General features: G+C 39.3%; 6 protein-coding genes, 1 long non-coding RNA gene and 3 pseudogenes across 43 annotated transcripts; 6 read left to right on the top strand and 4 right to left on the bottom strand.

Moving 5' to 3' along the window:
* Positions 1 to 35838: 35838 nt before the first annotated feature.
* CD96 (CD96 molecule) lies at positions 35839 to 137379 on the top strand. The gene is made up of 13 exons (XM_012524558.4): positions 35839 to 36107; positions 38003 to 38359; positions 51401 to 51525; positions 61594 to 61801; positions 65104 to 65159; positions 76513 to 76603; positions 78406 to 78594; positions 84681 to 84773; positions 106071 to 106139; positions 106664 to 106735; positions 119885 to 119950; positions 133000 to 133123; positions 135072 to 137379. The coding sequence occupies exons 1-13, from the start codon at positions 36047 to 36049 to the stop codon at positions 135178 to 135180; spliced, it is 1620 nt and encodes a 539-aa protein (XP_012380012.2). The 5' UTR covers positions 35839 to 36046; the 3' UTR covers positions 135181 to 137379.
* On the bottom strand, positions 69790 to 72257 carry ZBED2 (zinc finger BED-type containing 2). Its single transcript, XM_004456907.4, has 2 exons — positions 72149 to 72257; positions 69790 to 71791 (listed from the first exon to the last, which is right to left on the bottom strand). Exon 2 carries the CDS (start codon positions 70972 to 70974, stop codon positions 70321 to 70323), a length of 654 nt encoding a protein of 217 aa, XP_004456964.2. The 5' UTR covers positions 70975 to 71791; positions 72149 to 72257; the 3' UTR covers positions 69790 to 70320.
* A 26006-nt stretch (positions 137380 to 163385) lies between the features above and the next one.
* Positions 163386 to 229111, top strand: PLCXD2 (phosphatidylinositol specific phospholipase C X domain containing 2). 2 transcript variants are annotated; one of them, XM_058295872.1, is made up of 5 exons: positions 163416 to 164146; positions 186404 to 186479; positions 209208 to 209668; positions 214884 to 215125; positions 223037 to 229111. In XM_058295872.1, exons 1-5 carry the CDS (start codon positions 164078 to 164080, stop codon positions 223194 to 223196), a joined length of 1008 nt encoding a protein of 335 aa, XP_058151855.1. In that variant the 5' UTR covers positions 163416 to 164077; the 3' UTR covers positions 223197 to 229111. The 2 variants fall into 2 exon arrangements, with proteins under 2 accessions (XP_004483454.1, XP_058151855.1); XM_004483397.4 differs by lacking the exon at positions 186404 to 186479 and having other exon boundaries at positions 163386 to 164146.
* LOC139438791 (eukaryotic translation initiation factor 5 pseudogene) lies at positions 187892 to 190034 on the top strand (annotated as a pseudogene).
* A 6388-nt stretch (positions 229112 to 235499) lies between the features above and the next one.
* On the top strand, positions 235500 to 499545 carry PHLDB2 (pleckstrin homology like domain family B member 2). 34 transcript variants are annotated; one of them, XM_058295862.2, is made up of 22 exons: positions 382939 to 383132; positions 384990 to 385063; positions 406631 to 407982; positions 434617 to 435000; positions 440461 to 440604; positions 442067 to 442204; positions 453554 to 453682; positions 458815 to 458970; positions 460342 to 460452; positions 464092 to 464181; positions 469708 to 469851; positions 470475 to 470660; positions 472941 to 473081; positions 474276 to 474375; positions 477783 to 477803; positions 479560 to 479595; positions 481143 to 481350; positions 489818 to 489908; positions 491288 to 491434; positions 494169 to 494388; positions 496965 to 497050; positions 497692 to 499545. In XM_058295862.2, the coding sequence occupies exons 3-22, from the start codon at positions 406645 to 406647 to the stop codon at positions 497830 to 497832; spliced, it is 4011 nt and encodes a 1336-aa protein (XP_058151845.1). In that variant the 5' UTR covers positions 382939 to 383132; positions 384990 to 385063; positions 406631 to 406644; the 3' UTR covers positions 497833 to 499545. The 34 variants fall into 34 exon arrangements, with proteins under 34 accessions (XP_012376995.2, XP_012376993.2, XP_058151844.1 ...); XM_058295863.2 differs by lacking the exons at positions 382939 to 383132; positions 384990 to 385063 and adding an exon at positions 378142 to 382777; XM_071214826.1 differs by lacking the exon at positions 384990 to 385063.
* Positions 239019 to 241241, bottom strand: LOC131278258 (uncharacterized). The gene is made up of 3 exons (XR_009185569.1): positions 240863 to 241241; positions 239915 to 240005; positions 239019 to 239239 (listed from the first exon to the last, which is right to left on the bottom strand). It is a non-coding gene; the product is annotated as an uncharacterized lncRNA (long non-coding RNA).
* Positions 308647 to 309333, bottom strand: LOC101428955 (protein CDV3 homolog pseudogene; annotated as a pseudogene).
* Positions 366150 to 367019, bottom strand: LOC139438840 (zinc finger protein 260-like; annotated as a pseudogene).
* A 5090-nt stretch (positions 499546 to 504635) lies between the features above and the next one.
* ABHD10 (abhydrolase domain containing 10, depalmitoylase) lies at positions 504636 to 531607 on the top strand. 3 transcript variants are annotated; one of them, XM_004483401.5, is made up of 5 exons: positions 504636 to 505064; positions 507015 to 507198; positions 513985 to 514096; positions 515254 to 515391; positions 530203 to 531607. In XM_004483401.5, exons 1-5 carry the CDS (start codon positions 504923 to 504925, stop codon positions 530539 to 530541), a joined length of 915 nt encoding a protein of 304 aa, XP_004483458.2. In that variant the 5' UTR covers positions 504636 to 504922; the 3' UTR covers positions 530542 to 531607. The 3 variants fall into 3 exon arrangements, with proteins under 3 accessions (XP_004483458.2, XP_058151843.1, XP_058151841.1); XM_058295860.2 differs by lacking the exon at positions 530203 to 531607 and adding an exon at positions 517350 to 517449 and having other exon boundaries at positions 504862 to 505064; XM_058295858.2 differs by lacking the exon at positions 515254 to 515391 and having other exon boundaries at positions 504863 to 505064.
* Positions 531608 to 537563: 5956 nt separating this feature from the next.
* Positions 537564 to 551377, top strand: TAGLN3 (transgelin 3). Its single transcript, XM_004483403.5, has 4 exons — positions 537564 to 538227; positions 539364 to 539538; positions 549492 to 549594; positions 550904 to 551377. The coding sequence occupies exons 1-4, from the start codon at positions 538048 to 538050 to the stop codon at positions 551043 to 551045; spliced, it is 600 nt and encodes a 199-aa protein (XP_004483460.2). The 5' UTR covers positions 537564 to 538047; the 3' UTR covers positions 551046 to 551377.
* Positions 551378 to 576716: the final 25339 nt, after the last annotated feature.

Genomic DNA, 576716 nt, shown 5'->3' with positions numbered 1-576716 from the left:
TTTTCTTTCCTGCTTCTGATCTTTGAACTTTATGAAATGATCATGTGTGCACAGCCAGACATTAGAAGTCCTCCAAAGACTTGAAGCCATCCATCCAGCACTTTATGCTTTTGACCACCCATCCCCCCTCTACCTGGGTAGTCCCCTACTTACATCCTCCAGTCTGTAGGAAATAAACCCTATACATCTCTGCTTGGCCAGTATTCTAGCTGGGCCCATGTTTTTACACATGGAAACTAAAGATGAGAGAAGATTCTTGGGTCAAGATCACATAGTCATAAATGGCAGAGTTACAGTCGAAATTCAGGCTATCGCCCAACATTACATCAGTACATTGTACATTAACCATTCTTCTTTTGCTCCCCCCTCATATATCACCTAATAGCAAATTCTATTTCAATGTAAATTAACAGTCTCTCCTCTAAGGATTTAAAGACTGGAGAAGTCACCTACTTCTTAACTTTGCATGTTTAGAGATAATGCCATGGGCTGGATTACTTTGGCTTAGTATAAACATATAAAAATGCAGATAGAGACACATAACAAAACCATAATTACACCCTGAGTTCTGATAAATTTTTGCAAAATGAGTTTAGTTGGTCACAATGGGGACCAAGTCACTGGAAATGTGTAATGAATCGCCATCACTGCTTCTAGAGAAACAAATAAGCACATGCTCTTAGGACCATGGTTTTTAGTCTTCTGCATATACCAAGAAGAGCATGTGGCATGCAAAAACCATGAAAGTCCAAATGAGATGTCTAGAATTGATTCAATCCCTGTAGATTTGTAGGTCATCTATGCCTAAAATTCTTGAAAATCTGAAATTTTCAATGTCTCTGTAGTATATACAATACATGAAATTTATTGTCTATTTCCATATTATTTTTATTAGGTACTTTGAGATGAGCTAATACTGAAAAAAACTGTGAACAGATTTGCCTGCATATGCTACTTCCTGCTGCAATGAAAAAATGCCACAAGCCGGCAGACACCACAGCCTGCGGGCAGTGGGTATGACTCAGGCTATTGGGCACTCAGATCTCATGTGGGAGGTCCCAGGTTCAGTTCCTAGTGCCTCCTGCAGAAGGCAAGCAAACAATGAACAGGCAGATGAGAGAACCTTTGGGGTAGGGGTAGGGGGGATAAATAAAATAAATAAATAAATCTTTTTTAAAAAGCATTCCACTGCCCCATTTCCTCAGGAGATGGCTCTCTATTGATGATAGTAAACTAATTATTTAATTCAGTTAAGAGTTTAGAGTTAATTGCAAGTAAAGAGGACATCTTTTCTAGGGGAGTTTATCTTTTAACAGGAAATATCTGAAAGCATGTTATCATAAGTAAAAGAACTTAATCTCTAGTGATGGGAAACACAAGCACTGTGGCAGGTAAATGGAACAGTTGGATCTTTCTGTTGCCCTAAATATGAGCACACAGCTTTGATATTGGCCAACAGAGCTGTAACTGGTGCTATGTGCAATGTGGGGATTTAAGCTTTATTTTCATAAGTCCAAAACCAACTAACAAAATAGTACATCTCTTCCATCTCCCCCAGGAGTAAATGCAATTTATTTATCCTTTCTTCGCTCTGTGTTTGTACATGTGTGAGTGTGTGTTTGTGTATACATAATTACACCTTTGCAGAACCACAAATCTCTCCAGAACTCCAAAAGGAGAGACCACTATCTAACCTAATTGCTGTCCTTGCCACATAATCTCTCAGCAAATATCTGGGAATGGTTACCATTGTGTATTATTGTTCTACCTAAATGGTAGTATGTTTAATGACTTTGCTGACCAAAATCAATCAGATTATCATTGGAAAGCTACAGCCCATTACCAATACTAAATTTACTTCTGCCTAATTGCACAGAACGATCAAGTTCTGGGACAGGGAAAAGACTAAAGCTTCTTGTCTTTTTTAAGAAATTGTCCTTTTAGGGAAAACAGAAATTGCTGTAGAATTATTGAATTTCAAGTTTCCTGATTTCAGTATCTTTCTTACTCTGATCCATTTTATAGATCAGAGGACTGTCAAGGATTAGCCATTGATTTCACTGTCATTCTTTATTATCAACTAATTGATTGAGTCATTCACTCATTCACCCATAAAAGAGATATTGAAGGCCCTAGCACATTCTAGACACTGTTAGATCTCAGGATATAACAGTAAAACATAATGCCTCTACTATTAGAGTTCACAGTTTGGTGGGAGGATACAAATGAACAAACAATTACAAAGGTAGTGAGTGCTAGTTAGAAGTATAAGAAGGGTGCTAAGGAAGCACAGAGAAGGGGCAAACTTGAAAGTCAGGGAAAGTGTCCTGAGGGAAGCGGGGCTGGAGGTCATAGCTGAGCCGTTGAAGATAAATAAAGGTTAGCCAGGCAGATAAAGGAGGAAGAGTATTTGGACAGAGAAACAGTGCAGGCAAAGACACAAAGTCAAGAAAGAACAAAATATTTTTAAGGAATGGCAATTAGGTGTGTGTGTGTGCATGCACAAGTGTGCATGTGTATATATATCTTGGAGAAGAAGTTGGGAAGGAGTGATTAGTGAAGTTAAAAAGGTGATTAAGGGCCAGGTCATGGAGATGCTTATGTTATATTAAAGAATTTGGATTTTGCCCTGAAGGCTAGTCTGAATCTTAGAATGATTTTAAGTAAGAAAGAGTGATAGAATCCCATTTATATAGTTTATATTACAGTTTGTGGTGTCCTCCTTCTGTGTTCCATGTAAATGCTCCCAACAGCCTTAAAGTCATGGATTAAAAAAAGATCAAGGCTCTAAGGGGCTTCTCAAACTTTTAGCTAGGTCAAAAATATCACCTTACATAGGACAAATTAAATCCAGCATCAATGTTTTCATCTTGATAATTTGTAAATTTTATACAGGGCCAAGATAAAATTAAATTATATGCAAAAAACATATTTTAAATCAGATATCAGCTCCAGGGTTATTAAACTATTTTCCATTCTGTTTTAGAATATAATTGAAGAAAGTATATTCTGTGTTGTTCACCATTTAATTTCTATTAAAAATAGTACCCTTTTGGAGGTGTCCTTGACTGACTTAGCATTGTCTTCCAATAGCAGAAGGATAAATAACAAGTAGATTGTTCATCAAGTGACATGGCTTTTGTCTGAAAACATATCCTATTGCTGTCGGAGGTTTTTAAAAAAGGTGAAAGTCCTGAATTGCCTGAATTGCAGTTTTTTCAGATGAATATATAATAAATCATCTTCAAAGTCTAGCTGAATAAACAAATAGTTTCTGTTCTAAAAAGGGTTTGCTCTGAGGCCCAGAGAATCAAAACAACTCTCAGGGAAACTGAAATAATATTGTCAGCCTTTATAAATTATCACTTGGATTGTAATAATAAAAAAGGAAGGCTGAGACCCAAGTGGTGGCATTTACTGTGTTCTATACTTCCTACCTACAGGTGACCCTTAAGGCAAAATGATCAGCATCCCAGGCAACCAGTCACTGAAAGGGAGAAAATAAGTACTTCCTAGGGGCTTCTCAGACCCACAAATGTAGGCACTTGGCCCTAGCGCAGAGGAGCTGTGAAACTTCATTAATATTGAATAAAAGAGGAAAACACCATTGGGTCTTTCAAAAGCTAAAGGAAACCTGAGGATCAGAGTTTGACCAGGATGTTAGAAGCTGAACTATAAAGATCTAAGTGGGAACAAGTAATGCCAGGGGATGGATAAGCTAGAGAATTCAGCACTGCAGCTCTCATATTAGTACATAATGTAATATTATGATAAACATTAGATCACATCATGTGCATGTCCCACGCAGGCTGCTAATATGGTAACTCTTAAAACTGATATTTTTAAATTCATGGTTCACTCTTTTATTTATAGAGGTGGCTCAGGTATATGAAGGGAGGAAAGGGAAGAGGGCCCCAACTGCAGCCCCAGTTTCACTACTCCATTGGAAAAACAGAAGGCTCAAGTTAACTAATTTGAAGTTCCTTAGAAAGCAGTTTAGTTACCATATGTTGATACTTGAGCACATCCCTTGAGGGTTGTATTAGCCGAAATGGTGCTGATGCAAAGTACCAGAAATATATTGGTTTTTATAAAGGGTATTTATTTGGGGTAAGGCCCTAAAGAGTCCAACTCAAGGTTCCATAAGAAGTACTTTTTCACCCAAGTCAGTTGCCACGTTTTGAAGTAAGATGGCCGGCCTGGTTTCTCCTTCCTCTTTCCTCTTAAGGTTCCTTGGGCCCAGTTTCTTCAGATTTCAGCTGTAGGCTGGCATAGAGTTTGTTTCTTTCCAGGCTTCCTCAGCTCAGCTGCTCTGTTCTCTTCAGCTGCAAACAGTCAAGCAAATGCCTAAGCTCTGTTCCTGGGGCCACAGGATCAAAGTTCTCTCCTCTGTCATATCTATGGAGTTCTCTTTCTTTCTGTACCTTCATCTGTGTGTCTTTTTGAGTGAGTGTCCATTTATATAGTCCACCAAGGGGGCGGGGATGCAAACTGAGGTACACCCTACTGATGTGGTCCAATCAAAGCCCTAATCTTAACATAATTTAATCAAAGGCATTTCAGCTGAATCTAATACAATCAAAGGGTATCATGCCCAGAGGAACAGACCAGTTTACACATATGATCTCTCTTTTTTTTTTTTTTAAAGATTTATTTATTTCTCTCCCCTTCCCCTCCACCCCTGTTGTCCATTCTCTGTGTCTATTTGCTGTGTCTTCTTTGTCCGCTTCTGTTGTTGTCAGCGGCACAGGAATCTCTGTTTCTTTTTGCTGTGTCATCTTGTTGTGTCAGCTCTCCGTGTGCGGCACCATTCCTGGGCAGGCTGCACTTACTGTTGTGCTGGGCGGCTCTCCTTACGGGGTGCACTTCTTGCGCATGGGGCTCCCCTACGCGGGGGACACCCCTGCGTGGCACGGCACTCCTTGCACACATCAGCAGTGTGCATGGGCCAGCTCCACACAGGTCAAGGAGGCCCGGGGTTTGAACCGCAGACCTCCCATGTGGTAGACGGACGCCCTAACTGCTGGGCCAAGTCCGCTTCCCTGATCTCTCTTTTTGGAGTTCATAAATAATCTCAAACTGCCACAAGAGTCTTTCTAAGTGACTTATCAAAATATGTGTTTTAAGCACATGCAGACCTACCACCACCACCAGGAGTTATGATAAATGACCTTTTCTTCATCTTTTTGCACTTCCTATGGCATTTAATGCTCCAGTCACCTTCCTAGTTGATCTGGCTCTGATGCATAGATGCAGTCCATCTGAAGAGCAACTATACACAGTCAGCTTTATTATATATTTTTAGTTTGTTAGGCTTATTCACATACATTTCCTCATTTACACACCCTTTAAACATGAGAGAGGGTAAATGGCATGCCCAAAATCCTATAGCTAATGAGGGGCAAAGTTAGAAACTCAAATACAGTACCTCTGAGCTAAATGCCATAATCTACCCATTAAACCAGGCCCCTAGATTAGACATTATAAAACTTCTCTGTGTCTAGTAGTCATGCAAAAGAAAAAAAGAAGGAAGGACAGCCTTCCCTTAAGGTAGTCATAAGCAAAGGGGAACTTATACTCTAGTGAAGATGCATTTAAATGATATTGGAAAGTGGGGGGAGGGAGGGGTAGCATACGAACACAGGAGAGGGTCAGGTGTTGGTGGAGAGTAAAATGCCGAGAAAATCATATCAAAATATAATAAAGAGGGTTACCTGTTTAGAATGCTCGGAGGGGAGGGTCTGAGGCAGGACGGGCTCCTGGGGAATGTCTAAATGCTCATTCTGCCAGAGTGGGTGACACCATGGGGTAGAAACCCAAGTAGTGAGAGTGGGGGTGGACCCACATCCTGGGGAGGACTAATGCCATCCAATAGAGGGAACTGTATCCCTCGAGAGAAAGGGTGGCTCCCAGGGCATTGGGGCAGTTGAGCAAGTTAGGCCCTGAACACTATTCCATCTATCTCTGGAAGTGGCTCCTCAGGAAACGGAGGTTGGCTATCACTGAGGGCACCAAGGTGGAAGGGAAAATGGACGTTAAATGTGTGGAACCAAAGTAAATGGGGGGTAAGAGAGGAGTTTCTTGAGAGTACACAAGGATGGATATAAAACATGTAATATTACACCATAACATATAGGAGATGACAGACTGATAATGTAAACCATAATGTAAAACATAGGATAACTAAAAATGTAAAGAACTGTGTATCCTAAAGTATGCACCATAATGTAAACACAGATGTCACCTTGTTAGAAAGCTAATGTCTCAGACTCTGTACATCACTTTAAGTAAATATGATATGAATAGGGCGTAAGAGTATCACTGTGGAAGAGAAAAGGTTTTCTGGTGGATGTGTGGGAGTGCTGTATATTATATATATACATTGCTGTGGTCTAGGACTCCTGTGAAGAAAAGCTGAATAATTAGGGGGGGGGGGGAAAAAAAAAAAAAAAAAAAAAAGAAAAAAATAGGATGTGGAATTTTTTCAAGTCAACATTCTTTATCTAAGTTCTTTATCTAACTTTATCCAAGTTCTTTATCTATCCTTTAAACTCATCGCTATATGCCATTCCCTAGTAAGGGACCATGACATTATATTGGGCTTCAAATTTCGGGGAGTTCTGGATCACAGAGTGTTTCAACAATGGCAATGGAGGGATACTGGTATGGGATACCAATGACAGATGATATATGACTGACAGGGAGCTGTACAGAACATATGTCCAGGGTGCATGGTAATGTTTGGATATACTCATAGTGGCAACAATTAAAAACCACAGTAGGGGGGGTACTGGGTTCCTGGCCAGTGGTGCTCTGTCGTGGTCCCTAGGGGAGCAGCGACAGTCTCCCAGGTACAGTGGTGGGGACCGGGAGGGAGTGAGGGTTCAACAGTGAGCCCCTGATACTAATGACTATGCTTGTGAGCTGATAAACCCAAAATAATAACAAGGCCTAGAGCAACTTTGTGCCTGGGAATTTCCTTCTGTCAGCCTTCATGTTACTCAAATGTGGCCAGTCTCGAAGCCAAACTCAGCATGTAAATGCAATGCCTTCCCCCCAGCGTGGGACATGACACCCGGGGATGAGCCTCCCTGGCAACGAGGGACCACTATCAACTACCAACTGATGATGCAACTGGAAAATGACCTTATACGGAAGGTTCAATGCGGATCAGCAGAATATCCATGTCTACATAAAATACCATGACTTTAAAATGCTGTTTGACCTAAAGTAATGGGGAAATGGAAAGGAGAAATGAGTTTATATGGCTACGAGTTTCTAAAAAAGAGTCTGGAGGCTGGCAGAAGGTTTGCCCTCATGCACAACTGAGCAGAGTCAGAGAGACAGATAAAGCAGATACAACCCCCAGATATTGGTTCCTTTGAGGGCTAAAGAGACCCATGGGAGTTATGGTCATGGCCGATGGGGTTAACTACCAGGGCAGATGGCCCCTCTTTGGAAATGGTGTTTATGTGTGATGAATCTGGACTCAGATGGGATCTCCCTTCATAAGACTTTCATGCTAATGTGCTGGAGGTGCAGTTAATGTTGGGGTTTAAGATATATTTAGGGGATTTGAATCTCTGGACTGACAATGTGATAGCCAGATCCTGAGCCTCAACAGACTCCAGCACCTACAATCTGATTTATTGGACTTACCACACTCAGCTAAGATGGAGGTGAAGAAGGACAACCACCACACCATGGAGCCTAGAGTGATTACAACTGAAAATGGGAGGATTGCATCCAGCATCCAGGTGGAATCTGAGCCTCCTCTTGACATAAAAGTGCAATGGACACAACCAATCCAGTGTCCACATAGAAGAGGTGGCATTGGATTGGGAAAAGTGGACATAATGGACAAAGGGTATGGGGAAAGGCAGGAAGAGATGAGAGGTGGAGGCGTCTTCGGGACATGGAGCTGCCCTGGATGGTGCTTCAGAGGTAATCACCGGACATTGTAAATCCTCACAGGGCCTACATGATGGAATAGAGGAGAGTATAGGCCATGATGTGAACCAATGTATATGAGGTGCAGAGGTGCCCAAAGATGTACTTACCAAATCCAATGGATGTGTCATGATGATGGGAACGAGTGTTGTTGGGGGGGGGGGAAGAGGGGGGGTGGGGGGGTGGGGTTGAATGGGACCTCACATATATATTTTTAATGTAATATTATTACAAAGTCAATAAAAAATAAAAAAATTAAAAAAAAAAAAAAAAAAAGAAGAACACACAGCGAATGGACAAAGAAAGAGGACAACAGAGGAGAAGGGAGGGAAATAAAATAAATCTAAAAGAAAGAAAGAAAACAGGAGCAATAATAAAGGTAAAAGAAATTAATGAAATAGAATTTTAAAAATTTTATCTACTTGATAAATTAATCCAAGTTAATTCTTTAGTAAAAACAATGTCTCTTGAAAATAGATTTAGGAGAAAATATGTGTAAAGAAGATCAGATAGGAACTAAATGTAATTTATTATTTATAATTAAAGACAGAACTATGTATGGCTATTGTAACAATAGAATTGTATGACTTCTAATACGATTGCCCCCTCAGGCCATGACCAAAGTACATAGAATTGCCAGGTCCTGTAGTAAACAGCTAGTCTCCAGTGACTGACAGCTTAGAGTTGTCTAGAAAATGGCTGCATTCAGCTAATACATACTGAGAGAATGTACTAGACAGAGTTCATTCAGATTGTTTGAGGATCCATTCTGATTGTTCAGTAGCAATGCCATACTGATTGTTAAATATTTTGAAAATCACCCTTAGTTTAGAATATTCTTTCTTCCTCTTTGCAAATTCCAATTTTTAACATGGTGTTCGTGCTGTATTTGTGTTCAATTACACTGAACACAAAACTTTCTATTGAGATATTGCAATGGATTTTATAGGATGAAGTATATAGTATATATACACAGTATATAGGTGATACACTTGAGTTTATTTAAATAGAGGAAAGCACTTTCTGCAATCACTCTTCTTCAGGAGAGCTGAGGTAGATGGCCCATCATTTCTAACCTGTATAAGTTTATATGGGTGAATTTCAATAATTCTGTAACCACTCCATTCTGTTTCATCCCTTTGCCAACCTCCCCCCCCCCCACCATCACTTATTCTTGACCAACTGGAACACACTCATTCTACACAGTTAATTATATACAGTGATTTATGACAATAGATTAGGATAATAAATTTTGTGGTGTCTCCTGAGTATGACTGAAATTCCTTTCTTAAAGACTTTGCTGAGAATGAAATATTTCTAACAAATAAACACTTATGCTATGAACAAAGCAAATTTCAGAACCTCTGTTAGAATAAGCACCCATGCAACTATATGTTTGCTGCTACTTTCATCTTCATATAAATTACCTAACTGTTTGAATCTCATTAATAATATTGCCTCTCTCACAGTCATATTGACAGTATTAAATTAGATTGATGTAAAAATGATTCCCACTATACAAGCTTATGTTAAAGTGGGATAGAGAGATTTTCAAAGAACTTAAAAATGCCATTTTGCTTTTGTAGCACTTACTTTTCCTTTCAAAGTTTGGGTTCAGATCTCATACACTTTTAGTTCAAAGGAGGACTGGTAAACTGCCTCTACTCAAGTTGTTGCTCATGTCTGTCATTAGATTTAGAAGGGAGGCTATCACCTGGTACAATAGCATTGCATGCCCAATTTAGATGATATGTGAGAGAATGAGTGTATATAATGACAATCAGCTGAGCTATAATAGAAAACTAAGAATTAGCAGATCTTTCTGTCTCAAGAGGAGTCCTAGTTTGTCTTGGATTTACTTTTAACTTCTGGTCAAAGCCAATATGTTCTATTTGGAGACTTCTCTGTCTGTATCTAGGCTGTGATTTCAATGCAGAGAAATCAAACAATGAGTTCCTTGTGGGGAGGAACCATATCTTACTGATTTTTTCTCTCCAGCACTTAATAGTGCAATGCCTGTAGAAACCCTACATTCTTAATGTTTGGATGAATAAATGGAAGAAAAAAGTGTTGTGGAAAATAATTCAGAACTTTAAAATTTTTTTTATTTCCATTAAGAAGAAATTAATACATAAAATCTAAATTAATGCAGTCTCACTTTATTTAAACAAAGCTGAATATGAGGGGATAAATTAAGGATAGATGAGAAAGAAAGTGATGGTAATTCTCATTTGCAGGAAATGACATCACTCTCAAGTTTTGATTTTTCTATTCTTTATCTTTTACTTTCAATGACTATTCCAACAGGTTTTCCTACAGAGCTCGCAATGATACAGTCAGTTACAGCCTTGAGCTATTCTAAATAAAGGAACAATTATAAATTTCATAGTGAAGGGCTCTCTGACATAGCATTCTCTTGTGAGTAAGTAGGTGAGAGAGGAAGGTAGGGAAAATAACACGATTACTTTTTCTGATTGCCTCTTTTTTCTTCTTGCCCATTGTGAGTTTTCCTACCATTCATCAGATTTATGTCAAGAACAGACTTTACCTAAAATAGCTGAAAAGTACACCACAGTCTATCAGTTACCCCCAGGAGCAAGTCAATTTGAAACTCACTGTCTTTGACTAGGTCAAAATAAATTGCTATTTTGTATAGAGGACATGATGGATTGTAGTTAAGATTATAACAAAAGGTGACCAAAATAAAACATCAACGTCATTTTCATTGCTGAGTTGGATAGAAAACTGGTAAAAGCCATGATGGCATTTCTCACTCAACCTTTCTTGCCATTTATTTTGAAAGGGGCGGGTGTGGAAGGCAATAGGGATAAATTCCAAGCTATCATTTAAAAATGTGGCCACAGGCACTTATTGATGTGTCATTGCATCAGTCTATTTGATAAAATTTTAAATGCATTTTCTTTCCCTGAGTCTGATTTAAAATTGTTAGTCCAAAATTCCTCCAGGGATACTTCCCTTTTTGTGGCTTCATTTTTCAAGGAGTGTGAAGGTAACACATGAGTTTTATAGTATTTGGCCTTGAAATCATAGAGGAAAGAAAATTGGTTTTGTGGTATCAGTTCCCTCTCCAATAAAGCACCTCTCTGAAGCTTTTTCTTCCTGGTTACATGCTGACCCATCCAGCACCACTGACACCCAAATCTTGGGATGCAAAATTGGCTTTTACTTCATCACTTCAAATTCATCTAGAGAGTTTCTAGTGCTTTAATGCCCACCTCTCAAACTCTGTGGTCTATAAATTGGTTTCCATTTAACCCTAGAGGGAGCTACCAGGAGGGTTGCGGAGATTACAAGTTATTGTAGAAATCTGGGCTCCCACCCACAATTCATCTACACAACTTCTGCCTTTACTTTATTTTTTGGCTGACATAATATTTCATATGGATTAAGTACACCACTGGTTAAAAAAATAGAAAACCATTGTTCTACTCCATGTAGAACAAAAGAAAAAAAGCAGAATTTTAGAAATTTAAAGATAAAATGGGTTTTAGTGACAATTTAATCCAATTTTCTAATTCTATAGTTGAGAAAATTGAGTTGGGGAAAGGTGAAGAGACTTGCTTGAGGGCACATGGTGATTTCCAGATGAAGATCTATTAACTTCTGTCCCAAGATTTTTCTTTCTTGTTCTATAATATGAGAGACTCAATTTAAAGAATGAAGAGTGAGGGAATATCTTTTCAAGTAGCTATGGTCTAAGTTTCTCTACTTATATAACATTTAAGAGAGAAAGAAAGACTTGAATTTCAGTCTGGACCAGGTGAAGCCAAAATTTATAAGAGTTATTTGTTATTTCAGTCTTTATGGACCACATACTTCCCTACTCCCACCATATTCCTTTCTATTCTACAGACCAAGACATGAGTTCAAAAGGGCTGAGCCAAGGGGCAAATATGAAGGAGGGATGCCTAGAAGCCCCCACCACCTCCCAAGGCTAAGAATGCATTTCAAGCTGGGCCTGCCTGCCTCTCTCCTCCCCTTTGATGGGTACTCATCAAAAGTACTCTTAGGCCCATGAACTTCTAATAGATCTACTCCCCACCAGTGTGCCAGAGTTACCCAGCCTTGACTGGAGCCACAGAGTTACCCAGCCTTGACTGAGTTTAGGTTCAATTGAGACCCCTACTATCCTCATTTTTAATAGAAACCAGAACTGTCTCTTGAGTCATAGCAAGTAGCTCTTGCTCATACACTTGTGTCCTTTGGGTACCAGTGCCATGCAACTTTCATGGTTTTATCATTTCTCCACTCCAATTTTATTAACCCTAAGGTTAATTCAGAGCAACCAAAGATGAATCTGCTGCAGAAGACCACATGCTTCCCAAAGTATTCCAGTTGATTTTAGCGCTGACTTATTATAGATTTGTGGGCTTACCTACTTTTAACCTCATTTGGCTGCCCAGATCAGCATCTGTATTTGTTTAACAGCCATCGGCTGAATCACTCAGAGAAGTATGGACGTCATGTGGAAGACCAGGGGCCACATGACCCATCTCTGAAGGACACTGTGGACATTCATATCATTTATCAGGTTAGGATGTTTCTTATGGCAATTGAGCTCCATAACTGAGTCTACCAGTTCCCTGGGAAAGTAAATCTCAGAGTCCCTATGATATGATAGCTTCCCCAGTCATGCCAGTGACCTATTCTTCTAAAGTCATAGAAGAAATGATGTCAGTTCCTGATAGCAAGAATGTTTAATTTAATTTGTTTCCAATGTTTTTTGAGTTCCTTCCATGTGCCAGTCACTGAAGAATACCTCTAGTCCCTATTCTCAACTAAAGAAGCTCATTGCCTACTAAAGGAGACAGACCCCCGCAAGGTAAAGTGAAATACTTAGTAGAGGTATACTCAGGTATATAGCTCGGTGAGTGGAGGGCAATGTGTTTGACTGTGGAGGAAGGAGTTGCTTATGGTAGAGCAGAGCAAGGTGAGGCTACTTAAGCACCACATCTGTGCCAGGAGGGGAAGCATTTGGCTTAGAAGCCCTGACATTTGTTACCAGTCCCCATGATTCCCCTGAGTCAACGTGATGGTTGCCGATCAAAAGCATTGAAGGATACTTTTACAAAATAGAGATGCCCAAGCCCCACTGCAGACTGACTGAAAGAGACTCTCCAGAGGAGGGTCCTGGGGGACTCTATTTCTTAAGCTTTCTCTCCAGAGAATTCCATAGAGGTGCAGCCAACCAGCCTGGCACAAGCCTTCAGCCTGGCCCATAGAAACCATTGCTCTAAAATGACCCCCCCCCCCATACACACACACACACACACACATACACACAGAAGGCCTACATCACAAACTCTTAAGGCCAATCAGTGTGACTGGGTGAGCATTCCCTGAAGTTGGCTACATGACATTACCTGCTTTAAAGATTGACAACAAATCTTTGGAAGTCTCCCAAGCCTATTATGGCCCCATCAGTTATGTCTAGACTCACATTTGCCACCAGGGGAAACAGACCTTCCATAGGTCATGGGAACAGTGTCTGAGGCCAGCTCTACATGCTTCAAGATTTGATCCCAACTCCACAAATTCCTGGAAACATTGATTTGTCAGATTGAATGTTCCTTTTACCTTTTTGATTTGAGTACCTCCCAGATTCAGCCACTTGCTTAGTCCAGCGTGCTTACTGAACACCTGCAAACACCTTTGAGCCTTCAGCGCACCCTGGCCAAGTGCTCTTCTTTAGCTGAGCAGCAGAAGCATCAGAGTTGCAATGGGAGAAACGCTGCACTCGGGCAATAGACCTGGCTTCAACTCCTGGCCACCTCCATAGATCTGTGTAAACTTGGGCATCTCTCTGGGTCAGTTTCCTTCTCTCTAATATGAAAGGACTAGACTAGATGATCCCCAAGGTCAGACCCCTTTACACTGGAATATCGTATGGTTGACTGTGCTTTGGAAATTGTTTGGTAGATGGAGTTATGTACTACAGAGAAAAATAGGTTCTTAATCTTAATCCTCATTCCTGCAGGTATGTACTCATTATATAGTATTTCTTGTAACCGTTATTTGTAGTTAAGGTGTGGCCCTGCTGAATGAGGGCAAGTCTTGCCTGGATTACTGGAGGCCTTATAAAAAGGGCCTGGAAGTCACAGAAGCTAAAAAGGGGAGGACATTGCCATGTGATGGGAGGCAGAGAAGAGCCAAGCACCCCAAGGACTGCCAGCAGCTAGCACCAGGACACTACAGACTTTGGGGGAAAAGCATGGCATTGCTGACTTGACTTCAAACTATAAGTTAATAAATTCCTGTTTTTTAAGCCAAAACCAGTTTGTGGTATTTGTGATGTCAGATCAGATCAGGAAAACTAAACAGACTGTTACAAAATGATTTGCAAAGATGTTGTATCCATCAGTGCTATCAGTGGTTAGAAATGTGACTCCCACAATTTTTCAAAAGCTGTCCTTTATTATTTAAAATTGCAAAGAAGGAAACAACCTAGCATTTACTTGATGTCTACCAGGCATTGTCTTAGATGCTTTTCATTTTGTGAGTTCTGTAATCCCAAGTAATTTCCCATTTCAGTAAAGAAGACATTGGAAAATTCCTTTTCCAGATAAGAAAGCAGATCCAGAGTGGTACAATAATTTGCCTAAAGCCACAGTTCTAGCAAATGATAGAGCTAGGGCTCAAGTTCAGATTTTGCAACTCTAAAATACAGTTCTCTCGGTAGTTTAAAATCACTTCTAATCCTGTGGGCAGGAGTGGCCCTTCTCTGCAAATTAACTAGCCTGTCCATTTAATTTTTCTATAAGAGTCTAAATAGGAACAAGTAAAAGTAGCTGCTGCTTGCCCTCCCTTTCCTGCTTTCCTTCAGGGTCCTCCATAAGGCTCACTTCAGTAGCTGGTATGTCTGACTTAAAGAACATCCTGGTCCCCTTTCTGCTCTCACTAACTCTTCTTTTCTTAAAGAAGAAAAATAAAAACAAAGCAAAGCTAAGTATTAAGGAAAATTAGTGCTGTGGTTTTAATCATGTAAATGCCAGCAAAATTCCCAAGTTTAAAATCCCAAGGCAAGCATAGTTGAACCCATTGCACCAGCAGATGATGAAGGAATTAATACCATACATGCTAGGGAAAAATTCTAAGCATTGGTAAGACACTGGATTGTAGTTGCAAAGGGAGTCATGAGTTTACATTTTCTGCCTTTCTATATGATTAAAATACCAATTTTAACTCGGCATTAATTTCAACCATAATTCATTCCTATTTTATGAAGCATTCAAAAAAAATTAAACACCATTACAAAAGCTTGAAATGTTGGAAAGAGTTACATTAAGGTGCTATTATCTCAATTAACATGTAAATGAAGAGGAAATAACTTGAAAGGACTCTGAAAGCACACAGTAGAGACTTTTCAGTTGTCAAACCCCACTTCACACTTAGCACCTGGCAAACATTTAAATAACATTTCTGTGAACCATTTAGCTATTCCTTGAATGATAGAGTTAAATGCAAAATCTACTCTTCGGGCAGATTTGCCTTTCATCACCACACTGAGGACATGGATTTTCCTGTGGTGTGGAGAAGGTACAGGTGATGTGTAACAGCCTTAGCTGTCTCTTTGGCCCCTGGCATTCTATTATTTACTTAAAGTTCAATTTCCTTTCACCAACCAATACAACACCAATGTTTCCATTTCTTCTAGTCCAGAAAACATTGATGAATATTAGTATACAGATTGGCCAATTCCAGACTTGATCTAATGTTGTGGGAAACTGACTTACCTGTTCCTTATTGTAAATGTTACACCTGTTCTATTATTGATGTTGCAGTTGTTACCTATTATAGATACTGTTGCAGTTCTAATAGCAAACAGCTGCTTGATAGTTTCTCAATAAATACGAGGTGGAACCTAGGATTGAGGCTCTCAGTTCCGGAAGCTGTGAGTCCCCTGGTCCCATCTCTATCTCCTCTCTTGTGTCTGTCTTTTATTTTTAAAGTTCTGCATCGCCTTCCCTTCGAGCCAACCTATCGTGAGAGTTGATTGCAGCAACTGGTGCCCAACGTGAGGCATGAAGGGAAGCTCAGCAATCTAAGACATTTATTGATTTTGAGCAGTATCCGTCCAGTCTGGAGAAAGATTTTTCTGCTACTTCATTTTCTGTTTTGGTCTCTTAATTTCTCTGGTTTGGTTTTGATATAGACTTGGGCCTGTTCAATAGATAAAGTAGATACAGTATCATGGCTTATGTGACTAATTGCTTTAATGAGGAATCTGATGGGCTTCTGCTGGTCTGCGGGAAGCATGGCAGAAAGGATTGTTTTTAACTGGCCCTAATCTACTCTAATCTTCTACCTTAACCTCACCCAAGAATTATGTGATTGATTTTTGGTCTCTTGAAAGAAAATAAAGACCTCCTGAGATGAAGTTTGGCAGCTGCCCAAGACAAAACGATAATCAAGTTTGGCACCATTTACATTCCTTTGGATTTGGAGGACTGCCTTGGTCTAAAGCAATCAGTTTCCCCTCTGCTTCTCGACATAATCCCAGTGCTTGCTTCCTAATTGAGCACTTAGCATGATTCTGGGTCAGGGGTTAGACAGAATTTCATACCCCTTTCTTTAGCTTAATGCCAGATACCCGTAAGACACAGCTTGGCAAAAATGGTACTGGCCAAGTTTTGTTTCTTACTTTCTGCTTCCTCTAAGGGGCATCCCTTACATCCTGCTTCCTCTCTCTCCCTCAAGACCAAGGCCTGTGGCTCCACATTTGCCACTCTTAGGCTTTAGCCACTTTCCATTTTCTCCTCACCCCACTCAGGAAAGCTATTGCATATATAGTTTCACTTTAACAAAATTGATTTTCATATATATATATACATGTAGGTATTATCTGGTGCAACAATGTGTTGTTGAGATAAGGAATCAGTAGACTTTTAAATCAGATAATATTTACACCTTGGTCCTTCTGCCAGACACTGCTGGGCAGATGGGTAAGTAAGCCACTGATGCCAGGAATCTAGCAAGCTTGGATGGAGCTTCTATAAGATGAGGGAATCTTCTAGGAGGTAGTGTGGTGACTCTCGTCTCTCCCCACCTAACCACCCACCCTACCTTCTAGCTTCAGGTGTTTCATTTTAACAAAGTTGTGTTTTTTGGTTTGTTTGTTTCTGATTTGCCTGGTCTTTTCTCAGCACCTAAGTCAGAGAGTTCTTTTTTATTTGAATTAACAGAAAATGGTCATCAACCTATCATCAAAGTTCAGGACCAGGATACGTGCTTTTACATTTATAAGACGGAAAGTCAGACCAAGTCTTAGGTATACTTCAAACTAGAGAGTGCTTTATTGCTTTGCCACAGCTGGCTATAAGGGGAATGTTAGAGGCAAGAGTACTCAGTAACAACCAAAGAGAAAAGGAGAGGAAACCAGTGCAGAAAGAATCCTTGAGGCATTCTCAGCCAAATGAGAAAAAAAAAATCTCCTTCCTCAGATAGACAATACCCTCCCTGGGTAAAAGTCATCAGTAAGAATATTTATCTTTGTGTTCCCACTTTCTTTTATGATACCATTATTCTAGGCAAGGATGATTCCTGTCTAGTCTCCAGAGAGCCCGGAAACAACACCAACACATAAACACTAACTTGCTTAGGGAACTCCCCTGGCAGCAGAGCCCAGGGAAATTGTGTCATCCATTTAAGATGTCTCACACCACAGACACACTTATCCCAAGCCATTGCCAGCTCCCTCGAAAGTAATAAGCAGACAATACTTGAAGCTGCCAGGAAATCCAATATCTGAATCCAATATGAGATTGTGGACCCAATCTAATAAGAATAGATTCGTTTTGCTTTATTCCCATTTTGTCACCTGCTTTGTGAGGAAAGTGAAACATGATATTATGGATGCCTCTGAATATGTATTGGCTCATCTTTCCCTAAACCTTTATACCAAACATTTTGAATCATGTAAATTACTACCATAGTGTTACAACCTTTCTCAGAATGCCAGGTTTAGCTTTAAAGATTTAATTTTTGAATGGTCTGGGACTAATGTAAATTCACAAATGAGTTTGATGGAAATAGATATTCATCTGATCTAGACTACAGAGCCCCAAACCAACCTTCCAGAAAGCAATTGGGATGTGTGTACTACCTAACTTGCCTTGACTTTGTGGAAATCCTGTTATTAAAAAAAAGTAAATTAAATTTGATTTGAGTAACATTGTTAAAGAAGCGAAGGATAAAGAATCTGAAATCTCGATTTTCTCCTGTTTTGTCCTTTTTTAAGCAAGTGGACTTAATTCATTTTTAAATGTCTTCTATAGCATCTCTATGCCTAAACCAGTATATCTGCATATTGGGTGGCTGTTTATTCTAAGCTTTTATGTAAGCCCTAGTATGATCTTCCCATTAGTCCAATCACTATAGCAGCCTAAGATTAATTTATTGTAGCTTTGATTTTTAAGGATCAGAGGAAAAGCCTCTCTAGGTCAGGAGGGAAAAAAAGCATTAAAGGATTATAGGCTGCATCTGCCGGAGCTAAGATATTCACCCATATAATTTATTGTAATTGTCTATGTTTTACATGGTCTATCATCTTTTGTACATCTCATGGAAATCTTATATTTTATAATTGAATGGCAGCCCAACCAGGCAACTATAATGTTGAGATCTCAAAAAGTCATTTAGTGCTGACCATTAAATGCATCTTGAGTCAATGAACCAGAAGACCATTTTCATTTGTGTAATCTTTAGCAGTTTACTGTTTTACTAATGAGGAAATTCAGCCCAGAAAATTTAAATGACCTATCTGTCCAATATCACTGTGTTGGGGAAGACCTATTTTGAACAACCATTGTTCTTCTCTTCACTCCCCTCATTTGCCTCTTGCTCTTATTTATATTATTGTGGCTTCATTTGCTATGCTATGTGCCAAACTCTGTACCAAGTGCTTTCACACATATGATCTCATTAAATTCTCACAGCCTTGGAGGATAAGTATTATCATTTCCCTCATTCTATATGTGAGAAAACTGGACATCAAAGAAGTTAAACAGCTTGTCCATAGTCATTCAACTAGTAGCTGGTGAAGCCCAAATTTAAACTAAGGTTTTTTTCACTCCAAACCCTAAGTTCCTAACCACACCCTATACCTAACATTCTAAAGAAAGATAACATTGCAATGTCTCTATTAAGGCAAAATATGAATTCCTAAATTGCTCATGCTCCAAACTCAAACCCTTGTCTGAAAATCATTGTTGTTGTTGTTGTTGTTTTAAACCACATTTTGCTCTTTCTATCATTATCTATTTTAGAAATTCAAAACATAGCCAGAAACATCAGTCAATGATGGATGGTGCTAACTTGAGCACAGGTCACTTTTTTCTAGCTCTTTTGAAATTGTGTAGTTGACAAGAATGGAGAAAAATAAATTCAAATTGTTTTCATCTAGGAAAGAAGCAAGCAATAAATGGATACTAACATTTTGGCAAAAAGTTATTGTTATTAGAAAAGCACTAAGAGCATAGTGCATTTTGTGTTAATAATAGCTAATTTGTAAAGAGTTTACCTTGGTGCCAGTAAATATGTGTCATCAATCTTCACACCCACCCTGTTTTACACAAACAGATCACAGTGGCTTAGAGAAGTTAGGCATTCATTTAAAGTCAGAGCGAAGAACTGAGTAACTAACTGATTGGAAAGCCTGTGTTCTACAGTAGATTGCTCCACTCTATGCCAAACTGGTGAATTTAAGATTTTCGTTTTCTTTGTATTTATATACAGGCTTGGGTGTGATTTATATAAATGGTTTCTGATTGTAACATGGCAAATCAATTCCTAGTGGAAAGTCTGATGTATCTCTACCAAATACTTCCACAAGGAGGATAATAATAAGTTTTCTGCATGCCAGACTGGATGCTACTTACCCCTCTTCCATCAGTGGTTAGTATTGAGAAACCACACCCCTCAAAGGTTGGATGTTATAGCTGCAAACCTCTGGGGAGGAAGAAAGAGAGAGAAAGTTGGTTGTGCTGCTTTCTGCCTTCTTGGTTCTCCACTTTATCTGTCTACATTGCTACAACCGAGAACTCAACACTGGGAAACTGGGTCGATCCCTAGATAGTGAGGAACTCAGATTACTTCTTTACTCTTTGCTCATTTTCCTTTTTCTCTTTACATGCTTAGATCTTTCCGTTATTCTTTGTCCTCCATGTCTAGGGTATTTGCTTTTATTTTCTGTTTAAAAGTATATTCTCTAATCTTTATTAATATGTAAATATTTTGGTTTAATTTCTTTTAGTAATAATCAAAACCTTCTAATGGCAAGAATCAAAACCTTCTAAACTATTTAGCCTTTTGTCTCATTTTGAAAAATATTGCTTCTTTTTTAAAAAATGTTTTAACCTTCTCATTTTTGCATGATTAACTTTTTACGTCATGTTTCTAATTACAGGGGTGGCAATGCGGCAGAGAGACCACACAGTGGAGGGTAAGGACTTCTTTTCCCCAGGCTCTCCTTTGAAGCCCCAAATGGCTCTCCTTGCCCATTGCATTAAGAGGATACAAAAGTCCCCTCTGAGTGTCTAGAACACTTGTGGCTTACTTCATGTTAGGGCGCGTCTTAGGTCCAGGTACCTAGAAAGTAAACACTGTGATGAGTTTTGCCTGCAAGAGTTTTTCAGGGATTGCTTTTGGGAACAACACCGGTGACAGAGTGAGGGAAGCAAGATGGAGCAGAAGTTGACATGACTAAGTTGTAACAAAGGCCTCAGCCCAACCCCCAGAGGAGTTTTGAAGCAGTGGTATCCCTTTAGAGTTGTCTAGAATTGAGGCAAGAGGCTGGACTTTTGTACCCCATTTCCCTACCTCCCTCATCCTCCACTCATTACATTTGGGCTGCCCAGAGAGGGAGCATAACCTTGGGTGAGGCAGCTTCCTTCAGCTGAAGAAAATTTTTGTGGGAGAGTGACTTAGCTGTGAGCCGTCAGCAGGCAACACTCCCAGCAGCAGTGGAAATAAGTTCCTCAAGAAAGAGAGAATTGAGCAGTACACAAAAGCATCTACTACATGGCTCTAATTTTCTCAGTGCTGAAAACATCCTTGATTTTCTGAAATGAGTGTGGTTTCTCAGTTCTGACCACTGATGGTACACCCATTTGCTAAAACCAGAAGTCAAGGGAGCCATTTATACAACACATAGCTCAGTAACTAGGACAAAAAACATGTTGGATCCAGAGGGACAAACTGGTAATATCCAGCACACCAGTTTATGTGGTCCCCAGTTATAGCAGGAAAGACTGCAGGGTTTCTGGGCCAGTTCACCTGTACCAGGTCAGGACTCACTGGTGAGTGCCTAGCTTCATGATATCTTCCATTTACTACCTATATTAGAAATATTTTTAAAACTCATATTCTCCATTATCTCAGGCCAATGAATTCAGTACAATTTTGACAATAGCATATCAGGTTCCAGGACTGCATGGTATTTAGATACCCACCATTCATCATTTGGGGGTGTAGGTTGTCTTGATAGATACTCATACAAAGAGTCTTATTTCATGGTTTGTGGCCAGGTCCTGCTACCTCCCATTAAAACTAATTTCTACTTTGCTCATTCTCAAGTATTCCATGGGAGTTTTCTCCTAGGATCTTATATCTCGTGCTCCATATCAAGGGCATTTACCACATTATAATGATAAAGCATTAACTGGAAAAATCCAAGGGTTATCCCAAATAAGGATTTCAAGCTGATGCCTGTGCTCACCCTTAACTTGCCTCTATTTGTCAAAGTCCTACCTAGAACAATTGAATCTAATGAGAAGACAAGGAATGCTCCTGACATACAAGGAGGTGACACAGGTGATGGAACTGAAGTGTGCTGATTCTCTACCTGTATTCACAGGAGAGAACTGAACATGATTCTATAACGGTTAGAGTCTCAAGGAATGTCCTGATTCCTCTACAGTCACAGCTTATTGATTTCAAGCTATTTTTGTTTAGTTTCCTCCTTGCTAAAACAAATACCATGCAATAGGTTGGTTTAAGTAATGGGAGTGTATTGGCTTCCAGTTTTGAGGCTAAAAGAATGACATATCAGGGCATCATCAAGGTAATGCTTTCTTCCTGAAGACTGATATTCCAGGGCTGGCTGTGGGTGATCCTTGGTCCTTGGTTCCTCTATCATTTGGCAGTGCACAGAGGCCTCTCCCTTCTCTTCTGTGTTCTTTATATGTCTGAATTTCATCCTGTTTATAAAGGACTTCAGTAATAAGAATAAGACCCAGTTGATTGAGTTGGGCCACACCTTACCTTAACAAAGGGTTCACACCCAGAGGAATGGATTAGGTTTAAGAATACATTTTTCTGGGGTACATAGTTCCAAACCACCACAACTTTCTTCCATGAGATTTCTTATGAGATGCTCCTGAAAGTATTGCTAAAGGAGAATCTCCCATTGTAGAATATAACTCATATTGCACAACATGACCAAAAGGAGTGACATCTTTTCAAGATTTTCTTAAAGGAGAAAGAGATCCCCAAGTGATAGATCTTCCTCATCCATGTCCTGGCTGCACGTTCTGGGACTGATGGTTTCTGAAGTGTCTCCTCACCAATAGGCTGAGAACTCACCAGTGAATCCTGACCTTGTACAGGTGGACCAGCCCAGAAAGCTTGCAGCCTTTCCTGTTACAATATCTGGGGACCACATAAGTTAGCGTACTCTACAGTATCATTTTGTCCCTCCAGATTCATCATGCTCATTGCCCCAAGTGGTTGAGCTGTGTGGGTTGTATAAATGGGCTCCCTTTACATGGTTTTAGCAAATGCATGCACCAGCAGGACATCAGAGAGGGAAGGAGAATGAGGTTGAGATATCTATGCTCTGTGATGGGGTTGTGATGGCTTGACTGCACTTCTATACTAATTCTATATTATACAATCTCTGCCGGTTACCCTGCACATGCCTTCTGATCACCCTTCCTATTTCCCCTCAGACCTAGGGGAGGAAATCACTTCCTAATGTTGCTAACCCTGTTGTTTTCTTGGAACCCCACTACACCTTTATTTTTTAAAACCCTACATTAAACTCTATTCAGTGATCACTTTTCAGTGTGTCTCCTGGTTTCTTCTGGAGCTAGATTTGACTAGCCAGTAGGGTATAATGCAGTTCCCAAAGAACAAATAATTTCCATGACTGCTAAGCCACTAGTGAGAACAGAAGTTGCCTTGTGGCTTTTGAGATATTTTTATATATTATATGTCTGTATATAAGAGAGCTGGATTTTAAAGTATGTATTTTCCTATAGTTATACCATTAGTCCCTTTATGTCTCTGGCTGTCAGAGAAAAGAATCTTAGTATTGAAAAAGTTAGGTTTTTCACCCTATTTCTGTGTTGAGTACTTCTGTAGACTTCCATGACTCACGTGACAAGGATTCCTTCATTTTATAAAGTTGATTTGAGTACTTGGAAAGCCAGCCATGAACTGTCTTAAAATTTGTATTCACTTTGTCATGTTCTATGTTTTCTGCTCTTTACAAGCTGTACGTTTTCTTTTTTTTTAAAGATTTGTTTTATTTATTTCTCTCCCCCTCCTCCCCCATTGTCTGCTCTCTGTGTCCATTCACTGTGTGTTCTTCCGTGTCCTCTTGCATTCTTCTCAGGCAGCACTGGGAACTGTGTTTCTTTTTGTGGTGTCATCTTGCTGCGTCAGCTCTCTGTGTGTGTAGCACCACTCCTAGGCAGGCTGCACATTTTTTGCACAGGGTGACTCTCCTTGCAGGGTGCACTTCTAGCACATGGGGCACCCCTATGCAGGGGACATCCCTGTGTGGCACGGCACTCCTTGCACACAGCAACACTGCACATGGGCCAACTCACCACACACGCCAAGAGGCCCTGGGTTTCAAACCCTGGACCTCCTATATGGTAGGTGGACACTCTATCAGTTGAGCCACATCTGCTTCCCTATATTTTTTTATTCTCATGTGCTTTACAGGAGAACTGAGCTTCATAATTGGTGGTGGATCTAGTGGGTGTCCTTGAACTCCTAATGCTTTCAGTGGTTGTAGCAGTTTGATATCATTGATGAATTCCAAAAAGAAATATTGGATTGTGTTTGTAAACTGATCTTCTCCTCTGGGCATGTTAGATTATATTGGATTCATAGGTTTACTTGATTAAGGAATTATGTAACCTCTTGTGCCAGTAGAGTGTTGAGTCCCCAAAGGTATGGCAAAGGACAGAGCTGAGGGTTTTTGATGTTGGAGTTTGATGCTGAAGCCTTAAGCTGGAGCCCCAGCAAGTAAGCTCACAGAGGAAAGGGAAGCAAGCCCCGGGAAGAGAGAAACCCTGAGCCCAGGAACAAGAAACCTGAGGAAGGGAGGAACCCAGGAAGCCTGAACCCTTGGAGATGTCGGCAACCATCTTTACTCCAACACATGGAAATAGACTTTGGTGGGGGAAGTAACTTATGCTTATGGCCTGGTATCTGTAAACTCTTATCCAAATAAATACCCTTTATGAAAACCAACTGATTTCTGGTATTTTGCACCAGCACCCCTCTGGCTGACTAATACAGTGGTTACTCCTGTCCATGTGAATGACATTAGGAAAAGGAGAGGTTCTTCACCTTTGTCTCCTCTGTAGGTCAATCCTACTGTCTGATGCATAGTTGGAGCCCAATATTTGTTGAAAAGCTCAGCAAAATGAAGGTTCCATCTTATTTTTAGGACTGTTTCATTAGCTCGTTTCAATTTTGTGGACCTTGAAAAGTAAGTATGTTGAAATGTTCCCACTGATGTGAAGAGATATTTCTCAAGAGAATTTCACCAAATAAATACCATATAGTACCTATCAAGTGCCTGTTTCCACTCTAAGGACTAGGAATATGCCAGGGAATAAGGAGATGGGCTTATCATGCATCTTCCCTTACCCCCAAAGGCACAGCCTGAGATAAGGGCCTGCTTGCAGTTTACTTTAGGATATACTCCCCTGGAACAAGAGTGGAAACTGAAGAGTGAAACAGGGGAAGAGGGGAAGCCAATCCACAGATGCATCAATAGTAATTGTGCGCAACTGGGTCTGGGTGCCTTTGGGCACCTCCAAGGAAGGTGGAGATACAGCCTTAAAATCATCAGTCTGAGTGACAGACCAAAGGAGATTTATCTACATCTCCTGTTCCCCCATTAGTTAAGGGCTCCCAGTGGGCATAAAGTCCCTTGCACTTCCAGGGTTGTGCATGGGTTGAAACGGATGAGTGAGATGAGGCCTCCCACACTATTGGCAGAGAAGCCCTGGTCAGAAAGCAGGAAGTGGGAAGCGGACTTGGCCCAGTGGATAGGGCATCTGTCTACCACATGGGAGGTCTGCAGTTTAAACCTTGGGCCTCCTTGACCTGTGTGGAGCTGGCCCATGCGCAGCGCTGATGTGTGCAAGGAGTGGCCTGCCACGCAGGGGTGCCCCCCGCGTAGGGGAGCCCCACGCACAAGGAGTGTGCCCCGTAAGGAGAGCCACCCAGCACGAAAGAAAGTGCAGCCTGCCCAGGAATGGTGCCGCACACACGGAGAGCTGACACAACAAGACAACACGACAAAAAGAAACACAGATTCCCAGTGCCGCTGATAAGGATAGACACGGTCACAGAAGAACACACAGCAAATGGACACAGAGAGCAGACAACTGGTGGGGGGGCAAGAAGGGGAGAGAAATAAATAAATCTTTAAAAAAAAAAAAAAGGAAGTATTCAGCGTAGTCAAGGGTGATTTCAACTGATAAATATGAACAACCAGTTACCTCCTCATCAGCTGGGTTGAAAAGCTGGGTTGAAAGTATGTTTGGCAAGGCCTAAGATAATGACTAGTATATATGATCTCTACCCTTGCAGAGCTTCCAATTGAATAGGAAGTGACAATATAGCAGCAAGAAAATAAAAAGTAGATTAGCTTTTCATATAAGTTAGCAGTTGATGCCACATAAGCAGCTGACGTGATGGAGACAGTAGGGCTCCTTTACATAGACTTGAGGGTCAGGAAAGGCCTCTCTGAGGAGGTGACATTTGAGAAACCCCAGAACAAGAGAATGCAGTCACATAGCAAGCCTGTGGAAGAGTTTTCCAAGCAGAGGACATGGTAAATGCAAAGGACCTAAGGTGGAATGAACGCAGAGAATCTGAAGGAAGAGAGTGGGCAGGACTAGGGCGAGTGGGGGCGGGTGGGGCTGAGGGGAGGAGAGGTTGCCAAGGCTAAAAGATGAAGGGTCTCATGAGCGGTGGTGAGGGACTGCATTCCTCTCAAGCATGTGTATCCCAGAGATGTCTGAAAGAAGGACCTTGGGCATTTACAGAGCTGACATTTGAGGTTTGCTCCTCAGAGTCTCAGCTACATTGTTCTCACGGTTTCGTTTCACCGCCTACACAGTTGAATTGCATGTGCTGTGAGGCTGGAGTGTGTGAGTGAATAGCTTAGCTGGTGAGTGGCCCTGGTTGACAGCCCAGCACCAACATTTCAGCCTGGTTTTGTTGTCTTTCATTCATCATCAAGTAAATAGTGGCACTTGTGATATGATTAACCTTTGTTTCCTTAAGGGGAAAACAATGGTTCAAGGTAAAGCCAAATGCTTTGTAGTCCAATATTTATGGGATAAATAATTGTGACTTCAGATTCATCATTTCCCTTCATTGGGCACCAGATTCCTTAGTTCTAAAATAAGGGGGTTGATTTTCCTGAAATTCTGGGTTCTTTCTTTTTTTTTTTAAGATTTATTTATTTTATTTATTTATTTCCCCTTCCCCTCTCCCCCTCCTCCCCCCCAGTTGTCTGTTCTCTGTGTCTATTTGCTGCATGTTCTTCTTTGTCCCCTTCTGTTGTTGTCAGCAGCATGGGAATCTGTGTTTCTTTTTGTTGCATTGTCTTGTTGTGTCAGCTCTCCATGTGTGTGGCACCACTCCTGGGCAGGCTGCACTTTCTTTCGTGCTGGGCGGCTCTCCTTATGAAGCGTACTCCTTGCATGCGGGGCTCCCCTACGCAGGGGACACCCCTGAATGGCAGGGCACTCCTTGCACACATCAGCGCTGCGCATGGGCCAGCTCCACACGGGTCAAGGAGGCCCAGGGTTTGAACCGTGGACCTCCCATGTGATAGACGAATGCCCTAATCACAGGGCCAAGTCCACTTCCCTCTGTGGTTCTTTAACTATGGTTAGACTGTGAGACTGACACAAATACTTCAATTCCAAGTAGATTCTAACATACTCAAAGAAACAAAGGCATATGATTTTATTTAAGAAAATAGTTCTGAGGGTCTTAACTGGTTTAAGAGAACTCTCCACAGAACAGTGTTTCACATTGTTCATTTGTTTCCATCATCATCTAGCTCCCCAAAAATGTGGCCTTCCCAGCTAGGTGTTGGGTAATTAAAGCAGCTTCCCTATGAAGTTTCTGGTTGTGAGTATTGGAGATAGACAAGGGGCTGAAAAGAGAGAGAGAAATGTTTGGAATTGTAAGTAGGAGACCTGAAGTGCCAGAGCTGAGCAAAACCAAAAGAAAAAATAAATAATGAATGGCTAAAGAACAGGGAGAATATAATACAATTGATGCAGAGTTAATAACACCTGGTAAGGCTAATTTGATACCATCAATGAAAAACTAATGTGTCTGGTGTAAGAAAGAAATCTTCTTGAAGAAAATAAGGCTCACCCAATTGTGGAGAAGAAAAAATTTATTCTCAGTCTTGCAAGAAGGGGCACACAACCAGAAAACGTGGCTGGCGCCCCGAACAAAGAAAAATCACACAATTTATACCCCTAAGCTTAGCATGCAAGCCCTTCCTCTGTTTCTCCATAGACTGGATACTTCAGAGGCTACAACCTAAGATCTACTTTCCCACGCAAAAGTTTGCGATTAACCGCTTCCCCCGTCACATTCCAACCATTTTAGTTTTTACCTGCTCCCCTTTACCAAATAAGGAATGGAATTTAGTGCTGAATTGTTATTGACTTAGTTCTTTCTTGGGCATCATTTTATTGCCTATAGGACTGGCTTAAGCTGGTTTCCTTTGTTCCTGTTTAACCGGAGAGTGGAAGACTGAGGCAGGAGGCTGCCAGGTTACACTAATATTTTCTTCCTTTATGGGAAAACTAAACTAATCTTCATTTCTTACATCTGGTTTCTCCCTGAGTTGGTCCAGACTTCCTCCAGGAAATTAAATTTAAAAGCAAGCAAGTAAATAAACAAATACTCAAAAACGTCTCAAAACTATATACAAATATACATAAATTACCCACCCTTGTTTCCTCTGAGACTTACAGGTTCAGATTAGTAGAGCTTTCTCTAATATCATAGAAATGCCATGGAGATATTTTTTTAATGTATGATTTCTAGATTGTCTCTTACTTGTCAAGATATTAGAGACAATTTGCAGTTTAATTTGAAGACTCATTGGTTTAAACGTTGAATAAGTTACCAAGCCCAATGAATAGCTTAATAGTGTAAAGTGTGACTCTTTGTAACAATCAGTACAGGAAACTCTGTGACAAGCTCGTTGACCGTAAGCAAGACACTTTTACACTTCAAGGACTCAGTCTCTTCACCTCTAAAATGAAGGGCCCTGTCTACTAGATGATCTATACAATTCCTTCTGTTTCTAACATTCTATGGGACTGGGCATCAAATATCTATGTTGTGTGTGTGCATGGCATGCCTGTTGTTGACTCTTCTACAAAAGAGGGAAATCTTTAAAAAGTTAGAATTCTTTTTGAGTACAGAACTACGTTTTCACATGCAGCTGTCCTCTATATTGTCTACCCCAGGGACTGAGGTTCAGAACAATGTATCAGGTCTCTGTAAGATCCTCAATCACCAAATAAAAATAAAATAATAGTCACTACAAGGATTTCATTGTACCAGAAACCTGAAACAATATATTTTGAAAGATGTTCTGTCACAGGATTAACTTTCAATTCTACTCCAGCCATTTGCCCTCCCATACCTCCTTCAGTCCCAGAAAAGGAATTTGGTTTAGCTCTGTGGCTTGGGAAATACTATTAATCAGAATCTCCTATTCCCTGATACATTATTTAATCAAGGTCATATTGAACTACACAGTTACTAAAAGTAACAAATATGAAAGTGGTATAATATATTATACAATGGAAATTACACACACAGTCTCTCTCTCTCTTGCTCTCAAACTCAAAATTCCATTTAAAGGAAATTATTGAATAAAGGGGGGAAATTATTGGCCAAAAGTCAGATCCTCCAGACCTTGGTTGAATTTACTTATCCTATTATAGTCACCAAGTATAGATACATTGTATCTCTAAGTGACTCTATAGTTGTAAAAATACAATGTCTGTAAATAAAAATATTTTTGTATCAGTCCAGAAAATGACTACAGTATGTGTATTGTATACCATCCTGTCTTTTTTTATTATTACTTTTAAAGAAGCTTTAGATTCCATAAATGTTGCATCAAAAACAAAGGGGATTCCCATACACCCCACCCGACCCCCATATTTTCCCTCATTAACAACATCTTTCATTAGTGTGGTACATCTGTTACTTTTGATGAACACATATTGTAGCATTGCTACTAACCACAGGCTGTAGTTTACATTATAATTTATACTTTGCCCTGCACAATTTTATAGGTTTTGACAAAATGTATAATGGTCTGTATCTGCAATGTCAGGCAGGACAAATTCCAATGTCCCCAAAATGTCCCCATATTATACCTATTCTTCCCCTTCCCTCCCCTCAGAACCTCTGGTGGCCACTGCCTTTATATCAATGATACAAGTTCTTCCATTGCTAAAATAATAAGTCCATAGTTGCATTCTCCTCTTATGTTTGTTCATTCCTCTATCTTAAGGATTTGGGATCATAATGCCCACTCTGTTTCTAATTGAGAGAGGCTTAGATCCCATGGGACACATGGATAGAATAGTCTTGCTTACAGTTGCAGATGCTCTCTGCATAGATACTTTTTTTCTTTTTGGAATGGTTGTAGTCCATCATCACCTTTTGGTTAGTTGTTCTGGATGATTCCAATGAACTGGAGAGTAGGTATTGTAAATCTGCTGAGATTTAGGACTCAACCAGCATCAGCACAGACCAAAGATTTAAGTCTCTGGGACATATACTTAGCAAGTATAGTGCTAATTATAGGTTCAGATAAAAGGAGTAGAAGAGCCAGGTGCAGGGAAATTATAAATGAGTCTAACTCTGTTACACTGGGAAGCATATATTCCAAACTAAGTCCCACTGACAGGGTGCCAAATTCCAGAGATTGTCTCTTCTGCCTATAGATGTCTCTAGAGCCCTCAAGAGCTCCGCTCTCTGATGCCCTGAGTTCTAAACATCAACTGCAATATTTCTCAATTTTTGAAGGTGTTCTTTTTTTCCCTACTGAATGAGAAGGGTCGGTTTTTTAAAATTCTGTGCTTTGAAACCAGGTAAAAGATTGAATTTAAAATATTTTTTCTTATTCTGCCCATGTTAACCCTTAAAAATATTAATGATTTCTTAAATGTGTTTCTTAAAAAGAATAGTCAATGTTATTGAGTCATTGATGAAGTCAATCTTAGCTTCCCAAGACTTTGGAGAAATTAGATCATCTCCTTCTCTTTCTTTCTCTCTCTCCTCATTCTCTTTGTTTCAGCTTGTCATTGAAATGGAGTATTCAGAAATGACTACAATTATCAATGAATTTTATAATTCTACTTCTGAAAGTAAAACATTAAGTGGAAATTTTATATTTTTCTTATTTAAAAATGATTTTTATGCACATCCCTACAATAAAACAATTGCAATTATTTTAAAAGGAAGAAGTGGATATTTTTCTAACAGGATATTTTAGTTTCCCAGCTTCTAAAACAAATACCATGCAATATTTAATTGCTCATCATTTTGAGGCTAGAAGTCCAAAATCGAGGTATCAGCAAGCAATGGTTTTTCTCCAAAGCCTGTGGTATTCTGGGGGTAACAGCCAGTGATACTGGGGATCCATTGAGTTTCTGTTACCTGGCAATGTCCTCTCCTTTCTCTTCCTAGTTCCATTGATTTCAGGCTTCTTGAAGCTTTCTCTCTGTGGCCTTTTCTATTAAGGCCTCCAATAACAGCATTAAGCCTCATCCTAACTGGGTTGTCCACACCTTAACTAAAATTAACATCTCTAAAAGGTCCTTCTTACGATGGGTTCACTCCCACATGAATAGATTAAGAACTTGTTTTCTTCTAGAGTACATAGTTCAATTTACTACAATATATAATGATGTTTTAAAAAGTGCAAATTGCAAATGAGTGCATATAGTACAAATCAATTTTTGTTCATATATACATATTTATGTGAAATTATATAAAGATATAAAACAAACTATAAGGATTTTTGTTCTTAAGTAGTTAGGATTACAGCTGATTTTTATTTTCTTTATTATGATTTTAAATTTTTCTTGCCATGAACAGAAAAGGATTTCATGATTGGAGAAATGTATAAAACTAAAATCAGTGTTTCATGGATGGAATTAGCATCATGGAAAAGGTGGTGATAAAACCACCATTGCCATGTTAAAAGCCTCATGAAATTCTTTCTCTTTCATTCAAAGGTAATTTTTAAAAACTCATACATATTATTTGAGTGAAAACCAAAATGAAGAGCTCTAGTCTCATGAAGGCTATAACCTGATACTCTATCCTTCTCTCCCAGTGAAAACTTCATTCCTAGGTCAGCATCCTTTACCCACCCTTTGACAAATGCTCCCTGGTTGGGTGACTCTTCCAGCAAGAATCTAGTTCTGGGACAGCCTTTCCTTTCTCCCAATTTTGAGGCCTGAAACTTCAGAGGGGATTTTGACCCCATATCCATTTGGACAGGAAGCCACACCTGCTTTTTCTTTGAATTTCATGCTCTGATTACACTTCTCTATTACTACCACCAGTGAACAGGCTTTCATCCCAAGGTGTCTAAAGAAATAGAAAACTCTTTAACAGGCCTTCTCCTTTCCTTTTCTCCCTTCTTTCCTTCAACCTGTATAATTCCCCCTAATTCTTCCTTGTAACATTTTTCTTTAAATATGTTACTCTTCTGTCAAAAAATCTATAACTCTCTGACATGAAGAAAAGATCTTTATTTTTTATGTACAATCTTTATTCTACATTTCAAAGCCCTCCACATTCTAAGCCTACCTCTTAGAGAGCCTTATCTGCCTCAAGTCCCCCCACAAAACCTCTACTCCGCTAGAAGAAAACTGACTTGCAGTTCCCTGAATCTGCCTTGATCTTCCTCTCTGCCAAGTGTTGGCTCTTACCTTTCCTCAGCCAAGAAAGACGTATCTCGTTGTTTCTAACAGGCTAATGTCTACAATGTAAGCCAAAATCCTATGCTACCTACTCACTAGGTTCCGTGCTTTAGGTATTTGACTCTTTCAGTAAAAGTGTCTGCTTTCTCCCTTGCCAAATGACATGTATTTTAAGAGCAAGGGCCTTGCTTTATCTTTTGTATTTTAAAATCACCTAGAACTATGCTTTTTTAGTAATCCTTTAAGAGACAGTCCTCAATAAACATTTTTTTATTAATTGAAGAATTAGCATCATATTTTCTAAGCACATTGGGAGGAAACTGTGTGCAGAAGTATGACTGCATTTTTACGTTAAAAATGTTAGTGGTTAAAGAATAAAGTCCAAGACTAATCAGTAATATTTGAGTTAACCACTATGAAAACCACAAAAGTAAGTTACCTCTTGCTCAACTTCCTTTTTCTGAAAATGTCCTTTTCTCATTAAGGGTGGCATTTGAAAAGTTTGTCCGAAACACACAATCTTGGCTTGCCTTAAGCAGAAATAATGTGTGCCCTGGCTTCCCTTTGTAAATAACTGAATTTGCTTCTGAAGTTCAAGAAATTCAAGATTTCTTTTTGTGTGTGAATCCAACTGCTTCTGTTTTCTCTTTATATGCAGGAGACTATAATCTAAGGCAGAAGAAATGCTGTGCAATTGGGATTTGGTGAGCAGGGAAGATAACAGAAGAGATTGACATGACTTTCATAAAACAGTTATTTTTAAGTATAGAGAATACCTATTCCCATGCCTAAAGGGCTTTTAGAAAATATTACGGGGATTGGAAAGCAATGGGGGCAATTCCCATTACCTGGAATCCCAGGGCTGGTCTGAAGGGCGTTGCTGCCACCTGCTGCACACAAATGGCCATGGAGGTACTGCCACCTGCCCTCATGGCTGTAGGACACAGGTATGTTCAATTAATATTCTGTGGGTGTCTGAAAATTTTTCTTCTTTCAAAGGAAAACTAGTCAAATATGATGACCCCAGCCACGGAGGTCTTTAAGCATGAGGCCCTTCCTCATGCTCTCCCAGGAACCAGACCCTGAACAACAGCCCGCGAGAGCAGCTTTGCCCAACAGCTCCAACAGAGGTCTTAGGCCAACCCCAACTGTAGGCAAGGATTTTTGAAAGGGGGTCTTCAGCTCTGGAAAATATATAGAAATTTCTCTTTTTCCATTTGAGAACTTCCTTTTTCTAAGAGTTTCTTCACTTTAAAACAAGAGACAGGAGAATTCTAAATACTTGTTGGGGCAGCAAGGAGTGCAGGGAGATTGTCATTCTTAGGGAAACCAATAAACTTAGATTTTAATTCGTTTCCCCAAAATGTGAGGAATGGAGTCAAGTAACTGTATCCCTTCTCCAAATTTGAAATATATACCACTTTAATAGGGACACCAGCCTACTGGTCAGGATCTTCCTGGTGTACCCCCCACCCTGTTTTACCACTATGCTCCATCTCTTTATTTAGTAGAATTTCCTGGGGAAAGCGGAAGAGATGAAGGTGCTGAGAGCAGTGATATCTCTTCCTGCCTTTCATTCAAGGAACTGATTGACTTTTAGCTCCGCAGCTTTCCCTGAACATGTCACTGTCAGCATCACCAGCCCCAGCACCACCAGTGATCTGAACTTAGAGGGATGGACAAAGGGCAGAGGAGCCCAGGGCTAAGGAAATAAGTAACTCCATCTTTTGGCTTTTGAAGAAAACACCGTATCTTAGTTTTCTAGGACTGCTATAATGAAGTGCCAGAAACTGGGTGGCTCAAAACAACAGAAACGTATTGCCTCCAGTTCAAAATCAAGTTCAAAATCAAGGTGTCAACAGAGCCATGCCCCCTCTGAAACCCATGGGAGAGAATCCTTCCTTGCTTTTTCTAGCTTCTGGTGTTTGCTGGCAGTCCTTGGTGTTCCGTGGCTTGTAGTGCATCCTTCCAACCTCTGCCTCTGACTTCAGATGGTCTTTGCTCCTTGTGTGTCTGTGTCTCGTCTCCTATTTGGAATAAGGGCACCACCTTCTCCAATATGACTTCCTCTGAACTCATTTCACTCACAATATCCCTTTTCCAAATAAAGGCACATTCTGAGCTATTGGGGGTTAAAACATAAACATCTTTTGGGGAGACACAATATACTATTATATGCTATTAACTGAGTAATATGCTATTAACTGAGTAATAATAAATAAGCATGACAATCATTATGACTTTTGCCATTGTAAGAAAATTGGTAGGCTGAACACCCAGGAAGACAGTAGTCCTTGTTTCATCTCACGGAGATCTCTGTCCTCCCACTGAATTGTAATCTCCTTAATGGCAAGGACTCTTACCTCATGGTTTAGCATCATCCACATTCCCCACAATCCCTGGCACAAGAGGGATCTATATATAAATGATGATAACGTGGACAAAATTATCTCTACCTGGCCTCCAAAGTTACTGCCTAAGGATCACAAGTGAACCTTATCATTTTCCTTTATACTTACTGAGTGGTGCCTATATTGTAGTGAGATTAGGATCATGGGATTATAGAATGTTTCATTAATCATTCATATGGTTGTATGTAGACATGTACATTTATTTATCTATTTATTTATTTAGGTTGCGTCACCTTGCTGAGTCGGCTTTCTGCAGTGCTTGTGGGCCAAGTGGCACTCTGCAGTGTCTGTGGGCCGGGCGGAGCTCTGCAGCGTGCGGGCAAGCTTGCCTTTACAAGGAGGCCTGGGACACGAACCCATGGTAGATGGGAGCCCAACTGATTGAATCACAGCCACTTCCCCATTTATTTTTATTTTTGTCCATTATACTTATTCTGCGGTCTTTGGGATAAAGTTTGTTTTCTTAATATCAAAGCGTAAGTAGCAGCCTATTTTATCCCAAGTTGGAAAACCAAGATAGTCATATCAAGAATGACCATCAGGTACTTACACAAATAATCAGAAGGTTTTACCAAGGAGCCACCTCCTGCAGCCCAGCCCCAACCCTCAGTGTGTGTAACTGGGTGCGACAGGCCTGGAAGCTGGCTAAAGTGGGAGCTCCTCTGTCTTTGGATTCTTTGAGGCACAAACTCTTCTGCAATCACCAAAGGAGACCTCTAGCCAGCAGAGTGCAAGTTTTCCCTATTTGGCCTTCTGCCTAAGAGAGACGAGCCTCTCCCTCACGTCTCCACTTCCAGAAAATGTGGGTTTCCCTGAAAGAGGGGAGAAAATGAAATTCAGTTTGATAACTAATGCTACTCTGTTACTTTCAGATTTTATTAAAATCAAATGTGTTAATTCTTTGTTCTTACATGCTGGAGCCATTCTGAAAAGAGAACATATTTTAAAACTGAAAAGAGAAGCTATTATGAAAGGTACCAAGCTCACATTTGTGAAATGACTTTGTGTTCTTGAAAAGAAATGTATAAAAGCATATGTGTGCATTGCTATGCATGATTTCCTTTGTTTAGATTTTAGAAGCAGCTTGACTGACAGAGCTGCAGAACAGGAGGATCTTTGGGTACTGAAAAGCCTTTTAAGGCAGGTGATGTACAAGATTTCAGAGAGCACATTGTTCTGTTGAAGGTTATACTTAGCCCTGAACCACATTACTTTCCTGTCTACGTTTCATTTCCTGGGGCCTGGCCAAGTGATAAACAGAACCAGGCGTGCGGTAGATTTGGTTTTATTATTTGTTTTTTGGGGTTTTTTTTTGCCTTTTTCTTTTAACGCAAATTGAGTTGCTGGAGTTTGCCTAGTTAAAGACATCAATTGATTTCTGTAATCATTATGGAAATGCTGGTGTGAGGCCCTCAGAAGACTATGGAGAAAAAATGGACTTACTGTGCTGTCTACTCCATCATCCAGATATATTTTGTTGGGGGTAAGGCTTCCAGTTGTCCTTTCTTGTCAAATCGGCTGCTTTGGGGCAAATAGGGCCTCTGTTCATTTAAAATGCCTTGTGACTGCTGCTGAAATTGATCACCAAAGAGGAGATCATTACTAAGATTTTCTGTTATGTATTTAAGCGGCAGCTAACGGAGAGATATTCGAGTCTAGAAATGATTACTAATGAGCATTAAAAACAAGCAGGCAGTGGATGGTTTGTTCCACTGCTCTGAGGCATTTTCACCCATTTCCTTCCTAAAAGGATCTCTGGAGTAATTGGGAAATTATGCTTCCTGGAAATGAAATGCTGTCCAAAAGGTAGTTAGAACAACTCCAGAATACTAAAATTAAGTCGCAAAGTCACCAACACTCACAGATTCTTGCTCAACTTTTTCTTCTCTCACAAATATCCTTTTTCTTTTCAATATCACAAGCATCTCTCCTCCAAATACTAAGGTCTTGGGGAGTTGAACATATGTTGAATTTTAATGAGGTAGCTGTGGACCTGGGAGACAAAGTGGAGTCCTTCTGATAATGGGAGCCTATGCCTAAAGGGCTTATTTAAAAATAGAAGGTAGAAAGATTAGTTCTGCATTCCATAGCATATGGGTATTACAGTGAGTCTGAGCATCTTAAGAATTAACTGTGCTTTTCAGATACAACACCAAAGATTTTAAGGAGAATTTTTAAATCAAAGGAGACTTTGGAAAATAATACTGTTGGCTGGATCAGAGGCATATTATCAGGATAGCTCACTCGGAGCTACATAAAACTGTGGTGCTAACCTCTGCCTACCCAAACTTTGGCATCCATAAAAGTATAATAATTCCCATTTGTCAAGTACCTTTGAAGACCTTGCTTCTTCTTAGCTGCTTGTGATCTTTTCATCTTTTCCCTTTGTGAGGGCCAGTGGTTTTGTCTCTATAATATATCATTTCTGTAAGAGTATTCCCTGTTAATTTTAAAACTGAGGTCTATACCTTTGAAAGCCTGCATGTCAGACACTCAATGTTTAACATATTTTAAGTGCCCTGAACCATTTGTTCAGAGAGCTGATGGCGGAACTGCTTCTTTTACATCTTCGATTTCAGTGTTGATTATAGAAAGTAATGGCCAACAGTTTATCTTTAGTAGAACCTCTACCTGAGGTGTTTTCTTCCCTCCTCCCAACAGGACATCTAACTACAAGAGATGGAGGCCTTTTTGGTTCTCGTATATGAAACATCAAATTTCTTATTCTATTCTACCAAACTGAATTTTGGAGGCAGGTTGGAGGTTATGGAAAAACAGACAGGCTGTAGGCAACTGAATTCATGCACCCTTACTGGAGGTTTGACTTTGAGCAAATCACTTAATCTCTCTATGCCTCAGTTTCCTTGTTGGTAAAGAGGGTTAACAAGAGCACCCTTATGATGTGTGAGGAGGATTAAATAAGATAATATGTGTAAAAACCTCTTATAAACATGTAAAAAAACCTACTATACAAATATTAGCTATTTTTGACATTTCAGAGAGCACAAGTTATATATTACATGCAGCTGTTGGTTTATAACCAAAAAAGGAAAGAAAAGCCTATTATATTAAAGGTAAGAATATTCATTCACAGGTAATCAGAGGCCTTCATTTTTGGGGCATGGGGTATACACACCAAAAGAGAGAAAGAGATCCCCAGAAGTCAATAATTTCTTCTAGTTTTCCTAAGTGGCTCCTCATTTGCATTGACTCTCATGCATCTCTATTTGGATGATGTACAAGGTTCCTTCTACCATAAGGGCAGATTGGGAGAAACCTCCTTGGTTGTGCCCTCTCTGTATAGAAAAGACCAGGATTTTTAATTGAATTGCTCAATATGAATCATGCAACCTAATGGCTGGCATCCTTCCTTTGCAGGAGTATGGGAAGAAACATTTGATGCAGGAGAAGACATTTATGCTCTACCTGGTTCTGATGTCAACCTGACCTGCCAAACACAGGCAAATGGCTTCTTGGTGCAGATGCAATGGTCCAAGGTTACCAATACCACGGACCTTGTTGCCCTTTATCATCCCCAACACGGCTTCCACTGTGCCAGTGAGATTCCCTGTAAGTCATTGGTAGCATTTGCAGAAGTTCCCGGGAATGTGTCAAAATGGACTTTGCACTTAAGGAATTTGTCTTCTTCACTCAGTGGAAAGTATGAGTGTACCTTTACTCTGTATCCAGAGGGCATTTGGAGGAAAGTCTACAATCTTCTCATTCAGACAAATGGTAAGCATAACTGGTAGAGGGAAAGAAACTCTTTCTTTCTTTGAATTCTCATCTATTTGACAAGTGTGCATTTTGAGCCAACCATGTCAGGTATGGTGCTAAGATGCAACTGCAGAGGAAGAAGATTTATTGTCTACTGAGAAAGACAGAAATCGATCGCATAACTTCACAAATAAAGGTAAAATTGCAGCAGCTATAAATGCTAATAATATAAGCAATAGCAGTCTTAGAAAAGAGCATGGAAAAGAAACCAGGAAAATTGTCCATCAGGAAGTAACACAAAATGAGTAGATGTGAACATGATTTAGGAAGTGAAGGGTTTGTAAGTGATCTAGAGAGACAGAGCCGCATGTGCAAAGCACTTTGTCATATTTGAAGAAATGGGAAAAGTACAGTGGGACTGCTACACAGAGAGTAAAGCATGAGGCTGGAGAAGTGGTAAGGACCAGATCATGCTGGACCTTGCCAGTCATGTTCAACGTCTTTTATTTTTATCCTAAGAGCTATGGGAAGGCATTGAAATATTTTCAACAAAAGGATGGCATAACATTTATAGCACAATTGTATTTGTGTTATAAAGAGATCATGCTAGCCAAAGTATGAGGCATGAAGTGAAGATAGATGACAAGGAAAAGGAGACTATCTCAGTAGCCCAAAGGAGAATGGTAGTTTGGGTAGACATAGAAAGAAATGGACAGGTTTTATACTTTGTGACAAAATAGATATGATTGGGAATAGACAGGGTATAGGAGAGGGAAAAGTTGAAGATGACATCCAAGTGTCAAGCATGTACACCTGGATGGTGGTGCCATTTACAGAGATGGAGGCAAAGGAGATGGACCAGATTTGTGGGGTATTAAGGAATGTGGTTTTGCATTTGTTCTATATAGGGCAGGTGAAGGCATCAAAGAGGCTTTGGACATATAATATTGACACCACACATTCTTTCGAGACCTTCATTTGGTAGCAAGAATCTTAGGTTTAGGGTCTGGCAACTTTCTAGCCATTTCACCTGGGGCCTGTCACAGAAGTTCTCTGAAACCTTCGAGAAAATGACAATATAATACCTATTCTAAATTACTTGGTACTAAAGTAAATGCTTTCCATTTCTACTAATGAAGAATGGAAATGAAAGCTAACAAATGGAAAATGCACTGGAAATGGAAAGTTTTTAATTCTGGGGCAAAATGGCCTGACTCAATATAAGGGAAAAACACACACACACACAAAATACAAAAATTAGGTCATGAAGTCCATGCTAAAGGAGGCAGGGAGCTACTCAGAATAAGCCACAGGTATAGATTTATTATCTCTTCTCTGTGTCTTCTGCTCTGTATCGTATCTGCTCCAAAACCACATCAGCCCACACACATATACCAGAATCCCTTCCATTACTGCCTTATAATGTTCTATTCTCATTGCGGTTTTTGGGGGAAAAAATAAAAGGACTTGAGTTCAATTAAGGATAAGTTGGGCAGGGGTGAAATGGAGAGAAATAAGGAAACCTATATAGAACAATATTTAACAATACATACTTGAGTCAAGCAACCTGGATTTGAACGTTGGCTCTGCCGCTTACTTGGTATGTGATCTTTGGCAAGTTATTTCAAGTCTCCATTTGTTTCCTTATATAATAAATATAAATAATAATAGTGCCTTCTTTGTAAGTATGATTATTTTCATGATTAAATGAGATAGTCTGTGTCAATCATTAAGCATAGTTCTTGCCAAAGGGTAAGAGTTTGGTAAATGTTAGCTTTCGTCAGCAGTAATAATAATAATAATCAGTGAACTTTATTTCTCAATTCTTATTAAAAATGAGCCCTCCTGTGCTCTTATATCAGCTTAATTTGGAATCTAACAGGACTTTTGCTACCACAAGAGTTCAAGTCACATTAACCTTGGCTTTAGAAATAGATTTTGAACCTTCTGCCCAAATCAGTAACCTACTATTACATATCCAAGGACCTAACCTTTACCCCATTGAGAATTGGCAACATAGATTGTTGTACCCTGTAGGAAATAAGATATGGTATGGCTCAAAATGAAGACAGCAATGGAGAAGAGGCAGTATGTTATCCAGAAAGAAGAATGGTATTGCCTTACAAGAAAGCACATATCCAAAACTAAAAATCAGCCCAAGTGAGCAAAACTTGTCCCTATTAAAAACTGCAAATCACTAGAGAGTCAGAAGCCATGGCTATATCCTTTGTGTCAGGAAAATTCCCACTTGTCTGATTCTAACTTTGTTCTTGGTCAACTAGATAGATGAAAAGCAATGACCTTAGTCTTAGAGAAATGGTTGTGGTGTTATGTATTTGAGCACAATGGAAGCAAAATAGAAAAGAGCAAAAAGGGGGAGGGGTCAGTCCCTCTCCATACAGTGACCAAAATGTCAGCCTCGTGGAAGGCAAAGGAGTAGACACTTAACTAAGAGGAGGCAGTTGTCATTCCAGAGCCCTATCAAGTTCCCACTCAATGTCACAAAATTTTCCCCTTTATCCTTCTGATAGCTTCTCTCTTCTCCTTCCATTAATGCCTTTTCTTCTAACTTCCTTGAAGTTTTTGAGCTAGTTAGGTTAGCAAAGTTCTCCTGAAGTGCAAACACTTATGAGATGTATAAACAAATGCAAATTGAAGTGCTGTATAAGAATCTAAATATGGAAATGCCAAGTTGAGCAGAGATGATTGGGCAAATCACATCTTCCTGTTTACTTTCTGTTGTCATCCAAGTCATTTCCCTACCTTGCCTGTTCACAAAACAGTGTGTGTCCAACTCCAGTCCCCATGTTTCCTGAGGGCCTAGGTGAGAAGGGATTCCGTTCTCTTTTCACAATATTTTGTCTCTCTGGGTGTTTTAGAGCTCTGAGGCTGTGCATGAAGATAGAACATATTAAAGTGTTTAGTGTTCGTTTCTTTTTCATTTTCACTCAACAGGGTTTCCTCCTAGGTTATGGACATTCGAGTTAGTCCAAGAGAAGCTTCAGGTTTTTGTAACCATCCAAATTTCCTTTATGTGAATGCTACTTGATCCCACAATGCTTCAGATTGTAAGACTTCAATGCATTTTAAAATTTGAAAATATTAGGATCAGTTATAAGAGTAAACAATGGCTTTAATTTCCTGGATTACAACAAAAGTCTTAGGTGGCCATTAATATTATTATTTAAAGCAGTAGTAGTAGTGGTAGGAGGAAGAGGAGGAATAGTAGTGGGAATAGAAGTACTAGTATTAGTAGCAATAAAATCTTAACGACATAATCCTGATATGGTTGTTCTAAGTTCTACTACTCTGTCTAGAGGGATAGCTGTTCTTGAATCTCAATGTTGGTTTTCCTTAAATTCTTGCATTATTCCTTAGTCAACAAATACATTTTTGAGTGCTCCTAGTGCTGAGCAGGAAGGATACAGTGGCACACAACACAGGCAGTATGTATATGAATTGGCCTGGCTGTGTTCATATAACACATTAGTTACAAAAACAGGCAGCAAGCCAGATTTTCCCACAGGCCATAGTTTGACAATTCTTGGATTAGGCGATAATTGCAGTGGATTGGGGAAAAGAGGGATTGTTTGGTTTTTCTCCAAGTGTGTAAAATAGAGCTGGCAGGATTTGAGATGATTTTAGATGACTCATGAAAAAAAGAATCTTAAATATTATTAGGAAAAATTTCAAACATATACAAAATTACATAGACTCATTTAAGGAACACTCATATACTAATTACACAACTTTAACAATTACAAACTCAGTCAATCTTGTTTCATTTATTTACTGCCCCCTCTCTCAGATTACCTTGAAGAAAATCCAAGACAGACTATTCATTTTAATATAAATTTTTAAAGATAAGGATCTTATTTAAAAAACAGCTAAAACAATACTATCAGACTTAAAAAACTGTAATATGTCCTTAATATTATCAAATATCCATTCAGTCCTTGATTATCTCATAATTTTTTCATTTTATGTTTTATTTGTTTAAATTAGTACCCAAATATACTCCATATGTTGTGATTATTTGATACATCTCTTTTAATATGAAGATTATCTTATATCCTTGCAATGTATTTGTTGCAATGTATTTGTTGAGTAAATTAGATAACTTGACCTATAGAATTACCCACATCCTTGCTCTTGCTTATCTCTATGTTCTTCTGTGGTTAGCTATAGAGACTTAATCAGTTAGAGGATTTTGTTTTTGTTTTCTGTTTTGTTGCAAGAGTGCTTCATAGATAATGTTGATAGGTACATCAACAGGTGCATACTGTCTAATTGTCTCCCTTTGCATGATATTAAGAGGCACTGATAAGCCTTGCCTAGATCTATTCTATTCATTATGGATTGCAAAATTGTGATATTCTTATTCTATCATTCATAAACTTATTAGGTGGAATATTCTGAAAGAGAGAAACTTACCCTCATCAAACAAATATTTATCAGGTTTATGATTTATACAGAAAATACTGAATTCATACTTGATTCTTTCCCTTTATTTCCAATTTTAAAAAGGTGCTAGTTTCCTAGAATCTTTAGAAGGTAAGCAATGAGCATCTTGTGTTAAATATCATGCACTCATTTGAATTTAAATATATTTGATGAATTTTAATTCATTATAGATATTTTCCTTAATGATGGTCTAGATATTCCATGTATAAAATATTAACCTCTTGTGACATATTCTTTTCCCTTATTAGTCCTGATTTTGAGTCATAATTATGAAAAGTCCAAGATTATGTAGAATTCATTCATGTTTTCTAAGATGTGCGTGGTTTCTTTTATTAACATTTAAATTTGTGATGTTAGGTTTGTGATATAAAAATGTATCAAAATTTATATTTTTATATATCTCTAAAATTCTTCCACATTTTCTATGTGTTTTTTCCTTTCTGTGGCTCAGTTTGGATATTTTCTACTGACTTGTCTTCCAATTCACAATCTTGCTTTTTGTGGTGCCCAGTATAATTTTAACTCCATCAGATTAATTCTTAATTTCTGATGTAGTATTTTTAATTATTTTTGATAGATTTTAATTCTTTGTCCACGTTTTCACCTACTGTCTCCATCTCTCTTTCTCTATTTTCTTGACCATATTAAATGAACTACTATAAAGTCCTTGTTGGATAACTCCAATTTAGGGTCATTTGTGTGTGTATTTCTATTGTCTATTTTTCCTCTTGTATTTAGCAACAGGCTCCAATATAGTTCCTTGAACTCCTTTGTGTTATTAATTTTAAATACATATATATGTAATATTAGCTAAATGGTACAGTGTTATAATTAATGCCTTAAGGAATTCCATTTTTTAAATTCCAAATTTAAAGAAATTATGAGAACAGAGAAAAAATATATAATATTTAATATTTTATATTTGTCCATGTATTTACCATCTTCTGTGCTCTTCATTCCATCTATGGATTGGAGAGACTGAAAGACTTATTTTAGTATTAAATTTAAATTCTTCTAGCAATATATTCTCAGTTTTGTGCATTTTATTTTGAAGAATAATTTTGCTGGATATAGAACTCTTGGTGGACAACAGTTTTTTCCTTCAGAATTTTGAATATGTCTTCTGACCACCATTGTTTCTGATGAGAAGTGAGCCATTAATTGTAATGTATTCTTTTCTCTCTAATTTCAACTGCTGCTTTCAAAATATTCTCTTTGTCCTTGTCTTTTAGCAGTTTGACTATGATGTGTCTAGATTGGAGGTTCCTTTGAGTTTTATTGAGATTCTTGGATGTGTTAGAATAACTTGGGAGAAAGCTTTTTTAAAAACCAAATTTGTAGTCTCTGATAACCATCTCTTCAAATATTTTTTCTGTCCACAATTTCTCTCCTCTTCCTCTGCGAGTCCTGTTTCATATATATTGATATGCTTGATATCCTATATGACTGTATAGATCTGTTCATTTTCTTTCAATCCTTTTTCCTCCATATTCTTCAGATTGGATGATTTATACTGATCATATTCAAATACATGTACTCTTTATTTCTGCCATTTCAAATGTGCTATTAAGCACTTCTAGAGAAATTTTTATTTTCATTATAGAATTCTCAACTCTAAAACGATTATTTGGTTCATTCTATAGTTTTCTATTTCTCTGTTAGGTCTCCTTATTTGTTGAGTTATTGTCATCATATTCTACTTGAATTCTCAAAACATAATTGTATATGCTTCTTTGAAGTTTTTTCTGTTAAATCCAACATCTGGTTCTACTTGGAATCAGTTTCAATTAACTGTTGTTTCTGAGTATGGGTTACATTTTCCTTTTATTTTTATGTCTTGTAATTTTGTTGAAAACTGGACATTTCGAATAATATAATATGGCAATTCTAGATTCTGTTTTATTTTTCTGAATGTTTTTGCTTTTTAATTTTAGTAACTTTCTAGTACTTAAATTGCAAAATCTCCTTTACAGTGTGCAGTCATTGATGTTTCTGCTCAGTTTTTGTTTTTTTTTTTCCGGCTCTTATTTTTTATTTGTCTTCCGAAGAGTATACAACTGTATTAGCAAATTGGTCCCTTTGATTTTAGCAAAGGCTGTGCTCAAATGCCTCAAGCCAGTTAGGCTCCTACCCGCTCCACAAAGATATATGTGTGGGTTGAGAAACTCATTCAAAAGTTTCAGCCATTTCTCCAGTCTCCTTTGGTTTTAATTTTTTGCTAAACTATCTTGGGTCACCTGCACTCATTATGTACTTTCCCAATAAGCCGTGGAGGTATGGAAATCTTATCTCAGTTATTCTCTGGTCAAGCTAACACAGTTTCAGGTTTTCCCTACTTGCTTCCTACCAAATTTGCACTTTGTAGCTGACAAAGAGAAGGGTTTTATCCCCAGCATAAAAGCTGCTCATTTTTGCAGCCAGCTCTGTGCTGGTAAACTACATTTCTCACAAACAAAGCTGGGAAAGGTGATAGGGGGTGCCCTAGGCAAGAAGGCTAAGAATTCCTGCCATTCTTCCTGAAGTTCTAGTGGTTTTTCAAGAAGCACTTCTCAATTTGATGCCTGCATTTGGTCAATTTTTAGAGCCCTAAAATGTTTGTTTTGAACAGTTTCATACTTGATTTCTTTTTTGCACTGGTCTCTTCAAACCCCATAGCCAGAAGTCCCTCAATCCTCTCTGACCCTCACCTTTAATAATGTTATATCTTTATTTTAAAACATGTAGTCATTATGTAGTCTACTCTCATCCTTATAATAATAATTTATTCTTAATGCTATATATTTAAGACTTGCAACTGGCTATTTTATAAGTTCTTTTCTAGTCGTTTTCTTTGCCTAAAGTACATTCTATGGCAGAATCCTCAGGAAGTGCTCATGGGAGCAATATTTCCTGAGTTCTTGAATGCCTCTATCAGTTTTACTGTAGTTTTTATATTGGAAGGTTAATTGTGTTGGCTGTGAAATCTTTGACCTACATTCCTCCCCTTGAGTATATTAAATATGTTACTCCATTATTGTCCAGCATAAATAGTTGTTGTCAAAAAGTTAAAGACAATCTGATTTTCCTTCTGTATAACTACTTTGTTCAAAACTGTGTAAGAATTTGCCTAATGTCATCTCTTTTGGGTCTGTTTTCCCACATTTGCAGTATAATCTTTCAATGTGTTTTCAAGTCTTTTTTCATTTTAAGAAAATTTTCTGAAATAAAGTTTTAGTAGCTATTCTGTTTCATTGCTTTGATTTTCTCTTTCAGTGCCTCCTCTTATGTATTTTTATCTCTTCCCTTATTTTCTTTGAATCTTCTTTGATCATTTCTTTTATTTCTTTTTTTATTTTTTATTTTTTTATTTTGAGAAGGAAAAACAGTTTATTGATGGCCGGCTGGACTCGGGAGCTTTCTGTTTCAATCCCGAGCCTGGAACAAGATTTTCGAGTCCCTTTTATACAGAGAGGAAAGACCAAATGGTCCTTTTGTTTCAGTTCGCAATAGGCTTGAATTAGCATATATATCTTCCACATCTTAAGTAAGCTTTTAGCTTGGACTTCAGACATTCTAGATAAGCTTTTAGCATATTTTGTTTGCATTTCCCCTGAATACTTAAAGTTTATAGGCTTTGCATTGTTAAACTGTTTCCTGGGACTGGAGTCCTTGCCATGGTCACCAAGGGCAGGACTGCAGCCTTTTATCATTCCACACCCACAAGTCACAGGTAGTTTAGGTTATCTCTGAAGAGACAAAGAGCTTCCCACCCATAGCCCACATCATTTCCCCCCTTTGCCAAAATTTAATTTGCTAAGCTTTCGCATAATTATTGTTGGAGCTATGAGGTGGATGGCTATTTGTTGTTTTGATTATTTATCAATCTTTAGTGTAGCAGCTAGGACTGTTTTTAGAAGTTTAGAAGTTTTTATTCTGGACAGCAGAATCGTGGGGTGGGGGCCCCCTGCAGTCATCCTGGGGCCACCGGTGCTCACATGGATTTCCAGTCAGGTTCCAGATCCATCTATTAATTTTGTTTTACCCTTAAAGAGTTTACACCTTTAATCTAAAAGGGATGCTGAAGGGAGATGATCTCTTTTCTGTAACTGCTTCATGCTGGCCATGGGCTGTAGTCATTGCCTAACAAGGTGTAAACTTCTTATTTGAACAAGAGGAAGATGGATCTGGCATTCTGTATGAAGTTGGATGAAGTTTTCATATGGTTAATAATATGCTCACTCTGAAAGAAACAAACTTAATTAAAAATTTGGAATACCCATTTTTAAAAGAGGACATTGGATTACAGAGGTAGATAACAGGTTAGGTGCCTATAAAGATGGCACTCCTTCTTGAAAGCTGGTAGGAACAGCATATATATTCTTTTTTAAGTTATTTATCTTTAGAGAGAAATTGCAACAGACACTTAGCTTTGTCTGAAGGCACAGTCCAAGCTGTTCAATGATTGGCACTCATTTACTCCATCAGATGCTCCTGGTGAACTGGCACTCCTTGGGAAACTGGCTTTATTCAGGATTAGAACACTAAGTTGGAAATTTTCTTAGTTTTCAGCTGTGGGAGTGATCAGAACTACAGAATAAAGGTTTTTTACACCTTGGTTTTAATTGTACAATTTCTAGCAATTTTGACTTGTTCAATAGGTGACTCACCATCAGCAAGCAAGCCTCACTTTTGCTACACAGTAGAGTACAGCAGAATATAGTAAGTTGACTGAGCCTGGCTGAGACTGCCACCTTATTCTATAGACATGTTTATTAACTGTTTAGAAAATGAACTTACTAGGAATTTAACATGTTTAATATACTTCTGCACTTGATCTAAAATAGAAAAGATAACATTATAATTATTAGGCATATATTTAGTACAGGATAAAAGTACAGCACTTAATATTAACTAATGTATTACTTAATGCATAAGGATTCAGAGTTGCAATTATTAGTTTTAAGTTTCAGATTTGTAATACTTTACATGTTATCTCTCCATGAGAGCAGGCCATAATGCCAATTGTGTTTAAATTTTACTTACAGGATCCTGGTATCATGGCTCCACTTAGCATGTTCTTCACACAGTGAGCAAGTGGCAGCATCATTGATCCTACAGAGATTTTCCAGTATTCTACTAGCCTGGTGCATAGTGCTCTCTGGCACTATGGAACAGTGCCAGCCTGGAGGCGATGTCCATTGTACACTTGGCTGTACTGAGCCATCATTGGCTGCTGCAGGAGCTTGAAACTGCAATGTAGTTTCCATCTACTTTAGGAGCAGAACCAGAGGCTTCTTCCATGTTCAGAGTTCTTTTTCGTTCCCAGGATCCTTCTCTTCAGACCTTCCATTACCCTCAATTTTTATCGGGAAGATTCTGGTGGAGCCCACATCTTTTCTGGATTAAATTTAATGCAGGGGCACCCAGATTTGGGATTCACCCGAGTCCTCCCGGCTTCCTCGGGGATTTGGAAAGGGCAGCAAAATGCTACCGTCTCTGTTCTTCGTTTGCAGTCCCACCAGAGTCGCCAAAAATGTTGTAGAATTTGAGAGAGGTTCAATTTATTTGTGTATAGAGAGGCCAGGACTCAGGAATGATTTTGAGAAGGAAAAATGGTTTATTGATGGCCAGTCAGACTCGGGAGCTTTCTGTTTCAATCCCGAGCCTCTTTTATTTTAAAACTTCCCTTTATTCTATCTTTTATTTCTTTTAATGCATTGACTTTTGTATTTATATGCTCTTCTTTTTGCTTTAGTTTGGACTTCATTTCTGAAGTAATTGTTTTTATTATTATTTCCAATCCTTGCCTGAGTTCTGTCACCTATGTTTTGCAAGTTTTCCTTTTTCTGATTACCTTATTTATCAGTTTTTTAAATTTTTTCCAACTTATATTATTTCTTTTTGCTCATTTTGAAATATTAGGCTACAGTTTTCATTGATTGTTTTAGCCTTTTTTTTTTTTCAGGTTTGGTGTCATCATAGGGATAGTATTTTGCTCTCTATTCTCCTTTTTCTTATTTCTTTAGATATAATTCTACATCATTCCTTTTCTATTTTTCTACTGCCCATGTGTAAGTTAAATGCATTTTTCTTTATTTTTATCATGGATGATTGGGTCAGGGTAAATTTACTAGCATTTCTTCAGTGTCTCCAGGATTTCCTCTTCTGTTATTTTCGTGATAAATAATATGCCTTTATATTTTCTGAGAACTACTTCTTTTGCTCCTATCCTTCACTTTTATCTGAATTGTCTCTTTACTTTCTTATTTTGGACCTGCCCTGCCTTCAATTTGGATTCTATTCCCAGGAATTTCCTGTAGTATGAGATATGACCTGAAAAGTTTTGTCTGCTTCAGCACTGACAAATCTTTTCTTTTTCTCTTGAATGCACTGGTGATTTGATGGCTGCAAAACCCCCTCCCCATTTCTGCTGTTAGTCTCAGCTAAACCTACCTCGATTTCCAGAGATTACCTGTTGCCTTTGGCATTCTCTAGAGCTGAGAGCCATCAGAAGCGCAGCTGATTTTCCTGCATAGCTGTAGATACCACAGTGGGCTAGCATTTTTCTCCCACCTCTTTTTGAGGATATATTGTTATTTAGTTTTCTTGTAGATATCATCTTTGTGCTTTTAGTTTGTTCCCTTAGTTACTCTGTTTTATGGGGAATTTCAGGGATATTCAAAAAGCTATGCCACTTTTACTGCCAACGTCCCAGAATCTGGACAAACTTTACAAAAATTTCATAGTTAGGAATTTGGGTAATGTGCCTTAGAATATAATTAGCATACCAAGTGCATTTCACAGTTCACAGATATTAGTGCATAGATCAGTTTCTGTTTGAAATAAATTTAATTATATAAAACAATGGAAATAATTTCAAGAATAAGTTTAAATAGTGGTATTAGTAGTATGCAAATATGGCAAAAAACCATGATGTAGTATGCAAATAACTTCATTTAGAAGTATACTAGGGAAACGGACTTTGGCCCAGCGGTTAGGGCGTCCGTCTACCACATGGGAGGTCCGCGGTTCAAACCCCGGGCCTCCTTGACCCGTGTGGAGCTGGCCATGCGCAGCACTGATGCGCGCAAGGAGTGCCCTGCCACACAGGGTGTCCCCCGCGTAGGGGAGCCCCATGCGCAAGGAGTGCACCCGTAAGGAGAGCTGCCCAGCGCGAAAGAAAGTGCGGCCTGCCCAGGAATGGCGCCGCCCACACTTCCCATGCTGCTGACAACAACAGAAGCAGACAAACAAGACGCAGCAAAAAGACACAGAAAACAGACAACTGGGGGAGGGGAGGGGAATTAAATAAATAAAAATAAATCTTTAAAAAAAAAAATAGAAGTATACTACTATAACTATGTTTTTAACCATAAATGACAGGTTTCTTTTTTTTAAATATGGGGTTGGAATAGTTTGGCATAGTTTGGAGTTGAGCAAGTAAGCCACCAATCCTACCTCCTGAATTTGAGGAAATAAGGGGCAAGGAAATAAACAACTACTATTTGAGAATGCTTCAGGGAAGAGGTACCCTAATGGTAAGCTCTGATGTCAATTAAGGAAAGGAGGAGGGAGGCATTATCAGAAAAGAGGACAGCTTGAAACAAAATAAAATCTCAAGGCTAGACATCATATTCCTAAACTGAGAGATAGTCTACCCATTTATTTAAAAAGGTATACTCTTGGTAACAATAAGAATGTTAATCCTTAATCCACTAATTCTACTTCTGGAAATTTATCAAGTAGCTGAGTGATTAGGAAAAAACTACTGGTATAAGGCTAATCATTGCCATATAGCATATAGCTGAAAGATCATAATGATTCAGTTCTGAAAATGACTAAATAAATGATGATAGGTCTATATGATGGGATGACAAAGACTAAAAATGTCAATCACAGTTGTTGAAGAATCATGCAAAAACATTTTAAATTAAAACAATAGATAAACTTTATCGATGAAATTGTGAAGTATGAGAAAGACATATTTACATGAAGGATTTGTATACATATAGATATTATAGAAAAAAGAAAATAAGATCTATAGGATAATAGTATGATGATGCTTTTCTTTATAAATTAGCCTTTACTCTATTATAGTTTAGTTAGAAATATGCGTGTATTTAACTTTCCCAAAAGAGAGACCATAAAAAATTTATCTCATATCACCTTAAAAATGAAAATAATTCATTAACAATACTTCCTCTGAGTATGCAAATAAATTTTTTAGCATCATTCCTTCTTTGGAGGATGTTTCTGAGCTCTAAAAAGAGAAATACAGGCTTGATTATAAAATTTTGTACTCTATCTGATTAAGGAAATATGACTAGAAGAATAAAAGCACTGATTTGGCATTATAGCAGAGCAAATTATGAGTTGAGCTCTTGTAGGGTGGTTTCCTTAAAAATTTTCCATCGTTAGCAAGTCTCTATGCTTCTCAGTGGCTCAGTTTTGCCATCTATAAAATGATGAATTTCAACGGGTTTTGCCTCTTTACTTCATGGAAGTGCCCTAGGATAACTGATCCTATACACTAAAACTATTCTCATTTTGCAGATGAAAAGCACTTTATAAACCAATCAAAGTTCCATGCCTTTTCTATCTTATATTTTGTTGCAGTTATACAGGATGAGTGGAGAACCAACCACACAATAGAAATAGAGATAAATCGTAGTCTGGAAATACCATGCTTTCAAAACATCTCCTCAGAAATTTCATCAGAGTTCACCTTTGCATGGTTGGTGGTAAGTGTTGCCCTTTTCAGTGAATAACTACAATGATCTTTAAATATTAATGAAGTAAAAAGTGAATAACAAGAAATAATAGGCAGGGAGGCACACTGGATGGGAGGCAGGCATTCGGTGGATGGTTTGAAGAGGGTCAGCAGAAGGAGGAGAGGGCACTAAGATTCCCTTCTAGCATAGAAAACCTTGGGTCTATGAATGCAATCAATTAACTTAGAAATCAGCTCTAAAAGGCTAGTTTCTATTTCAAACCATATACCAAAGATGATTCCAGAGAGAATGGAGTATGATGATGCACTACAGAGGAAGCAACGTCCAGCAGAAGACCTCACTCATAAATACTTGTTTTACAAAAAAACATATATAGTAACAGACCTCCTTTTCCCACAATTCTAACTGCTGCTATCCTTGGAAATATAAAATATTGCTTTAAATCAGGAAACACTAATTCAAATGCTTATAAAAGATAGGTAGAAAATGTACATGAGAGAAACAAGACACTGCTCAGAACTGGCCCATTTTTGCCATAGGGGACAATAAACCCAGAGTTGCCATATTTTCTGAATTCATTCGCGTATCTTTGTTATTGTCTTCCTTTGCTTTTGTCATTTTGTCATTAAGCTGCAACATTATTCTGCCATATTGTGTCATTTTATTTCAAAGTCTAAGTTTAATTTTAAAAACTAAAATTCTTGTGTTTTGATGTAGCTTTCAAGTGGAAATTATCATAGTTTTTCCCATAACTGGTAAGCAACAACAATGTGAGTATAATAATGGATATGAGACAATTGTGTCATTTTAATCTTGAGGCAAGCCAATCAAATGGCAGTCAGATATTAACCAACTTAATAAACTTCTAATACTATTAAATCAGGTGATAACATGAGGGTAATACAATTAAGTCAAGTATAAACACAAGTAAGAGAATCACTTAGTGTGTTCACTTCCATGATCCACAATACCATCATATTAATATTTTAGATTGCCATCAAAACAAAAACAGAAGATTCAAAAATTCTTATAGAACTCATGGAGCTCCGTGAATGTAGCAACTGATACAGTTTGAAAGATATTGTATTCATATGATTAATCACTCATATTACCTTACCTAAATCTTTGTGAACCATCTTAGAAACTAGATCTTATGTATAAAAATCTTTCTCTGGGGATGTGCCAAATCCAAAATAACTGACTTGCAAATAGGCCCCAAAACACAACGTACTACTAATTTTTCACTGTCTAGGTATGTTTTGGATAGTTAGTAGGATGAACAGAACAAAGATTCTACAATAACTTCCTCAAACTATTCTAAAATCTGTAACGTCTCTTTATCATCTGTCACGAAGCACATTTCTGCCTTTATGGCTTTTGATTTCCAAGATGATTAAGGCTTTCTGGTCAATATGTTCATTATTAGTATGAGTCACTTGTTCTTAACAAACGTGTTACAATGAGGCTTTCAGAAAAGAGTTAAAAAGTGGAGATGAGCTCAGGAAGGTAGAAATGTGCTATATTAAACAGTATAGTAATGGAAATGCACTGTTTATAATTTGCTTATCCATTATTAATATTTTTCATTGATAGAGCAAAAAGTTGCTATCCTAATTAACACAAATCCACTATCGATGGAATCAATGTAATAAAGCTTTACTGTAGAGATTTTAGTAGCCAGCAAGTTGATCTGTAATGTTCTTAACTTATCTCAAGGTTGTGTAATATGTTTTCCAAGCAAATGCAAAGCCTCAGTGAGCCTGTGTCTTTCATATGACTTGGAGTTTCGCCAGGGCAAGAAGTTGCATCACTCACTTCAAAAATCCCTGGCATCTAGCAGAGTGCCTAGAACAACAAGTACTTAATAAATAATTGAATGGATTTGTTTCCCTCCATCCCCTTTCCCCCACAGAAAATATGTCTTCCTATTAAATTGATGTTCATTAAGTTTGTGCTGACTGATTGGTTGATGAGTGGCATCTTGTTTAGTACCAATGACTAGAGAGCTGGTGGGGCTTCCTTCCTCTAGAACATTTCTTCAAAGAAATTAGGAATCCTGTATAGCCTTTATCTGTGGATGCTGCTGAGACTTTTAGGATAAATGAGAGCCAACGAGAGTACATGTAAGGTCACACAGAGAGAAGATGAATACGAAACTACTAAAACCTCAAACCATGCTGTCACTTTAAAGAATCCACCATAATACAGACAATTTGAGGAAACCTTTTGAAAGAAACCTCTACAAAGGGTTTACTGTGTTGGTTAATGTGGTGATTAAATTCCTACTGTGCATTCCATTTTTAAAAGTCAAAATCTATTTGCTCCTCTGATTTACATCATGTCCCACACTGTTGATGGCTGTAGAAATCGGGCAGTCTCATATGAAACCATCTAATTGCTTTCTATTAGGAAATAAACTGCAGCTCTTTGTGCGATGACTATCTTTAATTTCTTATTCAGTGAACAATAGAGTCACATTGGTAACAGTAAGCCAATTGTTCCTACCAACACACTATGATATGACTTTCAGCAAAAGACTAAAAAGTGGAGATGCTGCAGGTGAGCTCAGGAGGGCAGAAACCTGCTAAGCTGATCTCAGTAACCCTGAGAAACTGCAAAGGCCTGCCTGCCAAGTGTTTCTTTAAACCCTGGAAACAATTTTATAAACTAAAATTATCTAGGTCACTGGAAAACAGAAACCATGTCTTCAGGTTATATGGAATTCTATAAATTCTGATTCTATTATATTATGGTACTCATGGGAAAGGTTATTTATTTTCTGTTCTATGAACAAAATGATTATTTACTATGTGTACCTGATCCTTTGTGTTTTGGGAAGTTACATTCCAAAATTATGACTACACTGAAGTAGATAGGCATCAGATGCAAATAAACAATGGGTCTAATAACAAACTAGCCTAAGAAATAACTAAGTAAATATATAGTGTTAACACTGCAGTGTAAACTGAGAATTTATATAAATTGGTTGGGTGATGCAGAGATACCCAGAGATGTACTTACCAAATGCAATGGATATGTCATGATGATGGGAGTGAGTGTTGCTGGGGGGGGTGAGGGGTGCGGTGGGGGTGGTGGGGTCAAATGGGACCTCATATTTTTTTTAATGTTATATTTTTACAAAATCAATAAAAAAAAAAAAAGAAATCATAGAATATGCATGTTTAGATGGGATGCATTTTTCCCCATTTTATATCTTGGGACACAAGCATATAGTCATCAGGGAAATTCTGTAGACTTTATTCCGGGAGCCTCTAAATACACAATATTATTCTGTTTTCATTCCAAACTATCATCCTGATTTCCAAATTCCATTGGAATTTTCAATTCCAATAAACATATGTGAATATGTTCTGCAGGGATACAAATGTATATCGGAGATACTTCCTACCATGAAATACACCTTTAACAAAAATGTAAAAATTGGCAACATATAAGGAAAATAGCTTGATTCTGAATAGATGGACCTAGAAAAGCTTCTTAGAAAAGGTTATGTTTGAGCTGGGTAATTAAAGAACCATTGGACTGCAAACCACAGGAGTATAATACACCAATACCCTGTTTATTAGTTTCCAAGTTACTAAAACAACTACCATACGGTGGATTGGCTTAAACAAGGGGAATTTACTGGCTCACAGTTTTGAGGCTAGGTGAAGACCAAAATCAAGATGTCAGCAAGGTAATACTTTCTCCCTGAAGACTGGTATTCTGGATTAGCTGCCAGTGATCCTATGTCCTTGGCTTTTCTGTCACATGGCAATGTACATAGTAATGACTTCTCCTTTCTCCTCTGGCCTCCATTGACTTCCGGCTTCCTAGGGCTTCCTCTCTGTGTCAGACTTTATAAAGGACTCAGTAACCTTAATTAAAGCCCAACCTGATTCAGTGGGGTACACATTAACTGAAGTAACATCTTCAGGAGATATTTCAAATGGGTCCACACCCACCAGAATGTGGACCAACACCAAGCACATGTAAAAACTGGGGTACGCAATTCAATACAACACACCCTGTGGCCCGTGAATACAATTCGGTGGTGGGAGTGGGGGAGCTGTTGAGGAACTGTTTCTTCCAAAGTCAGTGGATTAAAAAAAAAAAGTTAAGCCTTCTCTTTTCAAATCACTAAGAGGAATAGTGCAGATTAAAACAGTTCAATATTACTGATAATGGCACATAAATCCTAGATGCTTATATTTCTTTAAATTTTATCTACAAATGTATCTTTCCAGTATACTCTTCTTTAATATTTGTCCTATTTTATATTTAAACAAAGTGCAAAATGCTACTATAAACAGTGTCGGTTTCCCATGCTTGTGGAATACTTAGCTCTTCAGTAAGCAAAATTGTAACCTTCTACCCTAACTGTTTTCATCACAGTAGTAAACAAAGAGCTAGCTAACCTACAAAGTATTGACAGCCAGTAGTCATAACTAGAAAAACATTGCTTTGGTGCTCTTAACAATGGATGTGGGAAACTTTGCAAGCAGCATGCTTTGACAGCACTGACTGGATGGAGAAAGAATAGAGGAAATGCGAAGATTGGAAGCAGTTTGGAGATAGAGTAGTAATCAATACAGTTAACAGCGTTTATCGAATGAGTGGCCATGTGCTGTGATCAACACAGCAAGCTCTGAAGTGGTCCTGTCCCCAAGGAGCTTGGGTAAGCCAGGAGATGAGATGACATCACTAAATCAAATAGTACCAAAGTCACTTTTCTGGATTGAAAATTCTGGTTCTAGTACAAAAATAGTGAAGTCTTAGGAATTATTTCAGGGTTTGTCAGGTCTTTAAGGGACATATAGGAGTTTTCCATGATTCAATAGCACCCACCCTGCCCTCGTTATGCTAATTATTTTATCAAAACTTGCACACAATTTAATTAAACATTTATTTCTCTTCTATGAGTCCTCATTTTATTTTTGCTTTTCTTATGAATCTTCTCCTCAGACTGTAAACAGAAACAGCAAGGACTGTCTCTTCTACTACTTCTATATGGCTGTAAATGGAAAACTCATTAAGAGCCTGAGCTTTCTACGATTAACTAGCTGTATGACCTAAGTACTAAGATTAAGGTAAAAAATAAGGCATTCACCTTGGATGAAAAATTTAAGGAGGAGTAAAAAAAATCAGTAGTCAAGATAAATATTTTAATAAAATATTTTTTAAATAAAAATTTAGGGGGGGCAGCTGTGGCTCAATCAGTTGGGCTCCCATCTACCACATGGGAGGCCCTGGGTTCATATCCCGGGGCCTCCTTATGGAGGTAGGCTGGCCGGCACGCTGCAGAGAGCCGCCTGTCCCACTCAGGCCGCAGAGCACTGCCCGGCCTGCAAGCGCAACGGAGAACTGACTCAGCAAGGTGATGCAACGAAAAAGGGAGATGAAGAAAAACACAGAAGAGCATGCAGCAAATGGACACAGAGAGCAAACAGCCAGCAAGCTGCAAGGGGGAAAGGGAAATAAAAAATAAATACAGACGCAGAAGAGCACATAACGAATGGACACAGAGAGCAGACAGCAAGCAAGCTGCAAGGGGGAAAGGGAAATAAAAAATAGATACAGACACAGAAGAGCACACAATGAATGGACACAGAGAGCAGACAGCAAGCAAGCTGCAAGGGGGAAAGAGAAATAAAAAATAAATACAGACACAGAAGAGCACACAATGAATGGACCCAGAGAGCAGACAGCACACAAAAGGCCACAAAGGGGGGGATAAAAACATTTAGGGGGGAACAGATGTGGCTTAAGCAGTTGAGCACTTGCTTCCCACATGGGTGGTCCCGGGTTCAGTCCCTGGTACCTCCTAAAAACAAAACAAAACAAAGCAAACAACAAGCAAACAAATGAAAACAATAATTCAGGGGAGCTTATGTGGCTCAGTGGTTGAGCACTGGCTTCCTACATACATGGTCCTGGGTTCAATCCCTGGCTCCCATACCTTAAAAAAAAAAAAATTAGGGAAAAATCCATGATGAATAAAATATCAAAATTTTAAATAAATTCAGGCCATTGTTCATTTGTTTTGAGAACCTCCCAATCAGCTGTGGTTCCTGGACCTCTGTGGCCATTGCAGCACCCATGGGTGTGTTTATGTTGTTTGACAATGACAAGGGAACAGATTAGCAATACGTACTGTAGACTTTTTAAATTGTAGGTCTTTTATTAACTTTATCCATTTGGTCAAAATATCTAGATATTTTGATAAGTGCATATAGGGATCACATATTTCCTTTTGCTTCAGATGCTGATATGGTTTGTCATGGCTCTTGGATACATTCGCTAACCTAAGTTCTAGTTCCTTGTCTGTAAAAGGGGATAAAATAGTACTGAACTCAGAGTATTGTGAGGTGTAAATAGGGTACTGTAACTAAACTACTTAGCACAGTATCTGTACTCAATAAATAATAAAAACTAATCTCTAAAGAGTTTAATTGTCCATAGTTCCTCCAATTAGCCAGGCACATAACAAATATTCATGAAATGGTAGGTTGACCCCAGGGAGAGTCGAAGAACAGTGAATTTGAATTATTTGAACATTTATTGAATGCCAGGACTAGGGTAGAGGTGTCATATACATTAGCTAATTAAAGGCGTATTCCCGATGAAGACATATGGGTCCACCAAGATGAGAATGCCATGAATTTTTAGTTACTTCCTGATATATATTTTTTAAGTTATTATTATTATTTTTTTGTATTGAAGAACAGAAAAAGAAAAGAAAAATGGACTGGAACAAAGGCTTATACAAGAATCTATACCAGTCTATTTCCTACAGACTGGGTTACCTAAGATCAGTATTATCAGCCAGGAGTTGAGGTATACTCTCTGACCTCCATCGCCAAAGGTGAATCAATACAGCATAGAAAGTCCCCTTTCAATCAGCAAATGGCCCACGCCTCTGTAAACTACAACTTATATAAAGACCTCTGGCTTCCTGCAATTTCTTCACATTTTTCATTCTAGATGCTCCGGAAAAACATTTGTTTTGTTTTATTTTCTTTTTTATTAGTACATGTTGTCTCTCAGGCTGGTTCTAGACATCCCTGCCTTTTGATGCTGTGAGTTAAATACCATCTTACCTGGTGTGACCGTTGAGCAAGTTATTTAACCTCAGTTTATTCATTGGTAAAATCTGGAAAATAATTGTGCTTATTCCATTGAATTGTTGTGAGAAGTAAGTTAGAAGAGATGTAAAAGAATTTTATACAATGTCTTGAACATAGTAAGCACTAATAAATTTTAACTATCAATAATAAGAATACAAAAATTTAGTAGAGGTCATAGTGTAATATTAACTTTATTTCTCCCTCTGATTAGCTTTTCCACCTCTCCTCCCATTTGCTTGGTGAAGGCAGATATTCATGTGGAGGTTCTTGCTGTGTCCCCATCACCCTTTAAACTGGGGACCCTAGAATTTCCCAGGTTTGCCAGTGTTGCAGATCTATGGACTCCCTTTTGCAATTGAATTCTCTTTGTCAACGAAAGAAGAAACCCTTCCCTCTGCAGCACTCAACCTCCCAGAAACAAAACCGTTCCGAAAATTTATATTTGTATATACCTCGTTCCTCCATCAATCAAACCACCCTGCCGCACAATAAAGAAAAAAAGTAGCTTTTCTCACCTGTCTCCAACCTCACCCTGTGACTACCCTTCTCCTGATGAGAAAGTGACAAATGGAAATATCCCAAAGGTCACATCGTTTACTAAATGAACAAGTAACATTTTGAACTCCACAATCCTCACAATCAGTGCCTGTGCATAAAGCAAGAGGTTGTGAAAATGCGGCTTCTGGTGCTGCAGGATTGTAGGGGGAGCCTGCTCCCTTAATTATTGGCCTCCAGATCACCAGATGCTGAAAGAAATGCCACTTTTTCTACTGCCACTACATGCCTTAATTTCTGAGGCTGCTGTAACAAAGTATCACAAAATGTGCGGCTTAAAACAACAGAAATGTATTGTCTCACAGGTCTGGAGGCTCCAAGTCCAAAATCAAGGTGTTGGCAGGGCCATGCTCCCTCTGAAGTCGATATGGAAGAATTTGTTCTAGGCCTCTACCTTAGTTGTCACATGACGCTCTGACCGCGGTGTCCAGATTTCCTCTTCTTATAGGGAAATGAGTCATATTGGATAAGGGCACACCCTCCTCTAGTATGACACCGTTTAAACTTGCCAAATTCCATCTGTAACAACACTGTTTCCAAATAAACTCACATTCTGAGGTAGCAAGAATTAAGACCTCAACATATATTTTGGGGGGGGACACAATTTAATCCAAAACACCACCGAAGTTAGGGCTCCTTTTGGGTATTTCGGGAATAGGAGCTTCCTGTCTTTAATTTTCCACTGCCCCTCTTCTTTAGAAAGACAGCACAGACTATCAGGTGCTCCTTTCAAGGGTATAAGCGTGTGCACATTGATCGCTTCAGGAGTAAGACCTTCCCAGGGTAAGGCCACTTTACAGGATGTAATTGCAGTACTTCCTGTGTGTAATGCTGAGATAACTCCTAGCTATATTTAGCTAACAAATTGTGTCTTACGTAAGAGTTTCTGCTAAGTATATTCTAAAATATCTCTGCAAACTATTTGAGAAGTCTGCCTTCATTTTTTCACTGTTTATGCTCCCAGTTCACACTTGAATTCTCTAGCTCCCATGGTTTCCATTTTTTTTCTATCCTGAATGTGTCTGGTTTTTTAAAACTAGAGATTCCAAGTCACAGCGTTTGGTTTTCATCATTTCATGACTTGTATCTCCCCATTTCGGGTCTTCCTTTTTGCTCTTCTGTGCTTCAGTTCCCTCCATTTCCCCCAGCACATGTTCACCATGATTCATCTATTCTTCAGAACAGGGGTTCTTAACAAGGCGTCTGTGAGCTTGAATTGAAATTCAAAAAACATTCTTGTAGGGACATGTTGGTGCAGGTGTGGTATATTTATTAAAAAATACACAGTATAGTGGGGACTTAGTAAGGGGTCCATGGTTTTCACCGGACTGGCAAAGGGGTCCATGGAACAAAAATGGTTAAAAGCCCCTGCTTTAGAGTCAGAGCAGTTGTTCTCAGCCCTAAGTCTCCTGAGAACCTTTAAAAATAAATGCTCAGCCTGGGCCTCACCCCCACCAATTGCATTAGGATCTCGAGAGGAGGAGCCTGTGCATCAGAGTGTTTCTTTCAGTCCAGCTGGCATTGAGAATACTGGGTCTTACCCAAGGACAATGAGGACTTAACCCTTCCATTTCCCCAGTGTCCCTCACCAGCCCCTCCTCACTAGGCCCCTTCAGCACATTTACTGACACCAGCGACCATGAAATTCTGGAGAGCACAACGTAACGGGTCTTTCCTTCACAGACCAGAAAGAATGTGGAATAGAGGAAACAAATAAACTCTAATTTCCAAAAACGTTAACACTCACAGCCTACTCTTTGTCTTCTTTGAACGTAGAACAAACTCAGATGAACCTGGACTTGGACCAGGAGATTCATAGGACACAAAATTTAAGGAGGAACTCCCTTTTGGGTGTTGATCCTGCACCTGCAAGACCCAGCAAGTGCATGCCTCCTTAAATGTTGGCTGTTAGGCCCTTTTTACCTCCTCCTGGTCCAGGCTCTAAAGAGAGCTAAAAGGAGACCTTTCTGGAGGGATGCTGGGAAGAGGAAAGGGCTATTAATATAATCATCCAGTTTTGGCAAAGTTTTATTAAGGAAAACTGATAAAGCCTCCTCAGCACATCTTAGCATTAAGATCTCAGAACTTCCTAAATGAGTATTATGGCCTGCCATCAACCCTCCACTCCCACCCCACCTCAGCCATGCAGTTTGTGGAAGGCTATGAAGGGGGAAAATCACCACTTTCTACTCATGTTAGGAGAGGACGCCAGTGGTTTTAAATTGAAAATCGAATGTAATAATTTCTCTAGACACATATTAAGTATCTCTTCATTTCAATTCTTTCCTTATCATCTTTATTTGATAAGAAATAAATGAATTAATGCTCATGAAATGCCGAGCCCGGAGTTTACACAGTTGAGTACTCAATAACCTGTAATAATTGTTCTCACCAGGAGGATAATGGAACTCAGGAAACACTTATTGCCCAGGATCACTCCATCAGCAACTCCACCTGGTTTAAAGAGAGAGTCAAGCTAAGTACAGACTATGGACTCTATCTTTCTCCAGTCCAAATCCACGATGATGACCGTAAGTTCTCTTGCCACGTTAAAGCCAGGTCTGGCAAAATCTGGATGAGCAGCACCACAGTCAAAGTTTTTGGTAAGGGTTTTAGCCTTCTGTATTCTCTGCTATTCTTCCACCTTGCTCTCCTCTAGAGAGGAAGTGCCCTGTCATGCTGAAGGTTGCAAGGGGGCATCTGCAGGTTTGTTTTCCTTGTGTCTTGTTATTCTTGTTGAGGGTGGGGTAAGGGTACGGGGCTACAAAAGGATGATTTGGTTAGTAGAATAAAAATCACACACGGCCTTAGATTGGTCTGTTTCATGGTAACCACTGACTTATTTACAACTTTAATGTTTCTAAGAATAATGTTTAGAGATGTCTGGTTATAACTGCAAAAGTCTAATTGAACCGTCTTAGTTGCTCACTGGAGCAAGCAACTAAGGGCAGTGTGGGAAAGGGACGGTAATCAGCTTGTGGAGGAGTCTCTCCTACCTCAGAAAAGCCAGCTGGGGTGGGAGCCTGTGGGGATGGGACGTCCACCCCTCTACACTGCATTCTCAGGACTGTGGAACTGAGCTGTAACGTCCACGGTAGGCTGGCTCAAAATAGGAGACTCTGTAGGGGGAAAAATGTGAAAATTCAACTTCGCTCACTGATGCAAGGAAATTATAAAGCATAGGAGCTCCAGGCTTAGGAGATTTTTTGATCACTGTGACCAAGAACTGTATTTAAAAAGAAAAAAAAGAAAAAAGGAAGGTAAAGAGAAAAGCAGTGATGTGGGTGAACAATTAACTGATTTTAAAGATGAGGTAAACAAAGAGAAAATAACTATATAAAACCTAAGGGCATGGGCTGCTAGATTTTTCCTTGGCTCTCTGAATGCAGAATAAGCACCCAAAAAATCCATGTTTTTACTTAGAATCTTGTAATTGTTACTGGAGGTCTTGTATTTAGGTATTTTGAAGGAAATGTAAACATTGTAATTCATAAAGATGAGAGTGGCAGTAGTCAAGAGTTACTGAGTTTAAATTCCCTCATTTATGGGTTTTCATATGCTCTCACTCTGGCTCTGGCTCTTTCACTTTCCCTCCCTCTCTCCTTCCTCCCTTCCCACCCCTGCCCCCTAACTCTCCTGAGGCTATGGGCCAGGCAGTGATCACCTCTGATGATCAAGTTCTTTATGGAACCTTAAACAATGCCTGTGAAGAGTTGGAAACAGACCTTCCTTGTCATTATTGGTATCACCATTTGTTCACTTTCTAGGGTATACCAGTCAGGACAAACATGAAATTGCTCAGCCTGGCCTGGCTACTGACAATCAAATGAAGGCAGCCATCCAGGATGTGAAAAGGAGTATCAATTCTAAGTTAGCCAAGCCATGTTCCCACTTGACCAAGGGTTTTCAGTCCATACCTTCATCTGATTTCCTTGTTAACATTTAAACCGTGTCCAGGATTTTTTTTTAAATATCTTCATCTTGGTCATGAATGCTTACCACTCCTTTCCACCTCACTCTTACTACCCAGTCTGGCTCAGGATATCTCTCTCTCCATTTCTCTTTGCTGCTTCTTTGAACTACCTTCAGTGGATGCTCTAAAATAGTAGACTCTGCCTGCCTATTCATAGAACTCAATTTTCCCTGCTTCTTGAGTTTTACCTTTAGCAAATAGGCCAGTTATGTGTTTGGGCAGTCTCATCCAGACTTTGTCCTATTCATGGGTGTTTTCAGAGTGTATATCATAACGGCCCTGGCACAGTGTTACAATTTATTTCTTTTTCAGAACCGAATTTACACCTCTTAGTCATTCTCCATGTGGCATAAGACATTAAACATGAAAATCTTCAAATAAATACCCAAATGTATCATAGACCCATTGTACAGGCCCTCAACCCAGCTTCTCTCTTCCTGCACAATGCCTCATTAACCAGCTGTGACCAGGGGCCACGGGCCACCACAGCTCCTTTCCTGTATGCTCTATTGTCCTTACTGTTCTCCTCTGACTGTGTTTCCTTGGCAGCAGGTCATCTGTCCATCACAAGTTTGCTCCTCTGACTCCTAACCTCTAAACCTGATTGTACCGAGCCACAGAGAAAATCTGCCTTTATTACCCTTGCATTTTTAGGAATTCTCTTTCCTTTCAACTCCTTCATTCTCTTCATTCTCCTGGTATTTGTCTGCTAATAGAAGACAAAAATGCCCTTCCTTCCATTAGTGTTTGGGGATTCTTTTTTTTTTTTAACTTGAGTTTCTTGAAAGAAAACACTGAGACAAGGATTTGAGTTAAATTAATTTATTCGGGAGATAATCATAGAAAATACCTGACGAAGAATAAGACAAGGAATAGGAGAAAGATAATAAAATATACATGACCAAGCCAGTTTCCACAGAGGGCTTAGAGCTTAATTCCTGTGGAGTACTCTGGTATCAAACTACACATCAGAGTTACCCCAAATGAGGGACAGGGGAGTTGGGGCATTTATCTACCAACTCCCTGTCTGTTATCGTCTTTAACTCTCTGAGACAACAGTTTGCCCTAATTGAAGGTTGAGTGGTGAGCTCTAAAGACCACCTGCCTCCCCACAAACAAACTAACAAACAATCAAAAAGCTTAGGCAGACATAAGTATGCACAATAAAATGCCTTGAGGTAAATGCTGAAGGGATGTAGCTGGCACTAATAGCATCTATTACAGGTGTGCTAAATGTTTGGTTTTTTCTCTGCTTCATAAAAGACCTTGTCAGCCAAACTCAAGGACTTAACTGAAGCCACTTGCTACTTCAGTTCACATAATTTATAAATGTCTACTTTATGCTGAACACTGTTAGGTGCTGACAGTGGAATGATAGAGGCACTTAGAATCTAGCAAGAGATCAACAAAATCATAGCAAAATTCCCTGATAGTCTCCAGCACCAAGCAACCAAACAAGAACCCAGTGTTTTTCCTGTATCCTCCAGGGTGCTAATAGTTACCAATACTTCCAGGCCTTTGGACCTGTAGAATACTCCCCACCTTCTGATCCTCCCTTCCCCCTTTTCACTTGACTTACCACTGACAAACATTCAAGCATCTGTTATCTTCATCTTCACTCTATCCCCCAAGGCTGAGCTAGGAACTTCTCTTAAAAGCTTTCTTCAAATCCTACTTTTCCTAATCACGGTACTTATCTTGGTGTCTTATAAATTTTAGTTGTGTGTCAGTATCTTCCATGAAAATGGAAATTTCTTAAGAACAGTGAATATATTTTGTCCACTTTGTTTCCTAGGCATCTCACATACTGCCTGGCAAACAGTAGGTTTTTAATAAATATTTGATGAATGATGAATCTCTCTTAGAGGCACACAAACTAGTGGGAAAGTAGGATGGTATTCAATGCCACTAACTGTTTAATTTTCCTTTAAGCTAAGCCAGAAATCCCCTTGATTGTGGAAAATATCTCCACGAATGTCTTGGGAGAGGTGAGTCACATTAAAACCTTTGAAAATCTATAGTTTTATATGCCAAGTTTGTCAGGTTGAATAATTGTCAGGAATGTTTTCTCAGAGGACCTTACACTTTGGTTCTCTGCCAATTAATTACTGGTAACATTGAAGGGAAGTTGAGTTGATTCTAGAAATCAAATGGGAATCTTACTTTCCAACTTTGGTCTCTCAGAGCATGTGAACTGATCCTTAAATTTCCTGGGGGAAAAAAAGTCGCAGTTGCTTAAATTTCTCTTTAATAAAAATTGAGGTATGTAGTGAGGGAAAAATAGGGCAAAAAGCAGTGTGAATTCTGGTGTAAGAATGAGGTTTTTACTCAGCAGACACTTAATTTAGTCTAATCAATTTCCTGTATCTGCTTTCCCATTATTTTTATTTCAAAGTGACAAGACAAAGTGCCCTCCTGTACTCCTTCAGAACCCTTACTATTTCTTTGGCAGATAGGAGGAAGAACAGGAGAAGAAAGAATGTAGAATATGGCCCTTAACTTTTACTTCTTATGGGTTGTTCCCAGCCTCCATAGTCAATGGGTTCTGGAATCAGCCCATGTGGGCTCATTTCCCAGCTCTACCAATTGCTGACTGTGACCCTGGGAAAATTCATAGTTTTGTAGTCAGTTTCCTTGACGATATGAAGGGGATAGTAATAGTATCTGCACATTGTTTATTTTTAAGAATTAAATGAAATAATATATGAAAAGTTCTTAGCACATTACCTCAGTAATATGTTAATTAAACATTAGTCTTGTAGTTTCTTTTGTTTTATGTTTTAATGAACTATTTTGTGGCATTATGATTTCACCCAAACTCTTCAAAATTCCCTGTAAAATAAATATTTTCATTAATTATCAAAATTTTTGTTACATGGGGTGACAGAAAATTATTCTCATATTCTAGAAGAAGAAAGAGTCCCAGGACCAGTAAATAATTTATGATTTGGGGGCCCACTGAATATCAACCATTTATTTGAGAGCTGGATACACATACAAACATAGTTCAGATTGTGTGGGATGGTTGTGAATGAGTGTATAAATGTGTATATCCAAGTATCTGTGTCTTTTGTCAACTATATATTCATCTCTTTGATAATTGCTAATGTAGTCCTGAGTATGTAGGAAAAGATCTTAAAGATTTTATTCTATCACAACTAATTTCCAAGTTTATTAGTGAAATTCATCTCAGTAATTTAAAAAACAAGAATTTAATGATATACTTTTTGGTTGGAGTTGCTTCTTACAAGGATTTTGGATTTTGGTGTCAATATTTATAGGTGATATGATGGACTCATCCAGATATATGTACATACAAACATACAGATAGATAGATAGATAGATAGATAGATAGATAGATATCCATAAGATTGAATCCAAGAATCTCAATTTTTTAAAAAATCTTTTGCCTTAAATGCCATCATCAGATTCCTTTTTTGTACATATGTTGGCCTAGATGCTACCTAGGGAAATCAGAGAACTTTCCCAACTGGAAGATCGTTGACTAGTTCTCTCCTACCACACATGAACACAGATTGTCTTTGGATCTTTTAAGAACTTGCCGAACATAGGTAATTCCTCACTCTAACATTTTTATATTCCCTACTGTATTTTTTTAACAACTTACCAACCCTTCAAAGCCCCTTAACATGCTTTTGTCATATGATGCTCCCAACAAGACTCAGAACCAGGTAGAACATTCATCAGGTTACTATACATCTCATATTACAGGTGAGAAATTGGAGCCTAGAGAGTCTACACAACTGACTGAGTCTTGTTTAATAAAGGGCAGAACTAGGACAAGAATTTAGCATGCCCATATCCACGCAGGTGGTATAACGAAAAGAAATTGTGCTTCTGAGTCAGGCAGACCTACTGCCAAATCCTTACTAGCTACACACCCTCATCAAGTAGTTAAACCTCATGAGCACCACCTAACTCATCTCTAAAACTGAATACTAAAGCATTCACTTTATGTGCAGTACACATAAATGGAGTACATGGCACTCAGTCTCTTCCCTAGCCACTATTTTTCATTAAATTTCTCTTCCACCTATCCCTGCTTCTGCACTTTCATTCATAAATCTACTATGAGATTGATTCTAGGAAATAGAGTGGGATAATGAAAAAACAAAACATAGATTGTGAAATCTAATAGATCGGGTTTTGAATTCTCCATCACTTATTAACTCTGACCTCTGGGGGCCTTAGCTTCTTTATCAGTGAATGAGGATAATGATTCCAACCTCACTAGGGTGATATGGGCATCAAATGAGAGATCTGGCAACCATAAGTTTGGTAAGTGGTAACTTCCTACCCACCCCGTGCATTCCTTAGCAGTTAATTAGGTCAACATGCATATATTTGATGCCTACTTTGTGCTAATATGCACTACACTGACAGCCCTTGGTGGTAGAGCATACTGGGGACTTGGCCATTTATGAGGTGTGTTTTCCATTATTACTAGTTAAAGTGGCAATGTTTCTGGCTAATTTAGTTTTTCTATAAAATAAAAAAGACCCCAAATTATTCTAATAATGATATCTTACATGTCATTGAATGGATTTTCTCTCAGGCTTTCTAGAGAGGGTGATTTTTTAAAAAGTGGAATTAAAGCTTAGACATGCCAGGGGTGTCCAAGGAGAGTGTCAGATATGTAGTTGTCATGCTCCTATGTGTCCCTTAAGGTAAGACATTGCCAGCACCTCTAGCCTAGCATGCAGCAGCCCCTCTCAAAGCTGAAATGGGACAGGGTTCTTCAACTGAAACCTCAGGGTCCCTATATGTAGCAGAGTTTTTTCATTGGAGACAAAACATGCTGAGCCAAAGAGCCCCTCAGCCCACAGCTCCTGGCCCTATAGACCCAGCTCTGATAGGCACAAGAGAGCAGGAAATCTCCAGAGTTCATCCAATGGCTCAGTTCTTCCACAAGGCATGTATCCCTCTCTTTTAGGTCTATGCTTTATGCTTAAGCCAGTTCATCTCCATGGGTCCCTATCCTTCTCAACCCCTATATTTTTATGTTTAACAGGGTTTTTTTTTTTAATTCTAAGGAAAACTACCCAATGGGAAACATAGAAAGCAAAGTAACTGGATTGAAGATGCCTAAAAAGAAAGAGAGGCCGAAGTACTGAGGACTGTGTAGGACACATACCTTAATCTGAAAACCCACACTTTGGTCTGCATCAGAGTTTAGCAAGATAGCTCCTATAGCTATTTTTGCAAAATTTGTTTTTTATGGGGTGTGTGTTTATTTGGTTTGGCTTTGCAGAGCTGAACCCTTCTGGATTCCTTAACTTTCCCTTCTTAAGCCCTATTCCAAATGTATGTTTGTTTAATTTGTTTAAAAGATAAGGTATTGCAGCTTCTTTTTTTCCCCTTGAATCTTTTTTTGGCACAATAAATCTCTGACCCAAATGTCCAGCCACAGGACTCTCAGAAACCATTGTCATTTGCATTGGCGAGCAAGTGCTTTCACCATCAACGGAGAGGGCCCTAAAAAGGGTGGAGCACATAAGAGCTAAATCTTTCCTATCAGCAGGTTTCTAGAAAAATAAGTATGAAAGTTTTCCAGGTGTTTGGAATTCTGTTCCATAAACTGCACCCACGGAAGAGAGGTCTGGCTATTTGGCCTGCCTGACAGGTTTAAGAAGTAAGAGTCAGCTGTTTAGGAGAGGACCAAAAAACATGACATTTCACCAGGATCTTGTCAACTTTGGGAAAAGTTGATGCTCCATAAATTACTTGGTTTATCTATGAGATAGTGAGATATTATATCTCCTCTTGCCTTCTCCAGATACCTCTGACCCTCCCTCCCCAATCCAAATCCATCTAAAAATTTAAAAAAAAAATAGCTTTAGGAGGAGTCATCCAAAACAAAAATCAGCTCCTGCCCAAAGGCCAGAGTGATTTCCAGCACAATTATATACTACTCCTGAGTTAATATTTTAAGCATAGCCTCAGCAGCCCGGGAAATAGTTTCTCTCCCTGTGGAGACTGTGAGACTTCTTTCTTTCAAAGTATCTCTGAATGTTTGAAGATGAACAGTTAAAAAAAAGAAAGAAGGATTGAAGAATGGATTTTCATGCAGTTGGCATTTCAGAGGTAGAGGAAAAATCCAAGCTTGCTGCTCACAGACTGGTCTGTGAGCATAAATCAAAAGCAATTTAATTCATTAAAATCAACCTCAGAATCTAAGAAAATATTCTCTGTCCTTTACTCTCCTAGACACTGAGGGTCTTTTTTTCTCTTTCCATGGTGACTTTTTCCTAAAGTGCTCTCTCTCTTTTCCTTTCTTCATATCTCTTCTCTATCTGCTTTCTTTTTTCTTTTTTTTTAAATTTTTCTGCCTGTTTTTTTAATTTCTCCTCCTTTATTCTCATCTCTACATCATTTTCTTTTTCCTCCTGAGTTTCTTCCTACTCTTGCCCATTAACACCATCTCCTTTCAGTGACCCTTAATAAGAAATTATATCTGAAATATTTGTGAATAAATTTTGTATTTACTATTCTTAATTCTTAAAAAACCAAGCGAGTTGAAAAGCGTAACCCTTTCTATGCTAATGAGTCATTAATAACTTTGCATGTGAGATTGTCAGAAAGATTCACAGGACTCAGTTTATGCCAATGAAATACCTTTAATATAGGCAGAGGATACAACACTGCAACAATAGGAGAAACACGTGCATTGGAGGGGGTCCAGAGATCTCAGGCCTAGTCTTCTTTGTCCTTCCACTGTTGGTTTGCACTGGACAAGCTTTGTCTCCAGGCCATGAATCACCATCAGTATGCATGCAAACTCATTGGTCCCAGGAAGCCTAAGTTCTGCTGATGGTGGGATCACTTATAGGGTGAGATGATCACGTAGGCACATTCTGGCTTCCTCAGCAGCTTCAACCATCGAAATCTTTAGCTCCACCAAAACCAAGTTCAAGGCACAAATCCAATTATTGGTACTAAACAATGCTGACTGACTGGCACATTCTGCCCTGAAACATTCAGACCGGCTGCAATACACACATGCTCTGCACTCTTTCAAAAACAAACGTCCACTAAACTACTTTGCTTTATATTTGAGTTGGAACCAAAAAGACTCTTCGCTATGAGTCTAAAGTCAGTGTCTTCAGAACAGGCTCCTCCAAGCCTAATTCAAACAAACTGGAAGGGATGCGCTGCCGCAGGCAAGTCATTCTCCCTCTGGCATGCCTCCTTCTCAGCCCTCACCTTCCACTTCATCTCCAGGATAGCCCTTTCCACCTCCTCCAGGGCTCTCTCTCTCCTTTCCACAGCCCTCTCCCGCCATTCCACTGCCCGCTCCCTCCTACGAACTTCCTTTTCCCTCTGGCTGGCCCATAAAGCCAAGGCTCCCACCTGCTCCAGGAGCCTGGCCCAGTCACCCTCCATGCCCATGGGGACCTGGGACCCTTGGGGCCTTGGATTCTGGTGCTGTCCTGCCTGACCATGGCCACTCTTCTCCAGCTGCTCTCTGTGCATGCTTTTCAGATGCTTCCATAAGGCTGTGGTGCCCACGTTAACCCCAGGGCCACGACTCACCTGCCTGCCACACAGGCGGCAGGTGGCGTATTGGCTGGGGTGGTGCCCAGCACGAGCCGGGGCCAGGTGGAAGTACTCCCACGCCTCAGAAAACCGGGTCCCCCGACTGTGGGGCACTGGGGTGGGCATGGCACTCATAAATGGGCCAACCAGTTCTCCTGTCTCACTAATCTCCTCCTCCTCCTTCATCTCCAAGTCCCCTTTTGCTTTCACCCTCATTCCCTCCTTTTCCTCCTCTTCCCGCCTCATCCCGTCTCTTCTTTTACAGCTTTCCTTGTGAAGATGCTCAGCCTTGAGCCAAGAGTCTTAACTGAACTACAGGGTTAAATGTATATTTGTAAAGGGACTGTCGTGACTCTTGGACATTCACAATAATGTCAAAGTCTGGCAACACCTGGGATGTTTCCTAGGTTCTGCTTCACCGCAAAAACAGGGTGGAGGTAGGAGAGGAGCCAAACCACAGATCCAAGCAAAATGCCCCAGGAGGCACTTGAGTATGCCCCAGATGCTTATGATTCCTCCTTGCCAGGCCAGAAGCTTTCCCTGTCAACAATGATAGAACTTTAGCAAACTGAGTGTTCTCTAGATCAATAACCACAAATGTTTTGGAATATTGAAAACGTTAGGTTTCGTGTTGATTCTGCTCTTGGCTCTTTCTCCTGCTCTGTGAGCTTTTATACCTGTAAAAGGCCGTTTCCCCTTCAGAGGCAGAAGGAATGAGGCCTCAGGGCTAAGCCTTACTGCGTCTTTCTCAGAGTAGGTAAAGCAAGCACAGACAGATGCTGAGGTGGAAGAGACTCTTGCTTCCTAAGAACCGTGGCAATGAGAGTTCCAAGACCACAAAGCCTGCCAGGTAATAAAGTTCCCAACGTGAGTCAGTTTGATTCCACAGAGTTCCTTGTGAGAACAGGATTCTAAGAAATCCAAACAGCAGACTTAGCTGATTTCAGCAGGAGGAGCTGCCATGCGTGGAGAAGAAAGAGCTGGAGTATCTCTCTACACACTTTCCTGCCTGGCCGTCCTCAGCCAGCAGCTCACCAAACTCCAACTTCCCTGGCATCATCACCTGCAAAGCCAAAAGCCAGTAAGGTCTTCCTGACAAGTAGTTTCATTAACCCAGATGTTTGACTTATTTACCTTAATTTAACAAAAAATGAGCACATGTTGCTGATGTGGGAGGAGTGGAGGGTGTGGGGTATATGGGAACCTCTTATATTTTTTAATGTAACTTTTTTTTGTGAACTATGTATCTTCGAAAAAATACAATTAAAAATATAAATTTAAAAAACATAGAAAATTATATTACATTTTTAAAAACAGACTGACTTCTCTCTCATTTCTTAAGTGAGTAAGAGACTATGCATCAAGCTCTGTAACCTCAAACAGTTAGGAAATTCCCTCGTTGCCCCAAGTGAGTACTTACGAGAAAGCAAGGCTCTGAACCTGTCTCCCGTCTCTCTGTGGTAGAGCTGAGTGTTTGGCCTGCATATCAGGCCAGGCTATGAGCTGACTCTGACCGGAGGGGGAGGGCACCTCCAGTTCCTGGTTCCTCCCATTTTCAGGGAAGCCTTGCTTTCAAATGGGTGTGTCCCTGCTTGTCGGGTTTTCTGCAACACTTGACTTCCAAATGAAAACCTTTCCTTCACCACTTTTCACCACAGGAAAAAAAGATGTTTCTGGCAAATGTCATATAATAAAACATTCAGTCAAGTATCTGTAAGTCTTAGTTCTCTTTCTTCTTATCTAGATCATCTGGTCTCTCAAGCAATGAGATTTCAGAGGGGAAAGAGTCTGAAATATGGGCCTAGAAACCAAATGCCTCAAGGACACTTGTGGTTTAAAATAATTTTTCCCATTGTCAGACTATGAGTCTTGATTTTTGGTTTGGAAACTATGGTTACTGCTGTGAAAGAAAAATGGTTCCGGAAGCATTGCATATAGAAAGGCCCTTAGGCCACTCTGGAAACTTGAAACTGCCTGTTAATAAGCGAAACCTGAGCAGCTGAAAAAAAACCATTCCCTTTCTGAAAAAAAAAACAAAGCCTATTTCTAAAACTCTTGCCCTAACCAACTTCCTTTTTTCTTCTTCTTTTTCCTTTTAAAAACCCTTGCCTAACAGCACCAACTTAGGGCACAAGCTAGCTTTCTACTCAGTCAACACTATAAATACAGTCAAGAGAAAAGCCACTTAGGAACTTAGAGAAAAGGAAAGATTAAGTGAAAGAAAACCCCCAAATCTCAAAGAAATGTTGCAAAGTGAGGAACAGATTCAGGGCTGCTTTTTTATTGTATTATGTAACCAGAGCTAGAAAAGCTGGAATGTTTCTGGCTTCAACTCTCAGAGTGAAAAAAGGGGTAATTACAATTTAGTCAAAAATAAACACACACATCTATATGACATATAAATTTAGTAAGAAAAATGCTCAAGAAGAGACAAGAACCATGTTAAAGATATCTATAGAAGAAACAACTTTGATTTATAGAGAAAAAATAGAAATAGAAGATCAGAAACTTGAAGAAACTGAAAAGATATTTTTCAAATGGGGGAAGAATCTAAATAGAAATGAACAGTTAGAAAACAGATTTTCAAAAAATATTTCCCATTCTAGAATAAAAACCTCAATATTTTCAAAATCATTCTATGAAAAGCCTTTTGAGAAAGGTACTGCCCAAACTTAGGCAAACTGAGTATGAATTAATTTACCAATGGTAACTGTGTCTGTATTTCATCTGTGTAAATAGGAATGGATCATCTTACAGCCAGATTTGGATTCATTTTTCCTGTCTCCATTCCCATCATGTTCCAACCGTCCTTTGTTCTCCCTGCTTCCAGGACAACATCCCCAAGTCACACCTGGGTCATAAGGTTCTCCATTATGGGCCTGTTCCATCCATCTTTGGACATTCTGCATCACTTTCCAACACAGACCATCCATGGAATCAATCCAAACCTATCTCTTTCTTGTCTTCTAAATATAACTCTGTTCTTTAAATGATTCCCAGACTTCTCCCCTCTCTGCACCTATAGAGAACTATGGGTTCTTTGTACATTATCCTTTGTACTAAGAAGCATAATGTTTACATATAATAATGTGTTGGGAAAACCAATTATTTGACTTCTGTCTCAGAAGCAACAGGTGCAAAATGAACCAGGAAATATCTTTGATTTCTCAACAGAGGACCATGTATGTGTGCGTGTATGTGTGCACATATCCTCTTGTGTCTTTTTCTTCATATTTTTTCTGGCATAACCTATCTTTCTTCTTACTCATTTGGTTCAAGTAGAAGTTTCTAGTTATAAAGACAGCAAAACCATACAGACATGATGTTTCCTGAGACTTTTGTCCTCAAGTTGAACTAATTTAGACTGTGGCTTTGCAATTTTAGAGAGACTGAGAAGGTTTTCAGAAAGAATCATGTATTAGTCAGCCAAAGGGGTGCTGATGCAAAATACCAGAAATCTGCTGGGTATTCTAAATGGTATTTATTTGAGGTAGGCACTTACAGATACCAGGCCATAAAGCATAAGTTACTTCCCTCACCAAAGTCTATTTCCATGCATTGGAGCAAGATGGCTGCTGATATCTGTGAGGGTTCAGGTTTTCTTGGTTCCTCTGGGCTCAGCTCCTCTGTTTCCTCCACAAGGTCAGCTGTAGACTGTCAGGCAAACAGCTCTGTCTCTTTCCCTGGGACTCCAGCTTCAACATCAAACTCCAACATCAAAACTGCAACATCAGAAAACCAAAAACTCAGTCCTTTGCCATCCCTTTTATCTGTGAATCCCCACCCACCAAGGGGTGGGGACTCAGTGCCCTAATGACATGGCCCAATTAAAGCCCTAATCATAACTCAATCAGGCCCAGGTACAGATCAGATTACAAATATAATCCAGTAAATATTTTGGGGATTCATAACCATATCAAACTGCTACAAACCATATTCTTAAACCAAATCTTGTAAAACAGAGTCTGGATGTAGTTTAAAATACTTGAAATCTGAATCATTCTCAAAAGTCTGAATTTAGCAGCTTATTTTCAAATTTAACTTTTTTCATATTTTTAGAAGTTGTTGCAAGATTCCTTCAGGGAGCCCATTGTCTTTGCAAAACAATGCATCCCCACTTGTTTCTGATATTACAGAAGCATGATCATTTTGGTGGGTTAACTGAGCATGGAAGAAATTAAACATGAGAATGTTAAAGGAATTGACTTTGGCACAAATCTTTATAACATTTTTTTGAGCATCCTTTCTCCTGTATCTCATCTCCTTTTACAGACTACCTGGACATAAACATAAAACGTTAGCATTTTGTTGTATTAAATGAACTGAATTGTCTTTCCTTTACTTAATAAGAATGTATCTTTTGTGATCTGACTTATTTTTGATTTTCCAGGGCAGAGAGAGGCACAGTTTCATGGGTCTACATCTCTGCACATACATGTATCCCCATTATTTGGAAAAAGCAAGTGTTGACTGAGTGGAAATGCTGGAGCTGCAGCATTTGCCACCCATCATCTTTGCTATGACAAATAGTTCTCATGAAAGTTTCACTGTTTCCTTGTTTGTGTGTGTGTGTGTGTATGTGTGGTGTGATATTGTGAAGGATGTTAACCTGGGCCTCAGTATGATCTCACAAGAAGTGTCACTTAGTTTCCCTGAGTCGGGTTTCTGCTCTGTAGGTCCAGATACTTTGGGAGTAACTAATCTTTGGCAAAATTGGTACATCCAGCCTCATATGTAATTATTCTGTGCTGGTCAACAAATATATTCATCAATTGTGGAAAATATTTTTGAACTGAGAACTAGGGCTGGTCATGCCTAAAATATGTATGTCTCTTGATGGGAAAACAGATAAATTATTCTAAATTGGATTATAATTTTGTAGGCGATCAGATTTAAAAAAGGAAAATGAATAACCTCACTGGATATTTTCACCAAGTTGTTGAAGAAAACACTGGTCCCCAAAGAACAACTCTCCTTGAACAGCGTTGAAAATAAAGCATAACCAACCTAAACCCAAGTTCTCTGTTTTTATAACATAAGCTACCTGTTCTTCCATATTTTTCTTATTTCAGTGCAATGTGTTTTGGCAGGAAATATCCCAGACTATGATGGAGGGAACATAGTTTCCAACTGAGCCATTAACTACCTTCAACTCCCTTTAGTCACTCTGTGCCTTGGTTTTCCCATCTGTCAAATGACAGTAAGACAAGTTCTACCTATACTATAGCACTGTTAAGAAGATAAAATGAAAAATATACTTAGGATAGCACTTTACAAGTCAGAATATGAGACATTTACATTAAATGGTTTCTGTGGTTGCTTCTACAAATAATGCTTTACATTATTTGGGGAATGGAAACAGTGGATCTCTTTTAGCTTTTATTCTGATAGGGTATTCTTCTCTGTCCTCTGCCTGTTAATAACATCCTCTTTCTATCCTTTGGTTTGCATTTAGCACTGTTTTATTCTGCAGGATTGTGATTTCCCTTTTCCAGGACCCAGAATCTAGACTTGCAATATTAGTATAGTTCTAGATTCTTTTTAAGTTACTCTAGGATTCCAACTATAAATTAATAACATCTCTATAAGAGAGAGCCCATTTATAGTACACATTTTGATGTAATCTGCCTTAAAGGTAGACTGCCTTGCATTTGTCCAACTAAAAGTGGAGAAAATTGTTTCTTGCCAAAAGTTTGTCTCACGTGAGTGTTGGTGGAGATATAAGGAGCAACCGTTTCTTCTGAATTTGCAAATAAATATCTCTCTGTCCTGTCTTTACCCCAGAAAACATTTACCTGTTCACTGAGGAATGTATTTCCCTCAGCAAGTCTCACATGGTTTATAGATGGAGGCTTTCTTCACAGTGAAAAAAAAGGTAAGGAAAAAGACAATGAAAATGGATTTGACAAAGAAAGAAAACAAAGAACAATAGAAATTTGCCACTGCCCAAATTGGTCTTGGCATTTAAGAATAATTCTCATTCCAAGAAAAATATCATCTTGCCTACTAGATGCCATTTTCTAGTACCTCATCTAGCTCTCCCAAAGGGGTCGGGCATAGCAGCTCCCAGAATGAAAGAAATACAATTGACTTTGTCAAACCTTGTGCAAACATTAAAAAGCAAATCTCTAAATGAGGGCAAAAAGTTTAATTCAGTGTATATTTATTAATCATTGCATTTAGTTAAATTAATACACTGCTTAATAAACAACATATTTCTTCTTTATCTTGTGAAAATCTGGGGGGAGGTAGAAAAACCTAGAGGAAGTACATGTAAAGCAGTTGCTCCATGGCAATGAGCTTGTTTACCAGGAGAATAAAAAGTTCCTGGAACAGGAACACCCCTTGAGACAAGTTCAGATGGTAATACACTAAGCCATATTTTTCATAGCTGGTAACCATGACATCCTCTTGCCAAAAGGATCCTGGCTATCCCCTGCCTTGGTCAACAGCCCTTCTCCTTCCTTTTAAGCCATTTTCCCTCAAAGCCCAATATATTTTCAGCAGAAACTGAATCACACAACTCTCTTGCTGCCTTATTATTTTTAATTGATAAAAGCTTAAGCTGAGAAATTACTATATCACTTGATACGTTCTGAGATTATTGGTTTTGTTATGATTTTACTTTAAAACAGTTCACCCATAACAGTGGTATGAGAGAGATGATAGGATTCTACCCTGAAACTGTTAAAGGTATGAACATGTTCTCCTGTTAAATAAGCCTGCAGAGGCAAAGCACCCAGATTTGATGTGCCTCATTATCCTCCCAACCCTGAGGCCCGAAGGTGTGATCAGAATTCTAACAGTGCACAACTGCATTTAGTTACTACTTCAGCAAATGATAACATCAGAACCAGCATTAAGGACTTCTAATATAAAGAACCTGTGAGAGTCCAGATAGTTTTGGCCTATGATGATAGATGGTTTTACATTAATTTCTTGAGGCCGCTTACGCTATGTGGAGGCTGCATTAGCAGTAGCATTTAGGGTTTGATTGCTAAAGAAGACTGACAAATGAAAATGATAAAGCTTATAAAGCTACAGCTTATTTCAGGCAAAGGATACACTATAGAAAAACCATTAAAATAAGGAGAGGCATCATATGCATACAATGACAGCAAGAGGTCTGGAAAGCCAGGCGTGGACTCCTTTGTCCTCCCTCTGTAATGGCCATTGACAGATGCACTTTCTCTCTCAGATTAGAAACCACTGAATCTGTGCACAGAACACCTCAGAACCAGGACCCCAAAATGGAGTCTCACCTGAAATGGTTTTATATCTTACTGGTCACGGAGGCATATTTCTGCTACATAATCAGACTCAACAGCAGAGCCCTCCCGGGTCTCACAGAGACCAGGTGCAAATCATCAATCCCACTGTTACCAATAAACAATGCGTACACGCCGAGACAGCATGCCCCCAAACCCCTCAGACAGCACTGTTAATCCATATGTTTCATCCCTTACCCTTGGAACAGGGCCCTGCAGGAACTTGAGCAAAACAGCTCAGGTTAACCAAGGCCTGCTGGAATTAACCTTTGTGGCACAGGGGCTGCCATTTGATCACTTTAGACTCTACATTGCCATCAGTTGTAAAGTCTTCAGTCATTACTTGGCCTCATTTTATGGCACCTACAGAAAAAGTTGGTGACTGACCATGTTCTAATCTGTCTTTTAGAAATGTACATTATTAATGAGGAGAGAAAAGGCAAAGACGGATTTTTGGAACTGAAGTCTGTTCTGACCAGAATGCATGTTAGTGAACCAGCCCTATCAGCCAACCTGACCATTTGGTGTACGGCTCTGTCTCAGGGCCCTGGAAATAAAGTGTGGAATACCTCATCTGAAAAGATCTCCATTTCCTTGGGTGAGATATCTATTTAATAAGGTCATCGAGGGTGGGCCATGACTCCCCCAAGTTCAAAAACTGTCTAGTAGGAACAAACAGGATACTTATAATTTCCATAATATTTTATCTTAGAAAACTCTCTATGTAACTCAAAATTGTTAAAATTCAAATCAGCAAAAATTTTGACCACTGGAACTCAACAACAAAGAATTTCTTCATATAAGAAGAAACTAGCCAATTTCTATGCCCCCATGCAGAATTTCTGTTGAATGCAATGGATGTTTTGTTCAGATTGTGTTAATCATAAATCTTAATTGTCATTTTTGTCGATCTACTACATAATAGAAATTAATACTAATGATAAAGAGAAATTTAAAAGATCTTAAAATTCCTTCTGTTATTAAGAATATTGAATTATATGTAGCATATATAATATTAATGCATAGATCATTTCATTGTTATCCATGTATGGGATAAAAATAACCTCAAGGGTAGAAAGGGTGTCGTCAGGACTTTAGTACCACTGGTATGAAGCACAGTATCTGGCACATACAAGACTTCCGGTAACTATTTTGTGACTTGAAAATTAATATGTAGATTCATTCTACTAATTATAATGTTTGATTAGCCAGAATATTCACTATTCAAGTAATGGATTTTGCTACATAAGAGATGTGAACAAATGTCTCAATAAGTACAGTGATTAAAAATACACCTATTGACAGGTAGAAGTTGGTAATGACAACTTGAACATGCATATGCGTGTGCTTTGTGTGCATAAAACATACAGATTTGCAAATCAGTACAATTCGACTTGACCTTTAAGTTCTTTTAAAACCTTTCTATTTTCAGAGACATTGTAGTTTTTAATGTACACATATAAACAGAGTAATTTATGAGAGAGAAAGCTTTCTTTTGAACAAAGTCTCAGTTTGCACCTTGGATCTTGCTCAACTCCACCCCAGATGCAGGCAATTGGTCATTGGAAACCTTGGATGAAGAGGGGTATGGCTCAGTGTAGACTCAGGCTGGCTCCTCAGAAGTTAGTGCCATTATGATCTGGAATGGTGGCATCATCCCTGTAATCCTGTCAGCCGGTATATGTGTATGCATGAGCTCATCACCCTGTGAGCTTTGAGGTAATCATCCAGAAGTAGTGATGGATTTACACTGAATTATCCATGCTCAAGTTTGCCTAATTCCCTTAGAAATAAGGGTACCCCCTTCCTAGAAAGTGGTACATAGTTAGAACTGCAGTATTGGAATATTGTGAGGGTAATTGGGTCTCACATAGATTTGCCAATAGAATCTAAGGAATCTAAGAACATTCGCTGAAAGACCAAAAAAACCCTCAAATCCAAAGGAGAACCCATTCCCATAATAGATATGCCATGACTGAAAAACCAGTATTTTCTGATGTTAAAGCTGTGCTTGGCTTTAACATCAGAACATAATAAATACTTTTAGGATAATATGAAAGAAACTGATTCTTTTTTTTTTTTTTTAAAGATTTATTTATTTAATTATTTTTCTCCCCTTCCCTCCCTACCCCAGATATCTGTTCTCTGTGTCTATTTGCTGTGCCTTCTTTGTCAGCTTCTGTTGTTGTCATTGGCAGAGGAATCTTTGTTTCTTTTTGTTACGTCATCTTGTTGTGTCAGCTCTCCGTGTGTGTGGCACCATTCCTGGGCAGGCTGCACTTTCTTTTGCACTGGGCGGCTATCCTTATGGGGCACACTCCTTTGCTCATGGGGCTCCCCTACACAGGGGACACCTCTGCGGGGCAGGGCACTCCTTGCGCTCATCAGCACTGCGCATGGCCAGCTCCACATGGGTCGAGGAGGCCCAGGGTTTGAACCGTGAACCTCCCGTGTGGTAGACGGACACCCTAACCACTGGGCCAAGTCCGCCCAAGCACACCCTAATTCCAATTGTATAAGATGGCTGTTGATCTATTTTAATTTTAGGCTCTGTGAGGGTGGTTAATTTTAAATTGTTAAATGAATTTTTATCCTGTGTGATCACATATTAAAGACATTAAATCTTGAAGAATTCAATTTCCCACAGTTAGACCTTACATTCTGGTAGAACATTCTGGCTTATATCATGAATGATTTAGAAGATGCATTACAGGTTCAGTAAACCAATGCTATCCTGTATCATATTTCCCTGTTTGATGCAATTTCTTAAACACTTCCTTCCAAACATGATTTTTATCTATGGTAATACTGTTTGATGCTTTATGAACTCTGGAGTAAATTTCTAATGCCTTGTGTGAGAGTCATGGCTTTATCAAGCTATTGTGGTTGCCAACATATTGAGACAAAACACACACATAAAAAATCTGTTCATCTCTGAGTGTTAAGGTAGAGAATTTCTAGAATATTATGGAGCAGGAAGGAGATTTGTTCCTGGGAAGAGTAATAATGTCAGAGACTGCAAGATTATAGCCCTCTAAGGTGCTTCCATCCCCACCTACCCCCAGTCTTCCAGAAATTCAAGTGCTAGGTGGTTCTTATTCTAGAGAACTGAGGGAAGAAGAGGTTGGGTGGGGGTAACCAGTAGTCTATCAGCAGTTATTTGAGCACCAGGGCCTGCAAAATATCCTGCCCTGCTAGCCTGTCAAATGTCTAAAATTGCAGCACTGCAGAGGTACTTTAGGGCACAAAGAGGTTTTTTGTTTATTTGCTTTCTGAGGTAGAGGAGATATTTTCTTTGGTTTAATCCAAAAGTTAAGTGCAAATACTGCTGGGGTGGGTAATATTCTGGCTGTCCACAGACTTGAACGGATTGCCAACTATTACTGTGAGATCAAGACCTTTGGGAGAGAAAGATAGATCATTAACTGTTTAAGGGTTGTATGTGTTTAAGTGTGCATGTGTATAATGGGTGGTAGAAAGAGAAGTGAAAAGGGATATTGCAACCCTGGGATGAAAAGACCATTGAATACTGAGGTGACACATCCCAAACAAATACTTCCTGTTTTATACATTCCCTCAGCGCACCCAGTGGGTACCCAGGACTGACTCTGAGATTCCTGAGAGCATCAGCAGAGAAGAGTTCTACTCAGACATTAATATACATGCACATCACCCAGGGATCATGTTAAAATGCAGATTCTGATTCAATAAGTCTGCAGTGGGGAATGAGATTCTGCATTTCTAAAATTCTCCCAACAAATGGGCCACATTTTGAGAAACAAGGACCTAATGAGCCCTGGGATTTCATTCAGTTCTAGGTAGCCTACTTTGAAAGTCCATACAAACTCCAAGGAAGGCCAGAATTGACCAGCTGCCCTCAAGGCCAGATCACATGACCGCTACCTGAACTTGCCCCTCAGGGTGGCTGAGAGACCCATGTCAGGCCTGCTCCCATGTGGACCTCTTCAGGAACAGATTAGGTGGCTTTAGGCCAGCAGCTTGACCCCTTACTGCATTATGATAAATACAGTGATCTGATAGGTGGCCCTGTGTTTCTACTAAATTCTGCATTTGAGTTTTGGGAAAGGGAAACCATTATTCCCTGTTAGGCTTACTCACTCCTTTTAAACCTGCTGAGTTTTGTTTTGACTAAGGAAGAGTTTCTAGTTTACAGTGCCATCTGAAACCAGACAGACTTTTTGGCCTCAGGTTTCAAATTGAAAGTGACATGTCACTTTTGTCACAGGGCAAAGAGTTCACCTCAAAATGCAAAACTTATAGTAACAATGTCCTAATATATTGTGAGGTTATGTATACCAAGAGTCCTTCATTTTTTTCAAAGACATTTGGTGATTAAATATGACAGAATAACATCCTAAAACAAAAATATTCAAGAAATGAAAAATAACTGTGGAGCATTTTAGGCTTCAAAAATTACTGAAATCTGAGATTGAGCATATCCTATCAACATCTTCTGTTCCATAGATTGGCAGATTCTTTTTTTCCAAAGGCCTAGATAGTAAATATTTTAGGCTTTGTGGACCATACTATTTCTACTATGTCTGTCATAACCACTCAATTCTGCTGATGTAGCTCAATGAAAGCCAGAGACACTAGTAAACAAATGGGCATGACTGTATCCCAATAAAACTGATTTGGAAATAAGGGCCGTGGGCAGAATTTGTCCTGTAGGCTGTGGTTTGCCAACTGCTATTGTAATCCATCTACAAAGAAAAATATTTGGCGTTTGTTTTCCAGGCCCATGTTCCATATTATTAAGACACTACTTTGGAAGTTGATGCTTGTGCTTTACCAATAGTCAGATATGTACTTAAAGTTGCCCTTCTTTCTTCCAGTGTTAAGAATAGGTTTGTATACATTCATTTATCTACTTGCATTTGCCAGCGACTGGATGCAGAATGAGGAACAAAACAATTACTTCTCTGAAACATTGTACCAGATGTAGGCAGGGGTAAGGTCTTTGCTAGGGTCAACACTGAGGGCTATGAGCACAACTCAAAGATCTCTAGGCTTACTCAAGTTTGGGAAGGTGAATACCAACAAGTTTGAGGAAGGGAAAGTGTCAAGAAACAGCATGCACAAAACCCTGGAAGTCATAGAGAGCATATTGTGTTGGGGATCATGGGTTGAAATGTAGCCTGTTAGGCTGAGGGTGTGGTTTGAAGGAGAGGGAAAGAGGACAGACAATGCAAGAAAATGACACTGGGGATGTAATGAGGGGCAAAATCATGATCAACTTATATGTTATGCTAAAGAGTTCAGACTTGTTTCAGATGGCATGGTGAGGGCACCATTCTGTTGATCTATTCAGATACTTTCCATATTAATGCCCACCCCCAACAACAACTTTTCAGAGTTGAATAGCATGAAAACATTTATAGGACAGCAAGTTCGGGCATGCTACAAACACTGTCTACAGCCAATAGCAGTAACAACATCATTAACAGTGAGAGAAAAACATGGATGTGCCTAGATTTTTTAAAATTCCTTCCAGTGTGCAATGTGCTATCAAATAACATAACTTGAACAATATATACTGGTCCTTTAAAGAAAATTACAGAATAGGGCCAATTACTATAATTTGCAAATAAATATCTAAATAATTAACACAGTTCATCAAGTGTGTGACACCATACCCAATGACATTGTATCTAGAAAATCACAAAATTTCCTAGCCTCAAAGTCCTTTAACCACATTTAACCCACATGTCCCTAAAGTCAATAAGTCCTTTTGATTTATATTGTTTTATATTTCTAATAGGACTACTTTAAAGTACAATAATGGAGGCTTTCAGGAATTGACATAAATGTACAATAAAATAAGACAACATGTTGTAGCCTCTCCTACATCTTCTCACACACAGAGAAAATGTATAGCCAAACAAAATTGTATGACAAAAAGTAAAATTTGAAAAAGAGCATAATAATATGCAGCTCATTTTTATTGATATTATATCCAATTTGATAGTTGTATCGTTTTCTACTCTTGCTGATAAAAGTTTTTGTGATTTTATGGATTTAGCAAACTATATGGTTATTTTTCAAATACTTAAAAATATTAGCTGTCTTCATTTACTGGGTCTTGGTAAAATGCCACTTTCTCCAGGAAGCTTTCCCCTAACCTCCCAATCTTGGTTGATGCTTGTTTTGTTTTTCTGCAGTCCTCCCTCTCACATAGCAGGATCAATATAATATGGTGGCTCCCTTTTCTTTTGTGTGTGTCTGTCTTTCTCTGTGCCTCCATTTATAGCAGACCCAGCAAGAGAGCAGAGATTCAACCTGAGTCATGCCTCACTGATGTAGTCCAATTGAAAGAGTCTCACACCCAAAGGAATGGATTAGTTCAAAAACATAATCTTTCTTTTTTTGGGATTCACAAAATTCAAACTGTCACAGTACTCCTTCATTGCATTCCCCTAGCCCCTTGGACTTCCACTATTACAGCACTCAACACAGTGTCTAGTTACTCATCCATTTTGCAAGATTTTTTTAATTTTTAAGGACAACTATGTCTTTCACATTCACTGTTACATCCCAATGCCTTGCACATAACTGGCCCTCAGGATGAATAAATAAAGGAAACTTTTGGAAGAACTGAGTAAAAATTTATCCTTCTTCATAACATTTTGGTCATTATAAATGTCTTTTTTATCGTATTTTCAGGCTCTGTGATTCCTCCAACCGATCCCCCACCCAATGTAACAGAATCTACTCTCAGCACCCAATCTTCTCCAGCCAACAGCATATCTCCTACAAGTAAGAATTTTCCACACTGTTTTCCTTTGCATGAGCTATTATTTCTTTATCCAAACAGTTTGATAAAAAGAAAACTCTTCAGAAAACTTGCATGGTTCATGATCTTTTCATAAATATGACTTTTTAGGTAAACATATTAAGTACTATCCTCATGACTTCAAAGAGTTAACACAATTTCCAAAGTCCTTCAATTAAAACCCTGGGAAAATCAGTGAGAAATATCAATTCTGTATTTATTATTAATTGGGTTAATAAATTAACAGTCCTCTTCCATAACTATTTCTCAGTGGAATGTCTAAGAAACTGGTTGTAAATGGGGATCCTGTGGACCAGAGGTAGTTACATAATTTTAAATTTAAATTTTTTTCTGGTTCAAATTAATTTTGACAAAGGTGACTTGTGAGAAGTTTGAATTGAGCCCTCCCAGCTGTGGCATTATTAATAATGGAGGTCAGACTAGGTCAGTGTAACTGTGACAAAGGGGTAGCAGTGACTTTCAGAGCTCGGCACTGAAACAAACAAATTGCTATCCGTGTCCATGGTCTTTGCATTTAACAAAGAAACATGGTGACTTTCTGTACAAAAAAAGAGTATATTCTATACAGAATAGAAGCATGGTTTTCATTTCTTATTTAATTAAAACTATCAGTTTTAGCTCAAAATAAATGAAAATGGAATGAAACAAAAGCAGTAAATAGAAATGAACAAAAAATTCCTCAGACCTGTAGCCTTTAACACATAGCATTCAGCCATTGTCAGAAGTTGACACCTCTCAGAAAGTGAAACTTGTAGCAAAATGAAAAATGCCTACAAATCACCCATCAGAATTTTTACAACTATCTTATCTTTCCTTATGCTTTGTAATTTTCATTTTTTCTGAAACTTCTTTTCCTTCCATTTCCAACTCATTATTCAGCAATAAACCAAAGGTAGAGTATAGCCTTCTTCATTCAACAAATATTAGATATTCAGTAATTACCTAGTCAGCAATACCTTATGTCTGTATATTACCTTGTATATTAGTTATTGATTGTTCATAATATATTACCCCAAAACTTAGCACCACCCAAAACATATATTGTCTCACCTGATTTCTGGAGGTCAGAAATATGAGAGGAGCTTCTCTCAGTGGTGGCTACTCAAGTTTTTCATGAGATTGTAGTCAAGCTGTAGGCTGGAGCTTTAGTTACCTCAAGGCCGGACAGGGTGCTGAAGGATCTGTTTCTAAGCTCAAGAATGTTGGAAGGAGGCCCAGTTCCTAGGCAAGTAGGCCTCTTCTTAGGGCTACCTGCTTAAAATATAGCAGCTGGCTTCCCCTGATCAAGTAATTGGAGAAAGAGAGTGAACAAGACAGAAACCATAGTGCCTCTTTCTGACCTAGTCTCCAAAGTCACATACCATTACATCTGTTTTTTTCTAGTCCTTAGAAATGAGTCACAAAGTCCAGCTCATAATCAAGTGGAAGGGAATTAGGATCTATCTCTTGAAGAGGGGACTATCAAGGAATTTGTAGACAAATTAAAACTACTAGGGAAGCGGAGTTTGCCCAGTGGTTAGGGCATCCATCTACCACATGGGAGGTCCACGGTTAAAACCCCGGGCCTCCTTGACCCGTGTGGAGCTGGCCCATGCGCAGTGCTGATGCGTGCAAGGAGTGCTGTGCCACGCAGGGGTGTCCCCCGCGTAGGGGAGCCCCACACGCAAGGAGTACACCCCATAAGGAGAGCTGCCCAGCGCGACAGAAAGTGCAGCCTGCCCAGGAATGGTGCCACACACACAGAGAGCTGACACAACAAGATGACGCAACAAAAAGAAACACAGAGTCCCATGCCGCTGACAACAGAAGTGGACAAAGAAGACACAGCAAATAAACACAGAGAACAGACAACCGGGGCAGGGGAAGGGGAGAGAAATAAATAAATAAATCTTTTTAAAAATAAAATAAAAAAATAAAAATAAAATAAAATAAAATTACCCAGCCAATTTGATTTTTTTTCACATAAAATACAGTATACTTTGATCTTCATTACTATGAGAGGTAGGTAGAGCAAATATTATCATTCCTATTTTCCAAATGGAGACCCTGAGATGCTGAGAGCTTGAATGATCACATAACTAGTCAGTGGCAAAGTTGGTATTCACATCAAAGTCTTTGGACTAAATCTAGTTGTCTACTATGATACAAAATTTTATCCAACTGTTCTAAACACTTCATGAATACAGGGACCATATTTTATTTGCATTCTAGCACATGCCTAGCACAGAGTAGGCACTTCAAAAATATTAGGTGAGAGAAGCGATGTCATCAACATGGTGAAATAAGACATCCCTTGGAAAAGTCTCTACACGGAATCAGCTAATAAAAGGACACATCCCATTTGCTTAGGACTCTGGAATAAGATAGATACTGGAGTAGGATCCACAAATGCTGAATCAAAGAAAAAGAAAAATAATCTCCAGGATCAGGAAGGAAATTTTCATCCTAGATCTTCTAGTCCTCACCCCTTCCCCTCCCATGGTCCCAGATAGTTCGGGAGTCCTGCAGAGACAACACAGCCTGGGTCCCTGTTGCTGTGGATACAGATTATAGAGCCACTCACAGCAGCATAAGGAGTTAGAATCCCATGCATATCCAAGCTCAGGTACCCAGGTCTGCAGAGACCCACAGTGGAACACATGCTGCTGAGTCATACCGCATGTGAAAGGGCCTCCAAGAGGGTGAGGGAAGAAAGAGAGACCACAGCAGAACTGTTGGCAAGAGGTGCACACTTTCAATCCAGTTTCTGTTGGCTAGACTAGCTAAATGCAAACAGGGCTTTTCTACATTGAACCATCTTTCTGTATTGAACCCCAGCTGGCTCCCCAGGGCAGGATACTCTAACAGGAAAGAAACTGGAGGCAGAAAAGCATCACAATAATAACACTGAATATTAAAATATTAATAGAGTAAAATCCCCCATTCAAAATTCACCAATTGACAAAATGGATTAAAAAAAAAAAAAAAGGAATGGTCCAAATATATGTTGTTTACCAGAGACTTACCTTAGACCCAAAGACATAAATAGGTTGAAAGTAAAAGGATAGAAAAAGATAATCTGAGCAAATAGTAAACAAAACAGAGCTGGGATAGCTATACTAATATCAGACAAAATAGACTTTAATCAGAACCTGTTATAAGAGACAAAGAAGGACATTATATCTTTAATAAAAGGAGCAATCCACAAAGAAGAAATAACCATCATACATATTTATGCACCTAACCACACTACCCCAAAATAGATGAGGCAAACATTGGCCAAACTGAAGGGCAACTATGGACCATAGTTAGTGGTAATAGTTTGATGATATTGTCTCATAATCTGTAACAAATGTTCTACAACGGTGTGGTATGTTGGTGAAGGGGTGTTGTATGGGAGTTCTACACATATACATGATTGTATTGTAAGTCCGCAACTTCTGTAATAAAAATATATTTTTTTAATGGAAAGGAAAAATAGGCACCTCTACAGTAAAAGTTGGAAAGTTCAATATACCACTCTCATCAATAGATAAAACATCTAGACAGAAGATAATAAGAAAACAGAGGGAAGCAGATAGTGTCCACCTGCCATATGGAGGGTAAGAGGTTCAATATCCAGGGCCTCCTGTCCCATGAAGAAGCTGGCCCACCTGCAGTGCTGTGGTGCACAAGGAATGCCATATCATGCAGGGGAGCCCTCGCATAGGGGTGCCTCACATGTCAGGAGTACACCCTGGAAGAAGAACCTCCTCGTATGAAAAAAGTGCAGCCTACCCAGGAGTGGTGCCCCACACGCAGAATGCTGACGCAGCAAGATGACAGAACAAAAAGAGACGCAGTTTCCTGGTGCTGCCTGATAATGTAAGTGGGTGCAGAAGAACACACAGCAAATAAACACAGACAACAGACAATGTGGGGGGAAGGGAGAGAAATAAATAAAATAAATCTTTAAAAAAAAAACAGAGAACTTTATATAATATGATAAATGAACTAGACCCATAATGAACATTGCACCCCAAAACAGCAGGATAGACATTGTTCTCTAATGCACATGGGTCATTCTCTAAGATAGACCACATGTTAGATCACAAAACAAGTCTCAATAAATTTTAAAATATTGAACTTCTACAAAGATTCTTCTCTGACCATAATGGAATGAAGCTGCAAATCAATAGCAGGCAAGAAATGGAAAATGCACAGTTATATGGAAGTTAAACTATGCATTCTTAAATAATTATTTGTTCAAAGAGGGAATTGCAAGGGAAATCAGTAAATACCTTGAGATAAGTGAAAAAGAGAACAAAACATATGGAATGTAGCAAAGCCAGTGCCAAGAGGGAAATTTATAGCCCTAAACACTTACATTTAAAAAGAAGAAAGAACTAAAATCAAAGACCTGACTCCATACCTGGAGAAACTAGAAAAAGAACAGCATTTTAAGCCCAAAGCAAACAAAAGGAAACATTGCAGCAGAAAAAAAAATGAAATAGAGAATAAAAAACAATAGAGAGCATTAACAAAACCAAAAATTGGTTCTTTGAAAAGATCAATAAAATTGACAAACCCTTAGCTAGACTGACAAAGAAAAAAAATTAAAAAGACACAAAATCAAGAGTGAAAGGGAGGGCACTGTTACTCACCCCACAGAAATAAAAAGAATCATTAGAGGATACTATAAACAACTGTATGCAAACAAATTAGACAACCTAGATGAAATGGATAAATTCCTAGAAACATGAATAAACTACACTAACTCTAGAAGAAATAGAAGATTTCAACAGGCCAATTGCAAGTAAAGCGATTGAATTAGTCACCAAAACCTTCCAACAAAGGTTTCTAACAAAGGCTTTTCCCCAAGGACTCAGATGGAGTCACAGGTGAATTCTACCAATCATTCCAAGAATTAATACCAATTCTACTCAAACTCTCCTAAAAAATTCAACAGGAGGAAACACTCCATAACTCATTCTATGAGGCCAACATCACTCTATTACCAAAGCCAGATAAAGATACTACAAGCAAAGAAAATTACAGATCAATTTCTCTTATGAGTATAGATGCAAATCCTCAACAAAATACCTGCAAGTCAAATCCACCAGTGCACTAAAAGAATTACACACCATTATCAAATGGGTTTTATCCCACGTGTGCAAGGATGGTTCAACATAAGAAAATCAATTAATGTAATACACTACATTAACAAAATGATGGGAAAAAACTTCAGTATCACACTAATGCAAAGTGTCAATGATAGTGGGGTATATGAGAGAAAAACATATATAAATAAATTACATATAGCTCCCCTAAAATAATTTATCTTAGTTGAATAAATGAATGAATGAAAGAGCTAATGGGAACAAAGTTCTTCACTATGTGATGAGTGAGATGACATTTTAATAGACCCTATGATGTTTCAAAAAGAAAAACAGATAATTTGTTTTCTATCTTCAGAAACATTGCAGTCTACCTGAAGAGAGATGGCATGTATAGATGAAAATAATAGTTCAAACTATTAAGTTGAAAGGTGCCATACATTATATAATTAAAATGCCTAATGAAAGATACAGACCAGTATATGCTAAGCTTTGAGTAAGGAAAGATCCCTATGGATTTATGGGGTCAGGAAATGTTAACTGACGAGAGGTGAAATAAGATGACGTTTAAGGGCACTTTGTATTTATTTCAATCAAGAGCTTGAAAGAACTTTATAAACAGAGAGAGCAAAGCAAGCAGTTGTACATTAGCAAAAATGTTCAAGGGCATTTGAGAAAATATCAGTAAGAAAGCTTGGGTCAGATTGGTGGAATTGTGTAGCAGAGAAGCAGGGATCAAGATCAGAAAATGCGGAGTATATAGAGTCTTGAGCCTTGGCCTAAGGATTCTAAAGGTTATTATTTGGGAAATGGGACAAGGACCCCATTAAATGACCTTTTTTAGAAAGGAAGTGATTTAATTCATTCACCAAATATTTACTGGGCACCTACTATGTATCAGGTACTCTTCTTGGTGCTGGGAGTACAACAGTGAACAAAACAGAAAATAATCCCTGCCCCCTTGGTGCTTATTTGCCCTGGTTGAAAGTAAATAAATTTCTTCTAGCTGGGTTTCCTATGGGGCTAGTCAACATGCATTGAATGCTTACTTTACACCAAAACTATTCTTATTTCTGTGAAGAAAGCAAGGAAAGAGAAAGCACAGTTGTTACACTTAAGGAGCCTACAATTTTATATAGGTCTAGTATTAGTGAGGGAAAGAAAGCACAATGAAGTAAATAGATTTGTTTAAAAAACAAACAGAAAAAAATGCTACTAGATCTATCCAAATCTATTATTCCAGTAAGGTCACATACTTGGGAAGTTTCTGGAGAATTAAAAGACCCCCTTAAAACAAGATCCCAGCACATTGGACCAGAGGATTGTTTTAAATCAGTGATTTTGCCCACCACCTCATCAAGGGGCATTTGGCAATGTCTAGAGATATTGTTTATTGTCATAATGGGGGATAGGTAAGGGGGTTCATCTAGTGGGTAGAGGCCAAGGATGCTGATAAACACTACAATGTAACACAGGACAATCCCATAACAAAGAATTATCCAGTTCAAAATGTCAAAAGTGCTGAGGTTGAGAAAACCTTTTTAAAGCAAGGATTAATAGTAAGAGTATGCATATCTAAATTTACAAATCTGGACCTTCTGTCAAGATGATAACAATAGATAATATTTGGGACAATTTTCAGTTTGATTTTTTAATATATGAAAAAATATATTAAATCAATGGCTGACTACATTTAAACAAAACTTACGTTCTTAGAATAGTCACTGAATTACCACTGAAAACTCAAAATTTTGTCTTGGCAATCTGGAGGGTAGTTGTGAAATCACACGATGACTGGCTGCCTCAGAGGCTCGTAAGATTCATCCTTTAAGAAAGAAAGCAAGATAGAGCATGTCATGGAAAGACGCTTCAAAAGGTTATATATGGTTTCATTCCAAATGCTGAAATATTATTAATATATAATTCAATCATAATTATTAAGTTATATATCTGGTTGGAAGCATCCAATTCTTATTCTACTTTTCCTCTATGGAAGGATAATTTTTAACAAATGTGAAGGTAATGGAAATGGTACTCTTTAACTGGGGGAAAAGAACCTTAAAGCTCATAAACTAACTACAAGATATACCCAAGGAAACCTAGCTCAATTCATCCTGAACCAATTAGTGTTTTCTGAGTCCCAGCTGCTTTCCCAGAATTGTCCTAGGAAAACATATGAAGCTGACAAACTAAGTAGCAAGATGAGACAGGTCCACATGGAACAATCAAAGATACCTGACAAATCTCATGTGGGGTATTAGTGGCAAGAGGTCTCTAAGGAGAGCCCTGTGCCTTCCAATTCACTGCCTATGAATTGGCTTCTGGTTATATAGCCCAAGAGAACAGGACTCAGAAATTCCAGACCTGATTGTGGCAATTATTCAAGATATTCATGCACTCAACAAATAAATACTGATTACCTACAATGTGTTAAAAATGTTTGAGGTGCTGAGAATATAATGTTGAACAAGATACCAACAGGGCCCCTGTTGCTTGGAACTTACAGTCTAGCAGGACCTATGTTCCCTGCCTCCCATTTCAGTATCCACTAGACCACAGATCCTTTGTCTCTTCCTCCTATTTTGTTTCCTGCATGCTTTGCTTAGACTTGATAATGATTGTTTTGACATTAACCCTCTCCTTAAAACTTAGGGGGTCCTCACACTCTGGGTCTTTCCACTCCTAAACACTTTGATAAAATGCCAGGTCTGGTCTGACGCTTGGCCAACATCAGGTAGGCACACCTGATACTTGATGAATGGGTCATAGACACTGAGGGGTATAGACTGAGGGAAGCAGCTGCCCAGAGCGTGCACTGAAACTACTTGTTTATGACAAGAGCATGTCAACAAGGGACTCCCCCAAAAGTCATGTCATTAGATGCAATGAGTGGAAAACAAATCACAGAGGGAAGCTAGTCAGATGAGTTGTATGTCTCATTTTATGGTCTAAATTAAGATGGGGTCCAAAAGAGAGTCTGTCTGCAAGGCAGTGAAGAGATTTTCAGTGTTTTTGTGGGTTTTTGGTGTTTTTTTTTGCAACAGCAACTTCTGACCCCTTGTTGTTTATGCCAAGCTTGTCTTAAAGTGCCAGGACACCTCTGTTGCTCTCTGATTTCTTCTGCCTTTATTTTATGTATGTGAGCAAAGAAAGGTAAGAAAAACCAATGAGGACTGGGGGTAGGATAGTAGAATCAGGGAAATCTATGTAGTGCTTTGGAAGGAAATATTAACTTAGATGGAAGAAAGATAGGAACTGGATCTTCAGACAATCCTCTTGGGCAGAGACATAAAATAAAAAAAGTGCAGGACATCAGAAGACAAGCAGGATGAGTTCCAACACTGACTGTTGGGTGGGGGTGAGGAGCTGTAAAGGTACCTAGGAGAGTTGAAACCAGGTGAAGTTAAGTTTAAATTAATGGGCTTTGGATTTGGAGTGTATCTGAACTGCAATAAGCAGTCACTTTGGCTTTTTGAGAATATAAGAAATCTGAGTAAAACAGCAGCTGTGAGTACAGTAAGTGGTGGAGACCATGTGATAGCAATTTAAAATGATTTACAGCCATGATGGTCAGAACTGGAATGGAGATATATAGAAATGGAGAGGACTGTGACAAAAGACCTGAAGGCATTGTCTGCCTTAATGTAGGGGATAAGTAAAACGTTTGGGGAAGACTTGAATACAAAAGCCTTACAGTTTTTTCCTAAGAATCACCTAAAATTTTTTACCAACTGACATCATTTATGTTAGAGTATAAAGTCTTATCTCATTTAGTCCTCCCAAGAATACAATGATATAGGTACTATAATTATACCCATTTTATAAATGAAGAGACTATAGCACAAAGAAGTTAAGTAATTTACCCAAAGTCATACAGAAAGTGGAAGAGCCAGCATGGACCAGACAGTCAAACCTCAGGACCTGCTTCCAACGGTCATGAGAGTTCTCAGCAAACTTCTTTAGAATAGCTGAAACAGTCCTTCTGGTGTGAAACTCTATAACTGCCATGGAAAGGTCAAATATGATTGTTGTACATATATTAATCTCTTCTCTCTGTAGACCAGTGTTTTCCTGAAAATGGCAGTCACTGAGAGTGGGGTTAACATTTCCTCAGTTGGATAAAGATCGGAGCAAAAGACCCTCCTCTATTCCTTACCTCCCAGTATTATAAATATAATTTTTATTGTCTAGAGAAATGAGCCTGTACAATCCATGCAAATCTCCAGGGCTCTTCCTCAAGTCTTAGGAAATCCTGGTCATTGTATCTTTCTCACCAACTTTCACCTGAGACACACATTAAAGGCTTTAAATTTTTTTCTCATTTTTGTCCATACTTGTCATCCGTAAGTCACGGTTGGTTTTCTTTACGACAGGTCTGCTTTGGGCATTTGTTTATTCAGTTTCCCTCTTTGGGGTAAGGTACCTCTGGAGGAAATCTCTCAGACAACCGATGTGCAGTTCATTTTATACTTACAGTGTGGCTACAGCCCCTCAAGATGTGTGGATGAGCTCTGTCTTGCTTATTATTCTCCCAGAGTAACCCTGAAAAACATTCTAGACGAGTAAGCCAACAATACACATTCCTCTCTGTCATTTGGTAAGCACATTTCCCCAAACAAGCTGCCTCCCATATGAAAACAGAGTTTTGTATGGAGATCAGGATTTCACACCACTTCTCTCCTATTAATACATGCTGGGCTACAGGTCAGCATCCTGATGACTGGGATTCATGAGAGAGACTCAAATGTGTTTGGATGTGGTTTTTGTGTTTGGGTGTGGCCTTTTTTCTTTTAAGTGCAGTTCTCCAGTTAATGTTGCTCTGGTTTTTAAGGGCAATTCATGCCACAGGTAAATTGATGGAGCGCAATTGGATATTTGTCAAGGAGTCAAGGTGACTATGTTGACAGATGCTTAGGGGATACAAAATGGAAGGGCAAGTGAAAATACTGCTATTCAAGAAAGTACATTAAATCTTCAGGTTCAGTTTTACATAGGAATAGTGTGAAGTCTTGGATAATTGAACTCATCTTACCGGGGCATTCAGACAGCAGCCTGAATTTACAAATAAATGTTGTCTTTGTATTTGGTTGGTTGAATAAGCTGGACTAGGTAGGTTAGTGGGAAAAAACATTATCCTTTCCCATCATTTCCTGGTAAAATTAGCTTTACTGAATAATTTCTTCTTGGCCTCCAAAAGGAATTTCAGGCAGATTCTTGGCTTTTTTTGGTGATTTTCATATAATAAATGTGGTCTGCTCCCTTTCAGCCACACGAACAGACTCATATCAATAATTTAAAAGGCTTTTCAATCCTGATGTCAGAACTCTGAAAATTTAATTCAGTCCAAAACGTCTCTCCTCTCCCCTCCCCCAAGCATGGGTCTGCCTCAGCAGAGTGTGTGAGGTTGTGTGTTCTATGGCTGTGGGTAGGTGGCAGACGGTGGAGAGTGGGAGATATCTTTGATTTCTTGGCTTCTTCCTCTCCTTCACTCCTAGTTGCTATTTGGACCCCTCTGTTGGAGACAGAGAGTGAGAAGAGGGGGAAGGAAAGGGTTGTCATGAGATGCCATTACAGGGATGACTGTAATCTGGCTTAGGGACCTTCGGGATGCGGAGAACACAAAATTGACATTTTGACCTCATTTGGCAGATTTCTCAGAAATCTCTGGCCTGTGGCTGGGTCCCCTTGTCACAGACATGCCTCTCCTGGGTCTTCTGCTTATACTCCCTGCCTGCAGCCCCTGAACTTCTGGAGGTCTGCCCTTCCAGGGGCTTCTTTGCTCCTCTAGGTATTCTTCTTGGGTAAGATCCCTTCACCTCATGTTTGGGAGAGAAGTGCTCCTCTTCTCCTGCACAGCCCTGTCTCTCTTTTCTGTCTATGTCCATCAGGGCTACAAGCTAGGCATGGGCTCTCAATGTATCTTCTTCTGCCAGCGTTAGGCTCTCAGCCCCCAAACCCTTCATCCTACAGGCCAAGTCTTCTGAGCAGTTCTTTTGAAACCACACTTCATTTGAGCTGAAGTGCAGGGCCAGATTCCTCCTCTCCTCCCCCATCAGAGGGGACAAGATATGCAGAATCCTGACAACTCTTTCCAAAGAAATCCTCATCTAGGCCCCAACCCTTACCCTCGAGGTTGACAATGAGCTAGATGATGGATTGGATCTCCTTATAGAACATGTTTCTCTCTCCTCCACTCAGTTCAGAACTGAATAGAGCTGTCTTCTGACTTAATTGAATTTCTAGTGATAATGTAAAGGGATGATTTTTAATTTTAGTGAGAAATGTTTTTAAGAGTTGAAATAGGAAAGTTTCAAACCTATTCATCTAACCTCATGGCCATACGTGAATTAATATAAACAAGACATTTTGTATGAAGTAGTGTTTACTTTTAAACCTCTTCCTTTTTCCTAGAAAAAAGAGTCATTATGATATACCTCTGGACACTTGCAAGGTTTAACAATAATAGATGTACAAATTGAAGGAGAAATAAAAAACAGCAAACAAAGCAAGCAACCCTCTATCACTGGATTTGGCATATTAGTCACTTATATAATATGTCAAAATACAGAACCACCCATTGAATTTTGAAGAGGTTTTCCTGTATTGTGAAGGATAAACTTAGCCTTGAAACAGAAAAGACAAAGGCGAGCTGTCTTATTCACATGCTGAAATATATGATCAATAGAAATCTTTTCTAAAAATTGGACAAAGAGAAAGACAAATTCTTTTCAAATACTCTGTTTGACATTGGGGCAGTCAGGTATATACTCTTATACTCACAGACTCTGCAGGCCAGGTTTTAGGAAGGACTTTTTTTTCATCAACAGGAAAAACAAAAGAAAAACCTGAGAAACCAGCAGCGTTGCTGCCACCAGCGTTCCCCAGTGTGATCATCATTTCCCTGCGCTGCTGCTGTGGTGGTTTTGCACCATGGCAGGTAACACTCCCTATGCTCACAACCAATTCAGCGTAACACGAAGAGCAAACACCCATGAGGGTTTGGAAAGGCCAAGCCCTGGAATGGACTGGTACAGGCTCGCTGATATTTCTGGAAGACTGTGTGAGATTCACTCCCAGGCTTTTGCACCGGCCATATGCTCTCCTGGAAGGTCCTCCCTCCCCTCCACTGCTCCATTCTCCCACTATATTGCTCAGGGAATCCTTTCTGGGACTCTCTGACTGAGCCATTCACCCTATTTTGTTTGCATGTTTGGATTGATACATGCAATTCTTTGGCTGGCATCTGCCTCCTCCATGAACTTAAACCCCGGGGGAGCTGATCATTGGATTCTCAGTACCTAGCACAATGCCTGGAAGACAGAGGCTCCCAAAGATTGACTGAATAAATGAAAGAATTAATGCAGAGAGTAGCAGAATTCTGATGATGGAGAGAGATTGTTATAGGTTTTGTTATGAAATGCCAAGTGGGCTTAAACTTGAAACCATGGTATAAGGCCAGAGAAAGAGAGGGAGAATTTAATATCACTAGATAGTTTTCTAATGGCTTCAACTCTGTCTTCTGAATATTGAATGAGGTCACAGAGTAAAGGGATCATTCTTTCAATAAGCTTTGCAAAGTGGCTCCAAGTAGGCCAAGCCCCCCCAGAATTCTCCTGGAGACCAATACAACTGAAATGACCACCAACTTCCCAAAGACAGAGACTGGTTGTTACAGCAGCTGGCACATATTAAGGCTTCAACAAACTCAACAGGCTATCTAAGCCAGGATAGAGGATGTTCTCAGGCCCAGAGTCAGTAACACAAGGATGCACAGCAGCAGTCATGCCTGAGGCAGCGTTCCTTACCCCACATGGAATCAAAAGAATTAATTCTTCCCCTGTAGTAAACCTCATGTAAGGATTTATGTCATTTATTTTCTGACCTCCAGGAGAGAATATTTAATCAGTCATTTTAATGCAAATGAAATTCCCAGTGTAATTATCATACTTCATCAGGATTTGGGCGCTTCCTGCTAATACTAAATCACAAGCATTAAGTACTGGCACCAAGTATGGAAGATCAGACTGGCTAGGGAATATGTCTGCTGCTTGTGTTATTTTAAAAGGCAATTAGCAGTTGCTTTTTAGGCTGAGATTCCTAGGTAATGTCAATGCTTTAGGAACAAATACAAAGTTCTTCATCATCTTCATCATCTTTGTCATCATATTGCCACTGTTATAACTCAGCCTTTCTGCTTTCACTCACTAAGTCACTCAATGAATACTATGGAGGTCAGTTTTCAGAGTGAGAAAGAGAGGAAGGGATGGACTGAGGGAGAATGGGGGGAGGACGATAGAATGAATGAAAAATGCTGGTCCGTGGGAGAGGAAATAAGGGACTGACTGACAATGAAAGCCACACCTTTCTCCTACATAAGGTCCCAGAGTAAAGGGATAATTCTTCTAATCATTCTGATAATCTTAAAAACATGCATGGAGTTTTTCTTCTCCTCCCTCTCCTCTCCCTGCTTCTTCTTTCTCCATTTATTCCTCTATTAATTAGAAATACATTTTATTTCTCAGTATATCACATTGTCTGAAGATAAATTATTGCAGCCAGTGGGCTTGCCATTGTATTTTAGTCACCTCCTATCCCACTTCCCATGAGTTATTAACCATGTATAGCAGGAAGTATTAGCAGTAGTACATATGCCTCCTTTGGGGACAAAGAGGAAGTCTAAGGCAAAGAGATTATCAAAAATTACTTTGGCCATAGTCTAACTGCCATGAGCAGACCAGTGTGGTTCCTTTGAGTATAGCCCCTAAATGCCATTTTTGGTCTCTGGCTTGTGCTTGACATCTCTCACATCGGTAAATGACAGATTGGGCCTCTTTTTAGGAAAGTAACTCTGTTCCTGAGCCAATAATTTCATGATGCTGAAATTTCCACATCCAGTTCAGTGGTGAATCCACCCAGCAGCAGAAGCAGCTTTGGGAAAGTCAGCTATTTCATGGATGTCACCTCGGATAAGTTCATTATCTTCCTCCTCCAGGCAGGCTTCTCCTCTTTCTCTCTCACAGGAGGATCTCTGGCCTTATAAGTGCCAAAAAGCAGCTTGGTGCTGCTGCCTTTATCAGCTAAGTCATTCCAAAAATACGAGTCCTTGCCATGTTCATCAACATGGGTAACATAGATGGTTCCTTTCCACTCCACCAATTCTTTCCAAAGGTCCCTCCCCCACAATAGGGGACCTTTAATTCTCCAATTGTGTTCCCTTCATGAACCTGACCAGACTGCTAAGCTGTTGATGATGGCCCATGAGTTACTGTGGGTACACTGTGTGCTTGGGTTCAAGTGTTCAGGGTTAAGAGGACTACTTGCATTTTGACCCATTGGGCACTTTTCTGTTGCCAGGGATGGTATGTAGTCTGCCTGTTCTAGTTTGCGAAGTGCTACCAAAGCAATATACCAGAAATGTGTTGGCTTTTACTATGGGCATTTATACATTTAAATATGTACAACTATGAGTTTATGGAAGTGTCCAAATTAAGGTGCCATCAGGAGATCCTCCCCAAGCTGCCACTGTCGGCTATCAGGCACACGTAGGGCACAATGGCAGCATCAGCTTGTCTCTCCCCCCTCCTCTGGACCTCATTGCTTTCAGCTTCTGGCTCCTGGAGCCTTCACTTTCAGCTTCTAGGTTCCTCTTTGTCCCTGTAGCTTTTTTCTGTCTGCAGCTTTTTATTCCTCTGTTTATAAAGGACTCCAGTAAGAGGATTAAGACTCACCACTGATCACACAACCTAGCCAAAGGCCTCAACTGAAGTAATTTAATCAAAACTTCCCACTGATGGTAGGTTTACTTGCACAGGAACGGACTAGCTTAAGAATAGGATTATCTGGGGTCCACAAAACTGCCCGAGGCAAGGGAAATAGCAGCTGCTGCCCAGTGGATGCCAGATGGCTTCAGTTGGCCGATTCCTCTTTTTGGAGATAGGCAGTGTTAGGGAGTGTAATTTGTCCCATGCCAGGTCAGGGATCTAGCACTGGGCTCCAGGCCACATGCTACCTAAGAAGATGACCCACTGGGCTGGCTTGTATCTTGTCAGTATTTATGGCTCAGCCAGACAGTCAAAACCCATTTAGCAATGTGTGCAATCCTTGCATGCTTTGTTCCTTGCTCTGGTCCACCAACGTGATGTCATCAATATAATGGAACATTTGGAGCCTTTGGGCAGGACTATCTTACTCAAATCCCATCCCACCCATTGGTGGCAGACAGTGGTGGTGTTTAATACTCTTGTTGCAGTACAGTGAAAGTATACTATAGGCCTTGCCACATGAAAGTGAATTGATCCTGGTCCTCCTGTAGTGGGATGGAGAAAAAGTGTTCGCTAGGTCAATGGTCAAATATCACATGCAGGTAGAAGCCATAATGTCCTCTGAGAGAGTCACAATGTCTGGGACCAGGGATGGCAAAGGGGATATTTCAGCCTTCAAGCACCAGTAGGCTGTAGGAAGCCATCATGCTCTACTCATGCTCCTTTCACTGGCCCCACCAGCCTCTTATAAGTAGAGATGGTGAACAGAGGATACCCACAGATAGAAGGTCCTTTGTTAGTTCAGTAATGTCCTTTTCCACACTAGGGAGGCGATATTGCTGCTGTTGCACAATGTGGAGAGGAGGTAAGAGTCCTGGGAGTATATGGTCCATCACTCACCCAACTGGCCAGAATTCACTGGGATGGTAGAATGCATCCCCATAAACTTTGCTGGGATGTGCAACGGTGCAGAACATCAATAGCTATAATGCATCCCCTTGTGGGAAACGTGACCACAGGAGCATACAAAGGGCTAAAGGGTCCAAATCACAGATAGCAGTAACCTCCTGTCCCCGTACCCATGTGGAATGCCCAAAACTTTCCAGTGCTCTTCTTCAACCCCTCCCCTCTGAGTCTCCTGGAACGATGGTGACCTGGGCGCCTCTATCCTAAAGTGCCAGAAAGGTGTTTTCAGTGCCCCCAAATTGTCCATGTACCGGGGCACTTGGCCTTTAGTCCCTGGGTCTTGGCAGGACCCCTGGCCCCAAATCTAGCCCTTTTCAATTTAGTCAATTCTGGGTAAATAGGGCTTTCCCAGGGACCAGACTCCTCAGCTGGGGCCTAAGGGAGAGGTGGGAGAGTTTCAGGAAGCTGCTCCTCTTCCCCACATGTATCTTGGGATTATGGGAGGTCAGGCAGGGGCATATTATCCCTGCTGAACCTGTCTGTGGTCTTCACTCTAGTTTATATTTCTCCCAAAGTTCTCTGTTGGAGATCCTGCCTCTACTGTCCTTCAAAACCTGTTGCCTTAATAGCCGCAAGAACCTAGCTCAGTGAGTGAAGGCCCCGAGAGGGAGAGGTAGCTGCTGAACCATCTTTCCGCCTCAGGATTTGCTAGGTTAACAGGAAGGTGCCTGCCACCCACCAGTCTGGCTCCTCAGTTGTCTTCCTCAATAGCCACCCTGCCTTAAACAGGGAGAATACAATAAACCTGTGCAACTGTGTCTCCCAGAGGAAACCCTAGTGGGGTGAGGAGGAAACCAGCCTGTCATCCCACTCAACAGACCCCTTTCTAATGAAATCATTAGTGTCCTACTTCAAAACGGGACTCTGATGGGGGTAAAATTCTCTCCAGCCGGGGTGGAATATCCATAGAACAACACAGCCTGACCACAGCTTTCTCCCTATTACTCCAAGGTCACCTAGTGTGGGATGTGATTGTCTGACTCCCTGAAGTGTCTAGTGAAGCGTAAGATGTGGCTGCTGCTCCTTTCTCACCCCATCCCCCACCCCTGGCCACCTCCTCCTTAACTCCAACTGACTAAGAGTTTGTTGAAGGAGGGGTTGGACATGAGGTGGCCAAACTCCTCCCTTCAGCCTGGTTGTTCACAGTGATTATAAACCCTCATCATAAAGTAAGGACAGCCATAAGAAGCGATCTTCACCAAACTTCCATTCATACCTTTCATATCCTATATCTCCTCTGTGAAAAATTGTACTTTCATTTTCATTGCTGGGTTCCCTTTTTCAGTTTTAATAGTCTTTTGAATAATGAGCACTTCACATTAATCTCAAGATGAGTCTGGGTGGCCTAAGTTTGGGCATGTCTACTTCTATAATAAGAGCAGATATAAAAGGCCATGGGCCATGGAGGTGTATCCTAGGTGGTTAAAGTTCCAATCTCACGGATCTCAGTGTGGAATCAGCTAGCCAACTTCCCAGCATTTATGGGGAGATTCTCAAAATCCCATTTATTGCCATCCTTTCCCTGAATGATGGAGACAGCATGCCCTAAGTTCCCAGATGCAAGTCAGTATCACCACCTGGGCTAGTAAGGCCTCTACCTTCAGTTTAGCCCAAAGAGTCACGAGTCCTGTGTTACCCAAGATGATCCAGATGACATATGACAAAAGGAATATGAGAGCAATGAAAAGAGCCATAGAAGAATCAACCCACTCCATACTTCCCCATGCACCCTACTTGCTGCACTAAAATCCTATGGAGCAAGTTTCTTTATAGTGCATCATGGGAGCACAGGCCCAGACATAACAGAGATTTTCAGGAAATGACCATTTTATTACTTACCTAGCACAAAGGGTCTAAAAGAGCAGGGAAAGGGAAACAGATGTGTCTCAAGTGGTTGAGCTCCTGCCTACCACACGGGAGGTCCAGGCTCAGTTCCCGGTGCCTCCTAAAGAAGACACAGAAGACAGCGAGCTGATGCAATGGGCTGGCATGGTGAGCTGACACAGCAGGACAACGCAACAAGAGATGCACAGAGGAAAACATAATGAGAGACCCAATAAAGCAGGGAGCAGAGGTGGCTCAAGCAATTGGGCACCTCCCTCCCACATGGGAGGTCCCAGGTTTGGTTTCCAGTGCCTCCTAAAAAAAGAAGACCAGCATGCAACAGACATAGCAAATGCAAGCAGCCATGGGGAGAGGGAGGAAAAAATAAATAAAATAAATCTTTAAAAAGAAAAAAAAGAGCAGGGGAAGAGGTCCCATTATGATCAGTTCCCCAGGGAGGACAACTAATCAGGTTAGTGTTGGTGAATGACACCTTTGTACACTTTGTGTCTATGCTCCCCAAGTGCTGAGTTTTTACACACATTGCGGTGGAGGGGCCTACCATTATGCAAAAAGTTTCTGCTCTGGCAGGCAGTTAGAGCTACTTATTCCCAATTTTGGATTCAAAGTACAGTTAGACCATTTCATTTCTAGATAGCTTGTTTTTTCACAGTTGAGTCTAATGCCTCCCCCAGGTTACTTGTGGTTTTCCTGTGAAATACAAACAAACAAAACACCTGCACGCAAGCAAGCAAGAGGGGGAAAGGAGGAGGGTTAGACAAGGCTGCGATCAGCTGCTGAGCATGTCTATGATTTTCCCACATACTAGAAAATTACTATTATTTTATAGGTGATGTTTTTATTTCTCCCTTTTCTGTATTTTCCACACCCAAGCATTTATCAAGCCCTACTGAGTCCACATTTTATTTATTTATTTTTATTGACTTTGTAATAATATTACATTAAAAATATATATGTGAGGTCCCATTCAACCCCACCCCCCCACCCCCCTCTCCCCCGCCCAACAACACTCGTTCCCATCATCATGACACATCCATTGGATTTGGTAAGTACATCTTTGGGCACCTCTGCACCTCATAGACAATGGTCCACATCGTGGGCCATACTCTCCTCCATTCCATCCAGTGAGTCCACATTTTAAATGACTCTTAAACCTGTCCATGTCTTCTCATGGACACTGCATTTGCCCTAGTCTAGACTGCCATCACCTCCCTGGCCTTCCAGGTCTTAATTATGTTACTCCCTCTTGGATTCCATGGCACACGATATTTGCCCTATCATAGCACTTATCACATTGTACTGTAATTGCGTTTTTATTGTTTGTAAGGCAAGGGAGATGAATTGTAGTAACAACAAATTCTGAAATTTCAGTATCTAAAATAAAATATTAGACGAGATATTATCTAAGGGATTTGGAGCCGTTCATGATTCATGAATCTGGAAGCATACACACCTCACCTGGAAAGGAGTGGAAAGGGAAAGCTTACATAGTGCAAAGGCAGAAGAAAGCTAGGAAATGTTCAGATTGGTTGACATTAAGTTTCCATTTTACATGGGAAGGGTCTTAAAAGGTGGACAGCAGATATACTTGATAAGTATGGTATGCCATCCACTATGATAAACTTTCTCTCCAGGACTAAAACTGATTGACACCTGGTGTTGCTCATCTGCAATTCTGTAGATTGCATTCCATTGTTCCATTTTCTTGGAAAGCCCATGTAGGTCAATTGTTTTTGTCTTCTGGAAAATCCATTCTTGGGAAGGTGTCCCACCCAGCAGCAATGCCCAGTGTAGGAAGCCAATTTACTTTACTTAACAGCATAGTATATGTTAATATATCTTTAATGAAAAAGCCAATCAGGGGCCAAATCAGTCTCAGCATGCTCTGTTCCCTCTAGGTTCTGTCACCTTCCAGTTGAGATTGCTAAGGCACCCCGAATGGTAATACATAGTTAGTACATGATGAAAGGTCATGGGAAATCATATATGGTAGGTTTTTACAGGCCAGATCTTGAAATGACAAACATCACTCCTATTCCCTTTCTTTTGACTAGGACTCAGTACATGGCCAAACCTACCTGCAAAGGAGGCTAGGAAACATAGTTTAGCTGTAAACTCCATGAGAGTAGGGACTACTTCTCTCTTGTTCTTCATTTTATCCCCAATTCTAGTTACACAGGAGGCACTTGATAAATATTAGTTGGATGATGAAGTTGTGCATATTACTGTTTATGTCTTGTCTGTAAAACAATTTTTCTGTTCATCCTGACTGGCTGCCCCAAAAAGCAAGCATCCTCTGAGGGAACCTCTAACACATCTCCCCATCTCAGGCTTCAAGGAGCAGGGCTGTAGTAAGTTTGCCTTTGGGATTGATTGGTAGGTTGCATTGCAGGACCTATTATTATTGATCATCTCTGGACATGAACTACTTGTAGATGCATAAACCAAAATGCTAATGTATTTATTTACTATAAATACATTTTTTCAGAGATTTGATTACTCATGTTCTCTATTTAAGACCCTTTCCCAAAACTGAGGTACCTGGGAATCTGGTAATAAAAGCGTGAGGGTGAATTAGCATACTGCCTATCATACTTCAAAAATATTGTTGAAGATCATATATACATTATACAGCATTTTTAATGAAGACCTGGGAGAAATTTATTTGTAATCACAATAAAAATAATAATGTTGTTCTTCCTGAAAATTGGACTTTTTATATTATGAGGCCCATCAATCACATAATACATACTCTTTATTTCTTAGTGTTTGCTACTAGAAAGTTCAGACCAACTTTGGAGCCCACATGAACTGAGAGTATAAGAACACCAAGAGACGTATTTTGTGTACTATAATCTCACCCAGGATGTATTTTCCTTACCCTTATTTTCCCTTTCCATTCACTGCTTTTATCTTCTTGTATTGCATTTTTATGTAAGCCATCTTAAATGGATTTTGAAACAAAGACACATAATTAAAATGTGTCCTCCCAAGAGATGTAAACATGTTTTCAGCGGAGAGGGTTGGGTATTTTTCTTTTTCAGTCCACCTTGCTTCCTCCCCAGAGATATGTTCAAATGAAATAATCTAGTCTTAAGTTTCTGAGGGGAGAGAGGATGAAAATGAAAAATGAGGGAGTATAAAGGCAAAGCTGATTTTCAAAACTAAGAATTTAAGTAAATATGAAACCATATCTAGTATGTGAAAATATTATGTGCTATATGTGAAAACTCACCACAAGACAAGTTCCATGAGGGCAGGAAACTTGTCTTTCTTATGCATTTTGGTAATCCCAGCATGTAGAAAAAAAGTCTGGCATAGAGTAGGCAATGAAACAATATATTTGGAAAGTGTGAATGGAATATATTTACAATTAGGAGTACTGGATTAAAATCAAAGAAATAACGTTGATGATTGGATATGTAACCACAAGCATATTTCTTTTAATTTGTTCCATAATTTTTAATGAGACCAATAGACTGAAAATTCACTAAGATTCTTCCCAACTCTAATATCCCATGCCCTATTTGCTACCTTTATTAAATCTAGTGGTGTAGTTAAATATGTGATTGTCAATACCTATAATAATTTGGGAATTCTGTTTTCAAAATAGGATGGCTATCTACACCTTCAATCGACCTTGTAGATGAGAGCACATCAACTCTAAAAGCTACCCCTCAAAGTAAGTATAGCAAGGCTTTCCTTCTATAACTCAAAAGAGACAACACAAAGTTTTACCACAGCTACAATAATGTAGAAGTTTTGGGGGGGAAAAACCGTTGTATTTTTCATCTGATATTAATATTTTTTTTGAGTTACTTTGTGGTAGTTTGTTATCTTGTGACTATATATTGATATGAGAATCCCTGTAATCTTAAAAATAAGGGTCGGTGATTTTTTTATTATATTGTACCTTCCCCTTGTCAGGGGATTGTATGGTAATATTAAAGCAATCTTCACCGTACTCCCAATGATCTGAGTTGGTGACAAGAACAGAAAAAGAACACAAATCAGTGACAAGTTGGCATTAAACATAAACTACAGAGCTTTTGCTTAATATATCAACTTGTATTTCTGCCTAGGGAGGCAAGTTTTCAGTTTTAGATTTCCCCTAAAACCACACAGATTTTTTAAAAGCCAGCCCTTCAAGCAAAATTAAGTGACAACTTTATGAAAAAGGTAGATTCTGAAAATTTTGCCTTTCAGCCCACAATTCCACTGTGCCCACCCAAGGCTTCAACAACTCCTGGACCTCCAGCAAGAAAGAGGTCACACCATGTAAGTATAACTGGAGGTCCTCTGGAATCCTCCAGACCTCATTCATTCATCTAACACATATATTGAACAGCTTCTGTGTGCTCTATTCATAATCATTTCCAACAAATACTTACTAAGTAGCTACCACATTTCAAGCATTGTTGTTAAGTCCTGGGGTTATATCTGTGAACATAACAGATCTAAATTCCAAACTCTCTAAGAGAGACAAATGGTGATGATGATATGGAAAAAATTAATCCCTGAAGGGAGACAGTGAGAATCAATCAAGCTTGAGAGTGGGTTGCATTTTAAATAGGGTGGTCTCAGAAAGTCCTGTGGGGAAGAGTGGACATCACAGCTGAGAAAAGATCCAACTAAAGCTGGTAAAAGAGAAATCTATGGGCATATCTGGAGAAAAATCGAACTAGGCAGAATGTGCATATCACTAATAAAAATAAAAAGAGGGAGCTCAGTGTAGACACAGAAAAAGCTTTGTTACTTTTAACCTGGTCCACCTACATAAGTGTCTACTGGTGCTTCTTTATCAGGTATTGACAGGGTCTGAATATCAACTATATTGCCTTTTCCTGTTATAAGGCAAAGATCAGTTTGGGAAAGCAGGAGGGAATGCAGGGGAAGCTGAAAGTAGAGCAAACACTGGATGTCACAGGGGAAGAACTCTGAACAATGAGGCCCTTTGCCACAAAGAGTAAATGTGTACATTCCTTTTGGAAAGTATTTCAGTTGTACATTTAAAACCTCCAAAAGTCTCTTATACTAACATTGGCTTAGTCATCTCACTGCCAGGCACCTTTCCTCAGCAAATAAATCAAAAGGAGAAAAGGAACATGTGCAAAATTTATCTTTGTAGAATTATTTATCTCTTTGTTTGGACCTCAAGTTCACAAATTTGGATTAATCACAATCTTTAATTCATGACACTATTCATTAGTTTATGCATGACCCTTTGTAATTTAATTTAACATATTTCTTTTGTTTAATATTTTAATAGTATAATAAACAGGATGAACTTAGTGTGCAGTACAAGAACTGAAAAGCCAGTCTCAGAATAGAGTGAGATCCACAACTCAGTAGAATTTAGATAAGTGCCAAAAGTGGCAGGACAGATTGCTGTGAAAAGAACAGACTTGTTAGCACACGGACCTAGAAACACTGATTATTTTGAAGGAAAAGAAAACATTAAAGTGTACCCCACCAAACATATTATGCAAAAATAAACTCCAGTTTGAGATGTTTATGTCTAAAGCAAAACTTCAAAACATGTAATAAATAAAGGTAAATTTCTTCCTAGCCTTGAAGTGAGCAAAGATTTAAGGAAGACACATAAAGCACTAGCTATAAAAAAAAGATTGAAAAATTAGCATATAATAAAATTAAGAAACTGCTATTCATCAAAAGATACTTTATATCAATGTTACAGGTTATTCAGTTAACCCAAGATAGTAAGTACAGTAACAATAAATTTCCTTTAGTTGGGAGTTATACTCTCCCCCTTATTTTTGTTCAGTCCTCAGTCTTGAGGGATTTGGGGTATTGTCTGCTCTGCTTCAGGCTGAGAAGAAACATAGGTGTTATGGGGCAGGGGAAGGGAATTGTTTTGCTTTTGGTTGAAGATATTCACTCCTTGTTTTGATGATGGTCCATCATCATCATTTTGTTAGTTGTCCAGGGCAAGCCTGAAGAACTGGATAGTTGGTTGCATATCTGCTAGGTTTCAGGCTCCAATTGGCATAGGAACAATCTGAAGCTTTTAAGTATACTTAAATATACTTAACAGGTAAATTGAAAATTACAGATTCAAAGAAAGAAGAAGAAGAATTATGGTTAAGAGATTTATAAATGAGTATAACTTTATTATATTGGGGAAATAGCTTTTCATATATTCGCAGATAGGGCTTGCTGGGGGGGGGGGGGGGTGTTAATTTCATGAGTCTATGTGGCTTACCTATGGTGTCCAGATATCCCAATGGCTCTCTGGAGCACTTTTGTTTGAGGCTTTGTTTACTGTTTTTGAAGTCTGTCTGAGACCTACATAAGCACAACCTCTAAAATGACTTCCTGACTCACCTTGAAATCTCTTAGCCATAAAAATTCTATTTTATTTAATATTTCTCCTTTTGACCAAGGCTTTCTCCAAGTGCAGTGCTGATTCATACTTGGTAATAACGCTGTTGGTGCCAGGGAGGCTTATCCTGGGAGTTATGTTCCATATTTGGGGGAAGGTAGTGAGTCTATTTGCAGAGTTTTGCTAAAAGAGAGGCCACATTTGAATAACAGGTTTTCAGGAGGAAGATCTTAGGCTTTAATTGTAATTAGGCTTAGTTTCATTATCATAGGAATAAATAAAATAATAATAGTACAAACCCCATATGGAGAACTCCAACCTACCTCTTCACATACCCAGATCCACCAATTTTAATATTTTGCCATGTTTTTCATATCATTCTATCAGTCTATCAAACCATCTGTCCATCTATTTATCAGCCCATATTCTGAACCACAGACTTTTTTTTTCCAAGGAGGCACTAGGGATTGAACCTAAGACCTCATCCATGGGAAGCAGGTGCTCAACCACTTGAGTTATATCTGCTCCCCAATAAGAGTTGTATTTTTTCCATTTGTTTGTTTGTTGTGTTTTTGTTTTCAAGAGGTATCAGGAACTGAACCCAGGTCCTTGTGCATGGGAAGCAGGTGCTCATCCACTAGAGCTATATCTGCTCCCCCACAGACTATCTTTCAAATAAAGTTTTATTGGAACAGTGTCACATCATAAAAAAGACACTTTAAAGAAAGTAAAAAGGTAAACTATAATCTGGGAGAAAATATTTCAGTACATATATTTGGCAAAGAATCAGAAATCTAAAATTGACAAATGATCAAAATTGTATATCAAGAGTACATAAAGAACTCTTACAAATCAATTTTTAAAAATCCAAAAAAGTAAAAAAATGAGCAAACAGGTGCATCAAAAGAATGAAACATAAGTGGCTAGAAATTATTTGAAAAGATGCTCAGGATCTCTAGAAGTCAGAAAATGCAAATGAAGACTAGAATCAGGTAATTATTTTACACTTAATTGGCAAAATTTAAAAATCTGGTATCGCCAAGTCTTGGATAGGATTCAGATCAATGTAATTTCTTATATGTTGCTGGTGAGAGTATAAATTGGTACCACCACTTTGGTATTATGTTTTAAAGTTGAATATTTGTGTGCCTTACAATCCAATGTACTCCTAGGACTATAACCAAGATAAATGTTAATACATGCATGTGGGAGATATATACACAAATGTTGGAACAAAAACACTGTTCATAATAACAAAACTGTGCATAATCTAAATGGCCATAGTCAGGAAAAGGGATGAATAAAATGCAATCAACTCATATCTTAAAATATTATGCAGTAATGAAAAACAAATGAATGACAACCACACACAGCATCATAAGCAAATGTTAGTAATGTTTTATTATTGAGTCAAAAAAGTAAATGCCATGTAACAGCATATGGCATGATATACTTTTTATAAAATTCTAAAGCAAGTACAACCAAATGCCATATGGTTTAGTCATATATGTGCTAAATTTTTAAAAATATATATACAAACAAACAATAAAGAAAACATTCATAATAGCAAATTGCCTTTGCTAGAGATACAAGGGATGGGACCAGGAGAAATGTCATTCATTATAACCTGAAAATATGTGTGACTGAGGAAGAAATGGAAGAAATTGCCTTGTCACTGTACATACAGGGCAACACCTATAGCAGTGACGAAAGGCAAAATGTCAAAAACAAAGCTTTTTCATTTTTTTTCCTTTTTTGATACCCCAATTTATTTTTCTTTTATTTAATTTTTGTAAATTAGTATGTATTCTATATCTAACCTTTAAACCCATCATTATATTCCATTTTACTATTAATGGTACCTGGCAATATATTAGGCTTCCTTTTTAAAGAAGTTTTGGACTACAAGAGAGGTTCAACTGTGACAGGCGAGGGGCACTGGTATGGGGTGTTATTGATAGGGGGCACATGGTTGGAAGGGAGTTCTCCAGGGCATGTATACAGGGTTCATAAAAATGTTAGGATATCTTCATAGTGGTTTCAGTTAAAAATGGCAACTGAGGGAGTGCTGAGTTCCTAGCCAAGGGAGTTCTATTACATTCCCCAATGGAATAGCAACAATCACCCAAGTACAATGGCAAAGACCAAGAAAGACAGATGGCCCAACAATGAGCCCTTGATACTGATGGCAACAATTATGAGCCTGTGTACCTGAAATATGAACTAGGCCTAGAGATGCAGGGTGCCTAAGAGTTACCTCTGAGAGCCTCCATGTTGCTGAAATGTGGCCACTCTCTAAGCCAAACTCAGCATGTAAATGCATTACCTTCCCCCCAGCATGGTACATGACTCCCAGGGATGAGCCTCCCTGGCACCGGTGGATTACTACCAAGCACCAGTTGATGCTGTAACTAGAAAAATACCTTAAATAAAAGGGTCAATTCAGACCAGAAGAATATCTCAGCTTACATGGCCACGGTAACTGCTGATGGTAGGGAGAGGGAAGAAGAGATACGATGTGGGGGCATTTTCAGGATTTAGAGTTGTCCTGGGTGGTGTTGCAGGGACAGATGCTGGACATTGTGTGTCCTGCCATGACCCACTGGTTGGGCTGGGGGAAAATATAGACTACAATGTAGACCATTGTCCATGTGGTGCAGCAGTGCTCCAAAATGTATTCACCAGGTGCAGTGAATGTGCCACAATGATGGAAGAGGTCGTTGATGTGGGAGGACTGGGGTGAGGGGTTGGGGGGTATACAGGGACCTCATATTTTTTTAATGTAACATTTAAAAGAAAATAAAGAAGAAGAAGAAAAAAATAATATGTGTGAGAGTGTAGGTGAGGAGGTGTGGGGGAAAATAAGCCTAATAGAAGAATGTGAAATAAGGTGAAATAATAACTCAATAAATATTATGATCCAGTCAAAACAATAATGTATTAAGCTAGTCAGTACATCTTATAATATAGACAAGAGTAAGAGGTAGGAAGTCTTTGCTAATCAGATATAAACTGAGAATAAGAACATTAGGTAGAAAGGGTATAAAAGTCGATACTTAGATTTATATTTATTGTGCATGGTGTCATCATAAAATTGAGTTTTTGTAACAAACTATCCTGAAACCCTTTACTTAACCTATACTAAATTGTATATCATCCTTTATTCTTGAGACTATAATACAAGTAAGTTCTGAAATCTTTTTTGCTTACCCACATTGCCATTGCCTAAGATATTGCTTACTATGTAGTTTGGGCTCAATTAATATTTATTCAATAGGTAAATGAATTAATATTTGTTGGTTATATGGAAGAAATCATGTAGCAATGGAGGTAAAGGTTTATTGGATAATATTATAGGAAGAGCTGAACTCTAAGTTAAAGTTAGGCTATGATTATAATTATGTATAAATTATCACTTTTTCAACGTAACACTTAACAATGTCTGATATTTTCATTATTTGATTTTTATTGAAATTATATTAGAACATAAGATACACAAGAACAGGGACTTAAGCCTTTTCCCCTCTTCTTCACTGTTCTATCCTAATGTCTGTAATGGTAGAAAGTGTATGCTCAGCAAATACTTGCCGAAATGACCAAATGGATTTGAACACATACGAGAAAGACAAGAAAACACATACACAATGAAAACAAATGATCTATTTAATTGGGATATTTGGCCTTTTTATTTTATTAGTTTGCTTTATTTAAATTATTATTACAATATTGTGTGTGCCAGGAATAAAAATAAAATCCTTACAATTCTGTACATTAATCTCAAGTATGGAGGCCATCAAGGTACTCCCTGCTCAAGAAACTGGGAAAATGAGAGGGTTTTGTTTGAAAGTATTTTATAATTTACATATGTATATTCTTGGTCTTTTAAATAAATTTGGTAATAAAATGAACTATTTTAATCCTTCATATCTGTTTTCTCTTATCTGAAAATTTCATTTATCCTTAAATATCTATGTTCATTCTTATCAAAAAAAAAAATTGCCTTAGAAATTATGAAATCCAGAAAGGGTCTCCAAAGCTAACATACAATTTTTTTTCTAACAGTATAGACCCACATTCTTACTTATGTGATAATATGAACATCTATTAACTAGTCACCATTTTTTATCCATAAGCTTAGAGCAAAAATTCCCCATAGCAAGTCATTCTATTTACAGTCATTCACAAAAACACATTAGGATCCAACAAGTTAGTATTGATTGCTCACTCCCAAACTGTTTTTGAAACATATTTCTACTCGATGGGTTAGACTGTAATATGACATCCAATATTAGATGATTCATTTGGCAAAATTCATGACAGGCATTGATAATGGGATTTTTTTCTTCCAGTATGTTTATTTCAATAGATTTATGAAGTGTTCAGAGGCAAAAGAAGAATGATAATAGATAGATTTCTGGTGGAATAAACCCAGTAGCAGTGTTTCTAGGACTCTTGCTATTTGTGAACATGTTCTATGGGTTATTTCGATTATACATGAATTTTGTATCATTCACATACATTTGGATGTCACTGTAATGTTCTGAGTCCATTGCATTTATACTATATTTATGGGTATGTTTTAATAATATATTCTATTGTTTTCATTTTTATTTATCAACTTGTCCAGGCTGAAATTCAGGAATACTGGAATCTAATCCTAGTTTAGCTTCCAAGTTTCCTACAATCTGAAGCAGAAATGCATATTTTACTTTAATCACCTATGAAATGGGGATACTCGATCTGACCATCTAAATACCTGAAACGCATAAGGTTAATGACATCCTGAGACACATTTCATCCTAGCTCTCAGTGATCAGGCCACAAAGCAGATAATTGAAGCTTAATTAATCTTTTTCACTCTTATTTTTCCTGACATCTGCCTGGCCCAGGGAACCCAATGACAATTTAAATCAGGTGGACTGTCGAAGTTAGACAAACAGAAACTTGATATAAGTCTCCATAAGCCCTTATGCCTTCAGCTTGCCTCATTACCAATATCAACAAGGTCACCATCACCAAACACACACACAACACACACACACAACACACAATCTTAACTGGGCCTCATATTGACTCTTTGCCCCTGCCCCCCTTTTTTGCGATCGCTGTCTGCTCTCTGTGTCCATTTGCTGTATATTCTTCCGTGTCTGTTTGTCTTTTCTTCTCATCGTTCTCTTTTTAGGAGGCACCAGGAACTGATCCCGAAATTTACAGTGTGGGAGAGAGGTGCTCAATCGCTCAAGTCATTTCGTCTCCCTGGTCTGCTGCACCTCTCACTGTCTCCCCTCTGTGTCTCCCTTTGTCACGTCATCTTGCTGCACCCATTCTCCACGGTGCATGAGCCAGCTCTCCTTCACCAACAGGCCCTGGGAATCGAAACTGGGGCCTACCAAGTGGTAGACGGGAGCCCAATCACTTGAACCATATCTCTTATTGCTTTCAAATGGGGTCTTTATTCTGTTCTTTAGCCATGCATTCATTATTCTTCAAAATCAAATGGGCTCTTCCTCTTAAATCTTATACATCAGCTACTTATCCTGTCCCTGCTCCTGGTTTGTTTTTCTCAGGCTGTCCATAGTATTGTCTAGTAATTTCATAATAATCCCTTGCACTTTCCGTAGCTTGATGGAGAGTCTGGAGTTGAGGGATCCTGTGTCCAATGGCAGGGATGTAGCAATGCTGTGCCCTGGGCTATTTCAGGCTACATGGTAATCTCTGCAATCTCTCTGTTCCCTGTCTCCTCTTCTTTAAAACACTGTTCTTCCTTTCTATCACCTGGTTCCCACTTAGGTCAGTTTTAAGTAAAATATTTTTCCTCCAACCTAAAATTATATCTTCTATTAAAATATCAATTTCCCTTAAAGGGATAGAACATGTCTAACTATTTATACTTTAGATAAGTTAATTTATCGCATCCTTTCTTGCAAGCAGACTTTGAAGAGATGAAAAATAAAAGCATCAAGCCCTGAAAGTAGGAAGTAGAAAAGGCACCATATTAGGTTTTTTTAAAAGTAAAAGTTTAGGAACAAACTGCGTTCTTCAAAATTTTACTGAAATTCAGGCCTGGTTCTGATTTCTTTTTAATTAGTTATTGCTCTTTGTCAATAAATGTTCTGGCTAATGGCTTAACCATAAAAAAATGGGCATTACAAAAGTTCCTAATCCATCATCATCTACAGACCATGGTATTTTGTCTAGAGAAAAAAGTAGTCAAGATCAAGTATTCAGGGAGAGGAATTACTTTGAAGATAAGAATATCTCCCAGATCTGGCCAGACTTAAAATAGCTGTTTAAAGCACCACCCTTATCTCTTCCAAATGAGAGTAGCTATAACAAAAAAATGGCTCTCTAAGTAATCCCTGGAAAGCATTGGCTCACATCTCTTCTGACGCGCCTAATAACACACCTTTGTAAGCAGCTGCAACTGCTAGGTATCTAGGGAGAAACTAAGAAAGGGAGAGATAAAGGTTTTTAAATGTTTCTTAGTTTTGTTTTGTTATTGTTTATTTTTATTTAAACACAAGATGATACTTAGCTGGGTAAATCAAGTATGCTATTATTTTTACATTAATGGGCATGGTGTCTTTCTACTGGTTGTAACCATGTACTACTATAGCTGTTTTACTTTACATTACATTGCAGATCTGTTATTAAATAAACATATGTGGGGCCAGCCAGGACATGCATCTTTCTTGCCAGAGATTGATAATAAACAAAATGAGTTGCTAGATCTATTTCGAAAGCCATGTGGGCTGCCTCAGTTTGCTGCCATCTAGTCAGAGGAAGATTTTCATCTGAATACCTCACAAGTATTCACCCAGCATCTCACTAGGCCTCTGGCCACAGAAGTCTGGAAATTTACTGCTGACACAGTTCATTTTCACAGCCAGGCTAGAATGTCAGCTTACTCACAAACACAAGGTATTTTCTTCCCTCATGCATGTTCCCTCTAAGTCTTCAAGTCCTTTGACATCTTTTCTTGATAAAAGAAATAACAAACCTTAGGCTTTCATTTGTTCTCTTTCTTCTTCTTCTTTTTTTTTTTTTTTAGTGTTTATTTCTTTTCTTTTTTTATTCATTTATTTTTTTTCTGGATGAAGGATTTTAAAAAAAAATACATAGATCACATTAAAAATATGATTCAGACAACATTATGATCTAATAAACTTCATTTTTTAAAAAATATATGAGGTTCCCATATACCCCCCTCCCCACTCCCTCCCACTCTTTCCACATGAACAACCTCTTTCATCAGTGTGAAACATTCATTGCATTTGATTAATACATTTTTGGAACACTGCTACACAGCATGGATTATAGCTTACATTGTAGTTTACACTCTCCCCCAGTTCATTCAGTGGGTTATGGCAGGATATATAATGTCCAGCATCTGTCCCTGCAATATCATTCAGGACAACTCCAAGTCCCAAAAATGTCCCCATATCACACCTCTTCTTCCCTCTCCCTGTCCTCAGCAACTCCTGTGGCCACTGTCTCCACATCAATAACACAATTTCTTCCATTGCCAGAGTCACTATAAAATGTATAGTGGAATAACAGTAAGTCCATTCTAATCCATATTTTATTCCTCTATCCTAAGGACCCTGGGATGATGGCGATGTCCACTCCATTTCTAAATTGAGAGGGGGCTTAGATCCCACATGGCTGATGGGTGGGATTCTCCTGCTTGAAGTTGTAGACTCTCTCGGTTCCCTGGTGTAGTGGTTGACTATCCTCACCTACTTGTTAGAGTAAGTCCAACAAACCAAAGAGTAGGAGTTGAAACTCTGCTAAAGCTCAGGGCCCAGCTGGCACATGAACCATTCAGAGATTCAAGTCTCCTGAGTGTACATCAACCCCAGGGTCAACCACAGTTTCAGTAAAAGTTACAGAAGAGGGATGTGTAGAGAGGTCACATCTGAGTCCAACCCCAACACACTCAGGAGCACAAATTCCAAAGTAGGACCCACTGGCAAGGCACTGAACTCCAGAACCATCTGCCATGACCATTGAACCTGGGTGTCTCTGTAGCTCTCAGGAGCACCTCTACCTGGAGTTGTATCTATTTTGGCTATCTCTGGAATCCTGCTGAGACATGTGTAAGCATGACCCCTCTGATGACCTCTGACTCATTTTGAAGTCTCTTAACCATATAAACTCATCTGTCTTTACCATTTTCCCCTTTTATTCAAGGTCTTTTTCTAGTTGTATCACCAGCTGGTGCTTGGTAGTAATCCCTCAGTGCCAGGGAGGGTCATCCCCGGGAGTCATGCCCCTTGCTGGTGGGAAGATATTGCATTTACATGCTGTGTTTGGCTTAGAGAATCGTCACATTTGAGCAACATGGAGGTTTTCAGGATGTAACTCTTAGGCACCCTGCAGCTCTTGGCCTAGTTGAAATTTCAAGTACAACAGGCTCATAACCATAGTCATCAGTATCAAGGGTCCATCATTGGACCATCCTTCTTCACTGGTCTTTGCCCTTGCACTTGGGGGATTGTTGCTGTTCCATTGGGGAATGCAACAGAGCTCCCCAGGATGGGAACTCAGTACTCCCTCAGCTGTGTATAACTTTACCCAGTATGACAATACCCAACAAACATCCAACGTATCTATATACCCTATATGCATGCCCTGGAGAACTCCCTCCCACCCATGCATCCCCCATCAATGACATCCCACACCAGTGTTCCTTCCCTGCCATAGTTGAACCCCTCTGTTCAACTAGTGATCCAAAACGTCTTCAAAAATGAAAGCTAATATATTGCCAAATTCAATTAGTAGGAAAATGAAATAGCAATGACAGATTTAAGATTAAAAATAGAATACCTAATAATTTAGAAAAACTAAAATAAAGTAAAAAATAAATTGGGGTATTAAAAATGAAAAATATCATAAAACTTTATTTCTGATGTTTTGCCTTTAATCAATTTAATAGGTGTTGCCCAGTATGTACAGTCACAAGGCAATCTCTTCCATTTCTTTCTCAGTGCCTACATTCTTTTTTTAAAAAATTTTTTATTATGTCTTAAAAAAAGTTTTAGGTCACAGTAAAGTCATGTATAGATTATAGGAGACTCCCGTATTCCCAACATCAAACCCTTTTCCCCCTTACCCAGCAATAATCTTTTTACATGTGGTTGTGACATTTGCTACAGTTGATGTACAGATATTGAAACATAGCTACCAACCATGGTTCCATTATGGTTTACATTATGGTTTATATTTTGGACTGTACACTTTTATAAAGTTTTGGTTACATTATGGTTTACATTTTAGACTATACATCTTTATATACTTTTGGTGAAATTTAACATGGCCTGTATCCATCATTACACGATCTTGCAGAACACTTCCATTGCCCCCAAGTTACCCCCTCTTCTGTCTATTCTATTCCTCTTTCCCCCTCCCCTTGGGGCCCATGGTGACAACCAAGCTTCACTGCTTGAAGGGCAAGATTCAAAGATACTTGCAACAATGCTGAGGGCTTGACACACTAGTGTGTCCTCCCCCATTGGGAGACACCCATGCTCTTGAGTGACACCCTCCCCTCTGTTTGAAAACATCAGGCCTCCCCAGAATGGGGTGCAACACTTTCCTCCTCATTGCATAGGTCTCCACTCACTGATATAATACACTATGACAAGATGAGCACTCACACACTCCCTAGAAGCCTGCCCCAGGTATACCATGTGCCAGATGTCCCCCGTCGAACACCTTAAACTAGTAACCCTTCCTTATTATATTTTCTGAAGAGTTTTCTCAACCTATAGTTTCAACCACATACCTGACAATCTCCTGTGTTCACCTGCTCCCCCCCCCCAAGTTTCCCCCTAATTCCATGGACCATCTGTCCCATCCTCCCAACCCTAGCCCCCCCTAAAACATGCAAAGCCCCACCCAATAATATCCCTATGCCCCTGTCTTATCCCTTCACTGCACAACTACTTACCTCCACTTTATCATAGATTTCCCGCATGTAGCCATTGGCTCACAGCCTTCCTCTCCCCCCTATTTCCTGTAAGCCTATCTTCCAGTCTCTAGCTCTCTGAGACAGCTTGGTTTACTTATTTAATATCAAAAAGGTCATGTAGTATTTGTCCTTCAATGCCTGCCTTTCTTCATTCAACATAAGGTCCTCAAGATTCATCCATGTTATCCCATGTATTAATACTGTATTCCTTCTTATAGCTGAGTAGTATTCCATTGTATATATATACCACATTTTGTTTATCCATTCATCTGTTGATGGGCATTTGCGTTGATTCCAACTTTTGGCAATAGTGAATAATGCCGCTATGAACTTTGGTGTGCATATATCAGTTCATGTCCTTGTTTTCAGTTTTTCTGGGTATGTACCCAGCAGTGGAATTGCTGGGTCATATAGCAAATCTATAGCTAGTTTTTTTGGGAACCATCAAACTGTCCTCAGCAATGGCTGGATTCTTCTACATTCCCACTGGCAGTGGATAAGTGTTCCCATTCCTCCACATCCTCTCCTACTTTTGTAGTCATCTGTTTTTTTATTAGCCACCAGTCTAATGGGTGTAAGATGGTATCTCATTGTGGTTTTGATTTGCATTTCCCTAAGAGCTAGTGATGTTAAGCATCTTTTCATGTGCTTTTTAGCCATTTGTATTTCTTCTTTGGAGAAATACCCGTTCAAATCTCTTCTCCATTTTTTAAATGGGTTTGCTTGTCTGTTTAATTTTTGAGATATACGATTTCTTTATATATGTTGGATATTAGGCTCCTATTCTTTTAATTCATTTGTAGGATGAGCATGTGAACAGTCTCAGAACACTCTCTGGAACTGGAAGAACTTCTAGTATTTTCCTTCCATTCCTTTCTTCTACTTCAAAATCTTCCTTGTTAAGGACACCTGGACCACAAAACATCCTCATCAACTCATGCATTATTTTAGGATATTCTAATGTGTTCTACAGAACAATTCATTGAATTTTGCTTTAAATATTCATTAATATTATTTTTGCCTAATTATTGGGTTCAACTAAAGAACAAGAATAGAAAGTAAAATAACTAGTCTTATATAGATTGACTCTTCTGCTATCTTCTTCCTGTAGCTGTTTCGTGGATGCCCAGTGAAATGTACAGTTCATCCGCCTCAGGTGAAGGTTCAACACTTCATGGTAAGTACTTGGAGAAGATTTAGGGACAGAAAAATAGTGGTCTGGTTTATTTGGGCAGAGATAGAAAAACAAGAACTATTAATAAGAAGCTAATCTCATTTAAATGTCTATCTTGGTCAAAATGAGAAAGGTGGGAAATAATTGAACCAAAATTCTTCCCAGCCATTCAACAAAGATGGTCAGAGACCAAACCTTAGATTTTTTCTCTATCCTAGTTCAAAATTAAATTTACATAATAGCATTTTTTACCAAGTTACATTCATGAAAAATGCGTTTCAACTTATAATTTTCCCATTGAAAACTGGAAGGCTTAATCAACATGAATTTGTTTACCCTAATGTAGGAAATGAATTTTTACTGACCTTATCAAATACATTGGGATGGAGAGAGCAGTACTTTGATGAGCTAGACCTCTGATACCCTGGGTGAATGGTGATAGGGCTTCATCTTTCCAGGATCCTCACTTATCATATTTTCCCCATAAACATTTAAATTCATCATGGAGATTTTCTAGTGGTTATCATTATGCTGGTTTGAAGTATGTGACTTCACGTTTCTCTTTTTTTTTTTTTATTGACTTTGTAATAATATTACATTAAAAATATATATGTGAGGTCCCATTCAACCCCACCCCCCCACCCCCCCTCTCCCCCCCCAACAACACTCGTTCCCATCATCATGACACATCCATTGGATTTGGTAAGTACATCTTTGGGCACCTCTGCACCTCATAGACAATGGTTCACATCATGGCCCATACTCTCCTCCATTCCATCCAGTGGGCCCTGTGAGGATTTACAATGTCCGGTGATTACCTCTGAAGCACCATCCAGGGCAGCTCCATGTCCCAAAGACACCTCCACCTCTCATCTCTTCCTGCCTTTCCCCATACCCATCGTCCACCATGTCCACTTTTCCCAATCCAATGCCACCTCTTCTATGTGGACATTGGATTGGTTGTGTCCATTGCACCTCTATGTCAAGAGGAGGCTCAGATTCCACATGGATGCTGGATGCAATCCTCCCATTTTCAGTTGTAATCACTCTAGGCTCCATGGTGTGGTGGTTGTCCTTCTTCAACTCCATCTTAGCTGAGTGTGGTAAGTCCAATAGATCAGATTGTAGGTGCTGGAGTCTGTTGAGGCTCAGGACCTGGCTATCACATTGTCAGTCCAGAGATTCAAATCCCCTAAATATATCTTAAACCCCAACATTAACTGCACCTCCAGCACATTAGCATGAAAGTCTTATGAAGGGAGATCCCATTTGAGTCCAGATTCATCACACATAAACACCATTTCCAAAGAGGGGCCATCTGCCCTGGTAGTTAACCCCATCGGCCATGACCATAACTCCCATGGGTCTCTTTAGCCCTCAAAGGAACCAATATCTGGGGGTTGTATCTGCTTTATCTGTCTCTCTGACTCTGCTCAGTTGTGCATGAGGGCAATCCTTCTGCCAGCCTCCAGACTCTTTTTTAGAAACTCGTAGCCATATAAACTCATTTCTCCTTTCCATTTCCCCCTTACTTTAGGTCAAACAGCATTTTAAAGTCATGGTATTTTATGTAGACATGGATATTCTGCTGATCCGCATTGAACCTTCCATATAAGGTCATTTTCCAGTTGCATCATCAGTTGGTAGTTGATAGTGGTCCCTCGTTGCCAGGGAGGCTCATCCCCGGGTGTCATGTCCCACGCTGGAGGGAAGGCATTGCATTTACATGCTGAGTTTGGCTTCAAGACTGGCCACATTTGAGTAACATGAAGGCTGACAGGAGGAAATTCCCAGGCACAATGTTGCTCTAGGCCTTGTTCTTATTTTAGGTTTATCAGCTCACAAGCATAGTCATTAGCATCAGGGGCTCACTGTTGAACCCTCACTCCCTCCTGGTCCCCGCCACTGTACCTGGGAGACTGTCGCTGCTCCCCTAGGGACCACGACAGAGCACCACTGGCCAGGAACCCAGTACCCCCCCTGCTGTGGTTTTTAATTGTTGCCACGTTTCTCTTTAAACCAATAGGAAATTACGCTGATTTTAGCTGTTAGATCCCAGAATACCAGTCTTGCTATGAATTGGTCCTTAATACACTTTACACATAATATGTCAGGAGCATTTAGGCCATTCAAACTAGGCCCTTCCTAATAGTGAGCACAATCCAATCATGATTTTATCAGATTGAGATGGATGTTAGGATGAGTTCCCACATCATCTTTATATCTCTAAGTGATACCATCACCAGAACAACCAGAGCATTTTCAGAAATCCCTACAACTACCAATGAATCCACTAAAAATATTAGTCATTTCCATATCACCAGTGAGTCATTTATCATATATTTTCTTGGAGTTCATGTTTTTTTCAGTCAAAAAATAATTTATTGAGTACCTACTATTTACTAGGTACTGTACCAGTGTTAGGTATACACTGAAAACACTGGTCTCCTGAGGATTATACTTTATTGGAGAAGATGTATAGTAAACAAATAATCATACAGTTGAATTTCATTGTGGCAAGTACTCTGACATAGTATACAATATTGTCAGAGTCTGACATAAAGAACTGATTTTAATTGGGGAACAGAATAAGGCTCTCTGGAGATATGATATTTAAGCTAAAATCTAAAATATGAATGAGAAGTAGCCAAGTAAAATGGAACAAAAATTTTCAAGCCTGTGGAAACAGTCTAAGGCAGGAAAGAGATTGCTGAAATATTCCTGTAACTCGACTACCAAAATTTTTTAAATATAATCCTTTGTTTTACATCATAAGAGAACAAGGTATTCAATAAAGTAAGTACTACTGCTAAATGATAATCAGTCATGAGACTGTAATCCAAACTAAATAAAGCATAGAAAAGATTTGATAACCATTATATATTTGAAATTAGAGAACTTGTAGTTTTACAGAAAAATAATGAAGAAAATAGAGTGCTTCCATATGCTTCCCCTCACACATGCAGCTTTCCCTGTTAATAACATTTTGCCTTAGTGTGGTACTTTTGTTATAATTAGTGAAACAATATTATTTTAATTATACTATTAACTCTAGTCCATAGTTTACATTAGTGTTCACTCTTTGTGTTATACAGTTCTATGGGTTTTTAAAATTTTTATCTGATAACAAATATGCAATCTAAATTTACCATTTTACCACTTTCAAATATACAATTCAATGATAATTGTAGTCACCATGTTGTGCTGCCATCACTAGCATCCACTATAAAAAATTTCAGTCACCTCCAACAGAAGCTGTGTACCAATTAAGCATTAATTCTTTGTTCCTTACCCTCTCACTGACCCTTGGTAACCTGTATTCTGAATTCTGGCTCTATGAATTTACATATTCTAATTATTATATTTTATATATGAGATCATACAACATTTGTCCTTTTGTGATCATACAGTGTTTGTCCTTTTATGTCAGGTTTATTTCACTCAACATGATGTCATCATGGTTCATTCATGTTGTAGCATGTATCACACCTCATTACTTTGTGAAACTGACTAATGTTCCATCATATGTGTATGCCACATTTTATTTATCCATTCATCTGTTGATGTACACTTGGGTTGCATTGTCTTTTGGCAATTGTAAATAATGCCACTATGGACACTGGTGTGCAAATACATGTTCAAGTCCCTGATTTCCATACTTTTGGATATATATCAGGAGTGAAATTGCCAGGTCATATGGAAATTATAAAATTAACTTTCTGTGGAACTGCCAAACTTTTCCACAACAGCTGCCCTCATTTACATTTCCACCAACAATTTGGATGATTTCTCCAAATCCCCTCCAATACTTGTTATTTTCCACTTTTTAAATACTAGTCACTCTAGTTGGTATGAAATGATATATCACTGTGATTTGGATTTGCTTTTCTCCAATGGGTAATGATGTTGAGCATCTTTTCATATGCTTTATAGCTATTTGTATATCTTCTCTGGAGAAATTTCTATTCACGCTTTTGAACCATTTATTAATTGGGTAGTTTGTTTTTTTCTTGTTGAGTTGAAGGGTTTTTTTATATATTCTGTATAGTAAATCTTTACCAGATATGTGGTTTCCAAATTATTTTCTCCCATTCTGTAGGCTGCCATTATACTTTCATGATAAAGTCCATTGAGATGCAAAAATTTTTAATTTTGATGAAATCCCATTTGTCTATTTATTCTTTTGTTGCTGGTGCTTTGGGCATGAAGTCTAAAAAATGATTGCCTAGCACAAGATCCTGAAGATGCTTCACTATGTTTTCTTCTAGGAGTTGTATAGTTTGGTTTCTTATATTTAGGTCTTTGATACATTTTGAGTTGACTTTTTTATGGTGTGATGTAGAGATCTACCTTCATTCTTTTGCATATGGCTAACCAATTTTCCCTGCACTATTTCCTGAAGAGACCTATTCTTTCCCCCATTGAGTGGACTTGACACCCTTGCAAAAATTAGTTAGCTGTCAATATGAGGGTTTATTTCAGAAATCTAAATTTGATTCCATTGGTCCATATATCTTTCCTGTGCTAATAAATGCTGTTTTGACTGCTGTAGCTTTGTAATAAGTTTTTAAATTGAGAAGTGTGAGTCTTCCAACTTCATTTTTCTTTCTCAAGATATTTTTTGTTATTTGGAGCCTCTTAGCCTTTCGTATAAATTTTATGATTGGCTTTTCCATTTCTGCAAAGAAATGAGGTTGCCATAAATCTATAAATCACTTTGAGTAGAACTGACATCTTAATAACATTTAGTCTGCCAACCTATGAACATGGAATGTCCTCCTGTCTTAGTTTGTCACAAGGCTGCTGATACAAATACCAGAAATATATTGGCTTTTATGAAGGGGATTTATTTGGAGGAAAAGTCAACAGTTCCTAGGCCTTGAAATGTCCAAATCAAGATACCAGTAGAGATGCTTTCTTACCAAAATCAGCTACTGTTGAACCTGATGTCCTGCCACTTAGTGATCAGACATATGGCAGGACTCCTCTCCTCAGTCATGGACTACTCATAGGCCCAGCCCCTCAGGTTCCCCTTCTGTGCCTCTGTGCTCTGCTCATTCCAGACTCTGGGACCTCTCTCAACCTCTTGGCTTATCTCTGTTTTCCTTCAGTCCTCTCTCTCATATGGCTGGATCAATAAAATATGGCAGCTTCCTTTCTCTCTGTGTGTCTCCATATATATCAGCTCCAGTAAGTGGGCAGAGACTCAATCTGAGTCATACCTCACTAAGGTGGTCTATTCAAAAGAGTCATACCACAAGAATTAATTAGTTCATAAAAGAACCTCAAACTGTCACATCTTCCATTTATTTATACTTTTGTTTTCTTTCAGCAATGTTTTGTAATTTTCCATGTGTAATTTCTTTACATCCTTGGTTAAATGTACTCCTGGAAGTAATGAAATTGTTCTAAAATTTTTTATGATGATGAATGCACAACACAGTGATTATATAAAAGCCATTGATTGTACACTTTGGTTAGATTATATAGCATGTGAATACATCTCAATAAAACTTCTTTAAAAATAAAAATTTGCTCCTAGATATTTTATTCTCTAGTAGCCATGTAAATGGGTTTTTCTTGATTTCCTCTTCAGATTGTTTATTATAAGAGTATAGAAACACCACTGATTTTTATATGTTGATCTTTTACCTGGACACTTTTCTGAATTCATTTATAAGCTCTAGAAGCTTTTCTGTGGATTTTTCAGGTTTTCTATCTGTAGTGCCAAGTCATCTACAAATAGGGAAAGTTTGGCTTCTTTGTTTCCAATTTGGATACCTTTTATTTCTTTTTCTTATCTAATTGCTCTGGCTAGATCTTCCACAATGTTTAATAACAGTGGTGACAGTGGGTATCACTGTCATGTTCCACATCTTAAGATGAAAGCTTTCAGTCCTTCACTCTAGAGTATGATGTTAGCTGTCAGTTTTTCATATATGCCCTTTATCATGTTTAGGAAGTTTCCTCTACTCTTAGTTTTTAAATTGCTTTTATCAAAAAGAGGTGCAGGGTTTTGTCAAATGCCTATTTTTAATCAATTGGAATGATCATGTGGTTATTTTTCCTGTGTTCTATTAATGTGGTGTATTAAAATAATTGGTTTTCTTATGTTGAACCATCCTTGCATACCTGAGATAAATCCCACTTGACAATGGCATACAATTCTTTAAATGTGCTGTTGGATTTTGTTTGCTAGAATTTTGTTGAGGATATTTTCATTTATATTCATAAGAGATATTAGTATGTAATTTTCTTCTTTTGTGTTATCTTTATCTGACCTTGGCATTCGTATGATGCTAACAGAATGAGTTAGGCAGTGACCCCTACTCTTGAAATTTTTGGAAGCCTGCGAAGAATTGGTGTTAATTCTTCTTGTAATGTTTGATAAAATTCACAAGTGAAGCCATGTGGCTTTTCTTTGTTGAGAGGTTTTTGATGATTGATTCAATCTCTTTGCTTGTTACTGAACTGCTGAGATCTATTTCTACTTGAGTCTGTGTAGTTTGTGTGTTTCTAGGAGTTTTTCCATTTCTTCTAGGTTATCTAATTTGTTGGCATACAATTGTTCATAGTATCCTCTATGATCTTTTCTTTTATTTCTATGGGACCAAAAATAATTTCCCCCTTTTATTTCTGATTCTGGTTATTTGCTTCTTTCTCTGTCTCTCTCTGTCTCTCTTTCTCTCTCTCTAGCTAAAGATTTGTTAATATTATTAATCATTTCTTTTCAAAGACCCAACTTTTGGTTTTGTTGATTCTCTCTATTGCTTTTGTTTTTGTTGTTGTTGTTGTTCTCTGTTTCACTTATCTCCACTCTAATCCTTATCATTTACGGCCTTCTGATCACTTTATGCTTAGTGCTTGTCTTCTTCTAATACATTGAGTTGGGAACTCTAATTTGAGATCTTCTTTTAATTGTAAGCATTTAGAGGTATAAATTTCCTTCTCAGCACTGTCTTTGCTGCATCCTGTAAGTTTCTTATATATAGCATTTTCATTTTCATTCTCCTCAAGGTATTTCCTAATTTCCTTTGTGATTTCTTCTTTGATCCAGTGTTTAAGAATGTTATTTAATTTTCACATATTTGTGAGTTTTCCACTTCTCCCTCTATTTTTTATTCCTAGATTGACTCCATTATTATTGGAGAAGATATTGTATGATTTCAATAATTTTCAATTAAGCCTTGTATTGTGACCCTAAATATTGATTATGTTGAAGAATGGCACTTGTGCAATCCCCAAGATTGTTTATGCTGCTGCTGTTGGGTGAAATGTTCTATATATGACTATTAGGTCTAACTGGTTTATAGTACTGTTTGAGAGTTCTATTTCTTTACTGATATTCTGTCTAGACAGTCTTTCCCATTATTGAAAGTGGTATATTAAAGTCTCCAAAATTAATGTAGAACCACCTATTTCTTCCTTCAAATCTGTCAATATTTTGCTTCATATATTTTGGAGGTCTTGCATTAGGTGTATGTTTTAGTTTCCTATCTGCTAAAACAAATACTATACAATGGGTTGGTTTACCAACAAGAATGTATTGGCTTGGGGTTTCGGAGACTACAAGGTTTGCTTCCTCCCTGAGCAAACATCTTTTGACGGGCCAGGAAACTTTGAGATTCCTTGTTTTTCTGTCATATGGTAATGCACATGGCAGTATCTTCTTTCTTTCATCTAGGTTCCATTGACTTCCAGCTTCTGACTGCTTTCCTTGACTTCTCTCAGCATCCAATTTCCTTTGAGTATAAGAACTTCAGCCATATTGGATTAGGAACCACTCTAATTCAGTTTGGGCACACCTTAATTAGTAACATCTTCAAAGATCCTAGTTCCAAATGGTTTTACACCCACAAGACCAGGGTTATGGATTGAACATGTCTTGGGGTGGGGGTGGGGGGGTGGCGGGAAGCATGATTTAATCCCCAACAGTGTATATGTATTTATAATTGTTATTTCTTCTTGTTGAATTGACACATTTATCAGGATATGATGTCGTTCTTTGTCCATCATAACAGTTTTTGACCTAAAGCCTATTGTATTAATCTGCCAAATGGGTGCTGATGCAAAGTACCAGAAATCTGTTGGCTTTTATAAAGGGTATTTATTTGGGATAAAAGCTTAACAGTTACAAGACCCTAAAGAGTCCAATTCAAGGTTGATTTCTCACCAAAATCAGTTGCCACATGTTGAAGCAAGATGGTTGCTGATCTCTTCTCTGTAGGCTATCAGCAAATGACTCATCTCTTCCTCTGGGCTTTAGCTGTTTGAGCCTTCTCCTTTCTGTCACATGACCAAGTTCTCTCCTCTGGCATCTATGGCGCTTTCTCTCTTCCCGAGTGTCTTCTTGAGTGAGTGTCCATTTATATAGGCCCACCAAGGGGGCAGGGACTCAACCCAAGTCATGTCTCACCAATGTAGTTGAATCAAAGCCCTAATCTTAACAGGTAATTTAATCAAGGGCCCCTCAACAGAATTCAAATAATTCAAAGGGTATCACACTCAGAATAGATTAGTTTACAAACATAATCTTTCTCTTTTGGGGATTCATAAATAATCTTTAACTGCCACATCTATTTTATCTGATATTAGTATAGCTACCCCAGCTCTCCTTTAGTTCCTACTTGCATGATATGTTTTTTCCATCCTTTCGCTTTGAACCTACTGATGTCTTTGAATTTAAGGTGAGTCACTTATAGATAGCATGTAGTTGGGTCATGCTTTTTTATCCATTCTGCTAATATTTGCCATTTGACTAGGAGAGTTTAATCCATTTACATTTAAATTAACTACTGATAATGCAGGACTTCTGCCATTTTGCTATTTGGTCTTTGTAAATTTTATCTTTTTTGTCCCTCAATTCTTCCATTAATAACTACTTTCATATTTGCTTTTTATATGTACCATTTTGAGTCCCTTTTAATTTCCTTCAGTATCTATTTTTCAGATATTTTCCTTGTGATTATCATGGGGCTTCAATTGGGCATCTTAAATCTATAATATTCACATTTTATTTTATACCACTTTAAGTTCATTGCATACACAACACTGTTCCTATACTCCTTTTTCTTGTACCTGTTGCAAGTTATATCTTTATACATTATATACATGGATACATATGTCCAAAACCATAGCTTTATCATTATTTTATATGGATTTTCATTTTATAATATGTAGGAAATAAAAAGTGGAGTTACATACCAAAAAAACAAAATGCAATGGTACAGGCATTTATAATTACACACATGATTGCCTTTACTGGAAGTGTTTATTTCTATTTGCTACTTCAATCCACAGATGTGTACTCTCCTTTCAGACTGAAGAACACCCTTTAGTATTGCTTTTAGGGCAGGACTAGTGGGGATCAACTTTCCCAGCTTTTGTTTATCTGGGAATGTCTAAATCTCCTTTTTGAAAGACAATCTTACCAGATATAAAATTCTTGTTTGGCACTTGTTTTCATTCAGCACTTTAAATATTTCATCCCACTACCATCTTGCCTCCATGGCTTCTGATGAGAACTTAGCATGTAATATTGTTGGGGCTCCTTTGTACTTTATTTTCCCTTGCAGTTTTCAGAACTCTCTCCTTGTCCTTGGCATTCAAGAGTTTTACTATTGTGAGTCTGGACATAGTTTCTTTGAGCTTATCCCATTTGGGATTCATCAAGATTCAGGAATGTGTATATTCATGTTCTTCATTAAATTTAGGAAGTCTTTTGCAATTGTTTCTTTGGATATAACTCTGCCCTTTTCTCTCTTTCTTCTTCCAGGACTCCCAGAATGCATTGTCCTAATTTTCTAGACTGCCAAAATGCAGATAACATGAAATGGCTCATCTTTTAATAATGGGAATTTATTAACTTAAAGCTTAACAATTTCAAGGCTGTGAAAAATGTCCAGGTCCAGTCATCATCAGTCAATGCTTTCTCCTTGATGACTGCCTGCCTGCAATCCTGAACTCCTCTGTAATGGCAAGGCACTTGGCAGCCTCTGCTGTTTTCCACCTTCTCTTTCAGGTTTCATTGCTTTCAGATTCTTGCTTCTGTGGTTTTCTCTTTCTTTGTCTGAATGTCATTCTCTTATAAAGGACTCCAGTGAGAGGATTAAGACCCACCCCAAATTGGGTGGGTCACATCTTAACTTACATTAAGATCCTACTCAACAAAAGATACTTACAATGAGTCCACTCCCACAGTGTGGATTAACTTTAAGTAGATACTTTTCTGGGGTCATACAGATTAAAACCATTACATGAATATATTGGTATACTTGATGGTGTTCCATGGGTCTCTTAGGCTTTGTTCACTTTTCTTCATTCTTTTTTCTTTCACCTCTTCAGCCTGAATCATTTCAGTTGTCACGTCTTTGAGTTCATTGATTCTTTCTTCTGTCAGCTCCAATCTGCTGTTTAATCCCTCTAGGAAATTTTTCATTTCAGTTATTGTGGTCTTTAATGCCAGTAGTTCTGTTTGATTCCTTTATATAATTTCTGTCTCTTTATTGAGATTCTTATATTATTCTCTCATAATTTTCCTGATATTCTTTAGTTATTTCTCCATGTTTTCTTTATCTCTTTGAGCACAATGAAGATCATTTTTTTAAAGTCTTTTTCCTGTATGCCCAAAGTCTGATCTTCTTAATTGATATTTTCTGAATTTTTATTTTGTTCCTTTGGCTGGGCCATCATTTCCTGTTTCTTTGCTTTGTAATCTTTTGTTCCACCCTATACATTTTAATATTTTAATTTGTTAAATCTGGAATTTAGCCCTTGAGTTCTCTGTTCCTTAAATTTGTATCTAAATAGTGTAATTCAGAGGTTTTCTTCATGCCAGGAGCTAACAAAACCAAACCAACTAATGCCAAAAACACCTTTTATGGTCTTTGTAAATGGGCTCTGCTTTGGCTGAAATGCTCCTTAAGTTTAGCCCTCCTATCAAGATCAGCCCAAGGTAATGTGAAATGCAAGGTCTTCTCTGTCTTTTCTGAACTTATGTTTTCTTGTGGGGTAAAAATTACTTGTGGCATTAGGAATTACCCCCATTTACAATAATCTGAATGTCCCCTCTACTCCCAATACAATAGACTTGCCTTCCCATCCCAGGTGGGTTTTAAATCCAAAACTGGTAATCCTTGACTCCAAACCACCTTGACTCAATAATTTCTTACACTGCTTTAGGAGTCCTCAAGCTGCTTCTGCCTAAAGGGCAAGGTCTGGGCAAACTAGAGATGAGTGTCCTGGTTCAGTCTTTCAGGCTGTCACTCAGTAGATTGATACCAACATACAAGCACCCTCATGTGTGTATAGGGGCTATTCTGATCCCTCCAGATCAGAGCCAGGTATTCACAATTGGAGCACAGGCCATTTCACACTGTGCCAGATAGAGGAGGTGCTGGCAAAGGCAATACAAGGTTTACCCTACCTTTTTTAAAGTTGCATTTTCTTGAGTTGGTACTCACTCAGTTATTGCAAACTTTAACTGGTTTCTGGAATTTGGAGGAAGATGGCTCTCGCAGTTTTTACTAGTTGTTCAAAGATTCTTTGGAGGAACAGAACCCTGGAGTATCTTACACCACCATCTTGGTCAACCAAAAGTCTGGTAACTAGTATTTTAAATCTTGTTTGGCCTGCATTAATTTTGTGACTTTGCTGTATGAAAAGCAGTGTAATAAAAATTGAGACTAGGGCTAAAGACCTAGTCTTTACCTACAAACAGTTTATATTCTAGTTGAAACACTGAAAGAAGGACAATCCAAATTATTCTAACTCAGAAATGTACTCTTTGCCCAAATGATCTAAGTAATCTAAAGATCTATAAAATCTATGTTTTAGAAGGGATTTCACTGGAATGTTGTTAGAAATAACAAAAGCCTGGAAAAAATTTAAGCATCTATCAATAAGAGACCAATTAAATAAACTATGGTAGATCCATACATTGGAACTTTCAAGTCATTTAATGGAATGAGGTAATCTCTGAGCACTATAATAGAAAATATTAAAAGAACTTTTTTTAAAGAGAAAGAGCAAGGAACAGAAAAGCTATATATTATGCCCCCATTTACATATACCCTATAGGGATATATATTCCTGTCACCTATATATGCTTACATATCATAGGAAATTTCTAGTAGGATACATAATTAACTATTAAAAGCTTTTGTGTCTAGAATCCACAATATATGAGAGTCTGATTCATACAGCTTGAATTGATGTCCAATAATTAGAAATGAAATGAACAGGGTATATGTATATTCAACATGGGTAAGAAAAATTAATTCATTGATAACCTACCAATAATATCATTTTAGCTAACCCTTTAGTTTCAACTTCCTCCCTTTATACACAATAGAAAGAGCAAAACTAACTGGTTTCAGTCTTCTCCCTTTTGTCCCTTCTCTCCCTTATATTATTCAAACAGATAAGGGCAGAAGGCAAGAAAAAGAGGGAAGATGATATAAAAGTCTTAAAAAATCTCTACTCTGGACATCAGTCCTTGACTAACATTGGAATGAAAGCTTTGACTGATATTCTTTTGAGCAATACAATGCCATGGGTGTTAGCTGAGTCTAGGTGGCTTTGAACTTTCAGGCCTTTGGAATGTTATAAGGTTTTTTATACTTTCTTTCTCCTCCTCACACACTAATATCTTTCATAAAATATTTAAGGACTCCTTAAAGAATAAGAAAATCCAAAATGAGACCATTATTTTATGTATTAAGTTTCCTAGCTGGGGTATATTTAGAATACAAATTTACAGTTCAGTATAGTCACATATTCGTTCCTACAAATAATGTTTCATTGGGTACAATGTGCCAGAAGTTGTCTAGGGAACAGTCTAATAGGAAAGAAACATATAAAATAATAATTGAATAAATGCAAAAACAAAAATGATTAAGAGGCATGGGCATGACCATGGAGCTTGATCATGGTAAATGAACACTCCAGGGTCCTTGGAGAAAACATTTTTCAGGTAGGGGGAATAATTATCAATTCTGTTTTCCAAGCATGTACAATTGTTTGAATTAAGGTTCTCTTCATGACCCTTTTAGATACTGCGGTTAATATGTCCAAAGATGGAATGTCCTGGCCGGTGATTGTAGCAGCTTTGCTCTTTCTCTGCCTGGCAATTTTTGGTCTGGGAGTGAGAAAATGGTGTGAATATCATAAAGAAATGTGAGTATAATATTGACTCATATATAAATAGAAAATTTTCAGTACAAGATATTTACTCAGTACTTTAAATAGTATTACTATATGGAATCCCTCTCATAGTTTAACTGATGAAATCTGACTCAGAGACATATATAGCTTTCCCAGCACCACACAGTTACGATTAAATGCAAAACTCCTAACTTGTACCCTCTTCTGCATTGGCTTGTTCAGCTTGTGACATTCATCAATGGTGGAATAAGTTAGTGGGTATGAAATGAGAATTGAGTCTCACCTCACCCCAAAACTGAAACTGATTTTTCTTTTGATCTTCATCAGTTTTTTATTTTCATGCATCTGTGAACTTCCTGGGCTCAGCCGGACCTAGAAGTTCAAGTGTGAAAATGAGTGAGAAAGGCATTGTAAGAGATTTCTAGCTCCTTTTCAGCAGTGTGGGCTTTTACTGTCCTTTTCTCTTTTGTCACCAAGGGGAAGAAAATATGTACTGGGCTACCTCTTTTTTTGTTGTCTTATTGAAATATTTTCCAAAACTCCTCTCTCTCCTTCCACTCAGCAAGCTGAAGTGACCTGTAACTTCAAGCCCATTTTTCTGACTTGACTATTTTGGCTAAGTCTGGATTAGGTCATTAGAGAAGGTCCTGTAATACACAGGCTGATCTTTTACCTCAATCTTACCACTGCTATCTAAGATAACATTAACCACTGCACATCCTCTTCTGCTTTTAGTAAGTTGTCCTCAGAAGACCCTATAACCATGTGCAGAGAATGTTTCATGGTGAATAAAACACTAAACTAGTAGTCAGAAATTCTGGGTCCTTGCCCAAGGACTATTCCTTGGCCACCATATAACCTTGAGAAATCAACAATTTCTCTGAGTGATCACTTAGAAAAATCAAAATGTAAGTTGCTTAGGATTGTAGTCACATTTTGTTATGCATTAAGTCTCCATTAAAGTATCAGAGAACCAGGAAAGAAGCATTAGGGATCTTTATAGTAAAATAAGAATATGAGGATCAGAAAACCTGAAATGATTTTTTTTTATATTGTTCTGTTTTCAAATGTCCATGTTATATAGAGATGAGTAACATTACTGCTCTCTCTCCCCCTCCTCCTCTCTGGAGAAATTAATGTACCATGGGTTGACATGTGGTCACAAAGGAGGCTGAGTTAGGGCTTAAAGATGCTAGCAGATGTATTTCAGTTTTCTGATACCAAAATAGGTGGAGCTAAATCCTACACTAATCTGGTTGTTTGATGCCTTTCAAAGAGATGAGTTGTAATTACACATAACAGTGCTTTTAACATAGACAACTTTAAAAATGGTTATCACTTCAAACAGAAGGGATTCTGGCATTTTCCAGCCAGCACCTGCTCAATTCAGGGAATCAAAAAAGCTTTAGTTTGCACCTCTACTCTATCTTCACAGTACTCAGTAAGTATGGGGGTGAGAGTTGGGGATGGGATTAGCAAGTGAGCGTGTGAAAAACACCTCTTTAAGTCCTAGAATTTTAAAATTCTATCTCTAGATGAATGTTCTCATCCATTTAAAAGAAAAGCTTCTTCTATTAAGGGGCATCTGCCATATAAAGTATAGGTTCTGATTAAAAGATTTGAATTATTAGTCTGGTTCTCTTGAACAAGTAGCTTCAACTCTCTGTTTTATTTGCAAAATGGAGACAATAATACACAATTCACAGATATGAATTAAATAATGTTATGATAACATGCTTTGCAAACAATAAAATGCTTTGTAAAAATTAATGGTATGATTATGATATTCAAATGGCTGATAGACTAGCAAGCAAAGGTTAAAGAGGGGTAAGCCAGGAAAAATTCCAAGAGAACTAGTGAGGTATAGCTCTTTCTCACCAATCTGTCTCCTTCATAAATGAATATATATCTCAATCACCCCTCACATTCATAGCATTGAAAGAGAATTGTTTTGTTCCAGCATGGAAAGACCTCCATCTTTCAAGCCACCGCCACCTCCCATCAAGTACACTTGCATTCAAGAGTCTGTTGGAAGTGATCTGCCTTGTCATGAGATGGAAAGGCTCTAGTTTTTTGAGACGGTCACGCAGCAGAGCCCTGCTGGAATCCTGTTGAGAAGGTAGATATAGTGCTTTATTAATATAATTGCCCTCCAGCCAAGCCTCTGCTGCAGCTGAAATGGATGTCAGAAGTGAATGACCTGTTTTCCTAGCAATTTGCCCTCTTCCATCTGCATATACCTGAAATTTAAACAAGAGTAAGAAGACAGGTGGTGCCCACACCCAGTGCAATCTGGTGGGATTTTCTTGCTTATGCAGGAGGTGAAAATTTGACTGCTACTGTTAAAAATATTTGCAGTTTTTTTGTTTTCCAATTTAATTCTCTGATTTTGATGACAGCAATGGCTTCAAGCATATGCCCATACCAGATCCTCTCTTTTGAGTACCTTCCAACATTCTAAACTGTTTGTCAACATTATGATAATCTCTGAGGTTTTGTTAGATTCCCTAAGAAAATTCCAAGAAGAAGAAAATGTGAAAGAAAGTCATAGAAAGAGGTCCAAATGAGGGCAGGTGACTAGTCTTGGTTGTGGAAATTCTGTAGGTTATCTTCATCTGAAGAAAATAGAACAACTTTCACAAGAAACATATTTCCAATATTCCTTCCACCTTCTTTCCATTATATTCAGCCCAGATTTCTGCCCCAGGAATTAGGATGAAGTAGAGATCAGAGAGATAACTAGACAACATTCAAGTAGTCTAGTAGAAAAAACACCACTGACCTCTAAAACTGTGTGAGTTAAGAGTGGTCTCATTCTCTGTTTTGTGTGCTGTGTGTGTGTGCACACTCCTGTGAACACTGAACCATTACCAGATGGTAAGGAAAGTAAACAGGCAGCCTACGCAATCCAACCTTTTATTTCCCATAATTCTCTTTTTCATCTGAGGACTTTCCTGCACATTCTACCTGCCTGTTTTGACCTGTCATGAAACAGATAAAGAACCTGAAAATAAATGAGTGTTGAAGAATTAACCATGCTCCTATAAATCTTTTACAAAGTACTTGAACTAGATTGTAAAGGGGACAGAAGAGAAACCTAGCCAGCCAGACCTGCTCTTCAGTCAACAGTAATCTGTGAGCAAATAAATTACTGATCCCATTTCCTCTCCAAACTACTCCTACCTTCTCCTATCCCAGAAGGGAAGGATAGATGTTGTTGATAGACACAATGATAGACAGAATCTGTGTGAACTTTAGTCTCCATAGGAATCTTTCATTCATGCAACAGTGTACTTAGCACTGGGTGCATGTGAAAATCACTTTAGAGTTTTTAAAATATCATGGCTGTCCCATTCCAGACCAGTGAAATCAGAATCTCTGAGTGGGGCCCAGGCATCAGCACTCCCCAGATGATTCAAAGCTTCCGAAAGAATTGAAAACTGCTGAACTAGTGGAAGTGCCTCCTCAATGATCATAATTCTTGGTTAGGTGCTTAGTTCTTATATGGCCAGCCTCCAATAGGATCCCCAATAATTCCTACATTCTGGTATTCATGCCCTTTTACAGTTCCCTCTGACACTGAATATAGCTCCCCTGCCTAATCCAGGACCAAAACTAGAGTGAGGCAAGTCAGGCACCTAAGACCCAAAATTTAAGGAAGTATTCACACTCAGGGTCATGGAAGTGCTAATCCTGTACTTGTGTTATTCTGAGAGGGAGTATCAGTCACAGCCATAGTATAACAAAATATTGCAGAAATGACCAAAGTGGGACTTCCAAGGTTAGGTAATAAAAGACATTGCAGCTTCTACTTTGTTTTCTCTTTGATCATTTGCTCTGGGGGAAGCCAGTTGTCATGTTGTAAGGACACTCAGGCAATCCCACTGAGACTTCTACCTGTCAAGCAACTAAGGCCTCCTGCTAACAGCAAACATCAAATTGTCTTTCATGTGTGTGAACCACCTTGGAAGCAAATTCTCCAGCCCCCAGTAAAGGCTTCAAATCACTGCAACCTCAGTTGATGTTTTGACTGGGACCTCATAATAAATCTAGAGCCAGCACAACCTAGCTAAGCCTCTTCTGAATTCCTGACCCACAGGCACTGTGTGAGATAATAAGTGTTTATTGTTGTAAACCTGTAAGTTTTAGGGGTAATTTTTTACACAGCAATTGATAAATGATACAGCTCAATAAATGGAAAAATAATTAATATCTGCCTGCCTTATCTTAATTCCTTATTAATTATTAAAAAAGAAATAAAACCAGCTTCCTATATATGGCTGTTGTTTCACAGTTATTTTTATTTAATACAGACGATTATTAGTGATTTGTATAGAGGTCAATGTAATTTTACTTTGTTTAGTTTTATATAATTTTTTATTTTAATTTTAATTTTTCTAATTTTTAGGAGGTACTGGGAATTGAACCCAAGACCTTGTACACGGGAAGCAGGTACTCAGCTACTGAGCTACATCCACATTCCATTTTATATGATTTTATTGGGAGATGTGAATACAAGTAGATATATTAAAAAGTGGTAAGAAGTGACAGAGTTGGAAGATGTTTAGATTGCATCCATAAGGAAATAGGTAGTTTTACAGTAAAACATAAGTCTATGTAATTTTTCAAACTATCATATGACAAGTGTCTCTGACTTTTTTTGTACTAGCTTTTTTTGCATTATTCTCTTTTGATCATTTAAGTTCTAGTCAGCATTTGAAAGCTCATCTCCCACTAGAAGAGTATAGGTGTAGACAGTTGCTAATCCATGGAAGGGTACTCAGTGGTTTAGGGAAACATTTTACAAATCCATAAAGTAGAGGGATGCAGGGGTCTTTCAGGCAGGTCTGTGAGCTTGACACCCCTTATTTGAACAAATAAGTTTCACCTGCAACTTAAATTGCTTGCAAGTAAATTCATAGCATCATCCTTTTTGTCTAGAAGTGGATTCAGTTATGTCCCACAGGGGGAGTGGTCGCAACCCTACATCTAAGTCCTTCAGGTTTTCTGCATGTTTTTATCACTGCCTTCTTTTTCACTGAGTAAGAAGCCATATATAAAGAATTTATTGCACTCATTTACAAAGCTCAGTGTGTTTCATAATATTGTTGTTTAGAGCTATTCTTTTCCTTACCCACCAGCACCGTGAACACCCATTGACTTTGGGCTTGTCTGGGTGATTTGCTTAAAACAATGGAACAAACCCAAGGCTTGAAAGGTACCTGCATAATTGGCCTTTGTGGTGGCTTAGAACTATGTCCTCCAGGAAACACTTTCTTAAACTTCATCCAATCCTGTGGGTGTGGACCCACTGCATATAAGATCTCTTCATGATGTTACTTCAGTTGAGGCATGGTCCAAATGAATCATGTTGGGCTTTGATGTGGATTTCTGGAGTCCTTTAGATTCAGGGTGAAAGTCAGACTGAACAAAGCCAGAGGCAACAGTGACACTGAACATTAACAGAACCCAGAAGAGAAGGAAGAAGCCAGGAGAGGCTACCATGTCCGTTGCCGTGTGACAGAAAATCCAAGGATAGAGGACCGCTGACTGTCAGTCCCAAAATGCCACAGTCTTCTGGAAGATAGCATCTTCTTGATGAAGCCTTGATTTTAAACTAGACTAGAAAGGCACAGGACTCTCTTCTCGCCCACAAAAATAGCTGGAGGACAGGCAGAAATGGCCTGGGAAAAAAAATCTTCTAGGGTTTAGGACTGCAGGGGAAGGCTAGACACTGCCCAGAAGAGAGAGGGACAAAGGAAAAGAATTGTGACAGCAAAACTGTGAGTTAAAAGCAGAAGCTGCTACTGCTGGCACCCTCCTCCTCACTAAAGACACTTTTGAATACTCAGGCCTGTGGGCCAGTGGCTACAGACAAAGGGGGCCCTAGGGATCCACCTCCCTAAGAAAGGGGAGAGAGGACACAACCTAAGGCTGCCCTGGCTTTTGACAGATGAATTTGGACTGCTGTGTACCCTCAGCCTTTCCAGGCCTGCTGGGGCTGCATCATTGCTTGCCCTGTGAGCCCGCACAGGGCTAAAGAGATCTGACCCTCACAATCTCCTTCTCTACTGACTGGGACTGATTGTTGAGGACACAGCTCCCCAAGAAAGGTGAAATAGAGGGACACAAAGTGAGGCTGACTCAGCTCTTGACACACAAGTTTAGTCCCATGCTGTGTCCCACGAGCCCTTCCAGGGACGGCAGGGCCATGCCACTGTTTTCCATGGGAGCCAGCTCCACACTAAAGAGAACTGGGGCTATCGAGGTCCAACCCTCTCAATCACCCTCTATACTAATTGGGACCAATTTTGAGGACACAGAGGGGAGTGGAATTATTTCCTACTCAGGAAAAGGAAGGAGGCTGCCAGTGAATGCTAGAGAACTGTCTCTGAGAAAGTTTGAATTACAAGGATTTTAGCGTCCATGCGGGAACCTCTTATCACATGGATCCAGTCCACATTGCAGCAAACACAGTCCAACCAGGCATTCAACTGAGAGAGCTGCCAAAGTGCGCCATCTGCTGGCAGCCCGGGGAAGTACATAGGAGGAACTTAAAAGTAAGAGGGTTGTTTCTGGCATTTATAGCCTTCCTCCCCAAGGTCATAGGAAGTGGGTCTGCAACCCATTACTGGGTCCAGAGCCCAGTTGTAAGCAACTAACAAGAACAATCCTAAAGACCCAGGTTGAACTAAGAGTCAAAGAACAGCAGTAATGCACAGTCTCCTGCCACTAAATCCCTATGAAAAAGAGAAAAATTGAGCCTGACTAAACTCACCATCCTAATCAGATGCCTAGACATCAGAAAAAATTATGAGCCATACTAAGAAAATGGAAGGCATGGTCCAAGAAAAGGAATATAGCAAAGCCCCAGAAGAGATACAGGGTTTGAGAGAACTAATAAACAAGATGCACACAAACCTCCAAAATCCAATTAATGAGTTGAAAGAAAATATGGCTAAACACATAAATGACATAATGAAGGCATTGAGTGAGCACGAAGAAGAATTTGGAAACCTGAATAGAAAAGTAAGAGCTCACAGGAATGAAAGACACAAAAATTGAGATTGAAAACACATTAGAGGCACACGACAGCGGACTCAAAATGAAAAAAGAAAAAGTAAGTGATACCAAAGACAGAAGAGCTGAAATTGGAGAGAGAAAAGAACAGAGAGAGAAAAGAATGGGAAAAATTGAGCAGGGACTTAAGGAATTGAACGACAACATGAAATGCAACTGCATACATGCCATGGGAGTTCCAGAAGGAGAAGAAAAGGGAAAAGAAGCAGAAAGAGTGTTTGAGGAAATAGTAGCTGAAAATTTCCCAACTCTTACAAAAGAAATGAACATATATGTCCAAGAAGCACAGCGTACCCCAATCAAAATAAATCCAAATAGATGTACTCCAAGTCACATACAACTGAGAATGTCAAACATCAAAGATAAAGAGAAAATTCTGAGAGCAGCAATGGAGAAGCAAACCAACACATACAAGAACACCCAGTAAGACTTAATGTGTATTGCTCATCAGAAACTATGGAGGCAAGAAGACAGTTTTATGCTACAATTAGGATACTTACCAAAGAGAAAAACTGCTAGCTGAGAATTCTTTACTTAGCAAAATTGTCCTTCAAATATGAAGGTGATTATAAAGTATTCACGAACAAACAATAAAAGAATCCAACTTTGCAGGAAATATTAAAGGAAGGCTTAGAACTTGAAATAAAAACACAAAGAGAAGCTTGGAGGAGAGTATAGAAGAAAGAATAACAGAAAGGATAACCAAAAGAACAAAGAGACAAAAATAAGATATGATATATGAAAACCAAAGAATAAAATGATGGAAGTGAATAATGCATTTACAGTAATATCATTGAATTTGAATGAATTATACTCTCCAATCAAAAGATATAGGCTGACAGAATGAATGAGAAAAATATAAGCCATCTGTATGCTACTTACAGGAGACTCACCTTAGACCCAGGAATACAAACCAGCTGAACATAAAAGATTGGAAAAAGATACTTCACACAAATAGTAACCAAAACAGAGCAGGGGTAGCTATACTAATATTAAATAAAACAGCCTATAAATGCAAAAAAGTTGTAAGAGATAAAGAAGGCCATTATTTATTAATAAAAGGGACAACCCACCAGAAAGATATAACAGCCATAAAGATCTATGCACCAAACCAGGGTGCCCCAAAATACATGAGGCAAACTCTGGCAAAACTGATGAAAGAAATAGACATCTGTACAATAATCATTGGAAACTTCAGCACATCACTCACATCGTTAAATTAGATAGAAGATCAACAAGAAACAGACAACTTCAACAATATGATACATGAGTTAGCCCTAACAGACATATACAGAATGTTGCACCCAACTCAGTGGGTTATAGATTCTTCTCAAGTGCCCATGGATCTTTCTCCAGAATAGACCACATGTTTGGTCACAAAAAGATTTAAATTAAACAAAGCACCTTCTCAGATCATAATAAAATGAAACTGGAAATCAATAATATACAGGAAAGAGATAAACTTACAAATATGTGGAGGCTAAACAACATACTCTTACATAATCAGTGGTTCAAGGAAAGGCAGTCTTGGGAGGAATATTTATAGCCTTAAAATGTCTATATTTTTTTAAAAAAAGAAGAAACAGCTAAAATCGAAGATCTAACTGTGAACTACTGGAGAAAATAGAAAAATAAGAACAAACCAATTTCAAAGCAAGCAGAAGGAAAGAATAATAAAGATTAGAGCTAAAATAAATGAAATTGAGAACAAAAAAAAAAAAAAAAACATAGAGAAAATCAACAAAACCAAAACCTGGTTCTTTGAGAAGAACAATAAAATTGACAAACTCCTACCTGTACTAACAAAGAAAAAACGAGAGACGATGCAAATAAATACAATCAGAAATAAAAGGGGGCAAGTGACTGTGCCTCAAGCAGTTGGGTGCCCACATACCACATGGGAGGTCCTAGGTTTGGTCCCCAGTGCCTCCTAAAGAAGACAAGCAAGACAGCAAGCTGGCACAATGGACTGGCACAGCAAGCTGATGCAACAAGATGACTCAAGAAGATGATACAACAAGGAGACACAATGAGAGACACAACAAGCAGGGAGCAGAGGTGGTTCAAGCAATTGGTGCCTCTCTCCCACATGGGAGGTCCCAAGTTCAGTTCCCAGTGCCTCCTAAAAAGATGAGGAGACACAGAGAGCACACAATGAACCGACACAGAGAGCATACAGGAAGCACAAACAGCAGGGGGGAGGTGGAGGAGGGAGAAATAAATAAATGTTTTTTTAAAAAAAGGAAAAATGGGGATGGAGTTACTACCTACCCCACAGAAATAAAAGCATTATAAGAGAATATTATGAGAAACTGTATGCCAACAAACTAGACAACATAGATAAATGGACAAATTCCTAGAAATGCACAAACAACCTACAGTAATGTTACAAGAAATACAAGAACTTAAGAAATCACATTTAAAGAGATTGAATCCATCATCAAAAATCTTCCAACAAAGAAAAACTCAGAAACAGATGCCTTCACAGGTGAATTCTGCCAACCATTTTGAGAAGAATTAACACCATTCCTGTTTAAACTCTTCCAAAAAATTGAAGAGGAGGGAAAATTACCTAACACATTTTATGAAGCCAACATCACCCTAATACCAAAGCCAGGTAAGGACACTACAATAAAGAAAATCACAGACCAGTCTCTCTAATGAATATAGAGGCAAAAATTCTCAACAAAATACTTGAAAATCAAATCCAACAGCATATCAAAAGATTTATACATCACAACCAAATAGAATGTATTTCTGGTGTGCAAGGCAGATGATCATCTCAATCAATACAAAAAAAAACATTTGGCAAAATCCAGCATTCTTTCTTTTCTTTTTCTTTTTTTTTAGATTTATTTTTTATTTATTTCTCTCCCCTTCCCCCCCCCCCCCCCCCAATTGTCTGCTCTCTGTGTCCATTTGCTATGTGTTCTTCTGTGACTGCTTCTATCCTTATCAGCGGCACTGGGAATCTGTTTCTTTTTGTTGCGTCATCTTGTTGTGTCAGCCCTCCATGTGTGCGGCACTATTCCTGGGCAGGCTGCACTTTCTTTTGCCCTGGGTGGCTCTCCTTATGGGGCTCACTCCTTGCGCATGGAGCTCCCCTACACAGGGGACACCCGGGCATGGCATGGCACTCCTTGCACGCATCAGCACTGCACATGGACCAGCTCCACATGGGTCAAGGAGATCCAGGGTTTGAACCGTGGACCTCCCATGTGGTAGGCAGATACCCTATCCATTGGGCTAAGTCCGCTTCCCAGCATTCTTTCTTGATAAGAATACTTCAAAAGATAGGAATAGAAGGAAAAGCCCTCAATATGATAAAAGGCACATATGAAAAACTCACAGCCAATATTGTGCTCAATGAGGAAAGGTTGAAAGTTTTTCCTATGGGATCAGGAACAAGACAAGGATCCCCACTGTCACCATTGTTATTCAACATTGTATAGAAATTCTAGCTAGAAAAAATATTTAATATGTGAAGGCGTTCAAAGAGGAAAAGAGGAGGTAAAACTCTTACTATTTGCAGATGATATGATCCTATATTTAGAAAATTCTGAAGGGGAAATGGACTTGGCCCAATGGTTAGGGCGTCCGTCTACCACATGGGAGTTCAAACCCCGGGCCTCCTTGACCCGTGTGGAGCTGGCCCATGCGCAGTGCTGATGCGCGCAAGGAGTGCCGTGCTACGCAGTGGTGTCCCCCGCGTAGGGGAGCCCCACGCGCAAGGAGTGCACCCTGTTAGAAGAGCCGCCCATCACGAAAGAAAGTGCAGCCTGCCCAGGAATGGCGCCGCCCATACTTCCTGTGCCGCTGACAACAACAGAAGCGGACAAAGAAACAAGACGCAGCAAATAGACACAGAGAACAGACAACCGGGGCGGGGGGGGGGGGGGCGGGATTAAATAAATAAATAAATCTTTTAAAAAAAAGGAAAATTCTGAAATGTCTATGGCAAAGCTACTTGAGTTAATAAATGAGTTCAGCAAAGTGGCAGGATACAAGATTAACATGCAAAAATCAGTAACGCTTTTGTATACTAGTTCTGAAGACTCTAGGGAGAAAATCAGGGGAAAAAATCCATTTACAATAGCAACAAAAGATTCAAATACCTAGGAATTAATTTAACCAAAGAAGTACAGGACCAGTATGCTGAAAACTGCAAAATAATGCTAAAAGAAATCAATGAAGACCTAAACAAACGGCAAGACTTTCTGTGTTCATGGATTGGATGACTAAATATCATGAAGACATCAATCCTACCCAAACTGATTTATAGATTCTATGCAATACCAATCAAAATTCCAACAGCCTACTTTATAGAAATAGAAAAGGCAATTATCAAGTTCATTTGAAAAGGAAAGTTCATCCAAGTAGCCAAAAGCATTCTAAAAAGGAAGAGCAATGTAGGAGGGCTTTCACTGCCTGACCTTGAAACATTGTAGTTACAAAGCTACAGTGGTCAAAACCACATGGTACTGGCATACAGATAGACACATTGATCAGTGGAATAGAATTGAGAATCTAGAAATAAACCCTCACCTGTATAGCCAACTGTTTTTTTACAAACTTACCAAGTTCATGTTAAAGGGACAAAACAGTCTCTTAGACAAATTTTGCTGGGAGAACTGGATATCAATAACAGAAAGAATGAAAGAGGACCCCTATCTCACTCCCTATACAAGAATCAACTCAAAATGAATCAAAGACATAAATATAAAAGTCAGGACCATAAAACTACCAGAAGAAAATGTAGGGAAACATCCTAAAGACATTGTGGTAGTTGGAAGTTTCTTGGACCTTACACCCAAAACACATGCAACAAAAGAAAAAATAGGTAAAAGAGACCTCCTCAAAATCACTTTTGCACCTCAGAGGGCTTTGTCAAAAGGGTGAAAAAGCAGCTGACTCAATGGAAGAAAATATTTAGTAATCACATGTCCTATAAGGTTTAATATCCAGGATGGATAAAGAGATGTTACAACTCAACAATAAAAAGACAAACTACCTGATTTTAAAAATGGGCAAAAGACTTGAATAGACATTTGTCCAAAGAAGAAATACAAATGGCAAAAAAAAAAAAAACACATGAAAAATTTTCAAAGTCACTAATGATTAGGGAAATCCAAATTAAAACCACAATGAGATATCATTTTACACCTATCAGAATGGCCACTATTAAAAAGACAAAGAACTGTAAGTATTGGAGAGGATGTAGAGAGATAGAAACACTTAGTCTCTGTTGGTGGGAACGCAAAATGGTACAACCACTGTGGACTGTTTGGCAATTCCTAAAGAAATTGAATATAGATTTGTCACATGACCCTGCAATACCACTACTGGGTATATACCCAGAAAAACTGAGAGCAGTGACATGAACAGACATCTGCACACTGATGTCCACAGCAGCATCATTCACGATTGCCAAAATTTGAAAACAACTCAGGTGTCCATCAGTAGATGAATGGAAAAACAAATTATGGTCTATTTACACAATGGACTATTATGAACCTGTAAGAACAAATGAATTTGTAAAGCATGTGACATCATGGATGAACCATGGACATTATGTTGAGTGAAGCAAGCCAGATACAAAAGGACAAATACTGTATGATTGCACTATTATGAATTAAATATATTGGGCAACATATTGTATTATTCCATTTATATAAAATATAAATATAATCAATTTATAAAAAGGAAATTAGCTTAGTGGTTATGTAGGCCTGGGGAAGGCATGCTAAGTGGTGTCGAGTGATTATACTAAAAGCTATTGATTACACACTTTGGATAGATCATATGGTATGTAAATATATCTCAATAAAACTGCCTAATAAATAAACAAGCAGTTGTTCAAGAATAGTCACAAACAGCAGCAATGTCTAGAAGGAGAAGCATAGAGAGATTGGGAGGTGAAGAATTTTCTTGTTTATTTGTCTGTTTTTTGTTTATTATGATTATTATTGAAATAATGAAAATGCTCTAATAATGATTGAAGTGATGAATGCACAACTATGTGATTATACCAGATACCATTGACTGTATATTTTGGATGAATTGTATGTTTTTTTATTAGTAATATTTACCAATAAAATTGATTTGTTAAAAAAAAAAAGCCCTCAATGCAATCTTAACTGGTAATATCATCAAATGCCCCTCAACTGAACTTAATATAATCAAAGGGTAAAGCACCCAGAAGAATAGATTACTTTACAAACACAATCTTTCTCTTTTTAGGATTCATGAAATAATCTTAAATTGCAACACTAAGTATTATACCATACCAGGATTGCAAAAAGTGTTTAACAGTATAAGATCATTTAATACAAATCACTGTTTAAATAGGGTTAAGGAGAAAAAGCAAAGGATTTTCTCCCATAGATGCTTAAAGAACCTTTCACAAAATTCAACATCCATTTCTAATAAAACTCTTGGAAATATAGGAAAATATAGGATATACCCTTAATTCATAGGCAATAAAAGGAAATATGGATGAATTTGTATTATGTAAAAATAAAAACAATTTACATGATGAAAAAAAGCAAAGGCAAATGGCAAACTAGGTGAAAATATTTACATGTATCACAGACAAAGGGCTAGTATACCTAATAACTTATAAAAATTGCTGATAAAAAAAAACAAAAATCCTATAAAAATTGGGAAAAAAAGCTTGGAGCCAACAATTCACAAAGAAGAAATGTAAAAATAACTTTAAGTACATGAAACAAATGTCAATTTTATTCATAGTAAGAGGGATGCAGATTAAAACTTCATTTAGACACCCACTCCCCCCCGCCCCATGTGATGATCAAAAATTTCAAAAGTTTATCTATGTACATTGCTGGGAAGTCTGAAGGCTATCAAGCACTCTCATATGTAAATGTAAAATGTATAATCGCTTTGGAGAGGAATTTGACAATATCTAACAAAACTACATGTGCATTTCTCTTTGACCTAGGATTTTCTATTTACTAATCGACCCTGAGGCTTCCTTTCCAATAATATGAAACTTTATTTTGCACCAGGATATTCTTTGCAGCTCTACCTAAATGTTCGAATGTAAGAGTTTGATTCTATAAGTTATGGTACATATGCAAAATGGAGTAATGTGCAGCTGTAAACTAATGAATGAAGAAAACCTCTATGAAATGATATGAAGTCATTTCCTGAAGATATTATTAGGTGTAAAATGCAAAGTGCAGGGAAGTGGATGTGGCTCAAGCACTTGGGTGCCCACCTACCACATGGAAGGTCCCTGGTTTGGGTCCTGGTGCCTCCTAAAGAAGATGAGCAAGACAGCAAGCTGACACAAGGGACTGGTGTGGTGAGCTGATGCAAGGAGATGATGCAATGAGGAAACACAATAAGAGACACAACAAGCAGGGAGCAGAGGTGACTCAAACGATTGGGAACCTCCTTCCCGCATGAGAGGTCCGAGGTTTGGTTCCCAGTGCCTCCTAAAAAGAAGACGAGCAGACACAGAGAGCACACAACAAACAGACACAGAGAGCAGACAGCGAGCTCAAACACCGGGAGGAGAAGGGGAGAATAAATAAATAAAACAAATCTTTTTTTAAAAAAAGCATAGTGCAAGGACCATATATAATAAACTACCTTTATGCAAGAAAGGAAAAATAAGACTTTTTTACATTTTTGGCTATAAAACATGTATTTTCAACATCAAAGTACAGATCAAATCATTCTTATTCCCTCTGAATTTCAATATACTAGTTTATGAAAGAGCTTCTTGATGTGGAATTACAAAAATGAAATGTGGTAGCCAATTTTAAGTACGTGTATAACGTTGGACCTGTTCAGGGAATAGACTCTGAAAGGAACAACACAAGTGTGTATGTGATTGACATTTACCAATTCCAACCTATTTCTCACTTTGCCTATCTAGAAATGCAAACAAAAAAGTTATATACTTGAAGGATAAACAAACAAAAAATGGTGGAGAAATGGAAGGGTGGGAATGGAAAGAGGTGGAAGGGATATGGAAGTGTAATTTTTGTATAATTACTTCTCTGAGTGTAATTTTTGTATAATTTTGACTTATGAAAGTATGTTAATATTCTACATATTTTAAAATAAACTTAAATAAATAAGAACTGGAAAGATAAACTCTAAATCTGAAAGCAAACTGAAACAGCTGAGCCCAGTTGTATTTCAAATGAATGTCATAAGCATACTTAAAAGAAAAAGAAAAAAAAACTAATTCAAATAGCTGTAAATACAATATTTGACTATATACCCCTGGTCTCGTGTAGAGGGTGGGGGAGATGGGAAATCTAGAATGCTTTTTAGTCCATTTGTTTGTTACAAAACAATTCTGAAACCATTTTATATATATTTTAGGAAAAACTGTATAGATGTGTTGTTACTGGGAGTCTGGGTTCTCACTGTGAAAGGACATCCAGATATGGAATAGAATAGGAAAGAACCCTGTAGAGATCAAGAACAGATTGAAATTGGAGGTATCAACATGAACTCTGATTCTTCAATATATATGTGTCCATGCATGTGGATGTGCACAGATGATGTGTATTTCTCAAGGCAGCACATCTAAAAGTCCAAAATGTTCATCTGCCCCCACTGGTGACTTTAATTTTGATCACATATTTATGTGTGTGTTATATTGTAGGTATGTATGTGCACGTGTGTTTGTGTATGTGTGCCTGTATCTCCCAGGTCTGTCCCTTGTTAGGACCAAGAAGCAAAGACAACCCAGTAGTAATGAGGACCAGATCTCGGTCTCTAACACCATTGCCTACTAAAAGGAAGCAGAATTTTTCAGAAAAATGTCTAATTAGAGAGCAAAGTAGATATAAAAGAAGCTGGTAACATTTTATGTCCAAAAAGAAGAAATGCTAGAGGTATGTCACCAGGACACAGGAGTCAGCTGGAGGGGATTCCCACTGGCCAAATCTGGGACAATTTGACCATAAATATGGCTAAGCATGTTAATGAATTAAGACACCTTTGGAAAAAAAATAGGAAATCATGAGTCCAAAGCAATAATAGATAATAGAAAAATAGATGATAGAGATAGCTACATTGATAGATATATTGACTGGTAGATAATTAGACAGATTAGAAAGAAAGGAGGACTCTTGCCCAAAGTAGAACTCTGAAAATTGATTGGTAAATGTAGAGAGAGTGCTGGAGTTAGAAAATGACCATTTTGTTATATAGTAAAGATTGGATCCGACTAGAATCATCAACGCATGTTAAATCTCCTTAGGGGAAATTTTTATGATTCAGGATATTTACATGGTCAAGTGTCTTCCTGTGGAATGCTTGTAAGTTACAAGGAGGATGGAGAAACCATAAGTATGTAGTAGAGAAAGCTGACAACATCCTGACCAAGTGATCAAAATTACCACCACCAGTGGGGGAGAGATGGACATGCCACCTCCAAACATGATTCCCTGGGAAGGATACAATATTCCCTATGTAGTATTAAGGTGGAGAATGAATAACCTGAATCCAGTCATGAAGTAGCATCAAATAAATACAAAATTAAAATTTGGAGGTTATATTTTAAAAGAGGAGTGTACTGCATTTTTCAAAAATGTCAATGTCTAGAAGACAGAAAGGCTGTAAAAAATATTTCCATTTAAAAGAGGCTAAAAAGACTGACAATTAATTGCAATCCCAAACTCTAGACTGGATTTTGTACTGAAGGGAGAAAAATGCTATAAAGGACATTATTAAATCAGCTGACAAAATTGGAATATGGACAGTAAACTAGATTAAACTATTGATAACTGCTGTAGTTATGTAATAGAACATTCCTATTCTTACGATATACACATTGAAGTACTTAGGGGTAAAGAACCATGATGTATATAACTTAGGCTCAAATGGGTGTCTGTGTACGCATATACAGCCACATATATGTACATATATGCATAAATATAGGCATATATATACTTTCACAGAGAAAGAAGCAAATGATAAAAATAAATGGGGTAAAATGTTAACAATAGATGCATCTAGGTAAAAAGGATTTTTTTTACTATTTTTCCTTTTGCAACCTTTCTTAAGTTTGAATATTTTTCCAAATAGAAAGAAAAAAACCCGATAAGAAATACTTAAGCAAGAGCTTCAAAGGCAATTTAGTCTATGTTTCTAACACTACAGCCCTTAGACTGCAAGATATGACAAAATGCAAAGATTCTTTTTATTTGGGGGTGTTTTCTCTAGTTTCTGAGTATTGTCTAATCTGAAAGTTCAGAAGAAAATAAATGAGGATATATCCTTCAAGTTCTCTGTTTCTGTTTCATTTTTGGGTCTTGTTCTGCCCTGGGTACTGGCTGGGATCCATTAAAACTTCAATCAATTTTTCTTTCTTGAGGAAATGAATGCAGCCCTTTGATTTTCCCAGAACTTCAGGGCAAATTTATCCTCTCACCATTAAAACATTTCATATCAAAGGAATCTAAGCTATGTCTCTCCAGGAAAGAAACTTCGGCTCCTCCCGAAAACCTTGGGCAGTATTTCTTGTTGCCACCCTAGTAGAAACTATGGAAAGAGTTCATCATTTACAGCGGCCTCTAAGGCAAAAAACCACACAGGTAGCGGCAGTGGAAGCAGCAAGCAGGACCCCAACCATCACTTCCCATTCTCCTGCTAAAGACCTTTAACCATTGCCCCAAATTTTGGGTACACAGATTGCCCACTCTTTATTTGTTCACTAAATATTTCACGTGACAAATTCCGTGTTCCACTTATATCAAACTTCCTAGTTTGCTCTGATGCTCTGATGTAATGTTGGAATCTGAATTGGCTGTTGCTCCCAGCTAAAGAAACGCAGGCTGCAAAATCCTCTGTTGGACTTTAATGTCTTCAGAAGGTATGAAGTGGCTTTACATATCTCAGTATCTCTACAGAAGGCCAAGGTCTGGCACAAATTAGTGCTCAATTAACAGCTGAATGAGTGAATGCTCGTAGGTGAAAGAAAATGCCTTGTGGAACAGGGAATTAGTGAAAAACAGCTGATCGTCTCTCACTCAAGTAGGGTGAACTGAGCTTATCTGGCTCACTCCATGTCACAGATCAATCTAATCACTTTAAATCAATGTTCTTTTTCAAAATATCCTTATTGTGGCAGGTCAGTCAGGCTAGGAGAGAGGGTAGGGCCTAAATTCTGGGTGACTTGCCAGATTCCTTCCAGTGGGCAGACCACTGGGTCAGTTTCAAAGTTCAGCTCAGATTAGTAGAATCAGTAGACCAAAGAAGAGCCACTGGGGCTTTAAACCTGGACCAGAGGGTTCCTGTCCTCTTTGTCCTTTGTAAAAACCAACCAGGGTCTGCTACTGTGCGCTTGTTGCCAGAGGAACAGGCAAGGACCTACAGGTGAAGCATTTTCCTGATCAAATTGAGACCAAAGATTCAAGCTTTGGGTGAGAAGTCCTTGTCCCTCTACCTACTCTCTATAAGGAGACAATCATGTCTCTGACAGCAAAAATAATTTGGCCCAGATCCCTGATTCCCAGACCTGATGTTGCTTAAGGTTTGAACTCATGGGCATTAATACAAACTTTGGCCTCAAATCCACCTGTTATCTTCTACCCTACTGAACTGGTTTGAGTGATCCAAGAGAGCTTTACTTACTTATTTGGTTTTATGGTGCCTTTCTTTCAGAAGTAGGGCTTTCCTATTAAGGACCATGAATGTCTAGGGTTATGGGGTGTGTGGCGGGAAGTACTTAAAGCCCACTAGACAAAGCAAGCACAATTAGAACATTGGTTTCATTTGAGGGTAACATATATATAAAAAATATTGAATAGATTCAATCAGTAGTTGCTATATGGAGCTCTGAGCCCAAATCCCTAGTGCATTCACATTTCTTCAAGCTTAGGGCATCTCTGGTGGAAGATTTCAGAAGCTATGCCCCTCAGCTGTGCACACAACAATCCTACCACTGTGCAAGTGTTAGAAGCACCAAAGGTGAATCCTATCCAAGCGATTCGTACTCCTAGCTTTTAGAGTGCCACTGAGTGTTTTCTGAAGCTGGTTTTCTGAACTCAGAATGTCCCCTGTGGATGCTGAATGGAAGGAGTGCATGGAGAAAATTTTGAGCTGTCCCCTGAGGTTAGAGTATGTGACCAATATAAAGGATTTATCAGATAACATCTTTCAAAACCAGTGTGATGATTTGACTAGCAAAAACATGGTATTAGAGAAATAGGTCCATATTTATACCTAAGAAGAGGTACACTGCTCCAGCAAAAGAGTTTAAATATTTGATTGAGGAAAGGGAATAAAGAGAAGAAGAAGAGGCTTAACTGTGTAAAGGTAAAAGGCATATAGCTAGCAGACAGAGAAAACAGAACCATGAATCTTGTGGTTGCATGAGATTGAAAGGCTCATCCAGTTCAATCTTCCATAAAATGCTTAAATGCTCTCTACAGTATCCCAGTCTTGTGGTTCCCATACTTGGCTTGAATGTGTCCAGTAATAAGAACTCACTTCCTCCCCTACCTCGTTATATTGCCTGACTTCTAGAATATTCTTCTTTATACTTGGCTGAAACAGAAAAACATATTGGATAAACTACTTTCTCTCTTCCATCTCCTACTAAAATGAACCAGAAGTGGCAGAAGCAGAAAGACTGTTAAGGCAAATGGTGGTTTTCTCCATCTCTAGTTTCTCCAGTTTAGGAAGGGTGGGGTCAGACATGGGGCTGAGTTGGGATATTAGCTGCTGACAGTTAAGTAGATTGGAATCTTTGAAACCAAAGTCATCAAAATGTCAAGAAACATACTAAGTGCTTCTGACTATAGCCTAACATTCAGAGGGAATTAATAAGGAAAAACTCTGTAATGGTTAGGCTAATGTGTCAACTTGGTCAGGTAATTCTGCCAGGTAATTCTCTCCAGTTGTTTGTTCAAGCAAGCACTGGGCTAATTGTAAATCAAGGGTACTTATGGACTTTAGTCACCATTGACTCTACTGCAGTGGTCAATCACAGATAGCTGATTACAATTACATAGATGGGGGAGATTGACCTCAGGAATGAGTGATGCTTTATCCAATCAGTTGAATGCCTTAAAAGAGGAAGTGATTCCAGCATTAAGTGAGAATTTCCCAGCTTGTCTTCGGACAATCAACATCTCCCAGAACTCATCAAGGACCTTCACTGGACTTTCATTGGAGCCCCTGGTGGCAGCCTGCCTGTGGAACCTGGACTTGTGCATCCCCACGGTCATGTGAGAGACTCAGACAAAATTTCTTACTATTGACAGATATCTCTTGTTGATTCTGTTTCCTTAGAGAATAAAAACACTAAAGGTTCATAAATTTTATTTCATTGAAATTTATTTTGTTTTTTAAAATATTTTTGAAGTATCTTAGCGATTTTTTGTTTGCTTGTTTCTTTTTTGAGAAGCTATGAGTTTACAAAACAGTCATGCATACCATAGATGATTCCCATACTTTGCCCCACCACCAACACCTTCCATTGTTGTGACACAATTGTTACAATGATGAAAGAACAGCATCATAACATTACTGCTACTAAAGCACATAGCTTATATTTGGTGTATTAGTCCCACAAACCATCCTATTAACACCATGTACTGTACAGGGGCATAGTTCATGAAAGAACTTTCTCATATTTGTACCATTAACCACAGTCCACCATTCACCATGGGGTAGACAGTCCCTTGCTTTGTACAAACTATCCAAAGTGTACCCTCTATGGCTCTCAGTTTCATTACAGAGATGTGCTGTCATCAGCTCAATCCTTTTAGAGCACCCTATTTACTCCAAAGGGAAAAATTCCATACCTACTTATACACCCCCATTATAGATCCCCAGCATTGAAATAGTACCTTCTTTGTCATTGTTATGAAAATATTATAATATTACTGTCAACTGTAATCTAGATGTAACATTAATTGTATTTTTCCATGCATTTCATTTCCATAAAAAAGAAGTATTTTTTTGTTAGTTAAAATTCTCTGCATAGGAAAGTGAATGTGGGTTAAGTAATAGAGCCTCCACCTACCATATGGAAGGACCTGGGTTCGATCCCTGGGACCTCCTGGTGAAAAAAAAGAAGAAGAAAAAGCATGACTGCATGGTGAGCCTGTGCCCACATGGTGAGCCAAGTGCCTCCACGAGTGCCTGTGTAAGTGCCCATGTGGTGAGCCAGTGCCCACACAAGTGAGTCATGCAGCCAGATGATGCTGCAACAAAAGAGAGACTAAGGGGATAGTGCAGCAGAGACCAGAAACTGAGGTGGCGCAATTGACAGGGAAACTCTTTCCACAGCAAAGTTCCCCAGGATCGAATCCCGGTGAATTCTAGAGTAGAAAGATGAGAAGAGAAGACAAAAAGAGAAATAGGTTCAGAAGATCACACAGCAAATGGACACAGACAGCAAAAACAGCAGGGTAGGGAAGGGAAGAAAAAAGTAAGATACATTTTTAAAAAGGAACATACTTTGAACATACTTTTTAAAAATTTCCTGCACAGCTTGTATTTTAATAATAAAAAAGTTGGGAGAGAATGATAATATCTATCTCAAGTACCCTGATATTTACTCGATAGCTGATGTGGCATACTATTTCTACCTTTTGGCAGCAAACCAAAATGCAGAGTCAGGTCGTTAAAAAGAATGCATTCCTTTATAAGATTAAATATGCTTATTGGTAACAAATGCAGAGAGATCATTCTAATTATGACCAAAGTTTGAGTGACTGTTAATGTCCAATTAATACACACAGGTCTCCTAATAACTGATGCAATTTCCATAATTTAGGGACCTTGTGGATACCCTTAGCTGCTTTAAAAAAAAATTTTTTTTTAAGATAACTAGAGGCTCTGTCTGCCTAAGGGGCCCACACCAAATCTTGGTTGATTTCCTGTCTTTCTCTCCCATTTCTCAACAAGCTCTGTTCTTTCCTCCATTTCCCAAATAATTTCTTTTTTCTGGCCTAACTAAAAACAAAACAAAACAAAACAAAAAAAGTGGAGAAAGCAGAGAGCAGTTGCTTTTCCTGTTGTTTAAGCAAAGATCAGCTATTTCTACAAAACTAGTCTTCTCTAATGCATAAATTTATACATAGCATGGATAAGAATTGCTTACTCTGACATTACACCCATTCTAACTTTTTAAAAAAGAAAAATCGACATTCTGAAGTCTTAATCTCATACATTTGGGGCATAAAAATCCCCTGGGAAGCTTATTTAAAAGGCAGAAAAAAAGAATGTCACACCTAGAGGATCTGATGTAAGTAGGCTGGTGTTTGATCCTGGAATCTGTATTTTGCATAAACTCCTAGTCATTCCTGGTACTGCTGGTGATCTGTAAACATTTTAGGGTAACTGAAACTGAAAAGAAATTTACTGTGTACATGCAGTGTACCTTTAGTACCAGGAGGTGGCTCCATAACATCGGGGACTTTGAACTAGCTAACCAGCTGGGAAACAAAGGCTCGGGGGCCCTTTGAGGTGAAGAGGGAATGAAAGCAGGTGCAAGAGTATTAAAACCAGTTTTACAATCCTCAGTTTTTATTAGTGCCTCCCAAAAATACTACAATTAGACGACGTTGTTAAAGGAAATTTTTCTGAAGTAAGCCGGAAAACCTTGACGTCGGATAAGTTAAAAAGGCACAGAGGCGCGTAAGGTCTTCCTGAGCACTGAGCTTTCAAATCTGGGAGAAACAATCTTACAGCCCTCTACTGCTCCCATTCAGTCTCAGCGCGTTACAGAATTCCAACTGTGGGCCATAAATACCAAGGGTGTGAGGTGATGCCACAGATCACAATTCCCACTTAAGCAGCTCCCTTACCCAGTTTCTCAAAGACACACCGCCCTGAGTGTAATCAGGAAATACAGTCCCAGTGCCAGTAACAAAAAGATGGTCTCTGCCTCTGGTCATTATAAACAAAAAAAAAAAAACCCTGGATGCCCTGCCCCTGCCTCTGCCTGAGTTGTGGGGAATATCTGCTACGGATCTGTGTGTCCCCAAGGGACTGTGCTTCCTTCACCGTTCACCTTGATGGCTCCTGAAGATGCCCAGTAGCTACACTGATGTTACTCTACCTGGGGGTAATTGCTGCCTCTGTCATCATGTGCCCAGCACCACCCACATGGGTGACTTTTCTTCTTTCTACTATGATCCTTATCACACAGGTATTTGGTTTGGTTTGGGGAAAGGAGTTGGGAATGACCAGGAATAAACTCTGCTGCTATGAGGCCACAAAACAAAGTGGCCTAACACTCCATTCCATCTTTCATTTACCTGGCTCCACATTTCAGTCCTCACTCTTCTCCTTCCCCACCACAACTACATCCCTGACAGGAAAAAAAAAAAATGTGAATGAGATATCACTGTGGAAAACTAAGAATTGTATAACTTCACTCACCTCTGGGCTGCATCCTGGACCAAATACGTGCCTCAGGCCATTCCTTTCCCATTCAGCACACAGCCTGAGAAGTAAGGACTGTACAGAGTGTTAGTTGGGTAAGCCAAAGACAGCCCCCACATCAGTAAGCAATATGTTTCCCAGGAGACTCATGAATTTACCGGAAGGAGGTAAAATTCAGGCTAGTCTGTCCTGCCAACCAGACATACCGAAATAGTAATCTGCTTAGATGCTTGCCCTTGGACCATCACTATATATTTATGGAAATCCAAACAATCTATAAGGCAGTGTCCAAAGAGAGGACAAAACCTGCAGTTATCTCTTCAGGAATTCAGTGGGGTCCTTAATCACATAATGAAAAAGTTTCCAGAAAAATAGGATTAAAAAGGGAAATGTTAAATTATATATAAGGTAACAGATTTTTCTTTTTAAATCCACGGAACTACACTACACAAACAGCGAACACTAAGTTAAAACATTGACTATAGTTATAACTAATAAAATGTGCTATCATCAATTGTAACAAATGTTTCACACCAATTCAAAGTGTTAATAATAGGGTGGTTGTGGCAGTCTGAAGCTTCTGTGGACCCCAGAAAATCCCGTTCTTGAAGCTAATCCATTCCCGTACATGTAAACCTATTGTGGTGAGAATTTTGGATTAAATTACTTCAGATAAAGGCCTCTGATTGGATTGTGGGACCCAGTGTAGGTCTTAATCCACTTACTGGAACTCTATAAATGGAGGAATAAAAAGCTGCAACTATGGGAAGCAGATGTGGCTCAGTTGACTGAGCTCCCACCTATCACATGGGAGGTCGCTGGTTCTGATTCTGGTGCCTCCTAAAGAAGACAGTGAGTTGACACAATGGGCAGGTGTGGCAAGCTGACACAGCAAGAGACATGAGAAGAAACAAACATAATGGAAGACACAACAAAGCAGGGAGCAGAGATTCCCGGTGCCTCCCAAAAAAGACAGCGAGCTGACATGATGGGCAGACATGGTGAGTTGATGCAAGAAGAAATGTGGGGAGGAGAAAGAGAAAAAGAGACACAACAAAGCAGGAACAGAGGCAGTTCAAGCACTAAACACCTCCCTCCCACATCAGAGGTCCCAGGTTTGGCTCCTAGTGCCCCCTAAAGAAACGAGGAAGATGAGCAGACTCAGCAAGTGAAAAACAACAAAGGAGTAGGGAAAAATAAATGAATAAAATAAGTCTTAAAAAAAAAAAAAAAGCTGCAGACACAGAAAGAAGGCTGCAGAGATGGAGAGGAACCCAGAAGCTGAGAGAAAAGTCCCCAGGAGCCAGAAGCTGAGAGGAAGCCACTTTAGCGAGAAGCTGAAAGCAATGAGAGAGGAGAAAGACAAGCCAATGCTGCCATTGTACCATTGCATGTGCCTGATTGCCCACAGCTGCAGCTTGGGGGAAAGGATCTCCTGATGATGACTTGATTTGGACACTTTCACAGTCTCATAACTGTAAGCTTTTAACCTAATAAATCCCCATTTCTGGTATATTGCTCCCAGCAGTTTTTAGCAAACCAAAAGAGTGGTATATGGGAATTCTGTATTTATGCATGATTTTCTGAAAACCCACAACTTCTCTAATAAAAAAATAAAGGTTTGCAGAAAAGAAAACAGAAGTTGTAGAGGTATTCATGGAAACAGATTTGGTTGTGTATAATAAAAATGGATGAAAAATATGATGAGTCTATTAAATATCTTGAATGAACTAGGTTTTCAAGTCCTGAAAAATAATAGCAGAGAGAGTCAGGCTGCCTTCTCAGGCTCTGGAATTGAACTTTCTTGAAGGTGGGGTGTGGGGGTGGGAAAGCAAGCAACAGAGTTAAGAAAAGCCAATTCAGTCTCTGTGTGCTTGGCCTTTTGCGTGTTTTCTTACTTTTTCTTGCTTAGATAACTGATTTCAATGATTTGTCTGAAAGACTTATGTCCCTAAGCCTGTCTCCATTCAACCAGAGCTATTCTCTCAAAGTACAATATGAATTATTTACTCCCCTTCTCAAAAACCTATGCTGACCCTCTTTGACTACAGAAAAAAAATCCAAATGCTTTAAAATACTTTGGTCAGAAACAGCCTTTATCAAGTTTATAATAATACCAGGTAACATAAATTGCCTATGTAATAATAAAAGGTGACATGTAATGGGAAGCCCTTGGCACAGTGATCAGGAGCCTTGGAGTCAAAGCCCTGCCACTGACTGACTATGGGATCTTTTGCAAAGTTATGTAGCCTCTATGCCTCAGTTTCCTTTGTAAAATAGGAATGGTAATAATATCTGACTCATTGGGCTGTTATGAAGGTTAAATAAGAATAAATGAGTTATACTCCCCCCCTCCATTAAACATTCCTAACTTACTCCATGTGCTGCCACTTGAGTATATTTTCTGTTCTTTACATCTACCATTCACCGACATAAGTTTGTTGAAGTTTTCTCAGCTACATATACCTTTCCCTTGCCATAATCCTCTGCCCATTTTCCAGTTACAGAATTCAAGACCCAGTTTGAATGCCACCTCCTCTAAAAATGCATCCCTAGTCCGTTCCTCTTCAAGATGTATATCTCTATTTTGTCCTCCATTTTGTCCTTCATTTTGGTTCACATTACAATTTATAATTCACATATTTGACTATTTTCCTTTAGTTTGTATAGTGTGGTAGTTTGAAGCTGAATGGACCCCAGAAAAGTGTGTTCTTAAAGTTAATCCATTCCTGTGGGTGTAGAACCATTGCGAGTAGGAATTTTGGTGAGTAAGATCCTAATTTAAGATGTGACCCACCTCATTCAAGGTTGGTCTTAAGCCTCTTACTGGAATCCTTCATAAGAGAATGAAATTCAGATGGGAAAAAAAGGAAGAAAGCCACAGAAGCAAGAAGCTATAAGCAATGAAACCCTGAGGAGAACAGAAACCAGCAGTGCAGATGCCATCATGGGCCTTGCCATGTGACAGAGGAGTCTAGAATCACCAGCAAATGGTCTTCAGGGAGAAGGTATCATCTTGATGATGCCTTGATTTGGACATTTACACAACCTCAGAACTGTAAGCTTGTAAGCTGACAATTTATCATTGTAAAAGCCAACCCATTTCATGGTATCTGCATTTTGGCAGCCTAGCAAACTTATAACATATAGTAATGAGGTCCATCATATATAAAGTTTTATTGTTCAAATTTTCTTCCATTTCCACCACCTACCAGAATGATTTGTGCATGATAAGCACTCCATTTGGCTGTAATTATTATTTAAAATTGATTTGCCTTAAAATTACAGTCCTCCTCTTTAATTCAGTCTCCTTTCCCTTTGACAAATTTGCCAGTATAGTACGTAAGAAAATATTAACTATCCAAATTCTAAACATTCATTTTTATTTAAAAATTACTTTTTCCTAAATGCCTGTGGTATGAAATTTCACTGCTAATTTGGTTTCTATTACATAATTATCCTTTTATACTTAAGGATCCTTAGCTGGGATTTTTAATGCAAATTAATTTTTAATTCTAAAAATGATATGTGTTATAAAACTTTGGAAATTAAAGAAAAAGCAAAACAGAATCTCAGCTGTCAAATATGAACCTGTTTTCTATTCAGTGTGGTAGGAATTAGCTGCAACAGCATGACTTGGGAGCTTGCTAGAAATGCAGGATCTCAGGCCCATCTCAGACCTACTCCATCAGAATGTTTCATTTTGCACATTAAAGATTGAAAAGGGGAAGCGGATGTGGCTCAACTGATAGGGCGTCCGCCTACCACATGGGAGGTCCAGGGTTCAAACCCAGGGCCTCCTGACCTGTGTGGTGAGCTGGCCCATGCACAGTGCTGATGCGTGCAAGGAGTGCTGTGCCACGCAGGGATGTCCCCCGCGCAGGGAAGCCCCACGCGCAAGGATTGTGCCCTGGATGGAGAGCCACCCAGTGCAAAGAAACCGCAGCCTGCCCAGGAGTGGCGCCACACACGGAGAGCTGGTACCACAAGATGACACAACAAAAAGAGACACAGATTCCCAGTGCCACTGACAAGAACACAAGAGGACACAGAAGAACACACAGCAAATGGATACAGAGAGCAGACAACTGGGGGGGAGGGGTAGAGAAATAATTTTACACACACACACAAACACACATATATATATATAAAGTAAAGATTGAAAAGCATGGCACTAAGATATTAAAGCCTGCAGAGCATGCTTTGCCAAGCACCTTCCTCCCGCCAACAAATATTTATTTAGCACCTGCTGTATGCTGTTTTAGATTCTGTGTTTTCAATGACAATATTTCTTCCAGGACTGAATCAAGAACATATAGGGAGAGTGGTGCCTTCCTCCTGAATTGTGTTCTTGAGCAAATTAAGTAATTGTAAATGAGAGCTCTGGAGAAAGCTTCCAATTTCACAGAGAAGCAAAACATCTCATCCTGAAGTGTTTTCACTTGCTTCCAAGTTCTCAAACAATGGTGTCTCTAAAGTTTGATGCTTTTTAAAAAAAATCATATTCCTTTCATGAAGAGCTGAAAAATAAGAAGAAAAGGCATTGAAAAAAGCATTAGAGTAAATTTTGTTTGCCTTGGGTAGCTTCCATAAAATCTTGTGTTTGGGGATTTTAAATAATACTTTTAAAGTTCAAGGGAAACCCAGAAAGGTGACATTTTCAAAAGTAAGTCTTAAGATAGTCCTTCCCAGAGTGATTTTTCTAGGAAAAATAACAATACCATATTTGTTGATACAAACAGCTCGTGTTGACTGCGCTGATTTCCAGGTTCTTGGTTACATCATAAGAAAAAATTCAGACATACCACAGTTATAAGAAAGTTAGAATTTATCATAGGGAAAATACACCCATCAAGATATGTGGGTGGGCGTACTCTAGATTGAGAGATACGCCCTCACTCCTGGGGCTTCTGGTTTTATTGGCTATTATTGGGGATTAGGGATTACACTGGAGTATTCACTGGGTGGTTTATTTTTCGGACTTTCTGTCCGGTGATGATTGGCTCCTTTCTGCTTTTCTTGCTGTGGCATAAGAAATGTTGTAAGTTACATTGTGATAACGCACCTGTGGGGTGGGAACTGCTAGCTGTTTTTGTTTTGTTTTGTTTTGGGCATGGGAAGCAGGCGCTCAACCACTTGAGCTACATCCGCTCCCCATGCTAGCTGCTTTCTGATCATTTGTTTGAGTTTAATTGTCTGTGTGTGTTAAGCCGGCTGCAGGCTGTGCCTCAGAATTCTTTTCAGATGGAAAGAAATCTCATTGAGTTTTCTGCCCCTCCTCCTTAGGTCCCTAATCTATCCTGCCTCACTAGGTGATATAGTCCCAGCATCCTATAGTGTACTTGAAGAAAGAGTATTATATTGCAGTATCCTTTAAGTATCAAAAAATGCACAATAAATATTACACGCTCTTTTTTAAATTAACCAGCAAGGGATACACCTCCAGAAAAAAAGTCGGGGTGGGGGGCAGGGGGCCAACTGGCAGAATGGAGCTGAAAAGCAGATATAAGTGAGTGCAAAGAATAGCTAGGAAGGGGAGCAGGTGTAACTCAGTGGTTGAGCACCTCTTTCCCATGTTCCAAGGTCCTAGGTTCAATCCCTGGTATGTCCTTTAAAAAAAAAAAAAGAAAGAAAGAATAGCTAGGAAGCAGAAGTTTTAATAAGGTGTCAAAACAGGGTAATATACAACAGGAATTACGTGTGTAGAGGGTGTACCTGGAGACGCGGTGGGTGGGGCCACTAGATGATTAAATGTCAGCTGACCTACAGATCTGTATGTGAGCCTTCAGTCCTAGCAAACACTGCTGTTACCTTTTCCCATAAACCCCTCGTGAGTCTTTGAGGAGCTGCTGTCCTGGAGCTCTCCCGAGTCTCCCCATCAATGCCAGCGTGCTTTTCTTAATTTGTCTGTTTGCCAAAATATTCCCGTGAGTATGGGTGTGCAAAGTTCTCTTATCAGAATAGACTCTGGTGTGCATTTGACGGAATAAGTATCATTGCAGAAAGCAGGAAAAACGGGTCTGTGTGCCTGGAAGCCTCCAGGATTCAGGAACTCATTCCAAAATGAAATTTCCAAATCATGTTCCCTGAAGAACTGCCTGCTGAATACCCTAGGGCTTCCTTTCCAAGCATTTAGAAGGGAACATACCAATAACCCTCCCTGCCTTATGGGGTCGCTGGAGAGCAAATGGGACAAAGAATTTGGAAGAGGGTCCCAAACAATAGGACTTACAAATGTAAAGTATCATAGTATTTCTTCATCTATAAAATGCGAATAATAGCATCGAAATGCTGCAAAGTGGTGTGTAGGTGAATCTTAATTATGTAATGCTTGAAGTACAAACGATCCTTGATGTTTTCATCCAAATCTGCGATTCAACACCTCTCTCGGCCTCTTTACGTCTCTCATTTCTGCTAACTCTGTGACTAACTGAAACTACAATCTACTTTCTGTGTAATTGTGTGTGTGTGTGCGCGCGCGTGTCCCGCGGCGCGCGCGCGAGAGTTGACAGGAAGGGAGGAAGGAAAGAAACATTCGTGATCGCGTTTAGTATCTCTAAATGTTTGCTGCAAGAAAGCCTGGAGGAAAAAAAAAAAACACCTATCTGAGGTCGGACTAGGGAGAGCCTGCAAGTTTCCAGGACTGCAGCCCCAGCAACTGCGCCTGCCTACAAACAGCAAGGCGAAGGTAACCGAGGGAGGTGACTGGGGGGCGGGGCAGGGACCGGGGCTAAAGCGGGGGGCGTCCGGGAGGCCGCTGGCCAATAGGGGCGCGCTCCGCCGCCGACCAATCACCGGCCGCCTTGCCTGGCAAATCTGCCCGGCAGTGCGGGGCGGGGCTGCCGGGAGTCCGAGTGCCGCCGGTTACGATTCTGAGTGCTGTGGAGCCCCGGGGCAGGGGAGTCTGTGGTGAGAAACCCAGGGAGCTGTTAGCAGGCCTAAGCAGCATATGAACCAGCCCCGAGACGGACATAGAAGCCTAAGTCAGCCTGGAGATGGTGTGTCCAGGCGTTCGCATGTGTGTAGACCCACAGGCGTATCTATACGCTGTGTGAGCACCTGTCGTGTGACTCCGGGCGTGGCTGTTCCTCAGACGTTCAGTTTTTGTAAGATTTATCTCTAGAGGTCTACCTTCCCCCAGTTCCAAAAGGGAATGTAAGAAGTTTATTGGGGCTGGGACTGAGCAGATTAAGGCACTGGAGCAGCGGCTGGGCCAGAAGGGGTGGGGACTGCGGGTGCTGAATGGTAGAGAACCACCGATTTGTCCCGTCTCCCAAGCAGAAAGGCATTTTGGAAAGACTTGCGTGACAGAGGTGGCCCTGAAATGCCTACAGAGCGCGGGCAATGATGATCACTGAGTGAGTGGCACTGGGCTGAGCCCGGACAGTTTGTTGACAAGAGGGATGCTAGCAGTTAGGAAGGCAAGGAGGAAACTCAGGATGGGGACCATCTGCTCCCCCAACCCCAGTGGGACAAAGACATCATCGGAGCTCTGCAATGCCGACTGGATGGCCTCGCTCCTTCCTCACCTCCACCGCGTCCCCCTTTCCAATCTGGCAATCCCAGGTATTCTTCTATGCCTACTTGTTCCTACTGTGTTTAATTCTGCCATCTTAGTGTTGTTAATGGGTTGGGTTGCTTTTCTATTGTGCTGAGAAAATAATTGTCAGTGACCTTAACTAAACCCTTTTTTTATTTCCAAACCAAACACTTAACAGTGGAGCAGCTCTTTTAAAGAGATTTAATTTAAGTACACTGCATCCTTGGCAAAGGAACTCATGAGAATTGAATCACTGCTATTTTATTTAATTTTATTTTAATTTTACTTGGTAGCCTCATTCTCAGAATGTTTTCAAGGGTATGTGAGTAAAGAAAAGAATCATTTAACAGTTTTAGATCTAGATGAAATTAAAACGGAAATATATTTCCTTATTTATCTGGCCTTGTATAGTGGAGAATAAAACAAAAAACCGATTAGCACTAGATTATAGATTCAGAACCAGGGCTAAGTATAAAGACATATATTTTTGTTGTTGGAAAAGCCAGAAAAGAGGATGCAAGCTCTTATCAATCATTAGGTGTGATGAGGTGGTTGTGTTTGAAGCTTTGTCGGTATTTTATATACTGGTATATGCCTGTGGGATCTAGAGCTGCAGGCTGGAAAGACACTTCTGCTCCAGCCACTGTCTCTCTGCTGTAGTGTTTATACCTTCACATTACTTTTGGTAGATTTGTTAAATATGTCTTCTTTCTTGTTCAAAAGCTGGCTAAAGTATGAATTCTAGGGAAGGTGTTTGGGCGGCAGTGATCTTGTCCTAGTGTTCTGGTTAAGTCCTATGATGCCAATACTCGAAAATCACTCCTAGGAAAAGGGGACTGACCAGTGCCAATCCTTTCTCTCTCCTGGAGGCAGAGCAACTGAAGATCACCCCTAGACCAGGCAAAACGCAGGCAACCCCTGAGACCAGTCTACCTCTGGACTGGAAAGATGACCTCATGCAACCCCAGATCTTTGCTTTCTATGCATGAGGAAAAGCAGTGCTGGCTTCAAATGCAGTCTTCCTTACAGCCTTCTCTTTTGGAGATTTTCCAGATTCATTGTCCCCATGGGCCTTTGTTGCTGTTCAGCAGGAAAAGGGCTGCTAAATTTCTTTATAGTTATGATCACTTGTATTTCAGTGTTTTACCAGCCATTGACTACAGCTCCCTGGAAATGCCAGATGGTTATGTTTCAGAGCAGGTCTTTTCCAGGTTTAATTGATGCCTGTGGAATCATCACGGAAGTGATACACAGGCCACTTTTAATATTAGTCATTTGCCTTTAGGCTTTGTGATGGGATTGTTTTGTGGCTTGGTATGGCAGGTAAACCACGTGTTTACAAACAGATTACCATTTTAGGCAGGCTCTAAATGGCTGTCTCCTTCAGGGTATGTCCAGGCTAGGATGGGCTTCCTACTTCCTCATTGTACTTTGGACCGCTCAGTGCACAACTGCAGCTTGCAAGTCACTTGGCTATGTATTAACACTCTGACTCCAAAAAGAGGCTGTGATCTATAGGGTATCTCAGAGTTATCAGATTCCAGAGGGACCAAATGGCCAAGGCCTGCTGCTGGGACTGGAAATTCCATGCTTGACCATCATGGGGACACAGGAATTTGTTGACTCTGTTTTGTGAAGTCCAGTCCTGCTAAGCACCAAATATATTCTCAACTCCTCAAGATAGGCTAAATTCCCTATTGTGAAGTGCCCCTTACCCAGTGGTTAAAAGAGTATATATATATCAATCAAGATAGGAAAAGAACTTATTAAGTGCTAACTATTCATGGGTATCCAACCCCTTCCCCCACCCATCTCCTGTTCTCTTTCCCCACCTCCAGTTTAGTACTCTCTAGGTGAAGGCTAGCAGTCATGTTCTGCCGAACTCCTAAGATGTTCTGAAATACAGAAGGCATTCAGGAAGTGGGGGCTACTACTGACCACCCACCCCCAGTCCTCCTCATCTTTCTGATAATAGCTGTTAATTACTGAGCACTGTCATGAAATGTGCACTGGCACACATTACCTCACATTCTTATACCTCCAGGAGGTACTGTTATTTTAAAAATGAGGAAATTATTGTTCAGAGGGATTAAGTAATTTCCTCAAGGTCACACTATAGTAAGTGGTAGGACTAGGATTTAAGTCCTGATGTAGTTGGCTCCAAAACCCATGCACTGTCCTTCTGCCAGTGACAGCTTTGGGAAGCGCAAAGCTGTGGGGGTAGTCTCTAACTGAAACCAGCTCTCATAGACCATCTTCTGCAGTGAATGGGGGAATTTTCAAAAGTAGGTGGTCTTTATCTGAGTGATATTATATCACTGTGAAGGTGGATGGATGGATGAATGAATGGATGGATGGATGGCTAGATAGATTAGATGGATAGGTTAGATAGATAGATAGATAGGGATGGATAGATATACTAGCATATGTGTGTATATTATATAACTGAGTGATATTCATATTTGTTTAAAATTGGAACACAGTTTCAAATTCAAATTTAAGGCTTAGACCTATTTTGTCTGTTTGTGTGTATGCTAATCTGGGGCATCTGTAAGACTGGGTCAGATCTATCAGAATGAGGGGGGAGCAGTGGTGAGATGGGAAAAGGCAGGAATTCTGATAATAGCAGAACTGGGATGGAGTAATCTAAGTCAGATTTCCATCCACCTGCTGCATTTGCCTAAGTCATGATGGGAGAGAACATGTGTGAATGTGCACCTCTCAACAGAGCTTTGATGTATTATTTTATTTCTGCAACTGTTAAGAACACCTGTTAATGACCAGTGTCACCCAAACATATTGAAAAATCTTGGAGAAGAACCTCAGAACAATTCTTTCTCATTGCCAACTGTATAAAATCGTTGGAATCTGGAAATTTTTTTTTTTAAATCAAACTTTAAATATTTAAAAGGCTTATAAATGCTATAAATGTTTTCATTATTAGTGAAAGCATGATATTCTTTGTGGACAAATGGCCTGATAGTAAAAATATTCTTCTGCAATGTATACTGAATTCTTTTCATCTGTGTATTTTATATTATTTATTTATTTATTTTACCATGCTCTTTCTTTTCTTTCGATCAAAGGTAAAATATTTGGTCTGTTGGAAAGCACTGTGAATTTAAGTGTCTGGAGAAATAATATGTTTGGTTCTAGCTCTGTAATAAAGAAGAAATACCATAATTTCTCTAGACTTAGCTTCTTCATTTGTAATGAAGATGTTGGATTAAATGAAATATAACATACTTTCTAGATTTAAAATTCTTTTAACTAACTTGAGACTTACATTTTGCCTGTTCTTTGTTTAAATATAGAAACAGATGGAAAGATTGATTGGGCCATATTTGGAAAATGGCTAGAGGTCTCCCTCTCCTGCCCCTCCACAATGCTTTGTTAATATCTTTATCATAGTTGTTTCTCAACGCTTTGTTATTTTATGTGTGTGTCTTGCAAAGAGAGAATATGACTTACTCCCTTTATAATCCTAAGACCTAGTATAGGCTTTTCCTTACTGGCTTGGTCATTGGTAGTGACTGAGTGAATAATTTAATGCAAGGAACTGAATGGTAAGAATGCTGGAAAAGTGGCTTACAGCCAGGTCCTGGAGGACCTAACACTCTATTACTCTATGCTAAGGAGTTTGACTTTTGCCATCACTGCCAATCACGATCAGAGCTAAACTGATCAGATACACCTTTTGTAAATAGCCATATAAAGTCTGTATCTGTCAATCCTTCAGGGATCTCCAGAGAAACAGAACCATTAGGGAGAGAGAGAAGAGAGAGAAAGAAGAGGTTGGGGGGAGAGGAAGAGAGAGAAAATTTACTTTAAGGAATTCACTCACATGATTCTGGGGGCTGACAAGTCTGAAATTTGTAGGGCACGTCTGCAGTCTGGAAAGTGAGGCAAGAGTTGACATTGCAGTCTTGAGGCAGAATTTCTTCCTCATTACAAAACTTTTTTTTCTCTTAAGGCCTTCAACCAATTGAATGAGGCCCACCACATTTTCAAGTGTAATCTCCTTAACTTAAAGTCAGCTGATTGTAGATGTTAACTACATCTAGAATGTATCTTCACAGCAACACCTAGATTTAGTGTTTGATTAAGTAACTGAATACTATAGCCCAGCCAAGTTACCCTATAAGATGAACCATCACAAAGTCATATGGAGATTTTTTTTTTTTTGGTTCTACAATCTTTTTTTTAAATGTTACATTCAAAAAATATAAGAGATTCCCATATCTCCTCCAACCCCCTCATTTATGGAGATTTTCTAATCGATTTTCTGATCCATTACTTGCATGATATTCTTATACCCCTAGATAAGGCTCACCAGTGAGTCCCAGTATAAATGAAAATTCTGGAGCAGAGAGAAGTTGTCAAGATTCAGAAGCAGAAGTCTGGTGTAACTTCTGTCCTAGGAACAGTTCTTTCACCTTGAAATCTATTTTGCCTTCTTCATTTCCTTGTCAAATTTCAGCTTCTCATGTTTCCTGTCCAGCTGCCACCTCACCTTGTTCTCATTTCTAGTCCCCCATATCACCTTCCTTCAATTGACTTGTCCTGTAATCCAACCTTTCCCATTCCAGTGGCAGCACTTCCTCCGGCACGCCTCACTGCTCTCACGTTCCTGATGATTTTCTGGTCTCCCTGTGCTGATGAACAACCCCTTTTCTTCTCTTTTCTTTCTGGGGACCCATGCTTTTCTTATGAAATGTTAACCTTGACCACAAGGTGATTTCTTTATCGCTTCTCGCCATGCGCCTTCTCTGTGCCTTAGTTACCTTCTCTGCAAGACAGAGCCAATAGAGGCAATTACCTTATTTTGTTAGTTTATCCATATATCCATATGCTTAGAACAGTCATGGCACAAAATAAGCAATATAAATTAGTGGTAGTAGTATATGTCTTTTTATTATCAGTCACAACATTTATTTGTTGGAAGCCTGCTCCAGGAATGGACAACAAAGAAGAGGAGTGAGATGTAGTCCTTACCCTCAGGTAATTTACATCTGGTTAAGGAGCTGACCAGCCAATTAAGCCTTAGTGGTCTGTGTCTGCTCAGAGCAGGGTAAATTGAATGGTCTTTCCCTTAAGTGGCTTTAGAGTTAAGGGAAGGCTACAGGGAAAATTCCCCAGAATTTGAGTGCCAGCAGTGTATTAAATGCAATATGGGGAAGTGGACTTGGCTCAGTGGTTAGGACGTCCGCCTACCACATGGGAGGTCTGCGGTTCAAACCCCGGGCCTCCTTGACCCGTGTGGAGCCGGCCCATGTGCAGTGCTGATGCGTGCAAGGAGTGCCCTGCCACGCAGGGGTGACCCCCCTGTAGGGGAGCCACACGCGCAAGGAGTGCGCCCCATAAGGAGAGCTGCCCAGCACGAAAGAAAGTGCAGCCTACCCAGGAATGGTGCCACACACACAGAGAGCTGACACAACAAGATGACACAGCAAAAAGAAACACAGATTCCTGGAGCCTCTGATAAGGATAGAAGCAGTCACAGAAGAACACACAGCAAATGGACACAGAGAACAGACAACTGGGGGGAGGGGAAGAGTAGAGAAATAAAAAATAAATCTTAAAAAATAAAATAAATGCAATACGAGGATGTCTAATCAAGAAAGGAGCCAGAAAGTCTTCCTTATCTACTTACTCTGCCCTGTCCACCCATCCTACGTTCAGCTGTCATACTTTGTCATCTCTAGACATCCACTGCCTTTGGGAATAATTCAGCTGTCTGTGACAGGACCAGTTTGTTAACTCTACTTCGACTCTCCTCGTTTGTCCAGCACTTGCCCTCCTAATCCAGGCATTTTGTTCCAAGCACAGGAGTACAGATATTATAAAACACTTTATAATATCTTTATACATCCTTGTTAAATCCTTCCCCAGCCATCAGAATAGCTTCTTCATCACCCCATCCCAAACACCTGTATCACCCCCCCCATGCACACACAGTTAGCTATGACCTTGGCCTCACCCTAAAGAGAGCCCAGATTTTAATGCCTGTTCTTGTTTTCCCTTAAATATCCTGTACAACATGCCCAATGACATTTCAGACCCTAGGAACATGGTGCTTTCAGTTACATGCTGGTTTCAGGCATGCTTCTGAATCTGAGGATTTGGTTTCTAACCCGTGATCCCACCTGAGCTCTACTAGGTTGTGACAGGCCGTTCCCATATCTCTCTCAGCCTCCAGAAGTCTTGGAGCATAGGCACTCTAAAGGAAACATTAGTGAAATGGTTTAGTCTTGTAACTTTGCCTTTGGGAAAGCACACACTATTTTTTCAAATATTGACATACCCTAATTAGAGCTTCAAACCAGGCCTGAGGAGGAGGAATTATTTATAGCTATTGTAATAGGTGGGTGTGTTTGCGTATGTGAAGAGAATTTGAACACACATCAAGAACCAAATTTAGATGGAGACAATTGTGACGAAATCTGTTTGAGTGTTTACCCGTGGGGTTACAGAGGACTCCTTCCATTTCCTTACTCAGGTTAAGCATCTCTGGGAATTTGGATTATATTGCTGAACACCCATGAGGATCAAACAGTACGTGGGAGGATCACATTAGTAGTTATCTAGGTGTCTGCGATATAAAATGGGTTGTGCCACAGAGGCCTGCATTGCTGTAAGATGATATCTAGCTTTGTGTCATCTGTGAAGCATAGGCAGTCTTTCTTGGGTTCATTGTCTATTAAGCAGCCAAAACTTTCTAAGAGAATAGCAGTGCTTTTTAAAATGTCCAATTATTCTGAAACTATGGCTGTAAAGTATCATATCTTCTCAGAGAATATTCTATCAGTGCTGTTTCTTTCCTCTGTGCACACCTGGCAATATCAAAATAAAGGAGAAAAAAGGAAACATTTGCACCCAATAATGCAGAGGCCTTGGAATGCAGCAGCAATCTGCAGTAATGGTGGAAATGAAAAATCCCTATACTCTGTCAGAATGAAGTGAATATTTTATGAACATGTATGATTTGAAGGCTTATATACTGAAAGCAATATTCATAAAATGCAATTGAAATTAAATGAAAAAAATCCCCAAGTAGATAAAGAAGAAAACAGTGTTCCCACTCCCCCTCTCTGGGTTTAAGCTCAGGTTGCCATCTTGGCAGAAGGCGCCCATATGGATTCTCTTAAGAATAATTTGAGTATGTTGTGTTAATTTGGTTTAAAAAAAGTATTGATGCATGTTTGTCATTTTGCTTCTTTTATTTTTCACTTCCTATATAAATATAAACATTGTATTCATTTAAAGGAAAATCATTCAAAGAATATTTACTATGTTGGATGAGATGAATAGAGAAATGAGAAGGTATGGTCTTATAAGAGAGGAAGAAGCCCATGTTCAGACATTGTGGCAGGAGAATGCTTGGGGTACTATAACACTCAGAAAACCAACACCCAATTCCATTACTAGTAGGAAGAGGGAAGTTTGGTAGATTGAGCTTCCAAGTGGAGATGACTCGTTTTGAGTCCTAAAGAGCAAGTAGTAGATAGCCAGGTATTATAGGTAGAGGGAAGTATGTTAACAATGCAGAGGTAGGAGATTACAGTGACCTTGAAGAAATCCAAGGAGTTTGGTGTTATCAGAGCATATAATTCTCTTAAAGAAAGGAATGAAAATGAGGCTGGAAAGACAGACAGGAGTTACAGGCTAATGAGCCTTATGAGTCATGCCAAGATTGAGCTTTATCCTGAAGGCATAAAATAGCCATTCAAAGGTGTTCAGGAATGGGTGAAAGACCCTAAGATAACTGCATAAGGATGAAATAAAACAAAATGACCCATCAATTATTTGGTATACTGAGGGATAAGAGGAGAAACTCATTGTTTCTTTTACTCTACTTAACACATATGTTCTAATTATCTTCCATATGCCAGGCTGTCTTCCAGGTACTGGTCCTTCATTTATGATCAATACAGGCAATGGTCCCTGCCTTCAAAAATCTTGTAGTCTAATTGGGGAAATGGACATTTAGTCAAGCAATCATAACACAGCCTGCTATGTAGAATTATTGAAGAGGTATAAGTTACTGCTGGAAGAAGCAGATAGCAGGAGCATCTTAACAAGGCTTGGGAGTCTAGGGAGACCTCCAGGAGGAAGTCGTGGAAACTAGAATCTGAAGGATCCATAGGAATTAGCACCCAAGATAAGAGTGTTATCTCTTATCACTGAAGGGTAAGAGTGTTCCAGGAGAGGGAAAAACCTTGATGAAGACCTCGAAGAGATGCAGTGGCCCATCTAAGTAACTGGAGTAGTTCATTGTAGTTGTGCTATAGGTTGCAAGGAGGGAAATAGTAAGATACTGAAAGGTATAATAAGCCAGGATACTCATACATATGTCTATGACTTTAAAATGTCTGCCATTCATGGATCTGAGTACCTTTGAATCACTAAGTCCTAGGATTTAAATTTTTTATTTATTTAATTTTTTTTGAGCTACCAGGAGCCAGGGATTGAACCCAGGGCCTCATATGTGGGAAGCCAGTGCTCAGACACTGAGCCACATTGGCTTCCCTGAGTTGGCTTTATCGTTTGTTTTGCTTGTTGTTTATGTTTGTGTTTTTCAGGAGGCACCGGGAACTGAACCTGGGACCCAAAGCCAGGACCTCCCATGTGGGAGGTGAGTGCTCAACTGCTTGAGCCACATCCACTCCCCAAGTCATAGGGTTTAGAGGTGACTTGGAGAACATGTAGGACAGAGGTTCTTAACCAGGGGTCCATGAGCTTGAATTGAAATTTTAAAAAAAACATTATTCTTGTGAGGATGAGTTGGTGTGGGTGTGCTGTATTTATTAAGTAATACACAGCATAGTGTGGACTTAGAAAGAGTTCTGTGGTGAAAGAGTTCTGTTGGTTAGTCATTGTTTCTGGCTTATTTTTGCCCGCCCTCCCGCAACACACACACACACTTTTTTCCTTGAGATATTCCTCTTCATTAACCCAGATAACTCAAACTAGAAGGACAAATAGAGATAGATGGAGTTGGAGGTGAAAAGGGGCAAAGAGTTAACTCTACTTGTTTAAATGTGGATGGACCAAAGAGAAGTTTAGAAAATGATTAGGAGGCCTAGACTTACTAGCCTTGGGGAACTCTCTAAACATCTGTTTATACATTTATGCCTGTTAGCATTTATTCTATATGCATGTACTCATTACCTACTGTAGGCCAGAAACTTACTTATTATGAAGTTTAGATAAGTTAGACATGATCCCACCCTCAAAAACTCACAGTCAGAAGGCAGAGACAGATATGGAAATAATTACAACACAGTGTCCTAAGTTCATCGAGTATGAATAAAATGCTGTGGAAGCCCACAGTGGAAAGAACTATTAGATCTGCTTGGTGGAGTCAGGTGAACTCACAAAAGTATGATTTTTGAGCTGAGTAACACACAGTAATTAAAATGGAAAGTCAAGGGACAATGAAATTATTCCCAAGGACTATAAGGATTTTCTTTTCTTTTTCTCTCTCTTTTTTTTTAAACAAATCCTTTGCTACACTTGGTAGCCGTAAGGCCCACTTCTCATATTTAACTTGCAAATTAGTATATTAGCTCAGACCACAGAAATATCTTAACAATGCAAAATTATGATCTACTCATATTAAATTTGTTGAAATATTCATAGAGATTATAAAACTCTTAGAGGAAAGTGTAGGAAAATATTTGCAGGATCTTATATTAGGCAATGGCTTTTAGACTTTATACCAAAAGCACAGCAACAAAAGAAAAAAATAGATAAATGTGTCTTCATCAAAATTTTAAACTTTTATGTATCAAAGAACATTATCAAGAAAGTGAAAAGACAACCTACAGAATGGAAGAAAATATTTGGAAACCATACATATGGTAAGGGTTTAATAACCAGCAAATGTAGAACTCCTACAACTCAACAAAAAGGCAAACAACCCATTTAAAAAATGGGTAAAGGACTTAAATAGACATTGCTCCAAAGAAGATATACAATAGCCAATAAGCACATGAGAAGATCCTCAACATCATTAACCATTAGGGAAATGGAAATTAAAACCACAAGAGATACCATTTCATATCCACTGTAATATCTATTAGGTTGGTACAAAAGGAATTGCGGTTTCAGGCCGTGAATTTTAAATTATAACTAGGCTCAAACACATCTTTATTAATCAAAATAGGAACCATTAAAATCAACACATTTTGCCAATGAGAAATAAGTTTGTTTATTCCTGTCGCATAAAAATCCGTGCTCCGGGAGTTGATGAACTTGTGGAAAGCATTTTCTGCATCCTCCTGGTTGTGGAAGCGTTTTCCCTGCAATAAATTGTCGAGATGCTTGAAGAAGTGGAAGTCAGTTGGCAAGAGGTCAGGGGAATATGGCGGATGAGACAAAACTTCATAGCCCAATTTGTTCAACTTTTGAAGCATTGGTTGTGCGATGTGTTCGGATGTTGTCGTAAAGAATTGGGCCCTTTCTGTTGACCAATGCCAGCTGCAGGCATTGCAATTTTCTGTGCATCTCATCGATTTGCTGAGCATACTTCTCAGATATAATGGCTTTGCCGGAACTCAGAAAGCTGAAGTGGATCACACCAGCAGCAGACCACCAAACAATGACCATGACCTTTTTCTGGTACAAGTTTGTCTTTGGGAAGCGCTTTGGAGCTTCTTCTCTGTCCAACCACTGAGCTGGTCATCGCCAGTTGTCATATAAAATCCACTTTTCACCGCTCGTCACAATCTGATCGAGAAATGGTTAGTTGTTTTGCATAGAATACAACAAGACAACACTTCAAAACGAAGATTTTTAAATATTCGTTTAGCTTATGAGGCACTCACTTATCAAGCTTTTTCACCTTTCCAATTTGTTTCAAATGCCAAATAACAATAGAATAGTTGATGTTGAGTTCTTTGGCAACTTCCTATGTAGCTGTAAGAGGATCGACTTCAATGATTGCTCTCAATAATTGTCGCTGTCAACTTCCGATGACCAGCCACTACACTCCTCATATTCAAGGCTCTTATCTCTTTTGCAAAGCTTCCTGAACCACAACTGCAGTGTACATTCATTAGCAGTTCCTGGCCAAATGTGGTGTTGATGTTGTGAGTTGTCTCCACTACTTTACGACCCATTTTGAACTCAAATAAGATAATCGCTCAAATTGGCTTTTTGTCTAACATCATTTCCATACTTTAAAATAAATATAAAATAAACAGCAAGTAATAAGTCATTAGCAAAAAACATAAAGCTAGAAATGCACATTAAAATGATGTAAAACATAACCACATTTATTTAAGAATGTATGCCAATATCAAACCGCAAATTTCAACAATGTAAAACCGCAATTACTTTTGCACCACCCTGATACTATTATAAAACAAAGTAAGTATTGGAGAGGATGTGGAGAAATTGGAATGCTTGCTTGCTCATTAATTGTTGGTGAGAATGTAAAATGGCGCAGCTGCTGTGGAAAACAGTTTGGCAGTTCTACAGAAAGTTAAGATTAGAATTACCATTGACTCAGCAATCCCACTTCTAGGTATATACCCAAAAGAATTGAAAACAGGGACTTGAACAGATACTTGCACACCGATATTCATAGTGGTATTATTCACAATTGCCAAAAGGTGGAAACAACCCATCAATGAAAGAATGAAAAAACAAAATGTGGTTTATACATGCGATAGAATGTTGCCTAGCACAAAAGAAACAAATTTTTGATATATCCTTATTTTCAATATTGTTATTATTATCAGCAATCCTTTCTTATTACTAGGTGATTAATATGCACCTACCATCATACTAGATACTGTAGGAAATTTTAAAAGATGAACAAGATGTAGCTTGGAATCTTGTAGGGGAACTATGATGGTTCAAATAAGGCCAATACAAAGCTAAGTGAGATGAGTGCCTAGTGAAGAAACAAGTGGATTGCTCTATGGGCTTAGAAAAGGGAGAGGCTACTTCCAGATAGCGTTTAAAGAGCAGCTTCACTGAGGGGGCACCGTTGAGCTGGACTGTGGGGAATGGGTAGGATCTAGACATGGGGAGGAAGGGCATTCCAGAGAGAGGGAGAGAATTGAGCAAAAGTAAAGATGAGAAAGCAAGGGCACCTCCAGGGAACAGGGGAGGAACTGCCAGTAACTGTATAAATTACAAGAAAAAGAAATGGAAAAGGAAAAGGACAGGAAAGCCTTGGGCCAGATTAAGAGAGGTTTTCAATGTGGCACAAAACACTTGATACTTTGTTTTACAGATTATAGGGAACCACTCTAAAAGAAAATGTGCTGTTCCTTTCCATGACTCCAGGCCTTTGAACTGACCTTTCCTTTACCTAACATCCTCTCTTTCTGTACCCCCCATCTCACTTGTCTAATTACAATTCACCTACAAGAAACAGCTCAAGCGCTACCTCTGTGCGCATCTCTGTATAGGAAGATGATATCCTATTGGTTCTGTTTATCTGTGTCCCTGCTATACACAACTGTGGATTCCTTCAGGTCAGGCACTGGTTTTTGTATCTCTATACTCAGTATCATTCACAGTGCCTGGTTCATAATAAGCACCTTATGGAAAAGAGATTGGGCTAGGGAAGGAGGCAGGGAATCTTGAAATACCTACAAAGAATTTAACCAGAAAGAGCAGGTAATTTTATTTAACCTAAGGAGAAACTAGGGCACACAGAAAATAATAGTGCCTCGGGAAAGACAAAATCTTATAACTTTATATTGTAAAGTCTTACCAGGGTGCCTTGTTTTAGTTTCCTTGACTGCTCAAGCAAATACCATGCGAAGGGATGGCTTAAACAATGGGAATTTATTAGCGAGAGGTAGCCCCAAAACAAGGCGTCCTCAAGACGATGCTTTCTCCCCCAAGACTGGTGTTCAGGACTGGCTGCTGACAATTCTTGATCCTTAGCTTGTCACATGGCAAGGTACATGGTGATGTCTCCTGGTCTCTCAATTCTTTTCCAAGTTCTACTGATGTTCAGCTTCTGGCTGCTTCCTCTGTGTCTTTCTCTCTCCGTGTCTGAGTTTCATCCTGCTTGTAAAGGAGTCCACTAATAGGATTAACAACATCCTGATTGATTTGGGCCACACCTTAACTAAGTAGACTCATTGAAAGGTCCTACTAAAAATGGGTTCACACTCATTTTAAAGAATGGATTGGGTTTAAGAACATGTTGTTCTGGGGTGTATACAGCTCCACATGCCTCAGGGCAGGAAAAAGAAGAGGAGGGAAAAGAGGATGAAGAGAAGGGGAAGGAGGAGGAGGATGAGAAGAAGAAAAGGAGGAAGAAGACCTTATGTAGTACTTACATAGCGCTACTAGGTAATCACTCTGTTAAAGTGATATAAACCTATTTAATCCTTCAGTAACCCCAGTGATGTAGATACTATTGTATCTCATTTTACAAATGAAGAAATTGAGGCACAGAGAGGGTAAGCAGATTGCAAAAGAAATCTTGATGACACTAGAATTTAAAATAGGGCTTGCCAGATTCACTTAAATGCCCCTGAATAAGAGATTTATAGAGCTGGAGATTGACCCAGTGTTGAGCTGTAAATTCAGTTCCTTTCATTGGTTGTTATAAAAGATAGTTTTCTTTTCATCTGTGGACATTTGTTTCCATGCCAGGACTCTAATGTGTGAGCACCCCATGAGGATGGTTGCTTTTGAAGGACTGCCTGCTGACCTGTTCCAGCTGAACAAGTCTCATTTTCTTTTTCTAGACCATACGTCTGGGAGGCATTTTATTGACTCAGAGCAAAGGCAGTTCAGTGGTGTAAGTAGACTGTGTGGTAATCACCAAGCAAGGCTCCTGCAGAGAAAAAATCTTTCTGCCTCTCTACAGAAAGACGAGCACGCTGCTTTTAGCAGGTGTGTAAGCTTGTCAGAACAGCAGTCTTCAGGGTAGAGGGTGTTTTGATTCACTTTCCCCACTGTGTATAATGTTCAAATTTCCTTCAACCAATCATTTACTGTAATTTAGACTGCTACTTACTGCAGTTTCCCTCCTCCTTTTTCCCTTTCCTCTGGTGGAGCCCTGGCTTACTCCTTCGTTTAGAGGGAAGAGAGACTTCTTGTCCTTAAGGGGAGCTGGCTGCATCTCGGTCATTCTTCACTTTGTCAAGTGAATCTTAAAATAATCCTGTCCTGTGAAAAATTTCAACCAACCTAGGTGACTGTGAAGGTGTTTTTTTTTTTTCCAAAGTGCCCACAATAAATTTTCATAAAAATGCCCCACGAGCCCTTGAAGTGAAGGGAAATGTCATATTAACACTCAAAAAGAAGTGACCTGCAGGCCAATGCTTTCAATCAGTGCAGTGCAGACCCAAAGCAAGTCAACAAGGTGTTCCTTGGGAAGGCTGGAAATTGAATCTGCCTGAGAAGAAAGAATTTCTCTAGCAATTGACAAAATTCTTAGATGAGCCCAAAATAAATAAATACCATCCCCAGGTCTGGGAATGATTTGCTTTTTGCAAAGATGATGAACTAAATCTATAAGCACATTAGAAATGGATATTATATATAATATATAATATTGTGTTATATAATATTATATATTATTTCTATATAATGATTGATAATCCTAGTTAACGTATATCATAATTTCCTTTAGTAACTTCTTAAGTTCAAATAATCCAATTCTTAAGATAGAAGAGGTTCTAAGGCTCATTTCACCCACTTTCCTAAATTTGCAAATGACAAAACTCAAGTTCAGTTTGAATTTGTAAGGCCAAGTTCATACAAGGAATCAGAGGAGAACCAACCTTAAGTTCCAAAGGCCCTGAGCTGTGAAAGAACAAAGAAAAGGTTTCCCTCAACTGAGAGAAGGTTAGAGTGCCCTCGTGTGTTCCCATTTAGGAATTCTTTAGGTCTTCCCAAGATTTAGTATGAGTTTAATCTTGCCATCAATTTTCCTGCGTTGGGGTGAGGGCCAGGCTTCTAGCTCTTAGGACAGAATCCATGATCACTGTGTTGGAAGTGAATGCACAACGCATTTGACTTGTTTAATCGGTAAGAAGATGGAAACATTGATAGCATCCATAGTGCAGCTTTGTGTGGGCTTGGGTCTGACATTTCTGTTCCAGGCCAGCCATTGCAACCTTGAACCAGTGTCTGAGCCTCAGTTTCCTCACCTATAAAATGCAGTAATCAGTACCCTGCAGGATTGTGGCAAAAATCAAATGGGACCATGTAAGTAAAGTGCCCAGCCTGGCATTTGGAACTTAATAAGCATTCAATAGGTTGAAGTTGTTATTCTCAGACAAGAGCCCCCACCAGGGATCACCAGATGATTAATGATGAAGTTGCTGAGGTGCCAATATAGGAGAAGTAAATAGAATGTCTTTGGGATGCTTTCAGCTCTTGGATAAGAAGGTTTCCATGAGCCCCAGTGGGTAGGGGTGGGTGAAGAGGGAAAGAGGTAATTTTTAAAGGAATATGTACTGAATATGGGATTCCTCCAAAATAACGTTTTCTTTATTTTGAAAGGAGCTAGGCCAAATGGCTTTCCCACAGACTGAATGTATTTCAGAGGTAACTATAAAATAAAATATTTGAAATTCTATTTATAACATTGATCTATTTTTTTTTAACTTTTTATTTTGAAATAATTTCAAACTCATGGGACAGATGCAAAAATAATACAGTCCCATACAGAGAATTCTAACATATCCTCCACCCCTTCAGATACCCAGGTCTACCAGTTTTAACATTTTGCCACCTTTGTCATATCATTCTGTCTAGCTGCCTGTATGTCCGTCTATCGACATCTCTGTCATTGTCTGAACATTTGAGGCTCTTTTGTATGTGACTTGTTGCTTCTCTTTTACAACTTTCAGAATTCCCTATATCTTTGCCATTTGACTGTTTGATTATAACATGGCATGGTGTTTCAGTTTCATAGCTGCTAAAACAAATACCATACAATGGGATGGCTTAAACAATGGGAATTTAGTGGCTCACAGTTCTGAGTCTAGGATAAATCCGAAACTGAGGTATCAACAAAGCGATGCTTTCTCCCCTTTCTGGGGCTGGCTGCCAACAATCCTTGGGCTTCCTTGGCTTTCCCACCACACGGCAATGTATATGGTGGTGTCTTCTTTCTCTTCTGATTCTGTTGTTTTCTGATTTCTGGCTGCTTCTGTGCCTTTTTTTCTACAGCCTTCTCTATAAGACCTCCAGTAATAGAATTAAGACTTACCCTAGTCACTTAGGACACATCTTTACTGAAGTAACCCCATCAAAAGTTCTTATTTACAATGGATCTGCACCCACAGGAATGGATTAAGATGAAAAAATGCTTTTCTGGGGTGCCAAAACTCTAAGCCACCAAACACGGCATGAGTCTATTTGAGTTTATCTTGTCTAGAGTTAGTTTAGCATCTTGGATGTGTATATTCATGTTTTCCATTAAATTTGGAGAGTTTTCACCATTTATTTGGACTTTTTGTTGCTGTTTTAAGATTTATTTTATTTATTTCTCCCTACCCTCTCATTGTTTGCACTTGCTGTGTCTGTTCATCTTCTGTGTTTCTTTGGAAGGCACCAGGAACTGAACTCGGGACCTCTGATTGGGAGGGAGGCACCTAATCAATTGAGCCACCTTTGTTCCCTGCTTTGCTGTGTCTTTCATTGTGCTTTTCCTCCTGTAACTCTTGTTGTGCCATCGTGTTGTATCACATTGCTGCACCTGTCCATCATGTAAACTTACCGTCTTGCTCGTCTTCTTTAGGAGGCACTGGGAACCTCTGCTCCCTGCTTTGCTCTGTCACTTATTATGTTTTCTTCTTGTGTCTCTTGTTGCGTCATTTTGTTTTGTCAGCTTGTCATGGCTGCCTATCATACTAGCTTGCTGTCTTCTTTAGGAGGTACTGGGAACTGAACCATGAACCTTTGTGTGGTAGGCAGGAGCTCAATCACTTGAGCCACATGTGCTTCTCTTCGCCATTTATTTGAATATTTTCTCTTCTCCTCTTTCTCTGTCCCACAATGTATACATTGATATGCTTGACGGCATCCTACAGGTTTCCCAGGCTCTGTTCATTTTTCTTCATTCTTTCCTTCTTCTGCTGCTCAGACTGGATAATTTCAATGTCTTTTCTTCAAATTCACTGATTCTTCCTCTGCCAGCTCCAATCTGCTGTTGAACCCCTCTAGGGAATGTTTAATATTTATTACTGTGACCTTCAGCTCTCTTTGGTTCCTTTTCATAATTTCCATCTCTCTATTGATATTCTCTTTGTGTTCCTCTATTACTTTCCTGATTTCCTTGTCTTTCTTCATATTTTCCTTTAGTTCTTTGAGTATCTTTAGGGCCTTGTTTTTTTAAGTCTCTGTCTGGAATATCCCGGGTCTGATCCTCCTCACTGATGGTTTCTAATGCTTTAATCTTCTTTGCCTGAGCCATCACTTCCCTTGCTCTGTATGTTTTGTTGAAGCCTACATTTTGATATGTTAATGTACTGTCACTGAAATTTACATTCTGAGGCCTCTGTTCCTTAAGCTTGTTTTCAGCTAGTGTTATCACACAGCTAACCAAAAAAAAAGAAAAAGCTTTTCCTAGTCTTCCTAGATTGACCTGTATGAATGCTGTCCTTAAGAACTGACCCATACAAAGAGTCTAGCTCCAGGCCAAAACACGGGACCTCCCTGGTCCTTTCTGTGCAAGCTTCTTTTCCCTGAACATGTCCATGCGACCCTAGGAAATTTGCCATTTATGTAGTACTTATGTCCGCTCTTCCTGAGGAAGTTTCCTCACAGTGCCTGGCCCTACACTGTATATCCTACAGCAGCAATCCTTCCCCAGGCAAACACTTGACTGCTTTCCCACAGCGTTCTGTAGGATATTACTCTGTGATCAGCTTTCTACATGCAAAGCAATTTCTGGCCAGATACTATCTGTCTGCCACACATGCTCCCAGTTGTGTGCACAAGGGTTACTTTGCTCCCTCTGGAACAGGGACCAGGGATCTGCTCTGGGAGTGTGGGAGGCCAGCTCCATGTCAAGCTGGTGAGGGTCAGGAAAGGACCAGCCAGGGCAATAAGAGATCCTGCTGCTTTGAAGTAGCCTTTTTCTTGTTTAGGCATTTGCCCTTCTGCTGCAGTCCTTTAACTGTTCCCTGGAGCCTTGAGTAAGATGTTTCTCTCAGGTCTTCATACTGGTTGTTCAAAGCTTCTGTGGTGGGATTGAGCCCTGAAGCTCCTCACTCAGCCATCTTGATAGGGCAGGGTCTGATCCAGTTCTTTTGGAAGTCTTTATTAATTGAGAGGCTAACCATATTAAAATCAATAAAGGGAAGTGGATGTGGCTCAATCGATTGGGCTCCCGTCTACCATATGGGAGGCCCTGGGTTCGCGTCCTGGGGCCTCCTTGTGAAGGCAAGCTGGCCCATGCCCACGGAAAGCTGATGGCTCATGCCCACTGAGAGCTCATGGCCCGCACCTGCAGAGCTGGCACAGCAAGATGACACAACAAAGGGAGACAGGCAGACACAGAAGAACACGCAGCGAGTGGACTCAGAGAGCAGACAGCAAGGAATTGGCAAGAGGGCGGGGAATAAATTAAGAAAAAAGTCTTTAAAAAATAATCAATAAAGAACAGAGGTAAAAAAATAATAATAACTGAATAAATTTATCCTTTAATTTTAATTTTTTTTAGCTCTGTGTTTTGAAATGAGCTATCCCAGTTAGTGTTCAGCAGATTTGCAGTATATCAAGTCTTGTTGACCAATGAACTTTTAAAGATTCGCTCTTCCCCGATAGTAATTCTGACAACATCCTTTTCATACATGCAGGAAGGAAATATCATTATGTACACTACAAGGAGACTTGACCTTTAAATGTCAGTGGAAGTGTAGTGTCTGGCAATTCTCTCTGTTTCTTCCACTAACTTATTGGAGAACTGAGGAAAACAAGCGCAATAGTGTGTAAATGAGGAGGGAACACATCACCTATGCCTCTGACAACCAGGGGAAGTAAAGGAAGAACTGGGCTGGCTTCTGTTATCTAAATCCTTCTTCTAGATACCGTAGTCCCTGGGAAGTTTACTTGGAAGAGTAGGTAAACTACTCAAATCAGAGTTTGGAAGTTTGTCCCTGGACCCCAAGGGCTTGCTCTCCCCCTTCTGGTGTTCAGTTACATTTAAATGAGTCAAATGGCACACATCAGGTGGAAGCATTTATTATTAATAGAAAGCTCATCACCAGATTCATCTGTGGTTGGGGAGAAATGGACTGGGAGACTGTTGCATTCTACTCCATTGCAGTGCTAGTCTAGGCAATGTGAATCTTCAGCTGGACTTTCTTTGGAGCAATAAATCTTAACTAAGGAGAAGACATTCTCTGCCTCATATTTAAAAGTCTCCTATTTATGTGGATTAATTGAACAATACATTTTCTGGCTGTTGTATTTACCTCAATAGTATTGTGAAACACTGTAGTCCCGGTGTTCATCTCATTTTCTCCTTTATGCTTTTGTTCTTTTAGACATCATACATTACCTTTCTTCTTCTCAAATGCCCCCATATCTGTAAATCTTGCTTATCAATGCTCTTATTGCTGGCCCTTGTAGTAAAGTTTTAATTCTAGCATGTCGAGAAAAAATATTTCATAAAGGGATTTTTCTAAAGTTCATTTCACTCAGAAAGAAGCCTCCTCTTGTACTTTTCTACCTTCTCCCCCCACTTGGCTGGCAGGGGCAGCCATCTCTGCCCAACTCCTCGCTAAGTCTGCCCCTGCTTAGAGATCCTGGTCCAGGTAGGGGGTGGGATGCAGTAAGGAGGGAAGGTTCAGCAGAGGAGAGCCCCAGAGGTGTGCCAACTGCATGATGGGGCCTGAAAACAGAGTTGGACTGAGACATGTGCTTGCTTCATGGCACCCTTTCTTCACACAGTTGCTTTAAAAATATTTATTCGTCATTTAATGAGAAAAATAGAAATGGAAATTATGCCACATCCTTGAAAACTCCCTGTTAGGTTTGTCTCCTCTCCCCAGCCTCTCTGTGAGACCCAGAGGCCCGTATGATCCCCCTCTTCCAACCCCCATCTGGTTGTCAGCCCTCCCAGCTTTCCTTCCTAGGGAAAACTCTTGACTCTCTCCTCTTTCCTAGGCAGAAAGTTAGATCTTTCCAAGATTCTGTCTCCAAACTTGCATACCGTCTTCCACTATTGAATATTACTTCAAGTCTATCAAAAGCCATTAAGGCAAGGATGAATACTTCATTTGTGCTTAACAAATAAAAAATACTGCAGTTGGCTTAGAGTGCAGTGGAGATTAAAAATGCCTTTTTTTTTTTTTTTTTTGCTCATCACATGCTCATATTCAAGATAAAGCATTTACTATGTGACTTGAAAGGAGCTCTTTTTCTTTTTTAAGAAAATATTTTGCCCTTTTTGTAAGGAGTCATTGGTAAAAAACCTACATCAACTGGCACCAAATTTACAATTTGTCCCAGCAATGCTTTAGCATCCCCTGTAGACTGGTAGCTGTTCTGCTGGTCTGCCCTTCAACATTGCTATATCCAGGAGCTGATTGCTCTGGGTCAGGAAGATGCTGGACAGGAAAGTGAGATGGTGATGGCCTCCACAAGAAGTTAGGGGCAAACAGGGAGGGGCTAGGAGTCCAGTTGGGCCATTGCTGTCTGAAGGGCTAGAGAAGTGTCTCTGCATCTTCCTTGCCATGGTCTCATTCTGAGAGTAGACCCTTGTTCTGAGGGAGTGGAAGCTTGGCCTTGCAATTAAACCCCATATGCATATTGAGACATATATTTTAGTGAAATTAAGTAGTACTCTCTCCAACCTTTAGAAAAATATCCAGCGTTTTTTATCAAATGATCTTGAGTGGTAATTTTTTGACTGCCTTAGTTTTGTTACATTTTAATTTTTATTTGAATTGCTTAAAAATCACAGGTCCATTAAGCGGCAAGTACTGGTAGTGAGATAATATGTTTGAGGGCCTAAATCTCAATTTTTTCACCCATTTTGCTGAAATATGTTAAAAGATTTCTTCATAGAAATGATATGAAGACACTCTTCTGGGGTCTATGTAAATCAAAGCATAAAATCCTTTTATTTTTTCATAAAAATTTAACACTTTAAAATGGCTTTAAAAGTCTGTACATGGGCTGACAATATCAGGAGCAGCTATTGTTTTAACAGGGCCTTATGATTTCTGATAATAATTCCACTTAGAAGTCTGTTCTCTCTTCTTTTCCTCCTTAGGAGATGGGAGCAAATTGCTCTCTGTCTTTGGATTAAACACTTATGTATTTTTTTCTCTCTCTTTATAAAGCATGATACTGTTCTCTCTTCAGCTGTTTGCGTAGGCTGTTTCCTGGCCTAGTAGAGCCTATTTTCTTTAACTCCTACCCAAAAACTTTCTCATAGATACCATACTGTGAATGGCCTGGCTTTATTTTTTATTTTTTTAAATGTACTATTTAATGGTTTTTATTATGTCATAGTGTTGTGCAACCATCACCCACCCACAATCAATTTTAGAACATTTTCATCACACCCTCCCCCTCAAAAACCCATACACAGTAGCATTCTTTTCCCATTACTGTACCCTCATTCCTCTCCTAGGCCACCACTAATTTACTCTCTGACTCTGTGGATTTGCCTATTCTGGATATTTCATATAAATGGAATCATACAATATGTTCTTTGTGACTGGCTCCTTCTACTTAGCATAAAGTTTTCAAGTTCATCCGTGTTGTAGCACCTATCAGTATTTCATTAGATTTGTTGCTGAATAAAATCCCATTGTATGGATATACCACATTTTATTTATCCATTCATCAGTTGATATACATTTAGGTTGTTTCCACCTTTTGGCTATGATGAATAATACTGCTATGAACATTCATATACAGGTTTTGTGTGTATGTATGTTTGTATTTTTCTTGGTATGTACCTAGGGGTAGAATTTCTGGTTCATATGGTAATATTTTGAGGAACTACCAAACTGTTTTCCAAGTGGCTCCTTCATTTTACATTCCTACCAGCATTATATAAGTGTTCTCATTTTTCTACAACCTTGTCAACAGTTGTGATTATCTGACTTTTTGATTATAGCCATCCTAGTAAGTATAATATGGTATCTCATTGTAGTTTAGATTTGCATTTCCCTAATGGCTAATGGTGTTGAATATCTTTTCACGTGCCATTTGTATACCTTTAGAGAAATGTCTATTGAGATCCTTTGCAGTTTTAAAATTGAGTTATCTTTTTATTATTGAGTTGTAATAGTTCTTTTTTGATTATTATTTATTTATTTATTTTTTAGGAGGTACCAGGGATTGAGCCCAGGACCTTGTACATGGGAAGCAGTTGCTCAATCACTGAGCTACACCCATTCTCCTGTAAGAGTTCTTTATATATTTTGGATACAAGTCTCCCTTATCTGATATATAATTTTGCAGTATTATCTCCCCTTCTTTGGTTTGTCTTTTCACTTTCTTGATGGTGTTGTGTGCAGCACAAACAGTTTTTGGTTTTTTTTAAATTTTTATTGTAGTAACATATATACACATAAAATTTGCCATTTTAATCACTTTCAAATATACAATTCAGTAGTTTCAATTACATTTACAATGTAATGTGCTACCATCACCACCATCCATTCCTCAAACTTTTTCATCATCCCAACCAGAAGTTCTGTATCCATTAAACAATACTCCCTATTCTCCCTTCCCTGACCCTATAATCTATTTCCTATTTATATGAATTTGCATATTTGCATATTCTAATTATTTCATATAAGTGTGATCATACAATATTTGTCCTTTTGTATCTGGCTTATTTTGATCAACATGACCTGGCTTTATTAAGACAAAGGCTTTGCTTTGCAGTGTTTGGAGTCTTCTATATTTAAGCACCTTTAATATTCTTTTATTTATTTATTTATTTATTTATTTATTTAGAATGGAGAAGAGTCTTTGCAGCTAAGATCATGTTAATTTACCTAAAATAATTTTGATTGGTATATTTATTTCAATTTAGAAAAAAAAATTTGACATTCAATAACAATTTATGCAGCATCAGTTCCAGTGGGTAAATGGGAAGACAGCTGCACTTGTTTTTTTGCAAACTACCTACATTGCTGTCACCTCATTTGGCTGGGAATTGGTTAATAGACTTGATAGAATATGTAAATTACAAACCTTATATACTAAAATTCAGACTGAGATAAAGAAGACAAGCCCTCATTGAATATTGTGACTATTTCTAATAGAAAACACATAAACATTCAGTATATGTTTTTTGGTTTTTTTTGGTGGGGGAGGGGGAGGGGATTGAACCCAGGACCTCGTCTGTGGGAAGCTGGCACTCAACCACTGAGCCACATCACCTTCCCTGAGTTGGTTTTTCTCATTGTTTTGCTTGTTGTTTTGCTTTTTGTTTTTTCAGGAGGCACTGGGAACCAAAGCCCAGACCTCCCATGTAGGAGGCACAGAGCTCAATCGCTAGAGCCACAGCGGCTCCCTCAATATATGTTTTAAGGCCAGGCTTACCATGAATTTGCATATTTGCATATTCTAATTATTTCATATACATGCAATCATACAATATTTGTCCTTTTGTATCTGACTTATTTTTTATCAACATGACCTGGCTTTATTAAGACAAAGGTTTTACAGTGTTTGGGTCTTCTATATTTAAGCACCTTTAATATTCTTTTATTTTTTTATTTATTTTGGATAGAGAAGAGTCTTTGCAGCTAAGATCATGTTAATTTACCTAAAATAATTTTAGTTTTAGGAGAAACCAGGAACCAACCCAGGACCTCCCGTGTGGAAGGGAGTTACCATCTTAGTTTTGACAGAAATAATATGCAAAAATTCTGATAAAAAGCTGGAGTTCATACAGGGATTAAATGACTTTCAAAAAATGAGTTCAACAGATAGGGTGAGAACATTCCAGAGCTTGCAGGCTCTGGGCACTGATGGTGTTGACCGTGGATGTCACTGGGACAGTCCCTCCCTGCTTCTCAGCAGTGGCTCTTGGCCCTTCTGCTCCTTCACTATGCCTCTGCCTTCTCCTCCACTGTTTCTTCTAATTCGGTTGACAACCTGCCTCACTTCATTCCAGTTCTGGGCAAACAACATTGGGTTTATGTCTTTATTTGACAAAAATGAGCTGTTGTGCAGTCATTGGTACCCATATTGGAAAATATAGCATACAAGCATGACACTTGCAGCCTCGATGGCAAAAATGTTTTCATGTCAGAGACTGAGAAGTCATTTGTGTCATCCCTTCTTCTCCAGACAGAAGACACAAAAAGTTGGAATCAAAGATCTCTTCATCTTATTGATAAAGCCACTAATAAGCCAAAATGTCTGTCAACATCAACTGCAGCATGTCAGGCCAGTTCTATAACTACAAGATGCCCTGTCTGATTGCCAAGGTTGAGGGCAAAGAAAATGGAATCAAGACAGATAGAGTCAACATAGCTGGTGTTGTAAAGGCACTTAATCAGCCTGCAATGTATCCCACCAAATATTTTGTTGCAAGCTGGGAGCACAGACCCAGTTTGATGTTAAGAATGACCATTACATGTGGCTCAAGCAATTGAGCTCCTGCCTACCACATGGCAGGTCCCAAGTTCAGTTCCCGGTGCTTCCTAAAGAAGATGAGCAAAGCAGCGAGCTGACACAAGGGGCTGGCACAGTGAGCTTACACAACAAGAGACACAAGGAGGAAATCGTAGAGAGAGACCTGGCAAAACAGGGAGTAGAAGTCGAAAAAAAAAAAAGGAAGAGAAACAAACAACGAACAGATACAGCAATTACAAACAACAAGGGGGTGGGAGAAATAAATAAAATAAATGAAAAAAAAAAAACAGAATGACCATTACCTTGTCAATGCATCTATGAGGCAAATAGCTGCAGGACATGTTGGATGGATTCAGTAAAAAATTGTTCTCTGTCCTGAGTGTGAGAATTCTGAAAAAAGTCTGCATGTCAACCCAAGGAAGCAAACAATAGGTAATTCTTACAAAGCCTGTGGCTATTGAGGCATACTTGACACACATTTTAAACTCTTCACGTTCGTTCTCAAAAACCCACCTGAGAATAGTGACACTGGTGAAAAAAAGAAAAAGGAAAGAAAAATAGAAAGGGCAAAGACAAGGAAAATGGCTCCATATCCAGCAGCGAGACACCACCACTTCTACCACCAAATGAAATCAGTCCTCCCCCAGATTCTGTAGAGGAAGAGGAAGAGGGTGATTGGGGGAAGATACAACTGAGAAGGCTTAAAGGTGCAGAATAGATTAAATCAGTGGCCATGCAAAAGTTTTGATGCTCATGATAATTTGGAAAGGACTTTTGAAAGAGCAGGTCAACATCCTGTTTGATTTTGTTAGGAAAAAGAAAGAAGAGGGTATTATTGATCTATCTGACAAAGAAATTGTTGCTGAAGCAGGACTGATTGTAAAAGCCATGGGCCTTCTTGCTTAGACTGAAGTTCTTTTTAATGAGATTAGCGAACAAATTAAGAAATACAGGTGCCATTTCCTATGAATTTGTCATAACAATAACAAGGCTCAGTGATACTTTCTTCATGGTTTGGGGTGTGAAGTAGCCATGCATCAAGCTCAGCTTATCTCCAAGATTCCACATATCTTGAAGGAGATGTATGAAAGAAGAGGTCATCATCAGCTGGTCAGGAAAGGCCTCAAAGAAGTATGTCTCAAAAGAACTTGTCAAAGAAATTCATGTCAAAGTAGAACCATTTATAAAATGGTTGAAGGAAGGAAAGGAGGAGTTGTCTGGTGGTGAAGAGGATAATAAAGATGAGAACAATGAGGTGGTGGACTCAACGACTGCTAGTATACCTAAAGTTGAAACCGTGAAGTTGACAACAAGGAGGATGACATGATATTGATGCCATTTAAAATGATGGATACAACCTAGATTAACAGTGTCATGCTGCACATTTGTCTGCATTATCAGCCGGAAGTGCAACATGTATATGAAAAGCTAAAATGACTTAACATTATGCTATACTTTATACTAAAAATGTTTCACTGTGAGCGGTCTGTCATTTAGCCCAATAAGACATCTAGGGAGTCTATATACATCAATGGGCAAATGTAGTTTTCTTATTCATAGCATTTTTCTTTTTCAAAATCTAGCAATGGACATATGGATCACAATTATACAGTTATAAAAAAATGAAGATTTGTTTTTGATTATTCTTTAGAATTTTGGCTTTGGATGACTTAGGCTGAAATAATTGATTTCTTTTTATTCTGTTGCACCATCATTTAACCTGATAGGATTATTGGAGTCTATTAGATATGATTTATAGCAGTTTGATATGGTTATGAATTCCAAACATAGATACTGGATTATATTTGTAATCTGGTCTGTACCTGGGCATGATTAAGTTATCATTAGGGCTTTGATTGGGCCATGTCATTAGGGCATTGAGTCCCACCCGACCAAGGGGTGGGGACTCACAGATAAAAGACATGGCAAAGGACAGAGTTGGGGGTTTTTTGATGTTGAGGTTTGATCCTGAATCCTTGAGCTGGAGCCCCAGGAAGTAAGCTCACAAAGGAAAGAGACACCAGACCCAGGAAGAGTGGAAACCTGAGGTCCAGGAAGAAGCAAGCTCTGGGAAGAAAGGAACCTTGAACCCAGAGAGAAGCAGGACCCTGGGAGGGGGGAACCCAGGAAGCCTGAACCCTCACAGCCATCAGCAGCCATCTTGCTCCAACACGTGAAAATAGACTTTGGTGAGGGAAGTAACTTATGCTTTATGACCTGGTATCTGTAAGCTCCTACCCCAAATAAATACCATTTATACAAAACAACCAATTTCTGGTATTTTGCATCAGCACCCCTTTTACTGACTAATACAATATTAATAGATGCTGACTGAAACTGTAAAAAGGTCTTCAGCAGAATGTAAACCTAAACTTATTTGTAATTATTTATTCAGCCATTCAGAAATATAGTTCATTTTGAGTTTTCTCTCTAGTTCCTCAAATTGTAATGTATGTACACTACATATCTACATATGGTAATGTACATTCTAACCATGCCAGGGTGGGTTGATAATCAAATGAAAGCGCATTTGGAAATGGAAGTTATTTTACTAAGAAGTAAAAATAAGCTGAATATCCTAATAATTTTAAGAGCAAAGTTTTGAAACTTGAATATTTTTGTTTTGTTTTGCTTTTCATTTTGTGTACTCTTGCTCCAAATTATAGTCTTGAAAGTCATGTGCATTGCATGTTGGAAGAGCCAGGGAAATTATTACACTAACGAAAAAGCATTTTAGGGAAGTGGATTTGGCTCAACTGATAGAGCATCTGCCTACCATATGGAAGGTCCAGGGTTCAAACCCAGGGCCTCGTGACCCATGTGGTGAACTGGCCCATGAGCAGTGCTGATGCACACAAGGAGTGCCATGCCACACAGTGGTGCCCCCCACATACAGGAATCCCATGTGCAAGGAGTGCACCCCGAAAGCAGAGCCGCCCCACGTGAAAGAAGCACAGCCTGCCCAGCAGCGGCACCACACATATGGGGAGCTGATGCAGCAAGATGATGTAATAAAAAAAAAAAGACACAGATTCCTGGTGCCACTGACAAGAATACAAGTGGACACAGAAGAACACACAGTGAATTAGTATAATACCAACTTTGCTTTTGCTACAAAAACATTGTAAAGTTGTTAACCATAGTCTATAAATTACATTAATTATAATTCTCCCATACATCACCACATTCTTAACACCCCGTAGAAATTCCTGTATTTATATTATTAACCACAATCTTCATCTATTTCCAAAATTGATGTTATACATTCCAAATATTATCCTCTAGCTGTCTTCCAACTAGCATTAATCTTCCTAGACTATATGTTTCAGCCAAAATCACATCCATAACTAAAGTGTTTGTTACATTCATGATAATGTCTAACCATTACCACATATTTACATTTTACCTTATTAAACATTCTATATACATCCAGCATCTTCTTCCCCTTTTCATCCCACATTACATATCCCATCAAACCTACACATCATAATCCAACTCCATAAGTCTACCCATTGTATTTAGTTCACATCTGTGAACATAAAATATTCATCCTTTTGTGTCTGCTTATTTCATTAAACACAATATCCTCAAGATTCCTCCATGTTGTCATGTGCTTCCTCAACTGATTCTTCTTACAGCTGAATAATAATATTCCATTGTATGAATATAACACATCTTGTTTATCCATTCGTCAGTTGACAGACACTTAGGTTGAGTCCATCTTTTAGCAATTGTGAATAAGGCCACTGTAAACATCAATGTGGAAATATCTGTTCACATCCTTGCTTTCAGGCCTTCTGAATATATTCCTAGTAGCAGGATTGCTGGATCATATGGCTGTCCTATATTTAGGTTCCCGAGGAACCACTAGATCATCTTCCACAGAGTTTGCACCATTTTCTACTCCCACCAACACTGAAAGCCATGTTCCTATTTCTCGACATCCTCTCCAGCACTTGAAGTTTTCTCTTCTTTTAAGAATGCCCATTCTGTATAGTATATGATGATATCTCATTTTAGATTTGATCTGCATTTCTCAAATCACCAGCTGCTCTTTGAGACAATCTCATGAGACTAGAGTGGGGGCTGAACCCTGGAGGGAATGTGAGTTGTCATACCATTAAGTTTTTGCAAATACACATCTCACCTAGGTTTCAAATTCTGGCTGCAATAACAGTTTGCTTTCCTTAACTAAAATTCTATAGGAGACACTGGTGACCTAACCTAAATTGTACTCAAAATACCCAGGGTCAAGCTAAAAAAGGTTCTGTTATAGAGCTTTTCTTTTAGTCTGAAGGGGGAAAAAATGCCTAGGACTCCTAAACACTAGAGAGGAAATATTGGCTTCAACCAATGTTCGTTCAGTCTGGTTCCAAACTTCCAAAATTTATACAACCTAAATTTTATTCACAGAAGATATCCCAATGGAGTAATTCTTCACTTTGCTCCTTTCAACGGTCTTTAAAATATCCTGTTCCTCAAACAGCTGTTACTTGATTGAAACAATGATAAAATTATATTTTGTCTCTGCTTTGATATTAAAATCTTAAATTTAAAAATGAGCTCAAAATAATATTTGTCTTTAAGAGAATTTTTGCAGAATATTCTTTTAGACACCTTCTATTGAGATTAGTAAAAATGTTTTTGCTAAGTAGTTAAATAGTGGACTTTTTCAATTCTTTTAAACATACTTTTCCAAGTTGTAATAACAGTTTGAAGTTTTTTAGTGAATCCCAGAAAAGATCATATTCTTAAATTAAATTTGTGTGGGACCCTTTGATTGCACTAGATTAGTTAAGGGTTGTTTTGATTAGATCTTTGTCACTTGATTGGACTAAATCAGTAAGGCATGACCCAGGATGGGTCTCTGTCCTGTTGCTGGGGTCTTAAATAAACTAAGAACTGGAAGCAGAAACATACATAGAGAAAGACAGCTGTCATTTTGACCTTACCATGTGAGAGAGAGGACAGAGAAACTCTGAGGGGCTGAAAGAGAGGCCAAAAGAGAACTGAGAGCCTGAGAAAGAGGCCAAAGGCTGGAATCAGTGGAGAAGACCCAAAGCAAGGAGAAGGTAGAAATCCAGATGGAGACCTGCCATCTTGCCTCACCATGTGGCAGGACCCCTGGATCCAGCAGTCAACCTTTGGTGAGAAAGTATCTCTGATAATGCCTTGATTTGGACATTTTCACAGTCTCTGAACTGTAAGCTTTTACCCTAATAAATTCCTTTTATAAAAGCCAATCCATTTCTGGTACTTTGCATCAGGAGCTTTAACAAATTAGAACACAAGTAAATGAAAGATGTTCTCCCCCTGAGTAAGAGCTGAATCTGATTTCATTTGCAGATGGGCCAGTTTTAGTCTCCATACATACACAAAGGCATGCACATAAATACTTTAGCAACTGAAAACATCCTGAGAGCACATTAGTTCCCAACACCTACAAAGGTTTCACTTTCTATCTAAGCTCATACAATCTAAGCATTTGATGTAACTTCTTGTAAGATTTGTTTTACTAAGGATTCAGGACCTGAATCAAACTCCCACAAGAGTGAATTCATAAGTGTGGGGCTAGCAAAAGCATTTAAATTCCAGGTATATCCAGGCTAGAAGATAGAAAATGTGCTGCATCCATTGCACAGCCATTCTCCCACCAGGCTCGAAGTATACATTAGGACTCCCAGCTTACTACCTGATTGAATGAAAATATCTTCTACAAAAAGGAAAAAGCCTGTGAATACAGTAGGTGAACCCAAGAAGCCTACGAAGCTCATACAACTGAAGAAAAGTAGAAAGCGATAAAGCATTTTGAAAGAGGCAAACAAATGTAAAGTTGGCCATGCTTACATTTCTAAGAACATGCTTCAATATTTTCAATTGTGAAAAAATATGGAAAACTTCTGAAGTACTGTAGGTCTTGGTGTTTGGTGTTTTAAGTACTTTATTATTACTTTGTGTTTTCACTTTACATTTTGCAAAGATTCTTAGTGTGTTTATATAAGTGTTTGGGGATTTTAGTGATGTTTTTGAAAGCTGATAGGGTTCCTGGATGGGTTGGGAAGGGATTGGTGTTTTTTCCCATTTCAAATAATGGATTATAGGCTTTCACTCTCAAATTCTGTTATCCAAGATGTGTTTAGCCATTTTAGATTTTCATCACCTCAAAATGTCCCTTTAGCTATCATTCTCTAGCCCCTTCTTGCCTCTCTCTCCAATGCCCTAAGCCACCACTAATCTACTCTGTTTCTGTGGATTTCCCTATTCTTAACTTTCATATGAAAAGAATCATACAGTATACGATCTTCTGTGTCTGGCTTCTTTCACTTAGCATAATGTTTTCACTTTTGTAGCAAATATCACTACTTTGTTCCTTCTTATGGCCAAATAATATTCCATTATTTGAATAGAACACATTTTTTAGTTATTTGTCCATTGCCATTTGGGTTGTTTCCATGTTTTGGTTATTATGAATTATGCTGCTATGAACAGTTGTATACAATGTTTTGTGTGGACATTAGTTTTCATTTCTCTTAGGTATATGCCAATTGCTGGCTCATCTGGTAACTTTCTGTTTAATCTATTGAGGCACTTGTAACATATATCAAAGCAGTTGAACCATTTTACATTACCATCAGCAGTATATGAGGGTTCTCATTTCACCAAATCCAACATCCACATCATCCAACCTTATTGTTATCTGACTTTTTAATCTAGCCATTTGTATTAGTCAGCCAAAGGCATGATGATGCTAAGGACCAGAAATCTACTGGCTTTTATAAAAAGGGTATTTATTTGGGGTAAAAGCTTACAGTTATAAGGCCCTGAAGAGTTCAGCTCAAGGCTGCTTTCTCACCAAAGTCAGTACCACATGTTGAAGCAAGATGGTAGATGATCTCTGCCTGGTCTCTCCTTCCTTCTTGCTCTTAAGACTCCATGGGGCCAGCTTCTTCTGATCTCAGCTGTAGGCTGGCTTTGGGCTTGTCTCTTAGGGCATCCTTTATCAGTCTTAGCTGCAAACTATCAGGCTAATGGCTCATTTCTCCTCCCAGGGCTGCAGGATCAAAGTTCTCTCCTCTTCCAAGTGTATGGAGCTCTACCTCTTCCTGTGTATCTTCTTTTTGTGAGTGCCCATTTATATCAGCCCACCGATGGGGCAGGGACTTAACCTGAGTCACACCTTACTGATGTGGTCAAACCAAAGGCCCTAAATTTTTTATCAAGTAAACTTAAAATCTTTGAATTTAATATAACCAAAGGGTATCACACCCAGAGGAACAGACCAGTTTACAAACATAATTTTTCTTTTTTTGGAGGATTCATAAATAATATCAAACTGCTATACCATTCTAGTGACTACAAAGTGGTATCTCATTGTGGTTTTGATTTGCATTTTCCTGATGTCTAATGATGCTGCACATCTTTTCACATGCTTATTGACCATTTGTATATTTTCTTTAGAGAAATATCTGTTCAGATTCTTTTCTTGTTCTTTGAGTTGTCTTATTACTGAGTTGCAAGAATTCTTTATATATGGTAGATACAAGTCCCTTATCAGATAGATGATTTTGCAAGTATTTTCTCCCATTTTGTGTTTTCTTCTCACTTTCCTGATGGTGTTCTTTGAAGCACAAAAAAAAATGTTAATTTTGATGATGTTCAGTGTACCTGTGTTTCGTTGTTGCTCACACTTTTGGTGTCAAATCTAAAAATCCTTTACCATATTTTTTCTTCAGAAACCACTTGAGGGTCTAATTTTATCATGTTAAAACTAAAAATTTCAAGAACGTTTTTAGAACTTCCTCTTCTATACTTTTAAATAGTGTAGTTACTGTAGTTATTTATTTCCCAAATTATTGACCTAGGAGTATACTAAAGATAACATAATTTTAATTTCAGTGCCATTAACTTAAATATGTAATACTGTGATCTGAACTTAATCCTTTTGCTGACGATTAAGGGTGTAACTTAAAATAAATCACTTAAACAGCAGACGTCACCTTTCCTAGCTCTAAAGTTAACTGCCACAGCAGATCCCTAAACATAAATACTTAATGAGGTTCCACAACTTTATTTTAAAACCAGAATTTTTTGTTGTTCAGGTAATATCATCCAAATAGAAGACCCAGATTCCTTAATAATAAAATATTATTATTATATTTTTAGCTCTCCTAAGTGCCTACATTAATTAACTTACTTAATCTTCACAACAGACCAGTAAAGTTGGTACTGTTACCACCATTTTACAGATGAGAAAACTGAGACACAGTGTTTTAGTTACACAGCTAGTAATAAGCAGTAGAGCCAGGAGTGTGATCTCAGGTAGCTGGGCTCCAGATCCCATGCTCTTAACGGCTGTGGGACTCTCAGTTTATTCAGTGGTATAGTAATTCACTAAGTTATCTCTCAGGAGTCATCATTTGTAAACTTGTTGCTAAATTGGTATCTTGTAAACTACAGGTCTGGGACTTTGGGGGCTAAGCAGGCTGATTAAAAACTAGCAGGAATTCCTAGCTGATTAAAAAGTAGCAGGAATCTTAAAAGATAACTGGAAAAGAGGGAATTGAGTTGGCTCACGTCCCATGAGTGTCCTGGGTGCAGGGGATGAGAACACAACTTTCCAGACCTGGGTCACCTTATGGATGGGTGTCCAGTGGGAAACAGTTGTTAGGAGCCATTGTGAGATGTGCCGGTGAAGGATAAAAGGAGCCACATGGTCAGAGGTCCAGCCCAAGTCAGATGTCCATTGGCTACCAGCAGGCTCAGTCTAGAGCAGTGTTTCTCAAAATTTATTCTTTATCATCCCCCCTAAGAGGTCATTTTAGACATTTTTGTCCTAGTCACTCCCCATGAAATTTTAATACCACAGGTATCTTGTATAATAATTATATGCCGTTTATATATCTGTGAATTATATGTAAGAAGAGTTTTTTTTTCATGCCCCACCTTTTCCCCTTTGGGGGTGATGTTGCCCTTTGAAAATGCACAGTCTAGAAGCACTAGTACCCTGAGCTGTGAGTAAACCACTTGGTACCAGAGACCCCACCTGGAGGCACCGGATGGGCATCGAGGTCGAAGGGCTCCTCAAAGCTAGAGTAGCACCTAAGGGAGGTGGAGACAAGACAATGGGGATTAGAGATTTTTAAAAATATGTCATGTCAGGAGTTCTTTGACATGGGGTCATTACCCCACCTCCCTAGGTGGCATCCAGGGAGGTGATAAAGAAGTTTCTCTGTCTTTCTCACGTTTTGCTTAACTCTTGTCTCATTCTTCCCTCCTTGGCTATAATTGCCATCTCATCTAATGTGCCATTTTATTGTGATGAAATGTATCATTTCAGGGCATGTGGGCTGAATTCTTTTTGTCTTATTTAGAGACCAGGTTGCCAAGAAGCTTGTTTTAAATTATTTTTAATTAAGTGTTTTTCCAAAAAATGGCTACTACTCCAATTTACAAGAAATGAGTACTGAAAGTGCTTTAACTAAAAACTGCTGTGTGCTCACTTAACATTTCTTAATCCCCCAATAACAAACCTCAGAAAAAATCAAGCAGTAATTGATGTTCCAGGTAAAGAGCAAACTGTGGTTGTCTCTCCCAAAGCCAGTTTATTTCCTCATACCTGGCCTCTTAGATTATCTTGTAACCTACATCTTTCAAGGAGGACATTGCTGTAACACTACAGAAATCTTGATTTTCCCATTCATATTTATCTTCCCTTGTGGTTTTTCTACCACAGTGACTTTATTCTGAACTCTGTAACTCAGTGCACATCCCAAAGGCCCTAATTAACTGAAAGTAACCTCATCTAATCCAGCTAATAGGAGGCATGATGAGGAAAGCAGGGCCTCCTGATATTTATCTTCTCCACTAACAAGCTATGATTATTCAATTGATCAAAGGGCAGGAGGCATTCCGGAAACAAAAGGAATAATGAAGAAAGCTTCTACCATGATATGGGAAAGGCAGTCCATCATTATTTGAAGACCAACCACAGAAGGGATTACTTAGAAGTCAGAGAACGTGTTGAGAAAGGGTGAATTGGCAGTGGATATCAAGCCTGGGTCCACTATAGAATGAACTACTTAAGGAGACTTTCAGGTTTTCCATTCTCAACCCCATGCCAGAGAGATTCCAATTTTTCAGTCAGTCAAGGGTAGGATAATGGGTGCTAAGGTCTTTTAAAAGTTCCCCAAGATGATTTTGATTGCAGCCGAGAATGAGAATCACTGCTTTAGATTACAAAGTGCTTTCACATACATTATCCAGGTATTTGTATACATAGAGGAAAAGAAGCATTGTTAATGTTTTGTCTTTGTTTTTGTTTTTTAAAGATTTATTTTTTACTTATTTTTCCCCCACCCCACCCCATTCCCCCCATTGTCTGCTGTCTGTCCATTCACTGTGTGTTTGTCTGTGTCTGCTTGTATTCTCATTAGGCAGCTCCGGGAACTGATCCTGGGACCTTCCAGAGTGGGAGAGAGATGATTACTCTCGTGTGCCACCTCCGCTCCCTGTTCTGCTATGTCTTCTTATCTTCTCTCCTCTGTGTCTCTTGTTGCATCATCTTGCTGTGCCAGCTCCCTGCACCGGCCAGCACTCCTGCATGAGACAGCATTCCTGCACAGGGTGGCATTTCCGTGTGGGCTGGCACTCCTTGTGAGCCAGCTTGCCCTCATCAGGAGGCCCTGGGCATCGAACCCTGGACCTACCATATGGTAGACAGAAGCCAAATTACTTGAGCCATATCCGTTTCCCCATTGTTAAAGTTTATTGAAATAGGAAATAGGAAAAGAGTAGTAATTGTGAAAATGAAAGACCTCCAGGAAAAAAGAGATTAGTTTCCAGATAATGGGGGGTGGGGGGCGGGGGATCCCTCACCTTTTTAGGACTAATATTAGGGATATGGTCCATGAATATCAGCAATAAGGAGGAGCTTGTATCTCAATATTTTCTGCTCTATATAGAATAATCTTGAGACTTTACAAAATTCCCTGCCAAGAGAAGTCTGAAACTAGTGTTCTAATATTTGATGCCAATTATTAGATCAACTCTATAAATCAGAAATATTGGAGAAGAGGAGAAAAACCTTTTTTGTAGCCAAAGAATGTGGGAAAAAGTCAGATTAATATATCTTTATGCAATTTCTTAATTCAAACTATTTTAAATTCAAAAAATAAAATAACAGAAAAAAGCAGCTTAACAAGTTATGAAAGCATTACTCCTGAAAAGTTCATCTAATTCCAACAAGTAACTCAGTTGTTCCTCTAATGTTCAGAAAGATACACAGATGAAGATAGGTTAATTAAATGACAATCAAGGTCTCTTTACTAATGAAAAAATGAAGAGAAAATATGCTTAATCATATTCATATCCCCCAAAACCAAACCCCATATTCTTTTTTTACCTTTAGCATTAATATAGTACCTTTTTTGCTTTTGCTGCAAAAACATTACATTGTTGTTGTTAACTATAAGTTACCTTGTATTTTCCCCGTGTATTACCATATTAACACCTTGTAGTAGAAAAACATTCCTGTATTATTAACTGCAATACTCATCTACTACCAAAATCATTGTTGTACATTCCATATGTTTATCCTTCAGCTGTCCTTCTTAGACTACTCATCAATCACAATCCTTACGCATTATTGAGAGCTGACTTAGGATCTGTTCGTATACCTTGACAGTGGTCCTAACAGTCTTCAGATAGTAAAAATTAATAATTCTTCAAGTGAAAGTGTCAAGTGAACAACCTGATAATAGGCTGAATGATGAAGTAAAGCCAGCACTGGATTCTCATATTGGGAGGAAGCAAAGAGGTCAAGTTGCAATGAGGCAGAAGAAAAATAAATTGTGATCAGAAAATAGGATATTGAATTTTAAGATTTCAGAAGTGGGTAATGATAAGGCTTAGGTTGTGAACAAGAGAGTAGTGACAGTGATCAAAAAAGTAGAGACTAAGCTGTCATCTGTATAGCAACCAATTTGATGGAGAGAAACAATACATCACATGCAAAAAAAGACATCCTTCCCGTCACAAGTACTTAAAATAAGGAGTTTCAGTTAATCACCTTTCCTCTCTCTGGTTTCTAATAGAAAATGGTCAATAATAGCAATAAAAATAATTCAGCACTTTCTATGTGTCAGTATTGTTCTAAGCAGTTTACATACATTTCCAATATTTACAGCAATTCTGTAACAATAGTTGTGTCCATTTTACAGTCCAGGAAAATTGAGTAAATGTTAAGGAACTTGCTTAAGGTCAGAATTGAAGCTGGAAATCAAACCCATGAAGTCTGGCTATATAAACCATATTCTTAACCATTATCCTAGCTATCTTTCCCATTAATTTGAGATGGATCATAGACCTAAACATGAAAGCTAAAACTATAAAACTTCCAGAAGAAAATGTACAATATTTTCTTGTCATCAGGTTTAGTAAAGATTTCTTAAACTGATATATAAAGCACTAATCATAATAGAAAAAAAATTATAAATTGGAATTCATCAATACAAAAAAACTTCTGCTCATCAAAAGACACCATTAAAGATATAAATAGGCAAGCCTCAGACCCACATTTGCAATATATATATATATAACAAAGGACTTGTATCCACATTATATAAAGAACTCCTCAATTAAAAAACTCAATTTACAAAATGGACTAAAGATTTGAATAGACACTTCACAAAAGAAGATATAAGGATGAACAGTAACCATATTAAAAGTCTCAACACCATTAGGAAAATGCAAATTAAACCACAGTGAAATACCATTTCATTTCCACTAAAATAACTAAGATTAAAAAGACTGGCAACACTGTATGATGGCCAAAATATGAAGCATAAATTGCCAATAGTAGTATAAAATAGTATAATCACTTTGGAAAACTGTTTTTTGGTTGTTTGTTTTTTCTTTTGGTGGGAGAGGGGGGGTACAGGGACAGGGGATTGAACCTGGGACCTCATATACGGGAGGCTGGGTCTCAATCACTGAGCTACATTGGCTCCCCTAAGTTGGCTCCCTCATCTGTTTGCTCATTGTTTGCTTGTTGTTTTGCTTATTGTTTTGCTCATTTGCTTGTTTTAGCTCTTTGTCTTCTTTAGGAGGTACCAGGAACTGAACCTGGGACCTTCCTTGTGGGAGGCAGGTGCTTAACTGCTTGAGCCACATTCCTCCCAGAAAACTGTTTTGAAGTTTGTTTTAAAGTTTGACCTACATCTACCCTATGACCGAGCAACTTCACTCCTAAGTATGTACCTGTGATGGTTAGGCTAATGTGTCAACTCAGCCAGATAATGATACCCAGCAGTTTGGTCACACAAGCACTGGGATCATTGTAAAACAAGAGTATTTTGTGGACTTTAATTATCAATGAGTTGATTGCATAGTTGGCTGGTTACATCTACAATCAACTAAGGAGATTGCCATCAGCAATGAGTGACTACAGATACCTCCTGTCAGTTCTATTTCCCTAGAGAACACAAGAAAATGATTGCAAGAGGGAACAAGGGATCTTTCTAGAAAAAAAAAAAATGTAACATATCTTGATTGGGGCATTTATTACATAGATGATGTATAGATTTGTCAAGACTCATTGAAATGTCCACTTAATATCTACATATCCCTGTGTATAGATTTTAACACAATTTTTTATTTTTTTACTTTAATTTTTTTTTTTTTAATTTGGGAAGCCAAATGTCAACTCTATTAACAAAAGGTCAATAACTCCCTAAAATAGGGTTTTCTGGAATGCTGGATTATAGAACTGGCTGGAATCTTAGTTCATATTTGAGGCTTCCTTTGCCTTCCCTCAAAACCAGACAGTGGAGGAAGAGTTCTGCAAAGCAGATTCCAGATCTGTTTTGCAGTTCCCTGAACGAGGCCCACAGAATTAAAGGTGCAAGGAAGCCACAGATCTGTATCACTCTACAGAACTAAATGTGCAGGGAAGCCACAGATCTGTGCCACTGGCCAGCAGATGCCAAGCTTTCACTGAAGGGATGAGAAAAGGTGGAGGTGAGAACTAGAAGTGTTTACTCCAACATCCGCCAAGGTTCCTGCATCCATTGGAATATGAAAATTATGTTTAAATAGTCTCCCTTCTTAATAATTGACCTCCAAAAACAAATTTGGTAAATCAAGCTAAATCAAGATAAAAAATGTGCTTTTTTTATTTTTCCCTGTTAAAACTGTCTTTTGGTTATTATATACAGAATTAAGGATAGAAATGGAGATAAATAGAACATAAAATGAAATTAAGGGGCATTTGTCAAGGAACAAATGGATTTAAATCAAGTAATTATCTAAAGATTTTCAAATTTTTCTGTCTTCTCAGAGACTTAATGCGAAGGTAACAAGGTAACAATAGAAGAAGCTTTGAAAGGCAGCAGTGACTCATTGCACCAATGGCAGGGTTATTCCTGTCCCCTTTTCTGGGTGCAGTGCTGCCTGACCAAGGCTGTGTACCTTAAGAGAAAAAAGAACCTGTATCCTCTACAACCCCATGGTCTCTAGTGGGAAAATAGAGGAAGACAAAATATGACAAGTTTGCAAATAACTCAAAACTAAAGTCATGAGAAAAACATGAGAAAGATACAAACAGGGGTTCGTGGGTTTTCAAGAGGGACTGAAAACAAGGACATCAGGAAAGACTTCATGGGAAAGGTGACTTTTAATATGGGTTTTGAGGGCTGGGGAAAAACTATAGACAGAGTTGGAGTGAGAGAAGAGTTCAAAAGAAGTGAACAGAGTAGAAAGAAATAAGCCTGTCCATCCTATTGCTTGCCAACAGATGCCTGATGAGTCTGGGAAAAAAATACATTGGAGCCTTATGGAAGAGCAGGGCTCAGAGTATAAACTTGCTTTGGGAGATAGTGGGGAGGAGGAAAATGAAAATGACATAATCAGAACTGTACCTTATGATGATTAATCCAACTTCTTCTGGGTATGAACAAATAAGAGTAGAGAAAGGCAGAATGAAACAACATTAGGGTTCTAGTGACCCTGGTTATATGATAGGTAATGAGGGACAGGATGAGGAGTGGCAGTGAAAGATCAAAGAAAGAGATACATTTGACACCTGTTGCAAAGGTCAAATTTTAAGGTTTGATAATGGGTTGGATGAAGAGGGTAAGTGAGAGAGAAAAATTTAAATAGAATCCAAGGCTTCAAGACTGAGTGGCTGGGTGAATTATTGACAGAAAATCAGGAGAGGCCTTTCTTTGATGGGGATGAGAGAGACAGCATGAGTAGCTGGATTTTGAAAATATGTAATTTGTTGTGTGAGCAGGTCATTGGGTGGATAGTACAGAAGGAAGCTGGAAAATAGATTTGGAACTTAAGAGTCTGGGCTCGAAATGAAGTTTTTGATGTCATCTGAATAATGGTACTGTGGTAAACTGGGGGAATGGATGAAGTCTCTGAAGTTGGGAAAAGGAAGAGACTAGAGAATAGACTCTTGGAGAACTTTTTTAAATATACTTTTTTATTTTTTTTCTTTAAAATAAAGTTAGATTACATAAATGTTACACAAAAAATTATAGGGGATTCCCATAGGCCCCGCTCCCTAGCCTTCCCACATTTTCCCACTTCAACAACATCCTTCATTAGTGTGGTACATTTACCACAATTGATAAACACATCTTGGAACATTGCCACTAGTGATGATTATAGTTTACATTCTCTCCGGCACATTTTTGCAAATTATTATAAGATATATAGCAGGAGGGGGGAAGGGGAGAGAAATAAATTAATAAATCTTTTAAAAAACAAAAACAAGATATATAATAGCCTGTATCTGTCATTGCATTGTCATTCAGGATAATTCCCAAGTCCCAAAAATGCCCCCAAATTATACCTATTTTTCACTTTCCCCCCCCTCAGAACTTCAGTGTCCCCTCCCTCCACATCCATGATAAAAGTTCTTCCATTACTAGAATCACCAAACAGTGATCAACAACTGTTAGAACAACTGTTAGTTAGAGTTAGTCAACTCTAGTCCATCGTCCATTCCCCAATCCTGAGGATTCTGTGATGGTGATACCCCCTCTACCTCTAATTGAGAGGGGGCTGTGATCCCATGGAGGGATGGATGGGACTTTGTTGCTTGCAGTTGCAGCCTCTCTCTGTTCCTTGAAATGGTCATTGTCAGTAATCATCTCCTTGTTAGTTGTCCTGGGTGAGTCCAATGAACTGGAGAGTAGGTGTTGCAACTCTGTTGAGATTCAGGGCCCAACTGGCACATGGACTGCCCAAAGATTTCAGTCTCTTGGCCATAAGAACTATCAACTCTAGTACTAACTATAGGTTCAAATCAAGAGGCAACAGAGCCATGTGTAGGGAAAATAAAACTGAATCCAATTCTATTACTGGGGAGCTTAAATTCTGAAGTAGGGCTCACTGGACAGGCACCAAACTCCTGAGCTGTCTACCCTGCCTAGAGTGTCTGGATGTCTCCAGAGCCCTTAAATATCAAATAGCAGGACCCCAGCTAGTTAAGGTACTATTTATTTTGGTAGTCAATGAGATCCTGCTAAGACATGTATAAGCATAACCTCTGACTTACTTTGAAGTCTCTTATCTGTATAAACTCATTTGTCTTTACCCTAGAAAATTTCAGAAAAGAGGTACCTCTAGAACCCTCATGGAAGCCAACAAGCCCATTTGTATTTGTTGCTTAGAGAGTTGTCAGGATTGAGAGAAGCAATAGAAGAATAGGTGGTGGGCTTAGATGGTAGGAGAGTAAACCAGAGGAGGCCAAGGCAGCAGGCTTGGCTTATGCTTTTAAGAATTTGGCAGCAAAGAAGAGAGAGAGGTCAGTACCCTGAAAGGGTGAGACCTTTAAGGGAGAGCATTTTGTTTGTTCTAAGACAAAGGGGTACCACTTAAATCTGTTTTAGACAGAGATAGAGGAACCAGTAGAGGGGTTATGTGAAGATGCCCAGTCACTGTCTGGAAGAGAAAAAAGCCTTGGAGCCCTTTAGTAGCAGAAAGAACACTTTCAATGGCAGAAATCACAGCAGGTTAAGGTTCTTAACTGTCTTCTAAGTCTATCATAAAACAAACCAGAACACTTGCAACTGCTGTCCCTAACAACTCCCATGCAGCAATTCTGGAGAATAGGGCCAGTGGAGCAGGGCTTTTTCTCTTCTGCAGAATGGATGAACTGAACTTAATTCATAATGATGTGGGCTATGGGTGGGAGGCTCTTTGTCTCTTCGGAGATAACCTTAACCTAGGCTGTCTGTCCTGACTTGTGGGTGTGGGGATGGTGAGAGGCTACAGTTCTGCCCTTGGTAACCATGGCAACGACTCCAGTCCCAGGAAACAGTTTATCAATGCAAACTCTATAGACTTTGAATATTCAGGGGAAATGCAAACCAAATGTGCTAGAAGCTTATCTAAAATGTATGAAGTCCATGCTAAAAGCTTACCTAAGATGTAGAAGATATATGCTAATTCAAGCCTATTAAGAACTGAAACAAAAGAACCATTTGGCCTTTCCTCTCGTTATAAAAGGGACTCAAAAATCTTGTTCGGGGCTTGGGATTGAAACAGAAAGCCAGCCGTCAATAAACCATTTTTCCTTCTCAAAATCATTCCTGAGTCCTGGCCTTTCTATACGCAAATAATTGAACCTCTCTCAAATTCTACAACAGTATATCCCAGGGCAGAGGGGAGAATTTCCCTCACACTAGACTGTATTTAAAGATTCAAAAAACTACCCAGGGGGTGTGGGGAGAAGAAAAGAGAAAGCTTTGATAAGTACTATTTACAGATTGCATGACTTAGAAATATCTATGTGCAGAAGAGGAGAAGGGATTTTTAGTCTGTTTTTCCAAAAAGAAATAGTTAAATGTATTTAAGTACTTGAATGCTATTTCACTCATTCTATATGCAGCAAACACTTCCTGGGAAAAAAGTAAATAGAAAGGTGAAAAGTATTAATAGTGGTTACCAAGCGATATTGGCCTTGACTGCTGTAGCTTAGGTAGGACAGCCACTATTAAACATTTCAGCAAACCATCTGCTCCATTGTCCTGCCCTGTCCTGTATGAGGAGGAGCGGTTCTGGGCACAGGCTGTCAGAAAGGATCTGCAGGGCCCAGGAAATGAAAGAGGGAGTGAAGAGGTGAGGAGAGACCGTGTGTTCCCAGGGAATGAGCAAGCCCTTCCTCTGAGGGATGAACAAGGCACCATGAGAGCCCCTGTGTATTCAGAATGGTCCCTGGGGTCCTGTCACTGTCACATTTCTGCACAGGCCACAGACTCAGAGAAATGTTGGAGGTTGTTAGCACATTTCCCTCTAGAAATGAATTGGGCTCAGCACCAACAAGACAACCCCAGAGGGGATGCCTCTCTCCTCAGTGCTTGGATAATGCCTATTTCCTAATGCCCAGGGAAGAATTAAGTTCAATATGTGCTTCGCAGTATAGTACACACTCAATCCTGAACAGCTGGGCTGGTAATGCAATTTAAGAAGAGAAAACTGGCTGTTCACCTTCTACATATAATTTATTCATCATAAATTTCACAGTGAGGAGGTATAAAAATTTCCTGTTTTGTACAGCCCAAGGAAGCAGAGCATTAGGGAAGCATCCAGTGAGTCTCATTAACAGAGATAACCAATGTGGAAAATCCAGGGGGACTTGCTCCACATTTCCATAAGTAAAGGCATTTTTTTTTACCGGAAGTATGCTGGTAATTTTCTCAGTTGCAAAATTCACTTTGCTTAAGGACCAATAAACATATTTTTCAATATCTTCCATGTTCTGGATGCTAAATTTTAAAAAAAAGCATCGTCTTTCACCTTTTTTGCTTTTTCACTTTATTTCTAAAAAGAAATAAATCTATCATTGAATGATTTATTTTCAAGAAAATGGAAATAGTATAACATAAAACAGAATTATTAGGAATTCTATATTATGTATGAAATGCCTACTCTAAAATTTAGTTAAAAGGGTAGCTGGTGACAATTGACTAGTATAAATATAAGAAGTTTGATCTTATATAGATGGTAGGGGCAAAAACAAGATTAGTAGTATAAGAACAGGGCTTTTTCCTTCTAGATTTTGCTTGCAAAGTATAGCTACCTATGTGGAGTCCCATAGTCTAAGAGCTACTCACAGAGCTAACCAAATTAACCTGTCACTTGAGTTACTGGATAATAAGTATAAAAATGAGGAAGTGGATGTGGCTCAACTGATAGAGCTTCCGCCTACCATATGGGAGGACCTGGGTTCAATCCCTGGGGCATCCAGGTGAAAAAGAAGAGAAAGCATGCTCACGCAGCAAGCCAGTGCCTGCGTGGTGAGCCAGTGCCCCGTGCAAGTGAGTCATACAGCAAAATAATGACACATCAAAAGAGAGACAAGGGGAGAGTCAAGGTGAAGCTCAGCAGAAACCATGAACTGAGGTGGCTCAATTGACAGGGAACCTCTCTCCCATCAGAGGTCTCCAGGATCAAATCCCAGTGAATCCTAGAGGAGAGAAAATAAGAGAAGACAACACAAACAGCAAAAACAGCAGGGTGGGAGGAGGAGAAGGGAGAAAGGAGGAGAAGGGAGAAAATAAAAATAAAAATAAATAATTATTTTTAAAAAGTATAATAATGTCTAACATTGGATAGAAACCAATGGCAAAATGAAAGATGTTTGTTAAAAATGATTTTCACTTTAAAAGTCATTACTGTTGAAATATATTTTATACTCTAGTTAGAAATTTGTCAATTGTCGATTGTGACCACCTCTACATTATAAAAATAAGATAATCACAGTGTCTAGAAGAATACTTAACCCTCTTGTTCTTTAGGGCAGAGGAATGAATTTACATCATTTAATAGCAGTTTCAGCTCTTTAAGATAGGAGTTCAAAAAGAGGGCCATATAAGTAACCTTTAAACCCTTCACAATGATTACCTGATTTGTCAAGAAATCATTCCCACAGACCCAGATTTTTTGGTGTATATGATAGTATAAAAAGAAGGCAATTTTTAAAAATTCTGCCTTCTCATCTAAATAGATAAGCATTTATCAAGATAGACACTTCATTTTCATATCCTTTGTTTCAAAGTGGATCTGCCACAGTTAAGTATTCTTCTATTTATGTGAGACACTTCAGCAACTTCCAGTTTATATCTATTAGGGATATTCTTCAGCGAACATCTTTGTTTTTTCGAATATTAGATTTAATTTCCTCAATTGCTTTCCTGAAATTAAATTACTAGATCAAAGCGTATGAATATTTTAAAGCTCCTGTTTCCAAGCATATTTCTACATAGCTTTCCAAACGGGATTTTATTAATTTAACTTACATCAGCAATATATGGGAATTATAGTATCATCCTCCCTTTAACAAGCTGCTCATTAGACTACAATGCTTTTATTTTGTTTATTTCTTCTAACAAGCTTGAAATTTTGGCAAATGTTGATTTACAATTTTTTTGTGCATATTGTGTCTTAATATCTTTTTGTTTTCTTGGCAATTGGCTTATCTTTCCCAGCTCCAGACTCAACTACTTTCCCCACATTTTTGTATAGGCTCTCATGATTCATTCAGCTACTGGGTAGATGAAAAGTCTCCTGTTGGACCTGACCAAACCCCAGCTATTAAACGCCTTGCCAGAATCTCCTTGGTGAAGAAGCTGATGAAAAAGTGGTCAGTGACGCAGAACCTGACATTTCGAGAACAGCTGGAGGCTGGAATCCGCTACTTCGACTTGCGTGTGTCTTCCAAACCGGGGGACACCGACCAGGAGATCTACTTCATCCATGGACTTTTTGGTATCAAGGTCTCAGATGGACTGATGGAGATTGACTCTTTTCTTACACAGCACCCCCAAGAGATTGTCTTCCTGGATTTCAACCACTTCTATGCCATGGATGAGGCCCACCACAAATGCCTCATCCTCAGGATCCAGGAGGCCTTTGGAAACAAGCTGTGCCCAGCCTGCAGTGTGGAGAGTGTGACACTGCAAGCCCTGTGGGAGAAGAAGGGCCAGGTAGGAGGGAAACACAGATGTGCTTCCAAGGCCAAGAGCTAAACTCTTTCTGCTTTTTCTATAGCCCTACCTGTGAGACAGCTCAGTCCAGGACACTCAGGCTACAAGGCATACATTTCTTAGACTATTAAACCTATGCAAACTGGTTCCTGGGCTCTAGGATAGCTTCTAGGGCTCTCCTGGGCTGATACCTGCCAAATATTTAAAGCTTCTTTGGCAATCAGCTTGACATCTAAGTTGACAGGATGGCCTGGCCAGGCCCAGCCCGAGGGAAAGTTGTGAATTGGGACCAGTTACCCATGACCATTCTCCTCAGTCCCGTAAGGTACATTTTTATTCTCCTAGTTCCCCTCAAGAGTAGTCTTTTCTATCTTGCTTTCAACTCAATGTCAAATAACCCTTGCCAAGGTATTAATTGATAGGTAAAGCATTAGATGCCAAAGGCATATGGAATGATTTGTCTCAGGGTTGTTAACATTTTTAAAGGGTCTTCTTCATAGAATTTGGATCTAGGGGGAGAGAGTTAGGGAAGGAGGAACCCTCTGAAGGGAGGCCAGGCCAAGACAGCATTGGGAAAGGAAATGTAGGCCTCAGATATATTCTTCTCTGATCCCAAAGAATGGTAGAGTGTAAGGGAGAACAGCTTCAGGCAAGGCCATCCTCCAATTTAGACTCTCTTTAAAAATAAAAAGTTAAAAACATTTTTTAGAGGCAAGTACCTTTCATTAAAAGTTGCTCATTGCTTATAGATGCAAAGCCAAAACATCTTAAGGAGGCAAATAATTTTGAACTCAGGGAGGAGCTTTGGTAGTACTAGAAAAACCCATATAGTTTAAATATTGAGCCATTGTACTGAACCTTTGTAACCAAGGATTAAGAATTACATAGATGCCTTTATATTACAGAAAATAGCAAAAGGTTAATATCTGAAATTGCTGAAACTGGCTAGATTTAGCCCACACTTGCTATTAAGAAGGTCATTCTAAACAGGTCTCATTCCTGTTTAGGGCTACACAAAACTAAGCCTCTCCCTTGTGCATACTTGCTTATGTGATGGGAATTCTAGACTGGACTTACCTATGTTTCTGGTTAACCACTCCACCCTCCTGTTTGATACCCTTATGGAAAACGTTGTGACTGGCCTCTACTCTGTACTTTCCTATCCCAGAACCTTGATCTCTGATAATGATTGTAACTCACCCTGGTCTGGTACACACCCCACCATGGTCAGCCCCTTAATGTCTGTTACTGAAGGAACCTGTGTCCAGCTCCACCCAACTATTGATTAACATCCCCATGGTATAAAATATTAGAATTTCTGCAGTTGGAGGAGGCTGATTTGAGATTGTTCATCTCCATTTTCCCACTGACAGATAAATCCTCTTTTCCTTCCTAGTCTAGTTCATTGTGTCTGTCTAGTCTGCACTGCCGAGCAAATGAACCAACCAAAGATTACCCAGCCTCTCTTTAGGACCACCCCTCTCCTCAGAGGTGTCAGGCCCGCTCCTGCTCTAGGGCCTTTGCACTGCCTAGCAAAGCTCTTCCCTCAAGTATCCACATGGTTAATTCCCTCGAATGTCATATTTTCAACAAGGGCTATTCTGGTCAAGTTATTAAAAATCGCAAACCCACCCCCACAGTCCCAAACTCGTAATTCTCCCTTACCATGCAACTTTTTTCTTTTTCCATAACTCTTGTTTTCTAGCATTATATATATTTATTATGTTTGTTATTTACTATCTGTCTCCCTCCACCTGAATGAAAGCTCTATTAGGATAAGGATCTTTGTTTATTTACTAATGTATCCCATGCACTTGACACATATTGGTGTTCCATAAATATTTGCAAGTGAATGGCTTTTAATTCATTATACCTGATCTTTAAGGAAAATTGAAGGGGGCGGATTAGACAGACACACCAAACTAGGCTAGGAAGGAAAAAAGCATTTATTTGCCTGCGGGAGAACAGAGATGAACAATCTCAAATCAACCTCCTCCAACTGCAGAAATTCTAATATTTTATACCATGGGGATTTTAATCAGTAATTGGACTGGAGCTGGACACAGGTTCCTTCATTAACAGACATTAAGGGGCTGACCATGGTGGGGTGTGTACCAGACCAGGGTGAGTTACAATCATTATCAGAGACCAAGGTCCTAGGATAGGAAAGTACAGGGTAGAGGCCAGTCACAAGGTTTTCCATAAGGGTATCAAACAGGAGGGTAGAGTGGTTAACCAAAAGCATAGGTAAGTCCAGTCTAGAATTCCCATCACATAAGCAAGTATGCACAAGGGAGAGGCTTAGTTTTGTGTAGCCCTAAACAGGAATGAGACCTGTTTAGAATGACCATCATAATAAGGCTAAATCCAGCCAGTCTCAGCAATTCAGATATTAACCTTTTTTTAAAGATACATAGATCACACAAAATGTTACATTAAAAAATATAAGAGGTTCCCATATACCCCCACCCCCATATAATCCTTAATCCTTGGCTACAAAGGCTCAGTACAATGCCTCAATATTTAAGCTTTATGGGTTTTTCTAGTACAAGTACTAGTCTGGTGGGGATGGAGAGCAGGTGAAGACAGAACAGTAGGAAGAGTTCAGAGACTTAAAGGGTGGCCAGATTACATGGCCATGTGGGCATTGTAAGGACTTGGGCTTACACAGTGAGTGAGGGGGGATTCCTGGGAGGGTGGATCACAGTGGTGGCTAGATCTGACCTACTTTAACGGGATCCCTCTGGGTGCTGTAGTAGGAACAGACCAGGGGAATGGTGAGTCAGCACAAGTAGGGGAACCATTTATTTATGGGACCTGGCTTAGCTATGTTTTAACAGATCTAAAATTTAACTCGTAAGTCTCTGTGGTGTCCCCTCTACTGGGATAGTCCATACTGCTGGTTACAATTTAAAAATTTATTGTCTTATGAGCTACTGTATGTGTAGACCCCCTCCCCCACGAATTTTATTACTACAGTTTAATAACAAAAAGAGTACTGCCATTCAGTCAAATTTCATTTATTCAATATGCAGTTACAGCACAGCTCCCAGGTACGTATTTGTCCATTAGTGGCTATGGGTTTTGAGGGTACAAGGAATTAGATGATGTAATCTACATCTTGACATTATTTAGAATCTTAACAAGAAGGTTATAATACATACCACTAATTACAAAACAACAGACACACAATTGCAAGACAAAATTGCCTCAATCTCTCTGTGCTATATGAAGAAAAGACATTTTATAATGAATAAATTGAAAAGTAGACCACTATATAAATCTGCAACCTGGGAGCCCCAGTAAAGGAGTGATGAGAATAAAAGGAAGTCAATCAAGGAACAGTTCCTGGAGAAAATGAGGTTTTTTTAATCTGAGTTTCAAGAGAAAAACATGAACTGCTGAACTGGAGGGGAGATTTCAGAGAAAAATACCACAAAGAGAGGTGGGGAGGAAGATACAAAACTCGGACCCTAGAAAGAGTTACTGGCCCTAAAATCCCCTAAAATAACACCTGGTTGGATAGGCCAACCTCCCACCAGAAACAGAAATTCTTCCTGTAACCTCAGGATCAGATTGCTCAAGAGGGCTCCTAAGGAAAGGTATAAAGCCTTTTCATAAGTTGTGCTCTGTGCCCCTTTTCCAGGGCAGGGTGAAGGACAGCTCTGCCTCCTTGTGTGCTGACTCTCGGCCCAGTGGCCAGGCAGCATGGGAAAGCGGTCTGACAAGCCCCATTGCAGGGTCTCCCGGCCTCCTGACTCTCCTGCGTTGCACTTCACAGGCCAGCTTCGCTCACCCTTGGGTGCTGGAGGCTTCCTCCCCCGGCTCCCGGGCAATCTGCTTATGATGAGCCTGTGATTAACCTCATTAACACATGTGTCTCCCACAGACATCACTAGCAGTCAGTCAGACATTACTCAAAACCATTAGAAACAACAACTCTTGCCCTGTTGAGTGTCCCGTGCCTGGCACTCCCCTGCTCTAGGCCTTCATGAGCTGTTAGTCAAGTGCCTTAGTCGTGAGCTAAACGCACCCCGGAAACAGGACGGATGTGTCAGAGCACAGGTTCTTGAGTGCCTGCAGGATTATGGTCTCAGGCCAGCTATCTGAGGATTGTAGTCCAAGGAGTGTAAACACGCAGGCTGGACATTCCTCCAGGAAGAGATCACTGTTGCCCATGAGGCAAAAAAAAAAAAAAAAAAAAAATGGTGTTACTTCTAGAAGCCTATGCAGCGGAGCTCTGATTTGGGACAATCAAAACAGCAATTCCAGGTCCCTCAGCTGCCTCCCAGAAACTAATTAATGCTGTGGATGTGGTTTGCTAATTATTTTTAAAATCATCACCATTCTGAGAGGTCTCACAGGAGCCGCATCGCATCGCCTCTGTGACATCTCCAACTCAAGAACCACACTCTGTCCCTTTCCCAGGAATGGCAATTTCATCCAGAGTAAGCAATGCACAATTGGAAATCTGTTTATTCCCAAATTCTTTCAATGTCTTTATCTCAACTCTAAGAGCTAAGAGTGTTGTGAGCAGAAACTATAACTTCTAGACAAAAAGGGATTCTCAACCTGAGGTCTACCATTTCCCAAGGCATGTGTATGGATAAAATTTTAAAATTTACATGTTTATTTTCACTAACCTCTAACTGAAAATTAGCATACCTATCCATTCAGAGTGCAGGGAGTAACCCACAGCAGTATTACCCCACCTGTGACTTTGTCACAGCTATTTCCATATTCGATATCTAAAAATATCATTTACACTCATCCCCAGCTCAAAATTATGGAACTTAGTAGACCCACAGCAAATCTTGTTGTAACAATGCAGATGCATTGATTTATTACAATTTTATTTTTTATATTGATTACTGCATTTCAAAGTACTTGCTTTTTCTTGACATCCTAATTTGTTGTATGCAATCATTTAAAAAAAAATTATTCCGAGAAGGTGTCCATGATTTTATCATGATCCCAAATGTGTTCATAACAACAACAACAACAACAAAAAGTAAGAATCTGATACTGGCCTGGAGCAAGTGGTCAGTAAATCTTTACTGGTTGATTATTTTTTAAACTATATAATGTTTCTTGTATCACTACATAGTTTTTTTGTTTATATTTGCTTTTCCTACCAGCAATTAGTCTAAACCCAAAGACTTACCATTCAGCTTTTTCATGAATTGCTCTCCTTTTTCTGTATTGAACATTTCAGGTTCTTATTTTCTACCACTGTCCCTTCTACAAGCAATACCCCTTCTTGTGGCCAGGAAAGAAGATTCCGGCGCCCTGGGCAAATACCACAAGCGTGCGCAAACTGATTCTCTTCTTGGAGACGACGCTCAGCGAGCGGGCACCGCTCGGCTGCTTCCATGTCTCCCAGGCCATTCTCACCCCCAGAGTGAAGACCATCGCCCGAGGCCTGGTTGGTGGCCTCAAGAACACTCTGGTCCACAGGTGAGAATGCGTTCCCAACCGCAAGTGAGGCTTTTAAAATTACATTTATCTCAGTTATCTTCTGAATAAACAGCAGCACAGCCATTATTATTTGAAGATCTTAAAAATAATAATAAATAAAACCAAAATGCCTTAGATTTGAAAAGCTTGGCATTTGTGACGGATTGCATTCATCATGCCCCAAGGATCTCAAAACACTTGATTAAAATGTATGTACACATTATGCCATATGTATTCTCTAAATCAGGGGTTCTTAACAAGGGGGTCATGAGCTTGAATTGAAATTCAAAACAACATTATTCTTGTGGGGACCTGTTGGTGCAGGTGTGATATTTATTAAATAATACATAGTATGGACTTAGTAAGGGGTCCATGGTTTTTACCTGACCGGCAAAGGGGTCCGTGGAACAAAAAACATTAAGAACCCCTGCTCTAGGGCAGCGGACTTGGCCCAGTGGTTAGGGCGTCCGTCTACCACATGGGAAGTCCGTGGTTCAAACCCTGGGCCTCCTTGACCCGTGTGCAGCTGGCCTATGCGCAGTGCTGATGCGTGCAGGGAGTGCCCTGCCATGCAGGGGTATCCCCCGTGTAGGGGAGCCCCACGAACAAGGAGTGTGCCCCGTAAGGAGAGCCACCCAGCGCGAAAGAAAGTGCAGCCTGCCCAGGAATGGTGCCTCACACACTGAGAGCTGACACAACAAGATGATGCAACAAAAATAAATACAGATTCCTGTGCCCCTGACAACAACAGAAGCAGACAAAGAAGAACACGCAGCACATAGACACAGAGAACAGACAACCAGCGAGGAGGGGCATGGGGAGAGAAATAAATAAATAAAATAAATCTTAAAAAAAAAAAAAAGAACCCCTGCTCTAAATGTTGATGCTAATGCCAAGCATTTTAAGCCCCATTCACTTCCGGCAAGGTAGCCACATCCTGTTCCTTCCCCTGCCCTAGCAACTTGCCCAGGCTTTCATTTATTTAAGAAGCATTAAATACGGAACACGTTGTCAGGTCCTAGGGATTCAGAGATGGCCCTTTAAGGACTGAGGGTGTCTTTCTCCCTTTCCTGGTGGCATTGATTTCTAAAAAGCAACTTTCAGTGCCACTCACCATGCCACAGTTTCAAATTCTAGGTGTACAGTTAGGGAGGAAAGGACACTCTTGCCCCTGGTCAGTTCATATTTGACCATGTTTTTAATCCTGGACACCAAAAAATGATAAGTGACATCAAGAAAAGGGATCGTATGTGTACGTGTGTGTGTGTTATATTAATAAATACATTCAATTATTAATAACAGAGCATCCCTTGCTATCCAGGCTCAGGAAGGCATAGGTTTGAGAAATGAGGGATATTAACAAGAATCAGTTTGATTCCTGAATTCCAGATGGCAAGCACCAAGAATTCAGATATTGAAAGGTTCACTCAAAAATGTGTCTCTATTTAGTTCTCAGTTTGGATAGCATCGGTTCAGCTAACAGGAGTTCAGCGAGCAGCAGTTTGGATAGCAAGAGGTACCTGTACTCTAGTTTGGTCAGGGCTCTTCTTTATGCCTGCCGTGGATAGGACCAGAAACTCCCTCTGTCTGGCTCTACTGTCCTGATTGAATTAGTTGTGCTGAGCTTGGAAAAGACAATTTCATAAACCAGAGATATGACTCTCTGAAAGATCCAGAATTACAAATGACAAACTTTGTTTTTGCAGTATATGCTCATGTACCCACACCATATTTTTCATGAGTTTTGGTAAATTTGTGGACTAACGTTATGATTTATTCATTCAGCAAACTTTGAGTGCCTAGAAAGAACTAAGTCCAAAGGTACAAGACGAGTACTATAGTCTCTGCCCTCACAGAACTCATGGTATAGCAGGAAAACAAATGTGGAAATTTCTATAAAGCAATGTAAAACTTACTATAATGGAAGTAATAATATGTGCAGAGAGCTCTACCAATAAGGAAGAGGGAGTATTTAAAAATAAGGATAAGTTATATCTGTACATAGTATTCTGAATATAAAGTGTCTCACAGATTATTTCGTTTGGTTCTTAAATCAAGCACCCTTCTGGGGGAGCACACTGTCTAGAGGACTTTATCATCCCTATTTTAAGATGGGGATCAGTGAGGGTAAGTGACCCAGATCCAGACAGCAAGTAGGAATCAGTAATGTTAATATATCTCAAACTCTGGACTCCTGATCGTTGGACCACTGTCCTTTCCAGCTTTCAACACTGACTCAGACATGGCATATTTCAGTGCCCTGTTCCTTTCCTACCTAAGATGCTGTAATTGTCTTATTGGTACTTCAATCCGTCCAGATCTTAGTGATTACAACTGTTAACCCAGAATATCGCAATGGTTTTCATTCTTGTAAATTCGTAGAACTTTAATCTGGCTGCAAAGGAACCACAAGATGCTTCCCTTTAGCGGTAATGATGGTGGCATGTACCCGAAACCAAGGTGTCCTCTCATGCCACGCCCTCGCCCTGATTGCAAGCAGATGTCACCAAGATTGGAGAAATTCCTAGGCCTGTAAATCAACTTTAGGAGAAAATGCAACTCTGCTCCACAGTTTGTTTCCAAAAGCCAGCACAAGGTGCAGCTGGCATTTCCTGCTGGCTATTGAACAAGTATAGGAAGCCAGAGTTCTGACAGGAGCCTTTCGCTGGATTCCAGCACCCCAGGACCAGTCCTAACTCTTAAGCCCCACCCTGGTGCTGTCTAGGTGGTCCTGGGCACTGACTCTCAGCTCAAACCAAATGGGGAAGGACAAGGTGTATTTTCTTACAGATGTGGAGAGGCCTTGTTTCATCACGCTAGACAGAAGCCACTAAAAATGTAGCCATTCTGACAATTGCTGTGGTGGTTTTCCTCAGACTTAGAAACTAAAGCCCATGTTCTCCCACTGAAATCAAGTGACAGTGAGTTTTGCCTAGAGCCTAAGGACAGAGCATCTATGTACTGGAACTTTAAAACTTGGGATTGAAACCTAACTCAGTCCCTAATCAACAGGATGAGCTTGGACAAGTCTTGTGACATCCCTGAGATACCGCTTTCTGACCAGTTAAATAGGATTGATAATTTCACACAAGACTGTGAAGTCTTAAATCAAGTAACATGAAAACTGGTATGATGTCTGGGCATAAAATAGGCACACCCTCTCTATTAGTGAAGAAAAAAAAGAAAGAAAACCAGGAACACAGTGGACCAGGTTTGTTCTCAGGTAGGGAGGCAAGTTCATGGGGAAGCTACTAACATAACAGCTCTGCAGTGTGTGGGCTGTGGTGCCTTGGGGACCTGTCAGTGATATCTAACTCTTAGCCTTTTGCACAGATCTTTCCTTTAGATAAATGCAGGGAGTTAAGAATCAGCTGGCTCGTCTTCACAGTGGGTTTACATTTGATCCTGGCTTGGGGGAAGGTTGACACATGCAAGCCGACACAGAGGTCTTTGTCCCTGGAGACCACAGATACATATCTTTCCCACATTTTCTTTGCTCAGTCTCTAGGGATCCTCAAATTTGGGCCCTGTGTACAGTTGCCTGAAGTTGCCTCCAGGCCTTCAACTCTCATATTCCCATGATGACCAGGTGATGGCGCCTGCACGTCATGTAAACACTGACCAGTGATCTTTCAAGCTTGAAGAATTGTGAGGCTCAGTACTACTGTGTCCTTTCTGCAGGCCCTGTCTTTATGATGGTCCTTATTTCCAAGGAAACACTCTATTTGCAACCCTTCTCAAGTCACAGATGTTTTTTGCCTAAGTGACAGATATCCGCAAATATACTCTACCATTGATGATTTCTTCTCTTGCACTAAATATTTACATAGCAATTTACTGTTTTCAAGACACTATTCTAAAACTTTACATATGTTGCCAGATTTTCTCTAGGTTCTTGGCTGTGTTACATAAATGAATTTAAGTACTTGCCAGTTTAGTTAAGCCAGTAGTTTATTAAGAAAATGAGAGAAGAGAAATGGGAGAAAATAACAGATTATGGGTCCCAGATATACTTGCAGGTTGGTCCAGGCAAACAGGAAAAGGGCTAAAAAAGGGTAAAAAGGGCTGATTTACAGATTACAAGTTCCCATTACAGATTACAAGTCCCCAGGTCTATTTGTCCAGGCTGGGAGAAAAAGGGCATAAAAGGGGGAAAAGAAAAAGGGCTGATTTAACTTCTGCACTTGCTTTTTTTTATTTTTTATTTTATTTTTATTTTTTTATTAAATTGTCTTTTTTTTTTTTTAAATACATGGATCACAAAAAATATTATGTTAAAAAATACAAGCAGTTCCTGCATACCCTCCCCTGCCCCCCCCACACACACACACTCCCACATCAACCTCTTTCATCATTGTGGCACATTCATTGCATTTGGTGAATACATTTTGAGCACTGCTGCAGCACATGGATTATAGTTTACGTTGTAGTTTACACTCTCCCCCAGTCCATTCAGTAGGTTATGGCAGGATATATAATGTCCAGCATCTGTCCCTGCAATATCATTTAGGACAACTTCAAGCCCCGAAAATGGCCCCACATCTCATCTCTTCTTCCCTCTCCCTGCCCTCAGCAACTACCGTGGCCACTTTCCCCAGATGAGTGCTACAGCTTGCTTTTTTAACCACTAATCACCCCTCCCCTTGTTAATGTTTGGGGGAGGAGTCCCCGCTGTTTACAGTTTCGATTATTACCCCCACCACCATCAATTCCCCCAGGCGACCCAATGGCAAGGACCCTTGGGAATATCTGGGGCTTTTCCTTGATCCCAGATGAAATCCTGTTCCAAATGGGGACTTCTCGGGAGGTTCTTCCTGCTGCCATCTTGTGAGGGTCCTTCCCTCAGGGAGGGTTCCCACGGCCACAGGTTTCATAGTCATGGTTTTCTGCCGGGTCCCAGATTCATCTTTTCATTCCCTAAACTAGCCTGCCTCACATATATTACTTAATTTAATCCCAAAAAATCTGTACAAGGTAAGTATTATTACTATTCCCAGTTTACAGGGGAAGGAACTGAGGCACAGAGAAATTCAATAACTTACAGTCAAACTGAGATATTTAAGTCTTCAGGAGCCCCAGTTAAAAATGGAAATACTCCTGGGAGGATGGTCTGTTAAGTCATAATCAGATATTAATACTGAAATGTGCATTGTTTTCTGAGATGTGTTTTAGCCCATGGCTAATTGTAGAGCCCACTGAATGAGAAAAAATAAACCCAGGGCCAATCACAGTTGTCCTGGCGAGAGGGAAAAAAACAGAAGTACAAAATGCTACCCAGGCCCTGATAGGGATGTTTCAGAGAAGACTGAGGAGGCAGAATGTGTGCTAAGAGAAGTGGGGCAGGTTTTGAACAGGAGGAGGATGAGAGAAACCAGGGAGAGTTTTATCAAAAGAAGATAAAGGGGCCAATTAAGATAAACTTTATTTATTTCCAGTTTTTGCCTAGAGCAAATCCCTTAGCCAAAATGTAATGTGTCTTCCTGAAAGCATTCTCAACCCATTGAATATTTGGTAAGCTATTTTTGCCAAGATTGAAAACAATGAGTACCCTTATTACTCTCTCTTCTATGGCTCCTTTGGTATTTTAAACTTGCTGCTAGTAAAGAAATGATCTCATGGAATTGTTATTATTTGTTTATGTCACTAACCTGTCAACTGCTTGGGGTAAAATATTCTGTCCCATAGGAAGCCCACAATTTGTAAAATGAGACTGAGACAACTGAGTAAGCAGCGGTCTAGTAAGAAACTACACATAATGCTGGAATCCATATGGTAAAATGTGAACCTTGACTCCTACTAATGTGAGATGGATCTTAGAGATATACATGAAAACTAAAATCATAAAACGTTTAGAAGAAAGCCTAGGAGAATATCGTTGTCACTTGGGAGTAGGCAAAAGTTACTTAGACAGGTAACATAAAATTTTATGGTTTCATAAACTAAAAAAATGATTAAACTCTGTCAAATTTAAAGATTTTGGCTCATCAGAATATACCATTAAGAAAATGAATAGGCAAGCTATAGGCTGAGAAATAATATTCACAAAACATATCTGACAAAAGACTATATCCAGGATATATACTCTTACAACTCAATAATAAAAAAAGACAAATCAAGAAAACATGGGAAAAAGAATTGAACAGATATCCCCCCCCCAAAAAAAGAGATACACACACAATGAATAATATATAATTTTTTAAAAAAAGACTGTACAAATGGCCAATTAGTCCATGATAAAGTGTTTGATATCATTAGTCATCAGAAAATGCAAATCGAAGTACTATAAGCTATCTCTATACCCTACTAAAATGGCTAAATATTAAAGGACTGATAGTACCAATTTTGGAATGGATGTGAAGCAACCAGAATTCTCATACTTTGTTGGTGGGAATGTAAAATAGTACAATCACTTTGGGAAAATGTCCGGTAGTTTTTTATAAAACTAAATATAAATCTACCCTAGATCCAGCAATTTCATTCCTTGGTATTTACCCAAGAGAAATGAAAACAAATTCTGCAAAATGACTTGTACAACAATGTCTGTCAGCATTTTATTCATAGTATTGAAAAACTGGAAGCAGCACAGGTATCTATCAATAGGAAAATGGATAAATAAGCTGCAGTATATTCACACAGCTGGAATATTACTCAGTAATTTTTTTAAAAAACTGAGACCCAATGCATGGTTTATACGAAGTTCTAGTAAAGGCACATCTAATCTATGGTGAAACAAAATCCTCCTCTGGGAGGAGGGGGGCAGCAATTGACTGGGAAGGGATGTACAGGAACTTTCTGGGGTGCTGGTGATGCTCTGTAACTTCTTAGAGGTTTGGGTTACATAGAGGTATACTTTTGTCAAAACTAAGCAAATGTACCCTTTTTTTTAAGATTTTTATTTATTTATTTCTCTCCCCTTCCCCCCCGCCCCCGGGTTGTCTGTTCTGTGTCTATTTGCTGCGTCTTCTTTGTCCGTTTCTGTTGTCAGCAGCACGGGAATCTGTGTTTCTCTTTTGTTGCATCATCTTGTTGTGTCAGCTCTCCGTGTGTGTGGCACCATTCCTGGGCAGGTTGCACTTTCTTTCACACTGGGCGGCTCTCCTTACGATGCGCACTCCTTGCGCATGGGACTCCCCGACGTGGGGGACACCCCTGCGTGGCAGGGCACTCCTTGCATGCATCAGCACCGCGCATGGGCCAGCTCCACACGGGTCAAGGAGGCCCGGGGTTTGAACAGCGGACCTCCCATGTGGTAGACAGACGCCCTAACCACCGGACCAAGTCCGCCGCCCAAATGTACCCTTAAGACCTACCCATTTTATTGTTTGTAAACTTTATGTCAAAAGAAAAATAAACTGACAACAAATATTGATCCCTAGTTAATGATATGCATACTGAAGTATTTAGGGTACCGATGTTTGCAATTGAAATTTGTCAAAAATAATAAGATGGATTGATGGAAGGATAGCGTGACGAACTGACGAATAGGTATGTGGTAGCAACTACAGTAAAATGTTAACAGTAGAGTCTGAGTGGTGGGTATCCAAGTGTTTACTGTAAAATTACTTCAGCTTTGCTGTATGTTTGAAAATTTTCGTAGTGAAAACAATTTTAAAAACCACCAACAATTAGACTCTTGATCTTAATTTTTAAGATGCTGTTGACATGGTATCTCTCTTTGGGGCTTGATAATCTCTTTTTACAGAGAAGAATCCCTGGAAAGTCCAATTCTCTGACAGAACAGAGATCAATTTGTCCCTGAAGGACATATAAAGCTTAAGTTGACAAACTTCCAGGGGCATGTGCTTTTTTTGACATACTTTTGTTATATGAATGGAAATATTTTGATTCTGTTTCTGTTTCTGGAAGAGTCCTTGTAAACTCCCTGTTTTCTCTTCCCCCAACACTGTGTAGGAATCTTCCTGCCATCCTAGACTGGGTGAAAGCTCAGAAACCTGGAGCCATGGGTGTCAACATCATCACATCTGACTTTGTGGACCTGGTGGACTTTGCCACGACCGTCATTGAGTTGAATGACCTCCTACAGGAGGATAGAGCTTTGACTAAATGCTGATTTAATTTTTATTTAACTTACTGTTGGATTTATTGATCCAGGGTAGAGTTCTGAAGTGTTCCCAGTTAGGATGGCCCCTGGGCAGTGATTGTGAAGTAATTAAGAGGAGGAGGTCATTTTTTCCTTCTTCAGATGATCACTTGGGTAAATTACAGGGCTTTTAATTGCATTTTTCCCAAATGAGACTTTCAAAAAATTTAAGTCCAAGGGAAGAAAGCAAGTTTCATGTGATCCAGGTCATGATCTCCCCGATGGCTTATGGTAGTCAATGGAATATGGAAATAGGGTCTCCAAGTTCCATTAGGGTATTGAAGGTTTGCTAATTAGCCCATTCCCTCTTAACTTCTAAAGATGTTGCCAGTAGAAAGAATGGCTCATGGCAGATGCGGACCACCCTGTGAGGTGGCTCCCTCATCAACCTGGGGTCCTGAGGAAAGAAGGGGCTATGCACTAGTCCTCTCAGGGAACGTTGAATGTCACCACTTTTTACCTGAGAGAATAAGACGTATTTATCACCAAGGTGTTCCATCCACAAGCTGTTCTTGCAGCTTGTCCTGGTCACCTGATTTCTTCAGATTAATAGTGCATACTGCCCTCAGTACCAAAAATGCATCTCCCAGTTTTGGAACAGTGCTTCCTTTCCATTTCTTCTGGTCTGTCATTAAAAGTGAAAGGAATAATAATGGGAGATCTTTTCAGTTGTGGGGCCCAACAAAAGATAACCATGCATGTTTGTTGCATGCCAGATTTCTTTGATTTAATTCTGTAGCTTTTCCCAAAATGGCTGCCAGGTAGGTACCTGCATCATTTTGGCAAGTTCCTCTTTGGAATGGGATCTTCAAGCCAGATTTCGGTACTGCATTTTGTTGCCTGTGCAGTGGGATGCGACGCTAAGTGGAAAGCACTTTGTCCATGATACCATGGAGGCAGAAGCAGGATGCGTGGTAAAGTGCAATGACATTAAAGGAGGAAGCTCCAAGTGGGTCTGGAGCTGTTCTGTAACTCCTGGAAACAAGACTACCTCGGGAACATTTAGGGTGGCTTGTGTGTCATCAAGTGAGAAACACCCAGTGTTGGAATATTTCCAGTTCATGTCTCGATCTACTTTCGGCAGGTAGTTTTGAGCCTTCTAATCACCGCTGCATGAGGACTTTGAAACTCAAGAGGGGAATTTTAAAAATTATTATTGATAAGAGGTGCTTAGCCATATAGAGCCCTCTTGTGTCTTGATTTATTTATCCATTCATTTATTTATTTATTTATTTATTTATTTATAGATGAAGTGTCTACAGTGCTTCTTGCCTCAGGAGCTCTCACAAAGGAGCTTCCTGAACTTTTCTCCTTCAGGACAGACGCTGCTGTGGTCCTCCTCCCATCCACAGGACCTCGCATCTCAGGGCTGGTGTGACCTCTGACTCTGCTGTAGATATCCTGGCTCTGTGCTCCGCCACCCCCAACCTTTCCAGGGACAGTGGATATGTGTGGATGTGGTCCAGATCTGAAAAACCACCGCCAAGCCACGCACTGGGACAGCAGATGAAATAGTGCATGAAAAACTCTCAGCTCTTGAGGTAGACTTTCCAGAAGAGAGTCTAAAATGGAAGAAGCTAGAAAGAAAACTGGCAAGTGAGAGTGTGTGTGCTTCAGTGCTTCTCAGCATTGTCTGAGAATCTTTGAGAAAGGATCACCCTCTGACTACTTAAGGAGGAGATAAGAAAATGGGATCCGAGGTGAATGTGTGCATCTATAAGTGATTGTTTAGACCCTTCCCACAGCAGCTTCCTGTTTCTATCGTTTGATGCTCATAGCTGGATTTTGCATGTTGCCTGCTCTGGGGGTACCCTAGCGTGAGCCTATAAGCACATGCACACCCCCAGCTCTTGGTCTCCCACGCTCTACTTTCTGTAAAGTAATTTAAACTCTGACCTTTAGTTTCCACTACTTGAGGGAGGGAGTCAAACACAAATGCCTCTGTGTAAAATCTCATTGAACTTCCTCTATTCTTGCATTTGAATCCCTCCCTGAAGGGGTTCCTAAGCTTTGTCAAATCCTGAAGGGCCTTCTCTGGACAGGAGTGTCCTTACTCTCTTCATTTTCCTTCAATTCTGATATTAAACCCCAGTGAGAAGCACTAAAATCCCTGGCCTTCCCTCAGGGTTTTATTCTTTGTTAATTGCTTTATGTTGTTTTAGTTTTGATTCTGGATCAATTGCTAGGGACTGGATAATTTCCCCCTCTTTTAACCCTTTTTTACTTGGCAAAGAGATAAGGAGGCAAGAGGAGAATTATTCTGCTCTGTTTTATTTGAGCCTCAGCTTTGTCCAGGTGCTTGGTGCTATGAGGCCAGGTGTGTTGACAGGTATCTGCACAGGATGCCCAGGACACCCAAGGGCTGCTGACTGTTCATTGACACGTTTACTTGATTTTCTTCTTTAGTTGTTAAGTATATAATTGCACTCACTTGGACTGTAGCACTTAACGTGCACCACAGTGTTTGCATGATAAGAGAAAAGTCATCAAGCATGGCACAAAAGCACAGAAAACCGAATACCAAGGCGGCGTGCATGGAGTTCTGCTCTCTGGGGTGAGTGCAGGCAACCGCTCCTTCATGCTACCTTGCCCGCCTCGCTTACTTCTGGAAAATCTGCACAGGAGTTCTGGGAGGTAGGAGAGGTATTATGTACAATTCCCTCATATACACTCTTGAATTGGCAGAATCTCTGGCCAAAGAAAAAGTTGCCTAACACTTTGTAAAGGATATATGTATTCTGCACCCTGGACTTTGAGGCCAAGCAGGAGACCTCAAGTCAGGTAGACCAGACAGAAGGAAAATAGACTTTAGGTTCATGATCCATTTGTAACTGCTGACAACAAAATATGCTGGCTGACCCAACCACATCAGTTACTCTCACAAGCTCTGCTAGCCTTTCAGATCAAAACAAGGCTATCACACTTGCTCAGAATTAACTTTCAGAACAACTAAAAATCTGCTTGATTGATCTAAACAGAACTTCATTGTCACAGGATTTGGGGCCATATTTGTTTGGAAATGTGGGCTACTTGGACCATTTCCCACCAGGCCACATTTCCATGACTTTTGACAAAGGTGACTAACAGGTTTGAGTTAGATTAGAGTTTAAAGGCTTGAATACAGGTAGCACTGCATTTTTGATAGGTACAGAAATATGCTTAGGATTGGAGAGAGAGGTCAAGATAAAATTGTTGGAAAGGAATGTGTCATTGAGAATTAAAAGTAAATTAATGGCAGATCTAATGGGGATATGCCAAAAATCTTCTTTGTATATTTGTTGGATTAGACTCTTAGGAATTGGTTTAGCCATTTTCCTTAGCTCTGAACCCAGGCCCCTGAATTCTTGAGAATGCTTAAGCCACAGTCCAAACCTAGGATTATTTAAATTCAAAGAAAGCCCAAAATATGAGCCCAGAAAATGACAGATCGTAAGAGCCCTGGTTCTTTTCTTCATGACCTTCTCATATTCACACACACACAAATATATTTTTGTCTCTGTTCCAGAAGATAACGCAGTTCTGTGGTCTGTCAGGGTTTTCTGAATCTTACTATTAGAAAGTACTGCCCAAAGAAACATTGTTACAACCCCACTAGAAGGTTTAGCACAAAGCCAAATGTGGAGAATGGAAAATTAAGACTGCAGTTAAACTTCTTTTTCTTGGGAAGCAAAAGGGCTATACAAAATCAGGCCATTTAACAGATTTAGTTCATGCTATACTTGAAGTTTTGGTCGTTTTCTCTTGGCTGACTGCAGATTTGTAGTATTAGGCTCTGGGAAACAGAAGAGGCTACTGAATGTAACATGGCTTGAAACTCCTCCTTTAGCTGTGCCAGGGATCCTGTGCTAAATCTGCCTTGGTTCCTTCATTTAATAAGGATGCTGTTGGCTACTTTAGAGCTGAGTGTTTTGCAAACTTCAGCTAACTAGCTCCCTAAATAAAAGATCCCTGGTGTTAGTGTACAGCTGTGGTCATTCTTCCTCAGTGGAATGTGTGAAGAATGCTACTTAGGTTTATTTCCCAAAAATGTGTTCTAGGATGAGGGTGCTTGTCTGGAAGTGGTACATTTAGTGATCTGTATAATGAAATGAGTAGGGCTGAAAGAAATCTACCAGTGTCTATGTGGGTTCCAGAGAGGTGGGCTCTCCCAAATACATGCTAAATATATCCAAATACACACCTTATGATGCCAAGAGGAAACCAATTGAAATTAATAACATCAGACGTCTGAAATGACAGTAAGTTTGCTTTCTATGGATTCAACACAGTTGTCCCTATAAATTCTGCCAACTTTCCAGTACGCCTTGGCCTTCTGCCTCGGTCGGCTCCCTGGTATCTGCCACCATAGCTTTGTCACTTACAAGCATTGCTTTGAGACACACAGGAGTGAATTGATGGGGTGATAAGATTTAGCCAGAAATTTTACCCTAAATTCCAAACAATACTGAACACTGAACAGCTATTCACTGCCCCCGAGAAATCTTCTATCTCTTTATCCTCTGGATTCCCCAGTTTCCTACTAGAAACAATGACACTGCCAACTGGCACTGTAATAGCTCTGAAATAGCCCTAACCAGAACTATACTACAAAATGCTCCTGCGTTTGTTAAAATCGCATAGTCTTAAACACTGTTAAAGTGTTCTAAGATAACTCTTCCTCTCTTGTGGATATTGTGTCCTAGTATTTTCTGCAACAAAATTCGTTCTTAGGATATTCAAACTCTAATCTAAGACAAATAGCTAAGATACAATATTTTTCTTCTCTCCTCTGGGAATAGAATCCCACAGTCTGTTGACCATCAATACTCTAAAGGCATTTCCCATCTTATTCCTTCTCATCTCCTTAGAAAGCCACTTTTTCCTCTTGTCTCCTGGCCATGCTGTCATCTGCTGATGGCTCTTAATCACAGGGTGCTGGGAAAAACTTACAATAGAAGGCACCTCATTCAGCGATGTCCAAGCACACTGCTACTCCGGTGGCTATTGGTGTTTATTCTGTGCCTCCCTCTCCCTAGCTGCCCCATCACTAGAATACACCTGAGTGGAGCCCAGAACTTGGAGCCAGGACTTCATTCAAATAGCAGGGGCTTGCTCACAAGCTTTGAGCCCAATATGAAGCACAGCACTTTGGAAAGTCAATTAGGCCTTTGATAGCTTTGTACATTTGCAGTTTACATGATTACAGTATTAGAAACACTTCAGTCATGAATTAAGGTATCAATACGATAAATCATAGAACAGGTCCTAGAAACAGTGGTACCTTGCTGCTATTACACTTACTAATTTACACCCCAACATTGAAGAGCATTAAATATAAATTATGTATGCATTATGCATTATTTGTGTTGTGTATATGCCAATTGTAATGTCACTTAACCTCACTGATCAGCAATTAGAAAATACGGAAAATTGTCATAGTGAAAATAAGTCTTGGTCAGTTCTGAGGATATATGAATCTGGCAGATTCTCTATTAAACATTATATTTTTTCCTTGATTGCTTGTTTTATACTACAGTGCATGCTGTTTGCTAAATTAATGAAATAATATCAATATTAAATGATACCAATTAAGGTTAGAATTAAAATTTTGCAATTATGATGATTGATATTCTGAAATGTGTCTTGTGACTTAACTTTTCCATGTACATTTCACTTGGCTCTGTTTCCCTAGAAAATAATTGTTCAGCTATAGCTATCCTTTCTAAGAACATTAATTAACTGCTTAATTCAAACTAGAACATTGTAAAGCCAGAATACCTCATTTTAACTGTGAAAAAAAATGTTAAGAAATGTGATGACATGATGTGTTTTGTTGTTGCATTTGATTTAAACTACCTAAAATAGGTTTAAACCTGATAATAAATATAAAACTTTGACAGACACTATTCCTTTGTTTGGACACACATTTTACTATTTTTTTTTTTAAGATTTATTTTATTTATTTCTCTCCCTTCCCCTCCTCCCCCTTGCCTCCTGCCCCAGTTGTCTGTTCTCTGTGTCCATTTGCTGCATGTTCCTCCCTGTCCGCTTCTGTTGTCAGTGGCACAGGAATCTGTCTCTTTTTGTTGCGTCATCTTGCTGTGTCAGCTCTCCATGTCTGCGGCACCATTCTTGAGCAGGCTGCACTTTCTTTCACACCGGGCAGCTCTCCTTACGGGGCGCAATCATTGCGCGTGGGGCTCCCCTATGCAGGGGGTACCCCTGTGTGGCACGGCATTCTTTGAGGGCATGAGCACTGTACATGGACCAGCTCCACACGGGTCAAGGAGGCCCGGGGTTTGAACCACAGGCCTCCCATGTGGTAGACGAACACCCTAACCACTGGGCCAAATCTGCTTCCCACATTTTACTATTGATCTACTCCCTGTTTTTTTGTTTTAAAATGTTATATACTCAGTGTCAATAAAATACTTCATTATATTATATTGGATAAAGACCCTCACAGCCATATTTAGCACACATTGGGGTTAGCTAAACACACCTTTATTCACCATGTACAAAATGTGTAGACATCCTTGTCACAATTATGCCTTTCCCAGCTTCATTCTTAGCACTTGAGTTATTTCAGCTAGGCTTAGGCTGGGCCCTACCAACATCCATCTTCTCACCTACTCACCATCTCCAGCCCAAGTTACTTAGAGTCATCACTAAATGCCCAGAAGTACGGTGATGCAGAAGTTATACATTTGCATATAGAAAGAATAAAAAAGGGCATGCCTGTAGTTTCTGTTGACAATTAAGATTCTAATAGTTTCCTCATTCCTAATTGTTATTAGTAGAAAACCACCTAATTTCAGTGAGTTAACATTTTTTCTGCCCTACAAAGTAATGGATTGGGTGAAAGTCCTTTATATCAATTTAGCAGACACATAAGAGACCAAATTAATTCTAACCTATCATTCATTTCATACAACTGAATGTTGATACAGGTAGCTAGGAGTATTGACGTGTCTGTCCCAGTTACCACAGCAACCTAAGAAATAGTCAAAATCAGACCTTTCTGCCTACATTTTTAATTATTGTTTAGTAAATTTACCATAGTGTCTTCCAGTTAAGTTTAAGAAGCATCACTTCCAGTCATTCCCATTTCATTTTTGCTAGTAATTGAGATGATAGAGATAGGGCTGAGTACAAATATAAGTAAAACAGGTATTATAACCTGCCTGGTGTCATTGCAAAGGCACTATGGTCAGCCTCAATTTCTGAACATATTTTTGGGTCAAAATATTGCCTTTATGACAATGGAGTTGTTCCATTATGTAGGAACTCTTTAATATCTACTCACAGATCAATTTATCTTATTACAAGCAGGTTATAAACATGTTGTTTAGCACAGAAGTTAAAAACCGTCATTTAAGAGATGTGTAGATCTGATTTTCTATCACAACTCCATCATGCCCTGGCTGTGTGACCTGAGAGTCTCTAATACCTACTGTGAAGTGTTACTGTGAAGTCCAAATTAAAAATCATTTTAGCACAGAGCCTGGTAATATAGTAAATACTCGAGAGTAGCTACTAGTCTTGCCTGATTGGATCCCAGAACTTGAGCCAGTACTTAGTTCAAAGGGTCAGGCACTAGGTACTTCTCCTCCACCCCTCCATACATCACCCAGTATGATCCTGTCAACATGATTGACTGTGAACCTTTGTGTTGATTGGAGAGTAATTCAGCAGAAGCCAAGTAATGGGGAGACAGCAGATAAATGTGGACAGTGAAAGAGAACGTGGAGAATCTTCGTGGCTGGTTCACAGGGACTCTGCAGTGAAAGGTCCAAAGCAGCTGGATGGCCCTGAGCATTTAGGTTGGGTGACTCTGTGTCTCTCTCTGCTTCTCATTCTCTCTCTCACAGTGGGTAAGAGGGGGCTGTTTGTTAGGGTCAGAGAAGAACAGGGTGTGAGGAAGACACCGGAAGCAAATTCCAAGGATTTGGCTATTGATGATTCTCATATTTAGAAGCATCATAATCAGGAGGTGTTCATGTCAAAAGATATATTTGGACCTGATCTCTGGAGTTTCTGATTTTTTTGTATCTTAAAGTATATCTCAGGAGAAGGGACTGTAAATATCTTGCTGTATAGCCAGCTTGAAGAATCACTGAACCAAATATGCATTGCTCAAAGAGTGGATTCATGCTATGAGTGTTATGCAAAACGCTATGGTGGAAGATGGCCATATCCTTACTAGCATTAAAAACATTAAACGCTTAATCAGTTGTGATTAGTCAAGAGGAACTTCTCAGCTTAGTGATGAAACCTCTCTAACCTGTTTTTTTTTACAAAAAAATACTAGTAATAAAAATAAAAAACAAGAAGACACTAGTCCCTAGCTAATATTTAATATTGTTTGGTTTGTATTGTCTTTATTTTGTGCTTACCTTGTCTCCGAAGTAAGTGTCTTGAATTTTCAACAGCAATGAAAGATTTCCTTTCTTCAACATATATTTAACTTTTTTAAAGTGCCCAGTATAAAGAAGCTATGGGAACGACTTAAGTTTATGATTTTATGATCTTTCCAAGTTGGAAGAGAATGCAGTTGATGCCACTGCACACTTTTGCCCAGAACTGGGCTTGGCTGAGCTCTTTTTGAGAAAGTGTCCTAACAGAGTACATCCTTAACTAACTAAATAGACTGCTATTTCATAGAGAAAAATCACTTCTGCTTTTATAAGGGAAATTTCCTCATGTTTCCTGCAGTAATGCCTGCTCAGATAGTCATCTCTCCAGCTTGTCTCAGGGAGTGTTAGGATGCCTGAGTGTCCTAGATTTTTATTGTATTTTTCCCAAAAGAATTCTTCTTGCTCAGCAGTATGTTCCTTTGTTTGCACCCTTTATAAATCTGCTTACTCTGACTAAAAGAGTGTTGTTTAAGACTTGAAACTTCTCATTCTCAGTGATGGTGGATGAGGTTGCAAGGGAGGGACAGAGGCCAAAGCCCGTGTGCCTCCAACCTCACCCAGGATGGCCTGGACAAGTGCCAGTAAAACAAAAGTGCTCGTCAGACCAGGGTGTTTTCACAGCTGGGCAGTGTTTGGGGATAGCACAGGACAGGGCAGGGGCGGGATGGGGAAGTGGGGAGAGGGAGGGTGCACAGAAACATCAGCCTCAGTCCAGTAGCATCCTGCAACTGGCTGAGAGAGGCCCTAAGCAAGCAGATGGTTTTCATCTAAACAGCCCAGTGTCTAAAGAATAGGATTTACCCTGTGGAGAAAGGCCCAAAGAGACAGCACTCTTGTTGTAAAAAGAGCCACTGAAAGCTGTTCTTTGTTTAACCTGAGAACTTAGTTGCTTTTTGGCCTCAGGACTTTCCTGCCTTGATCCTTACTGGGCAATTGCTGAATCCAGACCCAGGGGGTCTCCTCTCTAGGGCCCCTGGGAAGTGTAAGAGGATCCAGAAGAAGACTATGGACTGCTGTTTGCCAAAGAAGCTTCCCCCACCAGCAGCCTTGTGATCAGAGAGCTAATCTGCCATCCAATGGAAGGGCCAGCAGACTTCTTTGGGGGGCTGAAATGCCCGGAATTGACACACAAAATCTTAGATGTATGTGCACTTTTTTTTTTCTGGTAGAGGATCTACAGCTTTCCTCAGTTTCTCAAAAGAGTCTATGATCCTAAAAAGTTATAACCACTGTCTTTTGAGCATCTGTGAGTTATCATTTAAATCCAAGGAAGGCTAATTGAGGACAGCAGGAAAAGGCCTCGGTACTTCCTACTTAAAAAAAAAAATCTAAATTCTCATAGGGATTTGTTCACTGTACATAATCCCTTTTAAGAGGGAAAGTCAGATAAAACAGGATAAAAAGGAACGGACTAAGGCAAATTCAAAGGTCCTAAGAGTTAATTAGGTGGTATCAAGAGAGGAGGGTGGTGAAAAGAACCGGGTTAGCTGGGATAAATAGGGACAGCTGGGGAACAAGGCACAGATCTGGGTACCATGTTTCACATGGAAATGGATAAGTTGATTCCTTCCAAGAGAAGGGTCATTTGGGGAGTGAAAGGTCCAGAAGTAGTGTCACATGAGAAACTGGAAATGATGAGTTTTCCCTCAGAAATATTGGGAGAAAAGGGGTTGAGATTCCTTCAAATATTTTCAGATTGTTAATGGCTGAGCTTTAAACTCTTGAGGCTTTAGATGTGGAAGGAACCAAAGAACATTTGAATCAGTCCCTAATGTTACAGAAGAGAAAACCAAGAGCCAGAGAGAACCAACTCGCCTAAGGCAGATCTGGAACTAGAAGCCAAGTTCCTAACTCCCAGAGCTCTCTCCCAACATTTCCACCTAGCTTCCTGAGTGCTTTATGTTTGGGGCCTAACTGCCATTCCAAGAAGGTAGAGTTTGGCTTATCTACAAAGAGTATTCCTGTGTGGAAAGGGCTGCTGCGTGAGATATTAAGCTTACCGTCATGAAGAATATTTTTGAGAGTATGTGTTAGTTTCCCATTGCTGCTAATTACCACAAATTTAGTGGCTTAAAAAACCACAACTTGGGAAGTGGATGTGGCTCAAGTGATAGGGCTTCCATCCACCATACGGGAGAACCTAGGTTCAATCCCTGGGGCCTCCTAGTGAAAAAAAGAGAAGAGAAAGCATGCTTGTGCGGTGAGCCAGTGCCCTCCTGTAGCAGTTTGATATTATCAATGAATTCCAAAAAGAAATATTGAATTATGTTGTAAACTGATATTTTTCTCTGGGCATATTAGATTATATTGGATTCATAGGTTTATTTGATTAAATAATTATGTAAACCATTTGTACCAGTAGGGCATTTGGAGGGTGGGGACTCACAGATAAAAGGCATGGCAAAGGACAGAGTTAAGGGTTTTTAATGTTGGAGTTTTGATCCTGGAGTTTGATGCTGAAGCTTTAAGCTGGAGCCTCAGGAAGTAAGCACACAGAGGAGAGAGAAGCAAGACCCTGGAAGGGAGGAACCCAGGAAGCCTGAACCCTCACAGACATCACCAGTCATCTTGCTCCAACACATGAAAATAGAGTTTGGTGAGGGAAGTAACTTATACGTTACGGCCTGGTATCTGTAAGCTCCTACCCCAAATAAATACCCTTTATAAAAATCAACTGATTTCTGGTATTTTGCATCAGCACCCTTTGACTGACTGATACACCACACAAGTGAGTCATGCAGCAAGATGATGACACAACAAAAGAGAGATGAAGGGGACAGTCAAGGCAAGCAGAGCAGAAACCAGGAACTGAGGTGGCACAGCTAATAGGGAACTCTCTCCATATCAGAGTTCCCCAGGATCAAATCCCAGTGAATCCTAGAGGAGATAAAATGAGAAATGAAAGCCAAAAAGAGAAATAGATACAGAAGATCATATAGCAAATGGATACAGACAGCAAACACAGCAGGGTGGGGAATGGGGGGTATGGGCATGGGGAGAGGAAGGGGGAAAATAAAATAAATAAATCTTTTTTAAAAAACACCCAACTTCATTATTTCACACTTTGGTCAGAAGTCTAAAACAAGTCAGCTGGACAGCTTTCCTTCTGTAGGTTCTAGGGAAGAATTCATTTCCTTGCTTTATCTAGCTTCCAGAGTCCACCTGCATTCCTTGGCTCAGGTACCCTTCCTCCACCTTCCAAAACCAGCAGCATAGCACCTTTAATTTCTGTCTGACTTTGCTTCTGTCATCACATCTCTTTCCCTAACTCTGACCTCTCATAAAGACCCTTGCCATTTCACTGGGCCCATCTGGTAATCCATGATAATCTCCCCATCTCAAGACTTAAATTAATTATATCGGCAGAGTTCCTTTTACCATATAACATAACACAGACACAAGTCTGGGAATTAATACATGGACATCTTTGGGGGGGGCCATGACTCAGCTGACCAGAGTGTATCATGGAAAGTACATCAACATCATCATTGGTTTTAAAGCAGACCTGAATTCAAATCCTGTTTCAATGCCTACTAATTGCCTGACCATTTCCCCTTTGAGCCTCACCCATAACATAGGAATAAATTTCCAAGGTTTCTATGAGCATTTGCAGTAATTTGTATAAAATCAAATTTCCTTCTGGACCTGAGATTGCTAAACTATACAGGAGTGAAATTTTCCTCCCATAAGTATATTGTCTCTTATCCCACTTCACAGATCCAGTGACAAGGCATTAGCCACCAGACCCTGCTTTCTGCCCCACAGACTGCTGCTGTCTGATTTATGGCCCAGATCTCTGGTCAGAACTAACAGCCTGGCCTGGTGTGTAATGATTGGCTAGCCCAGGCAGCTGAGACCAGCGCAAGCTCCCTCCTTCACATCTGTCAACATACCTGACTGCAAGCTAGTTGCTGCCAGTGACCACTGTCTGCAGGGGCCAGAGAGAGCGGGCAAGGAAACTGAGAGGGAATTCCTTGCTTTTGTGCTTGGGGAAAAGTAGAAGCCTATTTTGATCCTTCTTCCTAACATCCCAAACTCTTCAGGGAACACAGGAACAGCTGTGGATCATTGCTGGTAAAACAAATCTGAAACTGAGAGGCGAACGTGGATTCAAAAGCAGCAATCAAGGTAGGTGGCCTACCTAGTGCCAGTCCCTTCCTTCAAAGTCACAAATAAGTATTTTGCATGATCTTGTAACCAGGATGTCCCTGGTAATGTCCTCGCGAAGGAAATGTGGTTAGAGGTGAGCGTGCGGCAGGAGAATTCAATCATTTGTCCATCATAATGTTCTGGAAAGAGGGTTGTGTTTTCCTTCCATCTTCTCTCTCTCCTACAATTAATGTTGTTGTTCCTCTATGTGTTTCAAAAAGTCGGGATGTCTTTTTCTTTCATTATAATATATGTTCATTATAAATATATTTGTGATATGTTGAAAGTATTATGTTGGTGCTGACGTCACCAACAGGGCTTCATTCCAGTATTGTGCTTGATTGAAGCTTTTCCACTTTCAAGATATACCAGAAGGGCAGTTTGTTTAATTCTGAGAAACATGCTGTCCATTCAAAAGGCTGTAAACTTCAAATGATGGTGTCCCCAAGGGAGAAATGTGTGTTTTCTGCTTTGGAACCCATGGAGTTAAAAGTCGTGAAATTGCTGGAGCATTATCAAACCTGTTTACCTTAGCTTATCACACCAGGCAGCCAGGTCAATCATTTACTGGCAAGGCTGTTTCCTACTTTTGACTGAGGACCACCAAAGCCTTTGGCTGACTTAGTCTCTTTTTATGGAATAAAGACACAAGGCAATGTAGAAGAGATCATTCTCAGAAATTACAGCCCATATTCTCTTCTGTCTGGGCTAAGTTTTTATCCCACCTGGAGAAATAGATACCACAGTTTCCCTCCCAGCTCAATGATAAACACACATGAGCAAGACCCAAATGCAAACCTGTAAACTAGTATCACCCCAGGCACAAGAGCCTGTGTCCTGAAGAGACCTTCTCCTATCGGGAAGAGGTAGACTAACCATAGAACAAGTTATGTGAGTCTTAATGGGGGAAAAAGTTATTATTTTCATGAAAGGAACATGGATTTCCCCTCATCAAGTCCACAAATCCAGCAAATACATGATTTTTTGTATATACTTTATTTTATGGAATAGTTGTAAGTTTCCAGAAAAATTATGCAGAAAGCACAGAGTTCCCATATACCTCTCCCCACCACACACACACACACACACACAAATATGTGATCTTTCAATGAACATGATTCACTTTTCTTTAGACCTGAATATAATTCCTTTAATTGCAGAAGTGTTGTCATATTGTCACCATATACATTTGTTGGCCCTTTTCAATGACTCTAGGCTCTTATAATTTATAATTATTAGTTATAAGCCTGATGATGGGGAAGCATATTTTTCTGAACTCACTTTAGGGAAGCAGTTGGATCATGCATTAGAAAAGGAAATGCTTAACACTATTTTGGCCAATTATTTATGGAATTGAAGTGAACCCCCCCAAGTGAGGTTTGTTGCAGGAATTTTTAGTGGCTCAGACAGTTAACTAGTTGCAGGAGTTGAGGCTAGTAAAGAATCTGTTCCAGACACAAACCCAAAGCAATGTTGGGTAAATCTGTGGTTACTTCCCAGGAATGTCATGAAGAATTACTGAAAACTGATAAATTTCTGTGTAGATATTAAGCCCTATAAAATGTTGTATATTCCTGGCCTGAATCCAGAGAATGTTTGTAGATAATGCAAGTGATGGAGGTGATTTTGAGGAAGGGAATGTTTCTCAGGGTATTCAAATACATTGGCCAAATTCACCCAGAATCCCACAGGCTGCCTTCGAGGAGACCCACAGGTCTCACCTAACCTTTCTGGGTAGCATCTGGTGCAAGGCCCCAAACACACTGCAGATCCCTCAATACAAAACATTCCTTCCCATTTCATGTTCATTAGATATAAGATGGGAAAAGGAGGCAATTATTCTTGAGATTGATAAGATTAGATAGGCATTATTATTCTTTTTACATGTTAGGAAATTAGAATTCAAGAAGTTCATTAATTTGCCCACGCTCACATAGAGACTGAGCCAAGGTTCTATCCAGTACTGCCTCACTCTCAATCCCATTAGATCACAGAGTTAATCACATGGAGGAGCAAAAATTGGAAGATTCCTGAGATAAGCAAGGCTGACCAATACAGTGAGAGGTTCTCCACTGGCCTGGGATATGCCTAAGGCCAGTCAGGCACCACTGTAAGCAGGAGGCCAGCCTTGGACTAGACTGAGCCTTCCATGAGGGGAGGCAAAGTGGGTTGCTGGGGAGCAAAGGGAAGTGTTTCTTGTAATAGAAATCATGGGACTCTTGATGGTCCTGGATATTTCCTGAGTAAACCCTGGTAATTCTCAGGCTAGACCTTTGCACCTTTCGATATTCCATAGGGTCGAAACCATGAGAGAAAGCTCCAACTAAGCTATAATAGAGAAAAATGATATACCCAATCCTTCACTGGTGAATTAGAATTTCATATCTCATCTCACCTCAGCTAAGATGTACTCTTTTAAATACAAGGGATTTGGGCAAAAAGAAGCTGAAAGTAAGAATAACCATCAATATGCCATCCTATCAAGGCTCTTAGCATCTGCAACCCCAAGAGACCCAAGGTTAGTTTGGAGCTGAAATGGCTTGTTTTGTCTTTTCTTTTTTTTAAAGATTTATTTATTTATTTATTTTCCCTCCTCTCCACTCCAGTTGTCTGTTCGCTGTGTCTATTTGCTGCGTCTTCTTTCTCTGCTTCTGTTGTCAGCAGCACGGGAATCTGTGTTTCTTTTTGTTGTGTCATCTTGTGTCAGCTCTCCGTGTGTGCGGCGCCATTCCTGGGCAAGCTGCACTTTCTTTCACGCTGGGCGGCTCTCCTTACAGGGCGCACTCCTTGCGCGTGGGAGCCCTACGCGGGAGACACCCCTGCATGGCACGGCACTCCTTGCGCACATCACCACTGAGCATGGGCCAGCTGCACACGGGTCAAGGAGGCCCGGGGTTTGAACCGCGGATCTCCCATGTGGTAGACGGGCGCCCTAACCACTGGGCCAAGTCCACCGCCTGTTTTGTCATTTAAACAGTAAACAAGTAGTCCAGCAACAAGACTTTTTTTTCTCCTCCTGATTTCATGTTTGGTTAGATACATCCTAAAATTTCCATGAGCTATCTGGCAGAAATACCAAAACAGCCAGAGTTCCCTATGTAAATCAAGATAAAGAAAAGCCCTTATAAAATATGGTCAGCTAAGCATCTTTGCACAAATGGTTTCTTCTTTTTACTGCCCTGACCTGGCCAGCAGGTCAAACGAACCGGCACCTGAAAGAGGGAGTGGGAATTAGGGGACAAGAGGCGAGAGAAACGGAGACAAGACAAGTCTCCATTTATTGAGGGTAGAGCATCAGAATATATACTAAGGGGAGGGTATTAGCAGGGGGTGATAGGCTGATGAAGCGGCTCTTCCATATAAGGCAATACGATGCTGTTACACCACTTGCTATAGGTTGTGAGTCTTCAATGCTGGTCGTGGCTTCAACATCTTGTTGCGCAGGCGCGACACTTTTTGCCCGGGAAACTGGGGAAAGGGGAAGAAGAAGGCAGAAGCACAGGGGTGGAGTAGGCGTACTTATGAAAACCGCCATGTTGCTGGAGACCGCAAATGCACGCAGCTCCGGGCGGCTCCCCACACTGCCCCACCTTATACATACCTCAACAGCAAAGGCATTATAAATACCAGGGCAGTGTATCCCCTAGTCCACCAAATTCCCTCGACTAATACAACTGACCCTGGCATGCATACTCGCGGTATTTTTTGTAAACTAAAACATTAGGATGAAGAGAAAAATGAAGCTGAAATACAAAGACTCAGTAACAATTTACCTTTTATCTACATTATTTCATTTATTCCCCATAACACTCCTGTTCAAGTTGCCCAAGTCACAGAGCTACTTTAAAAAGAGGTGGTTTGAGTCTGGGTCTGTCTGACTCCAAAGTCCATGTTCTTTAACACTCAGTTTTGAGGGGGAAAAAAAACAGAGTGCATTTCACATGTAAAACAGTAAGGAGTCCTGTCTAAAATTTTGCTTAGATTCTCAGAGCATATGTTTATAATGCCCCCACCCCCCGACCCCCAGGCTGTTCTTGACCCAGTACAGGCATAAAACTCAATAACACAGTGTTTCCTTTCTCCTCCAGAAAAGTAACCACAAAACATACAGGTAGACACACGCGCACACACAATAACAATTACCCACGGGTCAGCTCCTTGATCCCTTTCTGAAGCTGAGAGAGAAAAGTGCTGTTACCTCCTGGTTCATGAATATTGCTTTCTTCTTTTTTAACTGTAATGTAAAAGAAATAACATTTTCAAGGTAGACCAGGATTTTTTTTTAAAGTTCATTTCTGTCTTTAATAAACGTGTTTGTCAAAACTATCCAGCATTTCAATGGTTTTATTTAATCTGCGGAACCGCCCTGCAGGATGAGTATCATTTTCAGATGATATGCTTTCAGATAAGGAACCTGAGACTCAGCCCTTCTCAGTATCACTCAGCTAACAAGTCCCATCTGTCCTCGGACTCCAAATTCTTTGCTCTTTTTTGCTAATACACGAGCAGTTTTCTGGATTCCTAAGGCCTACAAATCGTAGTAATGGGGCCCATGAGTTATTTTAAGGAATTGAAAATGCAAATAACTACACAGCCTGTTCTCGTGCAACAGAGACCCACTCAAATGTTAATCACTTTGCTTTTGGCTGGAATTCTATTCCGTCAGTGCAGTAATGCTATTACTCTAATTAGATTTTCATCTAGGGGTGAAAATGAAGATACTAATTGTTACTTAATAAAATCTGCCTTAAAGGCAAAAAAATCTTTCAAGCCTATGTGTGCAGGAGCAAAGTAAGAAGTCAAAGGCATTCTTGCTAGGAGAAAGGTCAGAAATCACAGTCATCTAAACCCTGTATGCCTGTGAGACAGGACAAATAAATGGGCAGGGGTTAGAAAGGCCCTTATGGCATCTCTTGATAAACACAAGTCCTCTTTCCATTCACCCCACTGCCAGATGAATGTCTGGTGGGCCAAGCAGTTGCCAAATGATAGGAAACCCAAGGGAAAGTTCCTGCAAATTGCAAATCCATCTTGGGTTGGGGTCCCTACTCCTGTCGGAATCCACTGAAGTTCCAGGAGGAATTCTTGTACCTTGTGAATTCATGTGAGTCCAGAGGAACTCCAAGGAGTCAGGGATCCCTGACGTCAGCTGTGCATCTGGAGGGGAGCAACTGTTTTCTTATTCCTATGCTTCACTGGGCACTGCTCCTGGTTGGCCATGTGTGTCTCCACCCCACGTGACAGCCTTTTCGTCTGCATGGCCGTGAGTCTTTCTCCTTGCTTTGAGTTTACTGTGCATTTTCATGGCACATTTTCTCCCAGTTGCTGTGACCTCAGAGGCTCTTAGGATCTCGGTACAGGAGAACCCAGAAGCTTTGGGCAGTGAGGGAGTAGAGAGAATGAAGCTTCTGTCCCTGCCCCATTCCAACTTCAAAATTGTTCCCCTCGCTTCAGTTCCAAGGTTAAGTTTCCCATGGGAGCGGTAAAGGAACTAAAGGTCAAAAAAGCTGGCAATTTAACATACCTTGGAGGGGTTCCCAGAAAGTAAAATGAAAATGAGATTGTTTTCACATAAGACCTCTGTGTTTGGAGGACTGGATACAAACCGTTTAAATCTGCAATTTCACTGTGCACTTAGGTAACCCCCACAAAGTCCATTATTTATTTATTTTTTTCTAAAGCCAAAACAATATCAAAAATACTTCCTGCTGAGAATTCTAACTAGGCAGAATTCTTTTTTGTCATCACTGGCCTGATGTTTTCAAGGAGTCATTTCTTTGACGATAACCTTATAGAGTGCATTTGGCTGGAGCTCGTGAGTATTTCTGTGGAATGATGGCTTTCGTCCATGTGGCCTGCTTCATGGTGATCTCATTAGATTTCATAAGGTAAGCAGCTGAAAACTTGCAGTTAGTTCATGGGCAGTGCAAGAAAGCAGAAAACCCAGAGAGCACCAGAAGGTGTTGCAGTGAGTGAGCAAGTGGCAGGCTCCTCTGAACCCAAGGAAAACCAGTACCCCAAACTGGCTGATTCTATCAATACTGGGGAGATACACCCTCAATTTCAAACTTCCTTATTCTACAAAAATTAGCTCTGATTTCTAGATTAAAATCCTGAATACAGAGAGAACCAATGACTAGATTTCCCCAAACCTGACTGCTCACTACCAAAAATCATCTCTCTTTGCTTCTTTTTGCAAAATAGAAATTCCACTGATAAAGGTGTTGCTGTAGTTTGTGACTTGCAGCCCAACAGCTAGAACATGGAACATGGCCTATGGAAACGGACTTGGCCCAGTGGTTAGGGTGTCCGCCTATCACATGGGAAGTCCACGGTTCAAACCCTGGGCCTCCTTGACCCATATGGAGCTGGCCCATGCACAGTGCTGATGCGCGCCAGGAGTGCCCTGCCACGTCCCCCGCACACAGGTTGAGCTGACACAACAAGATGACGCAACAAAAAGAAACACAGATTCCCGATGTCACTGATAAGGATAGAAGCAGTCACAGAGCACACGGTGAATGGACAAAGAGAGCAGACAACTGGGGGGCAGGGGGGGGAAGGGGGAAGGGGAGAAAAATAAATAAAAAATAAATCTTTAAAAACAAAACAAAACTGTGCATGTAGTAGAGAAGGTAAGAAAAAAAGACTTTGGAATTACCAAGGAAGACTAAAGAGAGAACTGGAGGTATTAAACTGTGATACAGAGGGAACAATGCTGGTAATAGGAGAAAGGAGACCTGGGTTTGATTTGACCTTGCTACAGCTGAGTACTTACCACTCATCACTGAGCAGGTTACTTCAGCATTCTTGGCCTCGATTTTCTCATTTTCAAAATGAAGACAGTGGGAGTGGAAGTAGATAATCATTAATGTCCTTCTAGTTTGTTTACTTTTTTAAGACTTATTTGATTTATTTATTACTCCCCACCCCTTTGTTGTTTGCATTTGCTGTGTTGTGTGCTGGTCTTCTTTTTGGAGGCACCAGAAATCAAAGCCAGAATCTCCAATGTGGGAGGGAGGTGTCTAATCATGTGAGCCACCTCCACTCCCTGCTTTATTGTGTCTCTCATTATGTTTTCCTTATGTCTCTTGTTGTGTCAGCTCACTGTGCCTACCCATCGCATCAGCTCGCTGTCTTGCTCATCTTCTATAGGAGGCACTGGGAACCAAATCTAGGACCTCCCATATGGTAGGTGGGAGCTCAATCACTTGAGCCGTATCTGCTTCCTGTGCTTCTAGTTTTAATATTGTCTTCTGGAAAAGACTAAGAAAGCTAGGAAAAGAAATTTCTTTACAAAAGACAAAATGGTAATAATTTTTACTTCTCTGGGCCAGTCTCCCCCATCTCTTAGAAAAATGGGAGAAATAAAAACTACTAGAGGTCTGAAGTATGAAATCTTGAGGATTTGCTAGAGAAGGAGCCTACTGGTCCAGGAGAACACAAGAGGAAACCACATCTAAGTACTATTGTCCAGCTGCAACCCTGGCACTGACTGTTGGCTTCGCCATACCTATGTCTCACTAATGTGCGCTCCAGTGAGCAGGCAGCCATGATTATTATTCTCCCTTTATAAATAAACAGCAGCCCTAAGAGGTGACGTGATTTGCTCAAGGTTATAGAAACATGGCAGTGAGTCAGATGGAACTGTGTGTGGTTGGGGCAGAGTGGGGTGGATGGGTGGTGACTCTTTAAGCAGAAGGAGGAGGAGTGAGGGATGAATTTGTGCCTCCTTTGAGGTACACAAAACAATGGTCAAGGGCTATGGAAGAGCATTAGATTTACTCTGGGTCCTGAGATCATCCCTGTGCTGCCCCCCTCCCCCATTCCACCCAGTTGCTACCCAGGGTTACTCACAGGCTAAATGGGTGCCCGTGCTCATGTCCCTTCTTGTAAGCTTCATGAAAGGCTATTTGTAATGAAGAGAAGGCACAAGCAAGGAAACAAGACTGCATCAAAGCCCTTCCCCGAGGCCCTGAACAGAAAGGGCAGTTTTCTTTGGAAAGGCTCTAATTTCCCTCTTTTAATCTGCAGAAATAAATGATCGTCAGGATGGCTGGCAGAATTATGACATTCCATTTCAAGCATTATTTTTTATTTTTGACTTCTGGGATTAACTCTACTCTGTTCTACTTTTCCTCATAAAATGGAAAAAATAATGCTTGTTCACTGTTACATTGTATGAGACCAAGCTGCCCAGAGCAGCACTGCCCAAGGAGCCTGCTGACGGCACAAAGCACCCAGGCATGGCTGCAAGTTCTAGTAAAGAAAGGGTGCTAGCAACTTGGCCCTCAGCACCCTATCACCCCAGACCCACAGCCCTGAAGGACCACAGTCATAGGTGGCTGCAAAAAGCCTTTGGAACACCAGGGAAACCACTGGGCATCCATGATCTGATGTCTCAGTAGGATTCAGAGACTGCATCACCTTGCTGCCCATTTTTAATTTTCTTTAAAGATGAGGGAGGGAAAAACAGTGTGAAATATTATCACCAGGGTATATCTGATCATTTGTTGGAGGAGGAGAGAATGCCATGAATTCATTAAGAATAGACAGGTTTCCTAACAGAGTTCTCAAGCGCCTTTCTGTTGTCCTCAATAAAATTCCTACTGACATTTCCCACTTCTCAGTTTTCCCTCTATCCATAATATATAATTAACTTCTTAGTCTCTTGAGGAGGAGGAGGATGCATAACACAATGAATAATGTTCAACCAGCATTGTCTGCAACTAGATCAGCTATGCTCACTTTTTTAAAGCCACAAAAAAAAAAGCAACCACCAAAAGTGGCCCTTGATTGCCCACCATTTACATTCCGTTAAGGCAGGACAGGGAAAGGATTTGCTTATAATTCATGATTCACCCACATTCTAATTCGTCATGAAACCAGACAAATCAGAATGACCCAGGGCACCTATAATCATTACCAATGGCAAACTTGGTTCAAATTCAGACCTTGATGCACCACCAAAGTTGTTGTTTTTAAAGATCAGGTGCTAAAATATGGGACAATCTCTTATACTCTCTAATACTTATGACCTGATACCTTTGCAAGTTCTGCTACAGAGCTAGTGAACATACCATTGCTTCTTGCATTGAACTGAATTTCTAATAATGGACTGATTCTCTAATCCTGCCAGCTTTCTAGGAGGATAAAACAAGTTTCAGAGCATAAGGCAGGATATAACTCTGTTTTCCTACTTTCCCAAAGCCATTTGACCACTCATGTAACTACCCATGGTTCCTCACTCAGACGCATTGCTGGTCAAGGGTGTCAGAGTCCGTAGGTTTCCACTCTGTGTCTGAGTGTCTGCCAGACAGTGAAAGCAAGTTGGGTTTATCCAGAAGATGCAGGGACTGTTCCTGATTGTTTTTCACTGCCCATTGGACCAAAAGGAAAGGAGGCAGCATTTGAACAGAGGGGATTTTCATGCTAAAAACCTTCAGGCATCTGGGGGTCACCAAGTGTCTTGCTGTGACTGAGATGAATCTAAATAATTTACAAGGAGTATGAGTGCGTGTGCAACGCATGAAAAGAATTTTAATATGAGAAAGGCATTAGATCAGTTTTGCAATACGAAAAATCTTTTGTCTGCAGTATTTTTGGGTGTGGGTTACAGAAAATTGCAATATTTGTTTAGGTTCTGGGATTAATCAGCAAATGTGTACTCAAAACACTGGCCTTAAAGACTCCTGTGGATAGCATCCTCTTTTCTCTAAATTTGCTACAGCACAGTTTTATCATTTTTTAAAAGGCATACTACAAGAACTTTTGGCATATAAAAAATGCTTTCAAGTTGTCTAAATGAATCTCAGAGTAAGGTAATTATACTGAACTTCATTCGTCTTCAAGTAACTTTTGGCATGCTAAATATTACAGCCCTTTACCAGTCAAGATCTTATTCTAAATGCAAGTGAAATTAACCAATGGAATTTGGGTAAACTAATCATTGGATACAGTGAGGGCATCGTTTGGTTAGATTGTACTTAGCCTACTCTCCAAACAATAGTTTTTCTCCTATTCTGCAGATATACTCTCCATCTGTATCTGGTTATGCTTGATCTTTGGCTGCTTCCCTGAAAGGACTATCTGAGGGTCACTATCTTTTCTCTTTGAACTGGTATCTGATATAACTAGGATACTGCTATTTTTCACATTCATTTATCTCAGAAGCTATTATCTCTGACTTATCCCAAGCCAAGGTCATAAGGCCATGCTGGAATCAAATATTTTCCATTGCTCCAACATAAATCCAATAAAAAGACATTATGGAGTACCTATTATGTGCCTGGCCCTGTGCTAAGTGCTATAGATATAGAGATGAATGACTCATAGTCCATTCAGAGCTCCTGGGAAAACCAACATTGAGTTACACAGATAAACCAGTAAAGAACATCGTATGAGACTTTAAAGTGCAATAACTGAACACAACACAGAAAAGTTCCAGAAGGATGGATTATCTCAGGAGACTCTGCAGAGGAATTGAGTTCCAAGTGGAGTTTTTTAAAAAGGGGGGAGTAGCTATAGCTCAAGTAACTGAGCACTTGCTTCCCACATGCAAGGACCAGGATTCAATTCCCAGGACCTCCTGAAAACAAAAACAAACAAATAGAAAAATCAGCTTGGGGTAGGCTGATGTAGCTCAGTGGCTGAGCACATACACCAGGTCCCGGGTTCAATCCCTGGCCCCAGTACCTAAAAAAGAAAAAAAAAAAAACAAGCAATAAGCATGCTCTTTTTTCAAGATTTCAGAATTTGAAGAAAAAACTGCTCCCTTTTAGGAATTTGAACATCCAAAGGCAGAGACAGTATAAGAGAACAGATGGTTGTGGTAGCCATGACCATGGAAGTAGTGCTCAATGGAGGAGAGGGTGAGGAGGGTCAGGACGGATCCTCCTAATTTAAAGGGTAGAAAAAGGAAGAACCAGAACTTTGCCCTGAATCAGAGTCAGTGGCTATTTCACATCCGTTGAACTGAAGCCTTAATTTAGAAACATTCTCTGTAGCCCAGGCACTCCCCACAGACTCTCCCATACCCAGGGGACATTTGCTTGTGAACAGTCTTATTAGAAAACGGATCTACTCAGTTCTGACTTGAACTTTATCATGGGGACAAATTTAAGCAGAAAGGATGAATAAAAAACAAACACTGTAGAAACGGCAGTGAGGTTTTCTGCTGTCAGCAGCTTGCACCAAGTGGGAAGCTCCAGGTGAAAGCATAAAGATAACCTATCTAACATCCATCCCAACAGCCTACGTTAACACCCAAATCCAACTCTACACATTTTAAGCAAGGTATAAGCCGGAAGGGTCAGCTTAGTAGTTTCCAACTTAGACTGGCTGGAAATTCTTCTTACGTTGGCTTAGGTAATCGTTTAGTGTGCAAGGGAAAACTTTCACTGTTTGAAACAATTTGGCTGTTTCCTGAAATAGAGCCAATATGTTGAGTTTGTCTGATTCCTTTAGAAACTCAGATCATAAATCAAACTCCTAATGGACCAGCTTTCATGTTGGTTTCATTCTTGTTTCCACAGAAAGTAAGGATATATGTAAATGTTAATTATGATAGATTTGACTACATAAATATTTAGTACTTCTTTTAGACATACTATAAACAATGATAAAATAGAAATAGTGAAATGGGAGAGTATATTTGTGGCATTAATGACAGAAAAGGTTACTGTCTCTAAAGAATAATTACAAATCCAAATGAGCTCGAGGCAATAATCCAGTAAAAAGTTGGGCAGAAAATGAACTGGAAATTCAAAAAAAGAAGAAAGGTAAATGACCTATAACCATACAAAGAGAAGTCCAGCTACACTACAATCAAAGGCCAGTTGAAACAGTTAGGGAGCATTTCCATTTTATTTGATTGGCAGACACTGGGTAATTCCAGCTATTGGTAAGATGTGGGGAGCAGGTATTTTCATATACTGCTAGTGGAAGTATAAATTGCTGCAACCTTTTTTTGAAGGGCAGTTTGTCAAAACATAAAAATATTTTAATGTGGGAAAATTTTGATTGAGCAAATCTACTTTTAGAACTTAAATTTTAAGAAGATATTATGGCTGCATTAAAAATTTCCCCGAGTCTCCTGAAAAAAAAAGTGAATGCAGTTCAAGTGGTTGAGCACCTGCTTCCCATATACAAGGTCCTCGGGTCAATCTCCTGTATCCCCAGGTAACAAGGATGTTGTTAATGTGGGAAAATGTGGGAGGGGTAGGAGCAGGGGATATGGGAATCTCCTCTATTTTTTATGTAACATTTATGTAATCTAAGTATCTTTAAAAACAATTTTAAAGTATTTAAAAAAAAAAAAGAAAGAAAGAAAAGTCCATTACCAACCTGCTTTAATTTTGAAGACAAAGTATTTTTAATATCCGGTGATGGAGAGCACTTAGATCTCAAATAAATTCATTTGACAGAGGGGTTTTAGCTTCCAAAATGTTAAAACATCCCCTAGTTTTTTTTCACCTTTCCTTTCAATCTGAAAAAGATTGAGAAGCAGATGCTCAGCACAAGTTGTGTGCATTGGAAACAGAAGACATTCCCTTTCAATAAACCATGCTACTGTGGGAAGTAAAAAAACAAACAAAAAAAACAACTCTCATTGGGGAGTGGATGTAGCTCAGTGGTTGAACACCTGCTTCCCACATACAAGGTCCTGGGTTCAATCCCTGGTACCTCATTAAAAAATAAGCTCCCCGGAGCACATGGAAATTTATATCAGATTTATTTATAACAGCAAATTTTGAAAACAGCATACATGTTCATCAAAGGCAAAATGTATAAATACATACATGCACAATAGCTTACTAGGCAGCCATTTAAAATGATGAGATCCATGTAGCAGCAATTGTTCAGAGCTTGAGCTCTGCAGCTAATAGAACCATGTTTAAATTTTAGCTCTGCTACTCACTACGTGTGTGATATTGGACAAGTCACTTGACCTCTTTAAGCCTCAGTTATCTCATCTTTAAAAATGGGAATAATACTAGTACTTATATCTTAAGAATGACGTAAATCAAATCAGAGTGTGAATGTAATGCTTTCCACACAATGTCTGACAAAATGAGGGTGGAATAATCATGAGCCAGCATTACTGATAGATTCAGTACTACTAAATGAGGAAATCTTACAACACCCTAGCACCGTAGGCTTCTGCTCAAGATGGCAAATTAGCCCAAAGTCTTTACCTCTTGATCCGTCCAAGACCTTATTGAAATAAAAGTATAAAAAAGAAGACATTCAAAGAAGGGAAGAGAGGGAAAGGAGTCATCAACAAATGGCTGAAAGATAGAGATAAAATGGGATAGAGGAACAAACCCCAGAGCAATTCAAGAATTGCTTCTGTAAAACAAAGACACTATTTTTTAAAAGAACAATCTGTGAATAAGAAAGTTCCCTTAGTGATTAAAAGTATTAATGGTATAGAAAATCGGTAGACAGACTGGAAAACAAAGTCAAAGAAGCTTTTCAACATTTAGAGCAAAAGAAATAGCTGGAAAGGGTGAGAGAAAAGATAATTATGTAGTAATAATAAAAAGTTTAATAGCCAATATATACCTGAAAAGCCCTTAGCATGTGCCAGGGCTGTTTCATGAACTTTACTTGCATTATTTCATTCAGGCCTCACAGCAACTCCATGAAGTAGGTAATAATAGGATTCCTACTTCATACATAGGAAAAAAGATTGAAGCATGAAGAAATTAAGAAATCTGCCCTGTGCCACACACGGCTCATATGTGGTACATTTATGGAATGCACACAGCCGTTGTAGTTCTGCGCTGGATTGTCTCTGTCACCTTAGCATCTCTACCACTTCTGCTAAGAATTTCTCTGCCTCATAAAGAAGTGAGAACTACAATTTCTCAGCTTGCCCTCCCCATATGGTTCCAGGTTAGAGCCCAGAACAAGCATTTATGATTAGTAAGATAGAAGAGGAGAGACCATTATCCTCCAGAGGCAGTTGCAGATAGATACATGGCAAAGGTGGACAGGAGGTATGAAGCAGCTTAAAGGGGAGTGTCTAGAGAATCACACACATTGGAGTTGCAAGCTGAGCTAGTCAGTGACGGTTCATACAACTTTCACTCCTCCACCCTTCCAATCCTCATTCCTTCTCTTAAAACACTTCCTGCTAAGAACATACAGAAGAGCTTCTCTTTTCCTGACCCAATTCTGGCTGGTATAGTCTCCAAACACTGAGACTCAAGCCAGGAAATCCAATATCTGACTAATAGGTATTGCAAAAATAGTACAGAAAATTGAAAAGAAACAAGTATCAAAAACCTGAAAAGAATTTTAGCATTCAAGAGACACAAGGCTTAAAGGAATTTACCATGTGTTCAACACAGTAAATAAAAAAAAAATGAAAACAAAAAAGATAAAACTGGGCAATCTTGTGAAATTTTAGAATGCCATTGAGTAAAAGAAATAAGAACTTTCACAGAGGAAAAAAAAAAAGTAACTTACAAGGAACACTGATTAAATTGGCTTCTGATTCTCCATCATAAATGTGCGATGCTAGAAGAAATTCTGAAGGGAGGTGATTTCAACCTAGAATTCCATGCCCAACCAAACTATAAATCAAGGATTAGAGCAGAATATAGACATTTTCAGATAGGTAAGTGTGGTGGTTAATTTTAGGAATCAACATGGCTAGGTTATGGTATGCAGTCATTTGGTCCAGCATTGGCCTAGTTATTGCTTTGGAGATATTTTGTAGATGGAATTAGCATCTACGATCAGTTTTCTTTAAGTAAAGGAGATTACCTTCCATTATGTGAATGGTGCTCATCCAATCAGTGGCAAAGAACTTCTACAAGAAGGAACTCTGCCTCAAGACTACACCTTTCCTAAGATTCCAGCCCAAGGAATTCTGACTCAAGACTTGAACATCACCCTTACTGGAATATCTAGCCTCCAGCCCATCCTACGAAATTCAGACTTGCCAGCCCCCACAATTGCATGAGCCATTCCTTATAAAAAATCTCTTAATATAAATTTTAGTTTCAAGGTATATGTGATGATTCTAAGATTCAGTTGTTTTCCTTCCTACCTTGCTCTTGAGAGAATGGATTGATTTCCCTACAGTGAAGGGCAATGTGGCAATATTTTTCAAAAACCTTAAAAAAATGCCTTACTCCTTAGTGAGGGAGGGGAATGGGAAATTAATGTTTAATTGGAATGGCATTTCTGTTTAGGGGGATGGAAAATTTTTGGCAATGGATGATGGGGATGGAGGCACAACTTCAAGTATGTAATTAATACCACTGAATTATTTATTTGAAAAGAGGAAAAAAGGGAAATTTTGGGTTGTATATAAGTTACTAAGCATACACATGTAAAACTGTGCAACACAATGAGTGAACCCTACTGTAAACAGTGTGCTAAAGTTAATACCATAATAATTATAATAATATCATTTCATGAGTTGTAACACAGGTACCACACTAATGTAAAATGTTTATACTTATACTTTTGCATGATGTTTCGGTAAACCTATAACTGCTCTAATAAAAAAAATTTAAGTTCTATGCACTTTTTAAAAACAAAGAGAAAAAACATTGTTCATTTCATGAACTTACTATGGATACAAGATGATGTTGTCTAATTATTATAATAGTATAGATTTATGTCCACAAGTATCAGGAGAAAATATGTAGCATAGCAAGTTTTCACATTCAGGTAGATATCGGATGCATTTAGATACAAAACAAATAAAATAATAAAACAGTATACGAATACAACAAAATTGTGAAGATAATACACAAATAATTCAAGTTTATAAAACAGTTTGCTAAAGTGAATGACTTAATTATTTCTCTTAAACATATTTACATTTTAAAAGAGGAATTTTAAGGTCAATGCAGTGACAAAAGCAGAAACTCATCATTTGCAGTCCTGTCTAGGACAGAAGAGCCCAGGACAGAATTTGATGACCCATTCCCTGTAGATGGCCCAATTTCCTTTGTTTAGACTCCCCATCCTCCTCTCCCACAGAAGCCACTGGTTACATTTGACTTCCCAGAAAGCCTCTCCAAGGGGAAAGAGAAAGTGATGACCAGCTGAACTAGTAAGTCCTATTTGTCATTAAAAAGTAATACAGGAAGGGGATGTGGCTAAAGCAATTGGGGTCCTGCCTACCACATGGGGGGGGGGGGGGCGGGTCCCTGGGAGGTCCCTGGTTCAGTCCCAGTGCCTCTTAAAGAAGACAGAGAACTAACATGACAGGTGGGCATGGCAAGCTGATGCAACAAAATGACACAACAAGAGACAGAAGAAGAAAAACATAATGAGAGATACAACAAAGCAAGGAACGGAGGTGATTCAAGCGATTAGGCACCTCCCTCCCACATCGGAGCTCCCACGTTTGGTTCCCAGTGCCTTCTAAAGAAACAAGGAAGACAAACAGACACAGCATATGTAAATAATGAGGGGGTGGGGAGAAGTAAATAAATAAAATAAATCTTTGGGGGATAAAAGTAAAACATTTAGCAATCTGGCTCATATATCAATATCGTTCTGATTCTCTTTTTTTTTTTTAATCATGTATGGTGGCTTTCTTCGTAAGTAATCTCAAATCTAATTTGGAGTGAGATAGAGTTTAAATAAACGTGAGTGACACTAATCTCAGTTTTTGTGAGATAAATTAGCTTATGACAACTCCCAGGGTCTGATCACCTGTGGGCACACGGACACACTGGAGTCTCTGGTCCTAAAGAACTGGAACTAAACATGAGAGTTATAATCAGGGTTAATAGCTGCACAGACAGACACCAACTCTGGCAGCTTTCAGCAGAAGAGGAATGTGCTGAAAGGATGTCAGTTCAGAGGCTGTTTGAGAAGGCTGGAGAGCCAGGCCTGCTGTGTGGTAGGCCACAAGGGAGGCGCAACCAAGCCAAGATGGTAGCCCAGAAACAGTCTGTACAGGCTGCTGCCACTGGAACTGACACCACGCACACCACTGGCCACACCTGGACTCAACCCCCCATCGGAGGCACATTTGCCTCCCTCAGCGAAGATAAAGTCTGCACAACTGACATTTTGAACTGCCAGGGAACTGGGAAGAAAGTGTCTTTCCCTTTGGGCTCCCTTACCAGGAGTCCCTGGAAACAGGAACACAGTGCAGGCAAAAGTGAGAGAAGACCATTTCACTAGGTGGCCCCGTGGGGTCTTCTCAGAAAAGCCAGGTGTCTCTTTTCATCTTCACCTCATTATTTTTGTTAAATTGAGCATTTTAAAAATCAGTATATTTACATTCAATTAATTACATTTACATAATATATTTTCTACTTCTTTCAGACTTTCAATATGAGTTTTGCACTTAAATTTTTGGAGCTGTTTTATTCTTCTAAATAAACATGGACAAGGTTGAGAAATCTTTCTTGTTAAATTCTATTGGTACATAAGTTTCAAGTTACCTAAGAGCCTTTTCCACTAAAAAAAAAAGCCTTTTTCTTGAGGGTAAGTTCAAAGAGACTGAATGTTCTAATGCAATTAACCACCAACAAAGTAAGATGCTTATTTTCCTGAATTCTTGAAAGAGATCTTAAACTGTGATAGTGCAAAAACCACTGAACTGCTTAATTTGAGAACCAAATAGATTTCTCTGCTAAATTCTTACCAAAAAAAAAAAAAAATCTGTGTGGAAACTGGCATCTGTTTTAGTCATGTATGAAAGATGATGCCGGTATATATAAAAAAGTAATTGGTATCAACAATTGATTGATACTCATTGCATTAAATTATATTCCTAAGCAAGATTTTTATGTTTTATTGGATCTGACTCTAAACTACCCAGTTATATCAATATTTCCCAGGTTTGTTTTAGTCTTCTTTATATTTAAAACATCCTGGAGGGTTTTGGTGTTAAATTTAATTTTTCAAACTACGTTTAATTTTACAAGAATCCTGATCAAACTACTGCATAAATAAGAATTGCCTTGCAGAGGCTTTTTGGTAATTAGGCTGGTGAAGTCACAGCTGAGCTAAAAAAAATTCTGCTAGAATTTTTCATTTTTCTTCCCTGTACCTTTAAAAGCTCATGAAATAACTGTTTTTCTTTAACAATAGTATCCTTCTAAAAGTACCTTAAAGAGATGTTTAGCTACCCTGAAATAGTCTAATTAAGTCATTAATATAGCCAAGATGACAACAGGTGCTATATACACTTCCATCTCCTGGCAGAAATTAAAGGTGATTTCGTCAGTGTGCAGCTTGATTCCCAATCTGGGGAACTCTTGCCCATTAGACATTTCCTTGCAGGGAAACATCATTAATCTGTGAGACTTACTACAATAGGATATTATTTTCCTCAACAGAGGCCGTCATTGAAACTGCATATTATCAAGGCAGCTGTCTGATTAAGTTTTTACAAAGGATTAGTGGGTTATGTGAGTACCCAACAGCTGCACCAGCTAAGATAAAACTAGGGTTCGCATATCTTATGCCTCTTCATTTCTGGAATGAAATAATATATTCTTTAGCCATGTATCATGATAAAATTAAATTTGAAACCCTCATTCATAGTATGCAAAGCACTGTGAAAACACAACTGACAAATAAGAAATATAAAACACGGCATGATTAAAATTTTCAAAACATTAAATAAAATTAAAGATTTAAATAAAAGTGTTTGCTATGAAGATACTTTATAAGTTAGTGACTTACTGCTGAATAATACAGATGACTGCATAATATAGATGTCATGTATACATAGATGGGCTAGAGGTTTTAAAGGAGAAAGTTGAATTAATTAACTAATCTATTAAGACTTCTGAGAAAAGTCACCGGGTTTGCCCAACATATTATTAAAGTTGGAAGTGGTCTGATCTTCTATTCTGGAGTTTCCTAAATTTATCTATGAAAAAGCATCACATAAGGAACCTCTTAAAAATAAAAATTCCTGGTCCTTTCCTTAGCCCCGTTGAATCATTTATGCCAAGGAAAGGGCCCAAAAAACTGTCTTTTTAAAATTATACCCCAGGTGATTATTTTTATCTGGGAAGTTTGGGGAAAAATGTTAAAGTAATCCCAGCAAATAAAAGATTAAATAGCAAAGGCTAAAAAAAAAAAATTAAGAGCCATGGAGACAAAGATGTCTGTATCTGAGGCGGTATGTGTATGTGTGATAAAGAAAGATAGAGAGAAATAGTAATCATGTGTGGGTAGAGCAAGGAGAGAAAACTAGCCTAAGTTCTAGGGTCAAAGAGCTATGGCCTAATGCCTTTCAAATAATGAATCCTCAAGAAATGCCTTGGACTAACAGATGAATTTAAATATGATGCAAAGAACAAAACAAGCTCTGGCCCCCAAGCATTTAATGACCTATTTATAAACACCTTCCTTTCAACTCATTTTTGCAAAACCTCTAGTTGGAAACAGACCATGAATCTTAAAGTCTCTTGTGGATTATGTGGCAAGATTGAGTTAAAACACTCAGTGCCTGAAAAAAAAATTTAAACCCCAAGGAGGTAAAGAGAATTTGCTGCAATGGGGTACAAAGTTGAAATTTAAGGAAAGAAGATTCCAAGCTGCATCTCAGAGAACATTCCAAATTCTTATTAGATGATGGTAGATTTTGCTAAGGCATGTGATAGAATGAATAGTTCACAGAATAATTTTAAACTTGCTTAGAAGACCGTGAAGAAAATTGCATAGAACTAGCCCAAGCCTTCTACAAACCACAGAAATATAAACCACCATATGGGGGATAATCTCCTGCGGCCCTGTGGAGCCTATGACTTAGTGCAATTCTCCGCCATGCCCCACCACGGAAGCTCTGGCCTTAATGCCCCGCACTCTGCATTCCTCTAGTCATTTGGAGGTGGGGGCTGGGGGGTGGGAAGAGTGTGGAGTTCTAATTTTTAGTGTGTGTGTGTATTTTCTAAAGAAATGCCTGTATGCGCATCCTGATAAATTCTCCAGTTCTCCCAACCTATGTTCTAACAGACTCTTCACTTTTCAAATATAGAATTTGCAGTGCTCCTTAATAAAAGCGGATAATGAAAACTTAAATAGGAAAAATATTGTTTTAATATTAATGGTTTAATTTTTTTAACTTTTTGAGCATACATATTTTAAATACCAGTATCAGACTTTCTGAGAAGCTATCAAGTTTTCAATAAAAAGTTCTCTGAGAAAATATTACAAATCAATTTTTTACTTTGAGTATCACTTGAAAAACCCATGGCTGGACATTTTTCACGAAACTGAAGCCATGGGAGAAGTGTGCCAACAACCATGGTAAAACCATGTATAATCTACTACTGGACAGACTGACAGATGTAACAAGCTGAACTTTGCCAACCACTCCAAATGTCAGTGTGGGGTTTGGGCTATCTTTTAGCATTTAAGCATTGCCCAGGCTGCCAGGAATAAGTCAGTAGAGTTCACTCTGAAGTTTTAAGGAAAGAAAGAAGAGAGAAAACTTAACTGCTTTTCAGAGTTGATTAGAGTGAAAATGCAGTGGAGAAGACATGTGTTGGCCTATAAATTTACTGTTTGCAACAATTGAGCTTAAAATAGCAAAAACTAGTAACACTGACTAAATGCATAACAACCATATGAGGTGGAAATTTCTATCCTCAGTTTTTAGGTGAGGAAACAAGTCTCAGAGAGGTTAAGTAACTTGTCCAAGGACACAAAGCTAATATGGGATAAAGTCAGATTTTGGACTCAGGTTTCTCTCTCTCTAAAATTTTTATTCTTAAGAATAGGCTGTAATTGAGTGACTTATTTGAATATAATTGAGTGTCAATAGTTGGCTGGAAAAAATAGTTCAAGAGAGCAACAGCTACAATCTGTGGCACAAGGCTCTTTACGGGCAGAGTCAGTGGTGTATCTGTCAAATAGGGATGACCAAGCGATGTCTGTTTTTTCATTCTTCCTTGTTGGTTTTAGGCTATATTCATGGAACTTCTTGCCAAAGTATTTCAGGAAAGACATTCCTAGGCAGAGGCTCTCTTTCCATTAGGCCAGGGTTTAGTACACATAATACATTCCATCCTAATTTTCATGTTTCTAACCTGTGCTCACGACTTAAATTCTCTGGTATGTCTGTAGTGAATAAAAATAAGACCAGATAGCAACAAGAAATGCTGAACAAACTTATTGAAACTCAAAAGCAGTTTCCAGGAACAGAAGCCACATTTACATTTTGAAATTCTTACTGTATCTTATTTGAAGGAGTAGGGTGGAATCCAGAGACCCCTCATGACCAGAACTTAACATACAGGACACCGTTGAGATAAAAGGAAGTGTTCTGAAAAAACAAAGATGGGGAAGAAGGTGGAGTCGGGAGCTCTGGGACTCGGTCATTCCACCAAAACAACTATTAAACAGGCAGGATCTGTCCAAAACAACTATTTTGAAACTCCAGAGGTGAGGAGAACACCACACAGCATCCAGGGAAGAGCAGGAGGAAGAGACTGGCAAATTATGATAAGGAACTGTAAATTGCTCTCTCCAAACAGCGGCTACTGGTGCCCATCCGCCACTCTCACAGCACCACCCAGTACCTGGTTAGCTGCTGCTGAGAGAAAGGGACATAAAAATCCTCTTCCCCAAAGCCAGTCACTGATCATGGTATTTGATAACCTAATTCAGATCCCTGGGTCTAGGCTCTGAGGGCAGCTATTGTTTCAACCTGCCCTGGACAGGCGCAGAAGTGGTGGAGATTTAAAGATGCAGGGCTTCCTCAGGGCTGTGGGGGAAAGTTATCTGAAGGGGTGCATTTGCTGGGCAGGCCAGGGAGGCTCAGTTTGGGAAACCATCAGAGAAGTTTTTGGTGCCCTTCCTGACCATCTCCACAGGGCACTTTGGAGCCAGTCTATATTCCTTTCACGGGTGCCTTACCTTATTATGACTGGGAAAGACCAAACTGGGAAAGTCCTCACCAGGGTGACCCTCCTCCCAGGATTTGCCCTCCAGGCAAAAGCAGCTAGAGACAGGGAATGATGGCCCATGCAATGGAGGAGGATAAAAATAGAGAAAACACCAACAAGGAAGACAAGAAGGTGGAGAGACCAAACAAAACCTTTAAAAAATGATCTTAAAAATGCTTAAGGAAATAAAGGAAAGTACAGAGAAAGAACTACAGGATACTAGGGACACAATGAATGAACAGTATAAGAGTCTAAGTAAAGAGATAGAAAATTTTAAAAGGAATCAAACAGAACTACTTGAGTGGAAGACCACAACAACTGAAATGAAAACTGCCCAGGAGTATTTCAAGAGCAGAATGGAGCTGGCAAAAGAATCAGTGAACTTGAAGAAAAGACACTTGAAATAAGTCAGGCAGAAAATCAGGAGAAAAAAAAAAGGAATATTGAAAATTAGAATAGTCTAAAGCAGCTACAGGACACCATAAATCATACCAATATTTGCATTCTGGGAGTCTCAGAAAGAGAAGAAATAGAAAAAGGGCAGAAGGAATAGTCAAAGAAATAATGACAGAACTTTCCAAACTTAGAAAAAGATGTAAATATCCATATCCAAAAAGTATATGTGCATGCTACTGAATTCAAGTTGATATCAAAACAAATATAAGTCTTATATATTTAGGATAATAATAAAGCAGATAAAACAAATGAAAAATATATCAAGATAGAAATGAGAAGGGAATTAATATGATACAACACAAGAAATCAATAAAAATGAAAGTAAGCTTTAATGGAAGTGAGGGACAAAAAACATTTAAGAGTTAGAAAAGTTAATAACAAAAATGGCAGGAGAAAGACCTGTATTATCAGTAATGACTTGAAATATAAATGGAGTAAATTGTCCAGTCAAAAGAGATTGGCAAAATAGATTAAAAAAAGAAAAAAGCATGCCCCAACTATATCCTGTTTGCAAGAGACTCACTTTAATATCCTTATTCTTAGAAAATATCCATGGAAGTATTATGTATTCAAAGAGTATGATATATGCAACCTAATCTCTAATGTTTAGAAAATAGATAGATGATAGATTGATAGAGGATAGATTATAGGATGATATAGCTAGTGTGGTAAAATATTAAGTTGGTAAACCTCAGTATCTGGGTAGTGGGTATATTTGGGTTCTTGATTTTGGTTTTGTATTAGTTTTGTAACTGTCCAGTTAATATGAAATTATTTCAAAAATAAAAAGTTTAAGGAAAAAAATGAGACTAACTTTAAAGTCAAAGGTACAGCAGGTTGACAGTAAAAGGATGGAAAAAAAATATACCATGCAAGTAGTAACCAAAAGAGAGGTGGGGTGGTTATACTAAGAGCAGATAAAATAGACTGTCAGTCAATAGTTATGGTGGAGCAGATGTGGCTCAAGTAATTGAGCACCTGCTTCCCAAATGGGGGGACATGGGTTCAGCCCCTGGTGCCTCCTAAAAACAAAAACAAACAACAAGCAAACAAATGAAAAAACCAACTCAGAGACACTGATGTGACTCAGTGGTTGAGCACTGGCTTCCTGCTTACAAGGTCCTGGGTTCACCTTGAAACCAGTACCTTAAAAAAATTATTAAAAAAAAAAAAAAACAGTTACGAGGGACAAAGATAGTCATTACATACTCATAAAGGGGAAAATTCAACAGGAAAATGTAACAATTATAAGTATATATGCACCTAAGAGCTGAGCCCCAAAACATATGAAGCAAATGCTGGCAGGTTTGAAGGAAGAAGGTGACAATTCTACATTAATAGTAGGGATCTTTTAACATACCACTCTCAATAATGGATAGAACATCTAGTCAGAAGATCAATAGGGAAGTATAGGACTTCAATGATACACTAAACCAACTAGACCTAACAGACATTAGTAGAACACTGCACCCAATGAAAACAGAGTACACTTTCTTCTCTAGTACATATGGATCATTCTCCAGGATAGACCACATGTTGGGCCACAAAACAAATCTCAGTAAATTAAAAAAACATTGAAATCAAGCAATGTATATTCTCTGACCACAGTGGAATGAAACTAGAAATCAATAATGGAGAAAGGGAAAATTCACAAATATGTGGAAGTTACACAACAAACACTTAAACAAGCAATGGTTTAAAGAGGATATCAGAAGTGAAATTAGGAAAAATCTTGAGGCAAATGAAGATAACATACAAAATAACAAAACTTATGGGATGCAGTGAAGGCAGTGCTGAGAGGGAAATTTATAGCTTTATATTTTAACATTAAAAAAGAAGAAAGACTTCAAATCAGAGACTTAACCTGAAAACTGGAAGAACTAGAAAAATAAGAGTGGACTACACCCAAAGCAAGCAGAAAGAAGGAAATAACAAAGATTAAATGGGAGATAAATGAAATAGGAAAAGAAAGCTGTAGAGTAAATTAACAAAACCAAAACTTAGTTTTATGAAAAAGACAAAATCAACAAGCCTTTAGCAAGACTGACAAAGAAAACATGAGAGGATACAAATAATAAAAATTAAAAATAAAAAGGTAGACATTATTACTGAACCCACTGACATAAAAAGGACTATAAGTGGATACTATGAACAACTATATGCCAATAAATTCAATAATCTAGATGAAATGGACAAATTCTTAGAAAAACACAAACTACCTGCTTTGATTCAAGAAGAAACAAATGATCTCAATAAACCAATTACTAGTAAAGAGATTGAATCAGTAATCCAAAACCTCCAAACAAAGAAAAGCCCAGGACCAGACAGTTTCACAGGTGAACTACATTGAACATTACCAAAAAACTTCAATTCTTGAGGTAGAGGAAGACACACTCCCTAACTTATTTTACAAGACCAACCTCACCCTCATATCAAAGCCAGATAAAGACATCACAAAAAAAGTAAACTACAAACCACCATCTCTAAAAATTACAGTTGCAAAAATCTTCAACAAAATTCTAGCTAACTGAATCCAACAGAATGTTAACAGTATGATACACCATGACCAAGTGGAATTTATCCCTGGTATGCAATGTTGGTTCAATATAAGAATCAACTGATATAATGCACCACATTAACAGAATGCAGAAAAAAACCCACATGATCATGTCAATCAATGCAGAAAAGGCATTTGACAAAATACAGCATCCTTTCTTGATAAAAACACTTAGAACAATAGCATTATAATGTAACTTCCGCAACATGATAAAGGGTATATATGAAAAGCCCACTGCTAACATCTTACTTTATGGTGAAAGACTGAAAGCTTTCCCTCTAAGATCAGGAACAATACAAGCATGCCCACTGTTAACACTGTTGTTCAACATTGTATTGGAAGTTCTTGCCAAAGCAATTAGGCAAGAAAGAGTAATAAAAGACATCTAAACTGGAAAAGAAAAAGTAAAACTTTCCCTGTTTGTGGATGATATTGTCTTACACACAGAAAATCCTGAAAATCCACCACTAAGTTCTTAGAGCTAATAAATGATTTCAGAAAAGTGGCGAGATACAAAATGAACACTCAATAATCAGTAGTTTCTATACACAAGCAATGAACATGAAATCAAGAAAAATAAATTCCATTCACAATAGCACTTAAAATAATTGAATATCTGGGAATAAATCTAACCAAGGATGTAAAAGACTTGTACACAGAAAACTATAAAACATTGCTAAAAGAAATTAAAGAAGACCTAAGTAAACAGAAGAATATTCCATATTCCTGGATTGGAAAACTACATACCATTAAGATGTCAGTACTACCCAAAGAAATATATAGGTTCAAAGAAATCCAAATGAAAATTCCCACAATCTTCTTTGCAAAAATGGAAAAGCCAGTCATCACATTTATATAGCAGAGTAAGGGGCTCAAAATAGCTAAAGCCATCTTGAAAAAGAAGAATGAAGTTGGAGGACTCACATTTCCTCAATCTTAAAACTTATTACAAAGCCACAATAATCAAAATAGCATGGTACTGGCACAAGACCAATGGAATGGACATATAGACCAATGGAATAGAACTGAGAGCTCAGAAATCAACCCTCATGTTTAGGGTCAACTGATATTTGACAAGGTGACAAAGACCACTCAGTTGGGAAAGAATAGCCCCTTCCACCCATGCTGCTGGGAAAACTGGATCTCTATTTGCACACAAAAGAAAGAGAACCCCTATATCATCCCATATAAAAACACAGTTCAAAATGTATCAAAGACCTAAATATAAGAAGTATAATAGAACTATCAAACTCCTAGAATAAAACACAAAGAAGCATCTTCAGGACCTTGTGTTAGGCAATGATTTCTTAGACTTTACATCCAAAGCACAAACAACAAAGGAAAAATAGACAAATGGGATATCATAAAATAAAGAACCTTTGTTCCTCAAAGGGTGTTAATATGAAAGTAAAAAATCAACCTACACAATGGGAGAAAATATTCGGAAATCACCTGATAAAGAATTAATATTCAGTGTATATAAAGAAAACCTTCAACTTAACAACAAAAATATAAACCATTCAATTAAAAATTGGGCAAAAGATTTGAACAGACCAACATATTTGTATATTCTTTCCAAAGAAGTTATACAAATGGCCAGAAAGCACATGAAAAGTTATTCAACATCATTAGTCATCATAGAAATGCATAACAAAACCATAATGAGATACGATTTCACATCCATTAGAATGACTATTATTTTAAAAATGGAAAATAACAAGTGTTGGAGAGGATGAAGAGAAACTGGAACACTCATGTAAATGTAAAATGGTGCAGCCACTATGGAAGACAGTTTGGTGCTTCCTCAGAAGGCAAGGTATAGAACTACCGTATGACCTGGCAATCCCATTACTGACCTGACCCGCGGATCAGTCAAACCGAGACCTGAGGGAGGAAGTGGGAATGAAAAAGGGACAAGAGACACAAAGAATGGAGGCAAGACAGGATTCTGATCAAGTCTCGTTTATTGAGGGTCAGTCAGGGGTTCTTATAGCCAGGAATGGATGAGGTGGTACATACTGACAACACATGTGTCAGTAAATGATTGGTTAACATGCACGTGCACATGGTTATTTGGCAATGTCCGCAGAAAGACTTTCCTGCTTTTTAGGGAATGCCCAATTGGAGCCCAGGGAGTGGCGTAAGAATAGAAACTTAATTGCTTCAGCGAGGGTGGGGAAAGGAAACTTAACCGGGTTAGTATCTAAAAATAGCGCCTAGCAACAAGATGGCCAATACAACACCAGTGCCAGAGTCAGCTTCCCACACATTACCAGGTATATACCCAAAAGAATTAAAAGCAGGGTCTTCAACAGATATTTGTGCACCACTATTCATAGTAGCATTATTTACAACTGCCAAAGGATGGAAGCAACCCAAGTGTCCACCAAATAATGAATAAGTAAAGAAAATGTGGTATATTCATGAAATGGAATATTATTCAGTCCTGAAAAGAATCAAACTCCTGATACACATGACAACATGAATTAACCTTAAAGACATTAGGTTGAGTGAAATAAGCCAGGCACAATAGGACAAATAGTGTATTATCTCACTGATTTGAAACAATTAGAATAATTGCCAGAATTTAGAATAAAATTTACTAGGGGATGGGATGGGGATAGGGAATGGGAAGTTAAAGTTTAAACTGTACAGGGTTCCTGGAGCAGGTATAGCTCAGTGGTTGAATACCTACTTTGCATGTCTGAGGCCCTCATACCTCCTGAAAAAAAAAAAAAACAGTACAACGTTCCTATTTGGAATGATAGAAATGTCTTGGTAATGAATGATGGTGATGGTGCACAACATTGCAAATGCCAATTACCAACACTGAACCATATAATTGAATATGATTAAAAGGGGGAATGTTAGATAGTATATATGGTAACAGAATAAAAAAAAATTTTTTTTAAGTCATGGGACAACACTATACAGTGAGCCCTAAGTTAAACCATAAACTTTAATTAATCATACAATTTTAAAACAGTGCTATCATCAACCATACCAAATGCTCCACACCGATGCAAGGTGTTGGTGGTGGGATGGTACATGGGAATCCTATATTTTCTGCATGATTGTTCTTTAAACCCACAACTTCTCTAACAACAGGGTTAAAAAAGACAATGAAAGTTTCCTTCTATCCCATAGATACTTAAATATGGGTCATTTCAATAGCCACAGTTTCCCTTTACTGACAAAGATGACTAAAACTTCCCACTATTTTTCAATTAGGACAAAGGGTCATCTCAGGTGACAAGCAAGGCTTTTATAACAAACTAATAAACTTAGTATACTTTTTACTGAAAGTTATACTTACATGGTTATTAGAAGGCAGAGTTGTGGTGGACTGAGAGACCCATTTTACTTTGGTCTCTGGAGAATGAACTAGAGGGAAGAAATTTTTTTCTGTTTTCTTATTTCTGCTCTGTGCAGAACCATTTTTGTTTTCCCAAAGAGAGACACTTGGAACTGGTGAGGCTGAGAGGCATACAGAGCTTGAGTCAGAGTTTATGTTAAGAAAACTGAGGAAATTATTTTCTCCATTTTCAGTTTTAGTTGTTTCATCCTCTGTGATGAGTTTTAAGTGAGGGCATGGGTACAAGGCACTGCTTGACTCATGGGTAGCTCTTTTGGGAAAACTTTTAAACTAAGCATATTTTGTAAATTCCCATCTTGCAATTGTTCAATTTTACCTACAATCACAGTTGTATTAAACATTATTTTCTCCTCTGACAAGAAGGATAACTTGAAGGTAATCATTCAGACTGGAAAATGAACAAGTGAGTACAAAAACAGAAGTGGGCTGTGGATACACACGGAAGTGAGTAAAACTTGAAGTCTTCTCATGGACAACATTGATTCAGAAAGGAATGGACACTTGATGAAATTTATCACACAAGATGGAACACAAGCAAATCCTTCATCCTAAAAAGGACAGAATCCCAGAAGGGAATGACTGGGGAGAATGAGTCACTAGCAGCTGTTAAGAATCATAGTTATTTTGACCACTCTCCCTGATTTAACTCTCTCCTTTATCTACCCCAGAAACCAGTGGTTTTCAAACTTAAGCTGCATGAGAATCACCTGGAGGGCTTGTTCAACCATGGATTGCTCAGGCTTACCGCAGAATTTCTGATTTAGTAGATCTGGGATAGGGGCTGAGGATTTGCATGTCTAACAAGCTCTGAAATGATGTTACTACTGCAAGTCTGGGTAGCAAACTATGAGAAAAAGAGCTCTAGGCAATATTCATCTCAGAATCAAGAGACCAGGACCAGGTTTTTAAAAATATGATGTATGAATGGTAACCTGAAAGGGACACTGTTAGCAAGACAGGATGTGAGATTAACAGTACACACTTTATCAAACATGTGGTGTCTCCCTATCCCACCCATCAGGACCCAAGACTGCCCAAAACAGTGTCGGTCATGGCCACTCTGTCCCTGGGGAGGCAGGGTAAGGTATCAGTTCATTGCACTGGTTTTGGGTCCAGGCTAGACCTAAATCTGAGAACCAAGCCTGCCACTTAAGGTTGTGAATGTGTACAAGGCAGTCATTTAGCTTTTCTAAACTGTAGTCTCCTCACACATAAAATCATAATAATGTGCCTGACCCCATTGGGTTGTTAGAGGAGTAAATGAGAAAATGTTTAGAAGCATTTAACCCAATGGCTTTTGCATACTAAGCCCTCAGTAATTAAGGATTGTTTGATCAGAATATAACTAATATTTATTGTATCATTGTAAAGCCAATATGTATAATGTTTTTACTCCTCAACAAATTTTTAAAACAATTTATTGAACTATATCATTCACACATGAACATAAGTAAAAATAAGGGTATAGTGAAAGTTGTGAACTTACAAAACAAATGTGCATAACATCATACAGGGCTCCCATACATCACCCCACCACAAATACCTTGCATTGTTGTGAAGCATTTGTAACAAATTATGGAAGAGCATCGTCAAAGTATTAGAGGAAACTATAGACCATGTCGTACATTTGGTGTATTTTTCCCCCAACCCACCCTGTTTTTTGTTCATGAACCATATAATTTATCTAAAGTATACAATCTGTAGCATTTGGTATAATCACTGAGTTGCACATTCATCACTTCAGTCGATATTAGAGCCTTTCCATTACTCCAAAAAAAAACAAAAACCAAAAACAAACCACTATCAGATAAACTCACATTAGCGCTACTAACTACAAATCCTATGATGTGTATTCACCATTTCTATTCATTTCCAAACATTTCCAAACAACTTTTTACTAATATCACACAGATTAATCCTCAGTTTTCCATTTTCTAACTGTATTTTTTCTCTGGTGACTTATATTCTAGCTATTAATTCCATGAGTTTGCTCATTATATTTAGTTTATAGTAGCAACACCATATAATATTTGTCATTCTGTGTCTGGCTTGCTTCACTCAACATAATGTCCCCCAGGCTCATCCCATGTCATTATGTGCTTCACAACTTCATTTCTTCTTACAGCTGAATAATATTTCTTAGTGTGAATACACCAGTTTGTTTATCCATTCACCAGTTGGTGGACACCTGGATTGTTTCCATCTTTTGGAAATCATGAATAATGTCGCTATGAACCTTGGGTGTGTAGATGTCTGTTCGCGCCTTAGGTCTTCTGGGTATATACCTTGTATTGCCAGATTACATGGTAGATCTATATTTAACTTCCTTAGGAACCACCAAAAAGACTTCTACAGTGGCTGTTCCATTCTTCATTCCCACCAGCAGTGAATAATCATCCCTATCTTTCCACATCCTCTCCAACATTTGTAGTTTTCTGTTTTGTTTAATAGTGGTCAATTTAGCAGGTGTGAAATATCTCATTGTAGCTCTGATTTGCATTTCCATGATAGCCAGTGATATTGAACATTTTTGCATGTGTTTGTTTTTGCCATTTGTATTTCTTCTTTAGAAAAATACCTATTCAACTCTTTTGCCCATTTTTCAATTGGGTCATTTGTCTTTTTATTGTTGAGTTGTAGGATTTCTTTATATATCATGGATATTAGACCCTTGTTGAATGTGTGGTTTACAAATATTTTCTCCCATTGAGTAGACTTCCTTTTTACTCTCTTCACAAAGTGCTTTGAAGTGCAGAAGGGTTTAATTTTGAGGTGGTCCCATTTATCAATTTTTTCTTTGGTTGCTCATGCTTTGGATGTAAGGTTTAAGAGACACCCACCTACTACAAGGTCTTGTAGAAGTTTCCCTAAGTTATCTTCTAGGAGTTTTATGGTCCTTGCTTTTATGTTATGTCTTTGACCCATTTTGAGTTGATTCCTGTATCAGTAGTGAGTAGTGGTCCTCTTTCATTTTTTTGGTTACGGATATCAAGTTCTCCCGCCATCATACTGAAGCAACTATTCTGTCCCAGAAAAGTAGATTTGGTAGGCTTATTGAAAATCAGTTGACCATAGAAGTAAGGCTCTATTTCTGAACTCTCAATTCAAGTCCATTGATCAATGTGTCTATCTTTCTACCAATACCATGCTGTTTGACCACATAGTTTTATAATACACTTCAAGGTCAGGAAGTGTGAGTCCTCAGACTTTGCTCTTCTTTGTTAGGATGTTTTTGTATATTAAGAACCCCTTTCCCTTCCAAATAAATTTGGTAATTGACTTTTCTATTTCTGTAAAGCAGGCTGTTGGAATTTTGGTTGGTATTTCATTGAATCTTTGTCAGTTTAGGTAGAATTGACATCGTCATGATGTTTAGTCTCCAAATCCATGACCATGGAATCTTGTTCTATTTATTTAGGTCTTCTTTTATTTCTTTTAGCCATGTTTTGCAGTTTTCTGTATAGAGATGCTTTATATTCCTGGCTAAATGAATTCCTAGATATTTGAGCCTTTTTGTTGCTATTGTAAAAGGAATTTTTTTCTTGATGTCGCCCTCAGCTTGCTCATTATTAGTGTATAGAAACGCTACTGATTTTTGTGTGTTGACCTTGTATCCTATCACTTTACCAAATTCATTTATTAGCTCAAGAAGCTTTGTTGAAGATATTTTGGGATTTTCTAAATATAGGATCATGTTATCTGCAAGTAGTGATAGTTTTACTTCCTCTTTTCTAATTTGGAGTTCCTTCCTTCCTTCCTTCCTTCCTTCCTTCCTTCCTTCCTTCCTTCCCTCCCTCCCTCCCTCCCCTAATTGCTCTGGCTAGAACAATGTTGAGACAGTGGTGACAGTTGACATCCTTTTCTTGTTCCTAATCTTGGAGAGAAAATCTATCAATCTCTCCCCATTGAGTACGATACTGACTGTGAGATTTTCATATAAATCCTTTATTATGTTGAGGAACTTTCCTCCTATATCTATCTTTAAAAGTGTTTTCATCAAGAAAGAATAATGGATTCTGTCAAATGCCTTTTCTGCATCAATTAAGATCACCATGTGGCTTTTTCCCCTTCAATTTGTTAATGTGGTGTATTACGTTAATTCGTTTTCTTATGTTGAATCACCCTTGTACACCAGAAATAAAACACTCTTGCTCGTGATGTATAATTGTTTTTATACACTGTTGTATTAAATTTGCAAGTATTTTGTTGAGAATTTTTGCATCTATGTTCATTAGAGAGATTGATTGTAATTTTCTTTTCTTGTAGCATCTTTATCTGGCTTTGGTATTTAGGGTATGTTGGCTTCATAAAATATGTTGGGTAATTTTCCCTCCTTAATTTTTTTGGAAGTGTTTAAACAGGATTGGGAGTAATTCTTCTCAAAATGCTTTGTAGAATTCACCACTGAAGCCCTTTGGTCCTGGACTTTTCTTTGTTGGAAGATTTTTGATGACTGATTCACTCTCTGTGATTGGTTTGAGTTCTTATATTTCTTATAGAGTCAATGTATTGATATACGGTTTCGCATAATATCCTCTTATGATCCTTTTTTATTTCTGTGGTGTCAGTCATTACTTCCCCCTTTTCTTTTCTGATTGTGTTTATTGGCATCTTCTCTCTTTTTATCTTTGTTAGTCTAGCTAGGGGGTTGTCAATTTTGTTGAAACCCAATTATCAATTTTGTTGAAACCAAATAACCAGCTTTTGGTTTTCCTGATTTCCTCTTTTTTTTTTTTTTGTTCTCAATTTCATTTCCTTCTGCTCTAATTCTTATTATTTATTTATTTCTGCTTGCTTTGGGATTGGTTTCCTGTTCTTTTCCCAGTTTCTCCAGTTGTTCAGTCAGATCTTTGATTTTAGCTCTTTCTTCTTTTTTAATATAGGCATTTAGCACTATAAATTTCCCTCTCAGCACTGCCTTCACTGTATCCCATAAGTTTTGGTAAGTAGTGTTCTCATTTTCATTCATCTTGAAATATATACTAATTTCTCTTGCAATTTCTTCTTTGACCCACTGCTTGTTTAGGGGTGTGTTGTTTAGCCTCCACATATTTGAGAAATTTCTCCTTTCCTACCTATTATTGATTTACAGTTTTATGACCTTCTGATCAGAGAAGGTGCGTTGTATAATTTCAGTCTTCTTAAATTTACTGAGAGATGTGTTTTGGTCCAATATGTGGTTTATCCCAGTGAAAGATCCATGAGTACTTGAGAGGAATGTATGACTTGCTGATTTGGGGTGCAATGTTTTCTGTATGTCTGTCAGGTCAAGCCCATTTATCAGATTGTTCAAGTTCTCTGTTTCTTTGTTGATTTTCTGTCTAGTTATTCTGTCTATTGATTTGAGTGGCATGTTGAAGTCTCCAATTATTATTGTAAAGATTTCTATTCCTCCTTTCAGTTTGCCAGAGTTTGCCTCATGTATTTTGGAGCATCCTGGTAAGGTGCATAGATATTTATGATTGTTACTCCTTCCTGGTGCATTGTCCCTTTATAATGATCTTCTACATCCCTTAACACTTTTTTGTAGGTAAAGTTTGTTTTGTGTGATACTAATATATCTACCCCTGCTCTCTTTTGGTTACTATTTGCATGAAATATCTTTTTCCAGCCTTTCATTTTCAGTCTATTTGCCCCCTTGAGTCTAAGGTGAATCTCTTGCAGATAGCATATGGATGGCTCCTGTTTTCTTATCCATTCTGTTAGTCTATGCCTTTTGATTGGGGAGATTAATCCATTACCATTCAACATTATTACTGTAAAGACATTATTTACTTCAGCCATTTTATCCTTAGGCTTTTTACCTTTTTGGTTACCCTATCTGATAGTTTTCACTTCTACACTTTCCTACAAGCCTCTCTTTTCTTTTACTTTCTTTTCTGGCTGTGGAACTCCCTTTAGTGGTTCCTGTAGAGATGGATTCTTGTCTATGAACTCTCTTAGTTCCTGTTTATCTGTGAATATATTAAGTTTACTGTCATATTTGAAGGACAGCTTTCCCTGATAAAGAATTCTTGGCTGGCAGTCTTTCTCTTTCATTACCTTAATTATATAATATGATTACCTTCTCACCTCCATGATTTCTGAAGAGAAATCCATGCTAAGTCTTATTGGATGTCCTTGTGTGTGATATTTCACTTTTCCCTTGCTGCTTTCAGAATTTTCTCTTTCTCTTTGGCACTTGGCATTCTGCATGTTATGTGTCTTGGGGTAGGTCTATTCAAATTTATTTTAATTGGCATATGCTGTGCTTCCTGGACACATATATTCATGTCTTTCATGAGAGTTGGGAAATTTTGGGCCATTATTTACTGAAATACTCTTTCTGCCCCTTTTCCCTTCTTGTCTCCTTCTGGGACTCCCATGACACATATGCTGGCATGCTTCATGTTATCTTCAACTCCCTAAGCACCTGCTCATTTTTTTCCATTCTTTTCTCTCTCTGTTTTTCTCTTTCTTCAATAACAGTTGTTCTTTCCACTATGTTGCTGAGTCTTTCTTCCATGATTTCAAATCTGCTGTTGTGTGCCTCTATTGTATTTTTAATCTCACTCATTGTGTCTTTCATTCCCATAAACTCTGTTATTTGTCTATTCAAGATTTTAAATTTTTCTTTGTGCTCACTTAGGGTCTTCTTAATGTCATTTATTTCTTTAGTCATGTTGTCCTTCAACTCCATAATTTGATTTAAGAGATTTGTATTAACCTCATTGATTAGCTGGTTCAAGTCCTGTGTCTTGTCTGGAGCTTTGATTTGTTCCTTTGCCTGAACCATAGATTCCTTTTTCTTTGGATGGCTGGTAATTTTTTGCAGATGTCTAGGTATCTGATTCTGATGTTGAGTTTACTCTGGTATTCAATTTCTCTCCCTTGCCTAGGGATTTACTGTTAAGTTGCTGTGTGCTACCATTGTTCTTTGACTCTTGGTTCAACTTCTTCTAGATATTTAGGATTGCCCCTGTTTAACTGCTTAATCCAGGACTAAGGGCCCAGTAATGGGGTACAGGCCAGTGTCCAAGAACCTTGGTGAGGGTGGCATAAAGGCACCTACTTGCCTCTTTTATTTATTATTTTTTCTTTTTCATGCACTTTTCTGAACTGGACTGTAGATAGTGCACATTGGCAGATCTCTCAACTCAGACCCCAGGTGCTAGGGGAATGCATTCAGAGTAACTCCTTAGGCAGGTTGGTGGTGCAGAAGCAATGTCCCCAAGGCTGACCAAGCCTCACAAACAAACTTTATCAGAGGCTGTTTTCTACCCTTGGTTGGCCACACCCTCCCTCCCTTTGCCTCCTCAGCAACTATCCCAGGGTAGTGGGAAGGGTGTTTGAGAAGGCAAATTATCTTTGGCTACCTGCCAACTATCAGTGAAAACAATGCCATGGCCCAATTGGCCTGGAAGTGTGGGACCCCTTCAATGCAGCAGACCAAGGTCATTGGCTAAAATCAGAATTTGCTGTTGACTGTGTCCTTCCTTTTCCCCTTTCTTAGGAAAGAGGACCCCTGCAAGCCCCCTCAGTCTGCAGCCACTGCAGTCCACAGCTGCTGCAGTCTGCAGACTGCTATTTTCTCCAGGTGGGGAGTTGGGCACCTACTGCTGCTTTTGCAGCTCGACTCACAGGGTTATTTTTTTAAGGAGGTACGGGAATTAAATGCAGGACCTCATACATGGGAAGCAGTCACTCAACCACTGAACTGTATCTGCTCCCAATGAGAGTTGGGTTTTTTTATTTGTTTATTTGTTTTGTTTTTAGGAGGTACCAGGGATCAAACCCAGGACCTCCTACATGGAAAGCAGGTGCTCAACCACTTGAGCTACAACCACTCCATACTCAAAGAATTTTTCAGCCAGCTGAGACTCTTCCTTCACCCTCTCTCTTCTGGGTGGTGTCTCTCACCTTCTCCTGGTGAGCCCCAGAGCAGCCGTCCAGAGAGTCTCCACCTGCTGTTCAACTATTTTTTCTGGGAGAGAAGTCTTCTCAACAAATTTTTAGTATTTTTTCCATTTTCAAGATATTTGAAAGGCACTGAACATTTTAGTTTGCACAAGGGTATCCTGGCAGCTCTCAGAAGATGTGCCCCGTGATGCCACTATCATAATCATTCCAATCCCAGTCATCTAAGTGAGATCTGATCCAGACCTTGTGGACAGCCCTCCCCAAGAACATGGTTCTATGCCTCAGGGTTAAAGGAGGAGGTGTTATTTCTTCAGGTCCTCCTGCAGACTCTCACAGCATTTTTTGGCCCACACACTGCCCTATGTAGTTTGTGTCTGAAATGGAAAGTTTCTGTAACATAATACCCAACTCTGATCCCCACAGGCTCTCAAATAATCTCTCTCTCTCTCTCTCTCTCTCTCTCTCTCTCTCTCTCTCTCTCTCTCTTCCTCCTTTCTTTCAGTTTGGGTTAAAATATGACTTCATGTGCAAAAAGAAGCCTTCTTTCCCAGCATTCTCAGCAGATCCATAAATATTACAGATTGAAAACCCTGTAATTACAGATTGAAACTTTTTTTAAAAAAGGAACAGTGACTAAGACGTGAGAAGAGGAATGGAAAAATTAAAACTACCTACAGAATATATAGTTCTGAGAGCCTCTTCTCCTCTCCTCCTGAATACACATCTCCCCACTACATGATTTCCAGCACTACCCCAGGTATCCCCAAGGCAAGGCTGGAAACTCAGCTTTGGGCCACCTGCATGGAACTGGATATATCAGGCACTGGAAATCAAAGACTTAGAGGAGTTTTGACACATCAGCTACTAGCATTCTTACTTCCTAAAGTATTACCTCTTCACAAACTGTGTATCATGTGGGACTGAACCATCTACACAGTACAGGAGGTTTCATTTAGTGGCTTATGACCCTAATGAGCTACTCTGGTATAGTGTTACCTGCACAGGGTCTGAAGCCCGACCGTCTGACTTGGAGTCCCAGCTCTGCCATTTGTTGTGTAACTTGGGAACATTTCTCAACCTTTCCATGTCTTAGTTGCTTAATCATAAATGGAGCTTGTAATAGACCTACAATGTAAGGTTTTATAAGGAATAAGTTATTTAATAAATTATAAATTTATGATAGTATTTTTATTAATTTATATTACAAAATTTATTTCATAATTACATAAGCACCATATGTATTGCTATTATTATTACTACTTCTGCCCTACTGCAAAGAAAGGAGAAGTTATGGTTATATTCTCAAGAAAACATAATGTTCAAAAGGAGGGGAATCGATTTGTTGTTCTGGTAACAGCACAACTTTGGAGTCAGACAGACCTGGGCTTGAATCCTGGCATTGCTATTTAGGTTATATGACATTGGGCAAGTTACTAATCTCTTTGAAATCCAGTTTCCCTGTTTATAGAATGGAGATAATAACATCTACCTCATAGGGGTTCTGGGAGGATCTGATGAGGTAATGTTTAGGAAGCACTTGGCAGTTGGTTGGCAGCCAGAGAATGGTAGTTATTATATGGCAAACTGGTCAGATGAAGGAAAAAACCCATTAGCTCCTGACAGCACTCACAACCTCTAAAACAATTGGAACATCTGAGATTCTTATGAAAAAATTATTGTCAAAGACAGCGCAAGGTAAAATAGCATGGTCTTTTTTTCTGTCTCTTGTGTTAAACTTGGTGTGCTATCTAAATTTATAATTTACCCATCACTTCTCCCCATCTTGCATCCTTTCTTTATCAATCATATTTCTTTCCCAGTATGTGAGTGTTGATGTACAGTTTTGCTGGGTTTCTTAAGGGGACTGTGATGAAAGTGTTCCCCTGACCTTCATATCTCAAACTCCACATGATCTGAAATTTTGTCTAAGTGATTAAATAAAGATACTTGAGGCATCATAGGCAGGGCAGTGGCATTGCTCAATTCCAAGGAGGGTACTGCTTCCATTACATTGTACTGAAACTGTTCACAGGGTGGTTTTAACAGAGCAGAAAAATGGAATTGATGACCCTGAGTTGTGTAACACAAAGCCCAGGAAATAAAATTTACTTGCTTAGACTTGGACCCTAACCTCCCTTCTTTCTGATGAGTCAAACTCTGTCATCCAAGCCTTAATTTATGCTTGCTGAGTGGAATATACAATCCCCTACTGATGTAATCATGAAGTGAAATTGCAGAATCACAGATTCTGAGAGTTGAAAGACCTGCACAGGTCATCAGGCCAACCTTCTCCAGTGCCCCAGGGAACATACCTTGCCAGTTCTGATTTGCCTTTGGTGAATGAGAACAAAATCCAGACAATGGCTTCCAAGGAGTGCTGGAGTTCAACAGCTTCTCATTCTCTTTGCTGATATGATTTAACATCTCATGATTGGAGATAGGGAAAATGCAGACATGAATCACCGTGTCCTTTACACTTGATTTGCTCCATCAGGACTTGTATTTCAGGCTCCTTAGTTGTGACTAATGGAAGCCCAAACACCAGTGGAGGAAGATAATGGAAATTAATGACCTCAGGAAACCTACCCAGAGGGTTTTTTGCTTTTATACTTTCCCTCCTCCAATTCACTTGTTTCCTCTTTCATAGAAAGAGAATTTTAGAGCTAAAAGCCACCTATGGAATCATCTTGTTCTAAGGCCCTCAGTTTTCAGATGAGAAGGTAAGGAAATGAGTCTAGATATCAGGCAATACAAAACATCCAGGAAAGATGGATTGGTCCAGTAATCACTTATGTTTTAAGCTATCTTTGAAAGGAGAAAGTAGTCTATACAGGACAGAGTAAGTGGTATTTTTATCTCCATTATATAGAAAAAGAAGCTAAGGATCAAAAGTAAATGGTGGGGAGCTTATGTAGCTCCTGCTTCCATTGTACAAGATCCCATGTTCGAATCCTAGTACCTCCTAAAACTAACAAATGAAAAACCAACTCTCATTGGGGAGCACATGTAGCTCAGTGCTTGAGCACCTGTTTCCCAACTATGAGGTCTTGGTTCAATCTCCAGTCCCTCCTTAAAAAAAAAAAAAATTACAGGTGATTCTTTTCTGGTTCTTAAACTTCTATGCTGGGTTATAGACAATCTATGGAGGCATCAGGTCTTGAGGTGAAGACCAAAACTAGATTATATTAGCGATTATCCTGAAAGGTGGGCTGGGAAGAAATGGTCCCACTCTTTGATTCTTGAGGTGGAAGGAAAAACCTCAACCTCCGATCAGTAACATGGAATCCACTTTAATATTTCATTATTACCATTTCTTCCTTTACACACACACACACATAAACACACACAGCAAATGGGAAGAAGAGAAGTCTGGAATCATCATTCTGAGTTTCACATTTTCTTCTTCTGTAAAGAAAGGGTCATTATACAGTCTTTTTCATATTGCTGTTGTATCAAACAAGATAATGAAGTTTAAATGCTTTGTTAACCATGAAGCAGTGGTTCTTAAATAATTTGATTCAAGAACCTTCTTGAGACTCTGATGAAAGCTAAGGACCCTCACCAAAGTTCCCACAGGTGCACAGACACAAAGGTTTGCATGTTAATTTCAGAAAGTTCACAGACCGCATGAAGCCCAAAGGCTCCAACTTAATACCTAATCTCAAAGTGCTTAGCAAATGTAGATTATTCCAGCTTGGACAAGTGTAGTTTTTATTCTGACTTGGGATAAACTACATTGAAGGGTTCATTTATTTGATAAGCACCTCCTGAGTTCTTACTATGTACTGCGTACTGCAGCTCTCTTTATCTTTTCGGTGTTAGTTCAAAAGGAGCATGAAAGCAGGGGAGGCTCACACATATTCCATCACCTAAGAAGGTCACCTTAGTGTGGTATCTGACTTCAAAGCCTGAGTCCATTACACTGACGTAAAGCTCTCATTCTCTGGTCAGGTCAAGGACAACGTGGTTACCTCTGGTTTGGTCAAGGGACTCTTTCCAGGTCTATGAAGTGGTTTTTCCCTGGGCGTAGATGCACCAGAGGGTTCAGGTACAGGCAAGCAGAGGGGGACTCAGTTCAGCTGTGGGTAAAACCCAGGTTAGTCTCTGGCCTCAACCTTTCTGTCAGTGAAGAAGCTTCTGTAAACATCTGCTGTTCTTCCATATTTCATTAAGTATACTCCTTATAGATCATTGCTGCCAAACTAGTGGATCAAATGTTTCTGGCGACATAACTTAGAATCAGAAACAGGCATTTTCACCAAGAACAGAGTTTTTTTTTATTTTTTAATTCCTACCATCCAAGGTCCAAATAGCTCTACCACTTTCTAGCTTTGGGAAGCAGAAAACAAAACAAAACCTATTTTCCTTATCTGAAAATGAGGATAATAATTGTGCCTACCATATATAGTTGTTGGGGGATGAAATGAGATAACTCAGGTAAAGTTCTCAGAATGGTGCCAGGCGCATGGTAAAAGCTCAATAAATGGTAACTATTATAATTGGCATTAATTCCATCCTTACCAGCTATACTGTCAAGTACTGTCGGAGGTCCATTTGTTTTATCAGGAATGCGAAATTAGTTTTGTTGTAGTTGCTATTCCCCAAAATATCATGGAATTTTTTTCACTCTAGCTATTAAATTTGTATACAAAGATGTTCATTTTTGTAATGACATAGGCTTGACTCCTAAGCTCTTGGTTGGTTTGTACATGAAATCGGCTGTATAGCAGAAGCAGATGGAAATTTGTAAAAACTTTTGGGGTGTGATGAAAGGTTAGGTTCAGAAGCAAAGTTTAGAAGAGGAGAATGAGGAAAAAAAGAGATGATTGGTCCTGATTGGGAGGTCCAAAAGAAAAGAAAATTAAGGAGGGGCAAGAGTACTAAATACCTTATTGCATTTTAGGTGACTTTGACTAAAATTGGGTTGCAGGAAGAAAATAGAACTTCCACACAAACCAGAATTAGGAAGTGGTGGCTTACATAAAAAGAACTAAGGGATCTTAACATAAAATCCAGTTAAGTCAACTAGATTCAATGGCTATACAAAATATATAGTTTGTAACAAATGTTTTTGACATCGAAGTAAAGTTATTAATCTCCGCTACCAGCAGGCTAATGTTATGATGAGTTTGTTGAGGAAAGTGTAAGAGAACAGCTGGTGCAAGCTTTGGTGCTGAAATCATGGCCTAAAGAAGACCCCTGTTCTCTCTCCAGACTAAGCCCCACCCATGAATGATAACAACAGAAGTGATCAACCACAAGAATTCAGGGACTTTCTCTCTAGGGGCCTCAGGAGAGCTGTACATCCTCCCATCCCAGAGTCCTGTCCAAAGAGCCAGTCAGCCCCTCACCCCCACCCTCTGATCTCGCCACAAATACATGCACCATCCCCAGGGCAACATTATCAGACCCATGCTGAATAACATCCATATGACTGCCTGGGATTTGAATGTCTTCCCGTGCACTCTCACCACCCAAATCCTCCCACATTCTTAGAGGTTGCTCTGCCTTGCCAGCCTATTTTGCATTGTCTAGCTGGGCCTGCGTGCAGAGATGCCAGAAACAATACTTGGATTCATGTCTGGAATGCTTCAGCATACCGCTGAACCCACTCCCACTCTTGTCTTTGCCTGGGGAAGCAATTCACAGATGCCCAAGGAGCCCTCTGGCCACAAATGAGCAATTTCTGGAGTCTTTAATTATGAGCCAATGAAAACAATGCCTTTAGTGAACTGCTGTCTCCCTTTCACCTCTGACCCATGGTCAGACACATGGGTATGAGTGTTACCAGATGGAAGCTCTCAGTGAAGATCGATGCTTAACAGGACTTTTACTTATGGCCTAAGAATAACACGTGTCAGGTATCCTCTGGGCTTGAGTTGTGTTTAATATAGAAATGACCTCAACCTTATATATGGGAAATTCTATGCATTTGGATGAGGCTTGTCTATCAAGAGGGATGCCCTTTCCTTTCAGAACTTGTCCCTTCCACGTTCCCTCATCAAGCACCAAGGCAGAGAGTAAGAGATAGAAGCCAGTCCTAATTATTGGTGCCTGATGATCTAAGAGGGACTCAAGACCCAAATAAACATTTTCACTTGAGTCCAAACCCTTGCTCAGCAGCACTGGCAGAACTACCCTCTCCCCACATTCTGCAAGCCCAAAGATTGCAACAGGCTCTTTTATCTCACACACCCTTGAGTCATCATCTGCCTTTCCCCAGTCTGAACAAACTGTAGCTCTAGTTCAAGTTTTTTTGGAGTCACATCAATATATTCCCAATAATAGAGCACAGGACTACAATGTTGATCACATACTTCAGAATGTACAATTTTCAGGGAAAGGGATGTTAGAGAAGTGGAGTTTTCATCTCCAAGGTTTCCCAGGCCAAAAAGTGCACTTGTGGAGAAAAAAAAAAAATAGATACCCTCATAGCACTTAGATGTGCAGTATTGTCTACAACCTGCAGCTTTCTACCTTTCTCTGTGGTTTGTTCCATCTCTAAAGTTCAGGCTCTTTAGCTCCCTAGTAAGTATTTGGGCAGAGGGATGCAAATTGATGAGACACATATGGTTTAGATAGAAAAAGATTAAGAACCCTGATGAATTGGATATATTTGACTAGTTTGTTGACACAAGTGTCTTAACAGCCAGGAAAGCAGAAGATAAAGGTAAACTAATCTATTGAATCTATTGTTGGACTTTACTTTCTTTACATTTTAGCTTCTCATATGACTTGACTTTCCAGCATACCTATAAAATACTTTAGAGAAAAAAGCAGGATCTGCAATCCGTGGATGGAAAACCAAGGTAGTGAAAAATAGGCCAGAGTCTCACAGGTGAAAATCATTGGTCGCTTCTAGAGGCCCATGTTTGCTTCAGTAGAAGGTGCTTCCTCCAGGAAGAGTTCTCATTACATCATCAGTGTATTTTCCCAGATACCACACCCCTTGGGATTTAGGAACCCTGTCTAGGAAAACAGTCATTATTCCTAAGCAAGTGTTCAGACCTTTGTAAAAGAGCTTATCAATTTTTCCCCCTGTTTTCTGTGTATGTGTGTGTGTATCTTTCCTTAGGGGTTACCAATTAGTAAGACTTTGTGAATTTAGTTGTGATTTAATTTATTTGTTTCTATTTATCTTTAAGATTTATTTTATATATTTCTCCACACACACCCTCCACGTTGTTTGCGTTCACTGTCTACTTTCTGTGTCTGTTTGCTGTGTGCACGCTGTGTCTGCACCAGAAACCAAACCAAGGACCTCCCCAGTGGGAGAGAGGTACCCAGTCACTTAAGCCACATCTGTTCTCTGCTTGTTATGTCTCTCATTGTGTCTCCTCATTTGTCTCCTCGTTGTGTCTCCTCATTGTGTCACCTTGTTGCATCAGCTCGCCATGCCAGCCTGTCATGTCAGCTCACTTTATTACTCATCTTCTTTAGGAGGAACCAAACCCGGGACCTCCCATGTGGTAGGTGGGCACCAAACTGCTTGAGCCACATCCACTTCCCTTTTTAGGACTAGTTTATTGCAAATGTTAAAGAGCTGTCCTCTGAGAATCTATGTTTTTTTTCTGGAAATAATTATCTTGCCTCAGTTAGTATGCATATTTTGCCTCAGTTTAGTATGCATATGTACATGCACACACACATACACACACAATACACAGATTATGAAACTATAGAAATGCACTTAGGAAAATGCTTCACAGTGTAGAAAGTACTTTAACTTGTGTTATTACAGTAATACTATGAAATAGCCAATATTACTTTACTCATTTCACAAATGAAAAACTTATTTAGACATTAGTCACTAGGAAAATGCAAATCAAAACCACAATGAGATACCACTTCACACCCTCAAGGATAACTACGATTTAAAAAAAAAACAACAACAACAGAAAATAAGTGTTGGAAAGGATGCAGAGAAATAGGTACCCAGGTGCAGTTTTGTTGGAGATGGAAAATGGTGCAGCTGCTGTGGAAAGCAGGTTGATGGTTTCACAAAATGTTAAGCATAGACTTACCATATGATCCAGTAATTCCACTCCCGGCTATATACCAAAAGGAACTGAAAGCCGGTCAAACAGATTCTTGTACCCTAATGTTTACACCAGCATTAGGCACAGAAAGTCGAAACAACCCAGTGTCCATTGACAGATGAATTGATGCATATTAACAATGGAATATTATTTGCCCATGAGAAGGAATGATGTTCTGATACATGAAACAGTCTGATGAACCTTGAAATCATGCTGAGTGAAAACAGCAAGGCATAAAGACAAATAGTATATGATTTCACTTATATGAAATATCTAGAATAAGCAAATTTGTAGAGACAGAAAGTAGATTAGAGATTACCAGGGACTGGAGAAATGGGGAGTTATTGCTTAATAGGTGCTGTTTTGGTTTGGAGCAATGAAAAGTTTTGTAATGGATGGTGGTGATGGGAGCAGTACCTTGTGAATGCCATTAGTGCCAATGAATTGTATATATAAAAAATGGAAAATTGTATGATATATATATATGTATATATATATAAAACCATGATTTAAAAAGTAGATTAAAATGGATGGTAAATACAAAAGAAACCTTACTCAGAAATATCAAGTGACATATTTAATGTTACATTGTTCTTCTATCACAGAGATGGAAACTAGAAACTAAAAATTAGAAACCCATGATCATGCCAGTATGTGCTACAGGGTTCTTCCTGGAACAGGGGTTCTTAACCTTTTTTGTTCCACAGACCCCTTTGCCAGTCAGGTGAAAACCACAGACCCCTTACTAAGTCCACATTGTATGGTTTATTATTTAATAAATATATGACACCTGCACTATCACATAGAATGTTTTTTTGAATTTCGGTTCAAGCTCATGGGCTCCTTGTTAAGAACCCCTGTCTTGGAAGATGAGCAGGGGAAGTCAAGGGTCATTCTAGTCCTCATGACCTTATCAAAGATCTCATTGACTACAGAGAAGAGTGATACCAAAATGAAAAAGCGTTTTAGCGGAACAGGTGTAGCTCAGTGGTTGAGCACCCACTTTGCATGTACAAAATTCCAGATAATTACCTTTGAAAAAACAAAAACGTGTTTCACACAAAACCAGTGAGCTGGAGCAAAGCAGCCAAGCTGGAGAAGTGGCTTAGCAAGAATGAGGAAAGACATGGAACCCAACGGCCTCATGGCCCTCCGAGCTTCTTCCCCGAGGTTCCCACATGACAATGTGCTGCGATCCCGTTGCCTGATGGCCGTTCTGATGCAGATCAACCCACTCAGATGAAACCATTCACATTTTAGCAATTATGGACCTTGAGGAAGAAGATGCAGTATCTAGGTAAAGAAGATGTTTCTTTTACAAAAGGATCTCCTAATTCAAAGGCAGTCATCCTTAACACCTAATTTGATGTCACCGATCACAAACATAATGATTAACTATCTTTTTTATAAAGTTCCTTTTTTTTTTTTTTGGTTAGGTCTATTGTTTTTGTTTTTGTTTTGTTTTGTTTACTTTTTGCATTTTGACAAATGACCCTCTGAATTTGGAATAGAATACAAAAAGAAAAAAAGTATGAAATGGAAGGCCACAACCATTGAGAATTTATCATTTTACTCTTACTTGAACTATGAAGAGAACTTTTGTCCATTTACATCGCCAAGAACAAGTGATATATTTAAAATGGTCCCAAATCTATTAGCTCTTTATTATTATTATTCAAAAGAAGACCTTGCTCAGAGGAAAGTCTTTTCCAACATGACACTGGAAAATTTTACAAATTGTATTTTAAAAAGTATTTCACTTTATATTTCTGATTTATTTTAAAAATGAGTTGCTTTTATCCTTTTTATAGTAAGAGAAAGACTTCTGGAAAGGAGGGGAGAAAGTAGAAAGAGGGGAAAAGAAGGAAGAATAAGTCTATAAAGAGTGTGGCCATATGTATGACTAAGGGCACGGTCTCCACCAGTTTAACCCAAAGCTGGAGTGTTTCTTTTGTTTAAACAAATCAGTTTTATTGATATATGTTAGTAAAGCATACAATCCATCCAAAGTATATAATCAATGGTATTTGGCGTAATCACCTAATTGTGCATTCATCACTTCAATATCATTATTAGAGCATTTTCATTATTTCTGTAATAATAATAATAAAAATTCTTCAGTTCTCCATCTCTCTACACATTCCCTCCTATACATAGCTGCTATTTCTGTCTATTTTTGCATATTTATTTATTTGTTTATTTTATTTTATTTTTTTTTTAAAGATTTATTTTTATTTATTTAATTTCCCTCCCCTCCCCCGGTTGTCTGTTTTCTGTGTCTTTTTGCTGCGTCTTGTTTCTCTGTCCGCTTCTGTTGTCAGTCAGCGGCACGGGAAGTGTGGGCGGCGCCATTCCTGGGCAGGCTGCTCCCTCCTTCGTGCTGGGCAGCTCTCCTTATGGGTGCACTTCTTGGGCGTGGGGCTCCCCTACGTGGGGGACACCCCTGTGTAGCACAGCACTCCTGTGTAGCACAGCACTCCTTGCGTGCATCAGCACTGCGCATGGGCCAGCTCCACACGGGTCAAGGAGGCCCGGGGCTTGAACCGTGGACCTCCCATGTGGTAGACGGACGCCCTAACCACTGGGCCAAAGTCCGTTTCCCAATATTTGTTTATTTTAAAGCAGTTTTATTGAGATAGATTCACATACCATATAATCTATCTGAAGTTTATAATCAAATATATATGTATCCAGTACATTTAATTGAGAAAAAAATAATAAAGTGTAAAATCATTGGCTCTTAGTATAATCAAAATGATGTGTCTTCACCACCAAAAATGTATTGGAACAATTTCATTACTCCACAATGAAAAACTCCACACCCCTTAGCAGTCACCTCTCAACCTCTCCATCCTTCCACAGCCCTATATAACCACTAATCTAATTTCATCTTTATAAACTGATTTATATTTATGTATTAAATGAATGGAATCATACAATACATAGTACTTCGTGCCTGGTTTCTTTCACTTAGCATAATGTTTTTGTGTGTGTGGGTGGGTTTATTTTTTTTTTGGTCTGATACTAACATAACAGTAACATACATTTGTTCGGTTTGCAATACCACCCATACTAGAGGGTTTTTTAAAGCATCGTTAAAGCTCTTTGGTTTCTAGACTCAGAAATGCATTGCTGGCCTTGTCCTTGCCCATAGAGTGACTTCTTATAGAGATGTTTATACCAGAGACCCAGACAAGTCTAAACTCTTTTATTTGATTTTTGTTTGGATTTTTCTTTGTTCAATTTATAGGTAAAAGTTCCCATAAGAGAAGATCCAGGGTCGCTTTCCTCAGCAAAGGGCTTAACCAAACCCCGAGCGCTTGTCTGTTTGCCTTGGGGAGGGGGGTGAGCCTCATCCCCAGAAAGGACAGGATTTCATAAAGTAAACACCTCTCAGAGCCCTTCCCTGCACACACTCTTCAGAGGCCCCAGAGGCCCTCTCTCCTGGAGAAGTGCTGGGGACATGAGGAATCCAGTTTGGGTTTTCTCCACTAACAGGTGAGAACTAAGTTGAGGCCAAGGATTCCTCTATACACTCCCACCCAGTACAAACCAAACACTTCTGATGGTCAACCATCTTGCCTGGGTTTAAGCCACATTAGCAAACGGCCCCAGTAAATGGGGAACCACTTTTTTTTTCCCTGAGAATTGAACTTGTGATGATCTGAGACTAGTACTTGTTGAAGATGGCAAGCAGGAAATTCAATGCTATGACAGCATTTTTCCCAGTCTGAGAACCACTTTTAGCGGCATTCTCTGAAAAATTTGTTAGTAAAAATTAACACCATTTCCCAGGCTCTACTCCAAACCAGCGTAATCAGAAGCTCTCAGGGTGGGGACCCAGGGACCTCAAATGCACATTAAAATGTGGGAGCCACTGCAGGGCCTAAATACACGTGAAAACGCCTGGGGTCATGTGAATATGGATACCGAGATATACTTAGGTCTGGGGAGGACAGACAAAATAAGTAATTTATTAATTCAGCTCTAGAGAAAATTGGATTTTAGTCTTCCCTTACTCCTGATATCTCTGGCAATGTGTGATTTCACATCCTGGTGCTCTCTCCTGGACTTTGCATATCAGACAGGCCACTGGATTCCTTGAGATCTATATAAGGAATTTCTCTTTTGGATGGAGTCAATAGCTTATTATCTTTCTGTCTCCCTTGCCCAGCAGAGTGCCTGAACTGAGTAAGCACTTAATAAACCTTTGTTGATTGAATAAACAAAGCTACTTCACATCAGGAATTTAGCAAAGAGTTTATGCTTGTTCTCAGTAAACTATTGAGATTTATTGTAATATGGGTTTAATATGAGTCCAGGTCTGATTGAATCCCAAATATCCCAAAACATTAGAGTTTCTTCTCAAATGCTGGCACATCCTCTTGACTTTGAAATTTGTTTATGTACTCTCTTTCCACACTTCACGGGGTAAACTACTTCGGCAGCCAGTAGTAGAAAGGAGCCAAACTGGCCTAGTTAGAATGCAATTTGCAAATGGTGTTTAGGTGCTATAAATACATTTAGTACTAAAGTAGGCTCTCCATTTAGCCAAGTCTGGGGATCCCTCTCAGTGGCACTATGAGGAAGCCGCACTTGGCGTATCGCTGCTCCATGTGCACAAAAACTACAGACTCAGCTGGGGAGAGAAGGCCTGGCAAAGCAACTCAATTGCAGCCACCTGTCCCTCCCTCTCCACTCAGTCCTCTCAGGAGTCCCCTCAAGAGCCTTTGGGTAAGGAGAGACAGGGAATGCACTTCACAGCAGGTGCTTCTCCAAACTTCCTGTTAGGCTACAGAACAAACCTCCAAATAGTGGCCCTTCAGGGATTATTTAATGGATTAGAAAATTGTTAAAGTCAGAACAAATTGGATCCTAAATCCTTGTGCTAATGGACACTCTCCCAGAAATTGACAGAGGTAAAACAGGAAAACGTTGGAGATGGCAATGCTGACTGACGTTGGCACATCTGGTTTTAGATGTGCTTACTGAAGAAGTGCCAGGACTAGGAGTATGAAAAGAAATGCTGGATCCTGAGAAAGGGCACTGCCTCCAGAGCTTGGGATGGTTTGCAGGGCCGCTGTTTTGTCTTTGGTAAAAAAAAAAAAGCTGAAATAAAGCTGACTTTTGAAATAATTTCAGTCATGTGCATAGCTTAACTCTGGTACATTCTTTGTTGCATTAACTTTCTTTTTATTTCAAAGAACACTATCAATTTACAAGGCCTGAAATTCATGGTGTCTTTTATTTAAACAGAGGATTTTGCCAAACCTAGCCCAAGAGAAATATCATCATGATCCAGCTCTTTTATCAAATCCACAGTTCGGGTGTGGTTTTGTTCCCCAGTTCAGCATCTCTCTGTGCTGCTGAGAAACTAAACAAAATAGGAAATAAATTAGAGAAGTGGGGAGACAATGAGAGTCTTATCATCAGAACTCCTAATAATAGCTAATCAAGATTTTTGGCAGCCCCTCCTAAATCTTCTTCTGATTGGATATTTTTGTAATGTAAGTCAATTTATGTGCATGGAATCTGATTTATTCTGGGGCTTAAATAAAAAGGAAAGAAAGTAGACTAGTTAGGCAGTATTATTATATTACTGGAGTAATAAAATTGTGGCTTAAAATTTGACCTAGAGAATAATTATTTAAATAAGGTTTACCCTAGTAAATAAATTAGCAGAATTTTTCCATTTTTCTACAACTGCTCATTTGGGAACCCATTTATATCTTATGGCTAAATTAGTGAGAGCCCAGAATCCCAGAATTTGCATTGAGTTTTTTCAAATGGGCACTCATTTCTCTAATAAGTTCTTAAAATATGCCTCATTATTTTGTTATAAAATTAGTCTCAAAGAATTTTCAGAGCTGCTGGTGCAAACTTTGATGCATATTTAGCTCTTTATCAGAGATTTTGAGCTTCCCACAGCAATGCCAAAGGAAAGATAATCTTTCATACAGTGTAACAAAGAGCAAGCTCTATGGCTGATGTCTATGAATAGCTGGGAGGAGCAATCCTGATAACTGCTATTTGAGAAGTCCTTCAAGAATAGATCTTATTTAAATGTGGACTGGGAAATTACCTATAGAGTTGGAGTATAGAGATGGACAAAAAAATCCCCATTATTATATAAACATTCCTTGAGTCCATTCAAGCCTCTCTTTGTCAATTAAGTGAGACTAGGAGGGAAGGAAAGAGTCAGGAAAAGAAGGAAGTTATAAAAGGAAAATCTCCTTCTTTAGGACCTTGTATAAGGCAACATTTCAATATATAGAAAAAATGATGATTTGGAGCTTGTATGGACCCAAGAAAAACATGTTCTTTACTTAATTGATTCCTGTGGGTATGAACACATTGTAAGTAGGACTTTTTGATGAGATTACTTCAGTTAAGGTACGGCCCACTTCAATCAGGATGGATTTTAGACCTGTTACTGGAGTCCTTTATAAGCAGATTGAAATTCAGACTGAGAAAAGCCACATCAATGGAACCCAGAAAAGAAGCAAGAGATCAGGAGACACTGCCATGTGCCTTGCCATGTGACAAGCTAAGGACCAAGGATCAGCAGCAGCCAGGCCCAGAAAACCACAGCCTTGGGGGAGAAAGCATTGCATTGATGATACCTTGATTTGGACTTTTTCTAAGCTCAAAACTATGAGCCATTAAATCCCCATTGCTTAAGCCAACCCTTTGCATGGTATTTGCTTGTGCATCCTAGGAAACTGAAATAGAAAGTTCCTTTCTGTTCATATAGCGTATTTCCAAAGCATTTGTAATTTATGGGCTATGATATCCATTTTATAAATCAGGTATTAATTTACTATCTAGGTGCACATTCCTGCATTATACTCCAACCTCCAACTTGATCCGATTGGCATTTCTAGTCAGAATCTCAGAAAGTCCAGCTCCTTAAGGGCAAATCTTTCCTTGTCAGAATACTGAATCAAATGTACCCAGTCCTAGTAAACTGAGAAATGTAATGGAAGGGATTTGAAATGATTCATCTATCTGCGTGTAGACCTTGAAAGAATCCAGGCCTGCATTAGAGTACAGAGTAGAATTTACCCTTGATGTTGAATAAAACCTTCACTTATATAAAGTATGCTTCCCTTTATTCATTGGGTAGTTATTAATATGCATTTCCATCAGATTTGGCAATCTGTCCTGGAGCCAATAGTAGTTATTGTGCTTGTTCCTTTCTATTCTTTCTCAGGTAGAGAAGACAGAAATATACTCTATCCAAAAATGCTTAGACAGAGAGCATATAAGCATATTGCTAAGAAAATAGAATATGGCTTCTTAGTTTTCAGGACCTTACAGTCAAGCTAAGAATATGTGGAAAACATGTGCAGATAAGCAGCCAAAGGGAGGAAAAAACACCAGACAGCACAAAAAAAGAGAGGCCAGAAAGGTAAGCTGAGAGCTAGTCATGTACAGTGACACAGGAAGCCCAGACAGAATGGCTTTGATGAGAAGACAGCATCATCTGTCACAGAAAGTTCTAAGAAAATGAGTCCTCTTTTAAGAAAGTGGTGCTGGATAGAAAAAGATAATTTGGGCCCTGGTCATCTTTTCTGGGGCCAGGCACAACATACTTTTTTCTTTCAAAATCAAAAGTGGTACTTGTTCCTTTACTAATAAGTCATCAGTACCTACCTATTAAAATTGAGCCCTGTGTCATTTTGAAGTTTTTTCATGAATCCCAATAAAAGGAGGATTTTTTTTTTTTAACTAATCCATTCCCGTAGGGGTGGAGCATTTTGGTTTGACTGCATCAGTGATGTGTGAGCCAGATTGGGTCTCTGCCCTCTTGCTGAGTGTGATATAAAGAGAGACACAGAGGAAAAGGAAGCCACCATGCTGATCCTGCCATGTGAGAGAGTGGATTGCAGGAAAACAGAGAAACCCTAAGGACTGAGAGAGGTCCCAGAGTCTGAAACCAGCAAAGCACAGAAGTGTAGGAAGAGACCCCTGAGGGGCTGGGTCTGTGGAGCAGCTCAAGGCTCAGGAGACTCGCCCTGCTATATGCCTAATAGCTCACAGCTGAACTCAGGAAGAAAGTGGAGCCTGAGAGAGGAGTCCTGGTAAGAGACAAGCCCTATGCCTGGTTGTTCATAGCTGAGCTCCAGGACATGATAAGCCTGGAAGGGAAGGCAGAGACCCCACCAGAGATCTATGGCTGTCATCACCATGTGGCAGGACTCCAGAATCAACAGTAGTTGACTTTGGTGAGAAAGCATCTCTGATAGTGCCTTGATTTGGACATTTCACAGCCTCAGAACTCTAAGCTCTTACCTCAGATAAATCCCCTTTATAAAAGCTAACCCATTTCCAGTACTTTGCATCAGACTCTGATGGTTTCAGACTCTGGGACTCTTAGCAGCCCTGTGGCAAACTAAGACAAGCCCCTTTGATTTCTTAAATAGGAATTTATGCTTTATTTCTTTATTTTCTTGTAAGGCAATCTAAACAACGCAGAATATAATTTGAAGTTAATATCCAGCTCTAAAATTTAGGCTCAGAATTTATGCTATTTCTTTCCTCTTGTTTTCTAACAAAGAGACATTTAGTACACTATCATAAATTAGACCAGTTCTCTCTCAAATGTGAATATTTAGAAGGACAAAAAGGCCAAAGGCACTTTGGTTCCAGATTACTAGAAACAGCTCTTTCATTCTCTGTTCATCTTTATGTTATTTCCTTTAATTATGTGCCATGTTTTTTTTCTTCCAAAGGATGATGGCTTGTGGTAAACCCCCATATGCATCATATTCCCAACTTGTTTGATGCCATCTGTTTAACACAATAGAAAATAATTAGAAGTTCTATCATGTGAACTGAATTTCATCTGATCCCTCTCCAAAGAAATATGTGGTGCTGGTCTATGGGGCAAGAATGGTGGGTGTTGAATCCTTCAACTGGTCTCAAATACAATGCACATGTTTTACCCCAGCATAGAAGTTACATGTTCTTCTATACTATTGCCCTTACCTTTTCTTGGTAAATTGACTGGCCTCCGGCAAATCCTGACCCCTTAACAAACCCCAGCAGATATATTTTATAAGTTAGGTATCAACAGAACATTGGGGCACTCTGGGTTTACAGCTCACACAACCTACTGGGTTTGTGACCTTGAGGGAGTCACATAACCTCATTGAGGGTCCTCATTTTGATTAAAAATCCATCTCATCAAGCTGTATTAAGGATGACAGAAAATATCAAAGGGTCCAAACCAGCTGCAGAACTATAACTGTCCTTCCTAAAACACTGCGCTTGACCACAGCTTCAGTGAATCTGGAGGGCAACTCATGTTCTCATGTGGAATGTGGTTGAGCTCTCGTCACAGTGTTCACGGCCTTAAACTATCTTGTACGGATCATCTGCTTTTATTAACCAGGGTTTCAAGTCCAATCTATTTGGTCCCAAGTAATCAAGACAACTACAGAATTCCTAATGAAAACATAACAACAGAGACATACATGGACAGAAACCAGAACTGAGGAGCTATGGAGGTCATCCTTTCTCCTCAGTTTACTTCTGTCACCTGATCCCTTCTCCTCAATCATAATTTTTCTTTGCTTTAATGATTTACTTCAACTTCCATGTTTTTCATTGGACCATTGAGGCAGCCTTTCTTTAGCTACTTTCTATAATAGTGGTTCTGAAACATTAATGCATCAGAATCTCCAGGAGGGCTTGTAAATCTCAGATTGTTGGGCCTGCCTGCAAAGTTTCTGATTCAGTAGGTCTGGGGAAGCTCCCAGAAATGTACATTTCTAACAAGTTCTCAGGTGTATTAGTCAGCCAAAGGGGTGCTGGTGCAAAATGCCAGAAAGTGGTTGATTTTTATGAAGGGTATTTATTTGGGGTAGGAGCTTATAAATACCAGACCATAAAGCATAAGTTAGTTCCCTCACCAAAGTAGTTCCCTCACCAAAGTCTATTTCCACATGTTGGAGCAAGATGGCTGCCGACGTCTGTGAGGGTCCAGGCTTCCTGGGTTCCTCTCTTTCAGGGTCTTGCTTCTTTCTAGGTTCAGGGTTCCTCTCTTCCTGGGGCTTGCTTCTGTTTTCTCTGTGAGCTTGCTTCCTGGGGCTCCAGCTTAAGGTTTCAGCACTGTACTCCAACATCAAAAACCCTTCAACTCTGTCCTTTGCTATGCCTTTTATTTGTGAGTCCCCACCCACACACTCATTGAGTGGGGACTCAATGCCCTAACGACACGGCCCAATCGAAGCCCTAATCATAACTTAATCATGCCCAGGTACAGACCATAATCCAATATCTATTTTTGCAAACATAATCCAATATCTATTTTTGGAATTTTATAACCATATCAAACTGCTACACCAGGTGATACTGATGCTGCTGGTCTAGGGGCCACACTTTGAGAATCACTTTTCTTCATCAGGAACTGTTAGCTTCAGTTTACACTGCTTACTCAACACTGTCTCAAAGCCTATGTCCTTAAGAAAGGACTCTGACCCAGTTCCTCTTTTTGTCTTAGCTACATAGGTCTCTGACTATAACATATATTGAACACTTAGGATAAATTTCTTAATCAGCTATGGCTAATGAGGGGCTGGATTCTATGGCCCAATACTTGATTACTCAGTCCCCAGCACTCCTGGAGAATTTGTAGGTGAAGCCATGAGTCAGGGACCCAGATGTGTGTCTAGTTCACAAAACATCGGCCAAATGTTTATTTATGTCAGATATACATCATAGTGAGTTCTTACATGTTGGCTTCATATCGTACACTACGAGAAAGGCTGGAGTATAGCCTCTCAGAGTCATTTTGAGGAGTGCCATGCTGATGGGAAAGAACACTGAGAGTTCCAATTCAGGGCGCCAAGAACTCTCGTCGAGATTCTTCAGGTAAAATCATGATGGGCTATGGTAGAGTTGCAGCTTTGAGGATGTCAGTTTGTCAAAGGGCTGCTAATATAAAATACCAGAAATGGGTTGGCACTTATAATGGGGTTTTTATCCAAGATCATGAAATGTCCAAATCAAAGCACTATCAGAGATGCTTTCTCACCAAAAAAAGGTACTTGTGATCGTGGTGTCCTGCCTCGTAGCAAAGACAGTGTCCAATCTCTGCTGAGGTCCCTGCCTTCCCCTCCAGAATCTACCATTTCCTGGAGCTCGGCTGTGGGAAATTAGGCATAGAGCATGTCTGTTCCCAGGTCTTCTCTCAGTCTTGGCTACTCCGCTTACTTTCTGAGTTCAGCTGTGGGCTATTCGACATATGGCTCATCTCTTCAGGCTTGAGCTGCTCCAAGGGCCCAGCCCCTTGGGCACTTCTTACTTAAATTTTGACTGCTAATGATCCTCGAATCCTCTCTCATATGGCAGCATCAAAAATGGCAGCGCTCCCTTTTCTGAGTGTCTCTTCCTGCCTCCATTTATATCAAGCCCAACAAGAGGGCAGACACCAACCTGTGTCATGCCTCACTGGGCAAGGGAGTAAACACAATGACAGCCAAAGCATCAGAAGTAGAGACAGAAACCAATGGGGTGTTGATAGGTAGATTTATTAAAAATTGTGTGTTAATTTTTAATATGTCTATGTCTTCCCACGCAGATTGTCCATTCCCCTAGAGCATACTGAATCTTTTCCACCTGGACCAAGCATAGAACTATATACATAGTAGACACCTAATAAGTATTTGATCAGTGAATGGTCATCATGCTTTATACTTTATAGTTACTTACAGTCTTTCCATTGACATTATCTCCCTCAGTATCATAAAGTATAGAATTGGTCTGAAGTCATTTTTTAACTTCTGTGATTCTAAAGATAAAATCATTCTGTCACAGTCTGAGTGATATCAAAATCAAAGAAAAGTCTAATTGCCAAAAAATTTCTAAATATAAGTTATTTACTTATTTCTTTTTTTTAATTTTTTAATATTTATTTATTATTATTTTTTTAATTACATTAAAAAATATATATGAGGTCCCATTCAACCCCACCGCCCCCGCCCCCCCACTCCTCCCACAGCAACACTCTCTCCCATCATCGTGATACATCCATTGCACCTGGTAAGTTCATCTCTGAGCATCACTGCACCCCATAGTCAATGGTCCACATCATAGCCCAGACTCTCTCACGTTCCATCCAGTGGGCCCTGGGGGGATCTACAGTGTCCCGTAATTGTCCGTGATTCTGAAGTACTATGAAGGGGATCTATATATCATGTTGATCACTTCTTTAAAATATCTTTATCTTGGGAAGTTGTTGTGGCTCAACTCACAGAGCATCTGCCTACCATGTGGAGGGTCCACAGTTCGATACCCAGGACCTCCTGACCCGTGTGATGAGCTGGCCCACGCACATTACTGATGCGCACAAGTTGTACCGTGCCTCGCAAGGGTGTCCCCTGCGTAGGGATGCCCCACGGGCAAGGAGTGCACCATGCAAGGAGAGCCATCCCACTCAAAAAAAGTGCAGCCCTGCCCAGGAGGAGTGCCACACACATGGAGAGCTGACACAGCAAGATGATGCAACAAAAAAAGCGACAGTTTTCCAGTGCCACATGTCAAGAATGCAAGCGGACATAGAACACACAGTGAATGGACACAGAGAGCAGACAAGAGAGGGGAAGGGGAGAAAAATAAATAAAATAAATCTTTAAATTATGTATATATATATATATCTTTATCCCTCTCCTATCTGCTTTCCTCATATCCCAGAGCAGCTCCCAAATTCCATTCCCACATCTCTAGCCCACATGCTTCACTTCCTTCTCTATCCTTCTCCTTTTCCTCCAAAGCCTGTACCAAATTCTGTATCAAGAGCCCTCCTGAGGCAGGGTTGTCAGGAAAGTTTAAAATATTCTTATTTTTCACCCCAACAGAGAAGTTCATTTGGGATTTTATCAAGATCTCTTCCAGGTAACAATGATAACAATGGCTTCAACCCAAGATCCCCATTCCCTCTAGGATTCTTTGCTTCTACTTTCTAAATATTTTTGTCATGTCACACTTGAATCTCCCCTTTGTGGATATTCATAAACTCATGTAGATGGTGGAAATGATCATGATTTTTCCAAATATGATTCAATTCAAAAGCGAAAATTTTCTTCAGCCCTCTGCTATGCAGATGCATTCCTTTCTCCCCACACTCTCAACTCTCAAATTCTTAAACACAGTAAGTACAGTTTGGGGGGTTGTCTTTTATCTAGAAAAGAATCTAGGGAACTTTGCAAGCTTTTCTCAAGTGGTTCAAACACTCCCTTTAGTCCAGATGAAATGCAGCTCTTTTTTTTCTTTTCTATGGAAATGTAGCTCTTTTTGAGGTATGAGGTGGCAGTTGGAGACAGAGACAGCATTGCTTCTAGCACCAAACTAATCCAGTCAACAGGCCATGGTAAAAAATTGTCTATTTTGAATTTTAACAAGCAAGGAGACAATGATTTGGTTATGCCTCCTTCAGCCCAAAATACTACACTCATTCAATATCCCAGGAATGAAATAAGAACCAAGGTCAGGGCCAAGATATGGGGAGGGGACATGAAGGAGCGAGACAAATTGTTAAGCTCATTGTCACTATTCGTAACCAAATGACAACAATAGTAATAGGATGTGGAGATGGGCAATCGTTTCCCTTGTATTTGGTAACAATGTAAAAGATTTGACAAAAGTTTAAGTTTCTAAACATTTTATGGAACATCCTAGTCTGAGTTAAATGGTCAGTCTTGTAGGGATACTAAGTTCCTGGAACCTGTGTAAACTTTGCGATAGTCTCATAGTTCATTTCCCCCAACTGTAAAGTATAAAGTGGGGATGGATAAAAGTATCTATGCGCTGTGCCTACCACAAGCTCCCAGAAATGTTGCCCTCTCTGAGTTCAAAAGCTCAAGCTCAAACTTTTATAGTTAGTTGCTTCTGGTAAGTTTTATTCTTATTATTCCTTCAGTCTGGAATGCTCTCCACCCACCACTTCACTTAAGCAAATTATTGTTTATCTTTTTGGTTTCAGTTTAAACATCATTTATGTGAGAAAAACCTGTTCTGGTCCTCCCCATTCCCCCTTAAATGAAGTGAGATTCCTGCTAGAGCTTTCAAGCACTGACCCCAACAAAAAACTTACATACTTCTGTTTCTGCTTGGTAATTGTCATTCTTTCTACTCAACTTTAAATTCCATGAGGGTAATAACCATTGCTAGTTTCCTCACCATTTCAAACAAGCACAAAGCACATATGGGGTGATACATAGAGCTTTGTTTATGTTCTCAGGCTATTCAGAAAGAAGAAAAGTTTTGGAATATTTCTATGCATAGCATCTGCCTTTTTTTTGTGGTTATTACATATGCATTTGCATAATATTTCATTGTTTGAATTAGTCTTTACATACTAACCTGATGCTGATATAAATGATTTACTCCTAGCCATGAGAATATCTTTACTGTTTAGAAGGAGATTCCTGGAGCCCTGTACAAATCCTCTAAAGAGCAGAAAGGCCAATTTAGGATTATCTTTGCTTAGAATCCTTCTCTCTGAAATGGATACCTTCAACTGGAAACTACATCTAAAACTTTTTTTTGGGGGGTGGGAATTTCTATTTTCCTTAGGAGTGCTAAGAAGGAAATGAAGTAAGAGCAAGGTGAAGAAATAAGTAAAGAATATCTCCTTTAAAAGTGTCTTAGTCTCCAGTTCCCAATGACTTAGAACGAACTAGTATATCTGTCAGGGAACACCCAGGGATGTTTGAGGGATACATGAATAAATGTAGATACATCTGTACTCCAGAGAGAGAAGAGTCATTTCGACTTAAGAGATTGATAAGCTTGCTGTTGAACCCTACCAAGATTCTAGATGAATGTTAGACAGCCAATTTGTAAGCGTTTGAGCCGGTAAAGCTTGCCTCGATCCTAAAAGGTTTTTGTTTGCTTGTTTGTTTTTTTAAGATTAAGTTATGCCAAACTTAACATCAGGTGAATATCAAAGAGGAATCAATTTTGATTTTAGTAAGGCTATTGACAAAGTTTGTTAAAACATCATTGAGAACAGAATAGTTATCTAAGGACTATATGAAAACATAGCTGGGTGGATTCACAGTAGATAAAGAAGTATATTAAAAGGCGCTTCATGCCCTTTGGAAGGAATAGTCTCTCTGGCATATCAAAGTGCTCACTCCTGCCTAATATCATGCTAATGATTTAGAGGACATTTTTAAAAAACTGCCAAAAGGATGAACTTGGGAGGGAAAATACATTGGTTAATACAATAAAGATTAAAATTGAGAAATATTTTAACAGGGGAATAAATGTAACAGCTGACCTTTCACAAACACAAGATTAACGACATATGTCTAAATGGTACATTTTTTAATCAGATATTATATAATACTGATTTCGAAAAACCAGAAATTAAAAATAAAGAAATAGAAGGGAAATGTCATTGTGATAGTCACTAGGACCATCTGAAAAAATTGCAGAGCTCATCTTTCTGAGCTCATTGTAGGATTGCACTTCCTTGTTTCCTTTGAGGTAAGACATGGCCTTGTGATTTTATTTGAACAACAAAATAGTAGAAGTGTCAGCCTGTGTAGGCAGGCTTTTCTTCTGCCTCAGTGATAATGGAAGCACATGTTTCGTTACCACCTGCCTGCATCTCTGAGTGGGAATAATGAGCAGGTGGCCTCTCTCATAACCTGTGTTGGAAAGTAGCATGAACAAAAACTAATTTTTTTGTTCAATTAAGTCACTTAGATTAAGGGGATTATTTGTTATAGTATAATCTAACCTATCTTAACTTATAAAACTAGTATTTCTGAACATAGAGATAAGCAGATATATTTATGGTGTATTAATTCCCAGATTTTTAATATGAGTATAAAACAAACATAAGTTATTAAAATGTCATCCTTCAAACCACTATAATCCAAGGTGTTAATAATAGGGAAGTGGGAAACTAATGTGGCTCAAGCAATTGGGCTCCCGCCTACCATATAGGAGGTCCAGGTTTCGATGCCCAGGACCTCCTGGTGAAGGCAAACTGGCTCATGTGGTGAGCTGGCCCACGCGGAGTGCTGGCCTGTGTGGAGTGCTGACCTGCTCAGAGAACTGTCCCACACAGGAGTGCTGCCCTCTGCAGGAATGCTGGCCCATGTGGAGAGCTGGCACAGCAAGATGACACAATAGATAGTCAGAGGAGAGACAATAAGAGACGTAGCAGATCAGGGCGCTGAGGTGGTGCAAGAGAATGATTGCCTCTCTCCCACATCAAAAGGTCCCAGGATCAGTTCCCAGAGCCGCTTAATGAGAATACAAGCAGACACAGAAGAACACACAGTGAATTGACACAGAGAGCAGACAATGGAGGGAGGGGAGAAAAATAAATAAATAAATAAATAAATATAAAATCTTAATAATAGTACTAGGGAAGTATATGGGAACTCTGTATTTTATGCATGATTTTTCTGTGAACCTACAACTTCTCTAGTAATGAAAATAAAAATAAAGTCACCCATTTATTTTGTAAGCTTTTGGTTCACTCTTTATTTTATTGTGAAATAGCTATATTTTTACAACATGAGTTTTATAATTGCATAATAATAATAGTCCATCAGTTGGAGGCACCACATGTTACCCATTCAATCCCTTATTGTTAGAATTTTATTTTTCCTAATTTAATTATAATTAATATGTGATGACACTCTTTGTGCACATCTTTAATATTTTCCTTAGGAAAAATTTAGAAAAGTGGTATTATATTAACAAAGGATATTGTTTCCTTAGGCTTTTAACATTTATTTCTAAATTATCCTAAAGGACAATAATAAAATTTTAAAGTACTACAAGCTATGTATGAAAACACCTATTTTTTTCAGATGCTGGTCTATGCAGGATATTAACAATTTCCATTTTTTACCGGTCTGAATTTGCTCACACCCTTGGTAGCTAGTTTGTTTGGACATTTCATCACAGGTTTATGGGGATTTTATCTCTTCTTTTGTGACTCACTGGTTCATGGCCTTTGCCCATTAGCCCACTGATATTAGTCTTTTTTGGATGATTCATAAGGGCTCTAGAAATAGTAATGCTACTAACCCTTATCATATATTTTGCAAATATATTTCTCAGTTTTCTATTTGGCTATTAATGCTGTTTATAATTTTTATCCATATTGAGGCTTTAACTTTTATTTAGCAAAAAATATAGCAATGTTCTCTATGTGATAATGTCTTTGGAAACCATGGTTAGAATACCTTCTCAAACCTCCAAATAAATTTAACATCTTCATATACATTTTCTTCTAGTACTTTAGTCATTTCATTTTTATATGCACATTTTTTAACCCATCTGGAATTTATATATGAAAGTTGAATATGATAGGAATCTTTTTTCTCAAAAATGAAAAACCTAAAGATTTTAACTGACACAAAATGCAACAAAAAGCAACAGTGAAGCAAACTAATGCAAAATTATAAACTTCCTTAATAAATATCTAGGACAAACAAAAAAGAAGCAATAATTATATTGCAGGATCCATCAATTAGACCATATATTTAAAAATCCAGTTCCGTGTTTTACATTTAAATTGGGGCATTGACAAATTAGAAGATATTCAAAGAAGTGCAACCAGAAAGGGTGGAGACTCTGAACACAAAGTACTTAGAAGAAAAATTCAGGGACTGTTTTACTTGTTGTAAAGATTTATGTTGACAATGAAAATAGTATTTATGTTTAGGAAAGACTGACAAAAAGAAGTACTAGATTCAGTCTGTTTAGTTCTAGTTATAAGCATTTGGTGCAATGCTTATTTCAATTCAATGAAAGGAAGAATTTTGTAACAACTGGATCTGTTAAAAAATAAGCTATTGACTTTCCCATTCCTGTAAGATTTTAACCATGATTAAATGGGTTTCTGTCAGGAAGTCATAGAGATCCTTGCCTGGGTTAAGGTGTTGGACCAATGATCTCTATGGCCTCTTCCATTTTGTGATTCTGGACTATGCTTTACTTGCCTGAAGTAAATAATCTAATAAATAATCCTTGTCACTTTCAAATATTTAGTCTGTGTTCTAAAAAAAGGCTTAAACTGAGAAGATATGGCAAAGCATCAGTATAGGGGAGGGTGAAAAAAATTAGAGGGTTGGTATATTACCCCAGCTCCTACTACCTAGCAAAAAGTAGTAGAAACTTAAGCAAATCAGTTACCTTGTATGGGCCACAGTTCGTATTCTAAAATGATAGAGTTGAACTAAAATTTAATTACTAGATGATCTAAGGATGCTACTAAAGTCAAATATGCTATAATTCTATGTTTAAGTAATAAGTGGTATACTACTAATTTGGTTTCCAATAGAAACCCAGATGCCTGCCTAATAATCCCTTGTTACTTCAATGCTCTATCTTTGCGAAAGCCTCTGGAAGCAAAAACCACAGTTAAATCCAAGGTTCACTAAATCATCATTTATCAAAAAAATGTTTGAGTACCTGCTCTGTGCCAGGCACTATGCTAGGTATCAGAGATTCAAGGGTGATTCCAATGGTGATCTCACAGTTGACCTAGTAAGCCAACAATCAAAATACCATGTGAAAATTGTATTGTGTGTCCTTAACTGCAGTAGTGTCCAAGAAAAAATACCTTCTATCCATGTCTGTAAATGATGGGAATAGATGATGTCTAAGGTCACTTTTAATTCTACATCTTGCACATACTTCTAATCAGAAGTAAGACTAACACACTGTAAGACTATTGAAGTTAAGTTGGTATCAGTACAAGTTAAATTGTAATAGATTTAAGATGGTAAAAGAAATCCCCACAGCAATAACAAAGAACATACCTTTAAAAAATCTATATAAAAGGAAATAAGAATGATTCAAAATGACTCATTACAAAACATCATCTAAACAAAAAAAGGCAATGATGGATTAAGTGAGGGACAAAAAGGTATGTGAAAAAACAAATTAGGAAAATAGAGGAAATAAATCTTGTTTTACCTATAACTATTCAAATTTAAATGGATTAAATTCTGCAATCAAAATGCAGAAATTGGCAGAATGGGTAAAGAAATGTGATCCATTTGTATGCTATTTATAAGACATTCATGTCAGATGCTAAGAAGCAAACTGATTGAAAGTGAAAGGATAGACAAAAATATTCCATGAAAATAGTAATCAAAAGGGAGTTGGGGAAAGCAGTTATGGTTGAAGCAATTGAGCTCTCACCTACCACATGGGAAGCCTGTGCTTTGGTTCCTGGTACCTCCTAAAGAAAACAGCAAGCTGGTGAGATGGGCGGCACAGCAAGCTGACACAACAAGATGACGCAGCAAGAGACACAAGAGGAAGAACATATTGAGAGATACAACAAAGCAGGGAGCAGAGGTTCCAAGTTCCTCTAAAGAAGATGAGCAAGACATCGAGGTTACACGACAGGTAGTTGAGGCAAGCTAATGCAACAAGATGAGGCAATAAGACACAAGAAGGAAAAACACAATAAGAGCCACGACTAAGCAAGCTCAAGCAATTAAGTGCCTCCCTCCCACATTGGAGGTCCTAGGTTCAGTTCCAGGTGACTCCTAAAGAAACAGGGAAGGGAAACGGACTTGGCCCAGTGGTTCGGGCATCCGTCTACCACATGGGAGGTCCACGGTTCAAACCCCGGGCCTCCTTGACCCGTGTGGAGCTGGCCTATGCGCAGTGCTGATGCGCGCCAGGAGTGCCCTGCCACGCAGGGGTGTCCCCCGCGTAGGGGAGCCCCACGCGCAAGGAGTGTGACCATAAGGGGAGCTGCCCAGCGGGAAAGAAAGAGCAGCCTGCCCAGGAATGGCGCCGCCCACACTTCCCATGCCGCTGACAACAGAAGCAGACAAAGAAACAAGACGGAGCAAATGGACACCGAGAACAGACAACGGGGCGGGGGGGGGGGGGGGGGGGGGAAATTAAATAAAATAAATAAATAAATCTTAAAAAAAAAAAAGAAACAGGGAAGACAACAGACACAGCAAGTGAAAAAAAACAAGGGGGTGGGGAAAAATAAGTGAATAAATAAAAAAATAAAAAAAGAGAGTTGGGGTGGCTATACTACTATCAGGCAAATAGATTTCAAATCAAAAACTGCTACAAGAGACAAAGAAAGACATTATGTGTTAATAAAAGGATTAATTCAACAAGATGATATAACAATTATAAACATATATGCTTATATACAACAGAACCCAAAATATACAAAGCAAACATTGACAGAATTGAAGGGAAAAATAGAAGTTTTAAAATAATAATTGAAATTTCAATATGCCACATTCAATACTGAATAGAACATCTAGAAGATCAACAAGAAAATAAGACTTGAACAGTGCTATAAGCTAAATAGAGCTGATAGACATTTACAGAACACTTCACCCAACAACAGCATAATGTACATTCATTTCAAGTACAAATGAATAATTCTCCAGGATGTTAGAGAACAAGAGAAGCGTCAATAAATTTAAAAATACTGAAATCATGCAGAGTAAACAAAACAGAATGAGCTAGAAATCAATAATAGAAGGAAAACTGGAAAACTTACAAATATGTGGAAATTAAGTAGGATACTCTTAAACAACCAATGGGTTAAAGAAAACAAAACACAAGGAAAATTAGAAAATACTTAGAGAGAGATGAAAATGAAAACAAAACATACCAAAACTTATGGGTTGCAGTGAAGGCAGTGCTCATGGGGAAATTTATAGCTATGAACACCCATATTTAAAAGATGAAATATCTCAGATTAATAACATAAATTTACATCTTAAGGAATGAGGAAAGGAGAGCAAAGTAATCCAAAGACAAAGAAGTAAATAATTAAGATTAGAGTATAGATAAATGAAATGGAGACTAAGAAGAAAATTAAGAGAATGTTTGTTTCTTGAAAAAAATCAACAAAATTGATAAACTATTAGCTAGATTGATGAGGAAAAAAAGAGGAAAGGCATAAATAACTAAAACCAGAAGTTAAAATAGTGGCATCACTATTGACCTTACAAAAATAAAAATAAAGAGATTATAAGAGAATACTATGAGCAATTTATAGGCTAACAAATTAAATAATCTAAATGAAATTTTAAAATTCCTAGAATCACAAAAATTACATAAACTAACTCAAGAAGAACTAGAAAACCTCATTAAGCCTATAACAAGTACAGAGACTGAATCAATAATAAAAAATTCCACCAAAAGATCAAGGACCATCTGGCTTCACAAGTGAATTCTATCAAGTATTTAAAGAAGAATTAATAACAGTCCTTCTCAAATTCTTCCAAAGAGTTCAAGAGGACGGAACAATTCCTAATTCATTCTATGGGGCCAGCATTACCCTGATACTAATGCCTGATAAAGACATCAAAAGAAAAGAAAATTACAGACCAATTTTTACTTCTGAATATAGATGCAAAACTCCTTAACAAAACATTAGCAAACTGATAACAACAGTATTGTATATTGTCATCGAAGGTACTATATCAATGCTAAGGATAAATAATAGGGGGTATGAGATTTTTTTCTTTTAGACTAAAGAAAATTTTTCAAAATTGACTGAGGCAATGAATGTACATTTTTGATATATTGCACAAGGCATGCGACTGGATAACACAGTGAACCACATGGTAGATGATAGACTGTAGTTAACAGTACAAATATGAGACCATTCTCTCATGAACTATGACAAATGTACAACAAATGGTTTTGGGAAAACTGGATATCTGCATGCAAAATAATGAAGCTAGATCCCTACTTCATACTATACACAAAAATTAACTGAAAATGTACCAAGGGTTAAATAGAATAGATAAAACCGTAAAAGTCTTAGAAGATAACACAGGAGCAAGTTTTCATGATAGGATTTAGCAATGGATTCTGAGATAGGACATCAAAAACATAAGCAACAAAAGAAATAATACATAAACTTGACTTCATCAAAATTAAAAGTTGTGTGCATATCAGGGTTCATCACCAAGAGAGTCTACAGAATGGGAGAAAAAAGTTGTAAATTATACATTGGATAAGAACTAAATATCCAGAATACATAAAGAATTTTTACAATACAAAAACAAAAAGACAAACAACCCAATTAATAAATGAGCAAAGGATTTGAACAGATGTTTTACCTTAGAGGATATGCAAAGTCAATAAACCATGAAAAAATGCCCACATACTTAACTATTAGGAAAATGAAAATCAAAACCATTAGATTCTACTTCACACCTATAAGAGTAACTATTATTTTTAAAAATGAAAAATAAAAGTGGTGGACAGGATGCAGTGAAATTGGAACTCTTGTGCATTTTGGGGAATATAAATTGATGCTGTCACTGTGGAAAGTAATATGGCGGTTAATAAAAAAGTTAAACATAGAATTATGTTTTTGATCTAATAATTCTAATGATCTAATAATTCCACTCCTAGGTATGTTCCCAAAAGAATCCACATTAACCAAAAGGTGGAAATAACTCAAGTATTCATCAGCAAATGAATAAGAAACAAAATATGTACATACACATAATGAAATATCATTTAGCCATAGGAAGAAATGAAGTTCTGCAACATGCCACAATGTGGACGAACCTTGAAAACATTGTGCTTTAAGCATAGGTACTAAAGGATAAATATTATATGATGTCATTTAGATCAGATACCTAAAAATAGCAAATTTGCAGAGACAGAGAACAGATTAGAAGTTATCAGGTTATGGGAGAAGGGCAAGGTGTTGTTTTTTCCTTGCTGGGTATATAGTGTAAATAAAAATTGGTTTTAAAAAATACTAGCTTACTGCAGTTAGCTCACTACAGTTAACCAGTATCTGTGTAGAGATTCTGAGAAATGCCCCCAAGGCCCAATTACAACTACCAGTCTAAGATTAAAGAACTCTCTGGAATCCCAATCAAGCAGACTACAACCAACTCCATAAACAACTACTGATAATTACCTCTGAGGATGTTTTCCATGTGCCTGGCTCATCTACATTTTTGTAGTATTATGTAAATAAAACCCAAGGAGACACCCTTTCTATGCTTTAGTCACTCATTCATAAAGACATATTTTGTTTAAGGGGTAGATCCAATGACACATGTCGGTCCCATTGGTGTGTGATTGCAATGTCAGAGTATTGAGTCAAGTGATGCTATGAAACAGTCCATCTATTATCTAAAGTTGGCCTTCGCTGACATAGGTATGATTGCCTCTTTAAGCCTGTAAATTATTAGGGTGCAATTCTTACATTATGTCATGTAGCACTAACCCTCAGATTCCAGGATTGTGAAACTTTAGCTTTTGTTTCATCAGACATAACCTGGCAGCACCTCATCAAGAATAGAGAGAGGATTTGAGAGCTATTTGTACACCATAGTTTCCTATGGCTGCTATAGCAAATTACCCCAAACTTCATGACTTAAAAAAAGACAAATTCATTCTCTCACAGTTCTGGAGGCCAGAAGTTCACTGTGCCTAAATCAAGATATCAGAAGGGCCGTGCTCTCAGCACAACCTCCCAAGGAGAATGCCTTCCTTGCCTCTTCCAGCTTCTGGTGGCTGCTGGCATTCCTTTACTTGTGCCTGCATCACTCCAATTTCTGCCTCCACTTTCACATGACCTTTTCCTTTTCTGTGTCTATCAAATCTCCCTCTGCTTTTCCTATAAGGACACTTAATTTTTTAAAATATTACATTCAAAAAAATGAGGTCCACATATACCCCCCACCCCCTTACCCCACTACTCCACCCATAGCAACATTCTCCTCCATCATCATGACACAGTCATTGCATTTGGTGAATACATCTCTGAGCATTGCTGCACCTCATGGTCAATGGTCCACATCATAGCCCACACTCTTCCACATTCCATCCAGCGGGCCATGGGAGGACCTATAATGTCTGGTAATTGTCCCTGCAGCACCACCCAGGACAACTCCCAGTCCCAAAAACACCTCCACATCTCATCTCTTCCTCCCATTCCCCACACCCAGCAGCCACCATGGCCACTTTGTCCACACCAATGCCACATTTTCTTCAATTACTAACCACAATAGTTTATGAATAGAATATCAGTCATACTCTATTCCTCCATCCTGTGGACCCTGGATTGGTTGTGTCCATTCCACATCTATGTCAAGAGGGAGCTTAGATTCCACATGGATGCTGGATGCAATCCTCCTGCTTTCAGTTGTAGGCACTCTTGGCTCCATGGTGTGGTGGTTGACATTCTTCAACTCCATGTTAGCTGAGTGGGCTAAGTCCAATAAACCAGAGTGTAGGATCTGAAGTCTGTTGAGGCTCAGGACCTGGCTATCATATGGTTAGTCCAGAGATTCAGATCCCCTGGGTATATCTTAAACCCCAGCACTAACTACAATTCTGGTAAAGTAACAGGAAAGGCTTGTGAAAAGAGATCACACCTGAGTCCAGCTCCATCACACAGAAACACCAACTCCAAAGAAGGGCCAACTGACATGACACTGAACTCCATCTGCCATGACCATAGAACCTGTGGGTCTCTGTAGCCCTCAGAAGAACCAATACCTGGGGTTGTATCTACTTTATCTGTCTCTGGGACTCTGCTCAGGTGTGCATAAGGGCAACCCCTCCGATAACCTCCCAGCTCTTTTTTAGAGACTCATAGCCATATAAACTCATTTGTCCTTTCCATTTCCCCTTTGATTTAGGTCAAAAAGCATTTTTAACTGCTGTTATTATATGTAGACAGAGATATTCTGCTGGTCCAAGTTGAACCTTTTATTCAAGGTCATTTTCTAGTTATGTCATCAGCTGGTACTTGGTATTGATCACTCGGTACCAGGGAGGCTCATTCCTGGGAGTCATGTCCCACGCTGGGGGGAAGGCAACGAATTTACACGCTGAGTTTGGTTTTGAGACTGGCCACATTTGAGCAACACGGAGGCTCTCAGGAGGTAACTCTTAGGCACACTGCTCCTGTAGGCCTTGTTCTCATTTCAGGTGCACAGGCTCACAAGCATAACCATTAGTATCAGGGGCTCATTGTTGGACCTTCATTCTTTTTTGACCTTTGCCATTGCACTTGGGGGATTGTTGCTGTTCCTTTAGGGACTGTGATAGAGCTCCCCTGGCTAGAATCTCAGCACTCCCTCAGTTGTTGTTTTTAATTGTTTCCACTATGCAAATATCCAAACATTTTTATGTACCCTGGATATATGCCCTGTAGAACTCCCTGCCAACCATGTGTCCTCTGTCAATAACATCCCACACTAGTATTCCTCCGCTGCCCTTGTTGAACGTCTCTGTGATCCAAAACTTCCTGAAAAGTGAAGCCCAATATATTGCCAGGTTTCCTTAATAGTAAAATGGAATATAGCAATGAGCTTAAAGGTTAGATATAGAATACATATTAATTTGGAAAAATTCTACATCCTATCTTTTTCTTTTCTTTTTTTCTAATTATTCAGCTTATCTTCACAAGAGTCTTAGATCACAGTAATTCATATATACAATATACAGTACTCCCACATATCCAACATAAAACCTTTTCCCTTCCACAGCAATAATCTTTTAACATATTCATACCATATTTACTGAAACTGATGTACAGATACTGAGACAATAGCTTTCAAACAAGGTAACATTTGTGTTTATATTGTGGTTTATATTTTAGACTATACAATTTTCTAAATTTTTAGTTATCTTATGTTTTACATTATGATTTATATTTTAGCCTATCAACCCCTATATATTTTTGGTGTAATTTTACACGTCTTATATGCATCCTTGAGTACTCTTGTGAAACACTTTTATTGGATTTAGAATCCGCCCAGATAACTGAGATAATCTCCTTAATTTAATCACATCTGCAAAGATCCTTTTACCTTTTTCCTTATATGATAACATTTACATGTTCCAGAGATTAGGATCTGATATCTTTTGGTGACCATTACTCAAACTAGTACACTGACATAACAGAGCATTTTGATGTGTGATTGCTTCTCCCATCACTAGATTTTAAATAAAAACACATCTCCAGCTGTTCAGCAGCCCAAGAAAGCTAAACATGTCTTAGAACAGTAGTAACAGAATCATCTGGAGTGCTTGTTTTTTGTTGTTGTTGTTTTTCCATATATTTACTTTTTACTGAATTTATTAATGTTACAGAGCTCCTGCACTGCCAAAACCATGTCTAAGAATTCAAAGAAAGAAATGGTACGATTGACAGCCTCATCTACCCATCATACAGTATATTAAAACTTGATTCATGTGCATTTTGATAATTTCACAATCTTTTTTTTTTAAAGATTTATTTATTTATTTAATTTCCCCCCTCCCCTGGTTGTCTGTTCTTGGTGTCTATTTGCTGCGTCTTGTTTCTTTGTCTGCTTCTCTTGTTTCTTTGTCCGCTTCTGTTGTCGTCAGCGGCACGGGAAGTGTGGGCGGCGCCATTCCTGGGCAGGCTGCACTTTCTTTTCATGCTGGGCGGCTTTTCCTCACGGAGGCACTCCTTGCGCGTGGGGCTCCCCCACGCGGGGGACACCCTTGCGTGGCATGGCACTCCTTGCGCGCATCAGCGCTGCGCATGGCCAGCTCCACACGGGTCAAGGAGGCCCGGGGTTTGAACCGCGGACCTCCCATATGGTAGACGGATGCCCTAACCACTGGGCCAAAGTCCGTTTCCCTTCACAATCTTTTAAAAAGTTGTAACAAGAGTTGGAATTTTAAATCTCCTGCAGGGCTCCATGTTTCTAGTACAGTATACCATTAAATAATATTTTCACACATTCATCCTAAGTTCATTTCTCAAAAACATAATGCCCAATAAGATTTTGCCGGAAAGGATGCCTACCTTTCAGGGAAAATATGTGGCTCAATGTCCAAGAGATTATTTAAGGCTCTTGGTTCCCAAATGAAGTCTTCAGTTTAACCAAGAATCCCTTGTGTCTCTTTTAATCATTCAACCTCTCCTGGGCTCACTACTTGCCCAAATAGATCAGAAGGCAGGCATCCTTCCTGCTACCTCAAATAATGCCAGCATTATTGCCCAGAAGTAGTTGGCAGTTTCTGTCAAGAGACACTGTAACTCTTCTAGAGTCCAATTCCTGTGCTGACACTTTCATCAAGACTGAACTCCTATAGAAAATGCTCCCACATCAGGATGGTTTTATTCACCCATTTGCTTCACTCTTACCAGTAGCAAGTCTGCAACTCTTGCATTTGGCAAAGGGATTTATTTATTATAGAGACCCAGACTCTGCAACAAGTGGCCACATACCATTTGAAATATTTCCATTTAATCAAAGAGCCAAAATTAGGAAATTACCAGAATATCTCATTTGATGGAAAGAAACTTCAGTAACTCTGGGTAGCTTCTTCAAGTCTCTTTTAATGATTAAACCTTACTATAATTATTAAAAATGCAAATGCTACATCACCTGTCTTTTGCCCCAGACTCTCCAAATGAACAACATAAAGACACACCAAAAGCTGATAATAGAGCTAGCTGGGACAATCACTGCAGCTATAGAACATCCAATACCTTTAAAACATGGGCTCAAATATAACTGGAATTCTTGTCAAAGATCACACAAGATCCATGGAACTTAAAACTGGTTTTAGGCAAGGTTTTGCTCATGCCACTTTGACTTTATAAGAATATATCAATTAATCCTTTAGCATGAGCTGAAACCTGCTAGATATTGTATCCACTACTATTTACTATACAAATTCTACCTTATTAGAGACTTTAGTAGCACCTGCAGTAGAGACACCTGGCAGCCACTGTCCTTTACACTATTTTGTTCCACTCTGAGGTTGGCAAATTCATGAAACATTTCACAATCCTAATGAATTTTTCAGGTTACTAAACCAAGCAAGATGCGCTGTCAAGGAACTAATTCCAAGTTAAAGCAAAAGAAAAAAAAAAAAAGGAACCTTATTGTGGACCATAGAAAAAGCACTACTCCAGTAAAAAAAATTACTAGAAGAAATAACTTGATTCCCTCCCCCAGCCCACTTTTTCTACTTTGTGGACCCAAGCTTGGTTTAATTTAATGTGTGGTTACCTCAGAATACAATTAAAGGCTTAAATATATAGCCCTACCCAGATTATCTGAACACATCAGTTCTTTAGAGAGGCTTTCTACAAAGAGTGTTCCTTAAGGGTGGGGCACAGGACAGGCTAATTAAGGTCACTTAAATCTTCATCTTTTACAGCAGATCAGAACCCAGATGGCTGACTTTCTGCAGGATTTCTGATAAGAATCCAGTAGAGCTGGTTTCAAGTTTCCTACAGACACTTAATACATGTAACCTTCTTATCCAGATGATGTGCTCCACATGAAGTTCACAATGAGTGCAATAAATCTGAGGTAGTCAAATCTTACTGAGGCTCAGTATCTGAACATAAAAAGATTTTGAAATGACCACCGGCTACAGTCATTTTTTGTTTTTGTATTTGCAGAGTACTTATGAAAGACGCTGTTCAATGTAGTTCACTCATTTATGTAACAATGAAAATCCCCCTAAATCCAATATATGGAAAGAGCAGTTGTGACAGTTTAAACTCCCACCATGCAATAGGGCCAATCACTTATATCGAGGCATCTGCATCAGTTGCTGTAGAATCAGCAGAGATCAGATGACGAATGGCTGTTCATGGTGGTTACCTGTGGTCTAGTGACCTTAGAAGGATCAGCAAAGACCATTCCTTAATTGTACTGTGTGGGGCTGACTTTCTGATTTTCAAGTCCAGCATACTGGTTGTCTAGCTGAAGTTTAAGGGCCTGGTTTTTTGAAACCTTATCCCTACCTCTACTTTTTTGTCTTACTACTTCAAAACTCTTCTCCATTCTTACCCTTCGGCTTTCTACATGCTTGGTAGTGGACTGCAGGGATGGGAACTGTGTAGCGCAATGTATTTCAGGTGGTCCTTGTGTTTTCCTTGTTGTGGTTAACCTGGCCCCAGGAGGCCTAGACACACTACTAGTCATCGCTGGTTCTGGGGTTTCTATAACAATTACTGGAGCAGGAGGTGCTTGTACCAGAGTTGTTTTATTCTGGGGACCAGAGATCTTTCTATGCCACCACCACCGCCTCCACCTTCTTCCCAATTATCACCTGAATATTCTCTCATTTTATTATCATCTTCTTCCTTTTCACTTATTTGCACTGCTTGAACTCGGAGGCTGCTATAATCAACCTCTTTTTGCTCAAATTCTTTCCAGTCATCTTCATACTTCAACTTGGCCTTGGTGGCAGCTCCCATGCCTGGGGTCCCACCGTTACCCCAAGGGACCCCATACCCACTCCACTGTGACTGTCAGCACTGCCTGCCTGTTCTTCTCCTTCTTCCTGGAGGGCTTGTTAAAACAGAATGATGAGCCTCGTCCCCATAGTACCTGACTCAACTGGCCTGGATGGGGCTTGGTGGTTTACAGTTCTACTAACTTCCCAGATGATGCCGATGCTGTTGGTCTGGGAACCAAACTTTTAGAATCACTAATTTGAAAAATAGTGGATACTTGGAAACTGTTGTCCCATCTCAGAGAACTTCCAAAGCCACGCCTGACTTTTATACCTCTGAGGATCTTCATGGGGGGTTGCTTCAGAAATAGAGCAAAGCAAAGATAGGGAGTAAAATTAGTTAAAAGTTCTCCTGGAACCAGAAACTAAGACAGGAATAGAAAGATAACCTTTGATTTAGGACATTAGTGGATAGCATCCATAGTAGATGGTCACAAAATTGCCTACAATTTTTTTTTAAGTTAAGGTAAAATCCATCTCTTCACAAATCTCCATTCAAATGATGGAGATACTACCTCATAACACAATCAAAGAATCTTTCAAAAGATTGTTTTGGTAAGGAAAGGGTTAAAACATGGTTACTCTCCTGACCTGCTGAGCATCATGAGTATCAGCAAATGTTTTTCAGAATCATAAAAACTTTTCTCAACCCTAGAATGTTCTTCTCAGATGAAGTATCTGAGGTACCAATGACCTGATATGAATCCACATGGGGAAGACAAAGAAACCATCCATCAAGTTATCATCCTTCAGACTTTGGGCATTTCTCAGAATGTCCTAGTTCTTCACTGTTCTTGGTATTTATGAATGTATTAGTCAGTCAAAGGGGTGCTGATGCAAAGTACCAGAAATCTGTTGGCTTTTATAAAGTGTATTGACTTGGGGTAAAACTTACAGTTACAAAGTCCTAAAGAATCCAACTCAAGGTACCATAAGAGGTATTTTTCTCAACAAAGTCAGTAGCCATGTGTTGAAGCAAGATGGTTACCAATCTCTGTGAGGGTTCAGACTTTTTCTTCCTCTTAAGGCTCCGTGGGCCCAGCTTCTTCCTATTTTGGGCTTTCTCAGCTGCTCAGGGCTCTGATATTTTCAGCTACAAACTAGCAGGCAAATGGCTCAGCTCTCCCCAGGGCTTTAGGTGTTTGAGCCTTCTTTATGTCACATGGTAAGACCAAAGTGACCAAATTCTCTCCTCTTCCCTGTCTTCTTTTGTGTTTCTGTGTGAGTGTCCATTTATATAGCCCACCAAAGGAGCAAGGACTCAACCCTGAATCACACCCTACTGATGTGGTCGAATCAAAGCCCTAATCTTGATTTAATCAAGTAAACGTAAAACCTTTGAATTTAATACAGTCAAAGGGTATCATGCCCAGAGGAACAGACCAGTTCACAAACAAAATCAAAACTTTTTTTGAAATTTTTAAATAATATCAAATTACTACATGATGTCCAATGGAATTGAGGTGTAATAGCCTATTTGGCCATTCAGTACTTCATAATAACATAAGAAACTCTGGCTTGCAATTCTTACTCCCATGTCTTCAAGTGACTCATGTTAATGTGTTTCTTATTTAAAAAGTTCAATAATTCAATATTTGGGAGTGTTTATCGTATGCTTTATAGCATGCCATGCTGTCAGAACTTATTTAGAGAGCACTTAATTTAAAATCAAATAATCCTTATAAGTGAGAGGTTCTTCTTTCTCCTTGGACACTTTGCTGCACTTAGGTATCAAATGTTGAAAGTGAGGACAAAATGTCCATCCACAGACTCTCTTCCTGATTTTAATGGTATATGACTGTGATAGAGCACCTGCCACATTTAGAGGACTTTCAAGTTAAAATTGAAGAGCTTAGTTTGTTTCTACCCACTTCCAAAGACATGGCTGGTGGCCTGGGCTGTCTCTAAGGTTTTCTCTCCCTTGTTCCTGGGACTCCAACTCTGACCCTGCCTTTTCCCTTCTGGTCCATCTCATCTCAAAGAAGGCACAGGCCCCTATGGGAGAAAGAGGAGACAGTTCATGGGCACAACCAAAAAGAAAGGACCACCCAAGGGTACAGCTCCTTAGCAGCCCACCCAGGCTATTTTGGAGTGGATCCATTCCAATTGCATATTTCTCTAAAATAGAACATTACGTTCAAGACATACCAAATTTTTTCCTACAGTTTTTAAACAAACATAGGTTTTGTACCCCCCAAAATAAACCTTTGAGAATAAAGCAGATTTTTCTGTGAATATATTAGAAATAGATGGTAAGAAATCCTCTAACCTGGCAAAGGCTGGAACAGGAGTAGGAATGGGAGATAGATGGGCTAAGAATACTGATCACAAAACAGTTTCTCATTTTAACCAAGTTAATTGCCCATGCATTCTGACCCAAACATATCACTAGTTTTCAGGAAGGGAGTTAGCAGGATTTTTCAGGCTTAAACGTGCTTAAAAAAGATGACAATCTCAGGCAAAGAAACTATCTGGTGGAGGGAACCATTACCTTTTCTTTTTAACCTCTTCGTCATTTCAAAGTGGTAATTTGGAGAGGTGTTGTTTATCACCAATGCCATGAAAGATCTGCCTGATTACTTTCCCTTAACAGAAAACTAAGATTGACATGGTAATAGACTCAGGACAGGTCAGAAGTAGGATCTATAACTCTTGGACATCTGTCTTGGTATTTAATGTCAAGGCTTCCATCCTCCCAAAGGTGGAAAAGTCTAGGAATTAAAGTCATGCGGCACTATTATTTTAAACGACATGGATTTGAGATGCCCTAAATGAAAGAAAGCCCCTGTAACACACTTCTCTGGTTCTCTTTTCTTTTATTTCTCTCATACATCTATCTTCTATCCTTTCAATCTGAAAAGAGACTAAGGTGAGGCAGTAAAATTGAAGTGGATAAACCTATCACAGAGGGACATTTTAAAGATTAAAAAGATAACTTATAGGAAAGCATCTAACAGAGTGCCAGCCACATAGTAGGTGTTCAATGAAGGTACAGTTCCCTTTTCCTCCCCTGTTGGAAGAGAGAAATCATTGGAAGACTGTGGATGGAAGAGTAACATTATGACATCTCTATTAGGGTCCTCTTATTAGTGCCAAATTGATGGCTTGCACATCAAATCCCTTGTGACTCTTCAAGACAATTGTATTCCTCTCAATCATCACTGCAGGTTTTGAACATGGCACTAGACAAAACAATGCCCTGCACTCTTGGTCAACCAATAGGATAATGCTAAATAACAAATGGTACCTATATTTCCAGATTATACCAGATTGCTGGCATCAGATTAGGAATCCCTTTGAAGAAATGATTGTAGGTCTCAAAGGAACTCCTTTTTTTTTTGAAGGTACTTAAATCACAAAAAAATGTTACATTAAAAAATACAAGAGGTTCCCATATACCCCATACCCTACACCCCCACTCCTTCCACATCAACAACTTCTTTCATTATTGTGGCACATTCATTGCATTTGGTGAATACATTTTGGAGCACTGATGTACTGCATGGATTATAGTTTACATTGTAGTTTACACTCTCCCCCAATACTTTCAGTGGGTTATGGTAGGATATATAATGTCCAGCATCTGTCCCTGCAATATCATTTAGGACAACTCCAAGTCCCAAAAATGCTCCACATCACATCTCTTCTTCCCTCTCCCTGCCCTCAGCACTACCATGACCACTTTGCCCACATCAATGCTACAGTTTCTTCCATTACTGGTCAAAATAGTTCTATAGTAGAATACCAGTAAGTCCACCCTAATCCATATTTTATTCCTCCATCCTGTGGACCCTGGCATGGTGATGTCCACTCCACCTCTATATCGAGAGGGGGGCTTAGATCACACAATGGAACTCCTTATTAGCCCTCTTTCTTAAAAGATGTATTAATATGCTTTCGGTGGAAATTAGGTAGTCATTTGGTCCACGAACAATTAAGGAAACATCACTCATATTTGGATAAAGAATCATATATATAGAATTAACAGATATCTTCCCATCAGGGTGGTTTTAGAAGCTACAGGAACAAAATTCTTCATAGAAAAAGAAAGGACAGTTAAATACTCCGTAATATTTACATGGGAAACCATGTACTATCATGAATGAGAGTGGAGGCTTTGATTTGAGATGCTCCTGAGTTCAAATGTATTTACTCTGTGGACTTAGGAAAGTTATTTACCCTCTGTGAGATAGTAATAATAATAGTTACCTTGTAAGAATATTAAGAATTGCATGAAATAATGTATATTAAGCGTTTAGCCCATATGGTGTGTAACCCCATAGGAATGGATAGATAAATGTTGGTTAATATAATGGGGAGGACTACTACTGTGCCAGGATTGACCAAGCTACGATTACTGGAGCTACGTGCTCTAAGGAGTTTTGTTTGACCCTTGTTTTGACAATGCAATATTGAATTCCCTAAAAATCTTGGAAAAAATGACCTCTTTGCTTCTTTCCATCATTATATAATGAAGCCCATGATCTGGTCAGTCAGATTCTATACAATTAAAGCCCCTTTAGAACTTTGGAATAGAATTCTATGATCACAGCGGCTGTTACAGTTTCTCCATTTGCCTGGAGGAGCCTGACTAGGGGCAGAGGGCTCCAAACTGTCCTCATCTCACCATCACCTTAGAGATATTACAGCTCATTCAGCTACCAGGAGGCAGAAGTTTAGCCTCTTAATGTTTCTTTCTGCTCAGAAATAGGCAGGACCCTGTTTTCAAAAAAACTCTGAAGACTCCATAACATAGCCTTGAGTATTTAGGTACTCTTATTGAAAATTAAGGCCATTTTCCATTCAAAGACAAGTCAAGAAAGACTTCTGCTGTTGTAGCAATGTGGGGACTCACTCTGTTGCCCTTTAACCTCAGGCAGGCCCCAGTGTTCCTCTTTTCTGACCATTAAAACAGGATTTACCCAAACTTCCAAGGTAAGTATCTCTTCTCCATGTCTCTCCAAAGTCTTTGAAAAGTTTAGTGTTTATCTTCCAGAAGTTTCCAATCCATAGAATTAATAGTATCTTCACACTCTTTTCACGGCACTTAAGGCATTAGGATCCTCTCAGTAGACTGATAGGTGATTGCAGCCAAGAGTGAACTTACACTTGTGGCCACTGCAAGCACTGACCAAAGGAGATAAGCTTTCACAGATACAGTAGGTACTTTTGTTTGGCAAGGTGGGCATTGTATAAGAAAAGCTGTCTATCCATCATACTCATAGAAAGATGCATAATGAAGACAAAAATAACCTGTATTCTAAATAGTGTACTGCTTGATAAGAGTCGTTTTTCACTTGGTTTTCTTATTTTTACTTGTAAGTGATAATTATAGGGAAAGATAATTAAATAGAGCAGTAAGTAAAAAAATTAAATATTTCCCAGAAATCCACCAATGTCTACATTAAATACTATAAAATATATTCCCATACTCTCTTCTTTATAACACATGTGCACTTTTAAAATTGTGACAACACTGATTAGTAATTTGTTTTTCTTTTAATGTATTATGAACATTTCCATAAATAATATTCTGAAATATGGTCTCAAATTACTGCCTTGTAACCCATCTTATGGTTGTACCATAATTACTTAACTAAACTTGAATTGTCAATATTTGAACAGTTTCCAGATTTTCAGTAAAAAATTTGGAAACAAAATCTACCAAAAATCTATATAAAAAGGAAAGTGAGGAGGTGATGTATATGAGATTCAAGTTATTTCAGATGGGAGGTAGGCAGAGAAATGAAATGCAACAAATTTATGGTTAGATATTGATTATCATCAGGGTCTGAATATTTGTTTGGGGTGGTACATTTACAGGAAATTCTCACCAACAAATAAGCTAACAATTGAGCAAACAAACTCAGACCATATGTGTAATGAAACAAGATTATTGTTAATTCAATTTTGTGCACCAGAAATCCAATGAGGAAGATGGTGCATATGAATATTTTGAAATTATTTATGGATATGACCAGATTAGATCTTTAGAAAGGTAAAACAACTTATATTCCCACCAATATGTATGAGAATGTCTATTTCACTACATCCTAATTTTTTTTTCCTATCCGGTTGTGGCATCGTCTTTTTGGAGTGTCACTTGACTGCACCTCTCTGGCTGTGAGGGGGCCTGCACATCTCTGTGCAGGTCAGGGACGCCTTTTTTATTTTTTTACCAGGAGGTCCAAGGGATGGACCTCGGGTCCTCCATTTATTAAGTGGGAGCTCAATTGCTTGAACCACAGCTGCTTCTCTAAGTTATTCTGTAGAGCTAACATGATTGGATTGGTCCACTCAGACCTTGTTATAGAAATGAAATGGAATCTCCATCCCTGATGCATAAATGGCAAGATACTGATTGGTCATTACCATTCTCATCTTTGCCCCAAGGCCCGGCCACTTGGTCAGGTGCTAGAAGGTGGAATGTGAAGCAGAATCTATAGCATTTGTCTTAGGGGTGGAACCATCTGGAATGCCTCTGCCACATCACTTGATGGCTTGCAGACATGAAGAGAAACACATGGTCTCCAACTGTTTCCATGTTCACTCTAACCACAGCCTTCTTTTCAATAACATTTCCTCAAAATTTATTTGCCACACTGTTCTAAAACCTGCCTCCTCTCCAACATTATCATCATTGGTGGTAATAGCTAGTGCTGTTTTTGCTTCAAGGTGCCATTAATTGTCAGGTATATAAATAAAAGTAGCTTCTAAACACTCAGAGGTAGTTGTATTTCCCTATTTTTCTAAACCAGACAAAAATACTTAGGCTTCCACCATCCAGTTGCCAGAAATTGCATCTCAGCAGTGTTTAAGAGCTTCTTTTCCTCCCAAGGATGATATGACAGGAGATGGCTGAAGAGAGGGTGGCACCCTATCTGGAAAATTCAGTTTATCACCCCTGTGCACATTGTTCGAACCCTGTGGTCCCTCGGAAAGCAATTGCTTCCATTCTGGCTGAGGTGAGCTACAGCTGAGCTCTTCTATTAGGGTTCTTCACACTGGCTTCCACAATGGTGCCTCCATCTGGCCATCTCCGAAGAGCCATGGGGAGCAGAACTAGGTCCCCACCATCGTTATTAGGAAGTAAGTATGCATCTGATAGAAACCACTCTGCCTCCCCACCTGCTCCTGGGAAATCCCACCCTCTTCCTTATCCACACCCTCCCACCAACCTCTTCAAACCCTTGGAACTACTCCCCTTTGGGGAATATCCTCTGGTGTGCTTCAGTTTGCCAAGCTTTCATACGTAAAAATGTGTTTTCTATAAGGGGTGGGAGGAATAGAAAAATACTTCTCTGTGAGGAGTATGCTCTTCTAGAGCAGTGAGAACAAAATAAATTAACGTCTAGAGAAAAATGTTCCAAAGATGTTAAGACATTGCCCTGTTGTCTGTTCTCAAAATACATCAGAAATACATCCACTTCACTCTAGCTTCTTTGCTGTCACCTAGCTCAAACAACTATCATCCGTATATGGACCCTGGTAATGTCCTCTTTTAAAAAACTCCCTGATTTCACACTTACTCACTTCTAACAAATTCTCCACTGAGTAACCAGGGCTCCTGGATATGTTTTAAACACATATCTGATGGTGTTACATCCTTAACTAATGAGATATAAAATAATAAAGACAATAATACAACAAAATTTAAAAATCTTCATCAAAGTCTACAAGGCCTACAAGCCTTCCAGCCTTTTCCCTAATTTCTCTTCTCTAGGTGCTTGACTGAAAGGTATTTTCATTTGATTGTTTGTCCTTAAACACCCTCCTGCTCTTTTCTACCTCAGGCTTAGTCTAACTCTCTGCCTGGAATCTTATTTTCCTGGATACCTCTTGCTTATGCCTTATGTCTGAGCTAAGTATTACTTCCTCAGGGAATCCTTTCATTGATTCTATAATCAAAATGAATGACCCAGTTTTAGTCTTCATTGTACCCTTTATTGGCCTTAGTATTATCACATTTGTCATTACCTATGTGTTGGTGTGACCCTTTACTCAATGTCTCTTTCTCTCACTGACCACATATCACCAATGCCTAACAAGTAGTAGACACTCAAGAAAATTAATGATTAAAGGTGAAAGATATGGAAACTTAAATGACTCAAGTTCTGTTTATGGATTCCAAGCTGTGTATATACATTGACACACACATACAGTAGTCTTTGAGGATTATCGAAGAACCCCGCCCTTTTCTAATTCTCATCCCGGACACTGGCTAACTACAAACCCAGCCATTGCCACAGCATTTCTGTTTTATGTTATTGCTGACTGCTCTGCTCAAAAGCAAGCCAATCCATGTGTAAGGATTCCAAAAGGCAGTCTGTCATGCGACAAAGGCAAAAATGCCCTGGCTCTATATTTGCTACCATCTGTGCCTTCATTTTTTTTTTAATTTTTAAAAAGATTTCTTTATTTATTTTCACCCCGTCCTCTCCTCCCACCCGGCTGTTTTTGCTATCTGTGTTGTCTTCTTTTCTCATTTTTTCTCCTCTAGGATTCACCGGGATTAGATCCTGGGGACCTCTGATGGGGACGGAGGTTCTCTGTCAATTGCACCACCTCAGTTCCTGGTTTCTGCTGTGCTTCACCTTGACTCTGCCCTCATCTCTCTTTTGATGCATCATCATCTTGCTACATAACTCACTTGCACAGGGCACTAGTTCACTATGCGGGCACTCACATGGGCACTTGTGCAGGCACTGAATTGCCACGCGGGCATGCTTTCTCTTCTTCTTTTTCAACAGGAGACCCCAGGGATTGAACCTAGCTCCTCCTATAGGGTAGGTAGAAACTCTATCACTTGAGCCACATCAGCATCCCCATCTGTGCCTTCTTAAACCCATCCTATATGTGACACTTTTTTGATGCTAGGAATACCTGTGTAAATATGCCAAATACAAGGTGAAATAATAGGAAGATAGGTCAGGAATAAAAGTTTATGGACTTCCAAGCATAACTTGAGGAAACCTTGTCCTTCGATTTTATCAGTTTTAAGATTAATCTGCCTCCAGAAGCATAGCCTATAATCTCTCTCACCATACCTCCTCCACAACCCTTCACAGAATTTTTTTAAGGACGTACCAGAGATTGAAACCAAGACCTGAACGTGAGAAGCAGGTGCTCACCATGAAGCTACACCAGTTCCCCCACATATACAATTTTTTTAAAGATTTATTTTATTTTATTTATTCCCTCCCCCCTTGCCACCTTCACTCACTGCTCTCTCTGTCCATTTGCTGCATGTTTTTCTATGTCTGCTTGTCTTCTCTTCTTGCCTTCTCTTTAGGAGGCACTGGAAACCGATCCTGGGACCTCCAACATGGGAGAGAGGCAGTCACCTGCTTAAGCCACCTCAGCTCCCTGGTCTGCTGCATCTCTCACTGTGTCTCCTCTGTGTCGCCCTTTGTTGCATCATCTTGCTGCGTGAGCTCTCCACAGTGCAGGCCATCAGTTCTCCATGGCACAGGCCGTCAACTCGCTGTGGCATGGGCCAGGTTGCTTTCACCAGGAGATCTTGGGAATCGAACCACGGGCCTCCTACATGATAGGCGGAAGCCCAGTTGCTTGAGCCACAATTACTCATACAATTTTCTAACTAGATTGGCCATTCAACTATTTCTTAACCTTACAGATTAAGAGATTCAGCAAGATGAAGTGATTTTTCCCAAGGCCACTTGGCTATGATTACCCAATTTTAGAAGAGATGAAAAATTATTTTTTAATTTTATGCCCATCTGTGCCTTTTGATTATTTTTTAATCATGGAGAAGTATTACTTTTAGTCTATTAGATTATTGTACTATTACACATATATCATATTTGAAAATTACAGTGCCTTGAAACTACCTAGAAAACTGTCCTAGCTTCTTGTCTCATTATATGTCTTTACTTTCTATAATTCTCTGACTCTGTTGTGGGCAATACATTTGCCTTAGCTTTTTCCACTCTTAGTAAAGTCACTGGTGAACCTGATTTTTCACTTCTACTGCCAGACTCTAACCCTACTTATTTTTTTTAACAAATCAATTGTATTGTTACATATTAATAAAGCATAAATCCATCCAAAGAGTACAATGAGTGGTATTCAGTGTAATTAAGTATTTGTGCATTGATCACCCTAATCATTCCCAGAACACTTTCATTATTCCCATAATAATAAACGAAAAACAAACAAATAAAACTCATCACCTCTCAGTCTCTCTATGCCTCATCTGCTGTACATAGCTGCTACTCTTTTTCCTTCTCTCTAGTGTATTTGTATTTATATTTTGTAAAAACAATCATATACGCAGTATTCCCCATAATAGTGTTTTGCATGAGGTTTTACTCTCTTATACAGTCCCATGTTACAGTTTTTAGCTTTCCTTCCACTAATATACATGACCTCAGACTTTCCCTTTCAACCACTGTCAAACCCATACAATAGCACTGCTAATTACAAACACCATGATGTGCTATAAATCGCTTCCAGTGATTTACAAACAACCTTTTTACCAATTCTATACAGATTAACCCTCAGATTTCCATTCTCTACCCTCCTTCTATTTTCTGGTAACCTGTATTCTATTTATTAAGTCCATGAGTTTACACAATACATTTAGTTCATAATAGTGCAAATCATACAGCATTTGTCCTTTTGTGTCTGGCTTGCTTCACTCAATATAATGCCTTCCAGGTTCACCCATGTTGTCATATGTTTCATGACTTCATTTCTTCTTATTGTTGCATAATATTCCATTGAGTGTATAACACTATAATTTGTTTATCCATTCATCAGTGGATGAACACCTGGGTTGTTTCCAACTTTTGGCAATCATGAATAACGCCACTATGAACATCGTGTGCAGATGTCTGTTGTGTCTATACTCTGTTCTTCTGTGTACACAGCTAGTAATGGTATTGCCAGGTCACTTGGCAAGTCTATATTCAACATCCGTATGAACTGCCAAACAATCCTCCAAAGTGGCTGTACCATTCTACACTCCCACACCAAAAGTGAACAAGCCTTCCTATTTCTCCATATCCTCTCCAACATTTACAGTTTTCCATCTTTTTAATAGTGGCCAGTCTAAGAGATATGAAATGATATCTCATTGTAGTTTGATTTGCATCCCTAATTGCTAATGATGTAAAGCATTTTCTCATGTATTTCTTCAACATTTGTATTTCTTCTTTGGACAATTATCTTTTCAAGTCTTTTGCCCATTTTTTAATCAGTTTGTCTTTTTATTGCTGAGTTGTGTGATTTCTTTGTATGTCATGGATATTAAACCCTTATCGGATATGCAATTGCCAAATATTTTCTCCCATTTAGTTGACTGCCTTTTCACCCTTTTATTTTATTTATTTCTCTCCCATCCCGCCCCCCCCCCCCACCATCCCCTGCCATTGTCTGCTTTCTGTGCCCATTTGCTGTGTGTTCTTCTGTGTTCGCTTGCATTATCCATTATCCGGCAGCACCGGGAAACTGCGTCTCTTTTTTGTTGTGTCATCTTGCTGCGTCAGCTCTCCATGTGTATGATGCTGCTCCTGAGCAGACTGCACTTTTTTTCATGCAGGGCGGTTCTTCTTGCAGGGTGCACTCCTTGTGTGTTCAGCATGCCTACGTGGGGACACCCCTGTATGGGTAAACCCCTGCGTGGCATGAGATTCCTCCTTGTGTGTGGCAGCACTGCACATGGGCCATCTTACCACACAGGTCAGGAGGCCCTGGGGATCGAACCCTGGATCCTCCATATGGTAGGCAGACACTCTATCAGTTGAGCCACATCCACTTCCCTTTCACCCTTTTGACAAAGTATTTTGAGGTGTTTACTTTTGAGGAGGTCCTGTTTATCAATTTTTTCTTTTGTTGCTGGGCTTTGGGTTAAGGTTTAAGAAGCTACCACCTACCACAAGCTCTTGAAGATGTTTTCCTACATTTTCTTCTAGATCTTATATGATTGTTGCTTTTATATTTAGATCCTTGATCCATTTTGAGTTAATTTTTGTATAAGGTGTGATATAGGAGTCTTCTTTCTTTTGTAATCCTACTTATTTTTAAAAGCACTTTCCAGTTTTGTCATAAAAATCCTTTATAATAATGCATTTTAAAGGTTTTGTGAAGTTTAAGTTCAAAATTAGCTTTTTATCTAATCCCTTTCTTTTACGCTTTCATTCAACCCTCCTTTGTGGCATATTAGTTATATAGCAAGTATTTTGCAAGTTACAAGTTGATTAAGATGCACTACCTGATTTTAAGAAGCATAACATGCAATGGGAGCAATAAAGACTACTTTTGCTCTATGGAGTTCAGTTCAATAAAATGATCTCATAACACAAAGAAGAAAAGGAGCACAGAAGAAAGGTAACTAAATTAGAGTGGGGAAAGGATCAAGGAAGATTTCCAAGAGGAAATAATAATCGAGATGAATTTTTTTAAAAAAGGAGAATCAGCTGGTACAACTACCATTGCCTTCATTAGAACATGCACATATCCTAGAATTAGAGAATTTTAGATGTAGAAGTGACGTTAATGAATATTTAGTCTAATTTTAAAAAATAAGGAAACAGAAGTTCATACATATTATTTGTAAAAGAACATGGGCTGCAGGGTCAGATTAAGTAGCAAGTATTGAGTACACACTGAACAAATATTTGATCCCTCCAGGACCAACTGCATAATTTGTTGGACCTGTTGAAAAGGGAAAGTGGAGCCCTTGCTCACATTATTAAGACTTTCAAGACAGAGACAGCAGAGCATTAATCAAGTATGGGATCCTTCTCAGTGCAGGGTCCTCCATAATTACCACACAGTTCTCAGGCTCATGAAGCAGAAACCCCACGTTCCTCTTACCTAGGTTCCTAGAGGTAACCAGGGCAGAATCCAAACAAGAACCCAGGCCTCCTCATGCCTTGTTTTATGCTCTGTGCTATTTGGATTTAGGATTTAAAAAAAAAACCAATAATTGTCAATGCCAATACCATTTTTACAGACTTATGTTTCTGAAATTTTCCTACATACAATCATGCACTTGTGCTGAGACATGTGCAAATGTGCCAGCTGCTCAAAGAGCTAAGGTACTCAAGCCTTTAAGTAACGGGGTGGGTCATGAATTCTGCCTTTTCTTTTACACTTTTGCATATAATAAAAAACATTCTAATTTATAACATCATTTAACAAAATATGACCAGAATAAGAAAAAGCCCTATAAAATATAGAAAAGCATGCTTCTAACAAGACTAGTGCTATATTTAGATCTTTTACACATATGGAAAAAGGGATTCTCAAAATTAAAAAAGCAAAATCTTACAGGTAATCCATTCACCTAATTTTTTTTTTTTAACTAGGGATATTAACGTCTCATATTTGTTCTTACATATTAATTAATGAATTTTGGTCTTCATTTATTCATATAATAAATATGAATCGATGGGTCCCAAGAGTCTGGAACAAGGCTGGTTGATAATAGGTGCTCAGTGACAAGTGAGTTGGTGATGGATAAATGAATGAATGAGGGACTAAATAAACACCACAACAGAATATTGCTCAGTCATGAGAAGGAATGAAGTACTGATTCATGCTGCAATGTTGATAAAGCTTCAACACCTTTATGCTAAGTGAAAGAGGTCAATCAAAAGAGACCACATATTACATGATTTCGTTTACATGAAATGTCAGAATAGGCAAATTTATAGAGCCAGAAAGTAAATTAGTATTTGCCAGGGGCTAAGAGAAGGTGGGGAGTGGAAAGTGACTGTTAATGGGTACTGAGTTTCTTTTGGGGATGATGAAAATGTTCTCAAATTAGATAGTGGTGATGGAGCACTGTACTTATACATGAGAAAACACCTGGCTAAACTCTTAATGTAGTGGTAGTTTCACCCAGACCCCTGAGGCTCTGATCTGAGAGGGCATGGTATAAAGCAGAAGAGGGAAAGAACAAGGAGAGGGCACCTTCCAAGAAGTTCCTCCTTTTCTCTCCATTGTCCTAAATACCACCCAAGTGGCCTTTGCACCACAGGTCTTGCTCAAGAATCCAAAATAACTAGCAACGTCCCTATTGTGCCTCGACTGTAGTCATGACACCTTAGAGTATTTATTTACTATTTTCTCAAGTCTCATTTATTTCCAGACTAGCATAGAGCAAGATGACCTATAACCTCTTGTGAAATGCTTGGTATTTGTCCTTCACGACAGACGTTAGGCCTATTAATCTGGCTAAGAGTAAAATAACAAGCACAGCTTGTCCTTACTTGGGGTAATATGCAAAAGTTTTCTAAGGTTTCTTTTACTTTTAACATTTGTTGGTTTATTACAACAGAGTGGGGCAAGCATCATGCATCATCTCTCATTTAAAGAAAAGGAAATAAGGTAGGATTAACCTTCATCTTCTGGCTCCTGCTTTATTATTCTCTCTTCTGCCCTACCAAGGAAAACAAGCAGTGTTTCCTCCTCTTAATTTTTTGCCCAGCAGTTGGGGAGGAGGATAAAGAGGGGGTGAATGACGAAAGCAAGGGTTTTCTCTATAAAGTTAAATGTTAACATCCTGTTCCCAAAAGATAGATAATTAATCATAATTAAAATGGCAACCTGTCTCTGGAAAATAAAGGAAAAGCAGAAATAAAAAGTTAAATAGATAGGTAATATTAGGTAGTGCCAGGGAGGCTGAAGAATTAACTTTAAATATATGCAAGGAGTTTTGTATAAAAAAGGTTTATACTAATCTCCAAGCACAGAAGAAAAAGCAGAACTGTTGTCCATTGTTGCTACATAGCCATTGCTTGTAATTTAGAAATAGTGGCTATTCCTTGATCGCATATGTCATCTGGGGGTGGGGGGTGGGGAGGGTATTGGAGAAGACACAGAACAAAAGATCCACCTTCATGCTATGAAGCAGAAAGAAAAGGCAACTAGCCAAAACTTATGTGGCTCTTCAAATTCTTGGTCTGGATCAGAATGCCTCTCCCTCACTGACCAAAAAGGAATGGAATGTAAGGTTGTGACTAATGGGTTCACTGCAACCCTGAGCTTGGTTTCTGTTCTAGCCAAACCTCCTGGATTCCTGTAGGCTCCAGGCCTGCCGAGCCTCCCTAGGGACAACCCCCTCCCCCCAAAACACACTCCCCCCTGCTTCCTGCCCCTTCCCGCCCCCAAGTCCTGGGATGCCTCAGCGACAGCCCCACCCCCAATCAGCTAGACATTCCTGTTCTTTGGACTGTGAGAGCACATCAATTCCTGACTTGGGCACTTGAATAATTTTCAGTGAATTCAGTATAACTGAAGGGGACACAAACCCACCAAAAGCAACCAATAGGCTATCATATGGAGTATAGGAAATCATAGCCTTTGGAATCCAGCAAAGTTAGGTTCTTCTATATTCTTCATAGAACTTGAAAGTAATGAGCTTGCTGACCTTCATTTCATCACCTGTGAAAAATGAAGATGACGATATTTTTTTCCAAATGTTCTAAAAGAAAATGAGACAATGAAAAGCTTCTTTTTAAGTATTTCTTAACAAATCTTAGGTCATTTCCTTTCTTTTCCAAAGCTAATGACTTCAGGACAAAGGAGAAATAGAGTGGGGAAGTTTTCAATCCGAGAACAAACTCATGTAACCAGTCGAAGGCATCTGACTTGGTTAGTCCCCTGAAACTCTTTGTGGCCTCTCCATTGGTTTTTAGATACTTTTTTCTAATGTTGTTCACCCTCATGAAATTCAATACCACAGATAATAATATATATATATATACACACACACAAATATATATTTTTTCTGCTTTATACACTTAAAATATATATATATTTTGCCCCTAAGAACCAGTTTTCACCCCCTTGGAGGTGATATTATCCGCATTGAAAATGCATGATGTATTCTAATCAAACTGATATAAGAATTTATGAGGAGATATTTTTTAAAGCCATGGAAGAAGACATTATTTGATTCTTTTTCAGAACAGACTCTTCCTTTCATCATCATAACTATTAGACTTAGAAGAGGGCTGGCTGAGTTTTAGCAAAATTTTTATAGCCTATGATTAGCCACAAAGGTTAAAGTCAACCTTGTAGGAACAAAGGAAGAAGTCTGGGACACAAAAAATTAAATGATGATGCCCCAACCTACTGATGTGTCCTTTCCTACTCAGAGGACACTGTATGCAGTCCAGGTACACAGATAATGTGGCTAAGTATGTCAATTGACTATTCTATGTGGAAGTCCAGATGTTGCCCAATTGAATTTTTTACCTCACTTAAAATTACAGCTAATGTCACTTTCATTTTAGTGCATGTAATCAAAAAATTTTGAGAACTTTGCTAAACTCCAGTATATATTTGGAGTTTTAAATAATTCTAATAACAAATAGTAAAATTTAATTTTTACACTGAACTTCTAGAAGAGTAGATCACATTTCTTGTCATTATTTTGAGAAAACCTCAAAGTTTTGTTATCAAAAAGCTTTTGCTACCAAAAATTTCATCCACAAAAAGACTCGTACACAAGCCTTTACACAGCTTTATTCATAATTGCCAGGAACAAATTGTGCTATATTCATACAAAGGGATACAAATCAGTAATAAAAAGAATGAGTTACTGATTCATGCAACGACATGGATGAATCTTAAACAACATGTTTAGTGTAAGAAGCCAGGCACAAAAGAACAGATACTGTCTAATTCCATTTTTATGGAACTCCAGTAAAGACAAAACTAATCTACAGTGCTGGAAAGCAGGTAGAAGGTGCCTGAGGCCTGGGGTCAGAGGAGGTTGGCTGGAAAGGACACAAGGGACCTTTTGGGAGTAGGAATATTCTGTATCTTGACTGTGAAGAGGGATTTCATAAATTATACATTTGTCAAAAGTTATCAACTTCACACTTAAAATGGATGGATAAAAGGGTAGATCAAATTGTCTTTAAAGATGCAGCAATGAAAGTAACTTGTGAAAATGCCAACAAAGAGTATTTATACAATCATTACAGCAGTCATCTTGTAGTGCAAACCCCAGTACCCTTTTTTTAACAGCTTTATTGAGGTATAATTTATACACCATAAAATTTTCCCATTGTAAGCATACAATTAGACAATTTTTAGTAAATGTCTACATTATGCGCCCATCATCACCATCCAGCTTATGCCCATGCCCGCAAAATATTCCCACAGTCCTTGGGAAGCAGATTTGGCCCAATGGATAGAGCAACCACCTACCACATGGGAGGTCCAAGGGTCAAACCCCAGCCCTCCTTGGCCCATGCACAGTGCTGATGCACACAAGGAGTACCATGACACGCAGGGGTGTCCCCCGCATAGGGGAGCACCACACACAAGGAGTGTGCCCGTAAGGAGAGCCGCCCAGTGCAAAAGAAAGTTCAGCCTGCCCAAGAATGGTGCCGCACACACAGAGAGCTGACACAACAAGATGACGCAACAAAAAGAAACACAGATTCCCAGTGCCGCTGACAAAAATGGAAGTGGATGCGGAAGAACACACAGTGAATGGACACAGAGAGCAGACAACTGAGACGGGGGTAGGGAAAGGGAGAGAAATAAATAAAAAATAAATCTTTGGAAAAAAAAATGTTCCCACAGTCCTCTTTTTCAGTCAATCCCCTCTTGATCACCCAGGCCCAGGCAACCACTGAACTGCGTTTCTCTACAGTTTTGCCTTTTCTAGAAATTTTATATAAATGGAATTTTCCATAATACAAAATTCAGTCTTTGTTGTCAGCTTTCTCTTTTGCATTCTTTAATCTTTTTATCTCCCCTTCTTTTTTGTTTTTTTAAGATAAAGAGACTCGAGTCCATTGGGATTTGTCTGAGGTCAAATGTCAGTAGCCCACCCAGGAAAAGACCACACTTTTGCTCATTCTTAGTCCAGGACTTTCCAGGACACCATGGTACTGTCAGGAAGTGGTATGCCAGAGTGGGGGAAACAAAAACATAAAAACATGGTTTGGAGAATCAGATTTGCTTCTATCTCTAGGTCTGTGATCTTAGCAACTAACTCAACTTTTCTGAGGTTCAATTCTCCCCTATATAAATTGAAGATAATATCTACTGTGTAGCTCTGTTTTGAAGAATAAATTAAGTGTATAAAGCACATAACACTGGGCTAAGTAGACACTAAGAACTTAATAAATGATTGTTATTATTGACACGAAAATCACCTAAAGCACATTCCATCTTGAGACAAAACATACAAAGAGGGAAAGTCATACAAGTTGGTAATTGAATTCTTGAGTGTAAACATTACCTTATTTAAATTTTAAAAGAAAAATGAATCCTACAGACCATAGACAGTGCCACCTAAATTGGAAATGATTTGCTAAATGTAGTTAACTGAAACACTGCTTTACTTCCTTAGTAGGAAGAACATTTTATAGCTCATCTTTTTCTTGCCTGATTTTGTGTCTAACTCAATAGTTCTCACTCTGACTGCATATTAGAAGCTTCTGGGGAGTGTCAAAAACTACCAGTGCCTGAGCCCCACTCCCAGAAGTCCTGATTTCCTTTGTCTAAAGAGGCACCTGGGCATCTGGACATCAGGGCCATTAAAGGTTTCCCAGTGACGCTAATATTCAGCCTTTTTGAAGAATCAGTGGTCTAACAATTTGATTCATTTCCTGTATTTCAGAGAATGGGCTCAAAATTAGGGATTAAAGTATTTTTACAGTATACTATTTCTGACAATTTAGGAAGAACCAAACCACTAAGCACGCCTTACCCACCCAGTATCCACGGATGTTTTTTTCCTCATTTTTCTAAACAGCTTTGGATGTTTGTGCAATCAAGTGTATAAGTGACCTTAGCTAGTTCTGCTTGGCAAAGGAGATTGGCCTCCACCACCACATCCTACCCTACCACTTTCTTTTCACTCCTTTGTCAGAGCTGGATGTTTAAACATATATACTTAAGCAATAAGTAAATCTGTAAATCTTTAATAAATAACAACTTCAAGGATAAAAAAAGTCTGCACAGGCTGTTCCTCTAACTCAAAGATCTAAAGACTTAGGAAGCTGAAAACATTTCATCTACCCTCATCAGTCTTCAATTATATAATTCTAACATTAATGAAGTTCATTTTATGAACTTTAAGGAATTTTCTGTTTAGGAGTTCTATGATTCAATGGTTATGATTCTCATGACTAATGTAATAAGGAGTAAATTCTTTAATTAGGGTCCTGTTTAAACTCCATTACTAGTACTAACCAACTGCCTAAAGTGAGGGTTTAGATCTGTTTAAAATCATCAGTACTTACACATAAATGATATATTTGGCCTCTAAGCAATATATTTAAATTACGTTTCCCAAGAAAGGCAACAGTTCAGTCTTCACTTTCCAGAAGGCAGTGACAGCAGTAATCAAGAAATATCTTCATGGGGTTAACTACCAGGGCAGATGGCCCCTCTTTGGAAATGGTGTTTATGTGTGATGAATCTGGACTCAGATGGGATCTCCCTTCATAAGACTTTCATGCTAATGTGCTGGAGGTGCAGTTAATGTTGGGGTTTAAGATATATTTAGGGGATTTGAATCTCTGGACTGACAATGTGATAGCCAGGTCCTGAGCCTCAACAGACTCCAGCACCTACAATCTGATCTATTGGACTTACCACACTCAGCTAAGATGGAGTTGAAGAAGGACAACCACCACACCATGGAGCCTAGAGTGATTACAACTGAAAATGGGAGGATTGCATCCAGCATTCATGTGGAATCTGAGCCTCCTCTTGACATAGAGGTGCAATGGACACAACCAATCCAATGTCCACATAGAAGAGGTGGCATTGCATTGGGAAAAGTGGACATGGTGGACGATGGGTATGGGGAAAGGCAGGAAGAGATGAGAGGTGGAGGCGTCTTTGGGACATGGAGCTGCCCTGGATGGTGCTTCAGAGGTAATCACCGGACATTGTAAATCCTCACAGGGCCCACTGGATGGAATGGAGGAGAGTATGGGCCATGATGTGGACCATTGTCTATGAGGTGCAGAGGTGCCCAAAGATGTACTTACCAAATCCAATGGATGTGTCATGATGATGGGAACGAGTGTTGTTGGGGGGGGGGGAGAGGGGGGGTGGGGGGGGTGGGGTTGAATGGGACCTCACATATATATTTTTAATGTAATATTATTACAAAGTCAATAAAAAAAAAAAAGAAATATCTTCATTAATAAATTACCATCCCTCTTAGATAAGGTATCCACGGAACACCAGTTACTTGACTTACTAACTGGTCAACGTCACTATGCAAAGTTGTAATGGCATTAATCATTACCTGACATGATAATTAGGAGTATTTCTTTGACATTTGCAGCTTCCTGGAAAAATCACTAATAATTCTATATAAACCACAAGTCCAAGACAGCAGAAAGCTCTTGCTATGGAATTGACAGAACGTTTGTTTAAAGAAAGGAAAACAACTCTAAATAGTAAAATAAATATTTTCATCTTCCTCTGGATGACCTTATGCTAGGCCTCTTTCCTTATGAGAATTGCTGTCTCCAGGCTTGTGGGTTTGTGGCATGTCAGTGATACTGGGAGAGTCTATCCATAGTCCAGCAATGGGCCACTTCCCATCCACACAAACTCGATTCCCTCCTCTTTTCTCCACAAACACTCATATACTCACTAGCTCCCTTAAGAAGGAATTATCTTTCTTTTATACCAGCTTGTAACTGTATATCAGGTGCTTGTCCCTGGAATACCTTTAATCAGACCCCCTTCTTCATTTCTAAGGCCAGCCTAATAAGTCTTCCAGCTCCATTTCTGATGATACCAAGGTTGAAAGAATTGTGGGTCAATTGAAATAATTTATCTGAAATGTCACTGCTGTAGTCTACTAGGCTGCAGAAATGCAATATACCAGAAATGGACTGGCTTTTTCTTTTTTTTTCCTTCTTTGTGGGTTGGCTTTTACAGTGGGAACTTATTAGTTTACAAGCTTACAGTTTTGAGACTGTAAGAATGTCTAAATCAAGGCATCACCAGGCAATGCTTTCTCCCTAAAGACCAGCTGCCAGTGATACTGGACTCCTCTGGCACATGACAAGGCACAGGCAGCTTCTGCTGTGTCTCTCTCTTCTTCCAAGTTCCATTGTTTTCAGCTTCTGGGTTCTGTGTCTTTTTCTTTCTCTGTATTCATCTCATTTATAAGGGACTCCAGTTAGAAGATTAAGACCCACCCTGAGATACACCTTAATTGAAGTAACCTAATCAAAAGGCCCTTAACTGAAGTAACCCAACAAATGGTTCCACACCGACAGACATTGACTAGCTTTTCTAGGATACATACAGTCTTAAACTACCACAGTCCCCTCAAGTTCATTAGTCCAGTGATTTGTAGAGGTTCAAGAACAATAGCCATGACTTAATCAAAGAGAGTATACAAATCCAAGATGCTAGATATTCTGCCCCAAGAATATGATAAGGTAGGACCCAGTCTATCTTGTTATTTCTGACATCACCAAGGAAACTCCAGTGCAGTATCACTATCACTGCCATGGAGCTATCTGAAAGACACTGGAGACTATATGGTCAAAATGGCAGATTCCTCAAACAGAGACCATAGACACTAACCAAAACTTGAGAATATCTGACATATGAAATATATTTTTCCAGGAAGGGACCATATGCATTTCTGAAGCCAGTTCTACTCTTCCTGATCCAGCAATTCACACAATATTACCAAATGTAGTAGTCACTTTCAGCTCTCAAAAACAACAGTTTACAAATGCTTTCTTTTTAACAGCAGAACTCTTGGTCCAAAATTACGGAAGATATCCAGTGTAATATATATATATATATATATATATATATATTTTTTTTTTTAATGATTATACCAGGGGAGTGAGGTTGTAAAATATGTTCTAACCTTTGTAGGGATGGACAATTGCCTTTCCACCAAAACCAACTGTACGAATGCACACATAGACAATTATTAGGAGGGCCATCAGGGTCTAATGGGCTCAAGTACACACCCCATGACATTTCCAGCAGAAACATCTTGGCTATCAAACAGGAGAATCTGTAACAGCAGCTGTGTTTCAGGGTTACCATGGAACAGAATGATTCCAAACTATGACTGGCAGCCTCCCTGGCAGCATGAAGAGACTCAACCAGAGTATGTCTCATCCTGAGTCATCTGGGTAATTCTCAGATAAGTTGAAGCCTCTTGAAAGAATGTACACTATTCTCACATTCTCAGTAAGATGAAGCCTCTTGAAAGAATGTACAGTATTAGGATTTGATAAAAATCAAAGTACATGCAAAACTGGAAGATTTGCTTCATTAAAGAACCTTCAGGACTTAGTGTTTGCACAATACAAAAAGTAGTCATTGCTATAGGGGAGTCTAAGTCTCTTCACCAAATCTTTAAGAATATGTATTGGATTAGGGTCTGGAGACCTCTTGTCTCATCTCAACTTTACCACCAACTTGCTACTTTATTGGAGAAGTAGCCCAGTTTCCTCATCTGTAAATGAAAAGTTGTACTAGGTCAATGAGCCTCAAATTTTAGTATATATAACATTTAGCTGGGAAGTTTATTTAAATGTGGATCTTCTGATCTGTAGCCCCCTAAAATTCTGATTCAGTTATTCCATGGCAAGATACAAGAATTTGCTTAATTAATCAGTACTCTGTTGATTGTGATGCAGATGGTCAACAGATTCCTCCACTTGTGCACACACGCACATGCACACACACACAACAACACACTGAGAAACACTGGACTGGGTGTTTCCCTCTGCCTTTGCCTCTAAAGTTCTTCTGGCTTTGATTCTCTGTTTCTAAATTTCATCTAAGCAATGTGTAATGTTAGATCTGCCTACATCCCTACCTATCTGCAGCAGAATTATAAAATTATCTTTTGCTCCTCTTAGCACACTGGACCAGGGCATTGTGAGAAAGTCTGTCCAGCAGAGAGAGGAAATGATGATATCTGAGTAGAGTTCATTTTTGTGACCATCCAGTATAGGCTGGTGATTTTCCCACCTTCTATGAGTACATTCTAAACAAAGCCCCACAATTGAAAATGATTCCTTCAATATCTTCCCTCTTTGCCTTCTGACCCAACTCCTAGTCCTGTCTCTGTGAGGTCTCAAAACCTGAATTGCACTACCCAGACAAGTAACTAGAGCCACCTTGCTGTCATTTAGAACCATTTCCATTTCTAAGGCCATCCATCAATGTGTTTAATGCCAGACAGATTTTTTTAAAACATTGTCTATCTCTAGGATTTTCCCAACTATTTGGAACACCATCTGTATTTCCAGGGCATCTTTCTATGATCATTATGTGTTTTCAATTGATTAAGATGTTTTTTTTGAAGGGAGAGTTTATGTCTTTAAGCACAAAAGCCTGTGCTTTGTAATGAGGGTGGAAAAGAGAACAGGGGGGAAGCGGACTTGGCCTAGTGGTTAGGGCATCTGTCTACCACATGGGAGGTCCACAGTTCAAACCCCGGGCCTCCCTGACCCATGTGGAGCTGGCCCATGTGCAGTGCTGATGCGTGCAAGGAGTGTCGTGCCATACTGGGGTGTCCCCTGCGTTGAGGAGCCCCACTCACAAGGAGTGCACCCCATAAGGAGAGCTGCACAGCAGGAAAGAATGTTCAGCCTGCCCAGGAATGGCGCCACACACGTGGAAAGCTGACACAACAAGATGACGCAACAAAAAGAAAAACAGATTCCCATGTTGCTGACAAAAACAGAAGTGGGCAAAGAAGAACACACAGCAAATAGACACAGAGAACAGACAACTGAGGCAGGGGCAGGGGGGGTAGGGGAGAGAAATAAATAAATCTTAAAAAAAAAAAAGGAATTAAAAAAAGAGAGTAAAAAGGGGAGGACAGCATAAACACATGGTGTCTGAATTGTCTAACAAAACCCGAATTCATCCCAATGATCCAGCAGAAAGACCAAGAAATGAATGATCAAAGTTTGCTCAACTTTAGAAGAAACTGATGAAGGACAGAGGGATAGTGACTACATTACGACACTCTACATTGACCTCCTTCTACTTATGAGGCCATTTCCAGGCTTAAAGAACAGCTAGAAGGAAAGAGAAGTGAGTGAAAGAAGGCCAAAAAATTGCTGATAGCTATAAACCAATTGGAAACGCTATAAAGCATATTTGAGGTCCCAACCTGGTTTAAACTTTCTCTTCTTTGTCACTAGCCCTTGAACTGAATAAAGAAGTAAAATATTCTGAAGACTGTGATTCATTATGTGAGTGTGATATTTAAGCCACTTAATTAGGGTGAACATATAATTTATCATCCAAAATGGAACACTTTGGGGATTGACAGAGGGCACTAAATTAGGCCTGTCTCAAACAATCAATCCAAGATATGGTATGTCTACTCTTCATCCACATAAGAGGTTTCTTTGTTCTCTGTGTATTTTGTTCAAAATGTTGCATATTTTGCACAAAAGGAAATATTAACTAGTCTCCCATAGTGTGCCAGCCTGAAGTGAGCATAAGCCTGACTTACACACATGTACTTGCAGTACACTTGGGAGGACATGACCCAGACCAGTGTTTTCCAAAGGCAGGGATGTATCATACCACCAAGTGAGAATGAGACTTGGGATCACAAAGGACACTGTACAAAAGAACATTGAGTAAGAGAAGGAGAAAGCTAATTCCTTCCCTGACAGTTTCAAGTCTTCTGAGTAGAGCAAGAGAAAAATTGGGTTTAGATGCTAAATTGCCTTTAACGCCTCTTTAACAGTTATTAATCTCCCATCATAACAGAAAACAGGTCACTAGCACACAATCTTTTTTTTTCAAAGATTTCTTCATATTTTTCTCCCCACCCCTCCCATTCCCCCCATTGTATGCTCTCTGTTGATTCACTGTGTGTTCTTCTGTGTGTGCTTATATTCTCATTAGGCGGCTCTCAGAACCCATCCTGGGACCTTCCAGAGTAGGAGAGAAGTGATTACTCTCTTGTGCCACCTCAGCTCCCTGTTCTGCTATGTCTTCGTATTTTCTCTCCTCTGTGTCTCCTGTAGCATCATCTTGCTGCACTAGCTCTCCACATTGGCTGGCACTCCTGCGCAGGGTGACTTTCCCTGTGTGAGGCAGCATTCCTGTGCAGGGTTGCATTCAGGCATGGGCCGGCACTCTGGATGGGCCAGCTCGCCATGTGGGCCAGCTTGCCCTCACCAGGAGACCCTGGGTATCAAACCCTGGACCTCCTATATGGTAGATGGGAGCCCAGTTGGTTGAGCCACATCCATTTCCCCACAATCATTTTTCAATGTAGCTGGAATTAAACAGCATTGCTTTCCTTTCTTTGTATTTATTTTTGCATTGCCTTCTATTTATTGCAAATTATATTAGTTTTTCATTTATAATAATGCTGAAATTTTTCCTTTTAAAATAAATTGAACTATAAAAAGAAGCAATTAAATAACATTACAGGTGGTTTACAGCATAAGAACAAAAAATCTTAAAATAAAAAAATCTTCAAGACAGAACCACTAGCCAAAATGGTAAAGGAATTGGGATTTTCAGATGAGGAATTGGACATTCCTGTTCTGAAGACTCATGGGAGGCAAGGTTGAAACAAGACTATACCCATACCCAGGTCTATCCTTGAAAGTCAAAAACATCAGTTAGGAGGGGATAGCCTCATGATTTCTACATGAAAAAGGGAGCACCCAAGAACTTGCTGTAAAACAAGGAAGGTTGTTTGAATACAACAACGTGAAGAGAAGAGATGGAAACTTAGCTAAAGGGAAGACAAATTTTAAAACTAAGGGCTTCTAAATCATGCATAAAGCAGAAGGAGAAGGAAAGAACACAAACAGAAGAAGTCAAAAAGTCTATGGTCAGAAATGAATGATATGACAAAGGTGGTACTTACAAGTGGGAATGGATGGGCCAGGAAATGAAGACTGACATAGTACACCCGCTATGAAATTCCACTCAACAAGTTTGACTGCGGCAACAAGCACTCCCTACCCAACTTTCAACTTAAAACTACTTAGCATCAAATCCCTACTCATATTTTAGAAAAAAATAAATGTATAAGAAAATACTCCTGTAGAACTTTCAGCATTTAAATGTAATGAAAGACAAATGAACTGGAAATGGGTTTTTGAAACTCGTCGGCACATTCATGGTGATTGAAATCATGACAGTGGGAGAAATTGCACGTTATGCATCCATCACAGACATATCACCCACACTATTGTTGTCAGCAACTAACATTCTCCTCTTACAAACCTTGCTCTGTTCTTGCTAACTTCTAGTGTTCATTACTAACATTTTAGTATTCATTCAGGTCTCGGCTTAAAAATCTCCACCCATTCCCACCCCATCCTTGTAATATGGTCTCATAGCCTACACTTTCCTCATTCTCATAAAACCGTTTTATTTATTTAGTAACCCCAATTAGACTCTAAACTCCCTATAAGCAGAAATGGGGTTTACCATGATATCCCACACATCTGATCTAGTACTGGTACATAGTTAGCTCTCAATAAATGACTGAGCAAGTGAATGACTAGAGGCCCATTGCCATAACTCATGAGCATTCAACTAAGAAGCACATTGACCCATTTCTCTGGACATAGACTGGGGAGGAGAGGAAGAACACCAAATCAGATGCGGCTCAGACCAGACAAAAAACTCAACAGAGCTTAGCTCCTCAGAGAACGTATGAGAGAGGCAGGTGGACAGCAATCAGTTCATGTCCAAAGCGACCTCTAATAACGGTTGGTCTTGGTCAAAACTGGCTTAGGAATTGGGTGAGAATGACCTAAAATTTGGAGACACTTGCTGAACAGGACATGACAGCACTACAACATCTGTTCATTTTGTTCATAAGAAGTAAGAATTATCTTATCACCATATGTGGCTTTTAAATTTCCTCCTGTTTGAATAAACATCTACTCCATGGACGGAATTGTTGAGCCATGCCCTCCTTGCATGAAACTAGCATGCTTTTATAACTGAGATAGGAGGAAGCTTACGTAGCCTGCTTTCCCACCCAATTATGCTGCTTAGTTAAAAATAGAGCTATTTATTTAAACAGCTATCTAAATATAAACTAGTCACTAGGAAAACATTTTCTAAAATTATAATAAAGAAAGGCAGCTATGTAACTTTGGACAAATTACTTAATTTCTCTGACTCTCAGTTTCCTTATCTGTAAAAGTGGAATTATAGTTCTTGCCTTACATGGAGGATGCAGTGCTCAAATACATACAATACCAGCACCCACATTAAAAATATACAAAGTTACCATTATTCATTGTAATTTACAATAAATGCTAAGGAAATACAAACACTTCAGCATATGACGATACCCCTTTCCATAAACATTAAGTCCTCTATTCCAAACATCAGTCTAAACTGAGTTTTCTTTCCAGTAGAATATAACCTATTGCTGTTTCTTGAACCTTTTCTGAGTTCTAGAAGCCTCCCCGATTGATATGAATTGGTATACAAACCTTGGAGATACTTCTCTTCAGCCTTATTTCTTCGCAGTTTAGTAGGAGACAGTTTTTGAAGCCCCTTAAAAGGCAAGAGCATATTTGTCCAAGATTCCCCCTCTCAGGCCCTGTTTCTTTCTTCCCCTGAGGCAGTCCCTAGATGCACACTCTGAGCACCCCGTTGTCTGACCCCTCCTGCTACCAACCCTCAAACTGGAACCTACTTCCCCTTCTTCAGGTTTATCAAGGTATTGTACTTGTACCTACTCCATCAGAATCACCGATACCTCTCTCTAAACCCCCTAAATCAAAATCTTGTAGAAATGAAGTCAAGAATTCACATTTTATCAAGTTCCAAGGATGATCCTTAGGCATATTAAGCTTGAGAACCCTGACCATAGGCCAGTGAAGCAGTATTTCTAAGGATAGAGAAAGATTATTTGGCTTTTATTTTTTTATTTTTTAGTTTTTTTTTTCTTTCTTTTTTAAAGGAGCTTTAGATTACATAATGTTACATCAAAAATACAGAGGGGAAGCATATGTGGCTCAAGTGATTGGCCTCCCATCCCCCACATGGGAGGTCCTGGGTTTGGTTCCCAGGGCCTCCTGGTGAAAGTGAGCTGGCCCATGGAGCAAATTGATGCAACAAGATGATGCAACAAAAAAGAGACACAGAGGAAAAGACAATGAGAGATGCAATAACCAGGGAGCTGAGGTGGCGCAAGCAATTGAGTGCCTCTCTCCCACACTGGAAGGTCCTGAGATCATTCCCAGTGCCTGCTAAAGAGAAGACGAGAAGAGAAGACAAGCAGACACAGAAGAACGTGCAGCAAATGGACGCAGAGAACAGACAGCAAGTGCAAGCCGTGAAGTTGGGGGGCGATAAATAAAATAAATCTTTTAAAAATACATATAAATAGGAGATTCCCATATACCCCGCCCAAACCCCCTTCCCACACTTTCCCCCATAAAACATCTTTCATTCGTGTGGTGTATTTGTTACAATTAATGAACACATGTTGAAGCATTGCTGCTAAGCATGGTCTAGAGTTTACTTTTTTTTTACACTTTGCACCACACAGTTTTATAGGTTTTGACAAAATGTATAATGGTTTGCATCCATCATTGCAAAGTCATAAAACAATTCAAGTGGGAGGTCATTCCAAAGGTTATGCTTATGCACAGCTCAGGAGGATCTCCTGACTGCCACAGTAAACAGTGCGTCAAGCAAGGGTGCTCCTGAGGGCTTTAGAGACATCTAGGCAGGACAGACAACCCCAGGAAATTAGCACCCCACTGGTGGGCCTTACCCTGGCAGATAGGATAACCCATCTCCCCCAACGTATCAGAGTTAGACTCATCTATAATTTTCCTACACATGGTTCTTCTGCCCCAATTATTTGATCCTATAATTAGCACTATACCCTTTAAATATATGTCCCAGAGACTTAAATCTTCTGTCTGTTCATATGCTGGGTGAACAGTGAATCTCAGCAGAGTTGTAACCAATACCTACCCTCCAGTTCACCCTTGGCTTTTAGGGCAGAGATCTGCTTTGCCTTTAAGCTCCATTAAGTTGTCTGTGTGTCTGTTGTACCTTTGCTTGAGAAATATCCCAGTTGGAACAAGTTGAAGCTTTGTGTGCATTTTGAAAAACCTAGCTCAGAAATTGTGACCTACCCAGGTCTAAATTCAGAAATTCGTGATGAGTGCATAGATTAAATAATTGATACCTCAAGTTAATAGGTGATAGGTTTGTCTCAATGATTCCCAAAGGGTTAGATATGTTATTGACAGAAGAAAAGATGATTTTAGAAGGTACATTCATAGAGCATTAAATAGCAACAAATCACAAAGTGAGGACCTTTTCAATTCTTTTTCTATTTTGCTGATTACATCAAGGAGTAAGTCTCGGGGTAGTGCTACTGTGTCTTCTAACACCTTACAAATACTTCTCAATCTTTTTTTTTTTAATTTCTCTCTCCTCCCCCCACCTCCCCCCAAGTGTCTACTCTTTGTGTCCATTAACTATGTGTGTTCTTCTGTGTCTGCAGCACTGGGAATCTGTGTCTCTTTTTGCTGTGTCATCTTGCTGCGTCAGCTCTCCGTGTGTGCAGTGCCACTCCTGGGCAGGCTGTGTTTTTTTCACGTGGGGCAGGTCTCCTTACAGGGCACACTCCTTGCATGTGGGGCTCCCCTATGCGGGGGACACCCCTGCATGACACAGCACTCCTTGCACACATCAGCACTGAGCATGGGCCAGCTCACCACTTGGGTCAGGAGGCCCTGGGTTTGAACCCTGGTCCTCCTACATGATACACGGATGCTCTATCAGTTGAGCCAAATCCACTTCCCTCCCTTTTTTTTATATAAAGAAAGAGAGAGCTTAAGACTACAACTTTCTCAAGCAATAATATTTAATTAAAATGGAATGAATTGTTTGGTTTTCTGTATGTATTTATTTTCTGTATTTATTTTTATTTCTTCCTGTTGTGTTTTTATAGTGATATAAAGTCTCCTTTTATAAAATTAAATGTTAAAAAGTGAGTTGATTTAAAGAAAATAAAAGTCCAGGTAATATAGTGTATGGCAAAAATCATGAACTCTATCTCTCTCACAGCTAATTGAATTTCCAGCCATGCTTCCCCAGGTTGAGATAACACAGAATATGAAAATAGACTCAGAACATCTGGACTAGCATGGGGACTGTGATATCTCAGATTTTATAGACACAGTAATAACAACTCTGCTTAGCAGACTGCTTTATAAAAATTGAATGAGTGGAAAGGATAGTGAATTTTGGTCACTTTATTACTGGAGAGATGGTAGACTGGTAAATCATTATTTAAGCTAATAAGTACAAGACAAGATAAACTTCATAGACCTTTAGACCTGTATTTCTTCTTTGCTGAGCTATGGTACTTTATTTTATTCAGTAATGTTTTTCTCATTTTTATACCGAAAAATCTCCTCTCTGAGACTGGACACTTGTGTAAAAATCTTTGATGTAAGGTTGTGATTCCTGTTAAATATAAGCTGACTCATGGGAATAGATTTGGGTAAGTGAGTCTCACTTGAAAAGAAATAAAAATTAACTCTGTATGTGTGTTTATTTTTCTGCTTATAAAGTATCAGAGAGAAATGCAGCAGCCTTGGAAATGAAGATATGAGGAACTTTTTTTGAGACTAGCAAAGTGGGATCCTCTTGGAGGCTGTATTTTGAATAAATGGTATGACCCACTTCCTGAACTCTGTACAAACATTGTAACCAAGTATGGTTGCATAGGTCTTTTTCTTCTGTTACTTAATTGGCCATCCCTTCAATGTGGCCTAATTGTGTTAAGTCCAGTTTTTCCCATTGGAGTCAACTCTCAAGTCCCCTACTTGGCAATACGGTTCATTGTCCAAGAGCTGTAGGGGTTGACTTTATCCCAAATGTCCTAGTCCTACCTCCACTCTCTAAGCTATGAGTCTGATTAGACCTCTATTGTGATGTTTTCTTGTTACCATACACTGTTCACTGTTGAAGATGGATCCTGCAAAGTCTAACATCTCTTGGTAGTAATGCCCTTGCTAGCACCACATTGGTACCCAACAGTAGGGCTCCAAAGTTTCAGCTCTATTATAACATTTTCTCCAATGTTAACACCAATCTAGACTAGCACTGAATCCTGAGGATATTCCGGCATCAGCTACATGCTTGCCACAATCATTCCTGTACCACAAACTCTTTGGCTCGTCTTAAGACCTGGTCAGTATAGCGGTGCCTCCTTTCCTCAATATTAGTTTTATTTCACAGATTTTCTTGCTTTTCCTTTCTGATGTACCTTCTACTGTTCCTGTCCAGCCTAGTTCATGCTGATAAATATCTCTAACTCCAGAGATATAGAAATCTAGCCTGCTTCTCTGCAGGAATATCCATAAAAAGCCAAGGTGGATGCCCATTCCGACTCAGTGCTGCATAGTTTCTTTCATGTATAATCATCTGAAAGGTAAGGCAATACCCTGGTCCCTGCATCTGTAATACATGATGGAGCCAGAGATGCCCTACTATACAGACTGCTGCCACCTGGGGAACACTGGGTATAGGGGAGCTTCTTTTGGAGTTCCAGTTCTTTTTTGGTCCTTCTTTTCTGGGAGAATTAATGCAACAGAGAATTTTGAGAGGTTGGCTAAAATGCCCAAGAACCCAAAGAGGCTGTCCTAGAAATATCATTAGTACATTCTCTTTGGATATACTATACTCTCTTTCAGAAAACAAACCCACTATTTTCCCAAACCTAACATTGTTTATCCTTCAGAAGATACCCCACTCCCACACTATGGTTTATTCTAATATTCTTTTATCCGAATATCCTCAAAGATAAGCAAACCTCGATGGGTCTGAGACTTTAATTCTCAAGATGCATCCATGCTTATCAAGTATTTTTGAGCTGGAAACCAAGCAAGGTTAGTTAGGACTGACAGCCCTCATTCAGCAACCACATCTGCATGGTATGAAATGTCTTGCAGGCTCTAGTGACCATGAAGCTTTGAAGAAAAGTTGTGTCCAAGTAGAAAGTCCAACCAAAAGGAAACTTGGACTAAGGTCAAACCATCCTTGCTCTTGTGGTTTGAGGTTGTTCTTCTGGTTTTCTTGAGCTCTCTAGTGAGAATCTGACCATATGCTTCCCCTCTGGCTACCACATGTAGAATCACAGAGTTGGCAGGGAACTTAGTGGTCAGCTAGTCTAAATTCTTATTCAATTTTCACATTCCTTCACTATTGTAACGATTTGCCAGAGATGGTCAAGAGTATAAATGGATGCCCACATACTCTATGTCCAAATATTTACAATTTTAAAAACAAGTGAAAAATGGTTAAATACCTATGTCCTAGCTTCTAACCTTGCCAAAAATACTTACATAACCACCTAGAGGCCCAAGATCACATTTAGAAATCTCAGGACCCCTGGAGTTCCAGCCTAGAATATAGTGATGCAGGGAGAGTTAGGCCTGGCTTGGCCTGAGATTCTTCTCAACTCCTTTTAATACTCATACATGTGTATGTCACATCAGCCCACACATGCAAACTCAGTCCATGTCATTCACAAACAGCTGCTCTGTGTCCATTTTTCAGGCCTGAATATATGAACCTTTATGAGATCATACCAGTTCAGGGCCTGAATAGGGAACTTGTACAGGTAATTTCCAGATCTGCAACACCTAGTTTGTGGTCAAGAAGTAGAAGGAAGAAGAGGGGTGAGGCCAAAAGGGCAGGGCCAGAAGGGTTTGATCAGAACGAGGCTCCCTCAGGAAGCGGATGTGACTCAAGCAATTGAGCTCCCACCTACCACATGGGAGGTCCCTGGTTCAGTTCCTGGTGTCTCCTAAAAAAGACAGCGAGCTGGTACAACAGGCAGGCACATCAAGCTGATGCAACAATGGACACAAGAAGAAAAACATAATGACAGACACAACAAAGCAAGGAGTGGAGATTCCCAGCGCCTCCTAAAGAAAACAAGCAAGAGAGCAAGCTGACACGACGGGGAGGCACAGCAAGCTGATGCAACAAGATGATGCAACAAGAGACACAAGAAGAAAAACATAATGAAAGATACAACAAAAACAGGGAATGGAGGTGGCTCAAGTGATTAGGCACCTCCCTCCCACATTGGAGGCCCCAGGTTTGGTTCCCAGTGCCTTCTAAAAAAACAAGGAAGATGAACAGACACAGCAAGTACAAACAACAAAGGGGTAGGGAGAAATAAATAAATAAAATAAATCTTAAAAAGAAGAATGAGGGAAGCAGACTTGGCTCAACTGATAAGAGTATCCACCTACCACATGGGAGGTCCAGGGTTCAAGCCCAGGGCCTCCTGATCCGTGTGGTGAGCTGGCCCACACGCACTGCTGATGCATGCATGGAGTGCCGTGCCATGCAGGGGTGTTCCCCACATAGGAGAGCACCACATGCAAGGAGTGCATCCCGTAAGGAGAGCTGCCCAGTGTGAAAAAAGCTCAGCCTGCCCAGGAGTGGCACCGCACATGTGGAGAGCTGATGCAGCAAGATGACACAACAAAAAGAGACACAGATTGCCGGTGCCACTAACAAGAATACAAGCAGATACAGAAAGACACACAACGAATGGACACAGAGAGCAGACAACTGGGGGGGAGGGGCGGGGAGTGGGAGAGAAATAAATAAATAATAAGTCTAAAAAAAAAAGAATGAGACTACTGAAGTGTGAAATGCAGAGCAGGAGTCCTTTTGCTCAAGTAAAAGATGGTACTGTAATTTGTCAACACCAAGAGTTGTTAGGATATTAACTCACTTTTTTTTTCCTTTTTTCCTTTATTTCATTTTTAACTCACTTTAGAATTAAGATAGCAGTATATCACTCAAACAAATTCCAAGGTGAGGCAAGATTCTGCCTTCAGATCTCAATTGCGAAAATGAGCTAGTTGGGAGAGTGCAATTATACCAGAGTTTAATTCCAACACAGGCTCTAAAGTCCTCCCGGCCCTGGAAAACAAAGGAAAAGTCCCCTTTTAGGGCTTACATGGGTCCCATTTTAGGGTCTACAATGATTCTGAGCTTTCATTGTGAGTATAAGCTGAATCAGGTCTGCCCTCAGCAATTCTCCCGGAACAGGACCCAAAGTAGCATATGTCCTACCACATTAGTGGATTTCACATGTCTTTTCTGTACTAGACCAAACTCATGGCTCTTCTAAGACCACACACACTCGACCAGGAAACCCAGAGGACTGACTTTTCCATAGTTCCAAGCCCGTGCTATAGAAAATGTGTAGCGGCTCCATGACTGCTAATCTGTTCTCAGGTTCAAGATCAGTAATGATACTAAAAATAAGACCCTGTTTTGCCAAGTACTATTACATTTTTTCATTTTTTAAAGTTGTATTTGAACATGTTGATTTTACTATTCTACCTAGGAAAAGATCAGAAATCCAGGGGAGGCTCAGCAGACAGTCTAATGTGCAGAAACTCCAGATTCTATTTCTTTTCCAGGTTGCTGGCAAGCAAAACTGTACAGTACTGAAAGGCTGTATAACCTCATGGGATAACAGCTTTACTAGGTATGACCACATTTCTACAGGAAGAGTTTGAATTTCAGTTGTCAGGATAGCCTATATTTGGCAAACAGGGGTGATGTGTCAAGCCTCATAAATAAAAGCAGGGCAATAACTATTCTGATCACCTTTCCAGTCCACTTTCTGAGGCCAGTATCCTAGGTAGTAAAGTTGGGTATTAGTTCCATACGTGATGCTTTTTTCTGTTTCTTTTCTACTCCGCATCAGGGGGAAGGTGGGGGAAGGTTGTCTCTTCTCCATTATATGTTGTATATATAATCTGGATTCACTAAGGGTCCACTGAGGGTTCTAAGAGTCCAAACAAAATTTACCACTCTTTATAGACAATCAAATTAGAAGTCGCAGGGGCTAAGTCATCTATTCAATAAAAACTAACCAAAGGAAACCTAAAAAAAAGAAAGGAACTTACACAATGCCAAGTGGGAATAGTAAATATGATGGTGGCATGGATTGAACACCAACTATATATGCCAACCAATACCAGGCACATTTTGTATGCATTACTTTCAGTTTTAAACAACACAGGAGGTATCATTACTCCCAATTTAAAGATAAAATTAAGACTCAGGAAATTTGAAATACCTAAGGTATACCGAAAAGATGTTGTACTTTCTAACTTCAATCAACAGTTTTCCTTGTACAAAATGAAAGACAGTTATAGAAGAGACGCTTCTCAGCCTCTTCATAATTCTAGGAGAGTCAGTGAATTGACAGGAACTTTCAGTGAACTTTCAGGAACTTTCAGTGAACATTTAAAGTCGCCTCAATTTCCAGAACTGAAAAACCCCTTGAGCACTCTCCAGCTCACCTCAAATTTCTGGAATATACTGATTCCATCTTAAAGTATGGGAATTTATCCCATTGTAGTGAAAATTCAAAGAAAAATGGCCAAAGTAAAGGAACAGAATCTTTCTAATGGGTTCTAAGAAAGGTTAACAAGTTGCAGAAAAGCAAGCCTGATTTTCAGTGGAATTAAGGTAATGACTTGAACTCTTCTCTCACTCCTCATTCCCCTCCTTGGTACAAGACAGTTGCAGAGACCAATCCCAAAAGTCACCAAATTATTTTCTTTCCTCATTTCTTCTTTCCTTCCTTTATTGAGCACAAACTGCATATAAGATATAGAATAATTAATAAGAAGATGAAAGACACACTCCCTGACCTTGAGGAATTCACTGTCTAGTCCTGGAGAAAAGCAAATACACATGTAAATATAATATAGCTGGTTAAGTAGAATAACAGATCTATACTGGGTAGTATGGGGACATAGGTTTCTGAGGCCCAACCAATTTAATTCCCTGGGAGGAGCCTTAAGAAATTTGTAGAGATACAATAGAGGTGATGGCTGTATCAGATGGTCAACAGAGCAATGGTAGTGGTGATAACCGCACTTGTGATCATTGAAGTGGTGCTGGGGTGCTCAATTAGGGCAATTTCCAGAGGAATCAATGAGCCAGGAGATCTCAGCAACCAAGAGAAAGAAAGCAGTTGTGAAATATCTTACTGCCCTAAATTTAGTTCAATCTATTAATCTTGTCTGTCTCTTTAGGTAAATCAGTCTCAACTTGCATTACACAAGCAAATTTGGGCTTTCAGAGCCCCATTTCCTCCCTAGTCTCGTTTCTAAGATGGCCTTTGAGTGTCAGGGAAGTTTGGCTTGGAGACTTGAGGTAGCAAAAAGGAGGGAAAATTCTAGGATCTGTATTGTGCTCTCTGGATCTTTGCCAGTCCATCTTGTGGTGTGGCTAATCTAGGCTCCTCTGTGGCTGATGATTCTTTTGGCATCTTCTGCTGAAGGTGTAGTTCACTATTCATGGTCTGTTTTCTCTTACCTCATTTGTGCCCAGGAATTTCCCCTGAAGTCTCAGTCTTACCTCAGTCCTTGCTAGTGCTACGTTACCCATTTGACTTTTCTTCTGGGATGATCTCCAGGTCAGGTGTCTAGCTCTGCAACCCCCAGTTCCATGGTTAACTTTGCCCCTAATTGGTGACCCTCTGTGACTTTCAGCCAACTTTCACAACCCCTCTTGGGGCAAATGGAAATTTCTGATTACTGTCTATACTACTTGGGAACGAAGCTAAATTCCAGGCCTATCTATCTAACCCCCACCACTTAGATATGACCACCCAAAGATGGAACTGAGACCTCCTGTGTCTTGTGTGGGGAGCTCCTTCCACCATCCCAAACAGGAGGCTAGACAGAAACCCCTCTTCCCTCGGAGTTCCCCTGCCCTGCTCCACCATTCCCCACCCCTATTCCTGTAGAGATTAGGGCATAAGGCCCACTTCTGGCTTCCCAATCCAAAGGGCCAGGCTACCCTGGCTTCCTCTTCCTCTCTGATTCAGACACTTGTTTTCTAAAGTCTATGACCAAATCCACCAGCTCTCTTCTGGATATATTAATGGAACAAAAAGAAAAGACATTTAGAAAAGACTTTTCTTTCTCCAAAAAACCTGACTTTTGAGTCTCTTGCTTTGCTACAGACATTGTTTCTGGTTAAGTCCACAACTTTCCATAATCTAGATAATTATCACAAACATAAATCACTGTAGAACAATTCAAGAAACATAAAAAAGGCTGTCATTTTCTTTAATAAGTTGGATATAGATTCCCGACCAAATACATTTCTACTTTGGTGATATATGAAGATTCTTACACCAACAAAAGGAGAGTTATATTGACAGCCTGTAGAAAACTAGTTTCAGAAGATTCTTGCCTTTTTGAACTCTTAATGAAGTCAAGTATAGTGGCAAAATCAACACTCCATTCTTGGAATAGATGAAGATAAATAGGCATTCTCCATTGAAATGATATACAAACCACACTTCCTCTTTCAAATAACCCTTTGCTGCATTATTAAGAAGGTTTTTTTCACTTGAATATTCGCAAGTTTTAGCCCACCTGAATCATTAGCCTATTAGAAAACTAGAAAAAGAAGGGAAGACAGAAATGCAATCAATTAGCTACTCTTTAACTGTTTTAAGGAGTTTAATTTAACAAAGAGTTTCCTAGAATGAAATTTGGGTTATCTTTAAAATTCATTCACCTTTGTCATGTCTCCTTAATACATTTATTATTATTAAATATTTTATTTAACCCTTGTTAAATAATCTTTTAAATAAAATCTCAAAAATATATCAACAAGGTAAAACTCTTTCAATATATTTTTGGGGGAGTTGTCCAGTTATTCACAGGAATAAATGTGGCATATTAGGGATAAGTCCGCCCACATACTCTTTATTAATGAGTAGAAAGAGTAGTTTTCTGAGGCAGACGGGTGATCGAAGCACTTGTACCATCTTTCTTCCTTTGCTTACATAGGAATCTTGACAGCTAAAAGAACTGGACTCTACATCTTCTCTCTAGTAGATGGAGTCCAGGAAATAGGAAAGCGGAACAACATTAGAACAAAGGAGAGAGCCTTGAAGACCAGCAGTAATGCTTTCATTGTGCTCCCTGGCCCAGGAGGAACTGCAGGAACCTTACCATTCCCCACCCATTCAGCATTTCTGCCACGGGAGGTGTGCTCGTGGTAGTGGTGGGGTGGGAGAGGGGTCCCACTTCACCACTGGATCAGTTGATCCAGAACCTCTGAGAGAGGCAACCTATCTCCAGGAGCAAGACAGAACAGAGTACCAGTCATTTCTAATTGTCAGACTGGTTCCAGCCAGGACTTGCTGTGTGGTTTAGAGTCACTCTTAATCATTAATTTGTTTACCTGTAACAAGCACAAGTCCATTCAGTAAGAATGACAAACCTTTCATTATAGCTTTATGACTTGCACTCAAAACTGAGAGGTTGGCAATGAGTAATGCTAGCATGAATGGTTAGGCCCAGGCAATTCTAGATAAATAGCTCTTCATCTATCTGTGCTAAGTGAATTTAAAGCAATAAGATCTTACTGAAGAGGATGGGGGGAAAAAGAACTCTAATTTGAAGATTTCCAAAGAATCTTGTAAATTTAAGGTTGTGCAATGGTTTAATTTTGATGCTTGTATCTGCACAATGTACTTCTTTTACCTTCTTTCACTGGTCTTATTTGTTCTGTAAACAATAACTAAGGATCCTCCATATTCTGGCACTGATCTAGGCACTGCATATATAGAACGAAACTACAAGAGTTAAATTGCTTATTATCTTCCTTATTGTTAAGAGGAATGGTGCATAGCACAGAGTAGATATTGAATATTTGGTGAAGGTTGAATGGATTATCCATAACCAGATCATTTCTACTGTCATTTGAAATGTTTTAATTATATTTTGCAAGTTAGGTATTAATTTAAAGCTAACATTAAATTTTATTCTGCATTGATTGTGCTTAAAAATTTATTCCTTATGCACTATTTGATGGTAATGTGAAGATATTTGATTATTAAAATTTGGCCAAGGACACACTAAGTTGATAACCCATGTATAGATAATGAGCAAAGTGTTTTGTGCTTTCAAAATATATAACAAACTATTTTCAAGACTTGTGGTTCTAGTAAATAAGAACCACAGAGTTCTTATGGAACTCTGTTTGGATCAAGTAAACTCAAGGTTGACCTAAGGATCCTGTTAAATCTCTAATGGCATATTGTGTAGTAAAATGCTTTGTAAAGTGCTATGAAAATATGTTAAAGAAGACTGGTGAATAGGAGCAGATATAGCTCAAGCGGCTGAGCACCTGCTTCCCACATGGGAGGTCCCAGGTTCGGTTCCAAGCGCCTCCTAAAAACAAAATTTAATTTATTAGTTAATTAGTTAAATTTAAAAAACTAAAAAACAATAAACAAGTGAAAAATACACCTCAAGGGAGCTGATGTGGCTCAGGGGTTGAGTATCAGCTTCCTAAATACAAGGTTCTGGGTTCAATCACTGGCCTGGTACCTCGAAAACAAACAAACAAAAAACAACAAAAATGACTGGTGAGCTGGTGAGTATTGACATTGACAAAATGAATAAGATGGATAAAGACTTCTATTGCAGATTAGTTAGATCATCTCCAGTGTTTAAAATCAGATGCCACCTGGGAGACCTCCACTGCATCTCTCATGAGCAATGGCCCAGCAGGGAGACAAGAGAGCCCTCAAGATTTGCCGTGGTTCATCTAAAAGCAAGGGATGGGCCTGACCCTGAAACCACCCCCAAAATAAGAATCCTGGGAGGTGCACTGCCTTCAAAGTCAGCTGCCACCAAACCTTAACCCGTATGGGAATGAAAGTTCTGGTTCTGTGGAAATTCCAGTTGTGTGTAATCTTGCAGGGCCTTGCCTTCCACTACAAAAGGAAGTAGCTCCAGATAATACTTCCTCCACTCCTTGACCTCCAAAAGCTCCCGACCTGAGATTTTGAATCTGGAGCCAAGGAAGCAAATGGTGGAGCCCAGCAGTTGAAATGGCACCATCCAGACAGACGCTTCCTGCTAAGATAAGATTAGACTTCCTGCCTCTGCCTTCCCGAACAGCCCTGGTTTTTGTCATTTTGCCAAACCTGATTCCTTACTTCCATCTTTTCTTTAAGCCCTCAATATTTTTACAGTAAATATCTGCCTTATTTACTTATTTTATTATGTTTTCAAGTCATAGTTAACTTCCCTTGTTTGAATCAAATTTTATGAATAATGACAAATCTAAACCCAAAGTAGGGAAGCAACTGGCCCAAAGTTACACTGTAGGAACCAAAACCCAACAGCAAGAATCTTGATCCAGTGTTTTTTCCCCTATAAATTCAGAAACCAAATGAACTTTGGTTTTTTTAGGAAGAACCAGGAATTGAACCTGGGACCTCATACATGGGAAGCAGGAGCTCAACCACTGAGCTACACCTGCTCCCTAATTTTTTTTCTGATTTTTAAAAAATCTGCAAAATTATAAAAAGTAGTGACTATCTGGTAAGTAATTGTCTTAACTGAAAAGACTAATTATCCTGGGAAATTTGGAAATTGGGTTACCCTTACTTATATTACACTAAGGACTGCTTCAACCAAGCCTATCCCCCTTACCAGCTTTCAGGATTGTTTCCTTTAGACTTGATAATTCTCCTCATTCCAACAACTTTGACCTAACCCATGATGCCAGGGCAGGAAGATAAAATGGCCCTGCTTTTGGGGGAAAAAATCTTCTACATCATCCTAGTAATTAATACAAAAGATTATTACTAAGTTCAAATTTAATAAAGAAGCCTGTAGCAGTTTAATACTATTGATGAATTCCAAAAAGAAATATTGGATTATGCTTGTAATCTGATCTGTACCTGGGTATGACTGAGTTATGATTAGGGCATTGAGTCCCCCACCCATCAAGGGGTGGAGACTCACAGATAAAAGGCATGGCAAAGAACAGAGTTGAGGGTTTTCTGATATTGGAGTTTTTTGTTGTTGTTGTTGTTGTTTAAAGATTTATTTATTTATTTAACTCCCCCCACACCCCGGTTGTCTGTTCTCTGTGTCTATTTGCTGTGTCTTGTTTCTTTGTCCGCTTCTGTTGTCATCAGCGGCACGGGAAGTGTGGGTGGTGCCATTCCTGGGCAGGTTGCGCTTTTCTTTTGCGCTGGGCAGCCCTCCTTACGGGTGCACTCCTTGCGCGTGGGGCTCTCCTACGCGGGGGACACCCCTACGCAGGGGACACCCTGTGTGGCACGGCACTCCTGGCGTGCATCAGCACTGCGCATGGGCCAGCTCCACACGGGTCAAGGAGGCCCGGGGTTTGAACCGCGGACCTCCCATGTGGTAGACGGACGCCCTAACCACTGGGCAAGTCCGTTTCCCGTGATGTTGGAGTTCTGATGTTGGAGTTTGATGCTGAAGATTTAAGCTGGAGCCCCAGGAAATAAGCATGCAGAGGAAAGAGAAGCCAGCCCCAGGAGGAAAGGAACCTTGAACCCAGAGAAAAACAAACCCCAGGAATGTAGGAACCCAGGAAGCCTGAACCCTCACCAATATTGGCAGCCATCTTGCTCCAAATACACTTTGGTGAGGGAAGTAACATGCTTTATGGCCTGGTAGCTGTAAACTCCTACCCCAAATAAATACCCTTTATAAAAACTAACCAATTTCTTGTATTTTGCATCAGCAACCCTTTGGCTGAATAATACAAAGCCCAATTGGTCATTTTATCAAATAGTTTCAATCTCCTCCTATTGAATATATTTTTATAAAGCACAAAGTTACCAGAATGGAAGCTGAAGTCAAACAAACTTGGATTTAAGTACCATGTCTGCTGCTTGCTGGCTATATAACTCCTGTAAGCCTTAATTTTCTCATACATAAAATGGAGAAGAATAATGCCACATGATAAAATGAGCTAACTCACTAAAGCATTTTAGCCTGGTGGTAATTCATAGCAAGATCTCAATATATGTTAGCTCTCATCATCTTTTTCATCATCAGCATCATCATCATCAGGGGTAGTCATTTCTCCTTCACCACTCATCTTAACAAAGATTAAGATTGCAAAAAAAAAAAAAGGACAAACAAATACTAGCAGGGATGCTTCTAAATGACATTCTTATTCTCTTTCACCTAGAACAATTTCCATACTGGTCTCTTTCCCCTCAAATGGATCCTCCAAACAACCAGTGTGGCCTGTTTAGGATAGAAACCTGATCATATCACTCCCCTAATTTCCTAATCAGTGTCTATTTTCTACAAGGACAAATCCAAAGCCTTTACTATGGCTTTTAGGGAGGGTCCTCATAACAGAGCCCTGCCTGCCTCTTCAGCCTCATCACTGACCACACTCTGACCTGACTTCCTCCTGGCCAACTCCTACTCAGTTAGGACTCATTTAAGAACAGAACAAAACAAGGAAAGCAGTTTAGCTCAGCCTCTTTTTCTTCTTGGGAGGCAATTATAAACAGATTTAAATTATAAACAGACTACAAGGAAGCAGATGTGGCTAAAGCATTTGGGTATCACCAACCACTTGGGAGGTCCCAGGTTTGGTTCCTGATGCCTCCTAGAGAAGTCAAGCAAGACAGAGCTGACCCAACCAGTTGACAAGACAGGCTGATGTAATGGGTTGATGAAATGAGGAGACACAAAGAGGAAACACAATGAGAGAAACAACAAAGCAGCAATCAGAAGCAATTGACTGCCTCTCTCCCATATGGGAAGTCCCAGGTTCAGTTCCCGGTGCCTCCTAAAAAGAAGACGAGCAGACACAGAGAGCACACAATGAATGGACACAGAGAGCAGACAGCAAGTGCAAACAATGAAGGGGGTAGGGAATTAATAAATCTTTTAAAAATAATAATTAAAAAATTTAAAAATTTTACTGTGAGCTCCTTGTGGGTAGGGCCCCAGGGCCTAGCATTGTGCTGAGCACCTTCTAAGGGCTTAATATATATTTCTGAATGAAAGGCTGAATAAATACATATCAGATAACCAGATGCAAAGTATACAAAGATTTGTAGCGTTGATGGAGCCAGCTATCTTTAGGTGCAGAGTTTGCATCCCCCTCTCTGAGTAGAATTCTGGTGATGGCAGTCCTCCATCACATAGTTTCTCTCTCTCCTCTCTGGCTTCTTCTGACTCCTGGCTTCTTTTTTTAACTTCTGGTTTTCCCTGCCCAGTGGTCTAAATTTCCTCTCTTTTTAAGGCCTCCATTCATGTCCCCTCTGATTTACCTTAACATATTCAAAGCTGCTGTTTACTGGTGGCTTCCCAACCACAGGAAAGGGGATTAAGACTTGACTATATCTTTTGTAGGGTACATGATAAAATTCCCAGCAGGGACCAAAAAGTAACATTACTTTTTTCCCAATCAGATTTGAAAACAACTAAAAGATAGGGCTGGTGGAAGACTGAGTTCTGGGCTTCTGGGTTCTTGGTTTATGTCACCTAAAAGAATTTAAGAACATGCCATAGGGTAAGCAAGGGCGTAAAGAATTTATTAAGAAACCAGAAAACAAGAAAAGTACATAGACTGAGGCATGGACCGTGGGTAAGCTGCAGTGTAAGCTGCGCACATGGGGGCCCCAGGGTAGGCCTTTTAAAACCTTTACTCCTCCCTCTTCATAATGTTGGGGAGGGGCTCCAGCTGTTTGCTGTTCTGATTGGATACCCACTTGTTAGTTCTCATGGGGCAAAAGCTGAGGCCTCTTGAAGGTATCCAGGGCTCCCCTTGACCCCAAAACTGGGATTCTGGTTCCAAATGGGGTTCTCATGGCCAGGGCCTTGCAGGATCTTTCTGGCTTTATTCTTTTTTCTTTTTAAGATGTATTTTATTTCTTTCTTTCTTAGCAACCCCCTCATTATTTGCACTTGCTGTGTCTGTTCGTCTTCCTTGTTTCTTTAGGAGGCACTGGGAACTAAACCAGGGACCTCCCATGTGGTAGCGGAGCCCAATCGCTTGTGCCACATCCGCTTCCCTCTGACTTTATTCTTGGCAGGGGTCTTTCCCTCAGGGGGTTTCCAGGCAAGGTTTCACGGCCACATGTATCATGGCCATGTTTTCTGAAAGGTCTCATTTTCCCTCTTCCTAAACCAGGGGTTCTTAACCAGGGGTCCATGAGCTTGAACTGAAATTCAAAAAAATATTATTCTTGCGGGAAGTGTTGGTGTGGGTGTGATATATTTATTAAATAATACACAGTGGAGTGTGGACTTAATAACTTCACCTGACTGGTAAAGGGGTCGGTGGAACAAAAAATGTTAAGAGCCCTTGCCCTAAACTAACCTGTCTCAAAAGGCACAGAAGTCTGACAGAAGGAGATAAAAACACCTTCAATATTAATAGAGCTATAAAGGAAGAAGTGGCTTAAGTGTGTGACAACAGGGGTCTTTCTAAAACTGCATTCCAGAATTAGGCAGACTTACCAGCAGTTTCAGCACAACTGGGCCAGCACAGGCTTCCCCACAAGGGAGCTTGCCTCCATAAAACTTAAAGCATGAATGTGTAAATTCTGAGGTTATTTGGCTCCCAACTATGCAGAACCAGTTTATTTCCCTAACTTGCCAAGGAGGGAGTGGCTCCTTCTCCTCAGGGGCAATGAGTCCAGTGGGGAAAAAGGCCAAGATTCTTACAGCAATTCATATCCCTACACGTGTATATGTGGAGCCAGAGGATGTTGCCTGCCCCCATTCCTAACATCCTCCTGTGTACTGATGGATTTAGAGGCTGATGATATTTCCCATAAGGGACAGGAAAACTGGATCACAAAGATACTTACAAATTATGTATCTGTCAATGGATAATCTTTTGAATTCCCCTGCTAAGTTGTCCTATGAACATAAATTGAAAGACAAACAGAAAAACTTATGAAGATTTTAAAACTGGTTCTGTTTTTTAGAAGACTGCACCTCCTCTTTTATTCAATTAATTCCATTAAACTCAGCAAATATTTACTGACTCTGCCAAGTGCTAAGCACCTTAGAGTAAAAAGATGGACGCGTCACTGTGGTCCTCCACAGAGTGCAGTCCATTCGGCACCCATTGAGTCTTTGCTTTTAGAATGGGGAATGTGATCACTTGTGAGACCGAGAGGAGACAAATATTTACCACATCTTTTCTAATTTGCAAGTGTTTTTTCTGAGTAGTTAAGTGACTATCCAGCCGGAGTTTAAGACATCTCCCTCGTCAGCACTAATTAGAGCCAAGATACCAAACAGGCAAGGGTCATGGAAACCAGTGGAGGGCCGTTTATCTTTACTCATCTCCTGTATTGCTCCATCTCACACAGGCCTGCCGTCGGTAAAGAGAGGAAGTGGGTGAAAGGACTTGGATGGATTGTTGGAATTCACCACCAGGACTGAAAAGCAAACTAATGAGTTGGATTGTTCCTAGTTCCTGAATGAAAGCATCACACTTATTCCCTTCCTAGCCTGGATTCCTCTGGATTCCTGGATCTTCTGTTGTCCTTTTGTTTAAAAAAAAAAAATCCTGACATCTTGTATTTTTAAGAATTCTGTTGGTTTTTTATTTACCTAAATTTCAGAATACCATCCACATTATTTCACTGGATCATAAACTCACATTTTTTTGTTTTGTTTTTTTACCCTATATCCTCTTACATCTTCTCCTCACAAAAATGACAACCATACAAAAGAAACGAGGATTCTAATTCCTAAAACACTCAGATTCAAGGTCTACTCCCAACCTCAACTCTTTAACCAAATCATTATTCGGAAATCTCTAGTTGTGCCCCACCCCCCACTACACTAAAATGATGTATGTAAACTACTTAAATTTGGGGCAGACTTCCACTTTCTCAGCATTGTTCCTTACTTCCAGAAAAGCAGTTTCTCTCCTTCCTCCCACTTCCAATCTCTGTTAAATTAATAGCAGGAATGTAAAGTAACTTTTAAAGGAACTTGCCTTTTCATTTTGAAATAACTTGGCTCCATATACTGCATTCAGACCAACAGAAATAGGGGCTGATAGTTCTGCTTAGAAAAAAGGGGCTTACAAAATTAAAGCTATCTACAATCCGTTACCTTGAATGCACAGTGTTTTAGTTCATTTTTGAGTTATCCTATAGATTACTCCGCAGTGAATAAAAAAATAAATTGAAGTAGCTGCTTGGGTATGTTAAAATCCTTTGTTTCTAAATGTTAATGAATAAGAAAAATAGCAAAAAGAAATAACATACCCCAGAGTCTAAGAACATCGTTGTTTCAACGTGAAGATTTGTAGAATCTTAGGTAACTAAACTTCCATGTCTTGCTTTCCAGCTTTGTGAAAAGGAAAGGAGAAAAAAAAAAAAAGGCATCATGATGTGGTTTTCTGTTATTCCTGTATCGGCTCAGAATCTACTAGATATAGGAGGAATAAAAAGAAAGTATTGACAAAAGAATCACAAATTTTGTAAAGACTCCTGTATGCCACTTGGCATATGCATTTTAAAAATTCAAGTGCATTATTTAGCACTTATTCAATACAATGCATATTAAACATTGAACGGGATTTTAACAGGGGTTTTCAAGGATAAAAATAAATAAATCATCGTTGAGCCTTGGAGCTAATATTCATTTAATAAAACACACAAGTGTTTCTTTGCCCAAAGGATTTTCAGGTAATGAAGAGAAAAGTGGCCTTCCCAGGAGCAATCATAAGTGCATTTCTAGGGTTAATAAGCTCTAAAGGGCTCTTTTGGAAAATTTGCTTAGAGCCAACAAATGAAAATCCATCTGGAGTAGCCATCAGTAATCCTGTAATAAAACACTGGCTCTAAAACATACCACTATAATACTTCATGTGGGATCCATTTGTATAATATACCTACTCTATCTTTAATTTGTCCTAATACCCAACATTATTCAAGGCCAAGACTGAATAAATGTTGATTTTTTCATGTGAGAATAGGCAGCTAGGAATATCTATGTATCTCTATCTCTATCTGTGTGTCTATGTGTCTGTCTATCCACAGTATAGACAGTGATAAAGATGGAAGTAGATGGGAAGAGAGAGAGAGTGAACTCAGGTTAAAATGGTAAGTAAATTCAAGAAAGATGTAGACAAATTCATGAAGAATGGTTTCACAAGTAGGATGTTATACCAGCTGCCATTTTAAGTTGAAAGGCCCAGAATTAATTATTGGTGAACCAAATAGATGGCATCAACTCTCCTTTAGGTTGAAAAGGCTGTTTCGGGGAGTTATTCCCTGCAGTCCTAGGACCACCCAGTAGGGACCATCTGTAGTGCCTGCTTCCCAGGACACTGGCTCAGGACTTCTGCCTTTGACTCCTAGTCTAAGCTGCAAGCTCTGACCATATTGACCACGCGCACTGTCTGAGACCTCCAGAACCATAATCTAGAAAGCCTTGCCTGGTGTATTCTTGACTACTGCCAACAGCTACACAACTCTGACCACAGTTCAGCCCCCTTGGCCCAGTGTCACTTTACACCAAATACACGTTCATCCACATTCCTCTTTTTCCCAAATTCAACAATCTTTTCAGACTTTACTGATTATGCTAATTGCACTGTTTCCTTGTTTTAGTGCAGAGCTGGCAAACTTAAAATATTTTTATGCATTTATTAAAAACAAACAAAAAATGCCAGAAGGCAAAATTATTCAAAGCAAATATTTTAAGGTCAATTCCACTTCCATGCCCTTCTAATCCCAGTCCCCAGAGAAAAAGACCGATAATTTTGATGCCTTTTCTTTCTGACACTTAACCATTGTTTCTACTTTTAACAAAACCAGATGGCATTTTTCCTTTATATATATATATATATATATATATATATATATAGACAGGTTCACAGCTTGCTCTCTTCACTAAAACACTTATCATTCAGGCCAGTTTATACGATTTACCTCATCTCATATTATTCTATTGTATGGATATACTATATTTTTCTTATTACCTAATGGTAACTGATGATTATTGCAGTTTTTCAATATTGTGCTACCAAAACTAGGTCTGCAATAAACATCTTTGCACATATAATGTTAAGTACTTTTGCTGTCATTTCTTTATGACAGATTTTTAGATGTGAGATTGCCAGATCATAAAGCATGCCCATATAAAATTTTTTAAACAAATGCTGCCTGAGGTAGACCACACCTTAAATGAAGCAGCCTCATCAAAAGTCCCGTTTACAAGAGTTCACACTCATAGGAATAAACCCAGTCTAAGAACATGTGTTTTGGGGGCGAACCACCACACTCCACACAGCCATTCCTCTTGCTCACTGCTTGATGTCTGGGGTCCCTAAAATCTCCAAAGCTCAAGGCAAAAGCTTTGCCCCCTTTTTTTTGCCCCCTCTTGGGACTTAGCCTTGGAAAGCACATAGTATTACTTGCACTGTGTTTATAGGAGAGCCCAGATTCAAGAGGAGGAAATGCAGAACACACCTTATGGTGGAAGGCTGTCAAGGTCACATTATAACATTATAAAAAGAGCATCTTTGGAGATACAATCTGCTGTAGTTCCTATATATGCCAATGACATGTCATAATAGGGTAATGTGGAATAATCAAATTCCCTTTCAAGGGAATATGATTTAAGAACAACTCATAAAATAAAGCCACAGCTGGAGATTAAGCTGGAAGGACATACTGTAGAAAGAGGAGAAAGAGGCCATCATAAGCATGTGTTGGCTGAAATCCTGAGGCAATAGAAACTAGAAGCAAGCAGAAGTCATGTCCACCTTTACATTCCTGACAAAGCACAGTGCCAAACCCATGGTAGATGCTCATGTTTGTCATCTGAACAAACATATGAATGACTAGAAAGAGAAAACACAAAAGGAGGGGTACGTTTGGAAGGGGTAAAGATGAGATTCTATTGGAAAATGTTGAATTTGAATTCCTCATTGATATTGTATAGCAAGCAGTTAGTGATGTGAGTCCTTAGGAGAGAAGAGAAAGAGTTAGAGACAGGGCTTAGGAAGTCATGGACAAGGTGAAGCTTTGGCCTTAAATGAAATATCCAAAGAGGAAAATGTAAAGAAGACGGGGGACAAGGACTGAAGCTCAAGCAGAATAATGAAATGGTCAATGCGATAGATTCTGGGTGTGAATTTCTGGGTTTATAATACCTGCTGCAACTTGTGTGCAATCTGAGGTTTAGTGCTTAATATCTCTGTGCCTTAATATCCTGTTATAACATGGTTATGATAAGAAAACTTACTTCACAGGACTGTGCATTAAATGAATTCATGTTTGCAAAGTGCTTAGGACAGAGCCTGGAACATAATAAAGCAATCAAAACATACTAATTATCATAAGTATTATCATGTTCTTAACTTCTAAAATTTGGGGATGAGCAGAGGGAAAGCCAAAGAATACTGGGCATAAAGTCCTTATGAATATTTTGCATAATAATCCTAATGAATGACTACAGTTAATTCATAACTGAATTTCCTGCTATCAACAACTGAAGACACAGTTAATAAAGGAGAGGGTGACATGGAGAGTACAATTTTCCCTACCAACCTTTCACACAGCAGCGCTCTTTGTGTGCTATAGCAATACATGTTGTGCTAAGAAAAAAGTATATTCTGTACACAAACAAGTTTGGGAATGTCAGACTAAATAAAATTAACTGGGAGATTTCTTAAAGCTTATACCAGGTACGAATACTGATATGCTCCATGACTTGCTAAGAACAGGGTATAGAATGCAGCATTTTCTCATACTCATTTAATGTTTTGGAGGTTTTCTGCTAAAATAGTATTCAATGGAACACAGTCAAGGCCAGTTTTTGACTGTGGAAGAGTCTCTTGAGAAATGTTAAAAAATATATAATACTGGGGAAGCAGATGTGGCTCAAGTGATAGAGCTTCCACCATACCATATGGGAGGATCCAGGTTTGGTCCCTAGAGCCTCCTGGTGAAAAAAAAGAAGAGAAAGCACGTCCATGCAGTAAGCCAGTGCCTGTATGAGTACCTGCATGGTAAGCCAGTGCCCGCGTGAATGTCCACGTGGTGAGTGAGTGCCCATGTGAGTGCCTGCGTGGTGAGCCAGTGCCTGCGCAAGTGAGTCATGCTGCAGGATGATGACACATCAAAAGAGAAACAAGGGGAGAGTCAAGGTGAAGCACAGCAGAAACCAGGAACTGAGGTGGCACGATTGACAGGGAACCTCTTTCCACATTAGAGGTGTCCAGGATCAAATACTGGTGAATCCTAGAGGAGAGAAAATGAGAAGACAACACAGACAGCAAAAGCAGTTGGGTGGAGGAGGGGAAGGGGAGAAAATAAAGAAATAAATCTTTAAAGAAAAAAATATGTGTATATATACTGAACCCACCTCAAGGGATTCTGATTCAGAAGGTGTATTAGTCTGCCAAAGGGTGCTGATGCAAAATACCAGAAATCTGTTGGCACTTACAAAGAGTACATCTTTGGGATAGAAACTTACAGGTACTGGGCCATAAATTTAAGTTACTTCCTTCAAGATCTGTTGCCAAGTGTTGAAGAAAGATGGCTGCAGACATCAGCAAGGGTTCAGGCTTCCTTAAGGTTCTGTGGTCCCAGCTCTTCCAATATCAGCTGTAGGCTGGGATAAGTCTCATCTCTCTCCCAGGCCGCGTTTTGTTCCAGGATCAGCTGCTCTGCTCTCTCCACAAGGCCAACTGTAAACCCTCAGGCGAATGACTCTTCTCTCTGGCCAGGGCCTCTGCCATACCGAATGGAGCCTTATCTCGTTCCTCACCTATCTGCTTCTCTGTGTATTTATTTCCCAGGGTGCCAACATTAAAACTCCTGCATCAAAACTCCAACTCCTCTGCCTTGTCCCTACTGACATGGCCCCATCAAAGCAGGAAAAGCAAACCCTCATCTCCAGACTTTAAATCGTATTACTGGACAACGCGTCTGCGCAAAGGCGGCCACCCTCCTGGGGTGGACTCCCGGGGCGCGGCAAGGAGAGACAGGAGGCTGAACTGGGACCTGGCAATATTGTCCATCTGCTTGAGTGCCTTGGCCACGGTTGCGGGGGCGAGGACAAGTGGAAGCTTCAGATCGGGGCCAAGAAGCGGGTGGACCATTGTCCATCAAATCGCGGAAGGTTGACGTCCTGGACATGCATTACACGGGGAAGCTGGAGGATGGGACAGAATTTGACAGCACCCTGCCCCAGAACCAGCCCTTGCCTTCTCTCTTGGCACGGGTCAGGTCATCAGGGGCTGGGACCAGGAGCTGCTCGGGATGTGTGACGGGGAACAGCGGAAGCTGATGATCCCGTCAGGGCTTGGCCATGGAGAGCGGGGAGCTCCCCCAAAGATTCCAGGCGGTGCAACTCTGGTGTTCGAGGTGGAGCTGCTCAAGATGGAGCGACATTCAGAACTGTGGCCCACGGGGGTCGGGGCGGCAGGGAGAGGCCCCAGCAGGGACCAGACTGTTTTAAAACAAAACAAAAACCTTAAAGTTATAAATAAATAAATAAATAAATAAATAATAAAGCTATCTTATTACCTGGCTATAATGGTAAAAACAGCATGGTACTGGCCTAAAGACAGACACAATAGACCAATGGAACCAAATTGATGGTTCAGAAACACACCCTCACATGTATAGTCAAGTGATTTTTGACCAGCCTGTCAAACTTACACAGCTGGGGAAGAACAATCCATTCGATAAATGGTGCTGAAAGAATTGGATATCCATAGCCAAAAGAAGGAAAGAGGACCCCTATCTCACACCTTTCCAAAAATTAACTCAAAATGGATCGAAAGCCTAAAAATAAAAGCAAGAACTATAAAACTTCTTAATCATTATTTAATCAAGTAAAAGTAAAACCTCTGAATTTAATACAATCTAATACACCCAGAGGAACAGATCTGCTTACAAACGTAATCAATATCTGTTTTTGGAATTCATAAATAATACCAAACTGCTACAGAAGTTCTAGGGTGAGATTAAAGAATCTGTATTTTTAAAAAGTTCTTGCCTTCAAGCAACCTCAAAGAAGAATTTCAGCCCTCTCAAAATCTCTTTCCAATCAACTATTGGAAAACTGACTCACACTAAGAAAGGTAGCAAGGAAAAAAAAGGTTATTCTGATACCAAGAAGGTGATGAGAAAATATAACATCAACATTCATAGATACTTTCACTGAGTCGATTATACCTTGGGCACTGAAGGAAATCTAGAATTTACAATAAAAATAAAATGGGAACTCCAGATGTGATCATTTACACTGCCTCAAGAAAGCAAAGCCATCTGGGTTAAAGGACTAAGGAATATCCAATGCAATATTAGAGAACAGTTATCCAGAAAATGTAATGAGAATGGAGAGTCATCAAACAATCATAGTACATTGGTTACTTATGGAAAGATTAAGCTTTCACAAACCTCAGACAGTCAATGTAGATGAAAGCTGATCATTTGCTTACCATAAAGTATATAATTAGAGAAAAGTAGTTGTAAGTTTTACTTAGAAAGAAATATGAACCACCACCCATGGAATTGTTTGTAATCTGACAGATTTCCAAGAATTCCCAGCAGAATTTTGAGGCAGAGTCAGATTAGAATTCTTTTTAATTTGCTTAGAATTCATTTCTAATAAAATGGAAATAGTTGTGCTTTCTGTGTGCTTTTAAAATTTAATCTAAGGACAGCCTCCATAACAGAGTTTTTGGAGATCAGTCAGGCAGAGAATATATTAACCTTGTGGTGGTTAATACAGCTGTGGCAGTTTGATATTATTTATGAATTCCAAAAAGAGATATTGATTATGTTTGTAAACTGGTAGTCGTACATTTTGATTATATTAGATTCAGCTGAGATGGCTTTGGTTAAATTATGCTAAGATTAGCACTTTGATTGAACCACATCATTATCATTACCGTGACTCAGTTTGAGTCCCCCTCCCCTTTCTTGGGCTATATAAATGGGCATTCAGTCAAAGAGACACACAGAAGCAGATACATGATTAAAGAGGAAAGGAGGGAAGTAGACTTGGTCCAACGGATAGGGCCTCTGCCTACCACTGCCTACCACATGGGAGGTCCGCGGTTCAAACCCGGGGCCTCCTTGAACCGTGTGGAGCTGGCCCATGCGCAGTGCTGATGCACTCAAGGAGTGCCGTGCCACCCAGGGGTGTCCCCCACATAGGGGAACCCCAAGCGCAAGGAGTGCACCCCATAAGGAGAGCTGCCCGGCGCGAAAGAAAATGCAACGTGCCCAAAAATGGTGCCGCACACACTGAAAGCTGACACAACAAGATGATGCAATAAAAAGAAACACAGATTCCCGGTGGCGCTGATAAGGATAGAAGGGGTCACAGAAGAGCACAGCGAATGGACACAGAGAGCAGACAACTGGGAGAGGGAGAAGGGGAGAAACATAAATAAATAAATAAATCTTTAAAAAAATAAAGTGGAAGGGAGCTCCATGGACACGGAAGAGGATCCTGTGGCCCAGGGAAGAGAGATGAGCCATTCGCTTGATGGTTTGCATTAGAAGAGAACAGAGCAGCTGAGCCCTCCCTATGCCAGCCTACAGCTGAGATAGGAAGAAGATGGGCCCATAGAGCCTTAAGAGGAAAGAGGAAGGCTGAACATTCACAGATATCACCTGCCATCTTGCATCAACATGTGGCAACAGACTTTGGGTGAGAAAATACCTCTTATGGCACCTTGAATTGGACTCTTTAGGGCCTTGAAACTGTAAGCTTTACCCCAAAGAAATACCCTTTATAAAAACCAACAGATTTCTGGTACTTTGCATCAGCACCCTTTTGGCTGACTAATACAAAATTTGAAGAGGAAGATTAACAGTATAAATTGTTGGCAGTGTAACAGGATCCTTCCCCAAGGGGACCTGGTCTTCTCCTCGTTCAAGGGACTCTGGGTCTGTAAACTATCTCGAGTCTGGAAATTGATTAAGGGGAATTGATAAGGGGATATGATTGTCTGTGTCTGTAATTCGAGTTAGGGTTTTGTTCACTCAACCTAGAACTCTTCTGCTTATACAGATCAAGTAGGAATTTAGTAGACTGCCCATCTGTTTCACTTCTAGGTACCCCATGATCTATTAGCCAACACCTTAACTCTATGTGACTCAGACTCTTTTGATTGCTGCTTTGAGTCTGACTTTCATTGCCCCAAACCCCCTTTCTCTCAGCTCTTGGCAACCACTAATCTACTTTTTTTCTCTATAGATTGGTCTATTCTGGACATTTCATACTATATGTAGTCTTTTGTGACAAGCTTCTTTGACTTAGCATAATGTTTTAAAGGTTTATCCATGTTGTAGCATGTATCAGTATTCCATTCCTTTTTATTCATAAATAATATTCCATTGTATCAATATATCACATTATTTTTCAGCAGTTCATGGACATTTGGGGTGTTTCTACTTTTTGACTATAAAATAATGCTGCTAATGAACATTCATGTACAAATGGGCATATGTTTTCCTTTCTTTTAGCATGTTTTTTTGTCAGATATTAACATCTTATAGTATTAACATATATTTAGTTCAGTTTCAAAGAAAAATAGTCTACATATGCAATTTTACCCATATTCACTTTCACATGCTGTATATTACTACATGTTTTCATTTCTTTTGCATATATACCTAGAGGGTAATTTCTAGGTCATATGGTAACTCTAAATTTAACATTTTGAGGAACTGCCAAACTGTTTTCCAATGTGACTGCATCATTTTACATTCCCATTAGCAATGTAGAGGGTTCCAATTTCTCCACATTCTCACCAACACTTGTTACAATCTGTCTTTTTTTACTATAGCCATCCTAGTGGTATAAAATGATACCTCATTGTGGGTTTTTAAAAATTTATTCATTTTTATTATTTTCTTTTTTTAAAATTGTTGTTTTAATTTGCATTTCCCTAATGGCTAATGATATTGAACATCTATTCATGTGCCTAGTGACTATTTTATCTATTGAGACACTTAGCCCATTTATAAATTGGGTTATTTATCTTTTAATTTTTTAGTTGAAAAAGTTCTGTATCTATTCTGAATACAAATTCCCTCATCAGATACAGATTTGCAAATATTTTCTTCCATTCTGTGGCTTGTCTTACCACTCTCTTCATGGTATCATTGTAGCATAGAAGTTTTTCAAGCTTCTTTTTTTTTTTTAAAGTATCAGGGATGGGGTTTGAACCTGTGACCTCAAATGCCAGAAGCCAATGCTCAACCACTGAGCCACATCAGTTCCCCTGAGTTGGTTTTTTGTTTGTTTGTTTGCTTGTTTTTTGTTTATTTATTTGTTTTTAGGAGGTACTGGGGGCCGAACCCAGGACTATATTGAGACTGGTAGACACTTTTTTTCAATTTTTTAAGAGGTACTGGGGATTGAACCCAGGACTTCATACATGCTAAGAAGGTGCTCAATCACTGAGCTACATCCACTCCAAAAATTTTTTTAAATAAAATTTTATTGAAGTATATCATTCCTACATACATAAAAAATAAGTTTATAGTAACAGTTGTGAACTTACAAAAAAAACCTGCATGCCATTATACAGGTCTCCCATACACTTTGTATGGTTGTGAAACTTTTGTTACAAACTAAGAAACAGCTTCATCAAAATATGACTAATTATGACCTATATCTTATATTTGGTATATTGTTCCCCCAACCCACCTGATTAACACTCTGTATCAGTATTATACATTTGTTATAGTTCATGAGAAAATGTTCTCATATTTGATATGATAACCCAGTCCATCTTCCACCACTGGATTCCTGTGTTATACAGCCCCATGTTTTGTACAATCCCTTCAAAGTGTACATTCAGTAGATCTCATTTTCATCAGAGAATTGTGCTGTCATCATCTAAGTCAATTTTATTTTTTTATAGTTCCAAACTATTTTTTGTTCTTTACTACATACACATATGAATCCATAATCAGTGCATTGTATTTATCTTTGTGTTTTATTCAAACTTACAAAAATGTAGCATAGTATGTGCATCACTGTAGCTTGATTTTTTTCACATGCTTATGATAATTTCTTGCTAATATATGTATTAGTTTTGTCATACTTAACTGTTCTACATTTTCCATTGTGTATATACAACACCCTTTATTCACTCATTCTCTTACTGGTGGCTACATTACTTTCCTACATGCCTTATTACAAATTGTCATGTAATAACCATATGATATATAGTTCTTCATACATGTGTTAGTTATTCTACAGTATATTCTTAGAGTGGAACTCTAAGAGATGCTTCCTTACCCCTTGCATAATAAAGGCATTCTGCTATATTTCCTTTTAATTTTAGAGTTTTGTTTTCTGATTTTAATCTTTGATTCCCTTGGAATTTATTTTTAAGTATAATGTATAGTAGTGTTCTAAATATATTTCCATACATGAAGAGCCAATTACCCTGAATTCATTTTTTGAATAGGGCATCACTTCCTTCCTGACTTGTAATGTCACTTCTACCATATATCAAGTTCCTTCAAATTCATGACCATGTTTCTTGACAACATATTCTATTTCACATAATAACTAATGCATCAATACCAAATAACTTTAATCATTATAGCTTTATTTAGGGTATCATATTACCAAAAAATGGTAATTTTATCCTTCCCTAATTTTTTTTTTTTTTTTTAGGAGATACCAGGGATTGAACCCAGGACCTTGTACATGGGAAGCAGGTGCTCAATCACTGAGCTACATCCACTCCCCCTTTCCTAATTCTTATACCAATTTTTCTTTCATTTTACTGCACTCGTTAGAACCTCCATTCAGGTCCATGATTAGTAGCAGAGGTATAGTGGAATATACTTGTTTCCACCTTTCAATAAGGCTTCTTAAAGTCCAACAATAATAATGTATGCTATGAGTTTGTGTAGGACACATGTTTCCATTTTATTAATATTCCTTCTCATGAAAATTCTTGGATATAAGTTCTGAGCTTCTTTTTAAGGTTTTCCCACATTCATGGTATTTTTAGAATGAATTTTTCTAATGTGGTATGAATCTGCTGAAAGCCTTTATTCCAGGAATTCATAGCATTTTTAATCAGTATGAATTCTCTGATATCTAATGTGGTGTGACTTCTGGTTAAAAGCTTTTCCACATTCACTATACCAATAAGACTTCTCACTTGTAGGGATTCTCGCATGCAAACCAAGAGTTGAGAACTGAGTAAAGGCTTTTCCACAATCATCACAACGATAGGGTTTCTCACCTGTATGATTTCTAACATACACAGTAAGAGATGAACTTTGACAGAATGCCCTTACACATACCTTACATTCATAAGGTTTATCACCTGCATGAATTCTCACATGTACAATAAATAATGTGATTTGAGAAAAGGCTTTTCCACCTTCATTACATTCAGAGGGTTTCTCTCCAGTATGAATGTAATGTTTAGTGAGATACTGCCTCTGCCTGAAGGCTGTTCTACATTCCTTACATAAATAGGGTTTCTCTCCAATATGAATTTTCTCATATTCTGTCAGATTTGATTTGCCACTGAAGGCTTTCCCACATTCCTTACATAAATAGTATTTCCAGTATGTCTTCTCTGGTGTGTAATGCGACTTGGTTTCTGAATGAAAGCTTTCCCACATCTGTCACATTCATAAGGTTTCTCTTCAGATACGTATTCTTTAATGGATAATGAGGTTTTCCTTCTGGTTGAAGGCTTTTCCACAGTCACTGTCTATAGGGTTTTTCTCCATAATGAATGCTCTGATTTTTAATGAGGTATTGCTTTTGCCTGAAGATTTTTCCGCATTCTTTATATTCATATTGTTTCTGCCCACTATAAGTTTTTTCATGTTCTCTGAGATATGATTTGTGACTAAAGACTTTTCACATTCCCCACATACATAGGGTTCCTTTCCAGTATGAAATCTCTTGTGTCTGATATTTGACATTTGTATTAAAACTTTCCCACATTTATATAATATCTCTTTAGTATGAATTTTCTGATGAATAAAGAAATTTTCTATCAGGTTGTAACTTTCCCATATTTATTACATTTATATGCTTGTTCCCCTATATGACATTTTTTTAAATAAAGGTTTTTATTTTTTTTAAGATACTTAGATTATATAAATGTTACATAAAAAATATAGAGGATTCCCATATGCCCTACTCCCTTCCCCTCCCACATTTTCCTAATTAGCAACATCCTTCATTAGTGTGGTACATTTGTTACAATAAGAGAACACATTTTAGAGCATTGCCACTAAGTGTGGATTGTGGTTTACATTGTGGATTACATTCTCTCCCACACAATTTTGTAAGTTAGGACAAGATATATAATGGCTTATATCTGTCATTGCAATGCCATTCAGGACAATTCCCAAATCCCAAAAATACCCCCATGTTGTACCTGTTTTTCTCTCTTCCTTCTCTCAGAACCTCCAGTGACCACTACCTCCACATCGGTGATAAAATTTCTTCTATTGCTAGAATCACAATAAGTCTATACTAGAATACCAGTAAGTCTACTCTAGTCCATCACCCATTCCCCAATTCTGAAGATTCTGGGATGGTGATACTCACTCCAACTCCAATTGAAAGGAGGCTTAGAATCCATGGGGCAGATAGATGGGACTATCTTGCTTGTAGTTGCAGACTCTCTCTATTCCTTAGGATGGTCATTGTCCATTATCATCTCCTTCTTAGTTGTCCCGGGTGAATCTAATGAACTGTAGAGTAGGTGTTGCAACTCTTTTGAGACCTTTATGGCTTTTAAAATAAGGGATAAAAGATAACTGTAAAGAGAGTGGGTGTAGTTCAGTGGTTTGAGCACCTGCTTCCCACATACAAGGTCCTGGGAAGACAACTATATTCAGGACACTCATATGATTTCTCTCTAGTATGAATTTTCTCACACTCCGTGAAGTTTTGCTTCAGGTGGAGGCATTCCCATGTTCATTACAATACTAATTTATAAATGAATATTCTCGTGCTTAATGAGATTTAATCCTTGGCTGAAAGATTTTCAATATTCCATACATACACAGGGTTTTACTCTTGCGTGATTTCTTCAATGTGAATATAACTTTCCCAAATTCATTAAATTCCAAATGCTTTCTCTGAAGTATTAATTCTCAGGTATCTCATGACATTGAATTTCCAAGAAGACTTTCACACTTATACTTAAAGGGGATGACCACCATGTGGGACAAACTATAGTAAAACTCATTGTCTTTATTCTTTTTTCCTTAAATGATTCCCTCATGCTTAGGTAAGCCTGATAAAAATTCCTTCAAAGTGAAGTCACATTCATAGAAGTGTTATTTTGAGAAAACAATATCTGAGATCAGAGAAAATATTTTCCCAACTTTCTTACATTCTCTGTCTTCATTTTAAGTCTGTACTGTTGTGGAAGTGGGTGTAAGTTCACTCACAAGACTTTTGTTATGCTGTTATTTCTGCTTCTTAAGGCCCTATGCTTCTTCTTGACAATATCTCCTTAACATTTGTTCTATTGTGCATGGCTCTTCTTGCTTCAGTTGAGGATCACATCCAGTTTGGTGACTTTACAACTAGGAAATGGGGAAGTAATATAGCACCTGGGTTATGCTGGAAACAAACCAACACCCCATTGGGGAGTGGGTGTAGCTCATTTTGTTGAGCACCTGCTTCCCATGTATGAGGTTTCAGGTTCAATCTCCAGTACTGACTTAAAAAATAATAATTTAAAAAATAAATAAAAATAAAACCCATAAATCAATCCTGGAACCTTCAGGCTTCTGAAGATATAGAAGGTGTAGCTTCCAAAGATGCACAAGTAAAGTGACCCCAGAAGAAAGACCAAAATGGTGACCCAGGAAGTCTCAGTCAGTTTTAGAAGGTTTTCATTGCTCCATAAGGAAAAATCCCATACCCCCGTTTACCCCTTATAGTTGTTTCTTAGAATTAATATAATATCTTCATTGCCAATGCTGCATAAATATTACAATATTACTGTCAACTATCATCTGTATGTTACATTATTTGTAATTTTCCAGTGCATCACCATATTCTTAACACTTTGTAAAAGAACATTCTTATATTTTTACTATTAACCACGATCTTTGTTCACCACCGAAATCATTATGTTATGCATACCCTTGATTATTCTCTAGTTTCAATTGACATTTATGTCAACAGACTATCCCTTTCAGCCACAATCTCATTTATAAATCAGCAGTGTTAGTTACTATAATGTGTTACCATCAACTATTCATTTCCACACTTTTACATTAAACCTCATTAAAGTCTACATACACTGAACATTAGCTCCCATTCTCAACACATTCTATTTCTTAGTAACCTAGACTCTGGAGTTTACCTCTGTGAGTTTATCCATCATATTTAGTTCATATTAGTGAGACCATACAATATTGTCTTTTTGTGTCTGGCTTATTTCATACAACATAATGTCCTCAAAATTCATCCATGTTATCATATGCTTCCCAATTTCATTTCTTCTTACAACTGAAGAGTATTCCATTGTGTGTGTGTATATATATATACCACATTTTGTTTATCCATTCATCAACATGGACACTTGGGCTGGTTCAATATTTTAGCAATTGCGAATAGTGCCGTTAGGAACATCAGTGTGCAAATTTCAGTTTGCATCCTTGCCTTCAGTTTTTCTGAATATATTCCTAGTAATCTGATTGCTGGATCATTCGGTCATATGGCAGTTCTACATTCAGCTTCTTGAGGTATTAACAAACTGTCTTCCACATAGGCTGCCCCATTCTAAATTCCCACCAACAGTGAAGATGTGTTCCAATTTCTCCACATTATCTCCAGCACTTGTAGTTGTATTTATTTTATTTCATTTATAATGACCATCTATAAGGTGTGAAATGGCATCTCATTTTAGATTTGATCTGCATTTCCTTAATAGATAGTGATGTTGAACATTTTTTCATGGGCTTTTGGCCATTTGTATTTCCTCTTTGGAGAAGTGTCTATTCAAGTTTTTTGCCCATTTTTTAATTGCGTTGCTTGACTTCTTATCTTTGAGGGGTTTTTTTTTTGGTAATAAATCAATTTTATTGGTACATATTAATGAAGCATATAATACAAATGTACAATCAGTGGTATTTGGTATAATCACATAGTTGTGCATTCATCATTTCAATCATTATTAGAGCATTTTCATTATTTCAATAATAATAATAATAAACAAAAAACAGATAAACAAAATTCTTCACTTCTCAATCTATGTGGAGTTTTATGATCTCTTTATATAACATGGACATAAAACCCTTGTCAGGTATGTGGTTTGCAAATATTTCCTCCCATTGATTAGGCTGCCTTTTTACTTTCTTGACAGAGTCTTTTAAGAACAAAAGTTCTTCAGAATTTTGAGGAGATCCCATTTATCTATTTTTTCTTTTGTTGCTTGTGCTTTGGGTGTATGTTTTAAGAAACTACTGCTTACCATAAGATCTTTATTGTTTGTTTGTTTGTTTGTTTGTTTGTTTGAGGTACCAGGGACGTGGGATTGAACTTGGTACCTTATATGTGAGAAGCCAGCATTCAACCACTGAGGCACATTGATTCCCCTGAGTTGGGCTTTTTTGCTTGTTTTACCTTTTGTTTATTTTTGTTTTATTTTAGGAGGCACTGGGATCCAAATCCGGGACTTCCCAAGTGGGAAGCAGGAGCTCAACTGCTTGAGCCACATCCACTCTCCACAAGATCTTGAAGATGTTTTTCCTACATTTTTATCTAGGAGTTTTATGATTGTAGCTTTTATGTTGAGGTTCTTGATCCATTTTGAGTTAATTTTTGTATAAGGTTTAGAGATAGGGTTCCTTCTTCTTCCTTTTGGAAATGTATATCCAGTACCATTTGTTGAATAGACTGTTCTGGTTCATTTGGGAGGGCTTGGCAGCCTTGTCAAAAATCACTGGACAGTACATGTGAGGGTCTATTTCTGAGTCTTCAATTTGGTTCTATTGGTCAATATCCTCTCTTAATGCGAGACTGGTAGACTTTTAATGGAAGACTTGTCTTTGTACTTCATTGACAAAAGTGAGGCCTTCAGCATGTAAAATATTTCTCCTCCTACCCTTCCCCGCTAGAGGGCTGTTGATCTAAATGGGCATCAATTCTCACCTCCTTCTCCTTGCCTCCATCTATTCTCTTGGAACAAGGAGCACACCACTAGTCAAGGGCAAATCTCCACTTGGATTCTTGACTCCATCTTCTCTCCCTTCTCCCAGGATCTTGCTCCATCATTTAATCCTCTCTTCTACATCTTTAGCATTCCCCTATCATCTCTGAGCCTATGAACTAGCTTAGCTTACTTCCATCCAATTTGTAGAAAAATAAACTTCTGGTGACCTGCATCCTCCAAACATGCATCTCTGTCTGCACTTCACTTAAATGCTCTATAAATGTCTTTCAGCTCAACATATTCAAAGCCGAATTTCCTTCCTCACTCCAAATCTGCTCCACTTCTTGTATTACCATTCTTAGATAACAGTACCATTGTCCGCCACATACCCAAATCACACTAGACTTCCCCTGCTCTCAGCTCCCAGTGCATAAATCCTCTTGGCCTGATGAATTTTACCTCTCATTACATCATAATTTGAACCTTGCTCTCTTAAACAAATGCCCCTGTTTAGATTGCTATCATCTTGATTCTGAAATATTGTCTTTCTGTCTCCACTTCTGCCACCATTAGAATCCATTCCCTTAATACCTCAAGAACAATGTAGTTTTAAAAAACATGATACTTTTTCCACATTTGAATAGGAGGTAGGGGTTGTTTTCTTATGGGATAGCACATGTTGCTTGTTATATGACTTTTGATAACCTCTTAGTCTTCCTGAGCCTCAGCGTCCTTATCTGCAAAATGAAAATGACAATACTTAGTCTTAGAGTCATTGTGAGAATTAAATGAGAAAATACTTGGCATAGTAGATGCCCAGTGAATGGAAGCCAGTACATGCCTGGCACCATATCACCTCCCAGGGTACCTCTGACTTCTGCAAAGAGATCTGTGGACATGTGAGATCTGGGGAGGCCTGGATAAGAATAGGAGATGGAGGAAAGCCTTGGAGAACCCTTGAGAACCTTAGAACTTTCCTGTCCTATAATATGGAATATTATGAAAGTGAAAATAAATAATAAAGGCATCCCATAATAAGAATGGGATGAAAAATAAAATAACAACAACAACAACCCCAAAAAGAATCTGCTATGCCAAGAGACTGGTTCCTTTTTTGGTCTAAGGATCCTGTTACTTGTTTGCTGGCATCTGTTGCTGTTATTGTTGTTTTAATTTATATATATTCCACTCAAAAGTGTATGGGTTTGTTGTTGTTTTTGCTGTTGAAGCTTTCTCATTCTAAAGGATAGTTAGCAGTGGTATAATAAGGTAGTCTGAAGTCTGTTTTTCAACTTCAGTGCAGCCAGTGTTCCCCCAGATGTTAGCTCTGCTGATCTTTCGTTTTTCAGTCTGAGGTCAGTTCAGCTTTTGGTTTCCCTGTAATGGTACCTCTCTTTTTTGCTGAGTGCAGGTTGGCATCAATCCCAGTTTCTCCTTTGAGATTCAGCAGAAGATCCTGATGGAGGAGGATGATACCCAGAGACAAGAGCCTGTGGACGATGGAATTGGTGATGTACAACATCTCGGTAAGAATTCTCACATTACACACTCCATTGGCAGAAATTCTCAGTAAATATTTACAATACCTTCTCGCCACTATACTTGGGAACGAGTTGGCATTTTTCATCATAAACCCAGAAGTCTAGCAAGCACCAGGAAGATAGCCTCAGGCTGGCAGTCCTTGCTCAGAGCTTTGCTTGGTCATATGCTTGCTTGCAAGTCACTGCTCCTAACCTCCCCGAAGACTTGTTGTGGTTTCGTTTAGATGCTAAATGGTAAGAGGGCCAAAGCCACTGGCCTGAAGAGGTGCTTTCTAGTAATTCATTAGAATATCAAAGTCCATACAAAAAAAGGGTAGAATGGGAGGCATAAAGAAAGGATCATGTTGTTACACTCTGATCCCTCTCTCTCCTTCCAAGAAGGAGAAGGCTCCAACCCAACCACTCCCAATTCACAGGGTTTCTGATACAAGTTGTAATCTTTGGAATGTGTTTCCCTGGATTATTCTTATTCAAGTTATTCAAATTCAAATAGTTATTCAAATTATTCTGATTACTCAAACTTTCATTATTGTTTATTATACCTCCAATGATCAAGAAGACAGAAGGGCTCAGGAATGTGACAAAGACTGGTTTCAGTTTGTACCCTATTTCCCTGTGTTCAGCTATCCATCTCTGCACTGCAGAATCTACTTTTTAAGGGAAGGGGATTTCAAGTTGGATTTAATTTTTCATTTCTTAATTTTGTTAGGTCTTGAAATAAAAAATTAAACTAGAAAGCCTTATTTTCTTAGGAAGTCTTGTGCAAGGATAGAAGGTAAAACAGAAAAAAATAATATCCAGCAGTGAGAAGTACTTTAAGTGGACCTAAGCCTGGGGATGGAGTCAAGAAAAGTTTTCTGGGCAGTGTGATTCCTGGACTTATAGTTCCTGGGTGAACCATTATTATGAGGAAAGAGGTAAAAGAGTATTGCACATGGATAACTCCAAGTGCTTTATTGTGATTGGAACTTCTGCTCCTTGTGGGAAGAGGAAGGAGCAAATGGCAAACCATTAGGTAGGAAAATAACCTGGACTAGCCAGATGACAAATATTTTATTTGATTTTATCTAAACTGGAGATTCTGGATTTCTTTTACCTTAAAGTCTTTGAGGAGTCGCTGAAGAATTCTAAGTATTGAAGTGATGAGATTGGAGTTTCAGTATTCAAGACAGATCCATGTAATTATTCAACAAGTATTTTATAACCTCTGTTTTGTATGAAGTACTTTGCAAGGCAAATGGCAAATGGTGAACAAGATAAAGCTTAGACTTTAATGGGGAAAGAAGACAAGACAAACAGAAAATTTTAGTTAGAGCTGTTGAGAACAGAGGCTGGATTTAGGTACTTATTATAATTTTACTATCTGCTTACCCTTGTCCACCTGGTCATTAATCTCTGCCATAAACACAACACTAAGTAATTACTCAGGAAATACCCTATTCCCCAGCTACTCTCCCAGCCAAATACATAGGAGTCTGTAGTCCTTTGGATTTGATGCTTCCTAACTCCATCGCTCCAAAATGTGAATCTCGGTTTTCTCTTTAGACCCTTCCATCTTCTGTTACATTGGATGAACCTTTCCCACCACTCACCCAGGGGTGCCCTCCAGCCCCAGGACTAATGAAACTCCATCTGCCTCGGGCTCCCGAGCTTGTTCCTTACCCAGTCTGGAAGTGGGAGATGAGAATACCAGATGAGAAATGAGGCAAACGGATAAAGACGAATAGAACTGCCAGATATGTAAGAACTTAAAAATATGTTTGGCAATGGATTGCTAATAGAGATTGAGAAAGAATGAGCAACTGAAGAGGTTTTCCAGATTGCAGATTGGATGACTGGATATGGGAGGGGGGGATGCTATTTACTTAATTATGAAATACAGCAAAGCAGGAGGGTTGAGGGATTCCCCTGGGGCAACTTGGTGATGATTAGACATGTTGGATTTGCTGTGCCCCAGGAATAACCCTGTGCATGTAAATTAGGACATGATCACCACCCTTCCCTGTGTGGGCTCCTCAGCCCTCCTTTCTTGTCCTGAGAATTGTGGCAATTGAAACGAACAGCAAAGGGTTCATATTGCTAATAGAATCAAAACATTCACCTCTCCACAACGTCATTGGGACTTTAACAGGAAATGCTGGAGTTGGTGTAGCTCAGTGCTTGAGTGCTTGCTTTGCATGTATAAGGTCCTGGGTTCAATCCCAGATACCTTCTAAAACATAACACAGGAGGCGGATGTGGCTCAAGTGATAGAGCTTTTGCCTACCATATGGGAGGACCTGGGTTCAATCCCTGGGACCTCCTGGTGAAAACAGAAGAGAAAGTGCGAGTGCCCTCGCAAGTAAGTCATGCAGCAAGATGAAGATGTAACAAAAGAGACAAGGGGAGAGCCAAGGTAAAGCACAGAAACCAGGAACTGAGGTGGCACAATTGACAGAAAACATTTCTCCACATCAGGAGTCTCCAGGATTGAATCCCAGCGAATCCCAGAGGAGAGAAAATGAGAAGAGAAGACAACACAGACAGCAAAAACAGCATCAGGGCAGGAGGAGGGGAAGGCAGGGAAATAAATAAATAAATAAATAAATAAATAAAATCTTTTTTAAAAAAAGAAAATCCCCTTTAAAAAAATACAGACATGAAATGCTAATACCCTCTGAGAGATAAAACTTTTTTAAAAATTTTATTTATCTCCCCCTCATTTTTTGTGCATGCTGTCTGCTCTCTGTGTCTGTTTGTTGTGTGCTCATCTTCTTTTTTTTAGGAGGCACCAGAACCCAAACCTGGGACCTCCTACATGGGAGGGAGGCGCCTAATCACTTGAGCCGTTTCCAATCCCTGCTTGTTGAGTCTTTCATTATGTTTTCCTCCTTGTGTCTCTTCCCTGTGTCATCTTGTTGTGTCAGCTTGCTGTCTTACTTATAATCTTTAGGAGGTACCTGGAACCAAACCCAGGACCTCCCATGTGGTAGGTGCATACTCAACTGCTTGAGCGACATCTGCTTCCTGATAAAACTTTCTTTCAAGAGCTAATTACCAGTGAGTTATTTACCAGGGTAATGTTATCCTCTACCTATATGGATTCTTCAGAAGTGCCTGTGTAAGGAATTTCTCACTTAAATTATCACTTTGACAACTTCAGGAACCAGATAGGATGTGGGACAAAATGAATAGTGCCATAGGAAAACAATAAACCACATCAAGGCTCAACTTAATTATATTGGTCAGTGGTTTTCAACAGACTAGAGGAGTGAAAAGCACTTAGGTGATTTCTCCCCCAACAAGCACCCCAATCTAGAAAGAGAGGGAGAGCCCCAGAATGCTCTGCTAGCATACACATTTTAAACATATCTATATTTGCCTTCTTGATTAGCATATTCCTTTCAATATATGTAACTATTCACTCGCACATTTGTTTCATTGCTAAGACTTTTATAAAGCGAACTTTAATCTTAACATTAAAAGGTACAGTAGCTCCATATACACACATTAAAATTGGAGATACTTATGTCAATCTTATCAATAGAATATGATTATCTTAGGTGTCAATAATAAGATGACTGCTTAAATAGTTTCTTTTGTTTTCCATTTGAGAATTACAGAAGTGAATTCAATCATCTTTTCTAGGCATATTTGTAACTCACAGAAACCCCTGGTTCTTGAGGATAGCCAGAAATTCAATGAGTCAAAACAAAAAACAAACAAAAAAACAAACCGAACCAAAACAAAACAAAACAAAAACGGTGCTAGTCTTAAACATCAATATCTGTATCTCAGAAATAAATCCTCAAAAAACCACTTAGAGCTTCTGGGCACTAACACAAAATCTCCAGGCAGTACTGGGTGCTCTATGATAATGCTTTTATTAGCTCTCTTTACAACTCCCTCAAGAGAAACAAAGCAATTTTCCCCATGAAGTGATACATTGAGAAAGGTCAAACAAATAACCTCAAACCCCAGGTGACAGAGCTGGTTAATTAGAGTATTAAGTCACTGTTCCTGTCCAACGCTTGGCCCAACAGTGAAGGTACCAATTTCATGCTAGTTTCTGTGCAAATTTTCGTATCTGTGACTATGGAGTTGTCACAACTACATGGAGAAAGGAGGGGTCATCAGGACCCAGGAGAGATTAGTATTATAACCTGGACCTCAATGGGCATGTAATTGCATAGGCTTGACATGGAATTGTTACTTTTGTTCAACATATCAGGAAAAAGAATCAGTAACACTTTGTTGAAGTCTTTAAATTCTGGGACTGTAGCTCATTTTTCTCTTCTGTCCTAGCCCTATATAATCAAGTCCCATTTCTGACACAGTCACTGACTTTTCCTGTATTTGTCAGGCAAGGAAGAGCCAGGGCAAGTTTAGAGCAAGGAAATGACATAATGAAAACAGTATTAGATATGAAATTTAAAATTCAAAACCCCATCCCTCCCCCACCTACCCACCCCTAATCTGACCCCACCTCCTACAGTCTTTATCTCCAGCTATATTACTCACCATTTCCCAAAACTTTCTCAGCTTTATGAGCTCCCTGTTTTCCTCAGGATAATTCCTCTAGCTGGAATGCACTGCTTTTCAGTATGAAGGTCATATATATTTTCTTCCCTGACCAACTTGCTGGGCAGTGAAACCCCCTTCTCTGAACTCTTAAAAGACTTTTGTTTGTATCATTTTTAACAGGATGTATTATATTCCATTTTCACATTACAGTTCTATGTTAGGCAGTTAGTTCCTCATATGTAGACCAATAAATATATTGTTTGTCTCCATCTTTCACTCATCCAAGCACACTGTACCGGGAAGGGAAGGGTGTAGGTGCTTTGTAAATTTGCTTTTGTTCTAACATTCCTCAAGTTGTGAATCATGGCTACTGCTGAGTTGTCAGAAATCTCCAGTGCTGTAGGAAGGAATCTGAAATAAAAGTGAGGTGACTGGAGAGATGATGAAAATCAGATTGAAGGAAAATTAAGAGGAGCAACCGGGAAAAGAAAAGCTGAGTTCCCTGCAATATCAAGGAGTACAGGATAGGAAGTTAGCAAAACCATGGTTTCAGCAGGGAGTTGCTCTTTGCTGATGGAGTGCTGGTTTTTTTGTTAGTTTGTTTCTGTGATGAGCAGATCAGATATAAGGAAAATTCCTTTTTCAAAGCAGCCATGCTGGAAGAGTAGACCAATTTAGGGTCCTCAAATGATTAGAAAAGTGAGCCAGCTGGGATCCCTTAGGTTGATCTGAAGGGAACACTCACACATCTATACACACACACACACCCAACATCCTTCCCTGCCTGATTCCAATACAAACTCACAGAAAAGAATCAGAGGCAGGGCAGAAAGGGAACATTTTGATAAAGAAATTAATCAGATCTTCCACATGTATTTATATTTTTATCATAATTAGAGAACCAATCTTTTAATAGTTTAACATAAAGTAGCACACAGGGGTAATTAAACTTATTTATCATTTAAACTTATTCATCATTTGCCTTTCTGTACCCTTGGAGATTAGTGATTTCCCCTTTAGTTAAGGTTAATTTTCTGGTGTTAAGTTAAATAACTATTATATTTTTATATTTCATATATTTAAATATATATTTGATAAAAGAGTAAAAGACAAAGTCCAATAAGGTTATAGGGATAAAAATACATCAGACATAAAAAGGGAGTAGGAAGAAAACTCCATATTACCATAGTTACAATAATTTATTAGTAAATTCACTCTGAACTTCTTGGCATCTAGGTTACAAAAGGAAATGCTGAATTACAAAACTCTTCTTATCAACTGTTGCAAATCCAATGTGAAAATAGATGAAGGTACAGATATACTTTCCTAAGAAAGTAAAGTACATTCATTTTTTTAAGAGAGAACATTTATCCTAGTACTAAATTTCAAAAAAAATTTTTGATATGGAAACCAATTTATAAAGGACACAAGATACAACAAATTGGTCAATGGCTTTGATACTAGTTCCACAGGGCAAGGGCAAGTGTGTCTGGAAACTACTTGTTTGAGTGCTGCCTTTGTGCTAGCCCCTGTACACAGAGTGGTGCTCATTTATCATGTTAATTCATAAAAATATGAGTTGGATATTATTATACTCATTTTCCAGACTCCAAAATCCATGATCTTTCTACTACACTCTGCAAATTAAAAGCATCTTATTTCTTTACATAGGCATAATATTGAAGAGAAGTTCAGAACAAACAGTTGTTCAGGAGTAGCATTGGAGATGAGAATGGGCTAAGTCAACAGCTATAAAAATTTGTTTGGCTGCCACTGCAGAGAAAGGACGAGGTACAAAGATCAAGAACATAAAGAGTTAATTAAGTCTGAACAAAAATAACTCCAAAATGCTATAAGTCATAAGTAATCAACCCAGGAAACAGGAAAAGTAGAAGGAAACTGCTCACTTCTTTTTTCCTATATATTTTTTAAGCATCACTACTACCCAAAGAAACCCTGGCAATAATTGTAATAATAGTTGTCATTTACATCCTTCTATACATCCTAAATGTTGGAGTCTGCAGTTAACACGTGAGTTAACACTTGCACCTTCAGGGGTGGTCTCTTCTGGCCCTCAGGCTGCTAAGGCACTGAAAAAGCTATTGGAAACCACACTAACTCATCAGAAGTGAGAATCTTTGCTAGGTTGGATTTTCTTTAAAACTTGTATTAAATGAATATTTTAAAAAATCTCTTCTAAGTATCATACCTTGGAACTATGATTCATGCAAACATGAATAAAATAATCTTGGACTTTAAAGCTTGATTATAGCAAAAGATAGACATCGACAGTTAAACAAGATAATTAGGAGAAGCCAGTGAGGATAATTTTTTATCTAGTAAGTAGGAATTAATTCAGTATACAGAAATTTCTCCTGATATCATTCATAGTCAGAGAAGAGGTAGAGGGCATCAAAGGGCATGGGCTTTAGAACCACACCACTTGTGTTCAAATTATGCCTCTACCAATTTATTAGTGAGTGATCACTGATTTCTCTGTGTCTTTGTTTTTCACTTATCAAGTGGGAGTAATAACAGTACTTATCTCATACTGTTGTTATAAAGATTAAACTAATTAATACTAAACTAATTAATACTGTACCATATTTGGAAGAATGGCTGGTACATATAATAATTGTTGCACTCAATAAAAACGTTAGCTATTTTTTTTTTAGACAATGTCTTATTTTGCCAGGGCTGCTATAACAAAGTACCACAGACTAGTTAGCTTAAACCACAGGAATTTATTGTCTCACAGTTTTGGAGGTCAGAAGTTTAAAATCAAGTTGTCAGCAAGATCATGCTTTCTCTACATTGGCAATTTAATTATGGCCATTCTAAGTGTGTTTTGTTAGTATGCAAACTCCTTAGACCCTTGCAAGGGAGAATGACTCTCACAGATGGCTATGTAGTCAAGTGTATTACTGGGGTTGTTGTCTTGAGCAACCACTGTGCTTTTGTTTTCAATGCTGTCATTTATTCTTGAGCCTAACTACCTAACAGGGGCTGTTCTAAGTACATCAGGGTTATAGTGCCAAAGAGACCAGACAAAACTCCCTGCCTGTATGGAACTTACACTCTAGTGAGGAAAGACAGACAATAACTTCACCACCACAACCACCACCATCAAAGTACATTTTATAATATAGAAGGTTCTAAATCTGTCACCAAAAAAATAAAGAATAGGGATGGAGAGTGCATTTTCAATTTGAAATAGGGTGGTCAGGTTAGGTTGGAGGGAGATGGTGCCATTTGAGAAGTGTCTTGAAGTGAAGAAGCAAGCCATGCTGATATTTAGGGGAAGGAGAGGCAGGAACAGACATAGTCAAGGAACACTGAGGAAGCCAGGATGGCAGTAGCTAAGTGAGTAAAGTGGGGAGAAGTAGGGGATGAAAGTCAGAGGAATGACAGATTGTGCATTGTCCTTCTGGGCCATTATATGGACTTTGGCTTATGCTCTGACTGAGTTAGCAGCCATTGCATGATTTTGAGCAGAGGTGTGATATGAGCTGCCTTCATATTTGAAAAGGATCAGTCTGGCTCCTGTGGTAGGAATAGCCTGCATAGGGGCAAAGCAGAAACAACAGAAGATAAGAACAGTGGTGAGAACAGTGGAGGTGGTGAGAAGTAGTTGAATTTCAGATTTAGATTGAAAAGAGAGTAAAAAGGATATCCTGATGGTTGGATTTTAAATGTGAGGTCAACAGAAAAGTCAAGGATGATTGATACCACAGTTTTAGGCCTGACGTGAAGTAGAGTCCAGTTCAGAGAGGGGAGCTGGGGGTGGAATTTCAGTTCAGTGTTGGACATGTTAGATGTGAGATGCCTAGTGAGTTGCCTGGAGTTCAGGGGAGAGGGCCTGGCTGGAAACAAAATTTGAGTCATTAACCCATAGACTGTGTATTTAGTGCAATGAGGCAGGACGAGCTCACCAAGATAGAGGAGACAAGACATCCACAGCGTGAACTCCACACACTGCAAAGCTCAGAGTCTGGGGGAGGAGAAGGGACCAGCAAAGGAGATTGAGAAGGACCAACCAGTGGCGTAGAAAGCAAGCCCTGGAAGCCAGGTAAGTGTTTCAGAGGAAAATGCGATCAACTGTTAATTGCTGCTGATAGCTCAAGTAGAGGACTGAGAAACCTTTTGATTTAGCAGTTTAATTTGGACACAAACATTTCCAAGGGCATGATAGAGGCTGGAGCCTAACTGGAATGTAAAAGGGAAGAGAGAGTTTGGAGATACTTTTTGTTAACCTTTTAAAGGAGTTTTGCTGTAGTTGAGCAGAGAAAAGAGCAAGTGGCTGCAGGGAGAAATGGAGTCAAGAGCTTATTTTTTTCTTTTAAGATGGGAGAAATAACATGATTATATGCAGATGGAATGATTCAATAAAGAGGGAGAAACTGATGCTATGCAAGAGAGAGGAGAGGTGCTTGGAATCCTTAACTTTGAGTTGACAAGTATTCCATAGGTGAAGCTCTCCCTGAAGTTAGACGGTAGAGTTTTAGTTGCACATAATGAGAAGTACAATTCATTCACGGAGTGACTTCTCAGTGCCACTCGAGGTGCCAGGTACTTTGTCTATATTTTCCTGGAGCTTAACTGCCCTGCAACACGAGTACCATCAACCACACAACAGATGAAGAAATTGTTGCTGGGAGCTAAAATAACTTGCCCCAATCCACACTGATCGTAGGTTAAATAGTTTGCACTTCGTTGTGCTCGTTCTTGGCGGTGGAGAATTCCTCGAGGCCGACGTCCTTTATCTTTGTAACCCCTGAGACTCGCTGGGAGCCTGGCAAAGAGGTTCTCGTTCCACGTGCGGAATTCAACCGCGGGCGGCTCTCGGTCCATTTCGTAACCTTTCTCGGAAACACCGGTGGGAGGATGTTCACGTAAGCATTGTTTTCATTTGTAACGCAACTCAGAAAAATAGGTTCGAGAATATAGAAACTTTCGAGAGCAGTGACTGAAATCAACATAAATGCGTTTAAAACCTTCCTGCCCGCAGCCTGCCCTTACTGAGGGCGTTCCTCGTCAGTGATTCTGCAAAGCTGCTCGTCTGACGCACCAGGTAAACCTGGCCGCGGGCGAGCAGTTAGGAGATGTGCTCACTCGCAGTTTCACGGTGGAAACTTTACCGTGGGGCGAGGAAATCATCTCATCACCGGAGGACGTGTACCCTCTCGCCCTTCTTCCAGCTCATTAAAAAAAAAAATCTGCCTCAAAAGTCTGTACTGCGCTGCTGTAAACGCTGCTGGCGTCGGGTGATGGAGAGAAGAGCCAGGCGCCTCCGGCAGCAGTAAAATCCCCGACTACTACCGGCCGGGGCGACAGACCCAACGCCAGCAATCCCGCGGTCCGCGCCGCGCGGGTTAGGCAAGGGCTGGGGGCGCCGGACCCGGCGGCCTGGAGCCCACCACTGCGGCCCGAGGGGGAGCTCGCGGTGAGGCGCGGCGCCCGGAGCGCGCCTGCCCTGTCTCCCCGCGGGGACCCCGCCGAGCCTACCCGCTAGGTAAGCAGGGGCCGGCAGTCGGTCGGGAGGAGGGGACCGCGCTGGTCACGCGCGGCCGGACGGCTCCCTGGGGACGTGCCTCCCCCTCCGCGGAGTTGGTTGCCGCCGTTTGCGCGGCCGAGGGTTGGCTGACAGGCGGAGGCAGTGGCGGCCCGGGCCGAGGAGGGGCGCTCACCGCGCCGGGCGCGTCCGGAGGGGCTGGCTGGCGCTCGGCGGAGGCTGGAGCTGCGGCTGGAGCTGCGGCTGGAGCCGGATCCCGGGCTAAACGGGGGGACGGAGGGAGGGCGGGGGAAAGGGCAGGGCGAGAGGGCCACGGGGCCCGCGAAGAGCCGTGGCTCGGAGGAAAGATGAAGCGGTGAGTGGGCGCCCAGGGCGCAGTTTCCCTGCTTCTCTCGCCGGCGGTCGGAACAAAAGCCGAGGCTGAGGTCGTCGGGCCCCGCGCTGCACAGATTTGGGGACCCCCGAACCCCGTTGTGCATGATTCTGGCGGGCTGGATGGGCCTCCGGTTGGGGGATCCTGGGGAGGGAGTGTCGGGATAGGGAAGAAGCTCACGGCGCGACTGTGGGCAACAGGCGGGATTTGAGAGTACCTGGGGGCAACTCTGCCGAGGTCCCAGGATTGTCCGAGGAGGGAAGGACTCGGATCCAGCTGCTTGGTCAGATTGGGCGGAGGAGAGAGAAGGTCTGCAGCTGGATGGAGTGGGGTGCGGGATTCCGAGAAGACCTCTCTCCATCACCCCATCCCCAAATCTGACTGCCTGCGCCAGTCCTGGGTAAGACGACACTTTTGGTGCCACTTTCTCAAGAGTTTGGACTCTTGAAAAGTGGGAAAGGTCCTATTCCTTAAAGAGTTTGGACGGCCGTGGACCCCGGATCCAGTTGGTTCCCCCAGAAGTTTATGATGTGGCCATCTCCTCAACCCTAGAAATAGCCGCTGGACGCCTTGGCGAGCGTTTTGAAACCCCTGTTTTCGGCCGCGTCCCGCGCAGTTAAACTGCTGGCTAGTATGTTCTTATTAGCCCAAGCAGTCATCACTTACTAAAGCACTGAGGACCTGGCTAACTCCCGCCACCGCCAGGAAATTAAAAGGCTGACAGGCTGTCCCTCCCAGAGATGGGGTTTCCTGTTTGAAAGAGCTTCGGAAGTCGAATCTGCTCCCAGCGTCCACTCATCTACCTTTCGTATGTAAAAGAGAGAACGGCGCTTGCAGCCTTTTGCTGGGTAGTCTCTTCCCCGGCTGGAAAGCCTTTGGCCTGGCCCTGCCCTTTTCCCTAGAAGTCTTCGTTCTGCCGCTCTGAAGTAGCTCTCAGGAGTTCTAGAAGGCACCACTGGGCAGAGCCAGGCGATGCTGGAAGTGGAACTAGGGGAAGAGGCATAAACTGTGGAGTCCTGTTAGTATAATTACTTGTCAACCACATTTCATTATATGGATATGTAAGTTACAGATAATTATGTTCAAGTGTTGGACGAGTAATTTTAAGCTTTCCAGTTTGGTTTAATTTGGGCATTCTAACATCTGAATTCAGCTGGGAGAGGTCTAAATGAAGTTCACAGCTTCAGAGGGTTAAACTTTTGCCCTGAGAGCACTTGAATTCTTAGTTTCCTGGTAGGATAGCAACAGTCATTGAATTTGAGATAAATAAACCCTTAGCGTTGTCCACTATTTTAACAGAATGGCTATATCCCTGGTACCATTGCCCTCAATTGTGTAAATATTTATTTGAATAAAGAACTAAAGTTCCTTGAAAAGTAGCGGTTGTGTCAATTCATGATTCCCATTTCATATCCCCAGCTTATTTAAAAGTTGTGGGTGGTGTTTTTTGTTTTTTTTTTTTTGCGGTGTACTTTTAATGTGGAACCATTATATGTACTTAAGAAACGCTGTAAAGTCTCCAACACTGACGTTTCCTTTAATAGCGAGGGGGAGTTGAGGTTTTGTTCCTGGTTGACTAGCATAGCCTTCACCTCTTGAGACCTGGAGGTTTGCAAATCCCAGCCTCTCTCACAAATGGAAAAATGAGATGTTTGGTTAAGAGTAGTCATCATTTCAGTCAGTTTGCAGGCTTCTGTTTCTTTCATACAGCTGGCAGCTGCTGTTCCTTTGGGGCTGAGGACCAACTGTAGAGGATGTCTCTTAGATCCTGTTTGAAGTGGGGGAGGAAAAGATGCTTGAGAAATTGGGCTAGGAGCTTGCTTTACCCATATCTTACAGAATCCTGAGTGAAGCTGGAGTTCTTTAGCAGCCTTTCAAGAAACACTGTACTTACTGGCTTTTGCATAGGAGAGGTAAGAAAATGCCAAAATGATTAAACTGCTGAATTTCACTATTTTCTTCAAAGCCCTACTCTGAAATCTGTAAGGATTGGTCTGGAGTGCACTGGAGAAGTAACTGTGGAAAATGTGATTCTTTTAAAATACTTTTAAATAGCTGTTGAAGTTATACCTTTGTATGTTAATTTTCAATGGTTAGCAAGGGAGGCAGTGCTTTGGATGACTTGGAAAGACAGTGGGTTTTCCACATCTTCCAAGTAGACTATATGTGCTTTATAAACCTGACTGTGCAAATGTTAAGGTCTGGCAGTATTTTAATTAACTGGGTGAATGTCACACATTTTCTTTCTTTTTTTTTTTTTAATATTTATTTTTTATTTATTTTTCTCCCCTTACCCCTTGCCCCCCAGTTGTCTGCTGTCTGCGTCCACTCGATGCATGTTCTTCTGTGACCGCTTCCATCCTTATCAGAGGCACCGGGAATCTGTGTTTCTTTTTGTTGCCTCATCTTGTGTCAGCTCTTGTGTGTGGTGCCATTCTTGGGCCCGCTGCACTTTCTTTCACGCTGGGTGGCTCTCCTTACAGGGCTCACTGTTTGTGTGTGGGGCGCCCCTATGCAGGGGACACCCCTGTGTGGCAGGGCACTCCTTGCCAGCACTGCGCATGGGCCACCTCCACACGGGTCAAGGAGGCCCGGGGTTTGAACTCTGGACCTCCCATGTGGTAGATGGGATGCCCTAACCACTGGACCAAGTCCATTTCCCATTTTCAAACAAGTCCTAAGTGATCTGCTTTATCTTAAAGCTCTATACAGGAAAATAGTGGTTTTCTAATGCCAGGGAGGGGATATTGGCAATGCCTGGAGACATTGTGGTTGTCACAACTTGAGGCAGGGGGTTACTACTGGCATCTAGTGGGTAGAGGGAAAGGATCCTTTTAAATACCTTATAATGCCCAGGGCATACAAAGAATTATCCAGCCCTAAACCCAGCACTGGAGTATTACCGTGGGAGCATATGTTAACAAGGTTACGGATCTTAATCAAATTTAGATCCTCAAGAAACTTTTTTACTGTGTTCTTGCTTAACACAAAAGGAGCATGTCATTGAAGCCTTTTTATCTGAGCAGATTCTTACAAGTCATACCTCAGAGGTGAAGGAACTTGCTGTATTCCTTAAATACTTCGAATTGACTTAAAATCATAGAAGTTTGGAGTGTTAGAGAAAAAGAGAGCCACAAAGATCACAGAGTTCAACCTTTTCATTTTATAGATATAAAAGCTGAGGCATTCAGCTTCCCTTCAGTGACTGCTCTCCAGTGTTCTAGGGACATACTCAGTTCTAGATACAAGCCAAGATTAGTGAATTTAGAAATTGTTATTCAGGCAAATGTAAATGGAAAAAAAAACCAGAAACGACCTGACCACCTGGCCCTTTGTGGGGAGAGTTTAGAGGTACCATCCTCGGGAGGAACTCAGTGAACTCTGATGGAGGAGGGGTGGCATTCGCCTGGGTGACTGTGGAACATATGCCTGGATGCCTCAACCCCAGGAAGGGAATAATTCCATTGTGTGACCTGTGACTCCTCTTCTGATGCCTCCACCATCCTCCCCATGGCAAAGTGGGCAACAGATGGTTGCAGAGGCAGAGCAGATGCTCCTTTTGAATCCAGGTACAAAACAACATCTGAGATTTTCTGCCCCTCCCTGCCTCATGGGTTAAGAGTAGAGTGTATGAATGGATAGGGCTGCTTTGGACAGAAGGGAGAACGAGAGAGGCCTGATGGTGGTGAAGGAGAAAAAGACACCCGGCAGGCATGTAGGAAACAAGCAGGCACTGGGACAGTTGTAGGGGAAATTAATCAGCTGATGGGTGGATGTCTAAATAAATTCAATTGGATAGAATTTTAGATTAGGAACCTGAAGACAGCTCAAACCTGGCTATTCTTGGAGTAAAAGGAACTTCAAAATTTTCTTATGTGTTCCATTGCCTCCAACTCACTTCTGCATGCCCTCTTCTCCCTCTTTCTCTTTCTCACTGGAACTGTGTCTCTCCCTTAAGAGGAAGATTTACCAGGCTAGAGTCAAACTAGGTAGTGGCAGAACCTGCAATCCAATCTCCTCGTTCTGATCCGTTGCATTTTTTTCTTATACCCCATAGTCTCTGCTGTTTTCCTAATTGGGAAGAAAACAATAGTAATATAAAATTATTGTTAATTTCCTGTGAGAGTTTTAAAAGCATGCTATCTCTATCTGTAGAGTGCTTTGTTGATGGAAATAAGTTAGAAAAGTTACACAATATGGCTTGATCTATTACAAGTGTATACTCTCATATTTATATTACTACAATTAGCCGTTAGGTCTGTGATTATGGATTCTAGTTCTTTGTGCCAAGTCGTCTTGCCATGGTAGTTATTTTATTTAATCCTCAAATATGGGAGGGTCGGACAATTTAGGAGAGGTTGAGTATGCCTTTCCTGGGAGAGGTCAGATGTCTGAACATTGTAAGTTCTTATTATTTTGATGACTACCCAATGGGGAGCAGATATGGCCCCAGCAGTTGAGTGCCTGCCTCCCATATAAGGGCCCAGGTTCGGATCCCATTACTTCCTAAAAAAAACAAAAACAGTCAACAAGCAGAACAAATGATAAAACTAACTCAGAGAACCCAATATGGCTCAGTGGTTGAGTGCTCGCTTCCCATATACAAAGTCCTGGGTTCAATCCCTGGCTCTCAGTACCTCAAAAAAAAAACCCAAAAAACAACAACAACAAAACAAGTACATGGTGGTATATTTAGAAATGGCTCAAAAGTGATGAGTCTTTTAATGGGTCTGCTCCCTGCAGGTGCTGTAGGAAAGAGGTATAGAGGCTTTTCATTATCACCTCTCATCTATCTATTCTTGTTATTTTTTCCCCCAGATAATGAGAAGACATGAGTTATCTTATTTTTTTAGGAGGTACTGGGGATTGAACCTGGGACTTCATACATGGGAAGCAGGTGCTCAACCACTAAGCTACAGTCTACTCCCAAGTTATTTCTTTTAAATAACCATTGGCTAAAAATATTCATTGGGATTTGATTAACGTGACTGTTGTCTTTTTAAACTGAATAAAATGAAAAAGGGTAGCTCAGGTTTCCAAACACCTTCAAAACAAACGTTTAGGATGGCAGGACTTGTCTCTCTGTCACCGTGGAGGTCAACTTTCCAAGGGCCAATTTGTACACAAGCTGTTTTCAGGATATTTAGGGATGTTTCTTAAACATTTTGAATAGCTTTGTGTTTTATCTGTTCTGAAGGCAAGACTGTTATCTATTGCATCCAGTGGTCAATAAGATACATCCATGTATAAAAACCATTTTATTGAGGTTGAGGAAAACTAGGGATACAAAAACTCACCATACAAAGAAATGTATAATTAAGATACAGAGTAACAGAGTAAGTTATTTAGAGAGGTTTTTGCAAGAGGTAATTCATTTGTTTAGGTTGTTTAGTCTTATTTTGTTGGATGAATTCTTTTCTCTTGCTTTGCAAATTAAGGGGAAGAAAAAGTTTGCATGTGGCAATATTTAATAGTTTTACTTTAAGCAGGATCAGATTTTTAAAGACTTCTGCTAAGTCTAGACTAGAGTTCAGTGGAAATTAGTGTTGACTATCTTAGAATGTTTTGCTTGCACGACACAATTGACTTCTCCAGATGGCAGTATGCTCATAGAAGTAGCAGATAGTATAGCCAAAAAGTTAAAGATTATGAGAATTTTCCAGGACTTGTCTCTTGACCAGTTACTTCTGCTAAAACAAGGGCAGGTAAAAGCAAAGGAAAGCCAGCTCTTGGATTCTTCTGACCAGTTCAGACCCAGCCTGAATAGTGCTTCACTGTAGCCAAGTGATAAGCAGAGGAGACTGGGCAGTGATATCTGGTGTCCTGCTGCTTACCTCATTACAGAAGCAGGTTTTCAAAAACAGCTCAAGGTTTATTAAGGGAATTATAAGCCATAGGAATGCCGAAAATTATGTTTCTTGTGGTTCATGCTAAATGCCCGTATTGTATGTTAGTAACATAACTCTTACTGGGCTTTTTCCCACTATGTTATGCTGAAACAATTTACCATGCCTTTGGAATGTCATAGGCAGCAGTGCCAGTGAAAGCTTTTCCCAATTAGGTAGCTACCAGCTTATCACTAAAACATGTTTCTGTTCTGTGGTCATTTCCATTTCCTGCATTATATAATTGGCACTCTTGTGTTATTCAACCAGTATCTATGGGCTTCTAGATAGAATGTTGGAACAGAAAGAACATCTAGTTCAGCCTCATCATTTTAAATTTGGGAAAAACTCTGCTAAAACAAGGTGAAGATAAGCGAAGTAGTTTGCTCCAGACTTAACTTCTGTGAGTTGGCAGAACCAGGACGGGGACTGGTCGCCTGACCCATGTTCCTGGCAGCCTGTCCAGTGTTCTTTGTACTAGGTTGGCTATTACAATAAAAATAACATCCTAAAGTAACCATTTCCTTTATTGGCCCTGTGAGCCTGAGCCAGAGTTATAAAAAAACCAGAATTGATTAAAATTAAATTCAGTTTATCCTGTTGTTAATGATCTCTGCTGGTTCGAGTCCTTTCCCTTCTCCTTCTAAGCAATAAATGGTCAAATGGTTCATAGCAGGAACAAGAGAAGTTAAATCTTATAACACCCACCCTGTATAATCAATCTTTCAGTAAAGAAGACTTTTTCATTATTGACTTTTAAAAAAATTTATGGTATTTTAAAAACCATCTATTCAATTTTTTAGTTAAAGGGGAAAACATTGTGATCAGAGAAGACATGATTAACTTGTTTTTGTTCCATCTCTCCTAATTCTACTTATGCCCTGACTATACCCAGTTCATTAATATTGGATAAGGAAATGGGGAACGAGCAAGGGTTGGGTCTAGGAACTGTTACTTTGGAAACAGAAAAAAGTACTCCTAAGAGGGTATATTTTATACAGGATGGTGGAAAGATTAGAGAATTTTGCTCCTATGGACACTTTACATCTCTCAGTTCAAGCCCATAGCTGTAGTTTCAGAGTCAACAGAGCATCTTTATCTCCATGTGATCCCTTGGCGCCGACATTTTCTTGCTTAAAATTAGCTTTCAGTTCAAAGGATCAGAAGAAGGATGGTTCTTCCTGGAGTACCCCTCTGCTTCAGGAAGGAATCGGAAGCAAAGCTGCATACAAATGTTGAAGGACTTGAGTTTAGTTATCTTGACTCTCTACTTCTCTGGTTTAGTTTCACTGTGGTGATCATGTAATGCTCAGAATCTCTTAAATCCAGAGATGAAATAGACCAATGGTTAGGAATTAGAAACATCTGGAAATATTTTCCTTTTTTTTAGGTGGGGTGGGGGGCAGTTAGAAATACTTATTTTGAATCAAAACTTTTGTAAGATCTATAAATAATCCTGAAAATATGGGTCTGTAATTTCCCATCTAAAGAACTTGTCCCATTTTCAGAAAACCAGTAATAAAGAATGTTAGTCTCTTTAGCATAAATATGGAAGGGAATAGTGTGTCTGTATATATATGTTGTATAGCTTTTTTTTAAAAGGTTTATTTTACTTATTTCTACCCCTGCCTTTGGTGTTTGCACTCACTGTCTGCTCTCTGTGTCCATTGGTTGTGTGCTTTCTGTATGTGCTCGTCTTCTTTTTAGGAGGCACCAGGAACTGAACCTGGGACTTTCCACGTGGGAGAGAGGTGCTCAATTGCTTGAGCCACCTCCACTCCCTGCTTTGCTGTGTTTCTCACTGTGTTTCCTCTTTGTATCACCTCATTGCATCATCTTGTGGCACCAGCCTCTTACGCCAGCCCATTGGGTCAGCTTGCTCTTCTGTTTGTATTCTCTTGGAGGCACCAGGGACTGAACCTGGGACCTCCCATGTGGTAGGCGGGCATCCAAATGCTTGAGCCATGTCCACTTCCTTGTATAACTTTTTGAGGTTGACCTTCTTTAGGATATGGAAGATTTGACAGATTTTGTGAATACTTTTGCGTTTCAACTTTCTGAAGAATCAGTTTTTATTTGGGTACACATATTGGTGAAATTTAGATCTCTCCACCTACCAGTATCTCACCAATATCCTATATATAATGGCCCGACTACTTGCAATCTTAACAATGCATTTGCTTTCAAAGTTCTCGCAGGTACTTGAAAAATATTAGTGTCAATATGATCAGGGTTCATATTTCTTATTTTTAAAAATTAGATAGAAGCCGCTGCTAGGACTTAATCCTTCTTTGTAAAGTGAACCACTATAATTTTTGTCAGGATTTTATTTTTATTCATATTGCTCTACAAAAAGCTCTGTATACATCCTTAATTTTTAAATATTTTTGTTATGGAATTTTTAAACATATAGCAAAGTTCAGAGCATATGTAATGATGTCCCATTTACCCATCACCCTGCTGCAAAAATAACCTATATGCTAAGTTTTTCTATTGGTAGTCCTCTTTTCCCCCAGAAACATGAATTGCTATAAAGCAAATACCAGACAGCATAATAGTTTAAAATGTATCTAAGAGATTAGGAAATTTTGATAAAAATAATATTTTAAAAATATAATTATCTCTAAAATATAACTCAAAAATAGCTGTAATTACAATATCTCTTTTTCTGTCATGATTCAGTTCTCTGATTATATCATTTTTTTTTAATGGTCATATTTTTCAAAACAGGATCTAAACAAGGTCTACACATTGCAATCAATTGATATGTCCCCTATATTTCTTAATCTAGAACAGAATTCCTCTTCCTCTTGTCTTTTCATTTCCTTATATCATTTTCTCTGTAGACTTTTCTGTATCCTAGATTTATGATTGCGCCTTTGGTGTTTTTAAACTTGGTCTTCTGTCCCTTGTATTTTCTGTAATCAGGGACTGCATATGTACCAGCCCCTCCCCCCCCCCCCCCCCGCCTTGGGATTTAATTCATTTATTTTGAAGAAAATTTAGATTACATGGATGTTACCAAGAAAAAAAAAATAGGGGATTACCATATGCCCCACCTCCTCCCCCTCCCACACTTTCCCACATTAACAACCTCCTTCATTAGTGTGGTGTATTTGTTACAATTGATGACCACATACTGAAGCATTGCTACTAAGTGTGGATTATAGTTTACACTGTCCCACACAATTTTGTAACTTATGATAAAATATATAATGACCTATATCTGACATTGAAACATCATGCAGGACAATTCCAATGTCCTGAAAATGTCCCCATATCCCCATATTACACCCATTTTTCTCTCTCCCTCCCCTCAGAACCTCTTTATATTGCCTTTATATCAATGATACAGGTTCTTCCATTGCTAGGGTAACAATAAGTCTATAGTAAAATAATAGTAAATCTACGTTAGTCCATTGTTCATTCCCCAATCATGAGACTTTTGGGATGGTGATGCCTACTCTGCCTATAATTGAGAGGGGGCTTAGATCTCATGGGGCAGATGGATGGCACTGTCTTTTTATTTTTATTTTATTTTTTAAAGATTTATTTTTTATTTATTTTTCTCCCCCCACTCCATTGTCTGCTCTCTGTGTCCATTCACTGTGTTTTCTTCTGTGTCTGCTTGGATTGTCGTCAGTGGCACCAGGAATCTGTGTCTTTTTTTGTTGCATCATCTTCCTGCATCTCCGTGTGTGTGGTGCCATACCTGCGCAGGCTGCGCTTTCTTTGTGCAAGGCAGCTCTCCTTACGGGGTGCACCCCTTGCACATGGGGCTCCCCTATGCGGGGAATACCCCTGCATGGCAGGGCACTCCTTGCACCATCAGCACTGCACATGGGCCAGCTCACCACAGGGGTCAGGAGGCCTGGGGTTTGAACACTGGACCTCCTATGTGGTAGGCAGATGCTCTACCCATAGAGCCAAATCTGCCTCCTGGATGGGACTATTTTGCTTGCAGTTGCAGACCCTCTGTTCCTTGGGATGGGCTTTGTCCATCATTAGCTTGTTAGTTTTCCTGGGTGAGTCCAATGAACTGGAAAGTAGGTGTTACAACCCTGTTGAGATTCAGTGCCCAACTAGCACATGGACAGCCCAAAGATTTAAGTCTCTTGGACTATAGCTGATATCTATCAGCTATAGTGCTAACAATGGATTCAAATAGAAGGGGCAGAAGAGCCATGTGTAGGGAAACCACAAATGAGTCCTACTCTGTCACAGTGGGCAGCATAAATTCCAAAGTAAGGCCCACTGGTAGGGCACCAAACTCCTGAGCTGTCTGCCCTACCTATAGTGTCTGGATGTCTCTAGAGCCCTCAGGAGCCCTGCTATATGAGGCAGTACTTACTGTGGCAGTCAATGAGATCCTGCTGAGATGTGCATAAGTGTAACTTCTGGAATGACCTCCTGACTCACTTTGAAATCTCTTAGCCATAAAAACTCATTTGCATTTACCATTTCCCGTTTATGGTTAAGGTCTTTTTCCAGGTGCATTGGTAGTTGGTGCTTGCTAATAATCCCTTGGTGCCAGGGAGACTCATCCCCAGGAGTCATGTTCCACACCCAGGGGAAGGTAGTGTATTTATATACTGAGTTTGGCTTAGAGAGAAAACACATTTGAGCAACAAGGAGGCCCTCAACAGGTAACTTTTAGGCAACGTATAATACAAGGCTAAGTTTCAATTTCAAAAGAAAAGGTTCATAAGTACAACCATCGATATCAAGGGGCCAGCACAATGGTCTGTCCTCCTTCACCAGGCACCACCCCTGTACTCGGGGGATTCTTGCTGGCCATTAGAGAATGTAGCAGAACTCCCCAGGATGGGAATTCAACATTCTTTTGGTTATTGTGTGGCTCTCTACCCACTGCAACAATGCCCCATGAACACTCGAACACATTCATATGCCTTAGAGGCATGTCCCAGATGAACCCTCTCCCATGCAACTCCCCATCACTGACACAATGCACCAGTGATCCTCCCCTGCCACAGTGTGACCCTTCTGTGATCCAAAACCTCTACAAAGATGAAGACAAGAAAATAACCAAATAAAATAGTAATAAAATGAAATGATAGTTTTAAAAATAACATCTGAAATACAAAAAAAATTTTTTAATTTTAAGTAATAAAAAATAATTTTTTAGATATTATGTCTTTCATCACTGGAAGATCTGTTGAGGGACAGCATACTTTTAATGTGAGAATTGTTTTTTGTTTTTTTTTTTTACCAGTCACTATGGTGAACTTAATTTATAATAAATATGTAAATATTTATTGTACTATTGTTATCTATTTAAATGCTGCTAATGCTACTTTAATCATAGTATAAAAACAAATGTCACTCCAATTGATAAAAGCCACATCTTGATTATTTGGGTAAAAGGCAGTACTTTTGCAAGTGTATAAAAACTTTAATCACACATATTTTTTGAGGTTGCTTCTGTTTCTGTCCTCCCTCCTCTGCCTCACTCACTGACTGAAGAGTCATCACAGGAAATATGCAGCCAAATTCCTTGACTAGTCTAAAGGATAGTTTAAAGATCCTACAGTCTTACTCAAGAGACTCATAGAAAATTCTTTTAAAAATCCCTGTAATTGATGTTTTACCTTCTTAACTAAAAGTCCTCTAAATTCTTAGGAATTCCTAATATAAAACAATCTAGAATTAGTTCATGGTAACTCTGATCACAGGAAATAAAGGTCCTCCTTTAGTGTATGGCTACTGCTTTTGGTTACCATTACTCTTAAGACCCTTCAAATACCATCTGGAGTTCCTTTTTTAGTTGAGCTTGGGCTTCTCTCCAGCTGAGAATGTCAGAAGAGAATGGTAGCCTAGCAATTAGACTCCTTTATTATGATAGGCAGAAGCTGAAACCTCTTTTTACTTTCTGTCCCACTTCTCCCACCTGCATTCAGGGTTCACATCATCACCATCACTGTCCATTCCCATCAGGGCTCTTTTCTTCTCCCAGTAGCATCATTACCTCTTTTAGTTATCTTCAGAATGTAAAAGCATGAAAAGTCAAAAGAGAAAACCAAAGACAACCATGAAAAAAAAAGTGATATTGTCTCTGAAACATCACATCAGCACTCCAGGCCTCATTGATCTGACCGTTTCCCCCAGCGCTGGTGAATTCTTCTAAGGATGCTGCAGTGTTATCTGAGTTCTGAAGAACCTCCTCTGACTGTCATCAAAAAACTTTCGTGCATTTGAGGCAGGTGTGGGCATGTGGACAGCATGTGTCTCTCTTTCTGTGTCTTTCTGAGTGTGTGTGAGTCTACACACATTAGGATTTACAACACCTGTTGTAATAGGATCAGTCTGTAAGAATACAGCAGACCTCCTTATTCAGCCATTAAAATACATTTCTTCCTGTGGAACTGCTTCTTTTGGATCCTTTTGAGAGATGAAAACATCCTCCTTGGACATTATCAATCTACCTACAAGTACCGTGTGGATAATAATTATTCCATTCAAACAGGCAAATCCTTGAAAGACAAGGAACATGGGTATAAAACAAGAAGAGCTGGAATCCATTTACTGCTATGTTTATTTGCAAAAAAAAATGAACAATAAGGGTACTATGTCTCCTAACCGAAGGAGTAGTTTTTTCCTCTTTGCACTGGGCTATAAAATCTTGAGTGTGGGGGACAAGTTTAAAGGAACAGAGTTTAGGAAGTCAGGATGAGTGAGTGGAAGAAGAGGGATTTTTGTGGAGATGGGGATTGAGATAAAGGGAAGTCCAGGTTTAGGGATGTTTGTAGAAGCTGTGAGAGGTAATATTTGAAAGAGACAATACTGGGATATTTGCAGGGAGGACATTATTTGCAGATGAATGTGGTGATGTGTGAATAGGTGAGGGTTGTTTGCAGGATGGAGCAGGATTTAGGGATGAAAGGAAATATTTGTGATGTAGAAGGGTATGTTCCCAGAGGGGGAGTTGAGGGGACTGAAGGTTTAACTGATGGTATTTAGTAAACTTGAAATGGGGAAAATAGGCTGCTTTTGGATTTCTGAAGCGATTATATTGCTAGAGAAGGAAGTGGTTGTTTCTGAAGCTTCTAATTAGCCTCCTCTTAATCATATTTGGGTGTTTGGATTAATAGAAAAAAGAGGGAACTTTCTGTGTGCATTGTTCTCCAGGGGTAAAGCTTGGGGTTTGGTATTGAAGCAGATTTCTCAGTTTTCCCTTTTCAATCCTCAAAAAGCTTTCCCCTCACCACTGCACCTGCTGCCATCGGTTACCACAGATATACCCCCACAGAGTTCATGGAAAGAATGGCACTGCCTCTGAGAGACTGCTCTAAGCTGGTGTCTGAATTCAATTGTATGTCATCAGTACATGCTTTATTCGTAACCTTGCCATGTCGTAAACATCAGTGCTGAAAGAGACTAGCCTATGGACAACAAGTAGTCTGGGAGAGCTTTGAACACCAGGCATCAACCACTGTCTGCTACAAAAAATGCACCAAGAGGTTGCATCTCATATCTAAGTGCCGTTGTGAACACAGGTATAGACTCAAACTTTATGATAAAGTAGAAAGTTGACCTCTACTCTCTTGACTTCTTAGATTATTTTTTCCTGAATTTGTTCTGTAATCTACATCCCTACCCCTTTTTACAACAATATGAAATGAATTTCCACTTTTCTATCACTTGTGCTTGCAATTGCCCTTTGATTAATTCCTGTTATATTGGGTGATCCTAATGTCTATACATGGCAAAGTAAAATGACAGACAGGTAATGTGTTGTGTAATTGATGAATCCGCCAAACTCACTTGATAGAAAGTATCTGGATAATTGCATTTATATTTGGCCAGACATTGAGGTCTCTCTCACCTAACACAACACAGCACAACACAACACAACAAAACAAAATAACTATTTCATTTAAACTTTTTTTTCCTTAAGTTTGCTCTTAGGGGGTGTTTTCTTTCTCTTAACCCCAAAATCGTTATAACTCTGCCGCTCATAGGTAAAATTCACTGATGATGATTTCTAGTTTAAATAGGATCTGTTTTACTCTGTTGTTATTTAGTATAAATGGAGGTAGAGAATTATGTTTTTAAATAAATGCCAAAATTGTGTCAAAGAGAAAAGAATCTACCAAGAAACTTTAAAAATGACCCTTGAAATTGGTTTTGCAAGTAATTTTCTTCTTCAGGAGAAAAGTTCTGTGACTTTCTGTGACATCTTTTAAAGGTTTCTTTAGGCTTCTGGCTTTTTCTGATTGACAGTGAGATGATGTACATTTCAGGTAATAAAATAACAAGAGCATTGACGGGATTAAATTTATGGATTGGAAAGTAAACCCAAGTGTTTCAATGTACATTAATGTCTTTCCTGTTTAGACTTCCTAGTGTTGTCTTTTCTCTCAGATGGGCACCAGATGTGTTCTTCCCTCATTGCAGACCATTTTGTGGATATGCATGCAATACATGTATTCATTAAAGCCCCCAGGACTATTTTGCTTCCACAATAGCATAACTCAGTGATTGTATAATTTCACTGACACCTCTTTTTTGTTTACAAAAAACTGTGCAGGAAACCCAAAATAAACACCCAAGTGTAGATCAGGAAGACAGGCTGTAAACCCTAGAGTCTTCACCTCCTGTCTTATCCACGTTAACGCAGACCTCTCTTCTCAGCTTCCCTTCCGTCTTGTTCTTGTTCAGCACCTTGATAACACCTCTTGCAGTGTTCCCTTCCAGATCCCAGCATCCTAGCTTCTCCTCCTCTTATAAACTCAACTTTAGTCTCTAGTTCATTCTATGATGCTCAGAACACTCCTTCCCTCCCTATTACCTGGAGAATTAAATCTAGACTCTTCCACTATGTTCTCCTACCTTCTGCCACTACGCTCCTTTCCCATACCCCAGTCTTCATTCAAATACATTACTGGCTACAGTTATCTGTTTTTCCAGTTTCTAGGCTTCCATGCATATGATTTCACCTAAAATTAAAAGAGAATTCTGGAAGTGGGGAAGGGGAGAGGTATCAACCATTATTGTCACTCATAGGGTCAGAAAGGGTGTGCTACATGGCTGATTCTCTTTGTTTTGAGTTGAAATTGATTTGCAGAATTAAAAGATATAAAATCGAGGCAAATATACATATACATTCAGCTATGGCAGTAAATTAAACTGCAGGAAAATGACGTGAATTTTGTACTTGTACCTGATGATGTGTTTAAACATAAAACCTTTTGTTAACTGCTTAACAGGCCCAGTAAGGTTAAACTGAAAAACTGGGTTATTAAATATGAAGATCCCTTTAAATTTTCTTCAGAATATCCTTCAGTCCAAATCATTTGTAAGTTTATAATTAAGTATGGTTGAGAAATGTTGCATGACTGTTTCTTAGGGTGATTTATTATTTGCAAATGTCGTGCTTGTCTCTTCCCTAGAGACTGTAAAGCTGATCTTCTTAGGAACCAATAGTTTTTTGTAATATTTTGAAATTATATTTTGCTGGTCAACCAAACTGCTTCAGTAATGACTTTTCTTTTTAGAAAAAGTATGTGTGTGTGTGTGTGTGTTTGTGTGTGTGTGTGTGTGTGTATGGGGGGAAATAAAAGGAAACAAAATTCTGGCACCCTATAGGATAGATAGCAGGAAGCATAGTAGTAGTAGTTGTCATTGTTGTTGCTTTCGCTGTCATCATAGTAATAGTAGGTTTTAGTCTGGTAGGCTGCCAAAAGCAATATACCAGAAATGTAATAAATCCCTTTTACAATAGGGATTTATTTGCTTGCAAGCTTACAGTTTTGAGGCCATGAAAATGTCCAAATCAAGGCATCATCAGGTGATTCTCTCTCCTCAGAGACTGGCTACTGGCAATCCTGGACTCCTATGTCACATGGTGAGGAGTATGGTGGCGTATGCTGGTCTTTCCCTTTTCTTCTGGGTTTCATTGCTTTCAATTCCTGGCTTCCAGGCTTTCTCTTTTCTTTCTCTGCATTATATTCTCTTATAAAGAACTCCAGTAAGAGGATTAAGATCCACCCTGGGCCATGCCTCAACTGAAGTAACCTCCTCAAAAGGCCCTTAACTGAAGTAATCTAATCAAAAGGCCCTACTTAATATAGACTCACCCACAGCAATGGATTAACTTTAAGAACATACTTTTGAGGGGTCAATATAGCTTCAAATCATCACATAGTAGTACTAGTAGCAGCAGCAGCAGTAATAGTAGTTAGTAATAGTAATAGTAGCAGCAGCAACAGTAGTTGTAGTAGCAGCAGCAGCAGCAGCAGCAGTGGTTATAGTAATGGAAATTGTAGTAGTAGAAATAGTAGCAGTAGTAACAGTAATAGTAGTAGTAGTCTATAGTTTTATTAGCCCAAATAAAGAGGCACCATAACTTGGGAATGTTTCTTTCATGTGATGAAGTGTCATTTGCAAATACAAACAAGTTTAAATGCATTAATAAAATTGTATCAATTTTAGCATTTAAAATGATGTCAATATCTTACACTTCTGAGTCCAAAATTAAACTTTTAAGTATCATTTTGACATGAAATGTTCAATACTTTGATTCTGTACTTTTAGAGTAAATATATTTAAAATGCAGATTTTGGTTTTACTGCTTAGTTTTTGACTTCTATTTAATAACATCTTTTCTGGCTTGCTTTCCAGATTGCTGTCTGCACTTTGTGAGAATACTTTTCCTAACTAATTTAGTTCAGTTCTATTACCCATTTTCTATACATTACCTTAAAACTGAAGCCTTCCCTACTATCTGGCATTAATTCTTTTCTTGTCTATTCTAACATCTCACCTAAAATATCTTAAATGCTTAGAGGATTGCTATCGATTTGAACCACACTTTGGGTAGACATACACCTTGGACCCAGGAAGGATTTCAATAACTATGAGAGAGAAATGTGTGGCTGATAAATGCAGTTCATTCTAGGAGAGTTGCATCCTTCAACTTTTCAGGACAGTGATACAGAAAATAACTATTACCTTTTCCTACAAATTTTAAAAAAAATTCTTTCAGAGACAGGATGTTTGTTGGCTGTATTAGTGGTCTTACCTCAAGTAGGCTTGGATATTAAAATCACAAAATTTTAGGTATGGACATGGCTTTAAGCTGCCATTGGATAATACCCATCAGATGCCTATTCCTTTTCTGGGACTTAGCTTTACTGTCACTTCTTTTTATTGAAACCTTCCTAGACTACTGTCCTCACAGAGGTAGATGTCCCTTCTCATGGTCCTTCACCAATCTATCATTCAATCTTCTATTAAGACCTATATCGGGAAGCGGACTTGGCCCAGTGGTTAGGGCGTCCGTCTACCCCATGGGAGGTCCGCGGTTCAAACCCCGGGCCTCCTTGACCCGTGTGGAGCTGGCCCATGTGCAGTGCTGATGCGCACAGGGAGTGCCCTGCCATGCAGGGGTGTCCCCGCGTAGGGGAGCCCCACACACAAGGAGTGCACCCAATAAGGAGAGCCACCCATTGCGAAAGAAAGTGCAGCCTGCCCAGGAATGGCACTGCACACACAGAGAGCTGACACAACAAGATGACGCAACAAAAAGAAACATAGATTCCCATGCCCCTGACAACAACAGAAGCGGACAAAGAAGACGACGCAGCAAATAGACACAGAGAACAGACAGAGAGAAAACGGGCGGAGAAACAAATAAATAAATAAATCTTTAAAAAAAAAAAGACATATCACATTATATAGCAACCATTTGCTTATATATATGTGTCTTTACCTTTGGATTATAAGCTATGTAAAGACAGGAAATACTTTTTTTTTTTTTTTTTGCTATATGCCTCCCATTGCCTAGCTGGAAGCCTGGCTTGGATACTTAATGAAGATTGCCATCTTCATAGTAGAGAACAACCCAGAATCTCCATGGCTTGAGACAAGCTTAGGTTGGCAAGGGCTCTGTTCCATGTTGTCCTCGTTCTGGGGTGTAGACTAATGAAGGTTCCACAATTTGGGATGTATTGCAAGGGAAGTGGAAAGTTGTGCTGTGGTTCTTGAATCTTCAGCTTAGAATTGACACAGCACTTTCATATTTCAATGATCAAAGCAAGGGACAGAGCCACACCTAAACTCATGGGGGAAAGGAAGAAGAATCCTACTATATGCCTGAAAGGAGGAGAACTGGAATTATTAGTGAGCAGTACCAGTGCCTGGTAAATAAATGTCTGATATGTGGTACCTATTTAATGAATGAAGTCCCTAAAACTACACAGTTTTCATTTTTTTCCTGTACAACAAGCAGAACCACTTCAAATAAGGGAATATTCTTGTAGCTACAATTATAAATTGAGCATCCTAATATTGTCTCACCTAGGCTCAGCAATTATCTAGAGTCTTTTCTGGAATGATTCTCTTTGCTTTATTCTTATCAGAAAGGATATTTGATCTTATAGCTTTTAAGATGCCTAAAGTATGGAATGGGCAAGTTTACATAATTAACGTTTTGCCTGAGTCATTTAGAAGAGTTGGAAAAAATGTAGCAATGTTTAAATATTTACGTATTAAGTTAGTCTGATCTAGGAGTTCTTTAAATTAAACTTTTGGAAGTGTTACTATCTGACTTGACCACTGGGCAAGAGCTAAGGAAAAATGAGAATCTAAGCAATATAAAAATGATGTGTTGCTGCAGTTTGTGTTCTATTATTTTTTACTGGCTTTTATCCTGATTGTCAAGGCAATCCAAATGAATTATATAAAATGTGGAAAATAAAGATTTGTATGAAGTGAGGTGAATTTAAAAGGACTAGTAGTATCACTGCTCAGATAAAACCACTAACTTTCTGCTGTAACCTCCTCCAATCCATTGCTTTTGTTGTTGTAGGAGAATAGGCTTACAGTAGAGGCAAGAGAAGTACTAGGGAAGTAGCAGTGACAATGGTAAGAAATGATCAGATTTAGAATAGATTTTAAGGATGGCTTTGGTAGGACTTTCTGCTGATGGATAAAATGAAGAAGGAGGTGCAGTTTGACAGAGGAGAGCAACGATGACTCCTGGGATTTGAGCCTGAGCACCCGTGTCTAAATCTGTGTGGGCATAAGAAACTACATTCATATGTGTTTTTAAAAATGTACTTAACATTATATGAATGCACGTTTTCTATGGTATAAAATATAATGTCTAGGGAAATGGATGTGGCTCAAGCAGTTCGACTCTTGTCTACCATAGGGAGGGCCAGGATAGACAAGGGGCCTCCTGGTGAAGGCATGCTGGCCCACATGGCGAGCTGGCCCGAGCAGAGAGCTGGCCCATGCAGAGTTCTGGCCCGTGCAGGAGTGCTGGCACAGCAAGATGACATAACAAAAAGACACAGAGGAGAGACAGTAAGAGACACAGCAGGCGAGGGAGCTGAGGTGGTGCAAGAGATTGAACATCTCCCTCCCACTCCAGAGGGTCCCAGAATCGGTTCCTGGTGCCACCAAAAGAGAATACAAGCAGACACAGAAGAACACACAGTGAATGGACACAGAGAGCAGACAGTGGGGGTGGGGGGAGATAAATAAATCTTTATATGTATATAATTCTTTGTCTCCCCCTAAGATTTATTTTTTATTTCTCCCCTCCCCCTGCTCGTCTGCTCTCTGTGTGTTCTTCTATGTCCACTTGCACCCTTGGTGGCACCAGGAAACTGCATCTCTTTTTTTGTTGCGTCATCTTGCTATGCCAGCTTTCTGTGTGTGCGGCGCCACTCCTGGGTAAGCTGCGCTTTTCTCACACGGGGTGGTTCTCCTTGCAGGATGCACTCCTTGTGCATGGGGCACCCCCACGCGGGGGTATCCCTGTGTGTCACAGCACTCCTTGTACATGGCAGCTTTCCGTGTGGGCCAGCTCACCACATGGGCCAGGAGGCCCTGGGCATCAAACCCTGGACCTCCCATATAGTAGGCAGATGCTCTATAGGTTGAGCCTTATGGTAGGCAGATGCTCAATCAGTTGAGCCACATCCGCTTCCCTTTATATAATTCTAAACATGAGTTTAAATTGTTACATAATGTTCCTTCAAATAGTTGTACTGTACCTTAACTTTTTCCCAATTGGTAGACAATTAGCATATTCCCTCTTCCCCCCTCCCCCCATAATAAATAACACTATAATACCCTGTTTCCTTGTTTGCTGAACTGGCCAAGGCATGCTGGAATTTCATTGTGATCAACCAATCTGAGATGAAGTTGGGAATGGAAGGTACCATCCTGGGATCATCTCGGTTTTGGTACTCCAAGGGGGCATGGTAAATTATGTCCAAACCAGGTTTGTGTTATTTTCAAGGTCAAAACTGGTAGTAGTAGACAAATGCTGAGCGGGCCGTTTGTTTTAGGGGCAGAGAGGGCAATGTCTCTAAGGAATGAAAGAGTTGGCAAGAGCTGTAGGGCAGGACCAGCTCCCAGCTGGGATCCAATTCTAATGGAGAAACTCAATTTTTTTGAGAGGTACATTTAAAATAATAAGTTATGAATTTAGCCATCAGGGCAGGGTGTTGGGTCAGAGGGTGGGTGTCTTAGTTTCCTAGGACTGCTATAACAAATTCAAACAAACAGCTTAAAACAATAGCAATTTGTCCTCTCACAGTTCTAGAGGCTGGAAGTTGGCAGAGCCATTCTCTGTAGTCAGTGGGGTTCTGATGATATCTCAGCAGTCTGTGGTATTCTTTGGCTTGTGGCATAATTCAATATCTCCCTCTGTCACATGCTGTCTTCTATCTCTGTGTTCAAATTTCCTCTGACAAGGAGACCAGTCATACTGGACTAGGGCTTGCTTAATCCATATTGGCCTTAACTAGTAACACCTTAGGAGATCCTATTTCCAAATAGGGTTACATTCATGCCATTGGGGACTAGGATGTAAACATCTTTTTGGGGGACTCATTTCAATCCATAACAGTAGACAACCCAAGGCCGACCTCAGAGAAGGCTGCAACTATATTGGTAGATGGGTACTCACCTCATCACCAGGACTTAAGGGGCCAGACTATTTCTTGGCCCTCCCCAGGGGATAGGAAGTAGCTCTTATTTATAATGCTGTCTGATTTTGTTCAGGAAGTCTGTGAGTCTGAGCAAACAGGAGGAAGGCCTGAAAGGGATTGGGAAAGTGAGTGATTGAACTTTTTTGGGGGGACTAAAATTTTCTTGTGGTATATACAACATATACAATACAGTATTTCCCATTTTAACTACTTTCTTTTTTCTTTATTTTTAAAGAAGTTTTAGATTACATAAACGTTATATCAAAAATATAGGGCATTCCTATATAACCTACCTCCTTTCCCTCACACATTTTCCCCTATTAATAACATTTTTCATTAGAGTGGTACATTTGTTTCAAATGGTGAACAAATAATGAAGCATTGCTGGTACCCATGGTCTGCAGTTTACTTTGTGGTTTACACTTTGCACTACACAATTTTATCAGTTTTGACAAAATATATACTTACCTGTATCTGTCATTGCAATGTCAGGCAGCCCAATTTCAATGTCCCCCAAATTCCCCATGTTACCCCCTATTCTTCCTTCTTTCCCTCAGAATCTCTGGTGACCACTGTCTTTCTATCTTTCAGTGTTACAAGTTCTTCCATTGCTAGAATAATAATAAGTCTACTTTGGTCCATGGTTGCATTCCCCCCTTATGTTTGTTCATTCCTCAATCTTGAGGAATGGGATGGTGATGCCCACTCTGCTTCCAGTTAAGAGGGAGCTTAGATCTCATGGGGCACAAGGATGGAACCGTCTTGTTTACAGTTGTGGATACTCTGTTTTTTGGGATGGGTCTTGTCCATCATCATGATTTTGTCAGTTGTCCTGGGCTAATCTCATGAATTGGAGAGTTCGTATTGGCTGCAACTCTGCTGAGATTCAGGGCTCAACCAACATATGAACAAACTGAAGATTTCAGTCTCTAGGGCCTAATTATAGGTTCAAATAAAAGGGGTAGAGGAATCATATGTAGGAAATTATAAATGAGTCTAACTCTGTTACACTGGGGAGATAGGTTAACATATATTCCAAGGTAAGTCCCACTGACAGGGTGCCTAGTTCCTGGGGTTGTCCGCCCTGCCTATAGTGTCCATATGTCTCTGGAGTCCTCAGGAGCACCCCTGCTTTACTGTGGCAGTCAGAGAACCTCCTGAGACGTGTGTAAGTGTAACCTGTGCAATGACCTCCTGACTCCCTTTGAAATCTCTTAGCTGTAAAAACTCTTTTGTATTTTGTATTTCCTCCTTTCAGTCAAGGTCTTTTTAAAAATGCATCACTAGTTGGTGCTTTAACCACTTTCAAAGATACAATTTAGTGATGTTAATTTCATTCCCAATGTTGTGCTACCATCAACACCATCCATTACAAAAACTTTTCCATCACCTAAATGTGACTGAAATTTTAAAACTTGAATTCATTGAATGTCTTACCCATAGTAGCCAGTGCAAGTCAGAAGGGGGCAGAGAGATCATAGAAATACTAGACATAACCCTCTTCCTTAAACTTGTGGCCTAGTTACATAGACAACTATATTTTGTGAAATTAATTACTAACCATAAGTTATACTGTTTATTTAGAGACCAGAAATAAAACAACTTGCGTCTGAGGTAGTTGAGGCTTGGAGGGTAGTCTCAGAGGTGCATAAGTTCAATGAGAGTGGTTAAATTGTGTTTTCATTTTGGTGATCATGTAAAGAAAATCTTTACCAGTTAGAAAGATAAGCCTCCTAATTTGCAGTGATGATTTGTAATTTAAAGATGTTTTCGTAGACTAAAACTTTAGTTGCTTTGGTTAATTTTGCTCCAACCAGGGTCCTAATATATATTCTTACATTTGCATCATTTTTTTATTTTTAATTCAAATTGCAGAAGATAGTGTTGTGACTTAAGCCTTGAAAAATGAGTGCGTTTGGATAGGTGCAAAAGCAGTAGAAAGGAGTTTCTGCTAGTGGAGAGGCTTGGTATCAAGTTAGAGTAAGCACGGGACCAGGAGATTTGAGGGATATAATAGTTTTCCAGACTTTTAAATACTCGACCTGACCATGTGGCAGCAATTACGGGAATACCCTTTCCTTTGTTGTTACTTGCCTCTTTCTGGTGGCTACAGGAGCTTTAAGTCTTCCTTTGAGACGGTAACCTCCATGGCTTTCCTTAAAAGGAGTCATTTTCTAACCCTCATGTTATTGATCAATGTCTAACATATAATTTTCTTCCTTTGCCAGACGTGAACTTTGTTGCCTTGGGTCTTTATTTCGGAACGGTTAATGATTCTAGCAGAGGCATCTAAAGGAAGCTCCATTGCATTATCCCTTTGGGTGTTTGCAAGGTACTCAGGAAGCAGATTGTCCGCCAAGGACTAGAACGCCAAAGGGAAATTGTCTTTTTTTAATGTAGTAGTCTAATCCTGCACCTGTCCTTGCTTAGGGATTTCTTTCCCTGAAATATCATTGACGTCCTCTTGATTTATTTTCTTTTGTACAAAAAATGTTCCAGATCAGAGCTTTTTATTCTTCAATTTGCAGTACAGTTTTACTAGGTTTGCCCGTATTGTAGGCTGACAAGTGGTTATTTTTTAAAAATATTTTTTGTCAAGTACAACTTTTTCTTTTTCTTTTTTTAACAGATTCCAACAAGATTATGGCAGAGCCCAGCCACATGCAAAAGCAGCTGGATTTACAAAATGGTAGCATAGAGGAAGGCTTTGTGGTGAATTCCCTGGAGAACGATTCCCAAAACATGATGGAGAGCCTAAGCCAGAAGAAATATTCTTCCAGCCTGAGATTTAAAGCCAACGGAGACTATTCTGGCTCCTATTTAACCCTCTCACAACCGGTGCCTGCCAAGAGAAGCCCTTCTCCTTTAGGAATCAGTGTGAGAAGCAGTCCCTGCTTGGCCAAAATCCAGGGAAACAAGCAGTTCTCTTGTGATGGCGCTGACAAAAATATTTCCATGAAACCTCCCACTCCTTTACTCAGCGCTTCACCCTCCCTTGGTGGATATCCCCTTGGGAGAGCGGACTTTGATCATTACACCGGCAGGGATGGCGAAAGGTCCTTGAGGCTCTCAGAGAAGCCTCCCTACTCCAAATATAGCTCAAGGAATAAATCACATGACAACGTCTACTTTCTCGGAGGGGTGGAAGGCCGAAAAACCTCTGGCTCCCTCCTGGCCATGTGGAATGGAAGTTCCCTGAGCGAAGCCGCCCCCTCTCCCATCAGCAGCTCGGGGGCGGCAAGTATGCCGTCAAGCCCAAAGCAAGCCAGGAAAATGAACCTTCAGGACAACCTGGCCCTTCAGCCCAAGGCAGCCAGACACAAGGAGCTAACATCCGAAAACATGGGTTTCAGAACCAGGAAGTATTCGGGCGGCTGCAGCCTGAGTCACATGGGGGCCTATAGCCGATCGCTTCCCAGGCTGTACAAAGCCACAGAGAACCAGCTGATGCCTCTCAGTCTGCCTCCCAGAAACTCGCTGGGCAATTCCAAACGAACAAAACTGGGGGAAAAGGATCTACCTCATAGCATGCTAGACAACGACAGTTACCTTAATTTTTCTTCCTTGAGCTCAGGGGCTTTACTGTATAAAACCTCAGCATCCGAAGGCAATCCCTATGTGAGTTCCACCCTCAGCGTCCCAGCCAGTCCTCGAGTGGCTCGGAAGATGCTTCTGGCCTCCACGTCCTCCTGTGCCTCTGAGGACCTTGAGAGGTCCCCTTACTCAGGGACTAGCCCAAGTAATTCCTTTATTCATGGCGACCTGGACAGAGTATTTGCGAACAGGAGGAACTTCTCTTGTGGATCTGCAGAGTTTGATGATTCTGATCTGGACAGCCTCAGGCAGGCGTCAGGAACGCCCCAGCCTGTTCTTCGAGAGCGGAAAAGCAGCATTAGCTCCGTTTCGGGACGCGATGACCTGATGGATTATCACCGGCGCCAGAGGGAGGAAAGACTCAGGGAGCAGGAGATGGAGCGCTTGGTAATCTTCATCTGACCCGACCTCACTGTTTCCTTTAACAGCTTCTACAGGGCAGCCTTGGAGACCGACTCCAAGAGTGTGTGGCAGTGTAGAATTTCCATGTGTGCCAACTGCTCCTACCCTTGGCCTCTTCCTAGATTTTCTCCTGCTACCCTCTTCCCAGATCACTATTACTAGTCACACGTGGATATTTCGAAGGCCTGCGTGCATCTGGGGTTATATTTAATTGGTCTACAGGGGTTCTTAACAAGAGGTCCCTGACCTTGAATTGAAATTCAAAAAAACATTATTCTTGTGGGATGTGTTGGTGTGGGTGTGATATATGTATTAAATAATACACAGTACAGTGTAGATTTAGTAAGGGGTGTGTGGTTTTCACCTGACTGGCAGAGGGGTCCATGGAATAAAAAAGGTTAAGAACCCCTGCTCTACAGACTTCTCACAAGTATAAATTCTTAAGAAACCTAACAAAGGTAGTTGTGAATTTTACTGAATTTCTGTAAGTCTTAAACAGACTATTAGGAAATGCTGATTTGGGTTATTTATATCATCACATTTGCATTGTGTGGCTGTGATAAATGTAGTTAGTGAACTCATGACTCTTCGAGAATTAGGCAGTGAATTTTTCTGTATAGCATATTGTCTGGAAAGTTGAAGCTTTGAAGGATTAAAGTTGGAGGCTTACCTCATTTGTGCTCAACTTTCTCTCCCCCATGATCTCGTACACACACCATCCTTCTCTCTTTTGTATATAAAGTGACTCCCAACTACACGTATTCACAAAATTTATGAAATTGTCCTTTTCTATTTAGAATTAATTTATGCTTATTGTGGAAAATATTGAAAATAAAGGGGAACCTCCCTTGAGAGTCCCATGCATGAGAATAAACCATTACATTTTTCCATCGAAGGAGATTTGGTCTGTTGAATAAGCATAATTTCTGTAGTGTTTAGCTTAGCTGTCATTATACCAGTGTTTCTTCTTGCTTCCCCCCTTATTAAATCTTTATTTGAAACTCAAGATGGTTAATATTGAGTATTAAAGGTTGAACCATAATTATGAACCTCTAAGAACTTATTAATGAGGTATTATAATCGCTTTGAGTCTACACTAAATGAACTCCAACTGCTGAGCTATTTGTGATGTTTAGTTTTAATTTATCGCCCTAATTCTGAGCTTTGCTCCAAGTAGAGGATGTTAGTGCATTAGTGATCTCTGGAGGGATGGAATGCCAATCATTTGACAAATTTGATGTTCTAGAAGCTAGAGAAATCATTATGAAGTAGGCAGTATATTCTTTATTCATCTCATTTGACATCTTCATCCCTCTTGGTAATCCAGAGGTAGTGGTGGCCATCTGGTTCACCTTTTGGTCCAGGGCAATTGTAGTCATTTTAAAACAAGAAGGGTGGGGGGTGGGGAAGGAGTGGTTTGGGAAATTCAAAGCAAACCCTAATGCTAACAGCATTCCTTTGGTTACCTTGCCAAAAGCATTTGTATGCTATTGTGGAGAACCAATGGATCCCCACAAATTGCACTGTAGCAATCCAGTATTTTTCTTTTTGGCTGATGACTGTCATCTGCGGTGCGTTGGTAAACAGCATTGTCGCCATTGAGAACGGTATAGGGCTGTGCCTAGTGTTTGTTTCTCCAACGTATTGTAATGTGATGCCAACTCTGGGGAGGCACCATGGAACACGGTTTTCTGATTTTTTCTTTTTTTTTAACCTACTCTACCATTATGCATTCCCTGAAGATAAGGCTGGCCATCTTTGGGGGCACATTTTAATACTTTCCATGGTAATTATTGTTTGAATTGGTGAAACAGTTTGAGTCTGCAGCTCCCTGCTGTTTGGAAGGCTTTGCCTCTGTTGCTCCTCTGAAAGTCCTTTACATGAAAGAATTTCAAGATGTAAGAGGCTGGGACCAGGTCTCTTCTGCTTGCCACTGTGTCTCAGCTCTAACCAGGTGACTAGAACATAGGACACACTGTACACATAATTTTGGAAAGGGTAAATGAAGGTTTTTGATACCCATTTATGACATTCATTCTGGCTTTCTTTGTTGTGTAGTTTCAGGCTGCACCCCCAGTTCTCAGACATCTCAAACCTAAGTTTTTCCCCTAGGTCCAGGTCAAGCATCCAGAACTAGGACTGTATACAAAAAAAATCTGAATATCTCAGCAAAAATGTATTATCTTATCTCAGAGAGGCAGCAAATGCCACTCCAGTTTCTTCAATTAATAATAAAAAGGTGAATATGAATTACTTTCCCTTACTTTGAAAACTTTGTAGCCTCCTTTGTAAGAGTTAGTGCTCTTCAGACTCGTTGTGGTTCCCACAGTCTTGTATAAGAAATCTAATAATTCCTGTGACATAAGTAAAAGGATAGTTGAGTTATGGCACTTTGTAAAATAGATTTAGATGTTTTCTAATCTCATAACGGTACCAAGAAGTCAATACTATTTTCAAAAACTACAGAGTAAGCAGGTGGAACCCACAGCTAGTGAGCATGTCAGGTGAAAGTTACACTAGCTGGAGAAGTGTTTTACTTCTCTACCTGCTTGTTGCTTCCTTCACTTTGTAGGGACTCCTGAACCCAACACAGGCATCGGACTTTTTTTTGGCTGTGCTGAACCTTATTACAAGTTTGATAGCATTTTGTGGTTGGAAGCAGAATGGACAAGACTGAGAGTATGTCTGTTGTTGCTTCGTAATCATATTAATCCATTTTTCTAAAGAAGGATGTCTTTGAAATGTGCTGGCAATCTTCAGTATTGAAAACTATTTTGTTTCTAGTTTGGCTTGATAGGAATCTCCTTCCTTATGTGGCCTTCCTCTTACTACATCCTGACTGTGCCTTTAATTAAAAAAGAAAGGAAAATAGCAGCACTACTGGGAAGTAAGTCAGTTAAACTGCAAGTTGGGGTGAGAGGTTCGATTATTCACAGAATAAACTTGGTGGTTCAGAATTTTTAAAAGGATATTTGGAAATGATGTTACCTCTTTCTATATTCTGAGTCAGACTGGTCATTAATGGATTTAATCTTCAGATTTTACCCAAACCTTATACTGGTTTGTTTCTGTGGAGTCTTGCTGTCCTTAGCAAGTGTTAAAAATAGTTCTCTGCTGCCATCTCTCACTTCTGTGCTTTACTTAGATGGTTTATAGACTCTAACTCCAAAATGTAATGCAAGCACAAACGTGAGTCACATATGTAATTTAAAATTTTCTAGTAGCCGTGTTTAAAAAAAGGTGGAATTGACTATATTAATATATTGGACAGCACAGAATAAGATTGATGATGTTATTTACTGCCAAAATAAATTATCCATTCTCTAAGTAAACAGCCTTCCTGGCTGTCTAATAAAATGAGTAGATCTGTAATTAGTGGATAATATAAAGAAGATTGTTATCCAAAATCAAGTCACCTGACTTATTAGACACCAAAGCAAGGACTTTCTGTATCTCTTAAACAGCAAATTGCTGACAAATATATAGATGTTGTGTAAATATTGAAGAAGTTAGTTAACAAAATAGGATTATCCCCTGTCCCCAGTTAATTGAGAGTAAAAACAGTTATCATTTTTTCTTTTTTAATTGGAGAAATAAATGGGTAGAAAAGAAATGGAAAGGGATAAATTGGGATTTAGTAGTAATCGAATGTTTAATAACTAATTACCATGTTGCGGAAATAGAGCCAGATTCAATGCAGTCCTATATTACAACAATGGCAGTTGTAACTATGAAAAGCAGCTTCTTCTGTACTTGATATCAAATCCTAGGTTCTTGTGATAGCGGCAGTACAAGCTATTGCCTCTTGATGGTGCCCCACATTTAAAAATCCTGCTCAGAATCTGAGGGTAGTGTTAGTGTTCCGTATCTTAGCCTAGATACCTAAGACTCTGCAGCTTAATGCTCAACTGTGGAAGGTAACTTAGACTAAACATCTATGTCACCAAGTCAGACATGGAAGAAGTCATTCTTTTTTAAAATGATGAAATCAATATATGACAATTTTTTATTAAGAAATGAAGCTTATAAATAGCACTCACAGAAATTACATAGCCTCATAAAATTGAGAGCCTAGCATATCAGTATATCTAAGCTAAAAGCAGACTATTTATTGAACTGTATTTCTCATCAGGTACTAACTTTAGCATCTGTGCTGGCTAGTTCTTATCATATGAATTTTTCTCTCCTGGTTCTAGAAAAGTTGATGGGAATATTAGCTATGGAGAATATTTTTTAAAGTTTAAGATTAATTGTTTTTTAATTGAAAACATGTATTAAAACAAAAACACATTTTTTACTTTCAATGGAAGGCATTAGATTCAGGCATCTCAATGTGCAGGTGAAAACTTATTTGATGGCTTTTAAATTAATTTTAATTTTGAAATAATTTTAGATTCAGTGCAGTTATAAGAAATAATAAAGAGAGATCCTGTATACTCTTTACCCAGCTTCCTCCAGTGGTAACATCTTGCAAAACTAGTGCAATAGCACAACCGGGATATTGCAATTGATTTAGTCAAGGTCCAGAACATTTCCACTGCAAGGATCTCTCGTGTAGTCTTTTTAGAGTCACACCCACTGCCTTCCCTTCCTTGCCCTTTCCCTAACCCAGGGAAACCAGGGAAACTAATCCATTTTTATAATTTTGTCATTTCCACAATATTATATAAAAGATGAATTGGCTTTATCATTCATCTTAACTCTGGAGATTCATCCAGGTTGTTGCATATATCAATAGTTCCTTTTTAATGTGTCTGTGATATGAATGTAAGATACTAGATTTTGTTTAACTATTCACCCTTTGAAGGACACCTGGGTATGTTCCAGTTTTTGGCTCTTAGAATTAAAGGCTGTGAGCATTTGTATACAGATTTTTCTCTAAATAGAAGTTTTCTTTTGTCTGGAATAAATTCCCAGAGTGCAGTTGCTAGGTTGTGTGTTAATTGCTTGTTATAGATTTTAAGAAACTGCTAAACTGTTTTCCATAGTGGCTATACATTTTACATTCCCACCAGCAAATATGATTCAGTTTTGCTGTATCCTCACCAGCATTTGGTATTGTCTTTTTTTTTTTTTCCCTTTCTGATTGGTGTGTGGTGATATCATATTTCCCAAATGACTGATGATGTTGAGCATCTTTTCATGTGCTTATTTACCATCAGTATATTATTTTTTTGTGTATATATATAGTTTTTTATTTTTATTTTTTAAACATACTTAGATTATATAAGTGTTACATAAAAAATATAGGAGATTCCCAAGTGCACCACTCCCTACCCCTCCCGCATTTTCCCACATTAACAACATCCTTCATTAATGTGGTACATTTGTTACAGTTTTTTTTCTTCTCTCCCCCTTGTCTGCTCTCCATGTCCATTCTCTGTGTATTCTTCTGTGTCTGCTTGCATTCTTGTCAGTGGCACTGGGAATCTGTGTCATCTTGCTGCACCACCTCTCTGTGTGTGCAGCACCACTCCTGGGCAGGCAGCACTTATTTTGCGCGGGGCGGTTCTCCTTGCAGGACACACAACTTGCGCATGGGGCTCCCCTGTGCAGGAGAAACCCTGCATGGCACAGCACTCCTTGAGCGCATCAGCCCTGTGCATGGGCCAGCTCACCACATGGGTCAGGAGGCCCTGGCTTTGAACCCTGGACTTCCCATGTGGTAGGCAGATGCCCTATCTGTTGAGCCAAATCTGTTTCCCCATTTGTTACAATTGATGAACACACTCTGGAGCATTGCCACTAAGCACAGATTGTAGTTGAGATTGTAATTTGCATACTCTCCAGCACATTTTTGTTAAGTTATGACAAAATAAACAATGGCCTGTGTCTGTGTATATTCTTTTCAATGAAATGTCTGTTCACATATTTTGCCCATTTTCTAATTGGATTGGTGTTTTTTATTTTATTTTTTTACTTTTCATCAGTTTTAAGAGTTCTTTATATAGCATATATGTGTATATTTATTTATATATAAAATTAATACATATATTTTAGTCTTTTGTCAGATATGTGGTTTCCTCCCAGTCTGTAGCTTGTATTTTCATCCTTCACACAAGGTCCTTCACTGAGTAAACGTTCTGAATTATAATAAAGTCCAATTTATCTTTTTTTTTTCTTCTGTAGATTATACTGTTGGTGTCAGGGATAAGAACTCTTATCATGCCCTAGATCCTTAAGATATTCTGCTGTTTTCTTTCTCTCTAAAGTTTTGTAGTTTTATGTGCTCCATTTTGAGTTTATTTTTGTAGAAGGTATGAGAGCTAGGTCAAAGTTCTTTTTTTTTTGCCTATGGATGTTCAGTTGCTCTAGAACCGTTTCTTTAAAAAGCAGTTTTTCTTCCATTGAGTTGCATTTGTAGTGTTTTTTTTTCCCCTCAAAAATCAGTTGGGCATATTTGTGTGGGTCTATGTCTGTATTCTCTATTCTGTTCCCTTGATCTCTGTGTCTGTCCTTCTGCCGATGCCACACCATCTTGATTACTGTAGTTAGAGAGGTAAGTCTTGAAATTGGTAGGTTGACTCCCCCCACTTTATTGCTTTTCAAGACTGTTTTAGCTATTTTAGTTCTTCTGCCTTCCCATGTAAGTTTTAGAATTATCCAGTCTGTATCATGCTAGGGTTTTGATAGGAATCATGTTAAACCTGTATATCAATTTGTGGAGAACTAATGTCTTTTATTGATTCTTTCAGTCCATGAACACGGCATGGCTCTCCATTTATTTCTATTTCTTTTGATTTCTTAAGTCAGCATTGTGTAGTTTTAAGCATACAAATCTTGTACATGTTTTCTTAAATTTACACCTAGTTGTTTCATTTTTTGCATGATTTTAAGTAGTATTAATTTCAATGTCCACGTGTTCATTGCTAATATGGAGAATTACAATTGATTTTTGTGTTTATCTTGCATCCTGTTCCCACGTAATTGTTACCCAACCACTCCACTCTTCTCTGACATCACAGGGCTCATGCAGAAGGGGCTGGGGGATGTTTTGTACAGACTGGTGGGCGTGGAAGTCTAGGCTTCTCACTGAGCCTTTGCTGTTGAGAGCATAGGTGGGACCACAGTTTTTCCTGTGGTGTTTGCAGTTGTTATCTAAATTTTGTCTTTCTAGGCTGCCACTTCCCTGGTCTTTGGTAGAGAGGGCAGGATTTTGTTAGGATTTTTTTGGCCAGCACATGTTGGCATTTCAGGGTTATCAGTTTTAACTCTAAGTCTGGGATATACCAGACCAAAAGAAAGTCCATGAAGCTCACTGCGTGTTGTTCCTTGGAACCCAGAGTCCCTAGCCAATCTGCCTTCTTCTTTCCATCTTTCAGAGTCTTAAGTTTGTTTTATATATAACGTTCAGGGTTTTTAGTTGTACTTAGTGAGAAGAAGAGTAAAAGTGTATCTACTCTGTCTTGCTGAAGTAGAAGATAGTGAAATTAATTTTTTAGTTAATGAAATTAATTTTTTAAGTTAGAACAGTGAACACCTTTGCTCTGGTGAAGTCTAATCAACCTACAGAGTGGAAATACTTCTATGAGACATGGGCATGTTCAGTTAACGAATTTTGACTTGGAAAAATTGATGTTTCACACTCAAAATTGCTAAGTTCATATACCTTTCTCTGGGATGATGATTTCCCCCCCTTTTTTTTTTAAGAAAAGGCAGAATTTTAGAAAATTGCTAAATAGAGTTGAACAGAACAAGTTTCTCAAATATTACTATTCTTTCATTCTGATTACAGAATAACAGAGCTGGAACTTTGGTTGTCTTTTCCCTCAGATCATGAATACCAAGACCCAAATCATATCAGGCAGAGATTATAATTTTAAAAGTTGCTCTGTGAGAAAGGAAGATTTATTTTTCTAACATTATCGCGAGTATAGAAAGAAGACATACCATTGTTTTTGTTGTAGTTGTTGTTTGCATTTCTGTTCCTAAAACTGTGCAGCATAGTTTTTAAATTTTAACACATTATTTTCCGCATGATCTCTTTTGGAATAGTTGCATTACATACTTTGAGTTGTTATGTGAGAGTCCCATCCTTCTTTTTATTTATTTTTTTTACATGTAGACTTTCCTCCTCTTTTACTGTGATAACTTCTTTATTCATAAACAAATTCTCATGTTTTTCCATAGGATGGATATTCAAATGTGAAGAGTTAAAGATTTTTTTAAAAAGATTAATTAATTTATTTCTCTCCCACCCCATCCCTCCTTGTTTGCACTTGCTGTGTCTGTCTTTCTTGTTTCTTTAGGAGGCACTGGGAAGTGAACCTGGGACCTCCAATGTGGGAGAGAGGTGCCTAATTGCTTGAGCCACCTCTATTCCCTGCTTTGTTGTGTCTCTCATTATGTTTTTCTTCTTGTGTCTCTTGGTGTGTCACTTGTTGCATCAGCTTGCTGTGCCTGCCTGTTGTGCCAGCTTGCTGTTTTGCTTATCTTGTATAGGAGGCATCAGGATCCTCCACTCCCTGCTTTGTTGTGTCTCTCATTATGTTTTTTCTTCTTGTGTCTCTTGTTGCATTAGCTTGCCACACCTACCTGTTGTGCCAGCTTGCTGTCTTCTTTAGGAGGCACTGGGAACCAAACCAGGGACCTCTCATGTGGTAGGTGGGAGCTCAATCGCTCGAGCCAAATCTGCTTCCTTAGTTAAGGATCTTGATACCTCTTATGCACTGGTTTTAATTGAACAAAATAAAATCTGATATACAATTCTAGAAGTATTTTAATAGATTTATGTATTATAGCTGGCCTTTCAAGGGGAACAAAAAGATCCTCATTGGTTAAGCCAAGGTGAAAATGTAAACAAATAACAATATTTTCAGAGTTTTGTTTTGTTGTGCTTTTTTTAATGGTCTGGAGAAATAGTATAAATTCTTTAACAGAGTGAGCTCAGGCACCTGGCAGATTTCCTTCTGAAACTCTGTCATATAAGAGTAAAAACATCTGGCATTTCTTTAAAGATTCTATGTGGAAATTTTGATTATAGTCATCAGAGGAATTTGCTATCTTTATAGCCAGAATTTTTTAGTCCTTAGGGAGAAATGCATTTTTCCTCTTAAATTGTCTGAACTGAGGTAATAATGTTATGGAGTCTTACATGATAGACATTTCCTTTTAAATGATATTTTTAAATTTTCTAAAAGTAGTTTCCCTCAATCTTTAAGATTTTATAAAAGTAAAACTTGTCATGGCCTGTATGCATGTCTGCCAGATGATGTTAAATGGTAAAATGATGCAAAAAGTATCAGGCAAAAGACTAAAATATAGCAGACCCTAGTTAAATAATTGTAGTCAGAAATTAACTTGAGGCTGCCTAACAAATGCAATAACTAGAGGTGGAAAAAGTCCACAAAACATTTTTGTGTAAAATATTGATAGGACTTGTTAAATCAAGTGGTAATATTTTTGTTTTTGTTTTTAAAAAGATTCATTTATTTATTTATTTCTCTCCCCTCCCCCCCACCCAGTTGTCTATTCTCTGTGTCTATTTGTTGCATGTTCTTCTTTTTCCCCTTCTGTTGTTGTCAGTGGCATGGGAATCTGTGTTTCTTTTTGTTGTGTCATCTTGTGTCAGTTCTTTGTGTGTGCGGCGCCATTGCTGAGCAGGCTGAACTTTCTTTCGCGCTAGGCGGCTCTCCTTACGGGGCACACTCCTTGCGCATGGGGCTCCCCTATGTGGGGACACCTCTGCATGGCACATCACTCCTCGTGTGCATCAGCACTGCACTTGGGCCAGTTCCACATGGGTCAAGGAGGCCCGGGGTTTGAACTGCAGACCTCCCATGTGGTAGACGGATGCCCTAACCACTGGGCCAAGTCTGCTTTCTTGGTAATGTTTTAGGATATGTTTGACATAAATGAAAATATCAATAAACATGACCTCAGCTTATATACATCTAGGTATATGTTATATAATCTGAACAACTATATATTAGGGTATATTACTGAATCATAAGTTACTAATATCTATATGCTAAGATATATATTTACATGCCTATTTTAAAGTACAAGCTCTTTCTAAAATAGGGACACAGCTTGAAGTCCTAGAAGAGGCAAGTGGGTTGGAGGAAGATGTTGACACACAGATGAGTAATAGTAACTAAAAAAAAAAAAAAAAACTACCAGGAGTGCAAGGAATTGATTTATTAGATGAGATTAAAGAAACTTCGTTTCTTGGAGTATCAGTTTGTCTGAATATGAGCAAAGGCAGGAACTGATTAGCCCCTCAAGTATTTGAATGATGCATGCTCTCAAAAGGGCAGGACAACTGACAATCTTGGAAGTTCAAGGTGGAGCTGGGGGAATGTAAGATAGAGACCTGGATTGTGTGTTAAGGGAGAAGCACATGCATTAGATAGTACAGTGGTTTTTGGAGGGTAGTTCTTTCTAAAACGACTCCACTGCATGTAATGTGTTGTAGGGAATACATGTGGCTCAGTATTGGTGGAGACAGAGGGACTAAATGACTGAGTGGTTGCAAAGATTCCTTTCTCCCTGGGTTACCTTGGCAACTGGGCACAGTTCTGTTGCCAGGGGTGCAAGCATGTGATCCATCACCTGGCTGTGAGGGAATTCTCTCTCCTTCCAGACTGGCAAAGGAACCCAATAAATCGGTGTCTGGACCTTTCAGAGAACCATTTGTCTACATAACGTATTTCCCCTTTTTTTTTCTTCCCCCTGAAAACAATTGGGTTCAGTTTTTACGTTTGCTTATTATCCAGTATTAGAGATGATTCCCTGGGGTCTACAAAACAATTATCTCTTTCACTTCAATTTTGTAATGGAAACCATCTGTAATCATGGTTAGCAAACAGAGACCTACTATGTGACAGGCATCAATTTTAGACTTCTATAGAATATAATACATATAGTATGTAAAATACACTGTATTAAATGTTCTCACACACGCTTGCTGAATTTTTGCAAGATCCTTGGGATGGGTGCTTATCTTATCTCTGTTTCACAGCAAGCTAATGGAGCCTTGACAGGTTGAATTTGATAAACAACTGCTCTCTTAAAGGTCTGCAAAGTGCAAGAACTCTATATTCTTTCTATTTTATCAAACTGAGACACAGATTCTGCTCTTAAAAGACCAAGGAATGTGTAGGAGGGAGAAGCTAATTTACTTTACAAATCATTAAAATGTAAGATTAGGAAGAGAGGCTCTTGAGCTTCCTTCTTGAAGACTCCGGCTATCTTTATTTGAAAATCTTTCTATTTCCAGTCACTTTACTCCTAACTTTCCTAAAAAATTGTGAGGTGGTCTTTCTCTTATCTAGAGAGTTGTTGTAATTTGCTAGAAGCTGCCAAAAGCAGTATACCAGAAATGGGTTGACCTTTACAATGGTGATTTATTAGGTTGCAAAACTTAGAGTTCTGAAACTGTGAAAGTATCCAAATCAAGGCATGATCTGACGGTACTTTCTGCCCAAAGACTGGTGCATGGAAGCAGCTGCTGGTCTTTCCCTTTTCTTCCAGGTTTTGTTGCTTCAGCTTCTGGCTGAACAGAACTCTTCCAAGTTCTGTTGATTTCAGGTCATTGCCCTTGTGGCTTTCTCTCTCTGCTCCTGTGGCTTTTTCCCTGTGCTTCCCTGGGTTTTCTTTCTGTCTCTCTGTATTCATCCTGTTTACTGAGGGCTCCAGTAAAAGGATAAAGACCCACACTGGGCCATGCCTTACTGAAGTAACTTAATCAAAGCCCCTCGACTAAAATACTCAAAAGATTCCACCTACAATAGGCTCACACCCACAGGAATAGATTAGCTCTAAGGACATGATCTTTTCTGGGGTCCATAAAATCCTTAAACTACCACAGGGGTCCAGTCTGCATGAAGCCTGACCTATACTGCAAGGGGCTGGGAATGAGTGAGAAGTGAAGTGTCAGGTATTGGCAACTTGAGATGGAAGGATGGGGTGGGGGTTGGTGGTAGAGTTGTGAAGGAGAGAAGGGAAGGAGGTGTATCCCACTGGGTGATGGGATAAAGATAGTTTATTGCTTGTTTTTTATGTGGGGGTAGGGAGTATTGAATATTTTTTGAACAGGAGAAAAGAGTTGACAGAAAGGAAGTAGGGGTGTAGGAGAAGGGATAATTGATAAAGCCACAAGGCCAGAGGGAGGAAATATGAGTACAATGGTGGAGCCCTCTTAACGGAGCTAATGCTTAATTGTATTTATTGTGTCTCAGGTACTATTCTAAGTGCTTTAATATATTAATTTATTTAATCCTCCCAACAACCCTAAGAGGTAGACACTATAATAATCCCTTAATTTACAGATGAAGTAACAGAGATACAGAGAAGTGAAGTGACTTGCTCAGGGCCACACAGGTAGTGAGGGTTTTGGGATTCAAACTCAAGCAGTCTGACTCCAGAGTTTGTGCTCTTAGCATTAGGATACATTGAAAAAAGGAGGGCCAGATAGATGAAGATACAGGAGGGAAGTTTGAGGAGTTAAGCAGAATGGCCTTGCTCTCCTAAGGCTGTGCTTTTCAGAGCATACTAAAGTCACTGAGTGTTATACGATGCTAGTTATTTGCATATGTCTTATGCTCAGTGTTCTCCCAGTCATCTTCCATTAGTCATGGAGGGAGAATAGGTATATTATAATTACAATACAAAGCCTTAACAGTAATCAGCAAATAACAATGTTCGCTGATCAATTAGTAGCTGTCATTTTATTAATCTCTCTCTAAATAACTTACATTTGCCTCCATAACAGATATATTCACACAAAGCCATTATTACTCTTTCATTTGTCAGTCCTGCCTCTTTCCAGCTCACCCCTACCGATAGGGGTGTACACGCACATACCACTGAAGTTAATGGTGGCAGAATAAAGCATTTTGCTAAACATAAGCCTGAACGTAGACTTCCCAGGCAGTCCATAAAATAGAATATTCTTTGTCAGAAGTTAATCTGACTTCCATGAAAAAAAAAATAAACTAAACAACAACAGAACCCCTAAATAATACTAGGGCAGTATTTGCCTGAGTAACTGAGCTTCCATTAGTGGGATCTCTGCATCCCTCATCTCCAAGTCACCTACCTGAAATTAAGAAGGATATATCAGTCAAAATGGACTTCTGTGTGAAAAAAGGAAAAACATTATCTCAGAAGTTTAAATCAACGTAGGTCTACTTCTCCCTCACGCTACATGGCCAGTGTCAGCTGAATGAGGCCTCTGCTCCACATTTCCTTGCTCAGGGATCAGGCTGAGGCAGCCAACACCACCTGGGGTGTCACTCTGCCATGGCCAAGCTGGGTGTGTGTTGGATCATACAGTAGGTGCTCATTGTAGAAGTGACACTCATGCCTTCTCACAGTCCACTGGCAGTGCAAGTCTTGATGACCATGTCTAATTTGGGGATGAGGCAGAAAAGTGTGGTCTCATTCTGTACCCAGAAAGAGGAAAACCCATCATAATAGCTCCAGTTACTACCCTAAGGGATTTATCTCTGAAAACAAATAGACCAACCATGGACAATAGTTAATAGTACAATCATAAATATGTGCTGTCATCAGTTGTTTGTAACAAATGTAGCACACCAATGCAATGTTTTAATAATAGGGTGGTAGACAGGGGTCCTGTATTTATGATTATTCTATAAACCCACAAGTTCTGTATTTAAAACAAAACAAATAGACCCTCATAAAAGACTTTTAACCATGTTTTCTGTTGTTGTTTCTGATATTTCTACCTATTTGAGATATCAGAATTTGTTCATGCATTCTTGGGAATTCTGTCTCTTGCTGTCAGCTCCAGCTCATCTCAGTTCTGCCACCCACTTTTAGACCAAGGCCTTTAATGCTCACTAACGCACCTTATGAATTTAGTCCAAAAGTTTATTTGAGACAGTTGGGATCCCTTGAGTCCTGTTATGAAGGGGAAGAAAGCCAACCCTCTTCTATGCATAGACCTCATCCCTCTTCTCCCACCCCCATATGGTTGCTGATCTCTGAGCACACCGTCATATTCCATGGCTGTATGCTTTTGCTTATGTGGTTCCTTTACAGAAATGCCCTACCTAACAAACTTAACATTTATTCTTGAGGATTCAATTAGATTTTTTTTTGTATGTGATTTTAATGTTTCACTTTACCATATGTGAATCCTTGGTTTTCCACAGACTTCTATTATCATATTTTCTGTAATTGATTACTTATTTGTGCCTCCTGTTAAATATTTGAGGAGAGATATGCTATCTTTTTTTTTTTTCCATCTTTATATCCTCAGCACATACTTGACATATAGCAATTCAATAGATATTTGTTGAACTGAAGATTATGGGGGCATTGAATCCCCAAGGTAAACAGAAGAGAGAAGTAGACTCATACCTATCAGTTACAACAGGTTGTCTTAAAAAAAACAGAATAAGTTCCAGGAAGATGGCGTCAGAGTAAGCAGACAGGGCTCAGCTCTCACAAAAACAATGTAGAAAGAGTCAAAAGCTGTCTAAGGGACCTGCTTTGGGCATTAGCAGACCAGGACAGTGCTACAAAAATCCCAGGAGGTTGAACAGAGAAACAATCTGAAACAACAAACGTGAGTTGCCAAATCCCTGTGGTGGCTGGGAATGTATCCCTCTCCCACCCCCAAGATAGTAATGCAGGGTAGAACCCCTGGCTCACAGCAGCTGACTGAAAGAGGTACAGATGTCTTACTCTGTCAGTTGTTATAAGGGAAATGGGAGGGGAAATTGGGGGACTTCTCTTCAGTGGATTTGACCAGCAAAACCCACATTGAATCTCGACTCTGGCCAGACCAAAATACTGGAAAGCAAGATTAAAACACCTCTGTGGAAAGGTGTGCCTATTTGCGCTATCTGCTGGCTGGTCTGGAAATTGCAATGAAAAGAAGACTACTTTGGGGGCTCTCTGTAACCTAACTCTTGGGAGAAAATGTGTGCCTCAATCGTGAGTCCCTGGCCCAATATTGATGACTTAAGCTGGGCAATTTAAAAGACTTAGATTAAGTTGTACAAAATATCAAAGAAGAGCTGTGAAAAAAAACAAAAAAACAGTAGGCAAGAGAGAAAAATTGTCCATCAGAGTAAATTCACCAGCATATTCAGATGCCTAGACATCAGCAAAAAAATTACAAGCCATACTAGGAAACAGAAAGAGATGGCTCAGCCAAAGGAACAAATCAAATATCCTGAAGAGACACAGGATTTAAGACAACCAATGAATGATAATCACAGAACTCTTCTAAGTTAATTTAATTGAAAGAGAATATGACTAAAGAGGTAAAAGGATATTAAAAAGACTCTGGGTAGGGATAAAGAACAATTTGAAAGGCTGCAAAAAAAAGTAACATGGGAATGAAAGACACAATGGATGACATTAAAACTATTAGAGGACTTTGAGGAAAATGGTGGACTAGAAAAACACAGGTCTCTCTTCTTTCCCAGAAAAATAGTTAGAGGACAGGCAGAAATGGCCAGGAAAAAAATCTTCTAGGGTTTAGGATACCAGGGGAAGGCTGGGCCCACTGCCCAGAAGAGAGAAGGACAAAAGAAAAGAATCTGAGTTAAAAGCAGCAACAGCTACTCCTGGCACCCTCCTCCACATTAATTTGAATACTCAGGCCTCTGGGCCAACAGCTACAGACAAAGGGGACCTCAGGGGTCTACCTCCCCTGAAAGGGGGAGAGAGAAGGACATAGCCTAAGGCTGACTCAGCTTTTTAACCACAAATTTGGTCTGCTGTGTTGTACCAGCCCTTTCAGGCCAGGTGGAGCTGCACCACTGTTTGTCCTGGAAGCCCACACAGGACTAAAGAGATCTCACACTCTCAATCTCCCTCTCTGCTAACTGGGACTGATTTTTGAGGGCACATCTTCCCAGTAAAGGGGAGAGTGAGAGACAGCCTAAAACTAGCTCAGCTTTTGACCCACAAGTTTGGTCTATTGTGTTCCTTGAGCCCTTCCAGGCCAGTGGGGCCACACCATTGTTTGCCTTGAAAGCCAGCTCAGAACGAAAGAGATCCAGGACTAAAGAGATCTGACCCTTTCAATCTTCCACTCTACTAACCTGTACTGATTATTGAGACACAGAGGGGAGTGAAATTGTTTCCTGCCCAGGAAAAGGGAAGAGACCTCTAACAAAGGCTGGAGAATGTCTCTGAGAAAGTTTGAATTACGAGGCTCTTAGTCTACAGGCAGAATCCTCTATCACTATGATCCAGTCCACGTTGCAGCAAACACACTCCAACCAGGTGTTGAATAAGAGGGCTGTCAAAGCTTGCCATCTGCTGGCAGACCAAGGAAGTGCTCATGAGGAAATTAAAAGTAAATGCATAAAAAAGGTTTTTTTTCCCATCTTTTATAGATTTTCCTCCCCAAAGCCCTAGGAAGTGGGTCTGCAATCCATTACTGGGTCCAGGGCCCAGTTTTGAAGACACTGTGTGAGCAAAAGGAGCAAATTGAAAGCTAACAACTAACAATGGCAACCCTAAAGATCCAGGTTGAACCCAGAATCAAAGAACAGCAGTAACACACAGCCTTCTGCCACGAAATTCCTATGAAAGAGAGAGAAATTGAGCATATGAGTAAACTCAACATCCTAATCAGATGCCTAGACATCAGCAAAAAATTATGAGCCATGCTAAGAAAATAGAAGACACAGCCTAAGAAAAAGAATATATCAAAACCTCAGAAGAGAATAGAGCTCATGGGAATGAAAGTCATGATAGGTGAGATTAAAAACACATTAAAAGCATACAACAGCAGACTCAAAATGATAGAAGAAAGAATAAATGATACTGAAGACAGAACAGTTGAAATTGAAGAGAAAACGAACAGGGAGATAAAAGAATGGAAAAAATTGGGAAGGAGCTCAGGGAGTTGAAATGACAACAAGAAATGCAGCAACATATATGTCATGCGAGTTCCAGAAGGTGAGGAGAAGGGAAGAGGGGCAGAAAGAGTGTTTCAGGAAATAATAGCTGAAAATTTCCCAACTCTCACAAAAGAAATGAACTTACATGTCCTAGAAGCACAGTGTACCCCAATCAGATTAAATTCAAATAGAGCTACTTCAAGACACATGCTGCTTAGAATGTCAGATGTCAAAGATAAAGAGAAAATTCTGAGAGCAGCAAGGGAGAAGCAAACCATCACATACAAGGGACACCCAGTAAGACTTAGTGTGGAATTCTCATCAGAAACCATGGAGGTGAGAAGACAGTGGTGTAATGCAGTTAGGATACTGAAAGAGAAAAACTGCCAGCTGAGAATTCTTTATCCAGAAAAATTGTCCCTCAAATGTGAAGGTTAGTTTAATACATTCAGAAACAAACAGAAATTAAAAGTGATCATAAAATAAATCCACCTTTGCAGGAAATATTAAAGGAAGCCTTAGAGCCTGAAAGAAAAAGGCAGGGGAGAGAGAGGCCTGGAGGAGAATATAGAAGAAAGAATAGCAGAAAGGTTAACCAAAAGAGTAAAAAGACAGACAAAAATATGATATGACATATGAAAACCAAAGATTAAATCGGTGGAAATAAATAATGCATTTACAGTAAAATCATTGAATGTGAATGGATTAAACTCCCCAATCAAAAGATATAGACTGTCAGAATGGATAAAAAACATAAACCATCCATACGCTGCTTACAAGAGAGCTACCTTGGACTCAGGGATACAAACCGGGTGAAAGTGAAAGGTTTGAAAATGGTACTCCACACACATAGTGGCCAAAATAGAGCAGGGGTATCTATACTAATATCAGAGAAAATAAACTTCTAAATTCAAAAGAACTATAAGATACAGAAGGCCGTTATAAACAAAAGGGACAATCCACCAGGAAGAAAGAACCATCATAAATATCTGTACACCTAACCAGGGTGCCCCAAAATACATGCGGCAAACCCTGGCAAAAATGAAGGGAGAAACAGACATCTCCAAAATAATCATTGGAGACTTCAACACATCATTAGATAGAACAACTAGACAGAAGATCAGTAAGGAAACACGGAACTTGAACAATATGATAAATGAACTAGACCTAGCAGACACACACAGAATGTTTTACCCAAAGTCATCAGGTTATATGTTCTTACATGCTCATGGGCACAACCAGGTTAAAAGTGAAAGGCTCAAAAAAGATATTCCTTGGTGGTAAACTTGGCCCAGTGGTTAGGGCGTCCGTCTACCACATGGGAGGTCCGCGGTTCAAACCCCGGGCCTCCTTGACCCATGAGGAGCTGGCCCATGCGCAGTGCTGATGCATGCGAGGAGTGCCGTGCCATGCAGGGGTGTCCCCCACATAGGGGAGACCCATGTGCAAGGAGTGCGCCCCATAAGGAGAGCCACCCAGTGCGAAGAATGTGCAGCCTGCCCAGGAATGGTGCCGCACACACGGAGAACTGACACAACAAGATGACGCAACAAAAAGAAACACAGATTCCCGTGCCGCTGACAACAGAAGCGGACAAAGAAGACACAGCAAATAGACACAGAGAACAGCCAACCAGGGTGGGGAGGAGGGGGAAGGGGAGAGAAATAAATAAATGAATCTTAAAAAAAAAAAAATATATATATATATATATATATATATTCCATACAAATAGTAACCAAAAAAGGAGCTGGAATAGTGATACGAATATTGGACAAAATAGATTTAAAATGTAAAACTGTCATAAGGGATGAAGAAAGTCATATTAACATATTAATAAAAGGGGAAATTCACCAAGAAGAAACTATAGTAAATATTTATACACCTAACCTGAGTGCTCCAAGATATATGAAATACACACTGGCAGAACTGAATGGAGAAATAGATGTCTCTACAATAATAGTTGGAGACGTCCAGATATCACTCTCAGTATTGGATAGAACATCTGGACAGAGGACAAAGAATCAGAACTTGAATAATAAATGAACTAGACATAACAGACATCTATAGCGAATATCCCGAAAACATGAGAATATACATTCTTTTCAGGCACTCATAGATCCTTCTCCAAGATGGACCATATGTTGGGTTACAAGGCAAATCTCAATAAACTTAGAAAGATCAAAATTATACAAAACACTTTCTGTGAACATAGTGGAATGAAGGTTGAAATCAGTCATGGGTGAAAAGTGGAAAATTCATAAATATATGGAGATTTAACAGCATATTTTTAAATAATTAGTAGGTCAAAGAAGAAATTGCAAGAGAATTCAGCAAATATCTTGAGACAAATGAAAATAAGAACACAGCTTGTCAAAATCTATAGGACACCAGAAAGGCAGTGCTGAGTGGGAAATTTATAGCCCTTATATGTATACATTAGAAAAGAAGAAGGAGCTGAAATTGAAGATCTAACTATACATCTGGAAGAATTAGAGAAAGAACAGTGAACTAATCCCAAACCAAGCTAAAGGAAAGATATAGTAAAGATCAGAGCAGAAATAAATGAAATTGAGAACAAAAAAACAACAGAGAGAATCAAGAGAAACAGAAGTTGGTTCTTTGAGAAGATCAACAAAATTGACAAACCCTTAGCTAGACTGACAAAGAAAAAAAGAGAGAAGATGCAAATAAATAAAATCAGAAAGGGGAGGGGAACATTACTACTGACCCTGAAGAAATAAGAGAGCTCATAAGAGGATACTATGAACAAATGTATGCCAAAAAACTTGACAATGTAGATGAGATGGACAAATTCCTAGAAACACATGAACAACCTATGTTGACCCTAGAAGAAAGAGAAGACCTTAGCAAATCAATCAAAAGTGAAGAGATTAAAACAGTCATTGAAAACCTCCCAAAGATGAAAAGCCCACAGCCAGATGGTTTCACAGGTGAATTCTACCAACCATTCAAAGACAATCTAATACCAGTCTTGCTTAAGCTCTTGCAAAAAAATCAAACAGGAAATAACAGTACCAGGCTCATTCTATGAAGTCAACATCACCCTAATACCAAAACCAGATAAAGATCCTATGAAAAAAGAAAATTGTAGACCAATTCTTCAATGAATATAGATGCAGAAATCCTCAAAATACTTGCAAACCAAATCCAAAAGCACATTAAAAGAATTCTACACCACAGTCAAATGGGTTTTATCCCAGATATGCAAGGGTGGTTCAACACAAGAAAATCAATAAATGTAATAAGCCAGATTGATAAATTGAAGAAGAAAATTCACATGATCCTCTTGACTGATGCAGAAAAGACATTTGAAAAAATACAGCACTCTTTCTTGATAAAAACACTCTAAAAGATAGGAATAGACGGAAACATTTTTGGTATGGTAAAGTGCATATATGAAAAACCTACACCTAGTATTGCACTCAACAATAAAAGGCTGAAAGAAAGCTTTCCTGCTGACATCAGGAACAAGACAAGGATGCTGACTGTCACCACTGTTATTAAATATTGTGCTGGAAGTTCTAACTAAAGCAATGAGGCTGAATAAAGAAAAGGCACCAAATAGGAAAGGAAGAAGTAAAACTTTCAATATTTGTTGATGATATGATCCTGTATTTAGAAAATCCTGAAAAATCCACAACAAAGCTACTAAAACTAATAGATGAGTCCAGTAAAGTGGTCATAGATTAATATGCAAAAATCAATAGCATTTCTATACAACACTGATGGGCAATCTGAGGAGGAAATCAGAAAAAAAAATTCTATTGTAATAGCAACTAAAACTATCAAATATTTAGGAATAAACTTAGTCAAGGACATTAAAGAGTTGTATTCAGAAAACTACAAAACACTGTTAAAAGAAACCAAAGAAAACATAAATAAATGGAAGGACAACCTGTGCTCATGGATTGGAAGACTAAATATCATTAGGATAGAACCTCAACCCAAACTGATTTACAACTTCAACGCAATCCCAATAAAAACTCCCAACAGCCTTTTTTGCAGAAATCAAAAAGCCAATTATTCACTTTATTTGGGAGGATAAGGGACCCCAAATAGCCACAAATGTCTTAAAAAAGAAGAGCAAAGTCGGAGGACTCTAACTTCCTGACTTTATTTTTTTAAGATTTATTTTTTTCCTCTCCCCTGCTCCTGCCCTGCTGTTTTTGCTGTCTGTGTCCATTCGCTATGTGATCTTCTGTATCTGTTTCTCTTTTTTTGTCTTCTCTTCTCATCTTTCTCCTCTAAGATTCAGAGGGATTCAATCCTGGGGACCTCTGATGTGGAGAGAGGTTCCCTGTCAATTGCGGCACCTCGGTTCCTGGTTTCTGCTGTGCTTCACCTTGACTCTCCCCTTTGTCTCTCTTTCGTTGCATCATCATCTTGCTGCATGACTCACTTGTGCGAGCATTGGCTCACCATGCAGGCACTAGTGTGAGCACTTGGCTCACCGTGCAGGCATGCTTTCTCTTCTTCTTTTTCACCAGGAGGTGAAACTGCATATGTAAGATTGCTTTACAAAATATAATATGCAAATATACTAGAGAGAAGGAAATAAGAATAGCAGCTGTGTACAGCAGGGGAAGCATAGAGAGACTGAGAGATGATGAGTTTTGTTTGTTTGGTTTGGATTTTGTTTTTTATTGTTGTTATTACTGGAATAATGAAAATACTCTAAAAATGATTGAAATGATGAATGCATAACTATGCAATCATACTAAATACCACTGATTGTATACTTTGGATGAATATATGCTTTGTTAATATGTATCAATAAAATTTACTTCTTAAAAAAAAAGCTCCTGGGAAGGGGATATGGCTTGAGAGGTTGAGCTCCCACCTCCCACATAGGAGGTCCCAGGTTCGGTTTCCAGTGCCTCCTGAAAATAAAAACAAAAACAAACAACAAGCAAAACAAATGAAAAAAACCAACTTAGGGAAGGCGATGTGGCTCAGTGGTTGAGTGCCGACTTCTGACATAGGAGGTCCCAGTTCAATCCCCAGCCCTGGTACCTCAAAAAACAAAAACAAAAAGCTCCTTTTAACTAAACCATTTGAAACCATTAAAGGTTGACCCCCTTTTTTTTTAAGATTTATTTTATTCATTCATTCATTCATTTATTCATTCATTCCCACCCCCTTTGTTTGCACTTGTTTCTTTAGGTGTCACTGGGAATCAAACTCGGGACCTCCGATGTGGTAGGAAGGTATCTAATCACTGGGGCCACCTCTAGTCCCTGCTTTTTTTTTTTTTTTAAGACTTTATTTATTTCTCCCCACCCCCTTGTTGTCTTTTTTCACTTGCTGTGTCTGTCTTGTTTCTTTAAGTGGTACCAGGAGCCAAACCCGGATCTCTAATATGGGGAAGGGAGGTGCCTAATTGCCCGAGCCACCTTCACTCCCTGCTTTGTTGTGTGTGTTCCACATTATGTTTTTCCTCCCCAGCTTTCTTGTTGCATCAGCTTGCCACACCTGCTGGTCACGTTAGCTTGCAGTCTTCATTTTAGGAGGCACAGGGAACCTCTGCTCCCTGCTTTGTTGTGTCTCTCATTATGTTTTTTTTCTTCTTGTGTCTCTTGTTGTGCCAGCTTGCCATGCCTGCCCATTGTGCCAGCTTGTTGTCTTCTTTAGGAGGCACCAGGATTCAAACCAGTGGCTTCCCATGTGGTAGGCGGGAGCCCAGTTGCTTGAGTCACATACATGTCTCCAGACAGAGACTTTTAAAAAATGGTCCTAAATATGTCCAAAGATGTCCAAAGAGCTCTCATGTGGGAGGTCCTGGGTTCAATTCCTGGTGCCTCCTGGAGAAGGCAAGCAAACAATGAGCAGACAAGCATTCCCAACTTTTTGTTGTGTTTCTCATTATGTTTTCCTTCCTTTGTCTCTTGTTGGGTCATCTTACTGTGTCAGCATGCCAGCTTACTGTGCCTGCCCACCCTCTCAGCTTGCTGTCTTGCTTATCTTCTTTAGGAGACACCAGAAACCTCTATTCCCTGCTTTGTTGTGTCTCTCTTATTTTTTCTTCCTGTCTCTTGTGCCATCTTGTTGCACCAGCTCACTGTCTTCTTTAGGCGTCTCTGGAAACCAAACCAGGGATCTCCCATGGGCTTAGGTGGAAGCTCAATCACTTGAGCCACATCCACTTCCCATGATGCTTTTTTAAAGCACATATTTAATTAGAAGGATTTTAACTAAGATTTCAATTGTCCTTAAGTATTCACAATTGGTTTTCTGTATAATTTATTGATTGATGCCATTATATTTAGACTTCTCTGGCCTGGGCTGGCTGGCATTGGCTAAAAGGGAGCATGTGGGTTTAGGGGGTGCATGTGGTCCCAGTCTGAGTGCTGTGAAGCTGCAGTGATACATTCATCTTAAAATGAAAGAAGGTGCTGAGGTCAAAAACATACCCAGCCTCCAACTTTTTTATTCTTTTAGCCACTAAGGGAAAGAATTACACACCATTCTCTCCAGCTATATTTTAAGATCCTGTGTCCCCTTCAAAGCTTCCTTTGATATAGGTAGGGTATGGGGATGAAGGAAAGGGAAAATGGGGAAGAAGGAAAAATTAAAAATAAATTTAAACTATTTTGATTCAAATTTACTTACTTTATAAATCCTTAGCACAAATATTTTGGGCCATTTAGGCTTTGAAATATTGCCTTTTCAGCAGAATGAACAGTATATTACTGGTCAAGAAAGATGTATAGGATTTGGAGATCCCAAACTGAGCTTTTTTTTTTTTTTTTAAAGATTCATTTATTTATTTAATTTCCCCCCCTCCCCTGGTTGTCTGTTCTTGGTGTCTATTTGCTACGTCTTGTTTCTTTGTCCGCTTCTGTTGTCGTCAGCGGCACGGGAAGTGTGGGCGGCGCCATTCCTGGGCAGGCTGCTCTTTCATTTCACGCTGGGTGGCTTTCCTCACGGGCGCACTCCTTGCGCGTGGGGCTCCCCTACGCGGGGGACACCCTGCGTGGCACTGCACTCCTTGCGCGCATCAGCACTGCGCATGGCCAGCTCCACACGGGTCAAGGAGGCCCGGGGTTTGAACCGCGGACCTCCCATATGGTAGACGGAAGCCCTAACCACTGGGCCAAAGTCCGTTTCCCCCAAACTGAGCTTTAAACAAGCCCAGCAGCCTCACTCAGTAGTTTGCCAAGTGAAGCTTCAAAGGAAACTGGGTTTTAAGTAGGGGCTGTTTTGCCAGAACCAATTCCAATTTTGCTTGCTATTCCAGCATAATTATTGATAGCACCCTCTTTGACTCTCAAAAGTGTCCTCAGCTAGAATGGTCACCCTGGTTTTCAGTCATGCTGGGTTGAAGACATTGATGGGATGAATGGGAAGGAACTAGGCTCCAGAATGAAGAGGGTTAGGGGGAATTATTTCTTTTTAGGGTTTTCCTTAAAAGGCTTCTTTTAGCACTTTCTGAATTGACTTGCCGACTTCCTTCTGAAGCACTTCGCAGCGTCAGTTTATTTTTCTTTGGTCCAGCCTTTCCTGGACCAGTGTGTCCTGGCACAGCCTGGGTTTCTTTTAGACCTGTGAGTAGTAGTGCCGCATGTGTGTGGTGATCCAAGCATGGACAGGTTGGCTGTGAATGAGGCGATAAGAATAGAGAGAAGCTCATATCCATACTAGTAGACCAAGCTTCCTGTGCACAAGCCTTTGAATACTGCATTTCACTGTCTGAAATAGCATTCGTTTTAAGCTGGGGTCATTTATTCCCTCTAGAATTAAGCAACAGCAACTATTTTGGGAAAGAGATGTGAGGAATTTTCTGTTTTCCGGGCTGCACAGAAGTTACCTTTCATATCTTTTTTTTTTTAATTTCATATTTTTAAATTGTTATTTCTTTTTTGCTTTTTTCCTTTTTTCCTTTTAATTCTATCTGTCATGTTTTTGAAGGCTGTGGTGGTAAAGCCTTGTAAATGGAAATTGACACCTTTCAGATCATCTCGAATGTAATTAATGTCAAATCTGCTATGCTTGCTATAATCTATAAAGATTAGTAACGATTGAGCTTAGATGCTTAAACCTAATTAACCCGAACTGTAGAAAGAGAACTTTTCTTTGAGATTAGCCTGTAACAGAGATGCTGTTGAGATGGGGTAAAATAGAACACCTGGTACCTGCCCCTCTCTCACCTAGCTAGGCCCCTGCAGGTTGTCTTTTGCATACGCCTGTGTAGGCTTTTCTGGGTTTTTGGAGAAGTTTAAAATAAGTCAGTCAATGCAGTCCCCCTCCCCCAACCCATCCCATAAAGCTGAGATGGGTAGGGCTTGGCAGCTGGTGGCAGCTGTGGAGATAAATAAGCATCCAGGACTCTAGATGGACGGGTGTGGAGGAGCCTGGGATGAGGTGCCTACCGTGGGAAGAGGCCATGAGGACAGAGCTGCAGCTGGAGCCCAGAAGTTCAGGCAGCGAAAGGGAGGTGGGGGCTCTAACAGTCCTTTCGATCAAGTTATTGTATTCTGGGAGATAGAGGATTACATGGCAGAAATATCAGATATGCCTTAAATGACATCTGTCTTGTCATTTAATTAATTTAAGAGAAACCAGGGAACTATTTTGGTTTGTTCCTATTTTACTTTTCTATTTGCTACTAATCCAACCAATAAAGAAATAGCCGACTTCTGCATTTTGTCTCTAGAAATTAGCTGCATGGAGGAGTCCATGGCTGCTTAACTTTTTTTCTTTCTATTTTGTTACTAATAAGCAGTTTTTGGGTTTTTTTTTTACTTTGTCAGGGAAAATAATGTGGGGGATGAAGTGAAGGTGTTGAGGTTGCCCTCCCCCAAACAATACTCTCTAGGCTCATGGTAAGCATTTCACAAATTCTGTCCTCTGTTGTGCACAAATACATAATACATTTACTTAAATTTAAAAATTGTAAATAACTACCTGTTTTGCATGGGGAGGCTGGTGAAATGTCGGGTTAGTGGTACCATATCCACGATCAATGCCCTAATATTGTTGCGTTGTATGTGTGTGTGTTTTAATGAACTATTGTTGTTATTTTCCAGCTAAACGAATTAGCATAGGGTTAAGGATCTCAGAATTTGAGCTACAGTGATGACTTTCTATTTGGATAAGCTGTGAAATGCTTGTCATTTCAGGCCAACATTCCTATTTTTTTTTATTTTACTTTATCATGTGAGAAATTATTGGAAAAGACATTTACAGGATGGCAAAGCATAAAGGAGTTTTGAAATTTTTAAAGCTTTTCAAGAAAATAAAATTGAAGACACAGATATGCCTTTTAAATAAAAAAATATTCTTTAAGTTGGGTTTTACTTTGTCTGTCTAACAGTAAACCTAATATTTCTATAGGAAGTTAAAGAATTAATATTTTAAGCACATGTGTTAAGTCCAGAGTGATGAAAGAGTTGGATATTATTGACAATTTATAGAGAAAGCCTGGGAAGGGGGATGGATAGGAAATTGAGAAAAAAAATAAATAAACTTTGAAGTTTTTAGAGAATTGATACATTGAGGAAAGGCTTTCTGAGTGCTGATAGGTGCTCCAGGCAGTCCTGGGATATACGAATAAAGCCAGAATTGTGTTGTGGAGGAGTCAGACATTGTTAACTTGGGATTCATCTGGATCCTTAAATGCTCCATAAAAGATGATGGAAAGTCATTACCAGCTGCATGTCTGTGCAGTGAAATTGCCAAAGTTCCCAGCCTCTTCAGTCTTTCTATTCGGAATTGTCTCCATTCTCATAAACTCACTGACCTTGCTCTCCTCTCTGTATTCTAGGAGAGACAGCGTCTGGAGACGATCCTCAGCCTTTGTGCTGAATACACAAAGCCGGACAGTCGCCTGTCCACTGGCACGACTGTGGCGGATGTGCAGAAAATCAATAAGGAGCTCGAGAAGCTGCAGTTCTCTGATGAGGAGTCTGTGTTTGAAGAAGCCCTGGTGAGCCCTGACACAAGATACAGGTGCCATCCGAAAGGCTCTCTCCATGATGCAGATGTGACAGGCTTCGAGGGCCTCGGTCAGAGCAATGCCAGCTTCCTTTCCCCAAGGAGCATCAGAAACGATGAACTGTTCAGCGATCTTACCAAGGCTCCCCCACTCCCTTCCTCCGCTTTTCTGAAAGCTTCCAGCGAGTCCACTTATCTCAGTATGGCACCAAAGGTAATGCTGGCAGAGCAAGGAGACTATGCCTTAAGTTCTCAGGCTAGGCAGATGCATTGCCCTAGAAACTTTTTATCACTTCAGTTGTCCAAATCGTTTTCAGCGAGGCTTCAGCTTAAGAGGTAATTAGCTGAACAAGGTGTAGTAAATTAGGGTGGTCACCATAGAGTAACCAATTTTCACTATAAAAAAAAAAAATATTAGACAAAAGGGCAAAAAGAGAAAAAGAAAAGTTTCTCTTCTTTCTGCCCTCTCCCAGTTCTACACCTGAGAGATGAGCATAGTTAAAAGTGCTTCATGTGGCTTCCTAATGTTTTCTGTGCATAAAGGACCATTTATTTCAGACTTAGACATCCATTTACATACCCATAGGGTTCAGCACATATTTTCCCCCTAGCTAAATGTCTTAGGCATCTTTGCATAGTAACACACAGCTCTATCTCATTCTTTTTTTAATGACTGACTAGTATTCTATTGTTTGGAAGTACCATTTAAGTTGTTTCTAGTTTTTTGCTAATGATAAATCTATACAGCAAATATTCAATTATTTATATACATCTAGCTACAGGCTCACTTACTGAAAGTCGAATTGCTAGGTCAAATGGTTTGTATATTATTAATTTTAATCAATATTTCCAAATTACACTCAAAGTATCACATTTCAAGGCAACACTTTACCAGTTTAGGAGTGTGCCGTGTTCTCCATAACCATGCCAACACTGGTTATTATCAAGCCTTTACAATTTGCCAAACTTCACAGGTATTTTAATTTTCTTTTCCTTCATTATGCTTACATTTGGGTATCTTTTCAAATTTTTATTAATTTGTACTTTTGACCCATCTGTTCATATTTTTCATTCATTTTTATTCTTATTTTTGTCTTATTTTAACTGAGCAATAAGAGCTGTCATGATAAGAAAAGTAGTGTTTTGTCACAAGTGGTCTTTTCTTTCACTTGTCTTTGAATATACAGGAGTTATATATGGCCATAATTATTATTTTATATTCTGGTTGCTTATTATGATTTTAACAGAACTTCAAAATTTGAGGGTTACTTTAATGAAGTTAAAAGAAAATCTTTTGGTGTTATATTTTTCATAGTTTTAAGAGGTTTTTTCTTATGAAAATTGAAAAATACATTATTGCACTACCTGTTTCTAAAAAGGTCTTGAGGGAGCTTACCAATAAGTGATACATATTTCATTAGAATAAAATTAGAACACCAAAAACAGTAAGTAGGAAAGAAAGAGCAGGAACCATAATCACAGGGACTGTTTGATGGACTCTAACCATTAAATTCATCTCTGAAATTCTTGGCAATCATGGCCAAAGGATACCCCTCTCCCCCAAAAAAGAGCTATGCTAGTTAATTTTTTTAATCAGAGAACACAAACTGATATATTTTTTTGAGGTGGTACTGGGGATTGAACCTAGGACCTTGTTCATGGGAAGCAGGCACTCAACCACTGAGCAATACCTTCTCCCACAAACTGATTATTTAAGAGAAAGATGTAAAGATGTTATGTGCTAAATTCTTAAAATAATTTATCACATGGAACATTACTCAAAGGAGTTTTGGGAGTTTTGTTTGTGTAATTTTTTTTTTTTAATAGGAGGTACTGAGGTTTGAACTCAGGACCTTATACATGGGAAGCAGGCACTCAACTACTGAGCTACATCTGCTCCCTAGTAATAATTGTGGTTTTTTTGTTTGTTTGTTTGTTTTCAGAAGGTACTACTGGGAATTGAACCTGGAACCTCTATATGGGAAGCAGGTGCTCAACCACTTGAGCTACATCTGCTCTCCTGTGTATTTGGTTTTATTGTTGTTTGTTTGACTATAGCAAGACACTTATTGAATGCTCCTGGTCCAAAGTCCTTTTCTACATGTTCTTCTATGGTATACACTAAGGACTCTGACTGTTAAATCCATTTAGACATCAATCCCTTCCTTCTACTGACCATGTTTACCTTACTAATTCTCAGCAGAGAGTAATTATAGGAAATAGAACATCTCTCTGTTGCCAGAAAGTGGTAACTGTTAGAAACTGGGGTCTTGGAAAAAAATCAGAGTTGGTGTTCACTCAAAGTAAATGATCCATCATTTGAAAATTTGAGTTCTTGCATCAGCTAATAGGACTCCTTAGAAATCTTTCATTTCCTTTTCATTTTTAATCTTTTCACATTTCTTCCTTCAGGGAGATCTGCCAGATTAGTTAAAACAGTGAGCTGCGTGCTCAAAGAACTAAGTTTTGGGAGATAGATTCCTTCCTGGAGAAGCTTGTGACAAGGAAGCTGTTGGTGTGTAAACAAGCAAATCCTGGCAGATGTTTTTAATTGCTCAGATATGAGCAAATAAGAGAGCTCTAAATTTTAGAATAGCATCCATTGTCAAGGAGATGTAAGACTGCATTCTTTCGAGAGCAAATATCAAGGGCCCTCAGGTCACTACATAGCAGCTTAGAGTGAAGGTGACAAAATAATAAGTTCTAAGGAGTGAGTGTTTCATTTATTAACCTTTCTAGGGCAGACTTTAGGTATGTTATACTCCAGGTCAGGAGCTAGAAGACACATACAGACACACACATACACACAAAAGGTTTGACCATTTGTTTTGGAGGCTCTTCCAGTTGAAGTAAGTCTAAGCACTGAATTATTCGCTTAACAAAGTACAGTGTTTGTAATTAATCAATGTAGTGAAACATGGAGAAGAGGGGAACATGAAAAACACTCTCAGTTGATTTAACTAAAAGATTTTGATGCAGTTTAGAGAACCTGGGATTTACTAGTCTGGAATTGTTTTACCTAACATTTTAAGATGTGGATGCCCTTGGGAATTTGCTGATTTTAATGAATCTTTGTGAAGTCGATCACTGCCACCACAGGTAAAAACTGGCTTCAGGGCCCATCACTCTTCTCTTTTTGTGTAATCGTTCTGTCTATACTGGAGAGCCCCCACATCCCTAAAACCTTGCAAGAGGTCTCTAAGAAGAGATCTGCAAAAATGAGCAAGTGGAAAATGTCTGGTCCCTGCCCTCTCTCCCCTTTCTCTATGTGGATTGAATTACTTCAAAGGTGGCATATTCAGGAATGCACAGACATGTGTAATCTGCTTATTAAAACCTGTTTCTGTGTTGGTGTATTCGATCCATTACTGTAAGAAAATACCAGATAAATTAAAAACAAAAGGCATATGTTCAAAATTTCAACTTTCTCTGTCACTAAAACTAAAAACTAAAGCTGTTTGGAGGATACCACACCCAGGGTCTCTATTTGTTTTCTTGATTTGCTTAATAAATGAGATTACAGTGTTCTGAGATTAGTGTCCTCACCCCCATTCTATCACAAACTATCAGAGTTTAGACTGCCTCTGGAAGGTTCTGCTGTTTATAAATAACTTAAGAGAAAAAGGACAACAACAGTCATTTCCTAGATGGCAATTATTGCTGTAAACAGACTGTAAGGTTGCCTTTTATTAAATATATCTACTGTGATCAATTTTCTAAAGACTTTGGATTGCATAAATAATTTCTGCTATTACCTATCTTCATCCCTACTTATACAGTTTATAGTTTATCAGATTATGTAGTTGTTTGTTTGTTTTGTAAGACTTTGCTTCCATCAATGAGATTATATATATATATTAGACCAGTAGTTTATTGAGAAATAGAAGAAAAGAATAGAGTTATACTTCTGAGGTGTAGATGTGGGCTCCTCTCGGCAGAGAGAGCACTAAGAGATATATTTTTAATCCACATTGGAAGTTGAAACCTAATATGTAATGTTACCATTGACCCAACAGGATACTAGCCTTGGTGAGGCTTTCCTGCTAGGATTACTCGTCAGTGATTTTGGAATGCCATTCACTGTTACAGGCATTCCTCATCGCCTAAAACAGGCACCAAAGTATTGGGACAATGAGATTCATTGTCTGTGAAAGAAAGGTCAGAACTTGTTTTATTAGTCGATAAGATATTGGACTTAAGATGATTAAAAAGCTAAATGTCAGAGCTTGGAAGGCCTGCATACCTACTTACTAGCTAACTGGCATTACTGACTTCTGAATCCTCTGAGCTCCTGTAGGCGCAGTAAAGTAACATAGAAATAAAAAATATAATATGACAGGTATCTTCTTAAAATTATAATGATCAGAATTGTAAAGGCACTGAATTTAGTGAGGTACCCTCACTTTTAATGATTTCCGTGGTTAATTTGAATATTCTTTTCAGTGATTGGTGAGCAATCTTCAGTAAATAATGAGGTTACTGTTTTCAATTTCCATTTGTGAATTTGTAATAACTTTTGGCTTACTGACCACCCAAAATCACCTCTGTAGCAAACAGATAAAAATTAAATAAGCACTATACCAATACCAGCATCCCTTGAATTGAAACCACCTGACTTTCAAAAAGACTAGCCTCTGCCAAGTGATCTCCAAGATAATCAACCTGTATTCTTGAAAGGAGGAGACCGTTTCTGAACCACTATACTCCCTTTGTAAACATTAGGCAGTCACATATTGCCTGTGGGTTTGAGCTACAGTATTTCTTTCTTCCCTGGTTATTTGTCCTGATTCTGTTCAGGGATATTAGTATGCCCTAGGCCATTTAATTCCTTCTTCATCTTTCTTGTTCCTTGCTAAGGGTTTACTTTTTCCATGAAATAATTTTATGAATGGTGGCCAGTATCCTGTTTCAGAGCACAAAAGCCCACCCAGCCTTGTTAGTGTCTTAAACACCATATAAGAAGGTCCTTGTAGAAACAAAGACAGTAGTGTGTGAACACAAAAAGTGAAATATGAATCCACTTAACTGTGTGGTTTTTAAACCACTTGGGGGACCACTGAAGTAGCAAAGCCTGTGTTATTCTGGTTATTAATTTTGTGGAACATTCAGTGAGATGGGGCCAAGTATGACTGGCCCTTGCTCTAACACCTTGTGTTGGGAAGGAGTTATTATGTATGCATGCTCCTTTGCAGATAACCCTAGCAGTGAGAACCACAGTAGGGCTAGAGAATCAGGAGGCTCTTGTAGGAGGTGTACTCACTTGGAAAAGGGAGAGAATATGAAGCTTGTAATGAAGGTAGTGTTGTGTCCTGGGGACCCTGTTTAGTTTCCGATTTTATGCTGCACCAAACTTTGTCTATGATCTTGGAGAAGTCGTTTCAATCTTCATGGACCATGGTTGTCTCACCTGTATAACTTCATCCTTTCAGCTTAAAATAATATGAATTTGTGAATTTAAGGTGGTTTGTGTGCGTTAACCTAAGAACCTAACAGGTGAGGATGGCATTATCTCCCTGGGAAAAAGCATTCAGAGTTCCAACTAAGCAATGGCAGGGATGCTTTTAGAATCCAGGTGAGCACTGAGGCTGTGGCATACTAGACCTTGCTGCTTTATAACTTGGGAAATTCTGGAATTGAAATGTGAATTGCTCTTTTCTGTGTTGATTAATCACAGACCCCAGAGAGCATAAGCGAAGAACAAAGGACTCAGGAATTGGCAGCAATGGAAGAGACCCGGATAGTAATTCTAAACAACCTTGAGGAACTTGAACAAAAAATCAAAGACATAAATGACCAGATGGATGAATCCTCTAGAGAGGTAAAAACCATGAGTTTACTTTTAATCAACTTCCCTTTTTCCTTCTTTCCTTTAGTTTAAAAATGTTACAGCTTTTTAGGGTCCAGGCATGGCAAGCTGAATATATAGCTGTCAGCATGAGCAAACATTTGTTCAATGGGTACCACTTGTAGGATATAAATACCTTTAAAAAAGATCAGATGAGATAAACATGGTAAGCCATTTTAATGTATGTTATATATAGCTGACTTGGTCTTAACTAGTATATACTTTCTGACTTGCCCTGCAAGATCTGCCCCCTGACGTTCCCTCTATTTAGGTGTTCAAGTCTAAATCCAACAAAGTACGGAGCATGCTTCCTGTGAGTCAGGCACCCGGCTGGCACTGTGGGAGAGATTCACACGCGATTCAAGCATAGATCCAGTGTCTTAGTTTGTTACTGCTGTAACAAAATACCACAGTCAAATCAGCTTCAACGACAGGAATTTATTGTCTCACAGTAGGTTTAGGGGTGAGAAGTCCAAAATCAGGGGGTTGGCAAGATCATGCTTTCTCCGAAGTCTGTAGTGTTCTATGGGGACTTGTAGCCATCTCTAACTCAATTTCTGCCTCAAGTACATAGTCATGGCCATTTCTCTCACTCTGTCTCCTCCTGTGCCCAAATCTCCTCTGCTTGTAAGAACTCCAGTTATATTGGACTAAGGCCCGCCCTGATTCAGTTTGGCCTCACCTTAACTGATCACATCTTCAAAAATCCTGTGTAGAAATGGGTTCATATCCACAGCACTGGGGTTTAAGACTTGAACATGTCTGTGGGGGACATAATTCAACACTTACCCAGCTTTTTAAAGGTTTGCAAACTAGGGGTGAGTCAGAAACATATTCTATAATAACCATATAAACTACATAGAATTATAATAGGAGAAAGAAAATGGTCATTTTTACATGATGCCCATGGAATAGGAAGAGCAAATAATTCTGCCTAGGGGATCTGAGTGTCATGACTGACAGATGATATAGATAGCCCCTCAGTGGTAAGAGGACTGCTCACCTGTCAGCTTACACACAGACCCTGGAAGCCCCTCCTGCTGGACTGCTAGGAATGCAGTGCGTACATGCTGGGCCGCGTGTAACTTTCACTTCCTCCGTCTGGGTATCAACAAAGAAAGACCTGGCTGCTCCCAAGATAGTTCATAGTTGAGCTAGAATCTAAGCAAATAGGAAAAGTGTCATTGTAAGTAGAAAAGGGGTTATAGTAGAAAGATGAAGTGATAAGATAAGCAGTGCTCTTAGCAAATATATTCTAGACTCTAGCTTTCCTATAGAGGAGTCCGGAGTTTCACATGGCTCTCTAGGCCCACAATCCAGCCAATATAGTAGTACTTTCTGAAATTTGTAGCTGTTAATAATACATCTCTAAGAGTATGTCGGTAAGAATTTCTCTGAAGGGGAACTATTTCTGAGCTTTGTTTCCTGTCTTCAGTTGGATATGGAATGTGCCCTTTTGGATGGAGAACAGAAATCTGAAACAACTGAACTTATGAAGGAGAAGGAGATTTTGGATCACCTAAACCGAAAAATAGCAGAACTGGAAAAGAACATTGTTGGTGAAAAGACCAAGGTAAAAGAAAATCGTATTTGAGTGCAGTTGTTATGAGCAAAGTAATGGTGCCATTTGATTCGGTTCAATGAAATTATCAGGATTTTACATTTGTATGCCATGTTTCTGGAGATAGTGGCACTAAAGAAAAGTCAATGTTAGGTAAGTTGTCACAAGCAAAGGACTGTAAGGTATTGGGCAGCTGATACTGAGAGACAAGAGCTTGTTTTAATCTGTGAACTGATGTTCTCATTTTGAGATGAGTGAATTGCTTTTTGTCTATTAGCCTTTCTGTTCTTTTGATTCCACTGTATTTTTTAAGTAACTTCTTAGTGTGTGGAATTTCTTTGCTCCTGGTGCTTTGTGGGGTAGCTTATACATATTCAAATATTATTGTCTCCTTTTTCATATTTCTATTTGTTAAAGAAGATGAATGGAGACCATTCATCTCACCTCTCTTGCCTTGCCATTGTCTTCAATGTAAGTGCATTGCTCTGAAAAATGCTTTGAAATTTTGGGGAATCCCCACACACTGCCAAGTGAAAACTGCCTGTGAAACACAGGGGACTCTTACTCAGAAAAGGTCTTGCTTATGCATTTCAGGCCACAACCTAATTTTAGCTGATGTATATTAGAAAAACTATAAAAATTACTTGGAGTCCTTAGAATTTAGGGTGGTGGTAGGGTTTTTTTTTGTTTTCTTGTTCATTATATTTATTTTCCCCTTCTGGGATGGGATATACTATACCTCACTCCCTCTACCATTCTGAGTTAGATATAGCTGAAATAAGTCTAAAATAAAATTCTGGTTGGGAAAGAAAAAGCAGATGAGCTTTAAAATATTCTTTCCTGCTCATCATGTTCTCCACTAAGCCAAGAAAAGGTACTAAGTACTAGTGGTAATGTGCACAACGAATTTCTGCTGAATGGGGCTTCCTTTTTAGGCTCTTTGTTTGAAACCTATAAATAAGGCCATTTGATCTTGGTGCCAAAGAATGAGCTCAAAGTAATGTTGTCAGAAATGGAAGTCAGGATAAAAGCTTTCTTAGTTGCTTGCTTGTCAAACTTATACTGCACAGCCTTTTCATATTAAATTTTATGCATGTTCATTCTGCTCACAGACTGAAAGATTAAAGAATCCATTTGGGTAGTAGGTAAAGTTTTCTTTAAAATCTCAAAACCAAGTCAAAGGATTTACTTGTCTAATTCTGTAGTAAAGGAGGATTCAGTTAATACTTCATGCTTTTCAAAGATTTGCATTTATATAGCAAGAAGCTTTCACAGGAGACATTAGATGTCTTATTTTGGTATTTATTAATATTTTACTATTTATGTCATACTGCAAAACTTGTGGGGCATAGACTTGGGAACACCTCACCTTCCTTACCCATGTTTTTCATGGATTCATCCATTATTTATCTTTGCGTAGCCTACATATTGGAATCTGTTTGTCTGTCTTTCATCGGTATTAAATTCTGCCCCAAAGCAAAGTCGAGTCAGAGGTAAATTGTTTTAGGGGTAGGGGTGAAACTTAGACAGAAACAAGCAGGGAAGCTTCCTCCATCTTTCCTAGTATTGTTTTGGTGACTCGATATAGATAATGCTTAGGAGAAGGGCCAACTGAGGCTTGGACTATACGACCAGTTCATGCAGCTGTTAGGGGATTAGTTGGTATTGGAAGGTGGGATTATTGTCTGTCATCACGTGGTGTGAAAAATGGCAGAACCTGGCTTTGGGCGCAGGACTCCAGAGGAAGAAAAGGGAAGTGCAAACAGACTGAGGCTAGATGTTGTTGCTACAGATTCTTGCCAACCAAACTCAAAGAGAAACTCTGCGCTGCTTGTTGGTATTCCCATGTTTCTTGAATAAGCTTATTCTACCATTTTATGCCACAACAATTTCATACCTTTACTCTCTTCAAACCTCTGACCCACTTTCCTCCAACTAGCTCTGAGATGACCTCACCACTTCCTTCACTGAGAAATTAAAAGCACCACATCTTCTCACAACTAAGGAATGTTCTCTCTTCCCATCTTAACCACCTCTTTGTGTGTGCTCTGGGTTTCTTCCCATCCCACCTTCTCAGGGCCTTCAGTCCTTTCTACCTACCCCACCCCCAACTTCACTCTCTCTATTGGACTTTTCCTCTCAGCATGTCAATATTATTATTAAAATAATTTATTATTGTTAAAATAAATAAATACATGAACTTCCTTCAAGGTACTACCCTATCACTCTTCTTTTTTTTTTTTTATTTTTTATTTTTATATTTATTTATTATTATTATTATTTTTTAATTACATTAAAAAAAAATCCTATCACTCTTCTTGTCATCATAGTCAGACTTTTCAAATGATTTTATGTGTGCACTGTGTCACCTCTTTCTCATTGCCCTGTGAACCTCTTCTCCCATGCCTGCTGGCTTAAGTTCCTGCTACTCCATCAGATTTGCTCTTGTTAGGACTCCTGTAAAAGATCTCTATGTTACCTAATATAGAAAATCGTAGACGTACTGGGTGCTTTCATCTGAGCAGCCTTCAGTGTAGGGCACAACTCTCCTTCTTAGGACTTTCCCTCTCCCTTTTCTGTCTGCCACACTCTTCTGGTTTTCTTTCTCTTATCTCTCAGACTTCTCCATCTCAGCTTCCTTTGCTTGTTCCTTTGCCTCTATCTAACTAGTTAAGAGTATTTGACTCCGATCGGTGCTCACTTCTCTTGTATTACATTCTTTTAAGTCGTAACTTCAAATAACATATTATATACATGCTGTTGACTCTACAGTATGTCTCTTGTCCAGAACTCTTTTCTGAACTTCTGACGTATATCCTATAGCCTACCTGGCTTCTCCAGTCAGATATTTCACAGGCATTTCCAATTAAACACAACCATAAATGAACTCTGGTTCTTATCCTTCCACTTGCCACCCTCCCTTCCTCTGTTCCTGTCAAACCTCTTCTTCCTCCAATTTTCCCTGTCCAGGAAATTGCTTGTCTATCCATTTACATCTTCAAACAAGTAATCTGGAAGTAAATCTTGACCTTCTTTCTCCAATACCCCCACATCCAATTGATGCCCAAAATATTTCTCAATTCCTGCAACTCCTCTGCATCTCCTTGACAGCATTTTCTTCCCAAGCAGCCTTATCTTTGATTTAGTTCCATTTCCATTTGCTTCTCCTTCAATCCACTCTCTTCACAGAAGCCAGAGCGATTTCTTAGAAATATAATTTAGATCATACCACTTTAGTTTCTGGCCCACCATACTTTATTTTTTTTTATTTATTTATTTTGAGAGGATACTGCGGCCTGGGCATTAAACCCAGGACCTCGTGTGTGGGAAGCCGGTGCTCAACCACTGAGCCACACTGGCTCCCCTGAGTTGGTTCCCTTGTTTGTTGTGCTTGTTGTTTGTCTTTGTTGTATCTAGAAGGCACTGGAAACTGAACTCGGGACCTCTTATGTGGGAATCAGGTGCTCAACTGCTTGAGCCACGTACATTCCCCCACTGTACTTTAAATAAAATTTAAATTCCTTACTATCTGTCACCTGCCTACCTGCCCAACCTTTCTGTCACCACTTTGCCCATTCTTCACACCACTCTCATACTGACTTCTTTCTCTCATTTTTTTTAAAGATCCAGCCTCTCTGCCCACTCTCCCTCAAGGTCCTTTGCAGATACTGTTTCCCCTGGCGGAATGTCCCTTCCCCTGTTCTAGGCCTAGTTTTTCTGTGTTTCAAAGCTCAGACTCAACGTCAGTTCCTCTGAAAAGCCCTCTCGGACCTTGCAGTTTATATTATGTTCTCCCTGTTGTTCTTTACATCCTTCTATCTGTCACATTGTGTAATTTACATCTGTGTGGGGTGCATATTAGATAATATGGCTCCCTCTCTAGCTTGTAAAATATATTTGGGCACTATTATCCACCATTTATATGGCCCAAAATTGGAGCCAGAGTATCACCCTGTGTGTTGTGAGAATATTGTTCTTGGATCCTGCTCATGGCTGGCCCAAGCTGGGCTTCAGCAAAAGCACTGAGCCAAACACCTGCCAAAGAGCTACGTGTGGCCAAGTTTCAAGACAGCTGCCGTGGTCCGCCCAGGTGCACATGCCAGAGTGCCTTTGACCATGCTACCAGTCAAGCCAAAGCGTAAGACAGAAGGAGGAAGTGACCTCTGCCCTTTTGGGTTGCATTTCCTTTTCTATACACCTGTTACCGTTGTCACATGTACATTGTGGAATGAGAAAACCAAAACCTGAAACGATATCCCTATTGGGAAAACTCGGATTCACATGTCAACAGTACATCCTGTAAGCCTGGCCCTGGTTCTTTGGAGCCAGAGGGGATAAAAGTTTAACAACACCTCAGAATTCTAATTTGGTGTGAAATTGTTGACATTGATTCCTTGGCTCTTCAGATCATTCTCTGGTATTATGCTGGTACCTAATTTGGGAGCTGTCATTTTATTTTATGTATTTAGTACAAATTAACAAAAGATTATAGTTGATTACTATTTATTGTATGCCAGTATATAAGATATAAGCTATAGGTATTATGTATACAATATAAAATATAGACCTGTAGCCTAGTATATATTTATTGAACATTTTTGCAGTTGTTACCTAGGCTGACCTTTCACTGCCCTTAGGAGGACCACTGGTAAGAGCATCAATAAGCCTGTTTCCATGTGACTATGAGCTAAATGTCATGTCCCTTGTGCTCTTCCTATGTAGCCATATCACAGGGTCACTAAAAATATGGATATAACCCTGAGCAAATAAAAGTATCTAAATTGAACATAAACACAGATTGGATGCTTATTTGGTATATGGTAAGCAGAGAGGTTGTCACATTTTTGGGGGGCAAGTGAAAAGAGGGTGGTTGTTGCCTCTGTTCTAGTAACTTGTTTTGGTTTAATGGGCTTGGTGACTGAGAGTGAGAAGCTGAATTTGGGCAAGGCCTAGTTGTGGAAATGGCTTCTCTGTCCTTTCTACAAACCTCGACCCAACTCTGAAGCCAAAGGCCAATTTCAGGCTATAACTGAGAAGAGGAATGTGTATGGGAGTGTGCATTTTCTTTCTATCTTCATCTATTTTTGACCACATTAAAAATTTTTTGAAAATTTCAGTTTCCTCCTTTTGGATTATCCATGTCTCATCTAGCACACAAAATCAAAAGTCAGTTATAATGGAGTGCAGAAGGGCTAAGGAAAGGCTCTGCTTGATGAAGGTTTCTCCATTTCCCAGATGGTAATCATAAACTAAAATACCCTTTTGCTTAAATACAGGTATTTTGTGTTTTCACACATATATATTGTGATAATTCGTAGCTATCCTGGGCTGCCCACTTTTATAGCTAAATACTGTGTTTAAAGGGGTGAACTGAAGCTTAAATCACTCTATGCCATTTAAAAATCTTAAATTATTTGACTTTCTAATTTTTCTCCAATAATCATAAATCATTGTATATTAAATGGTTAAATTCCTCCCCCATTGTATCTTGCCAAAATACCTGTTACTTCCTCTTCATCCTTCCTTCTACTGAGAGCCAGGGAAGACACTGAGGCTGGGCCAGAATTCCTCAGCCAAGTGCTAATGCCTCTGAGTGCAAGGCATTTATTTGCCAAGCCATAGTCAGCGTTCAGATGGGAGTTCAGATGGGACACAGTCCTTCCCGTGCATCTTTCTTACATTTCAAGGTTAGCTCCCTGATTAAAGGAAGTGGAAATATATCATGGGATCTGGGGATTAAATCAACAGGACTCTAGAATAGCATTATTTATTCAAATGGTTATTTGATTACATAAATCTTTAATTTTCTAATTTTTTGTGCACTGAACATCCATGAGTTGTGTGACTAAAATGTCAAAGCCAAAGGAAAAAATCTTAAGAAAGAAATATAAGGCTGTGCCTCTTTAGAGGCAGGCAGAGGATATATTCTCAACAATCACCATTTGTTGGCACAGGTTCATAATCTTTCCTCTGCAACTCAAAAATCTGAAAAGTTGTGGGGGAATGAAAGTCCTTTTTTAAGATTGGCACCAGAATTTAGTTTGTGGCAAACCCTGACTTGAACTGATACTCACACTTAGTGTGACTATTCCTAAGTTTAGCTGCAGAAATAGAAATGCATTTGATTACAGGATGCTGCCACAGATCTCACTGGATATGTTATATAAGATGTTCTATACATACCATGTTACCTCTATAAAATTCAGAGTATTCTGAAATCTGAAACACATCTGGCATTAAGAATTTCAGATAAGAAATTGTAGCCCAGCAATAGTAAGCTAATCTGCGATGATGTTTATGTCCCATGAATTTGCATAGGGTTTCGTAACTGGAAGAAAGGGATTTTCGGGGTGTATGGAGAGGACTTTGGATGGGCATCTCTTTAATGTGATGGTTTGGGGACTATGGATTTTAATACCTCACTGCATCAATTCCACTTCTCCAGTGCTTCATGAAACGTGGCCCAAGTGCCTAGTACATGCTAGGTTCTGTGCTAAGCTGTTTGAAAATTACAAAGACAGACCTTAAATTTTAAGAAAATCTTCATTAAGTTAATAGGGTTATGAGATTTAGCAAATAAAAGTACAAGATGTTCAGTTAAATTTGGGTTTCAGATTAAAAATGAATATTTTTTAGTATAATTATGCCCCATACAATATTTGGAACATATACTAAAAATTATTCATTGTTTACCAAAAATTGAAGTTTAACTTATATTTTTTCTGGAAAACCCTGCAAGCTAATAAACTAAGCATCTTTTTAGGGTAAATCTTGAGTATCTGCTTGTCAATAGCCATTGTGCTCTTAAATATAGTAAATTCATTTTTTCCATTGGGATTCAAAAATTTTCTGTGTAGTATAATATTCAGAGTACTTCAACTTTAAAAGAACAAAGCAGTGGGAATGCAGTGAGATCCTTGGAATTTAAATAGAGCCAGCAAATTAAATTTTACTTCCTTCCCTCAAGAACACAACTTAGAAGAGAGTGAACTAATGTTACTATCTTTTCACCACAAGATCTGGCAAAACAAATGGTCCTATGATGAGCCTTGGATTTTTGGATCTTTTAAGCATATTGGCAACATTTTTGTACAAGTCCAAATTATTTAGGGTAAACCTGTAATCATTGCTGACCGTTGTATGATTAGAAGAGACTGGTTTTCCACCTGAACTAGGAATGCATTTTCTTTCCCTGAATGCATGTTGGATATTAGAATCTGTCACAGTACTTTTTTTTTTTTGCTTGGTTTACTTGAGACATTTCACATAATGTTGAAATTTTATAATTGGGATGTTACTTGAAAGAGACTTTTTAAACTGTGGTCCAAAGACTATATTTTAAGAGCAATTTTTGGTGGTTCCTGTATCAATGTCCTGTACCTTCATTAGAAAAATCAAAAGGTGGTTCATTGCCTTTGCCTGTCGACATAATGCTGGGTGACTGAATTAGGGATTCTCAGCCCTGATTGCCTGTTAGAATCACCTGGAGATCACCTGGAGAAATTTTTAAAAAATTATCAGTCCCTGGGCCTTAGGCTCCTGGACTTCTGACTAATTGGGGCCTGTGAACAGTTTATTTAAAAGCTCACCCAGGTTATTCTAAAGTGCAGTTAGGGCCAAGGACCACAGAGCTAAGGAAACTGCTTCATGAGGGTAGCCATCAAGTTTGCCCTTTCTAATACTTAGCAGTGCTGGACACATAGTGTGCTCTTACGGCTGTTTACTGAGAGAATGAATGAACAACTCTTTGGAAGCGAATATAGGTCCATTTTCATATGCTGATTTTTACTTTAATTTGTCCATGAATAGTTTCTCTCTGGCCATATATGTACCTTAGGAACAACACCCTTAAATACATAAAATAGACTCTGGCAATGAATTTATAACCCAGTTGGATTTGCTAGTGCATCAAAAGTCAACCAATAAGAGAACTGTGCCAAGGGAAGCAGCTCTGTCTTTAGTGAAGTCACATTCTGTTCTTGGTTTTATGATGTTTCCTGTACACCTTGGATTTTCCCAGATCATTCCAATTCACGGTAATCTTATTATTTTTTTTGGACAAATTGAAATATATTAAAATGCATTTTAATTTATTCATTTCCTGAAAATAGATTTACAAATCTTAGGACAAAAAATAATCATACTCTGTCCTAGTATGAAGTTTGGAGAATATTGCTGTTCCTATAGTAGTTAGCATAGGTGAGTTTACCAATTTAAGTCTGGGGGGAGAGAATGACACCCCAGTGTTAATAAATATTTCACATGTTAAAAAAGCTAGAATCCTTAAACTCTCAAGTGTCATCAATTTTTTCCATCTATTTTATCTTCTCTGAAGAAGGTGATACTTTCAACTTTAATTAACTGCTTGTCTGGAGTTAATTTCCTTTTGAAATCTTCTTGATAATAAGTAGAGGAGATGAATATTAATTTCTTTCTAGCTCATAGTTGCCTCCTGACTTGTTGGAGGACTGATATCACCTCTGTAGTCCTCTGTGACTTATGACCAAACCCACCTCCCTTTGTCCTTCTTTCATCCTTCCCCTTTCCTTCCTTGCCCTAGCTTTGGCCCCACTCAGCTTCTGCTCGGAGACCCAAGTGTGGTCGGTCATAGAATTACTGTAAGCCACAGAGAAGTGCAGAAGGTTCTGATGGTGCCTGCTTGCATAGTTCTTCTAGCTGCCCCCTTGTATGAAATTGTGAAACATTTTGAGCTCAGAAGGAAGGTACTATGTAAATATAAGGTATTTTTTATTAGTTGTTTATTTATAGTTGTAAAAAAAAAAAATTGAGAGCATTTGAGGAACGGTTTAGTTACTTTTTCAAATTTGAGCCCAGTATATTTCCATATTATTAAAGACTGCATCAAAGTTGTTTTTTGTTTTTTTTTTTTTAAATCAAATATAGCTAAAGTTTAGGGCTTTATGTATATGGTATTTAATTGCAATGAATAGGTTTTAAAATTTTTTTTAACTTTCAGTTTTGAGCTGTAATTGCTACAAAGTCTGGTGATACAGTATCTGAAAATGATTCTTTTAGATAAAATGATTTTGCTGTGTAAATCAGACTTCTTTCATCTACAGACAGAGAAAATATATTGTTGTAGCCAAGAAACAAACGGTGTTTTGTGTTGCTGGCTTTATTAAGGGGGAAAAAAATGACAATTTCTAAAACTAAAGACTAAATCTAACTTGTCTTAGTTTTCCTATGGTTTAACACTCAGGATTCCCTTTTTTTGTGAATGAGGCAGTTGCTTTCCTAGCTTCTGCACATTAGGTATGTACAGAGACCAACCTTACCATTGAAGACTGGGACATTTTCTCAATAGGCTGCTAAAGTGTAAGTTGTTGTTATATCATTTTAGGTTGATATATGAAGTAGGAATGCTACTTCTATTTTCTTTTGCTCTTTAGAAGCAAAAGGTATTGAAGTAAAACCCTGTCCTACATTTAGTAACTGTTTTATCTTTATTCCACGAGATTATAAAATACTGCCACCCTCTGCTTGTCAAGAAATGACTGAGATTGAAGAAGTCATTTGGGATGTTATAGAAAGCAAAGGAGATCTGTTTAAGTTCTAATTCCAAAATAATTAAAGATGTGAGATGTGTGTGTGTGTGTATGTGTGAGAAAAGCAAGTAGTCTCATAGTATTGAAATGAATATAGGAAAAGTATGGATTTAAATTATATAATTGTTATAAGTGAGGTTTCTTCAGCCTCTAGCAAGAAAATGTCTGACATATGCATATATGTCAGACCATGTTAAAAAAGACATATTCCTCTCTGAAAATGTCAAGATAGTTTGGGTTTTGATAGGATTTTAAAATTTGAATCTGTAAGATTGCTCTGGAACCAGAAGGAGAAATTGACTGACAGAATGAAGTAAAAAATTTCATTCTGTTGTCAGCTTTATGACTTCTGGATTTAATCATTTTGAGAAGAAAATGCATTTGTAAATCCACATAAACATTTCTAAAATGCCCTTGAAATTTTAAAATTTTAGTTGAAACTGGATACTCAAACGACCTCAAATAGATATTGTCATGTAGTTTTAGATTTAAACCATAGCTTCTTCTTAAAAAGTCTAAATATATATGTTTACACAGGAAATCATGGCTGTTTGGATAAAGACATTATAGTAAGTATAATTTCATAGGACTATTTCAGAGCTTCATCTTTAAATAAAATATCTTTCTCCAGTTTTCTTTCTGTGAGTCACATATATTGAACATAAGGAAAAAAAGGTGACGGTCATTTTACTTATTAAGGATCAAATTGTGGTGGTGGTTCAAAAGTGCTTTTGTTTAGATTGAGGATATATATATATAGGAGAGAATCTGGTCCAAAGTTTCTCTGAGGGTTCAGAATATCAGAAAGGGAATATAAGTTGGGCAGACTTGCTCTAAACTGATTTCTTTTGTTTCTCAACTTAAGAGGTAGCATTACGAGGCCATGTAATCACTGCATTACAGTATTTGCCTTTATGTCCTTGAGAATGTCCAGGGTCACTTCGGCATGTGTGATGTGGGAGGAACTTAGTGTTACCTTCTACTTTCTCTTCTGTTCTCTGTTGGGTGTTCTCATTTCTTTTTTTTTTCCCCGTCCATATTTTGATTTTTTGTTTTAATGTCAAGTCTTGTAGGAAGGCTATTTCTCCACAGTAAATGTCATACTTTTTGTGTATCTGAGCTGCCTAATATACCTTCCTCTTGCTTCTTTGTCAGTCTTTCAGAACACTTTCCAATAAAAACCATTTTAATAATGTTTTTATAGCTGTCTTAGCCCCTGAATTAGATGCTCTCCCTGGAATCAGATTTTCTTATTGCGTAAGGTCTGAAGTCTCCCTGAGAGCTAGAAGTGTTTCATATGACTGGGGTATGAACTTCTGCACCTAGAACACCTCTGACCTGAGAACAGCAAAACTCAGTGATTTCCAAAAGATGCTTAACAAATGCCTTGAGGCAATTGGACTATGACAGTACTTGGAGTAAATGCCCGCTTTCCTTTTCTGGTTCTCTGGCAAGTGACTATTTGCAAGGCTATCTGATCAGTTTGGTTGGCATTTCTTTTGTTCTTTGTTGACATTGACCAGCGGTTCTTGTTGCTTCCCCTGCTTTTGTAACATGGCAGCAGGAAGGAGAGAAGGAAGGAAGGGGGGGGTCAATGTCAAACGGGGCCACCTTATCCTTGCTTCCACTTATACCTTTTTATCCCAGTCACTAACAAGGTATGTTTCAACATTCATAAAATATCTAGTGTTCATGTATGTTTGTTTGTTGTATTACCTCTGGAAAATGTTACTAACGCCTGCTTGGGGTGTGAAGGTAATTTCTATTCTTCTATTTTCTGATTTCTGAACTTCAGGAGAAGGTAAAGCTTGATGCTGAAAGGGAAAAACTAGAGAGGCTCCAGGAGCTTTACTCCGAGCAGAAGACCCAGCTGGACAATTGTCCTGAGTCCATGAGGGAACAGTTACAACAACAACTGAAGAGGGTCAGTAGCAAAGAGGAATGCACCAGTTTTTTTGTTTTTGTTTTTTTTTCAATTAAGTTCGACTTACCTATGACTTTCCACTTCACATAGCATTAATTTGCATAAATTTTGGTCATTAGATACCTTTTAAATAGAAATATGCATGCTGACAGTATATATTGTTCTATGCTAATCATTTTTTTTAAATTCCATGTTAGAATCCTTTACCTAATTTGTAATGCAGAAACACTTCTGGAGTCGTTCTTTGTAACAAAAGGAGGCTATTCTTAACTTGTAAGGGCACCAAGATTGTAGCATTTAAATCAACTGACATCTTTCCCTGCATTCTCTGCTGCATCGTGAGTACTATTTGTCCTTTTTTTAAAACTTGATTTTTGTACTCTTGCCCAAAAAATGATCCTGTTTTCTTATTTGCTTCCCGCCCCGACCCACTTCATCCCCTTTTTCTTTTTCTTTTTCTTTTTCTTTCTGCCTTGTAGTGACACTAAACTCAGCCCAACTGTAACAATCAGACACCAGGACCCAAATGTAAGGCATTGCTAATGCTCTCAAAACCTTTTCATAGAAGCCTCATTAATTTTTAAAAAACTGAATTCAGCATAGATCTTCTAGTTAACTTTATCAGATTATTTCGAGTCCATAACATCAGCAGTGTTTAACATGTCCATGCTGGGTATGCTCTGGAAATGAGACGTCCTCAGCGGATTGTTTCACAAACACTGGCATGGTCATTTACATTTCATAGCCTCTTGATAACTGACTTGTTTTCTCTAAACAGCAGCCCAAGTAAACTGTGACCTTGGGCAGGCCGCCATTAGAGGTCTCCGACCTCTGAAGAAGTCATGTAATAGTAATTTGTCCCAAGTGAGTAACAATTTATGATTCCAAGTGAGTAGAAGACTAGTTTTATTTATGTTGTTATATCTGTACCTTCTTGGGAATGGGCCAGTTGAAAAATAAACCAGTTAAGATGACACGTGTTTTAAAATGTTTAAGATGACCTTTAACACACACAAAAGAATACGATACCTCTGAAAATATCACTAGGTAATGAAAAATTACAATGAAAACTTTTTAATGTACTTCCTGCAGAGGTTGAAAGCATCTTGATAAAACTATCCAACACAAGCATGTTCAACTGCAACGTTACTTATTTTATTGTATAAAACTGAATATGCTTTAAGAAGGTAACTTCCTGTCTCTCAGTGCCATTGTTCTTAGGAAAATCTTGTGGGAAAAAAAAAAAAAGGATTGGAAAAAGAACAGTATTTGTAAAATTACTTCAGTATGTTATTGTTTTTGTTTATGCCAGTTCACCAAAGAGATGAGAAATGGATTTTTATGCTTGTATACTGCTTTTCAACTCTCCTTATTGTTAAGGATTCTATGCAGGAATCATAATTTTTTATTTAGTCAGCAGTGTGATTATATATTTTGTTTCTTCCTTGCTCTAACTTTTTAGTTATTGTTTGTATTCTTTATAAATGGTACCTCAAATATAAAATATAGTCTATTAATAACATGCATACATGTTTAATCTAGATTCTATAAGAAAACTCATAACTTTGTTATACTTTCTAAGGATTTTGACTACAAAAGGGGAAAGGATATGATGCAGACAGTTCATTCCATTAATTTAAGGCAAAGACTCCTTCCCCTTCCTGTTGAAGCTGAGTGTGAAATTCTTACCATAACCCCCTTTCCTTAGTAGAGATAACTGGCCTGTGGCAGGTTCTCTTCCCCTGATATTATAAGGTCTCCTAATTCTATTCTCCAGGATTGAGAACCACAGTTAACTCTTCACTGATCCCTTGACATAACCTGTAAAAAATCCACTTGTTTCTTGATAAAGCCATTCATATCAGTAACTTCCTGTGTTCTCACAAGCTTATTTCCCTTCAGACTTCAAATGCTTCATTATAATACTTTCCCCAAGGCATTTAAACTTTTAAACCACATTCTATAAAGTTGGCTTTATCGCAACTAATTCTCTTAGGTGTAAATTCACACAAAATAAAAAATAAATGAATAGAAAAGTCATTTTCTCAAACTGTGTATCATCCCCGAAGCTTAAGATGAAATTCTAGAATCATTTTTGTGCATAAAAATTATGAATTTATGGTTGGGCTTCTTATCCCTAAATCATTGCTTTAGAGTCAGAATAGAGTTTTCATTTGATGTCGATTTAATGATCTTTCGTTGATATGGGCTTGCCAATGAGAAACTGAAGTTAAATGAATCTTTCACTTGCTAGGATGGGGTCCACCATACAGTGGAGGAGTCACCTAGCTGAGAAAGTTTTCTTCTGCTTTTAATATTCAGCTGAATGCTTTATTTCTATTTTTTGTTTTTTATTATATCCAGTGATAGGTACAATTAGGAGACCTTTTGTGGGGTTTTTGTTTGTTTTGTTTTGTTTTAATCATTTGCTCTTTAGCCAGTTTATAATTTAATCTTGGACAAGTCATTCAACCTCTAAGGTCCCCAGTGTCTTCATGCATAAAATGAGGAGGTTGTATTAGGTAATTTTCATTGTATTTTCCAAGTCCCAAAAGTATGCAGTTAAAGTGGTCGACTGGAGACCATAAGCAGAAAGGTTAACAAATCAGAAACTATATTTAAATTTGCTTTCAGAGTCGGCATTGAGCTCTCTTGGGATTATTACTGTATCTCTTCTGGTCATCAAATCTATTCTCCTACTTCTGTCTCCCAGTACAAAGAAAACATAAAAGATCTTCATGTAAACTTCTGCCATATAAATTCTCAGGAAAAGTTATTGCAAGGATAAAAGGAATTGCGTTGAAATTTAATTTATTGCAGCTGTTTTTATTTCCTTTCATGTTTTTTTAGTGAAGAAAAATTCGGTTAAAATTTTCATTCAACTAGGCAAGCACTTGACTTTGAACTTCCTGTATATATTATCCCATACTTAAACTATTCCAGCCCAAATCTCATTCCCTGAATTCTCATTCTTATTTAAAACATTTACAAGGTTTTTTCCCCCTTTCCCCAATAGTTTTTTTTCGGAGTGTAAGCTTGCAAAACATATTCTAATGATTTGGATAGATTCTAACACCAGCAAAATCTGAATGCTGAGTTTAGCTTTAATTTTCAGCTTTCCTGCCTAGTTTGCTATTATTTTCATGTGGTGGTTTAAATATTTACTACAAATAAATTAGTGACTCTGACCTGCATGCAGGGTTTGAATAACATATGTTGCATATTAACCAGATGTGGAATAAGCACTGACTTGCATAGTATATGTGTTGTGAGTCATATGCCTCCTTTGAAAATTACTTATAGGCCAGAAAAAGCACCTTAATTTAAAAAAATCCTGGTAATCTTTAACTGCAACCCAAGCTCAATTGAAATGCCTTAAAAATTTGAGTATGCATGATGCCTATATGAATAAATATATCAATTAATATTTTATTTCAAGACTGCAGATCTTTTTATTTTGTTTTAAGAAATAATACTTGAGTTATGTCTTAATTCCGTAGTGACTAGATTTGGCCCAAATCCTTTAGAACTTATAAACCTGAAATATCTGCTAAACTTGAAATGTCAATCAATAAGTTGAAACCAAGACTATATTTCATTGTCTAATTAAAATACAAACTGTTTAGAAATGCTGAATTTGTTTTTCAAATTGTGTTTTTCCTGCTCTTAAGCTTTGAGAATTCAGTCTTTGTTGACGTAATCATCTTGTTGCTATAGTGTTTGTTGTAATTACATGGTAGCTAATAGCCCTTTTATGAATCATCCCCTGAATGATAAAAGTTCCAGAACATAGAAATGTATTTCATTTGGTAAAGAGGTTTAATTTATCACTTATATTTTTAAAAAAAAGAAAACCCAGGGCGGGGGGCGGGGAGGGGTTGAGGTTAAATAATGATTTAGAGTTAATTTATGACATATTTATTTGTCCAACTTTTTTTGATGTTTTAATTGAAAAAAATAATTTCCTAGCCATTGATGTAGATCTAGGACCCACATAACTCAGTTGCCTTTTCCTTTTGGCTGTAGACCATTTATAAATTATATATATTTTAAATCCTCTACACAGATTATGTTAACAGTTTTGTTAAAGACTCCAGAAATAAGTGGGTACTTTTTTAAAAAGTAGATTGGAGAATAATTCTACAACATGAACTAACCACTGCATGGATACAGATGCATGAGTGCAATGATCCCTGTGTTCAAAAATATTGTAGGCTAGAGGGTATCTGTTATAGACAATCTGATTTTTAGGATTTGACATCTTCCATAAATATCCTCAAGATAATTCTCAGAGTAGAGGTGCCCTTTGTGACTGATGAAAAGCTGTGGCTCTACTCTTCCCAGTAAAATGCATACAGACAAAGGTTTGTAAACAGTTTTAAAGGATTCACAGAAGTCCCATTTGAGAATCCCAATCCCCAGAGGTTTTTGATTGCTTATCCCATCAATGAAATTATTTGAGCATGCTACTCTCTCTATATATAAGTATTTATTTTGACATTATGTACATGTACTACTTTACTTATATGTACATTAGAAAACATTTACTGAGAAACTGAAACAGAAAAGGAAAAACTAAAATTAAAAAATTAAATGTGAAGACAGTCTAATATATTCTCCTCCCTGCCTTCTCTGCAGTAGATCATGCTGTGTGCCATTTTGGATGCAGTAGCCCTTTTAGCATCTTCTGTTCTGTATGTATGCTGACTTTTGAGTCTTGACTTTAATTTCATTACTAACATCTCATTTCATTTCAAAAAAAATGTAGAAAATAGTTTTCTCAAGAGACTAAGTCACATATTTGATCTATAGATAATGTTTAGGACATTACTGAATTCTTTTTATACTTCATGATCCATTTTAAAGCTATCTAGTAGATTTAAAGCAAGAATTCTTATATTTGTAGAACAGTATAAAACTGGTGGTGAAATGAATGTACCTCCATCCCCCAATTCTACTGTTACTGCTTTGGAGTTTAGTTTCAAAACAGAGGATTATCAGATTCTAACCCTGGTCAGTGCTGTTAATTGGAAAGACATTCTCAGGCTATCTGCTTATAATAATTGTTTCTTCATATTATGAAGGCTGCAGCCATTCTGGTGTGTCTTGTTTTCATTCCCTCTTCCTCAAAGGATGCAGACCTGTTAGATGTTGAGAGCAAACACTTTGAAGACCTAGAATTCCAGCAGCTTGAGCACGAGAGCCGCCTAGACGAGGAAAAAGAGAACCTGACCCAACAGCTGCTGCGTGAAGTAGCTGAGTATCAACGGAGCATTGTTACTAGAAAGGTAATTTTGCCAGGTGTCATTAGATATAAAAAAATTAAAATACACCCATCGTTATGTGACAATAAAGATCAATAATTATCATTAATATGGGGATTTAAAAAAAATTTTTTTAAATTTATTTATTTTCCCCCTTCCCCTCCTCCCAACCTGCTGTTTTTGCTGTCTGTGTTCTCTTCTCTTCTCATTTTCTCTCCTCTAGGATTCATGGGAGTTCAATTCTAGAGACCTTTGATAGGGAGAGAGGTTTCCTGTCAATTCCCCTGGTCTCTCTTTTGATGCATCGTCATCTTGATGCATGACTCATTTGCACAGGGCACTGGCTCACCACGTGAGCATTCACTCAGGCACTCGCCCAGGCACTGGCTTTCCATATGGGCACTTGTGCAGGCACTGGCTTGCCACACAGGCATGCTTTCTCTTCTTATTTTTTACCAGGAGGCCCCAGGGCTTGAACTCAGGTCCTCACATATGCTAGGTGGAAGCTCTATCACTTGAGCCACTTCTACTTCCCTTATATAGTTTTAATATCTGTCTATCTGCATATCTTTGTATCTACATACCTTTGTGTGTTTAACACATAACACATTTGGCTGATTATGGAGCCTGCCACATATATGGCAAATGGTGCTCCAAACTAGATAAGTTGATTTTACAGTTATTGTTACAAAGTACTATAGATGCATTTATGAATACTATACTGTTCTTTTTCTTTTATGTGAAAATCAGGGCATAGAAAATCAAGAAATTCAGACATTTGTTTTGAATTCCTTTTGCAGTCATCGTAATTAGATTCAGGCTAGTATTTTGTTTCCATTGCTTAGTGGTTATCAAAACTGGCTGATGGCTTAGAAATAGCTCAGTGGAATGCTGTGTAGACTACTGACTCCACCCAAATGCTGGGATCCAAACACCCAGTCCAAACACTGGGATCCAAATGCCCAAATTTGGCATTTGCTCCAGAATTTAGAATCACATGCCAGGGCTCTGTACTAAACTGATAAAAATGAGGGAAGGAAAGAAGGAGAAAGTGACTTCTTAAACTCAGTTTAAATAAGAAATCCCATTGTTGTTATTTTTCCACTAGGCATTTTAACGATATGATGTCAAATTCATTTTCCTGTTGACTTCTGGGTTCTTCAAAATAGATTTAAATCACTTGAACACACATGATTGGCTTTAAATAAAGGAAATTGTTGATCTTGGGAGGTCAGAGAAAATAACCTCACAGTTTCTAGGTAATAATCACTGCTCACCATCAGCTAAAGTGTGATTCTTATTTTGCAAGTTGTAAATACCTTACTTTCTTCTAGGACATACTAGCAAACCTCTGATTGTCTAATGTGCATCAATCTATAATTTCTTTTCCTCCAGGAAAAAATTTCTGCATTGAAAAAGCAAGCCAGTCATATTGTCCAGCAGGCTCAGAGGGAACAAGATCATTTTGTGAAAGAAAAGAATAATTTAATAATGATGCTGCAAAGAGTAAGTATTTCCCTTGCAGCACTGGTTGCAATAAAACACAAGTTTCAACTTGGGGAAAAGTTTCCCCCTTCAAATTAAAAGCCTTTAATTTAAGATTATTTAATTTAAGGGAAATATATACACATATAACATATATATATTTAATCCTATTAATAAAGCTGATGCTTTCTGAATGATTAACTGTAATTCAGAAAATAAGTAGGATGTTTTTGTTATGTTTTTTCCACCATGTGAAAATCAAAACTATGGAAAATCTGTATTTTTTCTCTTTTTTTATTTTCCTCCTTTAAAAAAACCAAAATTATCATCAAAAGTTAAAACACATTAAAATACCAATTTAGGGTAGGCTTAAGAAGGAAAACTGCACTATTTATTGCTGTCTAACATTTTGGCTCAGTTGCTTTGGCGTTTTGTATCCCGGTTATTTGCGTGGAGATCTTCCTGGCAAATCCTACATTTGAATTTAGTTTGGCTCAGTTGGACATGTAGACACCCCATGTGGTATGGTTAGAGGAGCAGCAAGATCTGTACTCACCAAAGGGACTGTGTCCACTCTTCCCCAGCACCTGACGTGGTTATATGTAAAGAGAGTCTTTTCCCAAAGAAAGTAAAATGCATTCTGTAGCCTAACTTCGCAACGTGGTCCTGGTCTAGTTTCAGGGATAAGGAACACTAAAAGTATTAAAGTTGATTAGTCTTAGGACTGAACCTCGCATGCAGACCACTGTCTAGGAATATGACATTTGGGATCATGAAAGTGTGGGGTGTGATCCAGGATGGGGTGTGATCCAGGAATAAGCTCAGGTCCAGAATGATGGATTAAAGGATGAGGCTGTTCCATGTAAAAGAAATGTCATGGCCATTGTTAGGCTGAGAAGCGAGAGAAAAGTGGAACTATGAGTCCACTTGAGGTGTCTCTGCAACTGACACAGATCCCTGCAAACCTCCTTCCTCCTGCTATTTCAGCACCTAGAAATCCCTGCATTGAGTTGTATTTTTTCCTTCCCTGAGCTGGAGATGAACTTAATACTATTAGCTTTCCCTCTACCATTTTACCCTGTGCACATAATATTCAGAGGCACAGCTTAAATTAGAAAGTATAATATTTAACAGTTTCTGAAATTTTAGGGAAAAAAAACAGGAAGGGCTTTTTAAAAAATTGCCAAGTGCAATTTACAGATCTGGATTTCTTGATTGAAAATAGACAAAATTTATTTTTATTGTAAAAATTGTTTTCTCAAATTGATCTATCAGTTATCTCTATCCCAATCAAAATCCAAACAATTAAAAAAAAATCAGCAAGTCATTGCTAATATTTAAATGAAAATGCAAAGGACCTAGAATAGTGAACATGACACTAAAAAAGAAGATCAAATTTGGAGGATTTACTATCTGATTTCAAGGTTTGCTATAAAGCTGTAGTAATTAAGACAGTGATATGCTGACATACTGATAAACATTTAGAGTAATGAAACTGAATCAAGATTCCAGAAATAGTTCTACATATATCTGGCCTATAGATATTTGACTCCAACACAATTCAACAGGAAAAGAAAAGTCTTTCTGAAATATGGTGCTCGCTGAACTGGGCAGTTATGAAAAAAAATGAATCTCAACAGCATCCTCACACCATACATAAAAATTAATTTAAAATGGATCCCAGATGTAAACATAAAAATTAAAATGAGAAAGCTTCCAGAAAAAAACATAGGCATACAATTCCACCTTCATGATCTTGGAGTAAGCAGAGATTTTTTTAAAGGAGAAATGACAGAGAACTTGTATCCAGGATATATTGAAAATTCCTACAGTTCCATAATAATTGATATATACCCAAGAAAGAAAGGAAAATAGACAAAAGACTTGGATAGACACTTTACAAAAGAAAATATGTGAATGGCAAATAAGTCACATGAAAAACTGCTCAACATCTTTAGTCATCAGTGATATACAGATGAAAAGAGTAGTGTGACTGCCACATACCAACTAAAATGACTAAAATTAAAAAATGAAATTTCCAAATGTTGATGAGGATATATAGTAACTGGACCTTTCATATATTGCTGATCTGAGTGTAAAATGGTGCATCCAGTTCAGAGAACTGTTTGGCAGTTTGTTTACTTTATAGTGTTAAACGTACACCCATTCTATGACTGAGCAACTCCACTCCCAGATATTTACAAGGTAGAAATGAAAACATGTCTTCACAAAAATTGTGTACAAGACTGTTTAAAGCAAGTTTGTTCATAATAGCAAAACATATCTAGAAACAACCTGAATGTTAACAGGAGCATGGATAAGTAAATTTTGTAGTGTATTTATATAATACAATTCTACTCAATATTCAAAAGGAGTGAACAACTGATAACCTGCAAAATCATGAATGTATTGCAAAAGTACTATGGAGTGAAAGACGGCAGGCAAAAAAGAGTACATGTTATATGAGTCCATTTATATGAAATTCAAGAACAGGCAAAATTTTTGTAAGGCCATAGAAGTCAGAAGAGTCCTTGCCTATGAGGATGGGGATTGACTAGAAGGAGTCATAAGAAGACTTTCTGGGCGGCGGACTTGGCCCAGTGGTTAGGGCGTCCGTCTACCACATGGGAGGTCCGCGGTTCAAATCCCGGGCCTCCTTGACCCATGTGGAGCTGGCCCATACGCAGTGCTGATGTGCGCAAGGAGTGCCCTGCCATGCAGGGGTGTCCCCCGTGTAGGGGAACCCCATGCGCAAGGAGTGCGCCCCTTAAGGAGAGCCGCCCAGCGCGAAAGAAAGTGCAGCATGCCCAGAAACAGCGCTGCACACACGGAGAGCTGACACAACAAGATGACGCAACAAAAAGAAATACAGATTCCCAGGCCGCTGACAACAACAGAAGCGGACAAGGAAGATACAGCAAATAGACACAGAGAACAGACAACGGGGACGGGGGGAGAGAAATAAATAAATAAATCTTTTTTTAAAAAAAAGACGACTTTCTGGGATGATAGGAAGGTTCTTTATCTTAGTTGATGAGTTCCATGTAAGTTTTCACATTGTATACTGAAGAACTGGACATTTTGTTGTCTGTAAATTTTACCTTAATGAATAAAAATGTGGCCCATACATATTTTTCCTAAAGGTCAATTAACACTAGGTTAACTCAAAATGGCTAATAGACCTAAACATAAAAGATAAAAGTATAAAAGTTTCCAGAAGTAAGTGTCACTGGAGTATGATATTATGTCACCAGAAGGTACATGATTATGTACTACTTAGGAGAGGTAAAAAAAAAAAGTTTGAGAAAATAAGCCAAAGAGGAGGGCTGAGAGGGACTTTGAGGGCTGTTCCTTCCTTTCTTGACACAATCAGAGAGGCTCCACTGCTGCCTACTTCCCCCTGCCCCCCTTTCTAAAAACATACTGTTGCTCTGTAAAATTTCTCTTGGATAAAAGGTTATGTAGCTAAACATGTTTGAAAACAACGCATGAGTCCTGTTTGTGTGGAAGTTGAAGTTTTAACTATGTGTGTGGGGGCAGGAAATAGAAATGGGGAAGACAGTGGGATTCTGATGTTTGTCTCTGTGGCAAAGTTCTTGGGTTCTTGATTGTACCTCAACTGTATTGATTCTAAGCTTAATAGAGTTTGTGTTCCTTCAGGAAAAGGAGAATCTTTGTAATTTGGAAAAGAAATATTCCAGCCTTTCTGGGGGGAAAGGGTTCCCTGTCAACCCCAATACTTTGAAAGAGGTAAGCTATAATTTTTGTATGTCTATTCGTAGCACTTAGAAATCAGGAAATTTACCCCAATTTGATGTGATTCCCTGAACAGTAAAAGCATTAACATAAATGATTTATGAGGCACTCAGTGCTTTTATGGTTTTCCTGCCTTTCATAATTTATATTTGCAGATTTCAGGGATTATCTTTGTGTCTAATGCAGATGCATTTAGTGTATTGATTTTGCTTGGCAGTGATACTGTGAATTAACTTGGAGTTTCCAGAAGTTTAAGATCCAGACCTAGATTAGTCTTCAGTCTTCCTCCTCCTCCTCTAATCTGCTTTCTTACTTCCTCCCCTCTCTTACTTTTCCTCCCTTTCTACTGAGTCTTGTAGAACATGAAGAGGCAGCAAATGGTTCAGAAATAGTCTGGTTTGTTTCTTTTTTTTTTTTTTTTTAAGATTTATTTGATTTATTTCTCTCCCCTTCCCTTCCCCTCCCCCCCCAACCCTGCTTATCTACTCTCTTGTGTCCATTCACTGTTGTGTTTTTCAGTGTCCACTTGCATTCTCAGTGGTACCGGGACTCTATGTCTCTTTTTGTTGTATCATCCTGCTGCATGCATCACCTCTCTGTGTGTGTGGCGCCACTCCTGGGCAGGCTGTGCTTTTTTCATGCAGGATGGCTCTCCTTGCGGGGCTCATTCCTTGCGCATGGGACTCCCCTACGCAGTGCGTGTCACAGCACTCCTTGCGTACATCAGCACTGTGTGTGGGCCAGCTTAACATACGGGCGAGGAGGTCCTGTGTTTGAACCCTGGACCTTCTATATGGTAGGCTGACACTCTATCAGTTGAGACACATCTGCTTCCCAGTCTGGTTTGTTTCTTGTCTCTTTTTTTTCAAGATTGTTTCCTGTCTTTTTTTTTCTAAATTGGAAACTTCTATTCATATTAAGGTGGACACACTCTTTATCCCAGACATCCATCTTGCCCCAATCTCCATTACCATTTTTCTCCCAAATGTTTACTTATCGAGCTACACTGGTACACTGATAGAATATTTTAACTCTGATTTGGAAAATTAAAACCCTGACAGGGAAAGAAAGTAACTTTATACTTATTTTTTTCTAAAAAGCTGAGAAAAAAATCTTGCTTCCCCATTAAAATTTGCCTAATAATAACAGCAAAAAACCCACCACTTTCATGTGTAAGTAACTTTTTAAAAGACAGCAAAATTAACAATTCTTATATAGAAAGTATTTTTTGTGCAGTAGATGAAATAGAATGCTCATTATAATAATAGATGACTAATGTATGTATCAGAAGCATTTTGTAAATGTTTCTACAAAAGCTTTATTAGATCATTCAGTTTCGTAGTTTCTCTCCATAATTCAGAAATCTATGCTAAAAGTACTTTTTCCATAAGAGCAAATATTTCTTGATTTCTACCTGTTTGTGGAGATATCAACATTTTAAGAGAGAGTTTACCTGGGTTGATTAGTATTGGTTTTTCAAAAATACCTCATTGAAAATAAACAAAAAAACCTATTTAAAGTTAATATAAAATATAAGCACAGGAAAAATTTCCTGGCTGGTTTACTGAAATATATTTTACATTTTCCTCCTAAATAGGCTTGATAGTAACTTTGAATCATATATGTAGTTTTAAAAAGAAGGTAAATATTTTATAATTTCTATTATAGATTCACACTTTTAGTACTTTAAGTTATTAAATAAAATGCATAAAAGCAATTCCATAGACCAAAGAAATAATTTCCAGAGAAAATGCCTAAATACTACTAATTCGTTATTATTAAATTATGCGACTTTCCACTGAAATAAAATTGAAAATTAACCTTTAATAAAACAGACTTTAATTTTTAGGACAGTTATACATTCACAGGAAAAAGTACAGAGTTCCTCTACACTCCCATTTCCCCCAACACACACATGCAATTTTCCCTATTATTAACATTTTGCATTAGTGTGGTACCATTGTTACAATGGATGAACCAATATTATTAAGATTATATTACTAAAGTCCATAGTATACATTAGAGTTCCCTCTTTTAATTGTTTGGCTCTGTGGTTGGTTTGTTCTTTTAATTTTTATTATGGTAACATATGCAACATAAGATTTCCCATTTTAAACACTTTCAAGTATACAATCCAGTGGTATTAATTGCATTCACACTCTTGTGCTACCATTGCCACCATCCATTACCCAAACTCCTCCTAACCTTCTTTAAGTGTACTTTATACTAATTTTATCTATAAGAAAAGCTTTAAATACATTAATTAGTTTCATTGGAAAACTGATTTTATTGTTAAAGTTGGGATTTTAAGATAACTGGAAAAATATATTTATTTAGAAGTTTAGTTAACTTCCTTTTCTCACCCATACCTCTTAGGGGTAGGTAAAATAACTAACTTATTAAAAAAATTAAATCTTTAATTTTCTACCTTGGACCCTGTATGAAATAAGCTTCTTTATTTTCACCATGTTCATGGTTCTTATCTAGCTAAATCAGGACGAGTGGTAGTCACTGACAAATTTGGAGTGTTAGATGACTTAGGGTTAAGGTTTAAGGTCATGCTAGTGTACTCTGCTTTCAGCAGAGACATTGAAGGATGGAGAGGAGAAATGTTTGAAATCAAGTAACACTTCCCTTTCCACAGTTTAATTACTGATGGGGAAACATTTTTTTAATCTGTTTTTTAAAACTAGGGAATCCAAATTCAGATTTATATATCTGAACTCCACGTCCATCTGAAATCTTTTTAAATTGGGTTCCTTCTTACATAGGTGGCATTTGCCCTGGATTCTGATTATTCTGCAGGAAACTAAGTGGTACGTTGGGAAGGAGCCCTTGTGGGAGCAGGGGTTGGGATGTTTGGCCTCTTACTCCAGCTTTCCCTTTGTATTCTCTCTAACTCTTCCTATGTCTTCCCCTGTGGCCTCTCTGTGTCTCTTTCATCATCCAGAGAATAAGGTGATTAAATTAAATGATCATTTATTCTATACATATTTAAGTGCCCATTGGTGACTAGCATGCTTCTAGCACTGGACAAACATATGTGAGTAAGTAAAATTGGGATGATAGCAAAATACCTAAGTCATATGAATATTGTGAGGGAGAGATGTTTGGTTGAAGGCATTTCAGGAGCAGGGAAATGGCAGGTTCAATGAACAAAGGATGACTGCAGATGGACTATAGTGAATCCAAGACATTGACATAAGATAATATTCAAGGAAGTGAGCAGGGGCCAGGTCTGGTGAATCATATTAAAGAAATCCAGTTGGTTTTCTTTTTAATGTTCAATGGAAAGCCATCAGGTAGTTTTAAGCAGGGAGGTGACATTATTTGATGCGCATTTTTAAAAGATCATTCTGACTGCTCTGTAGATACTGGATTATAAGGGACTAGGAAGGTACAGGGAAAGCATATGAGATTATTGTGCTAGGCTGGAGGTGCTGGTGGCGTGGACTAGAACAGTGGCAGAGAGATGAAAAGAATTAGCTGGAGTAAGGATATATTTGGAAGTAGAGTTGACAGGTCTTGCAGATAGATTGGATGTGGGCATGAAGTAAAGGGAGGAGTCAGGAATGATGCCATTATTCCAGTATGAATCTCTTTTACCAAGATAAGGATGACTGGGCAAAGAATAGGTTTAAGGGGGAAGATTTAGAGTTTCATTCTGGACATAAATGAATTAGATGGGCTCTAAGGTGTCATCTCCTAATAGAGGAAGAAAATCTTCCATATTATATTAATATTCTCTGTGATCTTTTTCTCTGTTATGCCCTAGTGTCAAAAACACATTTGCAAATGTAGAGTTCCCATATTCCCACCCCCAACCACACCATACCCCCAGTTTTCCCTATTAATAACATTTTGCATTAAGGTGGTACCTTTGTTAAAACTGATGAACAATATTGCTCTAAAAAACAAAAATGAACAACAAAAGCACATTTAGCTATTTGATTATTTTTGTGTCTGCAACTCTGTTTGCTATATAGCTGTAGGTTCTCATTCTTATACCAAACTGACTTATCTCACAAGATGTTCCCTCCCCACCCCGTCTTCCTTCTTCCTTCTCACCTTCTTCCCTTCCTTCCTCCCTCCCTCCCTCCTTTTCTTCCACCCTCTCTCTTTACCTATATGCATCTTTCTCTTTCTCTCTCACTCTCCTCTTTTTCCTTTTTTTTAAAGGAGTGATGAATTTATGACCTAACTCTAACACCTTCTACTTTGAAAAATAGCCCACATTTTTGAAGCCATTAATTAGAGTGTATAATCAGTGACCCATGACCCATATAAGGCATCAAACCTTCTTTTACTGAAACATTCTCCTATCAGCTGAGCAGAAAAATAACACAACATTTTTACTTTTCATTCTGATTCATTATCGTAGATAAAATGAAATTTGATAACCCAGTTGATTACTTCCTTTTTTCAGTTTAATCTTATAAAGCTTTACATAATACCTGTTGCCCTTTTCTTTAGTGCAGGATAATATTCAAGAGCATTTTGATATGTCCAGTTTATAAATAGTCCGCTCTAGCTTTCTCTACTTTGTCATAATTATGAGTTCTCAGGAAAACTTTTGAATTCAACTAAGGAATCTTTGCTTCACCAACATAATGATATCCTGCCTCTTTTTTTTTTTCTCCTAATGTTTTATTGGTGTGGTAAAAATCATGATTTGTCTATGTAATTACTTTCCATAAAAATTTACAAGTGCCTTTTCTACAAATATAAATTCAGAAATTTTTATCCTCCTCATTTTGATTTATGGACATTTTTCTCTAAGCAGAAGCCAAAACAGAATTATTGAATCTTAAAGTAACTGGAAATTCTCTGTCCCAGAGTTGGTGGTGGGTTTGGGGAAGCTATCTTGAACCGAAACACCCTAGAGTTGCTACCCTACCTTAGATATATGTAAACATTTGTCTTTCTAGAGAAGCCTCACTTGATTTTTATTCTCATTTGGTTAAGATGGTCCCAAACTAGATTATATTGCAAATAAATTATTGCTTTATAAATGCCATATTAGTGCAAAAGGTAGTCGCCCTCAGTCCAGTTTTACTCACATTCTAATTTGTCAAGCAACAGAAAAGGAGGGGAAAATCTAAGAATGAAAATTTGTGGAAAAGGCTCTTGAATTAGAGAGTAAGTGATTATGCTGTCAATTTTATATCTCAAATTGTTTTGTGCCTGATTATTTTAAATACCTGTGTAATAACAGCCCGTCAGCCAATAGAATAGATGTTGATACCCCTGGGGTGTTTTAAAATAGAACGTGTTGAGTTGTTTATAAATTAGTCGTTTTGATTTCACCAGGAAATTATTTTTAGTGTTGGGAATTTCAAGATTAAGCACCGTCATTCCATCTTAATTGCTAATTATTCCCTCAATGAAACACTGGATAATACCACAGATAGCTGGCTTGGCCGCTCCAAACTAACTCCATTGTACTGAGAGCATTAATACTCTCTTGCATGCCTCGGCTTTTGCTTTCTTTGTGTTTAACTTCTGAATTCCTCCTTTTAGGGCTGTATCAGTGTAAATGAAATTAATGAGCCATGTGGTCATTCCACGAATCTGTCCCCCTCCACTCAGTTCCCTGCTGATGCTGATGCTGTTGCCACTGAGCCTGCCCCAGCTGTGCTGGTGAGCCAGCCACAGAATAAAGAGGTGTGTGGGCATGCCATTTGATTCACTGCTTCTCCACGTGTCAAAAATTAAACCCACAGTGTGTGTATGTGACAAATAGATGTCTTGTTTGACCAGAGGGCCAGAGTGATACTGAGTTTATAAAGCATGCCAGTTTGGGGTACTGCTCTACCAATTAAAATTCTAGAAACTAGGAAATATATGGTGCAGAGTGGAGATGAAACAGAATACTATGAGAAGTAAGATCAAAGAGATAAACTAGATTTTAGCATTCTAATCTTAGTTTTCTTAGAAAACCAAAAAGTCTTTCTAAAACTATTGATTCAAATTACCTTTCCAGTTTGATTTTATTTTCTATTTTGCTTTGCAGTGTGGATTTTTAAAAATGTTATGCTTTTTAAAAACATTCTGGAGAGGGGCAAAAAATAGTAAATTAAAATGCCTTCTACTCATCCCCGTCGCTTACAGTGTGAGATTTTTAGCAAGGGACTGAATTGAAAAATACTGGCCATCATTTGTGACTTCTTGATAAAAAAAAATAAAAAAGAGATCAATCAGATGATCAATTTCATTCCTTTGTTGGTTGGTCTTATTCTTTCATTTCCTATGGACACATATATATGCTTTTTCTTTCTCCTCTAAAGCAAACATCACCTGTCTGTTCTGGATTTATGTTTCCTTCCACCCTTTCTTCTCATCCTGTCATTCAACCTCCATCTGTCCCTTGGCCTGAAGCCGTGGCTACATCTGTTGATCCTTTTCCTTTAAATGATACACCTCCTCCACTGCCAGTGAAGAAACACAGAAGGCAACAGCAGCGGGGGCAACAGGTAATCAGGAACTGGGCTTAGAGTTTGGGAATTTTACCTTGATCGAGCTACTTATGGGGAGTCTTTTCCTCAACTTTTCCTAAGGTTTTTTTTTAAAGTCAAATTTTCTACTGCTTTGCTCTTTTCTTTTCAAAGGACATTTAGTATGTTCTAAAAATGTTGGGATTTTAGTAAAATGTAGAGACCTTGATTGTCCTCTGCCAGCTTTTGATATGTTTGAATAAGTTTCCCATCCTTATTTTCCAGTTCCTATTCAACCAAAATACTACAATTTATCTTAGGTATTTTTCAAAATAATAACAATCTCCATAAAACTCATTGCATAAGAAGGTGAAACAATGATTGTCAAATAGCCTTAAATACTGCCATGTGCCAAATTCATTTTACAAATATATGTTTATCCTTTTCACAATTCTGTCAAATAAAATCATCTTCACACTGAAGTTTAGGGACCTGGGACTCAGCACAGTTTAGTAGCTTGTATAAGGTCATATGACCTAGAGGACAATAGCTTTTATTTAACATACTTTTAAGAAAACAACTTATTATTCTGAATGTTGCCCTTTTAGTGCACTCAGTGCATATTAAGGCTTGGATGTAATTTTTAAAGAGTCTGTTTCAAGACTCTTTTTCAATGGTTATCATATTTCACTATGAGCCTAGAAGATTCTCAGAGACATGGTCACTAGGACCCTAATTTAGGCAAACCCTGTTTTGCTATTCCCATGTTTCTTGAGTGTATCTTTATTATCTATTATTTTTTGTTAAAGGACTAGATCTACTCATTACTTTCATGCCACTGCTACCTGGACTGATATAAAAGGAAATTGGTTTAAAGGTGTGTCAGATAAGTAATGTATACAGAGGAGCAACAGGGAGAATAGAAGAACTAAATATCTTCAATTTTGATATTATGTTTACCTCTTTAACAACTTCATTCAGGGTAAAAGACATGTCTATAATAGAACAATCACAGTTTTCAAAACTGTTGTTTTCTGCCAAATAGTTCAACTGTGTTTTCTTTCCTATTTTATTACCACCATTATAGGAAACTGGAAAATTTTGCATTTCATAATTTGTGAAGTTTGGTTATAGTGGGAACAAGATTGAAGTGTTCTGAGGCTACTTTTCTAACTAAAATGATTGTTAATCCTCTAAACAGCAAAGAATTATTCTCATAGTATGAACTACCTGGGTTCGAAATCCAACTCTGCCATTTTCTAACTACATGACCTTGGACAAGTTATTTAAACTCTCTGTACCCCAGACTCTTCCTCTGCAGAACAGGGATAATAATAGTACCTACTTCACAGGATTATTATGAGAATTGACTGTGATAATGTATAGAATGGAAAGCAATTAACATCACCCTGGCACATAATAAACTCCTAATAAATACTAGCTAATATAAAGAGATAATCATAAATTTAAAATGCAATTCTCTTTCATGATCAGCAAATTTGAAGATTATTCATAAAATTGAGTACTCAGATGGATTTTTATGTACTTGAAAAGCCTCAATTTAGTGTAAAAATGACCAAATCTGAAAAACCTTTAATTAGAAAAATCACCTTACTATTGAAGTCCTTTTTAAGGGACCAAGAAAAATTTGGATAATTTCAACTTGGTAAAAATCTTCTTTTAGGCATCTGGAAAAAAAAAAAAAAGAAATCATCCGCAGGAGGATTTTTTAAATGTGAGCGCTTATTTTTAAATGTGAGGGCTCCTTGGCCAAGAGTAGCCTAGAAGGATGCCTTTTATGGGAACTTAATGTGCATATGAAGTGTGTTTATGTGACTGAATTATTATTATTACAACTTTAAAACCACTTCCCTGTTTGCTTGCACTCTCTCTTCACTCTCTTCTGTCTCCCTTTCTTGTTCTCACACTGGGTTCTGCATCATCACACAGAACTGTCCAGACAGACACGGGGAGAAACTGCTTACATCTTTGTCCACTGGCTTTTCCACCACCCATGTGGCGACCATCCTAATAATTTGTAAGTTGTCCTGAGGCCCCATGGCAGCAGGCACTCTGCAACTGAAAGATGGATTAAAAAAAAAACCTCCAGGTTCAGTAATACATTCTCCCATTGTCTAAATATCAAATGCTAGGCTAAGTCTGTTAGTGAACACAGTATGAGCTTAATAATAATAATAAAAATTTAAAGATCCATGTTAAAATCTTAAAACTTCTTTGTAAATGCGTCATTCTTAATTTGTTCAGTGATCTGTTTCCATTAGTCAAGTTTGCCATTTTGCTTTACGTTTGCATCTAAAGCACTTTAGAAGTCTGGAAGAAAGGAAAAAACAGCATAAAGAAGGCCTCTATCTGAGTGACACTTTGCCTCGAAAGAAAACCTCACCTTCCATATCCCCACATTTCAGCAGTGCTACCATGGGGAGAAGCACCGCCCCAAAGGTAGGACATGGGGAGGCCCCGGGCTGCACATTCAGCGAGTCGTCTTGTCCTTATGTTGAGTGATGTGCAGAGACCCTCAAGATGGAAAAATGCTTTTTAAACAAAACATTAAATTTGCTGGTGGAAAAGAAGTCACGACTAAATTCCATTTTCTCTCCTATTCAGAAGTCTTTTGGAGTTGTGCATCTGTGGCCAAAGAACTGGGCCCAGGTTTTTTCTACCACCACAACCCAGGTGGTAGACGGTACTCACATTCGTGACAGTCCCATGGCCGTATCCCAGACCAGCAAAAAAGATAGGATATAGGCTTTGGATTCCAGGGATAATCACAACATTTTTAAAAATTCATTTCTGTGTACCTGACTCTGGGCTAAATCCTTTAATGTGGACTGTCTCATTTTGAAACCCAGCAACACTATGCAATATAGGTGCAAATTATTTTCCCCATTGTACCTATGGGTAAAATAAGGGGTAAAGAAGCTAAGCAGCTAGCTCCGGTGCCCTCAGCTGGGAAGTAGCAGAGCTGGAATATGAGCCCACACAGCCTGGTGCCTGAGCCCTCACTAGTGCTCTGCTGACATGCCCAATGGGTCATTGCAGGAAGAGAAGGTGAGCTGCCGGAGAGGGAGGGTTCTGGGTATGCCAGGCATTTGAGCCCTCCACCAGCCTTTGATCAGAGTGCCTTTGTTTTCTTCATCTCTTTTAAAAAATAAAGCATGTTGCTATTTTGAAAGAGTGCTAAAACCCCTGGGGCAGTTCATAGGTTTCCCCAGTGTTCACCTACTAAATAACTAGGGGTAAATGGAAATTGGCGCATTTGTAACAAATGCAGATCCTCCCTGCCCCTCTGCATGATGTGCGTGCCTTATCCCTGCATCCGCCCTTCTGCTCCTTACGCATGAAGAACTTCAGTCATTTGCTATGGTGATTTCAGGTCGTGTTCTCCCCCACTTCCTTCACTGTTGAATTGCTGCCACTGGAAGAAGCGCTGTGATCTTGAGACTGCGGCGGAGCAAGTTGGGAGGGACAGTGGCCAGCCCTTAGCGTTTAGCATCAGCACGTGGGATGTGAAGCACTGCCCTCCCTGTCCTCTCCTCTTAGGTGGGAGCTGTGGAAACAGGCTTGCAGCCATTCCTGAAGGGATGTTTGGCCTGCAGTTTGCCTGATGTATTTATTTTCTCCTGGTCCTCACAGGCTCACCTGCCCCTGGGACAGAGCAACAGCTGTGGCAGTGTGCTTCCCCACGCGCTGGCCACCATGGCCAAAGACTCAGAATCTCGCAGGATGCTCAGAGGTATGCACCTTTAATGTCAAACCCTACCTTACCTGTCAGGGCGAGGGAGCTAGGGCGGGGTTGGGTACAGTTAGAGAGAGGATGAACCGAAGTCCTAACGTTTACTTCTAATGGGTCTCCTTTGGGGAGGGATCGATTACATTTGTTGTACTAAGGTAACTTTTCCTACATATGCATATAGTTGGTGCATTTAAATCACGCCCATCGAACTTTATAAATTCAATAGAACTTTGAAACCAGAAAGGCCCCTAGAGAATTACTAACCTTCCCATTTAATCAGTAGAAAGAAAAGAGAGACCACTGAGATCCAGGGAGATTTCCAGGTAGCCAAGATCGCGCTCTTGGCTCCTGGCTGAGTCACTGAGTTGAACCACCTACAAAAGAGTCATTGAGCCACTGCAGTTAAAAAAAAAAAAAAGTACTAGGACCTGGGCAGGATTCACTTAGACCTTTTAATGTAGATTTGAGCTTTTATATTATGTGGTTGTTACATAGACTTTGACCCACTTTGGATATTTTATATTTTTTTAGTGCTACATTTTATTTATAATGGGGTTCGCAGATTGTCTTTATGCGGCTAGAAGAAATTATAATACACCTGCAGAGGGGAACTTTCTTCCTGTTTTTGAGAGAGTTAGTCTTAGTGTGCTAACATGCTAGTTTAGTTCAACAGCTTAAATTGGCTCTCACTTTTGAGCAGGCATAGTGCTAGACATCAGAAATGCAGATGAATGGCATGATCTGTGACCTTGAAAGACCTAGAGTCTAGTGATTTCAAGAAAATGCAGTAAAACCACAGATGGGGTATGCTCAGGATGTAAATGGGAATGCTGGTGGAGAGGGAGACTCTCAGTCTCCAAGAACATCCCTGCATTGGTCGGACTGAAACCCTTCCCTCCAAACAGGCTGGAAGTCAATTCTGGCTGCTCAGCCTCTCTGCTAGTGGTGCCAGAAAATAGTCTCTGGTTTTGTCTCAGAAAAATAAGTTTATAAATATAAATAAGATAAATATAAATAAAGTTTTAACATATGTATCTATATAGTATACATATGTGTGTGTCTGTGTTACACACACTCTGTAACATCTTTCATTAAGATCTACATTAAGTGTATTTGATTGAACTTTAGTCTTTTTTTTCCTTTATCATACTTTCTTAATAAGCTAAAAATATGTCTGCTTTCATGATTTATAAATAATGAAGACAAATGTGTATGTTTTGGCTCTCATTTATCACTGTTCACTTGTGGGTCAAGTCTATCATCTGTTGAATCATTTTTCTTTAATATTAACAGAACTTCGTTTTAAATGTGTTCTTGCTACTAGTTGAAGACATCAAAGCTTGGATTGGCCTCTGCTTTCAACAAAGGCCATTCAGCATATTCCTGTGCCTTCTGTGAAACAGTGGTTTAGAGAAACATCAGGCACTTACAAAGGGAGGTGGGATCTCAAATTATGCTCCAGGCTGAAAGTATTTTCTTAAAATCTTGCATAAAAGGATTCTTGTGAGAATATGGTGAAACTGAAGGAATGTTTGATCTCTGTTTCCCCTCAACTACTGGGAATCCCCACCCTAGGCTCAGAGAAGAAAAATGAGCCAGTTCTTGCAGGTCTCATTAGAGATGTACCCTCTTCAAAATCTTCTGTCTTCAATCTATTATTTGTGTTCCTGTTCCACCCTGATATGTCTTTTGACACCCCAGGTGACTGCAGCTTCTAACGTGGTGTCCCTCTTAAAGAGGCACCTTCTGAGGAAACCGGGAAACATCTTGAATGATGCTCGAATGAGGCCAGCCTGCCCATCTTGGCTCCTGCACCCAGGGGAAAGGGGGTTGGGACTGCAGTCAGTAGAGCCACAGCAGCCTATTGACCTCTGTTCCATAAAATTGGCAGAATTTTCCACTAAGCCCATACAGGTGGCTCTCAAAGACCAGGAAGGATGAGTCATAATTTCATTTAGGATTGTTTTGCTAGCATTTGTTGGCTTCATTAAAATGGCAAATGCAAGGAAAATTCATGATTTTGAAAAAATTGAACTTATCATTTTCATTTGCTCAAGTTTAGTCTATACTTTATCTTTTTTTTTTAATTACATAATTAACTTAAACTATCTTTTCACTGCTATTCATAATGGATATGTCCAGGACGACGGTGTAAGTATAAGCTTTCCTTAATCAGCACTGTTCTAATAGAATTGTCAACGTAAGTCATACAAAAAAAGATCTCTGAAAGCCAAGGAACTCAAACCCTAAAGTTATAATGGTTATTGGCTTTTGTACAACTTGTGAACTATTTTTTTTGTAAGCTTTAAGATGAATGAAATCTTTGTCCTCATGTCTTCTGTTAAATGCAGGAAAGTCCAGGAAAGGTATGACAACCTCTTTGTGTGATGTTTTTGTTTCCAACAGATATTGAGAAGTCATTAAGTAACGATCAGATTTAAAACTGCACAATAGTGGAGTTTTAGTCTAATTATTATTCTTTCCACCTAATAGAGAAAAATTGTTGCCCGTTCAGTAGAAACAAAATGCTGTGTGCAGCTGCTGTTCATTTGCAGGCAGCTGCATGACCGTCTTTGTTTTGGTATTTTATTATTAGAAGGTCACACCATACAGGAATCACGAATGCTGTAGAAGCATTGTTTTGTAAGAATCAGGTTGTATATAGAGGAAAGAGATGGCATTTTGATGTATATAGACTAAGAATAAAACATGATGTTTCTGCTTTCAAATGCCTGGTATAAATAAGGCAGGCTGTAATTGGAGAGTGGGAAAGATTTATGAGGCTTCTACTCACTCGTTCCATTTAAACCTATTTTATAGGAAAGACAGTGGAGAGGGTGAAGAATAGTTTAAATGGCTGCCTTGAAAAGTAAGATGGTTATTACTGTGGTTAGGTGGGAGAGATGGAGGTTGTTAGAGGACCTCTTATAAAGTTGATGGACTGATCTTACAAATAATTGAGTGGCATATTTTAAAACCTTAGCTCTTAAAAACTATTGTTACTGTCTGTTTGGAAAAAGAATTGTTTCAGAGATATAGTCTTGTTTTTATTCTTCCATTTTTCTGGTTGGCAAATATGTGTGAAAGCTTTTTTCCCTATAACAAGTCTTCTTTTTTTTTTTTTTTTTTTAACCATGTGCATGTATCATGAGCTTTTTTTTCTTTGTAATTTCTTTTAACTTCTTCAGTTCTCTGTAAACTCAGATTTAATCTAAAAGTGTGCACATCAGACTTAATCTTCTACTATTGTCACTAACATATATCAATGATTGCATGTTGGAAGTATTGTATATTTTTTCTGTCCCCTTGTCTTCCTTTTTTATATTGTATCTTTTTCCCTTTCTCTGTCATTCCTTCCCTTCATTCCTGACTTGTTCTTCATCTTCTGGCTGTGGACTAATCATTAGGAAGAATGAATTTCTCAGCAGGTGAGCTATGATGTGCTAAATTGTCAGAAATACTAGTTAGTTTTGTTTCCTTATACCAGGTTACAACTTTAATTCTCTCATTTTCTATATTGAACCCCAGCTAACCATATAAAAGTATGTAACATGCACTTGGAATATACTGATGAGACTTTACATAGCCTCCAAGTTAACACAGGACTTTTTGATCCAATTAGCTAGAATTCATAGTGACCCGTAGAGATTGGCATTACATGAAGAAGGAGGAGAAGGAGAAGGGGAAGGGGAAAGGGAAGGGGAAATGGAACTTGTACATCCAATATACTGGCTCTCCCAGGCAATGAAGAGAGTTGAGTTGGTGTTGGTTCCCTGTATGTGCTGTGTGCAGTGACAAGCCTCAGATATTTTCAGGACTCACTTATAAATCTTATAAACCACCCTTTCAACCAGCTACTTCTGTCTGGATAGGAAGCATTTAATGCATTTACAAGTTCCTTTTTACTTTTCAGTTACTCTCCTGCTGCTGAATGTTATTCTTGCCAGTTTGTTTTGTTTTTTTTTAGGGAGTCTCACGGGTTGGGAAAGTCTCATTTTTCCCAATCCAGTTACTTATCCCCACCCCAGCAGTGGATGCATTCCACTTCCTTATTTAGTCAGTAATGTAGTTGAAATTTACAGATGAGGAAATGAATGGAAATGGATTCACCCAGTGACCCTGCCGAATGGCATTCATTTGCTTAATCAAGGAGGGTGCTGTGGTGGACAGAACAAGGGGCACCCGCTTCCTGGCAGTTTGCACATGAACCGAGGCTGAAAGGCCAGTGGACAGCTGTTCTGGTCCTGCCTCCCTGTACCCAGGGGTCTCCTCGACAGTCCTTACAGGCCTGCCCTCTTTCAATCCCCGGCTCACCTATTTTCTTTCCTCTATTAAAAGTATTTGTGCCTTTAGTTGTCCAGGCCAGATCCTGAATCCCCAAACCAGCTCTTTAGAATGCCATCAGAGCAATTGCAGGGTCACAGAGGAGAGCTCCATGCCCTTCACTTGGTTCTTGGAATTGTTCAGCAGGGATGAGGCTAACCCAGGTGCCACTTCAGTTCATTGTGATCAAGTATTGCCAACTGGGAGAAACGAACAGAAATGAAAAGATGAATACTCCCACTCACTTTGCATCTGCGGGAAATACAAATCTTGCACTGGGAAAGATAAGCTCATTAGTAGCAGGCTTTTTCATTCAAGCTACCATGAAACTGTAAGTTACTTATCCTACAAGGGAATGACTAAAAGGTTCTCTGGAGCATATATCAGCAGTGAATTGGTCTGGAGAGTTTACATTCACAATCTTTAGCACTGTACACATTATACTGTAGCCATCCCTTGTGTCTGCATCTGAAAAGCTTGAGTCATTTTGGTTTACTATGAAGGTTGAAGTTCATTTTCTTAATCTGTGATATTTTGGGGGGAAAAGAAAATTTCTTAAAAGATTTGAGGGGCAAGGCAATATGGGTGAAACTGAAGGGAAAAGGGAGGTTGTGGCACACGCCATGCCAGGGAAAATGTTCATGTATTTTTAAATTGCATGGCTGACTTTTAGGGATTTGTTTTTCATAAACAAGGAAATGTCTTCCATATTGTTGGTGTCAATTTGGAAGTTTTCTATGCCACAAGCCTTTGTTAAACACATAAGGAAATATGTATGTGTGACCTTTTCAAATAATTTCTTGTTTGTTTGTTTTTACCCCCCTCCCTTTTCCTAATGAACAATTGGAAACACTTTAAAAGGAGCAATTAGTAATTCCAAAAGTTCAAGTATCAAAGGTAATTCTTTGAATAATGAATTATTTTGCCTTTCTTAGAAATAAAAAGACACAGGTGCCACACTTCTGAATGCGCTGGCTTCATTTTTATGCTTTGATGCTGATTAATGATATTCTAAGGTCTCATGGTGTGCTTTTATGTTTTATGTCTTCCCTCAGCCAATGATATGTGGCTTTAAAAAAATGTATATATGTAAAATTTACATATGAGAGTTTTTTTAAGGAAACTTATTTTCTCAGAAATTCTCAGGCAGAATTAACATATTTTCACTTAGGTATCTAAAACTGCTGCAGTTACTAATGGCATGAAAACTTTGCATGGAGCTAAAATAATTTTCAGAAGCTTTTGGAGAGTAACGCTTTGTTAAAGCATCATTGATAAGACTTCTGTTTTTAAATGAAATGTTTAATCAACAGCTGAGGAAGCTGTTTGGAATCACTTCCCTTGTTTCATCCTCTTGTCTGCCTTTTGGCCATTTCATTACTAATTAACAGCCTCATTTAAAGGTAGGCAGAAGGAAGAGGTTCATATGGTCCAACTATAAACTGTTAAAAGCTCAGGTAGTAAGTTTGATCAGGGAGAAAGAGATTGCAATCTCCAGTATTGGTTAGAGAAATGGGTTTTTAATGAATTGGGGGATTTGTTTATCTGTATGATCCCTGCTTCTTGAGTATATGTATGGTAAATAGAGAATTGAAAAGAAGTCAAATTCTGTTTCCGATATCCCCAAACTCAGCAGAGAGCAAATGAGCTTTAGCAGTAACACAAGGAAAAGCCAGTGACCTAATGTGCCAGCTGACGCAGTACCCGGGTAAGGGCAAGTCCTCTATTTATGGAGCTTTTGGTCCTGTTGACACCTACATTTTCATACAGTTGCTATTACCACTAGTTGTTGGTTGATTGTGAAGATGGAAAAAGAAGAGACTAAATAACCCAGAATATTCTAAATAAGCAATTGGCAGGCAAGGGAAATAGGGAAAAAAAGAGAGAGCGAAAATAAGAAAAATGTGCAGTTTGGATCTTACCCGGGCTAACAGTGTTGATGATGGTGTGGAATACAAGTTTCTCAAATCCTGTACCTAGAAGGTCTTCCTGTTGCTTTACGACTAGATAGAGTGTTCCTTAAATTGGAATACCACTGAAAAAGTGACAGCTCTAAAAAAACCCTGGTGCTATTTTTCACTCAAAGTCATCCTGCCTCCATATGAACTCAGCTATTTCTAGCAGGTTCAGGACCTTTTTCATTTTATTTATTTATTTATTTTTGCTGACGTATTATTCTCCATTGTGTTAAGATGTAGGAATGGCATAGGAAAGTTTCAAGTGAGTCCATTGACAAAAAAGATCACTCACAAGATCACTTCTTTGAACCTCTGCTTGCACTGAGCATGATGCTATTTCCTTGATCTTACTGGCTTCAAAACAAATTAGACCAAGACTGAAGATTCGTATGCAGATTTTTTGGTTGCTGGTTTGAGTCTGTAGCCTTGTAAGATTCTAAGGCTGAAAAATGAGACATACTTACGTATTTATGGCTCTTTCCTTAGGGTATAATCACCAACAGATGAGTGAAGGGCAGAGGCAAAAATCTTCTGAATTTTACAACCGCACAGCATCTGAATCAAATGTCTACTTGAATAGTTTCCGTTACCCAGATCACAGCTACAAGGACCAGGCCTTTGATACTTTGAGTCTCGACAGCTCTGATAGCATGGAGACCAGCATCTCTGCCTGCTCACCTGATAATATCTCTAGGTAAGATTTAGTCATGGGTAAATTTTCTGATTTGGAAAACCATCTGCTTGTTTCAAAAAGTTAAGCCATCCATTTAGAGCAATATATATGTATAAGTCCAAATTTTTGAGACCTAAAAAAAATGTGCAGAAGAGAGGGGTGTAATGGTGACCTTTGAAAGTAGTTTCTTTATATCCTGTATGAGTTAGTCAGATATCGTGTAGCCCGTTCTTTCCCATTACCCTGTGTCTTTCCACTTGAGTTCACATTTATACTGTGCTGCAAAATTGATGTGCTTCTGTTGGTTGGCACCAAGCTTATTTGCTTTGCTTTTGATTAAACAAAGGCATGTCCAACGGTAGAGTCAGAACCTTGAGGTATTTTTTTTACCATTTATTTTGCTAAAAGGAAGACTTTAGTTGTTCTGCACGTTAAAGTTTTTGTGAGGTTTTTAACCATTTACATTTGTGTTCCTACTGGAAATAGGCATAGGTGGCCTTATGGAATTAGGGCCAAAGGCACATCTGAAAGTGCAGATCCAGTCTTGGTTTTCAATGGTGCTCCATTACCTACAGAGTAAAATCCAACCCCGGAGCCTGACATTCTAGGTCCAACTCAACTCCATCATTCTTTTCCTAATACATCTCAAATCGCTTCTCATTTTTGTAAGAGCAATGAGCTCTCAGATTTCCATGCCTTTGGCCATACTTGTCTTAGCCCTGAAATCAGGTAGTTCATTCATTCATTCATTTATATGCTTATATGCTCATTCACACTACAAATATTTATAGAATGTTCTGCAACCAGTGGTGGGCTGGAGCTGGCTCATACTGGCCAGCAAGAGCCAGATGTGGCATCACCCATGTCTCTGGAAATTGGCCCTTGGAAGTATGTATATCATGTAAATCAGCATAGTCTACATATCAGGGTGTTTTGTTGTTGTTTTCCCCAGAGAGCCGGTTTACCAGCTTACTACTATCTATGATCAAGTCATCCATATGTTAGTTTATTCATTCAACTGATACTCACAGAGCATTGATAGCATCTGACACTGCAAAGTATCTTTACCATCACTTTCCCCCCACTCCTGTTTCAGCCTGGAGAAATTCTCCTCATCCTTCAAGCTCAAACTTAAGTTAGAATCCCATGAAAACTTCCTCATTTAGGGCCTCCTTCTTCCGTGTTCCTGTGGCATGTGACTTTTTTTTTTTCTTTTATAGAACTGGTCATGTTGTATTAAAAAATTGCCTTCAGTAATTAATTGGTAGATTCCTCAAGGTCAAGGAGGATGTCTTTTTGTTTCCACACCCAGCAGAGATCCTGGCATATAGTAGGGATTCAGTATAAGTGTTGGCTAAATAAATATCTCAGGATCTAGTAAAATGTACATATTTTGATTTTGATTTTTTTTTTCTGAGTTTGCTCTATTTTGTTTGGCTGAAAACAATTATGATTTCAAACCAAGAAACCTCCAATATTCTATAAATGTTAATTAAGCACTATACATCTCAGATGAAAATATCTGGCTGCGTGATTGTCATCAAACCTCCCTATATTGCAATGAAGCCAGTAGGCTGGGAGGAGGAAGGCTTACACTCTATGGCAGGGGTTCTTAACCTTTCGTGTTTCACGGACCCCTTTGCCCATCAGGTGAAATGAATACTACTGTAATTTATTTATTGCATATATTCATAAGTGAAGAAAATGCTAGATTTCAGTTAGAGGTCAGAGAAAATAAAGATAATATATTGATTTTTTTTCAGTTTATGTTCACAGACCCCCCTGAAATCTTTCCATGGACCCCTTGGGCATCCGTGGACCCCTGGTTAAGAACCCCTGTTCTGTGGGTTTGATCTAACAACTCGTGGTGTTGCCTTAAGCAGATCAGGATTCTCTCAGTCCTGACTGGCCAGTCTGCAAAATGGAGAGCTTGTTTCTTGAATAAGAGGAGATAATAGATTTTAAAACACTTTGGGGGGCGATGGTTACCATTATGTAAATGTAATGTCTTTCTTTACAAAGGTTTGAAAAACTGGCTACCCCAGCCTCCCCAATAGTAACAGACAGAAAGTAAGATCAGCAAGGGACATAGCTTTGAGCAGAGTTTCATAAATGAAAAAAATGTCAGAGACCCAAATATGTGTATATACATATACACACACACATATATATATAACCAGGAAATTTGGGGGGGCTGGGAGAGAAGAGGAAAATGAAGATGCTACATTTTATTGTAATTCTGGTATTAACAGATGAAACATTCAAAATATTTGTATGACGAGATATATCCTGTCAGAGAAGGAATAGGAGTTCTTAGGAAAAAACACTAAAGCAAGCATGAAAATTGTCGTATGGAAATGACCTAAATTTAAAGAAAGAATCATATAATAATGAGAAATAAAGTTGAGTGAACTTAACGTTAGGATTAATGTTTCATTCTATTCAATATTAGAAAGTGCATTATCTGATTTTATCAGGTTTTTTAAAAAAATGTGCAATGGTTATTTTCAGGGGACACTTGAGTGTGTGGAAGAGTTGGGCACCAAATGATCACTTGCACTGACGGTGCTCTGGTTGTACCATTTCATACTGATGAGGTTTTCAGAGCCATGACAGCAGGTCCTGGGAGATGTTCTCACAAAAGGAAGCCTAGAACTTTGAGTGATTATTCATAAATAGCAGTAGCCTGATCACTCCAATGTGATGCTTTTGAATAACAGGACACTTAAATAAGAAAGGGCCAGTAACTTAGTAATATTATATGATGATGACTAGAAGAATAAAAAATTGACACTGAAAGAGAGAATGCAAAATGAAACTATTTGGTTTCCCAGTGTAGTGAGCTGAGCCTGCAGCCTGTGTTTCTTTTGCTCTTTGTACTTAGTGATTATTTCAAAACTTTCAGGTTACTTCCGCTTCCCTCCCCCAAAATTGTTAGCATTTTAAATTGAGATTCCTATAGTGAAAGTTTAATAGCTTAACATTTTTTCTTTCTATTTTGACTCATCTTTAGTAAGTAAATATAGTTGATGTGTTTTCCTTCTCCATGTTCTGCTTCTTGCCCCTTTTTCCCCCCTCGAAAAATCAAAATGTTCATCCTTCCAAATAGTCACTCCCCAACCCCAGCTCTCATATTTCCTGGGGGTAAAAAAACAACAACAGTGTATCAGCAAGTACAGAGAATTGCCTAAATTGGGACCAGTTCATTTATATCTACCAAATTTTCAAAGTTCAGACCTAGAGAATTAAGCAGAGTTGTCAGCAAAAATTAACGTATTCTTAGCCACTTACCGCTCACTTAAAAAAAAAAATGGTTTTAAAAGGTAGACTGTAGGGAAACGGACTTTGGCCCAGTGGTTAGGGCGTCCGTCTACCATATGGGAGGTCCGTGGTTCAAACCCCGGGCCTCCTTGATCCGTGTGGAGCTGGCCATGCGCAGTGCTGATGCGCGCGGGGAGTGCCGTGCCACGCAAGGGTGTCCCCCGCGTGGGGGAGCCCCACGCGCAAGGAGTGCGCCCGTGAGGAGAGCCGCCCAGCGTGAAAAGAAGAGCAGCCTGCCCAGGAATGGCGCCGCCCACACTTCCCGTGCCGCTGACAACAACAGAAGCGGACAAAGAAACAAGACGCAGCAAATAGACACCAAGAACAGACAACCAGGGGAGGGGGGGAATTTAAATAAATAAATAAATCTTTAAAAAAAAAAAAAAAAAAAAAAAGGTAGACTGTGAGAATTGTTCATCAAGAATTGTGACAGAGTGCCCATCCTGGCCAGCTTTTATGTGTAGCCACAGCCAATTCTCCATGGTTATTCCATACAGAAGTGACCCACCGGTGCTAGCAGTCATAGATATCACACTTAGAAATGACTAATAGTATTTATTTGATTGTGCTATTAGATCATTTAAATGGAAAAAAAAAAAAAAAATGAAGCCAAGTAGAAGATACCTCTAAAAGTTCTAGCATAAATGGGAGAGAAAAGTGCCATTTCCCTTTTATGCTACTGTCTACCTTAAAAGAATTCATGCTACCCTAAGACAAGTTTGCATCCATCGTTATGTTAGAAAATAATTTGATAAACACCTGGAAAACAGGTAATAAGGAACTAATGTTTGAAAGGTGTATCATGAAATAATATCATCAAATGGGAACCCCTTGAGAATTGGTAGAAAGAGGAATAAAATACTAAAACAAAATTTCTCTGCTTAAGTTTTCTTTCCTCTAAAATTATACATATATTAAAGAGGCAATTCCATGCTGAAATTCTAATGACATAAACTTGGTCTTGTGGTGTATTATGTCACAAAAAGCTGTAATTGTAGAAATATAGAATTACTCATAGTTGTGGGTAAATTTGCCCTTCACTTTTTGCTGAAACATAATTTTTGTGACTACCAGAGAGTTATGTGAGTCAGGCAGTGTTTTTGCTTTTTCAGCACCATTACTTACACAGTAAATAAACATAAAGCTAGAAAACAGGTCTAAGGCAATTGAGAGTCAATTCTGCATAATATCTCCATTCTGCTAAAATAATGGAATTGGTTTATACAATGTAGTTCTCTGAACACCACCTATAATGATACGTTATAATTACTTTGCTATTTTTAACTTATTGGGTCCTGTCTTTGTGCTCATACTTTGAGAAAATGTTATTAGGAAGTTGATCTCCCTTTACAGTTTAAATGCCAGCAGTAGGAAGAAGGAGGAAAAAAAGAGTAGGTCTTGGGAAGCAAACCATGGCTGCACTTGGCTTCAAGGGAAACGTTAATCAAAATTTCAGATGCTTCTAATCAGTTCATTTTAGGCAAAGTTAGTCAATATCCAGGGTACATATTTCCTTCAGGAGAGACGAAGCGAGCCAGAGTGATTTCAGAGGACAGGCACAAACTGTTGAAGTGACCGGATGCCAGCACATTCAAGAAATTGGGGGGGAGTGGGGGGAGTGCTGAACAAGTTCATGTTCTTTCAGTGCTCAAAGAGCTGTTGATGCATCTCTGACAGATGTGGAGCAGTTAATATGTATGTTAGGTTTCCACTAAAATTCAAGAAAAAGAAGATTCTTGTGTTTCTGTCTGTCTGGTTGTGGCAGCCAAGATTGAATAGTGTAATATAGGAAATTCCAAAAATATGAAGAAGGGGAAATAATCTTTGCAACTTAGAAATAAACTTAAAAACAGCAAAAAAATAAAGGAGCTGTTGAGTAGAGAAAGATTAGTTGAATTTTATAGGGAGCAAATAATTTTCTTAAGTTGAAAAATTGCTCAAAAGATTATATTAATTAAAAATAAATATTCAGGGCCACTGGCTTATCACTTAGTAATAAGTCATCTTGGCATCCTGAAGACAGTTTTGGAAAAAATCTTGTGTCTTTATGGAGATTTTTTTTTCACTCCAAGTTTTCTTTTGATTTTTGCTTATTTATAACTTATATAACAGTGCACTTGTTTATTTTTCTGTCTTCCTCTTTCTCTTTTTGCCTTTGCCTCTAAGGTGAATTTTCTATAAGCAAATTGGTAAAAAAATAAATTTTTTTTAAAGGAGGGGGGTGTTTTCTGGCACTAATTCAAATTTTGCTGAAAGATAGTACTAAGTACTAAAAACCAAATCTGCTATTTAGATTCCTAACCCTTAACTGAAATTTTTATGTCCTTTAAGAATATAGTTTTACCAAAGTTGTCTAGATATGAAAGAAATCTGTCAATAAGCTTAAGAGCACGTGCATAAGTAGAAAAAGCAGACCATGTGAAGCCTCTTTGCTGATCGCCCAATGACTCCCTACCAGCAGCTTTCTTACCACTATCATGTAAGAGATCAGAGGTTTGTGCCTGCCTTTTCAAGAAGGTCGGAGTAGAAGCAATGGAAGAAGGTATTGCTCCTCTCGTGATTTGGATGGATTTGAGAAAGCACTAATAAATTTTGTGTGCTGCAGGTAATGCATTATAAGGCTTAACTTCAGTGGCCTTAGATGCTGCCTTTGCAGAGGTGGCACTGGGTCGAGTGGTATCTCATCTGTGGCATTTTCACATGCTGTGGTGTTGACAAGCCTAAACTCCTCCTTAATTCCCATTGCACTTGCACTAGCCTGTCACTGCAGGTGCAATTCTGACAGCAAAATATTGTACCAAATGGGAGCAACGTTGTGTCATAGAGCAGCAAAAATTTTCCTGAATAAAAGTGGCTTAAATATTAAGGAAATAGAACAATCAACAACAGTAAAAGTTGGCTAAAGAGACTAAGTAGTTGTCCCTGGATAAAAATTAATTGATTTTTTCACAACATAACTGTAAAATTACATAAAGTAGCTTTTAAAGTATAGTAAAATAAATAGGTGCGTAGGGGTCTTCTGGGAAGGATGGCAGAGTAGGGAACTCTAGGACTCAGTCCTTCCACCAAAACAACCAGACAGGCAAGAACTGTTAGCAACAACTATTTTGAGATTCCAGTGACCAGAACACTGAACATCAGGGAAGAGTGGGAGGAAGAGGCTGATAAATTATGATAAAAACTAAACTGTGGGGAAGTGGACTTGGCCCAGTGGTTAGGGCGTCCACCTACCACATGGGAGGTCCGCGGTTGAAACCCCGGGCCTCCTTGACCCGTGTGGAGCTGGCCCATGTGCAGTGCTGATGCGCGCAAGGAGTGCCCTGCCACGCAGGGGTGTCCCCGTGTAGAGGAGCCCCACGCGCAAGGAGTGCACCCGGTAAGGAGAGCTGCCCAGCGCCAAAGAAAATGTAGCCTGCCTAAGAATGGCGCTGCCCACACGGAGAAATGATACAACAAGATGATGCAGCAAAAAGAAACACAGATTCCCGTGCCACTGACAACAACAGAAGCGGACAAAGAAGACGCAGACAACTGAGGTGGGGAGAGGGGAGAGAAAGAAATAAATAAATCTTTAAAAAAAAATAAATTTTGAAAGATTGAATTATCAATTATTTATAACCAAGATGGCTTTGTTTATTTCATATTTTTAAATGAAACTTTTTGTCTAACAAACATGAATCCCTACTATGTGCCAGGCTCTATGCTATGGGGAACGCAGGCATGAAAGCCTCTCTGTCTTCAAGTGGGTCAAGAAAAGGAGACAGGTACTTAAATGACTCTACAAGGACATGTGCATAGGAACAGTGTTGGGTCTGCCCATGGTGGAAACAGCAGAGTAAATAAATTTTGACCCAGGTCATGTTCTCTCATTTCAGAATAGTTTAGTAAATTACAAGCAAGAAAAAGTGAAATTTTATGTTGTGTTGAACTTGTCCAAGTTGTTCTCTTTTTCTTTTAATTATCCTGTCTTTACAGCTTTCATTCCATTTGTTTTCTGTGGGGTTTTTTGTCCCTTCACTTCTTTGTATGATGTCTTTCCCAAGGTCTATTTATTTTGAAGATCTTGACTCTCTCTATGAACTTTCCTCACTGGTATGATGCATGGGTATTACTTACTAAACTGGCCACCACCCATCCATTACTCCTATAGGAAAAGTAATTTTTTAATTGGCATCATCATTTAAAAAATAAATGCCCATAGGTATAAGGCACTTCAAAAAGCAGCTGGTGATATGTATTCTAGAATTGAATAAAGTGACTTCAGTCCTTTAGGTGTCATCTATGTAGAATTTTGGTGATAGTCTTGCTGGTCTCTCATTTCAGAATTATTAAACTAAGAAGACCTTCCTCAGGCCTTTTTTTTTTTTTTCTTGCAAGAGATCATGTTTTAAAGTATTTTGTGTAGCTACATCATTCCTTACCAGCATACATAAAAGTCTTAAAAGTGGTTTTTGTCCTTTTTCTCCCCTATTTCCTCTTCTCTTTTTCTTTCACTTTTTCCTCTCCCTTTTTTTCTCCTTTCTCTCATCTCTCTCCTTTTTTCTTTTCTCTACCTCTTTTTCATTCTCCCATTTTTCTTTCTCTTTAAAAAAAAAAGACTCATACATGAGAAGTACAAAGGAGAGGCTTTTCTAGAGTTGGGTTAATTGAGCAGCACAAGGAAATCATTAAGGACTCAGGCTCTTTCCATCTTGCCATTCTGCTTTCCTCTGAGGACCGGCTGTGCTCTCAGGCCAGCTTCCCTCGAGGTCATAGGCATCACCTTACAACACCTAGGCTGATAAGGAAGATGAGCAAAGAGGCCTCAGTCAAAAGACTATAGGGAGTGGTGGGGTCTGTGGTCATCTGCACAGGCTATGATTTTTAAACTTTCAGGAAGCATTTTGAGATCACACTTGGTAAGTTTTGGTTTATTTATTTTATGATATGGTACTTTATGTTGCCATTACTTTGCTTGCCTATATTTTGTCTTCTAAACTGAGGCAAGTCAGTATCACATACAATTTCCAGAGCTGAGTTGTCTCTTCAGACCAATAACTATTATAAAACATCCTTTGTAAATGCTTAGATTTTGTCATGCACTCCTCTTAAGCCTCTGTGTGTGTGTGTATTAGTGAGACTCATCATTCTGTAACAGCATCCTTGAAAGTTTCTATGTTGTATTTAGTGCCAGCACATCAAATATTGCCAGAATAGAAGAAATGGAGAGACTTTTGAAACAGGCTCATGCAGAAAAGACAAGGCTGCTTGAATCCAGGGTAAGCTTAATATTTCTTTTCCCAGAGGTTTTGATGTGGGGGTGCAAGGAGCTTCCACTTGAAATCAGGAAACTCTCCTTGGGTCTTAATAAGTAAGCTGTGTGATCTTGGAGTAGTTACCATCCGTTCTTGGCCTGGGTTTCTTCTCTCAGAAATAAGGGTGTTGTACAGACGATTTCTAAGGCTGCCTTTACTGCACTGCACTTTTCTATCCCTTGAAGTATAGATCATGTTGACAGAGAATGAAATGAAAGCTTTGTTCCGTATTTCCCCTGGGTGGCTGCTTTGTGTTCCTGCCAAGGAATGTGGAGGAATGTCATGTCTATGCACCAGCCCCTCCATGCCAGATGGTGTTAACTTGTCCTATTGTAATATTAAAACCCCACATTGTGACTTTATTTCTAGCCAGAATCTGAACTTCCTTAGGAATCCCCCAAAATGCCTTTGCATCCGCCCGAAAGGGTGCCTCCTTTCCTTTTCTAGCTCGCCCACACGCTTCCTCTGCAACCTTCAGCCAGGAAGCTGCAGAGCAACAACAGGAACTGGAGGACTGGCAGGCTTCAGTGAGGCGGCAGCAGTCAGAGAAGGGCTAAATCTCACCATTAGCACTGGGCAGTGCTTGTGAGGCTTGTCAGTAAAGGTGGGACAATTATGGTTCTAAATATGGAAGAACTGAATGTAGTCACTAGTAGATTTTCACTTAAAACCAGTATCTCATTGTTATGTAAACTTAGGGCTACATTTCTGCCTATGATGACTTTGCAAGCTGTGTGAGAGATAATTATAAATGGTTTTATTAGGTGATTGTATTGACTTCCCAGGGCCACCAAAACAAGACACCACAGACCTTGTGGCTGACAACAACAGAAATCTCTGTCTCCCTGTTCTGGAGGCTGAGGTCTGGGATAAGTGTTCGCAGTGCCATGCCCCCTACAGAGCCTGGGAAGGAGCCTTCCTTGCGTCTTGTGCCAGCTGGAAGCCCTAGGAGTCCTCTGGCTTGCGGCAGCGTAATGTCAAGCTCTGCCTCCCTCTTCCTATAGCCACCTTCCTTATATCTTAGCTTCTGTTTCTAAATTTTCTTCTTCTTATAAGGACATAGTATATTTAGGGCCCGCTCTAGCCAGTGTGACCTCATCCTAATTTAAGTAATTGTATCTAAGAAGATCCCATTTCCAAATAAGGTCACAATCTGAGATTCCAGGTGGGCATGAATTTTGGGGAGACACTGGTCAACCCAGTACAGTTATATATTGTAAGGAACTCTGCTATAGACCAAGAATTGTCTGGCGAGAATTTTTATGGTTTTTATATTAGTTGGAATCATTCGGGGAGAACTAATATGTCTTAAAATAATCATTGTTGTACATGATCATATTTAGGAACGGGAAATGGAAGCCAAAAAACGAGCTCTGGAAGAAGAAAAACGACGCCGAGAACTCCTGGAAAAACGATTGCTAGAAGAAACTAGCCAGAGGCAGAAATTAATCGAAAAGGAAGTCAAAATAAGGGAGAAACAAAGGGCACAGGTTAGTGGATGGATGGGCGTAGGTCGCCCCCTTGTGGTCATGCCGCGGGAGAACCTCTGTCTGAGGATGCCTTTTCGTGCATTAGCCGTGCACAAGGGAAAGATGCGGTGCTAGTGCCCAAATAATGCGGTGTAGTCATCTCAAAATTCTTAGAGGCCTACCAGCCAAATGACGATTTCCTTTAGTCATACTGGAACATTTAGGTAGGAGAGACACTTTCTTCTATTAAGTGTTTGGATTACTTTTAAAAGGGCAATGTTCTTTTTATTTTATTTTCTTATTTCTTTAAAATAAAAATTTATTGATGTGTATCATTCATACATGAACGTACATAAACAGTATATATATAGTAAAAGTTGTGAACTTACAAAACAAACATGCATATCATCATACAAAGCTCTCATACATCACCCCACTACCAACACCTTGCTGTGAAACGTGGTACAAACTGTGAAAGAGCATTGCCAAAATATTACTACTAAATAAAACCTATATCTTACATTTGGTGTATTTTTCTCCCAACCTACCCAATTATTATTACCCTTTATTAGTATTATACATTTCTTACAGTCATGAGAGAACGTTCTTATAGTTGTCCTGTTAACTACAGTCCATCTTCCACCACTGGACTTCCTGTATTATACAGCCCCGTGCTTTGTATAGTCCACTTAAAGAGTACCCTTGGTGGCTTTCATTTTTATTACAGTTGTGTGTCATCACCTCAGTCAATTTTAGAACGTTTTCATTACTCGAGAAGTAAAAATCCTGTACTCCCTTTTACCCTCTACAGTTGTCTGTTAGCATTGATACAGTATTTTCTTTGCCATTGCTGTAAAAATATTACAATATTACTGTTAACTATCACCCCTCAGTTACATTAATTGTACTTTTCCTGTGTATCACCATATTCTTCTTTATAAATGAACATTCTTGTATTTATACAATTAACCACAATCTTCCTCCACCACCAGAGGCATATCTTTTCCATACCCTAGATTATTCTCTAGTTTCCTTTTAATTGACATTTATATCCACTGACTACCCATTTCATTTATAAATCATTTATTAATCAGCAGTGTTAGTTATACTCACTGTAATGTGATACCATCAAATCTATTCATTTTCACTCTTTTACAATAAACCTTATTAAAAAGTTTACATACATTCAGCTTCAAATCCCATTCTCAGCCAACATTCTATTTCCTAGTAACCTATACTTGGGAGTTTTCTTCACTGTATTTAGTTCATGTTAGTGAGACCATACAGTATTTGTCCTTTTGTGTCTGGCTTAGTTCACTCAACATAATATCCTCAAGTTTCATCCTTGTTTTCATGTGCATCCCAATTTCATTTCTTCTTACAGCTGAAAAGTATTCCATTCTATGTATATACCATACTTGTTTAGCCATTCATCAGTTGATGGGCACTTGGGCTGGTCCCATATTTTAGTAATTGTGAATAATATTGCTATGAAAAGACAATATTCTTTTGAGCAGCTTTGAAAAATGTACTTCTAGGTTTTCTACTGAAAACCAATATAAGACCAAACTAAAACTTTGGGTTGAGGAGGGTGGAAGGTTCTATTAAACCATCTTTAAGAAGCAAACATTCTAGAATAGGATCATTTTACCAGCTCAGTTTCTCAGTAGTGGTGTTAGTGTTTTGTTTTGTTCTAACCACTGTGTTGTTACACATGTCATCTTTGCTACACAAATCTACCAATACATGTTCACAAGATTATTGAACTCAAACAATCCAGGAAGATCGCCTATCTTAACTTCTTGTCTTAGTCAATATATAGCTTGAGCCCCTGTTCTTAACATTAGAGTTGCTTCCATAATATATGATTTTTGAGGAACTGCAATGAAGTTTTGTTAAGTACTTTGTAATTTAATTTAGTTTTACCAAGATTTACTACTAGACTTAAAGATGAAAGGTATCATTTCCCTTATTCTTCATAGTTGTGGGCAGTTTTATCGTTCAACAGTTAGTAACTATTTTTGAGACCTTGTGTACTTTGATGTATCGGTAAGACTGTGACATCTGTCTATACTGAGAGGTAAAATATTGAAGGAAAGATAGAAATGAGTACTTGTTCATTTTTTTCATTGTGCCAAACCCCTGCCAAATTCTGATTAACAAGGAAGGTCACATATGCCTGTTTGGTATCTGAAGCAATTTTAATCCTAATTATGTTTTGCCTTCTAGTAAATGCTTAGGTCGTTTTCCTCGGTGAAAAGGAGTGAGGTTATTTAATAGGATAAAATAAAACCCCATTTTAGAACTATTACCCATGATATCCACTTCCTAGTTAGCCTCTACTCCAGGCATAAGTAAAATAGCAGGGAGAACCCCTGACAACGCTGTAGTGGGGGAGTCCTCAGCTGCAGCAGACAACCCAGAGAACTTTGTTTCATTTCCCTGTTTGTTAAGTGCTAAGTGTGTCTTTTACAGCTCAGATAAGTGACTTTTTTCTTCAGTTTGTCATCTTCCCATCACAAAGAATAAAATCAACTGACTGAGTTTATACACTTATTTTTCCTCCATATTATAGCATCCTTCTAAAAACATTATCCACTTTTTACTCTCCAAATGATAAGTATTTCCCCATTGTAAGCTCTCATAATCGCACAGGCATTTTAGAGCAACTTTTCAGTTAATTTCGGCTTCTAAACACCTGTGACCTAAAACAAAACAAATAGTCATAGATAGAATGGGTTTTGCATTCTTCCAGGCTCGTCCTTTGACACGCTATCTGCCCATCCGGAAGGAAGACTTTGACTTGCGGAGCCATGTAGAGACTGCCGGCCATAATATTGATACCTGTTATCATGTGTCAATCACAGAGAAGACATGCCGAGGGTTCCTCATCAAAATGGGGGGAAAAATCAAAACTTGGAAAAAACGTTGGTTTGTCTTTGATCGGAACAAGCGAACGTTCTCTTACTATGCAGGTGCGTGGTAAATAATTTTAAGTGATCTATTCAAATCAGGCTCCCTCAGTTCATGGTAGATAGGTAGAGTGGTAATTGTAATAGAACTGGTAGTAATATTCTCTTTCTTTGTAGATGCATATTATTTTATATTCAGATTATATGGATTCAGATTATATGGACATGATATGGATTTACTTTTAGAAAAAATGAAAATTATATATTATTTTAAAAAGTAAAAATCAGTCTATTCTGGTTTTCCATAAACTCAAGTCCAAGTATTAAATTGAACTTATTTTTTAAGTCAAAATACTGCCTTTTAAACCAGAAGGCCAGCAATAAAGACTTTCTGTTGTATTTATTTATTTATTTATTTATTTATGGTCACATGTCCTATTTAAGCTACACACAATTAGGCAGCCTTAGCTGACAGTCATACACCTACATTTTATAAACCAAAAATGGTCTTTTAATTACAGAGACTAAAACTCACTAGTAAAATACTAGTGATTGTTTAAGTGCCTGAAATATTTTTGAATTTTTAAAATGATAGGTTATGAGAAAAGTACCCTAATGAATCTTACATAAGATCAGGACTATTACTGGCCTTGGTGTACACATTGTGAAGCTTCTAATTTACTCTCAGAACACATAGGCCGATTACCAGCCGTTGCTCCACTGCAGAACAAGACAGGTGCATTAGTCTCCTAGGCGCTGGCATAACAAAGGACCACAAACTGGGTGACTTAACACAACAGAAATGTGTTCCCTCCCGGTTCTGGAGCCTGGACATCTGGAATCGAGGTGTCAGCAGTGCCATGCTCCTTCCTAAAGGCTTTAGGGACAAAGCTTCCTTGCCTCTAGCTTCTGGTGGTTGCCTTGGTTTATAGATGAATCACTCTCATCTCCAGTCTGCCGTCACATGGCCTTCTCCCTGCGTCTTCTGTGTCTGCATCCAAATTTTTCTCCTTTAAGGACAGCAGTGGTTGGACTGGGGCCCAGTATTGAATCCAGTCTGATCTTATCTTACCTTGATGATATCTCCAAAGACCCTATTTCCAAATAGGTCATGTGCACAGGCAGTGGGGGTTAGAATTTGAGCATATCTTTTTGAGGAATACAATCCTGCCCACTCCACGTCTATAATACCAGAGGTTATGAAGAGTCCCTGCTTCTGGGTGACCATATCAGCCTTTGTCAGCATTACCCAGAACTGTTACACGGTGTATCAGCACAATAAATATAAAAAGAATAGCCTAGTCATTGAATCTATCTCATGAAGCCAAGTTCGGTTTATGAAGAGAGATGTGAGAAGCCAAGGAGCTATGGAAGGAAGGAAATGCTGGCTCTGGAGCTCCAGCCTTGGTGGGGGCGGGCAGGGGTGGGTGCTTTTCAGGCCGGGCCAAGACTTGATGGGGGCAGCTCCACGTTGTAGCACTAGAGAGTGGCCTGCCCCCACAGGTTCCCCTCTTTCCTTAGTAGGGCTTTCTCACCTTGTATTTTATAAAATTTTATAAAATGAAAGATTACTCAGAACCCCAATACATAAAGCAGACAAAAATTAGATCTTGGTGACACAAAGTTAAATTCAGCTTCATAGTATTTACAGATTATATAATCTTTGAGTTATATATGACCGGTGAGACCTAGTTTGACAAACCCTGCCCTTTGACTCTGTTTACAGCCAGCATCAGCTGTGTCACTCCAACTTCCCCCACCCCCACTCTTTCCCCAAGTCCATAGGCATTTATCCTGGATTGCAGTTCAGGCTGGATTTGAGCCCTTAAGTGAGGTAAATGGCCATGTAAAATTTACCTTAGCAAAATTCTGGGTTAAAAGCAGGTTTGTTTTCTGCTGAACTTAGGGCCTTTTTTTTCAGACTAGCTTTGTGTTGTTGTGATTGAAAAAAATTAGTAAAAAAATTCAACATTACAGCAAACATCCAATGAAAGTACCTTTGCCATCACAAAAGTTTTGACTTCCTATAAGTCTGAAATACCCTTTTTAGATCTTCTATATTCATTATCTTCCCCTCCCGAGATGGCTCCCTTGTCTATCTGTTCATTGTTTCCTCTCATTGTCTCCTAGTTGTATCCACTCATTGTGTCCTCTCATTGTGTCCGCTCTTTGTCTGCATGTCTTCTTTTTAGGAGGCACCAGGAACTGAACTCAGGACCTCCCATGTGGGAGGTGGGTGCCCAATTGCTTGAGCCACATCCATCCCCTGCTTGTTGCATCAGCTCACTGTGTCTGCTCATTGCATTTGCTTGTCTTCTTTAGGAGTCACCGGAAGCTGAACCTAGGACCTCCCTGTGGTAGGCAGGCTCCCAACTGCTTGAGCCACATCTGCTTCTCTGGGTTATCTTTTGACTGCTAATTTGCTGAAGAATCTTAGGCAAAGTCACTTAGTCCATTTGGTTTGGGGCTAAGGATTTTTTGTTCCCCAATATAGTACTAATGCAGATTATCTGAATTAATCTTTAATAAGTTAAATACTAGATAAATACTTTAATGATGGTAATTACAACTAAATTATAACTTTTCCTATCCATAAGTGGTGATAAAGTTTTTGTTCTAACATGCATCTATCATTGCAGACAAGCATGAAGCTAAATTAAAAGGAGTAATATACTTTCAAGCCATTGAAGAAGTGTATTATGATCACCTCAAGAATGCTAATAAGGTAAACCTTGATTTTCTAAATTCCTGCATTTTGAATACATAATTTTTCGTTTTGAATTTTAAGCAATTTTGATTCATTGTTCTGGCATAATGGATAGATATGATTAGAATGGTGCTGGGAAAGTAAGTAAGCATAGAAGTAACTAAACAGCTAATATTCTTCGTAGGGAAAAAAAGGGCATGGAGAAGAGAGAAAATATTCTGCATCTGTTGGATTGGGGCACCCTGCAAATCACTCCTTGCTAGAGTTTTAAGGGGGACCATAACTTGACACATAAATATGAGGAGTATCATGAAGGGGGTTTTGATAAGGCTAAAAACAACAGCCAATCTGTGGAGCACCTGCTAACAGCCAGGTACCCTGCTAGAGCCTTGCAGATTGGCCGCTAAGAAAGTTGGTGTGCTCTGTGTGAGATTTCTTGTGCAGAAATGTCAGGAAGGTGGCTGATCCTGAGAAAGGCATTAGGAGCCGGGGGAAGAGGAGGAATAGAGGTTAAACTAGAGCAAAGTAATGCTGCAGTGTATGGTTCCTATCAATGGGAACTTTTAAAGAGGAAGAAGCCTGTCACAGATATCTGTGTCCTTTAATGTTCTAGTTCAATGTGTGTGTTTAGAATTCTTTTCTTTTTTTTTTGTTTTTAGAGTCCCAATCCAATGCTCACTTTTAGTGTCAAGACGCATGACAGAATCTATTATATGGTGGCCCCATCGCCAGAAGCCATGCGAATCTGGATGGACGTTATAGTCACCGGGGCAGAAGGCTACACTCACTTCCTGTTGTAGTGAACTGCGGCAAGAGGTCACTTCCGGGCAGACTGCAATAACCTCTTACAAGAAGGAAGCCATGTTCAGTCCCAGGTGGAAAGACCCCACAGACCATCCCTTTTACTGAAAATACTCAGAGCTCCTTTCACACTAACAAGAAGACATTTTTAATAGAGGAAGAAGGGGGTTTAATTCAAAGCTTGATCCTAAATAGCAAAATAACTGAAGCTTCTATGAGGAAGAAAACACTATTTTGATAAAAGGCATCACTCTAGGACATTTCTTATAAACTATTTTTTTTAATCAATTGTTGGTTTTGGTAAAGCAAACTAAACCGTTTACAAAATGTCTGTATGTACTTGGAAATATGAAATTACTTTAGTAACCAAATCATTAGTGTAATATTGGTAATCAACTAGCCTTAAAATATTATCATTTTGCTAAAGGTTATTTTAGAAATATAAGCAAGTAAGGGCTTGTAGGGGAATATATTTTAGGAAGAGTATTTCCCTTAATTTTTAAGTACTGCAGCAAAACCAAAGACTTGACGTGTCTTCTATTTAACAGTAGGAGTTTCAAGTATGAACTGTATTTAGTGATTCTTTACCTTTTTAAAATGGTATTTTGATATGATAAGTGCCCAAGAAGTTGACTTTGAAGAGTCACCATTGGCATAAACTGTTACATAAAGAGCAAACTACTTGATGTAAAAGAAGAAAAAACAAAAGCCTTCCTTAAAAAAAAGAAGCAGCTTTACACACAGATAGGCTGTCACACCGGAGGATTTTAAATAAAGAGAATGTTTCACATTGAAAGCTTGTTTTGATGATGCTTTCTCCATTCCTGATGCTGAGAATAAAGCAACCAGTAGCCGATTTTTCCCTTGGACCATCTGATTTCTCTTCGATGAGCACACCTGGTAATTGCAGTCTCATACAACATAACTATGAAATCAAAACTCTGTTTTCACCAAAGAACAGACCAACTGAAATCCTTATTTGCAGGAGTGGTGCAGTTCTATGTAAAGGCAAATGAAGATCAACTTAGCATTCTGTGTAATATATTATTTTCTTGTGTATTTCTTTTCAATTAGCTATTGTTTTTAGAGTTAAATTTATTTTTGTTGAATGAAGCGACTTCAGGCAAGTCTATTTTATAATGGTTTTTCATTTGCCATTATCCTGTTGTATCTTGTTGCATATGTTTGTAAGTATGAATGTACTCTTTCCAAAAACATGGCAAATGAGTAGAAATAGAAAATAATGATGTCATTTACTAGCACAAGGTGAAATGATTAGACTAGAAGTGTCTCCCAAAATAAATTCTTTGTCAGGCCTGATTGGGTACAATTTTTTTTTTTTAATTTGCAGTGTGGTTTGAATACATGTTGGTAATAGTAAGATTTTTACAATTGGATGGCATAATTTTCCTTCAACAATGAAGGCCAAAATCATGATTTCAGAAGACATTTTTATAATCAGTCTTTTAAGAGGTTACCCTTCAACCTTGTAGTGTTCTAAGAGAGTGAAAAGCACTTGATAAAAGTTTGTACATTAATGTTGAAATTTAATATTTCTGTACTGTACCTTCTTCATAGGATTGTAAAGTTACCTTAACTTTATATCTTGCATGATATAGTAAACCTTTTAAATATGTGTGTTAAAATATGTTAAATTTGGATTAAATTGTTGGCCTAACTTCACATTTGGAAATAAACATACCTCGCATTTCTATTTCTAACTCGTCTCTAGGTAACAGGATGGAGGATGGGTTAATCATCGAAAGTCAACTGTAGAGTCTACATAAAAATCGATATGTGCTGATTTGTAGTTTATAAGCTGAAGTAATTAGAAATATCTCTGATCACACTCCCATTGCTTACACAATGGGATAAACCCCATCAAAATCTAACACCTTATTGCTCATTTTGCATTGATGCACTTATTGCTGGGGATTGCAGAGAGAAACTGCTCTCAACAGTACTTCCTTTCACTCCTTGGTAAGTTAACGAAGTCAACCTTGAAAGTAAATACCCAGGGTGGAGTAGATTTGCCCACTTCAAGCCCATCACTGTCAGTACAAGCATCTTCACTTGTCACTAGCCCCAATTTTTCCTGATTTGTTGACTGATGACTGTGGATACAGAAAATTCATGGGTTTCCCTGATTTTTTGTGCAGTCCTTTTCCTATTATGTGACAAGTTAGGTTTTTCATTCGCTGCACATAAAATGTAAGAAGACCTTCAAAAATAAGTGGGGAAAGAATAAGAATATTTGCCATTATCCAAAAACTACAGATAGAGGAGTTTATTTGGTAGGATATTAGGGATGGTGAGGTGACATGCATTGGGTGTCACCTTAGCGATTTAGTTCCTATGGGGTGCATCCACAACTGGCCTCATAGAGAATAGGCAAAATAACTTAGCATTTTTGGAATATGGCCTCAAGTCAGTTTGCTGCCATTGCTTTATGTTTCTGGGATGACATCTTGCAGAGAAGAGATCTACTCATTCTTTTGCTACTATTCACCTTTTCCCGTGTGTTACCAGCAAATGGTCCTCAAGATCCAAAGAAATGCTGGCTTCTCTCTCCAACCTTTGCCTTTAGCTTTGGTGCAAATCACTGCTCAAAAATTATAAGTAAAGTGGTTTCACTCAAAGCCTTACACTAGCCACGGTACCATTTAAGTAAAGCTAAATCTAGCTAAGGCCTTATTCATTGATGCTTAAGGCCCCCAATAATTACTTTAAAGGTGGTCCAGAGTCCAGAAAGCCTTTGAAATCATCACAGGCTACACTCTCAGGTGTCTGAGAAAGACCCACCTAAGGCATAGTTAGAGCATTCCTCAAAGTTTCTTAGCCTCCCCTTCAAGGAGCTCAGATTTTTTTTTCTAGCTTACCCACGTCAGAATAGAAGAACAGATCTTCTTGTGAGAGTTACATGTGGACTTTCAAAACTATTCTTACCTAGGCTCTATTTCAAGAGCTTTGTGTAAAATAGACATGGGGATAATAAAATAATTCTACTGGATAGCTAGGTTTGAAAAACCAGTGACCTAGAGGGTAAGACCTCTACTCTATTGGTTTGGTGCAATTTTTAAGAGTAGTTTACAGGATAATAACATAGAAAATACAGAGTTCCCATACAGCCCTATTGTTAACACCTCTCAATAGTGGGCACATTTGTTACTTGTTTTTATTTTTTATTTTTAAAGAAGCTTTAGATTACATAAATGCTACATCAAAAATATACAGGATTCTTGGGAAGCAGACGTGGCTCAAGTGATTGAGTTCCCGCCTACCACATGAGAGGTCCCAGGTTCAGTTCCCAGTGTTTCCTAGAGAGGATGAGTGGGACAGTGAGCTGACGCAATGGGCTGGCATGGTAAGCCAATGCAACAAGATGATACAAGAAAAGACACAAGAAGGAGAACATAATGAGAGATACAGCACAGCAGGGAGCAGAGGTGGCTCAAGCAATTGGCACCCCCCTTCCACATGGAAGGTCCCATATTCTGTTACCGGTGCCTCCTGGAAGAAAAAAAGAAGACAATCACACAATGAACAGACACAGCAAATGCAAACAATGAGGGGGTGGGGAGAAATAAATAAATAAAACATATAGGGAATTCCTGGGAGCAGATGTGACTTGAGTGGTTGAGTGCCTGCCTCCCACATGGGAGGTCCTGGGTTTGGTTCCCAATGCCTCCTGAAAAAAACAATGCAAAACAACAAGCAAAACAAATGAGAAAAAAAAAAACCACAAAACTAACTCAGGGAAGCCAATGTGGCTCAGTGATTGAGTGCCAGCTTCCCACATATGAAGTCCTGGGTTCTATTCCCTGTCCCCAGGGAATGAACACATTGAAGCATACTAGCCAAGAACTATAGTTTACATTATAGTTTACACTTTGCCCTTAACAATTTTATAGGTTTTGACAAAATGGATAATGGCCTGTATCCATCATTGCAATGTCACACAAGACAATTCCAGTGTCTCAAAATGCCCTTGTGTTGCACCTATTCTTCCTTCTCCCTCCCCTCTGGTGGCCACTGCCTTTATATCAATGATACAAGTTCTTCAATTGCTGGAATAATCATAAGTCTACTTTAGTCCACAGTTACTTTCTACCCTTATGTTCATTTCTCAATCTTGAGGATTTGGGGATGGTAATGCCCACCCTGTCTCCGATTGAGAGAGGACTTAGATACCATGGGGCAAATGGATGGAACTGTATTGCTTGCAGTTGCAGACACACTCCACTTCCTGGGATGGGCATTGTCCATCATTATCATCTTGTTAGTTGTCCTGGATGAATCCACTGAACTGGTGAGTAAGCAATGGAACTCTGCTGAGATTCAGGGCTTAACTGGCATATGAACAGACCAAAGATTTAAGTCTCTGGGATATATATTTAATAAGTATAGTGCTAATTATAGGTTCAAATAAAAGGGGCAGAAGAGCCATTTGTAGGGAAATTATAAATGAGTCTAATTCTGTTATTGGGGAGCGTATATTCCAAAGTAAGGCCCACTGACAGGGTGTTGAATTCCTGAGATTGTCTACCCTGCTTATAGCGTCCTATTTTGTGACTCACTTTGAAGTCTCTTAGTCATAAAAACTCATTTGTATTTTATGTTTTATTTTTATTTTTTTAATGCTCTGGCCAGTACCTTCCCTGGTAAGTTAAGTGAGTTCCTGGCCAATTTGGCCCTTGGGCTCTTGAGCCAAAACTTAAGATCCTTGTCACCACACTCGTTTGCCTATTATATCCTGATCACTGCTATGTGTTTCCAGCTTCTCTCATTCCCAATTTATTAACAAAAGGCACTGCAGTTGTTGCTCGGGCAAGAAACCTCTCCTTTCACTCCTGGCTGTGATGGGAGTCGCAGAGGATGGCTTCATCAGTATGTTCCTCCTGGCAAGAAAGGTAAGAAAAATCTCTAGGGGTGGGGCAGTAGGGAACCCAAGATAGAATGATTCTACTATTTTATTCTGAAATCTGTTGAGTTCCTTGGCATCACCTTAAAGGTGACCTGGCTCTTTGTGTCAGCTAGTGTGAAACATTGCTGGCTCTACCTTAATTACTCCAAGCTGTTAAGCCCCCTTTTCATTAAACACGTCTGTACTGAGCATCATCAACCATAGACTCCTGTTACCTCTGTGTGGGTGCCGAGACTGAAGATCAGCTCTTCAAAGAATATGACATTTCAAAATGAATCAACTAAATACTTCATCACCAAAGTCATAGTTCATATTTTTCATCGTTGTGCCACCCAGCATTTTTAATTCCTTTTCTTTCTTTGGGAAAATGCTGTTAATGGTCCAACCTCCCCAAGTAGAAGCTAAGACCCAATCTCCCTGTCTCCCTTGCAGTTGGGGTATAGGCACATAACCAAGACTTTATCAAGCAGAAGCCTCCACCCAAGACTAATTCTAGCAGAAGCAATGTAAGTAAGCAGGCACACAGAATCCATCTTCTGGTGAAGAAGATGGAGGAGGCTTTGGGCCCTTTTGGAGCAGTATCAGCAGAGCTGTCCCCTTCCAAGGACAATCATCACTGTGCAAGCTGCAGTATTGGTGCCAAGGAGCAGCACAGTGGTGGAGACGGAAATGCATAGCTTCTGGCCCTCCTGGAGGTTCTGTGAGCTACTTAATATGCTTTATTACATTTCTCTTCTCCCTGAACTAGCAGAGTCATCTTTGCTGTTTGCAAGTAAGAATACTGACTGTAAATCCTTTCCTGGTGTGAGGGTACTTTTGTAAGTAGGCAAAGGGCATTATTCCCTGGGAAAAGTTTCACTTTTCCTGTAGAAAATTTCCCATGATACCACAACCCATCTCTCCAACCTCAGTGTTTTGTGGTTTTCAGTGCAGAAGTCTGGGACATTTTTGGTTACAGCTTAGGTAGTTTGTGTTTTTTGTTCTACCCTAAATGGATTTTTTAAAATTTCACTTTTCAATTTGTTTTTCTGCTGGTATACAAGAATCCAATTACTTTTTACATATTTAACATTTTATCTTGTGATTTTGCTAAATTTATTTATTCTAATCATTGTTAGTGTTTGTTTCTTGAGATTTTCTAATGTAAACAAATATATCATCAGCAAATAGGGACAGTCTAACTACTTCCCTCTTGATCTTTGTAGGCTTTATGTTTCTGCCTTTTTACACTATAATGTTATTTCTCATTTTTTGTAATTCACGTTTTTCAATTAGGGAGGTTCCACATCATGTTTGTATACATGACTTGCCTATTCAGAGGCTTTGGCCAATTTTATTGGGATTATATATATTTTTTCTCGTCTTTTCTAGGATCAGGCTAAATAGGCAGTATTAATTATGCTGCAAAATTTATGTTCTCTAAGCTCTCATTTGACTTAAGGTGACTTTGCCATTGAATGTTTAAATTTGTAACCAAATATATTCTTTTTCTTCTTTATGATTTTATCCTACTTCAGACATTCCCTTCTATTACCGGACTATACAAATATGCTCCTGAAATTTATCCTAACCTCAGTTTTATCGTTCCGTTGAAATCGTCTACATATCCGGAATTTATTTCTGATTATAGCATAAGGCAGGAGTTAGAATAATGTAATAATTCAAAAGGCACATAAAGAGCTAGAACAAAAACAAATTGAAAAGGGCGGAGTAGCTGTGAATTTTCCGATTCCTCTGCAGGTATCCGTACACGCAGGATTGAGGTCAGATCTTGGAAGCGTTTCCCAGACAAGTTAAAACTGTCAGAGCGTCCAAGGGACTTTTATGCTTCCGCTCTCTCCCAAGCGATCGCGGGATGATGCGATGACTTCTCATTTAAGAACGTTAGATTCGGTTCATCTTCGCGTTTCCAGCCCTGGGATATCTAACAGTCAACTGAGAAGGCCTCCCGGGACCAAGCAAAACCTTCCAAACTGTCAGAGGCAAAAACTCCCTATGCAGAAGAGCGAAAGGTTGACCAAGGCGAGAACGCTCTGCGCCTGTGCACTCTCCCGGTCCAGAAAGTCTTGCGGCCAGCTTCCGCTGGCGACGCATGCGCAGACTCTGCACCGGTGCGTTTTGAGCTTCGCTGTAGGATCGTGTGGCGCGCTGGGGCAGTTGGGAAGATGGCGGGTGTGGCCGTGACTGCGTTGGCGGCCTGGGCACCTAGGCGGAGCTCGGGCTGGGCAGCCGTTTCCTTCGGTCCCCGCTGTGTGCTTAGTGCACTGTTGGCACGCCAGCACGAACGGGCGTCTCGGTGGCTACCAGGTCAGTGTCCAGAAGGCGGGAGTGGGATGTGTTTTTTCGAACATCCTGTCAGCCCCTGTCCAGGGCGGTTTTAGCGCCCCATTCAAAAATGCTCTTCGTCTTTCTCAGCATCCCATTTCTAGAGCTTGGACGGTTCTGGCGAAGGCTGTGAGAGGAGCCTTTGCTGGGGGTTTAGGTTCTGCAGTTCGCGTTCCTCTCCTGCGTTGAGACATTAGGGAAAATTAAGATAGGCGTTTGATTGATTACTTGCCCTTTTTGCTTTTTCTTTCTTTTTTTTTTCTGCGGGTTCCAAAGGATTTACTGATCATGACTTTGTGTTAAGATGCTTAGACTTGCCTTCCCTTGACATGTGGGGCTTAAAATATGAGGCACGTTCTTAGTAGAAGTGTAAACGCTTTCACAAGACTGATTTCTAAAAGTAGAGATCGATGCTCCCACTCAGGAAAGGACCAAAATTGTAACTTGACAAAAGTAACTAGAGTTTGGACAAAAAACAAAAGGCTCTTTGGGTCACAGCCTTACTACATGGCTTTCAGATGCGCGGTGCTTGAATGGGAATTGATGTCACTGGAGAACCCCTTTGAGTTAGAAATTTTGAATATACATAATCAGTTTAACTTACATTTAATTGTATACAACCAAAAAGCGTGTTATGTGTAAGTAACCCTTTAGAATATAGAATGTCAATCATTAACTAGAATATAATACTTTTTCAAATATTTAGCAAACATTCATTGAGCATTAGTACAATGATACTTCCTTATGGTTAAGAACCTGTCCACTTATAATTCACCAAGATGAAAAAAATTGTAATTTTTTCTCGGGGAAAATTCCTGTGTTGGAAGGATAAGAATTATTATTTCCCTGAGCTAAGGGAATGAATAGGAAATGAACACTTGAGCTGATAACACTTTGGAACATATATAATTCATGCAACATAACTGGCCTCTGCTTACCTCTACTTTTCACTGAAAGCTTTAAGTTTGGCAAATTTCTGTATACATTGAAACTCTGAAACAATCTTACATGTAAAGGAATAGCTTAAGGCCTGCAATTAAGTTTAAAAAAATCAGTTTCTGAAATCCAAAATGGGGAAAACTTTAACACCTCACATGGAAGGAACTAAGACATTTTAGTTAATTACAAGAAAGTGGAAGAAATCTTCATTTAATATATTAAAAAAGAGATGACTTGGTTAGAAAAATATGGAAATATACAAACCTAATCTCTTTAAGGGTGGAGATAGGATTATAAATGGCTTCTTATTTTTTAAATATCTTTTTACTTTTTTTTGTTAAAGAGCAAGTATTATTTTATGGTAAGGGGGAAATCTTTCAAAACAATGAAATGGAATACCTTGTAAGATTCACCAGTTGTACTGTTGTATTTAAATTATACTGATACGTGTGTGTACCATTCACAGAAAGCCAAACCAACAAGTAAAACACAATGATTGCAGAATCCTGTAAGAAACATACTCCAAAATGATACTATTGTATATTGTCCAAACCTGTTTCTTCCCCCCACCACCAAAAGTTGAAATTGCAAAACTGCTCAGTTATTAAAAAATAAAAAAGACGAAAATCTCACAAATAGAGGATTGATGCTGGTGTCAGTAAATCTGAATGTTGATTGATATTATTTAGAGAAGAGGATATAGCAGTGACCAGAAAACGTTATTGACAAGTCTTTGTCTTTTGTTTCCTGGAAATTTCCAAGTCGTGGTATATTTTGGAAGAATCGTGATTGGACCTTGCCCAAAAATGGTTATTTTGACATGATTTATAACAAGATCTCATTCACAGACTTGTGACTTTAATACTTAAGTCTGTTTTAGTTTTGACTATTAAATGAAAAGGGTTTTTAACATAATTTGATGAGTTAAAGTTAAAATTGAAAATATTAATTTTTTATTTGCATGCTAGTTTATGTTTTCTGTACTTTGTTTAGCTTGCAGACAGAAGACATCACTCTCGTTCCTTAGTCGACAAGACCTTCCAAACCTGGCTTATAAGCACATAAAAGGCAAAAGTCCAGGCATCATCTTTGTCCCTGGGTATCTGTCTAATATGAATGGTACAAAGGCCTTGGCGATAGAGGAATTCTGCAAATCTCTAGGTCATGCCTTTATAAGGTAGGAGCAGCATGTTTTAGAGAAAATATTGCTACCATTTAACATAGCAATGGAAAACTATTTTATAGATTATTTTAATGATCTGTAAAATTTCATCCTGCAATATGGTATTAAGGGAAAAGTACTGATTTAGATCCAGGTAAGTGGAATTTGTAGTAATGTGAATGAGTGTAGATCATGATGCTTAAAGTTTATTGTCAGCCCCTCGTCCTCCCCCCCCCCCCAAATCATTCTCTTGCCTGTCTGCTTGTTGTTTGCTTGCCTTCTCCAGGAGGCATCAAGAATCAAACCTGGGACCTCCCACATGGGAGGCAAGTGCCCAACGGCCTGAGCCACATCCGTTCCCCTCAGGCTTTGGCGACTGCTGGATTGTGGCATCTGCTTGTTGAGGCATTGCAGTGGGGTGTGGTGTCTAGCTTGTTGCAGTGGTGCCTAGTGTTGCCTAGCTCATTGTGGCGGGTGCAGGCGCCTGCTTGTCTTCTTTAGGAGGCGCCAAGACTGAACCTGGGGCCTCCCATGTGCCAGGTGGGCACCCAACTGGTTAAGCTACATCCACTTTCCTAATGCTTCTTTTTAAAAGACCTTTGTGCCACACTGACAATGCTTGCAGGAAAGGATATGTTACATCTTCTTAGAAGAACTTTAGTGGCCACTAAGCTCTTTAGATGCAATAATCTATAGGACAACAAAGAGATATGCTTGTACCTTTCTTGTAATCTCTTGTCATTATTTTGTGGTTTTCCATTGGGGACTTCAGGACTTTTAATTGTCACTTCATAACCTTATTTCTAAAATATGTATTTAAAAGTAATATATATCTTTTATAGTATCGTAGAATTAGTATTGTATAATTCCTGTTGCCACTGAGTTTTCTTTTTTCCCTAACTCCTTTTATCTGAATATGTATAAGCATGAATAGCAAAATGTGGTGCTTAACTAAAGTTTGATTTCACATTTCCTAATTTTTCATACTGACATATATTCTAGTTAAATAATTTGATTAAGTGGGTCTGTTTACCTATAACAGTCATTTATCTAGTACCTAATTTGCCAGAAGAGATAGTATGATTTAGTAGAAAAAGCAGGGGCTGGATTTCAAGAATTATGAGTTCTAGAACTCATATTTTAGTTTGCTAAAAGCTGCTGGGAGCAATATACCATGCATGGGTTGGCTTTTACAGCAAGCTTTTATTAAGTTAAAGCTTACAGTTGTGAGGCTGTAAAAGTGTCCAAGTCAAGGCATCATCAGGAGATTTTCTTTCCTCGAGCTGCAGCTGTGAGCAATCAGGGGGTACGGTGGTGTTCATGCTCTCTCCCCTTTCTGGGCCTCATTGCTTTCGGCTTCTGGCTAAAGTGGCTTCCTCTCAGCTTCTTTGTGCCAGTGATTTCAGCTTCTGGGCATTTCTCACTGAACTCCTGTGAGTCTCTGTGGCTTTTTATTCCTCCTTTTATAAAGGACTCCAGTAAGAGGATTAAGACCTACCCTGGTCACACAATCTAATCAAAGGCCCTTAACTGAAGTATTTTAGTCAAAAGGTCCCACCTACAATAGGTCTACACACATAGGAATGGATTAACCCTAAGAGCATGATTTTCAGGGATCACCAAAGCGTCAAGCTGCCATACAATTCTAGCAGTCACTGCAACAAGGCAAGTCAGCTAATAAACACTGAACTTAATTTCTTCATCTCTAAAATAGGAGATTGAACTAAAGATAATGTCTGAATTTTTTTTCTAGCATTACATTCTAAAAACCCATTCATCTAAGTTTTTAGAAGAGTAGTTTCTGCTCACATTCACTCAGTCACCCTTGAAAATATAGCTATTTCTAAAACTTTTAGACTTTATATATTCTGTATGTCAGCAGAAATTATATTATATAGATTTAATTTTATTCCTTTTTATCAAATGCAGGTTATTTCATTTTCACACTTAGTACCCTTAAAATCTCTTATGACTTAAATGTTATTCTGAAGACTAGACTGTCTTTTGCAAGTAGACTCTCTAGCGTTATATTGCTGTGAAGTATAAAGGAATTATGAATCCTGGCCCTTGCCTGTGAGAATCCTTCAGTCAGGTTGAGGGGATTCAAGATAAAATGTTTATGAGAAATTAGGCAGACATATTTATCAAAATGCTGACAGAGCATTTTAACTGCATATAGTGAAAGGAATAAAAGTGGACAAAAGTCGATAGAAAAGACTTTACAAAGGCACACTGAAGAATAGATTGGATTTGGGTAGAAGGGAAGAGCCATCCAGGAAGAGAAATAGCCTGAGCAGAATATCATATCAGAAATATCACCATCATTCTCCTTTTTTGCCTGTGAAAGAATTTGCATCAGAAAATTGCCATTTTACTACTTCTTGAATTTAAATTGAAATTAAGAGCTATAACTAGTTCCTATTTCCCTTTAAGATAAAATGTGGGTTTTCCTGCATTTTGGGTGCATATCAAATTTTCTTTTTAAAGGGATATTTTTAAATTAATCATGGTTAAGTAATGTGCATGTCATTAATTGATCCTGTATTAGGATATAGCTTAAGTATATCTCTGTAACCCACACATATAAAGTAAAAAGTGTGCCTTTATAAAGTATAGCTCTTCACTATAAATTTCTAAACTGATCAAGTTTTATTGCTCTCGTCAAACTTTATTGCAAACTAATCACTATTACTATCCATTGCATTTTAGCTCTTCATAAGAGATTTTATCTTTTGTGGTATATTCTCCAGTTTCTCAATTTTCTTTTGTTGTGATTTTGGCTTTAAAATTGCCGACTGGGCCCTGAGCACAGCAGAGTTGCAACACCTACTCTCTGGTTCGTTGGACATACCCAGGTCAGCTAACAGGGATGTGAGGATGGTCAACCACCACACCAGGAAACTGAGAAAGTCTACAACAGCAATCAGGAGAATTCCATCCATCAGCCATGAGGGATCTAAGCCCCCTCTCAATTTAGAGGTGGAGTGGATATCACCATAGAAGGATTAAAATATGGATTAGAGTGGACTTACTGGTATTCTACTGTAGAATTATTGTGACCCTAGCAGTGGAAGAAACTGTATCATTGATGTGGAGACAGTAGCCATGGGAGTTGCTGAAGGCAGGGAGAGGGACAAAGAGGTGTGATATCAGGGCATTTTCAGCACTTGGAGTTGTCCTGAATCATATTGCAGGGACAGATGCAGGACATTATATATCCTGCCATACCCACTGAATTGAATGGGAGAGAATGTAAACTACAATGTAAACTGTAATCCATCCTGTGTAGCAGTGCTCCAAAATAAACTCATCAAATGCAGTGAATGTACCACACTAATGAAAGAAGTTGTCAATGTGGGAGGAGTGGGGGTGTGGGGAGTGGGGTATATGGGAACCTCTCATATTTTTTAATGTAACATTTTGTGTGATCTATGTATCTTAAAAAAAAAGATAATAAAAGAAATAGCCTTCAAATAAATCTTTTAAATGTTATTTTAAAATATTATTTTACATTTAACAGTAAAAGAATGAGTTATAAGTTAAAAAAAAAGTTTAAATTTTAAATGAGTAATGTTTCATTTTGTATTTCATACAAGAAATGGTGCATATAGCCATATGAAAATAGTTTCTTAATATCTGTCACCATGCCTAAAGTTAGACTGAGTCAAGCTCAGGAATACAACACATTTTAGGGCCTGTAGTCTCTCATCATTATTTCTAGTATAGTTTTAAATTCTAGATTTGGGACTATGTCCTAAAGTATCGAGGCTGCCAGAACAAAAGTGTGTTTCTGTGTTTAAAAGTCATAAAATACTGATTATGTTTGAATTATCTTTGTTTCTGTTGTTCTAAGGGTTCAGCAAGTGAATCATCTTTTTCACTTATAGTCTATTAGATAAATGTTTATATTTTCCTTTGTGAAGGGACTCCCCAAGTATTTTACGTCTTCACCATATATTTGGAGGGCAACTGTGAAAAACACTATAAGTAGCAATACCAGTTCCTCACAAGGAGGGACAATTGTTTGATGTCTTTCTCCCCTCTTCTACCTCTTTCTATCTTCTCGGTACCCTGGATCGAAGGGAAACAGTAACTGTGACTTAGGACTGCAGCAGCTGCCTTGTCCTATTTCCCAAGGATCTATAATCATTTAACTCCAAATCTAAAGACAATTTTAATTTCTTCTTCCTTTCCTTAACTTTTTTTTTAAGATTTATTTTTTATTTTATCCCCTCTCCCCTACCTGCTGCGCTTGCTCTCTGCTCTCTGTTTCCATTCACTGCATTTTCCTGTGTCTGCTTGTCTTCTCCTCTTGTCTTCTCTTTAGGAGACACCAGGAACGGATCCTGGGACCACCCACTTGGGAGAGAGGTACTCAATTGCTTAAGCTACCTCAGCTCCCTAGTCTTCTGTGTCTGCGTTTGTTGGGTCATCTTGCTGCACCAGCTGTCCACGGGTGTAGGCTGTCACCTCTCCATGGGCGTGGTCCAGCTGGCCTTTACCAGGAGGCCCCAAGTTTGACACTTGGGGCCTCCCATATGGTAGACAGGAGCTCAATCACTTGAGCCACATCTCCTTCCCTCCGTAACTTTTAATCCCTTGTGCCTAAGGAAGTATGTATATGCTATATATATCCCTTTTTTTCATGTAGCCTAAAAATACTAGCACTTATTAGTTTTTGCCAGATTTTAAGAATCAGAAAAACAAGAAAGCTTTGATATTTGAATAAACTTTTACTTTTACCTTCCAATTTTAGTCATTTAGTATGTATTCCGTTTTTTTAAGATTTATTTCTCTCCCCTCCCCCCCCCACCCTTGTTGTCTGTTCTCCGTGTCTATTTGCTGCGTCGTCTTCTTTGTCCGCTTCTGTTGTTGTCAGCAGGACCAGGGAATCTGTGTCTCTTTTTGTTGCATCATCTTGTTGTGTCAGCTCTCCATGTGGGCAGTGCCATTCCTGGGCAGGCTCCACTTTCTTTCACTCTGGGCGGCTCTCCTTACGGGACGCACTCCTTGCGCGTGGGGCTCCCCCTATGCGGGGGACACTCCTGCGTGGCAGGACCCTCCTTGCGCGCATCAGCACTGCGCATGGGCCAGCTCCACACGGGTGAAGGAGGCCGGGGGTTTGAACCTCAGACCTCCCATGTGGTAGACGGATGCCCTAACCACTGGGCCAAGTCCGCCGCCGGTAAGTTGTATTATTTACAGTGTGTGAGGCACCATTATGAACAATGCAGACAAAAATAAGAGTGGTATTTCCCCTCCACCATCTTAGTCTCACGGGGATAATGAGATAACACACACACAGAAGTGTCTTAGAAAGCAGGATAGAATAAATTTCCAGTGACTAATAAAAATAAATTCTGAAGAAGTTTCACAAGAGGAAGATTTTTTCCAACATGACTGGAAACCTTTCCACCAAAAAGGGGTTAATTTGAACTGGACTCTAAGAGCAGATATTAATAATGAAGGTGATGGGACAAGGTTTTCCAGGAGAAGGAAACAGTATAAAGAATGAAACAGCAGCAAGAGACTATAGAGCATTTTTTTTAGGAATAGCAAGTTGGTACATATGGCTAAAGCAGTAGTTTACTCCCATGAAGTGATAATTAAAAGATCAATCTGAGTTGACCAAAATATAGTGGTCTAAAAAAACAGGCTAAAATCTAAAATTTTTATGCTGTGGGTCACGAGGAGCCATTGAAAGTAATGCCATATCAAAATAATGTTCTAAAAAAACCCTGACAGATATAAAGTGGATCAACTCATCGACAGGAGAGAGTCATAGAGACCAGTTAGGAGACTGCTTTAATAGTCTAGGTTTAAGTGAGAAAGACCTGCACTAAGATACCAGCCTGATAATGAATTTGATTCCAGACTCCTCTTTGCCTTCCATGAATTCACTAAATATATAAGGATTTACCATGTGCAGATACATGTGCAAGATCCTGATCAAGGTACTAGGAAAGCAGAGGTGAACAAAACAAGGTCTCTCCCCCCGTGGAGCTTCCGTTCTAGTGTTGGAGATAGACAACAAATGAATAATGTCAACTGGCAACAAGTGCTGTGAAGAAAGTAAAGCAGGGTAGGAAAATAGAGAATGATAGAAGCAGCACAATTTTAGATTGACTGGTCAGGGAGGGCTTCTCTGAGGATGTAACATTTGAGCCAAAGGCCTGAGTGAAGTGAGGGAACAATCTAAGTGGATATGTAGAGGTAGAGTATTCCATTCACAGGGAAAAGTTGATGTGTAATTCTCCAGGTAGGAATATGGGTGGTATATTCCTTTAGTTTCAGGAAGGAAAGTGAGGATTCAGGTGAGGGAGAGAAAGCAATAAGCAATGAGATTAGAAAGGTAATCATAAAAAAAATAAAATTAAATAAAATAAATAAAGTTTTAAAAAAGAAACGTAATCAAGGGCCTGAGCATAATAAGGACTTGGAATTTTATTCCAAAGATAATAGCCTTTGGAGGGTTTGTGCAAGACATGACTTTTATTTTAAAAGGGTCACACTATGGATCATTTATTTAAAAGGATCAGACTAATGAGGGTGGAAATGGAAATGATGAGACTCAGTAGTAGTCTACTGGAGTAGTCCAGTTGAGAGATGATGGTGACTTGGACCAGGCTGGTAACAGTGGAGGAGGTATATAAGAGATTGCATATAGGGGATGATTGAAGGTTGAACCTAGAGAATTTGCTGAAATATATATTGACTGTGTTGAATGTTAAAATTCTTTCTTAAAAATCAGAGAAGCAAATATATAGTTATCTCAATATATGTATTTTTTCCCTTTTCCAGGTTTGATTACTCAGGAGTTGGAAGTTCAGGTGGTAACTTAGAAGAATGCACAGTGGGCAAATGGAGAAAAGATGTTCTTTCTATAATTGATGACTTAGCTATAGGACCACAGGTGACTATTTTTGTTAAATATTTGACTATAACCTAATGATACTTAAACTGTTTATTTGAGGGGAGTGTATATTATGCATTTATCTCAACACACTCCCCATTTTAATTATGTTTGCACTTCTTGATCTCAGGACTAAATTCATATTTTGAATTCAATACCTTGACCTCATACTATGCAGTCTCACAGATATTTTGAGATACTGCCTTTGAAAAAGATTAGGTTTATCATCTATTACCTTTCATTTAGATATAAATAATAATGTAGCATTTGACTAAGTACATTCACTGTGTACATTAATTACTTAATTTCCATTTTCCTTTTTTTATATATATATTTTTATTGTCTTTTTTTTAAGATACATAAATCACAAAAAATATAAGAGATTCCCACATACCCCACACCCCACTCCCTGACTCTTCACACATCAAAAACCTCTTTCATCATTGTGGCACATTCATTGCATTTGGTAAATACATTTTGGAGCACTGCTGAACTGCATGGATTATAGTTTACATAGTAGTTTACACTCTCCCCCGGTACATTCAGTGGGTAGGATATATAATGTCCTGCACCTGTCCCTGCAATATCATTTAGGACAACTCCAAGTCCTGAAAATGCCCCCACATCTCATCTCTACTTCACTGACCTTGCCCTTAGCAACTACCTTGGCCACTTTCTCCAGATCAATGCTACAGTTTCTTCCATTACTAGTCACAATAGTTCCAAAGTAGAATACCAGTAAGTTCACTCTAATCCATATTTTATTCCTCCATCCTTGGACCCTGGATTGGTGATGTCTGCTACACCTTTATGTAAGCTATTTCTTTAAATATGAAAATATATTTAGTTGTGTTTTAAATTTTAAATATAAACTTAATATTTGATTTGAAATTATTCTTTTATTTTCTAATAAAATGTAAGTAGCATTTTACTTTTCATTGTACAAATTTTATATTTCATAATTTATGCTATATTACAGGCCTATACCTTAACAAAAAGTAATCATAGTTTAACTATACTTTGTGCCAAATATTAAAAGTGTGAGGGAGCCACATGTATATAAAAGAAAAAACTGTGACTATATTTCAATTAAATTACCCCCCTATGGATAAGAAAAATAAATTTCTTTTTAAAGCAGTACATATTTGTATTTTTAGATATTGGTTGGATCTAGCCTGGGTGGATGGCTTATGCTTCATGCTGCAATTGCACGGCCAGAAAAGGTTGTTGCTCTTGTTGGTGTAGCTACAGCTGCAGATGATCTAGTGACACGGTTTAATCAGCTTCCTGTTGAGGTACGTCTGAAGTCACTTCTGCAGCCTTAATGTGTACATCCTATCAGTCTTCTTTGAGTACTTGTTCATGTGTTATCTGCCCTTGGACTTCTTACGCTGGTCCATCTTTTGTCTTAGCTGCTTTTTTGTTCATTCTCATTTTCTACCTTTAACTATCGGGCATCTTGTTTAAGGTTTCATTTTCTTTGGGCCACATTAGTTTTAAAATTCTGTTTTAGCAATGTTTTCCTTATTAATCACATTTTACTTACTTGAATCACGCACTGTGTTCTCTTTTTGTACCTCATGTTATTAGTTTGTGGCATTTGGGCAAGAGTACCTGGTTTGTTTTGTTTTTGTTTTTGTTTTTTATGATTTCAACTCTTTCAAATTTATTGAAACGATTTTTAAAAAATGTTATATTCAAAAAATATGAGGTCCCCATATACCGCCCACCCCCTTCACCCCACTCCTCCCCCATAACAACAACCTCCCCCATCATCATGAGACATTCATTGCATTTGGTGAATACATCTCTGAGCACCGCTGCACCTCATGGCCAATGGTCCACATCATAGCCCACACTCTCCCACAGTCCACCCAGTGGGCCATGGGAGGACATGCAGTGTCTGAAGAGTACCTGTTCTTAAGACCATCTTAGACTTGGCTAATCAATTATGAAACTTTTTTTTTTTTTTACTCTGAAAGCAGCCTAAGATCTTTAAGCACAGCTGTCCAGGAAGACGCTATCAGTCAATCAGAGTTGGCACACAGGAGATGAGATTTACCATTGCAGGCTTAGACACTTAATTGGCATTCTTTTTCTATTCCTGATTTTCATATTTCTTAAAAAGTGGTTTTTAGTGTTTGCATATTTTTCAGCAAATCATGGTAGAAATGTGGTTTCTCTAATAACCAGGAAAGTAGCTAATTTGTTATATCATATTTTTAGACATGTTCAAGCACTTCAGTAGTCTGCAAGGACAGGGAAAGAATGAGTAACAGCTATTAACTTTCTGTGTATCTTATTTTTTGTTTTGCAATGATGTGAATTCTCTTTGGGCATCTTTCTCCTAGGTTCTAAATTTCACCTGTAGGGCTAAGATCCTGACAGGCCTGAGGCATAGCAAATAAAAGAAAGGAAAGAAAGAGAAAACAGTCTAATGCAATGCTTCAAAAAGTATTGTCCCAGACAAGCAGCATCAGAATCACCTGAGAACTTACTAGTAAAGCAAATTCTTGAGCTTCACCCAAGGCCTGCTAAACCATTAACTCGGGGTACAGCCCAGCCATCTGTGTTTTAACAAGCCCCCTAGGTAAAGTTAGAAAACCGCTGATCTAATCAGTAGAAGAGTAAAAGGTTGAAAAGAAGAAGAAAAAGCAGATATAGTGTTGAATAATAGAATATTACTGACTTTTGCCTCAAGATTTTTGCATTAATAGCAGTGCAATATGCCATCTGTTTTAAGTTTCTTCTTAGTTCACATTGTTCTGCTCCGCTCCTTAAGAAATGGCATTGTTTGCATAGTCAGATTTGCCCTTTCTGGTACTTTCCTGTATTCTTAATTCTTTTCATTTTATTGGTTGTTTTTCATGTGGTTGCTCAGTATCCTCATGCTGCTAATTTTTTTTTAATACTTAAAAAAATTTTTTTTCAATACTTTAGATTATATAAATATTATATAAAAAATATAGGGGATTCCCATATGCCCTATTCTCTACCCCACTCATACTTTCCCACATGAAAAACATCCTTCATTAGTGTGGTACATTTGTTAAAATTGATGAACAAATATTGGAGCATTGCCACTATGCATGGATTAAAGCTTATGTTATAGTTTGCACTCTGTCCACAAAATTTTGTAAGTTATGACAAATTATATAATGACCTGTATCTGTCATTGTAGCATCATTCAAGACTATTCCAATGTCCCGAAAATGCCTCCATATTACACCTGTTTTTCCCTCCCTCCCTTCAGAACCTCCGGTGCCTACTGCCTCCACATCAGTGATAAAAGTTCTCCATTGCTGCAATAACAATAAATCTATAATAGAATAACAGTCAGTCTACTCTAGTCCATCATTCATTCCGTAATCCTGAGGATTCTGGGATGGTGATGCCCACTCTGTCTCCAAATGACAGGGGGCTTAGATCCCATGGGGCAGATGGATGGAACTGTCTTGCAGTTGCAGACTCTTTCTGATCCTTGGGATAGGCATTGTCCATCATCATCTCCTTGTGAGTTGTCCTGGGCAAGTCCAATGAACTGGAGCCAATCTGTTAAGATTCAGGGTTCAGCTGGCACATAGACAGCCCAAAGATTTAAGTCTCTTAGACATGTATCTATCAAGGCTAGTACTAACTGTAGGTTCAAATTGAAGAGACAGGAGAGGCATGTGTAAGGAAACCACAAATGAGTTCAACTCAGTTTGAGGGGCATAAATTCCAAAATAGAGCTTCTGGCAGGGTACCAAACTCCTGAGCTGTCTGCCCTGCCTATAGTGTCTGGATGTCTCCAGAGTCCTCAGGACCCTCACTATTTGAGTCAATATTTACTTTAGCAGTCAATGAGATTCTGCTGAGATATGCATAAGCATAACCTCTGGAATGATCCTAACTCACTTTGAAATCTCAGTCATTATAATTCATTTGTATTTACCCTTCCCCCTTATGGTCAGGGTCTTTTTCCAGGTGCATTGATAGTTGGTGCTTATTAATAACCTCTCAGTGCCCCAGGGAGGCTCATCCCTGGGAGTCATGTTCCACGCTGGGGGACGGTAATGCATTTTTGTGCTGAGTTTGGCCTAGAGAAAGGCCACATTTGAGCAACAAGGAGGCCCTCAGGGGTTAACTCTTAGGCAACATATAATACTAGGCTAAGTTTCAATTTCAAAATAAAACGTTCATAAGTACAGACATCAATACCAAGGGCCTATCACAATGGTCCATCCTCCTTCACTAGGCACTGCCCCTGGACTTGGGGGATTCTTGCTGTCCCATTAGAGAATATGGCAGAGTCCCTAGGATGGGAATTCATTATTCTTGGATATTCTTTCAGTCACCCACTATGACAGTGCCCCATGAACACTTGGATATTCTTTCAGTCACCCACTATGACAGTGCCCCATGAACACTTGAACACATTCATATGCCTTAACATATGCCTTAGGTGAACCTCCTTCCATGCATCCCCCATCACTGACACCCCACACCATCATCCCCTGCCACACTGTGACCCTTCTGTGATCCAAAACTTCTTAAAACATGAAACTAATAAAGCAACCAAATAAAATTAATGGGAAAATGAAGTAATAGTGATAGTTTAAAAAAAATACCGGGAAACGGACTTGGCCCAGTGGTTAGGGCGTCCATCTACCACATGGGAGGTCCGCGGTTCAAACCGTGGGCCTCCTTGACCCGTGTGGAACTGGCCCATGTGCAGTGCTGATGGGCGCAAGGAGTGCCCTGCCACGCAGGGGTGTCCCCCGCGTAGGGGAGCCCCACGCGCAACGAGTGCACCCCGTAAGGAGAGCAGCCCAGCGCGAAGGGAAGTGCAGTCTGCCCAGGAATGGCGCCGCCCACACTTCCTGTGTTGAGGACAACAGAAGCGGACAAAGAAACAAGAGCAGCAAATAGACACAGAGAACAGACAACCGGGGGAGGGGGGGAATTAAATAAATAAATCTTAAAAAAAAAAAATTGAAAAATGTGAAATAAAAAAATATTTTTTGACTTGTCTTTCATTACTGTAAGATCCGTTGTCTTGCATATATGGTGACATTTTCTTCAGTATATTCTGCCAGTGTCTTATTTTTTACATTTTATTTTCAAAGAAGCTTTAGGCGATAGAAAAGTCACATACAGAATATAGGGAATTCCCATATACCTAACACCCTTGCCCTTTTCTGCTCTCCTCTATTAATAACATTTTACTTGTGGATGGTACATTTGTTACAATTGATGTACAAATATTGAAGCAGTTACTAACCATGGTCAGTGATTTGCATTATGGTTTACATTTTGGACTGTACACCTTTATAAATTTTGATGAAGTTTAAAATGGCCTGTATCCATTATTGCAAGATCATGTAGAAAAATTCTAATGCTCTAAAAATGCCCTGTGTTCTGTCTGTTCTTTTCTTCCCTCCCCCTCCCCTCGGTAACCACTAAGTTTCACTTTTTGAAGAATAAGATTCACTGTAACTTGGAAAAATATTGAGGGCTTGACATATTGGTCTGTTTTCTTTTATTAGGCACTGGTTATGTTCTTGAAAGACTCTTACCCCTCTATTTGAGAACATAGCAGGACTCCCCAGGAGTCTGGTTTATTGTGTGGGTTTCCACACACTGATATCACACACTGTGACAAGATGAACACTTATATGTTCTATAGAAGTCTGCCCCAGGTGTACCCTGTCCTCTATGTCCCCCACACATGCCAGTAACCCTGCCCTGCCATATTTCCCAAAAGAACATTCCCAATGTTGAAGTGTTAACCACAGAGCCCCAAAATTCATCTGCTCCTTCTCCTGACCCCTTAGTTCCTTGGATAGTCCAACACACATCTCCCACCCTACCCCCTTCAGAGACCAGCACCACCTAACCCAATAGCATCACTGTACCACTGTCATCCCATCCACCGCACAGCTACACCCTTCCACCTTATAGATTTTGCCCATATGGCCATTGGCTCACAACCCTCTACTCCCTTTCTGCCTTCTGTAAACCTATCTTCCAGACTCTAACTCAGTTTACTTAATTCATATGAGTGACATCATGTAATATTTGTCCTTCAGTGCTGGACTTACTTCACTCAACATAAGATCTTCAGGATTTATTCTTATTATCCCATGTGTTAATACTGCATTCCTTCTTACAGCTGAGTAATATTCCATTGTACATATATACCACAATTTTCTTATCCATTTATCTGTTGATGGACATTTGGGTTGTTTTCAGACTTTTGGCAATAGTGAATAATGCAACTATGAACATGGGTGTGCATATATCTGTTTGTGTCCCTGATATAAATTCTTCTGGATATATACCCAGCAGTGGGATTGCTGAATCATATGGCAGTTCTATACTTAGCTTCCTGAGAAACCTCCAAACTGTCCTCCACAATAGCTGTACCATTCTATATTCCCACCAGCAGTGGATAAGGATTACCTTTCCTCCAGATCCATTATAGTCCTCTGTTTTTTCTTATAGCATCCATTCTAATGGGTGTAAGATGATATCTCATTGGAGTTTTGATTTGCATTTCCCTAATAGCTATCTATTTTTTCTTTCATTGCTCATGCTTTGGGTGTAAAATTCATGAAACCTTTCCTACTACAAGATCTTATAGATGCTTCCCTACGTTATCTTCCAAGGTCTTTATGGTCTTGGCTCTTAAATTATTTAGATCTTTGATCCATCTTGAGTTAATTTTTGTATAAGGTGTGAGATGGTGTTACTCTCTCATTGTTTTGGATATGGATATCCAGTTTTCCAAGCACCATTTGTTGAAGAGGCTATTCTCTCCCAGTTGAGTGGACTTGGTGGCATTGTCGAATATCAGTTGATCGTATATACGACAATCTATATCAGAATTCGCAGTTCTGTTCCATTGGTCAATATGTCTGTCCTTGTGCCAATACTATGCAAATTTGACCACTGTAGCTTTGGAGTATGTTTTAAAGTCAGATAGTGTGATTCTTCCAGTTTCATTTTTCTTTTTCACTATGTCTTTGGCTATTTGGGGCCCCTTAGCCTTCCAAATAAATTTCATAGCTTTTCCAACTCAGTAAAAATGCTGTGGTAGTTTTTACTGGGATTGCATTAAAACTGTATATCAGTTTGGGTAGGACATTTTAATGATGTTTAGCCTTCCTATATGAACGGGGAATATTCTTCCATCTATTTAGGTCTTGTTTGATTTTCTTTAACAGTATTGTGTTGTTTTCTGCATCAAGTCTTTACATCTTTAAAATTTATTCCTAGATATTTAATTCTTTTAGTTGCTATTGTAAATGGAATTTTTTTCTTGATTTCTTCCTCAGATTGCTCATTTTGGAATACAGAAATGCTACTGATTTTTGCACATTAATCTTATAACCTGCCACTTTTCTGAACTAATTTTTAAGCTCTTGAAGCTTTGTTGTAGATTTCTCAGGGTTTTCTATGTATAGGATCATGTCATCTGTAAATAGTGAAAATTTTACTTCTTCCTTTCCAATTTGGATGCCTTTTATGTCTTTTTTTTTTTTTTTTTTTTTTTTCTGAAGTGCTTGAGCAAGTACTTCTAACACAGTGTTAAATAAAAGCAGTGACAGTGGGCATCCTTGTCTTGTTCCAGATCTTAGAGGAAAAGTTTTTAGGATTTCACCATTGAATATGATGCTAGCTGTGGGTTTTTCATATATACACTATTATCCTTTGAGAAAGTTCCCTTCTATTCCTATCTTTTGATGTGTTTTTTAGTCAGGAAAGGGTGCTATATTTTGTCTAATGCTTTTTCTGCAGCTAGAGATGATCATGTGATATTTTTCTTTTGATCTGTTAATGTGTGGTGTATTACATTATTGATTTTCTTATGTTGAACCATCCTTGCATACTGGGAATGAAACCCACTTGGTCATGGTGTATAAGTCATTGGATGTGTTGTTGAATATGATTAGCAAGTATTTTATTGATTTTAGCATCTGGGTTCATTAGAGAGATAGGTCTATAGTTTTCCTTTTTTGTGGTGTCTTTGTTTGGCTTTGGTATTAGGGTAATGTTGGCATCATAGAATGAGTTAGGCATTGTTCCCTCCACTTCTATTTTTCAGAAGAGTTTAAGCTGGATTGGTATTAGTTCTCTCCAGAATGTTTGGTAGAATTCACCTGTGAAGCCATCTTGTCCTGGGCTCTTCTTAGTTGGGAGGTTTTTGATGACTAACTCAATCTTGTTACTTGTGATTGGTCTGTTGAGTTCGTCAATTTCTTCTTTCTTTGTAGGTTTCTTGTGTGTTTCTAGGAATTTGTCCATTTTGTCTAAATTATCCATCTTGTTGGCATACAATTTTTCAGAGTATCCTCTTATGATACTCTGTTTCTGTGGAGTCAGTGGTGATACCCCTTCCTTGTTTCTTATTTTATGTATTTGCATCTTCTCTCTTTTTTTGTTAGTCTAGCTAAGGGTTTGTCAATTTTATTAATCTTCTCAAATATACAGCTTTTGATTTTATTATTTCTAGTGCTTTTTAAAATTTTTTATTAAACCTCTTCTATCCAATTTTATTGACAAGTGAATGATTTCACAAGGAACTTTCACAAAAAATCCTTTCACTTAATCCTCACAACAACCCTGTGATGTCGGCATTAAGTTAACATTTAACTGGCACAGAAAACTAAGGCTTAGAGGCTGACTTAACAACACAGCCTAGGTAGTAAGTGAAAGAGCCAGGATCCAAACCTAGGTCTTCTGATTCTAAATCCAGTGCGCTTCTAAGGTTGTCTTCAAACAGCAGACTCTTGCCCATCTAGTGCTTTCTTATTTTCAGTTTCATTTAGCTCTACTCTTTATTTCCTTCTTTCTACTTGCTTTGGGATTAGTTTGTTCTTTTTCTAATTCCTCCAGGTGTGCTGTTAGGTCTTTGATTTTAGCTCTTTTTTTTTTTTTTCATTTTTAATGTAGGAATTTTTGCCTGTAAATTTCCCTCTCACCACTGCTTTTGCTGCATCCCATAGGTTTTGATACATTGTGTTGTCATTTTCATTTGTTTCAAGATAGTTACTGATTTCTTCTGCAGTTTTCTCCTTCACCCACTGATTGTCAAAGAGTGTGTTGTTTAACTTCCAAAACTTTGTGCCTAATCTGGTTCTCTGTCTCTTAACTGATTTCCAGCTTCATTCCATTGTGGTCAGAGAATTACTTTGTATGATTTCAGTCTTTCTGAATTCATTGAGAGTTGTTCTGTGGCCTAGTATGTGGTCTATCCTGGAGAACGATCCATGTACACTCAAGAAGAATATATACCCCGCTGTATTTGGGGGTAATGTTCTGTTAGGTTCATATCCTCTAATGTAATATTCAAGGTCTCTGTTTCTTTATTGACTCTCTGTCGAGATGTTCTGTCTAATGATGATAATGGTATATTAAAGTCCCCACTCTAATAGTAGAGGTATCCATTTCTCCACTTAGTTTTTCCAGTGTTTGCCTCACGTATTTTGAGGTGCCCTGGTTAGGTGCATAAATGTTTATGATTGTTCTTTCTTCTTGATAGATTACCCTTTTTATTAATATATAGTGGCCTTCTTTGTTTCTTACAATAGTTTTGCCCTTAAAGTCTATTTTGTCCTATATTAGTATAGCTACTCCTGCCCGTTTTTGGTTATTGTTTGCATGTAAAGTTGTTTTCCATCCATTCACTTTCAACCTCCTTGCATTCCCAGGTCTAAAGTGAGTTTCTTGTAGACAGACTATAGATGAGTCATATTTCCTCATCTATTCTGTCAATCCGTGTCTCTTGTTTGGGGACTTTAATGCATTAACATTCAGACTTATTACTGTCAAGGTTTACTTACATTAGCCATATTTTCTTTAGATTTATGTATGCCATATGTTGCTTTTATTTCTCTTTTTATCTTTTTAGTTATTCTTACCAATAATTTTCTTACCTGTACTCTCCCCTAACTCTCTTTGTCCTGGCTTTTCCTTTGAACCTGCACTCCCTTTAGTATTTCTTGAAGGGCAGGTTTCTTATTGGCATGCGCTCTTAGTTTCTGTTTATCTGGGAATATTTTGAACTCTCCCTCATTTTTGAATGCCATCTTTGCTGGATGCAGAATTCTTGGCTGACAGTTTTTTTCTTTTAGCACCTTAACTACATCATACCACAGCCTTCTTGCCTCGGTGGTTTCAGATGAGAAATCAGCACTTAATCTTATTGAACTTCCCTTGTAGGTGATGGATCTCTTTTCTCTTGCTGCTATCAGTATTCTCTCTTTTTCTTGAGCATCAGACAATTTGACAAGTGTATGTCCTAGGGTAGGTCTGTTAGAAGTTATACTGTTTGGGGTGTACTGCACTTCCTGGACACGTACGTCCATGTCCCTCAAAAGAGGAAATTTTCAGCCATTATTTTTTCCAACACTCCTGCCCCCTTTCCCTTCTCTTCTCCCTCTGGGATTCCTATCTTGCATATGTTTGTGCATTTCATGTTGTCATTCAAATCCCTAAATTCTTGCTGGATTTTTTCTTTTTATCTATCTCTTCTACTGTCTGATTTCAAATTAACTGTCCTCCACATTGCTGAGTGTTTCCTCTGCCTGTTCACATCTGCTGTTATGTGCTTCCAGTGTATTTTTGACTTCTTGCATTGTGCCATTCATCACCATTATTTTTTTAATGTATGTTTACAGTTTCTTCAGGATGTTCTCCCAGTGTCTTCTTTTTTTTTTTTTTTAAAGATTTTATTTATTTATTTAATTTCCCCCCCTCCCCTGGTTGTCTGTTCTTGATGTCTATTTGCTGCGTCTTGTTTCTTTGTCCGCTTCTGTTGTCATCAGCGGCACGGGAAGTGTGGGTGGCGCCATTCCTGGGCAGGCTGCTCTTTCTTTTCACGCTGGGCGGCTTTCCTCATGGTCGCACTCCTTGCGCGTGGGGCTCCCCCACGCGGGGGACACCCTTGCGTGGCACGGCACTCCTTGCGCGCATCAGCGCTGCGCATGGCCAGCTCCACACGGGTCAAGGAGGCCCGGGGTTTGAACCGCGGACCTCCCATATGGTAGACGGACGCCCTAACCACTGGGCCAAAGTCCGTTTCCCCAGTGTCTTCTTAATATCCTTATTCTCTTCCTTCACTTCGTTAAGTTGATTCATGATATTCGTTTGGATATCTCTGATTAGTTGTTCCATGTTCTGTATCTCCTCCTGTTTTTCAATTTGTTCATTAGACTGGGTCATGTCTTCTTGTTTTTCAGTATGGCTTGTAATTTTTTATTGGTGTCTAGGCGTCTGTCTTGATGGGCTTATTCAGTTGGTTAGTTCTCTTCGTACTCTAGGATTTTATTTTGTTGTTTTTGTGTGTGGTAAGGTTTCACTTTGATACCTCACTCCTCTTATTCTATTTCCTTGCTGTTGCCTGTGTTCCCTTGGGGGGAAAAAAGTTAGTACCAGAGAAAAGGAAAGACATAAGAAGAGAAAAAGAATAACAGCAGTAATAATTTTTAAAAAGATAGAAGAGGAACCATACAAGACCTAGGAAAATAATAACACGAGTAAAAAAATCATCAGCACAAAGGAATAAGAATGCAAAAGTGGAATAGAAAAAATGAAACAAGAAACAAAATGAGAAAAATATATAGAATGAATTAAAAGGCCGGAATGATGAGAAGAGAGGAAAAGAAAAAAAGAAAAAGTTAAGAAAACAAAAAAAGAGAGAAATAAAAATTTAAAACTTGAAGACCAGACACAAAAAGGTGAATGAAAGAAACACAACTAAAACAGAAGATTTAAACAATGAAGGAAAGAAAAGAAAGTAGGTAGAAAAAATAGGTAAAAGAAAGAAAAAGGAAAGAAAGAGAAAACACAAGAAACAAAACAGCAACAACTTAAAAAAAACACAACCAAGCTAAAACAGTTTACCCTGCTGGACCCCAAAGGAGCCTCTTGTTACCAAATTTTATTGAGGTTCTTGGCTATGCTGCAGAAATTAATTTCAAGAGCATGCCAGGTGAGTTAGGCCAGTCATTTATTCAGGTAGGTAGAGAAGAGAAATGGGAGAAAATAACAGAGCAAGGGTCCCAGGTATAGTGGAAGGGGGTGAAAAGGGATAAGGAGGTCTGATTTATAGATTACAATTCCCCATTATAGGTTATAAATGCCCAGGTTTTACTTGCGTAGCCATATGGCAGAGGAAGAATGGTGAGAGCATCGCACAGAGGGCAGGAACGGGTCCAGAGGCGAGAGGGTCCAGAGGCGAGAGAGCGAGAGAGCGCGAGAGAGGGAGACAGAGCTCCCGCGAGGGAGAGGGAGAGGGAGAGGGAGAGGGAGAGGGAGAGGGAGCTCAGGAAGAAGTGAGAGGGAGCTCAGGAAGAAGTGAGAGGGAGCTCAGGAAGAAGTCTTTGTTCTGGATAGCAGAATCTTGGGGATGGGGGTCTTCCAGCAGCCATTGATGTCCACGTGTACTTCTTGTCAGGTTCCAGATCCGTCTATTGATTCCCTATCTTACTAGCCTGCTTCACTCTCAGGCTGCCAGTATTCATCAGTCACCCTGCAGCCTGCCCTCTTCAGGTGCTGTACCAGGTTTTAGCAAGTAAAATAAGAGAAGAAAAAAAACAGGAACCTTTAAAAAATGAAAAATAACATCCAGAAAAACCCAGAACAAAAAATGTCTTTGTGTTCCCTGTCATAAAGTATCAGCTGGGTGCCTGATAACCCAGTGGATCACACTCTGGATCACTTCTCTAAAGAGACCCAGTGATCTCATACATGCAAGGCAGGAATTCTTCTACTGAGCTTAACTGGCTCCACAGGTAATTAGGCTTCAGAAAGCTTATCTGGCTCTATCAACCTGCTTTCCCTCAGGCAGGTTAGACTTCTACCAGTTTTGCCGGAGCCCTGCTTATTAAGCACTTGTCTTCGCCCCCTCTCTAATCTAATTCCTCTGAGCAGGTCCTCCCCTCTCCCTGTTGGGTCGGATTGAGGTTCCTTCTGAGATTCAAAGGGGGCTCAGCTGGCAAGCTCACTGCAAAGATACCACTCTTCACCCTCCGTCTGACCCCTCTTCCTCCCAGGGGGCTCGAGCTAGGACCTCCACTGAGACTATTTGCCCTGTGGGCAGGGTATATGTACAGTTTCTAGTTTCTAGCCACAGAGGGGAGCAACTCAGTTTTTCTTTGGCTTCTTTATCTTTCCAGTTACCTCGTGGATGATGCAGAGCGCTTCCCCGTTCTATATATATCCAAAGCAGTGCCCTTGGATAGGTCCTTGCCTTTTCTTTGCTCTTTTTTTGTGAGAGTTAGACTCTGCCTACATACTTTGACACCATTTCCCTGAAAGTCCCATGCTGCTAACTTTTTGTACCCAGTATCTGTCACAAATGCTACTTCATTTGTTGTATTACTCTGTCTTCTAACTCAGTAAAACCTAACTGCAGTGCTTCTCATGTAGGAGGTTAACTCAAAGACATGGCAGATTGGAAAGGAATTGATTAAACAAATTTGGTTATTGGTAAATAGCATTTAATTTTATGTGTGTGTGGCCACATCACTCAGAGTGAAAATATGATACATATCCCTTAAGTGATTGAAAAGATCTATGTCTTTCAAATCATGGCACATCTCTGTTAATCCTAATTTAGATATTCAAATGGTTGTTAACAAAATCATGTTGGTCCCTGGTGGACTTAAAGGCATGAGTAAGGAAAGAGCAGGGACACTAGGACCACTATTCCTTCTTCCCCCCAAAATTAGCTAGTGCTCACAATGTCAAGGAGCAAAAGTGGGGTGGGGTGAGGTGGGGGTCACCATCTTTTATGATCCTAGGTCTGTTAAAACCCAGCATTTCTCTGTGTGCCTAGGAACTTGACCTACCTCTAATTGGCTCTGATCATTATATCCTCTTTTGGCCACTAGAGGGCTTCGACATAGCTTTCTCTTGGTGTAAAACTTAATACTGTACATTTTCTTTGCATAATGCTGTTTTTGCTATTTCTGAGCTTCTTGTTTTGAGGGTTTGGGACATATACATTTTTTAAATGAAGTTTGTTCCTCAAATAGACAATAATCAATTCAATGGCAGAGAATAGAGCTAGTTGGGGGAGTGTTTAAATGCAGCATTTGTTAATTCTGCGTCTCAGCAATTAGCATAGCTCCCATTTAAGGTGAAAACCAGTGAAATAAGGTTCTAATCACTGAAAAATACACAAATTCAGGAGCAGTGTTAAGTAGTTTGAGGATAATTTCATATTTTTGCTTTAAATATTTGGTTCATGTGTTGTTTTTAATGCAAAGAATCCATGATATCAAAATAGTCATAAATTGTACAGGTTTTTAGAATTTTGTTAATTTCAAATGATTTGGGGACATGTAGAAGTATAGCTTTGAGAGTTTTTTCACTGACTCAAATCCTTTTTGAATTTTAAAAAATACTGAACATTAAAATCTTTAATTACCTACAGATTATAGCATACATATTTGATTTTTAAAATTCTTACTTTTCATATTTGTAATAAATTAGCAATTTGAAGTTGGAAAACTCGTATTTTAATTGAAATTTTGTTTAAAAAATTTTCAAGTATGTCATATGTGGCTTTTCTTTGCTAGTATATTCCTTTATCCTTAGTAAGTTAACCACCTGTTTTTCTAGTCGGAAATGTCCTTCATATTATATGGTTGCAAGCTATGCATACCTTGAATTACTAGTTAAGATTTTGGTAATCTTTCCAAAGAACCTGTAATATACACATAAATATTTATGTTCAAAGATGTTCATGGAAGTTAATTATCTTACATTGATTACAGTGGACTATGTTATGCAGCCTTTAAAACTTTTTCAGGGGAGTGGATGTGGCTCAAGTTTTTGAGCTTCCGACCCCATCCAGGGTTCAGTTCCCAGTGTCTCCTAAAAAAATGAAAACAACCACAAGCAAAACAGATGAAAAAACCAACTCAGGGAAGCTGATGTGGCTCAGTGGTTAAGCGCTAGCTTCCCACATATGATGTCCCAGGTTCAATCCCTTGCCCTCAGTACCTCAAAAAAATAAAACCAAAAAAACATTTTCATAGAATTTTTTTAAAAACATACAACTGTATAACCTAAATAAATAAAAGCAGCATAGAAAATTGAATATGAATGTATTTTCTCAGATACGTATTTTACATATTGCGTATATAAGAACCAACATGCATAGAAAAATACTGAAAGGAAATAGCCACAACATTATTGGTAGTTCTAGCCATAAGGTAGGATTATAGGTGACATTTCTTTTTAGACTTTTTTGTATTTAACATTTTTTCTATAATTAGTGTTTTCTTTTAATTAAAAAAAATTATTTTATTTAAGACTAACAAATTATAACCTAAAAAGTAGGAATTCTTCAAGAATGAAAGTATGCCTGATATTTCATCTTAAGGAAATATATGTAGAAATGATGCCATTGTTCAATTTTCAGGAAGTATTTGGAAAACTGCCATTCAAAACAGAACAAATTTTTTCTCATTCCATGGAACTCAGGAAAGTAAAAAGTATAATTTTTTAAAATATTAAGTCTAAAATTATATGACTATGTATATGTATGACTGTCCCACAATTACCACTGTGTAATTAATTACTCATTTATAGTTCAATCCTGATTCTTCCCTTTCTTCTCTGATTCCCTTCCCATTTAGCTACTTCTCTTATAGGTATTTTAGTTTTATGATTTTTAAGTCTATTCAATTTTTAATCCTAAGCTTGATTTTATATAACTATGAGTGCTACCTATACTGTTTCCAAGGAATTACTGTAATTTTTCCCTCCCTTCATTGTCCCTTTTTTTGGGGTGAGGCAATACCTGATTTAAATACTAGATGATAAAGTTAGATAAACCTGAGTTTGACCCCTAAACACAACAATTACTAGCTTTGAACTTTAAACATGATATTAACCCTAAATCTCAATTTCCTGTTTTGTAAAAATAGTACGAGAACTACTATAAGAATCTTATGAGATAATACTTTATAAGTACCTTGTACATAGTAAGTATTTAGATGTTGAAAATTCTTATCTCTTTCTCAAGGACTGCTTTTCTTAGATAATTTAATATATTGCAGGTGTAAATGTGGTATAAATACTTTCATTTTCCTCATTTTTCCCAATAGGAAAAAATGGAAATAGAGATGAAAGGCACGTGGGCAATGCCATCAAAATATGCTGAAGGAGCTTATCATGTCCAGTACAGTTTCATTAAAGAAGCTGCACATCACTGCTTGTTACACAGCCCTATTCCTGTGAACTGCCCCATAAGATTGCTCCATGGTATGAAGGATGACGTCGTCCCGTGGCATACATCCATACAGGTCGCTGACCGAGTAGTTAGCCCAGATGTGGATGTCATCCTCCGAAAACATAGCGATCACCGAATGAAAGAAAAAGCGGATATTCAACTTCTTGTTTACACTATTGATGACTTAATTGATAAACTTTCAACATTAGTGTGAATTACATTCGTATTTATTGCGTAGACTAGTTGACTAGAATCACATTTTTAGTTGCCGTGTAAACTGATGTATCCAGAATATTGAAAGAGAGATAACAATGAAAAGCCCTAACACATTAGAAGGTTTTTTTCCTCTTACCTCTATTTTGTAAATATCACATGAGTATTTATTTAATGATGTATTTGCACAAATGGTACAAATTGTGTAGAAAGTACTATTGTTTGGAAATTTTTTTCCTTCCTTCAGTCCTTGATGTTTTCATTAAAATGTTTTCTATTTTTTGTAATCAAGGGATGCTTACCTTTCTTGCCCTATGCCAACTGTGCCAACTCTTAAGTATACTTAGAATTATTCAAGAAAGCTTGAAATGTTTGTTTGTTTTGTTTGGTACCATTATATATGGAGATTTGTAAGATTATTACTTCTGATTTAAAAATGCAATTCACAAAAACAGTAAATATTGATTGAGATAAATTTGAAATGATTGAAGAAATGTTTGAAGCATAATAAAGTTAAAAAAATAAGGGTGTTAACTTTATAAATTATATACTTCATTTTACATTTGAATTTAATTAAGCTTTTACTTTTTTCAAGGGCTCAAAATTTTATACTGTTAGAAAGGAAATATATTATTTCTAAGTTTTGGCTTATTTGTTTTACATTAAATGAGGAAATTTCATCATAAGCAATGATGTAGCATGCTCATATCCTGGTAGTAAAACTAAAGAGCAAATTGATTTTTATGTATTATTACCTACCTTCAGAAGCATTCCTTTTTCATTAATATATGCCTTAAGCGCATGGAGCCAAATTATTGCTACCTAAACCAGAGGGCTTTCTAAAGTATAGAATCAGTAAAAAATATGAAATGAAAATATGTGTGTGTGTGTGTGTGTGTGTGTGTGTATATTAATAACTAAGATGAACTTGTGCAGTCAGCCCTGGTGTTATTGAGGTGGTATTTTTAACTATTAATTTTGGCTGGAATTTGTTTAGCCTGCTTAAATTGTTTGTCCAGGTAAAACTTTTATTAAGTTGAAAACATGACTCATATTTATGAAATGAACATGTGTCAAAGATTTATTTCATTAATGAGGGAAATAGCATGAATCTGGGTTCAAGAAACTGAGTTTTTAATTGGCATTGAAGAAAGAATGTTGGGATAAAATTGCTGGTAAGAACCTGTACAGAAATGATTTGACCTAATAGGCCTGATTACTATCCTTAGAAAGGTCCTGCTTACCAGGTTGTCCCTTGGACTAGCGTCTTGGACCTTGGATTTCAGGAGGGTTCCACCATTACCTGAATTGTGTCCCACTGTGCCTATAGACTATATAGTTTATGCTGAACACCTACTTTCCTTCTGGAGTCTGGAATTTTGGCAGTTAGAGGCTGCCTATGTGGCCAGCCCGCAATAAGAAACGCTGGGTGCCGAGTCTCAAGATTCCCTGGAAGAACATTTCATGCATCCTATGTGATTCCAGTAGGAGAGATTTCTTAGAAGCTTGCACACAGTTTCCCTACACTTTGCTCCACACGCCTTTTTCCTTTACTGATTTTCTTTGTATCCTGTTCCCATAATGAACCATCACCATGAGTATAATTATATACAGAACCCTGTGAGTCCTCCTAACCAATCATGAAACCTAGGGGTGGTTGTGGGGACCCCAACACAGACACAAAATTGGTTAATATATAGGGCAATAAAACTACAGCCTAGGGTTATCTTTTATACTGGACAAAAATCATTAACAAATCAAAAATATATTAATCATCTGTGTGCAACAGTGCTGGGGCTGGTGTGGTTGATAGAGAACAGCAGGATGACTATTATTTCATTTGAAAAATGTGAAGGCCTGCTTAGCCTGGACACTGCTAGGTCTGAGGATTATTAGATGAAGAGGAAAGGGCTCTGAGAGTTTTCTGGGGTTAAACAATTATAATGAAATGTAATAAATATGATTAGAGATTTGTAGTGTATATGTGGAGGCAACAGTATAGCATAGTGCTTAAGGGCAGAAACTTAGATTTGAATCCTGGTTCACCACCTACTAGCTCTGTGACTGAGCAATTTAACCTCTCTGAGCTTCAGTTTCCTCCTCTGTAAAATGATGTAAACCGACATAATAGTGTGTAAGGACTAAGTAGATGAGGAAGCAACACATTTTGAACAATGTCTGACACATAGGAGGCACTACCTTTATGGGCAGACACAGTCCATTGTGAGAAACTAACGACATAATCCATGGGGATGGAGGCAGGAAAGTGAAGACAAGGAAGAGAGTAGGGCTGCTAAAGCTTAAATGGGTTTGATTTTTGTAACCTCAAGATCCAAGCTGGAATGGGAATGTTACAGTGTGCTTTCATATGATCAGGAGTCTAAAAAAGGTTGGAGGGGAGGGGGACTTCACTATCAAGAGACAGAAACCGTTCAAAATTTTGTCTATAGGTTCACATCACAAATTCCAAATGAACTGAGTTCAGATCAGTGAGATTTAGTGTATGCTAGTACATTATTAATTTTTTCCATGCTTTTCCCAAATCTTATTTTTTTCTTAAACCATTCCATGCCATGTGCTCAGTGACATGGAAAATGCTTGAAGAGCAAGCAGACCCTGAATGCCTTACACTCTGGAACTCCTGTCTTGTTTTTTTTGGTTTGTTTTTTTCAAAGTTTTTTTTTTTAATTTTTAAATTTTTATTTTTTTTAAATTAAAGTTAATAGATCACAAGGAACGTTACATTAGAAAACATAAAAAAAAAAAAGTAAGAGGTTCCCATATAACCCTCTCCCCAACCCGCCTCCTGTCATGTTTAAGAAACAACTTGATATCTCTAAATAAGCTCAGTATGTGCAACAGAAAGGGATAAGGCAAATGGCAATGGAAAGAAAGGCTAAGTGAGGCCACATAATATATTTTGCTTTTGCTGCATTTGTTGAATCTTAGAGGCATTTCCAGAGACAAATCTAGCAATATGCTCTTCTCTTAACAACCAATAGAAAGGTCTGTGTGGAAGAGGGGAGGAAAAGAGCTCTGGGCAAGGCTGAGTTTTATAAAGCATGGGGAAACAGCAAGGAAAACATAACTTGTCACATAACCATTCCCAGAACAGTCCCACAAATGGATATTCAAATATCCACTAAATTTGGAGAGGGTGAGTGGAATTTAAATCGAATACATTTTTAAGAGCTCCTTTAAATACAGATCAAAAGTTAACAGTTTAGAAATATAATCATGTATTATATATAACTTGGTTTGTTGAAAATTGGTCATTTTAGTATATTTAGAGAATACACCTAGAAAAATGTAGGCATTTCTTTAACCAAATGTGTCTTTAGAGGAAAATAGCCTTTCCCATTTTGACTCTCCCTTTTCCTGGGCCTTTCAAGTTTTTACTGTTAGTTGAAACATTTCCTGACTCATTCTCATCTCTTTTTTCCAGGAAGTTGCTGGGTCCTCTGTGCTCTTTCAGCACTCCCTTCGTGTTTCTATGATAAAATTTACTGCTTTGAAGTTCTCAGTTTGTAGACCAACCTCTCTCTCTGTCAAAGGTCCATTGAGGTTAGGAGCTTTGTTTTGACATTATTTATCCCCAGACCTCTCTGACCATGTTTCATTACACTTTTTTGCTGGCTCCTCCTTCTGGCCCACCTGGTAATGTTAATATTCCCTTGACTTCTGTCCTTGGCACTCTTCTTCTCATGCTACTTCCTCATTCTCCTTGAGCAACTTCATGCATGTTCATGGTTTCAACCACTACCTCCAAGCAGATGGTTTCCAAGTCTATTTCTCCAATCTGGATTTCTCTTTTGAGCTCCAGACTCATAAAATCAACTGCCTGATAAACTAGGATTAACTCTGGCCTCTTGAATTCAGGAAGTCCAAACCTTACTACCTTCCTCCCCAAACGTACTTCCCTTGTATGTGTCTTCTTACTCTGAATTGTGCCAATATTATATAAGACAAGTTCAGGAGTCATTCAAACCATTTCCTTTTCCTTCACCCAAATTAGATCTGATGTCTCTCTTTCCCTATGAAAGAGCACAAACTCTTGCTTGATATGTACATCCAGTGGTAAGGTTTAACAATTTGCTTTCCAGGAAAAAAGGTTCTGATTCGAAGTATTTGCCATCTCTGGTATAAATACTTCCACCATGGTTGATTTCAAGCTACCTCTATGACATCACTGAACACGAAGTTGGGAAGAAATGCCCAGTAGCACACCATTATATGGTATTTACACCATGTAGCTATGATAGACACAGATATCCTCAAGAGCATAGGCAACAGTAAAAGCAAAATAAATAAGAAGTGGTGAATTGGAGGTATATATTTAATCTTCACTTAAATAAAATATTTATAGAATTTTTTAAATTTTTAATTCTTAAAAATTTAATCATAGGTACTTGCAAGCATACTACTTTATGATCTCCAATCTACCTGACATCCCAGCGTTTTCTTTCCATGTGTTTCTTCCCTTTAGCCCTATACTTTGATGATACTATGTTTTCACCTTCCTTAATGAAATAAGTCAGAATCATCTCTACGTGCCTTTGCCTGCAACACTCCCCACTCCCTTCTTCCCTCACCCGATCTACCTAGCAAACACCTTTTTATCTTTCCAGACACAAATTTAAAGTCATCTGATTTATAAACCTTTCCCCCCCACTCCCTTGGGCTGCTTCTTACGCATAAGTGTGCCTTGATGAATACACTATGCATATTTTAGCATGACACCTAGCTGGCATTTATTATTTACAAGTTTAACTTTGCCACTGGACCATGTTGCCATGTCTTGTTTATTTTTGTATCTGTTACATAGACCCTTAAAATAAAGTTGAATAAATTAACTGTGATACTAGAAGGCAGACAGTAAATGTTGGGTTGAGCCAGTTTCCACTCAGCCCCCTCTCCGCCACCAGGTTATCAGGTGTTTTTTCTCTGAAGACTTCCTCCGGATTTCAGATCACTTCTACTCTTTGCCCCTATTTGCCACTGTATCTCTACAGAACCATAGGGTCAATCATTTGCTTAAAGACTTCAGCTCTTTTGTTATAATAGAAGAGAATCTTTGGGTACAAAAGTTATATACAACACAGCCTGCGACCAGAAGTGAAGCAAATGTACATCTTTTGGAATTCTAATTCTAAAGTTACTTTTTAACTTTATATCTCAGACCAACATCTTCCTTAGAGCTAGTCCAGCCGCGAAGAAGCTTTAACGCTTTCCACTTGGGCCTCCATCCCCTTAGTTCCACGTTGAAACTGACCTTCTTGCTGCCACTCAAGACGCAGCTCAGTGACTTCCATAATTCTGCTGACAAACTGTGTGCTCTAAACACTTTCTCTAAGTTCTAAGTCCCTAAAGACAGTTCTCTTGTCTCTAGGGCTCCAGCTGATTCCACTGCATAGTCAGCCCTTTTTGTCTCTTTCTAAATCCACTGCTCTCCTAAACACTCCAGGTTCTCTTAAACTCTTGGTCTCTCAGAGATCTCTCTCTCAGTCCTTCCATTCCTGACCACCGAGTCTTTTCTCAGGCAAACCACTCACATATCTAGTAAGTAATTAAATTTTCATTAGTCCAGGCTCCAGCCTGACAGAAGATTTTTCTCAATACATATATAATTTGAGGAGTCATTTCCTGCATAGCTTCTAATCAGTTTTCCACAGGGACAAAGACAACCATCCCATGAACTAGAATTGCTTCATCTAATGTGCCTGAGTCAATTTATCAATCTATCCAGAGGCAAGAATTCTACTTTATTCTCTCTCCATCCCCAAGACCTCACACAGAACTTAGCACAATTAAGCCCTTTGTAAAATATTTGTTGAATGAAGAAATGAACTGAAAAAAAAGTACTGGGTATTTTTATCATGAAAAGTACCCAGAGACTTACATAACACCTATCTTTACCCCTAAGTCTAGGGAGACAAACTGCCAAGCTCTTAAGGAGTTCGTTTAGGCCTAACGATTCCTCCTGAGGTCCGGTTTGCTCATGCCAAAGATTCAGTTACCACTGAAGCAGTTGTGCGTTCATGGTCCTGAATTGAAATGAGCAGGATGAAATTTTACAATCCATCAAAACTTCTACTTCAAAGTTTGTTAGTACAGTAAGCTCTGCTTAATTTTAAAAACTTGCTCTTTGGGAAGCAGGTGTGGCTCAAATGATAGAGCTACCGCCTACCATATGGGAGGACCTGGGCTCAATCCCTGGGGCCTCCTGGTGAAAAAGAAGAAGAGAAACCATGCCTGTGCAAGTGCCTGCATGCTGAACCAGAGTCTGCTCAAGTGAGTCACGCAGCAAGATGACTCTGCATCAAAAGAGAGACAAGGGGAGAGTCAAAGTGAAGCACAGCAGAAACCAGGAGCCAAGGTGGCACAAGTGACAGGGAACCTCTCTCCACATCAGGGATCCCCAGGATTGAATCCTGGTGAATCCTAGAGGAGAGAAATTGAAAAGAGAAGACAACACAGACAGCAAAAACGGGGAAAATAAATAAATAAATGTTTAAAAAAACAACAACAAAAGACTGAAATTATACAAAAACAAAACAAAACCCCAAACTTCTCTTAGTGACTTTTGGTTTAAAGTGATATTAAAAAGCTACATGCCCTTGATTAGGTTAAACTGAGGCACATTTTCCCTCCAGGATGGAAGTTTCAGGACGAAATGGGCTGGCAGCTGAACAAGTTTATGATTGCCATTCTTGGGGCTTCGCCTCCTGCACCACAGACAACCGTTTCCTCAGGGTAGGGGCAAAACGGTTTGGCTGTTCCTGACAGATGGGCAGTCGGCAGAGTGGACCCTTCCCCAGGCCCGCGATCCATTGTGCGGCTGTGTGCTGGCCTCGAATCCAATCAGCCTGACTCCCCCGAGGAGGGGATGAATTGTGCAGCTGAGAAAGGAGCTCTCTGCGGGAGGGAGGCGGGTGGGCTGGACTGACACAAGGCAGGGCTAGCTTTTTGGACAGCTCTTAGCAACGGCCCTGCTGTGACCTTCCTCAGCCCTGAGAAAATCACATCAGTGTGCCATTCTTCCAGGCACCATGCAGCAGCGGCGGCCGGACGTCAAGGCAGCCTCCCCCTCTGCCTGTTAATTCCCGGCTTTTCCCCAGCCTAGGGTTTCTGCCTTTGCAAAGCGCTCCCGAGCGCGGGGACCACCACCCAGGCCCCTTGCCGCCTCCGCGTCCAGCCGTGATCGTGAGTCCTTGTGCATCGTCTCATCTCATTGATAGGCGGGATCGAGAGGGCGGTGCCAGTCCCCCCGGACCCGCCGGCTTTATTCTAGAGTCACTGGCGCGTGCCTGCGCTTTTCTCTCTCGTTCGGAGGCGAAACCCCCATTGGCTCCATTGGCTCTTTGATTTAAACCACGCCCGGCTGGCTGCCCGCTCTGCGGCGGCTCGGCCCGGCGGCCCAGCCTCATCCCAGCCCCGCTTGGAGGAGCCCGGGGGCTGCTGCTGCTATTGTGTGGATGCCGCGCGCGTCCTCTCTTCTCTTCCAGGGATGGCTAACCGCGGCCCCAGCTACGGCTTAAGCCGAGAGGTGCAGGAGAAGATCGAGCAGAAGTATGACGCGGACCTGGAGAACAAGCTGGTGGACTGGATTATCCTGCAGTGCGCCGAGGACATAGAGCACCCGCCTCCCGGCAGGACCCATTTTCAGAAATGGTTAATGGACGGGACGGTAAGGCCCGCGGTGATCTTTGTTGCCGGTGTCCGTGGGCTGGGAAACCCTCCAGGGCCCTTTCTTTTTCAGTTGAGGCTGCTCTGTGCCTCACCGGGAATGGGAAAGCCTTCCTTTCTTCGGAAGAAGGCTTGCGAGATTTGGGCTCCCTGCCCAATTCCCTAGCCACCTTACAGGATTCTCCACTCCGGGGAGACACCGCAGCTTCCTTCTGAGTGGTTGGCAAATTTGGGGCCCTTTTGCTTATTCAAAAGAGAATCGAGATGTCTTTCCTTAGAGCTCCCCAACCTTTTTGGTGCATGAGCTCACCTCAAGACAGTTACTTCCCTGGGGAATGGGTTAGTTAGATGGCAAAACAAAGGCAGGGTGTGGAACCCCCGCCTTCCTAATCCTCTGCAGCCCTGCTCCTGGGAGGCGCTGCTCAACGCCTGTTCGTTGAATGGATGGGTCCTCGTGAAACAGAAGGGAATTCTTATTTAACAACCGATTTTCTGGACAGATGCATGTGTGTGTTTGGGGGTTCCAAGACAGCAAGTTCTGCTGATTCAAACGAGCCCACATTTCCTGCGGACTGTGATTTACTGTTACATAACGGTTACCCCCATGCTTCTGTTTGGTTTCCCAGGACTTGGGTTATAGGTATCTGGGAGTAGAGTCCCCAGTTCAGATTCTCGTACACCTCATTAGAACATATGAGATGAGATCTTGTAGCCTGATTATGATCTGCCTCTTGATAGATGAAATTTTAGACTCCATCATTCTTTTCACCTCCAGGAGCCACTAACTCATCTTTCCATTGAAAGTCTAGAATCATGTCGTCTCCTCCTGTCCCATGTCATTCCCTATCTGTAAACATTCTTTGCCTCACCCAAAAAAGGGAAGGGAAGATCAAGGAAGGAAGGGAGCTCCCAGGCTCCAGGCAGGGGCAGCCTGGGGGTGGGGTCATCTGGGTCTTTGGGGTTCAGACTGGCAGTGGGCACAGTGCCCTGAGCCAGGCCTTCCTGAGGCCTGTCATTGCACATGCCCAAACCTGGTGACCCAAGCCTGGGGAGGGAGGGGGGCAGCATGAACCTTGCTTTAGTGGCCTGCAAATACAAAGGAAAGCATTGATTCTGTCTCCCCTTCTCCTCCTTCAGGTTCTGTGCAAACTGATAAATAGTTTATACCCACCGGGACAAGAACCCATCCCGAAGATCTCGGAGTCAAAGATGGCTTTTAAGCAGATGGAACAGATATCCCAGTTCCTAAAAGCTGCGGAGATTTACGGCGTCAGGACCACTGACATTTTTCAGACGGTGGATCTATGGGAAGGTAAACAGCCCGCGAACTGTGGAGTTCGCTCCCCTCCACTCCCGCCCCCTCTCTTTGTGAAACCTGCTCGCTGGGCCTGCGGGGCGGAGGGCGTGCTCAGCTGTCATCGCGGTGGCCCCGTCAGCCGCCGCCCCCACCCTATTTGTGATGCTCTGTTAGAGGGGGCGACCTCCTCTCAGGAGACGCACGCAGGAACCTCAGCGAACTTCATGCGTAAACACAAGCCTCCACTGAGAGCGAGCTAACAGGGTGCCTGCCTTTATTCCCCTTACCCCTCCCACGGCACACTCTTTCCGAACAAATCACAGCTCCTGGAAAGGGGAGAGGCAGGGGCTGAGTGCGCTTCTGACTCACCAGCGGCAGGGCTTATAGACAAAGCTGCCTGTTGGGATTTTGTCATTCAACTTGAGAAATAATTAGCCCTTCAACCTTTTAGTAAACCATTATCTGGAAACGTGGTGACTATACCTTCTTGATGGGTATTCTGCTCAGATAATCTGACAAATGATTTTTTTCTTTCAGATTTATGAATTGATTTGATTATGAAATCTTACAAAGGCATAGAAATCATCTTTCCGGACACATTTAATAGTCCACCATTATTGGGGGGAAATGATGTCAATGGTGACACGCCCAGAGAATATGGGACCTATGGTTACAGTGCTCCGTGTCCCTTTTAGCCGAAATAAGTCTCTCCATGCCACTGTGTTCTTGGTTGGGCCTGCTGGGGCACTGAGAGATGGATCAGCCCAGGCGGGGCTGCCCGAGGGACTGTCCTCTCACATATAATTGTCACTGACTGTCATCGGTCACCCACTCAATAAGATCCCCAGGGCAGTGACAAAAAAGGCTCTTTTGACAGTGAGAATGGGGTAACTTTCCTCTGAACAAGAGACAATGCTATTTATTTAATTTAGTTTAATTTAATTTATTTTGACAATGATATTTTGAGGGGTATTAGATGGTGGCTGAATTAGATTTCTAGCAGAGGACCATGCTATAAACAACTTGTTAAAAAATGCCTTCTCAATCCTCACAGTCCCTCTGTGACATGCAGAGAGCTGGCGTTTTATGTTTCCTTCAAAGATGGGTAGCTGAAATCCCAAAACACCAGTCGACTGACCTTATGTAGCACCAATACCTTGAAATCCAGGTATCCAAAACTTCAGGCCCTTCGACTCCATGAACACTTGGCTCAAAATCGCTAAGTCACCGTTGAGACTTGATTCCTACTTCTGAGACCAAAAACTGATGATTTTTTCAGTTAATACACTAGGCATTTTATGTGTTTACTACATAATGCCAGTGATCTCTCCTAACAGTCCTGTGAGGTGATTATTTCCCCCATTTCATAGATGATGAAATTGAAGCTTGCCCATGGTTCCTCATGCACATGGCACAGCTAGTAGTTCACAGAGCCAGAACTCAAACCCAGGCTCTCTGATGCCAAAGAACAGGCCTTAACTAGGTGGCCATGCTGTTCTCTGGCCAGGAAGCTTCATTTTCTTCACCTAAACCATGATCGTGCAGTTACTCATATCAGTGAGCAGCTGATTAGGATGACGAGGAGGAAGAGGAGGCTGATTCAGGGCTGTGTGGGACAGAAGGATAAAGTCCCTAAAGTCCCTGCACTGGGGTTAGTGTGAATGGAAAGAGCTTGGACGAGGTGAACAAGTACAGCAAGAGTGTAGGAGGACAGGGAAGCTGGGAGACCTGTGGGTGATGTGGATCCTGGGACTGCCTTGCTGCCCTTCCTTTACTAAGGATGATTCACTTGCCTTTCCTCTTTTTCCAAAGACCACACAGGTGACCTTTACACCTAGGAGGTGTTCAAAGCAAGGTGGAGGGGTGTAGAGGGCAATGGTCTCCTTTAAGCAGAGTAGGTAGATGTCTATACCACCTGCCCCCACCCTCTGAAGGAAGAGGGAGGCTGAGAGGCAAGAGCCCGAGGTAGGGCAGAGGGTGGGTGGACTCCAGCATCAGATAATGCCCCTAGAAAAAGGAACAGGACAGATGTGGAGACGTCCCCTGCCCAGGGCAGCAGAAGAATGGGGCTTTAAAGAAAATAAGGAAGGAGACCCACTTCATGGCTGTCGCGGCTGCCAGGTAGAAGGAAGAACTATAGGCAGGCCACGAGAGGGGTCAGGATAATGAGAGCTGGCAGTCGGGAAAGGGATGCTTAGGAGTTTCCAAATGACCCCTAGGTCCCACCCCCAGTCTCAGTGGCCCCCTCCAAGGAGTGGCAATGGAGGCTGCTCAGAAAGTTCAGGGAGATTCATCAAATGAGAGTATCTCTGTCTGGGGGAAAGGACAGAGTCTTGAATGGGTTGTTTTGAGCAGAAACATGGCACAGAGTAGGGAGCTGGCCTGGAGCGAGCGCAGCTGTGAAATCCTCAGTACAGCAGCCTGGACTGAGCAAACGAGGCCAGGGTGCTTTCCGCAAGAGCTGCTTGGTTGCTCATGAGTTTGAGGATGAATAAGCTGGAATCAAAGAGATGCTTCAGGGTAGGAGCGGCATGTGTTTGTGTGTCAGTGTGCAAGTAAGGGTGTATATGTTGGTACACACAGCTCTTCAGCTAGCCATTTGTTTAGCTTAATCTCACGTTGTCCCTACTATCCCACACCCCAGCTGTGGTTTTAGTGCTGTCCTCCGCGCATTTCGGTCTCCTCACATTAATTCCTGGTTCCATGTGCCATGTTTGCGGTGGCCGCGGCTGCCTGCCTGCAGCCCTTCTTCCTGGGTTCTCCTCCTCCTCCGCGGGCACTTTATGCTCTACAGATCTCAGTCGCTCTAGTCAGTGGCCCATCCCTCTTCTTCCAAAGACCCTGCCTGGCAGGTTTGCTCATTGAAGCTCCGATAACTCAGATAAGCAGGGACCCAAGATAAACTCACTAACTTGAAACCCCTTGTAGATGCAAGCGGAATGTTTTAAATGGACTCAGTGGAAATCAGAATAAAAGATCTAAGGCTTTTAAGCAAGAACCTGGGACTGAGTGGTCCAGAAGACAATCCAGGCACAGGACCTTGTAGACAAAGCTCTGGAGGTTTGCCTTGGTGGGGAGTGGAGTTACTTTTCAGGGATGAGGAAGAAGTGGGAGCAGCTGAGAGGAATGGAAGAGGATGGTGAAGTCTTTCTCTCAGCTGAGAGAAGGCGAATGGCCTGGCAGGTTACTTTCAGACCTGCCAGGGTGCCCTGAAAGGGCAGGGGTGGGCCATCTCAGCTGTCTGTGACTCAGGGGAGAGCACACTGGTTCAGCGTGGGTCGGACTCCAGCATCTTCTTTTCTTCTTTCTATTTTTCTTTTGTTCTTTCCCCACCATCTTTTTTTATAGAAGGAGAGGGGAAAGGAGAAGAAAGGAGTAGCAGGAGAAGCAGCGTTGTATGTGTTTGTGTGTGTGTGTGTGACAGAGGGAGAAAGAGAAAGGGAGAACAAGATGGAAGAAGTGCAAATCTGGACAGAATAACTGCGAAGAAAGATGATCCTGGAAGATGTTAGGGTAAAGAGCATGGACTCTGGAGTCAAATATCAGACTGCCTGGTTTAAACCTCTTTTCCACCACTTATCAATGGACCTCTCCAAACCTTGATTTTCTCAGCTATAAAATGGAGATTAGAATAGTACCTATCTCACAGGGTTAATGTGAGGAGTAAATGATATATTACATTAGAAATGCTTACATAGCATCTGGCAATAATAGATTTTAATAAATGTTGGCAGTATAAAAATTATCTGCCTGTCCTTCCTAAGACAGGAAAATGAGAGAGAGAAGAACAGGTCTGGAAATCTCTCTCATATTCTATCTTGGAACTTCATTAATGGCATCACGCAGTAGCTAATAAGGTTGCCTGGATGATTTTTGCCCTCTCTGTTATCTGTGATGCCTTCACCTCATCTGCTCTCCTCCATTTCTTCCCTTGTTTTGCCTTCCATTGCCCTCTTAATATCTTTCTGCATAATATATTGTATTTACAGTTCCAGACCTAGAGGATCCTGGTATGGTGGAAAGAGTGTGAGTTCTTCTATAGTTACATACCAGCTTTGTGACCTTGTTTAAGTTGCTTACCCACTCTGATCTTCAGTTCCTTTCTCATAGGGTTCTTGGAAGTGTTACATGTGTAAAATTCCTAGCACAATACTTGGCTAATAAACACTGAATAAATGTTGGTTTCTTTCCCCTTATTGTAAAAAATTGATCCTTTTGGTCCCTTTGCATAACTATATAAGCATTAGATATGTAGAATTCTAAAACGTCAGAGTAGGTAAGACTCAGCGATGAATCAACTCTAATTGCCCTTCTCAGTAATCCCACTGATGAGACTCCTCACCATGTAGTTTTGTCATACCTCCCTGTTCCCCTCTCCTTGCTGACTGTGAGTTAGGGAGGTGCAGTTTTTATACACTGGGGGTGGAGTACCTGGAAGGTTCAAATATGTTCTCTGGGGAGGTGTCGCTAAATGTGCCATTCCTCAACAGCAACAACAGAAGAACTTTGCCTCAAGTCTGAAAGGTAGTTTGGGAATTTGTAAGATAACCGTAGTTACCGTAGACATCACAAACGCCTATTGCTTGAAGCTGCCTTTTCCCTCAGAACGGCCTTCCCTGTATTTTCTCTGGGTGGCTGCTGACAACTGTATTTGGCAGGTTTGTGCTTCACTGGGGGTTCTCAAACTCTAGGGTGCACCAGAATCACCTGGAGGGCTTGTTGAATCCTAGACTGTTGACTACATACCCTGAGTTTCGAAGGGATTAGGTCTGAACTGGGGTCTGAGAAATTGCATTTCTAACCCATTCCCAGGTGATGCTGGTTCTGCTGGTTGGGCACCCCACTTTGAACTTGGAGAACCACTGCCCTAGAGAGTTTCTTCTTCTTCAGATAGGAGGCAAGTAACCACAAACCAGGGAGCAAGCCCAGCCTACTCTCTGGCACTTTTCCCTTGATTACAGCTGTAATTTATCTGCCTTGAGTGGAGGGTTGAGGACCATACAATAAGAAATGGTTTCTTTATCTATTCCTTGCTTTCTCCATAATTCTCAGGAAGATGTAAAATGCCAGTATTCCAAGAATTATGATGATGCGTTAAGACCAACATAAAATAGAAGTAGCTCTGCAACAGTTTTCTCTGAAAAGATTGATTTTTGGTATTAACAGTAGAAATAGAAAGTGGAGAGTGCCTGACCTGCCTTTATGCACACATAATTTTTCTCTGGCTTTTTTCCTTTTTTTTTTTTTTTAACCCTTCTCATTTACTTTTTCTTTCCAAAACAGGCATAAAATATAACTGAAGTAACAAAAAATATATGAAGAGAGCAAAGTCCTTGTAAAAGTATCTTTAGGCAATAGCACTCAGACTTACTTGCATTAAGAATCCCTGGGGAGGAGGGGGAAGGATGCCCTGGCCCCACTTGCAGAGATTATAATATAGTAGTTTGGGAAACAAGACCACACTGTGGGAAATGTTCTATAACTTTCTACTGTCAAGTAAAAATGTTAGTTGCTCTCTGAGACCCTGAACAGGTTTATTAAGTGAGGTTAAGTGAGGCAGGGAAAGCTACTACACCACCAGTTCTTTTTTAAACTTCAAGTCTAACATTAACCCATGGCCGTGATTGGGTGATGGAAGACTCCTGGTAGAAAATTAAAATTCTGAGCTGTGTTGGTGTAAATTTGAGTCCTCTTACATGTGTCACTTCTCCTGTTATGGTCAGCGATCTCCTTAGATCACTACCAAGACTTAGTCTCATTTCTGTTCCCCTCACGTTTAGAAAATTCCTAACACCTAGTCCATCCTTCTTTTAAGGATGTTTTTCTTCTCTCTTCTTGAAAGAATGAACTCGAGCAGTGGTTTTCAAGCTGCCTTGAAAAGACAACAGTTCCCACAAGGGGCAGCTTTCAGGGAGCAGAGAGATTCCAAGCCACTGGGGCTCTGGGCTGCTTCCCAACTTGGATCAGAGCCCTTCTAATGATTGGTTTTACTACTTGACTTTGTGGAAGACATCTCTGGAAGGAGTGATTGCTTAACAAATATTGTTTAGTACTTACCATATGCAAAACACTGTGATGTTTTAAAAAATTGGCAATCAATCTGTTGGAGCAGGGCTTGACTATCCATCTGGCTGCATCAGAGTCATCTCAGGAGGTTGCCCCAGCCTCTGAATTTTTAAGATTCTCAGGTAATTTTGATGCCCACTCTAGTTTGAGAGTCACCAGATTAGACTCTTTCTCTCTCAAACTTGCCTGATAAAATGAATCAACTGGGGATCTTATAAAAATATAGACTCCCAGGCCCCACCCAGGACTGCAGAATCAGTCTCTCAAGGGAATGACCTGAAAATTCATATTTTTTCAAGAGGTTACCCACTCCACATCCATAAACAGTCTAAGAAGTTTGGGAAATCCTGGTCTAAAGCAGGCTGTGTTGGGCCACTTTTTATGTCTGCACACTTTTAAAGGCATCCTAAGTAGACAGATGTTACACTTGGTTGTGAGAAGAGCAGTTTAGCTTTTGTTGTTTTATACCTGCACAATTCACAGCTTTCTTTTAATGACACTGCTCCTTTAGGAATATAAAGTTTTGACCCTTGATCACAGGAATCAGTCTCAACAAATAGCACCAACTCCTTCCAAGTGCTGCTTCCCCCACAAGCACTTTAGCTGGGCTTCTGAACTAGCAAGAAAGGTAAGATTAGATAAACATCTTTCTGTTTCATCAGCCCAAAAATGCTGGCATTCTTCACAAGGAATCTTTATTAAAAAGCAAACAAGACATATTAAGAAAACAAGCTAGACATGAACTGGTTTCAGAATGCAGGCTTGCCTGGTCATAACATTATTTAGAACTTGGCCAGCACTCTCATGGGGAGTCTAGGCCCTACCTGCTTTTCCTTGCTTCAGTCCTATTGGGTTGAGACTTGGAGCAATTATCCCATACAAAGGCACTCAAGCATGAGACTTACAGCCATTTGGGATGGGGGCTCTGGATCCTGAAGGGCCCAAAAAGCTGCACCTCAGTCTTATCCTGCCCAGTGCATTCCCTATGGCCTGGCAGCAGCCACTGTGACCCCTTTGGATCATTCCCGATCACTGGCTCTTGCATGCTTCCCCAGCCAGCCTGCAACGGGGCTTTCCTAGGAGACGGCAGGGTGGTGAAGAGAACTGCTTGTGGGCTTACATTCAGACAGACCTGAGCTAGAGCCAGCTGTAATTCACTTTTTGGAAGACTTTGGGCAAGTTATTTAATCTGCCTGCATTAGTTTCTCCATCCGTACATTGGGAAGAATAATACCAACTCCATGGGGTTGAGGTCACATACAATAAAGTATTTGGTCTATAAATGATATCAGATTCTCTTGCCTGAGTACTTTTATTAAGGGAAATGTTCCCAACTTGTTCTTGTCCAATAATGCTTCCTTTCCTGGTTTCATCTGCCCAATCTTTTTAAAGATTTATTTATTTATTTCTCTCCCCTTCCCCCCGACCCCGGTTGTCTGTTCTCTGTGTCTATTTGCTGTGTCTTCTTTGTTCATTTCTGTTGTTATCAGAGGCACAGGAATCTGTGTTTCTTTTTGTTGCATCATCTTGTTGCGTCAGCTCTCCATGTGTGCAGCGCCATTCCTGGGCAGGCTGCACTTTCTTTCACGCTGGGCGACTCTCCTTAGGGGGTGCACTCCTTGCGCGTGGGGCTCCCCTGCGCGGGGATACCCCTGAGTGGCAGGGCACACCTTGCACGCATCAGCACTGCGCTTGGGCCAGCTCCACACGGGTCAAGGAGGCCCGGGGTTTGAACCGCAGACCTCCCATGTGGTAGACGGACGCCCTAACCACTGGGCCAGCTTTCCACTCTCCTAGGGTGGGACTGATGTGGATAGTTCCAGATTCCTGGATATCTTACCCTTGTCCTCACCTTAGTTCCTGCAGTCCTTTCTGAGTTTCTTGTAGGATACACACGACCTGTCTGCTTGTGAGGGAGCTTGGCTCTACAGTTTTAGCAGAGCTGACCTCTTTGCCTCTTCAGCACCTTTGCTTCAGGATGCTATTTGTGCTGGCTGCTAGGCTCCATGTTTCCCAACATCCCCGACATATCAGACCAGCTCTTTCCAACCACCAGAAACAGTGTGCACTTTGTACAGAGAGGAGATGACTGATACACCATAACCTAAACCTTTCTGGGCTTAATTAGTTCTCTAGGTTCTCTTTAATGACTTATGGCTTAAGCACAAACCCTCTCCCTAACTCTTCCCAGAGCAACCCTTCTAATAGAATCACTCCAGACCTTATTTATTTATTTATTTATTTATTTATTTATTTATTTATTTTAAATCCTGCTGTTCAGGAACAATTACCAAAAAAAACCTTTTCATCTGGGGAAGAGGAATCATTCTAACCACCACCTCTGTGTTTCTCATATTCTTCATATTCCTTGTGCACTGTCATCCCTTCCATCTGCTGCCCAGATACTCCATTGTCCGCCACCCCAGCTGTTCCTTGAGTCAGGGGAATTCTCTATTGTGATCTTTTCATCTCTGTATCCATCACCCCTTCCCACAGAGTCTTGGGATCCAGGAAATCATCCCATGATTAATTTCGGAGGTGAGGAATGAAGAGAGAGGTGGAGGAAGGAGGATCTGCTGTCTTTTTGTTCTTTGAAAAAAATGGATATCCTGACCTCGACCTCCTCTGTGGCCCTTAATAGTTTATTTTGTTACAGTCCATCCTCCATTCTCACTTTCCATCTGCCCTTCCCCTGTAATTCTGTATTCCCTGGTGGCTGAGCTGCAGAAGCCAGGCTGGAGAGACTGCAGATGGTGCACTGGTCTAAATAGGGCCTTTTAATATTTGCCCTTAACTTTCATAGCTCCCTGCAAAGCTGAATGCTACCTCCTTTTTTTTTTTTTTTTTTTTTTTTTGTAGTTATTTTGAATTGATTTTAAACTTACAAGACAGTTACGAAAGTAATACAAAACCAATACAGAGAACTCTAATATACCCCCATCCAGATTCCCAGATGCTGCCTTCCTTTTAATTCTGTGCCTTTTAGTTTCTGCACTCCAAACTTATGACTTTCATGGACCTTTGATCTGCTACCAGGATGTATCAGTCACTGGAAGGGAGAAAAATAGAAAGAATGGGAGGAGCAGGCTGACCTATGCAGACCTTCTCCGTGAGTTAAGGTTCCCTGGGCTTCTCTAAGTAACCGTGCTCTCCATCCCAAAGTGCAAGAGGGCACACCAAAGACCTCCTGCTTTTGCTCTCACTCTCTCTCACACACAAACCAAGTACTTTTTTAGTCTCCATTTATCTTCCTTCAAGTAGCACAAAACTAAAGGCCTGTTCTTTGTGTCAGATTAAATGCCTTCTGTATTGGTTTGATTTTCTTTGCTGAGCCTATGGCCCAAATAGCCAAGTAAATACTCAATTTCATGCACATGGATGAGTTTAGACCTTTTTAACCAGATAAAGGAAAAGAGAGGAACCACCTGGGGTTTGGCACAGAGTTAACCCATCCAAACAACTTCTCTCTTTATGGTACAGAGGAAATAGTTTTCTTTAACAGGACCATCATACAAACCCATCCACAAGATTTCCTATTACACAAGCTTGTAGAATCCACCAAGACAAGGTCTTCTGCTTAGGGCAGGGATCTACCAATATCTGGGCTGTTAAGTGTTTGAAATATTTTTGTCATGCAACAACTATGGGTGGGTTAGAAAATGGGTATTTCTGGTATGCACAAAGTAGAGAATAACCAACCAGGTTATTTTTTGTTCCTTTGTGAGATGTTCGGCTATAGTCATCTTATGGCCACATCAAGAAGTTTGATATATAATGTCTCCCTCTCGAGTTTGATCACCCACTGCTTCTTATCAGAACTTCCTTCCTGGAGGTCTAGCTCCATTCTCCCATTATTCCTTGGCCCTGATGCATTCTTGGCTTTAATCTCTGTTGACCTCCAGGGAAGGACATGGCAGCAGTGCAAAGGACCCTGATGGCTCTAGGCAGTGTTGCAGTCACCAAGGATGACGGCTGCTACCGGGGAGAGCCATCCTGGTTTCACAGGTAAAAATCTCTTCCTGGATTCCTGGAGCAGAGGATGATTTTAATCAGAGGGAGTGTCTGAAGCCCTGGAACTCCCCAGAGGCTACCAATACATGAAGACCCCAGGAGCAAGCACTCCCAGTTCTACAATTCAGTCCCCCAGAGTAAGGAAAGATGACGCATTTGTTCAGGCCAATATCCCACCCAGGCGGGAAAGGTTGGTCCTTTCCTACTGGTTGTCTGGATCTCTTAGCTCTGACCAGTTTGCATTTCTACTGAGGGTGAGTGAGACTAAATGTTTTTTTTTCGGAGGTGACTTGATGTCTGAACCGGTTTTATTATGACCCAAGCAGCCCTGAATCTACCTTTTGTTTGTTTGATTTTTTGCACTTAATGAAGGATAAACATGTCCTCTTTGCCTGAGACAGTCCTGATTAATGCCTGTTCTCCCAAAATATTTCTTAATAGCACCCTCTTTCACTCCAAAAGTGTCCTGGCCTGGGAGATAAATTATATGGTCATTTCAATAAAGGGCCTTTTTTTCCAAAGAAGTTTGCTTTTTTTAGGGGTAGAGTGGGGTGGGAAGTGGTGGTGGGAGCTTAAACTCTAACCCAATAGCTTAGTGATGGATAAAGAGAAAAGATCATCTGGTAGCACATAAGTGACTCTACATTTCCCTGACACACTTTTCTTCTCCTTTACTGTTAAAAAAGTAGCAGCTTGTATTATTTTAAAGGAATCCTGGTCTGAAAGCCTACTAGATATTGGCCAGCTGAGACCCTAGTTCTAGTCCCGGTTCTACTAGTAACTCATTGTGGTCTACATGACCCACAAAACCAAACTTATTTACTATCTGGTTCTTTGCCTAAGTTTGCTGACCTCTGATCTAGTGTAAGAAATTTCCCCTGGTTAACTTCCTCAGCTCTAAAATGGAACATCAGTCCTTGGCCCTGCAGAGGGAAGGGTGGAATGGGATTACTGAAAGAATTAAGAGACTTGACCTGCTCTGGAAGAAGAGCCGATATGAATTTCATGAGATAACGGTAACAGAGGGTGAGAAAATGCCCTCAGTCTGGCCTAAAGGGGTTGGAGAAGACTGGAGCAGTGGAGAGAGGGGGAGAAAGAAGGAAAGCTGAGCCACTGATTCAGCTCTCTCCTTTGGTGGGAATCTGGAAAACCACTTGGACTTGGGGAAAGGAAGCTGATATATCTGATCATGATGTAGGGCCTTTTCTTCTCTTCCCCACTGGAGCCTCCCGAAAGGCATGATCTTGAGAAGCGTTTGAAAACTGTCAGAATGACATTATTCCATCTTGTTCCCTTTGCCCAGGAAAGCCCAGCAGAACCGGAGAGGTTTCTCAGAGGAGCAGCTTCGCCAGGGACAGAACGTAATAGGCCTTCAGATGGGCAGCAACAAGGGGGCATCCCAGGCAGGCATGACCGGGTACGGGATGCCCAGGCAGATCATGTGAGGCGCGCCTCCTGCCGCCCTGCACGGGGGACCAGTGCACCCCGCCACAGTCTCCGTGGAAAAGAAAAGATAGTTAGTGACCTTCTGACCTTCTCTTTATCAAAACCTCCTGTCCTTGGTTTTTGCCAGTGCTGCATCTTTGCTGAGAATCCACGTTGCCTACTGCTGCCACCTTCTGTTCATTTAGAACTATGCAAAGACTCCGCTTTCTTCCTCTTGCTGCGCTCCTCTGCACTGATGTCTGTCTGATTATTTATTTATTTATTTGCCAGCAATTTCCCCCCTCCCCTTACAGAACAAACCCAATAAAGAAGTTAGTCTTGTGTGTTGAAATGTGAAGTTCTTTCTTTGCCTACGGGACTTTGCAGGCAGGGCTTTGTATCCTGTCCCCCAAGAGGCCAGAACGATGGAACAGCTTTGACTATAGTTGATGTAGAGATGAGCCATGAGGACGGCCTCTCAAGTTGACAGCACTTGTCTTGGCAATTGCAGTAGGAAGTTTAAAAATAGTTCTGCCTAGTCCAAAAGTCGAAGGCCATGAACTCCAGACCAAGGTCTTTGACCCCACATCTTGTCTGAGCACCTATTTTGTACTTATTATGTTAGACCCTGAAGAAAGTACAGAAATGAGCAAGACAAAGACCCGGTTCTTAAGGAATTCTCACAAAGAGAGAGGTCCAGGAAGTATTTGATGGTGGAGGGACAGAATCGGTGGAAAAATGGGTGGTGGTGTCAAATGGATGGGTGCAGAGATGGGGAAATAAGTGAGCAGTTTTCAATTCTTTAGTCATCACCCTCCAGGACAGATCCTGGTTCTGATGTTGAAGTTTCTACAGTTCCCTTATCAGCCAGGAGTTATCAGAAATGTAAGTTTCTCTCCTAAAGTCGTTTATAGGGTTTCAACCCCATAATACTCTGGGATATGGCCAAGACTGAGATCTAACTAAGATGGGGTCGGTTTGTGAGATTTTCTCAGCCATAGAAAAATTAAGAGGGCAAATAACCTGGGGACTACCAACTCCTCTTATTTTCTACCCATAGAAACAAGAAAAAAAAGTGATGCATTTAATAAGAGAGGAAATAAGGTATTTTTTACATGTAATGAATTATTAATCAATAAAAAATAAAATAAATGAAAAATCGCCACACTCTAAATATTTGAATTCTAGTTTTTCAGACTGTGTTCTTCACATTCTAGGCTTATGTCGCAATTTCTGTAGGGACACCATGGGGACAGGGAGACTGAGGTGGCAGAATCCTGGGTTCCCTTCTGCTTCAACCAAAGCAGCTCTGATCTTTTCTGTTTCACATCTTGAGATTGTGGCATAAGATTTTTATAATTAGAGAAGTTGTAGGTTTACAGAAAAACTGTGCAGAAAATACAGAGTTCCCATATACTCCCCCCACCACAATTCCCACCCGCCTTTTTCCCCTTTATTAGCATTTTGTACTAACGTGGTAGCTTTGTTACAATTGATGAAACAGTATTAGGGTAATTATACTACTAACAGCAGACCACAGTTTACATTGGGAATAATTGTTTGTGTTGTACAATCCTATGGATTTTTATAAGTTTTTATTTTGGTAACATACGTAACCCCGAAAATTTCCCCCTTTTAACTACATTCAAATACATAATTCAGTAGTGTTAGTTACATTTACAATGTTGTGCTGCCATCACTACCATCATTACTAAAATGTTTCTATTGCCCCAAACATAAATTCTACCAATTAAGTATTAACTCCCCATTTCCTACCCCTACCCTAACCCTTGGAAACCAGTATCCTCATTTTTTACTCTATGCAGTTGCTTATTCTAATTATTTCTTATCAGTGACATCATACAATATTTGTCTTATTGTTTCTGGCTTATTTCACTCCACATGATGTCTTCAAGGTTCATCCATGTTGTCCATTCCTTTATATGGCTATTATGTGTATGCCATATTTTGTTTATCCACTCAACTACTGATGGACACTTGAGTTGCTTCCATCTTTTGGCAATTGTAAATAATAATACTATGAGTCCCTGATTTCAGTGTTCTGGGTATATACATAGAAGTGACTTTTTTTTGTGACCTAACATATGGTCTATCTTGGAGAATTATCCATGTGCACCAGAGAAGAATGTGTGAACTGCTGCTTTTGGGTGAATTGTTCTATACATATCTACTAGGTCTACTTGGTTTATAATATCATTCAAGTCTTCTATTTCCTTACAGATCTTCTGTGTAGATGTTTCATCCATTATTGAAAGTGATGTATTAAGGTCTCCTATTATTAACATAGAATCATCCATTTCTCCCTTCAAATCTTTCAACATTTACTTTATATATTTTTGGGCTTTGCTGTAAGGTGCATTCTTGTTGAATTAACCTCTTTATCAGTATATAGAGCTTTTTTTTGTCTTTGTTTTTGACTTAAAGTCTATTTTATCTGATAAAAGTACATCTACCCCTACTCTCTTTTGGTTGCTATTTGCATGGCACATTTTTTTCATCTGTTCACCTTTAACCTACTTATGTCTTAGAATTTAAAGTGAGTCTCTTGTAAACAGTATATAGTTGGGTCATGCTTTTGTTTCCATTCTGCAAGTCTCTGCCTTTAGATTGGAACATTCAATCCACTTACATTTAAAGTTGCTACTGATAATGCTGGACTTTCTTTTACCATTTTACTATTCAGTCTTTTTGAGTCTTACATCTTTTTTGTCCTTCAATTCTTCCTTTAATGCTTACCTTCTTATTTATTTGATTTTTTTGAAGTATAACATTTTGCATCCCTTTTCATTTCCTTATGTATACATTTTTTCAGATATTTTCTTTGTGGTTATCTTGGGGCTTAAATTTAACATTCTAAATCTATGACAATTGCATTTTATTTGATATCAACTTAATTTTAATAGCATACACAAACACCATTCCTCTGCCCCTCTATCCCTCCACCTTTTTGTTGTACTTCTTAAAAATTACAGCTTTAAGATAGACATCATTACTTTCATTTAAAGATTTATCTTATTTATTTCTCTTCACCCCCTCATTGTTTGTGCTCACTGTCTGTTCGTTGTGTGCTCGTCTTCCCTTTTTAGGAGGCACAGGGTACTGAACCTGGGGCCTCCCATGTGGGAGGGAGGCACCTAATTACTTGAGCTTCTTCTGCTCCCTGCTTTGTTGTGTCTCTCATTACATTTTCCTCCTTGTGTCTCTTGTTGCATTATGTTGTGTCACCTTGTTGTGTCAGCTTGCCACACCAGCCTGTTGCAGTAGCTCACTGTCTGGCTCCTCTTCTTTAGGAGGCATTGGGAACCCAACCTGGGACCTCTCATGTGGTAGGCAGGAGCTCAATCACTTGAGCCACATCAGCTTCTCTAACATTACTTTTTATGCATTTGCATTTTAGAAACTGTAAGAAGTAAAGAGTGCAGTTATATACCAGAAACTACAATACAATAGTATTGGCAGGTTTAACTAGCCACCTGATTACCTTTACCAGAGTCTTTATTTACTTATGGCATTTTGATCTACTTTCTGGTGTTCTTTCCTTTCAGTCTGAAGAATTCCCTTTAGCATTTTTTGTAGGGAAGGGCTAGCAGTGCCAAACTCCCTCAACTTTTGTGTATCTGGGAATCTCTTAATCTATTCCTCATTTTTGAAAGACAGTCTCACTAGACAAAAATTCTTGGTTGGCCATTACATTCTTTCAGCACTGTAAATATTTGATACCATTGCCTTTTGCCTCCATGGTTTCTGTGAGAAATTGGCACTTAATCTTATTGGGGCTCCCTTAGTACATAAAATTCCTTTCCTCTTGCAGCTTTCAGAACTCTCTCCTTGGCCTTTGGCATTTTACATTTGACTACTATGTGACTGGCCATGGTTTCTTTCAAGTTTATCCTGTTTGGGATTTGCTGGGATTCTTGAATGAGTATATTCATGTCTTTTGTTAAATTTGGGGAGTTTTCTGTCATTATTTCTTTGAACATTTTTTCTTCCACTTTCTCTTTTTCTTCTCCCTCTGGTACTCCAATAATACATATATTGGTATGATCATTGGTGTTTAAAGTCTTTGTCCAATATGTACAAAATTTGGTTTTCTTCATTTATAGTTTCTGAATTTTTATCTTGTACCTTTGGATGGACCATCATTTCCCATTACTTTGTCTTTTAATTTTTTTGTTGCACACTTGCTCATTTTAACATTTTAATAGTTAGTTCTGGGATTTGGTCCCTGAACTGTCTGTCCTTTAAGTTTGTTTCCAGCTAGTGAGATGAGAGCATTTTCCTTGAATGCCAGGAGCTAACAAAAACAAAGAAATCAATGCAAAAAACAACTTTCACAGTCTTTACAAATTGGCTCTGCAGTGGATGGTGGTTCTCCTTCAAGTTTGGTCCTCTTATCAGGAGGATAAGCCTGATTTCTGAGCCTCTATCTTCTCCTGGGCTTGTTCTCTGGTGGTCATAGAATCCCCTTCCCTTTATAGTAATTTGAATGACCCCTCTACTGCCTATGAAATAGGTCTCCGTCACTGCCAGTTTTCTATTATATGTCTTAAAACCAGTAATCCTTTTCCTCTTTCTGCTTTGATTTCATTTTTTCTTATACTGGTTTAGCTGTCAGCAAGTTACTTCTGCCTAGAGGGCAAGACCTAGGAGAAGGAGCCAGAGAAAGGAGTCTTCTGGTTCAGTCATTCAGATTGCCACCGGATATATTGGCGCCAAAATACAAGAACCTCAGTTTGTGCATAGGGGTTACTCTTCTTCCTCTGGAAAAGGTCCAGAGTCCCAAAATGGAAGCACAAGCTGGCGTCACAGCATATCCTGGAAGGTGTGGGAGAGTGGCCATCAAGGGCACCCCAAGCTCCTCCTATCAGTCTTAAGGCTGTGTCTCCTTGATTTGGCACTTGTCCAATTACCGAAACCCTTTAACTGTTTTCTGCAGTTTTGAGAAAGATGGCTCTGCTAGTTTTTGCTAGCTGTTCCATGATTCTGTTGGGGCATGACACCTGGAATGTCTTATGTCACCATCTTGGTTGACTGGAAGTCTAGGATAAGATATTAAAAAGACTTTTAGTGTAAAAAATTCTAAGAAAAAGATTACAATAAAGGAAATTAGCCTGTGGGTTATCCAAAGGGCCTGCTGTTTTCTCTAGGAGCCCTGGAGAACCACTGGTGAATTGTCTATTCCTGAGAAGATGTTATATAAACACAGCTGCTAAATTCATTCCTCAAATCTTACCTTGAAGTTGCCGCAAAAGTGGAAGAGAGAGAAATTGATGGAGACTAGAAAATGAAAAATAACTGAGAGGAAATTCATGAGGAGAAAGAGGTGGTTAGGTTCCTGTTTGGGCCTGGGATTGGAGGGTTGGAAATAGCTTCCATTAGGAAGGGACTAGGTTGGGAGAGGGCTTTAGGGTATGTCCTGTTCTAGCCTTACCTTGCCCTGGCTCCAGCATTGCTGTACCAGAGACACTTAGAGGTAGAAAAAGAGCACCATCCCTCAGAGCCACAGGAAGGAGCCTGCTAAGTTCTGGACTGTGCCAGAGTGCAGCTGGAGTGAGGAGTAGTAATAATGCAAATAGACTGCGCAGCTCCTGAGCATTTCCTCCTCCTAAACCCAGAACCCATTTTACTCATCCGCTTGCCTGCCCCTAACCCAAACCAAGAGACGGGACTGTTGAAATATGAGGCTCTAAGGCAGAGGTTTACTCTGAGGTCAGGACTGGAGTTGGGGGGAAGGTGGCAAACAGTAAGAGAGCCCAGTTTGCAATTCCAGAGAATATTTGCATCAATATATTCCCAGCTCCCAAAAATCATCAGAAGTGCTATAAACTAGGTCTTTATATTTTCTCTCCCTTTTCAACTTTGCATTTTCAGTCACGTTAGCAAATACCCTTAGGGAAATATAAGCTCACAGGTAGCAACTGGAAGACTTTTGAGGCCTGTAAACACTCGAATCAAAAGACAACCTGGACAACCTACACCAGATGAAGCAGAATTCATGGACTGGACAGAAGAGTCATTTAAAATGAGCATAATCAATATTATAAAAGTGATAAGGGAAATTATTGGAAACATAAATTGAAGGTAATCCATTATGAAGAAAAATCAATTGGAGATATGCAATTTAAAAATAAAATAAAATAAAGAGTGGCAGCAGAATGGACACAGGAAAGTTAATAAGTTGGAATATCAAGACAAGGAACTCTGTAGAACAATAATAGACATAAATAGTTGGTTAATGAAAAATAAATGTTAAGTGATATGGGTCAATAATCATCACTGGAATCACAGAAGGAGTGGGAAAATTAATGTAGAGAAGAAATAATTGAAGAAATAATTATAAGAATTTCCCAGAGTTAAAAAAATAAAAGGTGTAAGAATTTAGTTTTAAAAAAAAACTCATAAAGTGCCAAAAAAAAAAAAAGATAAAAGCCGTCACTGGGAAACATTATAGTGAAATGTGTGAACATGAAAAATAAACAGAAAACTTTCAATGCTTCTAAAGAATAAAAGCAGATTACTTATAAGGAAAAGGTATCTGATTGACACTGAACTCCTCAACAGTAATCATAAAGTAATATTTTCAAGTTGGTGAAGGAAAAGAACAATGAACACAGACTTCTCTATGTAGCTAACTGATTTTTTAAGCTCAAGAGTGAAAAAGAAATATGAATAGACAATCATAGCCTCAGAAGTTTTACCACACAGAGGCCCTCTTTGAAAAGACCATCAACTTAAGTACTCCAGTAAGAAAAATTGTATTACTTGAAAAGTGCTATGAGATTTGGGAAGTAAAAGTAAGAAAGTAAGTTAGGTAATTTTATTTTTGTTTAAATAGACAAGAACTAAAAAACAGAGAAAAAGTTATTTAAAACAATTCAAAATTGAAATTCTGGCCAATACTAATATGGTGTTTGTGTCTTAAGTAGGAAAGTTCAGCTTAATGAGGTGCATTAAGGAAATTGTTCTGTTTTGGAGGAAAAACAGCAATATTAAGTTTAGGAATTTGTTCACAAAAGTTAAATTTATTAAGTCCAAATCACTTTATGAGACTAATTTAGCATTGATTGCAAAACTCAATGATGACAAATAAATAAAATATCATTCCATCTCACTTGGGAGCATAATGTCTAAAATATCTGAATAACTCCAACAATTTATATTTTGAAAAATCTGTTAGAATGAATTCTTTTCTCTATTAGTGAAGTCTTTTTTTTTTTTTTCCCAAATTGAATGGGTTCCTTGGATTCCCAAGTAAAGCTTGAATTTGCTGCCATTTTTTCTTCTGAAATCATGGAGAGGTTGTTTATTCCAAGCCCTGCATTTTATATGTAATAAAACTGGAGACCAAAGGTGAAATGACTCATCCAATATTTAGCTCTTTAATTTTTGGAGTAGGATTTGAATCCAGTTTCTTGGTCTTCCACTGCACTGTTCATTCCTTTCTTTTACAACCACCTTTATGCCAATTCTCTCACTAATTCTTCCTCAGACTTTATTAACTGATAATGTTTTAATATAGCAGTCTTCCATTTATTCACAGTTTTTGAGGCTAGAAGTCCAAAATCTAGGTTTCAGCAGGATTAAGCTTCTCTGAAGTCTGGATGTTCGGATGGTGGCTTGCCAGCAATCCATATTTCAACCTCTGCCTCCATCACACGGCAGTGTGTCTTCTTCTGCCTCTTCCTCAGGCTTCTACTTCTGTGTCCAAACGTCCTCTGCCTATTAGGACTCCAGTCTTATTGGATTAAGGACTGGGGTTAGGACTTGAACATATCTGAACCCATATTAAATTACATGTGCAATTAGCGCAAAAAGTTTAAAATGTCTTCACCTTTGAGTGCTCTTTTTAGTAAACTGGTTTCTCTCAGCTACAACCTGTTCATAATTCATGGACAGTGGAAGAGCAGTTGTCTTTTCAGGAAACCGAAGGATGTGACCATGGGGCTCTCCCAACCAGATAAGAAGAGGAGGGTGTTCCTTTATGAGTTAGTGGTTGAAAGGGAGAAGAAAGGGAATAGAGGGAGGAGATCGAGACACACCAAATTATGTCCTAACTGCCCCAGGGAGGAAAAAGTTACATTATATTATGGTCAAAGGGAGCAATGATGGCAGAGGATCTTTTGCCTCACTCACATTTGGGACTTTAGCAGACAACCATACATTGTGGCCTAGATCCCACTCAGGGAAAGCTGCATGATCAGTCAGATCAGGATCTAGTCTGAATTCGTGAGTCTCTCTTGGAGCCTTTCTTGATCCAAGCAGCCTTGATATAAAGCCATCTATGGCAACAAGGTGGAGATGGGGTATGAGTAGAACAGGTGGCCTGCAACTGAGGCAAGGGGGGACAGTGCAAAGGTCAGGAGGAGTCTGCCATGAGAATTAAAGGAAGGCTGAGTCTTCAGTCCAAGTAACATTGGCAGTGACAAGTACAGCATCTTCCTGGGACCATTTCTGTCCCTGGAAGAGCCACCAAAGAAGACTCAACCTTGGAAGTACCAAGGAAGAAAGAGCAGAGTTTCATCAGCCTCAGGCCCAAGCAACAAGTCCAGCAAAACTTGAAAGAATAGAGTCCCACCCACGTGACTCAGCAGGCACTAGTCATTTACAACTTTCCAGTGAATGGATGTATCATAATTTATTTTTTATTATTAGATTTTAGGATGTTTCCAAATTTCACTATTAAAAGTAATGGCGTGGGAAACATCTTTATACATATGTAATGTCCATAAGATAATTTCCTAAAAATGAAATATACACTTTTGATTAATATTGTCAAATTACCATCCACAGGGAAGCAGACTTGGCCCAGTGGTTAGGGCATTCATCTACCACATGGGAGGTCTGCAGTTCAAACCCCAGGCCTCCTTGACCCGTGTGGAGCTGGCCCACGTGCAGTGCTGATGCACACAAGGAGTGCCGTGCCACGCAGGGGTGTCCCCCCATAGGGGAGCACCACGTTCAAGGAGTGCACACATAAAGAGAGCCACCCAGCGCAAAAGAAAGTGCAGCCTGCCGAGGAATGGTGCTGCACACACAGAGAGCTGACACAACAAGATGATGCAACAAAAAGAAACACAAATTCCCATGCCGCTGACAACAGCAGAAGCAGACAAAGAAGAACATACAGCAAATAGACACAGAGAACAGACAACTGGGGTGGGGGAATGGGTAGAGAAATAAATAAAAAAAAGAAATCTTTAAAAAAAAACTACCATCCACATTACCAGCTCGCAGTCTCAACTGCAAAGTGTGAGTGTGGCCATTTATTCACACTCTCATCAGTTTTAACACTTTAGTATTTGTTTCAGGAAGTGGATTTGGCTCAAACAGATAGAGAGTCCACCTACCACATGGGAGGTCCACGGCTCAAACCACGGGCCTCCTTGACCTGTGTGGAGCTGGCCCATGTGCAGTGCTTATGCGTGCAAGGAGTGCAGTGCCATGCAGGAGTGTCCCTCACTTAGGGGAGCCCCATGCGCAAGGAGTGCGCCCCATAAGGAGAGCCGCCTAGCATGAAAGAAAGTGCGGCCTGCCCAGGAGTGGTGCTGCACACACAGAGAGCTGAGGAAGCAAGATGATGTAACAAAAAGGAGACACAGATTCCTGGTGCCACTGACAAGAATAGATGTGGACACAGAAGAACACACAGTGAATGGACACAGAGAGCAGACAACTGGGAAGGGGTGGGGAAGGGAAGAACAATAAATAAAAAATAAATCTTTAAAAAAAATTATGAATGTTTTGAAAGACACTGCATTGCTAGGATATTAGTGAAATTGGTATACTTGTTAGGCAGTTACCCCAACTCCAGCGTTTTTCATCTCTGCCACCCATAAGCAGGTCATGCTTGCTTATGAAGCTCTGAAATGCACAGGGTGGGTAAAGAAAGAAGGGTCAACTGGTAAAAATTATTTCAAAATATGAGAATAGAACAGAAATTATTCACTGATTACAGAATTCAACTTGGATGTCTTAGGCAAAGGAATTAAAGCCAAATGCAGTTAATTGATTTGCCAGTGAGCAAATCAAAGATCTGATGTGGCTATGAGCCTCTTGCGGCGGCTTGCTCGGTCGGTAGAGGTGGGGTCTGGCTGCGGACGAGGGGTCGGTCCAGCTCTGGACGAGGGGTCGGTCCCGCTTGGGACGAGGGGTCGGTCCGGCAGCAGACGAGGGATCGGTCTCACAAGGGGTTGCGCGGTTCGGCTGACGGGGTCGCCCGGCGAAGCCGGCGACGAAGGGGTCACCCGGAGAAGCAGGCGACGAACTGGGGACAAGGGAGGCCAGGCCCTTGTCGGGGGCTCTCAGGACTGGAGGGCGCACGGCAGAAGAACTACCGCGGAGACAAGGTAAACACGCAAGTCCACTTTATTGAGGGAGAGGCAACAGTTTTATAGGGGCTGGGGAAGGCTGATTGGTCGAAGCCACGCCCTGTTCTGATTGGTTGCTGGGCGAAAGGTCAGTGGGCGGTACTGGATGGGGGAGGGGTGGTGGTTAGGGATTGGCTGTCGCTGTTGCTGGGGGAAGGGGCAGGGTTTAGGGATTGGTGGCTGCTGTTGCTGGGGTGGAGGGCAGACTTGAGTTTCCCGCCCACGCCTGGCTGTTGCTGCTGTCGGGGGAAGGGAAAAGGGCGAGCTGGATTTTTCCGCCCACACCTGGCTGTTGCTGCTGTCGGGGGAGGGGAAAAGGGCGGGCTGGATTTTTCCGCCCACACCTGGCTGTTGCTGCTGTCGGGGGAGGGGAAAAGGGCAGACTGGAATTTTCTGCCCTGCGCCTGCGCAGGGAGAAGGAAGAAGAAGGGTGCCGCCCCACAAGGCATCGGGTGGCACCATCTGGGAGGAGGGGCGGCCGCGGAAGCATGGCTGCCGAGAAGGGGAGACCCGAGGGCACTCTGCGCCCATGCCGAGCTTCCTTCAGGGGTGGCGGTGAGTCCGACCAGCCACCCTATTATGGGGGCAGCGGAATTAGGCCTACCGCAGCCGCTCCCCTGCCAGGCCAGCAAACCACACTTCAGCCTGAGGGGTGACCGCAGCCTCTAATACGTTCTCAACATAAACGTGTCAACTTTTATGGCCCTGAGGTGAGGATGTAAAGCTATTTTGAAGGGCAAGGATAAATCTCAGTGTGGTTTAAATGAATTTAGGGAAAATATTGTCCTACTGACCTTTATTTCTAATGAAACAAATATTGAATGGCCTTCCGTAGGATAAATGTTAAAGATCCATTTTGGTCCCACATTCTTGGGATCAATAATTCTTTGGAAGAACATTGCATCATTCTTATTATGGATGAGTGTGGCTCACTTAGATGGCAAAAGAAGAAATCTTGCTTTAGAATAAATGGAAGGGAAAACTAATGACCTGAGGGAATTACGTCCAAAAGATAGTCAAGTACCTACTAAGTGTCAGGCAATCTACATAGTCCTTATCTGTTAATGCTCACAACATCCCTACTAGGTGGGTATTTATGTATTTTCCACATAAGGAAAGAGGATTTGAGAGGTTAAAGGATCACCTAACGTCTCACAGCTCACAAGAAGGACAAATGGAATTTTAACTCTGAACAATATAATCCAAAGCCTTATTAATTCTATACTATGACATTGTCTTCTACATCCTAGACAAAGGACTAGGCTCTGGGGATACAGGTGAAGGCTTGGTCCCTGCACCAAACCAGCACTTAGTCTTCCCACAGAGGAAGTCACAGTGAAGAGCTCACCAGCCTATAGTAATACGGGAAAGCGCAAATGTGTGCAATGCTGTGGATTCTGCTAGGAAGAGTGTTTACTTCTTTCTTGAGTTCAGAGACATGTGTGTGTATAAAAAAGACCCCAGGGGGAAAAGTGGACATGGTGGCTGATGGGTATGGGGAAAGGCAGGAAGAGATGAGAGGTGGAGGCTTTGGGACATGGAGCTGCCCTGGATGGTGCTTCAGAGGCAATCACCGGACATTGTAAATCCTCACAGGGCCCACTGGATGGAATGGAGGAGAGTATGGGCCATGATGTGGACCATTGACTATGAGGTGCAGAGGTGCCCAAAGATGTACTTACCAAATCCAATGGATGTGTCATGATGATGGGAACGAGTGTTGCTGGGGGGGGGGGGGGGGGGAGAGGTGGGGTGGGGGGGGGGGTTGAATGGGACCTCACATATATATTTTTAATGTAATATTATTACAAAGTCAATAAAAAAAAAAAAAAAAAAAAAAGTCCCCAGGATTTAAAAGAGCTTTTTGTATTTGAAAGTTTAACATGTGAATATTAATTAGAATTATTCCTGCAGAGCTATATGATGTTATATTGTCTTTGCCCCCTCTTTGGGATCTTTTAGCCAGAGTTGGGATTAGGAGAAATAAGTGAGACACTCTACTTGGGCACAAAATTTAATTTTGAGATACGAAACAGTCTTTAATACCCTCCCTCTGAGGTAAAAGGAATGAAGATAGAGAAACCAGGTCTTTTTGCAATATTGTGTTCATTAATTCATAGTAGTTAATAAAAGTTATTAATTAATATTTGATAAGTGCAACTGTCAAGATTTCTTGAGCAACTATGTATACTGGGCATTATGCTATCATCAGGATAACATAAGGAACAGATCCTCCCTCTTCTGATGTGGATTTACCATAGGATGTGTCGGGAAGTAGAATTCTAACTGCACAGCTTTGCCTCATGGATCTGGATTACTGTGGAGAACAATGATGCTCCCAGTCTGATAACCCAAGGCTTGAGTCCATCCTTCACTGATTTTCTAGGACACTGAGGCACTTCATCTGTGAATCTGAAGAACCCATATCTCTGAGTAAGGTTCATGGGCAGCCAGTGGGTGCTATCAAGGACTTCTAGTGAAATTCATTCTAAGAAAGAAGTGCAAAAATACCATTTAAAATAAAACTTCTTCTGGTCCATTGAAGCAAATCGACGCACTGAAAGATCTCTTAGCAGAAACATCCACTCATGTGCCTTTTATGTTTGAAGAGAAAGTGAGAGGATGGCAGCCTTCACCCTGAAAAGCCAGATGTACTTAGTGTGTTGGGGAAAGATGTTAAAATTCCACTGGAGATTCCTGCATCTTTTTTTTTTTTTTTAAAGATTTATTTATTTATTTATCTCCCCTTTCTCCCCCTCCCCAGCTGTCAGCTTTCTGTACTCCTGCTTTCTGTACTCTTGAAGCCAGGCCCACAAACATTGTCAAGTGTATTTTAGAATCCTCAGATGAGATCAATAACAGCTCGATAGTCAGGAGACCCTTTGGTAAATAAACACCTATCTCAGATACCCTGAGGTTTTAGGAAAGTTTAATCAACTAGAGATGCCAGTGAAAATGAATAAAATAGAATAATTTAGTTAGTGCAGGACTTTACTCTGACATCTAAGAAATAAAATGTTCCCCAGGCTGATTTAAGTTACGAAATTATCTGAAATTTCATTGTAATATGTTCGTGCGCCTTTATTTTTCCCTCCTTTCTCCATGCTTCTCTGTGCCAGGTTCATTTTGATTCATCTACTCTGTTTTATCCTTTTTATCATAATTGCTTCCATTTCCTATCTTTCTGTCATTTTCCCAATCCTATTGTGGCTTTTAGGGACCCCAGAAAATCATGTCCTTAGGGCCAGTCCATTCCTGTGAGTGTAAACCTATTGCAGGTGGAAACTTCTTTTGATTAGGCTACTTCAGGAAAGCTTGACCCAGGGTGGGTACTAATTCTCACAATGGCATCCTTTATAAATGGGATGAATATAGAGAGAGAGACAGAGAAGAAACCACAGGAATGAAGAGAAAAAGCCACTAGAGGAAGGACCTGAAATCAATAGAACTTGATTTAGATAGAGAGTGAAAACCAGAAACTGAAGCAACAAAACCGAGAAGAGAAGGGAGAGACAGTAGATGCTTCCAATTGCCAGGGTTCAGGAAGAAAGGATCACTTGATAATGCCTTGATTTGGATACTTTCACGGCCTCAGAACTGTAAACTTGCAACCCATTTCTGGTATATTGCTCTTGGCAGCTTTTAGTAAACTGAAATACCTATCCTTTCCATCGGATGAATCTGCTTTTTTATTTTTTTAATTTTATTTTTAAAGAAGTTTTAGATTACCAAAAAATTATATCAACAATATAGGGGGTTCCCATAAACACCCCTACCCCGCTCACATTTTCCCCTATTAATATCTTACATTAGTGTAGTTAATCTGCTTCTTAAAGTTGGTTTAAAAATTATTTCTTTGGAATCCAGTGGTCATTATATAATTTCCAAAGTCAGTATTTTTTAGTACAGCAGATTCATTCTTTCACCAAACATTGAGCTAATTCAGCTCCATGTGTCAGACACTATACTAGCTCAATATGATAGCTTTCTGTAAGAAGTGCTGCTTACTGGTTTGGGTCATTCTGGGAACTGTAGGGTTAATAGGGTTAAATATGTGTTCTAGAAGGGCTTCTGTACTAATTTACCCAAATGGCCCTTAGCTCAACTGTATGTTTATAGTGAATAATGCATGCTTCATACCAGACATTTTAAAAAAGGGAAAAAACTCTTTTTAATGAGTCTACCGAATCAGAAAGAAGAGTCATTAGCTGTCCACCTCCTTATTCTCCCCTCACTGGTCTAATGGTGGGACAATCTTGTGGTCTGGATATATGCCTCTGGGGACTGATTTTGCTGGACCGTGACTCAGTCAGACTGCACCATCCAGCTCCCCTTAAATAATGAAGAGAGAGGGAGTCAAAGGATTATGGTGGGGGAGGAAGCAAGATGGTGGCTGAGTGAACTTGCCTTGCGGTCTCTCCTGGGAAAAGGCGGCTGGGCACCACTGGAGGTTCTCCAAGGAGGGGCTTTTTCGGGATTTTTGCAGAGCAGGAAGTGTCTGGACATCGATTTGGTGGAAAGGTGCGGCAGGGAACACCTCACATTTGCTGGGTTTTCTCATCCTCCACTGCCTCATTTCTCTGTGAACTGATTTAGACTACCTACACTATCCCCTTTCCCCTACATCTTGATATCCGCCATCATCTACTGTCTCCTATATTCCACCTCCCACCTCCCTTTCTTTGATCCACAAAGTGTCTAACTCTTAATTTCTAATACCTTTGTTTGGTTTTCTGTCTGTTATCCACTCCTGAAACTATTACCTTTCTTTTCTCTTTCCCTCTCTCACGAAAACAATAGCTTTGTAGCTTATACCATATTCCTCCCATATTCAGTCATCTACCTCATAATAGGTACTCTACCTACTGCTATAACTCTACACAATTTACATGAATCTAACCTCCATCCTCCCAGATCTCATATTCTTGCTTTATTAACATATATCACCAATACTACTTTACATTTTTTCCTTGCTTACATAATTGCCTTTCCCCGGCACTAATACTTTCCTTTAAAGTGAACTTAACCAGCAATAAGAAATTAGAATAAGAAGAACAAATGACAAAGAGAAGATATAACACTTACGCAAAAATAACAGCTAATTAATCTCCAAGACTAGACAAAGAAGCTAAGGAACTGATTAAACCTGTCAAGATAATATGACGACCAGACAGCAACAAAAATCTACAAACCAAACCAGTAATCAGGAAAACATGGCTGAATCCAATCAACAAACCAAAAATCAGGAAGGGGAGCACAACTTTGCACAAGCAATGAAAGATCTCAGAACATTTATCACCGACAAATTTGATGAAGTAATGAAAGAGGTTAACAACACGAAGACAACAATTGGAGGGGACATTGCAGACATACGCAAAAAGATAACAGATATGATGGGAATGAACACCACAGTTCAAGAAATCAAAAATACACTTGCAGCAAATATCAGCAGAGTAGAAGAGGCAAAGCAGAGAATTAGTGATGTGGAAGACAGTACATCAGAAATCAAACAGATAGTAGAAGGGGTCGATAAAAAGATAGAAAAAATCCAGCTAGGACTTAGGGACCTGAATGACAATGCAAAACGCTCAAACATACGTATTATAGGCATTCCAGAAAGAGAAGAGAAGGGAAAGGGGTCAGAAGGAGTGTTGCAGGAAATAATGGCTGAAAACTTCCCAAATCTACTGAAAGAGACAGAAGTACATATCCAAGAAGCACAGCACACTCCACTAGTCATAAACCCCAACAGGCCCACCCCAAGACATATACTTGTCAAATTATCCAATGCTCAAGACAAAGAGAAAATCCTAAAAGCAGCAAGAGAAAAGAAAACCATCACATACAAGGGAAGCTCCATAAGATTAAGTGCTGATTTCTCATCTGAAACCATGGAAGCAATGCAGAAGGATCCAACCATTCTGGAGGACAGTTTGGCAGTTTCTCAAAAAACTAACCATAGATTTGCCATTTGACCCAGCAATACCACTGCTGGGTATATACCCAGCAGAACTGAAAACAAGGACACAAACCGATATATGTACACCAATGTTCATAGCAGCATTGTTCACTATCGCCAAAAGTTAGAATCAACCCAAATGCCCATCAACAGATGAGTGGATCAATAAAATGTGGTATATACACACAATGGAATGCTACTCGGCTGTAAGAAAAAATACACTACAAACACACGTGATAACATGGATGAATCTTGAGAACCTTATGTTGAGTGAAGCAACCCAGGCATTGAAGGACAAATACTACATGACCTCAATGATATGAAATAAGCAAGCTGCCTCAGAGAGCTAGAGACTGAACGATAGGCTTACAGGAAATCGGGGGGTGGAGGAAGGATGTGAGCCAACGTCTGCAGGGGTGGAATTTATGATGAGCTGGCGGTAAGTATAAACACAAAGAAGAGATAAAATGGGGGTAAGGGGTTGCCTTTGGGTGGGGCTTTGCGGGTTTGAGGGGGGCTGGGGATGGGCAGATGGGTAATATTGCCCAAAAAGTGGGGGGAGGGAGGGGTAGCATATGAACATAGGAGAGCGTCAGGTGTTGGTTGAGAGTAAAATGCTGAGAAAATCGTATCAAAATATAATTAAGAGGGTTATCTGTTTAGATGCTCGGAGGGGATGGTCTGATGTGGGACGGGCTCCTGGGGAATGTCTGAATGCTCATTTTGCCAGAGTGGGTGGTACCATTGGGTAGAGACCCAAGTAGTGAGAGTGGGGGTGGACCTACATCCTGGGGAGGACTAATGCCATCAAATAGAGGGAACTGTATCTCTCGAGAGAAAGGGTGGCTCCCAGGGCATTGGGGCAGTTGAGCAAGTTAGGCCCTGAACACTGTTGCAAGTATTTCTGGACGTGGCTCCTCGGGAAACGTAGGTTGGCTGTCACTGTGGGCACCAAGGGGATGGGAAAATGGATCTTAAATGTGTGGAACCAAGGTAAAAGTGGGGTAAGAGAGGAGTTTCGCGAGAGTACACAAGGATGGATATAAAACATGTAATATTACACCATAAACATATAGGGGACGACAGACTGATAATGTAAGCCATAATGTAAAACATAGGTTAACTAACAATTTAGAAAACTGTATATCCTAAAGTATGCACCACAATGTAAGCACAGATGTCACCTTGTTTGAAAGCTATTGTCTCAGACTCTGTACATCACTTTAAGTAAATACGATGTGAATAGGTTGTAAGAGTATCTCTGTGGAAGGGAAAAGGTTTTGTGGTGGATGTGTGGGAGTGCTGTATATTGTATATATGAATTGCTGTGGTCTAGGGCTCTTGTGAAGAGAAGTTCAATAATTAGGGGAAAAAAAAAAAAGAAAAAGATAAGATGTAGAATTTTTCCAAGTCAACATGTATTCTATATCTAACATTTAAACCCATCGCTATATGCCATTTTGCTAGTAAGGAATCCTGACATTATATTGGGCTTCACTTTTCAGGAAGTTCTGGATCACAGAGTGGTTCAACAATGGCAGCGGAGGAATACTGATATAGGATACTATTGACAGGTGATATATGGCTGACAGGGAGCTATACAGGGCATATGTCCAGGGTGCATGGTAATGTTTGGATATACTCATAGTGGCAACAATTAAAAACTACAGCTGGGGGGGTACTGGGTTCCTGGCTGGGGGTGCTCTGTTGTGGTTCCTAGGGGAGCAGCGGCAGTCCCCCAGGTGCAGCGGCAAGGACCAGGAAGGAATGAGGGTCCAACAGTGAGCCCCTGATACTAATGACTATGCTTGTGAGCCTATATGCCTGAAATAAGAACAAGGCCTAGAGCAGCACTGTGCCTGGGAATTTCCTCTGGACAGCCTTCATGTTACTCAAATGTGGCCAGTCTTGAAGCCAAACTCAGCATGTAAATGCAATGCCTTCCCCCAGCATGGGACATGACACCCGGGGATGAGCCTCCCTGGCACTAAGGGATCACTATCAACTACCAACTGATGATGCAAGTGGAAAATGACCTTGAATTGAAGGTTCGATGTGGATCAGCAGAATATCCCTGTCTACATATAATAACATGACTTTAAAATGCTGTTTGACCTAATGTAAGGGGGAAAAGGAAAGGAGAAATGAGTTTATATGGCTATGAGTCTCTAAAAAAGAGTCTGGAGGCTGTCAGAAGGATTGCCCTTATGCACAACTGAGCAGAGTCTAAGAGACAGATAAAGTAGATACAATCCCCAAGTATTGGTTCCTTGGAGGGCTAAAGAGACCCACGGGTTCTATGGTCATGGCAGAAGGGGTTCACTGCCATGTCAGATGGCCCTTCTTTGGAGCTGGTGTTTCTGCGTGATGAAACTGGACTCAGATGGGATCTCTTTTCATAAGACTTTCATGCTACTTTACTGGAATTGTAGTTGGTGTTGGGGTTTAAGATATAATTAGGGGATTTGAATCTCTGGACTGACAATATGATAGCCAGGCCCTGAGCCTGAACAGACTCCAGCTCCTACAATCGGATTTATTGGACTCACCTCACTCATCTAAGATGGAGCTGAAGAAGGACAACCACCACACCATGGAGCCTAGAGAGCCTACAACTGAAAGCAGGAGGATTGCATCCAGTATCCATGTGGAATCTGAGCCTCCTCTTGACATAGAGGTGCAACGGACACAACCAATCCAAGGTCCACAGAGAAAAGGTGGCATTGGAGTGGGAAAAGTGGATGTGGTGGCTGATGGGTATGGGGAATGGCAGGAAGAGATGAGATGTGGAGGTGCCTTTGGGACTTGGAGTTGCCCTGGACGGTGCTTCAGGGGCAATCACCGGACATTGTAAATCCACCCAGGGCCCACTGGATGGAATGGGGGAGAGTATGGGCCAAGATGTGGACCATTGACCATGAGGTGTGGAGATGCCCAGAGATGTACTTACCAAATGCAATGGATGTGTCATGATGATGGGAGTGAATGTTGCTGGGGGGGGAGTGGTGGGGTGGGGGTGGTGGGGTTGAATGGGACCTCATTTTTTTTTTTAATGTAGTATTTTTACAAAATCAATTAAAAAAAAAAAAGGATTATGGTGGAGTTTGAGAATGATATCTGGATAAGATGGTTAAGACTGCTTGCATAGCTGCCCCAAATTATGGTCACGATCTAGACGTTTTGCAGTGCTGTCCCTTAAAAAGCAAATTTGCTTTGTTGAGAGAAAAATTCCTTATTGGGTTACCTGTGCTCCTACATGTCTTGTCCGGTATGCCAAGAATGCAAGGCCCTGCCTGTACTTTATCGTAGCCATTTCTCAGGTTATGTTTGCAGCAAGCAATTTGAGGGAGGTAACATTTCCATTTGTTACAACGAACAGGCTTGCTTCGTGCTTGTGATAAAAGTGGTGAATTCTTTAAGCCCAGGGTTCTTTTACTGTGTGTGCGTCATCCTCTGGACCACACTGCGACCCCCATGTGGAATGTGGAGCAAAGGGAACTGGGGCAAACATGTTAATACTCAGGCTGCTTCCTGAGCTATGAATCTTGTGTCTTCTGCCGGCATCCATGACACAGCAACATGTAATCAGTCCCAAGGCTATTATATTAAAGGGTGTTGGCGGGTAGGAACAGGGGCTGAGAGACTTGTTTTCAAGAAGCTTGGGGTTTAGTTGGAGATAGGCTATCCAGACAGCAAGTTAAACAAACAACAAGATAATATGAGAGGTGCCAAGCAGTAGTGCCTGATGAATTTGTTTATTATTTAAGACTCAAGAACTGGTATTTTGAATAAAGTCTTTGTGAGCATAAAGAAGAGAGTACAGTTGGCTGGAGTGGAAATGCTTGAAGGAGAGCTACAAGTAGGGTTGTCTTTTTTGTTGTTTTTCTGTAAATATTGTTTCCAAGTTTGTTTGCTTTTTAAAAATATGTATTTCTTTTTATTTATTTATTTGTCTTTTTTTTAAAGATAGGTAAATACAAAAAATGTTACATTAAAAAATATGAGGTTCCCATATACCCCCCACACCCCCCTCCCCACTTCTCCCACATCAACTACCTCTTTCTTCATTGTGGCACATTCATTGCATCTGGTGAATACATTTTGAAGCACTGCTACATCGCATGAATTATAGTTTACATTGTACTTTATACTCTCCCCCAGTAGCTTCAGTGAGTTATGTCAGGATATCTAATGTCCAGCATCTGTCCCTGCAATATCATTTAGGATAAGTCCAAGTCCTGAAAATGCCCCCACATCACATTCTTCTTCCCTCTCCCTGCCCTCAGCAACTACTATGGCCACTTTCTCCAGATCAGTGATACAATTTCTTCCATTGTTAGAGTCACAGTAGCTCTATAGTAGATTACCTGTAAGTCTACTCTAATCCATATTTTATTCCTCCATTCTGTGAATCCTGGGATGGTGATGGCTTCTCCATTACTAAATTGAGAGGGGGCTTAGATCCCACATGGTTGATGAATGTGATTCTCCTGCTTGCAGTTGTAGGCATTCTTGGTTCCCTGGTGTGGTGGTTGACCATCTTCACCTTCCTATTAGCTGACCTGGGTAAGTCCAACAAACTGGAGAGTAAGAATTACAACTCTGCTGAGGCTCAGGGCCAGCTGGCACATGGCCAACCCAGAGATTCAAGTCTCCTGAGTATACACCAACCCCAGTGCCAACCACAGGTTCAGTAAAAGTGACAGAAGAGGCATGTGTAGAAAGATCACATTTGAGTCCAACTCCATCACATTCATGAGCACAAGTTCTCCAGGGTATGTATATAGAGTATATAAAAATGTTCGGATATTCGTTGGGTATTTTCATAGTAGTTAGAGTTACAAACGACAACTGAGGGAGTGCTGAGGTCCAAGCCAAGGGAGCTCTGTCACATTCCCCAATGGAACAGCAACAATCCCCCAAGGGTAAAGGCAAAGACTAGTGAAGAAAGATGTTCCAGTGATGAACCCTTGATACTTACAACTATGCTTATGAGCCTGTGTGCCTGAAATTTCAACTAGGCCTAGAGCTGCAGGTTTCTTAACAGGTACCTCATGAGAACCTCCATGTTGCTCAAATGTGGCCACTCTCTAAGCCAAACTCAGCATATAAATGCATTACCTTCCCCCCAGCATGGGACATGACTCCCAGGGATGAGCCTTCCTGGTGCTGAGGGATTGCTACCGATCACTGGCTGCTGATACAACTAGAAAAAGACCTTGAATAAAATGGGGAAATGGTAAAGACAAATGAGTTTATATGGCTAAGAGACTTCAAAAAGAGTCAGGAGGTCATCAGAGGGGTCTTGCTTATGCACGTCTCAGCAAGATCCCAGAGACAGCCAAAGTATATGCAATCCCAGGTACTGTTGCTCCTGAGGCTATGGAGACACACAGGTTCTACGGTTATGGCAGATGGCTCTAGAGTTTAGTGGCTTGTCAGTGGGCCCTACTTTAAAAGTATTTTTTAAAAGGAGCTTTTGATTAAATAAATGTTACATTAAAAATATAGGGGGGTAGCGGACTTGGCCCAGTGGTTAGGGCATCTGTCTACCACATGGGCAGTCTGTGGTTCAAACCCCGGGTCTCCTTGACCCGTGTGGAGCTGGCCCATGCTCAGTGCTGATGCATGCAAGGAGTGCCGTGCCATGCAGGGGTGTCCCTGCGTAGGGGAGCCCCACGTGCAAGGGGTGCACCCTGTAAAGAGAGCCACCCAGCACAAATGAAAGTGCAGCCTGCCCAGGAATGGCACCGCACACATGGAGAGCTGACACAAGATGATGCAACAAAAAGAAACACAGATTCCCGTGCCGCTGACAACAACAGAAGCAGACAAAGAAGAAGACGCAGCAAATAGACACAGAGAACAGACAACTGGGGTTGGGGAGGGAGGGGAGAAAAATAAATAAATAAATGTTTTAAAAAAATGTATAGGGGATTCCCATATACCTCCTCCCCACATACACACTTTCCCACATTAACAACTTTCATTATTGTGCTACATTTGTTACAATTGGTTAACACATATTAAAGCATTCTACTAACCAAGGACTATAGTTTATGTTATAGTTTACACTTTGCCCTGCACAACTTTATAGGTTTTGACAAAATGTGTAATGGCCTGTATCCATCATTGCAGTGTCATGCAGGAAAATTCCAGTGTCCCCAAAATGCCCTTATGTTGCACCTATTCTTCCCTCTTCCTCCTCTCAGAACCTCTGATGGCCACTGTCTACATCAATGATACAAGTTCTTCCTTTGCTAGAATAATCAAAAGTCTACTTTAGTCCACAGTTACTTTCCTCTCTTAAGTTTGTTCATTCCTTAATCTTGAGGATTTTGTGATAGTGATGCCTACCCTGTCTCTGAGGATTGAGAAAGTGCTTAGATGCCATGGGGCAGATGGATGGAATTGAATTGCTTGCAGTGCAGACACTGTCTACTTCCTGTGATGAGTGTTGTCCATTATCATCCTTTTGTTAGTTTTTCTGGGTCAGTTCAATGAACTGGTGAGTCAGTGTAGCTGAGATTCAGGGCTCAACCAGCATATGAACAGACCAAAGATTTAGGTCTTTGGGACTTACATTTCACAAGTATAGTGCTAATTATAGGTTGAAATAAAAGGGGCAGAAGAGCTATGTGTATGGAAATTATAAATGAGTCTAGTTATATTACACTGGGGAACATATATTCCAAAGTAAGTCCCATTGACAGGGTGTTGAATTCCTGAAATTGTTTGCCCGGTCTATAGTGTCTAGATGTCTCTAGAGACCTTAGGAATCCCTGTGTTTAAAGCATTTTTTACTGTGGTACAGGTAGGATTTTGAAGGTGGTTAGAATTTGGATAGAGGGTAGTTAGGATTTGGGGGAGGCAGTGTTCATATCAGCCTCCTCTAGGATCCTAAGGCAATTTGTTCACACCTCTGTGATAGCAACTTTTACATAATGTTGTAATCAGTAACTTACAGATCTGCCTCTTCTTTCAGGAGCTTTTTAAAAGCAGTGATTTTATTCACTTTTTAATATTTGGCATCTGTCACATAGTAAGTGCACAATAAATGTTGTGTAAACAGATGGATGGGGGAATAAATGGATGACTAAAGACTGAAAACGCAGAACTGGACAGAACAGAGTAAGTATAGATGACATTCAGAATAGTGGCTTGGTGGCACACCGGGGAAGGCAAAAACATTGACAGAACAAAAGGAGATTGTGCTTTTTCAAGTATGAAGGTGATGTTAAAGGCTTATTTAAGGAAGATTTATTTAGCAGTGATGTACACTGGGTCTGTACAAGGAATGAATGTTGAGGAGAAAGCCAGTTAGAGGACATTGCAATAGTACAGATAGATCTAGGATCTAGGGGTTCTTAAAGATGACCCACTATAATTTCATTTTTAAAAAGTATCCATAAGATATGACACAAACAGTGAGAATCATGCTGCCTGTGATCCAGCAGGGAAAGGGCAGCCAGCATCACTGTCATATCATTTTATTGCAGGACAGTAGGGGACAGAAACTCTCTTTGTATGGTAGTGTTCAATGGCCAGCTGCCTTCCCAGCAACCTTGTGATTCCTCAGGATTCCTTTACCCACTGCAGAGAACCCAGTGATGAGTGGTGACCAGATGGTAACTTTGCACATAGCCATTTATCATAGCAGATAGAAGTGGGTCCTAAGTAACAGAAATGAACTTATCAGTTGCTGAAGTGCTGACCTCTCCTCTGGTTAGGCAAGATGGATGCATCACCCCCACTGTTAAAAGCATTCTGTACCAAGCACTTAGAACCTTGCTCAGGTTCTATGATGACTCAGACCCATATTTAAGCCTTCCACGATGCCACTAGCCTCCGTGTTGGGGCAAAAGGTTGAAACACTTAAAATATTTTCATGTGTTGAATTCATGTATCGGAGTAAGTTATATGTTCCCAATGACCACTGCTGTATTCTGAGGAGAGAGAGTTCCCCTTTGATCCAGGCCACTGCACATTGCCCTCATAGCTCAGCAGCTGGCAGACGTTGCCCCCTGCCTGGCTTTTCTCACTTGGGTAAGGAATAGACACACCTTCACTGTTTTTCAACTTGATTGTTTGTCACATGTTCTGAGATTGAAGGGACACCAGCCCAAGAAAAGCAACAGGGAGATCTGTGCACACTGTTTACCCAGAAGGCTTTGCCTTGAGCTCCATCTTCTTTGCCATTACCTTGCAAAACAGTGGCTTACCTAGCATATTTGACAATCTGAGGTAATCATTCTCCCCTCAACATCTTCTCAAGAAAAATTTCAAATATATAGTTAAAAATTTTATAGTATGAATGCATATACCCAGATTTAGACTCCACATGAACATTTTGCTGTGCTTATGTACATCTAGAGTGGATCATTTTTAACAACCCCTTCCTCTATACAGTGAAATTATTTTAAGCTGTAATCATGAGATAAAGTGATAATAATAGTGGCTAGAGGAAACACAGTGAAAATTTTATTCAACTTTATGTATAATCTTATGGCAGTAAAAATAAAATAAATATTACATGCAAATATTGCATATAAAAGATTACACTTTGCAGTTCATGTTCTGCATAACTGTTTTAAAATTTAAATTTTAAATTTGTTATAAATTAACAGTTCCAAGTGGTCACATGGAATGACAGAAGTGAAATAAATCAAGTTCTGATTCTTCATCTTTACAATCATTGTGCTGTTGTGTTCACTTTGAATCTACACCTTAAATAGCTATTCCCACAGGCCCACAAGGGTTGTTGGAGTCAAGGATTCTGCCGTAAGTAAGCGCAAGTGATTCTAGACTGTACAAACTTACTTTCGAGATGAGCATGTGTCACAGAACCTGCCTGTGCTTAAGACCAACTGTATAAATGGGAATTCTCCAAAATAACTTCTTTACAGCAGTCATTATTTATTAAAGGATGAGTAATAAAAATGTGCTCATTTGAAACTTCCATATGTGTTGTTAAAACTCAGTTGTAACAGCAGCAACTGTTTAGAACATACCAGGGAAGAGTATTTTATCACCAACATTATTTAGAATTGCTGACATATCATGATAATAAAAAAGCAGCCTTTAGTTAGTTTTATGATTGTTCTTAAGTTCTCTACAGATAGTGCAGGATCCTATTATCTGCTCCCATGACCCACTCTTGGATGCCATAATTCAGAACATATATTTGACTTACATTGGTGGTTTATAAACAGGCATATAAATCATACAGAAAGGATGAAATTTAAGAAGACTCTATTTAAAATTTTTTCCTAGTCTTATAATCTTAAAGCTTAAGTTATTTCATCAGAATACAATACAATACAATACAATACAATACAATACAA

This window comes from Dasypus novemcinctus, chromosome 4, assembly GCF_030445035.2.
Source record: "Dasypus novemcinctus isolate mDasNov1 chromosome 4, mDasNov1.1.hap2, whole genome shotgun sequence".
Taxonomy (NCBI): domain Eukaryota; kingdom Metazoa; phylum Chordata; class Mammalia; order Cingulata; family Dasypodidae; genus Dasypus; species Dasypus novemcinctus.
This window is presented reverse-complemented; position numbering and strand designations above follow the sequence as displayed.

Bases quoted from the DNA above. Each gene is read 5' to 3' on its own strand.
- CD96 (XM_012524558.4), top strand. From the start codon at position 36,047: ATGGAGAAAAAATGGACTTACTGTGCTGTCTACTCCATCATCCAGATA. The intron at 78,595-84,680 runs GTGAGATATCTA...TCGTATTTTCAG, and splicing joins AAAGATCTCCATTTCCTTGG to GCTCTGTGATTCCTCCAACC. The intron at 119,951-132,999 runs GTAAGTACTTGG...TGACCCTTTTAG, and splicing joins TGAAGGTTCAACACTTCATG to ATACTGCGGTTAATATGTCC.
- PHLDB2 (XM_058295861.2), top strand. From the start codon at position 372,681: ATGGAGGAGGATGATACCCAGAGACAAGAGCCTGTGGACGATGGAATT. The intron at 469,852-470,474 runs GTGTGTGGGCAT...TCTCCTCTAAAG, and splicing joins GCCAGCCACAGAATAAAGAG to CAAACATCACCTGTCTGTTC. The intron at 470,661-472,940 runs GTAATCAGGAAC...TTGCATCTAAAG, and splicing joins AACAGCAGCGGGGGCAACAG to CACTTTAGAAGTCTGGAAGA.
- PLCXD2 (XM_004483397.4), top strand. From the start codon at position 163,984: ATGCTAGCAGTTAGGAAGGCAAGGAGGAAACTCAGGATGGGGACCATC. The intron at 164,147-209,207 runs GTATTCTTCTAT...ATTTTTGTATAG, and splicing joins TTCCAATCTGGCAATCCCAG to GCTCTCATGATTCATTCAGC. The intron at 215,126-223,036 runs GTGAGAATGCGT...AACACTGTGTAG, and splicing joins AAGAACACTCTGGTCCACAG to GAATCTTCCTGCCATCCTAG.
- TAGLN3 (XM_004483403.5), top strand. From the start codon at position 538,048: ATGGCTAACCGCGGCCCCAGCTACGGCTTAAGCCGAGAGGTGCAGGAG. The intron at 539,539-549,491 runs GTAAACAGCCCG...GTTGACCTCCAG, and splicing joins GACGGTGGATCTATGGGAAG to GGAAGGACATGGCAGCAGTG. The intron at 549,595-550,903 runs GTAAAAATCTCT...CCCTTTGCCCAG, and splicing joins GAGCCATCCTGGTTTCACAG to GAAAGCCCAGCAGAACCGGA.
- ZBED2 (XM_004456907.4), bottom strand. From the start codon at position 70,974: ATGAGGCGGGAAGAGGAGGAAAAGGAGGGAATGAGGGTGAAAGCAAAA.
- ABHD10 (XM_004483401.5), top strand. From the start codon at position 504,923: ATGGCGGGTGTGGCCGTGACTGCGTTGGCGGCCTGGGCACCTAGGCGG. The intron at 505,065-507,014 runs GTCAGTGTCCAG...TACTTTGTTTAG, and splicing joins GGCGTCTCGGTGGCTACCAG to CTTGCAGACAGAAGACATCA. The intron at 515,392-530,202 runs GTACGTCTGAAG...TTTTCCCAATAG, and splicing joins TTAATCAGCTTCCTGTTGAG to GAAAAAATGGAAATAGAGAT.